Here is a 576,716-nt window from a genome sequence, read left to right on the forward strand (position 1 = left end):
CCCAGTCCACCTGGCCGTGCTGCTGCTCCAGTTTCAACTGACCTGAGCCCTAGGACCATGCCCCAGGACTACTTGACATGATGACTCCTTGCTGTCCCCAGTCCACCTGGCCGTGCTGCTGCTCCAGTTTCAACTGTTCTGCCTTATTATTATTCGACCATGCTGGTCATTTATGAACATTTGAACATCTTGGCCATGTTCTGTTATAATCTCTACCCGGCACAGCCAGAAGAGGACTGGCCACCCCACATAGCCTGGTTCCTCTCTAGGTTTCTTCCTAGGTTTTGGCTTTTCTAGGGAGTTTTTCCTAGCCACCGTGCTTCTACACCTGCATTGCTTGCTGTTTGGGGTTTTAGGCTGGGTTTCTGTACAGCACTTTGAGATATCAGCTGATGTACGAAGGGCTATATAAATAAATTTGATTTGATTTGATTACAGATACTAGACTCTCAATTCACGGGTGGATTTAGAATTTCTATGGGCAAAAGTCCCATAGGTGAAGGTTCAAGTTACAAGCTAAAAACCTAGACTCTCAATTCAGGGATGGGCCCTATCAGGGGATGGTGGTGACGACCTGATGCCCTTGTAACAGGAGGGTAACACCAACAGAGAGACTCCCTGTATTGATCTGACGCCTTTCCAAGGACAGACAGGAATGGTATCAGGTTTTACCCATGCCCAGCACACTGACCGTGGATTTGTTACAGACTTTGGGTTGGGTCACTGACGTCCATTTCAGGGAACAGATAAATTAATAATTTTAGGACTGGCTATAATACAGGGAGTACACCAACGGTATCGTATGCACCATCCGACACAGCAGGGATGAGTCGAGAGAGTGAAACCAATGCCTTTGTTTCCAAGCCTATTCTTAGACTAAATTGGACTTTTAAGCAAGATTGCCTGTGCCTATTTGTAAATCCTCATTTATAATTTTTCCAGGACTAGACTCTGCGGTACAGAAATAGGTCATCCCATGTCTGTGTTTGTGGAATCACACTTTCAGTCCTTTTATAAAACTGAACTGGGTCGTTCCACCAAATGAGTACCTTTTGCGGCGCTTTGATATTTTAAGTAGAAATTGTGCACCAATGTTGCATTTTAAAAGCTTGTTATGTTGAATGAAGTGCGCTTTAATATAGACCACTTGGGAAATTTAATGACTCTTTTTAATATGAATAAATACTTGCTAAAGTGCCATAATTCAGTATTTTGACGTGTCCCTTCGTGCACCCTTTGAGAGTTCTAGGAAGAATTTAACCGACGTAACCCCAACCATTCTCCAAGTTTTCACCATCATGTTTTCTCCATGTTCTAACAATGAAAATGTAAAGTTGAACAGGTGCTATTTATGTCAGAATTATTTAAAAAAAAATATACAACACCCAAAAGGTAATAATTTGGTGGACCCAATTAGGCCTACTCTTGAGTCATGTCATACCTGACCTAAAAGCACTGGCATGCAAGCATATGCCAACCACAAAGTAAAAACCAAGCAAACTCCTACAAACTGTGTTTAATGCTGATCATTAAGTTCTGATAGCAAAGACAAACAGATAGCTAGGAAGTTTCATTGTAGCAACCATTGGGCTCCATGACAACCAAAGTGTGAGATGCCTGGTGACCATATCTCTGACACTTCACCAAATAGCATTGCTCTTCTTCTAGAAAACAAGACCGTGACTAAGAAGAACATATTTTAATAGATAGTGAGGAAGTGTCATGAACATTTTGTGTGGTTTAGAGCAAACAGGAAATTGTGTTTTATTTCAATGGCACCAACCAGAGCTGTGTAGTATATGGCTCAGGCACCAACCAGAGCTGTGTAGTATATGGCTCAGGCACCAACAGACACATTTACTGTATGATAATCCATTCTGATTACGCTATTTTAAAATCAAAACATTTCCCCTTGATACGGTGACCACTCCTGTTGCAGGAATTCTCGAAATTCATCTCATCAGTCACCTTAATTCAATTATCAATTACTTTAGTTAAAGAAAGACTTCAACAACAAGATAACAAAAGAGGTGCCTTATTCCCTGTTATAGGATGAATGGGTAGGCAATCCTAAGAAGAGGGAGTAATTCTCTCCATAGCCTATCCCTCAGGCAGCACTGCAGTGGCAGTACACACAAGGCTATTACGAACACAGCCTTGTTTTCAGAATCATGCATATCTTCTCTCTGAAAGTACTTCACCTAAATGTAATATCTCAACATGCACCTGGCAAACTCCAGACATGCAGGCACATGGCCAAGATAATGAATCAGCATAATAGCACAGCAGCAACGAATGGATATTAACAAAAAGGTTTGTCTAAAATGGCATCCTTTATCCTATATAGTAGGCTATATAGGCCAGGGAAACGGGTGCCATTTTGTACACATTCAAAGTACCAGTACCCCCATAGCACCCAAATGAATGAGACCTACTTTGCAGTTTTTGCATCAGGTTGGCAATGTCCTTGGAGGTTCTTCCGGACTGCCATGGTGAGGCCATGTCGTTTTTTCTGCTACTGTCTGGACCACAGCAGGTGATACACTGATGCAGTCGAGACAACAGGAGATCATCCCACGTTACTTTTCTGAGGAGGGCATCCCCTCACGCCCATCCTCTCCCCTCCTTTCTCTGACTCTGTCTCTCTCCCTCTCGGTGTGTCTCTCTCTCGCTGTCTCTCACTTTTGAGCTCTGTCTCAAGCCGATTTCAGAGGCTTGATTTGGGCTACTGCAGCAAAGGGTCCAATCGAATCTCAGGTTTCAGATAGGGGAACAGCAGCTTCCTTCCAGTCATTGTCTAGAGAGGAGAGAGATGATACATGTGCCAGTCAGTGTGTTTCCTTGAAAGTGACAGCTATCACTGTCAAGTATGTATTTATATATGAATATTAACTAAATAAAAGCATTATTAGTAGCTCATAAGTCATTATAAATGTGCTTATAATGCATTATATTGAGGTTAGGTACGCTATAAGAAGTGTTACCAAAAAACACCCTAGTATCTATGAATGAAATAGCATTGTGAAATCATGAGTCAACAGAAAATGCTCTATGAAAGTGACATGAAGTTTACAGCACGCCTACAGTGCATACATCGTCTGGATAAACAAAAAATGAATGAGCTGTCAATTTTTTTTATTTTGAGTCACACTGCAAACAACAAGTCATTGCATATTAATTCGCTATAATGTTGGTTCCATTAGGAGTTCTTGTCTTGAGCTATTGCGTCAATTGTCTCGTCTCGAGCTATTGCATCTATTGGCTAGGCAAGAAATGTTCCTTCCCATATGAAATAACTAGAAAAAAACGGAACATACTCAGTAGTAACACATTAGTAAAACAAATTGACACAAATGGATTAATCTAGTAAAAGAAATGCAACTATGAAAAGTTGCACTAAATAGAGCATTCAAACGCTTCTTACCCCTACTGTCAATCCTACAGCAAGCGCATGAAGCATTAACTTCAGGGAGGAAGTATATGTGCGTGTGTTACGATGTTGCCAATGGTAACAATCAAACTCTGTAGCAGTCGCCGTATTTTTAACTATACATTTTTTAGGTGAAACATTGTAGCAATATTAAATACTATTTCAGTTCCTTGTAGTTTCTTGCTATTAAAAACGAAGAAAATGGTCCTCGCGCTAAAGTTATCGCGTAGTTATTCGCGCCATGTCAAATTGGAACATTCCTTTCCTTACACTTTAGTTTTTTATGTGCATCTGTCTATCATTTGACTTCACTGCCATCTTCTGATTTCTTCAAGTAATGTAGGTTATCTAGTTTGTCTGCCCTACTGTATGGACCTACAGTGCGCTTATCAGTATAAACTACACAGTGCTGCATAGTAAATCAATTGCCTTTTATTCAGGGAAGTTTGGGAAACTGTCTATTTATCTAGGCAACCACTTCATACCAGCATTTCAGTGAGTGTCAATAGATTCATGTAGCCGACATGGAAACCACAGGGTTGGGTAGGTTACTTTCTAAATGTAATCAGTTACTAGTTACCTGTCCAAAATTGTCATCAGTAGAGTAAATGTTGGATAACTCAAACTCAGTAACGTAATCTGATTACATTCAGTTACTTTTAGATTACTTTCCCCCTTAAGAGGCATTAGAAGAAAACACAAATGTTTTGGTAAAAAACTAAGGGATGGGCCGGGAGAAATGTAACAACTCTCAGATTAATAGACAGAGCTATGGATGCACTGACCATCCATGATATCAAAATTATTATTTTAACCATGTTATGAGGCTATACAGTGTATGTTTACATTTACAATGTTTACAAAACATTGGAGAAAGACAAGCTTATATTGTGGGTTTTCATGGAGTGTGACAGTTGAAATAAGCTCATGAGGCATTTATACTTTATATTATTCTAGAATCATTTGATATATATATATATATATATATATATATATATATATATATATATATATATATATATATATATACACTACCGGTCAAAGATTTTAGAACACCTACTCATTCAAAGGCTTTCTTTATTTTCACTCTTTTCTACATTGTAGAATAATAGTGAAGACATCAAAACTATGAAATAACACATATGGAGTCATGTAGGAACAAAAAAAGTTGTTAAACAAATCAAAATATATTTTAGATTCCTCAAAAAGCCACCCTTTGCACACTCTTGGCATTCTCTCAATCAGCTTCACCTGGAATGCTTTTCCAACAGACTTGAAAGCGTTCCCACATATGCTGAGCTCTTGTTTGCTGCTTTCCTTCACTCTGTGGTCCGACTCATTCCAAACCATCTCAGTTTGGTTGAGGTCGGGGGATTGTGGAGGCCAGATCATCGGATGCAGCACTCCATCACTCTCCTTCTTGGTCAAATATCCCTTAAACAGCCTGGAAGTGTGTTGGGTCATTGTCCTGTTGAAAAACAAGTTATAGTCCCACTAAGCCCAAACCAGAATGCTGTGGTAGCCATGCTAGTTAAGTGTGCCTTGAATTCTAAATAAATCATGACAGCGTCACCAGCAAAGCACCTCCACACCATCACACCTCCTCCTCCATGCTTTATGGTGGGAAATACACGTGGAGATCATTGGTTTACCAAATCTCCGTCTCAAAAAGTCACGGCGGTTGAACTAAAAATCTCCAATTTGGACTCCAGACCAAAGGACAAATTTCCACTGGTCTAATGTCCATTACTCGTGATTCTTGGCACAAGCAAGTCTCTTCTTATTATTGGTGTCCTTTAGTAGTGGTTTCTTTGCAGCAATTAACAACAGCTCAATAGGGTTGAGATCCGGTGATTGTGCAGGCCACCAGCTGACTGCTTCTTCCCTAAATAGTTATTGCATGGTTTGGTGCTGTGCTTTGGGTCATTGTCCTGTTGTAGGAGGAAATAGACGAATCCAACTTGTGGGAGGTGCTTCAGGAAGCATGGGGTGAAATCTCTTCAGAGTACCTCAACAAATTGACAACTAGAATGCCAAAGTTCTGCAAGGCTGTAATTACTGTAAATGGAGGATTCTTTGACAAAAGCTAAGTTTGAAGGACAATTATTATTTCAATTAAAAATCATTTCTAACCTTGTCAATGTCTTGACTATATTTCTGATTCATTTTGCAACTAATTTCATGTATGTTTTCATGGAAAACAAGGACATTTCTAAGTGACCCCAAACTTTTGAATAGTAGTGTAATTTACAAGTACAAAAATGGATGTAGCAGCTACAGGTTGCAGCCTTTAAGTCTATCAAAAGTGTGTGAGTTTGAGCGTGTGTCCATTAGGCCTATGGATAATTTTTTAAATCAGAATTAATTCAATTGAGCAATAAAATCCCCACTTTTATTCCACAGGCTGAGTCAGGACAGGCAAAGGTCAAAACCAGGCGGACGAGAAAAAGAGAGACTGGGGGAAACCCAGGAGCTGAGAAACCACTGGTTTACTTGAACAACAAGACAAACTGGTACAGACTGAAAGAAAACACAGGTATAAATACCCAGGGGATAAGTGGCGAAGATGGGCGACACCTGGAGGGGGTGGAGACAAACACAACGACAGGGGAAACAGATCAGGGCGTGACATAGGCAGTTTAAACTTCTTTAATTCAACCATTATTGGGTTCAAATACGTAATGCGCGAATGGCTAAATGAGAGAGCAGCATTGTGATTCACATCAATGCGCTATGTTGATATCAATAATAAGTGATATCAGTATCACCGTAGACTACACCCCCGCTGTCGGCCTTACCCCCAAGCATTTATTCAAGTTGGATAATCTTTGGATGCCCACAGCAGTCGCATCATTGGAAGACATAGCTTGGACTGTAGCCTGCTCTTTTACCACAATCCATCAAACACATTTGGTGTGTCATCATAGTGTCTCTGACTTGTGGTCAGACTCGCTCAAGTGGAATACATTTAAATGTGCACCTTTTTTTCTATGCTGATTTGAATGTCATTAAGAAAACAATTCAGTGTCAATGATATTTTTTTTGCAAACATCCTTTCTGAATTTGAAAGTAATCCTCTAAGTAATCTAGTTTTTCAAAAGTATCTGTAATCTGATTACAATATTTTTGCTGGTAATGTAACGGATTACAGTTACCGTGTTTTGTAAACCCTTACATGTAATCCGTTACTCCCCAACCCCACCACTGCAGTTAACAAAGTTTTAGAGTTTAGGGAGCACAACAATTGAAGGAAATCCCATCAGAGGCTGTATACTTGATAGTGTTCACTGCAGACGTTCCATTGGATAGTGACGTTTTGTTAGGTTTGCTTATCATACATAACTCTTGTGAAACACTTGCAAGACAGTTGGAAACATTGAGATTATTGTGTACACTATATCCTCACTGTCCCTATCACTATACCTTACACAATATACCCTTAAAAACACTCTATATAACATGAAAAAAGTTCCTGATCTAAAAGTCACAACGTTGCCATTCAAATACAAGTAAATTACAGTATTTCATAACAGAGCCAAGAAGCCATTGTTCAAGAGGAACATTGATTGTTCATTAATCAAGAGGAAATGATGTCAGAGGAAGCAGCCTTGTTTCCCAAAGTTCTGCCACACACAGATAAGAAAAGCACAAGCTAATTTTAAAAAGTAGAGAGAGAGGCAGGAAGCATGACAGCAACATTTCCACTATTGCAAACAAAACAGACAGAAAGAAATGGACCAAGCAGACAGCCTGTCTTGAAAAGAGTCCAGTTCAATGTGCTGCAGTGTTCTCAGTTTGGATGTGAACTACTTCTCTTTTCATTATTATAATGGCGTTCAATGAGACAAATCCATTTCTGGATATACTAAAATCATTCAACATTGGTAAGAATTTTAAGCCTGCCTTTTTAATGTGTTTATTTTTCATTAAGGGATGTGAGTATTCTATCTTTAAATGACTGCATTAGTCTTATATAATACTACTACTACTAATATATGCTATTATGCAGGCGCTTTTATCGCTTTTATCCATACATTTTCCGTATGGGTGGTCGCTGTAAGCAAACCAACTACCCTGGAGTTACAAGCACCATGCTCTACCAAATGACCACTCAACTTCTGTTTAGTTCTGTGTTCATAGTACATGTGTTATCAAAGTTATTGTCAGAATTTTACCGACAGTCCGTTCATTAAGTGATATGAGACCATCTTCGAGTAGTCGATTTACCACTTTTGGTTTTTCATTTGTGAAAATGTAAATTGTGAACCATGGAAGCAATCAATTGCAATGTGCCAAGAAATGTATACTGGCATTTTGAATCTGAAAACTAATTTATCCAACAAGTGAGTTCCTTGCCACTCCATTTTGATCAACCCCAGCAGGCAAAACTGGTTGCAATGATGTCATTACAACCAAATATCAACTTGATTGCCCTCAGTATCAGTTCACCTCAAATACGATGACATTAAATTAGGGAAATCTAATAAGGTTGTCTTATATCTTCCTCCTTTTCCTCCAGGGAACCTAGTCCTAGCCTTCTGTCTGTCCATGTTGTTGGGCCTCCTGATTGGAGCACTGATCTACATCCTCCTAACATGGCTGTCGAGACGCAGAGCATCCACCCGGATTACCAGGCGTCCCAAACAGCAGCACCGCTCAGCCACCTCCCAGCGCTCACACAACCCCATAGCCAACTGCCAAGGCCTCTACCGGAGCACAGTGTTCGACCGGCACAGCGACAACAGCCTCGGAAGAGGTATTCTGAGCCTATATAGACAACCATCGGTGGAGCCGGTTGGCCCACTGGGGAAGAAGACCAGCTCAGGATCATCCACCTTCCGACCAGTGCCCAAGGGCAGCGGGATGGGTCAAGGTGACGGGGCTGAGGGTGACACTAACAACCAGGATACCTTGCCTCTTCATGACACTACTGCCAACAATTCATCAGCAGTAGATACTGCCTCCCTCATGCCAAATCAACCCCAACGGAATTCTTTTTGGTTGGGAAACAGCAGTCTTAAAGGGTTCCTGCCCACACAGACTCCTCCTCCCACATATGACAGTGTCATCAATGCCTTTCAAGAGACATGCACCTGATGATGTCACCATATGCTGCCTGTGATACATAGGTTGACTGGTTATTACAGTATAGGCTTTACTACTGGGGGCCTTTGGAAGAGATAGGGGCTCTGTCTTATGGAGAACTGTTCAGTTTTGAGTAAGGTGACCTTTGGTCCTTCTTTGGGCCATCATCCACCCTGCCTTCTATTCAGTCTACTATCTAAGAAATCTAAATAAATAGATTGTGCTCTGACTGACCATAGGTTATGTTTATGTTGAAGAACGGTGTGTATCCGAATGGAATCTATATAAAAGAAGATGAAGGTTCGAGAGGATTGTCTATTATGGCCCACGTTTCTGTGATATGTTGATAAAGTTGTTAATAAAGTTGTAATTATTATCCAGTCTTATGTGATCTATCTACATGTTATACATCTGAACATTTCTGTGATATGTCTGTAGAGAAGAGGTATGATTTTCCATAAAAGCAAAAAAAGAAACACACCTTTTTCAGGACCCTGTCTTTTTCAAAGATAATTCGTAAAAATCCAAATAACTTCACAGATCTTCATTGTAAAAGGTTTAAACACTGTTTTCCATGCTTATTCAATGAACAATAAACAATTAGTGAACGTACACCTGTGGAACGGTCGTTAAGTCACTAACAGCTTACAGACAGTAGGCAATTAAGGTCACAGTTATGAAAACTTAGGACACTAAAGAGGCCTTTCTACAGACTCTGAAAAACACCAAAAGATAGATGCACAGGGTCCCTGCTCATCTGCGTGAACGTGCCTTAGGCATGCTGCAAGGAGGCATGAGGACTGCCGATGTGGCCAGGGCAATAAATTGCAATGTCCGTACTGTGAGACGCCTAAGACAGCTCTACAGGGAGACAGGACGGACAGCTGATCGTCCTCGCAGTGGCAGACCACGTGTAACAACACCTGCACAGGATCGGTACATCCTAACATCACACCTGTGGGACAGGTACTGGATTTGCAACAACAACTGCCCGAGTTACATCAGGAATGCACAATCCCTCAATCAGTGCTCAGACTGTCCGCTGATTATGTTCAGTCTAAGAGGCTGGACTGAGGGCTTGTAGGACTGTTGTAAGGCAGGTCCTCACCCCACATCACCGGCAACAACGTTGCCTATGGGCACAAACCCAACGTCGATGGACCAGACAAAACTGGCAAAAAGTGCTCTTCACTGACGAGTCACAGTTTTGTCTCACCAGGGGTGATGTTCGGATTCGCATTTATCGTCGAAGGAATGAGCGTTACTCTGAGGCCTGTACTCTGCAGCGGGATCGAGTTGGAAGTGGAGGGTCCATCATGGTCTGGGGCGGTGTGTCACAGCATCATCGGACTGAGCTTGTTGTCATTGCAGGCAATCTCAACACTGTGCATTACAGGGAAGACATCCACCTCCCTCATGCGGTACCCTTCCTGCAGGCTCATCCTGACATGACCCTCCAGTATGACAATGCCACCAGCCATACTGCTCATTCTAGGTGTAATTTCCTGCAAGATAGGAATGTCAGTGTTCTGCCATGGCTCAGGGACACATTATTCCACTTCTGTTAGTCACATGTCTGTGGAACCTTTATTTATGTCTCAGTTGCTGAATCTTGTTCTGTTCATACAAATATTTACACATGTTATGTTTGCAGAAAATAAATGCAGTGGACAGTGAGAGGACGTTTCTTTTTTTGCTGAGTTTATATATTTCTGTTTATGTTGCAAAATTATTTCTGATTATTGCTGGAGAAATATCTTCATCTGTTCATCTGTTGACCCACTGTGATCACCATTGATATTTTATTTTCTAATCAACTGATTTTTCTCTGCAAGTAGCATGTCTTTGGGTATTGGTATTGGTATTCACGCTGCGGGTCTCAAATCAAATCAAAAATCTAATTTATTTTTCTCAGAAGATTGCTATATCACACTGACATGTTTTCTGAGATATTGAACGCTTCTCCAGGATTTGTGAAATCTGATGATCGGCGCAGCGTGACAACAATGAAGTCAACCTGTAACGCACCCAATGAAGCCGACATGGCAATGAAAACTACATGGCAACCGGCATTAAAGGCGCACGGAGCGTCAGCAGAAAGCAGCCTGGCAATCTATGGTGGACTGCGCAGATGAAGGATATGGCAGCGACCTTATATTTGATCAAGTGAGTTCTGCATCTTGTTCGTGTTGGTGTCCTGCATATTTTGTCAGAATTGGAATTGGTCAGATAAAGGGCAACGAGCAAGGGACATCATATTTTTATACAGGTTCCTATTCATTGATTCAATCTCAACGAATAGCGGTGGATGAGGGTGATTGATTACGTTCAGTCTAAATGTATTTTCATTCACTACGACAGGGCGACTTGATTGATTCATTGATTATCCATCTTATTGTAAATTTGGAAAATATAGCCGGTGGATACTGGACATATTGTGGGGTGGTGGGTTATTTATTTCGCGTACTGCCATTTAAGGGATGATTCTTATTCTGTCTATTCATTGAAATCTACAAGTTTTATTGAATTAGTATCGTGTTAATGACGTAACAGACTGACGTTCTCCGTATCTATGGAGACACGAAGGCAAGAGTGTTCGGTTCAGAATGTTCAATGCAGTGTTGCATAGAGACCAGGATTCTAGACATTCCCATGTCATAGCTGAGAGTAAGATACGTTTCAAGGTTGCTGCACTGAATGGACAAGGCAGTGCTTTTCCTGTTTAAAGGCTGCACCCCTTCGATGGAATCTATATAAGCTATAGATAACTTGGAATAAAAAAAGCCACATTTATTCTTTAGCTTTTTATTTTTATTTGACACAGAATAGTCATCAAACTGCATATGTCCATACTGTAGCTACAGTATTTCCGACACTTGATTGGAATCACTTCATGAAGACACAGGCCTATTGAATAGACCTGCCATTGGCCACCATGTAATCAGTATGGGCATTTCAAGACATGAGGACCAGGTTGTCTCCATGTAGTAAACTGAATGCTGTGTGATGCTCTGAATCTTTTCAGTGATAGATTTTCTCCATCTGGGAATTAGGAAATATCTCACTCTTTAGTGCACCCACCTTCTGAATGGAAACATGGACACCACCTACAAAGGAGGAATTGTAGTCAACAATGTCCAGGAACTATGAGGTGAGTAACATGTAGGCTATTATAATTCTATTCTATGTTACATTACCTGGTCATACATTGCCTAGTAATGTTGAGTTATGACTTGACTGTATTGGATGGTTTGCTCGGCCTACCTCTTGCAGAAACAACCTAAGCACATGAGCCTACCTAATAATCCAGAATAAAGAGTGATATAAAAACACAAATGAAAAACAAAACAAAATAAATCAAGTCAGTCAATTATACCCTTGAAGAAAGACACCAACCTCCACTATATTCTCCTCCTCTGCTTACCTCCAAGCCTGGTCACTCAGTAGGGATGTTGGCTACTGTGGAACATGGTCCCATCCTCTGCAGCGACTCCAACATCCTCTGCCTCTCCTGGAAGGGCCGGGTCCCCAAGAGCGAGAAGGACAAGCCTGTGTGCCAGCGGCGCTACCATGAGGAGGGCTGGCTGGCCACAGGGAACGGGAGAGGGGTGGTGGGCGTGACGTTCACATCCAGCCACTGCAGGAGAGACAGGAACACTCCTCAGAGAATCAACTTCAACCTGCGAGGACACAACAGTGAGGTGGGTCTTGTTATTTTTTCCGAAACTGCGTTTATTTGCAGAATTAATAAAAAATTCCCTCATATAAACACCCAGATTTAATCTGAAAATCATCACAAAAGAGCATTTTGTGTTAGTATAAAATAGGCGATGTAGAGTAGGTGGAGGAAGTGGACTGTTTTGTACTTTCTCTCATTCTGCATGTGCATCTCATGTTGAATGGGAATTGTATTCCACTTTCACATTCCTAGAGAGCCCCCTATGTTCGTGGAGTATAATAGCAGTTGCATACTTCCCTTTGCAGGTTGTGTTGGTTCGTTGGAATGAGCCCTTTCAGAAGTTGGCCACGTGTGACATGGAGGGAGGCATCTTCGTCTGGATTCAGTATGAGGGACGGTGGTCTGTAGAGTTAGTGAATGACCGTGGTGCCCAGGTAGGTGATGCCCGGGTACGATATTTTTACTCTATTTTTCTTGGGAAAAACAATGTATTGGTGAAAACATTATGTAATGCTGGAAAAATAATATAATGGATGCATTTCTTATCTCTCCATAAGGTGAGTGATTTCACATGGTCCCATGATGGCACTCAGGCCTTGATCGCCTACAGGGATGGGTTTGTCTTGGTGGGGTCAGTCAGCGGACAGAGACACTGGTCCTCAGAGATCAACCTGGAGAGCCAGATCACCTGTGGCATCTGGACACCTGATGACCAACAGGTAGGTACACCTGAGCTAACCTGGTTTCTGGCTGAACCTAAACAAAACATTGAGCATTTATTGCCCTTTTACAAACAAATAAGATACATATTATAGTATTGACCTTTTTGTTACAGGCAAACAATATATGAAATAATCTGTTGGTTTCGGGGACACAGATTTAGCCTTGACTAAAAAGCATACTCATTTGAGATTCTTGCTTACTTGTTTGTCTATTGCCTGTCCAGGAGACGTACTTGTACATCAAGCTGCCTTGTGCTGCAGAAAGGTTTGCTAGGCTCCCTGCCCCAATGGGCTATTCTGGCTCGGACACAGTTTACTTACTCTTTGTCTAGGACTAGGTTTAATCTTTGTCCAGTAGACCACCCCCATTGATGTTTTCTCTATAATAATGATTCCTGCCAACTGCCTTTACTTCAGGTGTTGTTTGGTACAGCCGACGGTCAGGTGATAGTGATGGACTGTCATGGCCGCATGCTGGCCCATGTCCTGCTACACGAGTCAGATGGCATCGTCGGCATGTCATGGAACTGCCCCTGCTTCCTAGTGGAGGACAGCACAGAAAGCGACACCGACTCTGATGACAATAACCCACCTCAAGGTAAGAATCTGTAATAATGATATTGCAAGGTAGTGTGGTTATTTAGATAATTTAGGCACTGATTCTATAGGCACAGAGAGTGAGGCTGCGTCTTATGACAATAACCCAGCTCAAGGTCACACATTGTAAACAATCAAGCGAGAGAGAGAACATCCCTGTCTTGTACCGCTCTCGAACGTGAAAAAAAGAGATGTGATAACATTTTAAACTTCTACTGTGAACACTATGATCGTGCACATTAGCCAGGAGGCTAATGTGTTTATTTCTCTCTCCCAAGTGCGTATCCTGAAGCCCCTTCTGACAGTTAGCTTCATATCAGGAGACATCAGTTTGATGAACAACTACGATGACCTCGCTCCTACCGTCATCCGCTCAGGACTCAAAGGTAATGACTTTTTCAATCTTAAACGTGTGGGCGGACCGAATGTGTTGTGACTGAGCTCCTCCTGTTCAGATGTGGAGGTCCAGTGGTGTTCTCAGGGGGACCTCCTAGCGGCAGCTGGGATGGAGAGACATGGGCTCCCTGGAGTCCCCTCTGACCCTATCGTGAGGAACGCCCTGGTCAAATTCTACAACGTCCAAGGAGAACATATCTACACGTTAGAAACACCTGCCCAGGTGAGCTCCCCTCTTTGATTCACTTTTCTGAAATGTTATTGTATGATATTTACAAACTGGTTGTAATTGGTTTGTGATGGCATAATTTCAACCAGTTTTGCCTTCTGGGTAGGTCCTCTAACACGTATAAGTCAAATTCTATAAGTCATCTGAAATCTTCAATGAATAACTACAATATTAACAGAAAGTATACTTGACATGAAATGTACTGTCGCCACACTTCCAAGTCTCGTTTAGTGGGCTATGGAGAAAGACAGAAATCAAGGTTCCATAGAATGTGAATACAACAGAACATGGCCGACTGAGAACCTGCCTTGTCAACCTTTGCCTTGCAGCGCCCCATCACCACTATCTGCTGGGGCCACAGAGACTCTCGTCTGTTCCTGGCGTGTGGCACGGCGCTGTACGTGGTGCGGGTGGAGCACCGGGTGGCCAGCCTGCAGCTGCTGTGCCAACAGGGCATCGCCAGTGCCCTGCGGGAGGAGAGGGACGTGGGCAAACTAAACATGCCCTCCTTACTCTGTTCCTATGTCACAACCGCCTTCATACCCACCATCAAGGTAAAATAAGCTTTATTCAGTTGGCTACTGTAGGTTATTATCTGAGCTCAAAGCCAGCTGGACTTGTTCATTTCAAAATGACAGGACCCCTTGGTCGTAATCCTTCAATGTTTGTAGATCGGTAAGGTGCAGGGGATATGCTGGAAGCTCCATCACTACCCTGAGTGTACCTATCCAGATCCTAACGATCTAAAGGGGTAAGGGCCAAGGGGAAGGGGTAGGGGTAGGGAGCGGATTGGAACCAACTGTTAATGCTTTTGTCTTGTTTCTCTAGCCTCCTATTCCTGATCCCAACAACATCCGGGACTTTGTCAGCTACCCCACAGCTGGTAACGAGAGGCTGCACTGCACCATGAAGCGAGCGGAGGACAACCCAGAGGCAGGGGGACCCTGTTACACCCTCTACCTGGAACACCTAGGTGGTCTGGTGCCCATCCTCAAAGGCAGACGCATCAGCAAGCTACGTCCAGAGTTCATCATCATAGACCCTAAAACAGACAGCAAAGCAGGTGGGATTGGCACAGAAAAATGTATTATAATGCACTTTCAAAAATAGTTAGTATGTTACACACAAACAGCTAATTTTAGACCGGTGTATCATGATGAGTTGGGCAACCCTACTATTGTGTGTTCACATGTATATTGTATATTTTTTTTCCTGAAGTTCTACTGTTCTGACCTGTTTATAGAGGTGGAGTTTTATTTGTTTTTGTTTATTTGCTTGTTTTTTTTTCCCCCCCTCCAGATGAGGTGTGTGTGAATGCTATGATCTCCTACATGACTGACAGCTGTAACTGTTCGGACTCCAGCGACATTGAGTTGAGTGATGAGTGGGTCGGGAAGAAGTCCCCTAAACTGTCCAGAGGAAACGGGTCACCCAAGCTTTCCAGGTATCTTTCATTACAATGGTCTGGACTCTGGAAGAGTGAGGTTATAAGACTAATGTTTACCATATTCAACCCTAATCCTAACCATTACCTTTAGTAGCCGATCCATGTTATACAAAAAGTTCAACATTCTTCAATAGGTCGTACTGATCATTTTATTTGTTTCAAATGTTATTTGTTCATCATTTTAAATTGGTCTATTTTGCCTTTGTTTGCCGTTTGTTTTGGTTGTTGTCTGGCATAGAAGGAACATGGAATCTAGAAAATCTCCCAAAATGTCCCGGGCTAGTCAAGAAGGCCCACGATCACCCCGGTTACCAACAAAGAAGCCACCAATTCGATCTCCCAGTTTGACGCGTCGAGAGATGTCCATGGATGGAATCTCTGAGGTATTGTCTGAATATGTGTCGTGTGGAACGTTGGTATAGTGGTTCTTTAGTGGTTAGGGGCTGAAATTGTGGTTTCTGCATGTTTAGATTTAGCCACTTCTGTGCCCAGAAGTTAACCGGGTGTAGTTAGCTGGCGAGCTCATGCAATATTTGGTTCTGGGTTCTGGATCATTTTTTACAATAATACATTTTTAAAATCTATTTGCTTGATTTTACAGCATAATTATCTTGCTCAAGTCACGTCCAATATTTGGGGGACAAAGTTCAAAATCGTTGGACTTGCTTCTTTCCTACCTGCTAATCTTGGTGCAGGTAAGATCACCAACATTTGGAGGGAAAAAACACAGCCATATTTTCAGTATTTACCTTGTTTTTTTATTATTCCTTTATGTTGACTACTCCATTTCATTCCAATTTGATTGTAGAAATGTTTTCCTCTGTTTTAGTTATCTATAAGACCAGTTTGCTGCATCTACAACCAAGGCAGATGACAATCTACCTTCCGGAGGTGCGGAAAATATCACTTGACTTCATGAGCCTGCCTGTCTTTAACCCAAACGTCTTCAGTGAGGATGAGGATGACTTGCCTGGTAAGTCATGAATGAATGAACAATTAAACAAACCATCAATTCATTGATACTGGAATTAAGTATCAAGTGCAAGTTTACATGAATTTCGGTTGGATGTTGACTTCTGTTTAGTAATGAATGTAGTACGTAACAATACCTAAAGTTATTGGAATATTCTTTGACTTGTCTTTCAGTGATGGGACCATCTGGAGTGACAAGTGACAACCCTCCCGTTACGGTCAACATCCCCATCGCACCCATCCACAGCCCTGCCCAAGCCATGTCCCCCACTCAGAGCATTGGACTGGTCCAGTCCCTGCTGGCCAATCAGAACATCCAGCTGGATGTCTTGACCAATCCCACGGCTACGGCTTCAGCTGCAGCGGCCGCTGCAGCAGCCTCGGCCTCTATTGCAGGGCCTGATCACGGTCAGAATGCAGTAGCAGCACAGTACAGTGGGACTCTAGGAAGGTACTCCAACCCAGGACAGGTGATCTTTAACAGGCTAGAGATGGGTCCCCTCCTAGCTGGAACACTGCCTCCACCTCCGCCTCCACATCACCCCCCTCAACAACCTCAACAACAACGTCCTCAGTCTCAACAGACAAACCAACAACAGTCCAAACAACCACCGCAGATACTAACCCAACAGCAGCAGCAGCAACAACAACAGAGAATGCAACAGCATCAACAACTACAGCACCAGCAACAGCAGATTCAGCAACAACATCAACAACTACAACAGCATCATATACAGCAGATCCAACAGCAGCAGCAGCAACAGACTCAGCAGCACCAAGCACTGCAACAACAGCACCAACAACAACAGGCGGCACTGCAACAGCAACAACAGCAGATCCAACATCAGCACCAACACTTGCAACAACAGCAAATCGCTCAGCAGCACCAACAGATGCAACTGCAACATGAGCAAATGCATCAGCAGCAGCAACAAATGCAGCAGCAACAGCAGCAGATCCGACAGCAGATTATAGAGATGAGGCAGCAACAACAGCAGCTGCAGCAGCAACATCAGCAGATACAACAGCAACACCAACAGATGCAGAGGCAGCACCAACAAATGCAGCAGCAACTGAAGCTGCAGATCACCTTGCCCCCTCCGCCTACTGGCTATCCCACCATCTCTCTGCAGCAGTTCCAGGTACTGCAACAGATACCCCACCCCAGTGCAGAGTTGGGACCAGAAAGAGGAGAGCAGGGGCATACTCAGAGTCATACTCTGGGCAGGCCAAGTCTACCGCGATCCAGGCCTCCATCATTCATTGATGTAGACAGCTTACGGTCCAGACCTCCTTCCTTCATCGAAGCAGACACATCAAGATCTAGACCACCGTCATTCATCGACATAGACACAATACGGACTAGACCTCCTTCTTTTATTGATGCAGATACAGGTACATTACGGTGTAGACCCCCGTCGTTCCTCGATGCAGACTCCTCCCGATCCAGACCTCCTTCATTCATAGACACAGACACACTACGTTCTAGACCTCCTTCCTTCCTCGATGCAGAGACTTCCCTTGAGATCCAGATGAGGAAGGTGAACCCTCCACCACCCTACCCAGGAACCATAGTGTCTGCAGCCACTGCCACAACCTCCACCGCTCCTCAGACCCTCATCACCAACTGTGACAACCCCAACATACTGGTCACAGCAGACCCGTGTCTGAAGAAAGACGAGTTCTCACTCCACCCAGTTGGTCTCCAGTACCAGATGGGATATGAGAGGATCACAACCTTTGACAGCAGTGGGAATGTAGAGGAGGTGTGTCGCCCTCGCAGAAGACTCATAAGCAACCAGAACACCTACGCTGTTCAAGGCATGGGAGGTTCGGCCACACTTAAAGTCACCTCATCGTCTGAAAGTAAGAAAGTCCAGCTTCCTTACAGCTCAGCAACTCTAAGCCGCCTCTCTGTGCCACGATACTCCATACCCAGCAGAGACCCGCCCCCCTACCCAGATCCAGCCAATCAGGTTAACATTAACACGACGACACTTTCTCCTCCCCAACGCATGGACAATAGTCACATGATTCACGCCACCTTGCGACCTGACCGGCGAGACGTGGAATCTCGCCTGAAGGTGTCCCAGATGGTTGACGCTTCAAGGACTCTACCAACCAAGTCTAAGATCAACAGTGCGGCCCTAGCACTCTCTTACCAGCAGAGGGTGCCCACGGCTCTGTATACCTGCACTCAGTGCAGCAGCAGCAACAGCAGCAGCACCAGTGTCAGTGTTAGTGGTGGTGGTAGTAGCAGTAGTGGCATCGCAGGAGGCACTGTAGTGCGACAGGATTTCCCTCCAGGAAAAGGTGCTCATCACAGCACCATCATTGTTCACTCCAAAAGCACTTCGCCTCAAGCTTCTCAGTCATCTTACAATCTGCTGAGTCCTGTTGATAACAGCAGGGATAGGACTGTGTATGTGAACTCTGCCTTTACCGAAGACGAGACATTAAGTCAGCAGTGTCGTCACTTGACTCTTGGGGAAGTTAGTTTGACACTGAAACGTCCTCCACCATACCAGTGGGACCCAAACACTGCAGAGGAGTTCTGGATACCCCCAGAACAGACTATCTTAGCTCCTCCTCCACCTCCACCACCAAAACACAAACCACCACCCCCGATCATCTTCAGCAATGCTCAGCATCTGGACATGACACGGCTGCCTTTTGTACTCTCAACAAAACCTCCCAGCAGCCCAAGTACTGTTACTTTCCCATCAGGTTACCAGATCTCCATGTCACCTTTCCCTCCAGGGGTTGGTCAGGATGGATCCCCACTCCAGTCCATGCAGAGCCATCCACCACCCTGCCCTCCCAACGAAGTAGTTGCTCCAGTCCCCCAGTTTGCCCAGCAGGACCCCAACCTGGTCTTGCCACCTGGATACCCTCCCAGCCATGCCAACCTAGCTTGCTGCCCTCTGCCCCCGATGTACCCAGGTGCCGCCTCCTGTGCTGGGCTTCAGCTGCACCCTGTTAGCCTGCACCCCTGGAACCCATATAGCCTACCCATGCAGGACCTGTCAGGCTCTGCCACCCTCCCCAGCAAGTCTCATCAGGTGTTAGAAAAGCCAGTCCTCTCCCCACCTCCTCCTGTTGCTCCCCCTCCACCACCTCTTACACTTCCTCCTCCTCCACCAACCGAGCTGCCGAAATCCAAAAGCCCTACAGAGGAGCTGGCGGAATCTGCCAGTAGCTTCCAGGAGCCGTCTTCTCTAAACGAAAGCCCCGTTCCAGACCGACAGGGGTCCGACATGTTCAGCAAGAAAAGTCATAAACGTCTAGACAGCCGAGCCGAGGCGGCAAACATGACCACCGTCTCAGAGGGCAAATCCAAAAAGGAAGGGCGCGCCCTCTCCGACTTCAACTCCCTCATCTCCAGCCCCAGGCTTGGTGGCAGGGAGAAGAAGAAACTCAAAGGCCAGAGGGAGCAGCTGAACAAAACCAAGAAGCTCAACAGGACCAGTACCACCAGCGAGTTCCAGGACAGTTCGGAGAGCGAGCCCGAGCTCTTCATCAGCGGAGATGAACTGATGAACCAGAGCCAGAGCTCCAAGAAAGGTTGGAAGAGTAAGAGAAGCCTGAGGATGGCCAGTGAACTGGAGGAGATTAAGTGCAGGAAGGCCAATGAGAGAGAGGACCGTGGGCTGGGCAGCCAGGGATTCATCTATGTCATGGCCAATAAGCAGCCACTCTGGAATGAGGCCACACAGGTCTACCAGTTGGACTTCGGAGGACGAGTCACTCAGGAGTCTGCTAAGAACTTTCAGATCGAGCTGGACGGGAGACAGGTAACATTTTGCTTCCATTATTTACAGAAACCTAGATACATTGTAAAAAAAAGAACCACCTATTTATAATTTAGAATGGGAAATCTGTTTGCGGTTGCTTTAAATATAAGTTTAGCTTCCAGTCTCTCTGGAGGCCTGGGTTCAGTTCCCACCACTGCCACCAACTGTCACATTGCCCTGTTTATGGCTGAGATGAGTCAGCACTCAAATTGAACTTCAGGCAGCAGTGGCACAGCCAGAAGTTCTTTGGTGGGTGGGCCTGCAGAAATTTGAGTGGGCCAATTATTTTTATTTATTTTATATTTTTGAGGGGGTTGGGGAAAGCAACTAAATTCCTGCAATTTTACACATTTTGTCATGGGGACATTTTCACAGCTAATCTCATGCTATTCTACACATTTTGCCAACAGGCCCATCAGGCCCACCTGTACCTATGCCCAACAGATGTGATGCAAACAGGCCTTCCTTACAGCTTTGTTCCTGCCTCTTTTCCCCTGTTTTTCTACAGGTGATGCAGTTTGGCAGAATTGATGGGAACGCATATATCCTGGATTTCCAGTATCCTTTCTCAGCAGTGCAGGCCTTTGCTGTTGCCTTAGCCAATGTTACTCAAAGGCTGAAGTAAGTGACTGCTCCAACCAGTGGTGTAGTGGAGGATATTTTGTGCAAGTGTTTACCTACCTTTTGCGGAAAAATGCATTGAAAGTATAGGGAGCATTACATTACTCACCGCAAATGGCGATCAGTGTTTACCCACCTATGTTTTTTTACCACTACATCACTGGCTCTAACCCAACGTCACATATGTGTTCGTAAAAAAGGAGGAGGGGAGGCGCTGCTAAGGTACACAATAGTAGATTGTGGGGTAAATGAATAGAATTCATTAAAATGCCTTTTATTTGTATGGCATGTTCAATGGAAACAAAGTTTAGAAACGCTGACATGTGTGTCATATACAGTATATGGCTCCGTTACAATGTGCTCTGATGCAAAGTGACAGAATAATCAGAGATGATTATACTGTGTCCTGTAACACGGGACTGTCAGTGTAGTTCTGTGCTGGACAAGACGGATAATAGGGCTATGAAATACATTTTAGTAAGCCTCACATCAAAGCTTTTTAGTAGGTACGTTTCTCTTACTTACCGTATATATGCATTGGATTTAAAAACTGTCCTTGGAGATGTGCAATTTTAAAATGCGTGACTAAGATTGCAGGTTATAATGGTCATAAGAAAAGTAAGTGCAATGTTGGACAATGTTGAAATAATGTATTGTGAGAGAGGAGGCCATGTTGATTGTGGAAAGACAACGCGATGAGTTTGAAAGTAATAGAGTTTATTTAGATGTTATTTCGAAGATCACTTCTATGAAGTGATCCTAGGAATATCATCATTTTCCGTAAATGTTTTTTGTAGGACCTAGAAATATCCACATTTCCATTATGTAAACGTTATTGTAGGACTACATACCCTCATATGACATAAATTGTAACACATTCATAACTAAATTGTAACAATTATGTTATCAAACCTTTCTGCCCATCATTTCATTTGGTTGAACCTATGAAAAAATGTCATGCATGTGTAAATCATTCACCAAAATCATCAAATGCATGGTTCATGTATCTGGGGAAAAATGCATACAGTAGATATCCCACCTGCTGCCAAATCCGTCAACTTATGTTAAACCCTGCAAGAAAATTAAAAGCTATCCTTAATTTAATGTTATGGTGTATAAGCTTGGTTGGCTCTGTGTTTTAGTCACTGGGTGTGGTTATGATGCTACTTGAACATTGCATTTGAATGTGAAGTGCTTTGCCTCCTTGGAGTTTCTGCTGCTGCTTTTGATAGATATTGTCTGCATTGCTGCTAATACTGTGTCACTTGGTACTGAAGACATTGAAGTTATCGTTTTTTCCATTTTCAGATTTTAATTGGATTAGATTGACTAATTAATTTGTGAATATGTTATTCAGTAGTTAACGTGTCTTATGCTGCTTTATCTGAAAGTACTGTCACTACCAAAATAATGGAAACACTTGAGTAAATGAGGGATACGAAGTATATTGAAAGCAGGTGCTTCCACACAGGTGTGGCTCCCGAGTTAATTAAGTAATTAACACCCCATCATGCTTAGGGTCTGGCATACAAATGTTGGGAAGGCCATTATTTTGGCTACCATGGCTGTGTTATGACAATTCCCCCATCCACAGGGCACGAGTGGTCATTGAGTGGTTTGATAAGCATGAAAACCATGTAAACCACATGCCATGGCTGCGTCAGTTACCAGATTTATACCCAATTGAACACTTAGGGGAGATTCTGGAGCGGCGCCTCCCTCCAGCATTTGCCGTGTTTCGCCCACCAAGCAAAGAGTTTTTGTATGGAGGCCAATGAGAGTGTCGAATTTGGTCAGCAAAAAAATGTATGGCTTCTTTACTACTTGAGGTTTATAGACGTTTCGTAATGGTTAAGTTGTTACGAGTGTACTGATATAAGTCGGACACGTGACATCTCGCCAACATTGAGAAAAAACACTTTGTATCTGAGTTGTCTCGAGTTGGCTATGAATATTCATGGCATGAGGCAAATAGCATAACATCTCTTGCCATTGAATACAGGAGGTTAAAAACGATTACAATAGTGAGATGTATCCACCAATCCAAAGAAAGGATAGGCGGGAGCTAGACAGCCCGCCATGCCGCTTTGTGGACAATGACTCCCATTGTTATGGCAGGGATACATGTATATTGTTAGTATATACATGATTTTTGGCGGTGCTTGAGACAACGTTTTCCACCACAATCAACCAAATTATGGAATTTCTCACAGAAGAATGGTGTCGCATCCCTCCAATAGAGTTCCAGACACTTGTAGAATCTATGCCAAGGTGCATTGAAGCTGTTCTGGCTCGTAGTGACCAAACACCCTATTAAAACACTTTATGTTGGTGTTTCCCTTATTTTGGCAGTTAACTGTATATCTGCAGGTTATGTGATGATTCAACTATTCAAATCAAATCAAATGTATTTCTAAAGCCCTTCTTACATCAGCTGATATCTCAAAGTGCTGTACAGAAACCCAGCCTAAAACCCCAAACAGCAAGCAATGCAGGTGTAGAAGCACGGTGGCTAAGAAAAACTCCCTAGAAAGGCCAGAACCTAGGAAGAAACCTAGAGAGGAACCAGGCAATGAGGGGTGGCCAGTCCTCTTCTGGCTGTGCCGGGTGGAGATTATAACAGAACATGGCCAAGATGTTCAAATGTTCATAGATGATCAGCAGGGTCAAATAATAATAATCACAGTGGTTGTCGAGGGTCAGCACCTCAGGAGTAAATGTCAGTTGGATGTTCATAGCCGATCATTCAGAGTATCTCTACCGCTCCTGCTGTCTCTAGAGAGTTGAAAACAGCAGGTCTGGGACAGGTAGCACGTCCGGTGAACAGGTCAGGGTTCCATAGCCGCAGGCAGAACAGTTAAAACTGGAGCAGCAGCACGGCCAGCTGGACTGGGGACAGCAAGGAGTCATCAGGCCAGGTAGTCCCGAGGCATGATCCTAGGGCTCAGGTCCTCCAAGAGAGAGAAAGAAAGAAAGAATTAGAGAGAGCATACTTAAATTCACACAGTACACTGGAGAAATACTCCAGATATAACAGACTGACCCTAGCCCCCCGACACATAAACTACTGCAGCATAAATACTGGAGGCTGAGACAGGAGGGGTCGGGAGACTGTGGCCCGGTCCAACTATTCAATGCTTAGTATTGTTACTCTACTGTGTAATACAGCAATACTTCAATGCTTATTATTATCAATACAGACAGTGTGTGTGGTCATTATGAATCAGCATCACCACCTAAAATAATATTATTTTGTTGCCTAGATGGATTTTTATTTTATTTTAAATCTTATACAATTATTTTGTTCAGTTTATATATCAGAAGATATACCATACATTAAAATATAGGCCTACCACCCGATGTTCAAAAATGTAATAAAATGTAGAACACTTATGTCTATGTCTATTCATTGTGTGTGTGTGCGTGCATGCGTGCGTGCATGCGTGCGTGCGTGCGTGCGTGCGTGCGTGTGTGTGTGTGTGTGTGTGTGAGAGTAACCAGGTCACCCGTGATACAAGTCAGTATTAAACATCCAGCCATGTCCCAGGACGTCGGGGAGATGACGTGAAAACTGGCCACTAGGGGCAACAGTGATATAAATTTGTTTTTGACATTTAAAAAAACGTGTATATATTTAACTAGGCAAGTCAGTTAAGAACAAATTCTTATTTACAATTACGGCCTAGGAACAGTGGGTTAACTGTCTTGTTCAAGCGCAGAACGACAAATGTTTACCTTGACAGCTCAAGGACTCAATCTAGCAATCTTTCAGTTACTGACCCAACGCTCTAACCACTAGGCTACCTGCCGCCCCAGGTAGGTTCCCAAACCTTATACGTTACTTTAACCATTCGGAGTTAATACATAACCTTAAAGTGTGGTAGTTAATGCCTAAACGTAAACATTCTGATTTAATGCCTAAACTGTGAGTGGTGAGACTGTGAGAGCTTCAGCCACTCCATTGTCTTAGTGCAATCCCTTAGGGACGGAATTTATCAAACATCAGGAAGACACCCTTCTCACTCAACGAGTCAGTTCACAGTCACAACTCTAGATTTAACAGTGCAACTGTTAACACACGCGTTTGGGTTCAGTGCTTTTTCTACAGACAACAGCCACACTGTTTTTGACGAGCGACAGCGCCGAACTTTAATTTATGTATTTAACCAGCCAAGTTGTGACGCATTTGGTTTCCCTGTGTTGTTAACACGTTATGAAGCCACATCTTGTCGTCTATTTGTGTAACAGGAATTTTAGTCTAGGCATTTGTGATTTGAATAACAATCCGGATCGGGAGTATAATTTAATATGAATGACAACAATATGGATTCTGATCAAGTTCAACAAACAGGTTGGTGACATTATATAGAATAGATTATATACATTGCCGTTTTTCTAATAATAAAACATTGTTTCTGAGAGTTTATTTCTATAAATGTCTCGTTTCAAATATCATTAAAAAACGTTTGTAATTCAGCGAATGTAATTCCTACCACTACATATATTGGAAATGAGCTGCATTTCTCATTGAACAGTTGTTACATTGTTAGCATGTTTTGTTTTCAGTCGGACTCTGACTGCAATTATGTAGTTTAATATGGCTTTGTGTTATGTTCTAATTAAAGGAACATAACAGTTTACTGCGTGATTGACTGATTGATTGATTCATTCATTATTTGATCAATTCATTCTTTAGATGGCAGCACATCAGAAGAATCAATAAGTATTCCTAATCAAAGGATGACAAGATATCAGATCCTCACATTGATATCAATGGCATCTGTCAACTTCAGCTCAATGATCTGCTACTCTATACTGGGGCCATTCTTCCCCAACGAGGTAATGTTCAATACCAACCATTTGATTTCTTCTATGGCTATGCTGTCTGAGCAGTAATGCAGAATTATTATGCAGAATCATGATTTCTTTATTCAGATTATAGAATAAATTGTCACGTTGCCAATGGAGAAAATAGCCTACAAAACAGAAATGACAAATGTTAAAGTTCCCTCTTAATTTTCTTGGTTGGATGGAAGATATCACTATATTCTTGTTTAAATGATTGTGTGTGTATCATGTGTTGGACTTGAGAAAAGCCACAGAGGGCAATGATGTGCCGTACAATGGACACTCACACATCAACACAGGTCAGATGATAGGCTGTCCAGTGGACATATGCATTTCAGTGACCAGAGAGTAGTCTCTTGTGACTGACTGAAATCTCTGTTATAAGGCCTAAGCTATATAATGGTCTCAGAATAATGACATAACCAATGTAATAAAGTCATGACGACTGAAATGATAGCCTATGGTAGGCATAACAAAAACCCAAGTAACGGCACAAACCTTCACAGGTGAGTTTTCCAACACAACATCACATCATCTTTGGCATAAATATCATTGTTTCTCTATTGCTGACCAATTGACCGTTGGTGATCAAATTGCTAGAGCTGATCTTTCTGCTTTTGGGAAACTCACCCCAGATGATTAAACTGTGGCTAGTGATAGACTGACCCGAAACAACACTTTGAGTCACGACTGTTTTATAAAGTCAGCTGTTATGACTGTTGCCCAATTTTGTTAAGCACATGCCCTCGTCTTCCGGAAGGAAAACCACTTCTTGTACACAATCTTAACTAGTTTTTTTTCAGCCATTTTTTTGCAGTATTTTGTATGTTTGATTATTGTAATGTATTGATAGTACAGGACCATTATGTATGAATTGTTTCTACTCAGGCCATGAAAAAAGGAGCCAGTCAGACTGTCATCGGACTTATATTTGGCTGCTATGCTCTGTGCAATCTGATGGGCTCTTTAGTACTGGGTAAATATGTAAGTATTTGGAATTACTAGACTATGTACCAAGTGACACCCTATTCCCTATGTCGTGCACTACTTTTGACCAGACTCATGGGGAATATGGTGCCATTTGGGAGGCACACATCCTACGTCTAGTCATCAGACTACTCTGCTTGCAACATGACTTGTCACACACACGTAACACATGCCTCCTCTCTCTGTCCTTTCAGATTGTCCAGATTGGGGCAAAGGTCATGCTAATTTCAGGCTTATTCGTATCATCGGGGTGCACCATTCTCTTTGGGTGAGTCAGTTATCCATCAACAGACACTAGCCAAAGCACATTTCTAAGTGCCCTCTTCAACATTTTACTGAACTTGGACAAATACATATTTTCGTCTAAAACTTTCCCCCTTCTTGTTTTTCAGCTTACTCGACCGAGTTCCTGAGGGAGCTACTTTTATTACTTTGTGCTTTATCATAAGATCTGTTGATGCTCTGGGCTTCAGTGCTGCAATGACTTCTTCTTTTGCAATTTCGGCAAAAGTTTTCCCCAACAACATAGCAACTGTTCTGGTGAGTTTAGTCAACCAACCCTTGTGTACGGGTCTTGCCTGGTATGTTATGTGTAGGCAATAGACACCATGCTCAAACAAAAAAGCATTATGGTTTAGGTTGTTAAAATGTTTTGTATCCCAAAAGTTTCCCCTATTCGTGTTGTGGCTGTCTGAAAGCCTCCTTAGCAACAGGCATCGTGACTAGTTCCTCTATTTGGTCGTAATGATATGATGATACAATTGGATTCTGTTTGGAATTGTAAACAAAAGCCTGTGAGTACGAGGTAAAACTGCATGTGGACGTTTACTGTGTTGAATTTGTGTTCTCAGGGTAGTTTGGAGATCTTTACAGGGCTGGGTCTGATTCTGGGACCACCAATAGGTGGATGGCTGTATCAGTCTTTTGGATACGAAGTCCCTTTCATGGCTCTGGGATGCTTTCTATTTCTTATGGTCCCCTTCAACATCTACATCTTACCAAGCTTTGGTAACTGTTTATTCATGAACTTTTAACTAATAGTCATCTGTCTATAAACTCGTTTTTTAAATTTAACGAGGCAAGTCAGTTAAGAACAAATGTTTATTTACAATTACGGCCTACCCCAGCCAAACCCAGACTGCGCCACACTATGGGACTCCCAATCAAGGCCAGATGGAAGGCAGCCTGGATTCGAACCAGGGACTGCAGTGACGCCTCTTGCACTGAGATGCAGTGCCTTAGACCACTGACACTATTTAGTATTTTTGGGGGAGGTTAAATGATTCTTGTGATGATATTTTGTGCGAAATTATATGAATCTGTTTGTTCCACTGTTCAGCTGCTGAACCTACCAAGGACTCCTTCTTCAGGCTGTTCACACGTCTGAAGATAGTCCTCATTTGCTTTGCCATATTCACCCTGAGCTCTGGCCTTGGCTTTCTGGATGCAACCTTGTCCATATATGCCATTGATAAGGTAAAGCCAGGCGTATACCATGGTCGGGGTGAATTCCATTTCAATTCAGTTTACTTAACTGGCATTTTCCAAACCCTGGTATAATTGAAGGCCTCATATTTGAAAATGCATTTCAAAATGTGATTGTTATGTCTAGTAGGATGGACCTCGATACCTTAATATGTTTCTCCATTGTTTCTACATGTAGTTTGACCTCTCTCCAGGATATGTGGGTCTTCTCTTGCTTGGCCTGTCGTTGCCTTACTGTCTGGCCTCACCTCTGCTTGGTATCGTTAGTGACAGGTTTCCTGTGAGTACAGTTAACCCAACACTATACCAACCAAGGCCAGTGGTGTATCGAAGTCACAACTTCTCTTTTACACACATAGACAATAATATGATTTTACCTTCTGGTTGTGTTTCCAGTCCATAAGGCCATGGTTGATGGTGCTAGGAGGCTTGTCTACAGCAACTGGTTTCTGGTTCTTAGGTCCTGTCCCCATTCTGCAGATACAGAGGTCCGAATCTGTTATTATCAGTGTGAAATGCACTATTATTACTATACTTGTACTACTATTATACTAACAATAAGAATTATACTTTTTTTGTCTCTTTAGTCAGCTGTGGCTGTTGGTCTTCATGCTGGGTGTCATAGGATTCTCTCTAAGCATGATTGCCATCCCCACCTTCCCTGAAATACTCAACTGTGCATAGTGAGATTACCATTGACATACACACCAGGGCACGTACACACACACACACACATATACTAGATTTACAATGTCCACTTTTACTTAGAAAAACAGGTGTCATCATAGTGCATGAGGTGCAGGTCCTGGAATAATATTGATCATTTTCCGATGGCAGTGAAAATGGATTTGAGGAGGGGCTGAGCACTCTCGGACTGGTGTCTGGATTGTTTGGAGCAGTGTGGTCCATTGGGTATGTGCTTAAAGTATTTGTCAGGCATGATTTGAAGGTTCGAGTTTGGAGATATGAATCCTAAACAAAGGTGTGTTTTATTTGTTCAGAATGTTTTGTGGTCCAACGCTCGGTGGCTTCACCACACAGCAGCTGAGCTTTGAGTGGGCTGCTTCTATTCAAGGAGGCCTGGCCTTTTTAGCCGTAAGTATGGCTATTTACCTATCCTATTATACACACTTCAATACTGTCAGTCCTGCCTCGACACTAATGACGCTACGGATGGGTAACTCAAATTACTGTGCTAAATTGCTTGCTTTGACATCAACACATTATGCTAGTTAGTGAGGTGGTATTGAGGTCACATGGATTTTCTTTTATTTTCCACATGGGTCTTAGCCCTGGGCCAAGTAAAAAACTGGGATGTCTGAATACAACTAATGTGTCCTTCTCTCCTCAGGCTTTCTTTCTTGGTATATATTTTCTCTGTCAAAGAACACGACAAAGAAGGTACTGATTACATCATATATTTTGTTTATTAACATTATTTTTTTTTAAATAGAAGAGAAATGTTGAGAAAGTAATTAGAAAAGAGTAACGGTCCGGAGAAATGTTTATTTGTCCCCGAATTTGCTTTTATATGTTTGGATCTAAAGGGCTCCTCAGATCAAGAGGAAAATACCTTCAGATGAACATACCCGTCTTCTGTCCTGAACAACGATCATCTACCAGGAACATGTACAGTGAGGGATGGGTACCAAACAATAAACACCATTTCTTAAAATATTATGTGTATGTATTGCTAGAGATTGAGGTGGGCATGCATTGTATTGCTAGAGATTGTGATAAAACAGAACAATGAGAAAGCTATTTCACCAGATGTATAAATGTGAAGCATCCGGTTGGCGTTTCCACTCATTACCAAACATGGTGGTGAGAAGAAGCCCAGTGGCCGGGAGTGGGAGAAGATGGAGCGAGATGGATTTTGGCCGACATTCTGCAAATTTTCTCTTCGATGAAACATTTGATCTCATTACAGTTTTCTGTTTCCAAAACTGTTACGAACAGAGTGGACTAAGTTTTGTAGACTTTACCCTTTGCCAAAGTTTTAAAAAAGTGCATTATTTAGGAGTGCAAGGGCAAATTTAGTAGACGTTCCCTAACAGAAATATGTAAATACATGCTAGAACACACCAATAGGCTCTCGCTAGCGTTTGCTTGGCTATGCCCACCTCACTTGTTCTGCCCGCTATGATTAATTTGCTTACATTGGAAACGACAGGCTGTGCTCTATCCTGGGTTAGTTATAAAAAAAATCTTTGGTGATAATGTACAGTGCATTCGGAAAGTATTCAGACCCCTTTACTTTTTCCACATGTTTGTTACTTTATAGGCTTATTGTAAAATGTATTAAATAAAAACATTTCCTCATCAAACTACACACAATACCCCATAATGACAAAGCAAAAACAGGTTTTTAGACATTTTTGCAACAAAAAACAACAGATATCACATTTACATAAGTATTCAGACCTTTTACTCAGTACTTTGTAGAAGCACCTTTGGCAGTGATTACAGCCTTGAGTCTGTATTTGGGGAGTTTCTCCAATTCCTCTCAAGCTTTGTCAGATTGAATGGGGAGTATTGCTTCACAGCTATTTTCAGGTTTCTCCAGAGATGTTCGATCTGGGCTCTGACTGGGCCACTCAAGCACATTCAGAGACTTGTCCCGAAGCCACTCCTGTGTTGTCTTGACTGTGTGCTTAGGGTCGTTGTCCTGTTGGAAAGTGAACCTTTGCCCAAGTCTGAGATCCTGAGCACTCTGGAGCAGGTTTCCATCAACGATTTCTCTGTACTTTGCTCCGTTCATCTTTCCCTCGATCCTGACTAGTCTCCCAGTACCTGCTGTTGAAAAACATCCCCACAGCATGATGCTGCCACCACCTTGCTTCACCGTAGGGATGGTGCCAGATTTGGCAAAAATCTCTAAAAACCTGTTTGCGCTTTGTCATTATAGTGTATTGTTATTTAATCAATTTTAGCATAAGGCTGTAATGTAACAAAATGTGGAAAAATTCAAGCGTCTGAATACTTTCTGAAGGCACCGTATATTAGCAGCCAGACAGTGAACAACATATATCTATATACACTACAGAGGTGCTAAACGTGGACTGTAACTTGTATTCAAATGTAAAACTAAGAGGATGATGCTACACATATTGACTCTTTTGTTGTCATAGAGTAGCACTAGCAATCCAAACAAAAGCAGTTCAGTTTTCATTATGGCAATATCAAAATAAGACCTGTGTATACTTACTTGAACTGTCAAGGACCTCAACAAGCTGTGGTAAAGCTTTGGAACTTTTTTGAATGAGCTTTTAGCAAGTTATTTCAAAACACCATTTACTTAGGAATAGGTGAATGGCTCATAAAATAATGTTTACTTAATGACAATCAATGGGCATTTATCAGTTGGCAATGTAAACATATACCCATTGAAATACAGTACTATGTAAATGCCTCTCATTTCCAACACCACATGACTTGAATTATTTGTCTGAACAGTGGGGTCAGAACACAATGTGCATAGCTATTGACCTCCTTCATGGTTATGTAGATTGCCCATTGACAAAAATGACTGTATCCACTTGTCAAGTGATCATAACTGTGGTTCATTCAAGTACAGCAAACTATTTGAAAATATGTAACTAATGTAATCTTAGACCTTTGTTACAGTCTTGTAGTTACATGTCTTTGGTGTTATTCCAATGTGTGCTTCTGCTCTCTTAAACTCCTATTTACAATAATGGCATTAGGAGAAATCTAGGTACCTTTTTCCTCACTGACTGCAGAGTTCCAAATTACATTAGTCTGGTCAAATAAAATAGGGAATTCATAATAAAAGATAACTGATGTTGTCTACTATCTGTGTTTGAGATTGTTTTGTATCACATTCAAAGAGATAATTATCTTTTAAATGTATTTAGCTATATGTACCATACTTTTCTAACAAAACAGATTTTCCTCACTCATAACACACTTCAAAGTTGTTATATTTAACATAATCACTGCGGACATATTTATAGATATGACTAGCAACTGAAATTTTCTGTAATTACAGAAATACATATACAAACAATTCACTTGGCAACTATTTTTAATTGTATTGGTGACACTTTGGTGATTACGACTTTCCTCATCCCTTTAAGCTATAAAAATAAAACGGTAGTATTAACAAGTATATGCCTTTCTTATAGCTCATAACAAACAGGTTACAGAAGTCAATGACCGCATTACTCCAATAAATAGGATAAAAACAGCCAAACATACAAAATCTCTTCAGGACTGATACTACATTATAGGGCATAATAGTAAACTTTTTAAAACTCAGATGTTCTAAAAAAAATGTTTTAAACAATAGTTATTCAGACATCATAAAAAAAAAAATTGAACCCCCCCCCCCCCCACAATAAAACAATATGTGTACGCTCTACAGGATGGTTTCATTATTAACATATTTGTTATCTTCTGTTCAAAAGGGAATTTAGCGTTAAAAAACAGCTCTTAGTGTACTCTTAACCATAGGTCCATGGGTCTAGGTATCAGGCTCCAAGGCTCTGTTAGACTGTCCTCTCCTGGGGCTGGGGGGCAGTGGTCTGCTGCCTGCAGCATTGGCCCTCCTCTTGGTAGATGACGTTCCTGGGGCATCAGGGTCGGAGAATGTGGCCGGTGGTGGTGATGACGGAGCTTCTAACTTCTTCACTAACTTCTTTTTCTTCTTCCTCACTCTTGAGAAATATGGGGGAAAAACACATTGGCCTGACATTAATTTATATATATATATATATATATATATATATATATATATATATATATATATATATATATATATATATAAAAAATACAAAAAAAACTTTAGGAAGGGGAACTGGCAAGAGGTCAGCAGAAGTAGTCAGCATGACCATAAAATACAAGAGCACATACAAGGACAATACATTCCAAACAATTACAGCGGTCAACAACATTTCAGTCAATCAGAATTTTAAACTCACTCAGAGATACCCTCTTGCCCAGTTCAAAGTATTTCGTAGCTCACTACAAGACCAAAAAGCATTATGGGAAAATAATTGTTTCAGCTTTTTGGACAAGTTTTCAATATGCTGTCTAAAACTTAGTTCAAATGCCTAGATACTATTTCAAATCAGTGAATCATCATCAAACAATCATAATTCACAGTTAAAATCTGCAAGTGACTCCATTAGTTGAAAAAGTTGTTTGAGAATGTCATCAAATGCTAGTAAATCCAGAAAAGCCTTCTCAATTTTAGAGGCACAAGAGTAAACGATTGTGTCGTCAGAATATTGTTGGGAGTTGTGTAGATTTTCCATTTCTTCCTATATCATACAGTGTAATAAGGGCAGGCCCTAAAATGGAACCTCAAGAGACCCCTTTAGTAAGCTGTCAAAAGTCTGATTTCATGCCCTCCAGTGCCACACACTGGTTCCAAAACGAACTCTCTGACAGAACACGATCTAACACGTCAGCACTTAAACCAATTGTATGCCATCTAATAATGTATCTCGTATAATGTATAAGCTATAATGTATCTAGTGAGTTCATTTTCTTCCCATTTTCTCACCATGTGGTTAGAACACGAGTGTACAAAATGAACTATCAGGGATGATATCGGAGCCACTGCTGTGACTTATGAGGACTGTGGCTGTGAGGAAGAGGACTTACTTGGTGGCAGCAGGCTGCTCGGGGTCTGTGTCCAGCTCAGAGATGAACTTGAGTTCCCCAGAGACAACGGCAGCTGACACCTGTGAGCGGAGGGAGAGTAATCAAAGAAGAGAAGGTACAAGGAAATGAACAGTAATTCCTACAACCTTGGTTCCCTAAAGAAGGGGAACGAGATGATCTCTAGGTTGAAGATGACAAAGGTTAAGAACAGGATTCTAATATCCCATAACTCTTAGCAACAATGAGACTAGCTATGCTAGTTAGCAACGGCGCTAGTAAGTTAACGACATCGCTGGTCCCAGATTTGTGACGACGTTGTCTTAACCTGTCGATTTTCGACCTAGGATGAGCCAAGGACCGTATTGGTGGAGGGGATGTCTGGGTAAATTCTAAAATAAATCAATCAATTATTTGAAGTACCCTTCTCCATCAGAACCAAGAGACACTTTAGCTACACCACACAACGATCGCTGAAACAGAACCCAGTCGCCTTACCTTGGTAGGTGTCAACCTCCCATCTGATTGGTCAGTCCGTTCAGAACTGATAGGGACTGATAGGTCGGTCTGTTCAGACAGGGCAGACTGTGCCTTTAGGGCCTGAGACAGCTCGTCGTTGTAATCCCCTGGGGCAGACGAGAGAAATAGCTCAGCAACAAACAAGACATCCATACAGACTTGACTTTATAGGCTCCATATCCACATGGGTTCTTTTTCATTGTCCTGTGTGGCTAAGTTGGTAAGAGTATGCTAGCAACACCACGGTGGGTTTCCCATAAGGATTAAGTTGCTTTGGAGAACGATGATAAGTGCATATATTATATTAATGTGGAAAATATACAAAGCTCTACTTACGCTCCTCCGCCACATAGGTAGCTGGGAAGTATCCCTGCTGTCCGTTAGCCAGGCGTCCAAACCACCAGTTGTCGTTGTCTTTGTAGAGCACATGGATGACATCACCACGCTGTACCGTTAACTCATCTGACCGGGTAGCACTGTAGTCATACAAAGAGACAACCTGACAGAAAGAAAGAGAAATTAAAAGGATTTAAGAATGGTTGACCATGGTGTTAAAATAACGGATCATTTTAAATTGTCATATTTGATTGTTGGGTATAGTATGTTCCAGAGTACAGTCACATGGCTTGGACTCGAGTCAGACTCGAGTCACAAATATGATGACTTGCAACTCGACTTTAACACCAATGACTCGTGACTTAACTTGGACTTAAGCCTTTTGACTTGAACTGACTTGATACCCTCCCCAAGCCCAAATATAAAAAATTATGCTATTAAAAGAAGTCTGCAGTGAATCAACTCTTCATTTAACGGATTACAGTTTGAATCGGACAGCAGCCGGCGGGTGAATTCAGATGGAGTCCTTGGAAAGATGATACCCAAATTATTATTTTCAGATATAAAGACTACGCTGTATCAACAACAAAAAAACCAGATGATCATTGCACCCAAGATTGAGCTACAAATGGCTAGGCAATTGGTAGCCTAAATCCTGACTGATGTTACTGCTGTTTGTAAAACCATTGACATACGTTAGCCTACTGTAACCACAAACAGAGAGGGGTTGGGGGTGGGTGTGTGTGTGCTAAGGTTGGGCGATTGGGGGGGGGTCTTTCCCATGGCTACTGATGGGGTCAAATTTGGGTCATGATAAGGGCTGCACCAATTGTATTATAATAATTAATTATGCTTATGTTGTATTAATAGAAGGGGAAGGGTTATAAGACCCCTCCCCCACTACATTTATAGGGTCCATGACTACAGACAGACCTTATAATGTATATATTGTTAAAAATTGTTTCACAGTTCTTTTCTAGTCTCTGCCTCTTATAAAGAAAAGGTCAGAGAGATGTGAGTTATTGCATGGTATGGTATGGTATGTGAGAAAGCACTTCAAAGATAAACACAGAACCCCGTTGGGGAGTAAAAGAGTTGAGAGACTAGTCAGACATACCACTATAAATCAACTTGGGGAGTGGACATCTATTGCTGAGCCCTTAGAAAACACTGGAACTATTGTATCTCTCTTGCAAGTTTGTATAGCTGTGTATGCATGGGCTTGGTCTGAGGAGCAGAAGGTAATGACATATGCAGTGACATCACTAGGGCTGGACTTCGGGCTTAATAAAATAACTTGGGACTTTTCCTATTTTGCAGAACTCAGGAGAGACATCAGTTGTATGTGTGATGTTTGATCTTTGACTTCTGTCTACAGCTGTATTTTGATTAAAATTGTTATGATTTATAAGTGCACATTTTGAGTGTTCCTTATTTGTTAAGTAAATAAAATGGAGCACAGAAAAATGGAACCAACACTACCCATGTATTTCCATGGAAATATAGAGTTTATTTGGAAAGTAATAAAAATGTATATTTTTTAAAAGCATTCATGATTTGTGTAAATGTAATATACTAACTAGTATTCCTGTTAAAAATATGAAATGGTAATACATTTGGTGAAGAGCACATTATGACTTGTTTAGGACTCGAAACTCAAAGTTTAGGACTTCAGACTTGACTTGAGACTTGACTTGGGACTTGAGTGCTAAGACTTAGGACTTACTTGTGTCTTGTAAAACAATGACTTGGTCCCACCTCTGGTATGTTCTCATAATGCATACAGTTGTCAATGTTAGAATAAAAACAGGAACTTACCGTTTGCTGAACTGGTACCAAGGAATCTGCGTCCACTCTAATGGCTGTAGACAGATGATCAGGGAAGCTCTGAGGGAAGAAAGGGAACGCTCCTAAACTTCCATTCCAATATTCAACTTCATGTGTTACGTCGGTTTCTTTCAGATAGATAAAGAAAATATTCAGCCCACAAGACTAAAATAAAGTTACTGTTAAAACCCAATAAAATACACATAAAAGGAAGCAACGAGAATAGCATAACATTATAACGATGCCTTACAGTCTGTAGCCTGAGAGATGGAGCTCTTCCTAGATGCTGGCCCACTGGGCTGAAACCACCTGCAAACAGAAGAGAAAGAAGAGAAAGGAAATACCAGATGAATATATTAAAATCTAAGACCTCAAAGCATACATTATCGTAGAGGTGTGAACACCTACAGACAGCGTTGAAGACAGGGAGAGGCCTGTCTTAGTCTGTATGTACAGTGAACATGCTGCTCTGTAAGATCCTTAACAGCTCTAGTGAGTCTGGGAATGTTGCGTTTTGGTAAATCCTTCCTTTGCTTTGTTGTTGAAATGTCTGGCCAAAGTTCTCATTTTGCATGAATGTGTCCTTAAGCTCATTTGAGTAAACGGACCTCAATTCTTACAAATTATTGACGACACAGTGGTTCGTTCACAGAGCTGCTTAGATTCATAGGCCTGTAGCAGTAAAATCTGTCTCCTTCCCTTCATCTGAACTGACAGGGAAAAACTTGACAGTTGGAAGCTCATTTTTAGGCAGGCTTTCACCTGGTCAGTTCTTTTAGAATAAGGATCAGGGTAATGAAGGCCAGGAGGCGAGGAGTGGACCGATTTTTTTCTCAGAGAAAGGGCATGTCTAGAGCCACTCACGGTTCTGGGAGGTGAGAGTTGCCTGGGGGATGAACTGAGCTCCGAGGGAACTAGACAGCTGCAGTTTGGAGTGTGGTGACAGGAGGGACGGAGGAGGCAGGGACGAGTTCAAGCTCATCTGAAAACGGCAGAAGAATATTTCATTTTCCATTATTACAGGGAAACTGAAATGTGTTCTGCTATATCCCAAACCCTCCAGACTACACACATACACACAGAGGTTGGTGGACAATAAAACCGTTAATTTTAAGGGCTTACAGAGTTAATGAGAGTACTACTTACTGGGCCAGCTTCCTGAGATAGGCTCCTCCCCATCTGATACATGCCCGCTTTATCTACAAACCACAAAAACATGTCAAACAAATTTCAAAATTGTCAGGATTTGGCCAGGGTTGTTCCGGGTTTTGGTCACTAGATGCCCCCATTGTGCTTTTTGACCTTATGTTTTTTCCCTTGTTCCCCATTATTATTTGCACCTGTGCCTCGTTTTCCCTGATTGTATTTAAACCCTTAGTTTCCCTCAGTTCTGTGCTCTGTGTTTGTATGTTAGCACCCAGCCCTAGTGTTCTGTGTATTCTTGTCGATTCCGGTGGATGCTCTTGTGGAATTCTGTTTTTGATTTTGAGTATCTCTTGAGGCTTTTTTGTGCTATTCCTACCACCTTTTGGATTTGCCATTTTTGTATTGAAGGACTTCTCCTTTTTACTTTATTAAATACACCGTCTTAAGTACTGCTGTGTCTGCCTCATCTTCTGGGTTCTGCTGACTATTCGTGGCTCAGTTGGTTAAGTGACTGTTTCTCACTCCGGAGACCCAGGTTCGTAACCGGGTCCTGACAGAAACACAGAGCCCAAAAATGAACCCAGAGGCAGCCAGTTCCCAGGACCTTTTTGCCATGCTGTCCCACCACCAGGAGACTGTCCAACGCCACGAAGCCGCCCTGGTTCAGCAAGAGGCCTTAATGGCTAGACATTCTCATCTTCTGTCGGATATGCTGACTTCCATTAAGCAAATATCTGATCGTCTTACCCCGGCAACAGTTCCCGATCCAGTACCTCAGATTCAAGTACCCATGGCAGTTAACCCCCTGGCTGAACCTCGTCTTCCACCTCCCCAACGGTTCTCAGGTGATCCAAGTGCTTGTAAAGGGTTTCTCACCCAATGTTCTCTCTCCTTTGAGCTACAACCCTCGTCGTTTCCCACCGACCGGTCTAAGATCGCTTATATCATCACCTTGCTGTCGGAAAAAGCCCTGGCCTGGGCTACTGCTGTGTGGGATGCCCATAGTTCCTGCTGTGCCAGCTACTCTGCCTTTGCTGAGGAATTCAAACGAGTGTTTCAAGGCCCAAGCAGTGGTTCTGACTCAGCCAAACAGCTCCTGACTCTCCACCAAGGTTGGCGCAGCGTGACGGACTATGCCATCCAGTTCCGCACGGTGGCAGCAGCAAGTGGCTGGAACAACGAGGCGCTCACGGTGTGCTTTCTGAAAGGCCTTTCCGACACTATCCAAGATGAACTGGCCACTCGGGAACCACCGGACAATCTCGAGTCCCTGATCAAGTTGGCCTCACGCATTGACCAGCGTCTGAGAGAGAGAGAACTCAACCATAGACCTCTAGCCCCTATCAGTCCCAGCTCCGAGTCCCCACCTTTATCCTCGCTGGCTCCATCGGAACCCATGCAGATTGGACGCATCTCCCAGGCTGAGAGAGACCGCCGGATGAGGGAGCGATGCTGTCTATATTGCGGCAAACCGGGCCATTTCCGTTCCACGTGTCCCAGGCTCCAGGGAAACGCTCTGTCCCGTACAGACCGGGGGTAACTGTAACGGGAAACATAACCTCCTCCCATCCGTCCAACTCCCGTCTGCTCGTTCCAGTCACCCTCTCCTGGGACAACCACAAGCTTCACCTTCAAGCCTTGGTAGACTCTGGAGCCGCAGGTAACTTCATGGATGGTGTCTGGGCGAAGGAGAATGGCGTTCCCTCTGAACCTCTAAGTGAACCCATGAGGGTCACTACATTGGATGGAAGCCCTTTGGGATCTGGACTTGTCACTCATATCACTACCTCCTTGCGACTTTCAGTTTCACAACACCAGGAATTGATGAACTTTCATTTGATCTCCTGTTCCGAGTTCCCTCTCGTCCTTGGATACCCCTGGCTTCACAGCCATAACCCTCACATCGACTGGTCTGTGGGCACTATCAAGCAGTGGGGTCCTACGTGCCAAGCTACTTGTATTTTCCAGAATTCCCGAGTTCTACTCCCGAGTCTTTAGAATCCATCGACTTGACCCGAGTTCCCGAGTGTTACCATGACCTCAAACTGGTGTTTAGCAAACAGAGGGCCACCATGCTACCACCCCATAGACCTTACGATTGCCCCATCGACCTGTTTCCGGGCACTTGCCCCCCAGGGGTCGGATCTTTTCCCTATCTCCACCCGAACGAGCTGCTATGGATACCTACATCAAGGACGCTCTGGAAGCAGGCCTCATGCGTCCATCCACCTCCCCGGCGGGAGCAGGGTTTTTCTTTGTGGCCAAGAAAGACGGTGGATTACGTCCTTGCATCGACTACCGGGGACTCAATGCCATAACCGTCCGTAACCGTTACCCGCTACCCCTTATGGCCACAGCCTTCGAGCTGCTCCAGGAAGCAGTTGTTTTCACTAAGCTTGACCTGCGGAACGCATACCATCTTGTGCGGATCAGACCTGGTGACGAGCGGAAGACCGCTTTCAACACGCCTACTGGTCACTACGAATACTTGGTGATGCCCTTCGGCCTGACCAACGCCCCAGCGGTGTTCCAAGCGCTCATAAACGATGTGCTTAGGGATATGCTTAACATATTTGTGTTCGTTTACTTGGATGACATCCTCATCTTTTCGAGCTCCCTTCAAGAACACACTAAGCATGTCAGACAAGTACTCAAACGCCTCCTGGACGGCCATCTGTACGTTAAGCCGGAAAAATGTGAATTCCATTCATCCCGAGTACAATTCCTGGGATTTGTAGTGGAACCCGGTCGAGTCCAAATGGACCCCAGGAAGGTAGGGGCGGTAGCGGATTGGCCCACCCCCAAATCCGTTAAGGAAGTTCAGCGTTTCCTGGGCTTCACAAACTTTTACCGCAAGTTCATCAAGAACTTCAGCTTGGTGGCAGCCCCTCTCTCAGCTTTAACCAAGGGTGGCAATGCAAGGTTTTTGTGGGGAAGAGAAGCTGAGACGGCCTTCCAAGGACTCAAGCAGCGCGTTCTCTCTGCTCCCATCCTGATACTACCGACTACGGATGAACCATTTGTGGTGGAGGTAGACGCATCAGAGGTTGGTGTTGGAGCTGTCCTGTCTCAGAGGGGTGAAGACAAGAAGCTTCATCCGTGCGCTTTCTTCTCACACCGGCTTACCCCGACTGAGAGGAACTACGATGTGGGGATCGTGAACTCCTAGCGGTTAAGATGGCATTGAAGGAATGGAGACACTGGCTCGAGGGGGCTTCTCACCCGTTTCAAGTGCTTACGGACCACAAAAATCTGGAGTATATCCAGCAGGCGAAGCGGTTGAACTCTAGACAAGCTAGATGGTCTCTTTTCTTCAATCGATTCCAGTTTATCCTCACCTATCGGCCCGGGTCGAAGAATCTCAAACCGGATGCCCTGTCCCGAGTCTACGCTCCTGCCATTCGAGATGACACGGACATGCCTGTCCTTCCTGCTGCTAAGATTGTGGCTCCGATCTCGTGGCAAGTTGAGGATACCGTGAGACGTGCTCAAGCTAGCGAACCGGACCCGAAAGGAGGTCCTGCCAATCGGTTGTTTGTCCCCAAGGCAGTGAGGACTCAGGTCCTTCTGTGGGGGCACTCCTCTCGCCTCACCTGTCATCCGGGCGTAGGTCGCACCTTGGAGTTCATCCAGCGTAAGTTCTGGTGGCCTACCATAAGAGAAGACGTTGCCACTTTCGTCAATGCCTGTCCCGTGTGCTGCCAGGGCAAATCTTCTCACCTCCGTCCTCAAGGACTCCTTCACCCTTTACCTGTTCCCCACAGACCCTGGTCCCATATCTCATTGGACTTTATTACTGGACTTCCTCCATCCCATGGCAATACTACTATCCTAGTCATAATCGACAGGTTTTCAAAGGCGGCCAGGTTCGTCCCTCTGACTAAGTTACCTTCTGCCAAGGAAACGGCTGAGTTGGTAATTAATCATGTGTTCCGAGTCTTCGGCATTCCTCAAGATGTGGTTTCTGACAGAGGTCCCCAGTTCGCCTCAAGGTTTTGGAAGGCCTTCTGCCAACTCATGGGGGCTTCTGCCAGTCTATCTTCAGGGTACCATCCGGAGTCCAACGGCCAAACAGAGAGGATGAATCAAGAGCTGGAAACCACCCTCCGATGTATGACTCGTGACAACCCGTCCACATGGTCATCCTTTATTGTTTGGGCCGAATATGCGCACAACACCTTGCGCTCCTCCTCCACTGGTATGTCCCCGCACGAGTGTCAGTTTGGCTATGCTCCTCCATTGTTCCCGGACCAGGAGGCAGAAGTCAGAGTGCCTTCAGCCTTGAAGTTCGTCAGACGCTGTCGGCTTTTGTGGAGGAAGACCCGTCTTAATCTTATGCGTTCCTCACAGAGGTACCAACAACAAGCCAACAGACGTCGCCGTCCCGGGCCTACCCTGCGCCCCGGCCAGAGAGTCTGGCTCTCCACAAGAGACTTACCTCTACGGGTGGAGTCTCGCAAGCTGTCCCAAAAATACATCGGTCCCTTCAAGGTTGCCAGGAGAGTTAACCCAGTTTCTTATCGCCTACACTTACCCAGATCCCTTAAGATTAATCCCACATTTCACATTTCATTGTTAAAACCTGTTGTTTTTTCTCCCCTTGTCCCGGCAGACAGACCTCCCCCTCCGCCTCGTGTCATTGGAGGCCAGCCGGCTTATACCGTCCATCGGATACTGGATTCCCGCCGGGTGCAGCGGTCCTGGCAGTATCTGGTGGACTGGGAAGGCTACGGTCCCGAGGAGCGCTCCTGGGTTCCTGCCAAAGACATCCTGGACCCTGACCTCATTCGTCAGTTCAGGGCCCTCCACCCTGAGAGAGCTGGTAGGAACGTCAGGAGCCGTTCCTAGGGGGATTCTGTCAGGATTTGGCCAGGGTTGTTCCGGGTTTTGGTCACTAGATGCCCCCATTGTGCTTTTTGACCTTATGTTTTTTCCCTTGTTCCCCATTATTATTTGCACCTGTGCCTCGTTTTCCCCTGATTGTATTTAAACCCTTAGTTTCCATCAGTTCTGTGCTCTGTGTTTGTATGTTAGCACCCAGCCCTAGTGTTCTGTGTATTCTTGTCGATTCCGGTGGATGCTCTTGTGGAATTCTTTTTTTGTTTTTGAGTATCTCTTGAGGCTTTTTTGTGCTATTCCTACCACCTTTTGGATTTGCCATTTTTGTATTGAAGGACTTCTCCTTTTTACTTTATTAAATACACCGTCTTAAGTACTGCTGTGTCTGCCTCATCTTCTGGGTTCTGCTGACTATTCGTGGCTCAGTTGGTTAAGTGACTGTTTCTCACTCCGGAGACCCAGGTTCGTAACCGGGTCCTGACAAACATATTGTCGCATAAACATACCAATATCATTGTTAAAGCATACCTTGCTCATACAGGTGTTCCACAGCAGAGGAGCTCCGAGATGGTTCCTACAAAAACATGAGTAAATTCTAGTTAGTTTGCATAATGATTTAACCTCAGTTGGAGGTAAAAATATCATTCACGTTTATAAAACTAAATCAAAACAAGATTTGTACTCACTAGAACAGAGTCCAGTTTATCTTTGACACGCTGCATCTTCATAGACAGTCTGGCTGCTCTGGCGAAGCAGTCCATGGCTGCTCCGGAGGTGTCCTGGAATGTTACTGGGTCGGATGTGTTCCTGAACATCTTAGTGTCGGCTGATCCAGACCTGCTGTGGCCCTTCAGACTCTCCACCTCCAGCTGGGCCGCTGAGAAGAAACAGAGAGAAAATGTGTTTTTGTTTTGTCTTTATTGTGTGTATTCCATCAGGGACCACGTTGGAAACAAGTATAATTGCTTTAATGTGTTAATCCCCGTGTTGTACTCAGCTCAACCGTTTCCCAATAAATCAATCAGATTTTCCTCTCAGTCCACAAAACAGACAAAAATACTCATCCAGTCTACCCAATCTCAAGGCCTACCATTTTCGAACATCCCAAAACAGACTAAGTTTACACAAAATATTCATAAGCCTATAAACCAGGGGTGTCAAACTCATTTTCCCCCGGGGCCGCATTCGGTCTTCAACGAGGTCCGGAGGACACCAAAAAAAATGTGTTATTTTTCCTCGCTGTCAAAATTACCAAAACATTGTCCTCTATCCATTATTTGGGGAATTTTCAATGCTCCCTGACTATCTAGTGTCCATTTCTGTGATTAATAGCGAGCTGGGAAGAGCTGGAAAGTATAAGAATGAGGTAGGTCCATTATAATTTCTACACAGTTTCGATTTGGTTTTAGTCATTTGAAAGTATATTGAGCTCAACCTCCCCCCAATTAAAAAAATAATATTTATATACTTTTTTTATTTTACTCAAACCACCCGCGGGCCAGACACCCCTGCTATAAAACTGTCAAATGGCTCCTACACTAATGACTCAAATTGTGTAGAATCAAGACTTAGCAACGTCAGAGACATCCCACTCCCTAATTTATTCTGATCGAGGCGGTGCCACTCTGATCTACTTATTGGCCCCCGTCCCGCGGAGGGGATGCTCCAGACCAAGACATCTCACTGGCAAATGTTTTCTGGGTGGGATGAGAAGGGAGGGGACAATAAGTAGACCAGAGCCAGTTGTTACCTCACTCACGTTGGAAAGCATGCCCACCTACACAGAGAGGGAATGCCCACCTACACAGACAGGAACATTTAAACAATTTTACAATGGTAAATGGCTTGAGTGAACTATCTTTATTTAACCACCATCTTTGGTAACGCCACTGTCCTCTTACAATACAATTATTTGAATGCTCTGAGCAAGGTACTCAGGCACAGCTGAGTGTTCCTAAGACCTTCTCATTGCGTGATCGATCTCAGTACAATAATGAGCTGCTCACCTCTGCGGTCGTACAAGTAGACGTGCACAGGCTGGTTCTGACCGAAGGCACAGAAGGCCACCATGTTCTCATGAGGGTGGAAGCCCACACCACGGAGGGCTGTGGGGTAACACAGCTCCGAGTACACCGCCACCTGGTCACCTGGTAGATGCAGGCACAAAACCAGCAGCTATTATTGATCATAACAACAAAAAAACAACCAACGCATGCACTTAGCTAGAGACCATTTCCCCAGATACAGATTTAAATTAGTCCTAGAACAAAAAACAATTTCAAAGGAGATTATCCTTTGAGCAGGTTTTTTAGTCCAGGACTATACTTAATCTGGATATCGGGAAACTGTCCCTAAGTGCATAGATTATTAGTTTGTGTCTAAATTCATACTGGATGATCAGATGTGTCTGTCTTGTCCTCACCTGTTTCTGCGTTCCACACGTAGGCCATTCCATCCTCGCTGCCTGAGAAGATGAAGCTCCCACAGGGTGTGAACGTGCTGTGGATCCTCTCCCTGTAGTTAGTGGCACCTGTGTATTTCTTCACAGCCAATCTGCAACAACACACACACAAACACATTTTAGAAGTCTGTACATTAGATCAATAAAAGGACATGGAAACTTACTTGAGTTGTGGCAATACAGAACTACACTCACCGGATAGTTTATTAGATACACCCCGTTCACAAAAATGGATTGCTCCTACAGACAGTGAGTCACGTGGCCGTGGCTTGCTATATACAGCAGGCAGACAGGCAACGAGGCATTCAGTTACTGTTCGATTGAATGTTAGAATGGGAAAAATGAGTGACATAAGTGACTTTGAGCGTGGTATGATCGTCAGTGGCAGACTCGCCGGATCCAGTATATCAGAAACAGCCGCCCTCCTGGGATTTTCATGCATGGCAGTATAGGAACATTTTGAAGATAAATACACAACACAGAGGAGGAGAGGACGAGAGTACTAGAGTACTAATGGTCAATAGCGATTTGTAAATAGGAGTTTGCGACGTGTGCTACATTGTCATGGGTCTATACATTGAGTCGGGGGCAGGATACTTGTTATTTGATCATTGGCCAAGTTGTCCTGCAATGACTTCTGATTGGTCAACCCCAGGCTAGGGTGGGGGGTTATAAATGACATCCTGTTCCTTTGTTCAGTGGAGAAAAGCTGAGGAGAGGGGAGACTGAACATCTATCTCTCAGCATAACATCTCAGCAAGCGTCTCAGCAAGCATAACATCTCAGCAAGCATCTCCAGTGGGCACGCGATCACCAACACTGGACAATTGAGGAGTGGAAAAACATTGCCTGGTCCAATGAATCCCAGTTCCTGTTGTGTCACGTTGTTGGCAGAGTCAGGATTTGGCCTAAGCAGCATGAGTCCATGGACCCCATCCTGCCTGGTAAAGGCTGGTAGTGGTAGTTTAATGGTGTGGGGAATGTTAGGTCCCTTGAGCAACGAATGTTTTTCTGACACCTTGTAGAATCCATTCCCTGAAGAATTCAGGCTGTTCTGGAGGCAAAGGGGGGTCCGACCCGGTAATAAATGGGTGTACCTAATAAACTGGTACACCCATTTAGTATCGGGTCGGACCCCCCTTTGTGTGTATCGATCAAAATAACATGTTGGGAACAAATACAAAGAGTTTTGTACTTAGGGCACCATTGCGAATGAGGCTCTGGTCTCAATTGGGCTTTAAAAATATATATATTTACACTCTGAGATCCATCACCCTGACAACGCTGTCTTTAGCGTGGATCAGTAGACGGCGACCATTAGGATGGACCTCTAACGTGTTGATGGGAAGCCCACTCAGGTCACTCTCTCCTATCTCCTGCAGGACAAAATAAAGTATTAAATCCAGCTCTCCAATGTGAATGACTGAATAGACTTCATTGACCCCCAGAGGGGACATTGTCACCAGCATAAGACACATTTTGGGTGAACATTTCATGCAATAAAATGATTGTTCTCAAACCTTCTCAATCTTCCAGTGACGACACGGTCTCTGATGCAGACTGTCATCAACCGACGTCCTCCACACAATGATGAACCCAACGTTGTCCGCAGAGAACATTCGGTTTCCTGAATAAATATACAATAAACACATTACAGATCCACCAAATGCCATGAATAGATACTCTAGCCAGGAACAACAAAAAAAAATTCTCTAACAGAAAGAGACTGCTGTAGTAAAAAGTGCTTCATAAAAAAATTAGATTGAAAAATCCTGATTGATTTACTGATTCCGTACCTTCGGAGTCGAAACACAGAGCGTTGATGAAGCTCTTGTGACCCTCGAACTCCTGGAGCAGCAGTCCGTTGACATCTTTGACGTTCACCCTCCAGACCCTCACCAGACAGTCGTACCCAGCCGTCACCACCATGCCCTGGGCCGTAGGATGGTACTGAGCACAGTAGACAAACGACGGGTGGGGGAGCACCTTCTGGGCGATGGCCTGGAGCCTCTGCACGTTCCACACTCTGCAAGAGACAATTGAGAGGGTTGAGAGGGATCATAGTGTTGAATAATTAAATCAGGATATCAGACATGTTAAAGAAGAGAATGCCCCCAAGTGCTGATGATATACGGAGTGCTAAGCTTGTTGAGTAAACTCACTCTTACTTATACCCACCGTGTCCTCATGTTACTGAGCGTACTACACCACACATCATTGATACTGAACAAAAATATAAACTCAGCATGCAACAATTTTTACTGAGTTACAGTTCATATACACAAAAGTAGTAGGGCTGATTACCAAAAAAGACGAGACAGCCTACAGGGAGAAGGTGAGGTCCTCACCTCCCTGGGAGTGTGGTGCCAGGAAAATAGCCTCTCACCCAACGTCAACAAAATAAAGGAGATGATCGTGGACTTCAGGAAACAGCAGAAGGAGCACCCCCCTATCCACATCGACAGGACCGTAGTGGAGAAGGTGGAAAGCATCAAGATCCTCGGCATACACATCACTGACAAACTGAAATGCTCCACCCACACAGACAGTGTGGTGAAGAAGGTGCAACCTCAGGAGGCTAAAGAAATTTGGTTTGGCACCTAAAACCCTCACAAACTTTTACACATGCACAATTGAGAGCATCCTGTCGGGCTGTATCACCGCCTGGTACGGCAACTGTACTGCCCGCAACCACAAGGCTCTCCAGAGGGTGGTGTCAAAGCTAGGACAGAGAGACTGAAAAACAGCTTCTATCTCAAGGCCATAAGATTGTTAAATAGCTACCACTAGCACATTAGAGGCTGCTTCCCTGTATACAGTGGGGCAAAAAAGTATTTAGTCAGCCACCAATTGTGCAAGTTCTCCCACTTAAAAATATGAGAGAGGCCTGTCATTTTCATCATAGGTACACTTCAACTATGACAGACAAAATGAGAAAAAAGAATATCCAGAAAATCACATTGTAGGATTTTTTATGAATTTATTTGCAAATTATGGTGGAAAATAAGTATTTGGTCACCTACAAACAAGCAAGATTTCTGGCTCTCACAGACCTGTAACTTCTTCTTTAAGAGGCTCCTCTGTCCTCCACTCGTTACCTGTATTATTGGCACCTGTTTGAACTTGTTATCAGTATAAAAGACACCTGTCCATAACCTCAAACAGTCACACTCCAAACTCCACTATGGCCAAGACCAAAGAGCTGTCAAAGGACACCAGAAACAAAATTGTAGATCTGCACCAGGCTGTGAAGACTGAATCTGCAATAGGTAAGCAGCTTGGTTTGAAGAAATCAACTGTGGGAGCAATTATTAGGAAATGGAAGACATACAAGACCACTGATAATCTCCCTCAATCTGGGGCTCCATGCAAGATCTCACCCCGTGGGGTCAAAATGATCACAAGAACGGTGAGCAAAAACCACACGGGGGGACCTAGTGAATGACCTGCAGAGAGCTGGGACCAAAGTAACAAAGCCTACCATCAGTAACACACTACGCCACCAGGGACTCAAATCCTGCAGTGCCAGACGTGTCCCCCTGCTTAAGCCAGTACATGTTCAGGCCCGTCTGAAGTTTGCTAGAGAGCATTTGGATGATCCAGAAGGAGATTTGGAGAATGTCATATGGTCAGATGAAACCAAAATATAACTTTTTTGGTAAAAACTCAACCCGTCGTGTTTGGAGGACAAAGAATGCTGAGTTGCATCCAAAGAACACCACAGCTACTGTTAAGCATGGGGGTGGAAACATCATGCTTTGGGGCTGTTTTTCTGCAAAGGGACCAGGACGACTGATCCGTGTAAAGGAAAGAATGGGGCCATGTATCGTGAGATTTTGAGTGAAAACCTCCTTCCATCAGCAAGGGCATTGAAGATGAAACGTGGCTGGGTCTTTCAGCATGACAATGATCCCAAACACACCGCCCGGGCAACATAAGAGTGGCTTCATCAGAAGCATTTCAAGGTCCTGGAGTGGCCTAGCCAGTCTCCAGATCTCAACCCCATAGAAAATCTTTGGAGGGAGTTGAAAGTCCGCGTTGCCCAGCAACAGCCCCAAAACATCACTGCTCTAGAGGAGATCTGCATGGAGGAATGGGCCAAAATACCAGCAACAGTGTGTGAAAATCTTGTGAAGACTTACAGAAAACGTTTGACCTCTGTCATTGCCAACAAAGGGTATATAACAAAGTATTGAGATTCAATTTGTTATTGACCAAATACCCACCCACCGGGGAGCCAGGCTGACCCAATCAGTTTTTCCCCACAAAAGCGCTTTATTACAGACAGAAATACTCCTCATTTTCATCAGCTGTCCGTATGGCTGGTCTCAGATGATCACGCAGGTGAAGAAGCCGGAAGTGGAGGTCCTGGGCTAGCGTGGTTACACGTGATCTTCGGTTGTGAGGCCGGTCGGAAGTACTGCCAAATTCTCTAAAATGACGCTGAGGGCGGCTTATGATTGAGAAATGAACATTAAATTCTTTGGCAAAAGCTCTGGTGGACATTCCTGTAGTCAGCATGCCAATCGCATGCTCCCTCAACTTGTGGCATTATGTTGTGTGACAAAACTGCATATTTCAGAGTGGCCTTTTATTGTCCCCAGCACAAGGGGCACATGCGTAAGGATAATGCTGTTTAATCAGCTTCTTGATATGCCACACCTGTCAGGTGGATGGATTATCTTGGCAAAGGAGAAATGCATACTAACAGGGATGTAAACAAATTTGTGCACAGAATTGTAGAGAAATAAGGTTTTTGTGCATTTGGAACGTTTCTGGGACTTCAATCCATTATATTAGTGACAACACATACACAAATATATCCTAAGCATCAGCGTAATCTAATCGAGGCTCCATGTTTATCCTTCCCAGGCAGGATATATTTGAGGTACAGGTAGACCATTTACCTGACGGTGCCATCAGAGGAGGAAGACAGGAGGCTCCAGTCGTCTCTGGACCAGCAGAGATCATACACGATACTGAGGTGGCCGTTGAAGGCAGCCAACACCTTGCCTGAAGGAATCTCATACACTGAGAAAAAAAAAGGATGAGATAACTTCAACAATAAAATACAAAAATTCACACCTGTTTGGGGTGAGCACACAGAATTCATTCATCAAGTGACTCAATCTCCTTAGCTCAGTGTTTTAGGGTGTTTTCACACTTGCAACAAGGCACCAAAGGTATACTGCAAAACATTTGGCAAAGCAATTCAACTTTTTGTCCTGAATACAAAGTGTTATGTTTGGGCCAAATCCAAAACATTACTGAGTACCACTCTCCATATTTTCAAGCATATGTTATAGATATGCTTGTAATCATTAAGTACTGTGGAGTTTTTCAGGATAAAACAAATCAACGGAATGGAGCTAAGTACAGGCAAAATCCTAGAGGAAAACCTGGTTCAGTCTGCTTTCCACCAGACACTGGGAGATGAATTCACTTTCCAGCAGGACAATAACCTACAACACAAGGCCAAATCTACACTGGAGTTCCTTACCAAGAAGACAGTGACTGTTCCTGAGCGGCCGAATTACAGTATGACTTTAATCTATGGCAAGACTTGAAAATTGTTGTCTAGCAATGATCAACAACCAATTTGACAGAGCTTGATGAATTTTTTAAATAATAATGGGGAAATGTTGCACTATCAGGGTGTGGAAAGCCCTTAGAGAATTACCCAGAAAGACTACAAAGTATTGACTCGGGGGTGTGAATACTTAAGTAAATGAGACATTTCTGTATTGCATTTCTAAAAACATGTTTTCCATTTGTCATTATAGGGTATTGTGTGTAGATGGGTGAGAAAAATAATCTATATAATCCATTTTGAAGTCAGGCTGTAACACAACAAAATGTGGAATAAGTCAAGGGGTATGAATACTTTCTGAAGGCACTGAGCACTAAGGTGGCTCTGAGTAGGGGTTTACAATTCTTACCTATGATGGGGAAGGCATCTCTGTCAGCACACGCAGCAGCCAGCTTCCTCCCGTCGTGGGAGAATCGTATCGTGAAACAACCCATCTGACCACCACGGAACGACAGCATGGGCTTATTAGGGATCCGGCACACCTGCAACACAAATACAACTTCATCAAATAACACATCTGGGGATAATTGATGGCATTTCTGGATTTCCCAGCAAACGCACGACCACCACAGAACGTTGTGTAAATGTTGTCTCAAAGTTGTGTTTCTCAACATGCCATCATGACTTTATAACAACAATTGGACAGCCCTTGAATTGGGTAGCAGCTAGATACTGTTAGACAACAGAACAGAGATAGAACAGAGAGTCGAGATTCTTAGAATAGAGGTTCTTTAGTAAACAGACCTGGCCAGGCATTCTGCTCCAACGGAGCTCAGGTTTGTTGCCTAGAGGTTGTGTTATGGTTCTCCTGGTGATCTCACTCTGCAGCTCGCTAAAGGAAGTGGAGCCTCTCTCCTGCTGCAGGGCCATCATGGAGCGGATACTAGGGTCCACCTACACAACAGACCAACACAGCATATGGTCAAACCTCAACAGCCTAAAACAGCATTAGACCAAACCACAACTCACCCTTTGGGAAATAAAACAGCCCAAAACAGCAACTCCTTATGGATGAAGATTTGATTTCTACAACTAAACTGCTACTACTACTAACGTACTAATAGATTACTATTATACTACTGCTATTAGTATTATTAGCATTATCATCATAGTGGTGGTAGTGGTAGTTTTGCTAAAGCAGACATATCAGTAACATGTTTGTGTAGTATGATTTCAAAGCAGTATCGACTTACATGATCAGGTAGTTTGAGGCCTTTCACTGTGATGTAGAGGGTAGATGTGTATCTGCTACGGGGATATCTCCTCCACCAGTCCACTACCTCAATGGTATTTTCTTGTCTCTTGCCCCGGGGAGGGGGACAGAAGAGCTGCAAACGCAGTTTACTGTCGATGTTCAGCACTCCGTTAGTGCCCACAAGCTGCAGGGAGCCAAGATGTAGAAATAAATTGTTACAAATCTCTTTTTTTCTTCAATAATGGATATTCATAACTGAAAATATTTCTAAATGCATTACCTTTAGAAATGCCCAGGCGATTTTTCGAAAACCTCGTTCATGTCTGTCGACGTCAACATTGGCTCTGGCTTCCTCCATGGTCATAAAATCCAGGACCTGAAATATATTTAAAAGACAATCTTTTCAAAATGGCCTTTAGGAAAAAGTTTTGAGTTTACATCTGGTTAATGCTTGACGTGTGTCAAGATATTGGTGTCACAAACCCATCCTCTTTTCATTATTTTTACCTCAAAAAAGAGCATAACTCTAGGGCCTTCATGGTTATCCTGGAGGAAATATCCAAAGCGCTCGTTGAAGATGATCTGCTCATCCCACTCTGGAACTGTTGATTTGTTTTTCTTGAAGTCAAAAGGCTGGGTGATGATGGGAAGGATATGCTCCACACTCTCCTGCTCATAGAATGACGAGACCGGGCGGTGACTGCAAAATATGGAGAGGGACACAAAAATGATTTGATCACAATTCTCGTCACCACCAGTTTTTACGTTTGTTGTGATGGCAACATTTAACAATTAACCTGGTTCCAGATTGGTTTGTGCTGCCAACTGCTATGGTCATAGTCAGATCGATGTAACCTGAATAACAGCACAAACAGATCTGGACCACCAAGCTAGTAACATCAAAAACCCACAATTAACAAAATCACAAACTAACAAAACCATTTCTCACCTGTCCTCTTTTTTCACGTATTGCCCAGTCATCTCGTCAATAACGTGGATCTTGACCATGGGGTGTGAGACCAGCAGGTCAGTCTTCAGGCGGTCTGTCCTGTGGATGTAGACTCCCAGGACCAGGTTGTCATCAAAGACTGGTCTCTGAGGAGTTTCAACAATCTCTGTATCACTCTCCTCCTTCACCACTACCACCAAGGAAAGAAGTGTTACTCAATGTTATTATCATGTTATTCACCTTTCAAGTACAGTATTTTGTGCTTCCATATCTTTGTACCATAGTATCACACTAACTAATGTTACTGAAGATAGCAAAAAAAACAACATCACACCAACTTTTCAAGAACAGCTTAGCCACATAATTCCAAACTGTTCATAATGCAAGTTGTATGACCAGCTGAATGTTTTCTTAGCTTTTTATACCCACATTGTTTTATTTTTTTCTTCTTTTTGCCTTTTGATTTGAAAGATTCTAGTCTGTCCTCCTCGTCGTCCTCTTGGTGGCTTTCTTGGCTCTTCTCTTTGGACCTCTTCCTTTCAGTGACGTCGTCAGACTGGCTGCTCTGCAGATCTTCTATCATACTTTAAAACAAAATGGAAAATAAATATGATAATCTATTCTATGGTATTAGTGGGTCATTTAGGTTTATAGCCTGGTCCCAGATCTCTTTTTAGCTATCTTCTATGGACATTGTTATGCCAAGAATATGTCCATAAAGGTTGCCAAGATAGAACAAACAGATCTGGCTCTGTCATTTACAGCTTTCTTCCAGGTTCATGTAAAGTAAACCTCACTAGTTATCCTGTAAGACTTCTACACACCTCGTCTCCCTCTCCGGATCCAATGACGACCTCAGCTTCTTCTTCTTCTTCTTTGCACCTTCATTGTTTAATGCTACTACTTCCTGAGTGGCAGCGTTGGTCTTGTCTGTTGTTGACTTCTTGTGTACAGTCTTCTTCACAGTAGACATCTCCTCTTCCTGTGCCATCTGCTTCTGGTACTCATGAAGTAACTCATCCTCAGCTTCCACCGCAACCTCACCCTGGACCTCGGACACCTCCTCTCCTCCTTTGCTGTTCCCTTTCTTACTCTTTCTCCTCTGTATATTCGCAGGGTCTTCCGACTCTAAGGAGGCCTTGGATTTGGGTGTTTTGGCATTTCTAGCAGTACTATCAGTCTGATCGATTTGAATGATATAACTGTCCTCCTGCTGCACTGGGGCTGGAGGCAGCTCCCTTTTACTTTTCCTCTTCCCTTTGGTTGGTTGCTCCTCCTCATCCTGGTTCCCATTGTTGTTGTTGTTGACCTTCTCTGTTACCTCCCTCTCCCTACGCTTGTTCTTGGTGAAACGAGGGCTGCCCTGGTCAGCATGGTAGGTGTTCTGATGAACAGTCTCATCGTCCTCTAGGTCTTTCACAATGTCAAGGTTTTGTTTCAAAGTTTGGAGCTGAACGAGAAGAGGTAAGAATAGGTAAGAATATACATTTATGTGCATGGAAGTTAATTTTACAGAGACCATGCACAACAAATATTGTTAAAGTGATTTCAGCACCAAACCTTCCTGATCTGACCTATTCCAACTTACCACAATACTCTCCTGCTCTGGCTGATCTGGGATCTTCTTCTTCTTCACTTTTTTCTTCTCCAATGTAGCCGGGTCAGTGTATCTCTTGAAGACCTCGTCAAATCTGGCCCTGGTTTTAGCTCGGGCTTCACTCTCACCTAGAGAAGAAATATAGTGTGCTACTCTGTTTACTTAATTCATAAGGCCAGGTATTAATTTATTAACCATGCTATGTGGCTATAATACAGTCAATGTTTGGAAAATACTGCAATTGTGTGTACTCACCTGCTGGCATTATCGAATGCTGAAGTGACACTCATTCTGCATGCAAAGGGCCAAGGGAGATTTTCCTCCTAAAAAATGCAAGGCAGCAGACTAATCAGATAGCTAGTTTAGCTATCTAGTTAGCTGACGTTAGTTCACAATACAATGGTATGGGTCTGACTGCAAACAATGGAACTTTTCTCAATTTTATTTGAACAATATGCAAGCCTGCCTAGTTAGTCTATTTTGAACAGATGAGTTAGGCCTATTCAACTGATGACAACAAACATAGCTAGCTGACTAGCTAGCTTGCCGTTAAAGCTAAGTTTCTAACGTTACTGACATTAGCTCATGCTAGCTAATCTGGCTAGCTAGGGTGACCACAATGATGCCAAACTTAGCGGTGTTTTGCAATATTGTTTATTTACGTGAATGTACATGCATACTAACATCGACAAGCTGAAAAACATACAATTTACCACAATATTTGAGTAAACGATTGGGACCACGCCACTAGCTCCGTTGCGATGGTTTCCAAAACAACAACAGCAGTGATTGGGTAAAAATATTGTGGATGACGTTTCAGCCATGGTCTTCGATTTCACCAATGATCATCCCGGAGCGGAAGTATCCTCCGCCCATCTAACGTCGGGCTGAATTCCATAAAAATTTTAGCAATATGTGTGCAATGTAACTTTTATCAATCAGTAATATTTCCTTGGAGAATATACAGATGAAAATGTATCCAAGACATTGCACATCAGCCATTTTTTCACCGTATCTGAATCTACTCTAAAGAACTCTACTTTTGGATAGCAATTCATTCACAGGAAAACGTATATGCATTTATATTTTACGTATTTAGCATTTTAATGAATGTTAAGACATATTTCGTTGTATGTAATGAACAAGCTCAGAATATGTGGAATGGCAAAGAAACATGCAGTCCCCACATACAGTTGCGAGTTCAGCAGTACACAACGCTCAGATAGAAATAGCCTACATAGAACAAACATACCTCTCTGACATGTAGAATCACATCAGCTCTAGCCATGGCATTTCTATATGCAACGTTCGAAAACGTTTAGCAACTGAACTTGGCACTGGTATAATATTTTAGTAGCCTTTGGCAGATGCATGTTTTTGGTCCATGAAATAAGCAAGAAGGCCGCCCAGTGGTTAGAGCGTTGGGCCAGTAACCGAAAGGTTGCTGGATCGAATCCCCTAGCGGACAAAATATGTTAACCCGCTGCTCCCCGGTAGGCCATCATGGTAAATAAGATTTTGTTTCTTAATTAACTGACTTTTTGTTTGAAATGCTTGAGAAGAACACTGACACCTGAGTGCTGCTACTGGAATATTACGAATAAGTAACCCATAGCCTACTTGAAATGTATTTTAACAATATTAATGTTTTACTATAGTGAATGTTTTCACTTTACTTTGGAAATGGCCACTAGAATATGTGAAGTGTGCGCAACTGCTGAAGAACTTCGACGCACATGTAAAGAGATTGTCAGCTGAACTTCTTAAAATGAAGGAGTGTATAAAGGCACTGTCAAGATGTAACGTTAGCTGTCTGAGGAACAAGAGAATCTTTTGCGTCCTATACTTCTGAGCTGCACCAGATACATGCAGTTAGGGCACTGCTGGACACATGCAATGTAAATGGATATGCAGTGCACTAGTCTAATAACAGGTTTAACCCCACTGCCCAACCCAGAATTGTCTACAAGCATTAAAATGTATACAAGCATCAGGAAATCATGGGGCAGTGTTAATTTATTTCACACCTCAGTCTGTGAAAGTGTCATTTTGAGTTGCTGATTTCAGCATTTAGCCCACTGGAAGTGTCATGTTTATTTGAGACAGCTGGCGATAAGTTTAATAGTCGATCTGCTTTGTCATTGCTGTGCAGTGAGGTATCCCATCACTTTAGCTCTCAAAATCTAGGCTGCTTTCTGCCTTCTCCCTGCAGTTTTCAGCTGTTAGCTTCGACCACGACCGGTTCATGTGAACTACAACCCCGACACTGTGTTTAAACATTTAGAAGCGTAAATCATCGCTTGCGATGCAGCTTTCGAAACATATGTCCCTTATCTTTCATCAGCAAGAAACAATCCTTCAAATAAAAAATACACTTACTGTGACATTTGTGCAAAACTCATACAGCTATGGGTGCCTCCATTCAATGAAACTACACTTCCAGAGTTAGCTTACACACAGGTGTCGGAGCATGTTAGATAGCTAATTAGCACAGGTCTTGTTTTCCGTAAACAATCGTTGGAACATGGAGACATGACCATGTGAGAACGCTAACCTTAACCATATCAAGGTGTGTATCAATTTGACCTTTTGTTTTTTGAAAATGAAGGTCCTTGTGTTACCAAAACCATACCGCAAAAAAACGCGTGTGAATTGAGCATCGGGCTCTTAACAAAACTCCATATAGGAATATGATTGGTGACATTGATAGTTTTCATTCTGTCTTGACTCTTGTTGCAGTGGAATCTGCTTTACCTGTTGCTCTCCTGGAGCCATACACAGTCCTGGAGGTACAGAGGACCACCTCTCTGTCTCTGGTTCATTTGGTAGATAAGAAACAAAGGTATTTACACACTTACACAGTCTTTGCCACGTGTCAAGATTTAACACTGTACTATTGTTTTCCAGTGAGTAAGGAGAAGGGAATTGGGATGCTGGTGCCCCTGCTAGAAATTCTCCAGTCTGGTGACCCCACTGTCCAGTGTAACTCCTGTCAATGTGCTGCCTTACTGGCCTCCTCAGGTTGGTGGACTACTGTTGTCACTTTTGATTTTGACTTTATTGATTCCCAGAGGAAAATAATGTCCCAGGCTTACACAGAACAAGATCACTACACAAGACAATATAAACATTACAAAATCATGTGCTGGTGTTATTGTCAGTGCATTTCATGTTTACAGTCAATCAGCCTGGTCTCATAGACTAGACATGAAATAGTAGATGTACATCTGGGACTCTCAAATTAGTATGATATGTTTCGTAGGGTTACATAAGACAGATGGTTACTTAAGACAAACGGAAATATGGTGGATGGTCAGGCTTCTAGGTCGAATCTCATTACGGACAGCTTTAGCATTTTAGCAACTTTTCAACTACTTGCTACTTTGCAACTACTTAGCATGTTAGCTAATCCTTCCTGTAGCTCTAACATTAACCCTTTCAGCTATCCCTTTAACATAACTCCTAAACTCAACACTAAACCCTAGCCTTTCTAGCGCAGGCGTTCCGCTAGTGGAACCCCTCGACAACATTCCGCTGAAAAGGCAGCGAGTGAAATTTAAAAATATTTTTTAGAAATATGTAACTTTCACACATTAACAAGTCCAATACAGCAAATGAAAGATAAACATCTTGTTAATCTACCCTTCGTGTCCGATTTTAAAAATTGCTTTACAGCGAAACCACAACATATGATTATGTTAGGTCATAGCCAAGTCAAAAAAACACAGACATTTTTCCAGCCAAAGATAGGAGTCACAAAAAGCAGAAATATAGATAAAAATTAATCACTAACCTTTGATGATCTTCATCAGATGACACTCATAAGACATCATCTTACACAATACATGTATGTTTTGTTCGATAATGTGCATATTTATATCCAAAAAATCTTGTGATTTTGCAGAAATACTCATAAACATTGATAAAGATACGACTGTTATTCACAGAATTAAAGATAGACTTCTCCTTAATGCAACCGTTGTGTCAGATTTTTAAAAAACTTTACGGAAAAAGCATAATCTGAGAACGGCGCTAAGAGCCCAATCCAGCCAGAGAAATATCCGCCATTTTGGAGTCAACAGAAGTTAGAAATAACACTATAAATATTCACTTACCTTTGATGATCTTCATCAGAAGGCACTCCCAGGAATCCCAGTTCGACAATAAATGACTGATTTGTTCCATAAAGTTCCATAAAGTCCATCATTTATGTCCAAATAGCCACTTGTTGTTCGTGTGTTCAGCCCAGTAATCCATCTTCATGAGGCGCGAGCACTTCGTCCAGACAAAAATTCAAAAAGTTCCATTACAGGTCGTAGAAACAAGTCAAATGATGTATGGAATAAATTTTTATGATGTTTTTAGCATAAAACATCAATAAGCTTCCAACAAGCCTGAGACATTCTGCCAGACCCCTTACTCAAACAGGTTTCATGAGCCCCTCCTTTATAGTAGAATCCTCAAACCAGTTTCAAAAGACGGTGGAAGCCATAGGAAGTGCAACTTGACTCCATAGACACTGTATATTCGGTAGGCCAAGCTTTGAAAAACTACAAACCTCAGATATCCCACTTCCTGGTTGGATTTTTCTCAGGTTTTCGCCTGCCATATGAGTTCTGTTATACTCACAGACATCATTCAAACAGTTTTAGAAACTCCTGAGTGTTTTCTATCCAATACTAATAATTCTATGCATATATTAGCATCTGAGACAGAGTAGGAGGCAGTTCACTCTGGGCACGCTATTCATCCAAAAGTGAAAATGCTGCCCCCTATCCCAAAAAGGCTAGCTAACATTAGCCAGCTAGCTAACGTTAGCCACCTAGTTAGAATTCGTAACATATCATACGAAATGAGTGATGGACAACCACAAATTAATACATAACATACGAAATGTAACATATAATACAAAATATCATAGCTTGAATTTACATACAGCATAATATGAAATGTTCTGAGACCAGGTTGAATCAATAGGATCAGGTTTCTTTATTTTTCTGCAAACTGATCTACTCTGAGCTACTCATGTGGTTAGCATAGTTATCTACACAGTATGTTATACAGCAAACTACTAAAATATTGGAAACACTTGAGTGAGGGACACAAAGTATATTGATAGCAGTTTAGTTTTTGACCTTTATTTAACTAGGCAAGACAGTTAAGAACACATTCTTATTTTCAATGAAGGCCTACGAACAGTGGGTTAACTGCCTTGTTCAGGGGCAGAACGACAGATTTTTACCTTGACAATTCGGGGATTCTGATCTTGCAACCTTTCGGTTACTAGTCCAACGCTCTAACCACTAGTTTGATCATCATGAACCACAGTGTTGTTACCATCACCTACTTCAGCGACCCCAGCGAGGGGCAGTAGGTAATAACTGCATGGCCATTACATTGCTTAATTTGAGCTGGTCTGCCAAAGGGAGTTGGACTGCAGATGTGGTTTCCATCTAAATGTTCGCCACCTGTTCATGTTTTAAAAGGCTCACTTATCAGTTTAGCATCCCTATGATCCTTTGAAAAGGATATAGAGATACCGACCTGGTCATGTGATGTTATTATTGTAAAATATTGGCAATCATACAAATGTAGCTGATATTGGGAGCCATGCACTGTCATTAAAAACTTTGTTGTGTTGTCTAGGCCTTGATGGACAGTGAGTGTGTAACAGGACTTCTCGAGACCCTTGATACCTTAGGAGACTGTTCTGTGTGTTACTTCCTGTTTGTATCATCTGACCAGCTGGGGTGAGAGGATTGGGGTCAATTCCATTTTATTTTATTTAACTAGTCAAGTCAGTTAAGAACAAATTCTTATTTACAATGACAGCCTACACCGGCCCAACCTGGACAATGCTGGGCCAATTGGGAGTCCCAATCATGGCCGGTTGTGATACAGCCTGGAATCAAACCAGGGTCTCTGTAGTGACGCCTCTAGCACTGAGATGCAGTGCCTTAGACCACTGCGCCACACGGGAACCCAGTTAATTCTGCAATAAACTGAAATTCCAAATGCTATTTTTGTCAATTCTTTTCACTCACTTCGATCACATTTGGCCACAAAAATGACCCCTGAAGATGTTTCAAATTCTGTCCTATAGGTCTGCTTCCATTATCAGCAAACTAGTGATGAACGGTAATATGCATGTATTTTGTTTGTTTTCTAGTTCCTTGATTTGATCTGTGATTGGTATATAAATATATATACATACATACACACACATACATACATACATACATTTTCAAATGCTATACTGTGTCTGTAAGCCAGGTTGTTCCATTTGTGCTCTTCCATGTATTTTCCTTGTCTCTCGTATATCATACAGGCCATGTCATCCAACTACTGACACCACGCTACGCTGCCATCTTGGAATATATATTGATGTACCTCAAGATGTACCTGCCGGGGACTAGTAACTGAAAGGTTGCAAGTTCAAATCCCCGAGCTGACAAGGTACAAATCTGTCGTTCTGCCCCTGAACAGGCAGTTGACCCACTGTTCCTAGGCTGTCATTGAAAATAAGAATTTGTTCTTAACTGACTTGCCTAGTTAAAAAAAATATGTATATATTTTTTTTAAGAATCAGGAAGTGAGATTCCAGCAGCTGGGCATTATGCAACCTCAAGAAAGGTTTGTCATGGTTTTGTAACAAGTTTGCCAATCACACTGTCTATGCCTACAAATAGCACATTTCTGTAGTTAATATCTCAGTCACTAACATTACATTCTAGTAACTTCTCCTGAGCAAGTTAGTACTATTGGATTAACATAAGGACAGGTACATGAAGTTATAGTCAAAAGGTGCGTTATGTCATGTTATTCTTCAGACTGAGAGGTGTCCGTGATTATGAGTGGTAGTGTGCTAGACGAGCAGCTGAAGAGGGTGCATGCACAGACAAGAGTTAGATCATTCAGAAGCCTCCGTCCTCCTTACCTGTCCACTGGAGCCCTCTCTGCCTCAGGAGACAGACTGAGATGTGGGACATGCATATCACTGTTTGTCCTGACTTGCCATTACCTTTGAACATGACAATGATTGCCGCGGCAAGTCATGATTATGATGGGGTGTGTTATTTTTGACTGTTTACACTGGTGTGTTCTGAGGGTTTACATCCATATTGCACTGGTGGATATATTTATATACATATATAATATACGGAATTCAAAAGCTTTGTATCAGCACATTTCTTTATTTGTTTTTACACTTTTGTACATTTTAATAAACAGGCTTACATTTGACACTTCAGACTCTTTTTATAATTTGTTTTCTAAAATGATTGCACAATTTCCAAGAAGGGGACTGTCAAAACACTTTGCAAGTGGTCAACCACAAGTGAGTATAGTACTATAAACCACACATGTACTGTAACTATTCTGAAAATAAGTTCCATAGCAGATTTATATATTCCACAAAAATAGGGAAAGTCAGACAAAGTGATCTTTATTTGAACTCAAAACTAAAGCTTTTATTCTGAGACTAGTACACAAGTTCCAACACACAAACTATCCTACTATCTGCAAGGCAAAGTGCTTTAGTCAACGCTTCGGGAATAAGCTAAAGCACATGACTAAAAACATCAGTCATGAATTGTGAAACAGAGAGAGAATACATCTTTTCACAATCGATTGCTGACTCCCACCGAAGCAAATTCATTTTTTATCACAGTTTAAATCTACAGCTATGCGGCATGAGCCCTCATTTAGACTAGATAAGACAGTCATTGCAGAAACACTGAACAAACAAGCTCCCATGTCCAGTGTGGTAGAATGTAGATAGTGATACCACATGCAGCTCGTGCCACTTTGGATTAAAGAGAAACGTGACCAAATGGTGGTGATCGACTCCGAGATAGGAAAGTCTTCCAGGGAAAAGGAGTGTGCGTTGGTTTAACATCACATGCGCTCTCTCAAAGTGCAGGACAGGAAAAAGACTGCAGTTATTTTTTTCTTTGTTGATGAAAGGAAAAAACACCACAGCTGTGGAAAGATTCTTGGATGGGTTGTCTCCCCTCTTTGATCTGTACGATACTCAGATAACTTCTGAGGAGTATGTAATAGAAAAGGGTTAGTATGATCAAATCAGTTGATTCACTTCATACTTAGCTTAGACTCAGAAGCACATGCAACAAACATTATTGAAAGGCCTTAACTATGCAATCAGCTTCATGGTTCGAATCACACACAGTCTCTCAAGATTCAATCATCTATTGGAGTGTGGGGTGGTGATTTGCTATGGGGTTGCCCACTGCCCAGCCCACCCTTTCACTCCTGAAATTTGAACCATAAGCTCTTTCGTTCAGGACTCGAGTGTAATATCTACATAGCATAGAGCGTATAGATGAGCTGACGGAGGATCTGGTGATGAACTCTCACCTGCTCGCTGATGGGACTGGATCTCCTCCATGCCTGTCAGAGTTCTCAGGGACCTGAATGAATGAACCAAAACGTGCTTGTCAACAAATACAGTACATCACTTCTGATTACAAGCATCACAAGACATGATCAGACAGACAAACATAAATATACTGTGGATATACCTGCGTTCTTTGAAGGCCACAACAGGAACCATGTCTTCTGTGTCACACAGACCTAGCTTGGACGGCTTGGTCCCTGTCCCGACCTCTTCTAAAGTGCCTTTGCTATTCTTAAAAGGTTCAGTGTTCTCTTTTGGTTGGGCTTCCTCTGGAGAGGAGGAGTTACCGTTTGAGTTCCCATTCAGGATAGGCTTCTGCATGAAAACAAAATAATGTACATTTGGTCAAGGCAAAGGCAAGTTCTGTTTATTTTTTAAAATAAAATATGGTTAATAACGTTGGTATTTGAGGCAGTGTTTTGCTAAAACCACTGTAACTTTGGGATGGAGTTCTGCATGAAAGTAATCACATCAGTGTGGTCAAGGGCAAGTTTGGTTTGTTTTTTAAATGGTTAACAACTATGATACTTGTAGTAGGAAAACACAAGTGTTTTTTTGTTTCATTGTAAGCCAAAGATGGGTAAACATTGGTAGGTGTGGCAGAACCCGAGTGCTTCAGGGCAATGTTCTTACTTCTTTCCTAGTTCTCCTCATGATCAACTCCAGTCGCTGAAAACAAAAAGAGGCCTGTTAAAAGTCTTTAATGCTTTTATGATAAACTATCACCCGCTAACCTCCCTCCACCCCATGTATTGAAGTTCCCCATGAGCTCCACTGTACAGGGATCATGGCTGCCGCTTGTAGTCAATTGTACACAATATGGATCCACAGATTATCTTAGAAGCATTTCAGGATAATCAGAACATTTCTCTCTGTCTCTCACCTTTTTTCTCTCCTGTCGTTGTTCCTCCTCCTCCTGGAAGTGTTTTTCTCTCTCCAGCCTCTGCTGCTCTGCCTTCTCCCTGGCCTGGGTCTCCTCCTCCTCTCTCTGGGACACAGAAAACGGAAAGGTCAGAACGGGACAATGTATTACTTAGTGTTTCAGTTATATATCCATCTATATCCTTTGAAGGTACATAAATATCTGATGGCAATCTGACCAAAGCACTTTCTAGCACTGTACAGTATTCATAGACCACATCCCTCACCTGTTTCTGGAGGAGAGCAGCTTCCTGCATGGCTCTGAGGGCTTTCTCTTCTTCTGCACTGGCTCTCTCCTCCTCTGCATGTTTCTGCTCCTCTTCCTCCCTCCTCTTCCTCTCCTCTACCAGCCACTTGGCCTCAGCCTCTAGCCGTGCTCGCTGCTCTACCCTCCTGCGTTCCAGCTCCTCTCTGCCTCGCCTGTGATCCCACATAACATAACATTTGCATAACACCACACCATACATCACATTACTATACAAATTAATCTGAACCTCTGAACACATGCTAAATGCCCTCTTAGACTCCCTAAGCTGACAAATAGGTCCACAAGACACAACTGCATACTTGTATTTTACACGAAAAGATTACTCAACAGATTGTGTTCATACTGGGAAGATTAATGTTGGGTCATTCGAAGGAGAGATGGGAAGATGTAAGGTGTCTCTCCCTCCGTACCTCTCAAACTCCTCCCTGCGCAGGTTTTCCTCCTCCTCTCTCTCTCTCTTCAGCCGGGCCTCTCTCCTCTTCTCGGCCAGGAGACGCGAGGCCTCCTCTGGGTCCATGGTGCCAGCAGATGGCCTTGGGCTGGGAGTGGCTCCAGGAGGGAGGGCTGAGGAGGTGGACATGTCATAGGAGTCACTCTGAACCAAAACACACTGATCCAAATTTCCTGATTGTTTTTCAAAGAGTAGAACTAGATATTCTTCATTGGAATTGACCCCAACCCCACACTCAAGAATACAATATCTGAAATGTACCTAGAAAATACATAGTAGTTGATGGTGCTGTACCTTTCACTTTCAGATGCTCACCCTCATCTGCACCGCCTTCAGTACTAAGTGTGGTTTCTCTCTGAGTCTGAGGTTCTGGGGAGTGTAGGAATGGTTGGACCTGGTCCCACACTGCAGCTGGGGTCCTGATGGGCCGTGAGTTCCCAGGGGACAGGGTAGGGTTGGGGACTGGAGCCCCAGGAGAGATGGTCTGGCTGGCCTGTGAGTTACCAGGGGAGAGGGTAGGGTTGGGGACTAGAACAGTGTCCTCCTCTGGTACAGGGTCCAGTTCCAGCTCTAACTGCTGTGATAGGAGCTGTCTGATCACAGATGTGTGTCTGATCACAGGTTTGCTGGGGAAAAAGAAGCGGAGAAGACTTTTGTTTAGATAAATAAGTAAACAACATCAAAAGGTGGGGGTTGTTTGCACAATATGCACAATATACTTAACAGAGTGATATCATTGTATGAAAGAAAGATTCCGTACAGTAGTTTGTGTGAAAACAACATCCAGACACAATAACAGATGGACGGACAGTCATACCGTTCTGGGGAGGGCACTGCTGCGCTGCACTGTGGGTTTGTGGGTAACACTTTCACGCCAGTGTTGGGTAGTGGGTTTGTGGGTAATGCTTTCAAGGGAGCATTGGGTATGTGAGGCTGCTGAGTATTCCTCCTGGCCGTCCTCTCATTTTTCTCCTGCTGTGCTGCTTTTAACTTCGTAATAAATCAACAGGCATGTTACAAGATTATATTTCTGCAGTCTTTTTGGGACTGCAGAAAGACATGAAAGTGATTGAGGCTTATTGCCAATAAAGGGTGTGACAATTAATAGAATTCACCCAACAATATAGCATAAATATGATAGTAAAATGAGTCAGAAGATATAAGAATGGAATAGAGTCCGTTTATTGTCTTCCTCCAAGGACATTATTTCCCACAAGTTCGTACATTACACGGAGACAAACCAACAACACCATCCCACCAACCCAGTCGACCCAGACATTTACAATCATCTCTATGTTTACAATGACATTTCCAGCGGGTATTACCTGTGCTGCATTGATGGATCTATGGCAAGTACGGCTGGGACTGGGGGAGGTGGCTACTTGGTAGTTTGCCTGGATGATAGACCGGTAGTCAGCCCGGTAGTCTGTCCGGAGGTCTGCCTGCACCAGGTGGTGGTCAGTTGTGCCAGAGCGGCGTGGTGATTTGTGAGAGTTGGTGGCAGTGGCAGGGATGGAGTGGCATGAAACTGAACGGGGACAAATATGGACAACTGAACCAGTGTGTTTGTTTGTTTCATTATTGTGGAGCAATGGAGTGAGGGTTAGAAAGTGATACAGTGAAAGAATGTAAGTGAGTCCAAAAATGGTTGAAAAAAGAAGCAGAGTAAGCAGAGTTAGAATAAGCAGAGTTAGTAAATTATTTACTTGAGAAGCCTTACCATTTTTTTGTCGGAATGTAAATACTATGTCCAAATATCCATACATTTGAACAAAAAAATACACTATTCACATGTTCTTTTTTTCTTAGATTGAGATCTGGCCTACATAATTTTCTATGAATAACTGCTATTCTACATTCTGTAGAGTACCTTCTTCTTCTCTTGACTGACAATTATAACTCCTGCTCCTGGCTAGGTAGGAGCAGGTCGGGGTGAGCAGGCGACTGACCAGAGCCCTCTCCCAGGCAGTCAGGGGGGAGCGGCGAGGAGCTACAGCAGCAATGCCAAGCGTAGTGGGGGGAAAGCCAACACACAGGGACAGAGATAATGGTAGAAAATACAGGACAGAGATAGAAAATACAAGAAAGAAAGGGTAGGAAATAGGAGGAAAGTGAAGAAAAATTAGGGTTAAAAGATGTTACAAGGGTGAAAAATAAGTTTGGTAGCATAAGTTAAGAGGATGAAAGTCAAAGAGACACTAAAAAGTAGTACACTAAATAGGAGTAGTACACTATATAGGAGTAGTACACTATATACAGTTGAAGCTGGAAGTTTACATACACTTAGGTTGGAGTCATTAAAACTCGTTTTTCAACCACTCCACAAATTTCTTGTTAACAAACTATAGTTTTGGCAAGTTGGTTAGGACATCTACATTGTGCATGACACAAATAACTTTTCCAACAATTGTTTACAGACAGATTATTTCACTTATAATTCACTGTATCACAATTCCAGTGGGTCAGAAGTTTACATACACTAAGTTGACTGTGCCTTTAAACAGCTTGGAAAATTCCAGAAAATGATGCCATGGCTTTAGAAGCTTCTGATATGCTAATTGACATCATTTGAGTCAATTAGAGGTGTACCTGTGGATTTATTTCAAGGCCTACCTTCAAACTCAGTGTCTCTTTGCTTGACATCATGGGAAAATCAAAATAAATAATTGTAGACCTCCACAAGTCTGGTTCATCCTGGGAGCAATTTCCAAATGTCTGAAGGTACCACGTTCATCTGTACAAACAATAGTACGCAATTATAAACACCATGGGACCACGCAGCTGTCATACCGCTCAGGAAGGAGACGCATTCTGTCTCTTAGAGATTAATGTACTTTGGTGTGAAAAGTGCAAATCAATCCCAGAACAACAGCAAATGACCTTGTGAAGATGCTGGAGGAAACAGGTACAAAAGTATCTATATCCACAGTAAAACGAGTCCAATATCGACATAACCTGAAAGGCCGCTCAGCAAGGAAGAAGCCATTGCTCCAAAAGTGTCGTACAAAAGCCAGACTACAGTTTGCAACTGCACATGGGGACAATGATCGTAATTTTTGGAGAAATGTCCTCTGGTCTGATGAAACAAAAATAGGACTGTTTGGCCATAATGACCATTGTTATGTTTGGAGGAAAAAGGGGGAGGCTTGCAAGCCGAAGAATACCATCCCAACCGTGAAGCAAGGGGGTGGAAGCATCATGTTGTGGGGGTGCTTTGCTGCAGGAGGGACTGGTGCACTTCACAAAACAGATGGCATCACGAGGATGGAAAATTACGTGGATATATTGAAGCACCATCTCAAGACATCAGTCAGGAAGTTAAAGCTTGGGCGCAAATGGGTCTTCCAAATGGACAATGACCCCAAGCATACTTCCAAAGTTGTGGCAAAATGGCTTAAGGACAACAAAGTCAAGGTATTGGAGTGGCCATCACAAAGTCCTGACCTCAATCCTATAGAAAATGTGTGGACAGAACTGAAACAGTGTGTGCGAGCAAGGATGCCTACAAACCTGACTCAGTTACACCAGATCTGTCAGGAGGAATGGGCCAAAATTCACCCAACTTATTGTGGGAAGCTTGTGGAAGGGTACCCAATACATTTGACCCAAGTTGAACAATTGAAAGGCAATGCTACCAAATACTAATTGAGAGTATGTAAACCTCTGACCCACTGGGAATGTGATGAAAGAAATAAAAGCTGAAATAAATCATTCTCTCCACTATTATTCTGACATTTTACATTCTTAAAATAAAGTGGTGATCCTAACTGAACTAAGAGGGAATTTTTACTAGGATTAAATGTCAGGAATTGTGAAAAACTGAGTTTAAATGTATTTGGCTAAGGTGTATGTAAACTTCCAACTTCAACTGTAGGAGTAGTACACTATATAGGAGCAGTACACTATATAGGCGTAGTACACTATATAGGAGTAGTACACCATATAGGAGTAGTGTGACATTTGAGATGCAGCCTTTAATGATTTACCGCTCTTGTTGTCGGTCTTCCTTCCTCGAGAGCCCTGGCTGAGTCTCTGCTTAATCCTCTGGCTCTTCTCCAAGGTCTTCTTCACCACAGACTCATAGCGCTCCTTCAGACCACAACACAAAAAACTCAGTGTCAGTGATATAGTAGTCTCTTCCCACATCCACTGTGGGTACTGAGTTTGACTAATGATACAGTAACTTGGTCCCAAAATCCATAACATCACATTGAGCCTTAAAATCGTTTAGCTTCAGATATGTACACAAAATGTGGAACACAGCATCTGTAGATTTTCTTCTCCGTGGAAAAACTGTTCTTATTTGAAAAAGCTGTAAAGAAACACTGATACCCACAATAGACACCTAAACCGAAGTAACTGTTGATCCATGCTGACCCAGCATGCCGACCTGGAACCAACAGGACCCTGAACAACTAGGAATAAAGTGACAGATAATAAACAGTAGCAGCAGAATATGTGTTGAGTCCAAAAAAGTTAGTGCAGAAAGGGTCAATGCAGATAATCCAGATAGCTATTTGGTTAACTAAATATTTAGCAGACTAGGTCAGAAATCTGCTAAATATTTAGTTGAATAGTTAACCAAATAGCTACCTGGACTATCTGCATGGACCCTTTTTGCACTAACTTTTTTTGACTCGTCACATACGCTGCTGCTACTGTTTATTATCTGTCACTTTATTCCTAGTTATATGTACAGTACCTGTTAAAAGTATGGACACACCTCCTCATTCAAGGGTTTTTCTGTATTTTTACTATTTTCTACATTTTAGAATAACAGTGAAGACATCAAAACATGAAATAACACATATGGAATTATGTAGTAACCAAAAAAGTGTTAAACAAATCAAAATATATTTTAGATTCTTCAAAGTAGCCACCCTTTGCCTTGATGACAGCTTTGCACACTCTTGGCATTATCTCAACCAGCTTCATGAGGAATGCTTTTCCAACAGTCTTGAAGGAATTCCCACATATGCTGAGCACTTGTTGGCTGCTTTTCCTTCACTCTGCGGTCCAACTCATCCCAAACCATCTCAATTGGGTTGAGGTCGGGGTGATTGCAGAGGCCAGGTCATCTGATGTTGCACTCCATCACTCTCCTTCTTGGTCAAATAGCGCTTACACAGCCTGGAGGTGTGTTTTGAGTCATTGTCCTGTGGAAAAACAAATGATAGTCCCACTATGCACAAACCAGATGGGATGGCGTATCGCTGCAGAATGCTGTGGTAGCCATGCTGGTTAAGTGTGCCTTGAATTCTAAATAAATCACTGACGGTGTCACCAGCAAAGCACCCCCACACCTCTTCCTCCATGCTTCACGGTGGGAACCACACCTGAGGAGATCATCCATTCACCAACTCTGCGTCTAACAAAGACACAGCATTTGGAAACTAAAATCAAAAATTTGGACTAATGTATATTGCTTGTGTTTGTTGGCCCAAGCAAGTCTCTTCCTCTTATTGGTGTCCTTTAGTAGTGGTTTCTTTGCAGCAATTTGACCATGATGGCCTGATTCACACAGTCTCATCTGAACAGTTGAAGTTGAGATGTGTCTGTTACTTGAAATCTGTGAAGCATTTATTTGGGCTGCAATTTCTGTGATCTTGGGCTGCAACTTATGAACTTATCCTCTGCAGCAGAGGTAACTCTGGATCTTCCTTTCCTGTGGCGGTTCTCAGGAGAGTCAGTTTAATCACAGCGCTTGATGGTTTTTGCGACTGCACTTCAAGAAACTTTCAAAGTTCTTTAAATGTTCCGTATTGACTGACCTTCATGTCTAAAAGTAATGACTGTCGTTTGTCTTTGCTTATTTGAGCTGTTCTTGCCATAATATGGACTTGGTCTTTTACCAAATCCTCTGTATACTACCCCTACCTTGTCACAACACAAATGATTACCTCAAACGCATTAAGAAGGAAAGAAATTCCACAAATAATCGTTTACTTGGAAGAATCTCAAATATAAAATATAAAGTGTAATTTGATTTGTTTAACACTTTTTTGGTTACTACTATGTGTTATTTCATAGTTTTGATGTATTCACTATTATTCTACAATTTAGAAAATAGTAAAAATAAAGAAAAACCCTGTAATGAGTAGGTGTGTCCAACCTTTTGACTGGTACTGTATACTACATATCTACCTCAATTACCTCGTACCCCTGCACTTCGACTCAGTACTGGTACCCCCGTGTATATAGCCAAGTTATCATTACTCATTTTGTATTTATTATTACTTTTCTATTATTTTTCTATTTTCTTTCTCTCTGCATTGTTGGGAAGGGCCCATAAGTAAGCAGTTCACTGTTATTCTACACCTGTTGTTAATGAAGCATGTGACAAATTAAATTTGATTTGACCCCCCCCGGGCACAAGAACTCACTGATTCCTCCTTCATTCTCTGCCTCCTCTTCTCCTCCACGGCGGTGCGCCTCCTCGCCTCCTTCTCTCTCTGCTCCTGAAGCCTTCTCTTCCTCTCCTCCATCTGCTGCTCATAGTGACGCATGGCCCGCTCCTCTCGAGCCAACCGGCCCAGCTCTCTGGAAACTACAAGCACATTTAGTTTTGTCTGGTTTATTCGCTTTTTAGTCTTGTGTGTATTTCTCAGCACCAGTATATCTTACAAGGCTCTTTTCCATATTATGCATTTTATGCCTTGAGAATAACATGACATTTTGAGTACATTTGTGTGTGTATCTGTATGTTTCACATACATGTGTGCTTGCGTGTCTGGATGCGTGACAGAAAATATATGCGTGTGTGAGAGAGGGAACGAAGGGGGCTCTTTATAGCAACAGCACAAAAGAGCTTGGGATTTATTGTATACTGTCAGGGACAATGTTGACAATGACAACCAACCCCACATTCCATGTGACAACCACCCCCCCCCCCCCCCCCAATGCTAATTAAGGTGCTAGTTACCACATTGGATGGCCTAGGAACTTGTTTGAAATATGGCTCCTCTTTTCAACAGACATAATTGTTCCAGAATGCTTCCATAATTCAAACATTTAAATAGAAAATACCAAGAATGTATTTATTTAACCTCACCTATGAAAAACACAAAATACCCTCACCTCAATGTTTTGAAATGCTGACATGAATTGACCAGGTGGATGAGTTCTTTCAAAAAATTCACACATTTTAACTTAAAAAATATTACACAGTGCCATTTAGATTAGGACTAATTAGCACTGTGACAACCAACCTGTGAGACAAACAACCCCGGTCTCCCCTACAACTGATCATTAGGCCTATGTTCTTATGAGTCTTCCCAAGTACCCCCTGGGTATAAGGCAAGGTACTCCCAGTGGAACTAGTACCTCATATTGAGAACCAGGTTGAGAACCCCATCAACATGGGTGTTGGCTACATACCAAGCTGTTTCTGATGCTCCTCCCTCCGCTCCAGAGCAGTCCTCCTCTTCTCCTCCTTCTCTCTCTGCTCCTGTAGCCTCCTCTTCCTCTCCTCCAGCTGTTGTTCATAGAGACGCCTGGCCCTCTCCTCTCGAGCCAACCAGCCCAGCTCTCTGGACACTGCAAACACATTGTGGGACTTATTAACCACAACAATTACCAGTACCCTGGTCCCAGATCATTGTGCTGTCTAGCTAACTTTTAATGAACTCATTTGGCATGACAGTTTCCATGGGAGCTGGCAAAAAGACAGCACAAATAGACATGGACCAGGTTCCTAAAATACTTTCAAGAAATTACAAAAATAAGTGACAAACAATTGAGTGGTCTCATAGGTGTATTAGCTGTACCGTCATCACGTGTGGGTACACATACCAAGTTGTTTCTCATGCTCCTCCCTCCGCTCTTTCGCTAGTCTCAGTCTCTCATCAACCTTCAGTGCCTGTGGGCCTGGAATATTAGAAAATATGTCCCATTCACTCTACATCAAGTACATACATTAAACAGTATGAGTTTGCTGACATTACTTATCATGACAGGGAGCTCAAGATGGTTCTACTGTAGCTGAAGCTTGGTTCAAATGAACTTTCTCTATTTCTTTCAGTCGGAAAACATGTTTACAGTTGGGGGACTTTTTTTTAGACTTAAAGTTAAGACATTGGGGGGGGAAAGGACAATGTCAGGTTACACTCAAACTTTTGTAAGGACAAAGCATGAAATTGATAATGTCTTGATAACGGTGATGCACGTCAGAGGAAGACCACTCATGACAGATGACCCACAAAGAACAAGCAGTACCCCAGGCACTGAGAGAGAGAGAGCGAGAGAGCGAGAGAGAGAGAGAACGGATGTATGACCTGCTGGGTTTCCATGGCTACTTGTGTTGTTACTGATCACAGCTGATTTGATGGAGGCAGGGACACATATGACTGCTCTCCTCTTCTCTGAATTACGGAGCTTCATGTCGTCATTGCCTTTTTCTAAAACGAAATAAAGAATAAAAGAAAACATACTGTTCAGGTCCCTCTGACTTTTTCAGCTGACTCAAAAGGACTGTTATTTAGTCAGGATCGTTAATGAGATGAAAATAAGAAATGATAAGTACATGTTTATGACAAGTATAACTGCATCATTATGGTTTATACCTGCTGGAAAAGTACGAGACATGACTACCTCAGAAAAAGAGAATCTTAGTATAAATTGCTTAATTCTAGAGGTAGGTAGGTCATATCATTCCAGTTGTCAGGAAATCGACTGGTCGTACTTAATCCAGGCACTAAGCCTCTAGGCTGAATGATAGCTGTTAATAAAAGAGCTATTATAATGTGCCTGTTCCTGTTGTGCCTTGCAGGAGTAAACAAATGCCAGCACCTGACACATGTCTTCATGGAGATGGCTCAAACAAACAAGCAAATAGAGACAGAAGAGGATAAGAACAAAGACATGCTTCACAGGAGGTCGCTAAATAGTGATGTGAATTTTGGTGCAAGAGACGTACACCAGAAATGATCTTTGTCCTGCAAGAGATGGACACGCAGAAAGGATCTTCCTTGACACTATAACAATGGGCATGAATGTATCTTACTGAATCGGGCCTATGATGAGTGTTGATGTTTACCACAGTAGAGATAGAGGGTGGATTCAATAAGCTACATCATTACCTCACTGTTTATAAAACAAAATGGCAGTAGAGAATAGGATGAACGTCTATGTAGAAGTACGAGGCGATATCAGATCATCTGATCCTTGGACATTTCCAAATTCCCCTGCCGTACACGCTACAAAATAAATCTAAGTTAAAAATAATGACTTCATTATCTGGCCTAGATACATGATGGACCATCTCCCCACTGAGGATGAACTAGAAGGGAGAGGTTGATTCTGGCTGGGATAGCCTGTCCTGTATACAAACACAGTGAACAGTAAAGCTACAATACCGACCTCGCATGTCATTACATAAACAGTGTGAACACTCCACAGCAAATCTATCGTACTCACCATATCAAATACACAGCTACACACCACCCTGCATCCCTGCTTTTCTATAAACACAGACAAAAATATATATAATATCAAAGCCACAGTACTCACCTCCCTGTCTCCCGGATCTGCTGTCCTTCTGGTTGTCTTGATTATCTCTGGTAGAAAGCCCCTTTCTGTCTTCTTGGGATACTGGCTTCTTGCTGGGGGTCTCCCTCTGTTTCTCCTGTATCACGGCCATGCTACTGCTAGGCACAGAGCAGGGCATACCACAGCTCTGCCACACAACACTCTCCTCCTCCTCTCCTCCTTTTATATTTCTATTTTAAGATGCCTGTACTTTACCGACGGTCCTCCTGTGCTCACTATGCAGCTGACCGACTGCCTCTTGCTTCAGCTGCTTGCTCATCTGGGCATTTCAAACAAATAGAAGAGAAAAAGGGAGGAAAAAAGCCCCTTTGGGGTAAACTGAAGGGACCAGCTGACTTGCTGGATTCTGGCTGGCTAGATCCTGCATCCAGGTCCAGTGAAGTGGAATGCACAGATATGCATAATCCAAATAACACTGAGACAAATCTGTGAGAATAGAAAAGGTTTTTCTCTCTCCCAGTTCCTATGAGGGTCCTTCACACGCTATATTAGAGACATGGATGCTATATAGCTTTAGTGAAAAGCTCTATCCTCCTTTCTCTGGGGCTGGCTGCTGTACCGTTACTTCCCTTTTGGATCTCTCTCACAGCTCAGACTCTGGAGTGCTACTCTGATCTCTTTAGCTACTGTCATGTACTGCCGTCCTGTCACTTTAAATCAACCCATCCCACCACCCACTGCTGAATACAAGCAGCCATAGACCCGCATCCCGAATGGTACCCAATTCCCCCATGTGCTGCACTACATTTGACCAGGACTCACGGTCAAAAGTAGTGCACTACATAGGGAGCCATTTTGGACTGGGCCAGAGCCAGCTATATGGATAAGAAATATTCAGTGCAGAAGAAATAGGAGAAGGAGGGAGGGAGGCAAAGTCAGTTACTGGCAGACAAATTAATCCATCTGGCCTTGTTCTGTGAATGGTTGCCGCGACAACAGTGGTACAGTGCTGTACTGTGGACTGTATCCCAAATGGCATCCTGTTCCCTATAATAGTGCACTGTAGGGCTTTGGTAAAAAAGTAGGGCTCTACACAGGGAATAGGGTGCCATTTGAGACATGGACATTAACTCGCCCTGTTGCACTCCACTGTTCTCGTTATGAATCTGAGGCAAGGGATGGAAGGATATTTATACCTTGCAATCCCACAATGCTTCACTCAAGCCTGGGTGAGTCAGCATCATCATCAACCACTAGATGGAAGTCTTTCCCTGTTGGCTGGAGGTGGGCAAGCATCGACCCTTAATCAAACCATTCTAGAGAAGAATATAGTGAGTGTAATGACTGCCAGCGAGGGACTAGAGATGGCCTGAGTTTACATTTGAGCCTCTAGGAGAGTAGCTTAGCTTTAAGCCTCCTTCCATCTAGGGGGATTTCTCAATACTCTGCATTGTTTTCCTTTCTTAGTCTCTGATGAAGGGACTGGATAAGATCTCTTATGTCCTGCATGATCAGTCATGGAGGAAAGGACATAGGGAAAGGAATCAAACTATTGAACTATCAATTTATCTTAGTCCATCTGGACACTTCACCTAATGACAATCTGCAACTGATTATTCATACAAAGTGAGATGCTCATTACATTAAAAACAATCTTTATTGTACTTCAGTCTGAAATGAACATCTACAAATTCAGGATGTCATATTTTTGTAAACATTTGTTTTTCACAATAAACGGGAAATCATAATCAAGTTAAAAACGAAAGTATTCAGCACATGACAACTTGTTACACTTAAAACAAGTACAAGTCTGACTTCGCCTTGTTATCATAACACATCATACGTGCACAAACAGACGATGTACTAATAAAAAAAAATCTGGATGAATGTCTATCACATTCAACAAGTACTGGTGAACCTTTTCTCTAGATGGGGCATACATAACATTTCATCAGTAACCTACACCAGTATTCTGAGGCATGATTTCTATCCATTGAGAGTTTAATCCATGAATAGCCTTACTCTGTGTCCGGGAAACCAGCCATTAATATCTGAGACCCTACCCTGTAACATTCAAACCATTCTGGGTAGAGCATGAGCCCACAGTCCTGCCGCCTTTGCTAGAACTAGTCCGTGCCACTATCCTGTCCTCCTGAGGGTCTTGGTTTGAGTTTGTCTCTATAAAGTGTTGTGTGACGGAGGTATCACTACCTGTGGGGGAGTCTACAGTCTCATAGCCCTCGCTAAGCTGGTTCGTTATGGTCCTAAAGTGGCTACAGAGCTTGGAGTCTGTGCCTGTGGTGGAGGGAGATGGAGACGGTAGGGACTCCTGATCCTGCTCCGTATTGATGCCTGTCTCTGCCTCTGTGAAAGTGGAGGGGCCGGGAGCTGTTTCTGTCCTATCAAAGGGGCTGGTGTTGCCTGGTCCGTTGGCCTTGACCAATCCTGCCTTGCAGTCTTTGCTAAAGCCAGCCTCTGACTCTGGGTGGTGGTCCAGGGGGGCCGACCCAGGAACATTGCTCTCTCTAAGGGTTAGCTGCTGGCGGGTCTCCCGGAGCTGCTGCTGGAGGACCAGGATGGTGCTCTGCATGCCTTCCACCTCTTCATCCAGCTGGATGATGAAGTCGTTCAACTCTGTGTGGAGACCAGAGACAGACATCAATATTACAGCAGTGCACACATACCCAATTATCCATATCAAAAATGTATGCATTCACTGACAGCAGAGTCTTTTATCCAAAATGATGTACAAAGTGGCTAAATTATATTAGCATGGAAGAATGACAGTAAATTATATTAGCATGGAAGAATGACAGTAAATTATATTAGCATGGAAGACTGACAGCGCCACAACATATCAAGGCATCTGTATAATGTACTGAATAACATATTAATCAAATATGTACCACCAGGGCTCTAAAGTGCAACCTGGACTTATATTTTGGGAAACCCAGTGCGACTAAATGTAAATCATATTTTAAAAAATTCAATGCGTAACAATAATTTGCCGCAACACTCTTCTCTACACTGTTCAAACAAGACAGGCTGCCTCCCACGGCTGCTTGCTCCCAGTTCCCAGGCCACACGCACACACACCAAGCCCCACCCTCTGCCTCGAAATTAGGCAGCACACAGTTCCTCAGTGCAGTTTGTTTTCTCAGCATGTTGTCAATTCATGCACTCAACATATTCTTCCAAAACAAGAATAATGCTGCTTTTCACATTGCTTCTAAATAGGAATCATCAGGTTCTTTATTTTATTATTATTTTATGAGTTAGTTAATTATTTTTTATTTGCGAGTTAGTATAAAGATGCTGGCATGTGCTGAAAACGATGGTTATCGAAATCATGATGACAAACAATGGTCTCTTGCTAGGCACACAATTGAATTAACAGACAACTACACCCTGCAAATGTTTTTATTTTCACTTCATTGTCACCAGACCTCAAAAGGGGTCTACTGATATGGTTTAAGCATGGTTGTGGAGTTAGGAAAAACTACACACAAAAAAATAGGTTCTACTAACAAGGGCTTGTGAGTGAAAACTCAAACCTGGAAAAATACATCCAGGAGAACGGAATTTACCAAAAGATCAAACTGATTTCTGTATAGTGACGGTGCAAAATCGTTAACAAAAACACCCTTTGAGATTGGTAGGAAAAAAATGTATCTTTGCACAAACAATTAATGTAAATATGATAGTCAAGTTCAAATGTAATTATTTGTGTATTGAGGGTAGGTCATTATAGGCTGTAGGCTACTTGCTCAGCCAACAAATTAAAGATAAAATGTAAATGATACATGCATTATCTGCTTTCCCAGACCAGTACTCTTTTCATTGCAGGTGTGCCACTTGCAAATGAACCTGAATGCCAAGCCCTGCAAGGGCATGCTAATTTAAAAGATGGCTAGTCATTATTAGCCTGGCTCTGGATGGAATGCAGGTCGACATCGCGCGCAGTGGTGAAGAATTGGTGCGACGCAATCATGTGCTGATGCAATCAACTGATAAAAATTGTGTGTAAAAAGTTAGAGCCCTGTGATAATTGCTAACTGGCTAACTAAATGCCATTTAGCTAAATGCACTAGCTAGGGCAAAGAAAACATTTACTCTAATGCAGGCTGCTACCAGTGGTGGTATAGAATCAGCTTGTTGTTTGTTCAACGGCATGTTCTGAATCAGATAGGCTACTCTAAATGCAACATCTACTCAAATGTGATCCCCTGGGAAACACTGACAAACAATTTGGTTCCTACACCGTCTTCACTTTTGGATGAAAAGCGTGCCCAGAGTAAACTGCCTCCTACTCAGTCCCAGATGCTAATATATGCATATTATTAGTAGTATTGGATAGAAAACACTCTGAAGTTTCTAAAACTGTTTGAATGATGTCTGAGTATAACAGAACTCGTATGACAGGCAAAAACCTGAGAAAAAAATCCAACCAGGAAGTGGGAAATCTGAAGTTGGCCGTTTTTGAACTCAGCCCCTATTGAAGATACAGTGGGATATTGGTTATGTTGGACTTCCTAAGACTTCCACTAGATGTCAGCCATCTTTAGAACATTGTTTGATGCATCTACTATGAAGGGGGGCTGAATGAGAGGGGAATGAGTCAAAGGTCTGCCAGCAGCCACGAGCTCGTGACACACGGTCATGAGAAAGTTACCTCTCATTCCATTGCTTTTCTACAGACAATGGAATTCTCAGGTTGGGACAATATTGAAGATTTATGATAGAAACATCCTAAAGATTGATTCTATACATCGTTTGATATGTTTCTACGACCAGTAATATAACTTTCTGGAATTTTCGTCCGACCTTTCCGCTGGACTTGCACGCGCGTTCTGATTTGTTTACCAACCGCCCTAACAAAAAGAGGTAATTGGACATAAATTATGAACAAATCAAACAATTATTGTGGAACTGGGATTCCTGGGAGTGCATTCTGATGAAGATCATCAAAGGTAAGTGAATATTTATAATGCTATTTCTGACTAATGTTGACTCCAACATGGTGGATATCCGTTTGGCTTGATTTGTCATCTGAGCTCCGTACTAAGATTATGCTTTTGCCGTAAAGTTTTTTTGAAATCTGACAGCGGTTGCATTAAGGAGAAGTTTATCTAAAGTTCCATGTATAATAGTTGTATCTATTATCAATGTTTATTACAAGTAATTCTTTGAATTGATGTGGCTCTCTGCAAAATCACCGCATGTTTTGGAACTACTGAACATAACACGCCAATGTAAAATTAGAATTTTGGATATAAATATTGACTTTATCGAACAAAACATACATGTATTGTGTAACATCAAAGTCCTATGAGTGTCATCTGATGAAGATCATCAAAGGTTAGTGATGAATTTTATCTATATTTCTGCTTTTGTGACAACTCTCTTTGGCTGGAAAAATGGCTGTGTATTTCTGTGACTTGGTGGTGACCTAACATAATCGTGTGGTGCTTTCGCTGTAAAGCCTTTTTGAAATCAGACACTGTTGCTGGATCAACGAGAATTGTATCTTTAAAATGGTGCCTAATACTTGTATGTTTGAGAAATTTGATTTCTGAGATTTCTGTTGATTGAATTTGGCGCCCTGCAATCTCATTGGCTGTTGGCGAGGGGTTCCGTTCCCAGACAGGTTTTAACTCCTATCTGGCTTTTTATTTTATTTATTTGTTGTAATGCCAAACACCAACCACCAGAATTAGAATAGATCATTCTATTTCTATGATTCACAGTTCCAACAGTTGTTTTGCTCTATATTGCAAGCCAAAAGACAACATTTGGTTCAAAATCACAAACAAATTTGCGCAGCCCTACTAACAACCTGGTAACTTTACCAGTATTTGCAAACAGTTGGTGGAACAGAAAGAAAGGAAAAGTGCTATAAAAGTAAGGATTCATAAAGGCTATATCTCAATCGACTAAAACTGATTTTTCTCGTGCTCCTAACTTTTCAAAGATAGGAGCACCAGTGCTACCAATGATTTATTTTAATTTAGAGCCCTGTGTACCACACAGAAATAGTGAAATAGCTAAGGATATAGAGAGACTACAGTACTCACCATCCTGGCTGCTCTTGAGCTCCTCGCTGTACTTCTTCTGCAGGGCCAGCTCTGCCTCCAGCTGGGCAATACGACCCTGAGAGATCTGTCTGCCCAGCTCCTGGTTCTCCTGGATCAACATCCTGCACTTAGCCATCAACTTCTTTCCGGTCTGGCTGCAGAGGAAACAGGGGTTAACGTCAACATGATGGACTATACATACAACTATACATGACAACAAAAGACAGTCCCAGCAGCCCTAATGCCAAGTCCCTCAAATATATCATTGTGGGTTATTTAAGATACCAACTCATACAGCAAACAAGTACTATCTGCATTAGCGTGATGGCAACCAAGATTCAGGGCAATTTGATCCTATATCATATAATACAATATACATTTTGCCCATTTGACTTACCAAATGCTTACACTGCTACATGAACTAGTTAATTGCCCAAAAAAAGTTCAACATTTCAGTGAAATCATTTAAACACATACATCTGAACTAGACCTTGGTAACACAGGCCTGCTTTTAACAGTGCTGTCAAAACATTGCACAATTCAACTGAACAGAAAAAGTTTGGATTATTGAGCGATTAATAAAATGAAACAGTCATACCTGGGTATCGTTCATATTACTGAAAAAGGTGTTCAAGATGACTCCTTGAAGCAAGCCCAGGATCACTATAACAAATGTCTTTAGTGTTTAACAGTCTCTGGACTGGGCCTTGTGCAAGTTCCTCCATTTTCAACTCTTTAATTTAAATCAATATCTATACTCTATGTGGAATGGGGAAACGTTAGTTTAAGTTAACATTTATTGGAGAAAGCATGTACTAAGTAAGGAGACAAGTTGTGTGATCTAGGCCTAAGCCATTCACACTGAAATGTTCAGATCAAACCAAACAAAGTATAGCAATGTTCCTAGCGGGAGAGGGTTTGGAGGTTGAGTGTCAGTGACCATCTCTTCTGAGCAGTCCCGATTCCTTCAAGCCCCTTAACAGGGTCACTCAGAGCTGAAACCAGTTCACCTGACAAAGAGTTTATGACATATGCAGGAGGAGTAGTGGGGCTGATCTGATCTGTCTCTCTTTCCTTTTTAAAAAGTCACAGTCATGTTTGAGCGTATTGCATTTTCCTGCCTTCCTTTCCCTCCATTTTGCATTCTTGCAGAAGAGAGTCAGTTGTCTGGCTGGCACAGTCTTTGGCTGGAGGATCGAGGGTTATTTTGGTTTGGTTTACCTATCAGGTGTAAATTTCCAGGCACTTAGTTCATTTTGGGCTTGCTCCAATTTGTCTTTGTTCTCTTCCAGTTCGCTCTTCATCTTAAGGAAAAACAAGTAGACCGCAGGGTCCACCATGGTAGATCTCAGCTGGGCCACATTGGGTTGCTGGGCTTGCTTCAGGTACTGGATCTGGGTCTGAAAAGAGATGAAAATAATACATTTGTCAACCATGTGTAACCAGAGCACTCAGGTGTCTTGATTTGTGACAATTTTCACGCAGAGTTTGGAAAACTCAAACCAATGGACTTCAGACACAGAACACCACATGACCATACTCACTGTGCATTCTTGCATCTCCTGCTCCTTTGTGGCCAACCTCATTACAAGGATGTTCTCTCTCCTGGCAGCCTCTTGTTGCTGCTGCTTCAGTTTCTCCTCAGACTCCCTCAGGCCCATCACATCATTTGCTGCGGAGTCAAAACAGGATACATTTCAGTTGCTTTTGCAGACCTTTGAAGAGACGATTTGTTCAATGGGCATTAATGCATGTTAACATTTAAGAGTCCAGCGTTACTTACAATTCAATTCAGAGTATTTTGTCTCAAGTATCTGCACATAAGCATCCTCCTGCTTCCACCTGAAAGAATATTAAACTATTCATAAAAGGTGCATATGAAGAAAAGTAACATTGCAGACTTGCACACTAGCAAAGTTAGCTAAATTTATAGCAATACCTTTCACAAAGCTCCTCTCTGGTCAAAGTCTTCAGATCATCTTCACTGAGGCGAACCTTGATAGGCAAATGGGATAATAGATCAGTATTAATACTGAGACTTTTGACTCTGGTCTTGACCAGGTAGTCACTTGAGGCAAAAGCCAGCTTGAGAAAGATTAATGTAGCCTGGGCAACGTTACTTCTTGAACTCACCTTTTTAGGTAAAGGTTCCTCAGTCATTCTGGCCTTGGGTATACCTTGAAATTATATATAAATCAGAGCTTGATCATTATATAGTTTAGTTAGCTAGCGTTATTTACAATTAAGTGTTGTAGCACTAGCAGCATCTAGCTAGCAACCTAGTTAGCTCTCTAAAATGTTGCTAGCTGGCCTAACGTTAGCTAGCTAGCAGGCTGGTTAGGTAAACGTTACGTCCGCTAGCCCACATAATAGCTAGTAGTTAGCAGATATTTATCAAATATAGGGAAATATTGTATAATATAGCTAGTTAACTAGATACTAGTGTTGGTAAACGAGCTCATTTCACTTCAATATTGCTAGGTCGGTAGCTTCTAGCTCTGGTCTATGCGCATGCGTTTGATCTGCACTACGACGCATGCACATGGACCAGAGCTAATTTTGCTGTAAACAAAGTAGTTCATGTTTCGGATAAATTACAGCTTTACTTTGGCGAGTAACGAGAGTATATTGAAGACAGTCATTTATCAAAAACGGATTATATGCAGCGTGTTGAAGAAAGCTCAACCCGCACGTAACGCCCTGGAACAGAGCTAGTTAGCTTCTTGCTAACTAGCTGGTTGAGCAACGTCAGCTACTGTACCTAATATCTGGTAATACACTCACCTGTAAGCTTGAAATGTGAACTTGATCAGTTAGGCAAATTATGCATTAACAATTTAGTTGTCTATCTTGGTATATTTTTTAGAGACTTAGGTTTCTTGCTCCATGTTGTCGCCGCAAAGTGATGAAAGACAGGAAAGGAAACGCACGTGCACGAGGAGTGAAAGCGTCACAACAACTTGTGGGATTGTGCGCGTGTCCGAGGCTAGGGACGTCTTCTTTTTCATTTTTATTTTCGAGGAGGTTTAACGGTGGTTGACATCTAATAAATGTTGCATTACCGCCACCTATTAGACTGGAGTAGAACTCCCGTATACTTTGCTCTTAGGGCTAGGCCCCCTTTTTCTCCATTTCTGCCTGAATGACGTGCCCAAAGTAAACTGCCTGTTGCTCAGGCCCTGAAGCCAGGATATGCATATAATTGGTACCATTGGAAATAAAACACTTTGCATTTTGTAGAAATATTAAAATCATTTGGGAGAATATAACACAATAGATATGGTAGGAGAAAATCCAAAGAAAAGCCAACCAGATGTTATTTTTTGAGAGAGACCACCCTCTTAGAAAGGCAAGTAAAAGGCCATATTGATAATTAGCTCCCTGGATTCCTATGGCTTCCACCGAGTGTCAGCAGTCTATGTTCAAGGTTTCAGACTTGTAACTTCAAAAACAAATGAGAAATATCAGTTTTAGAACAGGGACAGTCTTGGAAATGTGTGTTTGCGCGCCACGAAGACAGGACGCACCTGCTAAAATCGGTTTCCTATTGAACATACTTCTTTCCATTAGAAATATTATAATTTGATTACATTTTAGGGTATCTGAGGAGTAGATAGAAACGTATTTTGACTTGTTGAAACAAAGTTTAGGGGTAGATTTTCGGATTCCTTTCTCTGCATGTTGAATGAGTGGATTACTCAAATAGATGGCGCCAATTAAACATACTTTTTTGGATATAAAGAAGGATTTTATCTAACAAAATGACACTACATGTTATAGATGGGACCCTTTGGATGACAAACCAGAGGAGGATTTTCAAAAAGTAAGTGAATATTTAATTGTTATTTGTGAATGTATGAAACCTGTGCCGGTGGAAAAATATTTTGATGTGGGGCGCCGTCCTCAAACAATCGCATGGCATGTTTTCACTGTAATAGCTACTTTAAATCGGTTAGTTAGATTATCAAGAATTTAAGCTTTCTGCCGATATAAGACTCTTATTTGTACCTAAATGTTTAATATCCAACATTTTTATGATTATTTTTTTGAATTGCGTGCCCTCCAGTTTCACTGGAAGTTGTCCCCATAGCAGGACGCCTAGCCAAAGTAGGTTTTAATAAATAAAAACAAGGAAATAAATGAACAAATACCCTACCATCTACACTCATTAAAAACCCACCACACTACTCCACTATTTAAATCTATCTACCTCAGGCCAACAGCCTGAAAGGACGAGACACCACCACTCAACACACCCTGTAACTCTTCTGACGTCAAGTCTCGAACACCCAAATACTTCTCTACAGTTGCCAGCACAACCTACATTTTTTGCAACTTACGTTTCATCCCTGCAGTACAGTTGATAACCATTGCTATAAACACTAAAAATCCAATCTTACTGAAGCATATACAGTGGGGAGAACAAGTACTTGATACACTGCCGATTTTGCAGGTTTTCCTACTTACAAAGCATGTAGAGGTCTGTAATTTTTATCATAGGTACACTTCAACTGTGAGAGACGGAATCTAAAACAAAAATCCAGAAAATCACATTGTATGATTTTTAAGTAATTAATTTGCATTTTATTGCATGACATAAGTATTTGATACATCAGAAAAGCAGAACTTAATATTTGGTAAAGAAACCTTTTTTTGCAATTACAGAGATCATACGTTTCCTGTAGTTCTTGACCAGGTTTGCACACACTGCAGCAGGGATTTTGGCCCACTCCTCCATACAGACCTTCTCCAGATCCTGCAGGTTTCGGGGCTGTCGCTGGGCAATACGGACTTTCAGCTCCCTCCAAAGATTTTCTATTGGGTTCAGGTCTGGAGACTGGCTAGGCCACTCCAGGACCTTGAGATGCTTCTTACGGAGCCACTCCTTAGTTGCCCTGGCTGTGTGTTTTGGGTCGTCATGCTGGAAGAACCAGCCACGACCCATCTTCAATGCTCTTACTGAGCGAAGGAGGTTGTTGGCCAAGATCTCGCGATACATGGCCCCATCCATCCTCCCCTCAATACGGTGCAGTCGTCCTGTCCCCTTTGAAGAAAAGCATCCCCAAAGAATGATGTTTCCACCTCCATGCTTCACGGTTGGGATGGTGTTCTTGGGGTTGTACTCATCCTTCTTCTTCCTCCAAACACAGTGGAGTTTAGACCAAAAAGCTATATTTTTGTCTCATCAGACCACATGACCTTCTCCCATTCCTCTTCTGGATCATTGGCCATTGGCAATGAAAATTTGAATCATTGGTCATTGGCAAACTTCAGACGGGCCTGGACATGCGCTGGCTTGAGCAGGGGGACCTTGCGTGTGCTGCAGGATTTTAATCCATGACGGCGTAGTGTGTTACTAATGGTTTTCTTTGAGACTGTGGTCCCAGCTCTCTTCAGGTCATTGACCAGGTCCTGCCATGTAGTTCTGGGCTGATCCCTCACCTTCCTCATGATCATTGATGCCCCACGAGGTGAGATCTTGCATGGAGCCCCAGGCCGAGGGTGATTGACCATCATCCTGAACTTCTTCCATTTTCTAATAATTGCACCAACAGTTGTTGCCTTCTCACCAAGCTGCTTGCCTATTGCCCTGTAGCCCATCCCCTTGTGCAGGTCTACAATTTTATCCCTGATGTCCTTACACAGCTCTCTGGTCTTGGCCATTGTGGAGAGTTTGGAGTCTGTTTGATTGAGTGTGTGGACAGGTGTCTTTTATACAGGTAATGAGTTCAAACAGATGCAGTTAATACAGGTAATGAGTGGAGAACAAGGGGGCATCTTAAAGAAAAACTAACAGGTCTGTGAGAGCCGGAATTCTTACTGGTTGGTAGGTGATCAAATACTTATGTCATGCAATAAAATGCAAATTAATGACTTAAAAAATCAAACAATGTGATTTTCTGGATTTTTATTTTAGATTCCGTCTCTCACAGTTGAAGTGTACCTATGATAAATATTACAGACCTCTACATGCTTTGTAAGTAGGAAAACCTGCAAAATCGGCAGTGTATCAAATACTTGTTCTCTCCACTGTATCACTTGTTGCCCTATCCCTCTGTACTGGCACAGCTCTACTAGTCACACTACTCCTCTCAGGATCCCTCCACCTTGACCCATCTTCCTCTACTTTCTTCACTGCCTCAGCATACGATAACTTCTGCACTACTCTAACCCTGTAAATCTCAACCTGCCTCTCTCCCACTGGACATTTCTGATCCCCAGCCCCATGGGCACACCTACAATTAACACATTTCCCCAATGCTACACATTCCTTTGTCTCATGCCATTCTGCACACGTCTCACATCTAGGAACCTCCCTCCTTACACACTGCTGCCACATGCCCATAAGCTTGACACCTGTAACAACGTAATGTATTCGGCACAAAAGCTCATACGGGATAACTTATGATCACTTTGTCGGGAAAAGACTTAACATCAAAACTCAAAAGAACAGACAAAGACTCTTCTGTTTCACCACTCACGCCACCCTGTCTGCATCTCACCAAATGACGACTATCACAAACACCGGGAATCTTCCCCTTCAGTTGGTCAACTTTCACATTTACCGCTATAAAAGTTACCAGTACCTTTGCTAATACCAATACACCGGTAATTGTTTCGCAGCACGAGAGGCAAAATGTAGAATCGATTTGTATTAATTTCCCTCAAAGTTGTCAAAGGAACATCATGTTCCCTCATGGTACCGGTGTATTGGTATTAGCAAAGGTACTGGTAACTTTTATCTGTGGTATTACTAGGCCTGATATGGACCACACGCTAGCTTCCGAAGAGTCTCACCAGTCATCACACTGTGAATATGATAATGAGTAAAGTCATGTCACCCTTACTAACACCAGGTATTAACATGAAAACATGAAGTCCTATGACAATAGACCTTGTCTCTCTCTATCCCTCTCCAAGCCAGGTAGAAAACATGCGCTCCTATTGACAATGCTTCTGCCTCTCTCTCTCTCTCTCTGCCTTTAATACGCCAGGTTAAAATCCTCAGGAGACTGTCAGAACGACAGGATGACACATTACACCCCAGTCATCAGATGGCATACCTACAAAGCCACTGGAGCACAAACATATCGCCAGCCATCACCCGTCTGTCTCACAGTCAAGAAAGGGCTTTGGACAGCGTGGGCTAACATGGATAAGATTGCATGGTTGGTATCAAGTCATTCTGTAGTCACCCTAGACGGCATTGCGAAAGGTGTCGTTTGTGAGGGCTCAGTTGCAACCTCATGCATATTCATTGATGTAACGTAACCGTAAGTACTACTCGTCCCTGCTCTAACACAGTAATGCACATAGTGAAGACGTTCAATATGAAAATTACAATGTCATTTTGAGCCAATTATGGTATTTGAAATGAAAGCTTTGACATGCTGTATAACTATATCTATATTTCTATTTCATTAAATTAACCACTGACCAAAGTACAGACCTATGTATTTAAACCATTGAATAATCCCTGTCTATGTCTGTGTTCATATAGACTCTGTGGTGGATAACGTTTATTCACACAGTGATGGAAATCATTTCATTCACATTCTTCAGAGAAGTGCAAGAAAGACGAGCATGAAGAGGACAAAACCCACAACAGAGGAGCTAGCTGGCATCATGAGCCTTCAGTGTCAACTCCTGCAGACCAGAATGTCTCCTGGTGTCCTCCTTAACCACACATTAGAGAATAAGTTACAGGTAGGTCAATAATCTGCTTGGGTGGTGACCCTGTTACCGGCCATGCAGGACAGAGAGGGCCCGTCCCAAATGGCATCCCATAGTGCCCTATATAGAGAATAAGGTGCCAATTGGGACGCAATAAGAGACTACATTTCAATTCTCCTCGGCTCTCAGTCCGAAGCCTGGTACCAAATCATGTAATTAAAGGCCCAGTCTCCCAACGAGGACTTGCGTGTTGATGTTAACGTGGGTATCACACACCACCTGTTTGTTATTGTTCTCCATTAGAATCCGCTGAAGAGCTTGGCAGAATTAGTTTCCCTTCCAAAGAGCTAGACGGAATGTGCGCACAGTCTGGTCTCCACACAATAAGCTTAGGTAAAGCAACAGGATAGAAAAGGCTATTTTTTTTCTTACCTTTATTTAACCAGGCAAGTCAGTTAAGAACAAATTCTTATTTTCTATGACGGCCTAGTAACAGTGGGTAAAACTGCCTGTTCAGGGGCAGAATGACAGATTTGTACCATGTCAGCTCAGGGGTTTGAACTTGCAACCTTCCAGTCACTAGTCCAACGCTCTAACCACTAGGCTACCCTGCCACCTATGGTAAAAGTATTTTAATGATACCCACCTAATAATAACGTATTGTGAGCAACATAAGACAGTGTTGTACTACTGTTTATACAGTAACACTCAATATTATACAACAAATCTTTGGTACTGTAGCTTTCAGTTGAAAGGGAGACCAGTACCAAATCGCTATGACTCGCAGATGCATTCTTTGTATGCAAACCTGAATCCATGTATTTTCTCTTAATGTAGGCGATACCTTCTCATAATGAGGATGACACATGCAACACTGGCTGGAACCAAAGCCTAAATTATTGACAGACTTGTTTCATTGGATACAGGCAACGTTAGACGTGAGACGTATGGCTTACAGAGTGCATGTCTTATTGATGAGCTGGTGAGATGTACTTTAGTTTTCAGTGGAACTTGTATTGAACACTAGCTGCTAAAGTGTGTTTTAACTGAGTAATACAACCGTAATCAATGCTTTTTGCTCAATGCCTATTTTATTTCTTCTGGAAGGAGAGCTCGGTCATTTACATAACAAGTCCTTGTTAGATCATGGGGTTCGATGTAGGTAGTTTTCCCACCACATTCCTCCTTAGAAATGTGTGATAGATCACTTGAAACATGTAGTCAGAAACCTTGAAAGTTAAAAGCAATGTTTAAACCCAGATAAACGCAATAACACAAGATGTCTACCAAGAAATGTACACTGAGCTGAGCTCCCCACTGGAGCAGCACCCCATGAATGATTTAAGGAAGATCCTTCTTCCTGCAACATTGAGAAGCTCTGACTTTTTGTTTGTTAGAACGAAAATCTATTGAAATGTATTGATTAGCTTCCTGTTGTCCCGTACATACGCACACACATGGCCTCACACATATTAGCGCATGTCTTTGTTTGCCTACAAAGAAATAGCTTAATTCTGTTCATACCTTTTCGGCCAACCCACATTTAGTCACAATTCCCAAAGCTACTTTTAGTTCCTTTTCCAATGTCAATTGAATTGAGAAGTCTGAGTCAGACACATGGCATTACCATCATTTCTTACATTACTAGACACATTGGATTCCTCGAATGTGCTGTATGTGTTTGCATATCTGAACTTTAATGTCTTCTAAAAAAGTTGCAGTAACTTGGTAGAACAAGTCTGGTTGGCTTGTCTGGCTTGTCACACTCTGTTTGAGATGACGTCTCTCTCTCTCTCACCAACCTATTTAGTTGTAGTTACCTGTCTGTCTCGGGTTCAATATTCATACACTATTCATTGACATATCACATCACTCCAGCCCAACTCCTGCCCTGGACAAACCATGTTCTTTTTTTTAGCTCAACTTCACTTTTGTGACATTTCTGCTTCTGCAGTGTAAATGTTGATAATGGCTATATAGGATAACTATTTTGTTGCCCTCAGAGTTTGGTTTGTTTCTTTCACCAGGAACTGTTGGGAGTTGGTTTGAAGAACAGGATAGTGTGCCCCTTTCTTGTATGGTATGTATGAACATCATTATATACATTTTCCGATAGAATTCATGGATAGCAATGCTGTTGTGTATAACATAGTCACAGCTTAATTTAAAGCATCAGTTTACCCCCCCCCCCCCCCACTTATTTTTGCAGGCCCCCTCTTGACAGAGGAGAGGAACAATTTTTAGTGTTCATTTCCTGCAATTCTACACATTTTGACATGGGGCGTAGAGAATATAATTTAGCAGCTTTTAAACAAGTATGCTGCAATTCTACACATTTTGACATGGGGCGTAGAGAACATAGTTTAGCCGTTTTTAAACAAGTATGCTTTAATTCTACACATTTTGATATGGGGTGTAGAGAACATAGTTTAGCAACTTTAGAAAAAATGTCATTCTACTCATTTTGCTGAATTAAATTAAAGTTTATTGCTTGCGGACACAGATTTGCAGATGTTATTGCAGGTGCAGTGAAACGCTTGTGTTTCTAGCTCCAACAGTGCAGTAATACCTAGCAATACACACATAATCCCCCCCCCCTCCCGCAAAATTAAGCAATAATCACGAAATATCACAACGAGCCATGGGGTGAAGATTTGCCGTTTTTAATGTGATATCTGAGTGAGAGTGTCTAAAAAAATCTATCAATGGGGTCCCCTGCTCAGTAACTTGACCATGATTACTACAAATTAGTTGGCTTGCTAAACTATTTTACCAATCTAAAATGTTTTAGTTGACATGGGCTAACTGAGTGACTGTCAGTTAGTGACATAACAAGAGAAAAACTGCTGCAGCATACACAAGGTTCATAACCTTGACCATCCCTGTTCTGTATAAAGCAATTGACCATAGCCCTACTGAGACCATGCAATACAGAATCCCTGAAACAAAATATGTAAATTGATGTAGATCACCTGAAAACAGGTCAACGCAAACTGAATAGAGATCTGTCATGAAATCAATCATGAAATAATTCCACCCAAATCCTACTGTATGTGTTTCTTTTGTAATACTTTTTTAGGTTACTTGCAGTTTGTTAAGTTTGCTATTATAGATCCTGAAAGCTACTTCGATATTATAACAAATATATTTTACCAAAGAAAAGCCAGCTACAGTATAAACCAGAGAGAAAAGCCCATTGCGAAGAGATCTGTTGGAATCATCATTTACCATTCAAATCCTACATTACAATACATGCCTTTAAAGGTGTTTGATGTGCAATAATAATTATTGTGAGTTTTATTTCCCACAAAGCATAGGAAATGTATCCCTGGTTTATTGATGTACAGTGCCTTCAGAAAGTATTCATGCCTCCTGACTTTTTCCACATACTGTTGTGTTACAGTCTGAATGTTAAATTGGCCTATACACAAAACAAGCAGACATTGAATATCCAATATCCATTTATTAAATTATTATTCTAAAGTATTTTTACTTAAGTACTTTACACCCCTGTTAAAACAGTTACAGGGTTTAAATGCTGTAATAGGAGAAAACTGAGTATGGATCAACAACATTGTAGATACTCCACAATACTAACCTAAACGACAGAGTGAAAAGAAATAAGCATGTACAGAATACAAATATTTCAAAACATGCATCCTGTTTGTAATAAGGCACTAAAGTAAATCTGCAAAAAATGTGGCAAAGCATATGGGTGGCTGCATCATGTTATGGGTATGCTTGTCATTGGCAAGGACTTTTTTTGTATTTATTTTTTATTTTACCTTTATTCAACTAGGCAATAACAAATTCTTATTTTCATGATGGCCTAGGAACAGTGGGTTAACTGCCTGTTCAGGGGCAGAATGACAGATTTGTACCTTGTCAGCTCAGGGAACTGAACTTACAACCTTTTGGTTGCTAGTCCAACACTCTAACCATCAGGCTACCCTGCCGCTCCAGGCTACCCTGCCGTATAAAAATAAACAGAATAGAGCTAAGCACAGGCAAAGTCCCAGAAGAAAACCTGGTTCAGTCTACCTTCCATCAGACACTGGGAGACAAATTCACCTCTCAGCAATAGCCTAAAACACAAGGCCAAATATACACTTGAGTTGCTTACCAAGACGTCATTGAATGTTCCTGAGTGGCCTAGATACAGTTTTTACTTAAATCGGAAAATCTATGACAAGACTTGAAAATGGCTGTCCTAGCAATGATCATCAACGAACTTGACTGAGCTTGAAAAATACAATTGTTTCAAAAAAGTCCAGGTGTGCAAAACTCTTAGAGACCTACCCAGAAAGACCCACAGCTTTCATTGCTGCCAAAGGTGATTCTAACATGTTATTGATTGACACATGGGGTGTGAATACTTATGTAAATCAGCTATTTCTGTATTTCATTTTCAATACATTTGAAAACATTTCTAAAAACATGTTTTCACTTTTTCATTATGTGTGTGTGTAGCTGGGTGAGAGGTGAGGGGGGGGGGACGACAATTTATTTAAACTCCTCATCAGAGCCAGAAGAGGGTGTGGTAGTAGAGTGGAAACTAGGCTACCCGCCTTAAGAAATACACTGGTTTAGGGCTCTGGTCAAAAGTAGTGCACTATATAGGAAATTGGTTGCCATTTGTGATGCATCCACTGACTGTTATACTGTGCCATAAGAGGAGACTGATGTGTGCCTGAAATGGCACCCTATTCCCTACATATGGCACTTGGGTCCTGGTCAAAAGTACTGCACTATATAGGGATCCTAAAAGCTCAAATCAATCAAATCCACAGTGCAGTATGAGTTGATTTATTAATTAAAAAACGTGGTCTATGTCACAATCAAGGACCTCCCACAAAATTACCTGAATTCTATTTAGTTCACAGAGCTAGAAAAGGACTCTTTTGAATCATGAAGAAATCACGTGGCCATAAGTCAGACCACGGAAAAGGAGGAAGAGGTACAGTATACTACAACACACACACATACACACAAACACACATATATACACACACACACAGACACACACATACACACACACATATACACACACAGACACACACATACGCACACACACATACACACACACATACACATAAAACACACACACGCACACACACACAGACACACATACACACATACACACACACATGTACACAAGTACACACACACACACATGTACACACACACACACACACACACACACACACACACACACACACACACACACACACACACACACACACACACACACACACACACACACCACCACCACCCACCCCAATTGTTTCTTGTAAAAGTAATGGAGCTACACCAAATGCTTTTATACAAGCTTTGGTCCTAATCACTCTCTGATACTCTCTGAAAAAAAGAAAAAAAGGGAAAAGTATAGATGAAAATGTTTAACATATCCTATGATAAATTGTAAATAGTAACATTAAACTTAAATTCAAACAAAAATAAAAACAATACAAAAAGTGACAGAAACAACCTAAAAGGGTGGTTGTCAAGCTTAGCTATCGTCATCCTGTCAGGCTGTTCTGACAGGTGTGGCCTCCTTGACTGTGATTGTCCAGGCGATGAGGCAGCCATCTTGGAGACAGAGGACCTGGACTTCATGGGAGGGATGGGAGGGGGAGGGGGAAGAGGTCCTGACCCCGACACCATCTCCCTGGCCTCAGTCACAGCCGTCACCACTAATGTCTCCAACAAGAGGTAAGCACAGAGCACAGTTCTATGTTGCTTGTGGTTTGCCATTCATTTTACAAATAAAATACAATTCTATAGAGTTAGATAATGTAGAAGCAAACTCTGAGTTTTGGATTGAAGACTAATGATTCAATTACATTGTTTACAATGTAGTATCTTGTAGTTTACAGAATTCTGAAATGTAAGTCTGCATTGATTTAATCACACTGAAACATGTTTCTAACATGTCTATAACATTAGATCAAAACCAGACATTAAGATGGAACCTAGTGCCGGGAGACCAATGGATTTCCAAGTAAATTTAAATATATGTTCAATGAATCAAGGAATAATTAGCATCTAAAAAAATTGCTATAATAAAGAGTGTTTATACATGATAACCCTATTTTACCAGGTTAGTGTTACCGTCATAGAGGCCAGGCAGCTAGTAGGGCTGAACATGGATCCAGTGGTCTGTGTGGAGATCGGAGACGATAAGAAGTACACTCAGATGAAGGAGTCGACAAACTGCCCATACTACAATGAGGTAACCAATCTGCCCTGGGATGATGAGGTTGATAATAAGGAGGAGGAGGTTGATGAGGAGAATGATGATGATGATAACAAGGTCTAAAGCGTTGTAATTACATGTATGGTCATCAATAAAGCTTCATGTATAATTTCAATAAAGTTGCACATTTTAAAAGAAAACTTCATGACACTGATACATTTATTTTACGTCACATTTCTCTTTTAGTATTTTGTCTTTGACTTCCACGTCCCACCTGATGTTATGTTTGATAAGATCCTGAAGCTGTCGGTGAGTAGCTTTACCACAATACAAACAAACAGTTCTGAAATAATTACCCTCCCTATCTAAATGAATGGAGAGCAATGAGCAATGATTTGATTTGATTTGAATTGAGTAAGAAAGTGGTCAGATGAAGCAGATGCTAAGCTACAGGACTGTTTTGTTAGCACACACTGGAATATGTTCCGGGATTCTTCCGATGTATTGAGGAGTACACCACATCAGTCACTGGTTTCATCAATATGTGCATCGATGATGTCGTCCCCAAAGTGACTGTACGTACATACCCAACCAGAAGCCATGGATTCCAGGCAACATCTGCACTAAAGGGTAGAGCTGCCGCTTTCAAGGAGTGAGTCTCTAACCTGGAAGCTTATAAGAAATCCCGCTATGCCCTCCGACAAACCATCAAACAGGAAAAGTGTCAATACAGGACTAAGAATGGATAGTACTACACCGACTCCGCCGCTCGTCGGATGTGGCAGGGCTTGCAAACTAAAATATTACAGAGTACAAAGGGAAGCACAGTCGCGAGCTGCCCAATGATAAAAGCCTACCAGACGAGCTAAATTACTTCTATGCTCGCTTCGAAGCAGGTAAAACTGAAGCATGCATGAGAGCATCAGCTGTTCTGGATGACTGTGTGATCACTCTCTACGTAGCCAATGTGAGTAAGACCTTTAAACAGGTCAACATTCACAAGCCCGCAGGGCCAGACGGATTACCAGGACGTGTACCCTGAGCATGCACTGACCAACTGGCAAGTGTCTTCGCTGACATTTTCAACCTATCTCTTACTGAGTCTGTAATAACAACATGTTTCAAATAGACCACCATAGTCCCTGTGTCTAAGAACACTAAGGTATCCTAACTAAGTGACTACCGACCCGTAGGTCTTACGTCTGTAGCCATGAAGTGCTTTGAAAGGCTGGTCGTGGCTCACATCAACATCACTATTCCAGAAACCCTAGACCCACTCCAATTTGCATACCGCCCCAACAGATCCACAGTTGATGCAATCTCTATTGAACTCAACACTGCCCTTTCCCACCTGTACAAAAGGAACACCTATGTGAGAATGCTAATCATTGACTACAGCTCAGCATTCAACACCATAGTGCTCTCAAAGCTCATCACTAAGCTAAGGAACCTGGGACTAAACACCTCCCTCTGCAACTAGATCATGGACTTCCTGACGGGCTGCCCCCAGGTGGTAAGGGTAGGGAACAACACATCTGACATGCTGATCCTCAACACGGGGGCCCCTCAGGGGTGCGTGCTCAGTCCCCTCCTATACTCCCTGTTCACTCATGACTGCATGGCCAAGCATGACTAGAACACCATTATTAAGTTTGACGAAGACACAATAGTGGTAGGCCTGATCAACGACAACGATGAGCCAGCCTATAGAGAGGAGGTCAGAGACTTGGCAGTGTGATGCCAGGTGCCAACAACCTCTCCCTCAACGTGATCAAGACAAATGAGATGATTGTGTACTATAGGACAAGGAGGACTGAGCACGCCCCCATTCTCATCGACGGGGCTGTAGTGGAACAGGTTGAGATCTTTAAGTTCCTTGGTGTCCACATCACTAACGAACTATCATGGTCCAAACACACGAAGACAGTCGTGAAGAGGGCACGACAAAGCCTATTCCCCCTCAGGAGACTGAAAAGATTTTGCATGGGTACACCATCGAGAGCATCCTGACTGGTTTCATCACTGCCTGGTATGGCTACTGCTCAGCCTCCGACCACAAAGCACTACGGAGGGTAGTGCGTACGGCCCAGTACATCACTGGGGCCAAGCCTCCCGCCATCCAGGACCTCTATAGCAGGCGGTGTCAGAGGAAGGCCCTAAAAATTGTCAAAGACTCCAGCCACCCTAGTCATAAACTGTTCTCTCCCTAGGTCCAAGAGGCTTCTTAACAGCCTCTATCCCCAAGCCATAAGACTACCCAGACCCCTCTTTTACGCTGCTGCTACTCTCTGTTTATTATCTATGCATGGTCACTTTAACACTACCTACATGTAGATATTTCTTCAATTACCTCGACTAACCAATGCCACCGCACATTCACTCTGTATGGGTACCCCCTGTATATAGCCTCGCTATTGCTATTGTCATTTTACTGTTGCTGTTTAATTATTTGTTACTTTTATTTTCTATCTTTTTTTTACATAGCACGTTTTTCTTATTAACTTCGTAAAGCATTGTTGGTTAAGGGCTTGTAAGTAAGCATTTCACTGTAAGGTCTGCTACACCTGTTGTATTCGGCGCTTTTGACAAATACAATTTGATTTGATTTGATCACTGTGTCCATCATTTATACAGTCTTTCATAATATTCAACTCAGGTCGCATATTAATGATGCACATTGCCATCTTCCCTTTGCTCATCCATCCCTCAGGTAATCCACTCCAAGAACCTCCTGCGCAGTGGGACTCTGGTTGGCTCTTTCAAACTGGATGTAGGCACTGTCTACTCGCATCCAGGTCAGGGAGAAATAGTTGGAAACATAGTAGCTACTAGTCTATACTCTGTCTGTCGCTGTCTATACTCTGTCTATACTACACTATGACTCTGGTACTGATCAGTATACCTCACATATGAATGTCGCTTATTGTATTATTTTTGTCTAATAGAACACCAGTTTTTCCACAAATGGGCCCTTCTCTCTGACCCTGATGACATCACTGCCGGGTGCAAAGGTTACATTAAATGTGACATCGCCGTCGTGGGGAAAGGAGACAACATCAAGACTCCACACAAGGCCACCGAAACCGATGAAGATGACGTAGAAGGGTAAACAACCAACATATTATTGGGGATATTAGTGTAATAGTAATAATGTAGTAGTAATACTGTAGTAGTAATTTAGTAATAATAGTGCAGTAATAATAGTGTAGTAATAATGTGGTAATAATACTGTAGTAGTAATAACTTATCAGTAATACATTTACATTTACATTTAAGTCATTTAGCAGACGCTCTTATCCAGAGCGACTTACAAATTGGTGAATTCACCTTCTGACATCAGTGGAACAGCCACTTTACAATAGTGCATCTAAATCATTTAAGGGGGGTGAGAAGGATTGCTTTATCCTATCCTAGGTATTCCTTGAAGAGGTGGGGTTTCAGGTGTCTCCGGAAGGTGGTGATTGACTCCGCTGTCCTGGCGTCGTGAGGGAGTTTGTTCCACCATTGGGGGGCCAGAGCAGCGAACAGTTTTGACTGGGCTGAGCGGGAACTGTACTTCCTCAGTGGTAGGGAGGCGAGCAGGCCAGAGGTGGATGAACGCAGTGCCCTTGTTTGGGTGTAGGGCCTGATCAGAGCCTGGAGGTACTGCGGTGCCGTTCCCCTCACAGCTCCGTAGGCAAGCACCATGGTCTTGTAGCGGATGCGACTTCAACTGGAAGCCAGTGGAGAGAGCGGAGGAGCGGGGTGACGTGAGAGAACTTGGGAAGGTTGAACACCAGACGGGCTGCGGCGTTCTGGATGAGTTGTAGGGGTTTAATGGCACAGGCAGGGAGCCCAGCCAACAGCGAGTTGCAGTAATCCAGACGGGAGATGACAAGTGCCTGGATTAGGACCTGCGCCGCTTCCTGTGTGAGGCAGGGGCGTACTCTGCGGATGTTGTAGAGCATGAACCTACAGGAACGGGCCACCGCCTTGATGTTAGTTGAGAACGACAGGGTGTTGTCCAGGATCACGCCAAGGTTCTTAGCGCTCTGGGAGGAGGAAACAATGGAGTTGTCAACCGTGATGGCGAGATCATGGAACGGGCAGTCCTTCCCCGGGAGGAAGAGCAGCTCCGTCTTGCCGAGGTTCAGCTTGAGGTGGTGATCCGTCATCCACACTGATATGTCTGCCAGACATGCAGAGATGCGATTCGCCACCTGGTCATCAGAAGGGGGAAAGGAGAAGATTAATTGTGTGTCGTCTGCATAGCAATGATAGGAGAGACCATGTGAGGTTATGACAGAGCCAAGTGACTTGGTGTATAGCGAGAATAGGAGAGGGCCTAGAACAGAGCCCTGGGGGACACCAGTGGTGAGAGCGCGTGGCGAGGAGACAGATTCTCGCCACGCCACCTGGTAGGAGCGACCTGTCAGGTAGGACGCAATCCAAGCGTGGGCCGCACCGGAGATGCCCAACTCGGAGAGGGTGGAGAGGAGGATCTGATGGTTCACAGTGTCGAAGGCAGCCGATAGGTCTAGAAGGATGAGAGCAGAGGAGAGAGAGTTAGCTTTAGCAGTGCGGAGCGCCTCCGTGATACAGAGAAGAGCAGTCTCAGTTGAATGACTAGTCTTGAAACCTGACTGATTTGGATCAAGAAGGTCATTCTGAGAGAGATAGCGGGAGAGCTAGCCAAGGACGGCACGTTCAAGAGTTTTGGAGAGAAAAGAAAGAAGGGATACTGGTCTGTAGTTGTTGACATCGGAGGGATCGAGTGTAGGTTTTTTCAGAAGGGGTGCAACTCTCGCTCTCTTGAAGACGGAAGGGACGTAGCCAGCGGTCAGGGATGAGTTGATGAGCGAGGTGAGGTAAGGGAGAAGGTCTCCGGAAATGGTCTGGAGAAGAGAGGAGGGGATAGGGTCAAGCGGGCAGGTTGTTGGGCGGCCGGCCGTCACAAGAAGCGAGATTTCATCTGGAGAGAGAGGGGAGAAAGAGGTCAGAGCACAGGGTAGGGCAGTGTGAGCAGAACCAGCGGTGTCGTTTGACTTAGCAAACGAGGATCGGATGTCGTCAACCTTCTTTTCAAAATGGTTGACGAAGTCATCTGCAGAGAGGGAGGAGGGGGGGAGGGGGAGGAGGATTCAGGAGGGAGGAGAAGGTGGCAAAGAGCTTCCTAGGGTTAGAGGCAGATGCTTGGAATTTAGAGTGGAAGAAAGTGGCTTTAGCAGCAGAGACAGAGGAGGAAAATGTAGAGAGGAGGGAGTGAAAGGATGCCAGGTCCGCAGGGAGGCGAGTTTTCCTCCATTTCCGCTCGGCTGCCCGGAGCACTGTTCTGTGAGCTCGCAATGAGTCGTCGAGCCACGGAGCGGGAGGGGAGGACCGAGCCGGCCTGGAGGATAGGGGACATAGAGAGTCAAAGGATGCAGAAAGGGAAGAGAGGAGGGTTGAGGAGGCAGAATCAGGAGATAGGTTGGAGAAGGTATGAGCAGAGGGAAGAGATGATAGGATGGAAGAGGAGAGAGTAGCGGGGGAGAGAGAGCGAAGGTTGGGACGGCGCGATACCATCCGAGTAGGGGCAGTGTGGGAAGTGTTGGATGAGAGCGAGAGGGAAAAGGATACAAGGTAGTGGTCGGAGACTTGGAGGGGAGTTGCAATGAGGTTAGTGGAAGAACAGCATCTAGTAAAGATAATAAAACTGTAGTAGTAATAGTTTATCAGTAATACTGTAATAATAATACTGTAGTAGTAATAATTTATCAGTAATACTGTAGTAATAATACAGCAGTAGTAATACTGTGGTAGTAATAATACTGTAGTAATGATAATTGATCAGTAATAATGCAGTGATAATACTGTAGTAGTAATAATTCACCAGTGATACTGTAGTAATAATACTTCAGTAGTAATACTGTAGTAATAATGTGGTAATACTACTGCAGTAATAATACTGTAGTAATAATACTGCATTAGTAATACTGTAGCAACAATACTGTGGTAGTAATAATGTAGTAATAATAATGTGGTGGCAATAATGTAGTAATAATACCATAGTAGTAATAATTTATCGGTGATACTGCAGTAATAATACTGCGGTAGCAATGCTGTAGTAGTAATAATGTATAAGTAATACTGTAGTAGTAAAACTGTAGTAGTAATAATGTAGTAATAATACTGTAGTAGTAAAACTGTAGTCGTAATGCTGTAGCAATAAAAGCAGCAATAGGCCAAGCTCTAGAGTTCCTGTGAAAGCTCTCCCATCTCAAAATTCTTGATTACTTTCTATTGCTGTTTTAGTCATAGAGATAGAATGCAATGTGTAACAAGTGTTTGTCTTTAATTCTGTGGTTTCAGTAACCTCCTGTTACCTGAGGGGGTTCCCGCAGAGCGTCAGTGGGCTCGCTACTATGTGAAGATCTACAGAGCTGAGGGCCTTCCTAAGATGAACACCAGCATTATGGCTAATGTCAAGAAGGCTTTCATTGGGGAGAACAAGGACCTTGTGGACCCTTATGTACAAATACTCTTTGCTGGCCAGAGGGTAAGTAATAGCACTGTTCTGTTGCTTGCTGTGTTATGTTATGTTACATTATGTTAAGCTATGTTACATTATGTTATTCTATGCTATGTTAACACTAGGGTAGGGGGCACTATTTTCACTTCCAGATGAAAAATCGTGCCCAAAGTAAACTGCCTGCTACTCAGGCCCAGAAGCTAGGATATTCATATAACATATTTGGATAGAAAACACTCTAAAGTTTCCAAAACTGTTAAAATAATGTCTGTGAGTATAACAGAACAGATTTGGCAGGCAAAAACCTGAGAAAAATCCATCCAAGAAGTGGGATTTTTTTATGTTTGTAGTATTCTATTGAATGCCACTACAGTATCATTTGACTTAGGACTCAAATTGCACTTCCTATGGCTTCCACTAGATATCAACAGTCTTTAGAAATTGTTTCAGGCTTGTATTCTGAAAAATGAGGGAGTAAGACAACTCTGAATGAGTGGACAGTGTAACGGCGTTCTTTTGTTGTTGAAGGAGAGTCGGACCGAAATGCAGCGTGTAAGTTACTCATGTTTATTATAAAGACAAAACGAACGAACTATACACGAATAACAAAATAAATACAAAAAAACAACAACAAACAGAACGAAACCTAATACAGCCTGACTGGTGAAACTAGCACAGAGACATGAACAATCACCCACGAAATGCAAAGCGAAAAACAGGCTACCTAAATACGGTTCCCAATCAGCGACAACGAGAAGCACCTGACTCTGATTGAGAACCGCCTCAGGCAGCCAACCTAATTAACACCACACACACCCCTAATCAACTAGAATCCGAAACACTACAAACCCCAAAACGAAAATACAATACATAATAACCCCATGTCACACCCTGGTCTGACTAACTAATAAACTAAAACACACAATACTAAGACCAAGGCGTGACAGAACCCCCCCCCCCCCCTAAGGTGCGGACTCCCGAACGCACCTCAAAACCATAGGGAGGGTCCGGGTGGGCATCTGTCCATGGTGGCGGTTCCGGCTCCGGACGTGGACCCCACTTCAAAAATGTCAATGTTCCTCCCCTTCGCGTCCAATGATAATCCACCCTAACCGCCGACCATGGCCGAATAGTCCTCACCCAGAACCCTACATAATAGAAGAGCAGCTCGTGACTGAGGGGCAGCTCGGGACTGAGGCAGCTCGGGACTGAGGGACAGCTCGGGACAGAGGGGCAGCTCGGGACAGAGGGGTAGCTCGGGACAGAGGGGCAGCTCGGGACAGAGGGGCAGCTCAGGACTGAGAGGCAGCTCAGCACTGAGAGGCAGCCCAGCACTGAGAAAAAGCCCAGTACTGAGAAAAAGCCCAGCCAGGAAGTAGAATCCGGCAGATCCGGGCTGACTGGCGGATCCTGGCTGACTGGCGGATCCTGGCTGACTGGCGGATCCTGGCCGACTGGCGGATCCTGGCCGACTGGCGGATCCTGGCCGACTGGCGGATCCTGGCTGACTAGCAGATCTGGCAGATCCTGGCTGACTGGCGGATCCTGGCTGACAGGCAGATCTGGCAGATCCTGGCTGACTGGCAGATCCTGGCTGACTGGCGGATCCTGGCCGACTGGCGGATCCTGGCCGACTGGCGGATCCTGGTTTACTGGCGGATCCTGGCTGACTAACAGATCTGGAAGAGTCTGGATGACTGGCAGCTCTGGAAGAGTCTGGATGACTGGCAGATCTGGAAGAGTCTGGAAGACTGGCAGATCTGGAAGAGTCTGGATGACTGGCAGATCTGGAAGAGTCTGGATGACTGGCAGATCTGGAAGAGTCTGGATGACTGGCAGATCTGGAAGAGTCTGGATGACTGGCAGATCTGGAAGAGTCTGGATGACTGGCAGATCTGGAAGAGTCTGGCTGACTGGCAGATCTGGAAGGGTCTGGTTGACTGGCAGATCTGGAAGAGTCTGGATGACTGGCAGATCTGGAAGAGTCTGGATGACTGGCAGATCTGGAAGAGTCTGGATGACTGGCAGATCTGGAAGAGTCTGGATGACTGGCAGATCTGGAAGAGTCTGGCTGACTGGCAGATCTGGAAGAGTCTGGTTGACTGGCAGATCTGGAAGAGTCTGGCTGACTGGAATGGTCTGGCTGACTGGCAGATCTGGAAGAGTCTGGCTGACTGGCAGATCTGGCTGCTTCATGCTGACTGACGGCTCAGGCTGCTCCATGCAGATTGACAGCTCTGGCGGCTTCCTGCAGATTGGCAGCTCCATGCAGATTGGCAACTCCATGCAGACTAGCAGATCTGGAAGAGTCTGGTTGACTGGCAGATCTGGAAGAGTCTGGCTGACTGGAATGGTCTGGCTGACTGGCAGATCTGGAAGAGTCTGGCTGACTGGCAGATCTGGCTGCTTCATGCTGACTGACGGCTCAGGCTGCTCCATGCAGATTGACAGCTCTGGCGGCTTCTTGCAGATTGGCAGCTCCATGCAGACTGGCAACTCCATGCAGACTGGCAGCTCAGGCTGCTCAATGCAAACTGACAGCTCTGGCTGCTCAATGTAGACTGACAGCTCAGGCTGCTCTATACAAACTGACAGCTCTGGCTGCTTAATGTAGACTGGCAGCTCAGGCTGCTCTATACAAACAGAAGGCTCCGGCAGCGCTGTAGAGGAGGAAGGCTCTAGAACCGCTGAACAGACGGGAGACTCCGACAGCGCAGGAGAGGGAGAAAGCGCTGGCTGCGCTGAACAGGCGAGGCGCACTGTAGGCCTGATGCGTGGTGCTGGCACTGGTGGTATTTGGCCGAGGACACGCACAGGAAGCCTAGTGCGGGGAGCTGCTACTGGAGGGCTGGGGTGTGGAGGTGGTTCTGGATAGACCGGACCGTGCAGGCGCACTGGAGCTCTTGAGCACCGAGCCTGCCCAACCTTACCTGGTTGAATACTCTCGGTTGCCCTGCCAGTGCTGTGAGGAGAAATAGCCCGCACTGGGCTATGTAGGCTAACCGGAGAAACAGAGCGCAAGGCTGGTGCCATGAAAACCGGCCCAAGGAGACGCACTGGAGAACGGATGCGTAGAGCCGGCTTCATAGCATTTGGCTCGACGCTCAATCTAGCCCGGCCAATACGCGGAGCTGAAATATACCGCACCGGGCTATGCACCCGCACTGGGGACACCGTGCGCACCTCTGCATAACACGGTGCCTGTCCGGTCTCTTTAGCCCTCCGGTATGCACAGGGAGATTGCGCAGGTCTCCTACCTGACACAGCCATACTCCCTGATAGCCCCCCCCAAAAAAAAATTTGGGGCTGCTTTTCGGTTTTCGCTTTGCGCCGCCGTGACTTTCTCTTTAACTCCATTCTTCGATAGCCCTCTTCGCACTGTTCCAGTGAATCCCAGGCGGGCTCCGGCACTCTCTCCGGGTCGGCCGCCCACCTATCTATTTCTTCCCACGTCGTTAAATCCCATGTCCATTCTCTGAATAATTCCTCCTCCCTTTGCTGCTCCTGCCTGTTGACACGCTGCTCCTGTTTACTCTTCGCCTGCTGCGCTTTAGGGCGGCTACACTCTTCTGGTTTAAATACAAAAATAAATACAAAAAAACAACAACAAACAGAACGAAACCTAATACAGCCTGACTGGTGAAACTAGCACAGAGACAGGAACAATCACCCACGAAATGCAAAGCGAAAAACAGGCTACCTAAATACGGTTCCCAATCAGCGACAACGAGAAGCACCTGACTCTGATTGAGAACCGCCTCAGGCAGCCAACCTAATTAACACCACACACACCCCTAATCAACTAGAATCCGAAACATTACAAACCCCAAAACGAAAATACAATACATAATAACCCCATGTCACACCCTGGTCTGACTAACTAATAAACTAAAACACACAATACTAAGACCAAGGCGTGACAGACAGAGAGCGCGCCTTTCTTGTTTACCTTTTAAATTGACAACGTTATTGTCCGGTTGAAATATTATTGATTATTATGACTAAAAACAACCTGAGGATTAATTATAAACATTGTTTGAAATGGTTCTACAAACTTTATGGATACTATTTTGATTTTTTGTCTGCCTGTTGTGACTGCTTTGAGCCTGTGTATTACTGAACAAAACATGCAAACAACACAGAGGTTTATCGAACTTTATCGAACAAAACGTACATTTATTGAGTAAATGGGAGTCTTCTAAGTTCAACCATATGAAGATCATCAAAGGTAAGTGATTCATTGTATCTCTATTTCTGACTTGTGTAACTCCTCTACTTGGCTGGTAACTGTTTGTAATGATTTGTCTGCTGGGCGTTGTTCTCAGATAATCGCATGGAATGCTTTTGCCATAAAGCCTTTTTGAAATCTGACACCGTGGTTGGATTAACAAGAAGTTAATCTTTAAACCGATGTGTAACACTTGTATGTTTTATGCATTTTTATAATGAGTATTTCTGTTTTTGAATTTAGCGCTCTGCAATTTCACTGGATGTTGGCCAGGTGGGACGCTAGCGTCCCACGTACCTTTAAAGAGAGAAAGTTTGTGAACCCTTCGGGATTTTCTGTATTTCTACATACATTTGGCCTAAAATATGATAGATCTTCATCTAATAATAGATCAAGTGAACAAGATTAAACAAATAACACTTTTAAATTTTTTCATTGAGCAAATTGGTCCAACATTCAACTTCTTTGTTGGAAAAGTATGCAAACCTCTAGATTAATCAGCTCAATTAAGTGATTTAAAGTAGTCAAAAGTGTCGTATTCGGTCCCATATTCCTTGCACACAATGACTACATCAACCTTATGACTCTAGAAGCTCATTGGATGCATTTGCAGTTTATTCGGGTTATGTTTTGCCTAACAAGAACTGAATGGTGAATAATGTCTACCATTTTGGAGTCACTTGTAATTGTTATTAAGAATATAATATGTATCTGAACATTTCTACATTCATGTGGGTGCTACCATGATTATGGATAATCATGAATAGGATGAGTGCGAAGGTTACAGAGGCAAAAAGATCATAACCCCCCAACATCTCATCTACTCACTTATAAAGAAAATGACTCCAGTCATCATTCACCATTCAGTTACTATTGGGCAAAAGGTCTTCCAAAACAAGCTTGATGCGTTCACTGTAGCAAGGAAAATGGGACCAAATACTAAATGTTTGACTGCTTTACTGCACTTAATTGAGCTGATTAATCTAGAGCAGTGGTTCCCAAACTTTTTATAGTCCTGTACGCCTTCAAACATTCAACCTCCAGCTGCGTACACCCTCTAGCACCAGGGTCAGCGCACTCGCAAATGTTGTTTTATTGCCATCATCGTAAGATTGCCACACACACACTATACAATACATTAATTAAACATAAGAATGAGTGTGAGTTTTTGTCACAACCTGGCTCGTGGGAAGTGACAAAGAGCTCTTATAGGACCACAAATAATAATATAATAATAATCAATCATTTTGCTCTTTATTTCACCATCTTACATACAAAACCTTATTTGTTCATCAAAAATTGTGAATAACTCACCACAGGTTAATGAGAAGGGTGTGCTTGAAAGGATGCGCCTAACTCTGCAATGTTGGGTTGTATTGGAGAGAGTATCAGTCTTACATCATTTTCCACACACGCCTGTATTTAGTTTTCATGCTAGTGAGGGCGGAGAATCCACTCTCACATAGGTACGTGGTTGCAAATGGCATTTGTATCTTAACAGTGCAATTTGCTAAGGCAAGAAACTCTGAGCGCAGCCCTATCCAGGAATCTGGCAGTGGCTTCTGATTAAATTACATTCTCACAGAACCGCTTGTTGCAATTTTGAATAGGCTCTCTTGTTCAGACATCGGTAAGTGGACTGGAGCCAGGGAATGAAAGGGATAATGAATCCAGTTGTTTGTGTCGTCCGTTTCGGAAAGTACTTGCATAATTGCTCACCCAACTCACTCAGGTGCTTCACTATATCACATTTGACATTGTCTGTAAGCTTGAGTTCATTTGCACACAAAAATAATCATACAATGATGGAAAGACCTGTGTGTTGTCCTTCTTAATGTAGGCAGAGAAGAGCTCCAACTTCTTTATCATAGCCTCAATTTTGTCCCCCACATTGAATATAGTTGCGGAGAGTCCCTATCATTCTAGATTCAGATCATTCAGTGGAGAAAAAACATCACCCAGATAGGCCAGTTGTGTGAGAAACTTGTCATCATGCAAGCGGTCAGACAAGTGAAAATGATGGTCAGTAATGAAAACTGTAAGCTTGTCTCTCAATTTAAAACAACGTGTCAGTACTCTGCCCCTTGATAACCCTCGCACTTCTGTATGTTGTAAAAGCGTTACATGGTCACTGCCCATATCATTGCATAATGCAGAAAATACACGAGAGTTCAGGGGCCTTGCTTTAACAATGTTAACCATTTTCACGTGTCCAAAACGTCTTTCAAGCTGTCAGGCATTCCCTTGGCAGCAAGAGCCTCTCTGTGGATGCTGCAGTGTACCCAAGTAGCGTTGGGAGCAACTGCTTGCACGCACGTTACCACTCCACTATGTCTCCCTGCGTTGGCTTTTGCGCCATCAGTACAGATACCAACACACCTTGACCACCAAAGTCCATTTGATGTCACAAAGCTGTCGAGTTCTTAAAATATCCTCTCATGTTGTCCTGGTTTCCAGTGGTTTCCAGAAGAGGATGTCTTCCTTATTAATTGACTCCCCATAAACGTAACGGACATATACCAGGAGCTGTGCCAGGCCCGCCCTGTCTGTTGACTCATTCAGCTGTAGCGCATATAAATCACTGGCTTGTAATTCTTTCAAAACATCTCCTGCCATGTCACTGATGCATCGTGAAACAGTGTTGTTTGATGAAGATATTATCTGTATAGTTTTTTCGGCCTTTCCCCACAACATTGTCTCAACCATATCCACGGCAGCAGGAAGAATTATGTCCTCCACAATAGTATGGGGCTTGCCTGTCCTAGCCACTCAGTAGGTCACCATATAAGACGCTTCTAGCCCCTTCTTATTAATGGTATCTGTTGCTTTTATACATGTCTTACTACTCAAAAGGCGTTTATTCTCACTCAGAAAACTCCTGTGGCTTATTTTTGAAATGGTCATGTTTCGTTTGTAAATATTTGCACAAGAGTGAAGGATTCCCGTGAGGGAGTAACGGTTAATGTGATTGGATGTTAATTATTTGACTAGGCTACCTGTATTTGACATTCTGTTGTTATTTTGCTGAAGACTAGATGGTTTCATTTTATTTTTGGCAGTGAAGCAAGGCTACTCAGGCGAGAAAAAAACTCACCCAAATGTATAGCCCTGTTGGAAAATATAAATGTTTGAAAATATAAAACTGTTTGAAAATGTGAAAAAATGTTTTGTCTATTTTTATTATTATATATAGATTTTTTAAATGTGAATCACATTTTTATTTGGCGTGCCCCCGACGGCACTGCCCGTACCCCCGTACCCCAGTTTGGGAATACCTGATCTAGAGGTTCACATACCTTTTCCGACAAAGAAATCGAATGTTGGACCAACTTGCACAATAAATAAATGGAAAAAGTACAATTGTTTTTGTTATTTGTTTAATCATGTGCACTTGATCTATTATTAGGACTTAGATGAAGATCTAATCACATTTTAGGTCAAATTTATGCAGAAATACAGAAAATCCTAAATGGTTCACAAACGTTCTCTCATCATATGCTATGTTATGTTATATGCAATGGGCACAACTTGTATTATTGTATTGTTTAAGTGGACTGCTTTGTGATCCCAGGGGAAAACGTCTATCCAGAAGAGCAGCTACGAGCCAATCTGGAACGAGCAGATCGTCTTCACTGAGATGTTTCCACCGCTCTGCAAACGCATGAAGGTCCAGATCCGAGACTCGGACAAAGTGAACGACGTGGCCCTCGGAACACACTTCATTGACCTGAGAAAGATCGCCAATGATGGAGACAAAGGTTCTTCGGTGTAGAAATGTTTCCCTTAATTCAGAAGATACTGTGCGTTGTGTTCCTTTCTTGTGTCTTTCATTTGTTATATTTGGTGTTTGTATGGAGTAAAGGAAAGTGAAATAGGTGTCAAGTCCCAGCTGGAGCAAATTGCCTCATTAAATAGTCTGACAAATTGTAACCGACAAGAGAGGTGTTTTGCGGTTTGCCAGTGTGTGGTCTGGAGTTGGCTGTGTTACTGCTCCAAAAGCACTTGCCAAATTGCCATGCTCTTTACACCCATACTCTGCCAGGCTTCCTTCCCACCCTGGGTCCGGCTTGGGTGAACATGTATGGCTCCACTCGTAGCTACACCATCATGGACGAGCACCAGGACCTGAACGAGGGTCTGGGGGAGGGGGTGTCCTTCAGAGCCCGCCTGCTGGTCAGCCTGGGTGTGGAGATCCTGGACACCTCCTCCCCGGATATCATGAGCTCCACCGAGGTGCAGGTGGAGGGGGTGCCTAACATCTCAGAGGTGGGTCTCACACACATGCATGTATGTAAATATTCACACACACTTGCTCGTACACACATACACACACTGTCTCTACCTCTTTCTCTCTGTCTCTGTGTCTCTCTCTCTTTGGGTCTCTCTGTGTGTGTGTCTCTCTCTCTCCCTCCCTCTCATGGGTGACTGCTCAAGCAGATAAACCCTCCTATTGGGACTCACAGCTCACAACAAACAGGTCATCACAGTGCAATCAGACTAAATTATTGATAATCTTTATTTAGCCGATCGCTGATGCTACATTATTAACTGACTGTTTCCATTAATAGAGTTATGTTTATGTGTTCAGACAATGTAAGTCACACAATAGAGCCGGTCGAGCGAGAGAGAGTCTATGTAAGCGTCTCTGGTCTTTGCCAGAGCGCTGAACTAGAGCTCTGCATGCTCCGTGTTTTCATACTCATTCATTAAAATACTCACCATACTCTTTTATACACTATATTTTCATCTATAACAGACACCATATAGTACACATCACAGCATTATCAAGGCATACATCTCCCGTTAATGCTGATTGGCTGAAAGCCGTGGTATATCAGACTGTAAACCACGGGTATGACAAAACATTTATTTTTACTGCTCTAATTACGTTGGTAACCAGTTTATAATAGCAATAAGGCACCTCTGGGGTTTGTGCTGATCAAGAACATGGTAAATTGGCCATTTACTACACCCACTCATGCCTTATTGCTTAATTATCACATATGAGGGTGTCCATATTAAAGGGATACTTCGGGATTTTGGCAATCTACTTGTACCGAGTCAGATGTACTCGTGGATACAATTTTTATCGCTCTGTGTCCAGTATGAAGGAAGCTAGGCAATGTCGCGAGCCAATGCTAACTAGCGTTACCACAATGACAGAATGACAATGCTAGCATGCTACTAGATTCCCATAGACTAACAGTAATTGCGCTAACGCTAGTAAGCATTGGCTTGCGAGACTTCCGCTAACCCATAAAAATGGTATCCATGAGTTCATCTGGGGAAGTAGATGAAGGGCATCATTGCCAAAATCCCAAAGTATCCTTTTAATCTTTGTCTCTCCATCCATCCAGAACACCACTGTGAAAGGGGAGGTGTTCTTCCTGATAACGTTTTCCAAATTAATATTTATGTCTCTACTCCCTATCCATCCAGAATTCCACTGGGAAGGTGGGAGAATTATTCCTGTTATAATGTATGTACAAGTTCATCTTTGTGTCTCTTCATCTAGAGCGCCACAGGGAAAGTAGAGGAGTTCTTCCTCTTCGGGGTGTTCCTGGAGGCCACCATGATTGACAGGAAGATCGGGGACAAACCAATCAGCTTCGAGGTTACCATAGGTTGGTAGCTTTAATACTCACTCATCTCCACATAGAACTCAGGTTAGAATTCAGCCCTATTATATCAATAGAACTGACTTCACGTTACACCATAATACTAAGGCAGCAGGTAGCACATGTAGGGCAGGTTTCTTGGATACAGATTAAGCCTAGTCCTGTGTTTTTTAGTCTAGGACTAGGCTTAATCGGTGTCTGGGAAACAGTCCCTCAATGACGATTCTCCATGAATAATTTTGTTAAATCAAGGACTAGGCTTAATCTGGGTCTGGGTAACCAATCCTTGATGATCTGTATGTTGTCATGTTCATAATCATATTTTAAACTTGCGTCTTTTAACTAGGTAACTATGGGAGCGAAATTGACGGCGTGACCAAACCCAAGTCGGGTGGCGGGAAGAGGAGTGGGGGAGACGGAGATGAAGAGGAGTCAGAGCTGATCCAAGGCTCCAGTGATGAAGAGGAGGGGGATGATAATGACCTGGTCTCCGTGTCCTCCACCCCACCCATGAAACCGGTCATCACCGACAGGTCAGATCCCAACACACACATAAGCAGAGTATTACAGGACAGCGGGGAAAGCTGGTTGAGATGACGTTAGTTCTGCTTGTGGACTCGTTCTTATATCAATAATTTCAGCCAGTTTTCCCGCTGGGATTGTTGTTCACTGCAACCAGATCGTAGATCTCACGAGGTCAGGTTTCAGTGTCTCTCTTTATACATCTCAAACTTTCAGAAACTATTTCCACCTGCCTTACTTTGAGAGGAAGCCATGTATTTATATCAAGAGCTGGTGGCAGGACCAGAGAAGAAGACTGTACAATGCCAACATCATGGACAACATCGCAGATAAACTGGTGAGTCCGTCAACTACCTTAATACCCATCAAAATGTGTAAAAACAACATAATTACAGCATTATTTTCTAGTGATGGGGGGGGAAAGTTACATATCGTATCTGCACCTAAACCTCGTGATAATATTGTATCGTAAGGTCCCTGGCAATTCCCAGCCCTGTTATTTTCACTTTCAACAACATTATTAAAGCATCCTAATGTTCTAACATGTCTATAACACTGTGTCAACAGGAGGAGGGTCTGAACGATGTTCAGGAGGTCATTAAGACAGAGAAGGCCTATCCGGAACGCAGACTGAGAGGGGTCCTGGAGGATCTCGGCAACGGATGCAGGTGTCTACTTACCCTTTCCACACTACTAAGCCTAGCCAAGCCATGTTTGCTCTCTACTTACTTACACAATTATGGCACCCTATTCCCTATGTAGTGCACTACTTTTGACCAGAGTCCATAGGTCTCTGGTCAAAATTGGTGCACTATTTTAAGCCATGTTTGCTCTCTACTTACTTACACAATTATGGCACCCTATTCCCTATGTAGTGCACTACTTTTGACCAGAGTCCATAGGTCTCTGGTCAAAATTGGTGCACTATTTAGGGAATAGGGTGCCATTTGGGATGCAGTATTGGCTAACATTTAATTATTTCTTCAGTCAATTTCTGACTCTGGCTAACAAAGACCAGAATCAGACTGGGAGGACCAAGCTGGACAAGGAGAGACTCAAGTCCTGCATGAGGGAACTGGTATGGCACAAATGAGCCAAAGATTATTGTGATATTTGTATTTATTATGTTGGTAACACCACCGAATTACATATAGAATTATATACTGTATATTATCTTTGTGGGTAACACTTTACTCAAAGCCTACAGGTATAATACATTATGATGTGGTTATAATGTATTGTAAGACTTTGTATGGCCCTCCTACTCCATTTTACTGACGCTCTTATCCCGAGTGACTTACAGTAGCGAGTACATATGTATGTTTTCATATTTGTTCTTACTGGTCCCCCGTGGGAATCAAACCCACAACCCTGGCTTTGCAAGAGCCATGCTCTACCAACTGAGCCACATGGGGCCACCATTACCATTATATCTACTATTCTATCATATTTGATTCATATTGTGTTTGTGTGCTAAAAATGATGATCGTCTCATTGTGTGTGCTTGTAGGAGAGCATAGGTCAGCAGGCTAAGACCATCAGGACGCAGGTGAAGAAGAACACAGTGAGAGATAAGATCAAGCTGGTTCAGAACTTCCTCCAGAAGCTCAGGTTTCTAGCTGATGAGGTAAGTCAGCAAGGGGTACATATACAATAGGTACATCATTTGTTCATGCGTCTAAAACTATCGATACCATTCCAGAAGTCTTTGTTCATCTTTCTTTTCTTCTATCGTATACGTATATATGTTTGAGCTCCAGGCTTTCCCGAGAAATATTTATTTGATTGATTGGTTGTTTGATTCCTCTCTGTGTAATGGCAGCCGCAGCACAGCATCCCGGACGTCTACATCTGGATGATGAGTAACAACAAGCGTATTGCCTACGCCCGTGTCCCCTCCAAAGGCATCCTGTACTCCGGGGTGGACGAGGAGACCGGGAAGGACTGTGGCAAAGTCAAAACCATCTTCTTCAAGGTCTGCGCACAGTTACTCTACATCCATAACCAAACCTCTGCACGCTTCCTCTTCCAATGTGTGCTTTATTTATTTGGCTTGAACTCCAAAAGATTGCATTATTTACAGCTGTCACCTTTTCCACTAGATCTGAATCACTACTGGTGTGTCCATCTGATTTTCCATTCGTGTATTTGCCTTATCAAACCCAGCTACCTGGTAAGAAGGGCTTTGGGGCAGCTGGCTGGACAGTGCAGGCTAAGACAGAGATTTACCTGTGGCTGGGCCTGAACCGTCAGAGGAAGGACTTCCTGTCTGGGCTGCCCAACGGCTTCGAGGAGAACAAGATGCTGAAAGGACCTGGCTCGCAGTCTGCTCCCCCCATCAGCCTCACATACACGAGTAAGGGAGACCGATGGTGTCCGATCAGCCACGTATATCACCACGCATTAAAGGGATAACTAAGGGATCTCACGGATAAAGTGCTAACATTATCTGTGGTCTACATGAGTAAGGGAGATGATAACGTCCCGTGCATGTGTACACATCTCCATAGAAATAGAATGATTTGAGTAGACAAATCTCTTGGTCTTACCCCTAGTGGTCTTAGGTCTTAGGGACCACCAGGCTGCCCTCAGACCGTCGGGGAACTTTGACTCTGAATCAAAATGCATTTTCTTAAAATTCAAATTTTGTGCACATATTGTGTCACTATGAATAAGGGGAATTAGAGTATCTCATTGATAAATACTTGTGAATCTTCCCCCACCACAGTGAAGCAGATCTTCCAGCTGAGGGTCCATATGTACCAGGCTCGCAGCCTGTTTGCAGCAGACAGCAGCGGCCTCTCAGACCCATTCGCCAGGGTCTTCTTCTCCACACACAGCCAGGTCACAGAGGTAGGACAACCTAGATTTGATTGTTTGTTCGTTCGCTCATTACAAAATACAATGATTCCACAAATATAACTATCGTCTTTGAATCATGGTGAAGTTTGATCCAGTAATTAAAGAGTCCGTATAAGAATTACACGGTGCAGAATGGTGAATGAGAGTAACAAGATGGTGAGTGAATTTAATGAATCAATGAATGAATGTTACTCTCTGCACAGGTGCTGAATGAGACACTGTGCCCCACCTGGGACCAGCTGATGGTGTATGACAACGTAGAACTGTTCGGAGAAGTCGGAGAACTGAGGGACGACCCACCTATCATCGTCATAGAAATCTATGACCAGGACACGGTGGTAAGCATGATGCCTGGTTAAAACTCGTGTCAGAACAGATCTACAGTGCCTTGCGAAAGTATTCGGCCCCCTTGAACTTTGTGACCTTTTGCCACATTTCAGGCTTCAAACATAAAGATATAAAACTGTATTTTTTTGTGAAGAATCAACAACAAGTGGGACACAATCATGAAGTGGAACGACATTTATTGGATATTTCAAACTTTTTTAACAAATCAAAAACTGAAACATTGGGCGTGCAAAATATTTCAGCCCGCTTAAGTTAATACTTTGGTAGCGCCACCTTTTGCTGCGATTACAGCTGTAAGTCACTTGGGGTATGTCTCTATCAGTTTTGCACATCGAGAGACTGACATTTTTTCCCATTCCTCCTTGCAAAACAGCTCGAGCTCAGTGAGGTTGGATGGAGAGCATTTGTGAACAGCAGTTTTCAGTTATCTCCACAGATTCTCAATTGGATTCAGGTCTGGACTTTGACTTGGCCATTCTAACACCTGGATATGTTTATTTTTGAACCATTCCATTGTAGATTTTGCTTTATGTTTTGGATCATTGTCTTGTTGGAAGACAAATCTCCGTCCCAGTCTCAGGTCTTTTGCAGACTCCATCAGGTTTTCTTCCAGAATGGTCCTGTATTTGGCTCCATCCATCTTCCCATCAATTTTAACCATCTTCCCTGTCCCTGCTGAAGAAAAGCAGGCCCAAACCATGATGCTGCCACCACCATGTTTGACAGTGGGGATGGTGTGTTCAGGGTTATGGGCTGTGTTGCTTTTACACCAAACATAACGTTTTGCATTGTTGCCAAAAAGTTCAATTTTGGTTTCATCTGACCAGAGCACCTTCTTCCACATGTTTGGTGTGTCTCCCAGGTGGCTTGTGGCAAACTTTAAACAACACTTTTTATGGATATCTTTAAGAAATGGCTTTCTTCTTGCCACTCTTCCATATAGGCCAGATTTGTGCAATATACGACTGATTGTTGTGTGTTCCTTGTTCTTCATGATGCTCTCTGCGCTTTTAACGGACCTCTGAGACTATCACAGTGCAGGTGCATTTATACGGAGACTTGATTACACACAGGTGGATTGTATTTATCATCATTAGTCATTTAGGTCAACATTGGATCATTCAGAGATCCTCACTGAACTTCTGGAGAAAGTTTGCTGCACTGAAAGTAAAGGGGCTGAATAATTTTGCACGCCCAATTTTTCAGTTTTTGATTTGTTAAAAAAGTTTGAAATATCCAATAAATGTCGTTCCACTTCATGATTGTGTCTCACTTGTTGTTGATTCTTCACAAACAAATACAGTTTTATATCTTTATGTTTGAAGCCTGAAATGTGGCAAAAGGTCGCAAAGTTCAAGGGGGCCGAATACTTTCGCAAGGCACTATATCATAACAGATTCTATCTGAATTTAAATTGATCATCTGACAACGCATACAGTCGTTTAGATTTCCAGACCACTCTTTCCTTGCTGCTCAAGTCGTCCAAGTAACATAAATGTCATTCAAATATGAATTAGGCTCTGCGTTTGAAAGAGATACTGTAGCATGTACTTTGTTAGCGTCATTGTAAAAGAACGTGGCCCATTATATATGTATCAGATTGGACAGAATTGTTATGAATTATTTTTGAAAGAATGTATATGTTGACTCAACTGATGATCATATAATTCATTCCTGAACATAAACACCATTGTTTTTGGATGACCTTTACTCGGATAAGTAGAGTGTGAACTGAATTCTGATTTACAGCTTGAAGTAGCGTTATGCTCCAAGGCAGGGCTCTCCAACCCAGTTCCTGGAGAGCTACCCTCCTGAAGTTGTTTTACTCCAGTCCCAGTTGTAACCAGCCTCATTCAGCCACATGGATTCAGTTCATCAACCAGCTAATTATTACAATCGGGTGTGCTAGATTAAGGTTGGAGCAAAAACCTACAGGACGGTAGCTCTCCAGGAACAGGGTTGGAGAGCCTTGGCCCAAGGCATGCAAGAGGTATAAGATTTAGCTGAAACGACAAATTCACTGGACATCAGCCTTATCCCTCTTGCATTCCTTCAATGAAAGCTTGTTGCTTATGTGGTACAGTGGTTATGTTTGGGTGTCTTGCCATTGTTTTCTAGCCTGGTCCCAAATCTGTTTGTGCGTACAGATAACTCCTATGGTCGAGTTGTCGAAGCATTACAAACAGATCTGGAACCAGGCTAGTTGTTCTTCGTTGTTCTGTTGTGTTTTCTTGAGCTTTGAAGCATGTACATTGTCAAGCCATGCTTCTGTGTTAGGTAAAGCTGATGTCATACTTAACATATTGATGAATGACGTGCCATGAAAACCCTTTATTGTATTTCTTATGGTATGTTTTCTAAATGTCATATTTTACTCTTAAAATGCTTGTAATGTAAACACCGGCCAATTTCCTTGGATTCTAGATTGTACAGTATACCAAAGAGACCATTCTTTCAAATATTGAAACCTTAATATTTGTGGATGTAGTGTGGACCTTGATTTACCACAGAAGGGTCAGGGTTATATTTGGATTGTATCCCATGTCTCCCTGTTATGATGTGACTCCAGGGCAAAGCAGAGTTCATGGGCAGGACCTTCGCCAAGCCTATAACCAAGATGGCGGATGAACACTACGGACCTCCACGTTTCCCTCCCCAACTAGAGTACTACCAGATCTATAGGGGGAACTGCGCCGCTGGAGAAATGCTGGCGGCCTTCGAACTGCTGCAGGTGAGCCTGGCAATAGATCAACTTTCCACACTATTTGTCGAAGAGTAGAGGGAAATTGGTTGGTAGAAGTTGAACGTTGACATTCAAGTTGCCTTCATAGTGTGGAAATATATATAAAACACAGGACAATCTTGTGCATTGGGCCTTTAAAATCCCCTGGGCCTTTAATAACAGTCAAACAAAACGAAATGTCTGCCAGACATGTAATTATAAATGCTTTGATTAGACCCAAATTAACCAGTAATGTTGATGTCTGCAGTCTCCTGTATGGCTCAGTTGGTAGAGTATGGCACTTGCAATGCCAGGATTGTGGGTTCAATTCCCGGGGCCACACAGGCTTAAAATGTATGCACGCATGTCTGTAAGTCGCTTTGGATAAAAGGCACTTCTAAATGGAATATATTATTATTATATTATATCTGTTCATGCTTCAGATTGGTCCTCATGGTAAAGCTGACCTGCCGCCCATCGACGGTCCCACAGACATGGACCGTGGTCCCATCCTACCTGTCCCTCTGGGCATCAGACCAGTCCTCAGCAAGTACAGGATCGAGGTGGGAATTCAACCCCTCTTGGCCTTGAAATACAGGAAGTGTGGCTATTATTGCACTGTAAATGTGTCTATTATTGCACTGCTATATTGCACTGTAAATGTTGATGTAACGTATGAAATCCTTATGTACTGCTTATGAATGTAGTATGTGTGGGTTATAAATGTGTTATGAAGTCCTTATGTAGGCACCCTTTAAATAAAGTGTTACTGAAATGTAGGTGCTGTTCTGGGGCCTGAGGGACCTGAAGAGGGTCAACCTAGTCGCGGTGGACAGGCCTCGTGTGGACATAGAATGTGCCGGTAAAGGAGTCCAGTCTTCCCTCATCCAGAACTACAAGAAAAATCCCAACTTCGGCACCCTGGTTAAGATGTTTGAGGTGGTAAGTTCTCTTTAAAGTCATTCCATTGTTCACCTGGTTATCTCACCTAATAACAACCCAGATATAACGACTTTCCCATGACACCGTGACGGGCGTGATGAAAACGAAATCTCTACCTTATTTTAACAATTGGTTGTAATCTGGTTATAGGACGTCTTCTTAACCGGACAACCATTTTACAAACAGGAAATGACACCGTAAAGGTGCTAAATTTAGCCCATTTATTTACTGTGAACTTGTGCTCTCCAGGATCTGCCTGAGAACGAGCTGCTCCACCCTCCCCTGAACATCAGAGTGGTGGACTGCAGAGCTTTCGGTCGTTACACCCTGGTGGGGAACCATGCTGTCACCACCCTACGCAAGTTCATTTACCGGGCAGCAGACAAGCACGCCAACAACTTGAACACTCAAGGTACACACACATACTTGCACGCACACACACGCACATGCACACACAAATGAACACACACACGCACAAACAAACCCATACCTCGCTGTGCCCTTACACTTTCATTTGTACATACTAATGCAGTCTTTGTCCTCTCACAGAGGAGATCATTGTCAACTATGAACCAGAGCCCACCATCAAGAAGATGGAGACCATGGTCAAGCTGGACTCTGTAAGATCTCACACCATTAAATGAATCTTAGCTTTAGTAATAAACTTAAATAAAACATCCTAACTGAGTTGTAAGATGATTGATATATGTTGTGTGTTTTTTCCCCAGGGGTCTGATGCTGTGGTTAAAATCGAGGTAGGTGTTTATGACGTTGATCTGGGAATGTCTCTGTTTCTCAATGTTAGGAGCAATGTTAGTACAGTAGTTTGAAAACCCTAAAAGGCCTATTGCAACCTGTAATCTAACCTTGCATTGATCATTTTAGGAGGATGAGAAAGGAGGGAAGAAGAAGAAAAGGAAGAAGGGAGGAGATGAGGTGGAGGAGGAGGAGTTTGATGAAAGCATGTTGGATTGGTGGTCCAAGTACTTTGCCTCGATCGAAACTCTGATGGAGGTGAGGCCATCCGGAAAAATGGCTCCATTTGGCTCCATTTTAACACTCATAATTGAATTTAAAAAGTGATCCTGCCAATGTGTATTGGACATTATTGGTTTGTGTGTCCTACTCTGTAGATTCTCAAGGCTCAGGAGGCAGCTATGGCGGATGCTGAGGAGAAAGAGGACCAGGATATTGCTGCTGAGGGCGGAGGTAACAAAAAACAATCCTAAACTAATGTGGAAAACACAAGAGCAGCATATCTATTAGATCTAAACCATATCTGTACACATTTCATACAAATATACATCATATTATGTATCATCAATTTAGGTTGTTGATGTTTGTTAATTTGGTAGATATTGACAAGTAGATACTATGTCTTGTAGATGGTCCAGCATAATCATGAATCTCTGTATATTGAATGAGACGTTTTAAGTAGAATATAATTGTTGCGGTAAAAGGGAATGATCATGTTGTCAGGTTGTATTCTATGCCCACTTTCATCTGCCTAATACATGCTGTCCTCTTCAAATCATGACAACCCATACTACTAACCCTTCATATGACCCCTGACATCTCTGTTGTAGTTGATCACTGCATACATTTACACAGACATGAATCCATGATTTCCATCACTTCATAACTCATACAATGACCTCCTCCTGCTCTCCTGCTATATATTACCATAGGCCTGCCATGGAAGTTGACTAAGAATAATATGACTTATAAAACCACATTTAGTGCTTATATAGTGTTATGTGTAGCTTTTACATAGCATGATACATCAAATATTTATAGAAAACTAACTTGAACAAATGTTTTGGAATCTCAAATACACTATGATGCAGAGATTGTGTGCAAGATACGGAGACATTATTAAAGTGGCGCGTGTTTCATTTCCTTATAGTGGCCAGTGATTCCTAATCTATGTCTATTAGGCAGCAGCCTCTGATGTGCTGAAGATGGCTGTTTAACAGTCTGATGGCCTTGAGAAAGAAGTTTAGTGATGCAGTTTATACTCTTAAGCTAAGCTAATGACCTATTCCTATTGGGTAAATGCTGTCTTAGCTATTCTGACTGTTGCACTGGCATTCACTGTATATACTGTTCATATTGTGTATACAGTGGCCAAAATACATTGGTTTCGCCAACTTGCATGTTGAATTCATGTCTTGAGTGCCCTGCTGTGCACCAACTCTCCATCCCTCCACCCTCACTCCCCCTCATCCCTCACTCCTAACCTATTCTCAGAGATCAAACCTGATGACTCTCTTGTCAAAGGAAAGAGAGGCAAGGGGAAAAAGGAGAAGAAGAGGGCTGGGCCTGGAGACATAGCAGAGAAGAAAAAGCACAACATTGATGAGCTACAGGTATGTGGTTACTCAGTGAGCAAAATTGGTTGATATTATGTTATTACAACCAGAATTGTAATTTCAAACACTGAAGTCTCTGGGCAGTTTGGGGTCAAATACTGTATACTCTTTATTTGTTGTTTATATGTTTAAATATGTTTTTTTAAATGTTTTATTATGTTTTTAATGTATAGAGTACTTTTTGTATTTCCTCATTAGGTGTACCCCAAGGAGCTGGAGAATGAGTTTGATAACTTTGAAGACTGGCTTCACACCTTCAACCTGTTCAGAGGGAAGGCCGGAGACGACGACGACCAGAACATGGCGGATGGAGACAGGATTATTGGCAAATTCAAAGTAAAAAACCCTTTCACACAGAGGGCGTTCCCCTCCTTCGTAACTTCTTTTTTTGTCGGCGATGGAAGAGAGCTGGAACTAGCCCAGTCCCAGATCTTTTGCTGTACATAAATTGTATAATATATCATATACTGTATAGCCAACTCCTATAGTTCTTGTTCAATGATGTCTATGATACAATGATGTCTATACAGCATCGACCTATCTGGGACCAGGCTAGAAAGGAACTGGATTGAGTCCGTTATTGTGTTAAATATCACCACAATTGTGCATGTCTGTGTATATTTCAGGGTTCTCTGTGCATGTACAAAGTGCCGGTGTCAGATGAGATGCAGCGGGAGATGGGCTTTGACTCCAACATGGGCATGTTCCAGAACATTCCAACTAATGACCCAATCAACGTCCTAGTCCGGGTCTATATCATCAGGGTATGTAAACTACTCTCTATTGTGTACCTACAATGGAACTTATATGTCAGACTCTATGTCATCAGGGTAGTTACACAACACTACACTCAGGTGGGAGTACAGTGCCTATATCAAGTCTACAACCCCCTTGGGATTAAAATTGATTTAATTGTCATTTTCTTCTCAATCTACACAACAACAAAAAGTGGAAGAAAAATTCAAAATAAATGTAAGATTAATGAAACATAAAACACTAATATACTTTGATAGGTATTCACCCACTACATGTTAGTCAATGCATGTTTCAAATACCTTTGGCAGCGATCACAGCTGTGAGTCATCTTGGGTAAGTCTCATAAGAGCTTTGCACACCCGTATTGTCAGCGCCCATTATTCTTCTCAAAATCTTTCAAGCTCTGTCAAGGTGTTGGGGATCATGGCTAGAAAGTAATTTTCTTGCCATAGATTTTCAAGCAGATTTAAATCAAAACTCTAACTCGGCCTCTCAGGAACATTCACTGTCTTCTTGCTAAGCAACTCCAGTGTAGATTTGGCTTTGTGTTGTAGGTTATTGTCCTGCTGAAAGGTGAATTCCTCTTCCAGTGTCTGGTGCAAAGCAGACTGAAGCAGATTTTCCTCTAGGATTTTGCATGTGCTTACAGTAGCTCCATCCTGTTTCTTTTCATCCTGAAAAACTCCCCAGGCTTTGCCGATGTCAAACATACCCATACCATGATGCAGATACCACCATGCTTGAAAATAAGGAGGCAGTTACTCAGTGACACATTGTGTTGGATTTGCCCGAAACATAAGGCTTTGCATTTAGACCAAAACATTTTTTTGTTTTTTTTTGTTGCAGCATTACTTTAGTGTCTTGTTGCAAACATATGCATGTTTTCGTAATCTTTTTTATTCTGTATATTTGTATTTTTCTATTCACTCTGTCATTTATGTCATTATTGTGGAGTCACTACAATGTTGTTGATCCATCCTCTGTTTTTTCCCAGGAAGTCTCAAGGTTCTGCTCGCCTGAGTTAAAACACCTTATGATAAGCTGTAGACCATACTATTTACCAAGAGAGTTTTCATCTGTTTTTTTTTTGTAGCTGTATATTTACAAGTACAAACCGATACTGGCACTAACACCACACTCAACGAGGTGTATAGGGCCATAAGCAGACAAGAAAATGCTCATCCCGAGTCGGCGCTCCTAGTGGCCGGGGATTTTAATGCAGGAAAACCAAAATCTGTTTGACTGACCTAATTTCTACCAGTATGTCACCTGTGCAATTGGAGGGAAATAAACTCTAGATCAACTTTACTCCACATACAGAGACACATACAAAGCTCTCCCCTGTCCATTTGGCAAACGGACCATAACTCTATCCTCCTGATTCCTGCTTACAAGCAAAAACTCTAACATGAAGTAATCAATACAGAAGTGGTCTGATGAAGCGGACGCTAAGCTACAGGAATGTTTCACAAGCCCAGACTGGAATATGTTCCGGGATTCCTCCAATGGCATTGAGGAGTTTACCACATCAGTCGCAGGCTTCATTATTAAGTGCATCAACGACGTTGTTCCCACATACATACATATCCCAACCAGAAGCTTTGGATTACAGGCATCCTCACTGAGCTAAAGCCTAGAGCTGCCCCTTTCAAGGAGCAGGACACTAATGCCGATGCTTATAAGAAATCGTGCTAGGTCCTCCAACGAACCATCAAACAGGCAAAGCGTCAGTATAGGACTAAGATCGAATCCTACTACATCGGCTCTGATGCTCGTCAGATGTGGCAGGGCTTGCAAACTATCACAGATGATAAAGGGAAACCCAGCTGAGAGCTGCCCAGTGACGCGAGCCTACCAGACGAGCTAAATGCCTTCTATGCTTGCTTCAAGGCAAGCAACACTGAACCATACGTGAGAGTACCAGTTGTACCAGAATGACTGTATGATCACGCTCTCCGTAGCCAATGTGAGTAAGACCTTTAAACAGGTTAACATTCACAAGGCCGCAGGGCCAGACAGATTACCAGTGTTCTCAGAGCAACAGATCCACAGATGACGCAATCTCTATTACACTCCACACTGCCCTTTCCCACCTGGACAAAAGGAACACCTCCGTGAGAATGCTGTTCAATACAGTATTCAACACCAGTGTGCCCTCCAAGCACATCACTAGCTAAGGACACAGGGACTGAACACATCCCTCTGCAACTGGACCCTGGGCTTCCCGACGGGCCGCCTCCAGGTGGTGGTGTTAGGCAACAACACATCTGCCACGCTGACCCTTAACACGGGGGCCCCTCCTGCGTGCGTGCTCAGACCCCTCCTGTACCCTTTGTTCACCCACGACTGCGTGGCTGCGCACGACTCCAACACCATCATTAAGTTTTCCGACGACACGACTGTGGTAGGCCTGATCACCGACAGCGATGAGACAACCTATAGAGAGGAGGTCAGAGACCTGGAAACGTGTGCCAGACAAAGATGTTTATTGTGGAATACAGCAAACGGAGGGGCTGTGGTGGAGCAGGTCAAGAGCTTCAAGTTCCTCGGTGTCCACATCACCAAGGACTTATCATGGTCCAAACACACCAACACAGTTGTGAATAGGACACGACAATACCTCTTCCCCCTCAGGAGGTTGAAAATATTTGGCATGGGTCCCCAGATCCTTAAAAAGTTATACAGCAGGACCATTGAGAGCATCTTGACTGGCTGCATCACCGCTTGGTAATGGCAACTGCTTGGCATCTGCAAGGCGCTACAGAGGGTAGTGAGTACGGCCCAATAGATCACTGGGGCCAAACTCTCTGCCATCCAGGACCTCTATACCAGGCGTTGTAAGAGGAAGGCCCTAAAAATTGTCAGACTCCAGCCACCCAAGTCTTAGATGGTTCTCGCTGCTACCGCACGGCAAGCAGTACCGGAGTGTCTGGGACCAAACCTTCACCACCTTAACAGTTTCCACCCCCAAGCCATAAGACTGCTGAACAGTCAATCAAATGGCTTCCCGGACTATTCACATTGACACATTTATTATTTATTTCTTTATCTGAATTATTTTGCACTGACTCTCTTGCACTGGCTCTCTGTACACTCACTAGACTTTACCCACACACTCACACTCCAACACACACACAAACGCACACGCATGCACACTACAGTCGCGCACACACACAAAACACACACACATGCATATGGACTGTCATGTCTTGTTATGTCTGTTCCTGTCCTTTCTCTTCACTCTGTCTCTCTCTGCTGGTCTTTTTAGGTTACCTTCTCTGTCTCTCATTCTTCAGCTGTTCTACATCTCCCCTAACTAGCTCATTCACTCCTTCCCACCTGTTCTCTCTTCCCCCTCTGATTAGGTCTCTATTTCTCTCTCTGTTCCTGCTACTTTCAGTGTCTGATTCTTGTTTGTGTTTTTGATGCCAGAAGCAAGCTGTCGTCGCGTTTGCTTCCACCTTGTCCTATCCTGTCGGAGTCTGCCTGGCAGGTGCATCCTGCATTATACTAACGTTCTTTTTGTTCCATTGACTACGTTGGAAGAGGATTTATGCCATTCCTGTTTTTCATTAAAGAACTCTGTTTTCTGTTAAAACCGCTTTTGGGTCTTCACTCAAGTACATAACAGAAGAATCAGACCAAGAATGGACCCAGCGGCTCCGGACCCTTTTCACTCCGCCGTCGAGATCCAGGGAGCGATGCTAGGCAGACACGAGGAGGAATTGTCTGCTGCTCGACATGCCGTTGAAACCCTGGCCGTCCAAGTCTCCGACCTCACAAGACAGGTTCACCAACTCCACCTCGATCCACCGCCCACTTCCAGGGTTTCCGAGTCTCCGGAGCCCAGGATCAACAACCCGCCGTGTTACTCTGGGGAGCCCACTGAGTGCCGCTCATTCCTCACTCAGTGTGATGTGGTGTTCTCTCTCCAGCCCAACACTTACTCCAGGAGCGCAGCCCGCATCGCCTACGTCATTTCTCTCCTTACCGGACGGGCGCGTGAGTGGGGCACGGCAATCTGGGAGGCGAGGGCGGAGTGTATTAACCAGTATCAGGACTTTAAGGAGGAGATGATACGGGTTTTTGACCGTTCTGTTTTTGGGGAGGAGGCTTCCAGGGCCCTGTCTTCCCTATGTCAGGGGAATCGATCCATAACGGATTATTCTATTGAGTTTCGCACTCTCGCTGCCTCTAGTGACTGGAACGAGCCGGCTTTGCTCGCTCGTTTTCTGGAGGGTCTCCTCGTCGAGGTTAAGGATGAGATCCTCTCCCGGGAGGTTCCTTCCAGTCTGGACTCCTTAATAGCTCTCGCTATTCGCATAGAGCGACGGTTTGATCTTCGTCGCCGAGCTCGTGGAAGGGAGCTCGCGTTCTCCGTTGCTCCCCTCTCCGCATCACTGCCACCCTCCTCCGCCGGCTCGGATGCTGAGCCTATGCAGCTGGGGGGTATCCGCATCTCGGCCAAGGAGAAGGAACGGAGAATCACCAATCGCCTCTGTCTCTACTGCGGCTCCGCTGGTCATTTTGTCACCTCATGTCCAGTAAAAGCCAGAGCTCATCAGTAAGAGGAGGGCTACTGGTGAGCGCAACTACTCAGGCCTCTCCTTCTGGATCACGCACTACCTTTCCGGTCCATCTCCGCTGGCCCGGTTCATCTGCTTCCTGCAGTGCCTTGATAGACTCTGGGGCGGAGGGCTGTTTTATGGACGAGACCTGGGCTCGGGAACATGACATTCCTCTCAGACAGTTAGGGAGCCCACGGCCTTGTTCGCTTTAGATGGTAGTTCTCTCCCCAAGATTCAGCGTGAGACGCTGCCTTTAACCCTCACTGTCTCTGGTAATCATAGCGAAACCATTTCTTTTCTAATTTTTCGTTCACCTTTTACACCTGTTGTTTTGGGTCATCCCTGGCTAGTGCGCCATAACCCTTCTATTAATTGGTCTAGTAATACTATCCTATCCTGGAATGTTTCTTGTCATGTGACCTGTTTAATGTCTGCTATCCCTCCTGTTTCCTCTGTCTCTTCTTCACAGGAGGAGCCTGGCGATTTGACAGGGGTGCCGGAGGAGTATCACGATCTGCGCACGGTGTTCAGTCGTTCCAAGGCCACTTCTCTCCCTCCACACCGGTCGTATGACTGTAGTATTGATCTCCTTCCGGGAACTACTCTCCCCCGGGGTAGATTATACTCTCTGTCGGCTCCCGAACGTAAGGCTCTCGAGGATTATTTGTCGGTTTCGCTCGCGACGCCGGTACCATAGTCTCCTCCTCCTCTCCCGCCGGAGCGGGGTTTTTTTTTGTTCAGAAGAAGGACGGGTCCCTGCGCCCATGCGTGGATTATCGAGGGCTGAATGACATAACAGTTAAGAATCGTTATCCGCTTCCTCTTATGTCTTCAGCCTTCGAGATCCTGCAGGGAGCCAGGTTTTTCACCAAATTGGACCTTCGTAACGCCTACCATCTCGTGCGCATCAGGGAGGGGGACAAGTGGAAGACGGCGTTTAACACTCCGTTAGGGCACTTTGAATACCGGGTTCTTCCTTTCGGCCTCGTTAACGCTCCAGCTGTCTTTCAGGCACTAGTTAACGACGTCCTGAGAGACATGCTGAACATTTTTGTTTTCGTTTACATGGACGATATCCTGATTTTTTCACCGTCTCTCTCGATTCATGTTCAGCACGTGCGACGCGTCCTCCAGCGCCTTTTGGAGAACTGTCTTTATGTGAAGGCTGAGAAGTGCACTTTTCATGCCGCCTCTGTCCCTTTTCTCGGTTCCGTTATTTCCGCTGAGGGCATTAAGATGGATCCCGCTAAGGTCCAGGCTGTCATTGATTGGCCCGTTCCTAAGTCACGCGTCGAGCTGCAGCGCTTTCTGGGCTTCGCTAATTTCTATCGTCGTTTCATCCGTAATTTCGGTCAGGTGGCAGCTCCCCTCACAGCCCTTACTTCTGTTAAGACGTGCTTTAAGTGGTCCGTTTCCGCCCAGGGAGCTTTTGATCTTCTTAAGAATCGTTTTACATCCGCACCTATTCTTGTTACACCTGACATCTCTAGTCAGTTTGTTGTTGAGGTTGACGCGTCAGAGGTGGGCGTGGGAGCCATTCTTTCTCAGCGCTCTCTCTCTGACGGCAAGGTCCATCCTTGCGCGTTTTTCTCTCATCGCTTATCGCCGTCAGAACGTAACTATGATGTTGGTAATCGCGAACTGCTCGCCATCCGCTTAGCCCTAGGCGAATGGCGACAGTGGTTGGAGGGGGCGACCGTTCCTTTTGTCGTTTGGACTGACCATAGGAACCTTGAGTACATCCGTTCAGCCAAACGACTTAATGCGCGTCAGGCTCGTTGGGCTCTGTTTTTCGCTCGTTTCGAGTTTGTTATTTCTTATCGTCCGGGCTCAAAAACACCAAGCCTGATGCTTTATCTCGTCTCTTCAGTTCTTCTGAGGTCTCCACCGACCCCGAGGGGATTCTCCCTGAGGGGCGTGTTGTCGGGTTGACTGTCTGGGGAATTGAGAGGCAGGTAAAGCAAGCACTCGCTCACACTCCGTCGCCGCGAGCTTGTCCTAGGAACCTTCTGTTCGTTCCCGTTCCTACTCGTCCGGCCGTTCTTCAGTGGGCCCACTCTGCCAAGTTAGCCGGCCACCCCGGCGTTCGGGTACGCTCGCTTCCATTCGCCAGCGTTTCTGGTGGCCCACTCGGGAACGTGACGCGCGTCGATTTGTCGCCGCTTGTTCGGTCTGCGCGCAGACTAAATCTGGGAACTCTCCTCCTGCCGGCCGTCTCAGACCGCTTCCCATTCCCTCTCGACCGTGGTCTCACATCGCTTTAGATTTTATCACTGGACTGCCTTCATCAGCGGGGAAGACAGTTATTCTTACGGTTGTCGATAGATTCTCTAAGGCGGCTCATTTCATTCCTCTCGATAAGCTCCCTTCTGCTAAGGAGACGGCTCAGATCATTATCGAGAATGTTTTCCGAATTCATGGCCTTCCGTCTGACGTCGTTTCCGACAGAGGCCCGCAGTTCACGTCTCAATTTTGGAGGGAGTTTTGCCGTTTGATTGGGGCTTCCGTCAGTCTCTCGTCCGGCTTTCATCCCCAGTCTAACGGTCAAGCCGAACGGGCCAATCAGACTGTTGGTCGCATTTTACGCAGTCTTTCTTTTCGTAACCCTGCGTCTTGGTCAGAACAGCTCCCTGGGCAGAGTACGCCCACAACTCGCTTCCCTCGTCTGCTACCGGTCTATCCCCTTTTCAGAGTAGCCTCGGGTACCAGCCTCCGCTGTTCTCATCTCAGCTCGCCGAGTCCTGCGTCCCCTCCGCTCAGGCTTTTGTCCAGCGTTGCGAGCGCACCTGGAAGGGGGTCAGGTCGGCACTTTGCCGTAATAGGGCGCAGACTGTGAGGGCCGCTAATAAGCGTAGGACCAAGAGTCCTAGATATTGTTGCGGTCAGAGAGTATGGCTCTCCACTCAGAACCTTCCCCTTAAGACAGCTTCTCGCAAGTTGGTCCCGCGGTTCATTGGTCCGTTCCGTATTTCTCAGGTCATTAATCCTGTCGCAGTGCGACTTCTTCTCCCGCGCTATCTTCGTCGCGTTCACCCGGTCTTTCATGTCTCCTGTGTTAAGCCCGTTCTTCGCGCCCCCGCTCGTCCCTCCCCCATCCTTGTCGAGGCGCACCCATCTACAGGGTTCGTAAGATTTTGGACATGCGCCCTCGGGGCCGTGGTCATCAGTACCTAGTGGATTGGGAGGGGTACGGTCCTGAGGAGAGGAGTTGGGTTCCCTCTCGGGACGTGCTGGACCGTTCGCTGATCGATGATTTCCTCCGTTGCCGCCAGGGTTCCTCCTCGAGTGCGCCAGGAGGCGCTCGGTGAGTGGGGGGGTACTGTCATGTCTTGTTATGTCTGTTCCTGTCCTTTCTCTTCACTCTGTCTCTCTCTGCTGGTCTTTTTAGGTTACCTTCTCTGTCTCTCATTCTTCAGCTGTTCTACATCTCCCCTAACTAGCTCATTCACTCCTTCCCACCTGTTCTCTCTTCCCCCTCTGATTAGGTCTCTATTTCTCTCTCTGTTCCTGCTACTTTCAGTGTCTGATTCTTGTTTGTGTTTTTGATGCCAGAAGCAAGCTGTCGTCGCGTTTGCTTCCACCTTGTCCTATCCTGTCGGAGTCTGCCTGGCAGGTGCATCCTGCATTATACTAACGTTCTTTTTGTTCCATTGACTACGTTGGAAGAGGATTTATGCCATTCCTGTTTTTCATTAAAGAACTCTGTTTTCTGTTAAAACCGCTTTTGGGTCTTCACTCAAGTACATAACATGGACGCCACACACACGCACTTTCATATGCTGCTGCTGTGTTTATTATCTATCCTGGTTGCCTAGTCATTTTTACCTCTACCCACATGGACATGCTGTACTACCTCAATTACCTCAACTACCTCGTACCCCTGCGCGTTCACTCGATCCTAGTACACCATGTTTATAGCCTTGTTATTGTTTTTATTGTTTAATTATTTCCTTTTTTTAAATTTCTTACTTTTTAGTGGTGGGAATGGGCTTGTAAGTAAGCATTGAACTGTAAAGACTACATCTGTTGTAATTCGGCACATGTGACCAATAACATATGATTTGAGTTGATCACAGCCATTGAACTCTGTAGCTGTTTTAAAATCAACAATGGCCTCATGGTGACATCCCTAAGCAGTTTCCTTCCTCTCCTGCAGCTCAGTTTAGAAGGACGACTGCATCTTTGATGTGTCTGGGTGGTTTAATACATCATCCACAACATAATTATTATCTTGACCATGCTTAAAGAGATATTCAATGTCTGATTTGTTATTGTTAGCCATCTACCAATCACTGCCATTCTTTATGAGGCTTTCCAAAAGCTGCCTGGTCTTTGTTGTTGGATCTGTGATTGAAATTCAAAGAGACCTTTACAGATGTTGAATTTATTGGAGACGGAGGAAAAGGTAGTCATTCAAAAATCATGTCAACCTCTATTATTTCACACAGAGTGAGTATAACATATAACTTGTGATTTGCCAAGCCAAATTTGACTTCTGAACTCATTTAGGCTTGGCTAAACAAAGGGTACTTATGCAATGACTATATTTTATTTATTACATTTGTATTCATTTGTAAAACATGTGTACAATCTTCCTTTCACTTTGGCATTCGACTATTTTTGGGTAGATCAATGACAACAAAAAAATGACAATGAAATCTATTTCAATCCCACTTTATGAGGCAACAAAAATGTGAAAAGTGTCAAGGGGCTGTAGACTTTCTATAGGCACTGTAAATAAACTACCCTGTGATCATAAACATGTCATGTCAAATAAAACAAAATAAAAATCTCTCTACTTGATTACTTTCCCTGCAGGCTACTGACCTGCACCCAGCGGATATCAATGGAAAAGCAGATCCATACATCGCTATCAAACTGGGCAAGTCAGATATCAAAGACAAAGATAACTACATCTCCAAACAACTCAACCCTATCTTTGGCAAGTGAGTGGAGAAGCTCTTAAAAACATCATATCGTCCATTTCCACTATTTATCTTTAATACGGCCTTAATTCTTAATCCTTAATAGCATACGAGATAGCCAAGTAATTTACTATTGATGATTGGCAATTATATAGTTATAGCTTGTGCATTGAATAGGCTTTGAAAATGTAAAAACTGTGGAAAATTATAACCAAAGTTATTTATTTTGAACCCATCAGATCCTTTGACATCGAGGCCACATTTCCCATCGACTCCACACTAACAGTGTCCGTCTATGACTGGGATTTAGTGGGCACTGACGACCTGATTGGGGAGACTAAACTGGATCTGGAGAACCGTTACTACAGCAAACACAGAGCAATATGTGGCATCCCATCTAAATATGCCATGTAAGTGCGGCCTAGCTCTCCGTAGCCTGACGCCATTCACAGTACATGTGGTCAATATATCCCAACAGCACAGGATACTATGTCAATTCATTTAGCAATATTCTTTATACTTACAACTTCAGTCTGCAGCAACGAGCAACGAGCAACGTCAACTGAATAGGATCATACCTTCCCGTATTTAGATAACAATGTTGATTATACCTAGGGATCCCCTGATAAAGAGATTCATTTCTCAATGGGACTCACCTGGATAACTAAAGGATCAATGTATACCATATGTTATCTTATAAGAACTGTGAGGGATTTGTGTGTCAGCCATCATTGTCATTCATTCCTGTAGCCATGGCTACAACGTGTGGCGGGACCCCCTGAAGCCGACCCAAATCCTGGCTAAGCTGTGTAAGGAGGGTAAGCTGGACGGGCCACACTACGGCCCTGGAGGACGGGTCAAGGTGGCCAACCGGGTCTTCATGGGCCCAACTGAGATCGAAGATGAAAATGGTACTGTATAGAGCACAACAGAATACCTGAAATGCTTCTTTAACCTTCTATGTTGGTTACTGTACCCTGAAATACCCCCAGCCTGGTATTTTACTCTGCCTTGAAATAACTCCTCATGTACAACTGATCATATAGGTCTAAGATGTTATGAGCTTTCCCAAGTACTCCTTGTGTGTAGGCCAGGTAGTACTAGACTAGTCTGTGCTGTAACTCTGTTGGTCTGATGATGTTCTTTAGGTCTGAAGAAGCAGACGGATGAGCACCTGGCCCTGACAGTGCTGAAGCACTGGGAGGACATCCCCAGGCTGGGCTGTAAACTGATTCCAGAACATGTGGAGACCAGGCCACTCCTCAATCCTGACAAGCCTGGGATCGAACAGGTAGGACAAGTGGTTAAGGTTGTGCTTGCTAACTGAGTGCCTGCTTCAGTGTCTTTCAAACAATCCAACTGGCGAAGGTTGTAAAGCTAAACTAAAGTAGAGTAAAGTTAACAATCTGATGGGGAAATATGATTATACTCTTAGGTAAAGTATTTATTTTTAAGGCAATCTCAGAATAAATGGGACAAATAGAGAGGTTCAAGACCCTTGTGAGTAAAGTAGAAGGATGTATTGCAAAAGGAAATAGTAAAATGGTCATACTGGGAAAGATGGGTTAGTCTGTGGACATCTGAGGGGTGGAATTAAGATTAGAAGGATTGGTTAATTTGACGATGCACTTGGAGTCTAGTATAACTAGGTGGAGGCTATATGTATGTGCAGTGAATTTTTACATTTTCCAACCAGGGGAGGGGGGTGGTAAAACCTCAAACTAAAAAAAGGGGATCAGAAATGATGCAACTAATGTTATTTTATAAACAAGTCTGTATGCTAGTTTCAAAGAAAAAAAATATATGTACTGTATATATAGGGTTGATTTTAGTGTTTCGCGTAGCACAGTTTTGGGGGGGGGGCTGGTTTGCAGGGGCTGCAGGGTTGTGTGCCATGACAGTGGTTCAATTGTATCACATCCCTAGTTTGTCTTTGTATTTCTCTATGTGTAGGGGAGGATTGAGATGTGGGTGGACATGTTCCCCAAGGATATGCCTGCACCTGGACCTGCCATTGATATTTCACCCAGGAAACCAAAGAAGTATGTTTTAGTACAATGTAATGTGCTTTTAAAAACATTTAGTGAGACCATTTGCAAAGTAAATTCCCCATGTTATATGATCAGATATATCACATTACAGACACATCCCTTCAATCATTTGTTTTGTCTGGTTGTCGGCAGGTTTGAACTGAGGGTGATCATCTGGAACACAGACGAGGTCATTCTGGAGGATGATGACATCTTCACTGGAGAAAAGTCCAGTGATATCTTCGTGCGAGGGTTAAGAATGTTTCCTTTGGAATATATGTTGTTGTTTTTTTTTTACTTCGGGGTGTATCTTGTACTCGATATTTGAACCGTGTCTTCTTCTTCATTCCATTCAACAGCTGGCTGAAAGGTCAGCAGGAGGACAAGCAGGACACAGACGTCCACTACCACTCCCTGACAGGGGAGGGTCTCTTCAACTGGCGCTTCATCTACCCCTTTGACTACTTACAGGCTGAAGAGAAGATCGTCATCTCTAAGAAGGAGTCCATGTTCGCCTGGGACGAGACTGAGTATAAGATCCCTGCTCGTCTCAACCTACAAGTCTGGGATGCTGATCACTTCTCTGCAGATGATTTTTTAGGTGGGGTGATTTGATTTCCCTTTGATTTAAACCTTCACCATAAGGATCTTCTAGGCTGTAGATGTTTCTGTGACTATAACGTTTCAGACTAGGGCTACGGGGAATTGAATTTCCCTTTTTTTTAAATGTGTCTTCAAATTCTGGGACATGGAAAATACTGTCGTGGCAGTCATAACACAAAAATCGACACAATCAACAACAACAGCTGAGAGCCCTTCATGCATATCAAGTAAAATTGTATGATATTTATGCCCTTTCCCAGGCGCCATTGAGCTAGACCTGAACCGTTTCCCTCGTGGAGCGAAGACAGCCAAGCAGTGCTCCATCAACATGGTGCTGAATGAAAAGGATATTCCCATGGTGTCCATCTTCAAACAGATGAGGATCAAGGGCTGGTGGCCCTTCCTGGCCAGAGATGAGAATGACGAGTTTGAACTCACGGTATGACTCAGATGTGTTGGGTTAAATGCGGAAGACACATTTTGGTTGAAAGCATTCAGTTGAACAACTGATGAGGTTGTTCCCCTTTTCTTATATAATGTGGACTTGATTAAACACATTCAAGTATGCAGTTGTCAAAATGGTGTCTTTGATTCAACAAGACGTGGCAATTGGGTTACACCCTGAAGAAGCAGAGTTAAATATTGAACAGATCAGTCAAGAGACAAAGACTTACTTTACATACTGTACGAACCTTTGCATACTGTATGAACCCCAGTGTTTCGGTAGTGATGTTGCTTGTGTCTTTGCAGGGGAAAGTGGAAGCCGAGCTGCAGCTGATGACTGCAGAGGAGGCCGAGAAGAACCCAGTGGGGGAAGGACGCAATGAACCTGAGCCCCTGGAGAAACCCAAGTAAGAGCACCGTTCCCCCGTTACCACTACCGCTCTTTAGGTTGCTTACACACTGAGATAACAAATACGGTGGAGCCAACTCAATCTATTTCAACGGGGAAGGGGCATTGGAGTGGGGAAGGGGCATTGGAGTGGGGAAGGGGCATTGGAGTGGGGAAGGGGCAGTTGCGTTATTTTTTTGCATCGTGAGGTTGCCCTAAAACAACGATCTGCCATGCGGTCGGAACGCACCCTCGTCGGAACACACAGGAACGTAACGTTACGGTGCATTTGATTAAAATACTTACAAATTACGGACTAAAAGAAAGGGTCTTTTATGAAATTGCTTCGACCAAGTACCAGATTTGACCAGGGATCATCATACTTTGGAAGGTAAGTAACCAACCAACCCCCCCCAGCCGTCCAGACACAGCCTTCCTATGGTTCCTCATGCCTTTCAAAACCATCAAAAACCTCATCTGCAACCAGTACTTCTGGCTCACGGTCAAGTTAGTGGTGGCCTTGCTGCTGGTGCTCGTCCTGGGCCTCTTCATCTACAGCATGCCTGGATACATGGCCAAGAAACTAATGGGTGTCTGAGGAGTGGATATTATTAAACGGGATAGTTCAGCGATTTAACATGTATTTAGATATTTGTTGCCTTACCTTGAAAGAAGTTGACAAGGTGGGAATGCAATACCCCCTTTGGTTTTGTTTAACTTGCCACTGCAAACAAGGTGAACTATACCTTTAAGAAAAGACGACTCAACAACTTCTCAACTCAGTGCTATATTCGAGGACTTGTTTTCCCTAACAAGCGTCTCCTCTTCTCGTGGAGTCACATGTTTTTGCCATGTGACAAGACAATCGCACACACACACACGCACGCACGCACGCACGCACGCACGTACGCACACACACACACACACACACACACACACACACACACACACACACACACACACACACACCATGTATCGGAAATGAAAGTAACAAAACCACGTCCAAGTAGAAATATAATATAGGAAATGAGATTGATGATGTATTATATACACACGTCCCTTTCAAAGACCAGTTCAATGACATAAAGTAGAAAACACGTTTAATATTGTGGTGTTGCGGAACACTTCAATGTACAAAATCAACTGTTCGGTTTGCAAATCAGATTGTGTTCTCGCTTGAAGTCACGTTGTACTAGCCTTGGTTTGGCATGGAATGACTGTTCTTCGGCTGTTTACAAGAATGTGTATTTGAATGTCTTTGTTCAACAGCGTGCAGCAAGTAGTACATTATGTATGCTCTGTTTGTGAGTAAACTGGCAAGGACAATAACTGATCCTGTTTTCTTTGTCACTCCATACATTTGAATCCAATACATCAGAATCCAATACATCAGAATCCAATACAATCTCAAGTGTTTTCTAATATATCTTAGTAAGAAATTATGCATCAATATTATGTATCAACATTTCAACTAAAAATGTCTTATATTTAGTCAGGATCTTCATTAGATTATTATAAGACATTAAGGTGTCATACATGCTTATGTCAGGTCTTACAATGTGTTATAACCCACTGTACCACAAACTATTCTACTGTCATGAACTTTACTGCAGTCAAGCGGTAACCAAGCAACCGTATTTTCTCTCCTCCAGCCGTCCAGACACAGCCTTCCTATGGTTCCTCATGCCTTTCAAAGCCATCAAAAACCTCATCTGCAACCAGTACTTCTGGCTCACGATCAAGTTAGTGGTGGCCTTGCTGCTGGTGCTCGTCCTGGGCCTCTTCATCTACAGCATGCCTGGATACATGGCCAAGAAACTAATGGGTGTCTGAGAGAGAAGGTTGTGTCCTTTGCCCAAAATCATAGCCAGACGTATGTATAGCCTACCATGTATAGCCTACCATGTATAGCCTACCATGTTTTAAATGCAGTGCCTACTTTGTCTTCAGTGGAGTACATTTTTTGGTGTACCTTGATAAGCAAACATTGTACAATGCAGCTCATTGAGACTCCACTTGATGTCTGAGAGTGTGCTCTTGTCTGTAAAGGTCTACGATATCAATAGGCAGTTAGGTTTCAGCCCTACACACCAGACCCGGGTTCAAATAGTATTTAAAATCATTTCAAAATACTTTGCTTGTCTTCAAGGACCAATAAAATAGTCAAACTCTAAATCCCACCCATCTGTTGCTCTAGGTAGTATTTGATAGATTTTATATAGTATTTTAACCCAAATCTGCTACACATAGACCTATGTATGTATAACCTACTATGATTTCAGTGGAGGGCATTATTTGGTGTGCCTTGATAGGCAAACACAGCGCTGTGCAGTCCCTTATGGCTACTGGAAAAATGCTTGACATCCTTCACTAGTCCTATGCTCTGCAGCCAATTTGTGTGTGTTGATGTGTATTTAGGCCTACTTCCAAAAGTTATAGAGTTGACATGATACTGTAGTTTAGTTGTAACACATAGTTTTAACTTACTGGCCACAGAATATTACACTAGCTGCCATGAGCATATCTATGTCCAATTCACTTCCAATGATCTTAGCTTTATTTTATTGCAAACATAATGATTTGAATTGACAATACTGCATTGAATTAAGAAGTTGATTAAATCTATTAAATATGTAGTCTATTTACTGATATTTTTATTGTCTGTATTTTATGTTATTTACATTAAGAGAATAAACTTACATTGACTTCTGTCGAAAACATCAAAAGTTTGGAGGATGCGGGCATCGATCCCGCTACCTCTCGCATGCTAAGCGAGCGCTCTACCATTTGAGCTAATCCCCCGGATGGGTGCACTATCGCCTGTACAATATCAGACGTTGCTGCTGTTGTGTTATACTACAAGCCTTACCTGTATTGAGTAGTACGGTGGTTCGACATTCATATCCGAAATTGTACATCCATGTTCTTTCTACATGGCTGATCTACGTTTCTGGCTGATCTACGAAATAAATATAACAATACAAATAATTTTACCACTGCAACACATTGTGTGGAATAATACTGCCCTCTACAGTCGTTGAATGGAAATGCATCGTCTTTTCTGGGCCCTATCATTGACAGTCGGGCCCATAGTGCAGTGGTTCCCAACTAGGGGTACTAGGACTGCTGGGGGTACTTTGCCATAGGCCTACTGGTAAAATGCAAATGAGTGGTTACTTCAGGGGTACTCCGGGCAGAGTAAAATCCAGTTGGTGGTACAGTAACCAAAAAAGGTTGGGATTCACTGCCATAGGGGGCCAAATGGGGCCCCGCCCTTCTAAGGTTTTCTGTGCACACAATCTTGTAGCTAAACAGAAATAAACAATAATATTAGAACAGCTTATTTCACAATCGTTTATTTCCTTACTAAAACTCAAAGAGATGAGAGTTATGCAAATAATGGTATGCAGTCAACACGCGAGAGAAAATGCAGGTCAAATTCTATTGCAGATGGCTGTTTGCAATGTAAAGGCAGTAGTACAGGGGAAATGACTTATATTCCTTATGATGCTCATGACGACCAGCATCATTTTGAACTGGTCATAGACCCCTAACTAACTCTGTGCGTCCCAAATGGCACCCTATTCCCTATATGGCGCAGTACTTTTGACCAGTAGTGCATGGCATACACGAAATAGGGTGCCATTTGGGACGTAACTCTAACTTCACTGTTCACTAAACTCAACCTGCAATTCCTAAGACTACAGCTGAGCAATATATTATAGCAAACCAAAAGTACAAACATAGCAAAATTAGCAGCGGAAATGTGATATGATCAAATCAAAGTAAATCACTTTTTTCGGGCTCTTTTAAAGCTGAAATCCGCATATGGGAAAACAGCACCACTGTTCTCCCCCAGCACGTTTGTTATTGTTTTAATTATGAAAGGGAGGAGAGGAGCATCCAGCATTGTGGAGAGAAAAAAAACAGTGTTCGTTGTTTGAAGTAACTTCTTTTTGGCATTTTTGTTAATATCGCAAACAGACATGTCAGTTTCACCATTACGGATTCCAGCTTCAAATAACACATTTTTACAGTTAAATGTAAAAAAATATTTTACTGCCATAATGTCAGCCTACATAGGACCTCAGGTATTGTTAATACCAAATGAAGTTCAAACTCATTATACATAATAAATACCATGGCATTTAACCAGACACTTCTGACTGAAGACAAAATCTACACATAAAATAGTTGACAAATATATTGCCCATTATTCACTGTCAATTTATAACATCCTCATGCTCAGATACAGCTAATCAAGAATGAGTACAGTCAAAGAGCATTGATCATATCCTTGCCCTAAATGATCATGTTTTATGTGTTTTCCCTTAATGTTACCACACGCCATCAACTAAAAGAAAAAGCTTCTTAAGCTGTTTCACTGCCATCAGCACAAATGACAGCATTGTTTAATATTCATACATTTTGCATCAATTGTTCTACTATTTGTTAAATCAAATCAGTAAATAAGAAAGTATTGACAAATGAAATACAATTTGTTGTCATAGACCATTTTGTTAAGAGTCTACGTGTGACTCTTGTGGTAACGGGTAACCTGTCATACAGTAACATGCACAAGGTGCTTTCTATACTCTGGAACAAACCCAAAATGAGGTTTCGAAAAAGCACGAGTCAAACCAAAAAACAAACTAACAAATGTATTCTGACAACTACCTTATTTCAAAACCATTCCTTTAAATTAAATAAAAAAATCATATTTACAACTCTGAATGAATTGTGTAGGCCTAACATCCCCATTAATATCACATTGGTTTTGTTCATTTCTCTGTGTTATACTATGTGCCATGCTGGAACGACTAGGATATGTTCTGTTATTGTTGCCTCTACTGTGTCATTGGGGAGGGGGGAGGGAGGAGTAGCTTAGGACACTGAGAAGTAGAAGTGTATGTACAGTAGATAACCCGGGGGAAGGGGGGAGACAAACATATATAAATATGAAGAGAGAGGAAGAGAGGAAAAGAGAGAGAGAACAGGGACAGGATAGAGGTATTTATAGTGTGCAAAAAGAGGGACAAAGGAGAGAGAGAGTGAGAGAGAAACAGAGACAGGGACAAAGAAGAGAGGCAGAAAGAGGGTGAATATGGATGGACATAAGAGTTTAGACGAGGGAGAGGGGGGATATGGACAGAAGGTATAACAGGCTCAGTATTCATCCTGGTCCAAGTGGGCCTGTTCATCAATCTCGTCATCATCTGGAGCAGCAAAGCCGTCCTGAAACACAAAACACAGATATTATCAGATTTACAGTGTATGTTGATGATAACCCACAACCCCTAATATTTGATACATGAGAGGGGATAGATCCAATTAAGGATAGCTCAGGGCTACACGTAGATTATTGTAGCATCTCTAGTTTAAAAAAGAAGCCTATTCTTTATTCCGTTTCAGTGTTGTGACCAATGATGTACAGGTATATGAACACAATGAATTATACTGTATATGTCTGGGTTGTGTCAGGTACCTCTGTGGCGTAGAGAATGTCCATGATCCTGGAGAGGTGAGGGTTGGTGTCACTCTCGTGTTCTTGACAGATCAGCTCAATGTCTCTCAGCTTACTGAAGTAGAAATCTCTTTCCTTCTCTAGTCCGTCCACTGTCAACTTCAGCTCCATCAACTACACAGACAGGAAAAGGTTGTTTCAAACACATGGGGAATAAAAGGTCTATGTACAGTGCCTTCGGAAAGTGTTCAGACCCTTGACTTTTTTAACATTTTGTTACGTTAAAGCCTTATTGTAAAATGTATTAAATTGTCGTCCCCCCCGCCTCATCAATCTACACACAATACCCTATAATGATAAAGAAAACTGATTAAAAAAAACTGAAATATCAGATTTACATAAGTATTCAGACCCTTTACTCAGTACTTTGTTGAAGTACCTTTGGTAGCGATTACAGCCTCGAGTCTTCTTGGGTATGACGCTACAAGCTTGGCACACCTGTATTTGGGGAGTTTCTCCCGTTCTTCTCTGCAGGTCCTCTCAAGCTCTGTCAGGTTGGATGGGGAGCATCGCTGCACAGCTATTTTCAGGTCTCTCCAGAGATGTTCGTTTGGGTTCACCTGCCAAGGTCCTTCTCCCCCGATTGGTCAGTTTGGCCGGGCGGCCAGCTCTAGGAAGAGACTTAAGTGGTTCCAAACTTCTTCCATTTAAGAATGTGTCCTTGCGGACCTTCAATGCTGCAGAAATGTTTTGGTGCCCTTCCTCAAATCTGTGCCTCGACACAATCCTGTCTCGGAGCTCTACGGTCAATTCTTTTGACCTCATGGCTTGGTTTTTGCTCTGACATGCATAAGGTATTTCTGTTTTTTATTTTTTTATAAATTTGCAAAAAACTCTAAAACATGTTTTTTCTTTGTCATTATGGGCTATTGTGTGTAGATTGATGAGGGGGAAAAAAAACAATTTAATACATTTTAGAATAAGGCTGTTATACGTAACAAAATGTGAAAAAAAGTCAAGGGGTCTGAATACTTTCCAAATACACCGTCGTACTCACTGAGTATTACAAACTTATGTTAGTTACATGCTTACTATACTTGACCTAAACTTACATTTTGTTTCCTAATATGCATGAAATATACCTTTTTAGCCTCCTCGTTTTTGGATAAGTCACAACTGAATCAAAAATTAGGATACAAACTCGTGTGAACTTACACTCACACTTCACATTACAAAGACCAGAGCATGGATGTAGCCTACAGCCAAGTCTCAGGGCTAAGCATGACTCTACTTGCAGTAAATAACACCTGATAACGGAGGTGAAACTAACACAGGATACCGTCATTCGTATTGAATACTGTCAATACCACATTAGTATGGCCCAAGAGTTTACTTCTCCAATGTAGAGTAAGGCCTCCTTACCCTCCCTGGGACTCTACCTGTTGATTCAGCTCCATGAGTTCCCCGTCGCTGCCCCCGTTCCGCGCCAGAGCCGGGGTCTTCCTCACATGCACTGTGGTATTCAGCACCCTCTGGGGCGCGGGCATTATCTTGGGCACTGTGGGCGACATCCTCTGGGGGCCTGGAATGATCAGATGGTGTTAGGGCTCTATTCGTTTTGTAAAGCTGAAGCGTTACCGATTGTGCGGTAGAAATGTAAAGGTCATTTCCGATTGAGCCGACATCTGGAGCATATGCAGTTTACCGTGAATGCAGTCTCCGCTAAAAGCAGAAGCATTGCCTTTAAATTTCAACCAGGCTGTAACGCTGAACTTCAGTGGTACTGATTGCGTACTGAGTACTGATTGGAGTCCTTAGTGTTGCAGTGCAGGTTTACTGTTAGAACATTTAGGCCTGGATTCAATCCAATGCGCGTTATTGAGCAGCGCACTATAACAGACTCTTAAAGGTAATTTACAGTGAACGCAAACTTCGGGGGAAAAGGCCTTTAAAGGGCACATTGAGGGCTCTCCAGTGCACTGCTCTGTAATGCGCCTTGGATTGAAACCCAGCCATACTCACAGTAAATGTCAACAAAATACTATTCAACAAATATTTGTAAACTAAAAGTAGTAGAAATAGTAGTAAATACTAGCAAACATAGTAAGCAAATGCTCGTTGTTTGTCACCCCATGCGATCAAAGCCATGGATACTACTACTATAGTGGTTCAACGAGAACCCATGTTGTAAGCATAGCAAAATGTTTCGCCGGTAGTGTAACACACACTAGCTATATTACTGATTTTAGGAACCAATGCTGATTTATTTTCAACCTTAATACCAAAAGACGATGCACAAAAAAAGCTGTTTTTACACATTGCATGTCTAAGATCAAGGCTTAAAACATCTCTGTTAGCACAAAGGGTCCCAAAGGGTTGCCCCAATTATCAATTCGCTCAATATAGAATAACTGGAACAATTTTATTTATAAATTGGAAAATAATGTATTTGTGTTCAAAGGGTACTGTGAAGATCACAAGAATACCGACACTGACTCCCAGCGCTACCTTTCCTTGACTGTTTCTAAAACGCTCGCCTGTGAAATGACCATCACAGAGATATCATCCAGTGGAACATGCACAAACAGACCAGTTGCTTGCAGAGCGCTTTGCGTGTTTTGAGCCATCCAAAGCTCAATCAGCGAGCCAATCCCATTCAGAAGAGATATAACCATTATTTTGGGGTTACCTGGAGGACCGTGAGTTCTCTTTGGTCTGTGGGAAAAGTGATCACCTGGATTGGGGGCGGGAGCCATGTCTTGCCCCTGTCTGGCTTGTAGAGGCTCGTACTCCTTCCCATCATAGTTGGCGTCGAAGAACTTCTTGAACCACTGCACGAACTCAAAGTTGTCCTGGAACTTTCCTTTTACGAGCTTCTCGACAGGAATTATCTGTAGGAATGAGAATAAACATTTGAAAGCTTTTTGAGAGATGAAAATCTAGAGGCTGGCTGAAGTCACAAAGGAATTAATCAAGGGAAAATGGGTACGATAAACCACTGTTTCAGACACAAATGATTTTTGTTATGATGATACGTGCCTTCATAAAGTATTCATACCCCTTGACTTATTCCACATTTGGTTGTGTTACAGCCTGACTTCAAAATGGATTAAGAGCTCTATTGAGTCTGCATCGCGGATGTTCAGCTTTACAGCGTAACTGAAATTTAAAGGCAATGTTCCCACTTTAGCGGAGACTGTATTCACGGTAACTGCTGCATATGTCGTCTAAATCGGAAATGACCTTTACAGTTCTATTGTGGAAACTGTAACACTTCAGCTTTACAGGTTGACTAGAGCCCTAAATAGATGCATTTTTCACCCATCTACACACAATACCCCATGTTCCACTCAGGAACATTGAATGTTGTCTTGGTAAGCAACTCCAGTGTAAATTTGGCCCTGTGTTTAAGGTTATTGTCCTGCTGAAAGGTGCATTTGTCTCCCAGTGTCTGTTGGAAAGCAGACTGAGACTTGTTTTCCTCTAGGATTTTGCCTGTGATTAGTTCTATTCTGTTTATTTTTATCCTAAAAAACACTTCTTAGTCCTTGCCAATGACAAGCATACCCATAACATGATGCAGCCACCACCTGCTTGGAAATACGAGTGGAACTCAGTGATGTGTTGTGTTGGATATGCCCCAAACATAACTTGCCCCCAAAATAGCTTTGTATTCAGAATATAAAGTTAATTTCTTTGCCACATTTTTTGCCGTTTCACTTTAGAACTTTATTGCAAACAGGATGCATGTTTTGGAATATTTGTATTCTGTACATGCTTCCTTATTTTATTGTGAAGTAACTGCAATGTTATTGATCCATCCTGAGTTTTCTCCAATCACAGCATTTAAACTCGGTTTTAAAGTCACCATTGGCCTCATGGTGAAACGCCTGAGCAGTTTTCTTCCTCTCTGGCAACTGAGTTAAGAAGGACACCTTTATCTTTGTAGTGTATGGGTGTATAGATACACCTTCCAAAGGGTAATTAATATCTTTACCATGCTCAGAGGGATATATATATATTTTTTTACCCATCTGCTGATATGTGCCCTTCTTTTGCAAGGCATTGGAAAACCTCCCTGGACTTTATGGTTTAATTTGTGTTTGAAATTCACAGCTTGACTGAGAGACTTTACAGATAATTGAATGTGTGGAGTACAGAGATGAGGTAGTCACTCGAAAATCATGTTAAACACTATAATTGCAGACAGAGAGTAAATCCATGCAACTTATTATGTGACTTGTTAAGCACATTTTTACTCCTGAACTTATATAGGTTTGCCATAACAAAGGGGTTGAAGACTTATTCACTCAAGACATTTCATTTGTAAAAATTTCTAAAAACATAATTTCACTTTGACATTACGGGGTATTCTGTGTAGGCCAGTGACACAAAAAAAATCAAAATCAAATCAAAATCAAAATGGTATCAATTTTAAATTCAGGCTGTAACACAACAAAATGTGGAAAAAGTCAAGGGGTGTGAATGCGTTCTGACTTGTAATGTTTTATAGATGATGACAAATAGATAATAGTCTGACTTTGTCGACTCCCATCCTCTTGAAGGCAGCCTGGAGAACTTTGAAGTTGTGTATGAACTCATGTTCCAACTTGGCCTGGAACTTAACCTTCTTTAGCAGGACACAGCCTGGGAAAAGCATGTCCATGAACTGACAGTACGCTGCACCTAGAAGGTAAACAAAAGAAGAAAAAGTGCATAAGACAACACAATTCAAATCTCATCTCCACTCATTATTTGAATGGGTTTGGTGAGGACTTGAGGTCCATCCCAGCAGGTAAAACTGGTTGAAAGGATGCCATGATTATAACCAAATTATAACCAGTGTAATGATGTCATTTCAACCAGATTTCCCCAAAGGGATAAGGAAAGGACCCATTCATTTACATTATTTTGGAGATGATAGAACAACTCGTATGTTCTCTAGGTGGAGATAAGGAACCCGAAAATAGAGAACTTTGGAGGCACAACGCAATCACAAGTCAGGAATGGAGACCTACCCGAGCAGAGCTGTTCTATCTTGGTGTAGGTGAGGTGTAGGGAATCGTTGAGCCAGGCCAGCATATCATGCCTGCTCAGGGTGTCACAGGACACAGACGTGGCGTGCACATTCACTGCCATCTTCTATACCTAAGGAAAGAAAATACATCACAAGAATTAGACATTCACTGCCACACTTTATACATGAAGAAAAAGACATCACAATTTGACATTCACTGCCACACTTTATACATGAAGAAAAAGACATCACAATTTGACATTCACTGCCAAACCAAAAAACATTGCAAAGATGTTAAACTGGGCAGCGTTTAAGAAAACTCCATAGCGTACCATAGCAGTGCTGCAAAACATAAAAGGACTTTTGTGGTTAAAAATAGAAGGAATTCAAGGATCTATTGTAAAGACTTCAAGGAATTCATACTTTGTTAGACAAGAGACCATGAGGGTTCCTCACAGGGTCACAAAAAATCAGCACTGAGGGCTTGGTTCCAAAATTTGCTCTGACATGGTCTACACTACAGCCTTGACTACAGGTATGTATTTGTTTCACTACAAAACAGGAATGTAAATAGAAACTAATGTATGCCTAATGTTGAAGTGAACACTACACCGTCTGGGTTGGTTTGATGTTTGCAGGAGTGATTTTTAACATTTAATCTTCTGTTGTCACAATAATCCTCTCAGTTAAGACAGAATTTCCTAGTACTTGATTTCCTAGCAGCACAGACAGACAGACAGCGACATCTTAAATGCATAAACAACAATCGCTCTTATTACCACGGAGAAATCACTAGCACTGATGACACTGATAATAACCAATCAGATTTCTTTTGTCTCTCGTGGCTATCACCTGACCCAGGATCTGTGGATACGCGAAGAGGAAGTGGCCATGTATTTGACATATGTATGATCTGATCAAAATAAATAACATAGACGAGTATCATCACCTTTTTGGAAATGAAAAACAAAAGGCATTAGCCAACGTAACGAGTTGCATGTAGAAAGGTTAGACTTACACTGTACATATTTGTATGACGTTTAAATTATGGGAGTATAATGTATTCATATTAATGAATGATCAGTCTGTGCCGGCAGAGGAGAATGGCCTAGCTCTTTTCCCATTCCTGCCCTTGCTCTCAGAAACATTATAAATGATTGCATAGCAATATACAATACTTGCACCTCCGAGGAGCGTGCATTGAATAGCACGAGCCTGCCTATCTGTCAAAATCCCAGGTGGCCGCACAATTAGGTAGGCTAATTGTAGCCTATTACGGACAGTAGGCCTACCCCACCTCCGTTAACTGTTTTAGAGGGCTGTATGTAAAAGTGTTACACCTGGGTTTATAACACAATCATGACTATTCTACTGTAATAAAAGCCCAATTACAAGCAACCATAAACACCACAGACACTACCGTGGGAGGAGTCAATTTTATTCTCGTCTCTAAATCCTATTCTATTCTAGGCCTTTACAGAACGGTGCGCAATCTCACTCTATATAAGGTTCACAAAATATATAAATTTATTCGGTATTTATACGCAGTAAATTGATCATTAATAGCATGCTCAGAGAAGAATACATTTGCCCTATTTGTATTAGGTGTAAAGAAACAAAACCCTGCAATGTTACAGTTGCTATCCAAGGAGCCGGGCCCCCTCTGCAGGCCTCTCGGAGTAGAGGGCTGTCACTGTAAACGAAATATCCTCACTGAATGGATGAGGCACCATATTATGCCATAAAAATGCAAAAGGCACGCATAAAATGTATAATTTGCTAAGGCAAATGCAGTGTTTGGGTAGAACATGCATTACTCACTGTATTCCGAGAGCTATCTTTCTCTGTTGTTATTTCGCTGGAAGTATTCCTATGCTCCAATCCTCCGCTGTTGCTGTTGCCAGAACTCCTGCGCGGTGCACTGGTTAGTAATGGCCCGCCTCCACTACTTCATCAGTGCTATCTGGGATATTTGGGACGTCCCTACCGTAAACCTCACTTAACCCCATGGGTGAAGGTAAGGCGGTACGGTCCGGTACGGCGTCCCGACAAAATAAATAGTGAGCCTATCACAATAATAAAAACAAAATGTCAAGAAAACTGTAGGCTGTTACACCATTATTTATCATTACTGTGTGTCAGAGGGCGAAAGGAATTGAAAACGTGTGGTACGGCTGCAACCTGGTCTCAACGTATTTCGTATTATTATGTACGTAAAATCCGAGAAACTAATGGTTACTTACATACATAGGCTAGGGGTTAGGGTTACATTTAAGTTTATGAGTTAGGTTAAAGGGCTTTAAGGTTAGGGTTAGGGGAAAGGTTTGCTAAAAGTTTTAGGGTTAACCTCTTACATCTATGGGGGCGCTATTTCATTTTTGGATGAAAAACGTTCCCGTTTTAAACAAGATATTTTGTCACAAAAAGATGCTCGACTATGCATATAATTGATACCATTCGAAAGAAAACACTCTGACGTGTCCAGAAATACCAAGATATTCTCTGTGCGTGCCCTAGAACGTGAGCTTCAGGCAAAACCAAGATGAGATGGCATCCAGGAAATGACAAGGATTTTTGAGGCTCTGTTTTCCATTGTCTCCTTATATGGCTGTGAATGCGAGAGGAATGAGCCTGCCCTTTCTGTCGTTTCCCCAAGGTGTCTGCAGCATTGTGACGTATTTGTAGGCAGATCATTGGAAGATTGACCATAAGAGACCACATTTACCAGGTGTCCGCCCGGTGTTCTGCGCCGAAATTGGTGCGCAAAAGTCACCTGCCAGTATTTTTCCATGCGATACAGAGAGGAAAGCAAGCTTCCACGAACTGCATATCAATGAAGAGATATGTGAAAAAACACCTTGAGGATTGATTCCAAACAACGTTTGCCATGTTTCGGTCGATATTATGTAGTTAATCCGGAAAAAGTTTTACGTTGTAGGTGACTGAATTTTCGGTTCATTTCGGTAGCCAGACGCAATGTAGAAAACGGAACGATTTCTCCTACACACAGACGCTTTCAGGAAAAACTGCGCATTTGGTATGTAACTGAGAGTCTCCTCATTGAAAACATCAGAAGCTCTTCAAAGGTAAATGATTTTATTTATTTGGTTATCTGGTTTTTGTGAAAATGTTGCGTGCTAAATGCTACTCAAAATGCTATGCTAGCTTTGCATACTCTTACACAAATTAGTCAATTTCTATGGTTCAAAAGCATATTTTGAAAATCTGAGATGACAGTGTTGTTAAGAAAAGGCTAAGCTTGAGAGCAGACGCATTATTTTCATTTTATTTGCGATTTTCAGAAATCGTTAACGTTGCGTTATGCTAATGAGCCTGAGGCTTTAGTCACAAACCCGGATCCGGGATGGGGAGTTTCAAGAAGTTAAGGTTAGGGGAAGGGTTAGCTAACAAGCTTAAAGTTAGGATTAGGGGGAGGGTTTCGCTAACATCCCAGCTAGCTCAACCAGTGTGAAATGGCTAGCTAGTTTGCAGGGTGCTCGCTACTAGGCTTTTGTGGAGCGATAGGTAACGATACTTTGTGGGTGTCAGTTGTTGATGTGTACAGAGGGTCCCTGGTTCGAGCCCAGGTAGGGGCGAGGAGAGGGATGGAAGCAATACTGTGATACTAGCAATGAGGAATTGGCCAAGAAGCGGCACTCTTCCGGGGGGCCGGAACTGATTGAATCGGTCCAGAATCGGGTGTCGGACTCTGCCCAGAATCAAAATGAATGACTGCCCAGAATCAGCCCAAGTACATCGGGCCATTTCCGTCTACCGGAATTCAGCCAACTTTGCCGGCATCTTACCAGAATCCCCCAGAAGCGGCACAACTCAAATTTAAATACATTTATACAAAATTACCCAATTTAGTAATTCAAAATATTACTATTACACATTTTATGCATACAAATTATACCCATCCAACCCCCCAAAAAATTATGTCGGAGGAAACACCATACACCTGGTGACTGTGTCAGCATGCATGCGCCTGGCCCGCCACAAGAGTCACTACACCTGATGGGACAAGAACATGCCGGCCGGCCAAAACCTCCCCTAACTCGGACGATGCTGGGCCAATTGTGCATTGCCTCATGGGTCTCCCGGTCGCGGCCGCCACGGGTATCGAACTAGCATCTGTAGCAATGCAGTTTGCACTGTGATTCGGTGTCTCCCGAGTGTCCACTGTGCCACTCGGGAGGCTCCATCCACATTTTTTAATGCTTATCAATTGCACAAAGTATCAAAATACAACTTAAACATGACTATTAAAGAATTTTATTTAAATGTTAATTGTATTTTTTGATCACAGAAACACAGAGAAAATATGGTAAAAATAAATAAATAATGAAATGTTAATTATATAAAGCAGACTGTGTAATCTTCTGCCAGAGAGTAGCCCCAATCGGCCCGAGCCCCAAGTAATACATTTGGGCCAGACAACTCACACCGGAATTGGCCCAAGCTCAATCCCTGCATCCTAGCCATAAGTAATACTGCCTAAGGCGGCCCAGACTCGGGCCAGATTACCTCGGCCGAGTCTGACTCTCAGCCAAGTGCCCCGACTCTCAGACGGAATCGGCCCAGATTCACTCTGCTAGCTGGGATGCTAAGTAGTTGCAAAGTAGCTTAAAGGCAGTAAGTTGTTGAAAAGTTGCTAATTAGCTAAAATGTTAAAGTTGTTCATGATGAGATTAAAACAGGCAACCTTTGGGATGCTAGACCTTCGTTATACTCCCACCCATCCACCGCAACTATTTGGTTTTTGCCTTAATTAAGTAACCATCTGTTTTATTTAAATTCCAAATGTAACATATCATACTAATTTGTACTATGCTACGTCTAGTCTATGAGACTAGGCTGCAACCATACGCTCCAAAATGCGATGTGGTTCGACAAGAACACTGACATCTTGCCAAGGCAGAGATACACCGAGACTCACTCGGACACAGCAGTGGACGCATAAATTCTGGACTAATGGCAGTGGCCAAATGTCATCAGCCCAACACCTTTTGGTGTTTTGTTTAAACGTGCGTGGATACCCTAGTAAAGGAGCCCTTTGAAGAGATTGTTTGACAATCAGATTAAAACATCATGACTAGTTGTGTTTGTGCCTCTATAAAAAGGTAATACATGTTAAAAGTTAAATGACAAATCTTTACGACTAGGCTCACAGAGATCCTATTGAATTAGGCTAATAGAGATTAATCGGCCGTGATTGGGAATCCCATAGGGCGTGTCGCACAATTGGCCCAGCGTCGTTTGGGTTTGGTCGGTGTAGGCCGTCATTGTAAATAAGAATTTGTTCTTAACTGACTTGCCTAGTTAAATAAAGGTAAAAAATGAAATAAATAAAAATGGACGTCCCAAGGAATCCCAGATAGCACGGGCCCCACCACTACCGACGCTTCGTCTGCAACAATTCAGGAACTAATGCGCATGCGCGGGACTCCATGCTGTTCGAGGCGAGTCTATGGTAAATATATAAATAGGACTTTGACCTATTGTAGTGAGTTGTCACTAGCCTACATGTTCTTAGTCCACCATAGAGATTTGCTAAAGACCGATGTGGTTATTGGGGTCGTTTTATTCATGTTATAGGCTATTACATGCTAAAGCAACACAATTGTACATACATTGCAATGTTTTGAACCCCATTTGCCTAATACAGTATAGGCTATAGGGCCTATTATGTTTTATCTTTTTTAAAGAAACACAATTCAAGCTTGAAATTTCCGTGTGGTTTATTTGCACTCAATCATGTGATAAAGAGCTGCAAGAACACATAGGATAAAACAAAACAAAACCTCAGTGAAAACACAGTAGGCTATTCAGCACCAGTGAGGACCTCTTACACTGCAGTCATATCATGTACAGTGTGGTTTTGGACTATGGCAAAACAATAAAGTATATTCTTCACAAACAAAGAGTCATATGATATGTTCTCAGTGGCTTACAATGGAACAGTGTCAAGACAATTTGAAACCCCATAAAACATCAGTGGTTTTCGTTTGACACAATCTTGAATAAGCATGCCGTCCAGTAATATAATTGACAGTGCATTGTTGAATGACATTATGACATAAACACATAACAAACCTGAAGAACTTGCATTTGTACATTTCCATTCCCATTATAATACCCACGATTCAATCAAATTAGATGATGCACTTCTCTTACCCAATCGACAGTGTTACAACATTGGAAGTGTCAACCCAACAGATATACAAAACTGTCAAATACTTATCAGTGCAAGACCAGAATTCCCTCAGTGTTGTAACAAACAAAAAAAAGAATCCCAAAGACATAAAAGTGTTATGTGCTCAGTAGTTAGTTTGCACATCCTAAAAAGAATCACAAAGAATCATAAACATGCTATCTCGAGTAACTGTATATGTGTTTAATGTGAGACTTCTCTTGTGAGAAAAAGGCATTTCCGAGTGAAGCTAGCTAACTTGTCGCTAACAGACAGAGAAAAGTAAAGAAATATCATATCACCACTTACACATAGAATGATGCTAAATATGAGTCATATCAGTGCCTCACATATAATTTGTTCTATGCCACAACATACATACAGTAAACACAGCGTAGGTTCATTCACATTGATGGGACATGAGATGACCAGGAAAGAAGAGAGTGCTACGATATTCAACTCTAAACAGCAACATAGAAGCTATAACGACTCTGAACTTACTTAGCCTACGTATTTTGATGCCCGATGTCATCCTTAGTTGTTCAGGACTCATGATTATACTTTTGACAGTGCTGTAAAGGGGAATGACATCTTTTCAAATAACATTGTAAGATAAAACCATTTTTACATTTTTTTTTAAGTATCAGCTTGCATTTGACTTTTCGTCAAAATTAGACAAATGGAATCACGTTATTTCATGTCAAGTGCTTTGAGATATTGTGTAGTAAATAACTAATCACGTGAATTCATGACTGTTCTGTATTGGTAGAAAAAGTTGTTTTGTTACACATAAAATCATGTAAGGAAAAGGCAGCTAAGTAGTACATGATACAAGTGCAATATTGTAGGTTAAACAGTGAGGTAAACCAATGATCAATTCAACCCCATCCTCCCCCCATCCCCCTTAAAACCATTAGTGTATAATGACATTGAGTACTTCCTCTAAAATACATACATTTATCCAAAACAGTCAACTAGCAACTTAGCTACCGTGCAAATTTAGTTTAGATATGTCAAACATGTGTTAAGCCCAATATTGTTCAGGGTTTGACCATACGGGCAGATATTCCAAGATATATTAAAATGACATCAATGCCAAATGAATGTTACTCAGACCCTGTCGTCACATATATACACTAAATACGTGAGTTCGTTTTTGAAATAACATGTAAGATTTTCTTTTCTTTCTATGCTTTTTGGGTGAACGTAACAAGCCGTTTGTCTTAGTTGACCCTGAACTTTCCTTCAGGTTTCATCCTAATAGAGAACTACAGTAATTGTTTGGTTCTAGAACTCACTACTCTTCCACACAGTTACCAGATGCCACTGGATCGACCACCTGGGGGGGCCAGAATCCTTGCAGAAGATCTCTTTGGGATTTTATCATCAACCTGGGCACCTGGAGAGATTGATAAAACAAAAAGTGGCAAATAACAATCTGTTAGGTTAACAAAATGTAGCTAATTGTGCATCTTTCCAGTAGAGATTGAAACACATAGATACAGTGCCTTGCGAAAGTATTCGGCCCCCTTGAACTTTGCGACATTTTGCCACATTTCAGGCTTCAAACATAAAGATATAAAACTGTATTTTTTTGTGAAGAATCAACAACAAGTGGGACACAATCATGAAGTGGAACGACATTTATTGGATATTTCAAACTTTTTTAACAAATCAAAAACTGAAAAATTGGGCGTGCAAAATTATTCAGCCCCTTTACTTTCAGTGCAGCAAACTCTCTCCAGAAGTTCAGTGAAGATCTCTGAATAATCCAATGTTGACCTAAATGATTAATGATGATAAATACAATCCACCTGTGTGAAATCAAGTCTCCGTATAAATGCACCTGCACTGTGATAGTCTCAGAGGTCCGTTAAAAGCGCAGAGAGCATCATGAAGAACAAGGAACACACCAGGCAGGTCCGAGATACTGTTGTGAAGAAGTTTAAAGCCGGATTTGGATACAAAAAGATTTCCCAAGCTTTAAACATCCCAAGGAGCACTGTGCAAGCGATAATATTGAAATGGAAGGAGTATCAGACCACTGCAAATCTACCAAGACATGGCCGTCCCTCTAAACTTTCAGCTCATACAAGGAGAAGACTGATCAGAGATGCAGCCAAGAGGCCCATGATCACTCTGGATGAACTGCAGAGATCTACAGCTGAGGTGGGAGACTCTGTCCATAGGACAACAATCAGTCGTATATTGCACAAATCTGGCCTTTATGGAAGAGTGGCAAGAAGAAAGCCATTTCTTAAAGATATCCATAAAAAGTGTTGTTTAAAGTTTGCCACAAGCCACCTGGGAGACACACCAAACATGTGGAAGAAGGTGCTCTGGTCAGATGAAACCAAAATTGAACTTTTTGGCAACAATGCAAAACGTTATGTTTGGCGTAAAAGCAACACAGCTCATCACCCTGAACACACCATACCCACTGTCAAACATGGTGGTGGCAGCATCATGGTTTGGGCCTGCTTTTCTTCAGCAGGGACAGGGAAGATGGTTAAAATTGATGGGAAGATGGATGGAGCCAAATACAGGACCATTCTGGAAGAAAACCTGATGGAGTCTGCAAAAGACCTGAGACTGGGACGGAGATTTGTCTTCCAACAAGACAATGATCCAAAACATAAAGCAAAATCTACAATGGAATGGTTCAAAAATTAACATATCCAGGTGTTAGAATGGCCAAGTCAAAGTCCAGACCTGAATCGAATCGAGAATCTGTGGAAAGAACTGAAAACTGCTGTTCACAAATGCTCTCCATCCAACCTCACTGAGCTCGAGCTGTTTTGCAAGGAGGAATGGGAAAAAATTTCAGTCTCTCGATGTGCAAAACTGATAGAGACATACCCCAAGCGACTTACAGCTGTAATCGCAGCAAAAGGTGGCGCTACAAAGTATTAACTTAAGGGGGCTGAATAATTTTGCACGCCCAATTTTTCAGTTTTTGATTTGTTAAAAAAGTTTGAAATATCCAATAAATGTCGTTCCACTTCATGATTGTGTCCCACTTGTTGTTGATTCTTCACAAAAAAATACAGTTTTATATCTTTATGTTTGAAGCCTGAAATGTGGCAAAAGGTCGCAAAATTCAAGGGGGCCGAATACTTTCGCAAGGCACTGTATAGTAGATACTGCATTAGAGCTGGTGATTAATAAAGTTATATAGGCCTTAGAGGGAGAGATGCAAATTATACAATTCCAAATTGCAAAGCGATGTGTGTGTGTGTGTTACCAGAGAGGCTGAAGCTGGACTCATGCAGGTCTCTCTGTCCTCCGTGCTTGGTGTGTGGTCGTGTTGGAGTGTCCCCATCACATGGTCCACAGTCCTTCTTCCCAGAATTCATCAACGCTACATCTCCTACGTAGGGCTCACGCTCCACAGCCTTCAGGGCCTGACACTGAGAGAGAGACACACACACGTGCACACGAGTAAGCAGAGATGCAAACACAGACACGCGCGCACACACACACACACACACACACACACACATACACATAGACACACACAATAATTAGTCTCTGGTTATACACACAGTCATAACACATAAATAATACTTTATGACAATCAAGACAATCTGAAGCAGGTACGGAAAGTGTATGCGATTCAAAGATCACTTTTCATCTGCGGCAAAATTCATAGGTAAAGGAACATTTTCAAATCCACATCCTGTTGATGGTTTTTTAGAATACCTTCTCCCGCTGCACCATCTTCTTGTAGAGGTAGTCAGGGAAGGTTCTGAGAGGATAGAACTTCCCAGAGCCCTCGGAGCAGGTGAACACTCCGTTCTCATAGACCAAACGACCACGGCTAATGGTAACCAGTGGGACACCATGGCAGCGAAGACTCTCGTACAGGTTGTAGTCTCCACCCTGCACCTGTGTGTCCACAGAGATGGTCCTGGACACAGAGAAATATATTGTCTTAACACATACAATAGGTTATTGGTCTCGTGTGGCTCAGTTGGTAAGAAAAGAATCTGGTAAGTGGCATATATTATTATTGTTACTCTATACTGGGGCGGCAGGGTAGCCTAGTGGTTAGAGTGTTGTACTAGTAACTGTAAAGGTTGCAAGTTCAAATCCCCAAGCCGACAAGGTACAAATCTGTCATTCTGCCCCCGAACAGGCAGTTAACCCATTGAAAATAAGAATTTGTTCTTAACTGACTTGCCTAGTAAAAAAAAAATGAAATTAAAATAAGTACTCTAAGAGGTAAAGGTTCCTGAAAGAACCTTTTGGGTTGCCACACCGGCATAATCTTTCTAGTTGAAAAAGGTTACAAGAAATACCCATCTGAAAAGGGCGTTCGGGGAACCCCTGTGTAAAGGTTCAAACCGGAATATTTTTGTGATAACATTTTTTTCCTTTTTAATAATATATTGTAGAGGTGTCAGCCCATCAGATAGGAGGCGTGGCTTATTGTAGGCGTGGCTTTCAGGAAGTTATTTTTGGCCACCTGTTAATGTAAATGTCATTCCTGTCATCATGTTATGTTTGAGTACTGTAAATTTAAAAAAGTTATTGAACATTTTTGCATATTACAGCCTTTTATATATAATAACATTACTGATTACATATAATAATAAAGTTGCATAGGCATCTTGAGGAACTCACCTCTGTTAGCCTCATTAACTCTAAAGGGTGGCCCAAAAAATATCTATCTGAAAGCCACACCCCTTCTAAGCCACATCTCCACTCCAGGGTTCCCCAGGAACCCATTGCTACAGTGCCTTGCGAAAGTATTCGGCCCCCTTGAACTTTGCGACCTTTTGCCACATTTCAGGCTTCAAACTTAAAGATATAAAACTGTATTTTTTTGTGAAGAATCAATAACAAGTGGGACACAATCATGAAGTGGAACGACATTTATTGGATATTTCAAACTTTTTTAACAAATCAAAAACTGAAAAATTGGGCGTGCAAAATTATTCAGCCCCCTTAAGTTAATACTTTGTAGCGCCACCTTTTGCTGCGATTACAGCTGTAAGTCGCTTGGGGTATGTCTCTATCAGTTTTGCACATCGAGAGACTGAAATTTTTTCCCATTCCTCCTTGCAAAACAGCTCGAGCTCAGTGAGTTTGGATGGAGAGCATTTGTGAACAGCAGTTTTCAGTTCTTTCCACAGATTCTCGATTCGATTCAGGTCTGGACTTTGACTTGGCCATTCTAACACCTGGATATGTTTATTTTTGAACCATTCCATTGTAGATTTTGCTTTATGTTTTGGATCATTGTCTTGTTGGAAGACAAATCTCCGTCCCAGTCTCAGGTCTTTTGCAGACTCCATCAGATTTTCTTCCAGAATGGTCCTGTATTTGGCTCCATCCATATTCCCATCAATTTGAACCATCTTCCCTGTCCCTGCAGAAGAAAAGCAGGCCCAAACCATGATGCTGCCACCACCATGTTTGACAGTGGAGATGGTGTGTTCAGGGTGATGAGCTGAGTTGCTTTTACGCCAAACATAACGTTTTGCATTGTTGCCAAAAAGTTCAATTTTGGTTTCATCTGACCAGAGCACCTTCTTCCACATGTTTGGTGTGTCTCCCAGGTGGCTTGTGGCAAACTTTAAACAACACTTTTTATGGATATCTTTAAGAAATGGCTTTCTTCTTGCCACTCTTCCATAAAGGCCAGATTTGTGCAATATACGACTGATTGTTGTCCTATGGACAGAGTCTCCCACCTCAGCTGTAGATCTCTGCAGTTCATCCAGAGTGATCATGGGCCTCTTGGCTGCATCTCTGATCAGTCTTCTCCTTGTATGAGCTGAAAGTTTAGAGGGATGGCCAGGTCTTGGTAGATTTGCAGTGGTCTGATACTCCTTCCATTTCAATATTAGCGCTTGCACAGTGCTCCTTGGGATGTTTAAAGCTTGGGAAATCTTTTTGTATCCAAATCCGGCTTTAAACTTCTTCACAACAGTACCTCGGACCTGCCTGGTGTGTTCCTTGTTCTTCATGATGCTCTCTGCGCTTTTAACGGACCTCTGAGACTATCACAGTGCAGGTGCATTTATACGGAGACTTGATTACACACAGGTGGATTGTATTTATCATCATTAGTCATTTAGGTCAACATTGGATCATTCAGAGATCCTCACTGAACTTCTGGAGAGAGTTTGCTGCACTGAAAGTAAAGGGGCTGAATAATTTTGCACGCCCAATTTTTCAGTTTATGAGTTGTTAAAAAAGTTTGAAATATCCAATAAATGTCGTTCCACTTCATGATTGTGTCCCACTTGTTGTTGATTCTTCACAAAAAAATACAGTTTTATATCTTTATGTTTGAAGCCTGAAATGTGGCAAAAGGTCGCAAAGTTCAAGGGGGCCGAATACTTTCGCAAGGCACTGTACATTGAACCATTAAAGATTCCTCCAAGAACCCCTCAACTAACCAAAGGTGCAAATATGAACCGTTTACTAGCAATGGTTCCTCGAGTCGCCACTAATTCTAAGAGTGTATAAAAGAAAAAACCTTAGCATCCCCCACAGGGTAAACGGCCGCCGTAGCGGTAGTAGTGGGAAGGGAGGGAGTGAGGGGACCGTGGATACGGTTACATACCTGGTCCCTTCAGGGTCCCAGACCACCACGTCAGCGTCAGCCCCTGGGATGATCCTACCCTTCCTGGGGTACAGGTTGTAGATCTTAGCTGCGTTGGAGCTGGTCACCGCCACAAAACGGTTCTCGTCCATCTTGCCTCCGACCTACAGTAGCAGAGGGTCAAAATGCTCCATGTCAGAGGGAGCAAACCTGTTATCAACATGTCAAGCACTAAACTCAAACAGCATATGTGTTTGACGGGGACCACGCACAACAAATATTGCAACAGATACATGTCCAACGGCAACAAGGTATCACGGTAGTAGTTAGTTACAGCAGTCACAATAGCAGATCCAACCTTTCTGTTGTCTTTCTATACAGCCGTAGATCTTTGCCTAAGTACAAACAGTAGAGATGCATCACGTTTGCTTACCACTCCTCTCTCCCAGATGACGCTCATGCGGTCCTGGGTGCCCGGGACTCCGTGGGGGATCTTTGTGAAGTCGTCCTTGCCCATAGCCTTCTGTTTAGTGGTGAAGGGGCGGTGGTCAGACGCCACTACGTTCAGTGTGTCACTGTAGCGGTTCAGAGAGAAGGAGAAGAGGATAGGTCAGGGGGAAAATATAGGGAACGCAAATATCAATTCTATTAACTTTGATAACACTGTGTTCAGAGTTTCACTGTTAAAGCCTAGAGAGGAGGCGAGTACACGTCAGGGGGGAAATTATTATTATTTTTCTCCCCAATTTTGTGGTATCCGATTGTTAGTAGTTACTATCTTGTCTCATCGCTACAACTCCCGTACGGGCTCGGGAGAGACGAAGGTCGAGAGCCATGTGTCCTCCGAAACACAACCCAACCAAGCCGCACTGCTTCTTAACACAGCGCGCATCCAACCCGGAAGCCAGCCGCACCAACGTGTCGGAGGAAACACCGTACACCTAGCAACCTGGTCAGCGTGCACTGCGCCCGGCCCGCCACAGGAGTTGCTGGTGCGCGATGAGACAAGGATATCCCTACCGGCCAAACCCTCCCTAACCCGGACGACGCTAGGCCAATTGTGCGTCGTCCCATGGACCTCCCGGTCATGGCCAGCTGTGACAGAGCCTGGGCTCGAACCCAGGGTCTCTGGAGGCCTTAGCCGACTGCGCGACCTGGGAGGCCCCTCAGGGGGGAAATTTTGTTGAAATTTTATAATACCAACAGCAAAAATGATTTATATATATTAATGAGAGCTACAAGCGCTGTTAAGACTGGTGCCTGGATTCAATCCAACACAGATGTATGATTTGGGCACAGTTATAGAATTTAAAGGCAATTTCCCAGACATCACATTCGCTGAATAAATCACCTTCAGCAGGGTACAAAGGAAATGTGCCCCTCTTACTTCCCAAGTAGACTCATCAGGTAGGTGTGTGTGTGTGTGTGTGTGTGTGTGTGTGTGTGTGTGTGTGTGTGTGTGTGTGTGTGTGTGTGTGTGTGTGTGTGTGTGTGTGTGTGCTGTTACTTTCCCAGTAGACTCATCAGGTAGGTACGTGTGTGTGTGTATGTGTATGTGTGTGTGTGTGTGTGTGTGTGTGTGTGTGTGTGTGTGTGTGTGTGTGTGTGTGTGTGTGTGTGTGTGTGCGCGCGCTCTTACTTTCCCAGTAGACTCATCAGTTAGGTACGTGTGTGTATGTGTGTGTGTGTGTGTGTGTGTGTGTGTGTGTGTGTGTGTGTGCGCGCGCGCTCTTACTTTCCCAGTAGACTCATCAGTTAGGTACGTGTGTGTATGTGTATGTGTGTGTGTGTGTGTGTGTGTGTGTGTGTGTGTGTGTGTGTGTGTGTGTGTGTCATGTCTTGTTATGTCTGTTCCTGTCCTTTCTCTTCACTCTGTCTCTCTCTGCTGGTCTTTTTAGGTTACCTTCTCTGTCTCTCATTCTTCAGCTGTTCTACATCTCCCCTAACTAGCTCATTCACTCTTTCACACCTGTTCTCTCTTCCCCCTCTGATTAGGTCTCTATTTCTCTCTCTGTTCCTGCTACTTTCAGTGTCTGATTCTTGTTTGTGTTTTTGATGCCAGAAGCAAGCTGTCGTCTCGTTTGCTTCCACCTTGTCCTATCCTGTCGGAGTCTGCCTGGCAGGTGCATCCTGCACTATACTACGTTCTTTTTGTTCCATTGTCAACGTTGGAAGAGGATTTATGCCATTCCTGTTTTTCATTAAAGAACTCTGTTTTCTGTTAAAACCGCTTTTGGGTCTTCACTCAAGTACATAACAGAAGAATCAGACCAAGAATGGACCCAGCGGCTCCGGACCCTTTCACTCCGCCGTCGAGATCCAGGGAGCGATGCTAGGCAGACACGAGGAGGAATTGTCTGCTGCTCGACATGCCGTTGAGACCCTGGCCGTCCAAGTCTCCGACCTCACAAGACAGGTTCACCAACTCCACCTCGATCCACCGCCCACTTCCAGGGTTTCCGAGTCTCCGGAGCCCAGGATCAACAACCCGCCCTGTTACTCTGGGGAGCCCACTGAGTGCCGCTCATTCCTCACTCAGTGTGATGTGGTGTTCTCTCTCCAGCCCAACACTTACTCCAGGAGCGCAGCCCGCATCGCCTACGTCATTTCTCTCCTTACCGGACGGGCGCGTGAGTGGGGCACGGCAATCTGGGAGGCGAGGGCTGAGTGTATTAACCAGTTTCAGGACTTTAAGGAGGAGATGATACGGGTTTTTGACCGTTCTGTTTTTGGGGAGGAGGCTTCCAGGGCCCTGTCTTCCCTATGTCAGGGGAATCGATCCATAACGGATTATTCTATTGAGTTTCGCACTCTCGCTGCCTCTAGTGACTGGAACGAGCCGGCTTTGCTCGCTCGTTTTCTGGAGGGTCTCCTCGTCGAGGTTAAGGATGAGATCCTCTCCCGGGAGGTTCCTTCCAGTCTGGACTCCTTAATAGCCCTCGCTATTCGCATAGAGCGACGGTTTGATCTTCGTCGCCGAGCTCGTGGAAAGGAGCTCGCGTTCTCCGTTGCTCCCCTCTCCACATCACTGCCACCTGCCGCATCACTGCCACCCTCCTCCGCCGGCTCGGATGCTGAGCCTATGCAGCTGGGGGGTATCCGCATCTCGGCCAAGGAGAGGGAATGGAGAATCACCAATCGCCTCTGTCTCTACTGCGGCTCCGCTGGTCATTTTGTCACCTCATGTCCAGTAAAAGCCAGAGCTCATCAGTAAGGGGAGGGCTACTGGTGAGCGCAACTACTCAGGCCTCTCCTTCTGGATCACGCACTACCTTTCCGGTCCATCTCCGCTGGCCCAGTTCATCTGCTTCCTGCAGTGCCTTGATAGACTCTGGGGCGGAGGGCTGTTTTATGGACGAGACCTGGGCTCGGGAACATGACATTCCTCTCAGACAGTTAAGGGAGCCCACGGCCTTGTTCGCTTTAGATGGTAGTTCTCTCCCCAAGATTCAGCGTGAGACGCTGCCTTTAACCCTCACTGTCTCTGGTAATCATAGCGAAACCATTTCTTTTTTAATTTTTCGTTCACCTTTTACACCTGTTGTTTTGGGTCATCCCTGGCTAGTGCGCCATAACCCTTCTATTAATTGGTCTAGTAATACTATCCTATCTTGGAATGTTTCTTGTCATGTGACCTGTTTAATGTCTGCTATCCCTCCTGTTTCCTCTGTCTCTTCTTCACAGGAGGAGCCTGGCGATTTGACAGGGGTGCCGGAGGAGTATCACGATCTGCGCACGGTGTTCAGTCGTTCCAAGGCCACTTCTCTCCCTCCACACCGGTCGTATGACTGTAGTATTGATCTCCTTCCGGGAACTACTCCCCCGGGGTAGATTATACTCTCTGTCGGCTCCCGAACGTAAGGCTCTCGAGGATTATTTGTCGGTTTCGCTCGACGCCGGTACCATAGTCTCCTCCTCCTCTCCCGCCGGAGCGGGGGGTTTTTTTTGTTCAGAAGAAGGACGGGTCCCTGCGCCCATGCGTGGATTATCGAGGGCTGAATGACATAACAGTTAAGAATCGTTATCCGCTTCCTCTTATGTCTTCAGCCTTCGAGATCCTGCAGGGAGCCAGGTTTTTCACCAAATTGGACCTTCGTAACGCCTACCATCTCGTGCGCATCAGGGAGGGGGACGAGTGGAAGACGGCGTTTAACACGCCGTTAGGGCACTTTGAATACCGGGTTCTTCCTTTCGGCCTCGTTAACGCTCCAGCTGTCTTTCAGGCACTAGTTAACGACGTCCTGAGAGACATGCTGAACATTTTTGTTTTCGTTTACATGGACGATATCCTGATTTTTTCACCGTCTCTCTCGATTCATGTTCAGCACGTGCGACGCGTCCTCCAGCGCCTTTTGGAGAACTGTCTTTATGTGAAGGCTGAGAAGTGCACTTTTCATGCCGCCTCTGTCCCTTTTCTCGGTTCCGTTATTTCCGCTGAGGGCATTAAGATGGATCCCGCTAAGGTCCAGGCTGTCATTGATTGGCCCGTTCCTAAGTCACGCGTCGAGCTGCAGCGCTTTCTGGGCTTCGCTAATTTCTATCGTCGTTTCATCCGTAATTTCGGTCAGGTGGCAGCTCCCCTCACAGCCCTTACTTCTGTTAAGACGTGCTTTAAGTGGTCCGTTTCCGCCCAGGGAGCTTTTGATCTTCTTAAGAATCGTTTTACATCCGCACCTATTCTTGTTACACCTGACATCTCTAGTCAGTTTGTTGTTGAGGTTGACGCGTCAGAGGTGGGCGTGGGAGCCATTCTTTCTCAGCGCTCTCTCTCTGACGGCAAGGTCCATCCTTGCGCGTTTTTCTCTCATCGCTTATCGCCGTCAGAACGTAACTATGATGTTGGTAATCGCGAACTGCTCGCCATCCGCTTAGCCCTAGGCGAATGGCGACAGTGGTTGGAGGGGGCGACCGTTCCTTTTGTCGTTTGGACTGACCATAGGAACCTTGAGTACATCCGTTCAGCCAAACGACTTAATGCGCGTCAGGCTCGTTGGGCTCTGTTTTTCGCTCGTTTCGAGTTTGTTATTTCTTATCGTCCGGGCTCAAAAAACACCAAGCCTGATGCTTTATCTCGTCTCTTCAGTTCTTCTGAGGTCTCCACCGACCCCGAGGGATTCTCCCTGAAGGGCGTGTTGTCGGGTTGACTGTCTGGGGAATTGAGAGGCAGGTAAAGCAAGCACTCGCTCACACTCCGTCGCCGCGAGCTTGTCCTAGGAACCTTCTGTTCGTTCCCGTTCCTACTCGTCCGGCCGTTCTTCAGTGGGCCCACTCTGCCAAGTTAGCCGGCCACCCCGGCGTTCGGGGTACGCTCGCTTCCATTCGCCAGCGTTTCTGGTGGCCCACTCGGGAACGTGACGCGCGTCGATTTGTCGCCGCTTGTTCGGTCTGCGCGCAGACTAAATCTGGGAACTCTCCTCCTGCCGGCCGTCTCAGACCGCTTCCCATTCCCTCTCGACCGTGGTCTCACATCGCTTTAGATTTCATCACCGGACTGCCTTCATCAGCGGGGAAGACAGTTATTCTTACGGTTGTCGATAGATTCTCTAAGGCGGCTCATTTCATTCCTCTCGCTAAGCTCCCTTCTGCTAAGGAGACGGCTCAGATCATTATCGAGAATGTTTTCCGAATTCATGGCCTTCCGTCTGACGTCGTTTCCGACAGAGGCCCGCAGTTCACGTCTCAATTTTGGAGGGAGTTTTGCCGTTTGATTGGGGCTTCCGTCAGTCTCTCGTCCGGCTTTCATCCCCAGTCTAACGGTCAAGCCGAACGGGCCAATCAGACTGTTGGTCGCATTTTACGCAGTCTTTCTTTTCGTAACCCTGCGTCTTGGTCAGAACAGCTCCCCTGGGCAGAGTACGCCCACAACTCGCTTCCCTCGTCTGCTACCGGTCTATCTCCTTTTCAGAGTAGCCTCGGGTACCAGCCTCCGCTGTTCTCATCTCAGCTCGCCGAGTCCTGCGTCCCCTCCGCTCAGGCTTTTGTCCAGCGTTGCGAGCGCACCTGGAAGGGGGTCAGGTCAGCACTTTGCCGTAATAGGGCGCAGACTGTGAGGGCCGCTAATAAGCGTAGGACCAAGAGTCCTAGATATTGTTGCGGTCAGAGAGTATGGCTCTCCACTCAGAACCTTCCCCTTAAGACAGCTTCTCGCAAGTTGGCCCCGCGGTTCATTGGTCCGTTCCGTATTTCCCAGGTCATTAATCCTGTCGCAGTGCGACTTCTTCTCCCGCGCTATCTTCGTCGCGTTCACCCGGTCTTCCATGTCTCCTGTGTTAAGCCCGTTCTTCGCGCCCCCGCTCGTCCCTCCCCCCCCATCCTTGTCGAGGGCGCACCCATCTACAGGGTTCGTAAGATTTTGGACATGCGCCCTCGGGGCCGTGGTCATCAGTACCTAGTGGATTGGGAGGGGTACGGTCCTGAGGAGAGGAGTTGGGTTCCCTCTCGGGACGTGCTGGACCGTTCGCTGATCGATGATTTCCTCCGTTGCCGCCAGGTTTCCTCCTCGAGTGCGCCAGGAGGCGCTCGGTGAGTGGGGGGGTACTGTCATGTCTTGTTATGTCTGTTCCTGTCCTTTCTCTTCACTCTGTCTCTCTCTGCTGGTCTTTTTAGGTTACCTTCTCTGTCTCTCATTCTTCAGCTGTTCTACATCTCCCCTAACTAGCTCATTCACTCTTTCACACCTGTTCTCTCTTCCCCCTCTGATTAGGTCTCTATTTCTCTCTCTGTTCCTGCTACTTTCAGTGTCTGATTCTTGTTTGTGTTTTTGATGCCAGAAGCAAGCTGTCGTCTCGTTTGCTTCCACCTTGTCCTATCCTGTCGGAGTCTGCCTGGCAGGTGCATCCTGCACTATACTACGTTCTTTTTGTTCCATTGTCAACGTTGGAAGAGGATTTATGCCATTCCTGTTTTTCATTAAAGAACTCTGTTTTCTGTTAAAACCGCTTTTGGGTCTTCACTCAAGTACATAACAGTGTGTGTGTGTGTGTGCTCTTACTTTCCCAGTAGACTCATCAGGTAGGTACGTGTGTGTGTGTATGTGTATGTGTATGTGTGTGTGTGTGTGTGTGTGTGTGTGTGTGTGTGTGTGTGTGTGTGTGTGCGCGCGCTCTTACTTTCCCAGTAGACTCATCAGTTAGGTACGTGTGTGTATGTGTATGTGTGTGTGTGTGTGTGTGTGTGTGTGTGTGTGTGTGTGTGTGTGTGTGTGTGTGTGTGTGTGTGTGTGTGTGTGTGTGTGCGCACGCTCTTACTTTCCCAGTAGACTCATCAGGTAGTTGGGTGTGTTTGGGTCCAGGCGTAGAGGAGGAACAGTGACGTAGGCTGCAGCATGGGCCCAGTCCTGATGGTAGTACTGCAGACCGTTCAGCACCGCATGGGCTGTGGTCGTCTCCCCATGGACCACTTTACCTATAGGCAGATTATATAGATGGATTTATACATATCCATACACAGTGCCTTCGGAAAGTATTCAGACCCCTTGACTTTTTCCGCATTTTGTTACGTTACAGCCTTATTCAAAAAATTATTACATCGTTTTTTCCCCCCTCATCAATCTACACACAATACCCCATAATGACAAAGCAAAAAACAGTTTTTTAGAAATATTAGCTAATTTATATAAATATAAAAAACTGGAATATTACATTTACATAAGTATTCAGACCCTTTACTTAAGTACTTTGTTGAAGCACCTTTGGCAGTGATTACAGCATCGAGTCTTCTTAGGTATGACGCTACAAGCTTGGCACACCTGTATTTGGGGAGATTTTCCCATTCTTCTCTGCAGATCCTCTCAAGCTCTGTCATGTTGGGTGGGGAGCGTTGCAGCACAGCTATTTTCAGGTCTTTCCAGAGGTGTTCGATCGGGTTCAAGTCCAGGCTCTGGCTGGGTAACTCAAGGACATTCAGAGACTTGTCCCCAAACCATTTCAGCATTGTCTTGGCTGTGTGCTTAGGGTCATTGTCCTGTTGTAAGGTGAACCACACCAGTCTGAGGTCCTGAGTGCTTTGGAGCAGGTTTTCATCAAGGATCTCTCTGTACTTTGCTCCGTTCATCTTTGCCTCGATCCTGACTAGTTTTCCCTTCCCTCCGCTGAAAAACAATCCCCACAGGATGATTCTGCCACCAAAGAGTTCAACCTTGGTTTCATCAGACCAGATAATCTTGTTTCTCATGGTCTGAGAGTCTTTAGGTGCCTTTTTTCAAACTCCAAGCGGGCTGTCATGTGCCCTTTACTGAGGAGTGGCTTCCGTCTGGCCACTTTACCATAAAGGCCTGATTGGTGGAGTGCTGCAGAGATGGTTGTCCTTCTGGAAGGTTCTCCCATCTCCACAGAGAAACTCTGGAGCTCTGTCAGAGTGACCACCGGGTTCTTGGTCACCTCCCTGACCAAGGCCCTTCTCTCCTGATTGCTCAGTTTGGCCGGGCGGACAGCTTTAGGAAGAGTCTCGGTGGTTCAAAACTTCTTCCATTTAAGAATGATGGAGGTCACTGTGTTCTTGGGGACCTTCAATGCTGCAGATAATCTTTAGGGTAACCTTCCCCAGATCTGTGCCTCGACACAATCCTGTCTCGGAGCTCTAAGGACAATTCCTTCAACCTCCTTGGCCTGGTTTTTGCTCTGACATTCACTGTCAACTGTGGGACCGTATATAGACAGGGGTGTGCCTTTCCAAATCATGTCTAATCAATTGAATTTACCACAGGTGGACTCCAATCAAGTTGTAGAAACATCTCAAGGATGATCGATGGATACAGGATGCACCTGAGCTCAATTTGGAGTCTCATAGCAAAAGGTCTGAATACTTATGTAAATAAGGTTTTATTTTTAATACATTTTAAAACATTTCTAAAATCAGTTTTCGCTTTGTCATTATGGGGTATCGTGTGTAGATTGCTGAGGATTTTTTTTGAATTAATCAATTTTAGAATAAGGCTGTATCGTTACAAAATATAGAAAAAGTCAAGGGGTCTGAATACTTTCAGAAGGCACTGGACTGTGATGTGTAGTATTGGCCAGATAGTGTAACTAACTAACTAACTAACTGACAGACAGACAGACAGACAGACAGACAGACAGACAGACAGACAGACAGACAGACAGACAGACGGGGTTCCAAAAGAACTCGTAGTGAAGATCAGCCCAAGCTAGCAAACCACATGAAAAGTAATCCGCGGTATGCACAGGACAGGATACGACAGGACAGAACAAGACAGGATACGACAGGACAGGATAAGACAGGATACGACAAGACAGGATAAGATATGCCTTGGCCTTACCCTGCATCTTGGCTGTGGCAAGCACATCTCCTGCTGACATGCTGGACACGTTGACAAGGTAGATAGGACAGTGGGCCTGAAAGAGAACGACAGAGAGTGAGACAACATGTCTTAGAGAGAGTTTCACCAGAAGAAAACATGCCGAATGCAGGACTGGTTCCAGATACTGCAGGGTATTTCGGGGGCAGTTACCATTGTACTGAAGTGCTTGATGATAAAGAGAATGCAACAACTTGACACAGAACACACACTCACCCTATTGGCGATGGTGATCGCCCGATGGGTGGCCTCTGCCTCCAGCTGTGAGAAAGAAAAAACAATCGGATATTGTGTTGAGTTGGTAGGATCATTACAATATTATGGAGGGCTGATATCTATAACATAGGCACTGGAAATGCTTCACTGGGAAAACACTAAGACAATAGAACTGTAACGGCTATGTCTATGAAGTCATGAAAGAAGAGGGAAGGAGTATGTGTCCATTATGAGCACAGACGACAACAGTAATATATAATAATATCATGAGAATATATGCCATTTAGCAGACGCTTTTATCCAAAGAGTAAAGAGAGTGTCTTACCTCCTCTGGTCTGCTGATCTCAATGCCCTCTGGGCCGCTGATTCCCAGGTCCAATGCCTCTTTGGCTCCCTAGAAAACACACAGGAATCCTGGTGTATGTGCTGTATCACTGATAGAAACCGGATGTGCACTAAATATGGCTGACGGTTCAACCGTCAGGACCGTTGGATGTCCGTTCAAGTCATTTTAACTCTACAGCAGGGATGGGCATCTTCGATAGGGGTGGGGGCCACAAAAAAACGGGAACTTATCATGATGAGGCGCAATGGTGCGTGGGTCAGTTACAATGCCCCCCCCCCCTCTAAAAAAGTTGCTCTATGGGCTCTTTCTCACCTCTGACCTTACCACACAACAGGCCTCCTTTGTGTGAATAAAACTGCTTACTGTGATGACAGTCCCTCTGTCAAACCAGCACCAGTCGGTTTCTCACACTTTTGTAAACTGTTTGTGTCAGCCAATTTCTTACAGTTGGATAGATAAGGGTTTTTAAAAGTAATGAATGAAATTAAGCTGACTTTGTCGTATTTCTTTCGGAACAAAGACATGATGGAAGAAAAGTCATTGACGTGGGACTACATATCGAACCATATTCGGAGACTCACCTCGGCCACTAGTTCTCCGTTCTCAGCGTGTACACGGGCCACGGCCCCGATGTCCTTACAGTTCTGTAGGGCCTGGAAAAGTTCTGAGTCCCTCAGCATGAACAGGTCCTTATAGGCCATGAACATCTGGAACGAGTTGATCCCTTTATCTCTCACCAGGCTCTCCATCTCAGCACGCACCTACAGGTCAGGGGTTAGAGGTCAGAGTTCACCTGAACAAGATGAACACAGTCAGGAGTAGGGCTGTTACAGTGACCGTATTACAGGCGCACCAACGGCCACGAGTCATGACGGCAGTCAAATTGCAAATTGCAAGTCACGGTAACGAGACTTCTCCAAGCTCTGATGCTGCTGGTCATTAGTAGCCTACAAAACTTGCTAACTGCCTGGTACTCAGCACTCTATTGTCCCTCTAATCACTCTGACATCAATGCAAATGTAATCGAAAATCTACTTCATGAGAGCCCATGAGCTCATGTTGCTCAACATTTCTATAGGCTATGCAATTGTGAGAAAACAGAGTGATGGCCTCTGTTAAAAAGAGGAGGATCCCATCAGCCCCTGTATAGACTAGGCCTACTATATTGTTTTCTCAACTTTGCTAATATTAAGCACATTGCTTCTCTTTATAACAGGAGTATAGCCTACCTGGCTGGCAGGAAAATGAACCACGGGGAACACATTCTCCATACACTATTTAAGTGCATAGATGACATGGGGCGGCAGGGTAGCCTAGCGGTTAGAGTGTTGGACTAGTAACCGAAAGGTTGCAAGTTCGAATCCCCGAGCTGACAAGGTACAAATCTGTCGTTCTGCCCCTGAACAGGCAGTTAACACACTGTTCCTAGGCCGTCATTGAAAATAAGAATTTGTTCTTAACTGACTTGCCTAGTAAAATTTAAAAAAAACAATCCACTTATATATTATCACTTCCGAATGATAACCATCTTAAGCCAAGAAACACTGCATGCTTTTTTTATGCAACTTTTTCAAATCATAGTCCCACACCTCATGTAGCTTAGCCCATGGGCCTATATGTTCTGATAAGGTTTGTATCACAACTAAACTGGCCAAATAACTTCTTAAAATGAAGCACATTAATCCGCTCTACAATGTGTATAGAGCTTAACTGGCATACATATGCAGTGCGTGAGTTTCAAGTTTGGCGAAGATCATTTGAACCCATAAAAATGCACCTTCATAATAATAGCATTACATGCATAATTGCATTTGTGGTCACTTTAGAAAATGGTGTTTTACTGCTAATGCAACATTCGCGCTTATAGCCTACTGCCGTGTGCATTACTGTGCATATAAAGTGAAGAAATAGCCTAATAGTTAATCAACATTTTAAGCTAAACGTTCTGATCTGTTGCTTCAGGCTCATCGCTCATTGTCCCAAACATAGTCTGGGACAACTGTCCCAAACTCTGTGTGGAATATTTATTTATCGCACAGAATAGAACACGTCAACTTTTGTACAATGGGGGATAGTAGATTGACATAGGCTAGTAGTGCTTTTGCTGTTCGTTAGGCCTACCCATCTTGTTGGCTGACGAACAGTAAATGTGGACAGTTCTTCCAATAGCTTCAATATGCGCCTCGGAATTGGCGCAGTTTGCGTCCCCGATGTGCCTGTCTTCACTTGTTTGTAGCCCGTGAGAAAGACCCGATCACGTGACGGACAGCGAGCAGTTATTTCCTTGACAATTGCAGGCTGACAAAATGGCAGGACCGCCACAGCCTTAGTCAGGAGTCATACCTTTTCATACTATTGTGCCAACCTGAATCGTAGTGTGTTGGCATCGATATTGTCCTTTCAGTGACATTTGCAGCACAGTTCCAGCAACTATGGCGGATGTGTAACCAGGTCAGTGCAGTACAGATCTTAGCTCAGTTAAATGAAACGGGTATGAAAACACCAGTTATCAAGGGAGTGTGACAGTTACCTTGGGCCCCCACCAGGTGACCCCCATATGCAGGGCGTAATCGCAGCAGGCTTTATTGTCGGCCTGGGAGCGGGCCTTCTCGTAGGCTTCCAGTAGAGACTCATTCTTCTCTGGTAATACATGTCCTATAACCATGGTGGTACCTCCAGCCAGGGCTGCCTGTTGACAGAACCACCAGTATCTCAGATCAGAGAAGAGACAGACATTAAAATGATGGATACCATTTTACATAAAGGTATATTATACTGAACAAAAATAGAAACGTAACCTGTTGGTCCCATGTTTCATGAGGTGAAATATACTTTTTTCCCTTCCATACGCACTAAAATAGTATTTCTCTCAAATTTTGCGCACATGCCCAGCAACTTGAGTATTTCTGTCCATAATAAAGTACTTTTGTGGGGAATGACTCATTCTTATTGGCTGGGCATGGCTCCCCAGTGGGTGGGCCTGGCTCCCAAGTGGGTGGGCCTATGCCCTCCAAGGCCAGCCATGGCTGTGCCCCTGACCTGAAATTGTTGCATGCTGCATTTATATTGCTGTTCAGTATAGGTACTACGGTACATTAAGAAATACTTTATAAAAGTGTTTGTAAATGGTTTATAAGTAGGAAGACACGGAGACACAACACATTGAAGTATCGCTAGGCAAAGGCTCCATAATGATGTCTGGTCTGGTTAATTAATGCCAATGACAGTATAGGGTTAATACATGCATCCGTTATTCTCTATAAATTCCGGGGGCGAGACATAATTAACATGCCAACATACCTCAGGTTGAAAACCAACAGTAAAAGGTGCCAATTACCTCTAATGTTTATTTACTGGATGGGGGGTGAAAAACATCAATCAGTAACTAGATTAGAACATGGGAAGGGGACTGGGAGATAACCCATGGCGTATAATGAAAAGATATTACAGAGCGTGATGATGGTCAGTGAGCTAATGTATATCAAGGAACTGTCAGTCCTTTCATTGTTCACTACACTATCAATCAGCTATCCGTTCAGGGCTGTTTACATCTGAAGCAAAGGCAGACGTACTAGATCGAAGATGTAGTAACGAGGAACACGTTGTATGGCCCGTCGAGATAGTAAAACTGATATATATATATATACACATATATATATATATATATATATACATATATATATATATATATATATACACATATATATATATATATATATCCCAGAGATTCCAAGGTATGAAAGCTTGACTACTGCTCCATTACATATTTGTGAGTGTACTAAATCCTTACAAAACCAGGTTGATACTGATGTGAACAACAAATACATTCTATATGAAATCTTTCCAAATACTTGTAGTCTGTTACTAAGTGAATGCTCCAAAGAGCATCTTTGAGTCAGCTGACCGTAGAGAAAGTGGAGTACTGTCTGGTAAGGATTGGGGGTGTGTCTAGTGTGTTGGAGAACTATTGTCTTCAAGCAAAATGGCCTGGGTGAAAAGGCTTCGCAGCAGTCTTTGCAGCAGCCCGACGGTAGCCATGGAAACAGAAACTGATCTGCATTTGTCTCTGTACTCTAGCCGGGCAGCACGGCAGCAGATCCGCCAACCCCAGTAGAGCAGAAAGATAACATCTCCTTGGCTAGCTTGTCATTTATGTCTAAAAACACAGCTATGTACTCAGACTCTATATGTCATCTCTGGGTGGTAGAGAATAGGGAATGATGATTGATGAGTCATGCATGCCCTGAGGTGATCTGGGATAGCCCCAGTCTCAGTGTGTGACCCTCCACCATTTTCTCTCTCTCTCCCTCTCTCTCGTCTGTCTCATTCTCTTTCTCATTCTATCTTTGTCTGTCTGTCTGTCTGTCTGTCTGTCTCTCTCTCTCTCTTTCTCTCTCTCTCTCTCTCTCTCTCTCTCTCTCTCTCTCTCTCTCTATCCCTGTAGCATCTTCTCTCGCTCTCATCTGTCTCTCATTCTCTTTCTCATTCTCTCTTTGTCTCACTCTCTCTATCTCTCTGTCTGTCTCTCCCTATCTATCTCTCGCTATCCCTCCACCATCTTCTCTCTCCATTCTGTTCAGTGCCCTGCTGTGCTGACTGCATCAGGAGTCAGCACACCCTGCTACAGCTTCCACAGCTTTCTGCCACATTATCTATATAAATAATTTATAGGGTAGGTGAGATATGTAATAAAATAAAATAAAGATGACTCAGAATAACGGAGAATATTATATAATAAATAACTTGAGTCAGCAGCCTTATGTATCCACTATCTTTGTCTAAATCAAAGCAGCATCTCTGAGTCTGAACCACGCCCAGTTTGTTACTGTAGTAGCTCTCTGAATATTTCTTGGTCTCTACCCAAATCCCTAATCAACCCCTAGCTCCTAGCTACTTCTGTAGATCAAAGAGTAATTACTTGGTAATTTGGTAATTACTTCAACGTGCCTTCTGATAGGCTGAGAGGTGTTTTGGCCATAGGGCCTATCGTTTACACCTATCATAATCTTTCACATCTACAGGACAGGAGTGTCTAGGGATGAGGGGCTAGGGCAGTGGTGGGCAAATATTTGGCTCGAGGGTCACATCAGGATTTTGAAATTCAACGGAGGGCCGCATTTTCTGGGGGACCAATTGTTTATTAAAATCTATTTGTGGGGGCCTCCCGAGTGGCGCAGCGGTCTAAGGCACTGCATCGTAGTGCTTGAGACGTCACTACAGACTCGGGTTCGAGTTTCCTCTGACATATTGGTGCGGCTGGCTTCTGGGTTAAGAGGGCATTGTGTCAAGAAGCAGTGTGGCTTGGCTGGGTCGCGTTTTCGGAGGACGCACGGCTCTCGACCTTCGCCTCTCCTGAGTTCGTACGGGAGTTACAGCGATAGGACAAGACTGTAACTACCAATTGGACACCACGAAATTGGGGGGGGGGGGAATGATGTCTCGCCGACTGGATTGAAGTGTCCGGCGGGCCGTACTTTGCCTCCCCCCTTGGGGTAGGAGTTGACTTGGGATTCAGAGTCTGAGGTTATTTTCTCACATTCCAAGGCAAGCTGGGAAGATGAGTTTATTTAGTTGCCATGGTACATGGCGGTCCACTGGGTTACCGGGAGAGGAAAATATGCTTGCCAGATGGCCGTTTCCCACTAGACTGGGCCAAATATTGTGTATTAAATGGTACATACTAATTATGTATCTGTTTTTCCAGTTCAGTTCAATGACATACCATATTACCCAGAGGGTATGGTAATAATGTAACCATTTTGCTTCCACTGGGATATGAATTGCTGTAACTGAGTATTTGGCATTGCTAGACAGACCTTGCCACAGGTTTCTACCAAAATACACACATAAGGAGAGTAATGCCAGAGTCCTAAAGCACCAGCCCTTTTTAATCAATGAACCAACCAATCAAATGTGATTGACCCAGCCCCCTTTTTGCAACCACATATCACAAGGTTTTGTTCAGTAACCCTGCCTTAACCTCCAGAGCATAGGGCAGCACAGTGGCAAAGAAAATCTCCCTAGAAGGAAGAAACCTGGAGAGGAACCAGAATCAGATGAGAGACCCATCCTGCACTGGCTATACCGGGTTACTCAGGGTAATGCCAGTGTCATTAAGCATGGTACTTCCTCTCAACCTCACAGACAGTCGTAGAAAAGCTGTAGATCATTCGTACCTTGGTGCCGCTATAGTAGTCGTCTACGGTGGTAGCGTTCATGAAACTCTGCTGCAGGTGCACGCTGGTGTCAATCCCCCCAGGGAGGACCAGTTTCCCAGAGGCGTCAATCACCTTGGCCCCTCCTGGGATCATCAGCCCCTCCCCCACCTGCTGGATGATGCCGTTCTCAATGTACACATCCGCCTCCTGCGTGACGTCATCGTTCACCACCTGGTGTCAAAAGGGAGAAAAGAGAAATCAGGTGTTGGACAAAAGAAAATGCATAAATGAAACAGGTAATAGTTTTGTAATGCTTCACAATCATTTATTTTAGATGAACATATAACAGCCCAACAACAACAGTCAACAGTCAACACACCCACCTTGCCACCCTTGATTAGGATCCTGGTTGTCGCTGAACTGGAAGACATGATGGCTCTGGAAGAGAGAGATTAGAAGTGAAGGGTTGACAAAAACACTACCATGCTTTTCTCATTTGTGGTGCAGGGAGTTACAGCCCCAAAATTGATATTGTAGAAGACAAAATGTTTTTTAAGACCTCTGCATATTTTCTCAGGAAGAGAGACAAGCAGACAAAAAAAACAACAAAAAAAAACGTTTCACTCTCATGGAGAACGGTATTAGTTTCTGACCAGTTATACCACCTCAACTACAACTAGGCAGACAAGCTATAGTACCACTTACTGTCATTGGCATTGCATTCAGATGTAAGGAGGCAGTGACCCATTGTAAAACACAAATGAATTGCTGTGTTCTAAAACAAGCTATAGCACAATAAACATTGTGTTCTCAACTTGGCATGGCCAGGCTGCTGTGACATCAACGAATGGGCCTGAGGCGGTGTCTGTCACTGAGTATGACCAAACATCCCTGAGCTTAGCTGTCCATCTGCCTACCTGTCTGCCTGGACTAAAACTGTTCAACAAGTCACACACTGGTACACACTTTTCATTCATAACCATCATTCCCCCCCCCCTTTCTAAAAACGAAATGTAGCACATTATAAAGTGAACCTGTACATACATATTGTAGAAGTGTGCTGTGGTACGACACATAGAGGAATTTCTTATCGCATCCAAACGTTTCAAATATTTCAATACTATAATCTTTCTTGGATTAATATGAATAAAATGATAAATATCCCCCAGGCACTCCTCCTCTTTATGTGTGTGTGTCTAGGTGGGTGTGGGAGTGGTAATGTATGTGACAGTGTGGGTGAGGCAGCCAGCAAGTTTACCACATGCTCTCTATCCTCATGGATCCAGATTCGGAGCTGAGATCATCTATATAAAACGATGACATCTTGCACATGAATGCTCAGACTCAAATCAAGGTCAACCTTAAAGGCAAGACAGCTGATGTCTAAAATGTCATATCATGTTCATTTTGAAAGGTGGGAGGAAGGGAATATGCACCAACCATTGGTTATCCATCACTTCCACTGACCCACATCTGGCTGAGTGTTCTAGGATTTAGGATTAATGAATGAATGAAGTTACAACAATATGCCTTTCATCGATAGAATAGAAACAAATAGCCTACAGGCTACCTAAAAAAAGAATCGACTCATTTTAGGGTGGAGCACAACTCATCAGTCTAGGCTAGCGCACAAATAAAAGGAAGGCAGTCTTCTGTAGCTAAAATAATTGTCAGAGCTAAATCTATTACTATTACAAACAGCGTTTAGCATATTCACACAAAATTGACACAAACCTGGAAATTACAGTAGCCAACGTAGATATTTATTTGGAAAATTGATCATGGAGTTTGAAACGTCCCAAATAGATTCCCTCATAAAGTATAGCCATTTCAAGGTTTATAGCCTAAACCTGTTATAGGCTAGTCTGTAACAAATACGGACAGGACACACATGTAATTTACTAAGGGTTTAAATCACTATGTAAATAGATCTAAAATGATAAATTCCACATCCCACTTGACACAAAGAAACACCGGCCTTCATCCCTCAGGATACATAACCGACCCAGAAAACGGTTTCCAAAACCCTCCTACCCTCCCCATGATGACGGAACACTCCATAATAATCACCCTCTTCCATCCCACCGCCTAAAGATTATGTTGCACTTGCATCGTTGTAATCGATGGGCCAAATTCATAGCAAGTGTAACTGGATAGTTATAGCATTTAGCCTATGTTCCCAGTCTGAGTTCCATATAGCGTCTGCCGGTATGATCATGTAGGTTCTAATTTCGACTACCCCCCCCCCCCCTCACACACAAAAAAAAAATGCCAATGGCATGAAAGGAATCAGGATGGCAAAATCAGATATTAAAAATACGCAGTCAGGTCTCCGGGTAGCAATTCCTTTACAGACATTCAGCCAGTCGGCATAAGAAACAAAGTATCCCCATAAAAGCAAGCATCTGTGTCTAGGGACGATCCATACACCCGCAGTCTGGGCCCTCAAATCGAAGCCTCTTCACATAATTCTTAGTAAATAGCCTATCAGTACGCTATAAAGTTGCACATCTCAATCGCGCTCCACATACCTCTCCTAAAGGCCTACGGCTCCAAAACGCCTTTTCGGTTACTTTATGATAGACTACAACAGCACCAATCCGTTGAATGAGACGAACACTTGCTGCAGCCAGGGGCAGATGCTTCTCTCTGAATCCAGCCTGCTCAACCTCAGGTCGCAGCATCCAAGTCCGTGCGACGTGCAGACGCTCCAATCACCGATAGGGAACGCAGACTCGGTCACCAGATTAACCAATTACTTTGCACTTCAGGCGTGTCCATTTGGAAGGGGCTGTACCATTGTGGGAGGAACAGGGTGTGAACTGTGATTACAGGAAAGGAAAGATCATGGATAAAGCAAGGAGGTCATATATTCACTAGCCTATAAATTACAATACACAGTATTTCTCAATAATTCATTAAGTATACTATTCAGATGTGCGGTTTGTGTAATCGTTATGAAGACAAGAGAACACATTAGGCTATAATAAACACTACAAACAGTATTATTAGTAGTAGTAGCAATCATTAAATGTGTGAGCAAATGCAGGGTGATGTGAGCAAAAGCAGAACTAACAAACTACTACCTTTTACACTGTTAAAAGAAAAAGGTCCCTCTGAGATTTTAAAAGTCATTTTTAAAGATTGTAAAGCAGTTTAAAAAGTAGGATCTAGCTATAACTTTAGTATAGATGTGCAACACTGTGTTATTATGTTGCCAAGGAACCTGATCAATAGTGATAAGATTTTGTATTGTTCAATTTATTCTTGGTACAGGTGAAGAACAACAAGGAGCTATCATATTTTTGCACAAAAACAATACATTTATTCAAGTGTTCTCCAGCACAAATACATAAAGGAGCCTTTTTCTTCTTTCTGGGTACTAAAACATAAGTATTGGGTAAAGGGTGGAGAATGACTGCTACATTTGATCATCTTAAAGAAGAAAAACATAGGCCATAAAACAGTTAATATGACACAAAAGAAGAAGCCACATAGACTGAGCGCCAACTAACAGTATCACTGGATTATAGAACTGACCTGTCTGAAACAGTGAAATGTCATGGTGAGCATCCCAAATGGCACCCTTTTCACTATATATGGCACCCTATGGGCCTTGGCCAAAAGTAGTGCACTGTAAAGGGAACAGGGTGCCATTTGGGACGTAACATTTGCCAATAATAACAAAAGCATCAATCAAGAAACGACAATTGAAAACAAGACATGGAAGATAGGATATTATGGCATGGAATGTAGGATTAAGAAGCAATGCGAACGCCAAGTTTTAAGCATACATTATGCATTATGCTACAGTAAAAGTTCTTACCGAAATGTTTATCTTTTTTTTTTGTTATTTCCCATTACGGAGTACATGGTTTCCCCCCACAGATAAGCACCAACCAACTACAGCAATTTCTAGTCTAAAACAATATAGGAAACTCATAATTTATTATTCACAATTTTTTCAAGTACAAAGTTAAAATGCCTTTGTTAATATATGCATCATATGAGAGTGAAATAATAGTGCTCTTCAATCATTACTATAAGGAACTTAAAAACAGTCATTGTCAAGACAAGTTTTATTTCTCTTCCAAACAAATATATTTTTTCTTGATTAGATAAAATTTTTAGCACCGTCAGAAACACCTACAATCCCTCTTTATAGTTCTTTAAAGAAACAAAAGCGACAGAAAAAAACAACAACCAACATTATGTAGGGCTGTGCAGTGAAGTATAGACCGTTCCACCTTAAAGCTGTCATTATTAGGCTACTGTTAAGATCACGTGACACATTTCAACTGGATTCACTCAGAACATTGGAAAACAAAACAAATGAACAGTACTAGAAGGCAAGACTTGGAGTCTACCCAGCTCTAATGTTTCATAGCTTATTTGGATGAAATTGGTTCAATTTGACTTGATTACATTTTTTTTGCCCTAATCTTTTTTTTCCGTCCAATTCCATGATATATATTAGCAAAGAATTATATTTGTACATCTCATAGGTAATAAAAAAAGAGAAAGACAAACCAAAACCAGCAACAGGAAAACTCTATGTACAAAATGTACATATGGTCATTTGCTATACAGAAGGGGAATTAATGTCAACACAACGCACAAGAATTCCTGCGAACCCAATGTGTGAAGCTCAACTAAAACGGTGGCAAGGATACAGTAAGGTCACTTAAGAACTTAATCATGTATGAAACTACATTTATGAAATTAAGTCATATTGAATATTTTAGTTGGGACATTGGTAAGTCATAATCTCTGCTCTCTTTTTTGGGGGGCCACTGTTCAATTTTCAGTTCTGACAAACTCATTTCCAAATCTTCCACATTCAAGGTCATAATAATTCAGATCATCAGAAAATGCAGATCTGGAATGTAATCCAAGTTTGGGTAATAATCGTTTGAATAGCTCTCTCTCTCCTTCGACTCTCAAAATATTCTGGATCTAAATCCTACAATCGTAATAGAAATAGACACATTCTTTTTCACCCGGAGGATGACACTGAATTACTGCTTTGAACAGAAGACAATATGTTAACGGAGCACATTAATCATTTTCAATTAATCTACTGTACATTGAGTAGCAATCAATAATTCAATCGTTTCCATGGATACGCCATTCTAATAATCCATTATTTCACCTCTATTGGCACAGCCCTACGGTATAGAAAACATACTGTATTACACAATGGTAAAACAGTTCACCTCATAAAAACAAAACAAACATTTCACAAGAAAAAAAACAAGAAATGTTTCTAATACTAAAGGAAAAAAAAGAAGTATACATATAAAAAGTGCTTTATAATGTTGGTAAAACAGCACAAAATTGCTATAAAACGGTAGAAGAGCATTGTGAAGCCGCACCATATTGTTTGAAGACTTGCACCTGACAGTATCTACTATCTAGTTTGCAGGGGTGAGAAGGGAAGGGAGAGTCTTTACTTGGTTGTGGAAACACCAGGGCACCCACACTCCCTCCAGTCCACCGACCATGCTCACTAACAGTACAGTAATGACATGGGTCAGGATAAAACTACAAAAAAAGTAGTTCACCACAGACCTTGATCAATATTTTTGTTTGTTTTTGTAACTACAGAAAACATCACTGCCCATGTGGCTAGCTTCATTTTGTGTTTGTGCAGAGTCGGACACAGGCAGGCACGGGGGCCTGAGTTTGCGTGTCGCAAGGCTTGAAAAATGATTGAAAAAGCACCAGTACAATTGTTTGTTTAAAAAAAGCTGTAAAGCATAGGAAAGAGGAGAATATGGCATGCTATTCTGCAGTCTTCTGCCACCACGCCCTATTTTATCGCCACTTTGAAGTAATTTAAAGTTATTAAGATAGCACATAACGTCTATCACACTGAAACGTCACACTGAAAAAGATGTCTAAAGTGTAGTGCCTGTGCCACATGGATTGTGATGTTTCCTATTGTCTCGAAGCACCATGGTATTGTAACCATTTTACAGTAGTACCTTAACCTTCAGTTAACTGTGTATATAAACTGTAAACAAAGAGGTATATGTGATCTGGTGTTTTGGATTCATTAAGACAGCTTTCTGTGACACTGAAGAAAATCACCCTTATTCACTTTAGCTCTGCAAGGCTTAGGAGATGGATTGCTTCGTCCACTTCAGATATAGGCCAAAACAAAATCATGCCTACACAGCCAAAATCATTCACATACATACTGTACACACAGTATGAAAAACTCTTATCTTTCTGATCTTTTCCAATCACCCAATCCTAGTCTTTATTTTAAAAAAAATTAAAAATTTAAAAAAATCACACAGATCCTAGTTTCTTCTTCCTCAGTGCCTTGAGAAGAAAGCCTTGTCTCAAGTATAGCTTGCACAAATAAATCAATAAAAAAAAAATACTGGATAACACTGCTAAAAAGGTCAAATGACATATACAAATTAAATAGAATAAGAAGTACATTTCAAAATACAAGAAATAATGTGAAATATCTACTCTGATGATGTTTTGCTTGCCTGAGAAATGATACCAGGAAGTAGTATAATTTCACCACAACTCTTGTTTCTAGTTACAACAACAGTTATATGTTTGTGATGGTTTCTAAGCCAAGTCTTGTTAAACACAGGCAAAGTACTCTTTGAGTGGTGCAAACAAGTGACGGATGACCGGTACACTCCACGACCTTCCCAGAAGCCTTTGTCTGGCCAGCCGACTCATGTTGGACACGTCTGTGTAATGGACAGGGAAGCCAAACACCCTGGGGAAGGAGACAGTAACCAGACAGCCACCAGAGGGAACAAGAGACAGGCAGACAGACAGAGCAGGAGACAGACAGAGCAGGAGACAGACCGACAGATACACTTGAGAATTAATGACATCTAAAATGGCGCTATATTTAAATGTGAGATTAACTTTTAGGTGCTTCATAGAAGGGCAATTTGGAATTATATCTATGACTTCCTGTAAGAGAATCATTTGAATAATAATGAGGTATCCCATTGGGAAAAACTGCTTGTAATAACGTCATTTAATTTGCTGCTATGATTAATTAATTTGAAGGGTAATCAGTTCCTACCTCTCCATCTCAGTGCACCAGAGAATGTCCTCCTTCTCGTTCATGAAGACAGGGAAGTGCTGGTCTTTACCCTGCTTAATGGAATTAGAGCGAGTGGTGATGGTCCTCACTTTGCCAAACTGAGGGGAAACCAGGAAGTGCACACACTAAGTGGCTGGTGCATAAGAATAGGACAATAATAAGTATTGTTTACGAACCAAATTGCCCGGATGACCAAACATTTAATTTGAAAGTTCAAAAAAGGTACTCGCACTCAGTTTGTTTCTACACGGTTTGAGTGCATGTACCTTGAACTAAGTTATTCAACTGAATGAACTATCAATTTACATGTTCGGCCAATTTGGTCTACGCCAGAACAGCAAAAGCACAGCTCCAATAAGAAGCCAGACATATAAAACTGACCTTCGCTGTTCTGCCATGCTCCAAACACTCCTGAAGGTCCAGTCTGTCAGTGCACATGGCAGTCAAGGGCCTGCAGAGGAAAAGAGAGGGAAAGGTAAGGGATGTGTGAAAAGAGAGAGCGAGAGAGAGATGGAGAGAAAGAGAGAGAGAAAAGAGGGAGATTGGAGTGCGAGAGTGTGAGAAAGTGAGTGAGAGAGAGAGACAGAGCGCAAGAGAGAGACAGTGAGCGCGAGAGAGAGAGAGAGAGAGAGAGAGAGAAACAAGAACAGTGCGTAAAAGGTGATTATGATTCTTTGGTTACGGAGTTTGACTGGCTCAGGAACTAGCCCAGGTGTGCGTTGCTTTAGGCTGGCTGTTGCTTCCCTCACCGTTCTCTCACCAACCTGTTCATGCCAGGCAGGTTCCCCCAGAAGTAGCGGGCGCGGTGAGCAGCAGACACCTCCTTGGCATCGATCATCACCGGGTTACACTGGCAGGGGAGAGACGAGCAGTTTAGTTAACCTTTATTTAACCAGGAAATTATTGAGAACATATTCCTTTTTAAAAATAATAACCTGAATGATTTTATTGAAGTAGTGGAGATGAGAGAGAGAATCTCATACAATGTTTAAATTAACTGCTTAAATTGTTCCCTCATAACCTAACCAGTATATTGACAGCATGCACTGTGAATTACCACCACAAGGTGGTATTCATCCAAAATGTATCCATATTCCAATAGTTAAACATTTACATGACTAATGTACAGTTTGTTCTCCTAGATGTTATACATTCTCTGTAAAGGAACAAACCTCTAGAAAGCGAGAGATGTCCCTCTTGTCGCTGACACCCATGGCCACCACATTCTCAAAGAGCCAGAAGAACGGCCGGTTGTCGCCCTCTTTGGGCCGAGCCTCGTGCAGCAGACGGTAGAACTCAAAGAACAGCCGACCAGTGCCCTCTACAGGAGAAACAGAGAAGGACGTGCATTTAAAATTCAGCTACAGGAAATAACTCGTCACCGATCACAGAACAAGTGATAAATGTACAGGTGTGTTACCGACCATAAAGACCCTTCCTAGCCGGGTTGACAATAGAGAGGTCGTTACATGGACTTCCACCAATCACTAAGTCAAAGGGGCCCCACTCGTGTAACTGTACCAAGGGAGAGAGAAAACAGAAAAAACAATAGGAGAAAGGAGGACAGGAGATAAGACAAAATCGACAGATTATCCAACTAAGAGATACTTGTTATGGTTTAGAGGTTGAAGTAATGGAATATCCTTATTGAGATTGTGGTTGGGGCGTTGGTCTTTGAGCCAGGTTATTGGGATTCACAGACCATGAGTGACCTTGCATTACTCTCTCATGATTCATGACATTATACTCACATGCTTGCGTGTGACGTTCCTCACGTCGCCCACGTACATGATGCGTCCCTGATGCCTGACGATGCCCACCGTGACGGAGTCCTCGCACACCTCCGACGCCACATAGCGCTCCACCTGGATACCCAGCTCCTTCAGCACCAGCAGACCTAATGGTCAGAGGTCAAAGTGGAAATAGGTCAAACGGTAGCATGTTTTTGGTTCTTTTGAAGGACTCCATGACTCCCTCGTCAACAGTGGCAATTGTTGCGGAGTGGATTTTCCTGGTTAAATAAAGTGGACGGTCCTATTTACATAATGATTAACTTGAACTTGGTGAACTGAACTGAATAACACCATACAGGTGAGACAACACTGAAGGCCTGGTCTAGCCTGAGGCACACTACTCATAATTTATTTTTACAGGAGTGGGAATTCCCACTTCTTTTGTATTTTTGTGTGGTTTTATTGAACAGATAGGGAAGTGAAAGACAGACAGGAGAGGTATGAGAAGTGCACTGCTAGACAATATGGTTAAACAGCATGCTGTGTGGATTAGTTTGCTATCTATCTATCTTTATAGACAGTCAGCCTAGTTTGTGGTCATGAGTTAGGAGGACAGTCCCGGTGAAACCTGAGACAGACGGGAAACTTTGTACAGACAGAGACAGAGAAGTTCAGAGGGTTTTGTGTCAAGGAGAGGTGGGAAGAGGGGGAGGAGGAGAAAAGAGGAAAGGAGATTTCCTTCTAACCTGTTGCTATGCCATCGAACAGTGACAGGACACGAATGGGTTGTCTCTTCTCTGCCATGACTGGAGGGTAAAGCTTTGGTGGTTCCTGTGATACAACACAGAGAGAGAGAGACATTATGGAGCTAGTATTTACCCAGAGAGAGCCTGGAATGACGTCAACTGTCTCTACCGTTTGAAGCCCAATTCGTAGAGCCCCAGAGCCGTGATAGTCTGCCTGCTCATTATTTACATATTTAGGAAGCTTGTTGGAGCTCATTTGGCTCTTTTAGAGGCGCGGACGTACTGTGTCACGACGGAACACAGACTAATTGTGTCTCTGTGGCTGTGAACTTTGTAGCGAGCTTGAAACATAGTACTGAGGTACTACTCACAAAATCCTGGTCATGGTTATTAGCGAAGAAGTGCTGTAGACGACAGGGCCAGTCAGTGCGACGCTCCAGCAGGCCGAACACTCCCTTCTGTCCCTTCTCACACATGTAGCAGCTCCAGGGATCCTCTTTAATAGCTATCTGTGCTGCACCTGGGCCCACCAGCAGGTCCACACACTCCACACAGAAACACCTGGAGAGGAGAGCTATATTACTATCCTGCTAGACGCTATCGCCCGCAGATACATGGGCGCACATAATCACATACACGTAAGATCGAACATACGCACGCACAGCGTACACACAGACACACTTATGCAAACAACAATGACCGTAAACACACACACACACACACACACACGAGTGAATCCCAACAATAATGAACTTAGTTAGCATCAGATGAAAGCACCGCCCTCACCTGCAGCAGTTGTTGTTCCCGCACATGAGCACCTCTCGTCCCCCACAGCAAATAGTGCAGTATGACTGGTAACCATCATCATCATACTGATATGCACATTCTAGAAAGCAGTTCTGGGACACAGCAGTAGAGAAATGATTTGAGCTTTGAGATTTGTCGTGTCGCTCTAGAAAGTTGAATCCACAAGTAAAATCAACTATTGTCCAATTATTGTTAACAGAACAACAAGTAGCAATTCGAAATACGCTACTCAACACGTGTTTGTGTTTTGGTAACAGAGAGCTTTTAACGCTAGAAAAGAAGAGCGAATCATGTGGACGCCAAACTAATTTACATTTTTAGTCACCCCCCCCCAGTCTTTGACTTGTCCTAAATAAGTCTATATAAAACACACTGTCGTTGTTAGAATCTTAATGAGCAGAATTACCGTTATAGGCAGTTTTAGCAGGACATGTTGTTTCCCCACTCATTCACCGCAAGTCAGCTTATGCAGCTGCTGGCCCATTGAAACTACACCTAAACTAGATTGTAACGAATTTCACACATATACTAATTAGAGTTAGCCTAAAGACAAGATTAAATGGACAAAAGTTTGATGGGTGACAATTATTACCAATTGTCAAATTGTACATGAAGAGATGGACCAGCACAGCTTGAAACTGACACAGAGGCAGGGAAACGGGAGCGCCAAAATCAAATCCCCCAACAGAGTCACATGCAGCTAAGACAATTTGATTTCTATATAGTATCAGAAAGAGCAGATTCTGCAGTTCCTAAAACACTTACCTTTGTCAAAAAAAAAACGGAAAAAAATTAAGGAGGTGAGCTCTATTTCAATATATCACTTTTTCCAAGAATAACCGCTGTTCTATGCGTTCAACACGTGAGCACTCGCGGCAGCAAAATACAACTTAAAACATGCTATTCTGTTCTTTTGAAATGCATTTTCTTATTTCCATAATGTTTCTTAAGACCTGTCAAAAGGAAATAATGAATGTAACTGTTGAATGGTTGTGGTTTTAGTCATGGTTCATTTTTACATTATAGTCTACAGTAACATTAAATAATGAAAATGCTATTGAGCTAACATAGGCTAATCACATTAGCCTGAGGTTGTAAGTAACAAGAACATTTTCCAGGACAGACATATCTGATATTGGCAGAAACCTTAAATTCTTGTTAATCTAATGGCACTGTCCAATTTACAGTAGCTATTACAGTGAAAGAATACCATACTATTGTTTGTGGAGATTGCACTGTTACAAACTTGAAATTGTATTAATAAAACAATTAGGCACATTTGGGCAGTCTTGAAACAAAAGTTTGAACAGAAATGGTTCATCGGATCAGTCTAAAACTTTGCACATACACTGCTGCCATCTAGCAGCAAAAATCTAAATTGCACTTGGGCTGGAATAATACATTATGGCCTTTCTCTTGCATTTCAAAGATGGTACAAAAAAAATGTTTTTTTCTTTATATTATCTTTTTCCAGATATAATGTGTATATTTGCCTACATTAATTTAACATTTTCACAAACTTCAAAGTGTTTCCTTTCAAATGGTAACACGAATATGCATATCCTTGCTTCAGGTTAGAATTGGGTAGGATTTTGGTTATGTCATTTTAGACAAAAATTGAAAAAAGGGGCGGATCCTTAAGAGGTTAAAATAAGGCCTAAAGCAGCGCTGGAGCCTAGAGGGTGAGCTAGACCTGGCCCGTATACAGTGCCTTGCGAAAGTATTCGGTCCCCTTGAACTTTGCGACCTTTTGCCACATTTCAGGCTTCAAACATAAAGATATAAAACTGTATTTTTTGTGAAGAATCAACAACAAGTGGGACACAATCATGAAGTGGAACGACATTTATTGGATATTTCAAACTTTTTTAACAAATCAAAAACTGAAAAATTGGGCGTGCAAAATTATTCAGCCCCTTTACTTTCAGTGCAGCAAACTCTCTCCAGAAGTTCAGTGAGGATCTCTGAATGATCCAATGTTGACCTAAATGACTAATGATGATAAATACAATCCACCTGTGTGTAATCAAGTCTCCGTATAAATGCACCTGCACTGTGATAGTCTCAGAGGTCCGTTAAAAGCGCAGAGAGCATCATGAAGAACAAGGAACACACCAGGCAGGTCCAAGATACTGTTGTGAAGAAGTTTAAAGCCGGATTTGGATACAAAAAGATTTCCCAAGCTTTAAACATCCCAAGGAGCACTGTGCAAGCCATAATATTGAAATGGAAGGAGTATCAGACCACTGCAAATCTACCAAAACCTGGCCGTCCCTCTAAACTTTCAGCTCATACAAGGAGAAGACTGATCAGAGATGCAGCCAAGAGGCCCATGATCACTCTGGATGAACTGCAGAGATCTACAGCTGAGGTGGGAGACTCTGTCAATAGGACAACAATCAGTCGTATATTGCACAAATCTGGCCTTTATGGAAGAGTGGCAAGAAGAAAGCCATTTCTTAAAGATATCCATAAAAAGTGTTGTTTAAAGTTTGCCACAGGCCACCTGGGAGACACACCAAACATGTGGAAGAAGGTGCTCTGGTCAGATGAAACCAAAATTGAACTTTTTGGCAACAATGCAAAACGTTATGTTTGGCATAAAAGCAACACAGCTCATCAGCCTGAACACACCATCCCCACTGTCAAAAATGGTGGTGGCAGCATCATGGTTTGGGCCTGCTTTTCTTCAGCAGGGACAGGGAAGATGGTTAAAATTGATGGGAAAATGGATGGAGCCAAATACAGGACCATTCTGGAAGAAAACCTGATGGAGTCTGCAAAAGACCTGAAACTGGGACGGAGATTTGTCTTCCAACAAGACAATGATCCAAAACATAAAGCAAAATCTACAAAGGGATGGTTCAAAAATAAACATATCCAGGTGTTAGAATGGCTAAGTCAAAGTCCAGACCTGAATCCAATCGAGAATCTGTGGAAAGAACTGAAAACTGCTGTTCACAAATGCTCTCCATCCAACCTCACTGAGCTCGAGCTGTTTTGCAAGGAGGAATGGGAAGAAATTCAGTCTCTCGATGTGCAAAACTGATAGAGACATACCCCAAGCGACTTACAGCTGTAATCGCAGCAAAAGGTGGCGCTACAAAGTATTAACTTAAGGGGGCTGAATAATTTTGTACGCCCAATTTTTCAGTTTTTGATTTGTTAAAAAAGTTTGAAATATCCAATAAATGTCGTTCCACTTCATGATTGTGTCCCACTTGTAGTTGATTCTTCACAAAAAAATACAGTTTTATATCTTTATGTTTGAAGCCTGAAATGTGGCAAAAGGTCGCAAAGTTCAAGGGGGCCGAATACTTTCGCAAGGCACTGTATATATCAATGGAAAAGCTAGTCAGTTGCACTACCTGTCCATGTAATCATCTCAGAGTAGGAGTGCCGACATAGGATCAGATCCAACCTGTCGATGTAATCATCTCAGAGTAGGAGTGCCGATATAGGATCAGGTCCTACCTGTCCATGTAATCATCTCAGAGTAGGAGTGCCGACATAGGATCAGGTCCTACCTGTCCATGTAATCATCTCAGAGTAGGAAGGCCGATATAGGATCTGGTCCTACCTGTCCATGTAATCTGATTCATTGTGATCCAAAAGGCTAAACCGATCATCCTGCTTGAGAGGCTTGATACACCCCCAGAGCTACAGACTTCATGGCCTTACACCTAGCCCTGACTCAATAGCCTTAATGGCCTCCTCTTCCCTCCTTACCTTACAGCTCTGGCACATTCCTCCAGCAAACAGAGGGTGTTCACGGGAAACATTCAAACTTCCACAGGAGATGCAGATGTCTGTGGAGAAAGACAGAATGTAATTGGTTGCCAGCCAGAGATGCAGTGGCATGCAAATAAATGGGTAAACCCTGACCGCCGATCAAGATGCACAACTTTAGCATAATAGGTGCACTATACACAAAATAAAAAAAGGTGTGTAAACAACACGTATAAACCCCCCACTAAAACCACTAGGCAAGCCAACTGGAGGTTGAAAACCCCCCCACTGCTTTGAATCCAGCCTTGGATTCAATAGGCATATTTGAACAGCCGTGAGAGGAATGTACATTTCATAAGGAAAGCTAATATGCTTTGAGGACTCATATAAAATAGCCACTCTCTTTCATTCGCTGCCTACTGAACATGACCCTGGCTGCCTGAACACAAGAGACAGACCACTTACCTTCTATGCTTCTGCATTTCTGCCTCACTTCATACACAAGTCTCTCTGGAAATGCAGACCCGGAGAGAGAGAGAAAAAAAACAAGCTTTCAGATTCAGGATATGACTTGAACGTTTGTTGCTATACTATCTTTGCAGAGGACATCTTCGAGAGAGAAAAAAGCTGCAGACATACCCCCTCTCACCCCTACTTCACCATTTGCTTTTAAGATATTACATGTGTTTTTTTGCCAATATAAAGTGTTGGGCTGAGTACATTCATAGCACATACATAAGAGATACAGCGCTACATAACATTTACCAGATACATAACATATAACACCTACACTTGTTAACAGAATTGACCATGTTAACCCTAGTACTAAGCACCTGCTACCCTGTCTTTCACAAACAGTCTCTCTTTCACTCTCACGCACACCCCTTAGCTAAACCTCCCTCAGGGAGGGATATAGAGGTCACAACCCCTATTTCACCTAATAAAAAAAAGCAGGCTTACCTCTCGTCCCCTCGTCAATCATCTCCTTGACCTTGGGTTTCTCGGCTGCAGTGCTTTTGCGAGGCTTTTTGGCTGGAGGGGGTGTGTAGGCTGCCGCCTCTGGCTCCACCCACACGTCAGGGTACACCTCCTTATATGGGTTACGCTCCTCTGGTGGGCGGGGCATATCAGTAAGACAATAAACAAGTCAGATAACCAGACTCTTGCCAAAAGACTACCAAAGACAGGCAGGGGAATGCTGGATAAAAAGGGTGGAATTGATCTGGCAACTGAAGGGACATTCACCAACCATTGGGCCCTCGAGCCCCACAACAATATTTTCGTTGTTCGCTGTAACACGGACAACAAAATGTCTTTATAATGTGTTGTTTTGTTGTTGTCACATACACCAGATAGGTGTAGTGAAATGTGTTGTTTTACAGGGTCAGCCAAAGTAGTATGGCGCCCCTGGAGAAAATTAGGTTTAAATGCCTTGATCAAGACCCTTGTCGGCTCGGGCATTCATCCAGCAACCTTTATGTTACTGGCCCAGCGCTCTTAACCACTAGGCTACCTGCCTGTTATAAGCTCCTCTTGCCTTTCGGTAAATCTAAGCTTCGGTGATTTCCCAATGTATTCCAGTCCCTCCAGGATTCCGCGATACTGCGATCGCATAATTCAATGCAAAAATCAACCAATCAGCGCATATTATGTGACAGCTCGCAATGTTGACCAACCCCCGCACTTTTAGGGCATAAAAGGGTCCAATCGAAAGCGGGTTTGTAATTTTGACCAATTACTCCACTGTCACTGTGGAAAATGGCCCAAATCCAAACAAAGTCAACAAAGTGTTTTCCCCCTGGCCTGTCAGCGTATTCACATATGGGTGATTGTTGATAGCTGACAGGCAGTACAATGAACAGAAATCAATCTCATTTGCCAACAAACATAACAGATAAACCGTGCGAAACAATTTCCAAATGTTTTTGGAAACAATTTGAAAATGGACAATAAACAGTAACTTCGAATCAGCAAAGCATATGAGAATGTCAGAACAGTTCCCACAGCAGCGGCAGATCACCATGACTGAAGTGGTAGCAGGGAAGACTGTGGCAAGTGCTGACCTTGGCTTTAGTAGGTGGTCGGCACTCTGCTCTGCCCTGTCTGTCTAAAGGAGAGCGCTGCCCAAAGCACTGAGTGTAATTTGTCAGCTTTGCCGTTTTAAACTCTCTGTAAAAGTTAATACGGAGGACGAAAGCACAATCTTTCTGGATAAAAAAACAAACAGTAATACTGTTTTAAAAGTACATATCAACCACAATACACTATTTTTACGTTTTCTGTTCTTTATCTCCCTTACGACCCGACCCGTTAAGAAAAAAATCACAATCTCAATTATTTTGAAGACAATTTATGTGAAAGAAATATCAATCCTCAAATGGAAAGCGATTGATCAGCTTTGAATCACATTTTTTTTAGAGAGAGAGAGAGAGAGAGAGAGAGAGTGAGTGTGAGTGGGAATGGGAGGTGCATCACGTGTTGATAGCAAAGCCCCAAGCCTGATGGAGAGGAGGTGTGTGTGGGAATGGGAGGTGCATCACGTGTTGATAGCAAAGCCCCAAGCCTGATGGAGAGGAGGTGTGTGTGGGAATGGGAGGTGCATCACGTGTTGATAGCAAAGCCCCAAGCCTGATGGAGAGGAGGTGTGTGTGGGAATGGGAGGTGCATATCGTGTTGATAGCAAAGCCCCAAGCCTGATGGAGAGGAGAGGTGTGTGTGGGAATGGGAGGTGCATCACGTGTTGATAGCAAAGCCCCAAGCCTGATGGAGAGGAGAGGTGTGTGTGGGAATGGGAGGTGCATCACGTGTTGATAGCAAAGCCCCAAGCCTGATGGAGAGGAGAGGTGTGTGTGGGTGAATGTGAGTGAATCATGACAGAGCTGTTTGTTCAGGGAAATAAACTAAATTGAGGCACTTGAGATGTTTGTAATTGTTTTTGTATGATGTATTCTGCTTAAAATCGTCCTAAAACTGAGCACATTACTTTTTATTGCTTTATATGAAATTAACGTGGGAAAAAAAAACATTGCCAAATGTATCGCAGAATTTCATAAAAGTTTAAATCAAACATTTTTGGCCACAGTAATCATATTCTCTACAATTAAATGGCAAATAAACATGAAACTTAAACTTACCTTCTGGTGGCTCTAGGCCCTTGGGCCCGGTGGGTTGGAAGCCTGTCTTAGCCCACTCTATCATCTGTTTGCTCTGTAGATCCACTGACTTGGAGGTGTCCGTCTCATCGCTCTCCGGACAGGCTATAAAGGCTTTGCCTGCTCGGGTGCTGGCCACCTGCAAAGGAACATGACCGGTCAATGTTGTCATCCTTTCATCACCTGTATGTACAGTCAACTCCGACATTATTGGCACCTCGATAAAGATGAGCAAAAATGACTATAGAAAACAAATAATAGAAACACTTATCTGTATTGTATGCTAATTTTGAAATTATATTATTTTATACTTAACAAGTCATACCTTTTGTTTCTCAAAAAAAATAGGGGTCAAAATGATTGGCACCCCTGTTTTCAATACTCCGGCACTCTCCACTTGCAAGGATAACGGCACTGAGTATTTTTTCTAAAATGTTTTATGAGTTGGAGAACACATTGGGAGTGATCTTAGACCAGTCCTTCATACACAATCATTCCAGATCCCTTATGGATGGCCCTCTTCATTTCAAACCCACAGGTTTTCAACGGAGCTCATCAAAATCCAGAAAGAAATGGTTAACAGACCACAAAAAAATCTAAAAAAAATTGCCAAATCAGTTTCCCGGACTTGAACTCCATTGAAAACCTGTGGGTTTGAATTGAAGAGGGCCGTCCACAAGTGCAGACAAAGGATATCAAGGATCTGGGAAGATTGTGTTTTGGAGGACTGGTCTAAGATCCCTCCCAAATGTGTTCTCCAATCTCATAACACATTATAGAACAAAAGCTCAGTGCCGTAATCCTCGTACGGGGAGGATGCACAACGTATTGAGAACAGGGGTGCCAATCATTTTGACACCTATCCTGCTGAGAAAATACAGTATTAAACAACATCTCTGGATTCACCTGGTCAGTCTAAGTCATGGAAATAGCAGGTGTACGTAATGTTTTGTACACTCAGCAGGTATTACCAGCATCAATCATTACTACAGAGCAGACCTTCTCGGAGCAATTTTAGAGGACTTGAGGCCCCTTTTCAACAGTCTATCATTTTGAAAGGTGCTGACTAGCAGTATCTTTCAGCACACAAAGCTGGTTTACATGACATTATCACAATCCAATTACAACCATTAAAAACAGATTCCAATACAGTCATAGTTGTGAACTGGTTGTAATGACGTAGTTTCAACCAGTTTAGCCCGCTGTGATTGAACGGGACTTGACCCGAACACTGCAAATGAGACATAATGAAACTTAGTACAGTGCTTACCTGAAGCACCTCATAGATGGCTTTCTTATACATGGGCTGCTTGCTGTAGGTGGGCTGGTGGAAGGCGTTGGAGAAGGAACTCAAAGGCAACAGTTTCTCTACACACACCTGTAGGAAAAGAGTAGGCACAGACGAACAACTGAACTTAGAAATGTCTCATTTCATTTGTTTTCATTGGAACAGAAAATTCCGTTTTAATGGGTCGTGCTCAGTAGGGCACATGGGAGCAAAATATTTTAAAACGGAAACCAAAAATGACTATTCCTTATTGGACAATTAATCCAAGTAGTCCTTCTCAGTTCCATTCTGTTTTCATATGTTTGGTGCCTACTAAACACAACAGTGGTGTGCTGTTTTACAGTTTTCCTCACCACAGAGAATTTTCCATCGCCGAACCACATGACCCATCGTGTCCCCTCGGCAGCTCGGCTGCGTCCGGTCATCCACCAGGAGACAATACGACCAGGCCACCAGGAGAACCCCCTCAGCTTCCCCCACACCAGCTCCCCAATGCTGAAACCACGCCCGTCCTACAGGGATGAGATCATCACATATACATACTGACTTGCCTAGTTAAATAAAGGTTAAGTTATAACACATTTTTTTGATAAAATAAAAAAATGTTCCTTGTCAATCTACACACAATACCCCATAATGACAAAGAGAAAACAGTTTTTTAGCAAATGTATTACAAATTTAAAAAACAGAAATACCTTATTTACATAAGTATTTCAGACCCGAGCTCAAAACTCAAATTTGAGCTCAGGTGCATCCTGTTTCCACTGATCATCCTTGACATGTTTACAACTTGGAGTCCACATGTGGTAAATTCAATTGATTGGATAACATTTGGAAAGGCACACACCTGTCTATATAAGGTCCCACCATTGACAGTGCATGTCAGAGCAAAAACCAAGCCATGAGGTCCAAGGAATTGTCCGTAGAGCACCGAGACAGGATTGTGTCAAGGGACAGATCTGAGGAAGGGTACCAAAATATTTCTGCAGCAATGAAGGTCCCCAAGAACACAGTGGCCTCCATCATTCTTAAATGGATGAAGTTTGGAACCACCGAGACTCTTCCTAGGAGCTGGCCGCCCAGCCAAAAACCAAATGGGCACTCTGACAGAGCTCCAGATTTACTCTGTGGAAATGGGAGAAACTTCCAGAAGGACAGCCATCTCTGCAGCATTCCACCAATCAGGCCTTTATGGTAGAGTGGCCAGACAGAAGCCAGTCCTCAGTAAAAGGCAAATGACAGCCCGCTTGGAGTTTGCCAAAAGGCACCTAAAGGACTCTCAGACCATGAGAAACAAAATTCTCTGGTCTGAAGAAACCAAGATTGAACTCTTTGGCTTAAATGCCAAGCGTCACGTCTGGAGGAAACCTGGCACCATCCCTACGGTGAAGCACGTTGGTGTCAGAATCATGCTGTAGGGATATTTTTCAGCGGCAGGGACTGGAAGACTAGTCAGGATCGAAGGAAAGATGAATGGTGCAAAGTACAGAGAAATCCCTGATGAAAACCTAGTCCAGAGTGCTCAGGACCTCAGACTGGGGTGAAGGAACACCTTCCAACAGGACAACGACACTAAGCACACAGCCAAGACAACGCAGGAGTGGCTTCGGGACAAGTCTCTGAACGTCCTTGAGTGGCCCAGACATAGACCGGACTTGAACCCGATTGAACATTTCTGGAGAGACTAGAAAATAGCTGTGCAGCGATTCTCCCCATCCAACCTGACAGAGCTTGAGAGGATCTGGGAGAAACTCCCCAAATAAAGGTGCGCCAAGCTAGTAGCATCATACCCAAGAATCAAGAATGTAATCACTGCCAAGGCAGTTCAACAAAGTGCTGAGTAAAGGGTCTGAATACTTATGTAAATGTGATAATCCAGTTTTAAATATTTTTTATAAATTTGCAATTAAAAAAACATTTTTTTGCTTTGTCATTATGGGGTATTGTGTGTAGATTGATGAGGATTTATTTTTTAGAATAAGGCTGTGTGGAAAACGTCATTGTGTGTCTTGTGTTTACCTCGTACTCAGGCTCAGTATCAGCTGTCTTGGGTGATGTCGTGTCACCTCCTGCCATGGCGACAGGTTCAGGTGTGGTGGCCACCGTCGGGGATGCTGGGTCCGTGGGCTGCTGTTGTTGTTGTTGTTGTTGCTGCTGTTGTTGGTTGTGTGTGATTACTGACACTTCTTCTTTCTGTTGTGGCTCAGGCTCCATCTCCTCATGGTCCTCCATTGCGTTCATCACTGACACCAGCAGGGCCTTTTTCTCTGCCTGAAACACCACAGAGGAAAAGGAGAGGTCAGTTCTCTCTGCCTGAAACATACTCAGATAGACCCCAGGCAGGGGAGATGTCAATCTAATATAATATGTATTCCATTTAGAAGATACGTTTATCCAAAGTTACTTACAGTACATTCTTAGAAAAAAGGGTTCCAAAATGGTCCTTTGGCTGCCCCATAGTAGAAGCCTTCTTGGTTCCAGGTAGAAGCCTTCTTGGTTCCAGGTAGAACCCATTTGGGTTCCATGTAGAACACTCTGTGGAAAGGGTTGTACATGGAACGCAAAAGGGTTCAACCTGGAACCAAAAAGGGTTCAACCTGGAATCGAAAAGGGTTCTCCTATGGGGACAGTCAAAGAGTGTAGTGTAGTTTTTTCTAAGAGTGTAGTGTGTGCACAGAATTACATATAGAAACCACTTTCTATTTAATAGGATCTGTGTGTCAGTACATACATTATTTGTATGGGTGGCCAAGTTTGAAACGAATCCACAACTCTGACATTGTAAGTGCCATGCCCTACACACTAAGCTACAAAGGGATCGCCATGTACAGTTCAGCACATTTAAAATACTCTCGTGGAGTAATGTCAATCAGAAATCTTCTGACAATAACCCATGTAATGAAACACATTTCTTAATGTATTTTATACTGAACAAAAACATAAACTAAACACAACATGTAACGTGTTTGTCCCATGTTTCATGAGCTGAAACAAAAATCCCAGAAATGTTCCATACGGACAAACATATTATTTTTCTAAAATGTTGTGCACAAATTTGTTTACATCCCTGTTACTGACCACTTCTCCTTTGCCAAGATAATCCATCCACCTGTCAGATGTGGCATATCAAGAAGCTGAGAATTTGGCAGTACATCCAACTAGCCTCACATCCGCAGACCACGTGTAACCACACCAGCCCAGGACCTCCACATCTGGCTTCTTCACCTGCGGGATCGTCTGAGACCAACCACCCGGACAGCTGATGAAACTGTGGGTTTGCACAGTTAAAGAATTTTTGCACAAACTGTCAGAAACCGTCTCAGGGAAGCTCATCTGCATGATCGTCATCCTCACCAGGGTCTTGACCTGACTGCCGTTCGGCTCTTCATGGATGAATCCCGGTTTCAAATGTACCGGGCAGATGGCATGTGTATGGCGTCGTGTGGGCGAGCGGTTTGCTAATGTCAACGTTGTGAACAGAGTGCCCCATGGTAGCGGTGGGGTTATGGTATGGGAAAACATAAACTACGGACAATGAACACAATAGCATTTCATCGATGGCAATTTGAAAGCACAGAGATACGAGATCCTGAGGCCCATTGTCATGCCATTCATGCGCTGCCATCACTTCATGTTTCAGTATGATCATGCACGGCCCCATGTCGCAAGGATCTGTACACAATTCCTGGAAGCTGAAAATGTCTCAGTTCTTCCATGGACTGCGTACTCACCAGACATGTCACCCATTGAGCATGTTTGGAATGCTCTGGATCTACGTGTACGACAGCATGTTCCATTTTCCGCCATTAACCAGCAACTTCGCACAGCCATTGAAGAGGAGTGGGACAGCATTCCACAAGCCACAATCAACAGCCTGATCATCTCAATGTGAAGGAGATGTGTCGCGTTGCATGAGGCAAATGATATTGACAGCGGATACTGACTGGTTTTCTGATCTGTAACCAGCATATCTGTATTCCCAGTCATGTGCAATCCATAGATTTGGCCCTAATTTATTCATTTCAATTGACTGATTCCCTTATATGAACCAGGACTCAGTAAAATCTTTGAAATTGTTGCATGTAGCGTTTTATATTTTTGTTCAGGGTACATTATGCTAACCTGTATGAAGGTAAAAGGAATCCAAAATACTTCAGTGTCCAGCACTAGCGACTGTTCGCTAGCGACTGTTCAAACGCATGGTGTACTTCCTGTCGTGTCGAGAGAACTGCTATCTGCGAACCAATACAGAACCAAACGTTATCTGTGTAGCTAGTGGCTCCTGGCAGTAGAGGAAGAGTTCACTGGGTTTGTGGTACCTGACACTGAAACATTAGGTCAAACACACAGAGGATGGGCAAGCCGGGCCCAGACATGACTTAAGCCTCTCACACTAAATCCCCAACAGCTGCACTCATCCTACTGTAGTCTATCTCTCTTGGTTTCTCTCTCTCTCTCACACACACACACACACACACACACACACACACACACACACACACACGTGAATGCCCTTCACAGCTGCACTCATTCCATCGCTCTGGTCCAAAATCTTTCTCAGGTTTCTCTCACACGCAAGTGTGTGTGTGTGTGTGTGTGTGTGTGTGTGTGTGTGTGTGTGTGTGTGTGTGTGTGTGTAGAGGGGTAGGGGGCAGAGGAGGGAGAGGAGAGAGAGGGCTGGGAACAAATCCGAAACCCCCATCTCAGCGATCTCGCTGTGCCTCTCGCCCTCCATACAGTAGGATCCGAGGGGGTGAGGGTGGGAGGGCATGGGGAGGGCCAGTGGGGCAGAGCAGAAACATGTGGTGTTCAATCAAGAGGCTCTACTCTAGTTTATAAATATCTTCTGTAGAGTAGAAGTAGTGGACGACTGCCCGGTTCAAAGCCCTCCTCAACCATATGTGTTAGAGTTGGCTTAGCTCCTAGAATGCAGGCAGCCGGGGATGAGGTGTGTATAGGAGAGAAAATGTGTTTGTTTGTAAAAACACTGTTTTTTTCTAACTATGATATAATTAACTTTTTTACTATGTTTTGATGAACACATGAGTCAGGGGATGAGCAGAGCATCTGAATCGAACACCGATTCAAACAAACTTCTGAATCAAACACACTGATTCAAACACGGATTCCACAAACTTCGGAACAGAACACTTTGATTCAAACAAATTGATTCAAATAAAATCTCAATCTATGATTTATTTACAGTGATAAAGTTTTACTACATTGTCTTGTGCAGCCAAAGAATTGAGTTGGTGCCAAGAGCATTCATGCCAAGTCAAATCTGTTAATACAACTCTACTGTGTTTACAATATGGTACAACAAAGGAAACTCTGCTAATCAAAGGTAAAAAATGTAAAAGTAACTAAGTTCAATCGGTTCAGACTCATTGCTAATGTAGTAGGCCATCTGGTGGGACAGTAAGTAAGCATACCACCCTGTATCCCACTGCTGGCTTTCCTCTGAAGCTACACAGGGTCGGTCCTGGTTGGGAGACCAAATGCTGCTGGAAATGGTGTTGGAGGTCCAGTAGGGGGCACTCTCGTCTAAGGAGATCCCCAGGGCAGTGAAGGGGACATTGCCCTGCATATGGCGCTGTCTATCGGACGGGATGTTAAAATGGAATTCCTGACTCACTGTTGTCGCTCAAGATCCCATGGCACTTGACGTAAGAGTATGGGTGTTAACCCCGGTGTCCTGGCTAAATTCCCAATCTGGCCCTCACACCATCATGGCCACCTAATCATCCCCATCTTCGAATTGGCTCATCCTCCTGTAATTCTCCCCCATCTTACAAGTAAAATAAGGGTCAGTAAGTTCAGGGGGGATTTCAAAGAAAGTGAGGAAAATCCTGTAGCCTAATGTGGTGGTCATTTTGGCAAGTTTGGGGGAGTAACTGCTCTCTCCGGGTTGCTGCTAGTGGGTTATTTATCTTCAAAATCAATGGAAAACTGACTCTACCAAAGTCTGGTGGGGGAGGAGTAGAGTACAGGGGCTATAAGAACCAGATATCTGTCTCTGGCCTTTTCCCCCAGTTGTAAATGCCCCCTTTTGAGGGCCTCTCTCTCGTATGAGTGCAGCTACACCAGGCAGGCAGCCTGCAAGACAGGCTCTCTAGAGCAAAGGAGGTAGTAGAGAGAAGAGACAAGGCAGTATTTATCATCTAGACACGATGCCACTGACAACCTCTGCAATAGCAGCTAGCAGCACCTACAGCGATGTCAAGAAGCATTCACACTCCTTGTCCTTTTCCACATGTTGTTATGTTACCGCCTGAATTTAAAACGGATTCAATTAAGAGTTATTGTGTCACTGGCCTTTTGTCACCCCATAATATCAAAGTGGAATTACGTATTTAGTAATTTTTACAAATTAATAAAAACTGGAAAACTAAAAAATGTCTTGAGTCAATAAGTATTCAAATCCTTTGTTATGGCAAGTCTAAATAGGTTCAGGAGTAAACATTTTCTTAACAAGTCACATAATAAGTTGCATGGACTATGTGCAATAATGGTGTTTATCATGATTTTTTTATGACTACCTCATCTCTGTACCCCACACATACAATTATCTGTAAGGTCCCTCAGTCGAGCACTTACAAAGTTTAATGGCTGTGATAGGAGAACTGAGGATTACATCGTAACATTGTAGTTACTCTACAATACTAACCTAAATGACAGAGTGAAAAGAAGAAAGCCTGGACAAAATAAAAAATATTCCAAAACATGATTCCTGTTCCAACAAGGCACTAAAGTAATATTGCAAAAAATGTGGCAAAGCAACTCACTTTTTGTCCTGAATACAAAGTGTTATGTTTGGGCAAATCCAATATAACTCATTCCTGAGTACCACTCTCCATATTTTCAGGCTGCATCATGATATGGGTATGCTTGTAATCGTTAAGGACTAGGGAGTTTTTCAGGATAAAAAAATTAACGGAGTGGGGCTAAGCACAGACAAAATCCTAGAGGAAAACCTGGTTCAGTCTGCTTTCTACCAGACACTGGGCGATTAATTTGCCTTTCAGCAGGACAACAACCTAAAACACAAGGCCAACTTTACACTGGAGTTGCTTACCAAGAAGACAGTGAATGTTCCTGAGTGGCCGATTACATTTGCTTGAAAATCTATGGCAAGACTTGAAAATGGTTGTCTGGCAATGATCAACAACCAAGTTGACAGAGATTGAAGAAATTTGAAAAGAATAAGGGGCAAATATTGTACAATACAGGTGTACAAAGCTCCTAGAGATTTACCCAGAAAGACTCACAGCTGTAATCGCTGCCGGTGATTCTTAACATGTATTGACACAGGGGTGTAAATACTTATGTAAATGACACATTTCTGTATTTCATTTGATACATTTGAAAACATTTCTAAAAACACGTTTTCACTTTGCCATGATGGGGAATTGTGTGTAGATGGGTGAGAATTTAAAAAAATGTCATACATTTTGAATTCAGGCTGCAACACATCAAAATGTGGAATAAATCAAGGGGTATGAATACTTTCTGAGGACACAGTATGGTGCCATGTCAGAGATAACCACAGAAAATGACACCATGCATGGATACTACAAAGAAAACCACTCTATTTAGTAAAAGTATCTACTTGCTAGGAAATGGTGTAACGAAATGCCTGTGCTTCTAGTTCTGACAGTGCAGCAATATCTAACAAGTAATCTAACAATTCCCCAACAACTACCTAATACACACAAATCTAATGGGATGGAATAAGAATATGTACATATAAATATATGGATGACTGATGGCCGAGCGGCATAGGCAAGATGTAATAGTTGATATAAGATACAGTATATACATACGAGTAATGTAAGATATGTAAACATTATTAAATGTCATTGTTTAAAGTGACTAGTGAGAGTCTCAATGTAGGCAGCAGCCTCTCTGAGTTAGTCATTTCTGTTTAGCAGTCTGATGGCCTTGAGATAGAAGCTGTTTTTCAGTCTCTCGGTCCCAGCTTTGATGCACCTGTACTGACCTCACCTTCTGGATGGTAGCGGGGTGAACAGGCAGTGGCTCGGGTGGTTGTTGTCCTTGATTATCTTTATGGCCTTCCTGTGACATCGGGGGGTGTAGGTGTCCTGGAGGGCAGGTAGTTTGCCCCCAGTGATACGTTGTGCAGACCTCACTACCCTCTGGAGAGCCTTACGGTTGAGGGCGGTGCAGTTTCCATACCAGGCAGTGATACGGCCCGACAGGATGCTTTCAATTGTGCATCTATAAAAGTTTGTCAGGCTTTTTGGTGACAAGCCACATTTCTTCAGTCTCCTGAGATTGAAGAGGTGCTGTTGTGCCTTCACCACATTGTCTGTGTGGGTGGACCATTTCAGTTTGTCTGTGATGGGTACGCCGAGGAACTTAACTATCCACCTTTTCCACTACTGTCAATGGGTGACATGTCTGGTGAGTATGCAGGCCATGGAAGAACTGGGACATTTTCAACTTCCAGGAATTGTGTACAGATCCTTGCGACATGGGACCGAGCATTATAATGCCTAAACGTGAGGTGATGGCAGCGGATGAATGGCACAATGGGCCTCAGGATTTCGTCATGGTATCTCTGTGCATTCAAATTACCATCAAAACAATTCAATTGTGTTCGTTCTCCGTAGCTTACGCCTGCCACTACCATAACCCCACACCACCATGGGGCACACTGCTCATAACGTTGACATCAGCAAACCGCTCAACCACACAACGCCATACATGTGGTCTAAGGTTGTGAGGCCGGTTGGACGTACTGCCAAATTCTCTAAAACAACGTTGGAGGCAGCTTATGGTAGAGAAATGAACATACAATTATTTCAGTCAGCATGACAATTGCACAATCCCTCAAAACTTGAGACATCTGTAGCATTCTGTTGTGTGACAAAACAACAGATTTTAGAGTGTCCTTTTATTGTCCCCAGCACGAGGTGCACCTGTGTAATGATCATGCAGTTTAATCAACTTCTTGATATGCCAGACCTGTCAGGTGAATGGATTATCTTGGCAAAGGAGTAATGCCCACTAACAGGGATGAAATACACATTTGTGCACAACATTTCTGGGATCTTCTATTTCAGTTCACGAAACATGGGACCAACATTTTATATTTTTACCTGGGTGTGATTGCAATATGGGTTAGTTTAATGGTGAAAAAGCCTTCCATTCCTCTGACTGACTTCCTGACTGTGGACATGTTGAGGACACAATAGAAGGGAAACTTCCCACGTCCCTGTAGTTCTGTACACCATGATACCCCCAGCGCAACTACATGGTGATAGACTGCAAAGTCCGGCAATAAGAACTGCTCCTCATTCATAGACTGGCTCTGTTACAGTGTCCATGTATGTGTACTGTACACCAATGGCTATGCTTTTCTTACTTATACCAAGGGCTATGTTATTACTGCAGTAACTACAGTGTTACTACAAAGGCATAAGAGCAGCTTCGTGTCTAGTGTTACCAGATGAAATAACTAAAGGGCTGACCTAGTCATTTGTCTCACACAACGTCCTCCTACACAACTGCACATTGTCTTGTGGAATTATATCTATCTGTATACTACTATATGACAGGCTGGGTTTTGTATTTTCAAAACAATACACACAACCATCTTTTTTCCACACGTGAAGAAATCAATGGAGGTTTCCGGAAGAGATGTGAGGTAGCATTCTAGTTCACAGACGTTAGGATCAGAAGATCCTGAACTGTGATCCAGAAAGCTGCTTTCAGGCCAGAAATGAACCCCTTAAAATGCCTCCACACACAGATTAAGAGAGCAGAACCACGTGTAGCAATAGAATTCATTAGCTCAAATCTTTGCCATTATGCCCGACAATGGCTGTGTATTTTTATTACTGACCCGCGGGGGGGGGGTCTTTGCATGCATACACGCAGAGCCCCCCCCCCACCACACAGCGGGTCACACATCCAGAAAGACGCCACCTGGTCCCCATTGTATTAGGTCCTTTTAGGAGACAATTAGGAATATTACAGGGTCAGTCATGAATATATAAACATAGTTTGCTATGAATCCACAAGTGGCATTCTTAAAACTGCCTCCTGAGGAGCTTGGTTAAATGGCTTTAAAAATCATTTGAAAAGCTTTTAATCATCTGAAAAGGAGTTTCCATGAAGACATTTTACCATGTAAAGTATTAAAGTGTGCGATTTAATCGGTACAAAAAAATGTACAAAATCCATACACAATTCTATAGATCTATAGAATTACAACAGTCTACAACAAAGAAGGTGATTAGAAAAGTCTTATTCTGGTGTGTTTTAAGAGTAAGTTAAACACTGATAACACATGGGATGGGGGGCCTAGTAGTGAACTTTCTCCCAGTTCAGTCGGTTCAGTTATTCAATCACCACAATCAAAACTTCCCAGCTGCAAACTATATGTCAGAACATGTATAACGTACGTATAACTATTCAAATCTATAATGGATGTGTGATCGGGTACATACACATTCAATGTATTGTGTAAGCATGTAGGTTATCTAAACAGAAAAAAAGGACTAACACAAGTGATATAACATGTACAGTAATAAATAACTCTTACTGCCATTGGTGTTAAACAGAAATAACTAACTCTTACTGCCACTGCTGTTAAACAGGAATAACTAACTCTTACTGCCACTGCTGCTAAAACAGAAATAACTAACTCTTACTGCCACTGCTGCTAAAACAGAAATAACTAACTCTTACTGCCACTGCTGTTAAACAGGAATAACTCTCACTGCCACTGCTGTTAAACAGGAATAACTAACTCTAACTGCTACTGCTGTTAAAACAGAAATAACTAACTCTTACTGCCACTGCTGCTAAAACAGAAATAACTAACTCTTACTGCCACTGCTGTTAAACAGGAATAACTCTCACTGCCACTGCTGTTAAACAGAAATAACTAACTCTTACTGCTACTGCTGTTAAACAGGAATAACTCTCACTGCCACTGCTGTTAAACAGAAATAACTAACTCTTACTGCCACTGTTGTTAAACAGGAATAACTCTCACTGCCACTGCTGTTAAACAGGAATAACTAACTCTTACTGCTACTGCTGTTAAAACAGAAATAACTAACTCTTACTGCCACTGCTGCTAAAACAGAAATAACTAACTCTTACTGCCACTGCTGTTAAACAGGAATAACTCTCACTGCCACTGCTGTTAAACAGGAATAACTAACTCTTACTGCTACTGCTGTTAAAACATAAATAACTAACTCTTACTGCCACTGCTGCTAAAACAGAAATAACTAACTCTTACTGCCACTGCTGCTAAAACAGAAATAACTAACTCTTACTGCCACTAAAACAGAAATAACTAACTCTTACTGCCACTAAAACAGAAATAACTAACTCTTACTGCCACTGCTGCTAAAACAGAAATAACTAACTCTTACTGCCACTGCTGCTAAAACAGAAATAACTCTTAGTGCCACTGCTGTGAAACAGGAAACACCTTCTGCACAAAACACCGCTCTGGATCACGTTCTTCCCGTCTCAAAAAACTTTTTTTTTTTTCAAGCATGAGCACTTTTTCTCAGCACTTCTGCAAATCACTGTGCTCTCACTTTCCTTTTTCTAAGTGACGGTTTCCCTTTAAACTGCTGAGGGAGAGCAGATGGTCTCTAGTGGAAATACCTTAAATCAGCATATTCCCCTCGCTGTACGCGGGCTAATCTCTCATGCACACTAACCACCACCATGTTATCGAACAAATAATGCAATGCACATACCCATACACGCCAACACACGACCCTTTTAATCCAATGTAGGGCTGCAATTTTTTACCCCCCACTCCGGGTAGAGGAGATCGCTCAAAAAAAGAAGAGAAAGAAGCATGAACATTTCTTTGTCTGGGAATTCAGGGTCAGGTGACTGCCGACAGGAATTCTGGTTGGCTAGAGAGGATTTGCAAAATGTTGGCGGAGAGCCAAGAGGCTGTCTTGCAAGCAGGGCTGGAAATTTGCAGCAAACCTCATCTTCACAGAGTTCATTTCCATAGCTGGGGCTGGGGGAGGGGTTATGAGAAGAATGAGGGGTGGGAGGAAGGAGAGAAAGGTCCACTCACTGTAACACAACGAAAGGCACATAAAACGAGGGATCGTTTCTCTCGCTCTCTCTCTGCGAAAGCGGAAGAAGAGAGCAGAAAGGGATTCTTCCCCTTTAAGCTAACCCTTTCAGTTAAGAAATCTCCTCTTCCTCTCCTCCTCCTTCCCCCGTCAGCTCTCGCAGCACAGTGAACCTGATGCCCTGTCCCCAGCAGCAACAACACAGTCAAAACCAGCAAGCTTCTTTACCTTCTCTGTTAAGTCCTGAGCACAGGGCTGCAATGCCACCACTACAAATGCATCCTTATGGAATTATATCACAAAAAAATGTAATGTTCTCAATAACAAAATACTGACTATTTGTTCTTACACATGCGTATTTATGTGCAGTGTCCTCTTATGTCATCTTGTGATTTTTAAATCCTTTATGTGAAAGAAAAACAGCCTCTGAGTTGCCTAGACCCAGCTGCCTGTTTCTCTGGTTCTTTACATCGTTTCACTCGTGAGACCCCAGCATGTCCTGCTAATTTGCCAATATTTCCCCCCACCAGACACTTTTATGGGTTCTCCCCAAGCCTGCTCCAATGGCAGAACTGAGTACTGGAGGGGGGGATACAGAATGGTAGGCCCCATCTTGTTGCCATGGACACAGCCACTCATTATGTAACAGTGAGTCTCACTACATGTTCCTGACATGAGGGAGGGAGGGAGGGAGGGAGGGAGGGAGGGAGGGAGGGAGGGAGGGAGGGAGGGAGGGAGGGAGGGAGGGAGGGGGAGGGAGGGAGGGAGGGAGGGAGGGAGGGAGGGAGGGAGGGAGGGAGGGAGGGAGGGAGGAGAGCCCAAGAGAGAGCGAGAGAGAGAGAGAGAGAGAGAGAGAGAGAGAGAGAGAGAGAGAGAGAGAGAGAGAGAGAGAGAGAGAGAGAGAGAGAGAGAGAGAGAGAGAGAGAGAGAGAGAGAGTGATTTACAAGGATACATTTACAAGGATTTATGACATATTGTTTATGGAATGAGTTATGAATGATCTGAAATGAAATCACACAAATCACTACATGTTCCTGATGTGAAGGAGGAGAGGGGAGAGAGAGAGAGAGAGTGAAGAACAAACACCATTGTAAATACAACCCATATTTATGTTTATTTATTTTCCCTTTTGTACTTGAACTATTTGCACATCCTTACAACACCGTATATTGCCAAAATATGACATTTGAAATGTCTCTATTCCTTTGGAACTTTTGTGAGTGCAATGTTTGGTGTTCATTTTTTTATTTTATTTACTTTCTATTTCACTTGCTCTGGCAATGTAAACATATGTTTCCCATTCCAATAGAGCCCCGAATTGAATTAACTATTAACTACACTGAGTGTACAAAACATTAGGAACACCTGCTCTTTCCATTACATAGACTGACCAGGTGAATCCAGGAGAAAGCTTATGATCCCGTATTGATGTCACCTGTTAAAACCACTTCAATCAGTGTAGATTAGGGTTGAATGGCGGGAACCCGGCTACTGAGACACACCGGCGTTTACTGCCCAAAACAACTCTCTTCTCCCGAGATAAATAACTGCGAGAAACCGGTCAATTATACTAAATTATTTATATGAACAGCGTGGCGTGAAATGGAACTGTTAAATGGCATGCAATGTCTAAATCTGGCTTGATGAATCAACGCTCAGGGTGGGGACAGACCATCTCAGTACGGAGCGCAGTTCACAACGCACGTAGACCAATCATCTCATCATGGTAACTTTTTTTCTTGTGACAGGCAGGCCTACATTTGCTGCAGCATAGCCTATGCTACAGTAATATATAGATCAAATGTGCATCTAATTTACCCATCTCCATCTGGCTTTTTGGGGGTCACCTTGTTTTTTAATGGTAAAGATTGTTTTATTGCAGATGCAGAGTTTTGAAACAGCCTATCATTGCATGTGCTAGCACTCTAGCAGTCTTTCTATCTCTCCGTCAACTCCATTCAAATTGCATTCAAAATAGATGATCCTGTTCTAGATTGATATATAGCCCTATATATAGATATCCTTGCCTATCTCTTTCAAGTAATACATTCAAGGCAGTATTAGCCTTATATTTAGCAAACTAATGAAGGGTTACGCAAAATAAGCGCCTAACTTCTAGCCTCTGTCTCTTGCGCAATCCCCTGTGTTCTGCAGGCCTCCTTAAAAAACACTCCTTAGCTCTTGAAGTCCCATGCAGGAAAAGCTAGACTAGAATCGCTTCATACTCGTCGCCAAACCCACTGGCTCCAGGTCATCTACAAGTCTCTGCTAGGTATAGCCGCGCCTTATCTCAGCTCACTGGTCACAATAGCAGCACCCACCCGTAGCACTCGCTCCAGCAGGTATATCTCACTGGTCACCCCCAGAACGAACTGCAAAAATCACTGAACCTGGAGACTCATATCTCCCTCACTAGCTTTAAGCACCAGCTGTCAGAGCAGCTCACAGATCACTGTACCTGTACATAGCCCATCTGTAAATAGCCCATCCAACTACCTCATCCCCATACTGTATTTATTTATATATATTGCTCCTTTGCACCCCAGTATCTCTACTTGCACATTTATCTTCTGCACATCTACCATTCCAGTGTTTATTTGCTATATCTTAATTACTTTGCCACCATGCCCTATTTATTGCCTTACTTCCCTTATCTTACCTCATTTGCACATACTGTATATAGACTTGTTCTACTGTATTATTGACTGTATGTTTGTTTATTCCATGTGTAACTCTGTGTTGTTGTATGTGTCGAACTGCTTTGCTTTATCTTGGCCAGGTCGCAGTTGTAAATGAGAACTTGTTCTCAACTAGCCTACCTGGTTAAATAAAGGTGAAATAAAATAAATAAATAAAAAGAATAGCTTGCTGAACATTATTTGTTTTTCATTTCTTATACCTATAGACTATTCGAAGAGGAAGGCAAGCTCTTGTTTGCTGAATGTTAAATATAGCGGCCAATAGAACTCATGGATAGTTTGAAAGACGAGCGAACGCGAGATGGTGGTAGGCTACAGCAGTTATTTATTCAGACCATAATCACTCAATTATCGTGAAGAGAAGTGAAAGCCTTCTGCATCTAATTCTAGTCCTATATTATTCAAGGATGTCATTAGAATGATGGAGATGAGGACAACGAAACTTAAGTCATTTAACAGTTGAAAGCGAGGAAGGAATGCAGCAACAAGAGAGAGAATAATATGCATAATAACATGAGGGGAAATATTATGAAAGGTATGTATGCGTCAGCCTACTAATTATACAAATAGGTTTTATTATATTTCAAAATTAAAATAACATACGCTAGCCTATACTTAGAACTTTGTAGGCCGCATGTGCTGCACCAGATTCGCATGTTCTCTTCTTCCGCTCTATCATGGTTTGAACGATGTGGGTAATTCCAGACCAGTATAATACAACGCAGTACAATTCACACTCAAAGAAGATTAGCATACCGGAGCTAGTTTAATTTATTTACCCAAGAGAGCATATAGCTAGCTATAGCTATGGCTATTTCAGTTTTTCTGTTGTGTGTAATGTGCAGTAGCCTACATCAAATATGTGTTTGAGTGGGTCAAGAACTGCAACGATACTGGGGGTTTTCACACTCAACAGTTTCCCGTGTGTATCAAGAATGGTCCACCACGCAAAGGACATCCAGCCAACTTGACACAACTGTGGGAAGCATTGGAGTCGACATGGGTCAGCATCCCTGTGGGAGGCTTTCAGCACCTTGTAGAGTCCTTGCCCTGACATATTGAGGCTATTCTGAGGGCAAAAAGAGCAACTCAATATTAGGAAGATGTTCCTAATTCTTTGTACACTCAGTGCATATTGAAGTGGTTGTAACAATGGAAGAACTTGCTTTTAAGTCACAATATATATATTTTTTATTTGATTAATTTCCCCTTTATTTAACCAGGTAGGCCAGTTGAGAACAAGTTCTCATTTACAACTGCGACTTCGCCAAGATAAAGCAAACAACACAGAGTTACACATGGGATAACACAGAGTTACACATGGGATAAACAAATGTACAGTCAATAGCACAATAGAAAAAAGTCTATATACAGTGTGTGCAAATGTGGTAAGAATGATCTTGTAAATGATCTTATTGGTTCACTCTCCTTAGTTTAGATTCTTACTGGTGAGTAAGATTTACAATTAGCTTATTACATGGCAAATAAACTTAAAATTAGTTTGGATTTAGGTGGAGGCTAGATTAGTCTCTGACTGGTGCAAGTTCACAGCTTGGACCATGACTATAACGTGACTTTGGGCTGTATAGTGGGAACTAAACTGAGGCAACAGAAAACCTGAGTGAGCAACAACAATTAGTGGTCATTTATCATTGGTCAACAATGGTGCACTGAAGTAGGCCCTACAAAGACAGGAAGGAAACTCCAGGAGACTCAAACACCCTACAAAGCCAATTAAATAAATGGTACCTCTATGATAAATCAAATGACCCATCAAATACACTTGGCAGTGAAAGCACCCAACAAATACTGGTTCACTCGGCTATGAATGCCCTGTCTATTGGACTCTTGCTAACCCTAACAGACAGGCAGCTCTGAACCATCTGTAGTCCCTGAGACCAGGTTTGAATAACAGGATGGCTAGAGAGGACTGGGAACCAATCATCCCCATAAGAAATCTTTGTGGTCAGCTCTAGAGCCCACACAATCATCCCCAAGACACAATGGGCAGTTTGGGCACCCCTAAGAGTCAAAGCCTGCCTGAGACAGTGGCGAGACAGCCAGCCGGTGGGTGGCACTGTACTCACCTCCATCTTCCATTTAGCCAGCCACTCCTCCCTGGTCCTCTTGCTAATGTAATATGGGTCCCCGGCCTGGAAGGTTACTCTGGGAATGGGCCTCTGACGCAGACTGACGGAGCCACGCAGCCTGCCTGTCCCAGGGCCTCCAACTCCCTGTTTAAAGGGATACAAAGAAGAACACCAAAATAAAGAAATGAACTAACGTATTAGTTTGATGTTTGTTTGCTCTGCTAAGACTTTGCATGTTTGCAGAGGAGGAAGATGACGCAAGCAAAGTTTCATGCTATCACTGCTGAAACTGCTGGCTAGTATGGCTGCTAGCAAGGCGGAGTAGCAAGTCTTTGCTATTTTTCTTTTTTGGGTGTGGAGGGATGAGGTGTGTGCTCGAGAAAGAGATGATGACTCGTTCACAAAACTGTAGCCCAATGCAGACAATGTGCAATTGGTCAAACAGCAAGGAGCACAAACTGTCTCTTCCAGAGCCGTGGCAACCCGCTACAGTCTCAACCAATCGCCGCCTGGCGTGGCGAGCCTGCTGACGCCATCGACTAACGTGAGGACCTTCCGTGTCGGACTGGGCACCAAAGTGTATTTGATATGTCAGATCTATACTCCATTAGGTACCATTTCACAAGTCCAAGAGGTTGTGATATTATACAAATCATCTACTAAAGGAAACCTTCCCCCTAGTCCAGCATCACCATCCCCTAACATGTGGTCCGTCCTAACGAAGGCCCTGACTGAGGCTACACCCTCTTCCAGGAGCCTCTACTTCAACACTCCCCATCAAGCATAGACTTGATGTAAGCATTCACTGGAGGGCGTTTCCACCATTGTTAAATCCATGCCAGAAGCTAAGAAACTGTACAAGTGCACACTTCACGAGAAGGGTGGAGAATCGACACACCTACAGAGACCGAGCCATTGATTGACTGATTGACTGACGACGTAACACAACACAGCAGAATGAAGACAGTGGATGACGTACCTCATTCTTGATTGCATCCACTCCCTCCTCCTCCTTCTGCTCCACATCTAGAGGGAAACACAGTGAGTCACATAGGAGCAATCAATCAATAGTGTACCTCTGGCCTAGCCAATAGTCACAGTAGTCTCGCTGGCCAGCCTCAGCAGCTATGAGAAGACAGAGACTACAGTCACAGTAGCTATAGTCACCTTAGCATCTGGCAAGAAAACACAGCGAATCAGCCACAGAGGACCAATGGATCCCCTCAATCATTCATAGGAGTCTACCTGTAGGCAAGTCACAACTCAAGGCTAGATAGTCACAGTAGTTTAACCTCTGGAGAAAAACACAGCGAGTCAGCAACACAAGAGCAATGTTCACCTCAATCATTCATAAGAGTTCTACCTGACCTGTAGCTAGTCACGCGTGGGCTAGCTAGTCACAATTGCCTGCCACCTTAGCACCTGATATCAATGTCTGCAGACCGGGTCAGAAGTCTATTCACCCCCCATGGCCCTATTGTCTCAGGGATGTTAGACGTGTCAGAATGACGTAGCTGTCTGGACTCTGGAGACAATGGCCATGGCCCCTGAGGATGACCTTAATTTTCTCTGATTCAGACTCTCAGGCCAAACATGAATCCATTAACTGACAGGTAGAAAATAAAACCAGAGGTCACCGAACATCTCTGTTGTAGGCCCTTTCATAACTGAAGCTCAGACACCATAGTGTGCTGAATGAGAAAGAATAGACCTATAGACCCAGGCCTGCCGGAAAGCGTGTGACGAGGCGACATTTGCCACAGCACTTTCCAATCAGGTGTGACACCTCTTTTGATTTACTTTTGTAAAATATATTGACGCAAAGCGTCAATAAGCAAAGCTTTGTTTTTTTAGACCGATCTGCCTCATCATTTGTCAACTCGCCCACAATTAGTAGGCTCTTTGTGTGTCTTGAGCAATCAGATTCACAGAAATCTCAGGTCGCACAGAACTCAAGGCTTGCTCTCCACTTTCCTCCGATATTTATTTAGCTAGCGCGATAACACATCACTCCCGACAGACACAAGCAAAAACTCTTACATAAATGTAGCAGCCTAGATACCTAAACACAAGCGATCTGACATGCTGTATTGCATGGAAACTAGACTATTTTTCAGTCTGATCAACTGAAAGCTACTAACAGCAGTTGCATAGTCTAGCCTACTATGCACCCTGTCCTTCTGGCCAGGGTAAACGAAGCAGTAACGTTGTGTATTTATAGCCCATTTGTTTGTGAGAAAACGTGAATGGGATCCATTTGATTTGTATTCAAACTCAGGCTGACTAGGCTACCTAGACTTTTTTAATCCACAATTATTAACTAGAATTAATGAATAAACAAAATAACATAGCCTGTGAGTACATTTTTTATTAGGCTTACAGTTGCATAGGGCAGGACTACACGACTCAGCCCTGTGAGTTTTATTGTCCAATCACGTTGCTTTTTCTGTGTCTGTGTATAAGAAATTCCTCTAGTCCTTTAAAATATAATTAATATGAACAAGTACAAGATTTCTGCAGTTTGACAGGGTTTTCATCCTCCAGAAGGACATGAGATTTTCTAGCTTTAAAAAAAAAACCTGATTAGAAAAACTCAGTCATACCGTATAAGTTCTCGAGTTTTATCTGGTTAGGTTACCAGATCAGGGAAAACTACAGGTCACATAATTCAGAGACTTAACAAAGAGCTGCAGTTAGTTTGAGCCACTCCTGCATTGTCTTGGCTGTGTGCTTAGGGTTGGAAGGTGAACCTTCGCCCCAGTCTGAGGTCCTGAGCGCACTGTAGCAGGTTTTCTCTGTACTGGGGCCTCCCGAGTGCGCAGCGTTCTAAGGCACTGCATCACATTGCCAGATTGCGTCACTACAGACCCGTGTTCGATCCCGTGCTTTATCACAACCGGCTGTGATCGGGAGTCCCATAGGGCTGGCTTCCGGGTTAACCTGGCGGGTGTTAACCTGTTGAAACTCTAGGGGCGCAATTTCATTTTTGGATGAAAAACGTTCCCGTTTTAAACAAGATATTTTGTCACAAAAAGATGCTCGACTATGCATATAATTGATAGCTTTCGAAAGAAAACACTCTGACGTGTCCAGAACTGCAAAGATATTTTCTGTGCGTGCCCTAGAACGTGAGCTTCAGGCAAAACCAAGATGAGACGGCATCCAGGAAATGAGCAGGATTTTTGAGGCTCTGTTTTCCATTGTCTCCTTATATGGCTGTGAATGCGAGAGGAGTAAGTCTGCCCTTTCTGTCGTTTCCCCAAGGTGTCTGCAGCATTGTGACGTATTGTAGGCATATCATTGGAAGATTGACCATAAGAGACCACATTTACCAGGTGTCCGCCCGGTGTCCTGCGCCGAAATTGGTGCGCAAAAGTCAGCTGCAAGTATTTTTCCATGGAATTTAGAGAAGAATACAGGCTTCCACGAACGATATATCAATGAAGAGATATGTGAAAAAAACACCTTGAGGATTGATTCCAAACAACGTTTACCATGTTTCGCTCGATATTATGGAGTTAATTCGGAAAAAGTTTGACGTTGTAGGTGACTGAATTTTCGGTTCGTTTCGGTAGCCAAATGTGATGTACAAAACGGAGCGATTTCTCCTACACACAGACGCTTTCAGGAAAAACTGCGCATTTGGTATGTAACTGAGAGTCTCCTCATTGAAAACATCCGAAGCTCTTCAAAGGTAAATGATTTTATTTATTTGGTTATCTGGTTTTTGCTAGCTTAGCATACTCTTACACAAATTAGTCAATTGCTATGGTTCAAAAGCATATTTTGAAAATCTGAGATGACAGTGTTGTTAAGAAAAGGCTAAGCTTGAGAGTAGGCGCATTATTTTCATTTTATTTGCGATTTTCAGAAATCGTTAACGTTGCGTAATGCTAATGAGCCTGAGGCTTTAGTCACGATCCCGGATCCGGGATGGGGAGATTCAAGAGGTTAAGAAGTGCGGTTTGGTGGTCATGTTTCGGAGGACGCATGACTCGACCTTCGCCTCCCGAGGCAGTTGGGGTGTTGCAGCGATGAGACAAGATAGAAATTGGGGAGAAAACAGGGGTTAAAAAAAATACAAAAGAAGAATCTCTCTGTACTTTGCTCTGTTCATCTTTCCCTCGATCCCGACTAGTCTTCCAGTATCTGCCTCTGAAAAACATCCCCACAGCATGATGCTGCCACCACCATGCTTCACTGTAGGGATGGTGCCAGGTTTCCTCCAGACTTCACACTTTACATTCAGGTCAAAGAGTTCAATCTTGGTTTCATCAGATCAGAGAATCTTGTTTCTCAAGGTCAGAGTCCTCCAAGCAAGCAGTCATGTGCCCTTTACTGAGGAGTGGCTTCCATCTGGCCACTGCCATAAAGGCCTGATTGGTGGTGTTGCAGAGATGGTTATCCTTCTGGAAGGTTCTCCCATCTCCACAGAAGAACTCTGGAGCTTTTTCAGAGTGACCATCGGGTTCATGGTCCCTCCACGACCAAGGCCCTTCTCTCCAGATAGCTCAGTTTGGCTGGGCGGGGCCAGCTATAGGAAGAGTCTTGGTGGTTCCAAACGTCTTCCATTTAAGAATGATGGAGACCACTGTGTTCTTGGGGACCTTCACTGCTACAGAACTGTTTTGGTTTTGTGCCTCGACACGATCCTGTCTCGGAGCTCTACGGACAATTCCTTCAACCTCATGGCTTGGTTTTTGCTCTGACATGCACTGTCAACTGTGTGACCTTATATAGACAGTTGTGTTCCTTTCCAAATCATGTCTAATCGATTGAATTTACCACAGGTGGACACCAATCAATTGTAGAAACATCTCAAGGATGATCAATGGAAACAGGATGCACCTGAGCTCAATTTCGAGTCTCATAGCAAAGGGTCTGAATACTTTTGCAAATAAGGTATTTCTGTTTTTTATATTTAATAAAAACCTGTTTTCTCTTTGTCATTATTGGGTATTGTATGTAAATTGATGAGGGAAACAAATATTATTTAATCCATATTAGAATAAGGCTGTAACGTAACAGAATGTGGAAAAGGGGAAGTGGTCTGAATACTATCCGAATGTACTGTATGTCACTCGCCGTGGAAATCAAAAACAGCATCCTCTGGAAAGGGGGGCTTTTTTGGAGATGTTAAGCCCGGACCGGACACAGACTAGAAACAGCTTCACCGCCCTGGATCCAGAGACTTCGGCGAGTTCCTCCCTGGGGGCTTCGAAGGTACCCGGAGGTACCTGCGCCTTCGCCCTCTGTTCTGGATCCCTCACCGATGGCTTCTACCTCTGGCTCAGATCCTCAGAGCTCCCACATTCAACAGACAGTGAGGCTGTCTTGAGACTCCGGCTCATTCATCATCCACCATAGATACTACTGCTGGCTCGGGTCCATCGGGCAAACTCCTCTGTCCTCAAGGAGTTTGCGAAACCACTCACGGCGAAAGAACAGCCTGACCTCTTCAGCAGCAGCTTTCATCATTGGCAGTTCTATGGTAAGGAACATCATGATTCCCGGGGCAAAAACCCTGAGCTATCTTGGAGCACGGATACAGGACATTACACGGCTGCTTACAACCATTCTACGACAGTTGCCGGAAGCTGACGCTGTTGTAGTCCATGTCAGGTGAAACGACATTAGGAGGGCTAACTCAGAACTTCTGAAAATTGACTTTAAAGAATTGATTGTAGTACCGAAAGATTTCAAAAAGCAGCCAATTATTTTACCATCGCTGGGCCGGCTAAAATATTACTGTAGCTCTCTGGTGTAATCACTTTTACAATTAACTTTTGACACCTTCTGGAAACAGAAGATATTCTACCGGAATGATAGAGTCCATCCGAATCATCTTGGCTACAGAAAATACAGAAATGCCAATGGTGGAGGTGTTGCTGTTAATAATCAGAACGACATTCCTGTAAAACTTAGAGAGGATCTCATGTTAAATACTGTTGAAGTAACATGGCTACAGGTTCATCTGCCTCACCTAAAGCCAATTAATATGGGAAGCTGCTATAAACCACCAAGTGCTAACATTCAGTATCTGGATAATATGTGTGAAATGCTTGATAATGTATGTGATATCCACAGAGACATATATTTTCTGGGTGATTTAAATATTGACCGGCTTTCATCAATCTGCCCACTCAAGAAAAAGCTTCAAACTGTAACCAGTACCTGTAACCTGATTCAGGTTGTCAGTCAACCTACCGGGGTATTTACCAACATCACAGGAATGAAATTATCAATATGTATTGATCATATCTTTACTAATGCTGCAGACATTTGCTTTAAAGCAGTATCCAAATCCATCAGATGTAGAGATCCCAATATAGTAGCCAATCTAGGAAAACCAAAGTCCCAAAGACTGGAACTAATATAGTGTATAAGAGGTCATAAAATAAGTTTTGTTGTGATTCTTATGTTGATGATGTAAAGAATATTTGCTGTTTTGTGATGTGTAATGAGGAGCAACCAGACACTGCACTTCACACATTTATGAAATTGCTTATTCCAGTTACTAATAAGCATGCACACATTAAAAAATGACTGAAAATAGTGTTAAATCCACATGGATTGATGAGGAATTGTAAAATGTTATGGTTGAGAGGGATGAGTCAAGAGGAATGGCAAATAAGTCTGGCTGCACAACCAATTGGCAAACAAACTGCAAATTGAGAAATCATGTGACTAAACTGAATAAAAATAAGAAACTATACTATGAAACAAAGATAAATGATATAAAGAATGATAGTAAAAACTGTGAAGCACCTTACATTAAATATTGGGCAAAAAGTCAAACTCAGCTTCATTATTAATTGAATCAGATGGCTCATTCATCACAAAACCCACTGATATTGCCAATTACTTTATTGATTTTTTTTCATTGGCAACATTAGCATGACAACAACAAACACAGACACTACACATCCAAGTATAACTGATAAAATTATGAAAGACAAGCATTGTCATTTGAGTTCCATAAAGTGAGTGTGGAAGAGGTGAACAAAAATATTGTTCTTTATCAACAATGACAAGCCACCGGGGTCTGACAACTTGGATAGAAAATCTACCCAAGAATAGTAAAGCCCCCTTTACTGGCTCCAATAGCCAACCAATCAGCCTGTTTAAACTTTTGGAAAAATTGTGTTTGACCAGATACAATGCTATTTTACTGTAAACAAATTGACAACAGATCACATTCAACAAGCACGGCACTTACACAAATGACTGATGATTGGCTGAAAGAAATTGATTATGAAAAGATTGTGGGAACTGTTTTGGTAGACTTCAGTGCTGCTTTTGCCATTATCGATCATAGTCTGCTGCTGATAAAACTTATGTTGTGTGTGAAAATCCATGTGTTATGGATTTACACCCCTTACTATATTGTGGATAAAGAGTTAAATGTCTAACAGAACACAGAGGGTGTTATTTAATGGAAGCCTCCAACATAATATAGGTAGAATCAGGAATTCCCCAGGGCAGCTGTCTAGGCCTCTTACTTTTTCAATCGTTACTACTGACATGCCACTGGCTTTGAGGAAAGCCAGTGTGTCTATGTATGCGGATGACTCAACACTATACACATCAGCTACTACAGTTAGTGAAATCACTGCAACACTTAACAAAGAGCTGCAGTTAGTTTCAGAAAGGGTGGCAAGGAATAAGTTAGTCCTAAATATTTCAAAAACTAAAAGCATTGTATTTGGGACAAATCATTCACTAAACCCTAAACCTCAACTAAATACTGTAATGAATAATGTGGAAATTGAGCAAGTTGATGTGACTAAACTGTTCGTGAAGAGGGCATGACAACACCTATACCCCCTCAAAAGACTGAAAAGATTTGGGTCCTCAGATCACCACCTGGTATGGCAATTGCTTGGCCTCCGACCGCAAGGCACTACAGAGGGTAGTGCAAATGGCCCAGTACATCACTGGGGCCAAGTTCCTGCCATCCAGGACCTCTATACCAGGCGGTGTAAGAGGAAGGCCCAACAAATTGCCAAGGACTCCAGCCACCCTAGTGATAGACTGTTCTCTCTGCTTGCGCACGGCAAGCGGTACCGGAGCACCAAGTCTCGGTCCAAAAGGCTTCTTAATAGCTTCTACCCCCAAGCCATTAGACTGCTGAACAATTAATCAAATGGCTACCCAAACTATTTGCATTATCCCCACCACACACCCCATTTTTACACTGCTGCTACTCTCTGTTTATTAGCCATGCATAGTCACTTTACCTCTACCTACATGTACATATTACCTCAGTTACCTCGACTAACCGGTACCCCCGCACATGGACTCTGTACTGGTACCCCCTGTATATAGCCTCGCTATTTTATTGTTGCTCCTTAATTATTAGTTATTGAAAAATAAATGTCTTCTTACTCTTTTTTATTTTTTTCACTTCAGTTTATTTTAGTAAATACTTTCTTAACACTTTTTTTCCTTAAAACTGCATTGTTGGTTAAGGGCTACAAAACTACAATTGGCTCAGAACAGGACAGCACGCCTGCCCCTTAAATGTACACGGAGAGCTAACGTTGACAATATGCAAGTAAATCTCTCCTGGCTCAAAGTGGAGGAGAGATTGACTTCATCACTACTTGTTTTTGGAAGAAGTGTTGACATGTTGAGTGCACTGAGGTGTCTGTTTAAACTACTAGTACACAGCTCAGACACACATGTATACCCCACAAGACATGCCACCAGAGGTCTCTTCACAGTCCCCAAGTCAAGAACAGACTACGGGAGGCACACAGTACTACATAGAACCAAGACCACATGGAACCGTATTCCACATCAGTAAACTGATGCAAGCAGTAGAATCAGATATTTTACATGATAAAAATACATCTTATGAACAGCGTGAACGGTGAAGAGAGATACATACACACAGGTAAAGACACACGTATACGGACACACGCTACAACACGCACTCTACACATACGTACATTGTAATATTGTTGTATGGTGGTATTATACATTTTGTATTGTATATACACAGTGGCATAATAATTATGTACTGTTTTATTGAGTTGAGTTGAGTTTATTTTTATTTTTACAGGGACAGTGCACATTAATCAACGTTTCAGTAAAAGTGCCGGTTTTAGCCAGCCGGCTAATTTTCAACCGCAGTCCCTGGGCAGGTTATTATTATCTTTTGTTTTATGTGTGATGTAAGTGCCTTAATGTGTTTGGGCCCCAGGAAGAGCAGCTGCTGCCTTGGGGAGCACTAATAAATACAAAAATGGATTATTGAAGAGTATAACTTATAAATGCATCAAGTGGTTAGTTCAACTGTCATACCCCCATCAGAACCCAAAATATAAGCTTGTTTTACTCCAATGTCTGCAAACAAAGTACATGTAAACAATCACTCTGTAGCCCCAAAACATGGTTAAAACAAGTTTGCATCCATAGCTCTGTCTATGAAATTGAGAGTGGTTACATTTAATCAGCCCAATCACTCAGCTTTTTACCGAAACAAGGGGTGGGGGGAAAAGCTTTGTTATTGTTTCCACTGCTGATTGCCCCTTAAACGAAGGAGGATCATTAGATTTCCAGTTTTGAAGTAAAACATTTTTCTAAAATAATTAACCAACGCATTAGGTATCTCATTCATATGACATGTCTTGACGAATGCAGATAGATGGATTAAAAGTCAACTTAAATTGTAAAACTTATAGCCAGCTTTCTACCGCCGACCATAACTTTTGGACTCTACAGCACTCCCAGAAGGTGTGAGTTATTGAGTCTTTGATTGTTTTACAATTAAGACATGACTCTGTCGTTGTGCTGTAGAATTTGTGAATTTTGTCTCTTGTATTATCAATTCTATACATTTGTTTATACTGGACTATGCATACATTCTCATTAACTGTAATCTCATTAGTTATGTTCCAACACTACCTCCATCATGTGCCAATATCAGTTCTTTTTAGATCTTGGTTCCAATATTTGTTTCTCAGAGTTTGTCAGTTGGATAGGCTCTCTGCAATCTTTGCATATCTTACCTACCATACGAGTATCATTTTTGGATTCAAATAGATTTCAGATCGACATTTTGTGATATAAAACCTTTAAGTTGCAAGTATTTGAAAATCTCTATATTAGTCAATTCAAACTTGCTTTTTAATTCTGTCATGGAAATCATTTTATTTCCCATTACCAAGTCATTTACGGTTTCTGTGTCTTTGGTTTTCCACGTTGGGCAATTTATCAGTGAATTCTGAAAAGATATCCAAGGATTATTCCATAGGGGTGGGTTTTTATATCCTGAGATTTTAGAGTATTCTGAAAATATCAGGTATGTCAGGTATATCAGGAGATCGTCCGCAAATACATTTAGTTGATATTCATGCTTACCAATACCGATACCTGTTACGTTTGGGTCCTGTCTAATTCTTTCTGCAAGCGGTTCAATTGCCAGTGCAAACAACAGGTTGACATTTATTGTCATGAATCTTGCCCTGGAGGCAGAACTGAGCGAGTTCAGCTTGATGAGCCAGCTGAAAAGTCCAAATTGGCTATATTGTAACATTTCATGCAAACAAAAATGTGCTTTTTGGTCTTAATTTAAGGTTAGGGTTAGGCATCAGGGTTAGCAGTGTGGTTAAGGTTAGGGTTAGGGTTATGACTTTGTGGCTGTACCAGTTAGTGACAACCCTACAGAGCTGTCTTCAGGGCAAGATTCATGACAATAAATGCCAACCTAAGTACAAACAGGAGGGAGGAGAGAAAACACCCCTGTCTTGTGCCCCTTTCTAAAGCGAATTCATCAGATAATGTTTTTTGTGTATATTTTTGCTTTAGGTTATTTATATCGTATTTGTATAATTTTTTACATTTTAGCTGGAAAGTTGAAGCCTTCCAAAGTTTGGAATAGAAAAGGCCAAGATGGTCGAAAGCCATTCCAGCATCACCAGCCAATATTGATAAATCTACATCTTGTTTTTTTGCCTATTGTATTATACTAAAACATGTTGTTGTATTTGTTTCTAACTATCTATTTTTAATGAATCCCATTGGATTCATATGTATCTGGTCTGGCAAGACTTTTGCTATTCTGTTGCTTATGAGTTTTGTTGATATTTTATTCACAATTGATTTAACTTACTGTATAGGTCTGTAATCTGCAAGTGACTCTCCAGATGTTCCTGTTTAAATATAACTGAAATAACTGTTTGATAGATGGAACTAGGAAGTACTGAATTGAGTGTTGTCATTTGAGTAAATAGGGCACAACTTTGTCCCAGAATGTTGAATACAATTTTATGGGAAATCCGTCCAGACCTGGTTCTTTTCTCCATGCGAATGTCTTAACAGTCTAATGTTTGACTTTGGATGATTTCTATTTTTACACACCGTGACTTTATACCATCAGGGGAGGAGAGTGGAGGGAAGAGAAGAGGGGGAGTGGAGAGGAGAAGAGGGGGGGGGGGGAGTGGAGATGAGAGGAGAGCCACAGCTGGCGGTTATTACCATAGCTCCTCCCACCTCACAACCCCTTGACACAAAGCAGAAAAAAAAACAACACTGTCACATATTCACTGCTTCTCTTGTGTGACTGTAGGCCACTGTAGGCCCACATAAAATCTCTTCTGCGATCTCCACGCACTTGATGAAATCGGGCTAGTGTGGACACGTGCGCCACACCAACTGGTGGCCAATGGTACATACCATTTTGATTACGTTAACATGAAGATCACTTTATTAGTTAATTGCACACAAGGTCCAACCAAAATTGTGCTTCCGCTTTTAACCCAACCCCTCCGAAAGACACGCATACATATAGAGGTTTTGGAGAGGTGCGGGGGCTGCCACATTGGGCGCTCGGGGAGCTGTTGTTGTGGGGGGTTAAGTAGCGTTACCTTGCTCAAGGGCGAAACGGCAGGCAATGGCACCTATGTGCACTACATTAAGGGTTAAGGTTAGGCACTCATTCCAAATGGTTATGGTAAAGGTTAAGCTTTGGGATAGGGTTAAAACACTCTGCCTCCTTCATAATGAATCACAACTTGCTGCATGAATTCTGCAACAATGTTGTTCCAATGACTTCATTGAAATATTAATAGCAGTGATAGTAGCCTCAGCACTTTTCTTCACTACTTCAACATAAGGGTACTATCAAATGAAGTACACTGGAAACTAATCTCCTAATCACTCCTATATGTATCAACTCCCTGGCCTGACTGAATGTTTCTGTATGTTTCCTATCTACACCTCACCCCAAATAAATATGTATTGCATTTCCTGTTTGAGCACAGTGTTTCATTGAAAATGTCTATCCTGTGTGTGTGTGTTCATGTGTGTGAGCGTGTGGATAGAAAATAGGGCGCTGAGCCTCAACATATAGCTCCAACATTATACCTGGCTTGAAAGTACAAAGGCAAATTGCCGTTGGTAGTGTGATAAAACTGTACAGAAAAGGAAACTGACACACTTCCTGCAGGCTAAATGCTGCACAAAAAAATATTATCCAGTAATAAAGTAGTTAAGCCTACTCCCTCTCCTCCACTAATACTATAAAATCTAACTTCTGAAACTGTCGCTTTTCCCAAATGGCACCCTATATCTTACATAGGACACTACTTTTGACCAGAGCCCTATGGGTCCTGGTCAAATGTAGTAAACTACATAGGGAATAGTGTGCAATTTGGGACGCTATCATGGGGTTTTCCCACATATCTGGAGTTGAATGAAGTGAGTTACTGAGGTCTGTAAATCATCCCTGGGTTCAAACACTATTCAGAATATTTCAAATACCTTTGGCACTTGCTCTAGCCTGTCTGGAGTGCCATATGGGTGGGGCTTGTACTCCTGCAACTATTCTATTGGTTACATTATACCGGTCAAGCTCAATCAAGCCCAGATAAAGCATTTGAAATGATTTTGAATAGTATTTGAACCCAGGTCTGCTGTAACTACAAAGGCGTGTTAGCCATTCTTTAGCAGCATTGTTTTCTTGCCTGCGCTCAGCAGAGCAGAGCAGAGGTTAGCCAAGGAGCATGGATGCTACCCAACTAGAAAACTAGAAGACTCACTAGGCCACTAGGATTCATGATTCATGAAGAGTTTTTAACCACACACATTACAGCAGCAAGAGGCTGAGCGAGGGAGAAGGTCCAAGCGAAAAGCAACTCCCTCACAAACACTCACAACAACAATTACATGTCTTCATAGATAGGTTAGCTGACAACGTCACGAAAATCATGCTCACGCTTAAATGGGGGCAGATGCTCTGCACCGATTTGTAAGTCGCTCTGGATAAGAGCGTCTGCCAAATGACTTAAATGTAAATGTAAATGTCTGTGAGTTGCTGGGATTCTGGATGGCCAGATAATTACAAAAAATGACAAGAAACTGCCATGTCGTATGTGACTAGTTTTTGGCTAGTTTCATGTTGTTCTTGATACCATGTCTTGTTTTGAGGTGTTTTGACTGATTTCATGTCAATGCCAATATGGCTAAAATTAGCTAGCTAGCTAACTACCTACTGTAACGAAGTATTTGAGATTAGAGGTTGACAGATTATGATTTTTCAATGCTGATACCGATTATTGGAGGACCAAAAAAGGCCGATGCCGATTTATATATATATATATATATATATATATATATATATATATATGTGTGTGTAATAATGACAATTACAACAATACTGAATGAACAATTAACACTTTTATTTTAACTTAATATAATACATAAATAAAATCTATTTAGTCTCAAATAAATAATGGAACATGTTCAATTTGGTTTAAATAGTGCAAAAACACTGCGTTGGAGAAGAAAGTAAAAGTGCAATATGTGCCATGCAAAAAAGCTAACGTTTAAGTTCCTTGCTCCTTGTTCCTTGCTCAGAACATGAGAACATATGAACGCTGGTGGTTCAATATTCCCAGTTCTTCAATATTCCCAGTTAGGAATTATGATGCTTCGACTATTTCTCTCTATACCATTTGTATTTCATATACCTTTGACTATTGGATGTTCTCATAGGCACTTTAGTACTGCCAGCCTAATCTCGGGAGTTGATGGGCTTGAAGTCATAAACAGCGCTGTGCTTCAAGCATTGCTAAGAGCTGTTGGCAAATGCAGTAAAGTACTATTTGAATGAATGCTTACGAGCCTGTTGCTGCCTATCACCACACAGTCAGACTGCTCTATCAAATATCAAATCATAGACTTAATTATAATATAATAAACACAGAAAAACGAGCCAAATCCAGAAACTATAATTTCGAAAACAAAATGTTTATTCTTTCAGTGAAATACAGAACCGTTGCGTATTTTATCGAACGGGTGGCAACCCTAAGTTTAAAAATTTCTGTTACATTGCACAACCTTCAATGTTATGTCATAATTATGTAAAATTCGGCCAAATTAGTTCGCAACGAGCCGGACGGCCCATACTGTTGCATATATCCGGACTCTGCTTACACTGAACACAAGAGAAATGACACAATTACCCTAATTAATATTGCCTGCCAACCTGAACCTCTTTTAACTAAATATGCAGGTATAAAAAAATATACTTCTGTGTATTGATTTGAAGAAAGGCATCGATGTGTATGGTTAGATAAATTTGTGCAACGAATGTGCTTTTTTCGCTAACGCGCTTTTGTTAAATCATCACCCGTTTGGCAAAATTGAAGTAGGCTGTGATTCGATGATAAATTAACAGGCACCGCATTAATTATATGCAACGCAGGACAAGCTAGGTAACCTAGTAATATCATCAACCATGTGTAGTTAACTAGTGATTATGTGAAGATTGATAGTTTTTTTTATAAGATAATGTTTAATGCTAACTAGCAACTTACCTTGACTCCTTGCAGCCACAATTCCTTTTGACGCTGCACTCACGTAACAGGTGTTCAGCCTGCCACGCCGTTTCCTCTTGGATTGCAATGTAATCGGCCATAATCGGCGTCCAAAAAGGTTGATTACTGGTTGTTATGAAAACTTGAAATCGGCCCTAATTCCGGTCGACCTCTATTTGAGACACAACAAGTGCTTATTGTTCAAATTGATTTATGTTTTCCATAAACATTGGAGACAAGGAATTAGTCAATGACCAAACATTTTGGTAAAAAAACAACAACGATAAAGCGTTCCTTTTATTTTTCTTAATTTTGCCTTGTTGGCGGTTGGTGCACTTGATTCAACAGCCCTAGAACCGGGAAGGCACAGTGTTTCCATTTTGAACCATATCAAGTGTCTGAAGGTAGAACTCCACCTATCCGGCAGTCCCAGCGAACAAATCAAGTGCCACTATAGGCCTACCGCTGGCCAATCCCGGTAGCTCAGATCACTGTGTCTGCACAGTTTCCCCGAGCTATAAAAAGAAGCCTCGAACGAACAGCAAAGTTGATCATGTGAGATTTCAAAACTTTTAAAACTATAGCTAGAGACCTAACAAATACAGCAACGAGCTGTTGTATTTATGAGTACGTTTACGTTGTTATTCAGCACCGTCAATACTTCGTTTAACACTTTTATGAGCCAGAAAATGTGTGTTCCCCCTACTTCCACTCATGCTACAACCAGCACTGCAGCTGCAATTAATGAGTATAGCAAAGCGTTAGAAGCTTGAGTATAAGTTGTAAGCTTGCGTTGTTATTATTAACAGCTTGTGTCTTTTTTTATAATCTAGGAACATTTCACTTTCTCATAGGAATAACAACATGAGTCGGTGCATGAGGAAGAAATAACACAGCGCTACGCTGCTGCCTCCCTCCCCCGCTGCACCCTCCCTCCCCCGCTGCTCCCTCCCTCCCTCCCCTCGAGCCTCGTTCACATCACCCATAAGCACTCCGTTGTGTTGCGCCGGATGTCACGCATTTTAACGGGGACTTCCAGAACAGAGTGGAAACGCAATGCCCCCTTATGGTTGAAGGCTCGAGACGGACGCTGCATACTTTGACATTTTTCAAACTTTGCGTCTCCTTCGGTCCAGTCAGAGTCTGTCGAAGAACAGGAAATTACCAAACCAGAGAAGATGAAAACACAGTATGTGGTATTCAGTGATGGCTTTATGGGATAGCTAGCAACTTAAAAAATTTACCCATCGCTATAAGTGTGTACTATTTTAATAGTAATGTTAAATAATACACATGGGCTGTTAAGCCAATTATATTATATGACTGTTGCCTCCCGTTTATTGCCTCCCGTTTAAGTTTATTGTGATGGTAATAATGTTGGTTTTTAATAATATTAGGTGGAGGTCGCTAAATACAATGGTATCTTCAACCTAGCCTTGCGTTTAGCTAGCTAGCTAATAACTAAACAAAATCTGTTTTATTGTCACCTGAAACAATACATTTATCTTGTCTTGAATGAAAAGGTCATATTTTGCAATCTCTCAAAATAAATACATCTCTGACGAGACAGGCTCTCCTCCATCTTGTATTGCAAACACTACACTTGTCCTTTCAGAAGTGGGGCAAGACTCTGTGAAGATGACATACGGCATCAGACTCACCATCAGATTCAGGCCATAAGTCCAGTAAAAAAAATGTTTTAAAGAAGCAAATTATTATCCTCACTTAGCCGTGCCTCACAAGTAATGCAACAAATTCTCTATTACCGGTGTGATCATATACCTACTGTAATTAAAAATTTAAGAATTAAATATAGATAAAATGGTCTGAGAAGAACAACATTGGCAGGGCAATTCAAGCATAGCCAATATGCAGTGATAATATATTGGGTCTATAGCCAAACCTCATTGCTACAGAAATGTTTTTTATTGGTTAATGTATTCCAAGTAGTGTAAAAAATAAAAAATAAATTAAATTGGCGCCATAGATCTCGGTTTGCATCTGTTCTAAGCCAACTCCATCTGTTATGCCCCATAGTTGCACATGTGTCGGTTTTGTTGTTAAACACAGTTGCAATGTTCGCATCTGTGGAACAGGGATGATACGGCACTCCTTAACAAAAACTATACATCGTTCTCATATCAGCTTTCAATGTCTATTGAAAATGTAAACCAATATTGCATGTAGTTGCTGCACGTAACAGATTGACACAATGATAAACACAGAATACAACCACATTATTACCGTAGACTAATTTCGGCCCAGTTTAAACACAGTAGTCTTAAGAGTTGTATCATTCAGCCCCATTACAACACTCGAGCTCTGAAAGGCCTGGGGCAGTGTCCTTATAGCATGGCTTTGGCCCAAATGGGCCCTGGTCAAAAGTAGTCCACTATATGATAATAGATGCCTTTTGGGAAACAAGCCCATGTTTTCTCCTTCAACTATCCTGGTGTTGTCACTGAAGTACCATAGACACGATAGACCATGATCCTCTCTCTTTTTTTTTCTCTCTGTCTCTCTTCAACTTGGTCCCTTGGGTAAACACTCAATTTCTGCCTCCACCTCACTTTCCCTCCTCTCTGTCTTTTCTCTGTCTCTCTCTCTCTCTATTTTCCTCTCTCCCTTTCCCTGTCCACCTCTCTCTCTGTGCTTCCTCAATGTGAATACGGTACCACATAACCAGTGGGCGAGGCAGGCAGAGTGGGGGTTACTTTACTGTTGAGTTTCTGTTGCGATGCAAGGAGAGGAGAGAAGGGAGAGCTGGCTGGCGTCACGCACAGGGGATATCTAGTCATGGGGGGCTACCTTAATCTGCGTCCATGTCATCAGTGCCCGGGGAACAGTTGTTGTTAGGGGTTAACTGCCTTGCTCAAGGGCGGAACGGCAGGTTTTTTCCACCTTGCTGGCTCAGGGATTCGAACCAGCAACCCTTTGGTTACTGGCCCACTGCTCTTAACCACGAGGCTACCTGCTACTATATATCTGTCCCAAATGGTACCCTATTCCTTATATAGTGCACTAAATGAGGAACAGTATGCATTTGGGAGGCATCCTATACCTTGCCTCCAGCACTCGTATTGCAAGCGCTCATGCCATTCCTCTGTTTCTCCTCCTCTCTAAGCTGAAATCCTTCCTCTGCTGTGCCCTTCAGATGGATGGCAGAACCCCCTCCTTCCATTCAGCCTGTTATCTATCGATCCATCCCTCCCTCCCTCGCTCCTCGATCCATCCCCCCACCTATCTATCCATCCATCCACCATACTCTCATCCTCTCCTCTTCCTCTGAGATGAATTCATTAATCAATGTATAGCTAATGTATTAATTGAATGCGGAATAATCACACTGAATTATCTACAGCAGTATTATTCACTCCAGTGAAAGTGTGATTTACATTTCAAATGAATGTGCACAACCAAATACAATCCCTGTATCATTCATCCAGTACTGATTTTGCAATGCAGTTTTGGAGAGGTACATTTAGATAGGAAGCTGGCTACACAGCATGTAGGGCAGTGTGTGTATCAGGTTATTAGAGTGCAGACTCAGTGTGTAAGTGGCTCTGCTCTGGGCTGTGTGCCATCCACCTGGCGTGCCCCCGACAAAGACAGAGACACACACACAGAGCGCAAGGAGCAGCGGCCACAACAGCACACACCAGACCTGCTCCCTGAGCTCTTCTCTGAGCACGGCCCCTACAGAACAAGGGCACACACATACACACACACACACACACACACACACACACACACACACACACACACACACACACACACACACACACACACACACACAGCCCCAACAGAACAGAACAGGGGCAGGAAGGCAGGTTGCCAGGAGACGGAAGCTCTCCTCTCTCTCTCTTCTCTCTACTCTGGGCTCTACCAGGGCTTTATTTACTCTACTCCTCATCAAGGTCACACCCAGGCTGCACCTCTCTGAGAGAGAGGGGGTGTAGGGGGATGGGAGAGAAGAGGGCGAGAGGGGGAGGGAGAGTGGGAGAGGAACACGGAGGTCATAGCCTGGCTGCACCTCTGAGAAGAGGGAAGAGAAGGAGAGAGGAGAGAGACAAGAGGGGGCCCACAGAGGTGACCAGGGTAAAGTTCAATAGGCACCAAACTGAAACACCTGTCCAGTTTTGCTATGGTGTGACCTAATGAACACGACGTGGGAGAGGGGAAGCTAGCAAATTGGTTAATCTCTACATCATGACAACAGACTGGCAGTGAACAGGACTTTCTCACTCTCCCCTTTTCTATTACAAGTTATTTCAAATGTTTTACATTACTGTGTTAAATTCATCCATACTGAACACGACCAAAGAATAATTCAAAATGGCCACAGCAAGTAACATGAAACCGCTCACATCCATTCAATGCGAATTCATTGTTCATTTTCATTCCTTTGGCATTGGCCGTCAGTGGTGCCAGAGCAGAGCTGGCTGTGCCAAGAAAGTAGTGAGAACGAAGATAATAATATAACCAAGCAGGAGACACGACTCACATTTCGTTGGACGCTCCAGTTTCCGCCTGCCTCGTTTCTTGCGCGGCGGAGTTGGCAGACTCTCCTCTTTGTCCTTTTCAGAGTCGTCCTGCTCGTCCCGGCTCGGCTCCCGGCTCAGTAGAAACCCGTTCTCCAGGGAGGGGGGACTCAGGCTCCGGCTCTGACATAGGAGGGTGTGGGTTTCGGGGGGGGCGTCCTCAGCCCGGCTGGCAGGGGCACTGGGGGTACCAGGGGCGCCTGGTAACCCGTTCTTCTCTGAAGCTTTCCTGTCCTGCTTGGGGCAGCAGCGGGCACCAGCCTGGGTTCTGTCTCTGTCTGCGTGCCCGCTGCTCACGACTCCATTGTGCACCTGCGCCACAGACACAGACTGTCTCTCTCTCTCCGCTGCCAGCCCGGTGCGACTGTTGCACCCACCTCCGACCACAGTCTCCTTCACAGACACACTGCCCTCCACCTGCAGGCAAAGGAAGACGATAATTCAAGACAATGGGAAGGTTATATTTGAGTGTTGATATTGTTGCCAATCACTTCACGTTATTATAAATGTTTGAAAATGTCCACTTTGGGGATAATAAAGTAACATCTATTCTATTCCACTGCATCGCTTTAACCTTTAGTTGAAAGAAAAGCACAACCCAGTATATTTGTATCACATGCTTCAATAGCCTGAGGTCCTGTTAGGCTCCCTCCCATAATCATTGTAGCTGTACATCTGAGTTGATACAGTAATGCTACACAAATAACCTTTTGTTGGTTATAGTATTACTCAGCACTGAATGGGTTACAGTCGGAAACTCTGTGAACTCAACTGGCTGGGCATTCATTGAGTGCTGTAACTCATTTGTAGAGTTCTTCAACGCATTACAGCAGCACAGAAATACGAGAGGAATGTTGGCTTTTTGTCAAAGGAAGGAAATCTTTAATTTTGTTTGGATACTACATTGACGTTGGGACTCGCCCCTAGAAACCACTTCAGTCTGTAAAGGAAAGTGTTTACTCCTCTGTTCCAACAGGAGCACAGAGATTCCCGAACCCAATGACCCCATAGCAGACCCAAACGAGATTATCTGGCTGGGGGCGTGATTTAACTACATTGTAAATCTATGTCATTGTATATCTATGTCATATATTTATGTCAAGCCAATATAAGTACATCACCTGATTTACACCTCTTCTTAGTGAGGAAATGTATTCATTTCATTTCCAAAATGTTCAAAGTAGAGGTCATGGGTCTTTCTGTAAATAATGGGGCCTATGTGTGACATTGGGATAAACATTTCTAAATGGTTTGAAACTAAAATAAAAAAGGATTTTCATACAGCTCCACATGTGTACTTAGAGGAATAAGGGTGAATATATGCACATTGGCCCATAAATCCACCTATACGTCAACATAGGTTTAGGACTATACACCGACTACGCCAAACATTAGGAACACCTTCCTAATATTGAGTGACATCAAAAGGGATCATAGCTTTCACATGGATTCACCTGGTCAGTCTATGTCATGGAAAGAGCAGGTGTTCATAATGTTTTGTACACTCAGTGTACATCCTTTAAGCAGGGTTCATACAGACATTGGCAGGTCAACTTCAAGGACTTTTTCAATAACTTAATGTTATACAATTGTATAATTTATATAATTGTACATGTAGGGCCTAATATAGAACCCGATTCTTCTGCTGCCTATCTGTGTGGCCGACGCAGGCATTGAATCAAATCAAATTGTATTTGTCACATGCGCCGAATACAACAGGTGTAGAGCTTACCGTGAAATGCTTACTTACTGTACAAGCCTTGAACCAACAAATCAGTTAGTGATGTACTGGTATTCCTGGCATATTACAGCCATGAATACCAGTAGCATTTATCTTAACATTTGATTCTCACCATCACTGTTTTAATAATGAGAAAGGGACCTGGTTCCTTTTTTAAACGGGAGGACTTCTACGGGAAGCCAAGTTGAAGAAAGCACCTCACATGGTTTTACCTCAGCAGAGTAGCGCAATGACACCCTCCAATTGAAGTCGTGGGAAACAAATGAAAGTTTGCCATCTCTCGCAAAAACGGATTAAAAAAATAAAACATTACAAGGTAGGCCTATTCAAGTACTCCAAATTCATGTAGGCTCCTTCAGGCCCCCCTTCAGGCCTTGTAATGTTTAAAATTCAAGGTGTAACATGGAAAACAAAATGTATGTCATGTTATTTCATTACCAGATCATACTGTGTAGAAGCCCACTAGGCTATGTCATTTGTTGTCGTTATATCCCAAATAATTAATCGGATTAGCGTTGGGTGTTGTTGCAATAGTCTATCCTACACAATTGCACACGGTAGACTCGGCGTCCAATCTGAGGTACAGGAACATATGAAAACGTGAACACATTACCTTGATGCTTTCTCTGTTAAATCTAACGGGATACTGCTGTAAATCAAGCAGACAACAACAGATGATCAACATCAATTCTCTAGGGATATTAGATCCAACGTTGATCCAGGCACAACTGTCTTCACCGGGGGAATCAATGAGACACCAACATATTCTGGACATTCCTTCACGAACACCTTTTTCCCAGCACTTGGGCTGGTGTTGCATTGCATGCGCCATCACAGCAGCTGTTTGTCATTCAGAAAATGCCTTCCCTGATCAGATCACGTTTTAAGTATCAAGGGAAGGTGACTTTATCGGTTTAAAGCATTGGATTTTGCAATCACATTTATTATTTGGGATTTGTGTGCCCATGAAAACCGTTTTCACCCAGTAACATAGTAACACAAGGAGATACGAAATGTTACATAGTTACACTGCATATCTGAAATCTCTATACAAAAAAGAACGGTCAGACATCTTGATCCAGGATTCCTACAGGGTTCAAGTTCAATGTCTAATTTAACTGATTAATGCTTAATATATGATATAATGACAATTTACACGACCATAAATGCAAGGACAGAAAAGTCGTGTTTAATGTCACATGATTTCATACAAATCCGTCAAGACAACCCTTCGTGGTAAAGGGTTAAACATAGGTTTTAAATCAACTCGTGAATCTTAACTAATATAGCTATGATCCCCCATATAGCTTAATGTAATGACACGAAAAGCATTGGCAGATTATTATCAATGACTTATCAACAGCTGTTACAAGAAATCGTCACGCTTACCCTAGTTTACAGACAGACCCACATTTGAGAGAGATGGGGGAGGGGTCTTGTCGCCACAGTGTCTCTGCTAGACCACTGCCTAAAAATAGTCTTCAAAATTGTTTCGGAGACAATTACTGGGTCACAGCAGAGGAAAGTAGGGCACGTCTAATGAGATGAGAATGCCTTCTCTGTCTGTCAACACTGACAACATCATTTTAAAGCAGCCAATCGTCTCAGAGGGACAGACGGACAGACAAGAGGCTGAGTGTGAGAAACAGACAGATATACAGACACACACAGGATCTAGTATTTCCTCCTCTTCTTCTTTTTGGGTGCTACTATAGGCCACCAATTGCTAGCAGTCAGTATTTGGATAATATGTGTGCAACGCTTGATAGTGTGTGTGATGTTAACAGAGAGGTCTATTTTCTGGGTGACCTGAACATTGACTGGTTAGCAACTGGTTGTCCTCTCAAAGAGGAAGCTTCTATCTGTGACTAATGCCTGTAATATGACCCAGATTATCACTCAAATCAAATCAAATGTTATTTGTCACATGCTTCATAAACAACAGGCGTAGACTAACAGTAAAATGCGTACTGCTGGGCCCTTCCCAAAAATGCTGGGGGGAAAAATTGAACAATTATAACACAAGGAATAAATACACAATGAGTAACGATAACTGTGCTGTATAAACGGGGCAGCCTTACCGAGTCGGTGTGCAGGGGTATGAGGTAATTGAGGTAGATACGTACACACAGCTAGGGCTATAGTGACTAGGCAACAGGATAGATAAGAGTAGCAGCAGAGTATGTGTTGAGTCAAAAGAGTTGTGCAAAAAGAGGTCAATGCAGAGAGTCTGGCTAGCTACAGTATATGGTTAACTATTTATCAGTTTTATGCTTTGGGGTCCTGTTGGTTCCAGACCTGGTGCATCGGTACTCCTAGCTGTGCGGTAGCAGATAGAAGAGTTTATGACTAGGGTGGCTGGAGTCTTTGACAATTTGATGTTCTTCATCTGACACGGCCTGGTAATTTAGATAATATGTACATGTAGGTAGAGTTAAAGTGACTATGCATAGATTATAAACAGAGAGTAGCAGCAGTGTGAAAGAGGGGTCTGGGTAGATGTTCAGGAGTCTTATGGCTTGGGGGTAGAAGCTGTTAAAAAGCCTTTTGGACCTAGACGTGGCGCTCTGGTACCGCTTGCCGTGCAGTAGCAGAGAGAACAGTCTATGACTTGGGTGGCTGGAGTCCATGACAATTTTTAGGGCCTTCCTCTGCCACTGCCTGGTATAGAGGTCGTGGATGGCAGGAAGCTTGGCCCCAGTGATGTACTGGGCCGTACACACTGCCCTCTGTAGGGTCTTGCGGTTAGAGGCCGAGCAGTTGCCATACCAGGCAGTGGTGAAACCAGCCAGGATGCTCTCGATGGTGCAGCTGCAGAATCTTTTGAGAATCTGAGGACCCATGCCAAATCTTTTCAGTCTCCTGAGGGGGAATAGGCTTTGTCGTGCCCACTTCATGACTGTCTTAGTGTGTTTGGACCATGATAGTTTGTTAGTGATGTGGACACCAAGGAACTTGAAGCGCTCAACCTGTTCCACTAAAGCCCCATCAATGAGAATGGGGGCGTGCTCAGTCCTCCTTTTCCTATAGTCCACAATCATCTAATTTGTCTTGATCACGTTGAGGGAGAGGTTGTTGTCCACACGGCCAGGTCTCTGACCTCCTCTCTATAGGCTGTCTCATCTTTGTCGGTGATCAGGCCTACCACTGTTGTGTCATCGGCAAACTTGATGATGGTGTTGGAGTCGTGCCTGACCATGCAGTCATACGTGAATAGGGAGTATAGGAGGGGACTGATCACACACCCCTGAGGGGCCCCCGTGTTGAGGATCAGCGTGTCGGATGCATTGTTCCCTACCCTTACCACCTGGGGGCAGCCCATCAGGAAGTCCAGGATCCTGTTGCAGAGGGAGGTGTTTAGTCCCAGCTTAGTGATGAGCTTTGAGAGCACTATGGTGTTGAATGCAGAGCTGCAGTCAATGAATAGCATTCTCACATAGGTGTTCCTTTTGTCCAGGTGGGAAATGGCAGTGTTGAGTGCAATAGAGATTGCATCAACTGTGGATCTGTTGGGGCGGTATGTGAATTGGAGTGGGTCTAGGGTTTCTGGGATAATGATGTTGATGTGAGCCATAACCAGCCTTTCAAAGCACTTCATGGCTACAGACGTGAGTGCTACAGGCGGGATTTCTTATAAGCTTCCGGGTTAGAGTCCCACTCCTTGAAAGCGGCAGCTCTACCCTTTAGCTTAGTATGGATGTTGCCTGTAATCCATGGCTTCTGGTTGGGGTATGTACGTATAGTCACTGTGGGGACAAAGTCATCGATGCACTGTCTGTGCTAAGCAAAACAGTCCTGTAGTTTAGCATCTGCTTCATTTGACCACTTTCTTATTGACCGAGTCACTGGTGCTTCCTGCTTTAGTTTTTGCTTGTAAGCAGGAATCAGAAGGATAAAATTATGGTCAGATTTGCGAAATGGAAGGCGACGGAGCTTTGTAAGCGTCTCTGTGTGTGGAGTAAAGGTGGACTAGAGTTTGTTTCCCTCTGTTGGCACATTTAAAATGCTGGTAGAGATTAGGTCAAACGGATTTGAGTTTCCCTGCATTAAAGGAGAGCCGTCTCTGAATGAGAGTTTTCCTTATGGCCGTATACAGCTTATTGAATGCGGTCTTAGTGCCAGCATTGGTCTGTGGTGGTATATAGACAGCTATGAAAAATACAGATGTAAACTCTCTTGGTAAATAGTGTGGTCTACTGCTGATTATGAGATACTCTACCTCAGGCAAGCAAAACCTCAAGACTTCCTTAGATTTCGTGCACCAGCTGTTGTTTACAAATATATATAGGCTGCCGCCCCTTGTCTTACCAGTGGCTGCTGTTCTATCCTGCCGAAAAATCTTATAATTCGCCAGCTACAGATGAAGTCGGATGTTTACATACACCTTAGTCAAATACATTTAAACTCAGTTATTCACAATTCCTGACATTAAATCAGAGTAAAATTTCCCTGTCTAAGTCAGTTAGGATCACCACTTTATTTTAAGAATGTGAAATGTCAGAATAATAGTAGAAATAATTATTTCAGCTTGTATTTCTTTCATCACATTCCCAGTGGGTCAGAAGTTTACATACACTCAATTAGTACTTGGTGACATTGCATTTAAATTGTTTAACGTGGGTCAAACGTTTCGAGTAGCCTTCCACAAGCTTTCCACAATAAGTTGGGTGAATTTTGGCCCATTCCTCCTGACAGACCTCTTGTAACTGAGTCAGGTTTGTAGGCCTCCTTGCTCGCACAGGCTTTTTCAGTTCTGCCCACAAATTTTCTATAGGATTGAGGTCAGGGCTTTGTGATGGCCACTCCATTACCTTGACTTTGTTCTCCTTAAGCCATTTTGCCACAACTTTGGAAGTATGCTTGGGGTCATTGTTCATTTGGAAGACCCATTTGCGACCAAGCTTTAACTTCCTGACTGATGTCTTCAGATGTTGCTTCCATATATCCACATCATTTTCTTGCCTCATGATGCCATCTGTTTTGTGAAGCACCCCCACAACATGATGCTGCCACCCCCGTGCTTCACGGTTGGGATGGTGTTCTTCAGCTTGCAAGCCTCCCCCTTTATCCTCCAAACATAACGATGGTCATTATGGCCAAACAGTTCTATTTTGTTTCATCAGACCAGAGGACATTTCTCCAAAAAATACGATCTTTGTCCCCATGTGCAGTTGCAAACTGTAGTCTGGCTTTTTTATGGTGGTTTTGGAGCAGCTGCTTCTTTCTTGCTGAGCGGCCTTTCAGGTTATGTCGATATAGAACTTACTGTGGATAACGATTGATTGGCTAATATGCCCGATTGGTAAAGGTAGATTACCCTCTCGGCGACGGATCCTGACAAGCACCCAGACCATCGTCCACGATATCTCGGTCTTTTCCTCCTGCGAATGACGGGGATGAGGGCCTTGTCGTGTGTCCGAAGTAAATCCTTCCCCTCCGACTCGTTGAAGATGAAGAATTCCTCCAGTACGGGGTGAGTAATCGCTGCCCTGATATCAAGAAGCTCTTTTCAATCATAAGCCATGGTGGCAGAAACATTTATGTACAAAACAAGTTACAAATAACGAAAAAAAAACACAAAATCGTAAAACGGCAGCCATCTCCTTCGGCGATGTGATGTACTAGGCCATACACACTACCCTCTGAAGCGGCTTGCGGTTGGATGCCAAGCATTTGTCATACCATGCGGTGATGCAGCCAGTCAGAGATGCCCTCAATGGTGCAGCTGTATAACTTTTTGAGGATCTGATGGCCCATGCCAAATCTTTTTTGTCCCCTCAAATCAAATCCAATATTATTGGTCACATATACACATACGCATATTTAGCAGATGTTATTGCGGGTGTAGCGAAATACTTGTGTTCCTAGCCCCAACAGTGAAGTAGTATCTAGCAACAATACACAATAAAATAATGGAATTAAGAAATATATAAATATTAGGATGAGCAATGTCGGAGTGGCATTGACTAAAATACAGTAGAATAGAATATAGTATTTTTCATATTAAATTAGTAAAGCAGTATGTAAACATTATTACAGTGGCCAGTAATTATATGTATATGTGTATAGGGCAGCAGCCTCTAAAGTGTAGGGTTGAGTAACCGGGTGGTAGCCGGCGAGTGATGGCTATTTAACAGTTTGTTCCTTGAGAAATGAGCTCTTTTTCAGTCTCTCAGTCCCAGCTTTGACACACCTGTACTGACCCCGCCTTCTGGATGATTGCGGGATGAACAGGCCATGGCTTTTTGCATAGGCTGCCTCAATACACCGCATCCGCCGATATCGACCTTCCGCATCTGCGTTGAAAGTTGGCAGAGCAACAGCAGTGTTTGTCAGACCATGAGACATCCCGAAAATCGGTTCTCTCACCATAACGTCTGTAGCATCCGAATGGATACGAATATGTATGTGTAGTTGTTTTGCTCTAGGACGGCCACAAGCGTCACAAGACTCGCCTGAACGTAGCCCGGTACCATTTTTAAAAATGAATGGAAGTACTGTATATACAGTATGGAAGACGTTTAGTGCCTAATAAAAATAGGTTAAATATGTCCCAAAAAATGGTTCTATAGTTTCCTGATCTGTTTTTCCAAGTATGAACCTGTTAGGTTTCTGTTATTCAATGCTTTTCTATGGGCTAATAGCAATAAGGCCAGTTGTGCACCGGGGCCTCCCACTCCTCTTTCTATCCTGGTTAGAGCCAGTTTGTGCTGTTCTGTGAAGGGTGTATTACACAGTGTTGTACGAGATCTTCAGTTTCTTGGCAAATTCTCGCATGGAATAGCCTTCATTTCTCAGAACAGCAATAGAATGACGAGTTTCTGAAGAACGTTCTTTGTTTCTGGCCATTTTGATCCTGTAATCGAACCCACAAATGCTCATGCTCCAGATATTCAACTAGTCTAAAGAAGGCCAGTTTTATTGCTTCTTTAATCAGTAGAACCATTTTCAGCTGTGCTAACATAATTGCAAAAGTGTTTTCTAATGATCAATTAGCCTTTTAAAATGATAAACTTGGATTAGCTAACACAACGTGCCATTGGAACACAGGAGTGATGGTTGCTGATAATGGGCCTCTGTATGCCTATGTAGATATGCCATTAAAAATCAGCCAATTCCAGCAACAAAAGTCATTTACAACATTAACAATGTCTACACTGTATTTCTGATCAATTTGATGTTATTTTCTTTCAAAAACAAGGACATTTCTATGTGACCCCAAAGTTTTGAACGGTAGTGTATATACAAACATATGTGGACACCCCTTCAAATTAGTGGTTTCGGCTATTTCAGCCACACCCGTTGCTGACAGGTGTATAAAATTGAGAACACAGCCATGCAATCCCCATAGACAAACATTGGCAGTAGAATGGCCTTACTGAAGAGCTCAGTAACTTTCAACGTGGCACCGCCATAGGATGCCACCTTTCCAGCAAGTCAGTTTGTCTAATTTCTGCCCTGCTAGAGCTAAGTGGAAACATCTAGGAGCAACAACGGCTAAGCGACTGGCCCCACAAGCTCCACACACATTACTTTATAGTTATATTTGTATGTCGTTGTATTTTACATTTGTGTGACTGTTCTTGTCCATTAGTGTTTTGTTACTTGTCATGTTTTATGTTTTTGTGTGAACCCCAGGAAGAATAGCTGCTGCTTCGGAAAAAGCTCATGGGGATCTGAATAAACCATTAAAGAATACAATAATACATGAGATCGGAGACTTTAGATTGTAAAACATCAAATGGAAGATGTTGTGAAAAATGTTTTGATTATATCAGACTAATGACTGCTTATTAATGACTAATGACTGCTTCCTTAGTCTCCTTCGAGCAACCAATCTTAATTATACTGTGATGCAGAGTAGAACAAAAAAACATGTCCACTGCTATTTGTCAAGCTATTTTCAGAAAAGTGTTCCGAAATCAAATTCCACTGATTTCTCACTGACATTTGAAAAAGAGATAGCATTTAACAACAACAAGGAAGAGAGAACGAGTGCGAGAGAGAGTGAGAGACAGTGTGTGTGAGAAATGTAACATTACACTTTCTGTCAGCACAGGGGTGTTACGAAACACAACCCAGTGATCTACAACTGGCCCCCTGCCAAAGGTCACAGAGGTCATAGACAAGACAGACATGGAATATCAGGAAACTCAGCCCAATCATGGTGTTAACTATCATAACACCAAGAACAACACAATTATGCTGAAATCAATCTTGGCCACATATACTTAATAAAAAAAAAAATGTAACCTTTATTTAACTTATTTACAATGGCGGCCTTCCCCGGGCCAAACCCTAAACCATACGACGCTGGGCCAATTGTGCACCGCCCTATGGGACTCCCAATCACGGCCGGTTGTGATCGAACCAGGGTCAATTCATGATGAACTTCACCAGCGCCGTGGAGCTGAGACCAGGCTTTGTAGAATCTATCTCCGACAATGTTTGCTCATTGCTGTTGCTCTGAGATGGAAACTCAGCGCAAATGCGCATGTGCCCATTGAATCTCAATAAGGAAACAGTCGGGGATTGTGTTTGATTAATGTTTATAGAAAAAAGTATGGATTTCAGCAAACAAAGATAGGCACGCAACGACAGAGGACAAACATAGGTACTAGGTGGGCGTTTCATATATATATATATATATATATTTTCTTTTTTTAAGTATTGACCTTGGACAAATCGATGTAGTCAAAGCTAGATTCCACAAAGCCTGGTCTCATCAGAAACTTCCTTCACCATGGAGTGGAGTTTAGTCCGCCACACCAACCCCTGTCCACCCTCTGCCCTGCTGCCGAGCTGCACAGGGTGCCCAGCGAACAAGTGTCGAAGTTTAAACAAAGTTACAGAAAAACATGTTTTTCGACTATCCAGATATCTGAAATGATGTAATGATATTATTTGAATTGTGAAATCATTTCAAATGCCTATTCTCTGGCACAGTGATTTCCCCTATGACTACTATCCAAGCATCTCACAGCTGTGAAAACACTGAGGCACAATGTCACTTTGCTTGATGGAGTTTCATAAGAGATCCCTTTGCAATGACTGTAAACACATAGTGTATGCTATAGGACCGATGGCATATGGCAAATGAACTTGAAACTTGAACTGTTGTTTACAAACATATCTGGGATCATTTTAAATAACCAAATTGTAAATTTAGCTCGTTTTACAATAAACCTACGACATGTGTAGTCTTCAGGTCCGCACAATGTTTCTCCATTGATGGTTATGAAAGAAATGGAAAAGCCCAATAAAGATATTATTACAGATGATCTACTCACAGGTATCAGCTTGCGTTTCCTCCCAGCAGGCCTGACCACTTTACAGCTGGTGTTGCTTTTAGCTGTCTTCTCCTCTGGTGCCGTCTCCTTGTCCAGTCTCGTGCTCTCGCTCTGTCAAACGACAACACACAACACAATATTATCAATCTCGCTCTGTCAAACGACAACACACAACACAATATTATCAATCTCGCTCTGTCAAACGACAACACACAACACAATATTATCCATCTCGCTCTGTCAAAAGAAAACACACAAGACAACGTTTTCATCCTCATATGAAGAATCAGGTTGAATCACAGTAGAATCAGGGAGCGTCACAGTAGAATCAGAGGAAATCTAAGCAAAATCAGGTAGAATCAAAGTAGAGTCAAATAAAAGGACAGTAGAATCAGGAATAATTACAGAATCAAATAGAATTACAGTAGAATCAGCTAGAATCACAGAAGAGTCAGGTATAATCAGATACAATTACAGTAGAATCACATAGAATCACAGTAACATCAGGTAGAATCACAATAGAATCACAGTAGAATCAGGTAGAATCACAATAGAATCACAGTAGAATCAGGTAGAATCACAATAGAAATACAGTAGAATCAGGTAGAATCACAATAGAATCACAGTAGAATCAATTAGAATCACAATAGAATCACAGTAGAATCAGGTAGAATCTCATAGAATCACAGTAGAGTCAGGTAGAATCACAAATCAACCATACAAAAAAATGTGACATCATTCAACTAGCTATCTAACTACTATCAACTAGCTTATTGAATGTGTCTACTTTGACCCTAAAAATGTACCCTGAATTTACTGATTAGCTCTTATGTAAACAGTATATATTCCAACTCTTAACAAATGCACATTAACAGATTAGAATCACAAGTACCCAGTTAAAACGAAATGCATAGTAAACATCACCCATAGGATGGAGAGGCAATGTGTAATGTGATTCTAATTATAGTGCAACTGTATACTGTACAGGGTTGGGGTCAATTCCATTTCCATTCGGGAAGTACACTGAAGTTCTCATTCCAATTCCAATTCACTTAATTGTTTTGTAATGACAGAAAATGTGGAATTGGAACGTAGTTTACTGTCTGAATTGACTGGAATTTAAATGGAATTGACCTCAACCCTGTCCAGTATGCTGTATACATTACAACTCTTGAACAGTTTAGGGAATCTCTCTCTCAATAGGTCTCTATCCTGTGCTTCTTTAGGATGAAGAGAGACAATGGGACAGATGGGATTTGAATGACATGTCCCTTTGAGTCTGGGTGAAGTGAGAGCTATAGCTTTAGCTACTACCACAGAGCCTGACCTCACTGAGATACATTCCCCAATGACACTGTTACAAAGACACTGTGGGAGTGTGTGTGTGCGTGCGTGTGTGTGTGTGTGTGTGTGTGTGTGTGTGTGTGTGTGTGTGTGTGTGTGTGTGTGTGTGTGTGTGTGTGTGTGTGTGTGTGTGTGTGTGTGTGTGTGTGTGTGTGTGTGTGTGTGTGTGTGTGTGTGTGTGTGTGTGTGTGTGTGTGTGTGTGTGTGTGTGTGTGTGTGGGGACTAGGGCTGTTGCAGTGACCGTATTACCGCCACACTGGTGGTCACGAGTAATGAAGGCAGTCAAATTCCACGTGACCGTTTAGTCACGGTAATTAGGCTTCTCCAAGCTCTGATGCTGCTGATGGTTGTTAGTAGCCTACCAAACGTGGTAAATGTCTGGTACTCAGCACTCTATTGTCCCTCTAATCACTCTGACATCAATGCAAATATATTCGAAAATCGAATCAATGATCTCACGTTGCTCAACAATTTTATAGGCTATGCGGGAGGAAACAGAGTGATGGCCACTAATAGAAAGAGGAGGATCCCATCAGCTTTCTATAGGCTAGGCCTACCATAATTATTTCTCAACTTTCCTAATATTAAGCACATTGCTTATATTTACAACAGGAGTATAGCCTACATGGCTGGGATGAAAATTAACCACGGGAAAACTGTCCTCCATTCACTATTCAAGTGGATAGATGATGTGTATTTTTTCCCACTGTCCCCGTTTCGAGACAGGTGCATGATAATGGTACATTCTAAATCAAAACAAATGTCACACATACAGTTGAAGTCGGAAGTTTACATACTCCTTAGCCCAATACATTTAAACCCAGTTTTTCACATTTCCTGACATTTAATCCTAGTAAAAAATCCCTGTCTTAGTTCAGTTAGGATCACCACTTTATTTTAAGAATGTAAAATGTCAGAATAATAGTAGAGAGAATTATTTATTTCAGCTTGAATTTCTTTCATCACATTCCCAGTGCGTCAGAAGTTTACATACACTCAATTAGTACTTGGTAGCATTGCCTTTAAATTGTTTAACTTGGGTCAAACATTTTGGGTAGCCTTCCACAAGCTTCTCACAATAAGTTGGGTGAATTTTGGCCCATTCTTCCGGACAGAGCTCTTGTAACTGAGTCAGGTTTGTAGGCTTCCTTGCTCGCACACACTTTTTCAGTTCTGCCCACATATTTTCTATAGGATTGAGGTCAGGGCTTTGTGATGGCCACTCCAATACCATGACTTTGTTCTCCTTAAGCCATTTTGCCACAACTTTGGAAGTATGCTTGGGGTCATTGATCATTTGGAAGACCCATTTGCAACCAAGCTTTAACTTCCTGACTGATGTCTTGAGATGTTGCTTCAATATATCCACATCATTTTCTTTCCTCATGATGTCATCTGTTTTGGAAAGTGCACCAATCCCTCCTGCAGCAAAGCACCCCCACAACATGATGCTGCCACCCCCGTGCTTCAAGGTTAGGATGGTGTTCTTCGGCTTGCAAGTCTCCCCCTTTATCCTTCAAACATAACGATGGTCAATATGGCCGAAAAGTTATATTTTGTTTCATCAGACCAGAGGAAATTTCTCCAAAAAGTATGATCTTTGTCCCCATGTGCAGTCGCAAACTGTAGTCTGGCCTTTTTATGGTGGTTTTGAAGCAGTGGCTTCTTCCTTGTTGAGCAGCCTTTCAGGTTATGTCGATATAGGACTTGTTTTTACTGTGAATATAGATACTTTGTAGCTGTTTCCTCCAGCATCTTCACAAGGTCCTTTGCTGTTGTTCTGGGATTGATTTGCACTTTTCGCATCAAAGTATGTTCATCAGAACGCGTCTCCTTCCTGAGTGGTATGACGGCTACGTGGTCCCATGGTGTTTATACTTGCGTACTATTGTTTGTACAGATGAACGTGGTACCTTCAGGTGTTTGGAAATTGCTCCCAAGGATGAACCAGACTTGTAGAGGTCTACAATTGCTTTTCTGAGGTCTTGGCTGACTTCTTTTGATTTTCCCATGATGTCAAGCAAAGAGGCACTGAGTTTGAAAGTCGGCCTTGAAATACATCCACAGGTACACCTCGAATTGACTCAAATTATGTCAATTAGCCTATCAGAAGCTTCTAAAGCCATGACATCATTTTCTGGAATTTTCCAAGATGTTTAAAGGCACAGTCAACTTAGAATATGTAAACTTCTGACCCACTTGAATTGTGATACAGTGAGTTATAAGTGAAATAATATGTCTGTAAACAATTGTTGGAAAAATTACTTGTAACATGCACAAAGTAGATGTCCTACCCGACAAGACTTCAACTGTATATTAGTTAGTATATGTAAAGATAATATTCAATCAAGAATAGTCTGATGGGTTACAATATTAGCCTAATAATAGCCTAAAATTAAGCACAATAATCCGCTTCACAGGGGGCGTAGAGCCTATAAGTAGTGTATGAATTCCAAGATTGGGTAAGATAATTTTCACCATAAAAAATGCACCTTTTTAATAAAAGCATTACATGCATAATCGCATTTGTGGTCACTTTATAGAATGGTGTTTTACTTCTAATGGAACATTTGTGCTTATAGCCTACTACCGTGTGCATTGCTGAGCTTATAATGTGGAGAAATTAGCCTAATAGTTAATCAACATTTTGAGGTAAAGGTTCTGATCTGTTGAGTTAGCCACATTGCATTAAAAAAAATGTATGCTAGTGGTTGTATTAATTTGGGATCTATCGCATCCCACAACTTTCCCAGACTGTGTGGAATATTTATTCCTGGCACAGAATATAAGAGGTTCGACTTTTCTACTACGGGGATAGTAGATATAGGCTCATGCTTTTGCTGTTCGATAGGCCTACTCATCTTGTTGGCTGACGAAAAGAAAATGTGGACAGTTCATCCAATATCTTCAATATGCACCTCGGAATTGGATAAGGACGCAAGCAGTTGCGTCCCTGATGTGTCTGTCTTCACTTGTAGCCTGTGAGAAAGACCTGATCACGTGATGGAGAGCCGTGTGAGTGAGAGACGGTTTGGATTGCGCAGCACACTCAGGGAGAAGAGCACAACGCAGCACTCCAGGCCCTAAAGGCATGGATTTATTTAGGGTTTCTTTATGGACACAAAGGGGATGCAGCCGTGGAATTCAAGGCATTATCAAGTGTTTGTCAAATTGTGAATGAGTGACCGATGTAGTGTGTATAGCCTGCGCAAAAAAAACTAAGCAGAGCTCATGCCTTTCAAGCAACTTTTTTCAAATCATCATTAGTCTCTCATCATGCAGCCTTATAAAGTATTAAAAATCAAAACATATAGCCCAAGCTTTGTAGAACAATTAAAGTTACATTAGTAACTCTAAATCAAGCATATAGGAATACCTATTTCTTTATTAACTGCTCAACACAGAATAGCCGCATGTGGGCACTCCCTCAAATCGTTAGGAGAAAATATTTATATTTTATTCAGCTTTGTTCAGTTGTATTCTTCATACTATAAAATAATGTAAAATAATGCCACAGAATGACGAGCAAATCTTATCTGCTAAATGAACTAGTGTAGCCCACAGCCATTTGATATAGCCACATCAGGACCCTAACATAAGGACAACTCAGAGTATCAGAATATGCTATTATTGTCTTCTGAAATAGACAACATTTTCTTCATATCATGTTTCTTTAGACCTGTCTAAAATAAATAATGGATTTATTGTGAAGGTGTAGGTTATATTACATGGATTTATTAAGACCTTTTCAAATGGCTTGTATTCTATGTGTGGAAGCCAGGAGATGCTAAATGTGTTTGTGTTAATTAACGGTCAATTACCGTGAGACCGACAGTTATTTGCTTGACAATCACCGTCTGACTAAATTTTATGACCGTCACAGCCCTGGTGTGGACCCCCTCCTGCACATTTCCTTTGATGAATAAAACTGTGTCTTCCCTCTAAGAAAAGGCCCTATATCCACCCTGACCCAGCACCCCTGGGGTTGCTCTGGGCTTGTATAAAGCATCTCAGAGTGCTGATCAGTTGATATGGACCGCGTGACCTGATCCTAGATCAGCACTCCTACTCTGACTGAGACATTTTTTGTAAATACAGACCCAGGGCCTCAATATTAACTCACTGAGTGTCTTAGTGGGTGTGTTGTTTGGGGAAAGAAGGGAGACAAGCTTGAACAATTCATTGAAGTAGACCAAATCCTGCTTAGCAACCAGCTATCGGCATCACGAGGTGGGAGCTACTGGGAGCAGGTGATGAAAAACAGCCTTGGCTTTTTAAAGGGGATGGACCACAGTCAACAACAAAAAAACAGTCACATTATCTAGACACATTATTTGTAGTAAATCTAGTATCTCGTACATGGAAATCGACTGACCTGAAAACCTTGTTTTGTTTAATATGACTTGGGCGAGACTTGGGCGAGATTTCAAATCATTCACATAATCCTCTAATTTGACATTAGATTCATAAAATTGTGATTTTGCATTTTCATTGTTGTTTATTTCTCCAGCAGTGATTTCCCTCCTCCTCCTGTCTTGGTGCTGCGTCCCAAATGCATCTTATTCCCTACACAGTTCCCTATGGACCCTGGTCAAAAGTAGTACACTATAGAGGGAATAGGGGTGCCATTTGGGACACAGCCCTAGTGCCTGGTTAAGCCTGCCTCCACCAAAGGAGTATTGGCACTGCATGCACTCCTATTGCCATTCTATAAGGGATTAGCTGTCACCAACCCCCTTGTCACAAAATGGCAAAAATCACCAAGCGTGGAAAGAAGGTAATCGCAAGGGCGTAATTCTAGAATAGGGAATGTCTGTATGCAGCCCTAAATGATGACTCGCTGTCTGATTCCATGGGCATGTAGTCTCGTGTTGTGTTGACAAAATCCTGAAAATGTTCAATGAAAGACAGCACACCATTACAACACATGACTAAAATATGTAAAAATGGCAATTCAAAAAGCACTACAGAGCATAAAATACAATGACTATTTGTTATTGCCTTGTGTGAACCCTATAACATACTCTGGCACTATTCGATAGCTCTGGCACTATTTTCAGTCGGAAGTCGGTTTATTTAAGGCAATGGCTGTTGCTTAGCAACAAGAATACATTGGGCAGGCAGTGTGATGGGAGGAGAGCGTCGTAGAGGAGAGAGGAAGAGAGGAAGAGAGGAAATGCCCCAGTATAACACAGCAGTTGGTTGGCAGGCTCATCATACAACAGCCAACGCCCCACGTCACACTAGCAAACCAGTGGCATATTTCTAACAGGCACAATCAGCACATAATACAGAAAGCTACCATGGGGGGTGGTTAAGGATGCTTTAACTACTGTGTACAGTAGGCCTATACAATCATGTTGCAGACGTTTCATATTTTCATCACTAGGGGTCCTATAATGTCTCCTTATTGATTTTATAGAACTTGGTTAACCACATATATTAGATGACATATAGACAGTGGTGACTGGAAACTAATAGGCTATTATCTACGGCTCAATTCTCTGCGCTCCAACTGATATTGGTGATATTGCTAATTGGTTATATTGACTAATAAGCGTCCAGCATTTAGGAGTGTCTCTTCATTGATTTCCCTAGAAGCTGGTTAACCCTAGATAGAGGACACAGCAACATACATTAAACAGATGACCGATAGACACTGGTCACCAATATCTATGGGTTTGGTCTGAGCTAAAGTGGTGATATTACGGGTATATTTATCAATAAAGCATGACCTACACTGATGGCATTGAGTGCAGTTATATAAACCACAAAAATGGGGGGGTGGGGGGGGGGGGGGGGATCGATGAAATGTATTTATAAAGCCCTTTCACATCCTCAGTTGTCACTGTTGTTAATGTGGGTAATGGGTGGTTAATCATGATTAACCCAGAACTAAAATCTTGAGTAATTTGGTCAGATGCCACTTATGTTACGTATTCTGTTGACGAGAGATAATGGGTGGCTGACTCACAGTGATCCAGCGTAACATTTTATGATGTGTATAGTACGACTGTACAGCGTATCGAACTATATGAAGCCTCACCTACAATGGCAAAATCTGCTGGGTGTATTTTGTGGTATGTCTATTCTCGATATGGAAATGAAGTGGAAATAATATGGAAATGACATGTATTCCATCTGGGACCATGTTGGAAGCAAGAGAATTGCTTTAATGTGTTATCCTCTGGGTTGTAATTCCATTTATTTCCCCCAATAAATGAATAGAATCAATTACACAGTGGTTCAGGTTAATGATGCAACAAAAATAAGTCCATGATAAGACCTCTGATCTCTGATGACATGTTATAATACATTTGTAATACACACTGTTATAACGTAATAGCACACTATAGTGCTGTAACGACAGTCGAGTTTGCATTACACAGCTGTTTGTTTCTTACCATTCTGTTCCCAGGTGCATCACAGGTGTAGTCAGAGTTTTTGAACGCAGCGGTGTTGGCGGTGGCAACAGTGTTGGACGGCATCGCTAAGAGTGCAAATCGTGTGGATGATATTCTTAACGGAAATCAGAAGAAGCTTCAAAATTGGATGAATAAAATAAATGGAACAAAAAAAAAATGGTGATCGATGATCCTCCCCTGCAATATGAAGAACAACAAATTGAATCATTCAGGCTGACAAACTGGCAATACATCAAATAAGGACAAAAACATAAGTATTTATTATTTTAATATTGTAACTTTATTATTATTCTTTAGTTTTTGTATTAAGTTGAACATTATTCTAGCCTATGCAATGGATTCAATCAATAACAGTCTCCCTACTAACTGCAGTGATCTGATTAAGTAACAGTAAGGCCTATTAGGGACAAATGATCCATGTCTTTACATTCAGTCTAGGATGCTGAGAAGTGTCCGTTCACTCTAGTTTCTCCAGTTTCTCTTACAGACACAATATAACATGTGTGTAGGGCCTATGGTCTTATCGGAAACAAATGATATGCAGTATATGCAATATGCATATTACAGTCTATATGCATATTAGATTTTCATTATAGCCCGTCTTTTCAAACTAGACTTAGTGCTTTGCACAGACTGCAGGCAAGGCCTAGACTAGCCCACTAATAGCCTACAACCTCTTTACCTAATTGAGATCAAAAGCCTAAAATGTGCACTTTAGAGACTATATTTACAGTACTAATGTTGATTGTAAAAGTAACACTTTTCAGTCATTTCTCCAGAAGGCTTGTGATATAGGACTAGTCTTGTTATAGGCTAAACGTCCTTGGTGTTTTGGTCATTGCCCCCATTTTAACTAGCTAGTCCTACACCACCGATAACCGCCGGTGTTTAAAGTGCTCAAGATACACTTTCACCCACGCACACACACAGGCAGACTTTCTGACACATTGGTACAAATGTAGCGTGAATGCAACATTTGGAACAGACTGGAGCGATAGTCAATCGGCATTTTAACATATTGGTAAATGTATCAGTGTTGTTAACGTGTAAATGCACGGTTCGATTTTTTTTCGTGAACAGACACATTTTGCGGATAATGACATTGCGTCCACAAAACGTGTTACTTTTTTTAAATATACAAAATGAGTGTGGATTCAGTGTTACGGCCTACTGTTCCATTGTCAGCACAAAACACAAATCTGATACATTCTAACAATTATGATTGAATTAAATACTTTATCAGTGCACACATGGTTGGCGGTCACCTGCATTTGTCACTCGTCAAGGCTAAATTACAAAGTTTTACACGTATTTGCAGGGGAAATCATCAACTGTAAACCGGTAGACTGTAGCCTATCCCATTTATAGGCCACAACCATTTGAAGGATAAAACCCCGTTATGTTCAGACGGGCCGGTATTCTGTAGCAACAATCGCCGTTCTGTGTCTACAAATACGCCGTCATCAAGTTCAAGTGCATATCACAATGTCTAATCGTCAGTCTCCACATCTGCAAAAGCACAAAACGGCTATCTGTTTCCCTTCAGCACAATCGAGTGCAGCCAATCTGCCTTCCGTTCTCAGGGCTCTCATGACTGTGTCTGTTCCGATAAAGGTTAGGCTACCCCTACAGAGGGTTTGGTGATAACGGGCTATGTCACGGTGTTCATTACCCGTTTTGCCAAGTCCCAGGCCTGACCCTTTTTGTTTTCTCTTGCTCCCGGATACTCCTTCTTCTTCTCTCCCCGTCCTCCACCTCCCCAGCCGGCCAGCACTCCGCCAGATGCTCCGCTCACACTGCAGGGGCCAACGGACTGATCGTGTCTCCACCAGGTCCTAAAGGTAGTGTGGTAACGGCTGCTGCTCCACTGCCATTGGGCTAATTAATATCTTTATAAAATATATGCTTACATTGTTTCAAAATCTGTGCCAACTACTCAAGACCAATATCCCAATAAATAAAACCCAATAACAAATAATGACCGTCTTCATTTTGTCCAGAGTGATTTGACCTAAATTACCTGTTTAGTGGATTGATTAAACAGATATAGTTAATTCAAATTCTTCATATATTATTATTTCCATACATGCCCACTAGACGGGGACATACTGTACGTCTGTTGCTTCAGAAGGATGTCAGTAGGCTATGTCAGTGTCAGACACATAGTATAGTGGCTGAGGCTCTTACAAGCACAAACAGAACAAAACCCAGGGGAGGAGCAGACAGCCCTTTAGGAGGGAGGAAGAGACGGGAGAGAGAGAGAGCGAGAGCGAGAGCGAGAGAGAGAGAGAGAGAGAGAGACACAGAGAGAGAGAGAGAGAGAGAGAGACACAGAGAGAGAGACAGAGAGAGAGAGAGAGAGAGACAGAGAGAGAGAGAGAGAGAGAGAGACACAGAGAGAGAGAGAGAGAGAGAGAGAGCAGGTGGATGTGGTTCAGTGAGCTAGAAGCATGGCTGGAGCCAGGAGCTCCTCACATCACACCACACGTCTGTAGAGTAGACTAATTCTCATGGTCTGGTTCAGTGAAGGACAGCAGAATGATGGCACAACCCAGAGGGAGAGGAGAACAGGAGCTGGGACTGCTCTCACTGACCCCCTTGCACAGATAGACAGACACATATGCACATACAACACACAAACACTCCCACGCATGCATACATGCACACACATGCACACCTTACCTGAAACATAGCACTCATCTACAGACATCCAAGTGTCTAGTTGTTTTCTCTATCTGTGTGGTCTGGTCTGATGTCTTCTTTGTGTGTTATGATTACAGTTCTTCTGCACATTAAACATCAGGAGATATTGTTTATCATTGGACGTCCTAGAGAATATTACTCCCTGGGACCAATGGTAATCTCATCAGATAGGAGGGAGTTTTTTCCCCAGGAAGAATTTTGGGGCTTTCAACAACCACTCAATTACTTGAAAAACAGCAAACTATGTATACTGAAACTGTGCTGTAAGGTTATGACTGTCATGTTTTTTCCAAGGCCACATAGACAGTGCAGTACATAGGGCAAATGATAATCAGTATATACAGTTCTGCAAAAAGGCATCCCATTTCAAAGCATATCAAGCGTTTCAATCTTTTAATATATTTCACAATTTATTCATTTTATTTACAAAAGACAGTGGTCATGTGACATAAAACCATGTTTTAAAAATTAACATGAGAAACAAATGCATACCAGAAGCATAACAGTACATAACACAGAGATAGATAAATAACATTTAGGGAAGCTTGTGGTTCGTCATCTTGCACATTTTCTCTATGCAAAAAAAACATGATCACAAAGTGCTGTATGTACCTGTCTATTGCCTCTGTTGGCTAGAAGGAGATCATTCTAGAACTCTTGGTAGCTCAGGAATTTGGGGTAGCTATAGAACGGTTGGTTGGTGGTTCTAGAACTGTTGATAGCTCTAGAATGGTGGATAACTCTGGAACTGTTGGTAGCTCTAGAACGGTTGGTAGCTCTAGAACGGTTGCTGGTTCTAGAACTGTTGATAGCTCTAGAACTTGTAACGATTCTACATTTTAATTAAGGAAGACCATGTAAATGTGGGCGGTCTCGATTATATCATGACAAAATTTGGACATCAACAACAACAACATATAGAATGTAGATATATCTGTATGATGACACACAAAGTCTGCAAACATTTTGGCACAAATGTAAAGGCTGAATAAAAGTGTACTACTTTCCCTCCTGAACAACAATACATAAATAAACGTTTTCCACATGGTCACAGACTGAGACTAAAACTCCTACTTAAAAGGCTGACTGATATTCTTATATCTGCATGAATGGGTTGTACTTTATACAGTACTTTATACAGAACATCTAGGCACAAACTCAAATCATAACACTGCATTCCTATCTGTGACTGGAGTGAAGAGAGAATACAATTATTCACTTTTCCAAAGGTTCTATCTCAGTACTTCAATTTTCCTTTAGGTCTTGAATATACATTGTTGAATAGAGGAAACAAAATGTCAAACCCTCAGACTTAATCTGTATTAGTTGCAACTTCTATGTTTTGTATTTTACAATGTTGTGCTGTACGTTACAGTATATTGGTCACCGTTTCATATAATAACCTCTTAATCATTTAGGCAACTAACTGATGTGCAAGAGAAGTGCTCACTTGAATGAGATGTGTTTCGATAAATCATTATCAATGATTTCAATTCCACAAGCAAACTAGAATAACACCCAGAATGATAACATCATGTCAAATGAATAACCAAATTAAAAACATCACATTTAGAACAACGGATACAAAGGAGAAACTCTTTTGTTCTTCTATTTCTCGACACAGTGTAATAGGTTGGTAAGACCTTGTACCTAGCTTATATGATAGGCTGTCTGTACTGTACACACCATATCAATGCAAAATGTAGTTCTCAAGTACAAATTCCATACAGGTCATTGCTTAACCAGTGTTTGGTACCATATCATTGACTTTTTACCATTCTGGTCCAATTATTATCCTTCATATGTTATTGTCATGTTACATCATGACAAACCAAACTGAACCAAACCCTACTCTTTGCTAACTGGCCATTTATTGTTTCAGATTGCTAAGCCAAACATTTGTTATGAAGTTATCCATGTCAGTGATTGTTTTCATGGAACTCCTGAACAACAGAAAGTTCCATGTGTTTTATTGGACTTAATATTCTCCTGATTCAAGTAAGTCGGTATCCTTTTCCTGTCCACCTCTGTCGCTAAACCTGTAGCTACTATATAGCTGTTCTTATGCCAAATCAGACAATAATTCACAAAAACAACATGCTCAGTCAAAGTTAGCACTTCAGCAATAGCCTTCTATTTCTCTCCTCTAAGTCATTCAACATTCTTAGCCAACACTAGACTTGCCCTATGTCCCAATAATCTGTCCTTTCTCCTGAAGTAAGCAATTGTTCACTGCCCTACATGTAGACTGAGTGCACAAAACATTAGGAACACCTTCTCTGTCCATGACATAGACTGACCAGGTGAATCCAGGTGAAGGCTACATCCCTTATTAATGTCACCTGTTAAATCCACTTCAATCAGTGTAGATGAAGGGAAGGAGACAGGTTAAAATAATGATTTTTAAGCCTTGAGACAACTGATACATGGATTGTGTATGTGTGCCATTCAGATGGTGAATGGGCAAGACAAAATATTTAAGTGCCTTTGAATGGGGTATGGTAGTAGGTGCCAGGTGTAACAGAGTTGGTTATGTTTCCACTTGCCTCTAAAGAAATGTGTATTTAATGTGCAAGCATTCTTATTGGTTGGTTCAATTCTGATGACAATGTTGTTATTGGCCCCTCTTGCAGATAGGGGGAGATCGCGAAAGTCAGGTCTCCCCAGTATGAACATGTGATGTAAGTGGTTGGTCACGTTCTGAATACTGTATTCCATTTATATTTTACAATGTGTACAAGTTTGCTGTACATTTCTGATGTATACATGTGTGGGTATATGGTACCTGTTAGGGATGGGGGGCTTTCCGGGATGTGCTTTGGTATATGTTTGCTGTGTTAGCTAGCATGCACCGATGTAACGGTCACATAAACTCACTGCTAACACAGTTGTTTTCATGCTACAGATTTAACCATCGACAGCCATCAACATCATTAAGTCCTACACAACTAGCATGCCATTTCCTACTTAATCACAGGTAGTTACACGTTATAATTTGTATTATATTGGTGTATTTTGTTAATGCCCAGTATGAAAATGTGATGCAAGGGATTTTACCATCGACAGCCATCAACATCATTAAGCCCTGCACTACTAACGTGCTGTTTCCTATTTAACTACAGATAATAAATGATGCCCGACTGGGACCACTGGCTGGGGTGATTTCTTTGAACAAAACGCAACACAAGGAGAGTACGATTAACATCTGTTACATGCCAGGCACAGTGGTTTGAGTGTGTCAAGAACTTCACCGCTGCTGGGTTTTTCATGCTCAACAGTTTGCAGTGTGTATCAAGAATGGTCCACCACCCAAATGACTTCCAGCCAACTTGACACAATATGGGCCAGCATCCCTGTGGAATGCTTCCGACACCTTGTACAGTCCATGCCCTGACAAATTGAGGCTGTTCTGAGGGCGAAAGGTGGGTGTGGGGGGGGGGGGGGGGGGGGTGCGACTCAATGTCAGGAAGGTATCCCTAATGTTTTGTACGCTCAGTTTATTTAAAAGGAATGAACCGATATAATACATATGTGTATGGTGGAAATTCTACTTTAGTCTATGCTCACACCAATTCAATGCTTTTCAATGTGTGTGGAAGAGTGCTTGAGTGCACATTTTTTGGAGAAAGACAGATTATTGAGACACAGGTTTGCTACCCTTCAGGCTCTTTTATGATCAGTCTCTGACCCCTACAGACACAGGTCTGGAGCCCATTAGGGCCCAGGCTACTGACTCATAATCGTTAACCACACAGAACATGCGTCCCAAATGGCATCCTATTCCCTATATAGTGCACCACTTTTGACCAGGGCTAATAGGCCCTGGTCAAAAGTAGTGCACTATGTAGGGAATGGGGTGCCATTTGGGATGCAAACCAGCCACCACCACATTCCATCTACAGTCCCTGAGCACCTATCTATTAACTCTCACATAAACATGTTCCAGTCCTCATTTATTTTAACTAAATAAAGCTATCAAAGCAACTCTTATCTGTGCATAACTTTGATTTCTGTACCGCCCGTCCTCACCTACGTACAGGTGTATAGGTGGATATGTTGTAACTCAACATATTTGAATGAAAGAGCACGCAATATAATAATATTCATTTAAACTACCGTCCTGAGATGCTCTCCGTCTGTTTACTTTACGTGGACAATAAATACTGTTACTACTGAGTGACTAGTTAGTGGATTAGGGACAAAGAACCATGAAGTTTTAATGCTCTTTAAGATGCATTTACTAGCTTCTCTCGCTTAGTTAATTTTGTATTGAGACAAAACGAGGAGAATAATAAATCTGTTTATAACAAAGGGACGATTCCCTGATGAAATTAAACGTTTAGCATTGACAACAATAGCCCCCATACTAGGCTCCCTTTAACCAAACAAACAAACAGCCCTCATATTTTTGCAAGGGTGTCTCACGACATAGAGTGAGCACGCAGTAGCAGCAGTATGTGACTCAGGCTGTCCTAAATGACATCCTATTCCCTATATAGTGTACTACTTTTGACCAGAGCCCTATAGGCCTTGGTCAAATGTAGTGCGCTATATAGGGAATAGGGTGCCATTTGGGGCACGACCAATGTGAACTCTGAGGCATGACAATATACAGGACTACAGATCCTAGCAGTCATTAGAACCAAGCGTTTCTCAACCTTTTTTGTACCAGGGAACTGCAAGGACCAGCTACAGCCCTTCCTCCAATGAAGACCACTTAGATAAAAACTAGCACTTGAGAACTGATTAAATCAGTTTCAGCTCACTATCTGAGGGACCGGTGAGCAACATCATTGGGACCCGTGCGGGCCCGCGGACCACAGGTTGAGAAACACTGATAAACCCACAAAGAGCTGGCATAACATGGTACCTACCTACCTACTTACAGTACACCCAGTCAGACTCAGGACAGTGCAACTTCATGCAAAACCCCTAATGAAAACATACTAGCTAGCCGTCTCTAATGATACAAAAGCAATGAAGGCTAGGGAACATATCATCATCATGAAAATAGGTTGCTTTCAGGTCGTGGTCAGTGCTGTGTTCCCAAGGTCATGTATAATGTGTACAGTATATACAGATAGAGAGACAGCGTTCCAAATGGCACTCTATTCCTTATGTAGTACACTACTTTTGAACAGGGCCTATAGGGCACTGGTCAAAAGTACTGCACGATATAGGGAATAAGGTGCCATTTGGTATGCACACAGAATGGTCTGTTATTGACAATACGGGTTGAGAGAAAGCACAGCAAGCCACTCCTTTAGACCTTTGACCGTTGCAGTCATGATGAGGGGAATCAATCAATACATAATAATTACAGCTTTAAGTTTTTATACAGAACAACATATACACTCGCTAATAGAAGCATCTTGCTTTTTTCCGCAGCAAGGTGTAATAAACATGTTTGATAGTAGTTCACACAGTGAAATCCTGTTTGATAACAGCATGCATTACTCTACGTGCTTATGCCTGATAGAAGGGTTTGGTTGTTGTGACTGATTCTCATTAGGATTCCTCTTATCCAGTCATGTCCAGTCTGACATCCGGTATAGATGGAGTGGTTGTTGCTCCCTCGATGCTTTACTTCTCTCACTGTGCCTGAAGACACACAGACAGACAGGGAAGAAGGATAGGTTTTAGACTGGGGTAGAAAGTAACCATGAAGAGAACTATTCACAGAGGAAGTTTGGATTTCAACGATTATGTCAGACTGAAAAAGTTCCTCTGATCTCTGTTTTGTTCATAGGTGCTTGGCAGATTTGCTGCATTACAGTATGAATTACTAATGAGTTACTATGTGATGATATTATACGGACAATATCACAGCTATCGGAATATTCATACATACCTTTTCCACTCCTTTCATTCTGCCTCGGCTAGAAAACAATGAGAAATGATTAGTTATTTGCAGTAACATAAAAGTCTAACACATATGATTTCCACAAACAATAACCTTCTTCCATTTGGAATGGAGAAGTACAATTAGAATTCTAGAGTGACGTTTCAAAGAAATTACATTTCAAAATCTCAAACAGCTTGATACAGGAACTAAGCAATGTTAATAACATAATACTGAGCCAAGACTTATTCACCCCTGTCCCTTAGGCCTCCGTTCCTCATGTTGTTGTCCTCTTCCTCTGCAGCATCATCTACTTCATGACAAAGACCCAAAGAATTCAGAGATGATATCCTCCGTCACCAGAGTTATAAAACAAACACAGGCAACCAGGAAGTCATGTGCCTTTCAACTAACCTGAGTGGAGTTCTTTGACAAGTGATGACATGGTGTTTGTGATTGAATCTGCAGCGACCAACAGATCATTACGAAGATTTCTAGGTACACCTGAAAGACAGAGGACACCGTCACTGATTGTAGTCAGTGATTTACATGGCATTTAGTTGCTAGCTATCTTTGAAGCATGATTCTTGTTTTAAATGCATCCTTAAATCAAATTTGGCACAGCTCAATCACAGGTGTTGTGTTCTCCTTGACTCAAACAAGGCAAGAATGGATAACTAACAACAGACATGCACTGGGCCACATTGGATCTAAAGGAGGACATAGTACAGCGGAGGTCCAGCACTCACCGTGAGCGAAGGCCTCCAGCACGTCCCCCCCCACCCCGGCCAGGCAGTCCTGGGGTGTGTGGGTGGGGGTGGACCCAGCTGAGGTGGAGCGGATGGGCATGGGCATGGAGCAGCCTGCCCCATGGCTGGGGGAAGAGTGGGGTGAGCCTCCTGTCTGGGTCTGATAACATAACATCACCATGGGTTAGGTTACAAATACTATAGAAATATACCAACATCACCATGGGTTAGGATCCAAATACTATAGAAATACTGTATACCAAGATCACCATGGGTTAGGATCCAAATACTATAGAAACATACCAACATCACCATGGGTTAGGATCCAAATACTATAGAAATATACCAACATCACCATCGGTTAGTATCCAAATATTATAGAAACATACCAATATCACCATGGGTTAGGATCCAAAAACTATAGAAATATACCAACATCACCATAGGTAGGGTTAGGATTAGAAGAGGCCTAGACCACCACTTTTGTAACTTTGCTAAGAAAACACGACACACACGCACACTTACACCCCCCACAACATGACGCACACCTACACCCCCTACGACACACACCTAAACATACACACCCAGTCTATTACAGCACCTTTACTGCTCTGAAAGCTAATGAGAACCATGTGTGAGCCTGCCTGCCTGTAGGGACTAGAGAGGGGACTGTAAATGTGCCGCCTGGGTTCTATGCTGCCTGGAGAAAGGGGCACTGTGTCCTTCCTAGGGTGGGGAGGGGTAAGGAGGGGAGAGGAGGGGGTTGGTGCAGGGCCCTTGGCCAGATCTGGGTTCAAACACTATTTGAATAATTTCTAATACTTTATCTGTGCTTGATTGAGCCTGCCTAGCTTACAAATTGACAAATAGGATAGTCCCAAAAGTACAAACACCGCCTCAACTCAATCCAGGCAGGCTAGAGCAAATACAGAGGTATTGGAAAGATTTTGAGTACTGTTTACTTTGAACCCACGTCTGCCCTGGTCCAGGACTGTATGGCTCAGAGCCAAGCAGCAGATGGTTAGCCAGACTGCAGTCACATTAGAGGGAAGGTTGTTAGCTTTGATGAAAGGAACAGGTCTCAGACGTTTGTTTGGCAAAGAAAGGAATACATGGCAGAGTTCTCACCAAATAACCTAAAGAACTTTACCTCAGACTACAATTGATATCTCATGAAGCAACATATAACCTCGATATCACATTCTTTTTTTAAACTTAGTGTAGATTAGAATGTATGCTCGCTCATATAGAAATGACCAAAAAGGTAACATTAGACTATAATATGTAAGGGATAATCAACAAGGGGCTATGGGGTGAAACCAACCTTCCACGGTGTTGTATTTTTTTTCTTCCAGATAATGCATAGAGCCCCGAGTTGATTATCCCTTTTATACCATGACTATAATTTAACACATTTGCTGCTAGAAATGTGTTCATTTGCAGGTCAAAATGTGTTCAACGTCCACTGAATTAGCTAGGGAGTTTACTACATAGCTACGGTAGTTGCCTTGGTAACCTGAACAAACAGAATCGAAATTCAACAATGCTAATAACGTTTTCAGTGCGACTTTTGCTTTCAAAAGCAGCTCAAACATAGAACAGAATTAACTATAGCCTTGAATTCTACCGTGCTGATATACCGCACGTTATAAGGAAATTATGCACGCTCTCTACCCTTCAAGCCAATCAGAAACGAGCATTCAACAATGCCATGTTATAACTTATCAATAAGGCTCGAGGGGGTGTAGTATATGAACAAAATAACACAAACCCCTGAGGTGCGTTATTGCTATTATAAACTGGTTACCAACATAATTAGGGCAGTAATAATACATGTTTTGTCATACCTGTGGTATACCGTCTGATATAACTCAGCTGTCAGCCAAATCAGCATTCAGGGCTCGAAGCACCCCGTGTATAATAAGGTAGTCTAGTGTATGGTTTCCTGTACATATGTACTGTGTCAAATGTACACAAAAAAACGACATATCAGCACGTGCCTTGAGTGTGGAGAGTAGTGTGAAACGTAATACAATGGCGGCTGAACGAGCGGGTCTGCGTCTGTATTGCTGTATTAGCGTATTCATGTATAGTTGAAACTGAATATGGAGACACTTACTGCCTGCTTCTGCTCCTCATCCTATCAGCCAGCCAATGGTACACGGTGATATTAAAGTGTGAGCAGTGAGGGAGAGGAAAGAAGTGAGGGGGAGATAACAAAGAGAGAGCAAGAGACAGGAGAGAGAGAAAAAAAAGAAAAGAAATTAAGACAGACAGACAGACAGACAGACAGACAGACAGACAGACAGACGGTAGCAAAGGCAAAGAGTCAAACGCTTTCAATATCAGGCCAGAACAGACAGGTTGATACGTGTAAGATCCTTTCAAGGTAACCAATGGACCCTGAGGCAGACTACTGTCAACTACAATCAATGCAGCGTTCTAAATAGTTGTATAAAATATAAAACAGATTCACGGTTGATGCTAACGAATACATGATGACACGAAAAGCAATAATGACATATGTTGATACTGATACACAACTAATACGTATTACAGTGTTAGTATATGAAAGTCAGAATAACAACAAACCGTGATATAGTGTATCAGATAGCGTATAATACTCTGTAGTCATAGTACTATCCTACCTTGAGTAGCCTCATCAGTCCCTCGAGCTGGACCATCAGTTCCCGTCTGCTCTCCTGTAGGGCTGACATGCGCCTCTCCAGCTCATCCTTCCTGTGCCTGTTGTCCCACAATCCCACACAAACACAACACCTGGCAGTCAGTCCCTACTGCCTCCTGAAAGGCCTGTCAGTCTCCACACTCTTCTGTCAGGTGGCGTCGTACTGAAGTAAGACAGTGGGGTTTCCAAACCACTTCTCTGGGATCGTCGTATGTTTCACAATTACCTCAGTTTACCTCAGTTGATGATTAGTTGACGATTGGAATCAGGTCGCTCTGAAATACACTGAACGGCTGGGGGTCCCCGAGGACAGGTTTGAAAACCACTGATGTAAAACTTTGGTCAGTCTTTTTGCTCATCTGTCCCTTTCCCAACATCCCACAGACAACATGCTCACAGACAGTCCCTTCTTTGAGCCTGCTGCTTACACTCCGGGATAACAGAAAGAGACAACTACTGGCTCAATCCCTTTTTCTGTGATGATAATACAATTGAAACATTGGTGTCTGAACACCCTCTGGTGGTCAAACGTGGTAATTACCTTCATTCACATTATGAGATCAAAATGTCATTGAGGACTGAAAACATAGTCCTATCCATCTCTCTGCCCATTCCAAAAATCTCACATACATCTGCTTCCCGGCTGTCTCTCTCCTCCTCTCTACCTCAGGATTATAGGCCTTAATACAGACAGATATCTAACACACACATAGGCTGTTAGTGCTGTTATAGGTCATGCAGTGTTTACTGAGGAATTAAGGCATACTTTACTTTATTAAGGCATATCAATAAGTAATAAAAAGTTAATAAAGGCGTAGTTATGACTTTATAGAGTGTATAAATATGTGACGAGCAGTTATAACATTAATTGTAGAGGGTGGGCATAGATGTAAATGGATATAGACGATAATAAGCATACAGTAGATAAGATATAGATGGGTAATAGATCTAGGTGATCTAGGTGTATATAGATCTAGGTGTATATGTGGTACCTAAGGAGCCTGAGTTCGGCCAGCAGTGTGGGGTTTTGCTGGGCCTTCTCGGGGGTGGGCTGGGAGGCCTGCTCATGCTCCAGACGCAGTCGCTGGATCTCCTGAAGGATCTCTCTGAGGGACCAGAAGACACAACAAAATGGAGATTTAAAATCTGCCGATGATGTTTTGAATGCAGGTCCTGATGACCAAGATAGATTTCAGTATATTTACTTATATTTCACAAAATTCTTAAGTTATGAGCATACAATACATATAATTACTGATTTAACTAAATTACCTGATAAACAATCTAAAGTAACTGTCCAGTGTTTCCAGATTTCTATGAAATATAACCTATAATTCATTACAATATGAGTGAAATAGTTGTTGTTTTTTGTTAATAAGCAGCTTTTCTGTGTTGGAATGGTGTGGGCGTACCCCAACAACAGAATGGTTATTAAAAATATTAACGCGAGCAGACAGCTGATTAGCCAGCTCAGCCAATGAACCAATATGACATCATGTTCTATGAGGAAATAGCTTGCATAGTTTGAGGTGTGGTTTTGGAAGTGTTTTTGGAAGTGTTTTTTCTCCAATTGATGCTTTGGCCAGTATAAGATGAGTTCAATCATACCCAAATGATGTAGTTAACAGAATATGAACTTTTAAAAGTTACATTTTCACTGGACAGTTACTTTAAGTAGTGATTATTCGATTTTTTTCATGTTTATTCATAACGTGACAATCAAATACATTCCCACCTGTTCTTGTTCTCTAGTTCTGCTATTAGCTGCCTTTGTTGTTTGTTGGCATCAAAGTTGAAACTCAGATCTGTTGGAGGACATTGCTGAAAGACAAAATTACCATTAAAAACAGAATGAATAAAACTGAGTGGATAAAAGAGAGTAACACATCAAACATGATCTACTGGCCAGAAGTAAAAGTCACGCGTGCTGTGCATCAGACTTTGAATATCTATTCTAACATCCTGGGTCTTTTCAGCCAACCTAGAATTTAATTTCACTTTTAACTTTGATCAACGGACTACACTGTGGGTACTGATTATCTTAGTCACTGGTAACAGCCTTAACATGATCTGATTCTGGGCGCAGAGATCATTGTTATCTCTTTATGAACATCCTGCAGTTACACAAAGTGTTACATAATAAGAAGAGGCTAAATGCAGGCGGACAGAATTCCACCCTGGGGCGCCCTACTAGTCACACACACACACACACACACTACTCACTGTGGAGCTACTCACTGTGGAGTTGCCTGCCTCAGCTGCCAGGCGCGCTGCGTAGCGAGCAATCAGACGATGCTCCTCGTCTAGCCTGCTGGGACTCTCCAAGACACTGGAGAGAGAGCGAGAGAGAGAGAGAGAGAGAGAGAGAGAGGGGAAGGGGGAGAGAAGGAGTGAGGGATAGAGATCATAGAGCAATAATGTTTCATATATTTTAAATGTGGAATAATAATGGCATGTAAGTGCCATGGATATAATCATAAATTCATTTGGTGGGTGTTTATATTTGCCCTATTTTATAGGCATGTGTAAACTGGACACCTCTAGGAGAGTGGGGTCACAGCCATCCATTATCACCAACAACCCTGGAGCAATTATGTGAAATGCCTTGCTCAAGGGCACATCAGCATATATTTTTTGTATCTTGTCAGCTCAGGGACTTGAACTAACAACCTTTCGGTTACTGACCCACCACTCCAACCGCTAGGCTACCTGCCACCCCTATAACTTATGCCATCACTGTGGTCTGATCATTAAGAACTTGTGTGAAAAAGGTCTGATTATCCTGGGTTTCCATGAGTCTTTAGGGAGACAACACAAATCCCAATACAGCAACAGGCCACAAATGTCAGATTCCATCACAGCTGCTCATTCCAAAACCATTTACCCGGAAAAGTCAAATATGTATGTGACTTTGGTTTTCATCGAGGCATATGGTCTGAACAGATGATTGGACATATGCTATCCCCTCTCTATGAGTGGTCTGCAATGATCTTCATTTCTCCCCCCCCCCCTCTCTCCCTCATGATTAAAACCATTAAACAACAATCTGGATGGAAAGAAATTGCATCTGTAAAACCTCAACTACAGCTTCATATCCACTTCAGTTTTTTATCCACTGTCTAACAGTTATAACACAGTCTAGATTGAGTTTGAGGTCAGTCCAGTTAAAACCCAGCTTGAAATAAATTGGATGCCGTTTGTTTTTCAGCTTGGCTGACGTGCGACCCATGACTACACACCCATGACTACACACCCATGACTACACACCCATGACTATACCCCCAGTACATTCCACCGTCTCATGGAGTGCATGTTTAAGGACTGTCACTACCAATCTTTTTGCGTCAAGGAAAACGGCCCGAAAAGTCTGAGAGGTCAGTCCTGTTAGAAACCAACTATGGCTTTATATCCTGCGTCTTAACTCTAGATTGAGTTCTGAGAGGTCAGTCCTGTTAGAAACCAACTATGGCTTTACATCCTGCGTCTTAACTCTAGATTGAGTTCTGAGAGGTCAGTCCCAGGATTTAAATAATACATTTGTGTACATCAGAGTGGAAAAGAGAAAGATAACCACACTGGCTCAGTCAGAGTTGGGCTGTTAGCTGTTCCTCTCCATTAATCGACAAGACCACTCCGACCAGGTCGTGTCTTACTGCCTCTGCTTCATCAGAGACAGAGTTTCCTTGAACCAGTCAATGCAGACAATAGCCTGGTCCCAGATCTGTTTGTGCTGTACAGCCAACTCTTATGGTCGCAGACGACCTTGTCTGCTAGCCTGGCCCCAAATCTGTTTGTGTTGGTTGTTTTCATGGCCTGGTCCCAAATCCACTGTGCTGTCCTGCCAACTCCTATGTCATTTTCATGCTAACTTGGCATGACAATGACCATTGGAGTTGGCAAGACGACACATATACTGTGGATCTGGGAGAATTCTAGCAGACAAGACTGTGTGTAAACGGCTTGTTGATCCTCTGTGAGCAGCCGGTCACCAATGCCCTTCTGTCTGTACTAGGTTCAAATGAGCTTATGCCATTTGACGCACAACATGCTCAAAAACTGTATAATGTAGGAACACTGCTCTGTGACTGATTCTGCACTGCTTTGAGTCTCAGCATACACATTTCCCATTGGACGATAAAATAGTGTTGTTGTTGTTAGGCCCTACCGCATAATAACACGGCTGCTCATATACTGTACACTCAGAATCTGTTTATCAACACAATCACAGGGCTGTCAATCAAAGGGCTATCCCACCATCTGTCTCTCTCTTACACATGTTTATGTTATTGCAATGCAATCAATGTAAAATTTCACGAAGTATTTCAGGTGGAAAATACTGTAAAGTTACTGTTCTCGACTTGAGCATGATGGCAACAATATTGACACCCCTCGTTAATAACATTCAGTCTGCCTACCAGTTGAGTCTGTGATTTCATATCTGGTGGCGTTTCGGTCAATAGTCAGTTAACTCCAAATTAAAAGTAATCGAACACTCCAACAGCAAATTATTTGTATTTTCTGGTGCTGAGTATTAGGTCATAAATTGTGGGTTGTCGGTCGGTGGGTTGGTCCTTGGAAGAGCAGCGCTGAGCAATCTGTTTGAGAGAGGCTGGAGAAGTAAAAAGATGCTTTGTCAGCAGACAGAGAGGACCAGACGTGTTCCAGTGCAAACCTGGAATAGAAGGTTAGGCCTCTACAAACAAAATCTACAACAATACCCATTCTTGATGGAAATTCAGTAAATTCCCTGGTTTTCCAGAAATCCTGGTTGGAGGATTCCGGATTTCCTGCTTATTCCTTCCTGATTCCGGGAATCCTCCAACTGGCATTTCAGGAAAACCATGGAATTTATTGAACGTTCCCAGAATTTTGCAACCCTATGATGGACTAAGCTTACAATAAAACATCTCTGAATAAAAGAAAAAAAGACAAGACGACCTCATCAACTGGAATCTGGAATAAAAAAACAAACACTAAACTGTATAATTTGAGACACAAAACAGTGGTTGATACTCTACGTACTGTTTTCATCGTGCTATTGTTAATGAGAGAGCTGTGGTGAGTAAGATCTTCAATGTATTTATTAAAAAATACGGAAAATAAACGTAAAGCTTTTTTTTTTTGGTGTATTCAGCTACGCGCCAGTGAGCTAAGGCAGAGAGTCCTGTTATTCAGCTGTAGTGACATCTTTGACTCCCAGACCCTTCACATCAGAAGAAGCCAAGCAGAACACAGTAATAATTACATGGATTAATATTTAAAAACCAAATGTGACAGTATGTCAGCTCACACAGTCAGACGCCAGGCTACAAGGATTTGAGAGGGAACAGGCTGGCTTGCTGCCGCGCAAACAAGACCTTAGCACACACGCACACACACACACACACACACACACACACACACACCTTTCCTCTGATCTGATAATGCGAGAGCAAACTCTCTACCTTAACCATCTCTTTGCATCCACATTTACACTTAACTTTGAGCAATCTGGAACTAATTTCGCCAAACATCAGAATGGATTTCTCTGTTCTGTTGATATGCAGCTTTTGGCAATATAGTGTGTGAGTGCGTGCGCGTGACCTCCTGGAGGAGAATGTGTTCTGAATCTTGCCTCTCAATCGCCCGGAGCTTCTGCCAATGCCTGATGACATCACAATACTGCACACACACAGAAACACACACACACACACACACTCATCTCTTCTACTTCTAACGACATAGCAGACGCGATGGAACCCATGTATACATGTCACTTCAATCAAGAGTTTATGATCAGGGCCACTAAAGTAGCTAACAAATAATGAGTTTTCTCAGGAATGATTCCAAGGGGAAGACGGGGATGGACTTGGAAACCTCTTTAAGGGCACAGGACATAAGGGGATGGAAGCAGTTGGTCAACAATGGTCTATGCTCTGCAAGGAATTCTGGAAATAGGTTAGGCATGATAGGTATTGGAGCAATTCAAAGCTAATGCTGAAGAACTCACCTTTTAGTAGGAGTAGGTGCCCCAGACGACATGAGCATTGTGTTGTTCATATTGTTGGCCACTGGCTTCGGCTGACTACAGTAAAACACAAGATTATACCACTTTATTGCTACACTGTGAAATAGACTTATACACTGACTCTGGGGTGGGAGAGAGGACATTTGCATTACAATACTGTAGGAATCATGAATATGCAATGGTGACTGTAAGCAATCGTCATACAAAACTACTGTACAGTACGTAGAAACATTGCTACAGTAAAACACAAGATTACAGGACTTTATTGCTACACTGTAGGAGAAATATACTTCATATAAGTATACTATTATACACTAAGGAGATCTCAGGATTCTGTCCCTACAGGGGAGGAGAGAGGGCATTTGCGTGAACATGTAAATTACTATAATATTCACGAATAAGCAATCTTGACTGTAAACTACAATCAATGGATGCAACCTTTCATGTTTGGGGATTATCATTATCAAATAGGGAACAACTGTACTGTATGTAGAAGATTGCTACTGATTGTGCTGTACAGTATATGTGAGTTCATTTGTCATGGTCTGTATGAAAGAATAATAGATTTGGCATTTTGATTAGCTTAAAACTAATTAAAACCGTACAAGAGGAACAAAAGCAGACAGGGAATCTAATTAAACTAGAAGTCTGTGGTTGGTGAGGAACTGGGAAAAGAAAGGTGACATTGCACTACAGAAGGTAATTTGGGAGAGTAAACAAAGACTATTAAGTCCATCTGGCTTTCATATCAGCACCGCAGTCCTGTGCTAGCTTGCTGGCTGGCTGGGGCTCTCTCTGTTTGGCTAGATTCTCCTGACTCATTGGCTCACTCTGGGTGTGTCAGAAATGGCATCATATTCTCTATATAGTGCACTACCTTCGATCAGTGCCCAAAGTAGTGTACTATATAGGAAATAGGGTGCCATTTCAGATGCAGTCTCTGCTGCTCGGACAAGAGAACTCTTCAAGTTCAGACTCCAGGGCAGCAGGTAGCCTAGTGGTTAAGAGCATTGGGCCAGTCACCGAAAGGTCGTAGGTTTGAATCTCTGAGTTGACTAGGTAAAACATCTGTTGATGTGCCCTTGAGCAAGGCACTTAACCCTAATTGCTCCTGTAAGTCGCTCTGGATAAGAGCTAAAATGTAAGATGTGTAGTCCCATGTATGGAGAAATAACAGTTATAAAGTAGTGTTGGTCTGTTTCTCTCCTGATCTGTCTTTCTCTTATTCCATGTATGGGAAAAATAACAGTTGCAAAGTAATTTGCTACCTCTCATGCGTTCTTCCTAAAATACTATAGTGTAGCCTCTCTCTCTTCACACTCCAATGTATAAAAATGATCAAAAAAGAACACTGTATGTTTACTCTCACTATTTTTTATCTCTCTCCATATCACTTTCTCTATCTCTCATCCATTATCTCTACACCTCTCGTTGTAGCTTCGCCATTAATCAGCAGCAAGCCTCCAACAATTTAAACATCCATGAGTACTGACGTACTGAGAATAATTTAGCATACGTTTCTCCAGAATATGTTCAAAGAATGTTTGACCTTCATGGAAGTGAACCATTTCTAGAAATAAGACTTTCCATTGCGTAAAAGAGTTTCCATAACAGTAACTGTCAGTGAAGTAATACTAGTATGTTTACACAGACAGTTCACTGTTCTTTAACTGATCATTAGTTTGTGTACTCTCATGACAGTACACAAATGAAAGGTAGGGAAAATAAGTGCCATCTAATCTCCATGAACGCAAGGGAATAACCATTATACTGTATCAGTATTCATCAATATTTCTCAAAATAAAGAAACTGAATTCATTTTTCAATCACTGTACTACTCATGAGTGTGCACTCGGGGGGTCAGCAGCGTATTTGCATTACTATGAAGATCAAAGATTAGATTTCCCCAGAGTCAAGCTAATACATTCAAAGCACACCATGGAACATGTTTTTAAACTACTATTTTTGAAACTGGCTCCACATATACAATCCCAAACAATAAAAATAGAATGTTTGATCACGTTTAGAGAAGAAAAAGACGAGGGAAATCACTGATATTTCTGTCTTCATGCTCAAATCGGGAACATAGACACTGGGCAGAGTTATCTTTTAGAATGTTCTACACTGTCTTAGCATCTGAGCAAGACAGGACACAAACACGTCTCTAGTAAGATGCTGATGACCTAATCAAATATTTCTGAGGAACTCCAACTGTATGAAAAAGCCAGCGTGCACTTTCATGTAGAATCTAATACTATAATAACTGACTCAGTGAAAACCAAGACAAAGATAAGAGGCTATGAGATCTCACTTACCTCCTTTAGAGGGTAGAAAGCACCTGTCCGGCTAGCGTCTAACCAAATACATCCAACCATCCAAGTGCTGCTGTAGCCAGCTGCATACCCTGGTCCGCTCTGCTCTCAACTGAGCCAGTATCTCAACTAACTACTCTGCTGCTGTCTCCAAGGAGACCCAGCAGTCACGTGACTGTATGACAATGCAGAGTCAGACTCTCACTCTCTCTCTCACCATCTCTGTCCCTCTCTGCCTCTCTGCCTTTATCCCTCTCTCTCACACACACACACACACACACACACACACACACACACACACACACACACACACACACACACACAATTTTAGAGACCCCTTACAAAAAAATACAAAAACAATCACGTGGAAAATCAGGTGAAATTTCAAAATGGTTTTCACATGTGAAATCAGGTGAAACCATGTGTTTTTGGAACACTTCACATATGACATTTCATGAAGTTTCACATCTAGATTTTCACGTGATCACAATCTTTCACATGTGGATAAAGAAATGTGACGAGATTTCACAAGCGATGCCCTGCCAACAAAAAATTGACATGACGATACACACAGTACTTTCAACATAGCGTTTCCAATGTACATATTTAACACACTTTAAAATACATGACTACATTATGTATGTTTATCTATACAGTAATTATTATTCAACATGTCCTTACCTGGGATTTGAACTCACAACCTCTTGGTTCACAGCATTCTGATCTTCCTGCCACGCCACCATGTCTGTGTCAATAACTGATTTCACCTGTATGGCTACACTTTGGACTTCAAAGTAAATCTCAACCTCGTTAAAAATACACTCAAGAAAAACGATTATATGTATCATAGTGATTCAGGGGCAATATGAAAACAGAATAATATGCCCCACCAACATTAGACAACCACAGAAAACCCACAAATTGCTGAAATAAATGTCATCGATGATGAGAGAAAAAAAAAATAACAGTGCAGCTGGCACTATTTTGCTAACTGCAGCAGAGCTGTATTATAGCTAATGAATGTGTAGGGGAAGATGCAGACTTTGTGGCGCAGCAAAAACATCTCAGGGGACCTGAAGTCCAGAGGTTGTAAGTTCAAATCACAGATGAGGTCATTTTTTCGCTGAACGGCGTACCACTTATTTGAAATGCCCCATACCATTTCATTACTTGACTTACAACGGTTTGGGATGGCTTAATCTTACGTGCCGTTAACGTGATAACATGTGACCGCATGCAAAGCAACATTGTGATAACATGAAACGAGACACACAGACACGCACTGTTAAAGCGTCAGCCGTTCCAAATGACAGTTCTCCCGATTACTGATGGGAGGTTTGGCTATAAGAAAACTGTCTCTATGGATACAAAGAACAAAAAGCCTAAATCTGTCCAACAATGTCATGAATTCCACAGAACATAAACCTGTGACCGTACACTTCAGTTGTCCTCCTTATTTTCACCGAGCCAGTTACAAAGACAAACAAGCCTGTTGACATTTTCAGATGAAAACCTGCTCTCTTCTCCTGTACGATATGCCCATAGAGTGAAAACAACCTCTCACAAGGTACTGACGTGGCAGGCGTTGCCAGGTACCTCCGTGCAATGCAGGCCAGCCTGGTGTGTGGCCCTGCATGCTGTGACCACCACTGTAGTGGACAGTCCTCCATGTTGATGCTCGGCTCTGCTTTGTAACGCTCCACACATTTCTCAATGGACTCCTCCTCTTCATCAGACTCAGGCGAACTCATCAAGAGGGCAGCTTCTTTCTTTGGTGGCTCTGACTCTGTTGCTTTACCAGGTTGCTGTGCAGGCCGCTCTTCCTTCAGCAAGTTGCTGACCAAAGCCCACACGACACCCCTCTCAGGTCTGGGAAGGCACTTCAGGTCATTAAACCGATCTTCAGCCATGCAAGGTTGGTGTTTTCCTTGCGTTTCTGCAGGTCTGTTGTGAATGTCAGCTTGAATCTTACCACATAGGCAGGGTCATCATCGGAGCTCTCCATCACTCAAAAGGAGATGGCAAAAGCAGGCAACCCCACCAATGTGCTTCTCCCCTCCCAGAAGTTCAGTCAAGTACCTTCAGTGGAAGATCATATAAAATCACTTCAGTCAATTGTGAGAGACGTGTTATACACACAGACTCGATCTCTCTCTCACACATACACAATCGTATTATAACACTAATAGTGCGATCAAGACGATTACCTGCAGCGCTCCAGTAGTGCCTCCAGCTTCCACAGTTTCTCCAGTTCAGCTGTGGTTGGCATGGTGACGTTAGCTTTCTGTTGGGACAGCGCATCTGTCAGTGGTTGTTGGTTTCTGTGGACACGCGTTAGAATTGCACTCTGGAAATGCTATCTTGTCGTGGCATCTTGTGCAAGCGACTCCTTCTTTTGTCCATTTACAACTTGCTGTTGTCTATTTACAACTTGCTGTGTTTGAAATGGCCAACAATTTCTCGGCATTTGGCTAGGGCATTGTCGAACCCGCTGTTCTGTAGGGACACTGTGATGGACCTTTGGAGACTGTGTGCGGTGCGGGGCAGGTGTTCAAAAGGCAGACGTCTCGCAGCTGCAATCACGTTCCATGCACTGCCTGTGCAAAGTGTGGTAGCTTTGTTTTCAATGTTCCGCTGCTTTGCTACACGTTTCAGCATAGTGCCTCTTCTGTCTTCATTACGGCCAGAGCGTGTGAATGCAATTTCCAGTTTTTATCGATGTAAAGCGCAGTAACCCCAAGGTACTGCACTTCACTACTTGACTACATGACTGAGGGACTACTCCTTACTGTATTTAGGCTTGCCATAACAAAGGAGTAGAATACTTATAGATTCAAGACATTTCATCTTCTATTAATTTGTAAAAATGTCTAAAAACTGATGTAGAAATCCAGATGTGAAACATGTTCCAAAAAAAGACATGGTTTCACATGTGAAAATCCAGATCATATGTGAAGTATTCCAGAATCACATGGTTTCACGTGATTTCACATATGCAAAACATTTGGAAATTTCACATGTGAAATCATGTGATTTTTCACTTGTGAAAATATGATTTTATTGTAAGGGGACTTTGTGCACCCTCTAAAATAATGGATGCATGAAGCCCCTGTCTCTGTGTGGGGTGAGGGATGTGTGTGTGTGTGTGTGTGTGTGTGTGTGTGTGTGTGTGTGTGTGTGTGTGTGTGTGTGTGTGTGTGTGTGTGTGTGTGTGTGTGTGTGTGTGTGTGTGTGTGTGTGTGTGTGAGAGAGAGAGTTTTTACTGTAATTCAAAAATTCAAATCAGAATGTGTAATTCATGCAGATTGAGGGGGGAGGGTGGATAAGAAAGTTGTTTCAGGTGTTTCAAAAATCCAAAGTCCTCCAAGGCCCAATACATAACAGGCTGCTGAGGGGAGGAAGGCTCATAATAATGGCTGGAACAGAGTAAATGGAATGGCATCAAACACATGGAAACTATGTATTTGATGTATACTGAACAAAAATATATAACACAACATGCAACAATTTCAAAGATTTTACTGAGTTACAGTTCATATAAGGAAATCAGTCAATTGAAATAAATTCATTAGGCCCTAATCTATGGTTTTCACATGACTGGGAATGCAGATAAGAATCTGTTGGTCACAGATGCCATCCATAAAATACCTTCCACTATTTGCCTCATGCAGCACGACACATCTCCTTCACATAGAGTTGATCAGGCTGTTGATTGTGGCCTGTGGAATGTTGTCCCACTCCTCCTCAATGGCTGTGTGAAGTTGCTGGATATTGGCGTGAACTGGAACCCGCTGTTGTACACGTGGATCCAGAGCATCCCAAACATGCTCAATGGGTGACATGTCTGGTGAGTGTGCCATGGAAGAACTGGGACATTTTCAGCTTCCAGGAATTGTGTACAGATCCTTGCGACATGGGGCGGGCCCATCCATTTTCATGCTGAAACATGAGGTGATGTCGGCGAATTGATGGCACGACAATGACCCTCGGGATCTCGTCACGCTATCTCTGATAAAATGCAATTGTGTTCATTGTGTCTGGCTTATTGCCTGCCCCCACTGCCACCACGGGGCACTCTGTTCACAACATTGACATCAGCAAACCACTCCCCTACACGACGCCATACACGTCGTCTGCAGTTGTGAGGCCTGTTGTACGTACCAAATTCTCTAAAACAACGTTGATAGAGAAATTAACATTCAATTCTCTGGAAACAGCTCTGGTGGACATTCCTGCAGTCAGTATGACAATTGCACACTCCCTCAAAACTTGAGACATCTGTGACAGCGGGTTGTGTGACAAAACAGCACATTTTAGAGTGACCTTTTATTGTCCCCAGCAAAAGGTGCACCTGTGTAATGATCCTGATGATACTGTTTAATCAGCTTCTTGATATGCCACACCTGTCAGGTGGATGGATTATCTTGGCAATGGAGAAATGCTCACAAATAGGAATGTAAACAATTGTGTACACAACATTTGAGAGAAATAAGCTTTTTTTGTGCATATGGAAAATATAAGTGATCTTTTACTTCAGCTCATGAACCATGGGACCAAAGACTTTACATGCTGTGTTTGACATACAGTACTGTACTATCCTCTCAGAAATAATCAAACCTTTCTGCATACAGCATACAAAAATAGCTCCTATTTCTGGATAAATACTATTATTAAGAGTAGTGGTTGAGAAGACTCTTACATAAAAGGTTTAACACTGATGTGTTTATAAGAATATTTTTTCCACTGCGACTGAAGCTCTCCCTCCCTCCATCCCGCTATAAAAATGAATCTACTACTTAATGCACTCTCCCTCATTCTCTCCGTCTGTCAATATCCCTGTCATAAAATCACATTGCGCTCACAGCTAAATGAATTGCAGAACTATTTCCTATTGCAATGGCAGTGATAGGATTAGTATTGACTAAGGGGATGTGTGAAGGAATAAAAGAGTAGGAGGCATTCTGACATTACAGATAGCAGTCACTCCTTTAAAGGTTGGGTAAAGGTTGGGTGGTGGAAATATTTACAGTGAGTATGACCTGGGGCATCATTTCTAAACATTGCACCCACACAAAATATGCCCAAAAACATGCATGCGCCAGTTTTCACGCAAAAGTTGGAATTTATAAAAACTTAAACTTGATGTGAGAATGTGCTTGTCTCCCGCAAACTTTAGACCATGCGTATCTAGTGGTTGAAGTACTCCATTGCAAGAAGGCAAAAGTAGCCTAGTAGCCTTGGGCAGGAATATATCAAGACACTTATTCATGAAAAAAAACAGGCAGATAAATATAATAGCATTTGCCATTAGTGAGAAAATGTATTGATTTAATCGATCTGATCCGAAGTGCAGTATCACGGTAGAACACAGTTCACCTTTTCGTTTGCAGGCGACGTCAGAAAACTGTCATGTCAAATTTCTCGAGTAGACAACATTTAATTTAGCAAACATAATATATCACAACCATTGCAGAATACATTCCTCCATATTTTTGCCATGATAGTTCATATTCCCTAAGTCATGATAGTTCATATTCCCTAAGTAGCCATACAACAAATGACCAACTGCATCTCTCATTTATATAATTGGGCCTATTAGATAGAGTATTATAATTTCACCTGTTTGCTCTATGCATCCCGAAAGGGAGCGCGGTTTTCAACGTTAAGTAGAATTTAACTGGTAAACAGACAGTTGATCATTTGCATTAAAGTGTGTAGGCTACCACTGTAACTAGGCCTACTGTAATTAGATTTTTTTTTTAAAGTTTCAGAATTAGCGGGCAGTGCAGCATATTCAGGATTTGGGAAAAGTAAATGCAAAACATTATTGAATTCAAACGATCTGTTTACAGGTCCACAACAATTTGCAACTGTTTTTGTCTTTCAGAAACGGTATGATAGACTACAGCAAATGCCCCTGCAAAATAAAACAGTCTGCCAATGCCGCCATATACATTTGATCAAGTTCGCCATTGTCATTTCCATCAGATACTGCCTTGGCCTAATTCTAATACTTCTAAAGTGTACAGCAAATAACGGCGTTACTGTCACCCCAAAAAATGAATGGTGGGTGTTTTTATAATGCTCGTGCACGCGCGCACAGTTTTACGTCAGGTCTGATTTCTAACAGGAAACGTGTATGTATGACGTGCACCAAGTTTATAAATATTAATATTTTCGCGCATGCGTAGTTTTTCAGAAATGGCACACAGAGATATGTTTGTGTAAAATGTACACAATGGTTATATACCGAACAAAAATATAAACTCAACATGTAAAGTGTTGTTCCCATGTTTTATGAGCTGAAATAAAACGATCCCACAAATGTTTCATATGGACAAATTTTGCTCACAAATGTGTTTACGGGCCTCCCGTGTTACGCAGCGTTCTAAGGCACTGCATTGCATTGCGGCTTGGCAGGGTCGTGCTTTGTAGGACGCATGGCTCTCGAAGTCCTTTTCTGGGGGAAAACTCATTCCGATTGGCTGGGCCTGGTTTCCCAGTGGGTGCGCCCCTGCCCAGTCGTAAAATCTATACATTAGGAACTAATGAATGCATTTCTATTTACTGATTTCCTTCTATGAACTGTAACTCAGTAAAATCTTTTAAATTGTTGCATGTTGCATTTATATATTTGTTCAGTATAAATGCGGCCCCTGGTCACTATTTCAAACTTATTTCAGTACAGTACAGGCAGCTTTTTAACTTTGTGTTGCATATTGGGGGGGTGTCCGGGTCAATGGGTCAACACCAGGATCCAGGTGCATGCCCTCCCATGATAATTATTTCAAGAAATAGCTGTGAAATTGTTGTTTCTGGTGAATTCTGAAGAGAAAATACATCCCTTCTACATCTGCATTGCTTGCTGTTTGGGGTTTTAGGCTGGGTTTCCATATGGCACTTTGTGACATCTGCTGATGTAAAAAAAGGGCTTCATAAATACATTTACTCGATTGATTCCAAACTTTCCTAATCATTTGGTCAATATATCTCAACCACAACTGAAATAACAATAATTAATGTATTACTTTAAACTGTAGTTTTACTTTATCAGTTGAGATAGTAACCACGCTTGAAGATTCTTTTCGTAGAACAACTATGAGAAAGTCAGTTCTGGAATGCGTTCTGGTCAATTGAACATTTGCTATATTGCATAACAGGGTGTACTGAACGACACGTTTCCACCAAAACATCCTTCAAAGGTTCTCGAACAGACGTTGACGTAACCTGCGTTTTCTCTGTTTGGTAGGTGTGAAGGGGTGTGGCTTAAAGCAATTAGTGATGTGTTTGAAGGGCAGCAGTGCATTTTGAACCCATAACCCCTCCCCATTTTTTAACTGGTCGTTCAGAAAAGCACTGAGAGAAACAGGCTTGCTTGAGCCAAATGCCTGAGGTTCAGAGAAACAGCCCTTGTCAAATTCGGTAGCCTACTAAAAACCCGTTTCAAAGTTTATAATAATACCGAAGTTGTCTTTGAACTCACGAAATTGAGCCCAATATAACCGTTACCAATTATCACTCGTTTTGAGAAATACCACTCACACACGAGATGCGCATGTCGTCACCATTTGAAAAATATCCTTTTCTATATCATTTTTATTCGTGCTAATGGATTTAGCATGTTATATGTGACTGTACTTCTTTATTTGTTACAAGTTAGCTCCCATGAGGAAGGGTTAGTTGAGAGGAGAGAGAGAGAAAGAGAGAAACTATTGCTCCATTCTTCTTACAAGTCTTGCATAACGTTTTTTTTACCCATCACAAACTAAGGCCTCTGAGGACCGGGCCAAACCAAAAGCATAATTGGTGGTGGGGGGATCCAATCATAAAATGAGGAATTTAGTAGTACTGTGTGGCGTAAAGCCACAGAAAGCCAGTAGCTACAGTAGGAAAATAATTTCCAATCCATCATGATATATTATTGAGGGAGTCAAATTGTCAGGTGCTAAAATCATGGTTGCCAAAATCAGTTCAAAATGTACAGATCAACAGTGACAGATAGTCCATCACAAAACCATAACTCTGCTGCCCTTCATGTAGTGTATAAATCCACTGGAATCTCACTGTCAGTCAGGGGATCCTAAACTCACAGCTTGTTTATAGCCTGCTGAGGTGCTCAGGCCACACCAAGTATATCATATCCACTGTCTGTCAGACAAGGTTCTCATTACCTCAATGGGTTTAAATCCTGTACATTGACATTAGCCTACACTTCAATCACATATGAATCCTTTATGCTTCAAACCCACCCCTTATATCTGCCGATGTCTTAACATTGCAGCCAGAGTTCAATTTAAAAGCCATCGTCCTAATTACACTGTTTCATTTCGGTTCAGTCCTCCTAATACAAATTTTTACGAACCCTCATCCTCTCGGAATACATTTGTCCTTGTTAGAAAACAGAGGACTATATCTACGTCCTAAATGTAACCCTATCCCTTTTGTAGTGAACTACTTTTGACCCGGGCCGGTAAGAGCTCTAGTCAAAAGTAATGCACTTTATAAGGAGTAGAGTGCCACTTGGAACACAACTAAGGTCTTTGAAAATGGTCTTTGGGGAAGAGGATGTATTTTCCCCTACATTTATTCGAGAAGGGTTCCGGGGAATATTGCTGGAAGGAAGAGCAGCATTTAATTGCCTCAGATTTAAAATTGAAATATGAAAATGAAGAAGCAAAAACCATATGCAAAACAAACCGACCATTGTGCCCTCTGGTCAGAGCAGATATGGCAAAGATAGAAAAATTATTTTATGATATTTTATTCAATGCTTAGGTTTTACATTTGATTACTTTTCAGCCCCTGATTACTTTTCAGCCCCTCATCATACTTCATTATGATCCATAATATTGTTCTTGGACTCGTTGCCCAACTCATTCCCTGCTGTCACCACAATCTGATAAAAATTGTGTTTGGTTTGGTGGAACCCAGAAAATCGTTTTCAACATCATTCAAGGGCGGTATGGAGGGAGATGACAGACAGGTGGGAGGAGCTCTGTGAATAACCCTCATACCGCGTCAGTTTCTACTTTGACTCCCCAGCAGCAATGAAGAGGCACACAAACAGTAGCCTGGTCCCAGATCTGTTTGTCTGTCATGTCAAACAACAACCATAGGAGTATGCAAGAAAGCACAAATAGATGTGGGACCAGGCTACAGTAACAGGTCATGTTTCAGGAGTAAGCAGTAACCTCCATTACCTTGCCTTATAACCTCCTTATTATACACTGTGCTGCTAACTCTGAAACAGCATCGGAGAGAAAGCATGAGACTGCACATTGCCCATCAACAATCTCCAGACTAAGGTATCCTAAAGAAACATAGGCTTTAGCTAAGATGTAAGACCCTAATCAATGAAATCGGGTTACTATCGAGGCACAGTTTCTTCGGCACATGCGCCGAATACAACAGGTGTAGACCTTACAGTGAAATCCTTACTTACAATGCCGTTTCATCCTTACTTACAATGCCGTTTCAATCCTTACAACAATGTCGTTTCAAAAATACGAATAAGAAATAAAAGTAATAAGTAATTAAAGAGCAGCAGTAAAATAACGTATAAACAGGGGGTACCGGTACAGAGTCAATGTGCGAGGGCACCAGTTAGTCGAGGTAATTGAGGTAATATGTACATGAAGGCAGAGTTATTAAAGTGACTATGCATAGATGACAACAGAGAGTAGCAGCGGCATAAAGGGGGGGGGGGGGGCAAATAGTCTGGGTAGCCATTTGATTAGCAGTTCAGGAGTCTTATGGCTTAGGGATGGAGCTGTTTAGAAGCCTCTTGGACCTAAACTCTCTGCTAACCGCTTGCCATGCGGTAGCAGAGAGAACAGTCTATGACTAGGGTGGCTGGAGTCTTTGACAATTTTTAGGGCCTTCCTCTACACATGTAATGCAATTGTATGCTACATATACTGCACTAACGAATCCTATCACTTAACATCTCAAAAGAACACTCCATATTAGTTTATTTTTACACTATGTGGCTTCGTTCTATCTGCTAAATTCATCATCAAATGCAATTTCTGTGAAATACAGTGAATACACTAGAGAGCCATATATCTCTGATATAAACGCACGCACTCGGGTGTTTAGCAGTTAATGATCATTTATACTATACATCATTTTAAAGCTTTTTAGGCCATTAATACGTCTGTGATCTCCCTTAAGCAGTTGGAGGGAGGCCTGCAGATCAACCCTACTGGGTCTCAGTAGGAGTACTGATCTAGGATCAGTTTAGCCTTTTAACTCATAATGAATTAGAGAGGAGACCTGATCCCAGATCAGCACTCCTACTCTGAGCTGCGGACCCACGAGTGATTCAGAGTCTGGAGATGTAAAGCAGGAAACTATGCACAGCACACATATTTCCACATGCAGCATGTTTCCTCTTGGCATTTTTCTGATTACTACTTTTTACTCTGATGGCTCTGAATGTCAGTACTCACTGACATTCAGCCCGGGTCTTAAAATAACTAGAAAACCAGACAGAGAAAGAGATGAATCTGACTCGTAGTCTGCAGTATGGCGGTGCAGCGCAATGGTATCCAAGTAACAAAAAGGGATGTAATTGACAGTAAACTCATTTGCAGCTTATTGGACTTGTAAAATCAGCATACTAGAGAAGACATCAACATGAGGAAACGGTAAGTCAACAACATCTAAACCAGAACAATCTTCAGCCCGTATTTATTTTTATTTTTATTATATTTCAAGGAAGTGCCGATGAAATATACTGTTATGCTGGTAATAAAAACGTGAAATGGATTACGGAACACACACAGCACATATTATTCTGAAAAAACAGGACATGTTCTGAAATGTAAATTAGACTGAAGATATGCGACAGCCGGTAAGATACACAACAGTTCCTCCCAGCCAGAGTCTTATATTTATACCAAAGCTCCGGCTTCATGACATGACACACAGCAGACCGATGGTGACCAAGACGCTGTTCAAAGAACCTACCATTTCTTAGAATATAATAGAATTACTTAGAATATAATAGAATTACTTGGACTATAATAGAGCATTCTATTTCTATGAAAGCTCCCTCCTCTCAGTAAAACCAACCTGAACCTACACAACACATCAGCTTTCTCACATGTACTGTATAACTAAGTAATCATGGTCCTTCCATTTCAGTGAGAAATTACTGACAATGCACCATCAATTTAGGCTGGCGAACACCTAACTTTCGAAGTCCGCCCTCTGTACGCTGCGAGTCACGTGGGTCGCGTCACCAGGCTACCATCAATTGACAGAGAGCCAATGGTTGCATCATAAGGAATTTGGACAACTGACAGTGGAGAACTTAAAGGGAAAAGGACAAAGACAGATGGGAGTATCTTTGGTGAAGATAGACATACGGGGTCGGTTTCATGGACACAGATTAGGCATAGACTTTTAATGGAGAATCTCCATTGAACATGCTCTTTAGTCTAGGACTAGGCATAATCTGTGTCCAGTGGATGTAGAAGTATCCAGATGACTTACACAGTGTGGGCCATGGTGTCCTGCGGTTTCTCAGACTGCTCAGGGAACATTGGATGAGGTGGCTCTCCAATGGGGACACAGCCCAGAGACTTACTGATGGCGTGGCTCAGCTTTTTAGCCGGAGACTTCTGTGAGAGAGGCAGAAACAAGATGGTGGACATTACATTCACTCTAACTGAAATTCCAGTTAACTTATCGAATTGTTTGAAGTGAAATGGAATTGACCCCCAAACTATCAGTTATAATGTGAGAATTACTTATAGAAGTAGTGTAAAGAGATGTATTTGTAATTTACCTTAAAATTCTCTAAAATATTCAGTTATGTTGTGTAGTGCACAAAGAAGGACCACCGTGGTATCGAATCGAGGGGGAATATACACGGCTGTGACTATAACCGATGAGAATTCTCGAGAGGTAATAAGGTCAGCATTTGATTGTGAGGTATTCTAGGTCGGGTGAACAGAAGGACTTGAGTTCCTGTACGTTATCACAATCCTACCATGAGTCGTTAATCATGAAGCATACACCTCCGCCTTTCTTCCCTGAGAGTTCTTTATTCCTGTCTATGCGATGTACTGAGAACCTGCTGGCTGTAGGGACAGTGACAGTATATCCGTAGATGGCAATGATTCCGTGAAACAGAGTATGTTACAGTCCCTGATGTCTCACTGGAAGGAGATCCTCGCCCTGAGCGTGTCTACTTTATTGTCCAGGGACTGAACATTAGTGAGTAATATACTCGGAAGCAGTGGATGGTGTGCACACCTCCTGAGTCGGACTAGAAGTCCACTCCGAATACCTCTTCTCTGCCAGTGGCGTCTTGGAGCAGCCTCTAGTATAAGTTCAATTGCCTTTGGGGGTAAGAACAAAGGATCCAATTTGGGAAAGTTGTATTTCTCGTCGGAATGCTGGTGAGTTACCGCCGCTCTGATATCCAAAAGTTATTTCTGGCTGTATGTAATGATGGACTGTCATTCGTCTAGGGCTATCTTCTGTATACCACCCCTACCTTGTCACAACATAACTGATTGGCTCAAACACATTAAGAAGGAAAGAAATTCCACAAATTAACTTTTAACAAGGCACACCTATTAATTGAAATGCATTCCAGGTGACTACCTCATGAAAGCTGGTTGAGAGAATTCCAAGAGTGTGCAAAGCTTTCATCAAGGTAAAGGGTGGCTACTTTGAAGAATGGTGGCATAGCGGTAGAAATTCAATTTAATTAGCTGAAATTAGTAAAAACCCATAAAATCCCTTTCAGAATATTTATGGGATCTGATGTGGGATCTGAAAGAACTGACCAGCTGAAAGTCAGCCTAATGATGTGCTTCGACCATACTATTTTCAACTGTCAAGTAGGGCCAGGATGATAACAGTAACACGATACCCATAAGTATCGTGTCAAATAAACAAAACACAAAGCGGATTTAACTTCTTTATCATTATGTTGTCATCCAGAGTCACCTTTATTTATTTTTTAAGCTATAGTACACAATATTTCACATACAGCAGGTGTTAAAAGCACCAAATAGTTTTGCCTGCTTCATGTTTTCATTTTTGTCATGGAAAAAATTGTGTGATACTGGTATCGTCACAGCCCTACTGTAAAGTCTTTTTCCAATCAGTGCAGATGAAGGGGAGGAGACGAGGAGAGGAGGGATTTTAAAAACCAAGAGATAGAGCCTTTGTGGTTGCCATGCCTACCCAAGAGGAGTGCTCCTTCATTTGATGCTGGTTGCTATGGGGGCCGTTGGCATGGCCACGCCAGAAGCAGCTCTGACAGAGTTGGTAGCCATGGCACTGTTGGCACCGGTAACGGAACCCCATCATACTTTCACTCCGGCAATAGGAACATTCCACGGGATGGAAGACTAGAAGGAAACCACAGAGAAATGGTTCATAGGTCACTAATGTCAGTTGAAATGTTGATACAGGGAGACATAACGTATTATAAGATGTATTATAAGGCATGATAAAAATCACACATATGCTTATAACAGCATTATACATACAGGTAAAAGTGTTACCACTTTTGTCAATAGAAATGCTTAGATTAGAATAAATATTACTGGTGTTCGGTAGCAAATTCACTGTGAAAATAGAGTCAAGAAAAACACTAATAACAGGGTAGCATTACCATTTTCAACATTAGCGAGCCGGTGCATGAGAGGTAGCCACACGAGGCACTGAGGAGGAGGATCTGCCATCAAAATGTCCAAAAAAGTGTTCAGCAAGATCTTCTTCTAGATACAAACACACCGAGATGCATTCAGTTATACAGAGATAGCACACCCCAATGCATTCATTTATAAAGAGGCACAGAGTGGGACAATTAAAATAATTCTCAGCAAGATCTGGATAACAACAGATGTGGATAAGGTTCATTGCCAGACAGCAGAGAAGCAAGACCTTGTCAGACAGAACGCAAGTAGTAATTCTGCTGGCATCGACTCCATGGGTACAGTACGTCCCAAATGGGAGTCCATTCCCTATGTAGTACTATGCTTTTGACCAGGGCCCATTGGGCTCTGGTCAAAAATAGTGCACTGTATAGGGTGCCATTTAGGATGCAGCGCATAGTGAATGAAATGGACAGCACTGCAAAAGGTCATCTTCAATAATAGATTAGCTTTCCCTGCTTATTGAGGATAACCTTTTGTAATGCTGTCCATACATTTCTTCTATGGTCTGTGGACTATATTTACAAGGTTCTAGCACCCAACCAGGCTGTCAATGACACTTGGGCTAACCTGGACCACCAAATCAAGTCGTATTGGTCACATACACATGGTTAGCAGATGCTAACGGGAGTGTAGCAAAATGCTTGAGCTTCTAGTTCCGACAGCACAGTAATATCTAACAAGTTTTCTAACAATTCCCAAAAACTAACTACCTAATACACACAAACCTAAAAAGGGGTGAATAAGAATATGTACATATAAATATATGGATGAGAGATGGCCGAGACACAGAGGCAAGGTGCAATAGATAGTATAAAATACAGTACATACAGTGCCTTGCGAAAGTATTCGGCCCCCTTGAACTTTGCGACCTTTTGCCACATTTCAGGCTTCAAACATAAAGATATAAAACTGTATTTTTTTGTGAAGAATCAACAACAAGTGGGACACAATCATGAAGTGGAACGACATTTTTTGGATATTTCAAACTTTTTTAACAAATCAAAAGCTGAAAAATTGGGTGTGCAAAATTATTCAGCCCCCTTAAGTTAATACTTTGTAGCGCCACCTTTTGCTGCGATTACAGCTGTCAGTCGCTTGGGGTATGTCTCTATCAGTTTTGCACATCGAGAGACTGAAATTTTTTCCAATTCCTCCTTGCAAAACAGCTCGAGCTCAGTGAGGTTGGATGGAGAGCATTTGTGAACAGCAGTTTTCATTTCTTTCCACAGATTCTCAATTGGATTCAGGTCTGGACTTTGACTTGGCCATTCTAACACCTGGATATGTTTATTTTTGAACCATTCCATTGTAGATTTTGCTTTATGTTTGGGATCATTGTCTTGTTGGAAGACAAATCTCCATCCCAGTCTCAGGTCTTTTGCAGACTCCATCAGGTTTTCTTCCAGAATGGTCCTGTATTTGGCTCCATCCATCTTCCCATCAATTTTAACCATCTTCCCTGTCCCTGCTGAAGAAAAGCAGGCCCAAACCATGATGCTGCCACCACCATGTTTGACAGTGGGGATGGTGTGTTCAGAGTGATGAGCTGTGTTGCTTTTACGCCAAACATAACGTTTTGCATTGTTGCCAAAAAGTTCAATTTTGGTTTCATCTGACCAGAGCACCTTCTTCCACATGTTTGGTGTGTCTCCCAGGTGGCTTGTGGCAAACTTTAAACAACACTTTTTCTGGATATCTTTAAGAAATGGCTTTCTTCTTGCCACTCTTCCATAAAGGCCAGATTTGTGCAATATACGACTGATTGTTGTCCTATGGACAGAGTCTTCCACCTCAGCTGTAGATCTCTGCAGTTCATCCAGAGTGATCATGGGCCTCTTGGCTGCATCTCTGATCAGTCTTCTCCTTGTATGAGCTGAAAGTTTAGAGGGACGGCCAGGTCTTGGTAGATTTGCAGTGGTCTGATACTCCTTCCATTTCAATATTATCGCTTGCACAGTGCTCCTTGGGATGTTTAAAGCTTGGGAAATCTTTTTGTATCCAAATCCGGCTTTAAACTTCTTCACAACAGTATCTCAGACCTGCCTGGTGTGTTCCTTGTTCTTCATGATGCTCTCTGCGCTTTTAACGGACCTCTGAGACTATCACAGTGCAGGTGCATTTATACGGAGACTTGATTACACACAGGTGGATTGTATTTATCATCATTAGTCATTTAGGTCAACATTGGATCATTCAGAGATCCTCACTGAACTTCTGGAGAGAGTTTGCTGCACTGAAAGTAAAGGGGCTGAATAATTTTGCACACCCAAATTTTCAGTTTTTGATATGTTAAAAAAGTTTGAAATATCCAATAAATGTTGTTTCACTTCATGATTGTGTCCCACTTGTTGTTGATTCTTCACAAAAAAATACAGTTTTATATCTTTATGTTTGAAGCCTGAAATGTGGCAAAAGGTCGCAAAGTTCACCCTCTGGAGAGCGTTGCGGTTGAGGGCGGTGGACTTGACATACCAGGCTGTGAAACAGCCCGAGAGGATGCTCTCAATTGTGCATCTGTAAAAGTTTGTCAGGGTTTTGGGTGACAAGCCAAATTTCTTCAGCCTCCTGAGGTTGATGAGGCGCTGTTGTGCCTTCTTCACCACACACCCTTGTGGGGCCCCAGTGTTGAGGGTTAGCAAAGTGGAGATGTTGTTTCCTACCTTCGCCACCTGTGGGAGGCCCGTCAGAAAGTTCAGAACCCAATTGCACAGAGTGGGGTTGAGACCCAGGGCCTCCAGCTTGATGATGAGCTTGGAGAGCACTCTGATGTTGAATGCTGAGCTGTAGTCAAAGAAGAGCATTCTTACATGGTTTCCTCTTGTCCAGATGGAATGGAGCAGTGTGCAGTGGGATGGTGATTGCGTCGTCTGTGGACCTGTTGGTGCGGTATGGCAACTGAAGTGGGTCTAGGGTGGCCGGTAAGGTGGAGGTTATGATCCTTGACTAGTCACTCAAAGCACTTCATGATGACAGAAGTGAGTGCTACGGGGCGGTAGGCATTTAGTTCAGTTATATTTGCCTTCTTGGGTACAGGAACAACGGTAGCCATCTTGATGCATGTGGGGACAACCGACTGGGATAGGGAGCGATTGAATGTCTGTAAACACACCAGTCAGCTGGTCTGCACATGCTTTAAGGATGTGGCTAGGGATGTCGTCTGGGTAAGCAGCCTTGCGAGGGTTAACACATTTAAATATTTTACTCACGTCGGCCACGGAGAAGGTGAGGGGGGTGCAGTCCTTGTTAGCGGGCCGCGACGGTGACACTGTATTATCCTCAAAGTGGACAAAGAAGGTGTTAAGTTTGTCTGGAAGTGTGACGTCGGTGTCTGACGTGGTTGGTTTTCTTTTTGTAGTCTGTGATTTCCTGTAGACCCTGCCACATGCATCTCGTGTCTGAGCCGTTGAATTGCGACTCCACCTTGCCCCTGTACTGGCATTTCGCTTGTTAGATTGCCTTGCGGAGGGAATAGCTACACTGTTTATATTCAGACATATTCCCAGACCTCTTTCCATGGTTAAATGCGGTGGATCGCGCTTTCATTTTTGTGCGAATGACGCCTTCCAGCCACAGTTTCTGGTTAGGGTAGGTTTTAATAGTCATAGTGGGTACAACATCTCCAATGCACTTCTTTATAAATACACTCACCGAGTCAGCATATAGGTTGATGTTGTTCTCAGAGGCTGACCGGAACATATTCCAGTTCGCGTGAGCCAAACAATCTTGAAGCGTGGCTTCCGATTGGTCGGACCAGCATTGAATGGTTCTCGTCATTGGTACATCCGGTTTGAGTTTCTGCCTATAAAACGGAAGGAGCAAGATGGCATCGTGGTCGGATTTGCTGAAGGGAGGGTGGGGGAGGGCTTTGTATGCTTTGCAGAAGTTAGAGTAGGAGTGGTCGAGGGTATTGCACATGCGTGTTGCGCAATCAATATGCTGGTAGAATTTAGGTAGACCTGTTCTCAAATTTGCTTTGTTAAAATCCCTAGCTACAATAAATGCTGCCTCAGGATATAGGTTTCCAGTTTGCATATAGTCCAGTGAAGTTCCTTGACGGCCGTCTTGGTGTCTGCTTGAGGGGGAATGTACACAGCTGTGACGATAACTGACGAGAATTCTCTTGATAGGTAAAATGACCGGCACTTGATTGTAAGGGATTCTAGATTGGGTGAGCAGAAGGACTTGAGTTCCTGTATGTTCTTATGATTACACCATGAGTCGTTAATCATAAAGCATACAACCCTGCCCTTCCTTTTCTCAGAGAGCTGGGTGCGATGCATGGAGAAGCCCGGTGGCTGAACCGATTCCGAGAGAGCCATGTTTCCACTCTTATATCCAATAGTTCTTCCCGGCTGTATGTAAAAATGTAAGAAATAACAATGTAAGAAATAACACATAAAAAACAAAATACAACCTAGTTTCCTACAGACTCGAAGAAGCAAGATGACCATCTCTGTCGGCGCCATCACTGTGTTCCCTGGTGCGTACAGTTGAAGTCAGAAGTTTACATACACCTTAGCCAAATACATTTAAACTCAGTTTTTCACAATTCCTGACATTTAATCCTAGTAAAAATTCCCTGTCTTAGGTCAGTTAGGATCACCACTTTATTTTAAGAATGTGAAATGTCAGAATAATAGCATAGAGAATTATTTATTTCCGCTTTTATTTCTTTCATCACATTCCCAGTGGGTCAGAAGTTTACAAACACTCAATTAGTATTTGGTAGCATTGCCTTTAAATTGTTTAACCTGGGTCAAACATTTCGGGTAGCCTTCCACAAGCTTCCCACAATATGTTGGATGAATTTTGGCCCATTCCTCCTGACAGAGCTGGTGTAACTGAGTCAGGCTTGTAGGCATCCTTGCCCACACACGCTGTTTCAGTTCTGCCCACACATTTTCTATAGGATTGAGGTCATGGCTTTGTGATGGCCACTCCACTACCTTGACTTTGTTGTCCTTAAGCCATTTTGCCACAACTTTGGAAGTATGCTTGGGGTCATTGTTCATTTGGAAGACCCATTTGCGCCCAAGCTTTAACTCCCTAACTGATGTCTTGAGATGTTGCTTCAATATATCCACATAATTTTCTTGCCTCATGATGCCATCTATTTTGTGAAGTGCATCAGTCCCTCTTGCAGCAAAGCACCCCCACAACATGATGCTGCCATCCCCTTGCTTCACGGTTGGGATGGTGTTCTTCGGCTTGCTAGCCTCCCCCTTTTTCCTCCAAACATAACAATGGTCATTATGGCCAAACAGTTTTATTTTTGTTTCATCAGACCAGAGGACATTTCTCCAAAAAGTACAATCTTTGTCCCCATGTGCAGTTGCAAACCGTAGTCTGGCTTTTTTATGGTGGTTTTGGAGTACTGGCTTCTTCCTTGCTGAGCGGCCTTTCAAGTTATGTCGATATGGGACTCATTTTACTGAGGACATAGATACCTTTGTAGCTGTTTCCTCCAGCATCTTCACAAGGTCCTTTGCTGGTGGTCTGGGATTGATTTGCACTTTTCGCACCAAAGTACGTTTATCTCTAGGAGACAGAACGTGTCTCCTTCCTGAGCGGTATGACGGCTGCGTGGTCCCATGGTGATTATACTTGCGTACTATTGTTTGTACAGATGAACGTGGTACCTTCAGGTGTTTGGAAATTGCTCCCAAGGATGAACCAGACTTGTAGAGGTCTACAATTTTTTTTCTGAGGTCTTGGCTGATTTCTTTTGATTTTCCCATGATGTCAAGCAAAGAGGCACTGAGTTTGAAGGTAGGCCTTGAAATACATTCACAGGTACACCTCCAGTCGACTCAAATGATGTCAATTAGCCTACCAGAAGCTTCTAAAGCCATGACATAACGTTCTGGAATTTTCCAAGCTGTTTAAAGGCATAGTCAACTTAGTGTATGTAAACTTCTGACCCACTGGAATTGTGATACAGTGAATTATAAGTGAAATAATCTGTGTAAACAAATGTTAAAATTACTTGCGTCATGCACAAAGTAGATGTCCTAACCGACTTGCCAAAACTACAGTTTGTTAACAAGAAATTTGTGGAGTGGTTGAAAAACAAGTTTTAATGACTCCAACCTAAGCGTATGTAAACGTCTGACTTCAACTGTACATCCTTTGTTAATGTCTCTCTCCAACTCTCTCACTCTCTCTTTCCAACTCTCTCTCTCCAACTCTCTCTCTCCCCAACTCTCTCCCTCCCCCCAACTCTCTCTCTCTCCCCAACTCTCTCACTCTCTCCCTCAAACTCTCTCACTCAATTCAATTCAATTCAATTCAAGGGCTTTATTGGCATGGGAAACATGTGTTAACATTGCCAAAGCAAGTGAGGTAGATAATATATAAAGTGAAATAAACAATAAAAATTAACAGTAGACATCACACATACAGAAGTTTCAAAACAATAAAGACATTACAAATGTCATATTATATATATATATACAGTGTTTTAACAATGTACAAATGGTAAAGGACACAAGATAAAAATAAATAAGCATAGATATGGGTTGTATTTACAATGGTGCGTGTTCTTCACTGGTTGCCCTTTTCTCGTGGCAACAGGTCACAAATCTTGCTGCTTTGATGGCACACTGTGGAATTTCACCCAGTAGATATGGGAGTTTTTCAAAGTTGGATTTGTTTTCGAATTCTTTGTGGATCTGTGTAATCTGAGGGAAATATGTCTCTCTAATATGGTCATACATTGGGCAGGAGGTTAGGAAGTGCAGCTCAGTTTCCACCTCATTTTGTGGGCAGTGAGCACATAGCCTGTCTTCTCTTGAGAGCCATGTCTGCCTACGGCGGCCTTTCTCAATAGCAAGGCTATGCTCGCTGAGTCTGTACATAGTCAAAGCTTTCCTTAATTTTGGGTCAGTCACAGTGGTCAGGTATTCTGCCGCTGTGTACTCTCTGTGTAGGGCCAAATAGCATTCTAGTTTGCTCTGTTTTTTTGTTAATTCTTTCCAATATGTCAAGTAATTATCTTTTTGTTTTCTCATGATTTGGTTGGGTCTAATTGTGCTGCTGTCCTGGGACTCTGTAGGGTGTGTTTGTAAACAGAGCCCCAGGACCAGCTTGCTTAAGGGACTCTTCTCCAGGTTCATCTCTCTGTAGGTGATGGCTTTGTTGTGGAAGGTTTGGGAATCGCTTCCTTTTATGTGGTTATAGAATTTAACAGCTCTTTTCTGGATTTTGATAATTAGTGGGTATCGGCCTAATTCTGCTCTGCATGCATTATTTGGTGTTCTACGTTGTACACGGAGGATATTTTTGCAGAATTCTGCGTGCAGAGTCTCAATTTGGTGTTTGTCACTCTCTCCCTCCAACTCTCTCACTCTCTCCCTCCAACTCTCTCTCCCTCCAACTCTCTCTCTAGTTTATTATGTGTGAGCAGTGCATTTTGTATATAATTTCAGTGTGAGAAATCCCCTCCTGGCCAGTCCAACCTACCTGTTGAGGGAAGCATGTCCGTACAGAGTGTTCTGTGTATCCAAACGACGGGCCCTCGAACACAGCTGTGGGCAGCTTTAGAACCTCCCTCAGAAACTGGTCAAACTTAGCAAAGGCCATCACACCATTAGAGTCAGAGATCTGGGAGAATATATCTAAGAGAGAACCAAGTGTGGTGGTGAGTACATCAGCGCCATATAAAGACGGTAGTGAAAGTCTACACACTCCTTGCATAGTGTTCACATTCTGCTGCCTTAAAATGTAAAAAGGGATTACATTCGATTTCACAAAATGTTCCAATTTACCAAGAAATATAAAATGAGGATGTATTGATTGTGTATGTCTTCACACCCCAAAGTTGAAACTTGGTGGAAGCCCCTTTGGCAGCAATTACAGCTGTGAATAATTTTGAATAAGATTCTACCAACCAAGCGCTCTTAGGGCAACATACAGGGGCGCAACTTCGGTTTTAGAAGTGGGGGGGACATAATTATTATAATTTTTATTAAACACTCCAAACAGCCTATCCGACCGCTCGGAGGTGTCTGCATGGTCCCAAAGCACACTGTTGCCTCATTTTGTATCACATTCCAATCATAAAACCGGGGGAGACAAAAATGCAATTTCAGAATGTGTGTGTGTGTGTGTGATGGTGGGGGGCATGTTCCCCATGTATCCATTGTTTTGGTCAAAATTGCTCAAGCTCAGTCAATCTGGTTGGGAATCGTTGACGGACGGCAATATTCAAATGTTGTCTCTGATGCTTTAACCATATTTAAGTCAGGACAGAGAATGTAACATTCAGGAAAACTCAATACCTCTTGGAAAGCTAATCTGGTACGTCTTTGTCATTAAAATGTGTTCAATTATCCTGCGGAAAAATACAACTTTATCCCAGAGTTGTCAGAAGACCGAGGCGGATATCCTCTAATTTGTTTCCTGGGCTTTGCTCCCTTCATATTTATTTTGTATCTAACTTTCCAGTCCCTGCCGGCGAGAAGCTACCCTCTGTATCTTCAAGTATTGTGGTGGTAACATCATGTTATGGGTATGGGTATGCAGGGACTGGGGAATTTGTCAGGATCAAAAGAAATATGAAAAGACCAAGCCCAATGTAAAAAGTTAAAGGAATACCCGTATCATTCTTTTGAAAACCTAACCCTGGGATAGAGTTTTATTTTTCAGCGAGACACTTGCAATGTTACCATCCAACTGGCGACAGATTTTCAAGCGAATATGCTAAAAATCAGCATAAAACCAATATGCGCTTTTTCCCCACCAGAGATGTGTTTCCATCAATTGACTTGTTGCAGATAAAAGGCTGTGGGTGATTATGTAGTGCACATAAAAAATACATTTTGCGGTGTACCGGATAAAAAAATACAAGTTAAATGAGTTTCCATTGCATTTTCAACTCTATTGATGATTTTCTCACAAATTGTTTTTGTTATATATAGCGAGTATGTGCCCACCCTGGTATTGGCACGTGCGCTCTAGCCAACATATCGCAGATACAGCCTACATGATGAGATAATTATGGACAAAAGAGCAAGATTATTTTTATTTGTCAAATGGCAGCCAAGCATTGATGATCATGTCACCAGAATACGACCCTCAATATTTATTGGAAAGGAGCATCAAGCTCATAACTTATATATGTTGCTTGCCCTTAGAGTTGGTCAAAAGCGGTAGAATCTTATACAAAATGTTTTACAGCTGTAATGGCTGCCAATGGTGTTTCCACCAAGTATTAGCGCTGTGGGGTGAAGACATATGCAATCAAGAGATCCTTTTTTTTTTAAATATACAGTATTTGGAAAATGTTCTTTCACTTTGAAAATCTGTAGCAGGTCGTGTAGATATGAAGTTTAAAAAAAATGGAATGTAATAATTTTTTGATTTTATTTTAAGGCAGCAAAATGTGAAGACTGAAAGCGGTGCGTGGACTCTCACTAAGCACTGTATTTAACATTTCTATAATTTATTGAATATGAGGTATGGGGGATAATTCTTCTTGACACTTCCATCGAATAAAATTACAAAAGTGTTTGTACTGTAATTGACTCAACAACGCCCCTGTGTGTATCCTTTATGCAACCGCAGACATGGTCAAAAAGCAGATACTGTAGACCAGGGTTTCCTAAACTTGGTCCTGGGGGTCCCCCTTGGTGCACATTTAGGTTTTTGCCCGAGCACTACACAGCTGATTCAAATAACCAACTCATCGTCAAGATTTAATTGGGGGCCCCAGGACTGACTTTGGTAAACCCTGCTGTAAACTAAACCATGAAATTAAAAGTGTGACTCCTGCAAAACAGAACTAACTTTCCATTTAGTTACATTAACTGTAAATTATTCCCTTCAGCAAAGTTCAAGGAGATATACTTACAACGTAGTTTGTCCACTATTTTCCCTCCACACATGGTTGCCAACATGGACTTCATCGAGAAAACGGTCAGTTTCCCGTGGCCTTCACTAAACACACACACACATAAAAAGCATACATTTACGACAATATGTAACAAATGTATTGTAACACACGTTGTTATCATTCTGATAAAGGTGAAGTTTATTTCCCAAAGCAAATTCCTCTTTTTCCATTATCTGCATTAGCTTGCTGGCCACAATGGAGCACAAATAATTGGCACTTCTGAATCCATCTTGACCTGGACCATGTTGTCTGAAGGACCAAAATCATAATTTCGAGGGGAGAGCTTTGAAGATAGTTCTGCATACTGATTAGCCCTGGAATGTATAGCGGTCGTTTTACGGGCTCCTGACCAGTTCTGTTATTTTCGTGCGGTTTTTTTGGTTTTGTTGCGGAGATTGTAACTTTTTGGTTTATAATGTTTCCACCCATCGTTTCCTATGATCAAAAAGAGCTTCTTGACATCGGTAACATCGATTTAGATGAAGATTTCTACTTAAATGAGTTGGCGCCGCAGGACATACAGTACTGATCTCCCCGGAACAAGCCCTAACCCCCAACACTGGGAAGAGAAAGAGATGGCGATAAATAGAGACCGACGTGTGGGTGTAACAGATGTATACATGGGCACACTGATTAAACTACGACGGCAGGTAAATAAACTGCCTGTACCCAGCCTATAGGTAGGAGGTCAGAGACCTGGCAGTGTGGTGCCAGGACAATAACCTCTCCCTCAATGTCAGCAAGACAAAGGAGCTGATCGTGGACTACAGGAAATGGAAGGGCCGAGCACACCCCTCATTCCCATCGACGGAGCACCAACACAGTCGTGAAGAGGGCACGACCATGCCTCTTTCCCTTCAGGAGGCTGAAAAGATTTGGCATGGACCCTCAGATCCTCAAAAAGTTCTACAACTGCACAATGACTGGATGTATCACCGCTTGGTATGGCAACAGCTTGGCATCCACCTGCAAGGTGCTACAGAGGGTAGTGCATAAGGCCCGGTACATCACTGGGACCAAGCTCCCTGCCATCCAGGAACTCTATACCAGGACCTAAAAATGGTCAAAGACTCCAGCCATCCATGTCACAGACTGTTCTCCCTGCTACCGCACGGCAAGCAGTACCAATGTACAACGTCTGGAACCAACAAGAGCCTGAACAGCTTCTACCCCCAAGCATTAAGACTACTATATAGTTAGTTAAATAGTTAACCAAACAGCTACCCGGACTATCTGCATTGACCCTTTTTGAACTAACTTTGTTGACTCATCACATTCGCTGCTGTTTATTGTCTGTCACTTTATTCCTAGTTATATGTACATTTATACCTCTATTACCTCGTACCCCTGCACATGGACTCAGTACTGGTACCCCTTGTATAAAACCAAGTTATCGTTACTCATTGTGTATCTCTTATTACATTTTTTACTTTTTCTATTTCGTTGCGCTCTGTATTGCTGGGAAGGGCCCGTAAGTAAGCATTTCACTGTTAGTCCACACCTGTTGTTTACAAAGCATGTGACAAATACAATTACAGTTCATTTGGAAAGTATTCAGACACCTTGACTTTTTCCACATTTTAATACATTACAGTCATATTCTAAAATTGATTAAATCAATCTACACACAATAGTCCATAATGACTAAGCAAAAATAGTTTTTTTTACATTTTTTGCAAATGTATAACAAAATTAAAAAATTAAATATCAGATTTACACAAGTATTCAGACCCTTTACTCAGTACTTTGCTGAAGCACCTTTGGCAGCGATTACAACCTTGAGTCTTCTTGGGTATGACATGCAAAGCTTGGAACACCTGTATTTGGGGAGTTTCTCCCATTCTTCTCTGCAGATCCTCTCAAGCTCTGTCAGGTTGGATGGGGAGCGTCGCTGACCAGCTATTTTCAGGTCTCTCATGAGATATTCAATCGGGTTCACGTCCGGGCTCTGGCTGGACAACTCAAGGACATTCAGAGACTTGTCCTGAAGCCACCCCTGCGTTGTCTTGGCTGTGTGCTTAGGGTCATTGTCCTGTTGGGAAGTGAACCTTAGCCCCAGTCCGAGGTCCTGGGCGCTCTGGAGCAGGTTTTCATCAAGCATCTCTCTGTACTTTGCTATATTTATCTTTCCCTCGATCCTGACTAGTCGCCCAGTCCCTGCCGCTGAAAAACATCCCCACAGCATGATGCTGCCACCACCATGCTTCACCGTAAGAATGGTGCCAGGTTTCCTCCAAATGTGACGCTTGGCAATCAGGCCAAAGAGTTTAATCTCGGTTTCATCAGATCAGAGAATTTTGTTTCTCATGGTCTGAGAGTCCTTTAGGTGCCTTTTGGCAAACTCCAAGCGGGCTGTCATTTGCCTGTCATTTTTAATGAGGAGTGGCTTACGTCTGGCCACTTTACAACAAAGGCCTGATTGGTGTAGTTTTGCAGAGATGGTTGTCCTTCTGGAAGGTTCTCCCATCTCCACAGAGGAACTCTGGAGCTCTGTCAGAGTGACCATTGGGTTCTTGGTCACCTCCCTGACCAAGGCCCTCCTCCCCCGATTGCTCAGTTTGGCTGGGCGGCAAGATCTAGAAAGAGTCTTGGTGGTTCCGAACTTCTTCCATTTAAGAATGATGGAGGCCACTGTGTTCTTGGGGACCTTCAATGCTGCATACATTTTTTCATACCCTTCCCCAGATCTGTGACTCAACACAATCCTGTCTCGGAGGTCTAAGGACAATTCCTTCGACATCATGGCTTGGTTTTTGCTCTTACATGTGCTGTCAACTGTGGGACCTTAGTGTGGAAGTGCAGTGTGGAAGTTTATCCTGGTAGAGTGTGTTGCCTAACTGTGTGCTAACAATAAATGTCCCCCTCCAATATCATAACAATAGTAAAAAATTATATCTTGTTCTGTAAATAAGGTGTTGCACCATAGACATATCCATGCACTATATGTACAGAATGTGTCATTGTATAGCACGTTTCAGACAGCAGTTCAAAGCAAATGTATGTATCTAATATCCTATATCTAATGTACTGTATATCCTGTGTCTAATTTACTGCACCTGTCGTATGTGGCCACCATGAAGTTGAGCAGCAGGCCGATGGACTGCTCTACGTTGATCTGATGTGTGGTGGGCAGACGCTTATTGAGCTGGTAATAGATCGAGGATAGGATCGTCTCCAGTCTAGACACGTTGATCTCTGCGTTGTGGTCCAGAGTGTTCAGACCGCTATCACGGAACGCCTCAATCATGTTCCACACATCCACCAAGTGAACTGGGATAGGGGGATAGCAGGAGGGGAGGATAGAAGTTTAGAAAAGAACAGATTTCTTTAACATCAATTCATTATATTCAAGTGTACCATATATGAAACAAACACATGTAACACAGTGTAATGTGAACAGTTTGAAAAGTTAAGAGAGTAAGAGGACACTTGCATGTCATTTTCAGGAGAGGAAACCAAACGAGCCAGGCAGGCGGTACTTACGGTTGCATCTCTTCTGCACAAATCTTAGCTTGCAGGCTGTCCTATAGGTTGACAGCCTGATGACGTCAAAGTTTTGTGCCCCTGATAAAAATAAAAAGACAAATCAACAACTCTAACACAACCACACACACAACCCACTGCATGGGAAGAGGAGTGTACAGTTCATTCGGAAAGTATTCAGACCCCTTGACTTCTTCCACATTTTGTTATTTTACAGCCTTATTCAAAAATTCATTATATTATTTGTCCCCTCACCAATCGACACATAATACCCCATAATGACAAGGAAACATTTTTATTGCAAATGTATAAAAAATAAGAACTGAAATATCAGATTTACATAAGTATTCAAAACCTTTACTCAGTACTTAGCTCAAGCACCTTTGGCAGCGATTACAGCCTCGAGTCTTCTTGGGTATGACGCTACAAGCTTGGCACACCTGTATTTGGGAAGTTTCAACCATTCTTCTCTGCAGATTCTCTTAAGCTCTGTTGAGTTGGATGGGGAGCGTTGCTGGACAGCTATTTTCAGGTCTCTCCAGAGATGTTCGATTGGGTTCTTGCTGGGCCAGTCAAGGACATTCAGAGACTTGTCCCGAAGCCACTTGTTTTCTTGGCTGTGTGCTTAGGGTCGCTGTCCTGTTGGAAGGTAAACCTTCACGCCAGTCGGAGGTCCTGAGCACTCTGGAGCAGCTTTTCATCAAGGATCTCTCTGTACTTTTCTCTGTTCATCTTTCCCTCAACCATGACTAGTCTCCCAGTCCCTGCCGCTGAAAAACATCCCCACAGCATAATGCTGCCAACACCAGGCTTCACCGTAGGGATGGCATTGGCCAGGTGATGAGCGGTGCCAGGTTTCCTCCAGACATGGCGCTTGGCGTTCAGGCCAAAAAGTTCAATCTTGGTTTCATCAGACCAGAGAATCTTGTTTCTCATGGTCTAAGAGTTGTTTAGGTGCCTTTTGGCAAACTTCAAGCGTGCTGTCATGTGCCTTTTACTGAGTAGTGGCTTCTGTCTGGCCGCTCTACAATAAAGGCCTGATTGGTGGAGTGCTGTAGAGATTGTTGTCCTTCTGGAAGGTTCTCCCATCTCCACAGAGGGACTCTGGAGCTCTGTCATAGTGACCATCGGGTTCTTGGTCACCTCCCTGACCAAGGCCCTTCTCCCCCGATTGCTCAGTTTTGCCGGGTGGCCAGCTCTAGGATGAGTCTTGGTGGTTCTAAACATCTTTCATTTAAGAATTCTGGAGGCCACTGTGTTCTTGGGGACTTTCAATGCTGCAGAAATATTTTGGTACCCTTCCCCAGATCTGTGCCTCGACACAATCCTGTCTCAGCGCTCTATGGACAATTCCTTCAACCTCATGGCTTGGTTTTTACTCTGACATGCACTGTCCAAAGTGGGAACTTATATAGACAGGTGTGTCACTTTCCAAATCATGTCCAGGTGGACTCCAATCGAGTTGTAGAAACATCTCAAGGATCAATGATCAATGGAAACAGGATGCACCTGAGCTCAATTTTGAGTGTCATAGCAAAGGGTCTGAATACTTATGTAAATAAGGTATTTCTGATTTTTTTTTTTATATAAATTTGCAAACATTCTAAAAACCTGTTTTGGCTTTGTCAATATGGGGTATTGAGTGTATATTGATGAAAAAAAACATTAATTGAATACATTTTAGAATAAGGCTGTAACCTAACAAAATGTGGAAATAGTGAAAGGGTACTTTCCCGAATGCACTGTATACTCTAAAGTGTATGGCTATGAATGGCTTTGCGATGACACAGCAGAGTGTGAATGAATAGTAACGGTTTGGCTCTAGAGATTTCACTCTCAGTAAGTCTACTCACTCATCTCCATGAAGAGTTGTCTCTTCTCCACCATTGCTTTGCCTCGTTTACTGCCCTCCTCTATCATTCTGAGGGGAATAACAGAACAGGCAATAAGCACGCATGACCTTCGCAATATTTAATGACAATCATTGTAAACAATATAAGTTATCAAGCTGTATTATCGGCCTTCACTGCCCTCCTCAAATCATTCGGGGGAAAGAATACAGCAAGCATTACTACCTACTCACTAATTAATTACATAATTACTGCAAACATTATCAGCCTTTTGTATACTGACTACGGTGTTTCTTCTGCCCTTTTTATACATTAGGCCTACTACTCATTTTGAGGGAAATAAAACCGCAAGCATTCATTACCAGTAATGATTGTACAGTACCAGTCAAATGTTTGGACACACATACTCATTCAAGGGTTTTTCTTTATTTGGACTATTTTCTACATTGTAGAATAATAGTGAAGGCATCAAAAACTATGAAATAACAAGTGGAAATCATGTAGTGACCAACAAAGTGTTAAATAAATCAAAATATATTTAATATTACAGATTCTTCAAAGTAGCCACCCATTGCCTTCACGACAGCTTTGCACACTCTTGGCATTCTCTCAACCAGCTTCATGTGGTAGTCACCAGGAATGCATTTCAATTAACAGGTGTGCCTTGTTAAAGGTGAATTTGTGGAATTTCTTTCCTTCTTAATGTGCTAATCATGTGCTAATCAGTTGTGCTAATGTGCTAATCAGTTGTGTCTTAATGTGCTAATCAGTTGTGTTGTGACAAGGTAGGGGTGGTATACAGAAGATAGCCCTATTTGAGATATCACATATGGAATCAGCTCAAGAACAGCTCAAATAAGCAAAGAGAAACGACAGTCCATCATTACTTTAAGGCATTAAGGTCAGTCAATACAGTACATTTCAAGAACGTTAATGTTTCTTCAAGTGCAGTCACAAAAACCATCAAGCGCTATGATGAAACTGGCTCTCATGAGGACCACCACAGGAAAGAAAGACCCAGAGTTACCTCTGCTGCAGAGGATAAATTCATTAGAGTTAACTGCACCTCAGATTGCTGCCCAAATAAAAGCTTCACAGAGTTCAAGTAACAGACACATCTCAACATCAACTGTTCAGAGGAGACTGCGTGAATCAGGCATTCAAGGTCGAACAGCTGCAAAGAAACCACTACTAAAGGACACCAATAATAAGAAGAGACTTGCTTGGGCCAAGAAAGACAAGCAATGGACATTAGACCAGTGGAAATCTGTCCTTTAGTCTGATGAGTCCAAATTTGAGATATTTGGTTCCAACCGCTGTGTCTTTGTGAGACGCAGAGTAGGTGAACGGATGACCTCCTCATGTGTGGTTCCCACCATTAAGCAGTAGGAGGAGGTTGATGGTGTGGGGATGCTTTGCTGGTGACACTGTCTGTGATTTATTTTGAATTCAAGGCACACTTAACCAGCATGGCTACCACAGCATTCTGCAGCGATACGCTATCCCATCTGGTTTGCGCTTAGTGGGACTATCATTTGATTTTAAACAGGACAATGACCCAAAACACACATGTTGTGTAAAGGTTATTTGACAAAGAAGGAGAGTGATGGAGTGCTGCATCAGATGAACTGGCCTCCACAATCACCTGACCTCAACCCAATTGAGATGGTTTGTGATGAGTTGGGACCAGAGTGAAGGAAAAGCAGCCAAAAAGTGCTCAGCATATGTGGGAACTCATTTAAGACTGTTGGAAAATAATTCCTCGTGAAGCTGGTTGAGAGAATGCCAAGAGTGTGAAAAGCTGTCATCAAGGCAAAGGGTGGCTGCTTTGAAGAATCAAATATAAAATACATTTTGATTTGTTTAACACTTTTTTGGTTACTACATGATTCCATATGTGATATCTCATAGTTTTGATGTCTTCACTATAATTCTACGATGTAGAAAAAAGAAAAACCCTTGAATGAGTTGGTGTCCAAACTTTTGACTGGTACTGTTCATTGTAATCATTTAATTGTAATCATTTTATACATTATCAAGGTCCATTAAAGCCACGTGAAAATAAAACATCCTATACATTTTTTACACTAAAGCTGCAATATGTAACTTCTTGGGAGACCCGACCAAATTCACATTGAAATGTGTGTTCTATTTATTATCATTGAAAGCAAGTCTAAAAAGAGGTAGATATGTTCTATTCGAGCTTTTTCTATGCTCTGCATTCTTAAGTTTTGTTTTCCTTCTTTTCCTTTTGGATTTGTACAGCAGATTCAAACAGCTGAAAATACAATATTTTTGGCTATGGAAAAGCTATTTCACAGCTGTTTAGATGGTACAATGATTATCTACACTATACTTGCTTGTTTTGTCACAAACAGAAATTAAGCAAACTATTCACATTTTTGCAACCAGGAAATGGCGGAACCATTTCTGCATCGCACTTCTTTAAAGTTACATGCATATTCATATTCATCTAACTGATTCTGTGTACTCTATACATTGATCCCTCTACTGTAAGTTTACATCATATATGGAATGTTCAATCATGTACAACACATACCATACATTTAAACAGACATTGTCTATGCATAAAGCTGAAGAAAAAAGCTCACTAAAAATCTACAGATGTTTTTGTCTGATGAAAGATAAAAAGCCCAGAGGTATATGTACCTGTCGCTGGCTGAATTTCAAACAAAGTGAAGCATTAGCTGCTGCTGCCCTGTGAAGAGAAGAAACATCATAGTCAGTTAGCTAGTTGGCTCCTTAATTAATGTTCTGTGTCTCTGGTATGCTCTGTAGTAGTTAAAATAAGCAGTCCTTCCAGCCAAAATGGGCTTGACTTTTAAATTAGTCATTAACGCCCTCCCTTCAAGGACCTGATTAACGCTACAAAACATTGTGTTATTCTTCCTCTAAAGAGATATGTGCACTTTCACTGTCTGGCACAAGAGAACTCTTGAGTGATCCTGCTCGGTCTCTCTGAATGTGTCCCAAATGGCACCGTATTTCCTTTGTAGAGCACTACTTTTGACCAGGGCAGGGTTCCATTTAGGAAACACACCCTGTATGTACACCACAAATAATAATTCTCCATGACATCGCCACTCAGCTAAGACTGCATCCGGTGGACTAATGACATCGACGGCCAGCAAGGAATGCAGACCGAGGAGACACTTAATGATGATGGACACAAAACACATTACAGCTATACAATGACTGGTTCCAAAACCCGGGGAATGGCATGATAGGCTTGGATGGCACCAGACCTGAGTTCATAGGATGTTACTATTTGACATCTTTCAAATACTTGTAGCGTTTGCTCGACCTTGCCTGGAAGGCCAGGTGGGTGGGGCTTGCACTGATGGAACTTTTCTATTGGTTCTATTAAGCCAGGCAAGCTTAATCAAGCCCATATAAAGTATTTGAAATGATTTGGAATAATATTTGAACCCAGGTCTATACAGTACAGTATCACCATTACATGGCAGCCCACTGTGGCTATGGGGTGACGGACAAGCCAGGAAACTGCATCAGCTGACCAGTTGAGTGTGAGCAGTCAGTTTCTGTGTCCCCAATGGCCCCCTATTCCCTTTATATAGTGCACTGCTTTCGACCTGAGCCCTATGGGTCCTGGTCAAAAGTAGTGCATTATAGGGAATAGAGTGCCATTTGGGACGTAGTCATTGAAGCCAGCCAAGGTTGAACCCTCAGGAACTCTGTTGACAGGCTTTTTTTATTCCTCCCTCCTCACTCGTGTGGCTGGAGAGCAAGGGTTTGCAGAGCCATATATAAAGTAGCAGTCAAACGTTTGGACACACCGACTCATTCCAGGGTTTTTCTTTATTTGTACTATTTCCACATTGTGAAATAATAGTGAAGACATCAAAACTATTAAATAACACATATGGAATCATCTAGTAACCAAAAAAGTGTTACATTTAAAAATTTATATTTATATTGGAGATTCTTCAAAGTAGCCACCCTTTGCCTCGATGACAGCTTTTCACACTCTTGGCATTCTCTCAACCATCTTCATGAGGTAGTCACCTGGAATGGATTTCAATTAACAGGTGTGCCTTGTTAAAAATGAATGTGTGGAATATCTTTCCTTCATAATGCGTTTGAGCCAATCAGTTCTGTTGTGACATGGTAGGGTTGGGTATACAGAATATGAAGACCAAGTCAATTTTATGGCAAGAACAGCACAAATTAGCAAAGAGAAACAACAGTACATCATTACTTTAAGACCTGAAGGTCAGTCAATCTGGAAAATGTCAAGAACTTGGAAAATTTCTCAAGTGCAGTCACAAAAACCATCAAGCGCTATGATGAAACTGGCTCTCATGAGGACCGCCACAGGAAATGAAGACCCAGAGTTACCTCTGCTTCAGAGGATAAGTTAATTAGAGTGACCAGCTTCAGAAATTGCAGCCCAAATAAATGCTTCACAGAGTTCAAGTAACAGACACATCTCAACATCAACTGTTCAGAGGAGACTGCGTGAATCAGGCCTTCATGGTCAAATTGATTCAAAGAAACCACTACTAAAGGACACCAATAATAAGAAGAGACTTGCTTGGGCCAAGAAACATAAGCAATGGACATTACACCGGTGGTAATCTGTCCTTTGGTCTGACGAGTCCAAATTTGAAAATGTTTGGTTCCAACCGAGTGTTCTTTTGACACTCACAATAGGTGAATGGGTGCTCTCCGCATGTGTCGTTCCGACCGTGAAGCGTGGAGGAAGAGGTGTGATGATGCTTTTTGGTGACACTGTCTGATTTATTTAGAATTCAATGCACACTTAACCAGCATGGCTACCACAACATTCTGCAGCGATACACCATCCCATCTGGTTTGTGCTTAGAGGGGCTATCCTTTGTTTTTCAACAGGACAATGACACAACACACCTCCAGGCTGTGTAAGGGCTATTTGACCAAGAAGGAGGGTGATGGAGTGCTACATCAGATGACCTGGCTTCCACAATCACCCAACCTCAACCCAATTGAAATGGTTTGGGATGAGTTGGACCGCAGAGTGAAGGAAAAGCAGCCAACAAGTGCTCAGCATATGTGGGAACTCCTTCAAGACTTTTGTAAAAGCATTCCAGGTGAAGCTGGTTGACAGAATGCCAAGAGTGTGAAAAGCTGTCATCAAGGCAGAGGGTGGCTACTTTGAAGAATCACAAATATAAAATATATTTTGATTTGTTTAACACTTTTTTGGTTACTACTTGATTCCATAGTTTTGCTGTCTTCACTATTACTCTACAATGTATAAAATAGTAAATAATAATAATAATACATTAAAACACTGTTGACTGAGTAGGTGTGTCCAAACTTTTGACTTTTACTGTATACTAGACAAAAATATAAATGCAACATGTAAGGTGTTGGTCCCATGTTTCATGAGCTGAAATAAATTATTCCTGAAATGTTCAGTACACCCTAAAAGTGTTTTTCTCTCAAATGTTGTGCAAAAATCTGTTTTACATCCCTGTTAATTAGCATTTTTACTTTGCCAATATAAGCCTGACAGGTGTGGCATATCAAGAAGCTGATTAAACAGCTGTATCATTACACAGGTGCACCTTGTGCTGGGGCCAATAAAAGGCCACTCTAAAATGTGCGGTTTTGTCACACAATACAATGCCATAGATGTCTCATGTTTTGAGGGAGTCTGCAACTGGCATGTTGACTGCAGTAATGTCCACCATAGCTATTGCCAGAGAATTTAATGTTAATTTAATGTTAATTTCTCTAAGCCACCTCCAATGTTATTTAGAGAATTTGGCAGTACGTCCAACTGGCCTCACAACCACAGTCCACGTGTAACCACGCCAGTCCAGGACCTACACATCTTACTTCTTCACCTACCAGCCACCCGGACAGCTGAGGAAACTGAGTTATATTTTTGTCTGTAATCTAGCCATTTTGAGGGGAAAAACTCATTTTTATTGGCTGGGCCTGGCTCCCCAGTGGATGGGCCTGGCTCCCAAGTTGTTGGGCCTATGACCTCCCAGGTCCACCCATGGCTGCGCCCCTACCCAGTCATGTGATATCAATAGATTAGGGCCTAATAAATTTATTTAAGTTGACTGATTTCCTTATATGAAATGTAAACTCAGTAAAATCGTTGACATTATTGAATGTTGCATTTATATGTTGGCTCAGTATACATATTATATATATATATATATATATCTGATAGTTTCCCTACTCTTTATTCTAATATTGTTGTGATAATACTATAATATTGTTCTTGTGTAATAAAGGGTCATTACATGATTATGATATGTAGTAAACAGGATGTAGAATGCTAGAAAACACAAGCTGAGCTCAGGAGGGAAACTAACAGAAGCAAGTCAGAAAATAATTATACAATGGCCCTCTGTAACATTCAACTATGAAGTAGGCCTACTGTAAGCTTGCCTGAGCTATTCATATATGTCCGCAACTATGACCGGAAATGAGGAAGTGGTTACCCTAAACAAATACATTCTATTGATATTGAGGAAAATGTCCATCTTAGATTGCCCATTGCGAAACTGAACGTACCTTAAGAAGATATCAGAGCTTGATTGGTCTCTCGTGGACAGCAGTAACATAATATGCAAGATTTGGTCCTGAGTTGCTGACATTATAGTTTGATAAACCATGTAAAGGCTATTTACATTGGACCTATAGACATTACAAGTCAATATGTCTAATGAACTCTAGGTATTATATGGTGGATAATGAATAGCTTCGGAGTTCCCTGGTGACGGGCCTGCAGGTACACGTTCATCAAATACAATTCAATTCCATTTACAGATATGGTGGCTTAAACTACAGTTTACTGTAAATAAGAATGGGCTACCAAGGCATCATATGGGTGAAACAGAAACGTAAAATATGCAGTGGTGATGATTATGATCACCAATCATCATATGCCAAAAGGCCTAAGAAGCTATTTAAATCTGCATTATTAGGCCTATAGGCGTTTTTAATAATAAGGTCAACATAAACAAAATGCAAATACAGGGATGATAGTAGGCCTATTGCCAAGCATTATGTCATTTCACGGGTTCCTTTTGGGAATTACTGAACTCTAGCGCATCAGCCTCTATAAGCATCCCCGTACAAACACTAATATAATAACTAGTAGCTACGTGTAAATTATGTCGTCGAATAACCTAGTGATTCATCAAGCTATGGAAAAATATACCGGATGTCTGAATGTGATTTAAATGTTTAAAAGGGCGATTATTAAAGGTGCAGTATTCACCGCACCTTGTCGAGTAGGTAGCTAATAATGACAACATCCTTTTACGTGAGTCAAAAGGAGGACTAGGCCACTGCAGTGGCAGCTTTAGGGCTCGAATGTCTAAACATCACCCACTTCCGTCTCTGTGTAGCTGCTCAAACGCTCTCTGTGACGAACCGTTTAGCTTTACACTACTTTATGCGTCTCAGATCTTGAAGGAACCGCTCGACCGACGTGGCCATTTACTGCTTTAAGTCCCTATTTACCTTGTTTCCGCAATATGAATTTGTGCGTGCGATGTATCTTAAAGGAAGATTCATATTGAGATGCTATGTGATAATTTATCCTAAATATCTGCCTTCATAAATGTGTAGTGTCCTAATTAAATGTGCCTTCTGCATTCTATAGGCTATTTCAATTAGAATGATGCATCTATTAGCCTTACCAGTAGGAAAATCACGCAGGTTGCGTTTATAGCACCATCATCAGCATCAGATGAGGAGAAGTAGTCAGGATATTTCCTTCGTGAATCATTACTGCGCTCAGTCTCACCTTTGACAAATTTCGCACGCTGCCTGTCCGCTGTCGTTCGTTATTGCTGTCCGAGCAATGCCAAACGATCGAGATTATCTATCCATCGTTACATTTCCAGTGCGTTTCCTGTTCTATAGCCTACGACTCAGAATTGCGGTGGACGGTGGTGTCTCATAAAAATGTACGAGCGCCGCGCTCTCTCTCGTCAGCATCATCAACGACCGAACAGCAGAGGACAGCAAAGCGCAGGCAAGCAAGGAGATGAGGCTGCGCGTTCATCACAAACGGCACTACGCGCTTGCGCGCATGCTGGCTAACGTAGCGGCAGGCGCCACTTGGAGGCGCGCACAGTAAAAACCACTAACGAGTCACGACCCACGTTTGTTGATATTTTACGTGCACGGTATTTATATGATATGCGACGGTCAGCAGGTTTCCCGTAATATTCCAAGCAATAGACTAGCATTTTTTTTCTCATGCAGAATATGGAAACGACATGCATCTGGTTTGACTGGTGATTGTATATCTTAGTGGAGTGTAAAAGCCTTAGTAATGTGATGTGTAGTAATGTGAAGTAATGTGATACTGATAGTAGGCCTATAGTGTAAATTGTACTAGTATTAGAGTAGAGAAGTCACTCACATACATACATTCCTTACTGACAGAAGAGGATGGCCCACCCCTTTAAGCGGGGTTCCTCTCTAGGTTTCTTCTTAGGTCCCTTCTTTCAAGTGAGTTTTTTCTGGCCACTGTGCTTCTGCTTTAGGCCAGGTATCTGTAAATCACTTTGCAACCACTGTTGATGTAAAAATGGCTTTATAAAATACATTTAATTGACATACAAATGTTACACCCAATCAAAATGTTTTTGCATTGTTATTTATTCATAATATATAGTTTGATAAAATACACTTTGTTTACAAGTGCTGATTACTATATTACATTCACCTGCATTTTAAAATGGAGACTTTCCAATCTAAAAACAGCAAAAATGACAGACTGATGGGAACACACCCTTCACAAGACAAACAGACAGACATTTTCAAACCATTATTGGATGACACTTAAGAAACATTTTCTCCTAACCAAGTCTATTCTCACCCTTTACTTTTTGTCCTTCGGTTTAAAAATGGGATCTAATCAATATATCCCTCTGAATTTAAGCTATCGATTTGTTAAAAAAGTCAATCATGGTTTGAGAGAAAAGGACAAAGTGGAGTAGGCTACTGAATCAATAATTCAACGCTCCCTTAAACTTTACGAGATGTCAGCTGCCTTTTTACAAAATGTGGGTAAAAACGACATTCTCTTTGCAATCCACATATACACAAGTCAGTTAATAGAACAACATCAAAATTCATAAAAAATATATAATTAATACTAGATGTTGGGGAAACCAAATTAGACTAAAACATGTATTTATTTAAAATAAAATTCATAAAATTTGATAGGTGATCAAATGAATTAACAAAGTTTGCAATGATAGGGGTCAAATCATAAATATTGGGTCTCATCTTTACAAGATATGCACCCTCCATATATGAACCATTTGGCTGCTTCCAAATGGCCCTCTAATTCCGTATATAATGCACTACTTTTGACCAGAGCCCATTTGGGATGCACACTTTGTGAACTTTTTGAGACGATAAAGAATCCTGTGACTGTAAATAAAGACGTCAATGAACTTTTAAACACACACACACACACACACACACACACACACACACACACACACACACACACACACACACACACACACACACACACACACCACTTGCAAAATGGTGCCATGAAATTGTATTCATTTCCCCCCAAATAAGCACATAATGCTGAAAATATGTGTAAGACAAAACAATGCCCCATATCTTATTAACCAAAGTCGTTACAAGAGCATACAGTTCAGATGGTTACAATATTCCAGGCAGGACTTCAGTGGAAAAGGACATGTAGATTTCCATAAAAATACATGGGTCATATGGAATCAGAAAACTTGGGGATGTTTTTTTCGCTAAAAAAGTTATGTTGTGGTCTGTCCACGCTTTCACACAAAAACATAAGAAAAAGGGACAGCCAATATACACTCACCGGCCAGTCAATTAGGTATACCACCCCATTCACGAAAATGGATCGCTCCTACAGACAGTGAGTCACGTGGCCGTGGTTTGCTATATAAAGCAGGTAGACAGGCATTCAGTTACTGTTCGATTGAACGTTAGAATGGGCAAAACTAGTGACCTAAGAAACTTTGAGTGTGGTATGATCGTCGTGCCAGGCACACCTGATCCAGTATCTGAGAAACGGACACCCTCCTGGGCTTTTCACACACAAGAGTGTTTAGGGTTTACCGAAAATGTTGAAACAGTCCTGTGGGTGAAAACAGCTCATTGATGAGAGAGGTTGAAGGAGAATAGCAAGAACCGTGCAAGCTAACAGGCGGGCCACAATCATATAAATAAAAGGCGCAGAACAACAGGGGTATGTAGAACAGAATTTCGGAACAGACAACTCACTGCTATTGCAGTAAACGACCACACCGGGTTCCATTCCTATCAACTAAAAACAAGAAGTGGCTCTAGTGAGCACGTGATCACCAACACTGGATAATTGAGGAGTGCAAAAACATAGCCTGGTCTGACAAATCCTGGTTCCTGTTGCGTCATGCTGATGGCAGAGTCAGGATTTGCCGTAAGCAACATGAGTCCGTGGTCCCATCCTGCCTGGTGTCAACGGTACAGGCTGTTGACGGTGGGGTACCGCAGTCCAATCTGCAGCAACTGCGTGACGCCATCATGTCAGCATGGACCAACATCCCTGTGAAACGTTTCCGACTTGTAGAATCCATGCCCTGAAGAATTCAGGCTGTTTTGGAGGCAAAGGGTAGGTCTGACCCGGTACTAGATGGGTGTACCTAAAAAAAACTGACCGGTGTAATGTGTATCATTCTAGTAAATACCCTGTTGTTTTTAAAAATGATTTGTAAATAGATTTTTTTATATTAAAATATATTACTTTGTTTAACTCGTCAGACATTTTAAAAAAATGAGATCTGATCATTTCATTTTCATAAGGTGACTTTGGCATCTTACCATGGAAATTATTTCTATAAAATATACCGTTACACAGCAACTATCTTCAGTTTTAGTCAGATCATTTCAAAAATATGATTGCTACATTTTGCTTTTATAATTGCAATCACCATGTATACCCATATGATGTTCCTTTGTTTTATATGTAGCTAGTAAATTGTATCTCTACCGCCCATCAACCCGAATACTGTACCTGGAGCCTATACAACTTTGAATGGTTTCATGATAGCACAGCATTTAGCGTTAAAATACAAATTTTTGTGAAGTTTCTTTTAGAGATATAAACTCTTTTGCAATAAAAAACAATATATTTTGGATATGCTTAAGCAAGGAACATAAAGCTAAATTAATTTCTAAATCTAGCTCAACGAAAGCCAATATTTACAAAGCAAAAGAATAATACAAAAACTGAAATCTTCATTTTTCTCCTTTCTTTCTCTGAGTGTTTTAAATGTACATCACTGCTAATAGTTACTCTGTTATACACAAACAAACATATATGAAAACAAATGCGTCATGAGACAGAATATCTACAAGTCGAGGTTTTAGGAGTTCATGGAGTCTGTAAACTTCACACGATGATCTGAAATGGCCTCAAGTTTGTAGCCTGGTTCCAGATCTGTTTGTGGTGTATTGCTAACTCCTATGGTCATTGCCATAAAACAACACAAACAGATCTGGAATCAGACGATACTCAGCTTGCTCCTTGAAGGGCACTGTTTATTCATTTATTTGCGAAGTGCTTTTACTTTTCATCACCATGTTAGAGTACAAACGCTGTACACAACATGTACTATACAGTCTCAGTGTCAGTCACCCCGTTAGTAGAAATAATGTTTTATAATCTAAATAATTTGAAATATCTATGTTCTTTTGACATATCTGTAACTTTGTTTTTAGTACTGTATATATATATATGATTGATTGCGACCTTTAAAATCTATATAAATCAGTATTTGTACTCTCCCACCTACACACAAACCCCAAGGGGTCGATGAATATGAATGTAACTCCCTTCTTCACCTTTTAAAACATCATAACTTAAACTCCAGAATGAAGAGTGGCAGTCTTTAACATAACATTGTTATTACGTTCTACAAAAATAGCAACATTCATTTTTTTCCTTACTTTTTTAAAATCTAAACTATCTTTACAAAAATATAGCACAATAACATGTCCAAGTGCAAAATATTGCCAAGATTCAACTTTTGTCTCAAGTCTAAAAGGTTAAGATTTGATTTGAACTGATCGGTGAATTGTACAAAACAAACTCTTTTCAGATGGAATAGATGAAAGTGGAGGTTGCGGAGAAGAGGACAGCTCATAATAATGGCCGAAACAGAGCAAATGGATGTATTTGATACCATTCCACTTAGTTTCGCTAAGCATGTCCTCTCCAATTAAGGAGCCACCAACCTCTTGTGTCGTCCAGTATAAATGATTTGCCACCCCACTGAAAACCATGTGCTGGGTTGAGTATGGCCACTGTGCTTTTTACCTTGGTAACCAGGGTTAGGGTCAATTCCACTTCAATTCAGTCAATTCAGGAAATACACTGACATTCCAATTTGTCTTTCTTTTCAAATTAGATTCGGAATTGAAATAAACATTTGAATCAGTTTACTTCCAGAATTTAAATGGAACTGACCTTGCTCCAAACCGCTACTTGTTGATGATGGTAGATGACTTGATGCTGATTTGTTCCTTGGTACAATAATAAAGAATTGAAACAGATCATGTCTACATTTATGTAGTGCTGAGCGATTAGTGATTTTTGAAGTCGGTTTGGTTTTGGTTCATAATGTTAAAAAAAAGATATACATTTTTCAATTTTGATGATCTTTTTAAACATTAAATGCACTATACATTATGTGGGTTGAATGCTGTAACACAGAATAAAACAATTAATAAAAGTCACACGATGGTAATGACTGGCCATTGTTGCGTATCACTTATTAACCATCATTTATTCACATTACTTTAATAAAATATTTGTTTTATTTGATGATTTTTTAATATATTTTTTTACTTCATTCCGAGTCATCATCTCATATAGAGCTGCTGCCTATGCTGTACAACAAAAATCACTATTTAGTAGTTCTTCAAAGTAAATAAGGCATACTTTTATGACCGCTAAATACCAACTATCAAACACTTAGATCATATATTTTCATGCTCGCGAAGCGACTGCCTTCGATCTCTCTCGATCGCGCGCTCTCTCTCCTCCCCGTGTCTTGCTCCACACAGACCGTACGTAGTTATTAGCAGGTTTTCGGCGCTAAACTATGTAGAACATTGTCCTGTTAGGAACTACAACTTCCTACTACATCGCACAGTTTCAGGCTTGATCTGATGTAACTCTACAGAAACTGCATAGAACTAACAGAAATGCAATTCAAATAATTGAACCGACGAAAAATAATAGTTATTCGCTCAGCACTACATTATTAGTAGTTTTATCGTACCACTAGACACGAGACACAGAGGTTCGAAGGGCCAATGCAATCGTCATGGCAGAAAGCCCCACACCCTTTACACATGATCATAGCCTTGAGTCGGCAGTAGCATTTAGACTGAACGTCCTCTATACCAGATCCCTCCATAAACCCCTGCTCTGGAGACCCCTCCCCCTGGCTGCTGTGGTCCAACGGGTGACCGGCAGGTATGGTGGTGACGGTCACTGAGAAAGACATGACACTGCCGGTGCCACTGCCGCTGTCCCCACCACTACCTGACACAGAGGGGGAGGAGCTAGAAGCGGTGCCTGAAGCAGCAGCATTGTGATTCAGAGCGTGAGGTACAGACATGCTGATGGTGCCACCGTAGCAGGAACCCAAAATGGATTCCTGATTATCGATTGGAGGTCTCTGAGTTTGAAAGGCAGACGGACGCTGGTGAGTACTGGGGTGAGTGGGGTCCATGGTCCCCACGTGGGGAGATACAGATAAACGATATTGCTCGGAATGACCACCCTGTTTAGTATTGCAGAGTTCCGGGTGCCTCCTGTGCTGTGTTTGTGAGTGGGTGAAAGGTTTGGTTTCTTTGGCTCTTGCAGAAGTGCCACTGTCTCTATCTGTACCGGCTGAGCTGTTGTCCTCCTGCTCTGGTATACAGCCCCCCACTGATGGAGACTCAGACATTATTCTGGAGCAGTGTTGAAAGCCCAGAGTTTCATCCATTTTTGTGACTGAGAAGCACTGCTCTTCCATCTTGACTCCAGCAGGGTGAGAATGAGACTTATTCTCCACTGACTCCTCCCCTTCGTTAGCCAGCCTCTCCACCCCGATGTGCTCTCTCTTCAGATTGGCCAGTGGGGTCAGTGAGGTGTTAACGGTGGTCAATGGGTGGAAGCGTTTACTGCTCTCTGAGCCTCGTCCGTATGTGGAGACATTGAGGAGGTAGTGCCCTGACATGGCAGGCCTGGACATCCTCTTCCGTCCAGGGAACCCCGCGGAGAACCGGGGACGGTCCCCACACTCCTGGTGCCATAGATTACAAGCTCCGAACTGGGCAGGCTGAGCTCCACCCGAGACCCCAAATGGCTGGTTCTGGTGCTGGTGCGTGGCCCTGTGCATCAGAGCCTGAAGGATTTGTTCCTGGATGTCTTTGTTAGGTGTTTCCCTTTGATGGTGCTGGAGCTCTGCCAACATACCTGCTCTTGTTCCAGGTATGGTGGAAGTGGACTGGCCTATGGATCCTTGCTGTTCAGATCTACTGTAGTCCTCCACACCACCAGCGTGTAGGTATTGGCTCTTATTCTCACCACTGGCTGTTCCAGCAGTGCTGTGGGACTTTATCGTCCCTTTGTCATCATGGGAGGGTTTGGCCTGGGACATCTGGACATCGGCCTTGGCCAGAGGCTTGGGGAGGATCTGTTCCAGAGGGACCTCTTTCCCCTGGAGGAGAGATGTGACCAGAGGGTTGTTGGCTGGATTAAAGTGGCTAGCCCTGGCTGCCATGGAGCTTCCAGATACACACTGGCTCTTCACACCACACACAGATGAAGTGTAGCTAGAGGTTGACTGGGGACCTGGTGGGTATGACGTATGTTGAATGTTCCCATGTTGAGGTCCCATCAGAGAACATGGGTTCATCAGACCATCGGAGTAACCTCTCTGTTGGTAATCAGTGAGAGACGCTCTACCGGTGTTGGAGCTTCTTTGAGACAGACTAAGGTCAAAGGGTACAGAGGAGCCTGATGATTGGACCGAACTGGAGTGGGCTGGTGTGGTGACTGCATCAGGTGATTGACAGGTAGATTGACCAGTGATGCTACTTACTGGCAGCCTGGTGGTTGACTGAGACTGGGTGGAGCAGGGGGGCCTGGAGTGGAGGGTCTGGGCTGAAGCTCTATGCTCTACAATGCCTCCTCCTGGTCCTGGGCCTGGTACTGCACCTTTAGAGGAGGAGCTGGCTGCAGCAGCTGCTGCTGCACGCTGGGCCCGGGCTAGCTGGGCTTTAGCCTTGATGTCAGCCAGAGTGCGAGCACCAGTGCGTCCGGGGCTGGGACCAGGGCTGAGCGGTACAGGGGTCCTGGGGGACACCTGGGTTGGAGATGCAGGGACTGATAGGATTCGTGACACAGGAATCTGAAAAGGAAATTGAACAAGAAAGAACGCAAGCTTAACATGTGTGGGCCTTCCTGGTGTATGTATTCGTACCTGATGTTTTTAGTCACCACAAATACATTTCAATATACAATATTTAATTGTTAAAAAAATTACTGTATTTACCTTAAGCGGAGGCACTCTCTGAGCTGTTGTTATGGTGGCTGCTGGAGATGTTACCACAGATACTGTCGGTGGAGTGATGCGTGCCCTCTTCTCTGGAGTCAGCTCTACTTCCTGTTCACTGGATGAGGACTTCCTTTTCAACGGCTCTGGGGATGGGGTGGTGGATATGGGGGTAAATACAGGGGTGGATAGAGGGGTGGATACAGGAGTAGATAGAGGGGTGGATAGAGGAGTGGATACGGGGGTGGATAGAGGGGTGGATATGGGGGTGACTGACACCGAGGCGCCTCTCTCTTGCGCAACATCTTCCCTCCTCTCCCCACTGTGCTCGTCCAAGCCCAGAGGCTCTGGCTTTGAAAGGTCGGACGGCAGTGATGATCTGAGCTTCGTCTGGGAGCAAACCTCTGGAGGACTCTCCAGGGCAGGGGACTGTGGGATCTCAGGGGACTGGGGGGTCTCCGGCTGAGCTTCTTTCAGCTTCTGTTCCTCTTCCTCCATCTGCTTCTCCCCAAGTGGAGTAACCATTAAGGTTGAGTCCTCCACATCCTGCCTCCGGACAACAGGTGCCTCCACTGCCATTATAGGCAGGGATAAACCTCTGCTACGAGTCCTGTGTCTGGGGTACTCAACCTCCAGTGTCTTCTGTACATTTTTCGGTAATATAACTGGTGGGACAATGGGTGGGACTGGTACTGGTTCATCGTGAACAGGCTCTGGTTCCGGTCTTGGCTTGGAAAGCTCTATGGGTTTAGATGGAGGTTCTATGGGTTTAGATGGAGGTTCTATGGGTTTAGATGTAGGGTTTATAGGCAGTGATGATGATCGGAGCCTCCTCTCTGACGAACGAGTATGGCAGCTGTTCTCAGGGACCTTGGGATCTTGCAGTGCTTGGCCAGCAGGACTTGGCTGTGTTGGAGGAGACAACTGGGGTTTGGTGGCTGAGAGTTCCAGACTGAGACCAGACTCAAGCAGCTCTTTGGATTCCTCTAAGCTGAGTCCAGAGCTGGATAGGAAGAGAGGAAGGGAGAGAGAGAGAGAAAGCATGAGAGAGAGACAGAGAGAGAGAGAAATCGAGAGAGAAAGCGTGAGAGAGAAGTCAGCCAACTATAAAGAAAGGATTAATCTGAGGGATATGCAAACAGAGGCTTGCAGGTAAAAAAAGCTTGAATGACATAACAATAACTACAATGTATTTTACAGATTCCAGCCCTGAAAAATGACTTACTTTTCACCATAGTAGCTCTCAAAGAAACTTTCCTTCCAATACTCCACCTTCTTCTCCTTCTCAATTTCCTGACGCATTCTCAGCTGCAACTCAGGAGTGAACTCACCTTCGTGGTTTGGAAAATATAACATTTAAAAAAAAAAAGGTTTATGAGACATTTAAAAAACCTTGTTACTGGGAATATAAAAAAATTATGTTTAATAAAAAGCTATATTTTGAAGCAGAAGCACAGTAGCCTGGTCCAAGATCTGTTTATGCGGTCTTGCCAATGGTCATTATCATGCTATTGACAATTAGCAAGACAGCACAAACAGATCCGGGACCAGGCTAGAAGCACTGACCTTCTGCCAGTCGTTCCTTCCAGGACTGAGCTGCTGATGTGAAAAACTCATTGTTCAAGGCAGAACTGGTGACCTTTAACAGACCATCCATACAGGCCTAAAGATACAGACAGAGATAACTTGTGTACATCATCATAAACTGCACCATCATTATCACTATCAAAATCATCGTGATAATCACTATCAGCATTATTGTCATCACCATCTGCTTATCAATAGCATCATCATTGTCATTATCATCATCGGTACATAAAGAGAGATGAGAGACTCCCCATGCGATTATTTCTTGCAAATATCTTGTGGATGATTACAGAAATGAATTGCAAGTTGAGTCTCTTGGTTTTAAACCTCTTTGGCACTAGAGACCTTATGGTGTCTAGTACCTGTTGGTCGACCTCAGGCAGTAGTGTGAGTAGCTTCTGTTGGCACTCTGTGGGCAGGACAGAGAAGGTGTGTTTGTTGATCAGGGCACGCAGGTTGGTGTTAACCAGGATAGAGTCTGGTGTCTCAACATCTATCTCTGCACACTTGGTACGCTTCAGTTGCCCTGGATAAAATAAAAAAAAACACATACAGCACAAGAGAAGATAAATCCACTGTAATTCATACAAAAGAACTAAAAAGGTTTGTTTGTGCTGTAGCCAACTCCTATGGTTGTTGTTATGTTTGGCATGTCAATGATTATGGGAGTCGGCAAGTCAGCACAAACAGATTTGGGACCAGGCCAACAGAGACTGGTACAGTGCCTTGCGAAAGTATTCGGCCCCCTTGAACTTTGCGACCTTTTGCCACATTTCAGGCTTCAAACATAAAGATATAAAACTGTATTTTTTTTGTGAAGAATCAACAACAAGTGGGACACAATCATGAAGTGGAACGACATTTATTGGATATTTCAAACTTTTTTAACAAATGAAAAACTGAAAAATTGGGCGTGCAAAATTATTCAGCCCCTTTACTTTCAGTGCAGCAAACTCTCTCCAGAAGTTCAGTGAGGATCTCTGAATGATCCAATGTTGACCTAAATGACTGTTTGAAGCCTGAAATGTGGCAAAAGGTTGCAAAGTTCAAGGGGGCCGAATACTTTCGCAAGGCACTGTATGTGCAGTATTAGCCTACTATATCTAAATTACAAAGACAAGCTGGATGAGTCTACTACAGAGACGGCAGGTAGCCTAGCGGTTGGGAGCATTGGACAAGTGAATGAAAAGTCGATGGATTGAATCCTGGAGCCGACAGGGTGAAATAAATTGTCCGATGTGCCCTTAAGCATGGCACTTAACCCTAATTGCTCCTATAAGTCTGCGTCAGCTTAATGACTATAATGTAGGTCACGGAAGTAACACGATCTCGCCGAGGCAGTATTTGAATGGGCGATCACGCTGCTTCGGTATATGGAATGCAAATTCTATCATCTGCATTCTGGAATGTCTGAAATACCTGAAATATCTAGTACTTACGTGCACTGAGTCGACTGGACCTCTGAGACATCTTCCTGGTACCAGAAGCAGGACAGGAGTCTGTTTGGATGGACAGAGAGGAGCATGATTTGATTTAAACACAATTCAGCTACACAAGTTGATACACTGGGTAAAATAAAAATGAGCATAAGATAAAACTTATTTCCATTGTGGACGCAGGAAAGGCTTACTGATGTACACGGCAAAACTGGAACTGGATAAGAAAGCAACTTCTTTCACATTTTGTTACATTACATCCTTATTCTAAAATGTATGAAATTGTTTTTTCCCTCATCAATCTACACACAATACCCCGTAATGACTAAGCAAAAACTATTTAGACATTTTTGCAATTTTCAGGTCTCTCCAGAGATGTTCGATCAAGTTCAAGTCCGGGCTCTGGCTGGGCCACTCAATGACATTCAGAGACTTGTCCCGAAGCCACTCCTGCGTTGTCTTGGCTGTGTGCTTAGGGTCATTGTCCTGTTGGGAGGTGAACCTTCTCCCCAGTCTGAGGTCCTGAGTAATCTGGAGCAGGTTTTCATCAAGGATCTCTCTGTACTTCGCTCCGTTTATCTTTGCCTCAATCCTGACTAGTCTCCCAGTCCCTGCCACATAAAAACATCCCAATAGCATAATGCTGCCACACCCATGGTTCACCATAGGTATGGTGCCAGGTTTCCTTCAGATGTGACGCTTGGCATTCAGGCCAAAGAGTTCAATCTTGGTTTCATCAGACTAGAGAATCTTGTTTCTCATGGTCTGAGAGTCCTTTAGGAAAACTCCAAGCGGGCTGTCATGTGCCTTTTACTGAGGAGTGGCTTCCATCTGGCCACTCTACTATAAAGGCCTGATTGGTAGAGTGCTGCAGAGATGGTTGTCCTTCTGGGAGGTTCCCCATCTCCACAGAGGAACTCTGGAGCTCTGTCAGAGTGACCATCGGGTTCTTAGTCACATCCCTGACCTATGCCCTTCTTCCCCCTTGCTCAGTTTGGCGGCCAGATCTAGGAAGAGTCTTGGTGGTTCCAAACATCCTCCATTTAAGAATGATGGAGGCCACTGTGTTCTTGAGGACCAATGCTGCAGACATTTTCGGTACCCTTCCCCAGATCTGTGCCTCGATCATGTCCAATCAAATTAATTTACCACAGGTGGACTCCAATCAAGTTGTAAAAACATCTCAAGGATGATCAATGGAAACAGGATACACTTGAGCTCAATCTCGAGTCTCAAAGCAAAGGGTCTGAATACTTATGTAAATGTGATATTTCCTTTTTTATTTTGTCATTATGGAGTATTGTGTGTAGATTTATGAGGAAATGTTTTTATTTAAACCATTTTAGAATAAGGCTGTAACGTAACAAAATGTGGAAAATGTCAAGGGGTCTGAATACTTTCCGAATGCACTGAAGTTACAGTGAGCTCCAAAAGTATTGGGACACAGACATTTGTTGTTGTTTTGGCTCTGTACTCCAACACTTTGGATTTGAAACTATACAATGACTATGTGAGGTTAAAGTGCAGACTGTCAGCTTTAATTTGAGGCTATTTTCATCCACATTGGGTAAACCATTTAGAAATTATGGCACCTTTTGTACACAGTCCCAACATGTTATTGTCAACAAGAATATAATATGTTTCCAAACACTTCACATCCTGAATGAATCTTGAATAATGATGCGTGAGAATGTTCGAGTCATGAATATCATACCCTCCCAAAAATGCTTCCCTCCCCTGTTATTGTAATGGTGAGAGGGTAGCATGTCTAACTTTCTCACTCATCATTATGACGATTCAGTCAGGACTATCCATAGTCACGGTAGCATCCACATTAATTTAGAAGTGTTTAGAAACATATTTATATTCGTATTTACAATAAAAGTAACTCCAAAATAACGCAATACATTATTTACCATTAATTTCTATTGTGCACAAAATAATCTGAAACACAACCAAAACAAAAGCTTGATGTGGTCCTTGCGTGCTATGAATATGGGACCAAATACTACTTTATTACACATAAGTGAATTTATCCCAATACTTTTGGTCCCGTAAAATGGGGGGACAATATGTGCTGTAATTTCTAAATGGTTTACCCGATATGTATGAAAATACCCTCAAATGAAATCAGACAGTCTGCACTTAAACCTTGAAGTCATTGCATCATTTCAAATACAAAGTGCTAGAGTACAAAGCCAAAACAACATCCAAACCTTACTGTGCCAAAACCTTTGGAGCTCATATACTGTACGTCTATGTCTGCCACCTACCGGTCTTAGTGGCAATGGTGTCAGCCATGTCCTTCACGTTCTTGATGAGCAGCCTTGGGCTGGAGGTGGTGGGCATGCCCCCCTGTCTCCGCTGGTTCCTCTGCTGCTTCAGGGCCTATGGGACAGAGAAGAAGGAGAAGGAAAAGAGGAATAGGGAGGGAGAAAAAAAAAGGAAGGAAAAGAGGAATGAAGAAAGGAAGAGATTATTTACCAGTGCCAAGATGAATGTCCGCTCCTGTCTATTGAGTTTCATCATAGTGCTTGATGTTTTTTGCAACTGGACTTGAAGAAACTTTAAAAGTTCTTGAAATTTTCCAGATTGACTGACCTTCATGTCTTAGTGTAATGATGTACTGTTGTTTCTCTTTGCTTATTTGAGCTGTTCTTGCCATAATATGGACTTGGTCTTTTACCAAATAGGGCTATCTTCTGTATACCACCCTTACCTTGTAACAACACAACTGATTGGCTCAAACACATTAAGAAGGAAAGAAATTCCACAAGTTAACCTTTAACAAGGCACACCTGTTAATTGAAATGCATTCCAGGTGACTCGGACAGGGAAAGGTTGAAAATGTCAGTGAAGACACTTGCTAGTGGTCAGCGCAAACTCGCAGTACATGTCCTGGTAATCCGTCTGGCCCTGTGGCCTTGTGAATGTTGCCCTGTCTAAAGGTCTTAATCACATCGGCTGCGGAGAGCATGATCACACAGTCTTCCGGTACAGCTGGTACTCTCATGCATGTTTCAGTGTTATTTGCCTCGAAGCGAGCATAGAAGTAGTTTAGCTCGACCGTTAGGCTCGTGTCACTGGGCAGCTCTCGGCTGTGCTTCCCTTTGTAGTCTGTAATGGTTTGCAGGCCCTGCCACATCCGACGAGTGTCAGAGCCGGTGTAGTACGACTCGATCTTAGTCCTGGATTGACACTTAGCCTGTTTGATGGTTCGTCGGAGGGCATAGCGGGAATTCTTATAAGCTTCTGGGTTAGAGTCCCGCTCTAGCCTTTAGCTCAGTGCGTATGCTGCCTGTCATACATGGCTTCTGGTTGGGATATGTACGTACGGTCACTGTGGAGACGATGTCATCAATGCACCTATTGATGAAGCCAATGACAGATGTGGTGTACTCCTCAATGCCATTTGAGGAGTCCGGGAAAATATTCCAATCTGTGCTAGCAAAACAGTCCTGTAGCTTAGCATTTGCTTCATCTGACCACTTTTTTATTGATCTAGTCACTGGTGCCTCCTGCTTTAATGTTTGCTTGTAAGCAGGAATCAGGAGGATGGAATTATGGTCAGATTTGCCAAATGGAGGGCGAGGGTGAGCTTTGTATGCATCTCTGTGTGTGGAGTATAGGTGGTCCAGAGTTCTTTTCCCTCTGGTTGCACATTTAACATGCTGATAGAAATTTGGTAAAACTGATTTAAGTTTCCCTGCATTAAAGTCCCCGGCTACTGGGAGCGCCGCCTCTGGGTGAGCGTTTTCTTGTTTGCTTAAGGCGGAATACAGCTCATTCAATGCTATTTTAGTGCCATCCTCTGACTGTGGTGGTATGTAAATAGCTTCAAAGAAAACAGATGAAAACTCTCTCGGTAGGTAGTGTGGTCTACAGCTTATCATGAGAGGCGAGCAATAGCTCGAGACTTCCTTAGGTATCGTGCACCAGCAGTTGTTTACTAAAATACAACAAAAATACAGACAGCTGCCCCTTGTCTTACCAGACGCCACTGTTCTATCCTCCTCATATAACCAGCCTGCTGTGTGTTGATATTGTTGCCATTCAGCCACGACTCCATGAAGCATAAGATGTAACAGTTTTTAATGTCCCGTTGGTAGCTTAATCTTCCCAGTAACTCATCAATTTTATTGTCCAAAGATTGCATGTTTGCTAGCAGAATTGAGGGAAGTGGGGGTTTATTCAATCGCCTCCGACTTCTCAGAACTCTCCGGCCTCTCTTTCCCCGCCTCCTTGATCTGTGTGGTCAACCAAAATCAAATTATACAGAGCAAAAATCACTAAGTGTGCGTACCAAATGTCACCCTATGGGCAACCTTGATGGGGGTGGGTGCCACAAAAACTCTGAACTCATCATGAGGGGCCACAGTGGTTTGCGGGTCCGTGTAGCCACATCCATACCAAAACATGCAGTCAGAGCCGGCCATAACCTTTTGGGGGCCTTAAGTGACATGTTACGAGCAAACCCTTTAAGAGGCTCCCCTCTTGACAGTGGAGAGAAAGACAATACTTTTTAGAGTTAATTTCCTGCAATTCTACTTTTTGCCATTGGGCGTAGAGAAAATGTTGCAGTTTTGCAGCAAGTTTGTTTAAATTTTGCCATGGGGCAGAAAGAATACAAAATATTTGTTGTTAGGGTGGAGAGAAATGTTTGCAGTTTTTAATATGATATCTGAGTGAGATTGACTACCAAAATCAATGGGGGCCGCCTAGCCGGTAGTTTAGATAGCTGGCTAGACTTACTAAATTTAACCTTTATTTAACTAATCAAATCAAACTTTATTTGTCACATGCGCCGAATACAACTAGGCAAGTCAGTTAAGAACAAATTCTTATTTACAACGACGGCCAACTTCGGCCAAACCTGGACGCCGCCCTATGGGACTCCCAATCACGGCCGGATGTGATGCAGCCGGGATTCAACCCAAGGACTGTAGTGACGCCTCTTGCACTGAGATGCAGTGCCTTAGAACGCTGCGCCACTCAGGAGCCCAAAAGAGTTACCCTATATAGTGCAGTACTTTTTACCAGGGCCCGCATAGAGCTCTGGTCAAAAGCAGTGCAATATATATGGAATAGGGTGCCATTTGTGATGGAGGATAAGGAAGACCAATGGGAAGCTAGTAATACACTGTGGAGTTGTGGGATTGTGAGGAAATTAATACAACTCAGCCAATATTATTTTTTTCCCCAATGCACACTCATGTCTTTTAAAATAACTTACACAAGGTGTTGTTTTCTTTGTAACAAAGAAGTTATTAAATTTAACAAGCACAGTGAATGTCAAGTGTGCATTTATTCTACAAAACTGGTGTCTTTAGCCAAATTAGAGCAACTAGAGCTACAGTTTATTAGCATAGAGAGCAAGCAGTATTTTCCACTAGCGCCGGCTGTCGGCTAAACAGTTGATTACAGACTAATTTATTGCCGGCTACTTAAATTAAACTAAGCTACTTTTCAATTGGCTAGTCAGAAACAAATTCTGAGCCCTCCTTCCACTAAAATTAAAGATATGCATCTTCTAGCGATCTATTGAAAGGACAGGCACCTGTCAGTCACAAAGTGAGCATTGACAGGGAAACACTGCTTGTTTGACAGTTTAATATCTCATCCAGGTACCTGTTGGGCAGTGTGATTTGTGTGCTCTGTGGTTGGTTGCAGTCTCTGAGTGAATTTCAGGGCTCTATAGAGTGACCATATGCGCCTACAACAGATGTGTGTGCAACCTGAAAAAGTAAAGTATAAGAACATGCAAGTTTTGATTTATAGCAACATATAAATGCTGCTGTAGCTATTTTCATAGCATTTCTGCCGATTGGTTTCATCGCTGGTAGCTAATCACACAAAGAACCATTGAAGTAAGAACGATTTAGGATATACACTACCGTTCAAAAGTTTGGGGTCACTTAGAAATGTCCTTGTTTTTTTAAAGAAAAGCCCGTTTTTTGTCCATTAAGATAACATCAAACTGATCAGAAATACAGTGTAGACATTGTTAATGTTGTAAATGACTATTGTAGCTAGAAACGGCTGAATTTGTTATGGAATATCTACATAGGCGTACATAGGCCCATTATCAGCAACCATCACTCCTGTGTTCCAATGGCACGTTGTGTTAGCTAATCCAAGTTTATTATTTTAAAAAGATGAATTGATCATTAGAAAACCTTTTTGCAATTATTTTAGGACAGCTAAAATTGTTTAAAAGATTGATTAAAGAAGCAATAAAACTGGCCTTCTTTAGTTGACTAGGCCGTCCAACTCAAATCAATTATTGTATGGATGAACCCAGCAACAACAGGTAAATGGAGACAGATGCAAATCCAACAAATAAAAAAAAACAATACGTTCAACTATATTTATGAAGACAATCAATACACTCACTAGGAAGATAAAAAATACCTTTATAAATAACACCATAAAAGGTCTGGACAAAGAAAACAAAATGCATCCAAACAGACCTGATCTACAGTATCTAGAATCACGTCCAAGACAATCAACACTACTCTGGAGGAAATACTCATGGATACTTAGTGAAGATTTTTCAACTAGTATAATACAATCAAAGTACAAACGGCACATCACATCAAGTTGCTGGGTAACCGTGGGGAGAGCAGGGCTAACCAAACCCATACACCTGCCCAGTCCTCAATCATTTCTGGACCAAAGTATGCAAAGTATTGCATGATACATTTGAAAGCTCACTTTATCTAAATCCAGAACACATACTCCTGGGGAGAACCCCTCACGCGATAAGGACCTCTTCAGAATTCTGATAACAGCACTTACTAGATTACTAGAAACTGACCTAATCTGCTGGCACCACAAATAAGCAATTGGAAAGAGACAATTCATGAAATCTATACTATGAAAATTATAACTCCTAGAATATAAAACCAAATTACTATTTTTGAAACAATTATTATTTACAAAGATTACAGACATTATATTCTGAAATATTTATAGGCCCGAACAGGAGATAAAATGGTAATGTTTTAAATGGACGGGTGTGGGTGGTCACGTGTGTGTGTTCCTGTGGATGCGTCCATCATTACTTTAAGACATGAAGGTCAGTCAATGTGGAAAATGTCAAGAACGTTTCTTCAAGTGCAGTCACAAAAACCATCAAGAGCTATGATGAAACTGGCTATCATGTGGACCGCAACAGGAAAGGAAAACCCAGAGTTACCTCTGCTTCAGAGGATAAGTTCATTAGAGTTACCAGCTTCAGAAATTGCAGTCCTAATGAACGCTTCAGAGTTCAAGTAACAGACATCTCAACATCAACTGTTCAGAGGAAACTGCGTACTGCGTGAATCAGGCCTTCATGGTTGAATTGCTGCTAAGAAACCACTACTAAAGGACACCAATAAGAAGAAGAGACTTGCTTAGAACGGTGGAAATCTGTCCAAATTTGAAATTTTTGGTTCCAACCGCCGTGTCTTTGTGAGACACAAAGTAGGTGAACGGATGATCTCCGCGTGTGTTGTTCCCACTATGAAGCATGGAGGAGGAGGTGTGATGGTGCTTTGCTGGTGATACCGTCAGTGATTTATTTAGAATTCAAGGCACACTTAACCAGCATTGCAGGTTTGCGCTTAGTGGGAATATCATTTGTTTTTCAACAGGACAATGACCTAACACATCTCCAGGATGTCTAAGGGCTATTTGACCAAGAAGGAGAGTGATGGAGTGCTGCATGAGATGACCTGGCCTCCACAATCATCCGACCTCAACCCAATTGAGATGGTTTGGGATGAGTTGGACCGCAGAGTAAAGGAAAAGCAGCCAACTCAGCATATGTGGGGACTCCTTCAAGACTTTTGGAAAAGTATTCCAGGTGAAGCTGGTTGAGATAATGCCAAGAGTGTGCAAAGCTGTCATCAAGGCAAAGGGTGGCTACTTCGAAGAATCTAAAATGTAAAATATATTTTGATTGAATTTGCACTTCTCGTGTAATGTAAAATAAGTGGTACCGATGTGTCAAAATCCACTTAGCCGTATCATTATTTTCTGGCACATTCATTTATTTTCTTTTGGGTGTTGCACATAGCAGCCACTTTTCATTTGTTTTTCAAGATAATGTGTGCAGTGGACAATTTTTCTGTTAAAAGAAAATACATAATTTAAAGAACAAACATTGTGGCAGATATTGCAGTAAAACTGTAAATAAAACTTCGATCAAGAGAAGACAGGTTAAATGTTAAAAAGGTTTAATGTTATTTTACTTAGGAGATCGTGCTGATCATAGGAGCCAAGGTCTAGACAATATACAAAATAACTAACAATACACTGAATTCATACATTCTTAGTGATGTAAATTGTAAAGTCATGTCCAATAACAACAACTTTTTCCAATCTGGGAGATCAATTTGACAAAGAATTCCATAATTTAGCTGTGTATTTTGGATGGAATCAAGGCATTAGAATGTACCAGAGGCCATCAAAATATAGGTAATTCGGGCCAACAAAAAAAATTATGTTGGGAAGGCCTGCCTAGCTAATTTTTCTTTTGGCTGGCTACTCTAGGTACTTGTGGAAAAGACTGAGGGCACATCACTGAGACACTGTCAGGCAGGTTATGAGGCACCAGGTCAGCAACAGTACTTTATTGAACTTTTATTTACCCAGATTAGTCTTGTTGAGAAAAGAGAGAACTGGTCTCTATTAACCAGTGAAAAAAAGACCGATAGAGAATCCTCCCACCTGTTTGAGTGCCTTCTTGCTGTGTTTCTGTGAGGGAGAGATGAGCTTGCTACTGGGGACAGAGGGAGATGAACAACGTGGCTGAGGAGACGACGGATCAGATGGCAGCGTGGAGGGCACTGGGAAGGAAACACAGCACAACTTAAGACACAGTCAATAACACATTAATACGCTTAACAACAACCGCCAATGTTCACATCCAAAACACTGATAACATTTTACATAAATACACAAGTTGTATGCTGATTGAGTGTTTCAGTTCATCTTTAAGATGGATATACCAAAGTAGATACGTTTTGTTTTGCAGTCAGACATGATACAAATCTACGTTGCATCTAAAAGATTGCTGAAAACATACACAAAAAGTTGCCTGGATGTGCATTGCATTTCTTTTTTTTTAAATCGAAGACTCCTTGACTTTCCAACCGCCAGAATAAAAACTGTTATGTAAAACAACTTTTATAATGGTTATTTCCTGGTTTAAAAAAAACAAGGCTTACATCTTTATTTCTCACTCACCGTAGCTGTTATCCTTGGACTTGGGTCTTTTGGGGTCTTTTGATAGCATTTGCTTTGATGGAGCTTTTTGCATTGATATTAAGAACAATAAAAATAGAAAACAGAAAAGACAAGAATATATCCCCGTGCTCAGAAGATATGCTGTTACTTTACTTCAACGGTTCCTTAACTTGTTCATATGTGTATATGAGGAAGTGGTCACAGATCTGACTCAGACAAAAAAAGAATTTCCTGTTGTAACCGTTGCTTAAAATGTTTAAGGGGCAGAGAGAATGACAAAAAAGGCCTAAACTTCATCTCGTTCTAAAGTGTCACTACGATGGGCAACAGGCTGATGTCTAGTATTAATCACAAAATGTACAGCTGCACACTCAATACTGGAAACACCACAATAACTTGAGTGGGACAGGCACCTAAATATAAAGAGTAATGGTTGGCACCGAAATGAGTATCAGCACCTACGGTGCATTCGGAAAGCATTCAGACCCCTTGACATTTCCACATTTTGTTACATTACAGCCGTATTTTAAAATGTATGAAATGCATTGTTTTACTCATCAATCTACACATAATACCCCATATCGACAAAGCAAAAATAGTTTAAAAACATAAATAATTTATTTACATAAGTATTCCGACCCTTTGCTATGAGACTTGAAATTGATTGCAGGTGCATCCTGTTTCCCCATTGATCATCCTTGAGATGTTTCTACAACTCCATTGGAATCCACCTGTGGTAAATTCAATTGATTTCACATGATTTGGAAAGGCACATACCTGTCTATATAAGGTCCCACAGTTGACAGTGAATGTCAGAGCAAATAAACAGGCCATGAGGCCCAAGGAATTGTCCGTAGTGCTCCGAGACAGGATTGTCTCGATGCACAGATCTGGGGAAGGGTACCGAAACATTTTGCAGGATTGAAGGTCCCCAAGAACACAGTGGCCTCCATCATTCTTAAATGGAAGAAGTTTGGAACCACCAAGCACCAAGCATCATCTTGGGTATGGCTGTAATCACTGGCAAAGATGCTTCAACAAAGTACTGAGTGAAGTGTAATATTTTTTTATTTTTTTTTTGTCATAAATTGGCAAAAATTCAACAACAAAAAAACTGTTTTTGCTTTGTCATTATGGGTTTTGTGTGTAGATTGATGAGGGGAAAAAAACAATGTTATCCATTTCAGAATAAGGCTGTAACGTAACAAAATGTGGAAAAAGTCAAGGGGTCAGAATACTTTCCGAATGCACTGTATTTCAGTCAAATTCAAGTATTGGAATAATAGCCTAATCATCATGGAAAAAGGTGAAGTTAATAAATACACTGCTCAAAAAAATAAAGAGAACACTAAAATAACACATCATAGATCTGAATGAATTAAATATTCTTATTTAATACTTTTTTCTTTACATAGTTGAATGTGCCGACAACAAAATCACACAAAAATGATCAATGGAAATCAAATTTATCAACCCATGGAGGTCTGGATTTGGAGTCACACTCAAAATCAAAGTGGAAAACCACACTACAGGCTGATCCAACTTTGATGTAATGTCCTTAAAACAAGTAATGTCCTAAAAATGAGGCTCAGTAGTGTGTGTGGCCTCCACGTGCCTGTATGACCTCCCTACAACGCCTGGGCATGCTCCTGATGAAGTGGCGGATGGTCTCCTGGGGGATCTCCTACCAGACCTGGACTAAAGCATCTGCCAACTCCTGGACAGTCTGTAGTGCAACGTGGCGTTGGTGGATAGAGCGAGACATGTCCCAGATGTGCTCAATTGGATTCAGGTCTGGGGAACGGGCGGGCCAGTCCATAGCATCAATGCCTTCCTCTTGCAGGAACTGCTGACACACTCCAGTCACATGAGGTCTAGCATTGTCTTGCATTAGGAGGAACCCAGGGCAAACCGCACCAGCATATGTTCTCACAATATGTTCTCACAAGGGGTCTGAGGATCTAATCGCAGTCAGGCTACTTCTGGCGAGCACATGGAGGGCTGTGTCGCCCCCCAAAGAAATGCCACCCCACACCATGACTGACCCACCGCCAAACCGGTCATGCTGGAGGATTTTGCAGTAAGCAGAACGTTCTCCACGGCGTCTCCAGACTGTCACATGTGCTCAGTGTGAACCCGCTTTCATCTGTGAAGAGCACAGGGCGCCAGTGGCGAATTTGCCAATCTTGGTGTTCTCTGGAAAATGCCAAACGTCCTGCACGGTGTTGGGCTGTAAGCACAACCCCCACCTGTGGACGTCGGGCCCTCATACCACCCTCATGGTCTGTTTCTGACCGTTTGAGCAGACACATGCACATTTGTGGCCTGCTGGAGGTCATTTTGCAGGGCTTTGGCAGTGCTCCTCCTTGCACAAAGGCGGAGGTAGCGGTCCTGCTGCTGGGTTGTTGCCCTCCTATGGCCTCCTCCACGTCTCCTGATGTACTGGCCTGTCTCCTGGTAGCGCCTCCATGCTCTGGACACTACGCTGACAGACACAGCAAACCTTCTTGCCACATCTCGCATTGATGTGCCATCCTGGATGAGCTGCACTACCTGAGCCACTTGTGTGGGTTGTAGACTCCGTCTCATGCTACCACGAGAGTGAAAGCACCGCCAGCATTCAAAAGTGACCAAAACATCAACCAGGAAGCACAGGAACTGAGAAGTGGTCTGTGGTCCCCACCTGCAGAACCACTCCTTTATTGGGGGTGTCTTGCTAATTACCTATAATTTCCACCTGTTGTTTATTCCATTTGCACAACAGCATGTGAAATGTATTGTCAATCAGTGTTGCTTCCTAAGTGGACAGTTTGATTTCACAGAAGTGTGATTGACTTGGAGTTACATTGTGTTGTTTAAGTGTTCCCTTTATTTTTTTGAGCAGTGTATATAGCGAAATATACAGTATTCTACCTCTCGTCGTCCCTATTTCCTTATCAAAAAGACAGTGATGTTATAAATGTATTGTGAAGTAGTATCATACCTCTCCTCCTCCATTGTCCCCTCATGCCCTCCTGGTTGTTAGTGTAATTGTTGTTCTCTGTGCTCTGGGAATCAGACAAATTATCACTATCGTCCTCCTCGGATCCCTCCTCAGACAGCTCCTTCACCACGTCCCCAATGTCCTTCTACTCACAGACACACAACATACATATACGTTATACACAAATTATATAAACACAACACATTATATACAAACACACAACATACACTGAGTGTACAAAACATTAATCAGTGTAGACGAAGGGGAAGAGACAGGTTAAAGAAGGATGTTTAAGCATTGAGACATAGATTGTGTATGTGTGCCATTCAGTGTATTATATATTTAAGTGCCTTTAAATGGGGTATGGTTGTAGGTGCCAGGCGCACCGGTTTGTGTGAAGAACTGCAACGCTGCTGGGTTTTTCAAGCTCAACAGTTTCCCATGTGTATCAAGAATGGTCCACCACTCAAAGAACATCCAGCCAAGTAGAAACAACTGTGGGAAGCATTGGAGTCAATATGGGCCAGCATCCCTGTGGAATGCTTTTGACACCTTGTAGAGCCCATGCCCCAACAAATTGAGGCTGTACTGAGGGCAAAAAGGGGGGCCAACTCAATATTAGGAAGGTTTTCTTAATGTTCTGTCCACTCCGTGTACACATTCTATAATATCCACACCACAATAAGATATTATATACAGTGCCTTGCGAAAGTATTCGGCCCCCTTGAACTTTGCGACCTTTTGCCACATTTCAGGCTTCAAACATAAAGATATAAAACTGCATTTTTTTGTGAAGAATCAACAACAAGTGGGACACAATCATGAAGTGGAACGACATTTATTGGATATTTCAAACTTTTTTAACAAATCAAAAACTGAAAAATTGGGCGTGCAAAATTATTCAGCCCCTTTACTTTCAGTGCAGCAAACTCTCTCCAGAAGTTCAGTGAGGATCTCTGAATGATCCAATGTTGACCTAAATGACTAATGATGATAAATACAATCCACCTGTGTGTAATCAAGTCTCCGTATAAATGCACCTGCACTGTGATAGTCTCAGAGGTCCGTTAAAAGCGCAGAAAGCATCATGAAGAACAAGGAACACACCAGGCAGGTCCGAGATACTGTTGTGAAGAAGTTTAAAGCCGGATTTGGATACAAAAAGATTTTCCAAGCTTTAAACATCCCAAGGAGCACTGTGCAAGCGATAATATTGAAATGGAAGGAGTATCAGACCACTGCAAATCTACCAAGACCTGGCCGTCCCTCTAAACTTTCAGCTCATACAAGGAGAAGACTGATCAGAGATGCAGCCAAGAGGCCCATGATCACTCTGGATGAACTGCAGAGATCTAAAGCTGAGGTGGGAGACTCTTTCCATAGGACAACAATCAGTCGTATATTCCACAAATCTGGCCTTTATGGAAGAGTGGCAAGAAGAAAGCCATTTCTTAAAGATATCCATAAAAAGTGTTGTTTAAAGTTTGCCACAAGCCACCTGGGAGACACACCAAACATGTGGAAGAAGGTGCTCTGGTCAGATGAAACCAAAATTGAACTTTTTGGCAACAATGCAAATGTTATGTTTGGCGTAAAAGCAACACAGCTCATCACCCTGAACACACCATACCCACTGTCAAACATGGTGGTGGCAGCATCATGGTTTGGGCCTGCTTTTCTTCAGCAGGGACAGGGAAGATGGTTAAAATTGATGGGAAGATGGATGGAGCCAAATACAGGACCATTCTGGAAGAAAACCTGATGGAGTCTGCAAAAGACCTGAGACTGGGACGGAGATTTGTCTTCCAACAAGACAATGATCCAAAACATAAAGCAAAATCTACAATGGAATGGTTCAAAAATAAACATATCCAGGTGTCAGAATGGCCAAGTCAAAGTCCAGACCTGAATCCAATCGAGAATCTGTGGAAAGAACTGAAAACTGCTGTTCACAAATGCTCTCCATCCAAACTCACTGAGCTCGAGCTGTTTTGCAAGGAGGAATGGGAAAAAATTTCAGTCTCTCGATGTGCAAAACTGATAGAGACATACCCCAAGCGACTTACAGCTGTAATCGCAGCAAAAGGTGGCGCTACAAAGTATTGACTTAAGGGGGCTGAATAATTTTGCACGCCCAATTTTTCAGTTTTTCATTTGTTAAAAAAGTTTGAAATATCCAATAAATGTCGTTCCACTTCATGATTGTGTCCCACTTGGTGTTGATTCTTCACAAAAAAATACAGTTTTATATCTTTATGTTTGAAGCCTGAAATGTGGCAAAAGGTCGCAAAGTTCAAGGGGGCCGAATACTTTCGCAAGGCACTGTACACACCCCCATAACATGGACTGCTTTGAATGACTCCTAACATTCAGAGAAATTAATAATGATTCATGTGAATTTCCAATTGAGTCATAACGTTGCTCTCCTTTTCATTCTCCTTCCATAGAGAAGCGGTGTCATCATAAATACTTTTAACAGCTCATAATTATTGACACTGTGGCGCTGCCTATTAGTAAAAAAATGGCATGTCAATCCCACATAGAGATATGTCGGCGCTTATTGGTTTCATGCTTTAGATTTATAGAAATGTTAAACTGACCTTCAGTGTGTAGACCCCCATTCGTCCAGGAACTTTGTAGAAGATCCCTTCTTCACCACGAGAGTTGGTGTGGAGCATAGCATTGAGACAGGCCAGCGGGGAAGTACCACTAGATAACAGGAGAAGAGGAAATCACAGCCAGTTACATCCAATGAAGCAGACAGCTGACTGGCCACTACAGAGCTGACTTGAACTGTACTGTACTGGCTCTGACATTTCCTTTTGACATTGTCCTTTCCAGCATAGTTTCAGCAACTATTGAGGATGTGTAGCCAGGGCACGCTGGCCAACCCAGTACACCTCAGCCTGGCCCGGTTAGGCCCTATAGTGTGAATCAGGTGCCAGTGTACTATATTCAGAGCTTCAGCTGAAATAATTAGACTGTACTGCCTGAAATAAAAATACCTGACATGCAAGAACAAGTTGTTAATAACATGTTGTAACTTCTTGTTACAAGTACAAGTTGCTAATAACATGTTGTAACTTCTTGTTACAAGTACAAGTTGCTAATAACATGTAACTTCTTGTTACAAGTACAAGTTGCTAATAACATGTTGTAACTTCTTGTTACAAGTCACAGTTGCTAATAACATGTAACTCCTTGTTACAAGTACAAGTTGCTAATAACATGTTGTAACAAGTACAAGTTGTTAACATGCAATAGGAAAAACAAACAACATTTTAGTGAGTTTGTTAAGGGAGGGAGGGGCAAAACTTGCTTTGTCTTACCTTCTGGATGACAAGAGTGAAAAAAATGAAACAAGAAACAAAATCATTAGAATTATGTGAATGTAATAATTACCACCAAGAAGAAGAAAAGAAAAAGGGAAAGGAAATGAGCAATCAATCAAACAAGAAGAAATGAAATGGTGCTATACATAAACAAAACTAGGCCTAGTGTGCTGATCTTGTGTATCAAAAATGAAGTCAAAACTGTGAAGAGCGACCTAAAGGAACCTTAAAAGGGGATCTTTAAAAGGACCTTTTCTTTGAAAACAAACAGAAGACATATGAGACTGTTTATTTACCTAATCTCTTTCAGTCTCTCCCTCTGGATCACCTGTAGGATCTCTTTGTGGCTCATAGGTGTGTTGGGGTACTTTTCTAATACCTGAAAGAATAAAGCACAAAATCAGTCAATGGATTGCAGTGTAATAATGTGTAATACATACCTAAAACCACTTGAGAATGTAAAACAACCTCTAGCCTAAAGACAATAACATATGTCAACCTGTCCTATACTAGTATTCACATTGCTTATGGTGTTACTACACACTATCAACCCACAAATATATAGTTGGGCCTAGTGGTATGGAATTAGGACCAAGTTGTATGAAATGAACATGTCAATTGAGTAAGCTTCAACTGAGCTCTTACTTAGAGAAGGAGTACTGTTTTAGGATTAGTTTAGCCTTTTGGATCACAATTAATAAAATGACATAGACAGGGAGGACCTGATTCTAGATCCGCACTCCTGCGCATACGGTTTTTAGCACATTCATTAGTAGTGTGGTTTGTTAAGACATGAAGTCAACCTCTGGGAATGAGTCTGTCAACAATGTATTGGTGCATGCTTTTACCCATTGTCAAGAGAATATGTGACTTGCTGGAAATAAGACAGACCTCAATGACCTCACCAATGCATGATTCACTTCCTTTGTGTATGTGTCAGAAGAGAAAGCCTGAGCAAGATCACCACAATCATAGCTGATGTAGCTAGCCTAAATTATAGCCATGATGACGTCACCACAGACAGAACAATGAGACAGACATTTCACTGGAAGTATAAATGTGAAGCATCCGCTTGGCGTTTCCACTCACTACCAAATATGGTAATGAGAGGAAGCTCAGTGGCCAGCAGTGGGAGAAGATGGAAGGAGATGGATTTTGGCCGAAATTCTTCAAATTATCTCATGACAAAAGATTTGGTCTCAATACAGTTTTCAGTTCCCCAAACTAAAATCTGTTTTTAACCGAGTGGACTAAGTTTTGTAGACCCTTTGCCAAAGATTTTAAAAATCGCGATATTTAGGAGTGCAAAGGCGAATTGAGTTATTGGACACTTCACAGAGTATGCATTCCCTAACGGAAATATGCAGATGATTGCTAAAACAGGCAAATAGGATCTCGCTAACTTGTGCTTGGCTCTGCCCACCTCCTTGCTTGTTCTGCTCAATATGACTAATTTGTTCCCATTGACAGACTGTGGTCTATCTTGATTTAGTTATACAAATCTTTGATGTCACAAAGGTTTTCATATGAATAGTAGGCGAACTGTCAGCTGTCAACTAACGACTGTTAACTAACTGGCTAGCTATATTATTGCTGTTACTAGTTTTAATTAGCTACAGACACACTAACATAGCTATTCAAAACTAGTAACAGCAATGATTTGCTAATACATGAAGCCATAGGCAGCTAAGCATGTTAAAAAACCGAATGGCCAATACAGTGACCAGGTAGCTAAAACAACTTTATAAATAGTTTATAAACACTACCGATGTAGCTACTAGGTAGCTATTTGTAGCTAGCTAGCAAGTTGACTACTACTACCATGCTAACGTTAGCTGTCGTTCATTGCTCATTACCTAGCGTTATAGCTAATGTCCATCGACATAGGGCGATTAGAACTAGCTGGAGAGCTAGAAACTTGACAACGGCCATGTTTCAATGTGTTTTGTCAGTTCAGAAAAAGCTGTCAAACTGAATTTGAGTTAGCATAGCTTGCTAACTGGCTAGCTGTGCGCTCGCGCAACACTTCGTGTTTACTTTAAAGCAACAGACATGTCTGCGTGTCTGCGGTCGAAACAATAATTCTGTCAATTTCCTATCTACAACTTCAGCAACTAAAGCAAACTACATGGAGACACTGATATAGCCATTTTCTGTAAATGCACCCACAAGACTGTCAAGCCAATCTTGATGGACTTCCAGTGCTTAGCTAGCCGACAAGCAGGCCTTGCGTTGCAGACGCAACATTTCGTCTGCACCAGCGGGTCATGAACTCATAAACAGTTGTACAAGTGGGAGCGAAGGGAAAACAAGCACAACAAACGTTGAATAGAACGACAGTAAATACCGTTTTAGCAGCTTCTGCCCATGTCCTCCCCTTCTTTTTCTTCTGTCTTTCCCTCATCGCTGCGGTCTTGTGCTGATTAGTGTTGAATATGACAGTGTGTTAGTTGAAATGTTGATTTAGTTACCGCGCAAGACCGACCGCTTCTGCCATATTGGGCTTTTACTGCTTTACTGTAAGGAGTGTGTCATGTGACCCAGAGAGAGACGTCATTTTACTGTACAAATGACAGCTGTCACTGGAAAACGCGTATTTAAAAACATTTGTTTTACTTCGCTATAAAACAAATTACATATCTATAAAAAAAATAATACCATGACCGTTATTACTGTCAGAACATGTGACTATTTTTGGGAGATGGTGGTGTTTTAGGCAAGAATAAAATATTAGCCTAACAAGTAAATCCTTTAAAATTAGTCAAATTCGTGCAAACCTTTAGGCTGGTGCTTTTTTTCTCCTCTCCCTATTATTTCTCATCTCCCTATTATTTGACTTAAAAGACAGGTATTTTATATTTTCCCTAAAAAAAATGTAGGCTCATACATGTTATTTATAACAGTTTGTACCATTTATTCTGATGTTTCAATACATCTAAAGCTAAACATTGCTTCAGTCATCATCTGCATAAGCTATAATAATATTTAAAAAAAGATAAAATAATGAAAAGCTCAGCTTTACAATATTTTCCACAAAGTCTTATGCAAATCTTTCGGTTACAGACAAATTGGATTTGGTGAAATAATACACTTTGAAATTGTTGATTGCATAATGTAACACAGCAAATAAGCATATATGATATACATTGGAATGTTCTATAATCAGGGGCTCCCTGGAATGGCACCTTCCAACGGAGAATAGATGGCTGAGGATGGTCTCTGAGGGTGAGGAGAGCACTGGGTCTGGGGTCCTTGTGTTATAGAGCTGGATGATGAAGAGGATGAGACGCATGAAGAGGATGAGCGAGGTGCCTGGTACCTGGGAACAAAGAAAAGAGTATACAGCAAAAAGAAATGCATATAAAATTATGAAATTCATGGCTCTAAATGCTGCCAATTATTAGTAAAGTCGGAAAGACTAATCATATAATAGTTAATCAGCCAATTCTGTAGCAACTCTAATAGAGTCCTCCTCTGCAGGTTAAACTCAACAGGTTACTACAGGTACTGTAACTCACCAGGATCGTGACTTCCGGACCCTTCCTGATGCAGTGGTCCTGTCCCTGAAGGGGACGTTGACTAGCAGGTCTCTCCTGGGGCTACCGGGACCTCCAAAGGCCTGCTCTAGGTGTGCTCCATTAAGGTTGAGGTTGTACATGGTGGGTGGGCTCATATCTAGCTCCAGGAGCATTACATTCTCAGCCTATAGGAATAAGGAATGAGAGAGGAAGTTTAATGTAATGGACGGTGATGATGGAAAGCATCTGCAATTGATGATTCAATAAAATGGGTGGAAATTGTGTTCTGGACATTAATCAGTACAGTATGTCAATGGACCTCAAGTATGAGCAAAGTTGTTTTTTTAATCATATACTGTCAAATACAACTGATTAAACATTTTCCATCTAGCACATGTAATACATTTAGCAAAATTACACTACACTAAATTTCAATCTCAAATATATATATTTCCATAGATACAAAACCTAGCACCAACCCACCCGGTATCTAGATTGAGCTCCTGTTGTGACAGCCATCTGTGCATATTGGCTGATAGGTCTCTTGTATCCCACCACAGAAGTGGGCCTTCGTTTCACCTGATAAGCCGATTTACTGCAATAAAGATGTGTATGGGAGGAAAGACTAGTTTAGGAGTTATTTAAGGAGTTAAAAGAAAAGTATAGATAATATCATATTGTGCCAAAGTAGTCCATTTTTAATACTTTTCCAGGTAGAACTCTTTTGGGTTCCACGTAGAACCCTCTGTGTAGAGGGTTCTATATGTAACTCTAAATGGTTCTACCTGGAACCAAAATGGATCTACCTGGAACCAGAAAGGTTTCTTCAAAGGGTTCTCCAATGGGGACAGCCAAAAAACCTTTGTAGGTTCCTTTTTTTCTAAGAGTGTAGTATGGACTAGTGTAGACTGGGTGAACTCACTGACCTTTCTGAAGTAACAGAGGACCTAAACCTCCACTGGTCCTCCTCACTGTCAAAGTGAAGCCTGTTCATAATCTTGTTCTTTTCTTCAGGAGGGATGAAATTTTCAATTAAGAGATACCTGCAGGTAAAACATAAAAAATATTGTAAAAAGTGAGCCAAATTGGCCTAGTGTGTGTGTGTGTTGCGTGCGTACTTGCATGATTACAGGTTATTAATACTTACTTGAACTTGAGTTCTCTGGTGAGTTCATTCTGTGTCTGCTCAAGCTCCTGTCTGGTTACTACATGCTCATCAATGACGTCCCCAATCTCAGCCTTCACCAACTGCAGCTTGGCATACAACTGGATCAACGAGAGAGGAAACACAATAGGAGAACGAAATAACGCCATTAAATATTAACATCCTTATCAAAATACCTGGAATTAGGAAATAGAATTGTGTCTCAAATCAGTTCAAATTAAACATGAGGTCATAATAATGATCCTACAGTAGATGGGCTTTATGTATATGGCAGTATTGGTTAGTCATCCGTTTTACCCTTTTCAGCTTCTTTGTCTTGAGATCCACCTCCTGCTGCAGGGAGGAGAAGGTCTCTCTCAGCTCTCCTGTTTCCTCATCCTGAGCCATCACCTGCTGCTGGATCTCTCTCTCCCGTCTTATCTAAATACAAATACAAATAAAAAATGACTTTTATTCCAGGGAAATTCCTTTGTGGAGTCATGGTTCATTCATGCAAACCCAATACAGCTAGGCCTAGCCTACACTCAAATAATATGAGATCAAAAATAAATATGTATATATATATACAGCCATTCTCCATGATGCTGACCAAAATCTAAGATATGTGAACACATAGAACAAAAACAATGCATAAACCTGGATGCACATTGAGAAATATAATATTATATAGAATTACCACTTGCAACATGGTCATTACATACAGCAATATTTCCGATATACTAGAGGGATAGTCTAGTTGTTTTGTGCCTTCACCATGACTCCCCCAATCTATCATAGCCTATGGGTTTGTAGACGATCTCTCACCTGCTCTGCAATCTCTTGCCTCTTCAATTCCAGCATCTTCTGTTGCTCATTAGTGTGGTCAATAATGTTCTTTCCCCCAGCCAATATTTTGCTCTCCATTGCCTGGAGGGAAAGACACGTGGCAATATGGATAATTGATTATTGGAAAGACTGATGCTCTGTATCATGACCAATGAATCATTGCTCATATTAAGCATACCAAAATGCACTATTGTCTCATATACAGAAACAGAGTAAATAATAATGTATTTATTGTCACCTTATATTTCTCAATAATCTTTTCCATGGATTCCTGTTCCTTCTGCATGTGGTCCATCATCCTTTCATTTTCCATCTGCTCCTTCTCACCAAGTGGCTTCCATTTCTCTCTGGCCCCTGGGCTGCTATGGGCGCTGGTGGGAAGAAGCTTTTTGGGGTTATCCTCCACAGAGCTAAATCTATGTATCGGTATCGTGGATGTAACAACTTTTTGGGAACGGCCCTCTAAAGAGTTATCCATGGATTTGAATCTACTTATCGCTATACTTCTTTCCTCCTCTTTCTTCCTCTTGCTTTCCTGTTCTTCCTTTATATAGTATTTTGCATTCCACTCCCATTCTGCTTCCAGAGCCTTCCACAGTTCCGCATCCTTTTCTCTGTGGGCTACATCCTCCACAATCATACTTTTGGTCAGTCTTCTGCTATTCCTTCTCCTCCTCCTTTCCTTTGCCAGCATCCCTCGCTCCTCCAGTTGGGCCTTCAGGCGGGTGATCTCCTCCTGAAACTCTCTCAGCAGAGCATCCTTTGGATCCTCATTGATCTTGGGTTTGTTCTTTATATTTTTAGCCCTGTCAGCGTACCTCAGGGTCGTTAGGGACTCTTCATAGTTCTTGGACGCTGGTCCCAGAGTGGCTACCATGACCGTCTTTGCATTGCCACCTAGTGAATCCTGGAGCAGGCGGGTAAGTTTAGAGTCCCTGTAAGGGATGTGTGTGCTCTTCCCATCCACCAGAGCGGAGATGACATTACCCAGTGCTGAGAGGGACAGGTTGATTTTAGTGGCCTCTTTCAGGCGTTCCCCATTAGCACCTGTCTTTCTCTGACGTTCGCTGCCAGCCAGGTCAACCATGTTCAGCTTCCCAACCCGTATGTGGTCCTCTCCATCTGCACCTTTCTCACTGCACTCCACCGTGATCATGAAGATGGCATGGGACCGCGAGCTGCGTTCGTTCATATTGGTGAACCCCACAGACCTGGACTGGTCTCCTATGTTCATGACATGTTCAATCTCCGTGACATTCTTGCTGACAACCGAAGACAGGTCTTTGACATAGACACCCGAATCTGGGTTTTCTTTGAGGTCTAGTTTCTTGTTGTTGTCCTTACATAACAGATCCCTGACCTCCTCCCGATAGATCTCTAGATAGGATGCCCTCACTAAATATTGCTGATTCTGAGACCTGGAGATCTGTGTAAAAATGTGGTTAAATGAATTTGGGATGATCCCTCTCTCATTGTCTGTAGGCATACCTAGCATGGTGAAGGTTTTACCTGTCCCAGTTTGCCCATAAGCTAAAATGGTCCCGTTGAATCCTTGCAACACGGAGTCTACAAGGGGTCTAACTGTGTCGTCATAAATATCGCTCTGTTTCGACTCAGAGTCGTAGACTGCATCAAAGGTGAACGATTTCATGGGTTCTTCAGGTGACGCCCTTGGGTTCCTCAATGTGATCTGCCCCAGTTTTGTATTCACCTCCAATATGTTATCGTTGTCCATCGTCTCCTCTCTCCTGTTGAATGGGCGGCATCGCACGACCACCTTCACAGCCTCGCACTGTCTCGACATATTTATTCCTTCGATCCTTGACCGTAAAATTGATTTCTCCGCAACACTTCCACCGTATACGTCGCTAATCAAGGAGATTACACGTCTCGCACCGCAGCTCCGCTGAGCAATACTCAGGTACACCAATTCATGTCATTCGCAGAAAATGTTAACATTCTGTAATCGGACACACCTAATAACACGGACATAAAACACGTAGGCTACGCAGGGTATCTCCAAATCTGGGGAATATCCTCCTTGATCCTGACAATGATAACTGCCTCCACCATTCTCAAACGGCATGCACCGCACCAAGGCTTCATGGTACAAAGGATGCTGCGCCACCACGGCTGGAAAATACCGCCGTCGGCCAGCCCTGCCCAACCCTGTATACGTCCCCAGTCCCCCGGTACACACCCTTCGCTCTGCTGCAGACAATAGGAACAAGGCATGTGACTAACACAACGAATTGGATTAAAGGGGCAATCAGCAGTTGCTACATACATTTTTTGGACTTAAATTTAAATGTACCCATTGATTCGTCAAGAATATAACTTAAATTCCTCATGAGCTTAGTTCAAATGTTCTAACATCTGAACCCAAAACATAAGCTTGTTTTACTCCAATGCCTGTAAACCAAGTAAATGTTAACAAACATTATATAACCTCAAACTATGGTTAAAACAATCATTTAATGGATGGCCAGCCCTTGCATCATAGCTCTGCCTGTGAATTGGAAAGTGGTTACATTTCTCCAGCCTCAGTCCTTTACCCAAAACAGGGGTGGGAAGGACACGTTGTTTCTACTGCCGATTGCCGCCTTAAAATCAAAATCTTGTAACTAAGTGTAGCCTAATGCAATTCTTTAATACATGTGATCAAAATAGGCATAGTAAACAAATGACCCATTTAGATTTCCATTCATTGAAAAACAAAGAATATACATAGGCCTACACATTTGACTTCAGCATGATTATTTATTAATTTACTGACTCTAAATATTCATACAATCACTGCCCAAACCATGGAATAAAGACCTTGATAAATGTATAAAAAAAAAATACATATAAAAATGTTTACCTCATTAGTAGATGACAATCAATAAAACATGAACAAGCCAAGAAGTGTAGGACAAGAACAGTCACTTAAAGGCTGAAATGGCACCCTATTCCCTTTATAGTGCACTCATAGACCAGGGCCCCATAGGGCTCTGATCAAAAGTTGTGCACTACATTGGGAATATGGTGCCATTTGGGATGTAGCCATGAATTTCATTTGCATTGTGAGAAGATTAAGATTCCCCTTGGGTCTACTCCTGCCTCAGATGGATATTACATTAGAATATTATCAAAAAGGAAACTGTGAAAAATGTTCAGAAAATACAAAAAAAAACAACCAAACCATAAAAAATAGATTCCTGTTAGTCATGAATTCTGAAATCTCTGACTACAACTTGAAAACATTTATTTTGTTTAGTGATTTGTAAAAATAGGCCACTTTCATGATTTCTCTTCTGCAACCCAAACTTTAACTTAAAGGGATAGGCCAGAATTTTGGCAATGAAGCCCTTTATCAATGTCCCCAAAGTCCGATGAACTCGTGGATAGAATTTGTACGTCTCTGCGTCCAGAATGAGGGAAGTTAGAGGTAGTTTTGCGAGCCAATGCTAACTAGCGTTAGCTTACATTCAGTCTTTGCTCGAAAATAGTTTGCATATGGTTTTCATTAGTTAATCTGACTCTGGGGAAGGAGATAAAGGGTTTCATTGCCGAACCATCTCTTTAAACTCAGGGCTTATTTCTTTAACAGACAAATATACGGCCTAGGCCCATTCTAATGGCAGCCTGCTATTAGGTGGTAGTGATACATGGTGATGAGGAAAGTCACTTGTGGAATCTCTTGCTGGAGTCCTTGGCGTGATCCAGCAGTAGCTGACAGGGGGTAAAGTGGTTACCATAAACCTCCTCATACCTCTTCATCTTCTCTACTAGCTTGTTGGCACCAAAGGTATCCACAAACCGGAAAGGACCTGAACAGAGAAGGTTTAAAGAGAAGGTTGATACATGGTTAGTAGGATTCCTTTTAAAAGCGTCATCCCATGATGAAAGCATTTTATAATAATATAGGCATATCTGATAGCTCAGTCTGAAATTCTCAAATTGGACAGTGAATTTATTTTAGTCAAGTACGGCTCCACAAACCAGAAAATAACTAAACAGGGAAGGTCAAAGAGAAGGTACAATAACACTCCTAATTGTAGCACAACAAAAGGCTATCTGCCTACTGTTAAACATGAAGAGTTCAACACCACATACAACACTAAACTGGTTGATGCTCATGTCATGTGATTACCATGTGTGTGTGGGGCTCAGCTGGTAAAAGCATGGTGCTAGGTAATGTGTTCAATTCCAACAGGGATTAGATACACATACTAAACATGTACACACTCACTGTACTATAAGTGGTATATAGCATAGTAGAAAGCAGGAATATTCAAATCTAGACCTCGAGTCCAGTTCCACTACTGATTTTCATTCTTGTCCTTTCAGTCAGGGACTGATTTAGACCTGGGACACTAATTTGGGGGCAGTTAATTATATAGAACAGAAAACCAGCAGTACTCTGTCCGGACCGCCAGGTTCATAACATATGAATACCCCTGGTATGGAGTGAACACCCACCTCCAAGGCAAGGGGGGAATCCCAGACCAAACACAGCTCCTATGTCTCCCTCCACAGGGCCGTTCAGGATCCCCTCCTGCAGACACATAACTGCTTCGTTGACGAACCGAGAGACCAGACGGTACTGGACATCAGAGTCTGAAGACCTGGAGAGAGAAGATACAGACAGGGTTAAGTGGTGGTGTGTATGATCCTATATGGCTCCGTTGGTAACAGCTAGCAAATGCAAAAGGTTTAAAAAAAAAATGTTTTTCATGCATTCAATGTACTTTAACTTGCTTTAGAGGAGACATTTCCCCAGTGGTTACTACTCACACTAACGGATTTGGTGTCAGTTTATATTTCTCCAAGACGTCTTCAATATCGGGGTTGACGTCTTTGCTTTTGAGTCCTGGCGTATAGATGTAGCAGCCCTTCCCTGATTTGCGGCCTGTTGATTAAATTAATTGGGTATGAGATATACCAATGATGATGACCATGCATTTCCCATTATATCATTTTCCACTCTACATTTTTCTTCAATTCCACACATCCTCGCCTCCTCAAACCTCAATGGACAACAATATTCAAAGTCCCTCCCCAACGCATCTTGAGAAAGAGGCAAGGTGAGAGGATGCAAAGAGTCGAGGAAATATTGATTAAGAAAAGAGTCTTCATCTCGACGTCCTACAAACAAGATAATTTACCCTTGAATCCTTTCTCCACCATAGTCTTCAGCACCTCAACATTTCCACCTCCGAACCTCGATCCGAATGCTTTGCCCAGGTCCTCAGCTACATGGGCAGCCACGTCAATGCCCACCTCGTCAGCCAGTGTAGCAGCGCCCACTGGGAACCCAAAGCCTGTGGTCAGGGCATCTAGCTTCTTGGGGTCAACTCCCTCCTGAGAACACACACAGCCCAACATACAGGTGAATCTTTTATTGTTATTATTGGGACACATGAAATACCCCCCTCCAATTCAACATTGTATATGACAACAGTGTCTGTTTCCAAATACCCATACTTGCATCTTAAATAATAGGCTGTTTGAATATGAGGGGAAAATATGGTGTTTTCACATTGTGATAATGAAGTATACTTTAAATGCCCTGATGTCATATTCATTTAGACTTTGACAACATGATCATCTGATATGGGGATGTGCTACTGAAATGAACCAATAACGTGAAACAACGCAATCGCGCTTTACAAATTCTCAGTATGCAAAAATGGAACGTTTTATAGTGTGTGAATAAATAAAATAATAAATTCAATGCACACTTCTACAATGCATTGGAAGAGCTGGGCTTCGAGTGATAGAGCCTAATTCTCTTCAAGTAGCTAAACAAACAAACTAGGCTACTTAAATTGGGAAGATGCCAAATAGAGAAGCTTCTGCGGTGGTGTTCAAACAGTGGTGGAAAAAGGACCCAATTTTCATACTTGAGTAAAAGTAAAGACACCTTCAAAGAAAATGAGTCAAGTGAAAGTAACCCAGCAAAATACTACTTGAGGAATTTGGTATGAAATATACTTAAGTATTAAAAGGTAAAAATCATTAAACATTTCTTATATTAAGCAAACCAGACTCGATAGATAGCCAGGGGCATAGTTCAACACTCAGACATAATTTACAAACGAAGCATTTGTGTTTAATGAGTCTGCCAGATCAGAGGAAGTAGGGATGAATTAGTCAATTTTCCTGTCCGGCTAAACATTCAAAATGTAACAAGTACTTTTGGGTGTCAGGAGAAAATGTGAGGAGTAAAAAATACATTATTTTCTTTAGGAATGTAGTGAAGTAAAAGTAGACAAAAATATAAATAATAGTGGCCTCCCGGGTGTTGCAGTGGTCTAAGGCACTGCATCGCAGTGCTAGCTGTGCCACCAGAGACTCTGGGTTCGAGCCCAGGCTCTGTCACAGCCGGCCACGACCGGGAGGTCTATGGGGCGACGCACAATTGGCCTAGCGTCGTCCGAGTTAGGGAGGGTTTGGCCAGTAGGGATATCCTTGTCTCATTGTGCACTAGCGACTCCTGTGGCGGGCCGGGCACAGTGCACGCTAACCAGGTCGCCAGGTGCATGGTGTTTCCTCCCGTTGGCTTTCGACCTTCGACCTTCGTCTCTCCCGAGCCCGTACGGGAGTTGTAGCGTTGAGACAAGACAGTAACTACTAATAATTGGATACCACGAAAAAGGGTAAAATAAATATATTTATATTTTTAAAAAACTACTTAAGTAGTACATTAACATATTCTTAAGTACTGTTCAAATGAAGAGCTGGCTTTGAAAACAGTCTTTTTTTTGGACCAAAGTAGATTTCTGTTTTCTCATTGAAAAGAGTTCTCTCTTGGCCTTCCTCAGAGCTTTTAAAGTAATTACTTAACATCTTTTGATTTCTGAATGTGTCGGTACCGGGGACTCGGTATGTGGATACATTATTGATGTCATGTTAATCAGGCCTTTTGATTTCAACATATGGATTTATCTAGTTTTGTAAGCTAGGCTAACCATTTAATTATAGGGCAAATGTGATAGTCTGTCTATAACCAGCCTGAGAAGGTGTATAACCATTGCTATTCTATTCAGAGTTCAAAGAAATTAATCGAATAGCAAATTAGCTGTTATCAGGCTGGTTAATGCGATGCAGGTCTGTTCAATTTGGAAAATAAATAAATAAAATAGGCCTGCACTCGGCCCAGCCCCACCTATTAAGCCAGTCAGGAGCCGCTACTGCGTTTTGGCCTTCGCATACTGCATACTTTCTACTTAACGGTACATGCTGAATATTATGCGACGATGAATACATAGTATGCAGATGAAGTATGTTGTACGCTTGTATGGGCATTCGGACATGTCCAGTGTGTGTGTGTGTGTGTGTGTGTGTGTAATAACACTAACCTGAAGTAGTCTCACTGCCTCAGCTAACATAGGAGCAAGACACCTGGTGGTGTAGAACCCAGGTCCATCCTGCAAACACAACAAATGATTATGGGCCCATGAAAAGCACACACATATGTATACAGTGGGGCAAAAAAGTATTTAGTCAGCCACCAATTGTGCAAGTTCTCCCACTTAAAAAGATGAGAGGCCTGTAATTTTCATCATAGGTACACTTCAACTATGACAGACAAAATGAGAAGAAAGAAAAATCCAGAAAATCACATTGTAGGATTTTTAATTTATTTATTTGCAAATTATGGTGGAAAATAAGTATTTGGTCAATAACAAAAGTTTCTCAATACTTTGTTATATACCCTTTGTTGGCAATGACAGAGATCAAACGTTTTCTGTAAGTCTTCACAAGGTTTTCACACACTGCTGCTGGTATTTTGGCCCATTCCTCCATGCAGATCTCTTCTAGAGCAGTGATGTTTTGGGGCTGTTGCTGGGCAACACGTACTTTCAACTCCCTCCAAAGATTTTCTATGGGGTTGAGATCTGGAGACTGGCTAGGCCACTCCAGGACCTTGAAATGCTTCTTATATGAAGCCACTCCTTCGTTGCCCGGGCGGTGTGTTTGGGATCATTGTCATGCTGAAAGAACCAACCACGTTTCATTTTCAATGCCCTTGCTGATGGAAGGAGTTTTTCACTCAAAATCTCACGATACATGGCCCCATTCATTCTTTCCTTTACACGGATCAGTCGTCCTGGTCCCTTTGCAGAAAAACAGCCCCAAAGCATGATGTTTCCACCCCCATGCTTCACAGTAGGTAATGGTGTTCTTTGGATGCAACTCAGCATTCTTTGTCCTCCAAACACAACGAGTTGTGTTTTTACCAAAAAGTTACATTTTGGTTTCATCTGACCATATGACATTCTCCCAATCTTCTTCTGGATCATCCAAATGCTCTCTAGCAAACTTCAGACGGGCCTGGACATGTACTGGCTTAAGCAGGGGAACACATCTGGCACTGCAGGATTTGGGTCCCTGGCGGCGTAGTGTGTTACTGATGGTAGGCTTTGTTACTTTGGTCCCAGCTCTCTGCAGGTCATTCACAAGGTCCCCCCGTGTGGTTCTGGGATTTTTGCTCACCGTTCTTGTGATCATTTTGACCCCACGGGGTGAGATCTTGCGTGGAGCCCCAGATCGAGGGAGATTATCAGTGGTCTTGTATGTCTTCCATTTCCTAATAATTTCTCCCACAGTTGATTTCTTCAAACCAAGCTGCTTACCTATTGCAGATTCAGTCTTCCCATCCTGGTGCAGGTCTACAATTTTGTTTCTGGTGTCCTTTGACAGCTCTTTGGTCTTGGCCATAGTGGAGTTTGGAGTGTGACTGTTTGATGTTGTGGACAGGTGCCATTAATACAGGTAACGAGTGGAGGACAGAGGAGCCTCTTAAAGAAGAAGTTACAGGTCCGTGAGAGCCAGAAATCTTGCTTGTTTGTTGGTGACCAAATACTTATTTTCCACCATAATTTGCAAATAAATTCATAAAAAAATCCTACAATGTGATTTTCTGGATTTTTTTTCTTCTCATTTGTCTGTTGAAGTGTACCTATGATGAAAATTACAGGCCTCTCATCTTTTTAAGTGGGAGAACTTGCACAATTGGTGGCTGACTAAATACTTTTTTGCCCCACTGTATGTATGTATGTATGTATGTATGTATGTATGTATGTATGTATGTATGTATGTATGTATGTATGTATGTATGTATGTATGTATGTATGTATGTATGTATGTATGTATGTATGTATGTATGTATGTATGTATGTATGTATGTATGTATGTATGTATGTATGTATGTATGTATGTATGTATGTATGTATGTATGTATGTATGTATGTATGTATGTATGTATGTATGTATGTATGTATGTATGTATGTATGTATGTATGTATGTATGTATGTATGTATGTATGTATGTATGTATGTATGTATGTATGTATGTATGTATGTATGTATGTATGTATGTATGTATGTATGTATGTATGTATGTATGTATGTATGTATGTATGTATGTATGTATGTATGTATGTATGTATGTATGTATGTATGTATGTATGTATGTATGTATGTATGTATGTATGTATGTATGTATGTATGTATGTATGTATGTATGTATGTATGTATGTATGTATGTATGTATGTATGTATGTATGTATGTATGTATGTATGTATGTATGTATGTATGTATGTATGTATGTATGTATGTATGTATGTATGTATGTATGTATGTATGTATGTATGTATGTATGTATGTATGTATGTATGTATGTATGTATGTATGTATGTATGTATGTATGTATGTATGTATGTATGTATGTATGTATGTATGTATGTATGTATGTATGTATGTATGTATGTATGTATGTATGTATGTATGTATGTATGTATGTATGTATGTATGTATGTATGTATGTATGTATGTATGTATGTATGTATGTATGTATGTATGTATGTATGTATGTATGTATGTATGTATGTATGTATGTATGTATGTATGTATGTATGTATGTATGTATGTATGTATGTATGTATGTATGTATGTATGTATGTATGTATGTATGTATGTATGTATGTATGTATGTATGTATGTATGTATGTATGTATGTATGTATGTATGTATGTATGTATGTATGTATGTATGTATGTATGTATGTATGTATGTATGTATGTATGTATGTATGTATGTATGTATGTATGTATGTATGTATGTATGTATGTATGTATGTATGTATGTATGTATGTATGTATGTATGTATGTATGTATGTATGTATGTATGTATGTATGTATGTATGTATGTATGTATGTATGTATGTATGTATGTATGTATGTATGTATGTATGTATGTATGTATGTATGTATGTATGTATGTATGTATGTATGTATGTATGTATGTATGTATGTATGTATGTATGTATGTATGTATGTATGTATGTATGTATGTATGTATGTATGTATGTATGTATGTATGTATGTATGTATGTATGTATGTATGTATGTATGTATGTATGTATGTATGTATGTATGTATGTATGTATGTATGTATGTATGTATGTATGTATGTATGTATGTATGTATGTATGTATGTATGTATGTATGTATGTATGTATGTATGTATGTATGTATGTATGTATGTATGTATGTATGTATGTATGTATGTATGTATGTATGTATGTATGTATGTATGTATGTATGTATGTATGTATGTATGTATGTATGTATGTATGTATGTATGTATGTATGTATGTATGTATGTATGTATGTATGTATGTATGTATGTATGTATGTATGTATGTATGTATGTATGTATGTATGTATGTATGTATGTATGTATGTATGTATGTATGTATGTATGTATGTATGTATGTATGTATGTATGTATGTATGTATGTATGTATGTATGTATGTATGTATGTATGTATGTATGTATGTATGTATGTATGTATGTATGTATGTATGTATGTATGTATGTATGTATGTATGTATGTATGTATGTATGTATGTATGTATGTATGTATGTATGTATGTATGTATGCATGCATGCATGCATGCATGCATGCATGCATGTATGTATGTATGTATGTATGTATGTATGTATGTATGTATGTATGTATGTATGTATGTATGTATGTATGTATGTATGTATGTATGTATGTATGTATGTATGTATGTATGTATGTATGTATGTATGTATGTATAAAATTCATGTATTAGCATCATTATGCTTATCAACACGATTAGGGAGAATACAGGAAGTAAGCAATGAGCAGAAGCTCACTCACCCCGACAACGATGATAACTTTGCCCTGCTTCAGGCCTACAGCTACAGCAGAGGCAGTGGTGTCTTTAGAGGTCTTATCTGTAGTGATGATCTCCAACAGCTGCATCTTGTCCACTGGAGAGAAGTAGTGCATGCCAATCACCTACACGATAGAAAATACAATACAACTTTATTTACGTGTATCCATTTATACAAAGAACCAACTCGTGCTTTTAAACAATCTAGAAACCTAATACTCCACAAATGACTTTGTAATTTTGATGACGGGTATTCGTATCAACATTTGAGCTTTTATAATAAACAAAATGTCTTTACAGTGTTACATATTAGTTTCTAGGGCACAACATGTGCTTCAAAAGCAGCTAGAATTTATATAGACAGTATCTCAATCAATTTTCATGTGCTACCAATAAATGGTTAATTTAAAACCTTGCCTACAATACAGAAACAGGAGAAAAGCCCCTGTCCCTATTGGCGGTACTGATTCAGACAAGGCTTACTCGTCCAAGGCTTGCTTACTTATACAGAGACGGCAACAACTTTTTTTTGCTCTCACAGTACCCAGCCCCAACCACACAACACATGTAGAGAGGTTATTGTAGACAACGGGATCCATAAGGGACAGCCTTTTGTTAAACAGGAATATTAACCCCATTGAACTCTTAAGTAAACATACCTTTTCTGGCCTAATGCTAGCAGCAGCGATATCTTTGATGGGGAGAGCAGACGTGTTGGTAGCAAATATACAGTGAGGGGGGATCACCTGCAATCAAACAAAAGTTAATTTAGAACAAACATCTTGTCCAAAAAGAAATGCTTATTCGTGTTGTGAGAAAACGCTTTCAGTTCCGTGCCCTAATGAACACAGCGCTGATTTTAACATTCAGTGCTACTCACAGCTTCCACCTCCTTGATGACTCTGTGTTTGATGTTGAGGTCCTCAAACACAGCTTCTATGACCATGTCAGCCTTCTCAAAGCCGCTGTAGTCCAACTGGCCAGTTAAGCTGGCCAATGTGAAGTCCCTCTCAAATGACGTGATGGTTTTCTTTTTGGTTTTGTCATTGAGGCTGGTGAGGAAAGTGAGGGCAGGTTTATTCTCGGGACCTAAAACCAAATCTCGTGTGCGTCAGTTACTCGATTTACATTTTATGTTAACAGTCTGTCAAGAGTGATTAGGGCAGGTTCAACAACATTCATTTAGTCCCTTCAACAACTACAACTATGCTTTAAAGGGATAGGGAACCGGGTGACAGGTAGCCTACCATTTAAGCGCATTGGGACAGTAGTTTTTCACTAGGTGAAACATCTGTTGATGTGCCCAGGAAGGCTAATTGCTCATGTAAACGTAATATTTCACCCAAATGACACATTGGTTTCCTTACCCTCTAAGCAGTCTATGGACAAGGTATGACAGCATTTCATGCTTTAGTTTAGTTTCCCTGGCACTGTATCCACATGCTAACCATTTAGCATTTGTGGAACAAATCCCATTCAAGTCATGTGAAGGATACTAGCATTTCTCACACGTCCAAATCATCCAAAAGTATCTCAAATTGATTGTGAAGCTCAAGGTCAAATTTTTTTAACATTATAAGTGAAAAATGCAAACATATGCCACAATTCCTAAAACGTAAGCATGTGGAAACAGTGCCAGGGAAACTATACCAAAGCATGGATTACTGTCATACCTTGTCCATACACTACTTACAGAGTAGCGAAACCATGATGTAATTTTGGTGAACTATGGCCGTTTCCCCAGACACAGATTAAGCCTTGTCCTGTGCAAAAACAAATATAGAGAATCTCCAATAAAAATGCTTCTTAGTCCAAGACCAGACTTAATCTGTAGGAAACCATTTCTATGAGTTTTAACTGCAAACGTCCTGTCTGTGACCCCATATGCCAGACAACCAGGACATTGTGAAGCCGATGTAGAATCGATAGCTAGTTAGCAGTGACCTATCGCTCTCTGGTAAACCCACCCTTTGTAGACCTGCTGCTGGCCCCTGCTCAGGCCCTCCACAGTGGTGTCTTTCAGGACAGTGTGAATGCCCTTGTCCACAGTCACCTGGGCAATGCCTGCACCCATCAGACCTGCTCCCAAGATGGCCAGGTTCCTGGTGGATCAGGGATGAAGAAACACATGGTTAGAATACAATAGATTGAAATGATTGTCCACCAAGGAGGATTTTTGAAATTACTATATTTCCAGTTGCCATGTTAACTCTTTACTAGGGCTGACCCCAATTAGTCGACTGTTCAGTCATTAGGCTGTTGGTTGAACAAGATGCATTTATTTAGTATACACTACCGTTCAAAAGTTTGGGGTCACTTAGAAATGTCCTTGTTTTTGAAAGAAAAGCAAATTTTTTGTCCATTAAAATATCAATTTAATCAGAAATAGTGTAGACATGGTTAATGTAGTAAATGACTTCTGTTGCTGGATATGGTGTACAGTGGCCCACTATCAGCAACAATCACTCCTGTGTTCTCATGGCACATTGTGTTAGCTAATCGAAGTTCATAATTTTAAAAGGCGAATTGATCATTAGAAAACCCTTTTGCAATTATCTTAGCACAGCTGGAAACTCTTGTTCTGATTAAAGAAGCCATAAAACTGGCCATCTTTAGACTAGTTGACTATCTGGAGCATCAGCATTTGTGGGTTCGATTACAGGATCAAAATGGCCAGAAACAAAGAACGTTCTTCTCAAACTCATCAGTCTATTCTTGTTCTGAGAAATGAAGGCTATTTCATGCGAGAAATTGCCAAGAAACTGAAGAGCTCGTACAACACTGTGCATTACTCCCTTCACAGAACAGCGCAAACTGGCTCTAACCAGAATAGAAAGAGGAGTGGGAGGCCCCGGTGCACAACTGAGCAAGAGGACAAGTACATTAGAGTCTAGTTTGAGAAACAGACGCCTCACAAGTCTTCAACTGGCAGATTCATTAAATAGTACCCACAAAACACTAGTCTCAACATCAACATTGAAGAGGTGACTCCGGGATGCTGGCCTTCTAGGCAGCTTTGCAAAGAAAAAGTTATATCTCAGACTGGCCAAAAAGAAGAAAAGATTAAGATGGGCAAAAGAACAGACACTGGACAGAGTGGCCAGCACAGTCACTGGATCTCAACCCTATTGAGCTGTTGTGGAAGCAGCTTGACCTTTTGGTACGTAAGAAGTGCCCATCAAGCCAATCCAACTTCTGGGAGGTGCTTCAGGAAGCATGGGGTGAAATCTCTTCAGATTACCTCAACAAATTGACAACTAGAATGCCAAAGGTCTGCAAGGCTGTAATTGCGGCAAATGGAGGATTCTTTGACAAAAGCGAAGTTTGAAGGACAGAATTATTTCAAATATAGTCTTGACTATATTTCCTATTCATTTTGCAACTCATTTCATGCATGTTTTCATGAAAAACAGACATTTCTAGGTGACCCCAAACTTTTGAACGGTGGTAGTAATATGTAATATATATATATATATATATATATTTTAGTACCAGTCAAAAGTTGACACCTCATTCCAGGATTTTTCTTTTTACATTTTTCTACATTATAGAATAATAGCAAATATATCAAAACAAAGAAATAACACATATGGAATCATGTACTAACTAAAAAAAGTGAAATATTTTAGATTCTTCACCCTTGGCCTTTATGACAGCTTTGCACATTCTTGGCATTCTCTCAACACATTTTATGAGGAATGCATTTCAATTAACAGGTGTGCCTTGTTAAAATTTAATTTGTGGAATTTCTTTCCTTAATGCATTTGAGCCAATCAGTTGTGTTGTGACAAGGTAGGGATGGTATACAGAAGATAGTGCTATTTGGTAAAAAACCAAGTCCATATTATGGCAAGAACCGCTCAAATAAGAAAATAGAAAACGACAGTCCATCATTACTTTAAGACATGAAGGTCAGTCAATCCAGTAAATTTCAAGAACTTTGAAAGTTTCTTCAAGTGCAGTCGCAAAAACCTATCAAGCACTATGATTAAACTAGCTCTCATGAGGACCACCACAGGAAAGGAAAACCTAGAGTTACCTCTGCTGCAGAAGGTAAGTACATTAGAGTTACCAGCCTCAGAAATTGCATCCCAAACGAATGCTTCAGAGTTCAAGTAACAGACACATCTCAACATCAACTGTTCAGAGGAGACTGCGTGAATCAGGCCTTTGTGGTCAAATGGCGGGAAATAAACCACTACTAAAGGACACCTATAAGAAGAAGAGACTTGCTTGGGCCAAGAAACACGAGCAATGGACATTAGACCGGTGGAAATCTGTCCTTTGTTCTGATGAGTCCAAACTTGAGATTTTTGGTTCCAAACGCTGTCTCTTGGTGAGACGCAGAGTAGGTGAACAGATGATCTCCACATGTGTGGTTCCCACCGTAAAGCACAGAGGTGGTGTGATGGTGCTTTGCTGGTGACACTGATTTATTTAGAATTCAAGGCACACTTAACCAGCATGTCTACCACAGCATTCTGCAGCAATACCCCATCCATCTGGTTTGCACTTAGTGGGATTTGTTTTTCCAACAGGACAATGACCCAAAACGCACCTCCAGGCTGTGTGAGGGCTATTTGACCAAGAAGGAGAGTGATGGGGGAGGGGTGTCAATGAAAAGTACAATAAATGTAAAATGCACATAAAATGGATTCAGTCTTAAGTCAGATTAACATTTTGTCCTCCCCTTCAGTCTAATAATTTTCCAATCATCTCCAAACTGTTCCCTTTTCATTGCTACAATGGTTATGCATTCCATATTTCTTCTGTAAGGAAAACTTATATTTCGCCCTATCCATATAGGCTAATTCCCACAAGTGTAAGGGGTTAAAAGTTAATGGCATGAACCATCAGCATAAATGTTTTGAGCTCCAGAGATCTCAGAGCTGCGTCTGATCAGTATTCTAATATTTGTAATACAATTTGTATTTCTCACTAATTAAAACCAAAATATAGCCATTTAACTAGTTTTGGGTCAAAGGTCATCACTTACTTCACAGGTCTCTCAGGGACTCCAAAGCGGTTCTTCTTGCATGCCACCTGGCCGTGGTAAAGGCCAATCAGCGCATTTGATTCAGAGGTCATTGCCAGTTTGCCAAAGTTCTGTAACAAAATAATAAATTGTAAAATGTTTCATACAAAACCATTCAACTTATTGATAAGCACATTATGCATTTTTACAGTATTCATAATCAATCTAATTTAATTCAATGTATATTCTCTCACCTGTGCTTCCGCCAAATAGCCAGAATCTGGGCCCTGCTCCAAGCCAGCCTTCACACTCTGACGGGGGAGAAAGGGGAATGAGAAGTCCTAAGTGTCTTAAGAAAACCAAGGTGTGAGTGAACCCATTCTGGAGCTCTGCATCTACTTTCAAAAACAGCTGCCACTTCATATCATTATCTCACTAAAATCATCCTCATCATTATTGAATGATTAAGTAAATGACAAATTCCTCCTACCTCAATGATTTTCAAGGGGGCAGGATACAGTCCCTTGCTCATCTTCATGACTTTGGCTGTGACAGTTTTGTAGATCTGTTGCCGCACAAACTCAATGCCCATTACATAGTCTTGGACTTCTGCAGAGGAAGGAGTGAAAAGAAAACAAGGTGATGGTAACATATGGCAATGTTGGAAAACAACAACCATGAGAGGCCTACATTTAAAAAGCCTGCCTTTGTTTTGTGTAGATTATATACAGAGGTGTGGCCAAATTCCCCATTTCTTCTAAATTAAGTTGAAATTGAAAAACTTATTGGATTTCCAACATTGCAGGACAAATTGTATTTTTGTCAACTTAAAAAGGAGCACTATGCAGAAATTGCGCCGCCATTTGCTAAAATTAGAATAATTTGCCAAACTTCAGTTTGTGACAAAACAAGCAAATATAATGTAGAGAATCATTGTACCATCCTAAACCACTGTGAAATATATTTTCCATTACCAAAAATATTGTATATTCAGCTGTTTGAAGCTGGTGAACAAAACCAAAAGTAAAAGATTCAAAAACTTAACTTAAGAACGGGAAGCATAGAAATAGTGCACATAGAAGAGATCAACTCTTCTTAAAACAGATCTAAAACTCACATTTCTATGTGAATTTGGTCCGGTTGACCAAAACGTCACATATTGCAGCTTTTAGTTTACAATTTTGATTTAGAAAATAAAAACAATTGGCATGAACAAAATTGTTGGCATCCCAGAGCTAGCACTTGCTTCTATAGCCTTTGGCAAAGATAACCCCCGACAGGTGCTTCTCACATCCATTATTGAGTTTGCTCCACCCTTCTATTAGCAATTTGACCAATTAAACAAAATTAGAGCTCTTTGGTAATACAGATCAGCTCCGTGATTAAAAAAAAAATAAAATAAAAAAAGCGTGTGTCTGCAGTCATCTTGGCCAAAGGCTGATTAAACAAGTACTAGCTCTGGGGTGCCAATAATTTTGTCCTTGCCATTTGTCTTTATTTTCTAAATTAAAATTATAAACTTAACGCTGCAATGTGTAACTTTTTAAGGGATCAACCAAATTAACATAGAAATGCAAGTTACAGATCTGTAATTCTCATTGAAAGCATGTCTAAGAAGCAGTAGATCTGTTCCGTGCGTGCCATTTCTATGCTTCCTGTTCATAAGTCAGTTTTTTGTGTCTTTACTTTTGGTTTTGTACACCAGCTTCAAACAGCTGAAAATACAATATTTGTGGTTATTGAAAAGATATTTCAGAGTAGTTTAGATGGTACAATGATTCTCTACACTTTGGTTGCTTGTTTTGTCATATACCTGAAATTAGGCGAACTATTAGAGTTTTAGCAAAAAGGAAATGGCAGAGCGATTTCTGCATATTGCACCTTTAAGTTAACAAAACCATTGGTTCTGCAATGTTGAAAATCCAGTAACAAGTTGTGGATTTTTTATTTCAATTTATTTGACAAGAAATAGAGAATTATTTAAGAAGGGTGCCAATATATTTGGCCACAACTGTATATTAAGTCATTCTTGGCATGAGCCTTTGTTTTGGGGTACTATACTAAGTGCCATGTTTATCTACATTGTATTTGGGTCTAATACTTACTCTGCATCATGCCTTTCTCCTTGGTGAGAGAGATCTTCTTGTTGACGATTCCTTTGGCACACTGTATGGCAACCTCCTCCAGGTACTCAATGGTCCTCTCCTCTGGACTCTTCAATCCAGGTCCTGGAATATCAAAAGGGCATAAATTAGAAGCATTTAGACACCGGACCTGAAAGTACTTGACCCGTAAAAAAAAAAAAGAATCTCAATGAACATTTCATCAATAAACACTTATTTACTATAATATTGATTAAAATTAGTTGAGAGATTACTATACCTAGTGGGTCCACTAGCTGGTGGACCAGACCCATCTTCTTGGCTTTGTCTGCCCTGATGTTTCTTCCCGTCAGCATCATGTCAAAGGCACCGGGAATACCCACCTGAAGACAACATATTGATATTTAGGACAACATTCCATTAAAAAATTGTTTCAAAAACATATATTTTTAAAAAATCTGACGACCACAAATCAAGAAAATCAAACACTGCTACAACAGGCAAAATCAGTGCTGCAAAGCTGATCAACTTAAGAATACTGATGCCCTCTGCAGTTGTCAGTGTGCGTACTGTAGCAACTATGATTTGCTGTTGCATTGCACTAATATCACTCTGAAATACTATTGTAGATCAAAGTTATTGTGCTATTCAGGTACAGTTTATGGATTTATAAAGTATTTCCCCAGATACTGACCATTTTAGGGAGTCTCTGTGTTCCACCAGCTCCAGGTAGAAGACCAAGCATCACCTCAGGAGTACCAAGGACAGTCTTTTTGCTCTTAGTAGCAACTCTATACTGACAGGCGATGGCAAACTAAACACACAACACATTAAACATTGCATTTAGAAAATAACATAACTTGGGGAAAAAGGAACTAAACTCAAATTAGTCTCGTTAATTGAGAATAATTTAATTTGTTTTGATACGTAATACTGGAATAATGATGTACCTTAGGACTTAATGTCTGTATGTTATTGACCTTTGTCCCATCTATGTACATTTTGTATTCCTGATGCTCACGGCGATAAATCAATTTCCTTCCTAACGGAACTGGATCTGGCGCCTCTCAGTTTGACTGTTTCCGTCCGGAACCCATTTCCCAGGATCCAGTACCTCTCGTGGCATGATTATTATTATTTTTGTTTGTATGCAATGTAAAAATTCAAATAAAAGCAATCACAGTTAATTCCAGTTGACTTCTCTGTAGTTCTCGTAAAAAAAACGTCATGTGAAAAAGTGCCCGATATTGTAAGAATTGATTTGGGTTGGCCGGACCGGGTTTATGGTTTGCACAACATTGTAGCCTAGAAACCAACTCGTGGCTCTTGCTGAGGTGAAAATAAGATATGTTCTTAACTAACCTGCCTAGTTAAATAAAGTTAAAATAAAAGGTGAGAGAGACAAGTCTTTCTAGGATCTCTCTCCCAGCTCTGATTAGACATAAGCCAGCAACTCATCTCTCCACTTTATTTGTTCCTTATTAGAATCATAGCCGTGGGAAGGGTGCTGCAGCACCACTGATAAATTGAAATACATTTGCCAAAGATATAGAATTACTGCTGTCTGTTCAGAAAGAAATGTAATAATTCAGAATAATACACCAGGAGAAGGCCTATAATTTAGCCACGGAGAATTGAAAACGAAAATAAAAAATGGTAATAATTGTATTAAATAGTCCAGCTGTGGATTGTGTGTAGCTCAGTCACAAGGCATGTCTACAGTCGTGAACGTGCGACAAATCTGTAGGGGAAACAGGCCAAAATTTCAAATAGAATTGCGAGGGGGGGACAGGTTAAAAAGTATATAATATAATATAATAATAATATATCCCATTTAGCAGACGCTTTTGTCCAAAGCGACTTACAAGTCGGCTAAATGGATCCTGCTGAAAAGAGAAGACTTACCTGTCTGTAGGCTACTAAGTCATCAACTTCCAAATAGGCCTATTGTAAAACAATGCTGATCATTCAAAGTAAAAGAGCGATAAGCTTTTGGCACAAGCGAATCAGCCAATCGCCAGTGAGTGAGCTGCACATCACTGGGCGAGTCATTGAAACTGGAAAGTTTTTTTTAGGACTATAATTTCCTCTTTATATTGTACAACATGTGTCGCCATACACCTAGGCCTACACTATTGATGGATTCAAGACAAGGTCGTTTTTTTATTGATCTCAGATTGTCAGTGTCAAAGTAGCCAGTCATTCATGTGTTCCCGGTACCTCAGAGCCCCCCAGGTCACCACCCTATTGGACTCACTTTTGGTTCCGTCATCTCCCCATTTCCAAATTAAGCACTGCCATTACAACAAAACAGTGTAATGGTAGCCACTTTGTTCACCTCTAAGCCTCCTCCTAAGCAGGGGCCATTGATGGCTGCAACAATAGGTTTGGGAGACTTTTCAATCCTCGCAAACATCTTCTGTCCCTCCTGAGAAAGCTTTGTGACCTCTTCTGATGTGTTACAGGCCTGGATCATGCTGCAAAGGAGAGAAGAGAGAGTGTGTGTGCGGGGATAAGAGTTAGGGTTGCAAAGCTACAGTTAACTTAGAAAAGTTAGCGGAATCTTCTGTAATTTTGGTCATCTATAGTAACTTGGGTAATAGCGCTATTAATTACATAAATAAATCTTATAGCGCTGTAAAGCAAAAAACTAAAAAAACAAGCCATTTAAAAACAACAATCATGAGTAGATAGACGGTCAAGAGACTGAAGGTTGATAAAGTTCATGGCTTGATTGATGTCAGCGGAGGGAGGTGGTCAAAGGGGAGAGCTGGGAGCAGGCAGGCAGCACCATCCATGCAGTCTGTGCCTTCGTAGTAGAATTATTAAGTTAGAATTCCGTACTAGCAACTGGACTCGTAGCTAGCCACTCTTCACTACTGCCATAATGCAGCACACACTTGGGTGATGCTACAGCAGTCAAGAGATGCCAGAAAGACACACACCTCAATAGTAACTCAGGAGTAGCCGTATAACATAGACCACCATAGAGTCATGGCCATCTATTTTATATATCATCTATCTCATCTATCTATCTATCTATCTAGAGATAGAGATATATAGATATATATATATATATCTATATATCTCTATATATATATATATCTCTATTGTTCCAAAAAATAAAGGGAACGCTTAAACAACACAATGTAACTCCAAGTCAATCACACTTCTGTGAAATCAAACTGCCCACTTAGGAAGCAACACTGATTGACAATAAATTTCACATGCTGTTGTGCAAATGGTATAGACAACAGGTGGAAATTATAGTCAATTAGCAAGACACCCCCAATAAAGGAGTGGTTCTGTAGGTGGTAACCACAGGTGGGGGTTGTGCTTACAGCCCAACACCGTGGCATTTTCCAGAGAACACCAAGATTGGCAAATTCAACCCACTGGCGCCCTGTGCTCTTCACAGATGAAAGCAGGTTCTCACTGAGCACGTGACAGAGTCTGGAGACGCCGTGGAGAACGTTCTGCAGCCTGCAACATCCTCCAGCATGACCAGTTTGGCGGTGGGTCAGTCATGGTGTGGGGTGGCATTTCTTTGGGGGGGGCCACACAGCCCTCCATGTGCTCGCCAGAGGTAGCCTTACTGCCATTAGGTACCGAGATGAGATCCTCAGACCCCTTGTGAGACCATATGCTGGTGCGGTTGGCCCTGGGTTCCTCCTAATGCAAGACAATGATAGACCTAATGTGGCTGGAGTGTGTCAGCAGTTCCTGCAAGAGGAAGGCATTGATGCTATGGACTGGCCCGCCCGTTTCCCAGACCTGAATCCAATTGAGCACATCTGGGACATCATGTCTCGCTCCATCCACCAACGCCACGGTGCACCACAGACTGTCCAGGAGTTGGCGGATGCTTTAGTCCAGGTCTGGGAGGAGATCCCTCAGGAGACCATCCACCACCTCATCAGGAGCATGCCCAGGCATTGTAGGGAGGTCATACAGGCCACACACACTATTGAGCCTCATTTTGACTTGTTTTAAGGACATTACATCAAAGTTGGATCAGCCTGTAGTGTGGTTTTCCACTTTAATTTTGAGTAACTCCAAATCCAGACCTCCATGGGTTGATACATTTGATTTCCATTGATAATTTTTGTGTGATTTTGTTGTCAGCACATTCAACTATGTAAAGAAAAAAGTATTTAATAAGAATATTTCATTTATTCAGATCTAGGATGTGTTATTTTAGTGTTCCTTTTATTTTTTTGAGCAGTGTATATACATACAGTACCAGTCAAAAGTTAGGACACACCTACTCATTCAAGGATTTTATTTATTTATTTATTTTTTACTATTTTCTACATTGTAGAAAATAGTAAAGACATCAAAACTATGAAATAACATATGGAATCATGTAGTAACCAAAAACAAAGTGTTAAACAAATCAAATATATTTTAGATTCTTCAAAGTAGCCACCCTTTTCTTTGATGACAGCTTTGCACACTCTTAGCATTCTCTCAACCAGCTTCACCTGGAATGCTTTTCCAACAGTCTTGAAGGAGTTCCCACATCTGACTCAACACCATCACTCACCTTCTTGGTCAAATAGCCCTTACACAACCCTGAGGTGTTTTTGGGGTCATTGTCCTGTTGAAAAACAATTGATAGGGCAAACCAGATGCTGTGGTAGTCATGCTGGTTAAGTGTGTGATTTATTTAGAATTCAAGGCAGACAATGTCACCAGCAAAGCACCCCCACACCATCAGACCTCCTCCATGATTCACAGTGGAACCACTTTTTTTTAATTTATCAGTTATTTTTCCAGGTAAGTTGACTGAGAACATGTTCTCATTTACAGCAACGACCTGAGGAATAGTTACAGGGGAGAGGAGGGGGATGAATGAGCCAATTGTAAACTGGGGATTATTAGGTGACCGTGATGGTTTGAGGGCCAAATTGGGAATTTAACACCCCTACTCTTACGATAAGTGCCATGGGATCTTTAATGACCTCAGAGAGTCAGGACACCCGTTTAAAGTCCCATCCGAAAGACGGCCCCCTACACTGGGCAGTGTCCCCAATCACTGCCCTGAGGCATTGGGACCTTTTTTAGACCAGAGGAAAGAGTGCCTCCTACTGGCCCTCCAACACCACTTCCAGCAGCATCTGGTCTCCCATCCAGGGACTGACCAGGACCAACCCTGCTTAGCTTCAGAAGCAAGCAAGCAAGCAGCGGTATGCAGGATGGTATGCTGCTGGCGGAGATCATATGCGGAGATCATATGCGGAGATCATATGCGGAGATCATCGGTTCACCTACTCTGCGTCTCACAAAGATACAGCGGTTCGAACCAAATATCTCAGATTTGGACTCAACAGACCAAAGGACAGATTTCCACCGGTCTAAAGTCCATTGCGCGTGTTTCTTGGCCCAAGCAAGTCTCTTCTTATTATTGGTGTCCTTCAGTAGGTTTCTTTGCAGCAATTTGACCATGAATGCCTGACCCACACAGTCTACTCTGAACAGTTGATGTGGAGATGCATCTGTTACTCTGAAAAGCATTTATTTGGGCTGCAATTTCTGAAGCTGGTCACTAACTTATCCTGTGCAGCAGAGGTAACTCTGGGTCTTCCTTTCCTGTGGCGGTCCTCATGGGAGCCGGTTTCATCATAGCACTTGTTTTTGTAACTGCACTTGAAGAAACGTATTGAAATTTACCGGATTGACTGACCTTCATGTCTTAAAGTAATGATGGACTGTCGTTTCTCTTTGCTTATTTGAGCTGTTCTTGCCATAATATGGACTTGGTCTTTTTCCAAATAGGGCTATCTTCTGTACACCACCCCTACCTTGTCACAACGCAACAGATTGGCTCAAAAGAATTAGGAAGGAAAATTAATTACACAAATAAACTTTTAACAAGGCACACCTGTTAATTGAAATGCATTCCAGGTGACTACCTCCTGAAGCCGGTTGAGAAAATGCCAAACGTGTGCAAAGCTGTCATCAAGGCAAAGGGTGGCTACTTTGAAGAAACTCAAATATAAAATATATACATTTTTTGGTTAGTACATGATTCCATGTGTTATTTCAGAGTTTTGATGTATTCACTATTACTCTACAACGTAGAAAATGGTAAAACTAAAAAGACCCTAGAATGAGTAGGTGTCCAAACCTTTGACTGGTACTAATATACACATACTATATTACACTAAGTGTACAAAATATTAAGAACAGATTGGGAAGTGAGGTGAAAGCTATGATCCTTATTGATGTCACTTGTTAAATCCCCTTCAAATCAGTGTAGATGAAGGGGAGGAGACAGTTTAAAGGATTTACAAGCCTTGAGACATGGATTGTGTATGTGTGCCATTCAGAAGGTGAATGGACAAGAAAAAATATTTAAGTGCCTTTGAACAGGGGTATGGTAGTAGGTGCTAGGCTCACCAGTTTGTGTCAAGAACTGCAACGCTGCTGGGTTTTTCACACTCAACAGTTGTGTATCAAGAATGGTCCACCACCCAAAGGAGATCCAGACAACTTGACAACTGTGGGAAGCACTGGAGTCAACATGGGCCAGCATCCCTGTGGAATGCTTGACATCTTGTTGAGTCCATGCCCTGACAAATTGAGGCTGTTTTGAGGGGGGGGGGTTTACATGCAACTTACTATTAGGAAGGTGTTCTTAATTACAGACACCTGTGATAATCTGAAGTATTCAAAAAGGTATGCTAACCAAAATTCTTAGTTACCTGGAAAACTGACAGTTTCAAGTAATATACCCTTCCTTAGCAAACCTAATCACAACAATTAGAACCTAGTACCCAAGAACCTTGCATAGCGCTGAAATACTTTATGCTAAACTAAAATGCAACATTTTCAATATTGTGTAGGCCTAGGTATCAGAACATCAAACAAGTTCATCATTTTGATTACACAGCATGTAGGCCTAGGTGTCACCAAAGCTAATATTTTCTATAATATAATGTGAAAGGTGTGACTGACTTGATGTCAGCTCCTGCAATGAAGCAACCAGGCTTGGAGGAGATGAGGACAGCACTCTGGACTGCATCGTTGGCCAAGACCTCATTAAATACTTCTATCATCTCATTCTGCATTTGGACCGACAGAGTGTTGACCTGCAGACACAAAAGACAGATTCAGATTTCAGTCTCATGCATGAATTAAAAAATGTAAAGGAAGATGCTATCATCTTTATGTAAATTACTTTGGAAGTTGGGTCATTCATCCGAATAACTGCCACATCCTCTTTGACTTCATAGTTGACATGGGTTCGGGCTGTGCAAATAGAGATAATATCTCATAAAAATATATCAAATTAACCTACTCCATACTTTTATTAGGCTAATCAAATTAGTTAATATCCCACTAACCAGTCTTTCAACTTACCTGACATAGCAGGTGCAACTGAAAAGGTACGACATGAGATATCTAAAAATATAAAACAAGAAAAGGGTTACATTTAATTCAGCTAGTTACAAAAGATAAGAAAACATACAGGTATCTACCTTAGGTGATACATGTGTCTCTGTATGGGAAGTCAAATAAGGAAAAACTTTATTTATTCTCAGCCTGGGGGTGAGATAACTCCCATTTAGTGTTGATGACATGCCCCCCCCCCCTCAAGTTCTGAGCAACATTAATTTATATTTTTTATTGATTGACATAAGATTAAAAACAAAGAAATCAGCTCCAATCCATTTTTATTTTGAAAATCTGTTACAAAGTATTCCCACGCATAAGAGATACATGATCATATACAAATGTACAAGGTTTTAAATTGTTACATTTTAGTCATAATATTATATATATTATTTTTTTCAGTATAGATGATGATTGCCTGCCTACTCTATGGTTTGACGTCAAGACACTGACCTCTCACCTAGATTCCCTAGCTACCACTCCATCAGTCAGGGACACGTTGATATTTTGTTAAACAATGAATGGCAAATGGAAGCGTTTATTGTAAAGTGTAGATGTGTTTAGACAACAAAATTGCAGGAAAAGTTTGGCTTGACGAGGAGTGAGTGATCATAGTTAGCTAGCCAACTAGGCTAACATTAGCCAGCTAACGTTAGCTAGTGAACTTCATGTGACGAAGCTATCTAGCAAAGTCATTTGCTATTGCGGGGAAAGTTTACTCAATTGAACGTGTTATCTTCATCTAAATTAATAACAAATGGGTATCTAAACCTAGAAGTGTCTAATAACGTTTTGTTGCTGGCACACAAAATTAATTAGCTAATGTTAACTAGCTGTCAGAAGTATACCAGTGGTAGCAAGCTAGCCAGCCAAGTTAGCTGCATCTCCAGTACAGACGCGTCGGGTTTCCAAAACATGGCTAAACCGTTGAAAGACAGTTGACTTTGGAATCAATTCCACACATTTCAACACAATTTTACCTGAAAGGACGTTGTATCTCTTTGCTGTAATTCTGGAGAGGGCACCCAGGGATCGAACACCAGCCATCTTGGGAGGTCAAGAACACCGAAACAAACGGACTGCTGACAACCGGAAGACGCATACTAAAGTGTGACAAAAATCTACTGTGCCCCCTTGGAGACAGGCGAGACGTAAAAGTATTTATATTGTCAAAAATATTCATATAATTTTTACACTTATTGTTGATATGTGCAAGAAAACATGAGCGGTTCTGACAAATGGGACGTTCATCAGCTTCACATAATGTCAGTTTTTTTGGTGAGAATGATAGGTCAGGATGCTCTCACTATCCTCACTGCCGTTTTTTTATTTATTGAGAGCGTCTCTCTCTCTCTCTCTCTCTCTCTCTCTCTCTCTCTCTCTCTCTCTCTCTCTCTCTCTCTCTCTCTCTCTCTCTCTCTCTCTCTCTCTCTCTCTCTCTCTCTAAAGCACGTTGGACCTACTGGATGCTTATAATAATGGCTCTTTTCTAATGGAGTGCTATGGAAGACAGTAGACATGGGTGGATTTGTACAAAGGACTCAGTGTTGCCTTTATACTCAGCGGGCCACTATGGTGGTTATGTCAAGTTGTGATCCTTGAGCCAAAACGCACATTCCTACTCATAGATGGAAACAGGGGAAATTTGCCCACAACGGTGTTTAATATTTTACAAACGGTTGCTTAGCAAGTGTCAAAGTGATAACAGTATAAAGAAAAGGAGGTATTTGGTCCTTGCCTCTTGGTCTGTGAGTGGGTGGGTGTTCCAGACCATGAGAACAGAATCCCAATACAGATGAGAATGGTTTCTGTTTGTTTTATTTCACCTTTATTTAACCAGATAGGCCAGTTGAGAACAAGTTCTCATTTACAACTGCGACCTGGCCAAGATAAAGCAAAGCAGTGCGAGGTAAGATTAGGGAGCTAAGGCAATAAATAGGCCGTAGTGGCGAAGTAATTACAATTTAGCATTTAAACACTGGAGTGATAGATGTGCAGAAGATGAATGTGCAAGTAGAGATACTGGGGTGCAAAGGAGCAAAAAACAATATGGTGATGAGATAGTTGGATGGGCTATTTACAAATTGGCTATGTACTGGTGCAGTGATCTGTGAGCTGCTCTGACAGCTGATGCTTAAAGTTAGTGAGGGAGATAGGAGTCTCCAGCTTCAGTGATTTTTGTCATTTGTTCCAGTCATTGGCAGGAGAGAACTGGAAGGAAAGGCGGCCAAAAGAGCAATAGGCTTTGGGGGTGACCGGTGAAATATACCTGCTGGAGCGCGTGCTACGGGTGGGTGCTGGTATGGTGACCAGTGATCCGAGATAAGACGGGGCTTTACCTAGCAAAGACTTATAGATGACCTGGAGCCAGTGGGTTTGGTGACGAATATGAAGCGAGGGCCAGCCAATGAGAGCATACAGGTCGCAATAGTGGGTAGTATATGGGGCTTTGGTGACAAAACGGATGGCACTGTGATAGACTGCATCCAATTTGCTGAGTAGAGTATTGGAGGCTATTTTGTAAATGACATCTCCGAAATCAAGGATCAGAAGGATGGTCAGTTTTACAAGAGTATGTTTGGAAGCATGAGTAAAGGATGCTTTGCTGTGAAATAGGAAACCGATTCTAGATTTCATTTTGGATTGGAGATGCTTAATGTGAGTCTGGAAGGAGAGTTTACAGTCTAACCAGACACCTAGGCATTTGTAATTGTCCACATATTCTAAGTCAGAACAGTCCAGAGTAGTGATGCTGGACGGGTGGGCAGGTGCATGCATCGATCGGTTGAAGAGCATGCATTTAGTTTTACTTGCATTTAAGAGCAGTTGGAGGCCACGGAAGGAGAGTTGTATGGCATTGAAGCTCGTCTGGAGGTTTGGTAACACAGTGTCCAAAGAAGTGCCAGAAGTATACAGAATGGTGTCTTCTCCTTAGAGGTGGATCAGCGAATCACCAGCAGCAAGAGCGACATCGTTGAGGGCCCTCCGATTTGACACACTGAACTCTGTCTGAGAAGTAGTTGGTGAACCAGGCGAGGCAGTCATTTGAGAAACCAGGGCTGTTGAGTTTGCCGATAAGAATGTGGTGATTGACAGAGTCGAAAGCCTTGGCCAGGTCGATGAATACGGCTGCACAGTATTGTTGTAAATACAGTGACCTAATTACTGGCACGATTATAAGAGTTGAATACTCAAGTTGTCTGCAAAGCCTCGAGACACAATTGTGACTGACTATTCAATGACAAAGGCATCTAAAGAGCTCATAAAGTCATGGCAGAGGCTGTAAGAGTACTTGTTTTCTCAGCCTACACCAACTCCTTCACATAGACACAGTAGGCAGAATATCCAGACACTAGGAATGTAATTGGACGAGTATCACTCTCGATGCCCCCTGCTGTGCTATAAAGTTCAATTAAACCTCTCAACAAGTTTCAAGTTCCCAATGTATAGATACATTCATTATTACAATGAGGGTTCTGCCTCTGTATAAATGGCAGGCTTAGGGCTCTGCGTGGCTGTTAGCTTGATGGTAGCTGTAAAGGGTGACTGTTGTATTGAGAATGACTGGTGTTGTGATACTGAGAGAAAACAACTTCTTCTCCAGCCGGGCCTCTTGGTGCTGTTCTGTCAAAGCTTCCACAGCAGAGCTTCGAGCCACACTGCGTCCGACAGGAGAGCTCACACATGTAAATACACTGAACAAAGAAATTAACACAACATGAAACAATTTAAAAGATTTTGACTGAGTTACAGTGCAGATAAGGAAATCAGTCCATTTAAAGAAATTCATTAGGGCCCTAATTTATGGATTTCACATGACTGGAAATACAGATATGCATCTGTTGGTCACAGATACCTTTAAAAAAAAGGTAGGGGCGTGGATCAGAAAACCAGTCAATATTTAGTGTGACCACCATTTTCCTCATGCAGTGTGAAACATCTCCTTCACATAGAGTTGATCAGGCTGTTCATTATGACCTGTGGAATGTTGTCCCACTCTTTTTCAATGGCTGTGCAAAGTTGCTGGATATTGGCGGGAACTGGAACAGGCTGTCGAACACATTGATCCAGAGCATCCCAAACATGCTCAATGGGTGACATATCTGGTGAGTATGCAGTCCATGGATGAAGTGGGACATTTTCAGCTTCCGGGAATTGTGTACAGATCCTTGAAACATGGGGCTGTGCATTATTATAGTGATGGTGGTGGATGAATTGCATGACATTTGGCCTCAGGATCTCGTTACAGTATCTCTGTGTATTCAAATTACCATCAATAAAATGCAATTGTGTTTGGTGTCCGTAGCTTATGCCTGCCCTTACCATAACCCCACTGCCACCATGGGGCACTCTGCTCACAACGTTGACATCAGCAAACTGCTCGCCCACACAACACCATACATGCTGTCTGCCATCTGCCCAGTACAGTTAAAACCGGGATTCATCTGTGAAGAGCACAGTTCTCCAGCTTGCCAGTGGCCATCAAAGGTGAGCATTTGCCCACTGAAGTCAGTTATGATGCAGAACTGCAGTTCTGGTTAGCTGGTCTCAGACGATCCCGCAGGTGAAGAAGCCGGGTATGGAGGTCCTGGGATCAAATCTCTAGCCACTTTAATAATTAAAAATTAATCACTAGTCACTTTAAACAATGCCACTTTATATAATGTTTACATACCCTACATTACTCATCTCATATGTATATACTGTACTCTATATCATCTACTGCATCTTGCCTATGCCGCTCGGCCATCGCTCATCCATATATTTATATGTACATATTCTTATTCATTCCTTTACACTTGTGTGTATATAAGGTAGTTGTGAAATTGTTAGATGACTTAAATATTACTGCACGGTCGGAACTAGAAGCACAAGCATTTCGCTACACTCGCATTAACATCTGCTAACCATGTGTATGTGACCAATAAAATTTGATTTGATTTTGGCTGGCACGGCAACACGTGGTCTGCGGTTGTGAGGCTGGTTGGACGTACTGCCAAATTCTCTTAAACAACGTTGGAGGTGACTTTTGGTAAAGCAATTAACATTCAATTATCTGGCAGCAGCTCTGGTAGACATTCCTGCAGTCAGCATGCCAATTGCACATCTGTGACGGTGTGTTGTGTGACAAAACTGCACATTTTAGAGTGTCCTTTTATTGTCCCCAGCACAACATGCACCTGTGTAATGATCATGCTGTTTAATCAGCTTCTTGACATGCCAGATCTGTCAGGTGGATGGAATATCTTGGCAAAGGAACAATGCTCAATGTTCAAAATGTTGGCGAAATAAGATTTTTGTGTGTACAGAAACCTTCTGGGATCTTTTATTTCAGCTCATGAAACATGGGACCAACACTTTAAATGTTGCATTTATATTTTTGTTCAGTGTATCAGATACAAAGTTAACGGTAATAAACTTTGGTTGAAACCGTTGTGGCATGGATACCCTCTCCATGAAAGAGACCTTTGATTTGCTTGGCCACATCCATATAGGAAGCATTTGATGTGTGCTGTGGGAATGATCCTGCTCTCTGCCAGCTGCTAGATGTGTAAGTCGTGGACAGCCAACACACCATCTAGGCACCTGACCCTCCCCAGCAGCCGGTGCATGTTTACCTGTTTTGGAACAGTCTGCAGGAGGATGGGGGCTGACTCCTTCAGGTACAGAGCAATATGGCCAACATGATGACGCAGAGTATGGGGTCGAGGTAGAGCCGCCAGCCAGGCCCAGCGAGGTGCACTGTAGTCTGGGTACTACTACCAAGCATGGTGACCAGCGTAGCATTGACATGTTGTTGGTGGTTAATGTAGTCATGGCTGTTGTAGCCTGGGTTGACACAGGTATCTCCAGCATGACAAGGCCTCGACATGTAGGTGAAGATGAGAGCGTTGATCACAATGATGACAGAGCCGAGGGCATAACTTAGGCTGTGGAGGAAAACACCCTACATGTTGAGCTGTGAATTGGAGTCATGATGGCTCTCATTCAACTCCTCCAGGGAGATTTCCTTCCTGTGGACCTCAAGGTTGTCCTTATTGGGGATGTCTGTATGGAAAATAAAAAAAGACCTGATTTGTGCTTTCATTCTACTCCTTGTAATCTGTGCCATATATTTGGCATATGACATGGAGTACAAGTAGTGGAATGTTAGCACAAACAGGTATCCAGACTAAACGTAAGAATCCTGAATGATGAGTATAATACAGGCCTTGTATAAATACCCTTCTATATTTTAAAATTCATATACAGTGCCTTCGGAAAGTATTCAGACCCCTTGACTTTTTCCACATTTTGTTACGTTACAGCCTTATTCTAAAATGGATTAAATAAATAAACAATCCTCAGAAATCTACACACAGTTTGCAAATGTATTAAAAAAATGACCTTATTTTTCTTAAGTATTCAGACCCTTTGCTATAAGACTCGAAATTGAGCCCAGGTGCATCCTGTTTCCATTGATCATCCTTGAGATGTTTCTACAACTTGATTGGAGTCCACCTGTGGTAAATTCAATTGATTGGACATGATTTGGAAAGGCACGCACCTGTCTATATAAGGTCGCACAGTTGACAGTGCATGTCAGAGCAAAAACCAAGCCATGGGGTCGAAAGAATTGTCCGTAGACCGTCGAGACAGGATTGTGTCGAGCCACAGATCTGGGGAAGGGTACCAAAAAAATTCTGCAGGATTGAAGGTCCCTGAGAACACAGTGGCCTCCCATCATTCTTAAATGGAAGAAGTTTGTAACCACCAAGACTCTTCCAACCGGCCAAACTGCCAACCGGCCAAACTGAGCAATTGGGGGAGAAGGGCCTTGGTAAGGGAGGTGACCAAGAACCCAATGGTCACTCTGACAGAGCTCTAGAGTTCATCTGTGGAGATGGTTGTCCTTCTGGAAGGTTCTCCCATCTCTGCAGCACTCGACCAATCAGGCCTTTATGGTAGAGTGGCCAGACGGAAGCCAGTCCTCAGTAAAAGGCACATGGACAGCCCGCTTGGAGTTTTCCAAAAGGCACCTGAAGACTCTCAGACCATGAGAATCAAGATTCTCTGGTCTGATGAAACCAAGATTGAACTCTTTGGTGGCCTGAATGTCAAGAGTCACGTCAGGAGGACGTGGCACCATCCCTACGGTGAAGCATGGTGGTGGCAGCATCATGCTGTGGGGTTGTTTTCAACGGCAGGGACCGGAAGATAGTCAAGATCAAAACAAAGTACAGAGAGCTCCTTGATGAAAACCTGATCCAGAGCTCTCAGGACCTCAGTCTGGGGCGAAGGTTCACCTTCCGACAGGACAACGACCCTAAGCACACAGCCAAGACAATGCAGGAGTGGCTTCGGGACAAGTCTCTGAATGGAATGTCCTTGAGAGGCCCAGCCAGAGCCTGGACTTAAAACTGATTGAACATCTCTGGAGAGACCTGAAAATAGCTGTGCAGAAAACTCTCCCCACCCAACCTGACAGAGCTTGAGAGGATCTACAGAGAAGAATGGGAGAAACTCCCCAAACTTTATGAAGCCTCGTTATTGTGTTACTATTTCTTACTTTAGTTTATTCCATTTTTTATGTATTTTTTTAGGAAATATTTTCTTACTTTTAAAAAATGCACTCATGGAATTAACAAACTTCACAAATATGAGAGAGTATTAGGGAGAAAATCCTTTGAAGATAAGACCAGTAGACCTATGCTGTTTGATTGCATTCTGAAGACAAGGAATCTCAGAGCAGGTCCTGGAGGAGATCATGGTCTGTCTGTTGAATTTACCTCTCTTAATAATTACAGGCTATGATCATTAACACAAAGTTTAGTTTAAGGAAATGAATTTACCACTGTTTAAGCAGTTTGAAATATAGCTGACAACAAAGAACAAAATCCTGCAAATATATATATATTTTTATGAACATATGGTAATAGTTGGAGGGGAAATGGGGGTAGGCCTTCGGAAACTACTCAGACCCCTAGACTTTTTCCACATTTTGTTACATTGCAGCCTTATTCTAAAATTAATTAAATTGTTTTTTTCCTCCTCATCAATCTACACACAATACCCCATAATGACAAAGCAAAAACAGGTTTGCTAACTGAAATATAACCTTTACATAAGTATTCACACCCTTTACTCAGTACTTTGTTGCAGCACCTTTGGCACCTTAAGTCTTCTTGGGTATGACGCTACAAGCTTGGCACACCTGCATTTGGGAAGGAGGTAGTCAATATGCGGGGGTTGAGGTTAGTTGAGGTAATATGTACTACATGTAGGTAGAGGTAAAGTGACTATGCATGGATAATAAAAAGGGAGTAGCAGCAGCGTAAAAAAGACTGGGCTTTTGAAGAGTGCCTGTGTTGAACACGACAACCTCACCATTACCCACAGCACAAACACCCTTCAACACAGTGTCCCCACCTTCCATGCTCTCCCTCTATCCCTCTGTGGACATCGATGCACATATACTGTATGTCACACACCACATAGCTATATTTTTATGTACATTTTTCAGGGAACTTGATCATTTGTGTGTAGAAGTGGGACTCTGTATCTATGTATCTGGTGTTGGAGAGTAATCTGTCTATCCCCAGGTTTCACTCCTCTAATCCTGGCTGCAACATTGGGTTTTTCTTTATTTTTACTATTTTCTACATTGTAGAATAATAGTGAAGACATCAAAACTATGAAATAACACATATGGAATCATGTTGTAACCAAAAAAGTGTTAAAAGTAGCCACCCTTTGCCTTGATGACCACTTTGCAAACTCTTGGCATTTTCTCAACCAGCTTCACCTGGAATGCTTTTCCAACAGTCTTGAAGGAGTTCCCACATATGCTGAGCACTTGTTGGCTGCTTTTCCTTTAATATGCGGTCCAACTCATCCCAAACCATCTCAATTGTGTTGAGGGCGGGTGATTGTGGAGGCCAGGTCATCTGATGCAGCACTCCATCACTCTCCTTCTTGGTCAAATAGCCCTTAGACATCCTGGAGGTGTGTTGGGTCATCTTGTTGAAAAACAAATTATAGTCCATGACCAATTGAGTGACTCTTATTTTGAAATCTGAAATCGCGGGACTTTTATTTTAGTATGACAAATTGAGGGACTATTGTTTTGAAATTGGAAATGGCATCACTTTTATTTTGGCATGACAAATTGGGGGACTCTTATTTTAAAGTGTGTTGGATCCAGCTCATAGTTATATCCTCCTGGATGCTGGATGTAACTGAGCTGGATGCTGTATGTACTGTAACTCTGAGCCCGATGCTGGCTGTAACTCTGAGCCAGCTACTGGACAGTTGGTAGAGCTGGGTGCTAGCAATGCCAGGGTTGTGGGTTTGATTCCCATGGGGAACCAGTATGAGGGGTGGCAGGTAGCCTAGTGGTAAGAGCGTTGAGCCAGTAACCGAAAGGTTGCTGGATCGAATCCCTGAGCCGACCAGGTAAAAATCTGTTGTTGTGCCCTTGAACAACGCAGTTATCCTACTGTTCCCTGGTAGGCAGTCATTGTAAATTAGAATTTGTTCTTGACTGACTTGCCTAGTTGAAAAAGTATGCACTCACTAAGTCTGCCAAAATGTAAATGGTTGTAACTCTGAGCTGGATGCTACACTGGATGTACAGTAGCATTCCCATCAGTGTTACAACTCCTAACCTAGTGTAAATGGGCCAAGTTGTATCAGATTGTCATTTTTTATTGACATTTATTTTCATTTCATCACCACAAGGTGGTGGCAAAAGGCAACCCTTTTCACAGTATGGAAACAGTGACAGTTTATATTCAGAGAGTTTGAGCTGAGTGTTTTGCATAGGCCTAATATAAAACAAATATCATAGTCTAATCTTGATGCTGATTAATCATTCCATGAGTCTTAGGCCTGACATATGTGGCATAAGGGAGTGGCATATCAAGTTAAGGTTCTGGTTTCATGGCAGACATTTTCTTTCTACAGATATACTGGAAATGTTTGTGTTCAGTGGTATAGTGGTACAAAAAATTAGTAGGTAAACCCTGAATACCCGTCATTGTGAGAAAAGAAATCACGCTTCCTATACTTATAATGCATTTTTCTGCAAAAGGTGGGTAAACTTTTGGGCCACAAAATTAACTATCCACTACACCATTGTATGTGATGCTGTTGCTGTTCTCTGTTCCTCTATATTTCATTAAGAAAAAATCTAAATGCTCAATAATTTTGTTCGATCGGCTGGCAGACCCTCAACCCTGGTCTTGTAAGAAGGAGGACCTTGATTTCAGCTGTCAGTATCTGACCAATAAGAGGGCAGGAAGGATGGCCTCTCTGTCATGGATAGCAAAATGGACCAATCAGATTTTAAAACTCCACATAGCAACCCCAATCACAGCCACAGGAGGACTTGGTCGTGAAGGTAGTAGTGGTTACCCGCCCCCCACGCTATCGTGTAGACACATTTTTGTCTTGCTTGGCAAGTTAACCAGACGTTTCCCTCAATGCTCAACACCACATTACAATCAGATATAGCTAGCTGACGTTACATGTGATTCTGTAATTTCAAACTATCTTAGCTATGTTGATGGATTGCTAAGCAAGTGTATATTTTGGGCACATTTGGAATACAATGCCATCTTCGATGGAAGGATCTTCTAGAGAAGGTGACCTGTTTACTGTGAAACATGAGCTGAAAAATGGTAAGTTGGCTAGCTAGCTAATAGTGATTAGCTAACGAATCGGTTAGCTAACTTAGTCTGCAAGTGCATCCGGTCAAGTCCAAAAAAGGCAGGGAAAAGTGCTTGCTAACCTAGCTATCCAAGCTAACTTGACCGTCGTCACGCAGGGTGGGTATAATTTGTGGAACGTTCCAATGGGAATCTGTTCCAACTTCGTAAATGACAAGGTTGGTAACAAACAACGCATACAAAGTTGTATAGCGGCAGAATAAGATACAGGGTAGGGAGTGGGCTATTTCATTGGTTTTCACTCACCACGCTTATTTCGATAAATGTCTGTCCTCACTCTGGTAGCCTATGGATAAACATTAAGAATAATAAGCTACGTGGTGAGTTGATGCCTATTCGGCAGCTAGTTAGCTAGGTGAATTGATCATGTTACTTTGTGTGCGTTGATTGTTGGCAATCTTGTAACGTTACTTTACGACGTTTTTGTTACAGATTCCTGTTGGAACGTGACACAAATTATACCCACCATCGTCATGCATGCTTTTTGGCGGCTATTTAAAATGGCTCAGGTTTTTTAACGGTGATATTCGTTGTCATTCAAACAAATTGACAACAAATAAGTTGGAGAACATCAAACACTCTAACGTTAGCGAACGTTTGAAGTATAACACCGAAGAGCGCTTGACAGGATGGCTAATGGCTAGCTGTTTGTGTCACACGTTATAAAAGCCTGTTTTCCCATTTGTGGTGGCTTGTATAAGTTACAGCAGTAGGTAATATTCCCATCCGCATCGTGTGTGTTAAACTGCATTGTGGGTGTTAAATCATAGTGGTTATTTTGTGCTGCAGTCAGACATTAGCTATGCCATGGCTTTCAGGCTCAAGAACCTTGAGTGATAACTGTCAGCGTCAAGTTTCAGTTGAACACTGCACTGTGTATTACAAGTTTGTATTGTCCCACCCCATCAATCATTTTTGGAGGATGTTGCAATGTAGCCCAATCATTCATTGCAAGTGCAATTTCCTCTTTTTTTCTGTACTAAGAATTTGCGATCTTTATTTACTTCAAATGTTGACCAATTATGTTGACCTTCCCATTTTTCCTCTAGAAGGGAGGGTGGGCCCCATAAAGTACCACAGTATGAGTCATAATACCATAAAACATAGCAATTAAACACGGAAATGATTCCAATCGTTTACCACCTAATTCATTCAAAGATTTGTGTAACTAACTCAAGATAGACCAGAGTCTGTCGTTTCCAATGGGAGCAAATTTATCATTGTGGGCAGAACAAGCAACTAGATTGGCAGAGCCAAGCACGAGCTAGTGAGATCCTATCGGCACATTCTAGCATGTACAGTGCATTTGGATAGTATTCACACTCCTTTTTTTCAACATTTTATGTTACTGCCTTATTCTAAAATCAATTAAATTAATGTTTTTTTTAATCTACGCACAATACCCCACAATGACAAAGCGGAAACAGGTTTTCAGACATGTTGAATGCCAAGAGTCACGTCTGGAGGAAACCTGGCACCATCCCTACGGCGAAGCGTGGTGGCAGCATTATGCTGTGGGGATCTTTTTCAATGGCAGGGACTGGGAGGACCAGTCACCGGTTGAGGGAAAGATGACCAGAGCAAAGTACAGAGATCCTTGATGTAAACCTGCTCCAGAGCGCTAAGGACCTCGGACTGGGGCGATGGTTCACCTTCCAACAGGACAATGACCCTAAGCACACAGCCAAGACAATGCAGGAGTGGCTTCGGGACAAGTCTCTGAATGTCCTTCAGTGGCTCAGCCAGAGCCTGGACTTGAACCCGATTGAACATCTCTGGATGACCTGAATTTAGCTCTGCACTGATGCTCTCTATCCAACCTGACAGAGTTTGAGAGAATCTGCAGAGAATAATGGGAGAAACTCCCCAAATGCAGGTGTGCCAACCTTGTAGGGTGATACCCCCCAAAAAAGACTGAGGCTGTAATCGCTGCCAATGGTGTTTCAACAAAGTACAGGGTCTGAATACTTATGTAAATGTTGTATTTCAGTTTTTGATTTGTTATAAATTTGCAAACATTTCTAAAAAACCTTTTAGAAATATGGGGTATTATGTGTAGATTGATGAGTGGGAAAAAAGCTATTTAATCCATTTTAGATTAAGGCTGTAACATAACAAAAGGTGGAGAAAGTCCAGGGGTCTGAATACCTTCCGAATGCACTGTATCTGAGCAGTTCCTTAGCAGAGTAGCAGCCCATACTGTATGAGAGTGAAGACATGGGCTTCTTTAGCCTCCCTCGCGTGTATCTTTTCTGTCTCTGTTTCTCTGTCCCTGTCTCTCTCCCTCACTCCATCTCCCCCTCCGCCCATCCACAATGCACAAGACAAAAAATTATGGCTACGAATGTATCTGTATATAAAGTGAAGTGATATATTCCACGCTGTGCCTTAATACACTGCTCAAAAAAATAAAGGGAACACTTAAACAACACAATGTAACTCCAAGTCAATCACACTTCTGTGAAATCAAACTGTCCACTTCGGAAGCAACACCGATTGACAATAAATTTCACATGCTGTTGTGCAAATGGAATAGACAACAGGTGGAAATTATAGGCATTTAGCAAGACACCCCCAATAAATGAGTGGTTCTGCAGGTAGGGACAACTGACCACTTCTCAGTTCCTATGCTTCCTGGCTGATGTTTTGGTCACTTTTGAATGCTGGCGGTGCTTTCACTCTAATGGTAGCATGAGACGGAGTCTACAACCCACACAAGTGGCTCAGGTAGTGCAGCTCATCCAGGATGGCACATCAATGCGAGCTGTGGCAAGAAGGTTTGCTGTGTCTGTCAGCGTAGTGTCCAGAGCATGGAGGCGCTACCAGGAGACAGGCCAGTACATCAGGACACGTGGAGGAGGCCGTAGGAGGGCAACAACCCAGCAGCAGGACCGCTACCTCCGCCTTTGTGCAATGAGGAGCAGGAGGAGCACTGCCAGAGCCCTGCAAAATGACCTCCAGCAGGCCACAAATGTGCATGTGTCTGCTCAAACGGTCAGAAACAGACTCCATTAGGGTGGAATGAGGGCCCGACGTCCTGCACGGTGTTGGGCTGTAAGCACAACCCCCACCTGTGGACATTTGGCATTTGCCAGAGAACACCAAGATTGGCAAATTCGCCACTGGCGCCCTGTGCTCTTCACAGATGAGAGCAGGTTCACACTGGAGATCCCTCAGGAGACGATCTGCCACCTCATCAGGAGCATACCACTTTAATTTTGAGTGTGACTCCAAATCCAGACCTCCATGGGTTGATAAATTTGATTTCCATTGATACTTTTTGTGTGAGTTTGTCAGCACATTCAACTATGTAAAGAAAAAAGTATTTAATAAGAATATTTAATTCATTCAGATCTAGGATGTGTTATTTTAGTGTTCCCTTTATTTTTTTGAGCAGTGTATAATATGCCCCTGTTCTTGATTAGAAGACAGTTTGGTTGATTCTGATGCCATAGCCAGCTGGAAAACACAGAAACTAGTTGTCATGCAGGAAGCCAGGCAGTGGTGTAAAGTACTTGTTTAAAAATTATTTAAAGTACTACTTAAGTGTTTTTTGGGGGGGGGTTATCTGTACTAGATTTACTATTTATATTTTTGACAACTTTTACTTTACTAGATTCCTAAAGAAAATACATTTTCGCTGACACCCAAAAGTACTCGTTACATTTTGAATGCTGAGCAGGACAGGAAAATTGTCTAATTCACACACCTATCAAGAGAACATCCCTGGTCATCCCTACAGCCTCTGATCTGGCAGACTCACTAAACAGTGTGAGTGTTGGAGCGTGCCACTGGCTATCCGTAAATATAAAAAACAAGAACATGGAGCCGTCTGGTTTGCTTAGTATAAGGAATTTGAAGTAATTTATATTATAGTATATTTTAGCAATTGCAATTACTTTTGATACTTAAAAAAATACTTATAGCCTTTTACTCAGCGACTTTTACTTAATTCATTTTCTATTAAATTAAGGTATCATTACTTTTATTTAAGTTTGACAATTGGGTACTTTTTACACCACTGAGGCCAGGAATAATAAATAGTGGGTCTTTAAAAACAGGGGTCATGAAGAGAGAGAAATAAATTGGATGGCTGAAAATAGTCTGGTTTTCGCTCAAGGCTCTGTCTGTTCTGCTTTAGATAGGAGGGACTGCTGTAGTGCAGGCTATTTATTATCCTATTTTGTTACAATGTGCCCTGTCCTTGTATGTTGTTTTTAAACGTTAGGTTCTAATGGGTGAAGTTGCATAACGTTTGCTCTCTTCTCACTCGGTGCATTTCCATGTAAAAAAAAAGCCCCATGAGTACTGTTATTCGGAGCACATCAAATTTGGTATAAAATGAAGGCAAAAAGTCTATATTCTTGTAAACTTAAGACATATATGGGTGATTCCACGCCAGTGAGAGCAGAAAATATTTTTTGGTGTCTCTGATTTTTCTGTCAATTCTCTCACAGAAATATAACTGAGGATGGACATGCATTTTTACATTTATATCACAAACCGTATATGTTTTTATTGTTATAAAAGTGGCCATTTTAGACCCTTTGTAGACCTATACACGCCGCCTCTAAGACCTTGCACCTCTCTGATTGAGGGGTTGGGTTAAATGCGGAAGACTTGTCAGTTGAATGCATTCAGTTGTGCAACTGACTAGGTGTCCCCCTTTCCCTTATGATCCATGAACCGTTCATGTCATTACAGGCCTACTCCTTATAGTGTGCTCTAACTTGGAGTATGTTTAGGTTCTGAAATTCACATTTATTCTACTATCTCAACTACCCTTTTTGATTTAGTTCATTTTTTTGACATATTTTTTTGAAACAATATACTCTTTAAACATCAGATTTCCAGAGTGGACTCTGGTTCTTTTAATAATATGACCGACCCATTTTATACATAAACATTGACGGGTCAACTCATTATTAGCCAATCATATTTCTCCTTTTAGGATTGCATATTCATCAAATCACCAGCAGAGGGAGTTCCCTTTGAATCCATTTACCATTCACTGTGCTGGTGGTCACAACATTTATCAGAACTTCAGAATTACTGGAGTCCACTGGAAATGTTATGTACTTGTAGATTATATTGTTCCAAACGATGTCTTAAACTGAACAAAATCAAAGGGTAGTTTTGAGATTCCATGTTTTTTTAATATATTTTTTTAAATAAATTAATGTGAAAATGATATGGACAGTACCAGTCAAGTTTGGACACCTACTCATTCAAGGGTTTTTCTTTATTTTCACTACTTTCTACATTGTAGATTAATAGTGAAGACGTCAAAACTATGAAATAACATACATGGAATCATGTAGTAACCAAGAAAGAGTTAAATCAAAATATATTTTTGAGACTCTTCAAAGTAGAATACTTTTTAGGTTACTATATGATTCCATATGTGTTATTTCATCGATTTTGATGTCTTCACTATTATTCTACAATGTAGAAAATAGTACAAATAAAGAAAAACCTGGAATGAGGTAGGTGTGTCCAAACCTATGACTGGAGCTGTATATCGAGTCACAATTCTCTCTCTCTCGGAGATCTACGGGACAGTGACTTCCTTTGACTTCATGCTATAGTTTCTGCTCTGACATGCACTGTCAACTGTGTTGCCATTCTATAGACCGATGGCTTTCTTTCTAAGTCATGACCAAACAATTGAATTGGCCACATTCTAGGTGGACTCCATTCAAGTTCTAGTGACATCTCAAGAATATCCGATCGAAGGAATTTGGATTAATCTGAGCTCATTTTGTAGTGTAATGGCAAAGGGGCGTGAATATTTGTGAATTAAATGTTTCTGTATTTCATTTTCAATACATTTGCAAACATTTCTAAACACGTTTTCACTTTTTTCCTGATAGGGTTTTGTGTGTAGATGGGTGAGAAAACAAATCAATTGAATCCATTTTGTTTTCAGGGTGTAACACAACAAAATGTGGGATAAGTAAAGGGTTATGAATACTTTCTGAACCGCACCGTAGCGAGCTAGTGCTGTTAGTTCGTTGTTCTCACATCACTTGTCATGCGTGCTGCCGCAGCTCTCCTTTCACTCACTCGCTCACTCAGCTGCCTGAAGCGGTCTCTCAGAACACACAGACCCCTCAGGCCCTCCACCTCCCTCCCTACCACTCACTCGGCAACAGCCTGCCTCACTGCCTGGTGGTCAGCAGCAGCAGGTAACAATGCGTTGGTGGTTCAGTGTTGGTCTCCCGCGTAGCATGCGAGAATTGTCAGGTTTGATTACAGGCCAATGTGTACATCCTTTGGCGTCAGCCTCGAGGTTAGAGCTTTGAGACAGTAACCGAAAGGTCGCTGGTTCGAATAATGATGCTAAAGAGGTAACCAAATCTGCCGCTGTGCCTTGAGCAAGGCACTTAACCATAATCGCTCTAAGGGTACTATACAGTGGTGGCCCTGCAGGTATCTCAGGGCCCGTTGGGATATGAAACAAAACACATTTCCATTACACACTTGTGTGTAACAGGACAAATATAAGCACCCCCCCAAAATTATTATAATTTTTAAAAAAGATATGTTTTGGCCGGAAAACCGCAGACACAGCAACCCTGGGGGCTGTGCGCACTGAAACTTGGAAGTGCCGAATTATTGGTTTTTAGAAGCCCACAGCACAGGCATAGAAGTCGGCCGAAGTTACCCAAAAGTGTTTCTAAATCCCTGATGGGGAAAAATGAATGGTGGAGAACGATTTGAACCATTTCCCTGTTTGACCGCTAGGTTTCATGGGTATTAATGACACCTCCCCTGTGGCGCACTATGCCGTTTTATTTTCTGCATCATCTCGCTGAGTCCACCTTTTTAATGTCAATCCTTGGTATGATCGGACCTCTGAGGTGGCTACATTGATGTGGACAAAACTGTCCCAGTTCATCATAATATGAAGAAAAGTTGGCATAAGTGACTAGATGGTATTTACCAGATCCTGCATATGATGAGCCTCCAGGCCTACTTACGAAGCAGCTCGATAGCCTTTGGCTTTGAGGCGGGGGTCTGGCTGGAAAGAATACCCAATCCACTCAAAATGTATTAATAAACAGTGAAATGGGACTGGGCCGTAACTGGATGCCCGGCTGGGCTGTCAGTCATTAGGTGTTATGCAGTCAGAACCTCTTTATCTCCATGTTGTCAGTGGCAGACAGCCTGACATGCATTGCTCTGGGGCTTCCAGCCAGCCAGTCAATCAGTGAGTGTCTACCAGAGGTGGTGACTGAGAAAGTGCGACGATGGAATTGATATACACATTGTGAAATAGTGAACTCTCTTTTTGTGTTGCACTTACGCAGTGAGTGAGCGAGCAAAGACTCTCTGTGTCTCTGTCTTGCCTGTAAGACAGCAGGAATGTGTTTGCTACAATAGACACGCACATCTTAAAATGAGCATGCCCGTTCTGCTCTGCGTGCTTAGAGACATGTACACAGATGTGCGTGCACGCCAGCATAACACACGCGGGTGTTCCCCATGCTACCCGACATCGAACATCGTTTACAAGGCTACTAGCACACCCTCAAACTCACAGATTACCTTCACTCTTGCTTGCGTACCTGCTATGCTCTCTTCTCCTTCACCCGCATGCCATGCATGCACACATGTCAGCTGAGGCTTAGCCTAGATACTCTACCCTTAACAGCTGCTCACTCTGCTTTCAGAGTTGTGTTCACTCCAGTGACACACATTAGGCTACCGCGATTTGGATAACAACATTGAATAATGCAGAAGTCATCCGTTTCGCCATTGAGATATTTTTAATAATGTGTCGTTCTTTTTTCGATCCAGGCCAATGTTCTAGGCCTGGTGTATATTGTTAAGCATTCATGATACTTTCTTGTTTGTAAGCTAAGGATCTTACCATCTTTGTCTTTCCACAGCCAACCTGACCGGCCACATAGAGAGGGTGGGCATCGAGAACTTTGAGCTGCTAAAGGTGCTGGGAACTGGAGGTGAGTGACAGGTCTAAAAGCCAATCCAGTGCTGGAATTTTTGTCACAGTTTTTGAGAAGGTGCATTCATTTTATCTCGCACCATCCGGTGCTCCAGGTGAGCTACAGATGCGCTGAATGCTTTTGGCTGCGGAGTTAAAAAACAAAACATGTTTTTCTTTCTTTTCTCTCAGCCTATGGCAAGGTGTTCCTGGTGCGCAAAGTGAGCGGTCACAATGCAGGGCAACTATACGCCATGAAGGTGTTGAAGAAGGCCACAATAATACAGAAGGCCAAGACAGCAGAGCACACACGCACAGAGAGACAGGTTCTGGAACACATCAGGCAGTCACCGTTCCTCGTTACCCTCCACTACGCCTTCCAGACGGACACCAAGCTGCACCTCATTCTAGGTCTGGGTCGATCTCTCTTTCTCTGTCTCTCACTCTGCCCCTTTCTCCTCTTCTCTTCTCGTTCTATCCCTCTCGTTCTGTCTTTTACACAAAGTTGTTCTTTTACAAGGAAGACAGACATGAGTATGAAGTATGAAAATCGAGTAGCAGAATGCAAGATTGTTGCAAAAGAAATTCTGCGTTTTCTGTGAGACTTTTCACCTGTCTTACAGTGAACTGAAATGACCTGTTGAATTCTGGAACTATACCGGCAATGTTGAAATATAATGTCACGGAGTTAAGACGAATTGGCTCGTTCATACCTGTTTCATTGTTGTTGTTATTATGACAGATTATGTGAACGGTGGGGAGCTCTTCACACACCTGGTGCAGAGGGTTCGGTTCAAGGAGCAAGAGGTAGCTTTGTACAGTGGAGAGATGGTGCTGGCACTGGAGCACCTACACCAGGTGAGTGTGGGTACCTTTAGACCTACGCTTCATTGTTTTGTCATTCCTGAACTTCATTAAGGTACAATAGCTTTGGAGCTGTAGCCTAAATGCAGCTACAAACGGTGCCATTTCCTCAATCATTCATCACACATGTGTTATCACAACTGTCATACTTTCAGGTCCGGTTTCCCGGACACAGATTAAGCGTAGTCCTGGACTTAAAAAGCTATTTCACTGGAGATTCTCCATGCTTTTTAGTCCAGGACTACGCCTAATCTGTGTCTGGGGGAACCGCCCCTGAAATACTTTCTGGATGAATTGCTGGCTGCTGATTCTACATTGTCATAGTCGAGCCTTGTAATGGCCTGACTGTTTTCTAGCTGGGGATAGTCTACAGAGACCTGAAGCTGGAGAACATCCTCATGGACTCCAGCGGGCACATAGTGCTCACAGACTTTGGCCTGAGCAAAGAGTTTGATGAGGTATGTATTACAGATGTTTGGAGCAACGGGGCCTACCCCAAACATCCATGTGAACGTTAAGACACAGGAGAGTTGTGCTTTTTAAAAATGGTTAGACTGCTTACAGTATTAGGGTACATTCACACTCGTGACGCATCCCTCGCAGAGTCAATGGATGAGTAGGGCTGGGCAATGTACTGTATTTGACTATACCGGTATTGATGCGCGGACCGGTTTGGGAATTGCCAGGGATCTCGCAATACGATATTATCACGGTACTTAGGCACCGATACGATGTGTATTGCGATTCCATACTGTGATTTTCTTGCGATTCGATGTTCTAAACCTATTGCTTACCCATATCTCTGTTGCAGAGGGAGAAGAGGGAGCCATGACTAAACAAGTTCTGATCAGTCATGGAAAGAGAAGGGCTATGGGCGGAGTTAGAAAGTTGGCTGTCCGAAGTATTAGAATGTAAATGTACTTTTAATCCATCTGTCTACATATTTCAAGACATGGCAAATCAGTGTGCAGTGAGATACCCGATGGGTTGGACGATACTTTTCTCCTCAATCACCTTGAAAAAAGATAGGCTTGAGCTGGAAGTCAACCAACACTCAATCGTTAACACAATGGAAAGGTCAAATGCTTTGTTATCTAAATGTTGGAATGTGTGTGGGTGACGGAGAGAAACAAAATGGCTGCTGTTTGAGGCCATGTGGCGGAGGCGGAGAGTGATGAGGGTGCTGGAGATGGGGGTGTGTTTCTATGCTGGCGTTTGTATGTATTTTTTTTTGTATTGAAAAAAGTATAGAAATGCTGAAAACAAATGTGCTCCCTATTTATAAAGAAGATGGAGGACAAACTATGAAGGAAAAATACTGAAGTTTTGGTGCAGGTACCGCCAACTAGCGTGAAGATAATATTGCGATATTGTCAAAATGATACGAAATATCGTCAAACATAATATCCCGATATGTAACTATCGATTTTTTTTCTTTTTCCCCCCCATGACTAGTTTTCACTTTACCTTCTATAACAGTATTTCAATGTTTTGGTATGTTAAGTGTGACACGCAACTATGGCGCGTGTAATGTCCACTTTTATAGTTTACTCCCGTTTGTTGCTTGGTAGTCCTCTCTCTCTCTCTCCTCCCTCTTACCACACCAAGCCCTGCCTGCCCCCTGTCACTCCAAAGAGATCAGTTGTTGTTGCTCGACCATGGAGTCACGAGCTCTTCACTTCCCCTTCACTCTGCCGCCTGCAGAGTCAGACGCAACACGATGTTGGTGCCAGCACTGCTGCTTTCAAACCGTACTTTAATTAATTACACTGTTAGTTTGTGTATCTGACAGTCTGCAAGCAGCTAGTGTTTCTTAGCAAGTTTTGGCTAAAATCAATGATGTTCGCCATGAATGTTAATCACTAGTTAGCTAGCTAAATGTAATCAGAGTCAGACCAAACGTAGATACACTGTAGCTAATATTCCAGTTCTGGTGTAGGCCTAGGTACACTATGTTGCTTGTGCAATGGTATCTTCTAAATCAGAGAGGAATAAGCAAAGCATGAATATGTTTGCTAGCTAGCTACATAAAGTAAGAGAATACACATGTAATGTAACATCGTATGTGGTCCCCTAGGAAACACTGACCAACACTTTGGATCCTACCCTGTCGCAATAATTCCACTCTGGCTTATTTATTTGGTGTCATGTCAAACAACGATGTATTCAACAAGCTGCCCACTGTTAGAGACTGACTTGAGCCCGTTTTAATTACATAATGAGCCTGTTTATAACTGCGTAATCAGCTTATTAGTAGTAATAACTTGTTATCGGTTAGGATGTTGCCGCTTTTGTGTGTTATTGCGGTGACCAGGGGAAGGAAGTACAGAAAGTTTCTGTCTGTCCAGACATCATGCTTTTCTGTATATTAATATTTCTAAGGAAGTAGGTAAAAGGCGCCCGTCAAGTCTCAGTTCCTGACAAGCTAGGCTAGTCTCTGTGGAAATAGGGTAAGGAGAGATGTGGAACTTAACATCTCAAGGTTGAGTTGAGGACAACAGTTAAAGAGACTGAACCGCTGAGAGGGGGCCCATAGGGGTCCACCTAACAACACTCTAACTGAAGCCTTATCTCTCTCTCACACACACAAAGGTTTTGGGCTCAGTCTGGGCCACGACAATACTATGAGGAGCGGACTCGGTTGCTGCCCAGTAACAGAGAATGACTGTTTATCTTAGACTCCACCAAGAAGAAGACTCCACCTATGTGCTTGTGTCTTGTATGTTGTGTTGTGCAGCTGTGACATCCTGTCTGGTGTAATAAATCTAGTTTGAGCTTCCTTTGGGGTCCGTCTGGATTTGTAACAGAACTTATAACCGAACGCCAATTTTTTTCCCCCCAACTATTGAATTACAATCATTCTTTTTCCATGCTTTCAACAGTTCACCAATAAACGACTTTAGACCTAGATTGTGTTGCCCAGATCTACCATGGAGCCCTACATGACAGTGTGGATATGTTAAAAGTGCAGGAAATGCAGATGTTGTTGGATTGAACAGTATAAAACAATCGGAATGGAGAATGCCCCATAAACATCACTTATATTTTCTACGTTGCCACCCTAGGGTCCTGAATATTTAGAACTTTTATTATTAAAAAAAAAAAAAAAAGTCTTACTGTCATACCGTAAAAAATATATTGTGATATGATACATTGACCATATCGCCCAGGCCTACGGCGGAGTATGCGCTATGTGTGTTCTGAGGCCGTGTTTGGAGTGAGTTGTTTACCGAAATTTAAGCTCATGCTACCTGACACGCCTACCTTTTACAGACTGAGTTGTCTCCGTCATTTTACGCTGCGTTGCTCCGTGTGAATGCACCCTTGGTAAAAAGTTATGCAATGCCAAGCCCCTTGACAGCCATGTCTTCTCTCTTTACTTATGGATGAGTATTTATGTTAGCACAGACACCAGGCCACCCAGTATCTGCTTGTTTATGTCTGTCTGGATGTTTTGAAGCAGTGGTTCTGATTTATGTCCAGCCCACTTGAGAAGATGTTTTGCAGCCAGTTGTTATGCAGTGTCCTCTCCCCCCCCCCAAAATGGCACCCTGTTCCCTATGTAGTGCACTACTTTTGTCCAGGGCCCCTTACTTTCTTGTCAAACGTAATGCACCATATAAGGAATATGGTGCCATTTGGGACACAACAATTCTGTATGATCATTTTTGGCAGTCTATACACATTCTGTGTGATGGTTATGTCGTGTGTATATATGTGAATACATGTGATGGTTATGTCGTGTAAATAACCTCTGTATGACCATCATTATAAGAGCATAGTTGTCCCGTTCTGTGGTGCTTGGTAGGTCTTTCTTCACAACAGTGGCTTATTTTCTACCTGAACTGATCAAATGTGTCCTAGTTCCAAGCATCCTTCCTGTCAATCCTAGTGTGTCTGCAGAATGCCAGTGATTAGAGAACAAGAGATGGCGGGGAAAAATCTCATCTTGCTATGTTATTTCAATGTTTTGACTGTGTTTGTTCCCCAGTTGGAGAGGGCTTACTCTGTCTGTGGCACCATTGAGTACATGGCCCCAGAGATCGCAGCGGGAGGAGAGGCTGGACATGACATGGTAAATTATTATTTAGAACGTGTTATACTACCTGTTCTACTGTTCCTGACCCAAATGCACATGGTACACAGGTAATCATAGGTCTAGCTCACTAATAACTGGGTGTAGTCTGCTGCACACCTGTAAGAGCTGCCCTCCGGTGTCTGGTGTGGTTCCAAGCTGCCTACGTTGAATCATTTGCACAAACCGCCAGCGGTGTCGGCAGCCAGGAACGCCACCTTTTTGTCACATGGTAATGTATATCATGCTTGTATATAATCTTAATAATACAAACTTTATTCATCCATGGAAAATCTACCCGTGTTCCAGGCAGTAGACTGGTGGAGCCTTGGGGTATTGATGTATGAACTTATGACAGGCGGATCACCATTCACCGTCGATGGAGACAACAACTCTCACACAGATATTGCCAAGTAAGCATTCTCATAGATGCATCTCCTAACACAGTGGTCACCAACCGGGTCGATCTCCAAGGCATTCCTTGTCGATCACCAAACATTTCTGTAAATGCTGTTGGTGGTTGGTGCACTTGATCCCGCAGGTCTAGCGCCGGGAAGGCAAAGTGTTTCCGTTTTGAACCAATTCATGTGTCTGAAGGTAGAACTCCACCTACCTGGCAGACCCAGATAACAAATCAAGTGCACCTATAGGCCTACCGCTGGCCAATCGGATAGCTCAGATCACCATTTCTGCAGTTTCCGAGAGCCATAGACTGTAACAAGAAGCCTCAAGCGCACAGCAAAGTTGATATTGTGATATTTAAAAAAGTTTTAAACAATGAATAAAGCGACTCAATGACTACAGCAAGGAGCTGCTGTTTTTAGGACTAAGTTAATGTTTCAGTTGTTACACAGCACTGTCAACACTTTGTTCAACCCGTTTTATAAGCCGTAAAGTGTGCGTTCTCCCTACTTTCACTCACGCTACAACCACCACTGCTGCAGCAGCAAGGAATGAGTTTAGAAAAGTGTTCCGATAAGCTCGCGATTTCATTATTAGTTGCTTCTCTTTTTTAATATTGAGGTATTTTTCACTTTCTCTGGTCGTAGGAGTAACAATATTATTTGGTGCACGAGGTAGAAAAAATGCAGTGCGACTTAAGATTCACCATCCCCTTTTCTCAGCGGAGGGATGTTGAGTCCGGTGAGAGGCATCCGAAATGCAGTAATACTATATTGGGCATCTTGCATAAACTTCATTGCTACAGAACTGTTTTTAATAGGTTAATGTTGCATAGGCTTTTCTTTTTTTAAGTCATGTTTATAAAAAATAAAAAAATCTTATCGGTAGATCTCAGCTTGCATTTTGACTCGGTGATCTTAACTCAGAAAAGGTTGGTGACCACTGTCATATCTCCTAACCCCAGGAAGAGTAGCTGCTGCATGAGCTTTAGCTAATGGGGATCCTAATCAACTCAACATCCATTTGATTTCCTGGTTCTCTGGAAAACAAAAATATGTTTCACTTGTCCAATAAGTAGTTAGTACCCAGCCAGTCCGTGTCTGTGTCTAATCAAGTTGGGCTGATCAAGGGAAAAAATATGAATTTATTATTCTATATTTGGCCTCTCATTGTGTAAAACTTTCTGGATTGTTTTCCATCTCTCTCTCTCTCTGGACTGTCAGTCAACCACTTAGGAAATGTGTTTTCATTCATGTTATTCTCTGGGATCAAATACACTTCTTGTTACTGTATGTTAGTCAGGGGTATTCAAATCTGATCCTGGAGGCCCAGAGTACTGCTGGTTTTCTGTTCTACCTGGTGTCTCCAGTCTAAATCAGATCCTGATTACAGGGGGAAAATAAAAAATCAGCAGTGGAACTGGCATCAAGGTCCAGAGTTGAATTTGTCTGATGTACAGTATGAATTATATTTTTTTTACAAATAAAACCAAAATCCTATCCAACCATGACCTCTGTCACCTGTCAGGAGGATCTCAAAGAAGGACCCTCCGTTCCCCAAAGACATGGGCCCTCTGGCCAAAGACCTCATCCAGGGCCTCCTCATCAAAGACCCAAAGAAGAGACTGGGCTCTGGGCCTGACGGAGCAGAAAACGTTAAGAAACATCCATTCTACCAGGTAGGAGAGCGAGGCAGCCCCTTAACTTCGTACCAGAGCTATTTCCATAGGCTGGCCGGAGATGCTGTATAGCCAACTCCTATGGTCATTGTCATTACTAATGACAAAAGTAGTTAGCTATACAGCACAAACATATCTGAGACCTGGTTAGCATCTCCTCGCTAACATATTGAGAACATCTTTTGTTTATTTTCTGTGGCATTTAGACAAATTGGTACGTCGTAGGTTCATTTGTAGGGTAAGTGTATTGGTAGAACGTATTCACATTTTGTTGTTACAAAGTGGGATTAAAATTGATTTAATTGTCATTTTTTTCAAAGATCTACACAATTATCTAATGTAAAAAGGGAAAAGAAATATACAGTACCAGTCAAAAGTTTGGACACATACTCATTTCAAGGGTTTTTCTTTATTTTTTCTATTTTCTACTTTTTAAAATAATAGTGAAGACATCAAAACTATGAAATAACACATATGGAATCATGTAGTGACCAAAAAAATGTTAAACAAATAAAAATATATTTTAGATTTGAGATTCTTCCAAGTAGCCACCCTTTGCCTTGATGACCACTGTGCACACACTTGGCATTCTCTCAACCAGCTTCACCTGGAATGCTTTTCCAACCGTCTTGAAGGAGTCTCCACATATGCTGAGCACTTGTTGGCTGCTTTTCCTTCACTCTGGTCCAACTCATCCCAAACCATCTCAATTGGGTTGAGGTCAGGTGATATTGGAGGCCAGGTAATCACATGCGGAATTCCATCACTCTCCTCCTTGGTCAAATAACCCTTACGCAGCCTGAAGGTGTGTTTTGGGTCAATGTTCTGTTGAAAAATAAATGATAGTCCCACGAAGTGCAAACGAGATGGGATGGCATATCGCTGCAGAATGCTGTGGTAGCCATGCTGATTAAGTGTGCCTAAAATTCTACATAAATCAGTGTCACCAGCAAAGCACCGTAACACCACCATCTCCATGCTACACGGTGGAAACCGCACATGTGGAGATCTTCCGTTCACCTCCTCTGCATCTCACAGTTGGAACCATACATCTCAAATTTGTACAGATTTCCACCGGTCTAATGTCCATTGCTCGTGTTTTTTGGCCCAAGCAAGTATCTTCTTATTGGTGTCCTTTAGTAGTGGTTTCTTTGCAGCAATTCAACCATGAAGGCCAGTTGATGTTGAGATGTGTCTGTTACTTGAACTCTGTGAAGCATTTATTTGGGCTACAATTTCTGAAGATGGTAAATCTAGTGAACTTATCCTCTGCAGCAGAGGTAACTCTGGGTCTTCCTTTCCTGTGGCAGTCTTCATGAGAGCCAGTTTCATCATAGTGCTTGATGGTTTTTATTTTTTGTATTATTTCGTTCAATGTAGAAAATAGTAAAAATAAAGAACCTTTTTGAATGAGTCGTTATGTTAACTTTTGACTGGTACTGTGTGTGTGTGTGTGTGTGTGTGTGTGTGTGTGTGTGTGTGTGTGTGTGTGTGTGTGTGTACACACACACAGTGCATTCGGAAATAATTCAGACCCCTTGACTATTATGTGTATATCGAGGAAAAAACCAATTGAATACATTTTAGAGTAAGGCTGTAATGTAACAAAATGTTAAAGTCAAGGGGTCTGAATACTTTCTGAAGGAACTGTATATACTTTCCGAAGGCTCTGTATATACACTGCCTTTGGAAAGTATTCAGACTCCTTGACTTTTTGGCAGCAATTACAGCCTCAAGTCTTCTTAGGTATAACGCTACAAGCTTGGCACACCTGTATTTGGGGAGTTTCTCCCGTTCTTCTCTGCAGATCCTCTCAAGCTCTGTCAGGTTGGATGGGGAGCATCGCTGCACAGCTATTTTCAGGTCTCTCCAGAGATGTTCGATCGGGTTCAAGTCCGGGCTCTAGCTGTGCCACTCAAGGACATTCAGAGACTTGTCCCTAAGCCACTCCTATGTTATCTTGGCTGTGTGCTTAAGGTCAGTGTCCTGTTGGAAGGTGAACCTTCGCCCACAGTCTGAGGTCCTAAGCACTCTGGAGCAGGTTTTCATCAAGGATCTCTCTGTACGTTACTCTGTTCATCTTTGCCTTGATCCTGACCAGTATCTCATTCCTGAAAAACATCCCCACAGCATGATGCTGTCACCACCATGCTTCACCGCGGGGATAATGCCAGGTTTCCTCCAGACGTGACACCTGGCATTCAATCTTGGTTTCAAAAGACCAGAGAATCTTGTTTGTCATGGTCTAAGAGTCCTTTAGATGCCTTTTTGAAAACTCCAAGTAGGCTGTCATGTGCCTTTTTTTACTGAGTTGTGGCTTCTGTCTAGCCACTCTACCATAAATGCTTGATTGGTCAAGCGCTGCCGAGATGGTTGTCCGTCTGGAAGCTTCTCCCATCTCCACAGAGTAACTTTGAGCTTTGTCAGAGTGACCATTAGGTTCTTGGTCACCTCCCTGACCAAGGCTCTTCTCCCTCGATTGCTCAGTTTGACCTGGGCGGTCAGCTCTTGGAAGAGTCTTGGTGGTTACAAACAGGCCATTGAGGCCATTGTGTTCTTGGGGACCTTCAATGCTGCAGAAATGTTTTTGGTTCCCTTCCCCAGATCTGTGCCTTGACACAATCCTGTCTCGAGGTCTACGGACAATTCCTTTGCCCTTATGGCTTGGTTTTTGCTCTGACATGCACTGTCAACTATGGGACCTTTTATATAGACAGGTATGTGCCTTTCCAAATCATGTCCAATCAATTGAAATTACCACAGGTGGACTCCAATGAAAGTTGTAGAAACATCTCAAGGATGATAAATGGAAACAGAATGCAAGTGAGCTCAATTGAGTCTCATAGCAAAGGGGCTGAATACTTATATAAATAATGTATTTTATGTTTATTTTTAATAAACTTTGCCAACATTTCAAAAACCTGTTTTTGTTTTTTCATTATGGAGTATTGTGTGCAAATTACTGAAGATGTATGATTTAAAAACAATCAAGGCTGTAACGTAACAAGGTGGAATAAGTCAATCGGTTTGAATACTTTTCGAAGGCACTGTATTTAACTCTAATATACAAAACCTTAAGAACACCTCTTTCCATGACACACTGACCAGGTGAATCCAGGTGAAAGCTATGATCCCTTATTGATGTCACCAGTTAAATCCACTTCAATCAGTGTAGATAAAGGGCAGGATACAGATTCAATAATTATTTTTAAGCCTGGAGACACTTGAGACATGGATTGTGTATGTGTGCTATTCAGAAAGTGAATGGTCAAGACAAAAGAATTAAGTGCCTTTGAACAGAGTATGTTAGTAACTGCAACGCTGCTGGGTTTTGTCACACTCAGCAGTTTCCCGTGTTCATCAAAAATGGTCCACCACCCAAAGGACATCCAGGCAACAGCAAACCAGTGGTCGAAAATGGGTCATTGATGAATGAAGACAAAGGAGGCTGGCATGTGTTGTGCAGAGCAACAGATGGGCTACAGTTAGTCAACTGACAGTCCAGTACAACATTGGTACCCAAAGACCCCTAAAAGAATGCACAACTCGTCCTACCTTGACACGAATGGGGTATGGCAGCCGACGACCTCAGAGTTCAACTATTTTCAGCAAAAAAAAGAAACTGCGGTTGCAGTGGGCTAAGGAACATAAACACTGGAGAATTGGAAAAACATTGCCTGGTCTGATGAATCCCGAGTTCCTGCTTTTGTCACGCTGATGGGAGGACTAGGGTATGGAGAACCACATGAGTTCAAGCATCCACATGGCATGTGTCAACATTGCAGGCTGGTGGTGTGGGGTGTATTTTCATAGCACACATTGGATTGGGCCTCTTGATAAAAGTGGAGCAGCGTTTTGAATGCTGCAGAATATCTGAACATCATTGCCAATTAGGTGCATCCTTTCATGGCGGCATTGTATCCATCTGCAAATAGATTTTTTTCCAGCAGGATTATAGAGACCCATAGTGGAGGTGTCATAATACCCATAAAACCTTGCGGTCAAACAGGGAAATTATTCGAATTGTTTTTCTACCATTCAGTTTTCGCGTGGGGGATTTTAGAAACACTCCAAATAAGTGTTGTTTTTCCTGTAGGCTTATCCTGGCGTGACGTTTTGATAACTATGCCAATCTCTCTGACAAGGTGAGTTTCGTCAATATATTCGGCTCTATTCACTCAGATTCTAAAATGCTAAATTCCATCAAAGTAGACATGCAAAACGACCAATCCCTGCAGGCTCCTGGATGTCATCTCTAGCAGACCCCTTTGCTAACAGGTATTGTGCCAATTTAAAACTTGCACCAGACATTTCAGAGGATTCTGAATTTGAAAGAGATTTTGCCTATTTATTCAGTACCGCATTTAGCTAACATTAAGTAGTTAATCCAGAGATTCTTACCTTTGCCTTGATTTGGCAGTCTCGTCCAGATCATCATGCCATTTTGAAGTTTTTTTTGTTCACTGTAGCAGCTAATTAGCGTATCATTTTTGGAGGGTAAATGCAGGCGAATAAATTGATAAAAGTCACCTTGTCCAAGAGATTTACACGGTTATCAAAACGTCACTCCAGGGTAAGCCTACAAGAAACACAAGGAAAAATGAAAATGAACATCAATTGGAACCATTTCACTGTTTGACCACTAGGTTTTAAGGCTACTATGACTCATCCTGAAGTACTCTATGCCCCATGACACAAGGCTAGGATTGTCCAGGAATGGTTCCACGGACAGTGAATTCAGCTCACTGCAGTGGCTTGCCCAGTTACCAGATCTCAAACCAATTTGGCATCTGTTGGATGAGATGGAACGACGTATTCGGAGTACAGATTTACTACCAGCCAACTTGACACAACCTGTTAGAACCGTTGGCGTTGACATGGGCGAGCATCCCTGTGGAACTCTTTCGACACCTTGTCGAGTCCACACCCCGAGGAAATTGAGACTGTTCTGAGGTCAAAAAGGGGTGCAACTCAATATAGGATTGTGTTCCTAATGTTTTGTACACTCACGAGTATCTTGATAAGATAAGTATTCACCCCCTGAGTCAATACATGTTAGAATCACCTTTGGTAGTGATTACAGCTGTGAGTCATTCTGGGTAGGTCTCTAAGAGCTTTCCACACCCAGATAGTGCAACATTTGCCCATTTATTCTTTTCAAAATTCTTCAAGCTGTCAAATTGGTTGTTGATCATTGCTGGACAACTGGTTTCAGGTCTTTCCATCGATTTTCGGCTCCTCAAGAACATTCACTGTCTTCTTGGTCAGCAACTCAAGTTTTTATTTGGCCTTGTGTTTTAGGTCATTGTCCTGCTGGAAGGTGAATTCATCTCAGTGTCTGGTGGAAAGCAGACTGAACCAGGTTTTCCTCTAGGATTTTGCCTGTACTTAGCTCCATTCCGTTTCTTTTTTATCCTGAAAAACTCTAGTCCTTAATGATTACAAGCATACCAATAACACCACTATGCTTGAAAATATGGGGAGTGTTACTGTGTATTGGATTTGCCCCAAACATAACCACTTGGTTTTCAGGACATGAATGGATTTGCCACATTTTTCTACACTTACTTTAGTGCCTTGTTGCAAACAGGTTGCATGTTTTGGAATATTTGTATTCTGTACAGGCTTCCTTCTTTTCACTGTGAATTAGGTTAATATTGTGTAATAATTACAATGTTGTTCATCCATACTCAGTTTTCTCCTATTTCAGGCATTGAACTCTGAAACTGTTTTTCAAAGTCCCCATTGGCCTCATGGTGAAATCCCTGAGCGGTTTCTTTCTTTTCCGACAGCTGAGTCTGGAAGGACCACTATCTTTCTCGTGACTGGGTGCATTGATACACCATCCGAAGTGTAATTAATAACTTACTTCACTATGCTCAAAGGGGTATTCACTGTCTACCAATGTGTGCCCTTTGCAAGGCATTGGAAGACCTCCCTGGTCTTTGTGGTTGAATCTGTGTTTGAAATTCACTGCCAGAATGAGGGACAATGATCTGTAAAGGTATGTGTGGGGTACAGAGATGAGGTTGTCATTAAAAAATCATGTCAAACACCATTATTCAATTCAAGTTATGTGACTTGTTAAGCACATTTTTGCCATCACAAAGGGGTTTAATACTTGACTCAAGACATTTCAGCTTTTCATTTTCAGTGAATCTATTTTAAAAAATGACATCATTCCACTTAAACATTGTGGTATGTGTAGGCCAGTGCCCCCCAAAAAAAACAATTTAATCCGTTTTAAATTTAGTCTTTTGCATAACAGAATGTGGAAAAGAGGGATGAGTACTTCCTGAAGACACTTTATATTTGCCTTTTGTTGATAAAATGGTCTTAAAGTAGACATATATTTTTGTTGTGCTTCATCTCCTCTATTTCAGAAGATTAACTGGGAGGACTTAGCAGCTAAGAGGGTGCCCGCCCCGTTCAAGCCGGTGATCAGGGATGAACTAGATGTCAGCAACTTTGCGGAGGAGTTCACTGAAATGGACCCCACCTACTCCCCTGCAGCTTTGCCTCAGAACTGTGACCGCATCTTTCAGGTGTGTCTCTGTGTGTGTCTCTGTGTGTGTCTCTGTGTGTGTGCCCGAAGGACCCCACCTATTCCCCTGCAGCTCTGCCTCAAAACTGTTACCTTAATTCTCTGGTTGGTCAGAGGTTTTTGACAATGCATCTTTCAGATGAGGTGGGAAGTGGTTGATTATGCTTTTTAATACAGTCCCAAATGGTCAAATTATGTTTCATTTAGGTAAACTTCAACATTATTTTGTTGACATTCAATGTAAACTCTTGACGTGTGGTAGATGGTGTCACAGATGACACTGTTTCTATGTACAGTACGAGTGAAAACGTTTGGACACACCTACTTATTCAAGTTTTTCTTTATTTTTTACGATTTTCTACATTGTAGAATAATAGTGAAAACATCAAAACTATGAAAAAACACACATGGAATAATGCAGTATGCAGTGTTCGACAAATCAAAATGTATTTTAGTAAGTAGCCACCCTTGACAGCTTTTCACACTCTTGACATTCTCTCAACCAGCTTCATGAGGTAGTCAACAGGAATGCATTCCAATCAGTTGTGTTGTCATAAGGTAGGGGTGGTATACATAAGTTAGCCCTATTTGGTAAAAGACCAAGTCCATATTATGTCAATAACAGCTCAAATAAGCAAAGAGAAACAACAGTCTATCATTACTTTAAGACATGACGGTCAGTCAATCTGGAAAATTTCAAGAACTTTGAAAGTTTCAAGTGCTGTCACAAAAACCATCAAGTGCTATGAAACTGGCTCTCATGAGGAAAACCCAGCGCTACCTCTGCTGCAGAGGATAAGTTCATTAGATCTACCAGCTTCAGAAATTGCGGCCCAAATAAATGCTTCAGAGTTAAAGTAACGGACACATGTCAACATCAACTGTTCAGAGGAGACTGCGTGAATCAGGCCTTCATGGTCAAATTGCTGCAAAGAAACCACTACTAAAGGACACCAATAAGAAGAAGAGACTTGCTTGGGCCAAGAAACACGAGCAATGGACATTAGACTGGTGGAAATCTGTCCTTTGGTCAGATGAGTCCAAATGTGAGATTTTTGGTTCCAACCACCATGTCTTTGTGAGGCGCAGAGTAGGTGAACAGATGATCTCTGTATGTGTGGTTACAACGATGAAGCATGGAGGAGAAGGTGTGATGGTGCTTTGTTGGTGACAGTCAGTGATTTATTTAGAATTCAATGCACACTTAACCAGCATGGCTACCACAGCGATATGCCATCCCATCTAGGTTGCGCTTAGTGGGACTATCATTTGTGTTTCAACAGGACAATGACCCTACACACCTCCAGACTGTGTAAGGGCTATTTTACCAAGGAGAGTGATGGAGGGCTGCATCAGCTAACCTGGCCTCCACAATCACCTGACCTCAACCCAATTGAGATGGTTTGGGATGAGTTGGACCGCAGAGTGAAGGAAAAGCAGCCAACAAGTGCTCAGCATATGTGGGAACTCCTTCAAGACTGTTGGATAAGCATTCCAGATGAAACTGGTTGTGAAGACAAAGGGTGGCTACTTTGAAGAAGAATAAATATATTTTGATTTAACACTTTTTGCTTAGTATATGATTCCAAATGTTATTTTATACTGTTGATGTATTCACTATTATTCAACAATGTAGAAAATAGTACAAATAAAAACCCTTGAATGAGTAGGCATGTCCATACTTTTGACGGGTACTGTATGTATTTGACTCCTCAGCTATTGACGTTGTTTAGAAACTCCTCAATAGCTTGCTTTAAAATCAGTGCAAGCCCTGTGTACATTTGTACATCTGTGTGTACATTGGTATTCAAATTGACTAAAGGGCTTTTCATTCAAGGCGTATAATTATAGCCATATGCAGTTCTGATGGACCTAACAGATGTGAATGACTATTTATGCTATAGTTTTGAACCATAATGTGTCCCTGAGCCCCTATTCATAAAGCATCTCCGAGCATGAGTGCAGATCGAGGATCCATTTTTGCCTTTTTAGATCATAATTATATGGACGGAGGGACCTGATCCTAGATCTGCACTCCTACGCTGAGACACTTTATGAATGCAGCTGTGTGCCAGCTTTTGGTAGAGTGTCTGATTGATGTAGGCTATTGAGCAAAATCTCAGCTGTGATTGCCATGCCTTCTGGCTCCTCGAGCCTGGCTGATCAATAGGCCCATTTATAAGGGCTTCTCTCTTTTCTCTGCTGGAATAAAAGGTTACGGTTCCAGAGAATCACCATGTCTGCCTCAATTACGCCTTAAACCTATGATTGCCAACTTCATCTTGGCTTGTTTTATTTCAAATTTCACATATACTAGAATTTGTAGGCTAGTCTTTATAATTTGATGCCAGGCCTGAGCAATTGCGTTAGAGAGAACTGCTGCTATCACAACTTTTAACTCTTGGGGGTCTGCGCTCCCGCCTTGCCTCACAAAACAAAATTAAATTGCATTAGAGCCCCGACGAGATGTAATTTCACAGCAGCGCAATCAGATATTGATGCCTGGCAATTAGGGTATTCTCATCCATCCATCCGTCCATCCACAGCTCTTACTCTGCATGCATTCCACGCAGCTGTGTGTGTGTATGTGTGTGTGTGCTGGCTAGCTAGCTCTGGGCCCTTCATAGTTGGAACCAGGCAGCACATCCCAATCCTGTCATAGATGACAGTTATAACAATGAGCACAGATGGACCACCATTGAATGGCAGCCATTGTCATGCTCACGCCACAGTTGTTACAGGATTGATGGGTTATAATGTAGTTATTGAATGAAGTAAACGCTGCATGCCTTTTCAGTAAAATGAAGAAAGCTACGTTTTGAAGTTCAGATTTGAACACAACCTAGTCTACTTTGGTGTTGATGGCCATCTTATGCATCCACCATTGTTGCTGCAACAGTACTGAAAAGGATGTCTCAGGTAAGCTCTATAATGTGAAGGGTATACCGTTCTCTTTCCTGTGCTTCATATGACCAGGTATATTATATTAAACCCACTTCTTGTAATGTGTGTCCTTTGTGCAGGGCTACTTGTTCATGGCCACCTCTCGCTTCACATTTCTGCTTCATGTAATACCCCCTCTCTCTGTCTCGGTTACAGGGCTATTTGTTCATGGCCACCTCTCGCTTCACATTTCTGCTTCATGTAATACCCCTTCTCTCTGTCTCTCTGTCCTGGTTACAGGGCTACTCGTTCATGGCCCCCTCCATCCTGTTCAAGTGGAACGCTGTAATGGACGACACACTACAGCTGTGTGGAGGATTAGGGTCACAGAGGCCGGGGTCTGCTGCTGTGGCCCGCAGCGCCATGATGAAGGTACACCCGTGTGTGTGGTATAGTTAGATGGATAGGGTTGTATTTATTCCCGCCACCTAAACACACTTAGCTTTAATAGCTTAGCTGCAGCCACTAAGAAAGAGGAGTTTTCTCCCTAGAGCAACGCTTGCTTTCAATTGTTTTTGCATTTGTCTTTTCAGGTTTCAGTCCTTCCAGGAGTGAATCATTTAGCTACTGTATGTTTCTTAAATTCTATTTTCAGTTTCAGCTTTGGCTCAGGTGTGGTGTTGACTAATTAGCGACTGATAGTGGCGTTATGAAAACGGCGTTCTTTGTGATTTGGTACGACAACCTTCTCTTTAGGACTCTCCGTTCTATATGAACTATGAGATGAACCTGAAGGACAATGCTCTGGGCGAGGGCAGCTTCTCCATCTGTAGGCAGTGCACCCACAAGAAGACTGGCCAGAAGTACGCTGTGAAAATCGTCAGCAAGAGGTACTGTACCATAGGCTAGCCTGGTTCCCAGATCTGTTTTGTGCTGCCAAACTGTACCAGGCTCAGACCGGCCCTGCCCGGAGCTCACTGATGTGTGTTTATTGGGAGTTGACTGGCTAACTAGATAAGACATTGTAGTATTATTTCATTTTTTTTAAGGAAGAACAAAAAAGTAGAACCCCATTGTTCAAATACTACATCAACTTTAGTTTAATAACTAGCGACCTAATTGTGAGATTTTTGCCTCTTAGGGAGGCTAAAAGAGGCATAGTTGAGCCATAATCCAAGAGGAAGTTCTGTCACTTTACTGGAAACTTGAGGACATTACTTTGTGCTATAATATCCCATTGATGCCCTTCTACTGAACACACATGTACACTGCCTTTCCAGCCCAAACTGCCTCAGTTTCATCACAAGCCGACTTTTATTTAAAAAATAAAATAAAGGTTTTACTTTTTATACGATTTGAGATTCTTTTAAAAGTAGTTAAAAAATGTGTAATTGTGCCATTTTTCATTAACTTTTCAATTTAGCTGATTTTAAATAAAACAATTATTTTGGAGAAAAATGGAGCGAGACATCCGTTAAACATCTAATTCAATTTGTTTGGTCTCACTCGATGTGATGTAAATTCCAGGCCACCAGACGTTGCTGAAGACTGCTCTGCGGGGCTGCTGGTGGATGAAGTGTGCCTTCAACTTACGGGGGTGACACTGTGACAGGTGCACACATGACGGGCGAATCCTCCTGATGACCCTTTGCGTCTCGTCTCTCCCATGTCCCCTCTAGGATGGAGGCCCAGACACAGAAAGAGATTGCAGCTCTGAAGCTCTGCGACGGCCACCCCAACATCGTCAAGACTCACGAGATTTACCATGATCAGGTAAGGATTTTTACATTTTATTGAACCTTATCTTTAAATGTTAGTCTCATTTTAGATAACAGGCACTTCTTACAGAAGAGATGTTATCTCTGCTGTCTCTGCTATCCTGGTTAGAAGTGCGCGCTATAGAGTCAGTGGAAACATTGCATTACGTTATATTTCAGTCATTCGGCAGACACTCGCTGGAATCACTGAAGTAGGCAAAAAAAACAACCACGTTTCTTCTCATCGAGATGATATCATTTATTTGACCAGAGAGACCTGTTATCACAAGCGTTGCTGGTCAAAGCCCATCTTTAGAAATGGCCATTTTCTTTCCTAAGCGAACTAGTGATCGTAAGACAAGACTAACGGCAGACGGCCTTATTAAGTTAGAGGTGGAACAGAGCAGATGAACGTGGAAGCAAGATTCCTCCTGGGACATTCTCCATCTCCCTCTTCTCTCCTTCATATCGTCCTATAATAAACACTACACTATACCCCCATATTTCAGTTTGTATACACTGCATTTTACTGCAGTACAGCAGCTGCGCCACATACGGGCACATCCATTGTAGGTATAGATGAATTAACCTACACAGAGCATATTTTATGTCTGTATGTGGGCCTTTAGATCTCATGAAGGATTTGAGCTTGGTGAGAGAAGAAAAAAACTGTTTTCTCCTAATTGGGTCAAACAAGTGTGTGTGTGTGTGGCTGATATTGGCCATGTTCATTATCTGGGGCCCTTCAGGCCTAGGAGCAGCATTGTAGCTCTGATGAGCTCTGCTGGGTTGTTACTGTACTGTACCTCAGAGAGGGCTTGGCCTAAATGGCACCATATTTCCTTTTTAAGGCACTCTACTTTTGACCACAGCCCTGGTCCACTATAGGAGCCCTGGTCAAAAGTAGTGCACTATAAAGGGAGCCATTTAGAATTCACTCAGACCGAGGGCTGTTAACAAGATCAAAGCAGAGCCGCCTTGCTGCGGCCCTCCTCTCCCATTCTGAGTTCCAATTCTACACCTTTTCTCCCAAAGTGTGCACTTGCACACTCCCCGTCAATTGGGACACACACCACCTGCATGGAGAGTTGGGACATAGCCAATGGTGTCCAAGTGCATACTTTGGGAGAAGGGTGGAGAATTGGGATGCAGGCCACCTTCCCGCCCCTTCCCTCTCTCTCTCTCTCTCGGTCTTTGTTCCCCTCTTCGAGCACTAATGAGAAAGCCTACTCTACCCGGCTGCAGTGCCACAGACCGACGTAGGTACATTATTCTCAAGCCTCTTTATCAGGGTCCTTTCACTTCAGCCACTCTGTTCCGGTTTCATCTCTCCATCACCGTGACATCTGGACATGTTTCATACAAAATAGAAATGTGGACTCAGGCTTTCTACCGTTTTGAGTTTTCCAAACAATTTCCGCTATTGTATAACCACAGCCTTGGGCTCGGAGCAACCGATCACATGAATTCCATAAAGCGTGACGTTTCCTACTTCGTATGACCTCCAATATTTATTTATTTTTAAAGTTACAAAATACAGTTGTATACGTCCGTATAGGAACTATGAGTCGTTGGTCAACATGACGGTAAGACTCTCTCTGGAGACCCTATGGGTAAGTGTGTGTGTGTGTGTGTAACTTGCTGTGTCTCTCCTTCTTCCCTCGAGCTGCATACGTACCTGGTGTTGGAGCTGCTGCGTGGTGGAGAGCTGCTGGAGAGGATACAGAGGAAGCAGCACTTCAGTGAGACTGAGGCCAGCCGCATCATGAGGAGACTGGTGTCAGCCGTCAGCCACATGCACGACGTAGGAGTGGTGCACAGGGACCTCAAGCCAGAGGTACTACTATTGAGAGAATGACTGCCCCCTCTCATTGCGGCTACGGAAGCTCAAGTCCGACTGCGGTACTGCAGGCATTGTTTGCGCGAAAACGGGATTCCCCCATTATAGAGAATGGAAAAGATCTTTGTGGCCAATCTTTGTGTAAATACAATACAAGTTTGAAGACCGTCATGGTACCAATCGTTGCTTCTAATACACCAGATGTATGTCCTTGAACCGGTTATTTGAAAATCACACACTGAAGAAGTTGTTAAGGATATTTTAGTTGCTAATGGCGGCCTGCAGCACCCCGGTCGGCCTTCAACTTGACTTAGTCAATGAGGGGGCATAACTGAGCTAGCCTGTAATGTCACTTCCTGGAGTAGCTCAAACTGCGCATGTTATGTCTCCATGAGACGCCATCTTAACTGACTTAATTTGGCTTCAATGTGCTATTGAATCTTCACATAGGAATGAAGGGTGCCAAGTAATCGATGGCTTTCTCCATTTATACACACTGTCATTGGTACTACAACTGTCAAGGCTGCTCCCAGACCTGTGTCCTCTGTAGCTCAGTTGGTAGAGCATGACTCTTGCTGCACCAGTATAGTGGGTTTGATTCCCCTGACCACCTGTACGTAAAATGTATGCATGAGTTTAGTCTCTTGGATGAAAGCATCGGCTGAATGGCATGTAAAACTCAACAAAAAAAGAAGCATCTTCTTGATTTCAACTGCATTTATTTTCAGCAAATTTAACATGTGTAAATATTTGTTTGAACATAACAAGATTCCAACAACTGAGACATAAACTGAACAAGTTCCACAGACATGTGACTAACAGAAATTGAATAATGTGTCCCTGAACAAAGGTGGGGATCAAAAGTAACAGTCAGTATCTGGTGTGGCCACCAGCTGCATTTAGTACTGCAGTGCATCTCCTCCTCATGGACTGCACCAGATTTGCCAGTTCTTGCTGTTTGATGTTACCCCACTCTTCCACCAAGGCACCTGCACGTTCCCGGACATTTCTGGGGGGAATGGCCCTAGCCCTCACCCTCCGATCCAAAAGGTCCCAGACGTGCTCAATGGGATTGAGATCCAGGCTCTTCGCTAGCCATTCCAGAACACTGATATTCCTGTCTTGCAGGAAATCACTAGGAATGAGCAGTATGGGCTGGTGGCATTGTCATGCTGGAGGGTCATGTCAGGATGAGCCTGCAGGAAGGGTACCACATGAGGGAGGAGGATGTCTTCCCTGTAACGCACAGCATTGAGATTGCCTGCAGTGATGACAAGCTCAGTCCGCCCCAGACCATGATGGACCCTCCACCTCCAAATCAATCCCGCTCCAGAGTACAGGCCTCGGTGTAACGCTCATTCTTTGACGATAAACGCGAATCCGACCATCACCCTTGGTGGGACAAAACCACAGTGAAGAGCACTTTTTGCCAGTCCTGTCTGGTCCAGCGACGGTAGGTTTGTGCCCATAGGCAACGTTGTTGCCGGTGATGTGGGGTGAGGACCTGCCTTACAACAGGCCTACAAGCCCTCAGTCCAGCCTCTCTCAGCCTATTGCGGACAGTCTGAGCACTGATGGAGTGATTGTGCGTTCCTGGTGTAACTCGGGCAGTTGTTGTTTCCATCCTGCACCTGTCCCGCAGGTGTGATGTTCGAATGTACCGATCCTGTGCAGGTGTTGTTACACGTGGTCTGCCATTGCGAGGACGATCAGCTGTCCATCCTGTCTCCCTTGTAACGCTCTCTTTGGCATCTCACAGTACGGACATTGTAATTTCTTGCCCTGGCCACATCTGTAGTCTTCATGGCTCCTTGTAGAATGCCTAAGGCACGTTCACGCAGATGAGCAGGGACCTTGGGCATCTTTCTTTTTGTGTTTTTCAGAGTCAGTAGAAAGGCCTCTTTAGTGTCCTAGGTTTTCATAACTGTGACCTTAATTGCCTACCGTCTGTAAGCTGTTAGTGTCTTAACGACCGTTCCACAGGTGCATGTTCATTAATTGTTTATGGTTCATTGAACAAGCATGGGAAACAGCGTTTAAACCCTTTACAATGAAGATCTGCGAAGTTATTTGGATTTTTACGAATTATCTTTGAAAGACCGGGTCCTGAAAAAGGGGCGTTTCTTTTGCCGAGTTTATTATCTTTATGGGCTGGCCATACTGTGCAAACAGATCTGGGATCAGGCTGTTGAACCCCTGGAAGTAAAGAACTTGAGGGACACTCCCAACTTATGCTGATGATCTCTATGTATGGTCTAGCTTAATGCAGTGCATTCAGAAAGTTTTCAGACCCCTTGACTTTTTCCACATTTTGTTACGTTACAGCCTTACGTTTTTTACCTGCATCAATCTACATAATACCCCATAATGACAAGGCAAAAACAGGTTTTTAGACATTTTTGCACATTTATTACAAATAAAAAAACAAATTACTTTTACATAAGTATTCAGACCCTTTACTCAGTACTTTGTTGAAGCACCTTTTGGAAGCAATTACAGCCTCGAGTCTTCTTGGGTATGACGCTACAAGCTTGGCACACCTGTATTTGGGGAGTTTCTCCCGTTCTTCTCTGCAGATCTTCTCAAGCTTTGTCAGGTTGGATGGGGAGCATCGCTGCACAGCGATTTTCAGGTCTCTCCAGAGATGTTTGATCGGGTTCAAGTCTGGGCTCTGGCTGGGCCATTCAAGGAAATTGAGACTTGTCCTGAAGCCACTCCTGTATTGTCTTGGCTGTGTGCTTAGGGTCATTGTCCTGTTGGAAGTTGAACCTTCACCCCAGTCTGAGGTCCTGAGAGCTCTGGAGCAGGTCTTCATCAAGAATATCTCTGTTCTTTGCTCTGTTCATCTTGCCCTCAACCCTGACTAGTCTCCCTGTCCCTGAAAAACATCCCCAAAGCATGATGCTGCTACCACCATGCTTCACTGTAGGGATGGGGCCAGGTTTTCCTCCAGACATGATGCTTGGCATTCAGGCCAAAGAGTTTAATCTTGGTTTTATCAGACCAGAGAATCTTGTTTCTCATGGTCTGAGAGTCCTTTAGGTGCCTTTTAGCAAACTCCAAGCGGGCTGTCATGTGGCTTTTACTGAGGACTGGCTTCTTTATGGTACAGTGGTCTGGCCACTTTACCATAAAGACCTGAGTGCTGCAGAGATGGTTGTCCTTCTGGAAGGTTCTCCCATCTCCACAGAGTGACCATCGGGTTCTTGGTCACCTCCCTGAACAAGGCCCTTCTCCCCAGATTGCTCAGTTTGGCTGGGCTGCCCTTCCCCAGATCTGTGCCTCAACACAATCCTTTCTCGGCACTCTAAGGACAATTCCTTCAACCTCATGGCTTGGTTTTTGCTCTGACATGTGCTGTCAATTGTGGGACATTGAATTTACCACAGGTGGACTCCCAAGTTGTAGAAACATGAAGGCTGACCAATGGAAACAGGATCCACCTGAGCTCCATTTCGTGTCTCATAGCAAAGGGTCTGAATACTTATGTAAATTTTTATTTGTAATAAAGTTGCACCAAAAAAGGACCTGTTTTTGCTTTGTCATTTTGGGGGTATTCTGTGTAGAATGAGGAAAATGTTTATTTAATCCATGTTGAAATAAGGCTGCAACGAAACAAGATGTGGAGAAAGGGACTGAATCCTTTCCAAATGTGCTGTACATGTTCATTACATATGAATAGAATATAACGATCAAAGGCTTGAATGAAGCATGATATCTTTTTTTTTTTGTTAACGTTTATTTTCTCCATCTGGCCAAATGGAACTGAAGCTGGCACTTTAAAAGTGGTGCATCTCATCCTTCCTGTCATTAATGGACTAGAAATGGTAACGGGTGTGCCATTTGAGATTGCAATTATGCATTCAAATAGACTCTGGAGCAATAACAGAAACCTGTTTCTCTCTTGAAACCCCGTTCAGAACTTGCTGTTCACAGATGAGAGTGAGAACTCTGAGATAAAGATCATAGACTTTGGCTTCGCCCGGCTGAAGCCCCCAGACAACCAGCTGCTGAAGACGCCGTGTTTCACCCTGGCCTACGCCGCGCCGGAGATCCTCAAATACGACGGCTACGACGAGTCATGTGACCTCTGGAGCCTGGGCGTCATCCTGGTGAGTGGAGGTGGTACAGAGGAGGAGTGAGTCCTTATACCCTTTAAATACGTTGAAGATCAAAGGTTCCTTCCCTTAGAACGTCTCCTCCGATGGGGGTTTTGAGAAGGATGTCGGGGTGTTCCGAATCCAACCGGAGCCTTTATCTGTACCAATAGCTGCACTTCTGGTAGATCTTGTCTTTCATTGATTCAATACAGCTACACAAATTCTAGCTTGATTCAGCAGTTTTATGTTGGGAGTTTTGTCAAGGCCATTCACAAGGGAAGCTGTTCCGGTGTTTTCTGTATCCTGTGTTATGTGGTTAGGGCCTGTCTAATACCCATCGCTATGTTTTATTCAGTACAGCTAACATGCTGCTGTTGTGTCCGGGGGTGTGCTGTGCTGCTGACACGCATCAATATTCACCACTAAACGACGATCTACCAGCAGCACTTAGCTTTATTTATACTGTACATTTCAGACATGAATGCAACGCAATGCGCTTCACAGTGGAAAAACATACGTTTTTTTTTTTAACTATGAAAATACAAACATTTTTATTACACACAAATAAACATAAGAGGATAAACTAAAGAATAACAAAAACTGAAAGACAAAAAAAAGCACCCTAAGGAAAAGCAAAGCTAAAAATATGTTTTTTAGGATCTCTTAATTATGTCCACTGATTCGGCCTGCCTCAGGTTCTCTCTGGCAGGCTATTCCAGAGGCTGGGGGCATAATAACTAAAGGCTGCCTCTCCATCCCTCTTGGTCCTAGGCTTCGGGATAGTTTAAAGGCCAGAGGACCTGAGGGACCTACTGGGTACAGAACTTAAAGGCATGTCTGACATGTATTGGGGTGCACAATCGTGGATTGATTTACAAACCAATAGAATAATCTTCAAATGTATTCTAGAACTCCAGTGCAGAGACCTTTTTTTAAACTGGTGTAATGTGTGTTCTCTGTGGTCTTGGTCAGTACCCATGCTGCAGCATTCTGTATGTTTTTCAGTTGAGCAATGGCATTCTCTTAAAGACCAGACTGGAGAGCATTACAGTAGTCAAGCCGCCTTGTAATAATGACTCCCTCTATCAGCCTGAGATTGCCAAGACGCTGCCGTTTCTATGTTCCTCAAGTGGGGATAAAATGTGCTTTGGTCACATTCCTAATGTGTGTTTCGAAATTGAGTTCAGAATCTAAAATGACACCTAGGTTGTTTTTTTTCCTGGCGTTTTATCTTTATTGCCTGTGAATTCAGATGTGCGGCTAGATTCTCTGTGTGCTTTGGCTCCAACAATAAGTACCTCAGTCTTGTCTTGATTTAGCTGGAGGAAGTTGTGAGCCATCCAAGTATTTAAATCACTAATACAGTATAATTTATTTGTGGTGCTAAAATCCTCTGGTGACACAAATGTAAAGTTGTGTATCGTCTACGTAGCAGTGGAAATCAATGCCGTGCCTTGTGATGACGCAACCAAGGGGTAACATTTATAAACTCAACAGTACCGGACCCAAAATCGAACCTTGTGGAACGCCGCAAGTGATAACTCAAGAGAAAAATAGTTATGTTGACAAAAAAGGCCTAGCCAGAGCAGAGCGGGTCATTTAATTTGTTCATTTTGATCGTAACTCCAAATATGAGGGTTTCTTACTCCTTTGTTTACAAACAAGAAGAATGTAAACAAATTATATATTGCGTCAAAAGATGGTTAAACGATCTCTTGGATGTCATGGACTGTCAGCATTTGCATGGAACACACTGTTTATGACTTGGAGAAGGGTTGCAATTGCCCTAGCCCCATCCCTCAGCTGATTTAAAAAAATATTTGTTTAATCACAGACTGTAGCTTTTAAGACTTTTCTGTGGCCACATGAGGCTGTGGCATTGCTTCCTGCCAGTGGAAATGTCAGTGTAATTCAATGGCCATCTGAAGAGAATAAGAATGAAGGGGGGAGGTGGAGTGAGAGAGGGGGATGGATGGAGAATGATAGGAAAGAGAGCAAGACAAGAGGTGAGAGGAAGAAGAGTAGAGAGCGGAAGAGCGAGTTCTCTGCATGTCCTTTCAAGCGTGCAGCCTCAGTCCTCTCTCGCTCTCTCTCTCGCTCTGCGCGTTGGCCCCTGGGGGTGGAGTGTAGTAGTGTGCTGGCTGTGTGTACAGAGCTGTGATGTGACGCTTCCTGACAGACCAGGCTCTGTATAGCAGAGTGCCCTGGAAGCATAGCAAGCCGATGAGCGGACGCCCCAGAGACAGACAGACACACGCACGGCCAAAACGTCTGTTTACTGAGGTATTAGAAACCGGGCCAACCTTAATCGGGCTTAGATCAAGTGAGCGTACAACCAGTACATGACTTAGTAAGACGTGGAGACAACATGTATACACAACGTCATCAGATAGGCCACATGTCGGATTCCAAAATATGTATTATTATGTTTAGAATGTGTTTTATTAAAATTATGTTCCAGTACACCATGCTGTCGGGTCAGGTGCCATTCCAGTGTCAGGGGAAGAGTTTGACCCACACCAGCGCTGAAGAGATCATGAGGAAGATTAAACAGGGAGACTTCTCCTTCGAGGGCGAGGCCTGGAGGAGTGTCTCGCAGCAGGCTAAGGACCTTATACAAGGTGAGCATGGCAGGTGGTGGGGGGTTGAAAGGTCAGAGGATATGACGTCAACTTCGGGAATGCTTTGCGGCAAGGTGAAAGCTGCGTTGGTTCCACTTACTGAATGACTCCGGTAATTATTCTGCGTGTTTTTCTTGTGGTTCACCCCTAGTTTGGTGAAACATTTTAGTAAATGAGTTGATGTGTGAGTCGACCTTAGTGTCGTCTGGATGGAGGTGTAACTCCTCGAGAGTTTAGCGTGTCTCTGGTGCTGCTGCTCACCAGCGGGGGTGTCTGTAATGTTCACCTGGTGTCTGTCTGGTCCAGGGCTCTCCAACCTTGCTCCTGGAGAGCTACCGCTTCTCATTCCAACCCTAATCTAGCACGCCTGGTTCTAATAGTTGGCTGGTTGATAAGCGGAATCAGGTTTGTTCCAGCTGCGGTTGGAGAGAACCTACATGAGGATAGCTCTCCAGGAACATGGTTGGAGAGCCCTGGTCTGGTCTGTCCCCCCCCCCCCCCCGAGATTCTGTGTTGACATACTACATACATACAGTATTAGATCTTGTGATATCCATCGTGTGGTACCTATAGAGCTGCTGACAGTGGACCCTGACAAGCGGATCAAAATGTGTGGTCTGAGGTACAACGCCTGGCTCCAAGACGACAGCCAGCTCTCCTCCAACCCTCTGATGACACCAGACATCCTGGGCTCCTCCACCACCGTGTCCGTACACACCTACGTCAAGGCTACCTTCAACGTGAGCTTTATTCATTCAATCGGGGGGGCGGGGCATGATGAGTGAATGGCAGGGTTTGCATTAGAAGAGGCAAGGAGAGTGTTTGAGAATACCCAATATCCCCGTTTCAGTTCTTCCAAAAGGGATGGGTGATGGCGGGTATAAATCCATTCATGTGTTTATTGTAGTTTCCTATTGTTGATTTCTTGTTTGTAATTGTGTTTATGGACCCCCGCATTGGCTGCTGCCAAGGCAATTCTTGTTGTTCTGCTTCTCCAGGCGTTCAACAAGTGTAAGCGGGAGGGTTTCCGTCTGCAGACGGTGGACAAGGCCCCGCTGGCCAAGAGGAGGAAGATGAAGAAGACCAGCACCAGCACAGAGACCAGGAGCAGCTCCGGTGAGAGCACCCACTCCTCTTCCTCCTCCTCCCAGTCCCACCAGGACACCCACTCCTCTTCCTCCTCCTCCTCCCAGACCCACCAGGACACCCACTCCTCCTCCCAGACCCACCAGGACACCCACTCCTCCTCCTCCCAGACCCACCCGGACACCCACTCCTCTTCCTCCCAGACCCACCAGGTGAAGACGGGTGGAGAACCCAACCCTCCACCCCAGCCCTCCAACACCACCCCTGTCACGACACCCCTCGCCCTCGGCTCAGACAGCGACCCTGCCCCAGAACGCCCGCACCCTCCAGCCTTCCACTTCTCACAATGAGAGACAGGCGGTGTATTAAAAGGGGATCACGGCTGATTCGCTAATCTTAATTTGTAGGTCAGTCTTTCTGTGCGGTCACATGCGGTCGATCTCAAAACACGCACTGAGCGAGGGAAAAGAAGGCAGGGAGAAGGCCTGCACCGTCAGAAAGATGGCTGGACGGACGGCAGGGAGACCCCTCTATCGTTCTCTCCCTCTCTTGCTCTCCTTCCATGGCAGCTCGCAGTCAATCAGTCACACGCATGGACAGCAAGCGCATGCACGCCTCCAAAACTGAGCATGCAGCGGGAGCAGGAACCACCTCTCGGTCATTGCTAGCAGTAGACACACGCCAAATGATAAGGGCTGCTCTATGGATTCAGGGCTAGACAGCGGCGAGAACCCTCTACAACCACAACTCTGTTTCAGTCATGTCTTTTTGTTTGTTGGTTTGTTAGTTTGTCAGGTTTAGTAGATGGTCGTCCTGGTTGTTTCTTGGTCTCTTTTTTATACTGGCATGTTGCGTTATTTTAAAAATGAACCGCTAAGCCACAAGTACTGCAGCTTCTCACATTGGGGTGAACCTCTGGTTTTTAAAGCGGAGCACATATATTTTGCAGGATTTTATGTATGACAATAATGCAGACCGAAATTCTTTCTTCTTTTTGTGTTAACTTATTAATGGTTCACAGATGTTTATGATAGATGGAAAAGCTCAGACCACCAACCTGAGATCTAGAACCCCCCCCCGAGATCTAGAACACCCCCCCTGAGATCTAGACCCAGTGTCACCTCATTGCAAAACGTTTCAATGGCAGGTTGATGTTATGTTTCAGGCCAAGTCAGTGTTTTGTTGTGGATGACAAATAGTAGGGTAGGATCCTCATATACATCAACTTATCTTGAAGGTGGCAGGGGAGTTACAAGTACTGTGCCAAAAACCTCTGCCTTTTCTACATTAGATGCTGTCTCCTGCCCTTGTCTGTCTGTCTGTCTCTAACGTTTTAGAACACCTACTCATTCAAGTGTTTTTCTTTTGACAAATTTCTACATTGTAGAATAATGGTGAAGACATCAAAACTATGAAATAACACAAATGGAATCATGTAGTAACCAAAAAAGTCTTCCAAAAATGAAAATAGATTTTATATTGGAGATTCTTCATATAGCCACCCTTTGCCTTTGACAGCTTTGCACACTTGGCATTCTCTCAACCAGCTTCATGAGGTAGTCACCTGGAATGCATTTCAATTAACAGGTGTGCCTTAAAAGTTAATTTGTGGAATTTATTTCCTTAATGAGCCAATCAGTTGTGTTGTGACAAGGTAGGGGTGGTATACAGAAGAGAGCCCTGTTTAGTAAAATACCAAGTCCATATTATGGCAAAAACTGCTCAAATAAGCAAATAGAAATGACAGTCTGACTGACCGTCATGTCTTAAAGTAACAATCTGGAAATTTCAAGAACTTGAAAGTTTAAGTGCAATCGCAGAAACCATTATAGCGCTATGATGAAACTGGCTCTCATGAGGACAGGAATGGGAGACCTAGAGTTACCTCTGCTGCAGAGGAGAAGTTCATTAGTTACCAGCCTCAGAAATTGCAGCCCAAATAAAGTCTTCAAGAGTTCAAGTAACGGACGCATCTCAACATCAACTGTTCAGAGGAGACTGCGTTAATCAGGCCTTCGTGGTCAAATTGCAGCAAAGAAACCACTACTGAAGGACACCAGTAATAAGAAGATACTTGCTTGGGCCAAGAAACACGAGCAATGGACATTAGAATGGTAGAATCTGTCCTTTTCCATGAGTCCAAATTAGAGATTTTTGGTTCCAACCGCTGTGTCTTGGTGAGACGCAGAGTAGGTGAACGGATGATCTCTGCATGAGAATTTCCCACTGTGAAGCATGGAGGAAGTGGTGTGGGGGTGCTTTGCTGGTGACACTGTCTGATTTAGTTTTGAATTCAAAGCACACTTAAACAGCATTGCTTCCACAGCATTCTGTAGTGATACGCCGTCCCATCTGTTTTGCGCTTAGTGGGACTATTATTTGTGTTTCAACAGGGCAATGACCCTACACACCTCCAGGTTGTGTAAGGGCTATTTGACCAAGAAAAAGAGTGAGTGTTGTATTAGATGACCTGAGATGGTTTGCGATGAGGTGGACCGCAGAGTGAAGGAAAAGCAGCCAACAAGTGCTCAGCATATTTATTTATTTTAATTTGACCTTTATTTAACTAGGCAAGTCTGTGGTTTGAAGAACCCAGAATGACCTTGTCAGCTCGGTGATATGAACTTGCAACCTTTTGGTTACAAGTCCAACGCTCTAACCACTAGGCTACCCTGCCGTGTGGCTATATGTGGGAACTTCTTCAAGACAGTTGGAAAAGCATTCCAGGTGAAGCTGGTTGAGAGAATGCCAGGACTGTGCAAAGGGTGGCTATTTTGAAGAATCTCAAATATAAAATATACTTTGATTTAAGTTTTTTTGGGGGGTTACAGTATGATTTCATGTGTTATTTCATAGTTTTAATGTCTTTGCTATTAATCTTCAAAATAGAAAATAGTAAAAATAAAGAAGAACCCTTGAATGAGTAGGTGTGTCCAATCTTGACTGGTACTGTGTCTGGCTCTGCTTCAGACTACTACAAACAGTTCACTGGTTGCTATTTTTCTAGAAACATAAATGAATCTCCTTTCATCATGTCTTTCTCTGTATTCTAGTGCTGCAGGACTGAGATAATGGTTGGTTGGCGTTCTTGGGACACGCACTGTGGTTTGAACTCTTGTGATGCACATCTTGACATGTTGCTTTGCGAAGAGCGCCTCGACTTGGCTTTCTTTATCTACTTGAGTATTTAGAAACGGCATTCTGTGGAAACACACTTTTAGGTAGCGACCTGTTAAGGTCTGCATGCGATGTTTCCTTTCTATGCAAGTACTCACGTTTCCCCATCCGGATCATATTGGTGAGGATACTTCATGTCTGAATATATGTATGACACTGTCTGACTGTCAGATGTGAGAACTTGTTTATTTCTAGACAACGGGGCGCAGGGACTTTTCAGCTTGCTTTTCGGATTGAGGGCTTCATTTGAACTCAGTTCATGCTGAAACCATAAATATATATTATTGCTCTCCCCATTTCATGCAGTCCACTCCAAAAAAGGTCTGAACCTATAGCTTGATATGTCAACAGGGAACACTGTTTACACACACACACACACCTGCACTTCTCAGTTTAATTGACTAAAAGGCTGAACCCTAGAAGCTAAATAGTACAAAGCTCTTCTCTCCTCCTGACTTCATTCTGCATGAGTTCCCGCCCTCCTTCTTTTCTGCCCCATTAAACCTAAAGTTGTGTGGGTCTATTAATAGACTAGAGAGCACAACCCACAGAAGAGGGGAAGCAGGGGATGGGAGGACCGGAAGAGAGGGTGAGGGGGGGGGTGTTAAGGAGAACGGAAGGGAGGAGAGGAAGGAGTGTGTCCTATTTTGAACTCTCCTTTGGGAGTTGAGAGTCTGCTGTAGTGCTGGCCTGTTTGTTCCAGAAAGGGAAATGCTCCGCTCTCTCTTGTGGTTTCGTGTCATTTTAGGTCAGACTCGCTCCAAGCTGACTTGTCTTTTTATTAACATCATCTTCACACCCAAAAGTTTTTGTTCCCAATTTAATTAGTGATGTGCATCCTCACTCAATAGCTATGCTATTTTGAAATAAGCCCCCCCCCCCCTGTTGCCAGGTGAGTCCTGTGGCTGCTCAACTCTGAGGGCTGAGGCACTTGGTTTTCTCCCATCCCACTACATGCAATGCTATTGGTGGTACAGACAGACACATCCCACATTGTCGTGGGCATGGTTCTCTGGAGCATGTCTTCCTGACAGTACTGTAGTGGTGGGTCCTTTCAATAGACTATATCTGAAATATCCAACCTTCTAACATGCAAATCATCTTTAATATTATCGACCTTTGCACTTTTGATATATATATTTTTTACAATGTTTTTTTTGGTGTGTGGGGCTGGGGGGATTCAATTGATGGTTTGTTCACAGTAGATAATTGTCCTCCAAATTTGGAATGGAACATCAGTCAACGTAATTTATGACACTACTGCTTACCCCTTTAGTTACTGCAAGGGCATACGTAGCCTAGCCATCACTGTGAACACAATATCTGTGTGTTTGGTCCATTTGACATGCGGTATATGGTTTGGTCACTTAATACACCATCATTCAGGTGTGCAGGCCAGCCAAACCATGGATGTTCTCCGATACGGCATTATGTTATGAACTGAAGAGCATAGCGGTGTTCTGGGTCTTTTTCTATGTTGTCTACCCATGTAAAATTATGGTGTGTGTGTGTGTATATGCGCTGTTGTTCGCTGTGAATCCGGTCCTATTGTTTTAGTCCTGTTAAAATAGATGAATCTTACATGCAACTTAAATTAGAAAATTATTTGAATACAACTGAGATGTTGTTTATGTGATTTGGTTTGATCCCGAGTTTCGTAAGAGAAGATTTCCTGGGGCTGTTCTAATTCTGAACTCTACAAGGGACATTTTCTTACTTCAAAAACGAGAAATCATGAAAACAACACCTGTGCATTTGATTTGAATAGCTTTAGCATCATAGAACATGTATTTATTTACATTTGTGTTGTCTATCAAAATAAAATGTAATTCCTTTTTGTATTTTTATTTGAAAGTTAACTGTAAATTAAGTTAAGCAAAGGGCACTCCGTAGTTTTAAGATGACATGTCCATCGGCAGCCACAAGAGGGCAGCGTTGACCAGCTCCTGGCTCTAATGAACTGGTACTGAGGGACCATCCTAATTCTCTTCTCTGTAGCTCATTATCCATTCACTGTGCAACATTAGTGACTATATATTTTATATTTATCCACAGAAAAAGGCTTTAAGAAAATATTTGGAAGAAGTTATTTCATGGCTATATCAAATCTGTAAATTTTATCTAGCTGGGCTAGAAATTATATTTGTGTTAAGAGTCATAGAAGTTAGGTAGATGCGTGTACATTTAAGAAATAACTAAAATAATAACCGTATTTTTCTTTCTGTCCTAATGCTGTAAATACTGTAATTATGCTACGCCATAAGATTCTAAACGGTATGACTTTTAAAAAATATATATAATTCAACTGCATTGGATACAATGCAGTGGGTTGTCTTGAAATGCGAACTTTTACAGAGGGAGAATGACATTGAATACTAATAAGAGGTTGTTGTTTTTTTAAGCTGTGTTTCAAACGATAAATTTTGATGTGATTTCTACTGTATTTTGTTTTGTCAGGAAAATAAGGTTAACGTTTTGTGTGTGACCCTTGTATTGCATTGTTTTGGGTGAGAACGAGTTGAATCAACTCGCATATTATCATTGGAAGGGAGTGTGTTTTGTTTTGTAAACCAATCCTGTTGGTATTGCTTGTTTGTGGTTTGTTTAATATATCTGTTTAAATAAATGTTTATCAAAAAAACGTGAAGGGCATTAAGGTTTTATTCTTTTATATAAAAAAATAATGTAATACTGTAAAATATCTAAGTTCAAGTCTTGTGGTACGAATGTTTTGGTAAAACACAGCTAAATCCAGCTGTACCATTAATTAACTAATTTGGCAGAAATTAATATTAAAAGGAATGATGTCTATGATTATTTAGTTATTTAGACTTGGTTCAGTAGAGATTGTTTCACATTCTCAGTAGTTTGAAGCTAAGCGTGGAGAAGTCCATATTTATAAACTATTTCCTGCCAATAGTTACTGTTCAGTATCTGGACAGCAGAGGGGGCTCGGTGTCTGTGGCTCTGTCAGTGGTATTCCCAGACAGTGTTCTGTGAGTTGTCATGGCTGTCAGTAGTGGTATTCCCAGACAGTGTTCTGTGAGTTGTCATGGCTGTCAGTAGTGGTATTCCCAGACAGTGTTCTGTGAGTTGTCATGGCTGTCAGTAGTGGTATTCCCAGACAGTGTTCTGTGAGTTGTCATGGCTGTCAGTAGTGGTATTCCCAGACAGTGTTCTGTGAGTTGTGATGGCTGTCAGTAGTGGTATTCCCAGATAGTGTTCTGTGAGTTGTCATGGCTGTCAGTAGTGGTATTCCCAGGGGGAATGTATGGCAGCATCATTCTACTACCATGTAAATGAAACGCAGTCCCACATCGGAGGGTTGCTTCAGTTGTCTGACTGAAATGTTGACGTGATTCTCAAGGAAAGTAGCACCAGCACACTGTGCTTGCCATATGTAACTTTTATGTGATAGCTGTTAAGCCTAAATATCCTATTCAGTCTGGATCTGAATTCTGTTTTTATTCTTGGACAGTACAGCACTTAGTTGTCAGCCCTTGTTCAATAAAGGTAAACCCTCATTTAATGACGTCACTTTCGTGAGATTTTTGCCCTTTTGCAACTGATGCTGCGAGTGAGAGACGGAAAGAGAAGCAGACAAGAACAGGGAGTCTGTGTTTTTGAAGGTGCAGGACTGTGGGAGAGGGCCGGGATTGGGATGTATCCAAGGGGGGGGCAGGACTGTGGGAGAGGGCCGGGATTGGGATGTATCCAGGGGGGGGGGCAGGACTGTGGGAGAGGGCCGGGATTGGGATGTATCCAAGGGGGAGCAGGACTGTCGTGGGGGGGGTTATGACTGGGGCAGCCGTGTGATGGAGTGCTTTGGGGTGGGTTATGGCGGTGGTGTGTGTGTGTGGTAGGTGGGATTTGACTGGAGAGGGGTGAAGTGAAGTGGCTTTGGATCCTGGAGAGAGACTGGAACCCTGGATGCCATTTCCTTTTGTTGCCCTCCAGTTTTGACTGGCTTGCCCTGGCCCAGCATGATGATGATGATGATGGGGCTGTTTCTATTCTCTCTTGCCTCCTCCCTTTCTACTCTCACCCCACCCGGACCCCCTGTCCTTGTCCTGTTCCCAAAGCGATGTTCTGCATTCCTGGGGGCCACCAGTGAAGCAGCTTTAGATGGAGGGCCGCTGGTTCCTGGGTGGCCTCTTGTGCACCGGCCCCTGGGGGAGGAGACAATGTCTTATTAATTGACTGGGCGTCTTGTCCTGGGGTGAGGGGAGGAATTTGGAGAGGGGGAACGGGGAGTGGTGACTGGTAAAGATTCATTGGACACTTTTCCCCCAATTTATTATTTTATGATTCACATCACTGGGGCGGGGGATAATGATGTATGAAAAATTCACTAAAAGAGTATTGCCCAAAATGTCTGTCAGGATTTGTTTGATATCCCTTATCAAATACTATTTTAATCTTTAGTTTTCAGCTTTAATGCGAAACTTGGTTTTGCTTGAATGTATCTGGGATATACAGTGCCTTGCGAAAGTATTCGGCCCCCTTGAACTTTGCGACCTTTTGCCACATTTCAGGCTTCAAACATAAAGATATAAAACTGTATTTTTTTATGAAGAATCAACAACAAGTGGGACACAATCATGAAGTGGAACGACATTTATTGGATATTTCAAACCTTTTTAACAAATCAAAAACTGAAAAATTGGGCGTGCAAAATTATTCAGCCCCCTTAAGTTAATACTTTGTAGCGCCACCTTTTGCTGCGATTACAGCTGTAAGTCGCTTGGGGTATGTCTCTATCAGTTTTGCACATCGAGAGACTGAACTTTTTTTCCCATTCCTCCTTGCAAAACAGCTCGAGCTCAGTGAGGTTGGATGGAGAGCATTTGTGAACAGCAGTTTTCAGTTCTTTCCACAGATTCTCGATTGGATTCAGGTCTGGACTTTGACTTGGCCATTCTAACACCTGTATGCTTATTTTTGAACCATTCCATTGTAGATTTTGCTTTATGTTTTGGATCATTGTCTTGTTGGAAGACAAATCTCCGTCCCAGTCTCAGGTCTTTTGCAGACTCCATCAGGTTTTCTTCCAGAATGGTCCTGTATTTGGCTCCATCCATCTTCCCATCAATTTTAACCATCTTCCCTGTCCCTGCTGAAGAAAAGCAGGCCCAAACCATGATGCTGCCACCACCATGTTTGACAGTGGAGATGGTGTGTTCAGGGTGATGAGCTGTGTTGCTTTTACGCCAAACATAACGTTTTGCATTGTTGCCAAAAAGTTCAATTTTGGTTTCATCTGACCAGAGCACCTTCTTCCAATTATTTTTATTTAACCTTTATTTAACTAGGCAAGTCAGTTAAGAACAAATTCTTATTTACAATGACTGCCTACTGGGGAACAGTTGGTTAACTGCCTTGTTCAGGAGCAGAAAGACAGATTTGTACCTTGTCAGCTCGGGGATTCGATCCAGAAACCTTTTGGTTACTGGCTCAACGCTCTAACCACTAGGCAGCTCGGGGATTCGATCCAGAAACCTTTTGGAGATTACAGCTGGCTCAACGCTCTAACCACTAGGCAGCTCAGGGATTCGATCCAGAATCCTTTTGGTTACTGGCTCAACGCTCTAACCACTAGGCAGCTCGGGGATTCAATTCAGAATCCGCCCCCTTAAAGTTTTCACAACCCTTGACTTTTCAACATTTTGTTGTGTTACAAATGAGGATTTAAATGGATTTAATTGTCTTTTTTTTTCAATGATCAACACAAATAATCTAATGTGGAAGAAAAATTCTAACCTTTTTAAAGATAAATGAAAAATAAAACCCTAATACATAAGTTTTCAACCCCCTGAGTCACATGTTAGGATCACCTTTGGCAGAGATTACAGCTGTAAGTCTTTTAGAGTAAGTCTCGAAGAGCTTTGCACACCTGGATTGTACAATATTTGCACATTGTTTTTAATCTCTTCAAGCTCTGTCATGTTGGTGTGTCTTGCCATAGTTTTTCAAACTGATTTAAGCCACTCAGGAACATTCAATGTCGTCTTAGTAAGCAACTCCAGCGTATATTTGGCCTTGAGTTTTAGGTTATTGTCCTGCCTAAAGGTGATTTTGTCTCCCAGTGTCTGTTGGAAAGTAGACTGAACCCAGGTTTTCTTCTAGGATTTTGCCTGTGCTTAGCTCCATCCAGTTCCTTTTTATCCTGAAAAACTCCCTAGTATGTGCCGATGTCGAGCATGCCCATACCATGATGCAGCTACCACCATGCTTGAAAATATGGACAGTGGTATTCAGGAATGTGTTGTTGGATTTGCCACAAACATAATGCTTTGTATTCAGGACCAAATGTTTTTTTTTTTATGTGCAGTATTACTTTAGTGCATCATTGCATGTTTTGAAATATTTGTATTCTGTACAGACTTCCTTTTTACTCTGTCATTTGGGTTAGTATTGTGGAGGAACTACTCAGTTTTTTGCCATCACAGCCATTAAACTCTGAAACTGTTTTAAAATCATTATTGGCCTTATGGCTAAAACCTTGAGCGGTTTCTTTCCTCTCCGGCAGCTGAGTTAAGAAGCACGCCTGTATCTTTGAAGTGACTGGGTGTATTGATACACCATCCAAAGTGTAATTAATAACTTCACCATGCTCAAATGGATACTCATTGTCTGCTTTTTTAAAATTTTCCCCATCTACCAATAGGTGCCCTTCTTTGCGAAGCATTGGAAAACCTCCCTGGTCTTTGTAGTTGAATCTGTGCTTGAAATTCACTACTCTACTTAGGGACCTTACAATTATCTGTACGTTTGGACTACTATTGTACACAGTGACTCCATGCAACTTATTATGTGACTACTGAACATATTTAGGGTTACCATAACAAATGGGTTGAACACTTATTGACTAAAGACATTTCAGATGACTTTTTTTGTATTCATTTATAGAAATGTCTAAAAACAAAATACCACTTTGACATTATGGAGTTTTGTGTGTTGATCGGTGGCACACAATCTCAATGTATTCCATTTTACATTCAGGCTGTAACAACAACGTGGAAAAAGTCCAGGGTTGTGAATACTTTCTGAAAGCGCTCAATCTAACCACAGACTGAATAGACAGACCTACAGACAGCCATCTCATCCATCCTTCTCCAATCAAGGAGAACTTGCTGGGCAGTCAGACACTGTCAGGCAGGTTTGATGGAGTGGGACATGGGGGTGAGGGGGTGTGTGTGGGACAAGTGCAGTGTCTCCCCATGTGGTCCCCCCCAGGTGCCCTAACCCTAATCCCATTACATGTGTCCCCATTAGGCCTAATGGAGGGGGCCATTGTCCCTATAGCCCTCCCAATCACCCCAGACACCTTGAGTCACTAAATTCTGCCCCCCCCCCCCCCCATCATTTTTGGAACGCTTCCCACACAACGGAGGGTCTCCATGCCAACCCCCGAAAACTCCCGCACCTTCAGAGCCATATACAGCCGTGTGGTTAACAATTCTCAATGTGTTCCTCATTTCCGATGGCCGGCAGGTCGAGATGGGGTACTACCGGGTGTGTCTGTATTTATATGGCTCTGCTGCCGACCGATACGTCAGACTTTGTTCTAGCTAGAAATACAGGCAGGACAACTCACTCTGATATGAGATACAGCGGAGGACAGGAGCACTGTGTGAGAGCGCCAGAGAGTGGGAGAATGTATGGTGTGTGTTGATGTATGTGGCTCATCTTGACTTGCGTGTTTCAGGGGACCTGACACCCATGCTGCATCCATCACATCACATCCATCCATCACAGCGACAACGTCATCACGCTGGAGAGGAGACTGATTGAGCTGACCTTCAGTCCTGCCCCAATGACCCCCTAGCTTCCTGTTCTTTATATAGCCTGCACAAAAAGCTACCCTACCAGAGGTATTAATAACACACACACAGACACAGAGGGGGTCTAGTGAGAGGCTAGGGGAGGGAGCTGAGGACCCACTTTCAATTTACCACAGTCTTCCCCAAATGGGGGGAAACAAGGGAAAGAGTGGTGTCACCCTGCCACACACGGACTCTAAAACGCAGCTACTGTGCTTTTTCAAGTGACACATCTTCTCAAGAGAGACAAAAAAGAGAGGAGAGTGAATGAAGGAGAGAAGAATGCAATTGTGCTCCTGTGCGTGCTGTCTGTGTGTGATGTCTGTGAGTAGTGGAATGGCTAGAGAAGGAGAAGGGCTACTCTGGTCTGGTCACTTGTCTTCCCTGTGTATTGGTCAGTGGCCCTGGGAACCTTATGGAATCCCTGTGAACTCATGTGCACATCAGGGCTGGTCTGATCAGATGAGCTGTTCTGCTGGTCCTTCTCACTCCCTCTTCCTCTTTCACTCTCTTACTCTTTCACTCTCTCCCTCCTACATTCTCTCTTCCTCTTTCACTCTTACTCTCTCTTACACTCTCTCACTTGTATTCTTTCACTCTCTTACTCTCTCTCTCTTACTCTTTCTCTCTTGCTCTTCCTCTACCATCTGCCAAACACATGCCCTTGTTGTCTGTGCTCATGTATACGTGCATGTGTGTCCTTTTGTAAGAAATAGTTTAAACTCTGGGCAAATATGTGGAGGTCTGCCACTAGTCTGTGCACCGCCGGTTACCGTGACAACGGTCTTGTGCTCGGGGTTTGGAACAATCTCATTTCTTTCTCATGGTTTTGATGTTGATATGGGTTGGCCTTGAGGGCCATGGAGCATAGGGATGCTGTCATGTTTGAAGGATAGGTCTCCTAATAGACTGTGTCAATTGTTTCTGATGTAATCATGTGTACATACTGTATTCTGTATTAATCTATTCACATGGTCAGCAGAGCAAATGTAAAAAATACAAATCAGGATCTCTCCATTGATGCATAGTTTTCATTCTTCCAAAGCGAAATGCCTCCAAGACCACGTCCATGCAGTCAAGAACACTATTCATATCGAAAATAGACATCTTTTGAATAGATGGTTGCGTGTGGATGCACTCTCTTATACACAGCGAGCATGTTTACATAATGTATGCATTCATACACGGAGTGTACAAAACATTAAGAACATCTTCCTACTATTGAGTTGCACCCCTTAAATCTTTTGTCTTGCCCTTTCACCCTCTGAATGGCACCCATACACAATCCACGTCCAAATTGTCTCCAGGCTTAAAACATCCCTCTTTAACCCGTTTCCTCCCCTTCGTCTACACTGATTGGAGTGGATTTAACAAGTGACATCAGTAAGGGATCATAGCTTTCACCTGGATTCACCTGGTCAGTCTATGTCATGGAAAGAGCAGGTGTTCTTCATGTTTTTGCACACTGCATATACCTGCAGGTCTTGGGCTCTTTCTCAATTGTCTAAAGTTCATGTCCGTTCCTCATAACCTTTCTTCATCTCTAATGATTGGAAAATACTTCACAGGTGAAAACGATATGGTGGCTTTCACCTGGTCTTCTTAATCAGTGTCGATAAAGGAGAGGACTGATTTCGAGCCCTGGTCAGATTCATCTCACACCCGGACCTTGGCTTTTGCTACACCCAGGCCAAGGCCTTGTATCTGTTTTTCTTTTGCTACACCCAGGCCAAGGCCTTGTATCTGTTTTTCTTTTGTTACACCCAGGCCAAGGCCTTGTATCTGTTTTTCTTTTGCTACACCCAGGCCAAGGCCTTGTATCTGTTTTTCTTTTGCTACACCCAGGCCAAGGCCTTGTATCTGTTTTTCTTTTGCTACACCCAGGCCAAGGCCTTGTATCTGTTTTTCTTTTTCTACACCCAGGCCAAGGCCTTGTATCTGTTTTTCTTTTGCTACACCCAGGCCAGGGCCTTGTATCTGTTTTTCTTTTGCTACACCCAGGCCAAGGCCTTGTATCTGTTTTTCTTTTGCTACACCCATGCCAAGGCCTTGTATCTGTTTTTCTATCACATTTGGGGGTTTAATTTCCAGGAGACAGCTGTCATCTTCTCCAGATCCTAATCAAACCATAACCAGGGAGACAAGAAGAGGAGAGGAGGATGGGAGACCAACAAAACCATAGCAGTTGTAAATCGGTTGGCCCTTTTATCCTCTGGCCTTGCCTGGGCTCCTGAGTCCTCGAGAACATGAATTTAATTTAAATGATAGGTAGGTGCTTTCAGAGGGAGGAGAATAATGAGATTTATATAGGGAAATAGATACGTGTTTAAAAAGCAAGCAAGTTTTGTTTGGTGGCTCATTGAAAAGGACTCATCCATCAAATTTAATTTACAATATGGTCTTTACATACAGTATGTATGCATGACTAAGTCACTTTGGATAAAAGTGTTGGCAAAAATGTACATTACGGCATACATTAATATTATTATATTACATAGGGTGCAATATACCTTGAAATAAAGTCTACATGTTTTACTTTATATCATATTACAACATGCATACAAGTGAGTAGTACTGTCATGTGCCTCAAATATTTTTGGTTGTTATTTCTCTGTAATACCACTTCTCCAACTTACAGTTGGGCCTAGCCCCGATCGGGACCACCCCCCAGCCAGCCTCACGTACCATCCTCAGATTTTTGGGATGCAAGATGCCCGTGAGTACTGTTATAATAGTATCTAGAAAATGAATGTGTTTATTTTGGTTTTCCCTTCTTCTCTGCCCTCTCCTTTGTGATGGTGCGTGTTGATATTCCTGTAGATTAGTAAAGTTAACCATTACCCACCATTGATGAACCATTCTGAGGAGACCTAAAGGCGTTTGCATACATAGGGTCGGTTTGCTCCTGGCAGAACTCGGCAATGCGAGCCGACCGTCTGTGCTCTCATACACCCTAAAGACCTTTGGTTGAAAAACAAGACAAAAAGTGGCAATATTTCTGTTTGTCCCTCTTGAGCCACCGTAGCAACAACAACAGCCAGAAACACTTCCTCAAAATAATCAGAATTAATCTAAGCGGGGAAAAATCTGTCATTAATTTGGACATTTTTGCAAAGCAGGTCTTGGTCACGCAATTTTACATCTAGCTAAGATGTTTGGTGCAGTATTTTTCAAGTAAAATCATTTGCATGAAAACAAGATGTCTCTCGTTGAATGACATTAAAGACTTCATGTTCCCACTCCTACTAGGAGTAGTACTGTCTACCAATCACCGACGAAGGAGTGTAGACTAACTTTGACCTGTTCCAACATCTAGTGGAAAGCCTTTCCAGAAGAGTAGAGGCTGTTATGGCAGCAAAGGGGGGGGGGATCAGCTCCATATTAATGCCCATGGTTTTGGAATGAGATGTTTGATGAGCAAGTGTCCACATACTTTTGTTCATGTAGTGTATATGTGCAAACTTTTTTGACTGGGAAGCATACGGTAAGTTTAACCTACCACTGGTGAACCGTGGTGAGGATGGCAATCAGGTCTCAGGGTGACTATCACAGAAACCAATTACTTTCTCTTCCATTAATTAACTTTTCTCTTCTCTGTCCCTCTTCTATTTATTTCTCTCCTGATAGTGTTTGCTCAAGCTGTAGTTGGTGAAATGAGGTGGAAAAGTGTGGTTCTCCCTGGTGTCTCCTGTATAATAGGGGGTAACAATTGAGCCCCACTGTGAAAAGAGTGGCTACAATGTTTCATCTGAAGATGTCATCCCTCTGGGGTTCTCTCCTCCCTCCCCATCCCTCGCTTCTTCCACCCCCCCATCCCCCTCTCCTTCCATCCCATCCCTGTGGGTGTCAGATCCAACACTAATCCCCTGTGCTGGGCTGGTCGGATCATTATAGACTCTGATCTGGAGTCAGTGAAAGGAGGAATTAGCCTGGAACACAATCCCTGTGACCTCTGTGACCCCAAGACAATGGTTCAGCTGCTGGGGGTCCAACTCTGTAAAAACCCTCCATATGGCATAGACAAAACTGTTACAATGAAACACACAAAGGAAACACAGTAGGAGGGTACAGCTGGGAGGGTGGGGGGAGGGGTGGTGTGTGTGTTTTGGTCTTGGGCAACAGTCCTGGTATCCAACAATTTGTATTTCCCTTCTGTGGGTTCTTGAGTATGATATGGATAGATTTTTGACAAAGATGTGATCTAGAGTATTAATTTGTGCGCGTTAGCAAGCTTCCACTGATTCCCCTCACTAGATAAGCAGAGGCCCGCCTCGTCACACTCCTATAACCCTAACCTTTAGGTGATGTTTCTTTAGTTCTCTCCTCAGCCTCTACCCTGGCCTCTCCCTAAGAGCCAATAGGTTTCCCAAGAGCCCCCTGGTGTGTTCATGTTAAGCAGCTCTTTGTGTGGTGTAGAGTTGGGAAGACCCCTGGCCACCAAATACACATTACACACACAAGCACTCTCAGTTTCTATCCCTTGCTCTCTCTTTCAATCTATCCCTGTGCACACACATGTTTTGTTTCAACTATACCCTAACCACAACCCATTCAAAATCCTTTTCCCTAAATCTAACTCCAAAACTGAAATGTCCTCACTTGTCAGAATGTTCCTTGTGAGGAATTCTGGTCCCCACAAGGAGAGTAAAAAAAACACGCAAATGTAATGTACATTAGCGAGGGGGGCGAGCAGGACCACCATATTTACCAGAGGGAGAGAATCACAGGTCTTCCTCCTAAAGAAGCCCATACATTATAGTGAGAAGTGGACTAGGTGAATGGTTGAGAGTCCCTTCATGTTCCCTTTTTCCCCCAGACAGCCCTACAAAAACCATGTATTAACCCCTATGATGCCAGGGGCACCATATAGACACTGGAAGTATTGTTACTTGAAAGCAGGGTTCCCCATCCAGCGGTCCGTCATTTTATTTGGCCCCCAGGTTCTGAACCAAAAACAAAGTTTTACATAGAAGGCTAAAAACACCAGCAAATCAGCTTCAAGTGATTTGAATTTAGGAAAACTGTTCCAAAGTATCCCCATGCATAATAGATTTGTGATCGTATAATCAGTAAGCAAGGTTTTAAATGTTTTAGTCAAAAACACTCAACAAAAATATAAACGCAACATGCAACAACTTTAGTTAGTTACAGTTCATATAAGGAAATCAGTCCATTTAAATAAATAAATTGGGCCATAATCTATGGATTTCACATGACTGGGCAGGGGCGCAGCCATGGGTGGGCATAGGTCCACCCACTGGGGGGGAAAGGCCAGTCAGAATGAGTTTTTCACCGGAAAAAGGGCTTTATTACAGACAGAAATACTCCTCCGTTTCATCACTTTCATGGTGGCTGGTTACACGTGGTCTGTGTTTGTGAGGCCGGTTGAACTTAGTGCCAAATTCTCTAAAACGATGTTGGAGGAGAAATTAACTTTACATTTTATGCCAATTGCACGCTCCCTCAAAACTTGAGACATCTGTGGCATTGTGTTGTATGACAAATCTGCACATTTTAGAGGTACCATAGTGACGCCTCTCGCATTGAGATGCAGTGCCTTAGACCGCTGCGCCAGGGAACCCCCTAACAGGGATGTAAAAATAATTGGAGCACAGACTTTGATAGAAATGTTTTTCTGTGCATCTGGAACATTTCTGGGACCTTTTTATTTCAGTTCATGAAACATGGGACCAACACTTCATATGTTGCATATCTGTTTGGGGCTTCTTGTGGTCAAGTTGCAGTCTACAAATGATTTGTAATTACATACTGGCCCCCTGACCATCCGCTCAAGGGAAAAAAAGAGAACTGGCCTGCTATAAAACAAAGGTAGCTCATCCTATATAATAAATGTTAATGCAGAAGTGCATTCCATATTTACCTACGGTCATACCCCCTTTCCGTCCCTTTCTCTCATACCCCCTCTTTTCTCCCTCTGCAATAACAGTGCTCCAGCTGTGTATCAGTTTGGATCAGAGGCCCTGTCTGTATTAGGCAAATCTATTTGTGGAGCGATTAAATCATTCATAGGTTTTTCTTCCTTCCTTCCATCCCCACCCCTCCTCCCAACCAGTGTCTTTCTGGACTTGATACACAAGGAATGGTCATTAAAGTAGGTCCATCTGCCAATAAGATACAATAGTGAGGTTCTGAATGAAGGCTACCCAGGAGTCTCTCCATGCTGCACTGAACAAAAATATAAACGCAACATGTATAGTTACACTGAAATAAAAGCTCCTAATCCTTGTCATATGAAGAGAAATTATAGATACAACTTATTGGTGCTCATCGGCCATTGGACATAAACATTGCTGGGGGGAAACGAGCTACGACTGGGAAAATGCGTTTTGAACTTTCATCCAACTCAGAATTGTAAATCGGGAACTCGGGCCTCTTTCTAAAGCTATGACCTGAAGATCACTGACGTCATCACGAGTCAACCAACGCACAACACAAGGTGAGTCCAAACATGTCTTGTATGGTGCTGCATAAAAGGATGTAATATGCCAGGGGGGATATGTTACTGTTGCTAAGAAAGTAATACTGTCAGTAGACCATGCGCCTCACTTAATTTTGCCTACTATTCTGACTTGGTGGTGCACATGTAGCCTATAACCTGTTTTTGAGAAATGTAATCATTGAATATTATAAGAGCTTTCGTTGTCTGCTTATATGCCCCCTTTATTTATCCTAGGGTTCGGACTTGGTGTACAGGGAGAACACTAATGTTCTGTCGCTGTACATTTCAAAACTGCTGAACAAATAGTTGACTACGTCCGCCCGAGCTCGCTCATTAGTCTTAAACTAAATTACGGATTGCCTCTTATCTGCTTGTTGTCCTCTTGTGCCATAGTTTGTACATCTCAATTGTCAGTAGAAATCACATTTGTTTCAGCAAGTCAGCCATATCAGCTGTGTTTATTTAAAGGCAGTAAATTAGGCTAAATGAACTGTTTCACTGCCAGACAAGGCTCCACTGATAGCCAGGTGTAACACTGGTATAGTGCAATTTATCGTATTTTTTGTGTGGTGTTGTGGCTTTGCTGGCATGCATCCCACATTTCTATTTTTGCCCCACAAAGATTTACAAAATCGCCACTGGGCATATCAAGATGATTATACGGCATGATCATTACACAGGTGCACCTTGTGCTGAGGAGAAAGGGCCACTAAAATAGGAGGTTGTGTCACAACACTGTCTCAAGTTGAGGGGCGTGCAATTGGCATGCTGACCGCAAGAACGTCCACCAGAGCTGTTGCCAGAAAATTGAATGTTAATTTCTCTACCATAAGCCACCACCAATGTTTTAGAGAATTTGGCAGTATGTCCAACCAGCTTCACAACCGCAGACAATGTGTGTGGGCAAGCGGTTTGCTGATGTCAACTTTATGAACAGAGTGCCTCATGGTAGGGTTATGGTATGCACTACAGACAACGAACAGAATTGCATTTTATCGATGGGAATTTGAATGAACAGAAATACTGCGACGAGATCCTGATGCCCAGGTCTGTGACCAACAGATGTATCTGTATTCCAAGTCATGTGAAATCCATAGATTAGGGCCGAATGAATTGATCAATTGACTGATTTCCTCATATGAACTGTAACTCAGTAGAATCTTAGAAAATGTTACATGTTGAGTTGATATTTTTGTTCAGTATACATGTATACAATGCCACACCGCAGCCGAGAGGGGCTGTGACTGAACACAGTTGAGGACCAGAGCCGACAACACCACCCTAGGTTTACACCAATAGCACAGGGAGCCCTGAATAACACTACCATTGCCTACGCAGGTTTTCAATTTGGGGTTGAGTGGAAGAACACGAAATGAGGATAAAAGGCATGTCACAATTGTTCGGTTTCTGTACTCACTTTGGCGTTAGCACAAATGGAGGATAACACAAACAATGAAATCAAACAAAACTGCTTGCAGTGGAGGGAAAACGTTTCAACTGAAATAATTATTTAATCAAGGTAATACTTCTCTTCGCCAAACCCAATAGTTCCAAAGGCGCTCTGCCACAGCTTCAACCGCAGCCACTTCCCGTGGGCGCCGCACCTCAAACAAAGGAAACAACGGTTATAAACAGAGCCAATCATATTGCTCTATTAATCAATCAGGAACACTTGATTAGGGCAAAAGCACGCGCAGTAATTAAGGGCCTTCGTCACACATGTGGATTGCAATGTCACAGGATTTGTATGCTCCTTTTGGCTATCATGCTCATTCTGCGTCTAGAGACGTCTTCTTGAGAAATATTTTAGATGTATTTATTTCAGGGGAAATGTTCTTCTTTTGGTGCATCATTTATTTTTTGACCTAGAGACAGTAGTTTTACGTTTCTACCAGCAGATGGCAGACTTGCATTGGGATGGTTGCAGCCTAGCTCAGACGTATTTCCTCGGTCTCTCTCCCCTCACTGTCGTAGGCTCACCTCTCTTTGTCGGTAGACTCTCATTCATCATTGTCTCATGTCTCCAGCCTGCTTGTCTCTCTGATTGTCTCCCGTGAGCAGCGACGCTTACTCTGATAACATTGTATGCAGCAGCAGCAGTCTGTCTGAGGAAGGTTGAAGCCCAGTAGTTCCAAAAAGGTTGCACTATGCATCTACCTCTGTATATGTATGTAGTTCAGTATCTTCAGTGTCTTCTCTGCATTGTACGGGCCTCTTTTTGTTTTGTTATGGAGCATCAGCAGCCTAAACGGCCTTGCTCCCTATGCAGAGTGAATGGCTGTGGGTAGTACAAAGGGTGAAGAGTCTACTGCTCAGGTGGTTGGAGTGCCACCTACAGAGTTCTATCATTCGAACACACCAAGGCCAAGTCCTCTGCAAATCCATTCCCTAGCATCCACAGCTTTCTGTCACATGTTTTACTCCCTCACTGTCTTATTTCCATCCCTCTCTTACTTTTTTACACCCCCCCTCCTGCCCTCTCGCTTTTCTGCTTGTCTCTCTCGATGACTTGTGGTTAGGAAAAGGAGCAGTGGTTAAAAGGTTTGGCAAGGTGCTCTGCATGGGCATCCATCTGAGCTGAACGTCTTTTCTGTTTGTTTGAGGGGTACACTTGACCTCCCGGTTTCTCTCGAGGGGAGAGAGAGAGAGACTCAGGAGGAGACGGATAGAGAGCTGCTCAAAGCTGTCACTCAGAGGTGGGTGAGCGGAGGATAGCAGACATGGTTAACGGTCCTCAAGGAGTAGCCTGTCTGTTTCTGGAGGCTCTCTCTCCTCACACACGTAGTCGTACAGTACAACACAGGCATGGGAAGGATCTGTGAAGAGGACCACCGAAACAGCATCAAACACCTGGTATCTGTCATTGTGAAGTCAATGTCTAAAGAATATATACAATTCATTGGTCAATAACCTCTTAGTTAAGGTTTTTATCACATCCACCCATTCGATCAGAGAGGGATAAACTATTTTACTGACAAGGTATAGCTTTCTCTAAATGCAAAGTATTTTGTATGTGTTTTCAATCTTTTGCCAATAGCTGCTCTATGTCCATATCAAGGCATTGGAGATTTTGTATTGCTGTCTTTGCAAACTGACACTTTCCAACTAACATCTACTGTAGGCTTACTCCCCACTCACCTACAGTAAGTCTTCTTTCTCCTTGATGCTTTAGAGAGGGTGACAGCAGTGCACATGGCCATTGGTCCTGGGCTTTGTTCTCACAACCTTGGTTAACCTCTTCCCTTTACCTCCATCTCTCCTCTGTCTCCTTCCATCTCTTGTATTAGTCACCTGAGGAGAGAGACTTGCGGCGTTCTAAATGTCACCCTATTCCCTACATAGTGTGAATTAGTGCACTATATAGGGAACGGGGTGCCATTTGGGCCACAACCACTGTAATGCCATGGTCCCTTTTCAGTTCAGTTTATAAAACCGGATGTCAAAGTTAGTTACCACCAAAGTGCCTCTGCATTGACTCCACCAGACCAATTCTGAATTGTGATGAGGGGAAAAGATATTTAGAAAATAACTGCCTTCGAAAAGATCCATGAAAAGGACGACGGTAGGCCGTACCGTCGTGACTATCGGTGCTTTGAAACTTCTAAATGATCCTTCCAACTTGCCATTTCATTCCATTCTGTAGTGTTCATCAACTCTTGAGATGATGATCCCTCTGATTTGTGATTTGTATCTTCAAAGCTTGGTTAAGCAGGGTGTAGGGATACGTCCCAAATGGTACCCTATTTCCTATCAAGTGCACTTTTTTTGACCAGCCCTGGTCAAAAATAGTGCGCTTTAAAGAGAATAGGATACCATTTGGGAAACAACCTAGGTGTTTAGGAAGAGAAAAATACAATACAATTAAATGATTAACGCTCAGCAGGGCCACCCACAATTAAAACGATTATAGAAATTAAACTGACATCATGCCACAGTGGAGAACTGATGATACCCGCCTTGGCTCCACGGCGTCTTTTTTAAAAGCAATTTTCATAATTCCAATAATTGAAATTACAGCATATTCATCCGTTTAAGCGGGTGAGGAGGGCTAAGAGCGGGCTACTAATGAAATGCAATCATTAGCATCCAAACAAAGTAATTGGTGAGTACTTTTTCCTGGGAGATAGGTGATAAAACACAATCACCCTCTGTTACATGCACCCACACAGACGCACATCCCTGTCACCATCAGACTGCAAGAATTTAAAAATGAGACCACCACTGATCCTGTACACAGTGTGTGTGCGTGCAGTGTGTGCTCTGTGTTATTATTCTGAAAACAGCACTGATTGCCTTGATTAAAGACCTTACTGTACCCTCTGATTTTGTTTGATATTTTTAGTATGGGGGTGGTGGTGGGGAGCACAAGGGTGATAGCTGTGGATAGTGGGTGGACATGAACACTGACAATGTGAAATTCTTAAGATATTCAAGACATGTTTTTATTTATTTATCTTTGGTACTTTTTACCCTTTTTTCTCCCCGATTTTTGTGATATCCAATTGGTAGTTAGTCTTGTCCCATCACTGCAACTCCTGTACGGACTCAGGAGAGGCGAAGGTCGAGAACCATGCTTCCTCTGAAACACGGCCCCGCCAAGCCGTACTGCTTTTTGACACACGGCTCCTTTAACCTGGAAGCCAGCCACACCAATGTATCGGAGGAAACACCATACAGCTGTTTCCTCCGAGCGCAATGGGACAAGGACATCTCAGCCGGCCAAACCCTCCCCTAACACGGACGACGCTGGGCCAATTGTGCGCAACCTCATGGGTCTCCAGGTCGCGGCCGACTGCAACCCTGATCGAACCCTGATCACTCTCTGGAGAGCCCTGCGGTTGTGGGCGGTGCAGTTGCTGTACCAGGTGGTGATACAGCCTAACAGGATGGTCTCAATTGTGCATCTGTAAAAGTTTGTGTGGGTTTTAGGTGACACTCCAAATTTCTTCAGCCTCCTGAGGTTGAAGGCATTGTTGCTCCTTCTTCACCACACTGTCTGTGTGGGTGGACCATTTAAGTTTGTCAGTGATGTGTACGCTGAGGAACTTAACTTTCCTCCACCTCCACTGCTGTCCAGTTTATGTGGATAGTGGGGTGCTCCCTCTGCTGTTTCCTGAAAGGAGATGATCGTGGACTTCAGGAGACAGCGGGAGCACCCCTCTATCTACATTGACAGCAGTGGAGAAGGTGGAAAGTTCCTCGACGTACACATCATGGACAAATTTAAATGGCCAACCCACACAGACAGTGTGGTGGATAAGGCGCAACAGCACTTCTTCAACCTCAGGAGGCTGAAAAAATGTGGTTTGTCACCTAAAACCCTGACAAACTTTAATAGATGCATTATTGAGAGCAGGCTGTATCACCATCTGATACGGCAACTGCACCTCCCATAACTGCAGGGCTCTCCAGAGGATGATGCAGTCTGCACAACGCATCACCGGGGGCAGACTACCCGCCCTCCAGGACACCTACAGCACCCGCTGTCACAGGAAGGTCAAAAAGATCATCAAGGACAACAACCACCCGAGACATTGCCTGTTCACCCCGCTGCCATCCAGAAAGCGAGGTCAGTACAGGTACATCAAAGCTGGGACCAAGAGACTGAAAACAGCTTTTATCTCAAGGACATCAGACTGTTAAACAGCCATCACTAGCACAGAGAGGCTGTTGCCTACATACAGACTCAAAATCATTGGACACTTTAATAAATGGAACACTAGTCACTTTAAACATGGCACTTTAATAATGTTTACATGTCTTGCATTACTCATCTCATTTATATACTGTATTCTATACTATCTATTGCATCTTAGCCTATGCCGCTCTGACATTGCTCATCCATATATGTACATATTCTTATTCCATCCCATTAGATTTGTGTGTATTAGGTAGTTGTTGGGGAATTGTTAGATTACTTGTTAGATATTGCTGCACTGTCAGAACTAGAAGCACAAGCATATCGCTACACTCGCAATAACACCTGCTAGCCATGTGTATGTGACCAATACAATTTGATTTGATTTGGATCTGTAGTGACTCCTAGCTCTGTGATGCAGTCCCTTAGACCGCTGCGCCCCTCGGGAGGCCTATTCAAGACATGTTGAGGAATCCATATTTTTTTAACAGTTTGTATGAAGGTAGTGAGCTATGTGTGTGAGACCATTACCAACCTGTTCCACTCGGAAGAGAGGGAGAAGGATCTTCAAAGAGGGGAGGGGAAGTGAGAGGTTGAAGAGGTTGGATGGAGAGAAAGGGAGGAAAATATGGCGAAAGAGACCCTATTCGATGGCGAGCCTTCGTCTCGGCTTGCCCCCCCCCCTCTCCCCCTCTCCCTCTTTCTCACTCCCCCATCCTCTTGGCGTGCCTCTTGTCTCTTTCCCTGTTCCTCTGTCACCTCAGGTCCAGTGTAACTAGAGAGCTTCATTAGGCCCTCCCAGAGGAGAGTCAAGAACATAATACAGGAGCCAACAGCACTGCCCGCCACCCACACAGAAAGAAGAGCAAAAATGCACTGAAACCTTTTCCAGGTTTTCTCTCTCCTCTCTTTCTCCCATCCCCCCTCATTCACACAGTCCCCTGATCCTTCTCTTCTTCCACGACTTCTTCACTTCCAACTTCAATCTTCCCCTCCTTTGCCGGGTCCTGCTCTCCTCCTCCTCCTCTCCTTCTCTCCTTCTCTACTCTCCTCCTTGAGGTGTATGGTTAGGCTGTTTTCTCTCTGCTGAGTGGGAAGGGAAAGGAATCCATTTTACTGGTGGGAGATGACACACAACGAGCCTTCCTCTCCTCCTCCTCCTCTTCTCAATTCAAAAGGGCTTTATTGGCATGGGAAACATATGTTTACATTGCCAAAGCAAATGAAATAGATAAACAAATGTGAAATAAACAGTAAAAAAAATGAACTTCTCCCCACCACCTCTAGCTTGACTAATGAGGGCAGTGCTACCAACAAAAGAACCAGGAATGAAAAGAAAAGAGGGGGGGGGGTTCTGAATAGCTTTGGCCCTGGAGCTTCTCCTCGTGTCATTCTGTAGCCCTTGTCTGTGAATATAGCTAAGGTTTCCCATCTGAAAAGATCGACATGTTTTCAGGTTTCTATCAGCGTCTATCTATGCTATTTCTTTCTCCCGTCTATTTTCTCCCTCTCTCTTTATCTCCATCACTCTTTCTTATTCCTTAGCAAATGGGAAAACTGTCCTTCGTTGGGTTCTGTTTTTTTTTTCAAATATAATCAATTTTCTTTTGTACACACCTTATCTGACCCTGTGGCAGGCATTAAGTGTTTCTTCTGCCTGATACAGAGGGTTGTGTTCAGTGTACTGATGGCCACAGGCCATTATAAATCTGGCTTTCACACACACAGCCTCTAAGCTTTGCAGCACAGAGCTATTGGGGGTTGAGATGTGTGGAGAATAGCATGGAATATAGCTGTCTGGTCTGTGATTGAGGTTTAGGACAGGGGGCTGTGTTTTGAGTACAAAGTCATAGGGAATTGAGAGTAAGGTCATAGGAGTCAAATTTACGGAACTGGATTCAAAGCGCTATAACCCAAGGCCTCGAGAAAATTAGGGAGCTTAGTTACAACAGAATTATAATAAATATGTTATTTTTCACTTCAGTTGCCACCAGAAGTTCCCACTGTTTGAGATCACAAAATGTATTTACAAGAAAGCGAAGTTGGACCGCCCTGGTCCAGAGCTTAGAGACATCTTCAAGGATAACAGAAGTGAAGAACCGACAACAGTGAAAAGTGAAGAGAATGTACTATACTCTCCATCTCTACCTGGCTATCTTGATCTCAATACTCTGTGATTAAACATGATTTTCACTTGTTGCTGTCTCGCACACCTGATACACCACAACGTCTTCAAAAGGCAAAAATGAGAGAAGAATGAAAGAGGAGAAAGAAAACGGTGGAAGAATGTGTTTGATTAGCGTTAGGCTTGCTGTTCATGGAGGAATCATGGTGGAAGTGAAGGTCATTGTGAGTGAATGGTATATCGAACAGAGAGAAGGGGGGGGGAGTGAAGGAGAAACATGCACACTGACATTTCTTAATCAAATACAGCAATCAGGAGACTAACCAACAGAACAGTACGCCATTACATTACAATCCCTTTAATTCATAATCAAAAACTGGGCAAACGCGACAGAGAAATGGAGGGAGAGAGCGTGGGGGATAGGGAGAGAGAGAGATTGCGAGGGGCAGACATGCAGGTCATTACATCTCTTTTTACTGGCCTCATGAGAATTAATCAGGAGCCATTAGACTGTATTTACTAAGCACAGCAGGGGCTAGGATCAGACCTCTCTCTCTTTCGCTCTCTCTCTCCATGTCGGTTTCCAGGGTAGATGGATGGGTACCCTGATATGCAACCTTTCTCTTAACCTCTTTATAATTTAGTACATAGCAGAGGTAAGAGCAGGTGTATTACCCATAATGTGTGTGTGTGTGTGTGTGTGTGTGTGTGTGTGTGTGTGTGTGTGTGTGTGTGTGTGTGTGTGTGTGTGTGTGTGTGTGTGTGTGTGTGTGTGTGTGTGTGTGTGATGGTATAGTGGATATACTGTATGCCAGTGGACACTGGAGTAGAGTACAGGGTTACTCTCTTAAATCAGCTTCTAATGGGCCCAGGTCCAGGCTGTGTTCTCTCAGCTGTTGACTCAGACTACAGGCCAAACATCTACCTCCCCTCCCTCCCTCGCTCTCCCAATGCACGTCACCCATAATTCACCTCTCTCCATCCAGATCTCAAGTCTGTTCTCTAGCCCCAGGAAATGGTCAAATCAGTGAGAGAATCTGCTACTGAAGGCCAACGGTAAGGGAAAGGGCGATACCTCGTCAGTTGTACAACTGAATGCATTCAACTGAAATGTGTCTTCCGCATTTAACCCCTAACCCCTCAAGTCTATCAACTGTGTGCTACTATATTGTGGTGTGGATTGTGTACACGTTCCCTTTCTACGCACAGGAAATTGTAGAAAATGTGCATGAATCCTACACTGAAATGGTGTGCTGTCTTATTAGAATAGAATATGTGGACATCTATAAGTACCTAGGTGTCTGGCTAGACTGTAAACTCTCCTTCCAGACTCATATCAAACATCTCCAATCTAAAATCAAATCTAGAGTCGGCTTTCTATTTCACAACAAAGCCTCCTTCACTCACGCCGCCAAACTTACCCTAGTAAAACTGACTATCCTACCGATCCTCGACTTCGGCGATGTCATCTACAAAATAGCTTCCAATACTCTACTCAGCAAACTGGATGCAGTTTATCACAGTGCCATCCGTTTTGTTACCAAAGCAATACCACCCACCACTGTTACCAATACCACCCACCACTGCAACCTGTATGCTCTAGTCGGCTGGCCCTCGCTACATATTCATCGCCAGACCCACTGGTTCCAGGTCATCTACAAGTCCATGCTAGGTAAAGCTCCGCCTTATCTCAGTTCACTGGTCACGATTGCAACACCCACCCGTAGCACACGCTCCAGCAGGTGTATCTCACTGATCATCCCTAAAGCCAACATCTCATTTGGCCGCCTTTCCTTCAACTTTAAACATCTGCTATCTGAGCAGCTAACCGATCGCTGCAGCTGTACATAGTCCATCGGTAAATAGCCCACCTAATTTACCTACCTCATCCCCATACTATTTTTATTTATTTACTTTTCTGCTCTTTTGCACACCAGTATCTCTACCTGCACATGACCATCTGATCATTTATCACTCCAGTGTTAATCTGCTAAATTGTAATTATTCGCCTACCTCCTCATGCCTTTTGCACACAATGTATATAGACTTTTTTTTCTACTGTGTTATTGATTTGTTTATTGTTTACTCCATGTGTAACTCTGTGTTGGTGTCTGTTCACACTGCTATGCTTTATCTTGGACAGGTCGCAGTTGTAAATGAGAACGTGTTCTCAACTAGCCTACCTGGTTAAATAAAGGTTAATATTAGTATATTGTTATCATTTGGCAACATAATTAGATATTGTACATACTATTAGAATCAAAATACATTATTGTTTCAATTTAATTTCACATATATATTTAATTCTTTCCAATTTCATTAAATGTTTGTGACATGTAATCTTCTGCTTCAACCATCATGTATAATAAGCATCAGCAAAAGGGGGAACATATTGGGTGTACGCTGATAAGCCGTAGAAAGGATATATTCAATTTACAAGACTCTTAAAAAATATGAATATTTGTTCATAAGAAAGGCCAGGGATCAAAGTCATATTTCAGACCAGTAGATGTCAACGTCGGCATCATTTGCCAGACTAACTTAATTTATTTCCTGTTGCGTTGACACATTTCTCTGGGGTTCTTTTACTTCAATGGACATGGTACCCTTTTACTACACCTCGCCCAACACCTATAAAAATACTTTCAAGTACAGTACTTTGACACATAACTGAAATCCCAAAATGTCTCCAGGGGCTTTGTGCGGTAGTTCACGACACACAGACACCTAATGGTTTTGGATTTAGTCTTCACATTAGAGAGCGACTGAGCAAATGATTCACCTCCAACCAAAACATTCCTCTATCCACTCAGTCACACCCAACAAACAGACAAACAACAAAGTGAACTAACTTAATGACCAAAGCTCAGAGTTGCCCTGCTTTTCTTTTGTTCTTTCTTTCATTCTTTCTCTTCTCTTCCAGGTTATCTTTCTCTCCGACTCTATCCAGACTCCTTTGGTGGTGAAAGCAGGTAATCTTGAGTAAACATACTCATATCGCCCGCAGAAAGCATTCAGTGGCCCTCTTTGTGTTGCTATCAGTTGTTTAAAGAGGTTTTGTGCTGTAATGGCGTGGTCAGGCCGGGCAGACGGTGCCAGGAGGCTTTGAAGTACCAGCCGGTTGCTCAGACCCACCTGGGCACCTGAAGACCCGGTGACCAAACTGGACACTGAGTACAGACCTCTGCAAAACTGTTGCCACTCTAATAATAGTACTGAAGACCAGGCGACCTGACTGGGTACAGGATAAACACACCGTAAACTTGTTCAACTGGAGTATCTATCATAATTGTTTAAAAAAAAATATTTCACCTTTATTTAACTAGGCAAGTCAGTTAAGAACAAATTCCTATTTACAATAACGGCCTACCCCAGCCAAACTGTCCCCTAACCCAGATGATACTGGGCCAATTGTGCGCTGCCGTATGGAACTCCCGATCACGGCCGGTTGTGATAAAGCCCAGGATTGAACCTGGGTCTGTAGTGACGCCTCAAGCACTGCGATGCAATGCCTTAGAGCACTGTGCCACTCAGGATCCACCTGGTTTCATATTCAATAGGATGTAAACTATTGTCTTTTAACGGTTTCACTCAATTAATTCTAATCAACCTAATAATTATGACACACCCTTTGCTATTGTCATCGGTTGCACTAATTGCACTGTTTGTCTTCATAACATGGTTCAAGCATTCATGACATTACCCTGAAGCAGTGATGCCAAAACGTTGGTGGTTTCCCCAATAAATTACTGGGAGTTTATATATAGAGTGTGCGACTCTCTTTAGTGTATGACAAAACGTGTCTGATCCTTAAGAGGTTTTATAACTCAGTTAGTAGGCTATAATGTTGTAAATGTGCTGTGTAACTTTAACTGTCGAGCAAAAACATCTCGACATGATCATTTTGCAGTAGTGTGTGTGTCGTTGGGGTGGGGGTTTAAGTGGACTTGTTGTAGATGATGATTTTCATTTTCCTTCGACACTTGTAAGCCATCATCTTGGCAGCGAGCAGAAATGTGTTTGGAAGGGTCATGATGGGAGGCACACGTGAAAATAGCAAGACGTGGAGATTCTGAGAGGTTGGAGAACTTGACAATTAAATTTGACAAAGGTGATCATCATGAATACGCTGTGAGCAGCAAAATGAGTGCTGGCACTTGAAGCGTGGAGCATTCTTGACACTCTGTGTAGTGTTGTTAAGGGTTTCTTTATCCATTTAGAGGTTCGTTGGCATGTTAGCTGAGGCGTACTGATTGGAGTCACGTCGTGAGTCAGTCAGTATGTGTTTCACCTGTGCTGGCCCAGCTGGTATTTAGGACCTGCTGTCCCAGTGCATCAGTTGGAGACTTTGGGAGAGCTACACCTCATGTTAGCTCTTCCACTTCAGTTAACCCAAAATAAGCTTAAGTTTTGTGTTTTCCCCTGTTTGTTTTGCTCCAATATTCATTTTTTAATCCCCTTCCAAAATTGTTGTGGGTTGTTTTCTTTCAGTTTGTCTTCTGAGGCTGGATAAAAGTTACAAAGGTGAATCTGCTTATCATTGTGACACAGACCTCGAAGTGGCATCTCCCCAGTGAAAAGCAGTAATCAAAGAGTCAATAGATACTGCTTTGGTGGAGGAGGAATTCCTCCCGGAGAGCGTGGATAAGGAAAAGAGTGCCACGGGTAGTAGAGTATATCCTTTAGACATGCGGCTGCGGGAGGTACGACTGCAGGCAGAATTATAGCAACAGGTCAAGGAAAGGAAATTAGAGTTCAGGGAAAAAGGAACTTGAGGTCGAACACAAAGAAAAGAGAAATGAACGTGCAGCCTGACTAGAATCAATTCAGGCCATCCTGCACCCTCGGGTTTGATCTTGGTCAGAACATCCGGCTTGTACCGCCTTTCAACGGAAAGGAGGTTGATGTATATTTTACTGTTTTGAGCGGTCCTTAGAATGGCTGCACAATATTCGGTCACTGCTCCGCCAAAGTGTTCATGTGGGGGAAGCTCAGAAAGTGTACGCTGCTTTACCTCTTGACCAGAGTTTAGATTATGACACTGTTAAAGCTGCTATCCATCGGGCTGACGAGTTGGTCCCGGGCTGACGAGTTGGTCCCGGGCTGACGAGTTGGTCCCGGGCTGACGAGTTGGTCCCGGGCTGACGAGTTGGTCCCGGGCTGATGAGTTGGTCCCGGGCTGACGAGTTGGTCCCGGAGGCATACAGACGACAGTTCCAAAGGAACAAGGATGTCTTTTTGATCGGTGGTGTGCTTCTCAAGAGGTCAAGGACTTTCAGGATTTAAAGACACTCATGCAACTCTAGCAGTTCAAGAGTGGCCTTCATTTATGAGCAATATTTAGAAAGCTGCAGTCCTTGCAGATGAGTCTTTGTTGACACATAAAACTATTGTCCAAACAAAACACCCAGTCGTTATCCCTACACACAAAATATCCAGAGAAGTCACCTCGGACTACAAGGTTGTAGTCTTCTCCCCCAGGGTCCAAAGACAGGGATTGGCAGAATGCTGGTTGTTCATATCTGCCAGGTTGTCATTACTGCCACGAGAAAGGCCATATCGTCTCTGTGTCCTAAGTTGAAACGGAGAAAAAACATTTCATATTCTTCTGGGAGCCCGCCAGCCCGTTATCTCACTGCTTGGGACTGGTTTATCTCCTAAACAAGATTTTGGATCAGTTTGTATGAACCCTTTGTTTTCAGACAGGTTTGTGTGTCTGCAGAGGGGTGATGCTGTTAAGCAGCCGATGAAAATACTGTGAGACACTGGGGCATCCCAGTCCTTCATTTTTTGGGGTGTTTTTCCTTTGTCTGATACTTCAACAACCGGTGACAGTGTGTTAATTCAAGGTGTGGATATGGGTCGAATGTACGTTCCTTTGTATAACGTGGAACTTCGAGTCTGATCTGGTTTCTGGTCCTGTGGACTTTTGAGTGAGGCCTACGCTACCTGTAAAGGGGGCCTCGTTAATTTTGGGGAATCGACTTGGCTGGAGGGCCAGCGTGGAGGAACCTGATGCTGTTACACATGCTCATGTCTAAGAAGATTGCAGAGCGCAAGTATAGTGTTGAGGAGGATGTCAGCGATTCCACCATGTTTTATCTGTCTGAGATGTTTGTGTGGTGCTGATTTTGGTAAACCTCCTCAGTTGACCTCTCCTTTGAAGACCCCTAAGGACCTCTGAAAGAAGAGAGGATCACTACCAGTTCACTACCAGACTTCGATGACTAGGAAGCACCTGATTGCTGACAAGAGTAAGGACGCTTCTCTCTCCCCTCTTTTTGCTGAGATACATCCAGAGTTTTATGAAGTTTGTGTGGGTTACTTTGACAGAGATTGTGTTCTGATGAGGAAATGGCATTCTCACGCCACTTCTGGGCAAGACATTTTGACTAGTGTATCTACAATTTGACAAGAGATACTGGGGTTGGCTTGTGATGGTAGCATGGCAGGCCATCTTGGGGTCAACAAGACCTATGACTTGCGTAACTTCTTCTGGCCTGGTCTGAAACAGGATGTTGTGGTGGACTCAGTCAATCAATCAAATGTATTTATATACAGCCCTTTTGACATTATCAAATGTCACTAAGTGCTCATACAATGATTATTTAATATTAATATCTCTACCAAAAGCCGCCTCCAACATCTTTTTAGAGAATTTGGCAGTACGTCCAACCGGCTTCACAACTGCAGACCACGTGTAACCACGCCAGCCCGGGACCTCCACATGCAGCTTCTTCACCTGCGGGATGATCTGAGCTGCCACTCGAACAGCTGATGAAACTGTTGGTTTGCAAAACCAAATAATTTCTTCCCAAACTGTCAGGAACCCTCTCAGGGAAGCTTATCTGCATGATCGTCGTCCTCACCAGGATCTTGACCTGACTGTAGTTCTGCGTCATAACCGACTTCAGTGGGCTAATGCTCACCTTCAAAGGCCACTGGCACGCTGGAGAAGTGTGCGCTTCACGGCCGAATCCTGGTTTTAACTGTACCGGGCAGATGGCACCGCCTTGTGGAGGCGTGCGGTTTGCTGATGTCAATGCGGTGAACAGAGTGCCCATGGTGGGGTTATGGTATGGGCAGGCATGAGCTACAGACAATAAACACAATTGCATATTGTCTATGGCAATTTGAATGCACAGATTTAAATCCACCGCCATCAACTCATGTTTCAGTATGATCATGCACGGCCCCATGTCGCAAGGATCTGTACACAATTCCTGGAAGCTGAAACTGTCCCAGTTCTTCCATGGCCTGCATAATCATCAGACATGGACCCATTGAGCATGTTTGGGATGCTCTGGATCGACAGCGTGTTCCAGTTCCCGCCAATATCCAGCAAATTCGCAGCACCATTGAAAATTGAGTGGGACAACATTCCACAGGCCACAATCAACAGCCTGATCAACTCTATGCAAAGGAGCTGCATGAGTTAAATGGTGGTCACACCAGATACGGACTGGTTTTCTGATCCACGTCCTTACCTTTTTTCATGATATCCGTGACCAACAGATGCATATCTCTATTCCCAGTCATGTGAAATTCATAGATGAGGGGCTAATGAATTTATTTCAATTGACTGATTTCCTTATATGCACTGTAACTCAGTCAAAATCTTTGAAATTGTTGCATGTTGCGTTTTGTATTTTTTATTCACTCTAACTTCCAATATCAAACAACAGGCAAGCTATTTATCTGAGAAGTCAGCCGTTAATTTCAACGATGATTGATGACTAACGAGACAACGGGAAGACTGCATGCTCAACGATTAAACGAGGTGGATTGGTGTTATTGTATTGGTAGACCAATCATTGACACCTGTATCTAATGCTTTTGCATCTTTGAGGGGGGTGAAGCCATGTGGCCAGGGCAAGCAAGACATGGGATGCGGATCAAAATGACATAGCTAACGAATGATTGCAAAATGCCCCTCGCTGGCAACAAGTTTAGGATAGGATATCGATTGCTTTTCTATCTAAAATTCAAAACAATTCTGAACTGCTGAAATTACTATAATACTGTTAATATATTTTGATCACTTTTCATGACGTTTTGGCCAGCACTACGCAGCTGAATCAAATAATCAAAGCTTGATGACGAGTTCATTATTTGAATCAGCTGCATAGTGCCAATGGCAAGAACCAAAATGTTCCCCCCTTGGTGTCCTTAGGACCGAGTTTGGGAAACGCTGCCTTAAACCATAGAGAAAAAAACGGAGCACTGAAGAAAAAAAAAACAGCTGTGTCATGTCAACATGTTATAAAGTCCTACTTTTCCCATTGCGATCAGTCAGAGAGGTCAGTGGAAACAGGTAGTGATCAGCTGCCTGTGGCCACTGCAGTCACTATTGTCTTCCTTGAGAGGGAATATTAGACCAATACTCCCAGTGTGAGTAACTCAGGAAAAAAAACCTTGATGACTTTTTGGCACACTTGTCTCCAGAGGAAAAAGGCGACATTGCTGCACTGCTTTCAGAACATCAGGGTTTATTCCCAGGTGTGACAACTCATACAAATATACTAGGGAATTATATTGACGTTTGAGACTGCCCCAAATCAAACAGCGTGCCTACCGACTGAATCCTGAAAAGAGAGAGAAACTCCACAGTGAGGAGTCCATGCTTGAGCATGGTATTCCACAACATGGCAACAGTCCATTTTATTTATTTTTACCTTGGCAAGTCAGTTAAGAACAAATTCTTATTTTCAATGACGGCCTAGGAACAGTGGGTTAACTGCCTGTTCAGGGGCAGAACGACTTTGTACCTTGAGATTTGTACCTTGTCAGCTCGGGGGTTTGAACTTGCAACCTTCCGGTTACAAGACCAACGCTATAACCACTAGGCTACCCTACCTCCATGGAGTTCGCCCTGCCCTGTATATTAGTACCTAAGGTGGATGGGTTTCTCGGGTTTGTTTTTCCGATTTTCACAAACTCAATTACGTTACTATATCAGACTCCGTACCCTGTGCCTGGGGTCGACGATTGTGTGGACTGTGTTGGCGCTGCTAAGTATGTTAGCAAGTTTGATTGGATGTGCCAAAGTGCTGCCTGCTTTCGTCACTCCTGATGGTTTGTTTTCCTACCTGTGTGTGTGTGTGTGTGTGTGTGTGTGTGTGTGTTGTATGACACTGTTGATATTGGTTTATTTCTGTGAGCAACCATTTTTGTGACCATACCTTCTTGAAGAAATGCTTGGGGTTTGGTCGATTGTTCTGAATAGTATGTGTTTAAACACAGGTGAGTTAATACATGTGACAATATTCAAGATGTCCTTTTTTTCTCAATTGGTTTGAGGTCCAGGCAGTTTATTGGCAGTGTTCTGTCATAAGGTGACTGTCTTTAAGTAAAGTAATTTGTGTTTCTAAAATCAATTTATGTAAATGCTGTGGTTAACTGTGTTCTTTTCTACCATCAGAAGTACAGTACTGTTTGTCTCCGTTTTTGGTCCTCTTGTAAACTTGGTCAGCTGAATCTCTGAAAGCACTGTTGTATTTTAGAAAAGTATCTACTGGAAGTAACAGATCTAAGAAGTAATTTTGGTGTAACTCTTGTTTGTGTCAAACGAGAACCTAATTCTCTAAGCTTTGTTAAACGTTGCTGATCTGTCTGTACTGTTTCCCTTTTAATGTGCCTAGAACCTGTAATGTTCAATGTTACAATTGTAATAAAACGTTTAGATTTTTTGCTAAGGTGTTTTCTGGTCTATTGCATTGCTCAGAACTGTTGACCCAACTTAATAGGTGGCCTGTAGCTGACTGGCTGGCAACCTAATCTCAGAGCATTTCATATTATTTTGTACGTACATCCGCTGCACTCCAATTAGTACGATATGTTTTGTTTGGTATGTATTCATTTGTGGATGTCCCGGAAGACTCCTGGAACATATTCCAGTCTGTGCTAAGCAAAATAGTCCTGTAGCTCAGCATCTGCTTCATCTGACCACTTTCTTATTGACCGAGTCACTGATGCTTCCTGCTTTAGATTTGCTTGTAAGCAGGAATCAGAAGGATAAAATGATGGTCAGATTTGCCAAATGGAGGGCGAGGGAGAGCTTTGTACGCGTCTCTGTGTGTGGAGTAAAGGTGGTCTAGTTGTTTTCCCTTCTGGTTGCACATTTAACATGCTGACAAAAATGAGGTAAAACTGATTCAAATTTTCCTGCGTTAAAGACCCCGGCCACAAGGAGCGCCACCTCTGGATGAACGTTTTCCTGTTTGCTTATGGCGGAATACAGCTAATTTATTAGTTACTTCCAGAACCACTTTGGAACTGCTTTCTGTTTTGGTTGTCGAAGTGACTTTGTTAGTTCCCTTTTCTGTAAGCGACAATATTTTGGGTTTGTCCTTTGGGAATGTTACAAGTTCTGTACGATCATCCCAAATTAAATATATCTTATTTACAGTAAGACTCAGATCCCCTGTTTTTACTTTTCATTAAGGATAATTGGAATTTCATCTTAATGGAATTTTAAATGGAATTGACCCCAACCCTACCTCTGTGTGCCTCCAAGGGTGTGTTGGGTTCCCCTATCTCTGAATACCGAGGTGAACAGCCTTACAGCCACTTCTAGTCTGCCACACAGACAAGACAAGACCGAGGAGTAGCTAGCCACTACTGTGCACACAGCTACACGGATCCCCAAGAACTGCTGCTGATTTCTCCCGTACTAAAACGTGTAATTTTCAAATTTCCTCACAGAGCGTTCGGCCCTCCGCCAATTAGCACAGGGCTCTGACCTCCGATAAAAACACAACCACACACCCTGAGACTGAGATACAGCCACGTGAAGCTCCGGCGGAGGATTCTAATCAGCCATTCACTAATTCGACTCACTCTGAGTCGTTATACATTCAGCCATCAAATTATCATAGCTATACATAATGCATCTACCTGAGGTGGAATAATGATTCAGATGTATTATTCCCTCTCTCCGGCATTGAAAGTGTGATTATAGTTACATTAATTTTGTACCGTTAGACTTGACTTAATAAGAATAGGATGTATTTTCTCTCTGTATAATCATCATCTCTCTCTTGGGCTCAATATCTTTGGCTGTCGCTTGTCCCCAATTCAGACTTTTGGAAGAGAATACAGATGCATGTCAATAAAACTGACAGAGCTCAATTAAATGATCAAATTGGCATTAGTAGGGTAGTAGGGGGTAACTGCCCCCCCCCCCACACACACACACCTGTAATTCACATAAAGACCACAAGATGACACCAAATAATTTTCTCTGTCTGTCACTGTTCTTGCTGAACAAAACATATCCCCTGTTTCATCACAACTTTTGGAGATAATTCAACAACATGATTGTGTGGTAAATTGATCCAATTTTTTGACATTTTGAAAAGGTTGTACATATATTTCAATGAAGTTAGATCTCTATTTTTGTAAAGGTATATACAAATAGGAAAGCCTTAAAATAAATAATCCATTTGTTCAGAGAGGAACATTTTGGTAGTTTTTGAGTAAAGTAGTAATATGTTGGTTGGGTACATAGGTTCAAATTAGAATCGTGAAATAGCAGAGCATAAGAAAGTTGCCACATCAATGTTACACTGAGTTAATTAGTTAAGTTATTGTTACTAAATGTTATATTCCAATGTTATTTAACGTTATTATTTATATTCCATTCCAATATTATATTCCAATTAATGTTTTATGAGTTAAAAACAACTATTGAAAACCTTTTGCTCCTGAATGTAATTTCAAATACTGCTGCGATTTAAAATCTTGCAGTATTCAAATCCTATTTACTTCAATTGTACATAATGGATTGTATGGAAAAGAAACAACAATGAAAGAACAAAGAAAATGAATGTGCAGGTGAGGTAAAAAGAGCGACTTTACATCAAATCTCCTCATAGTGGGGATAGTAATGGTGCCACACCACCACCCCCATAATTGATTTAAATCATTAAAATTTAACTAGACTTAGTTTTTACTGAACAATGTCTAAATAAAACCGATTAAATGGATTTTAACACCCTTGTGTGAAATCCCACACCATAATCTTCCCAGTACTTAAAAAAACACTCCTTTTCTAAAAACAACATTTCATGAAATAACAAAAAAAAAGTGTAAACTGTAGCCGTTTATTCGCCTAAGCATGACCTTCATTCACATACCAAATTTTTTATCTAAACATTGCTTTTTTGTGTGTCAGCAATTAGACATTGTTCTTAGAGGGGGCTAGTTACCCCATAGTACCCTGTTGTACAACTAAACTCCTACTACTACCACACCACTATTATGTAATACCCAATCTATCCATAAGGGGGTGGGGTCACACCAAAGTGCCACCACCATGCAGTGACCTTATCCCAGAAGAAAGCTGCACATTTAGGTAGCCTGGGAACGGGATGATCGAAGAAGGATTACTAGCAACCTCCATAATAACTATTTGTAAGTGATAGTGGAAACTAAAACATAGATATTACAAAAGTAAACGTTTGTTCCCTTCCCTGTTCTAAATTGTTATTTTGTTCCCATCCCTGTTCTACTTCTAAATTCCCTCCCTGTTCGGCTCTGGCCTGCTGTTTTAGCTAGCCTTTGTCCAAGCAGAGTTGCAAAAAGGGGCTCTGGTAGCATTGTTCAATTGAACCTTGAGAGGGTCAGAGGTCAAGAATATGATCAAGCACATCATCGGTGGTCTGAGATGAGGCTCTGGAAACTCTGTCTATCTGCAGTAACATTTCATCAGGATCGTTTTTGAGCTCTGTGTGTTTCCATACGTGCATTTCTTGTCATATTTCATCCGTCTTGTGTGTTGTGACCATGTTGTAAAATGCTCTTTAAAATCGAATAAGCTTAAACCTTTGATGTCTGTAACCACTGTTTCCACAGTTCCAGAGTCCCACCGTATAAAAAATGGCTCAGAGCTGTAATGGAAACAGGTAGTTTCGGTACAATTATATAAATGCTGACAGATCATTTATTTGTTCGACATGGTGGTAAAATGAATTATGCAAGAAATGGTTTTATGCACAAATATTGATATAATAATAATATATTGAAGTAAACTTGGAGTCACGTGATGATATGGTGTGTTGACCTCCCACTATGACTCGGGGAAACCATGTAGTTTATTAGGCTACAGATGAAATCAAAGATGAGGAACTTACCAGGGTGGTAATGCTCGTTTCCAATAAATATCTAGGGTCTTATCCTGGTTACATGATGCTCAGTGTTTGACTACCGTTTGACAAATCCAAATATTCTAGCTCTTTTCCATAATAATCTCATCGTGTAGACTAGCCTACCTGCACTGTATCTGCAAGCTGTTGGCTACAGAGTGCATGGGCCAAGACCAGAGTAGGAACATTTGTTATGTAACGCAACAGTTTTTGTGACAAAACTATCGGTAGAGTTGAAAATACGATGGGAAACACACTGAACTTTAGTTTTTATAAAGTACATGAAAACTTAAGAGAAAAGGTATGTTTTGTGTACTAAGTCATCATGTATTGACTTTTATCCGATGGGTGGATACACACCGCTGGTGGGAAAATGTGCTTATTTTCTTTATGCCGATTTTAGATTATTTGCATGAAAATCTGTCACCAATTGGATGGAAATCTCGTTTATGTGTGAAAGTGTGTGTGTGCATACTTGCGGACATGTATGTGCATATGTGTGCGGCGTGTGTCTCTCTGTGTGTGTGTAGAACGCACATCTCTCTCTGTCTACCCTCTGTGCACCTTACCAGGCAGCTCATGGCCTCCTCCTTTCATTGCTAAGAAACCCTCTATTCTGTGGTATTAATCAGAGCTGAGGCTCCGGGAGGCCAGCCAAGCCTCTCATCCTCCTCATTCATCCTTACAGGGCTGCTGCTCTGCTCTGCTCTCTCTCCTCTCATCCACAGACGTGGTAATTAACCATCAGACCACAGATGGGATCGATTTTTACCCTACCTTCCCCCTCCGTCTCGTCTCTCTCTTTCGCTCTCGGTTCTTGGTCTCTCTCTCACTCACTCTTTGTTGCGTTCTCTCTCTCTCCTCTTCCTCTCTCTCTCTCTCTCTCTCTCTCTCTTGCTCTTCCTCTTTCCCTCTGTGCAGCTTCTTTTCCTACACCCTTCTCCTCTCATACACAAGTCCCATAATTGCACTGGAACTGTGCCAGCCAGGCTCAGACTACAGGCCCCTCACCTGCCCCTCACCTCTTCCTCGCCCCCCTGCCCTCCCCCACCTCTTTGCTCTCCCCCTGCCCCTCCCCAGTCCTATCTCCTCCCTCTCTGTTTTTCCCTCAGCACCTTTTCCTTACCTCTCCCCTCAGCCCCTCTCCCCCTCAGTCTGTCGTCTCACCTGCTCCATACGTTATTAGTGGCAGGGCCATTGCGGATTAACTAAAGAGACAAGAGATTGATTTCTGTGTCTGCCGATACAGTGGCAAGAAAAAGTATGTGAACCCTTTGGAATTACTTGGACTTCTGCATAAATTGGTCATAAAATGTGATCTGATCTTCATCTAGGTCACAACAATAGACAAACACAGTCTGCTTAAACTAATAACACAAACAGTTATATGTTTTAATGTCTTTATTGAACACACCGTGTAAACATTCACAGTGCAGGGTGGGAAAAGTATGTGAACCCTTGGATTTAATAACTGGCTGAACCTTCTTTGGCAGCAATTTTGTTATTTTTTATTTCACCTTTATTTAACCAGGTAGGCTAGTTGAGAACAAGTTCTCATTTGCAACTGGCCAAGATAAAGCATAGCAGTGTGAGCAGACAACACAGAGTTACACATGGAGTAAACAATTAACAAGTCAATAACACAGTAGGAAAGAAGAAAAAAAGAAGGGGAGTCTATATACATTGTGTGCAAAAGGCATGAGGTAGGCAAATAATTACAATTTTGCAGATTAACACTGGAGTGATAAATGATCAGATGGTCATGTACAGGTAGAGATATTGGCGTGCAAAAGAGCAGAAAAGTAAATAAATAAAAACAGTATGGGGATGAGGTAGGTAAAAATGGGTGGGCTATTTGCCGATAGACTATGTACAGCTGCAGCGATCAGTTAGCTGCTCAGATAGCAGATGTTTGAAGTTGGTGAGGGAGATAAAAGTCTCCAACTTCAGCGATTTTTGCAATTCGTTCCAGTCACAGGCAGCAGAGAACTGGAACGAAAGGCGGCCAAATGAGGTGTTGGCTTTAGGGATGATCAGTGAGATACACCTGCTGGAGCGCGTGCTACGGATGGGTGTTGCCATCATGACCAGTGAACTGAGATAAGGCGGAGCTTTACCTAGCATGGACTTGTATATGACCTGGAGCCAGTGGGTCTGGCGACGAATATGTAGCGAGGGCCAGCCGACTAGAGCATACAAGTTGCAGTGGTGGGTGGTATAAGGTGCTTTAGTGACAAAACGGATGGCACTGTGATAAACTGCATCCAGTTTGCTGAGTAGAGTGTTGGAAGCAATTTTGTAGATGACATCGCCGAAGTCGAGGATCGGTAGGATATTCAGTTTTACTAGGGTAAGTTTGGCGGCGTGAGTGAAGGAGGCTTTGTTGCGGAATAGAAAGCCGACTCTTGATTTGATTTTCGATTGGAGATGTTTGATATGAGTCTGGAAGGAGAGTTTACAGTCTAGCCAGACACCTAGGTATTTATAGATGTCCACATATTCAAGGTTGGAACCATCCAGGGTGGTGATGCTGGTCAGGCGTGCGGGTGCAGGCAGCGAACGGTTGAAAAGCATGCATTTGGTTTTACTAGCGTTTAAGAGCAGTTGGAGGCCACGGAAGGAGTGTTGTATGGCATTGAAGCTCGTTTGGAGGTTAGATAGCACAGTGTCCAAGGATGGGCCGGAAGTATATAGAATGGGGTCGTCTGCGTAGAGGCGGAGCTGTTGGCCGAGGTTGGAGTAGCCAGGCGGAAGGCATGGCCAGCTGTTGAGAAATGCTTGTTGAAGTTTTCGATAATCATGGATTTATCGGTGGTGACCGTGTTACCTAGCCTCAATGCAGTGGGCAGTTGGGAGGAGGTGCTCTTGTTCTCCATGGACTTCACAGTGTCCCAGAACTTTTTGGAGTTGGAGCTACAGGATGCAAACTTCTGCCTGAAGAAGCTGGCCTTAGCTTTCCTGACTGACTGCGTGTATTGGTTCCTGACTTCCCTGAACAGTTGCATATCGCAATAGCCTCAACCAAACATTTTCTGTGGTTGCGGATTAGACCTGCACAACGGTCAGGAGAAATTTTGGACCATTCCTCTTTACAAAACTTTTTCAGTTCAGCAATATTCTTGGGATGTCTGGTGTAAACCGCTCTCTTGAGGTCATGCCTCAGCGTCTCAATCGGGTTGAGGTCAGGACTCTGACTGGACCACTCCAGAAGGCGTATTTTCTTCTGTTGAAGTCATTCTGTTGTTGATTTACTTATTTGTTTTGGGTCGTTGTCCTGTTTTATCACCCAACTTCTGTTGAGCTTCAATTGGCAGACAGTTAGCCTTACATTCTCCTGCATAATGTCTTGATAAAGTTGGGAATTCATTTTTCCGTCGATGATAGCAAGCTGTCCAGGCCCTGAGGCAGCAAAGCAGCCCCAAACCATGATGCTCCCTCCACCATACTTTACAGTTGGGACGATGTTTTGATGTTTGTGTGCTGTGCTGTGCTTTTTTTTCTCCACACATAGCATTGCATGTTCCTTCCAAACAAGTCAACTGTAGTTTCATCTGTCCACAGAATATTTTTTCCAGTTCCGCTGTGGAACATCCAGATGCTCTTTTGCGAACTTCAGACGTGCAGCAATGGATTTGTTTGGACAGCAGTGGCTTCTTCCATGATGCCCTTCCATGAACAACACTTCTTAATTTTGGGTCTTCTGAGATCTCTTTTGTTTGAGGCATGGCTCACATCAGGCAATGCCTCTTGTGAATAGCAAACTCCAATTTTGTGAGTTTTTTTACAGGGCAGGGTAGCTCTTACCAACTTCTCCAATCTCGTCTAATTGATTGGGCTCCAGGTTAGCTGACTCCTGACTCCAATTAGCTTGTGGCGAAGCCATTAGCCTAGGGGTTCACATACTTTTCCCAACCTACACTGTGAATGTTTAAATGATGTATTCCATATAGACAAGAAAAATACAATAATTTGTGTGTTATTAGTTTAAGCACACTGAGCTTGTCTATTGTTGTGACTTAGATGAAGATCAGATCTAATTTGATAACCAATTTATGCGGAAATCCAGATGATTCCAAAGGGTTCATATAGTTTTTCTTGCCACTGTACAATTGAAGGTGTGTGTGTGTGTGTGTGTGTGTGTGTGTGCGTGTGCGCGTGCGTGCGTGCGTGAAATCAAATTCAAAATAAAAAATTGAATCAAAGATTATTGGTCGGGTACACAGATGTTAATGCAGGTGCAGTGAAATGCTTGTGTTTCCAGCTCCAACAGTGCAGTAATATCTAGCAATACGAAAATACACAAGTTGTCCAGAAAAAGAAGGAATCCAGCAGTGTTCAATGACTATGTACATAGGGCAGCAGTCTCTAAGGTGCAGGGTTGAGTACCGGGTGGTAGCCGGCTACAACAGTGTCTAAAGTTCAGGGCAGGGTACTGGGCGGAGGCTGGCTAGAGGTGACTGTTTAACAGTCTAATGGCTTGGAGATAGAAGCTGTTTCTCAATCTCTCGGTCCCAGCTTTGACGCACCTGTTCTCTAATAATAGAGAGAGAGACTGATTTCAAGGATTTGAAAGGGATGCATGCGGAGGTGAGTTTGTGTGTGGGTGTCCTGAAGTGTATATGCATGTCTGTACGAGAGGGTTTGAGACGAGGGTTTGCTAATTGGCTATGTGAAACCCCACATGAGCCTCTGCTCTCTTTCAACAAAGTCATATTTTCACTTATTTCAATGCCTTCTCTCTACTGTACTTTATTCTAGAGGGGGAAAGAACGATTTCTGTGACATTTTCATCTCAAATTCTAATCTATCAGAACAATTGTCACTATAAATAACCCGTTTTTGAGTATTGTGGCCTCTATCTCGCCACTCTGTGTAAAAAGCCTTCCATTTGTTATTCACAGTGAATTGTGTGTGTGTGTGTGTTGCTAGTGATAGCGTGGCTCCGGCATGGTTATATACTGTGTGTCAACGAGTTCACAGTGGTAGTGGCTTGGCTGGGAGATTAACATCTATGTCAGAGATAGCATGTGCATTTGTTGTGGGGGAGAAAGTGTGTGTGTGTGTTGCTAGTGATAGCGTGGCTCCGAAATGATTATATACTGTGTGTCAGCGAGTTCACAGTGGGAGTGGCATGGCTGGGAGATTAACATCTATGTCAGAGATAGCATGTGCATTTGTTGTGGGGGAGAAAGTGTGTGTGTGTGTGTGTGTGTGTGTGTGTGTGTGTGTGTGTGTGTGTGTGTGTGTGTGTGTGTGTGTGTGTGTGTGTGTGTGTGTGTGTGTGTGTGTGTGTGTGTGTGTGTGTGTGTGCGCGCGCGTGTGTGTGTACATATGCATGTGCGTGGGGGTAGATGGGGAGAAAAGTAAGAGAGGAGAGTGGAGTTCTCTTCAGGATTGTGCTGCCTGCCTGTCTGTAATCACGGGCCTCCATCTACATGGCGCAAGAGGCAGTGTCAGCTGGGCACCCTATATCCTATATAGTGCACTACTTTTGATCAGGGCCCATAGGGCTCTAATCAAAAGTAGTGGGCTACATAGAGAATAGGGTGCCATTTGGGGGGGGTGACTCTCCTCAATGCTCAAAGGGTGACCTGTAAACGGTGGCAGTTATTTCCATAAGAGTGTCTATCCCAGATTGCTGACCTGATGGTAGTATTTGTGCCAATGTGTTTTGTATGTCTGTATGCTAAGATTACAGTGGGAGGCATTGTGGTTTTCTGAATGATTTATGAATTATTTCTTTGGGTTGTCAGATAAGTATTAGTTACACCAGAAAGGCTAATTGTGTTATCCATCTTGTGTGTAATGGTTAGTGCCACGGTGGGGAAGCCACATCTTCTCATTCCATAACCAAGGAGACCGTATATTAACTGTAAATTCTTTATAGAAATAAATAAACTGTCTCCACAATATTTTCCAAAATGTGTACATATTGTGATTTCTCGTCTATTTGTTAAACTGAGCAACTGTGAAACCAATAGTTAAAATCATCTTTGTGTGTGAACAGGTGCATAGCACTAGTGTAGTACATATGGCTGCTGGTGTGTGTTCTGGGGTATGGTATGGTATGGTATGGTATGGTATGGTATGGTATGGTATGGTATGGTATGGTATGGTATGGTATGGTGTGTGTGTGTGTGTGTGTGTGTGTGTGTGTGTGTGTGTGTGTGTGTGTGTGTGTGTGTGAGTGAACAGGTGCATAGCACTAGTGTAGTACATATGGCTGCTGGTGTGTGTTCTGGGGTATGGTATGGTGTGTGTGTGAACATTGTGTAGGTAGTGGCCCGTCAGTATACATCCCTCTCTAAGGGCCCAGCTGTCAGCCCAGCCATACCGCCATAGCAGCAGTCTCGGAGAGTGAGACCTCATTGTGGTGTGATTTCCTCCTTCTCCTAGCAGATGGAGTGTTTTTGTCGCAGTGAGGCGAGGAGAGCGAGGCCACTGTGATTGCCTCTTGGACAGCGGTGTCAGCCGAGGATAATGCCGTTGCCGCCCTCCCAGGAACAGAACAGGATCAACACAATCCAATTTCTTTTTCTTCAACCAAAATGGAATAATTTTACAGAGAAAACCCTGGTTGTCTGGGCTGGAGGTCGGTATCTTACCACAGAGAGAGAGAGAGAAAAGGAAAAAAAAAAAAATATATATATATACCAGAGTTAAAAAACAACCATTATGACAAAAAATGGGGAAAAGATATGGGTCATCAGCTTCACCCCTACGCCCAACAAAATACCACCAACTACCACTTATCACAAACAGAAGGAATCTTTAAGCATCAATCATTTGACTCCTCGGCTGGCTGTGGCCTGGCATCTATAGCCTCAGGAAAATAAACCATAGTCAAAAAACAACCATTATGGCAAGAATTGGGAGAGCCAATTGCCGTTCAAATTCACCCTTATGCCCCGCCAAACTAGCAACCACCAGAAACAACACTGATGTAATCGAAACAGAAATGTTTGGCTACAGAGATGTTTTCAACTTCAGCACCCCAACCGAGATGTGTTCAACTTCAGAACCCCACCAAACTACCACAAACACACAGGAGGACATCAAATATATGTTGCTGCCACAGGCTCTGAGGGTTCAATGGAATGGGGATAAAGGCTAGCAATCTCCCAAAAACAGACAGTCAGTGCACTTCAAAACAACAGATGTAAGATGAGGCTGAAAGATTAGAGATTGAGAGTGTGGGGGGGGGGGGGGTGGAGGGGATTTATAGGGACTCCATAAGAACAGCCAGTGGTGGGAGTAGTGTAGCTAGTAGTGGGTAACCTGATCTGTAGAATCACAATGACCCTTCAGCAAAGTGTGCTGCCTGCCCACCTGAGTGAGGGTGACTAGCCGGCTGGCTGTCCTTACCTTTCCAAAGGGTTGAGAGCATCTTGTAGGAAAAAGGGGGGCTAAGAATGATTGGAGAGCTGTGACATCTTGTGACTCCATATTCTTGCATCACGGCCAGGTAGAGGACTCTCCTGGCTGTGACCTGCTTTTCCACTCTCTTCCCCTCTCTTACCACAGATATGTGCTGTACCATGAGCAATTCAGTCAATGTCCAGCACGTGCAGATGTTATGGAAAGTGTGACTTCAAGTATTACAGTGTGAAGAATGAATTGTAAATGTAGATGACCACCACGGCCCAGGGCCTATGTATAGTGCAGTATATAGTAGAATGAACAGAGACAGGTGCCAGAGAGTATTACGGAGGGGAGTGAATGAGGTGAGGGGAATGGTTGCTGTCAAACAGGGTGATGGAGGTTGCGAGGGGGTTTAAAAACACTCCAGGCCACCCTGGAACATCTAAAACGAGAAGGAAAGTATGTAGAAATTATAATGGACCTATACGTTTTCAAATAACTGCCCTTTTTTCTTGACCTGCAAATTGCTTTTAATTAACAAATTGACCTGGAAAAAATCTGGACGGCCCTCCGCTGAATTTTGAATTCCCAATGTGGCCCTCGAGCCAAAATGATTGCCCACCCCTGCACTAGGCTGTGTCTGGTACAAAGAATTGGGGAGGGGGTTGGTCGGGGCTAAGTCTCTCATCAGCATCCAGCTCAGGTGCTGGGCCCATGCACTAACTATGCCCTGACTTGATTGTAATTGCCTGAATTCGGTTCCCGCTGATCCATCCTGGCAATATCACAGGCACATGTTGACTGGGGGCTGCAGCAGCAGGCAGAGAGGACCACAAAGAGCAGCTGGATGGCTGGCTGGCTGGCTGGCTGGCTCTCTCTCTCCCACCCCCACCCCCCAGTGGGTCAGGTCAGAGGTGTAAGTTCCTCTCAGTATGTGTGATTTAAAACAAAAGATGTACAACAAACTGTACACACATTGACAGGCAAAGTGATGCTGCTGTGTGTATAGGTATTTGGTACAGCATATATAGCAGCATCAGATGTATTTAAGACAGATCATCTGAATGGCAAGCATTGCCATGCTATCTGTTTAGAAGTTTAGTTTGTTCAATTCAATCCTCAATGCTCTCGAAGACTATTAGATTGTGAGGCAGTGGAGAGGCATGAACACATTCATAGCAGTCATAAACATCATGGGAGGTTATGTCCTTGCTCTGACAATGGCTTTGGGAATGAAAATGGGTCAATGTCCATAAAGAGAAATTCCTATTAAACTCTCTAGGCAGCCTTAACGCTGTGCAATGAACTGTTGGAGCATCAATTATGGCTAACACGTTTTGGAAACTGAAATATAATAAAGTAATAATTTTTGCACACTGCATATAAACCTTTCTACACTTAAAAGAAAGAACGAGTTGTCTATCATTGAGTGGTTTGAACAATGGTTATTTGGTCATCTTTTGTCTTTATGTGTCATTTGTGAGTGAGTGACAGCTGTGAATGAATAGCCCCCCCCCCTCTCCTCGATCCACAAAAAGCCCCCCCAAAAATGATGAATCCACATAGCGATGACAGAATTGGACATGACATTGGATTTGGTTCTGTAGGTTTCATTCCCCTTACAGGCATGGCTGTGGAACGTGGTTCCTTTGAGCCGGGTCCTGATCAACAGGGTTAACCTTTAGAAGTCCCTCGTGCTGCACTCCACACCCTGTGATAATAGTTCCTAGCACGTAATGAAGACCCGGCTGGTAACCAACAGGTGGTCCTTTTAAAGACCCAGATCCTGCAGCACTCAGGACCCCAGGAAAAAAAAACCTGCCATGGCAAAATGTGTCAGAATCTAATGTTCTGCAGAATGAAAAGGCTGTTTTCTCCCCTTTGTTCCCGGCCAGAGATTCAGCCTTGTTCCTCATTGTTCAGGACACAAACGAGCAACAGTCTTTTTTGACACGGAGCCGCGGGCTGAATGACGACTGGAGCTGACTAGTCACATGAAAAACCTTTCTCTATGGAGGGTCCGAGCCCATTAAGAGTTGGGGAGTTATGAATGGCTATGAATAACTCCTCCCTGGCCTTGATATCATGTAGGGAGACCTTGACACAAGACAAGCATAAACCTCCCAAGCTTTTAACAAGGTTCCCAGATAGACAATCACAGAACTAGAAATAGTCCGAGAGAGGGAGAGGGAGAGATTGACAGGCAAACAGAGACAGGGAGGGAGCATTGAGTCGGTGTGGAAGTGGCTCTGTAGTCTTCTAGAAGGCCATACTGTGCTCACCCACCCATGGACTAATAGGCTATTTACTGACACTAACGTTGTTGACTTTATTCCTTATTGAAGCAAACATGGTGGTACAATTCAAATCCATGTATGTAATTCCGCTGTGGCTTTTGCTCCTAATTGCAGCTCATTGAGTGGCAAAGTGAAATAACGTGTTTGAGCTGTGCATTGTTGTTGAAGGTCACGTCCTCACCTGGCGAAAACCAGGGTGTGAGGGAAGGGAACGAGATCAGTTCAAATATTCTGGAGCCGGGCTGAGGCCTGGCGGCCGCTAAAATGTTGTGTTGTGTTCATTGTATTCCTTCAAGTAAAGATAACGGGATATTTAGCAATGTCGCAGTGTAGCCCGCCATCACCTCCCCCTTGGTCTGTATGCTCAGTTCAATACCTTCATCATGGGTGGATCCATCCCAGCTCGACAGACAGGGGATGTCCCAAATGGCACCCTATTCCCTATATAGCACACTACTTTTGACCAGAGTCCTAAGGCCCATATAGGGAATAGGGTGCCATTTGAGACACAAGCCATGCCTACTGATAATCCCTTTGTCCACGTCCAAAATCCATTTGTTACACTCAGACCAATCATTTGTCATTAACCCTTATAAGGGTTCCGTATCTAAGACAAAGGAACCACAGGGGAACAATGCAGAGACCCCCTGTTCACATTGTGACCGCAATACAGCGACCGCCTGTTCACATTGTCAGTGCTCAAGTGCCACCCTTAGTGCCGTGTGGGCCTTGTGCCCAGAAAGTTCAGATGAATGAGAGAATAAAAGACTGGGGGAGAGACCAGAACAAGTGAGGAACACCTGAAAAGGACTGAGAGGAAAAGGTCCCCCCCCCATTTCCACAGTAAGAATATTATGTGACTGAACAAGGCAGAAACAAAAGGACATTTTCCTTTTGTGCTCAGAGACCTCTCCGTCAATCAATGTCGAGACGCCACCGGAGAATTCATAGAACGTTGATGTGCCATTTTACTGCGAGGAAATGTCAAATAAGAGTGAGAAAAGAAGGATTACTGTACAATTAGATGATTTAAAGTCTCCAAGAAATGTGGAATGAAATGTGAAAGCTTTTTGATACCCAATCATTGTAAACCATAGATCCATTTTGTAGATGAAATGACAATCAATAGCAATTCTATATCAGGTGTTTAAAACGTCTAGTCGTGTGGCTGTGAACATTAATCTAGCTTTCACACATCAATTTATGCCTACACAGATACACAGAGTAATTTCCTTAACTGCTGTGTGTGTGTGCGCGTGTGTGCGTGAGGACTCAGAGCTCGATGCATTGTACGGTGCAGACAGAGATCTAGTAATCAGGTAATTTGTTGTAATGATAGAAATCATGGTGATCATCAACCTCACAGCAAAGCAGACAGCTGAATCATGTGCACTCTGACACACCCCAATTACACACTCACTGAGAAACTCAATACACTTGTACACATACACTCAGGGCCAGTTCCAGGCATAAGTGACATATTCGGTAGCTCGGGGCCCCCGACCACTAGGGGGCCCCCGACCCAGTTTAGGATTTCAGTCGGGGTCTCAACTATTGAGAGTAAGAATAGTACAACACAGCAGGTGCAATTTCAAAATGTGATTGTGCATCATCAGAATTGCAGTATATTGCTTAGGGCCCCCAGAAGGCGAGACCCGGCCCTGCATACACATGCATGCAGACACACAACTGAATAGATTTGTGTACACACACATATGCACAACTTAATACAGTTGTTCACACATACATACATACATACATAAACTCAGCAACTGCATTGATTTTCAGCAAACATAACATGTGTAAATATTTGTATAAAGACTCAACAACTGAGACATAAACTGAACAAGTTCCACAGAACAAATTCTCCTCCTCACGGACTGCACCCGATTTGCCAGTTCATGTTGTGAGATGTTACCCCACTCTTCCACCAAGGCACCTGCAAGTTCCCGAACATTTCCCGGGGGGAATGGCCCGAACCCTCACCCTTCAATCCAACAGGTCCCAGACGTGCTCAATGGGATTGAGATCCGGGCTCTTCGCTGGCCATGGCAGAACACTGACATTCCTGTCTTGCAGGAAATCACTCACAGAATGAGTAGTATGGCTGGTGGCATTATCATGCTGGAGGGTCATGTCAGGATGAGCCTGCAGGAAGGGTACCACATGAGGGAGGATGTCTTCCCTGCATAACGCACAGCGTTGAGATTGCCTGCAATGATAACAAGCTCAGTCCGATGATGTGTGACACCGCCCCAGACCATGACGGACCTTCCACTTCCAAATCGATCCCGCTCCAGAGTACAGGCCTCAGTGTAGCGCTCATTCCTTCGACGATAAACGCAAATCCAACCATCACCCCTGGTAAGACAAAACCGCAACTCGTCAGTGAAGAGCACTTTTTGCCAGTCCTGTCTGGTCCAGCGACGGTGGATTTGTGCCCAGACAACGTTGTTGCCGATGACGTCTGGTGAGGACCCGCCTTACAACAGGCCTACAAGATCTCAGTTCAGCCTCTCTCAGCCTATTGTGGACAGTCTGAGCACTGATGGAGTGATTGTGCGTTCCTGGTGTAACTCGGGCAGTTGTTGCCATCCTGTACCTGTCCTGCAGGTGTGATGTTCGGATGTACCGATCCTGTGCAGGTGTTGTTACACGTGGTCTGCTACTGCGAGGACGTTCAGCTGTCTGTCCTGTCTCCCTGTCTTAGGTGTCTTACAATACAGACATTGCAATTCATTGCCCTAGCCACATCTGCAGTCCTCATGCATCCTTGCAGCATGCCTAAGACACGTTCACGCAGATGAGCAGGGAGCCTGGGCACCTTTATTTTGGTGTTTTCAGAGTCAATAGAAAGGCCTCTTTAGTGTCCTAATTTTTCCTTAACTGTGACCTTAATTGCCTACAGTCTGTAAGCTGTTAGTCTTAACGACCGTTCCACAGGTGCATGTTCATTAATTGTTTATGGTTCACCCTTTTACAATGAAGATCTGTGAAGTTATTTGGATTTTTACAAATTATCTTTGAAAAAGACAGGGTCCTGAAAAGCACTACTCAATTCCTAACTACAAACTACTGTACTTTAAACGTACTGTTGAAAAGTTCACTGAACAGAGCATGCAGGCTTTAGTGGCCCCCTGCCAAGTCATTTCCCGGATTTGCTGATTTCCCACTGTCACCCTTTAATATGAATTACCTCACGTAGTTAAATTTAAACCTCTTCAGTTGTGTACAATTTAGAAAAGGAATTAATTGCGATCTGATTAGCTGTGTGCATGACTAACACTGTTCATGTACAATGTGTGTGTGTCGAACAGTTCATAGTGAGTGTGTGATTAGAACCCTGAGTCAAAGTCTACTTCAACAGGTTCGCCAAAAAAAGTCTACTTCAACAGGTTCGCCAAATGAAAGAGAATTTATTTACAAAAACATCAACGTTAAAACTTTGCAACACAACAGCAAAAAGGAGGAAGAATCAACACTGAATCAAGTTAGATCAATGTCTGAAGCAATGTCTGCGACATCACAATGAGCATAGTATTCTCCATAACAGCAAAATAATGTAATAGCAGCATATAACGTTTCTAAAAAACAACAACGCATCTCTCTCTCTCTCTCATGTGGCCAAAACACAACAGCATGCGCCACTGGGCAAAATACACAGGTAGGCTATGCTAGTTTGTTTACTCAATCTGCTCTAAAATTAATTCACTGTACATCATTCAAAACAACACTGTAGACTACTTTGAAAAAAACACACTGTATAACTCAAGATCTAAATGCATATCCCCATTTTTGTCTTGCAGTAATGTTATACTACGCTATTATATCAATCTCTATGTCGAATATTATCATTATGCGATCTTGCCGACACGGTTTCAGCTTTGATCGAACTTTATTAAACGAGCACCATTCACGCGAGTAGCCTGTTCTCTGTGCGTAAAGTAGAGAATATATACATGCGCAGAAGCTTCAGGAAGCTCCGGGACTTTGAGTGGGGCAGACTATAGATCCCAAAAAAAACGGGAGCCGCAGAGCCACATCATGCTAGAAAGACAGATACCCACACACACACTTGAATTCTCCAGTAGTTTCATGGAGTGCAACATTTCAACCCGAAGGTTGAAAACCAAGACCTTCAGCTCAGGACACACAGAATTAGGAATAGAATACCAGAATGGACATGAACCTTCTTATGATGGGATAAAGGCCAGCCATCTTGGTCAGGGAGTTGGTCAACCATGGTTGGTCAGTGCTGTGATTCAGAAAATATTCATTCAAAGAATTTATCTGCGATGTTGGTCAGCTAGCTAGCCAGACAGTTTTAGGGGAATGATTTCATTCATTTTCTAATTAATTAAAAACTGCCAATATCCCAACATTCCATTAGACAATGCAGTCAATCCACAGCCACACTCTGGTTGAAATCAGCTGATGATAGACAAGTTGTAAATGCAACAAGTACTGACATTGTATCATAATAGCACTCGCAGCTTTCCAAGAAACCATAAATGTCTAAATTGAAGTTATCCTTCAATTGGTATAAAACTGTATTTATAATTATATGACAATATTTTCAGTTGATAATTGTATTAAACCATTTCTGATATCACATGCATTAGTTTTATTTCCCTGAATAAGTAAAACTCCGTATTGCGACTCTACTGCTATTCATTCCGATTAGACTGGTTTGGATTTCTCCCTGATCAATATGGCTGGGGGTCAAAAGGTTGGGGGGGTCAGAGTGGACACTCGGTGTCGTACTCTACCGGCCCAAATTCCCCCATCCTCTTCAGCAAGGCCGCTTTGACAGCACTGATCTTCACATCCAGCTCCGACAGACTGCAGACCTGCCAACATGGGAGATAAGAACAATCACAGTCAAAAGCAAGTACAAGTATAAGCACATACGCGCACACTAAAATCAGTGTCACCTTAAACTGGTGGTTGTCCATGGACCGAAGGTTGAGAAACACTGCTTTGAACTTGAACGTAATGAAAGGAGGAAAGGTATGAGACAAGTGAGAAGGTATGATAACACATCTCACCTGAGACATTGATGTCTTTGGTCGCTTGTGTAGGTAACTCTGGAAGAACACAGAAGGATGAGAGTATAGAATGTTTAGGTAACTCAGAGAGAGCAGAGACAAAAAGAGGTTCAGTAACTTTGAGAGAACTAGAAGAGTTAGAGGTTAGCCACTGGCAACATTCCTGCCGTGCACAGGGTCAGACAGACTGAACAAATATTTCCCATCCATTCAAGATGCACTACGCAGAAATCTCTACGCCATTTCCTGGTTGCTAAAAATTCTAAAATCGTTCACATAATTTCAGTTTGTGTGACAAAACAAGCAAGTAGAGAATCATTGTCCCATCTAAACAGTTGTGAAATATTTTTTCCATAACCAAAAATATTATATTTTCAACTGTTTGAAGCTGGTGTACAAAAATGGAAAGCATGTGACTGACAGATCTAGAACTCCCATTACTATGTGAATTTGACCCATTACTATGTGAATTTGACCTGAATTTGATCAGGTCATCCAAAAACATACATATTGTAGCTTTAAAATTAGCCCCGAGAGCTACTTGTTCTTTTTACGTCAATACACCTACCTCAGAAAATACCTTCTATTTCTGGAAATGGCACCAATCAAATAGCTTTCAGAATAAAAAATTAAAAAACTAAAATCAACCAGCTGTGCCTTCATTTGCTGGTGACAAAAATACATTCTGCAAGAAGGCTAATAGTGCAAGTATATTACTCATATGAAGAATCTCCATGAAAAATTCAGTTCTTTAGTCATTTCGGCACAGACTAAAAAGGGCCAGGAATGAGAGTACAAAAACATGGCCTTCCCACCCTCAACCCAACCATGAAAGTATTTTAATGCACTGCAGCAGTCTGCTATGCAACATACTGTACTGCAAATCTAAAGACTTGGGCAATGACTTAGCTAAACCACTGATAGAAAGCCACTGCATTCCAATTTAAGCGTTTATTAGTGACCAAATCTGGAATTTTCAACCCCTATATGAGTACGAGCAGGGCCTAAAATGAACTTCCTGGTCCACCAACCACAGTGCCAGGTGGATTTAAAAAATAAAAATCGACCAGCCACTCAGATTTTTTTTAACCAGAGAACATTTTTCCACCCCCCGTAAAATTACACCAACAAAACACAAAAAGAGGAGAGCATGCTGCAATGCTTTGTAATGTTTCTAAAACAATACAAATATATTACTAGTAAGAAGTAATGTGGTATATTGTTTAATTTAATATATTTTGTGGCCAGAGTCTTTTACCAAAATATCACAGATGAGACAACAATGTTCACCTGCCCCTTTAAGAGTGGGAGGTTACCGTGGTAACGCTGCTCCAGTCTGCCTTTGAGATTGAGTCTGATTAGTAGCAGAGTTTTTTTCTTCCCTAGCAGTTGAAACTCAAACTGAAAAACAACCTAGCTTGTGAACAAAACAATGTAAATAGACAAGAAACACAATGACAAAGTCTCACTTAAGTAGACTTTCATTTCAAGTAAATAATCTTTCACTCGGCTCTTCATGTGCGCAAAGCCCCAATCTAGGAAGTGTTGCAGCGCGAGATGGTATAGGCTATATAGGATTCGTAGTTCTTTGACTTTGTGCGATTAATTTACTAGCTATGAAACAAAGTAACAAAGTCAGTTTGTCAAATTTCTGCCCTGCTAGAGCTGCCCCGGTTAACTGTACGTGCTGTTATTGTAAGGTGGAAACGTCTAGGAGCAACAACGGCTCAGCGGTGAAGTGGTAGGCCACACAAGCTCACAGAACTGGACCGCCGAGTGCTGAAGCACATAGCATGTTGAAATTGTGCTATAACATTAACTGTTAGTCAGGAGATTCATGAAATGGGTTTCCATGACTGAGCAGCCACACACAAGCCATGTTTAATGCCAAGCATTGGCTGGAGTGGTATAAAATTTGCTGATATAGGACTCTGGAGCAGTGGAAACGCGTTCGCTGGAGTGATGAATCACACATCACCATCTGCCAGTCCGATGGACAAATCTGGTTTGGCCGATGTCAAGAAAAACGCTACCTGCCCCAATGCATAGTACCATCGAAACACCTTAGGGATGAATTGGAACGCCGATTGTGATCCAGGCAAAATCGCCCAACATCAGTGCCCGACCTCACTAATGCTCTTGTGTCTGAATGGAAGCAAGTCCCAACATCTAGTGGAAAGCCTTCCCAGAAGAGTGGAGACTGTTTCAGCAGCAAATGTTCGACGAGCAGGTGTCCACATACATTTGTATTGTACTTTGAAAACAGCTACTGCAGCATTTATGTTACTATAAAATGTGATCATAGTTAACCATTTTAATTCACAAATGCGAGTGAAATGCGTGCACTGTGGAGCCCCGACCACCCACCAATGTGTCTGGTGAAATAGACATCTTACCCACCAATGGAAAAATCTACCCACATTTGGCAGGTGTTAATGTTAGGCCCTGGGTACGAGTGTTAAAGACGAGATTATAGACTCACTAGGCCGCAACTGAGGAAACATCTCCCCTCCTCCACCCTCAGAAACCTGCTCAGTGTGTACTTCCAAACTATTTGCAGAAATTGCTTAAACAGTGGCACTTGGAATTTAAAAAAAGATCAGCTTAGTTTATTCAAAAAGACTCTCTCAACCCCCAGTTCTCTGTGCACACACACACACACACACCCCCTAAAGGACATGGAGAGCAGCACGCTCTTAGAACCGGCACGTCAAGCCAAGAAAAGGGAGAGATAAGAGTCATGCAGAAACTCGAGCGTTCTTACTCAGCTAACTTTGATAGGCTAAATTCTGACATGGATGATATATTCTGAACTGAAGAGGAAGAAATACCCCACTTCTTATAATCACGGCATAAGGACTCTCGGGCTCAATATGGAAAAATACTAACATGGAGAAATACTAACGCGCAAGTAGACGCACGTATGTCCGCATGCACACACAAAAAAAATAAGTGGATGTGTTAAAATCTTTCTACCACACTAAACTCACAGACTGGAAGTACTCCGGGGAAAGTCCCTCCAACTCCAGGATCCGATCTTCAAGCTTCTTCAGCCTCTGGTACACACTTAAAGGCACTGGACCCTCTGGAAAAGAAAGGTTTGTGTGGCTGATAGGAATATTAGAGTATAAGACCAGAATTCCTAAAAGTCAAGTGTCAGAAATGGAAAGGAATACAAATGTTTGGGTAAAGAGAGACATGCAACGACCACAATATGGCCGATGCCACATCTTGTTTAACCTCCCAACCTGTTGGGAGCTTTAGGTGTGTCTCGATGTTGTGCAGGCGTTCCTCTATGGCTGGATTCCCACAGTCTCTAGACACCATGGCCCTCTGCTGCTCCTCAGCCTCCCCCAAGGCACCTCCTCCTAACCCTCCCCCTCTATGAGTCTGAGGCCCGTAGGTGTTCACCACACGAGTCACTGCACAGACAAGGCATACAGACAATAGAAACCCATTAAATGTCACAAGCAAAGTAAAGAAACATACCAGGGTTGTTTCATCGGAATGAGTCCCTTTTACATCCCTTTGATATTTTAAGTAGAAATTGTGCACCTACATTGGATTTTAAAAGCCTGTTATTTTAAAATGTAGTGGCCTTTAATATAGAGCACATGGAAAATTCAATATATATGAAAAGACTAGCTAATGTGCCCAAAATTCGGCAGTTTTCACAAAGCCCTAGTTCTTTTGTTGCTGTGACAAAGAAATTTCTGAAGATTTTATTTTATTATTATTATGTCATTCTGTATGATGTTTCATGTTTTGTGTGGACCCCAGGAAGAGTAGCTGCTGCGTTTGCAACAGCTAAATGGGGATCCTAAAAAAATACCAAAATAGCCAAATCCACTAACTCGAAGGGGTGTCCACATACTTCTGCATATATAGTGTACATATGAAGTGGGTAAAAAAAACAGTATGTAAACATAATTAAAGTGACCCGTGGTCCATGTTGAGGTTGAGGGTCATGGCTCCTAACAAACCCCTCTGGCCAGAAGATACTATCGTCAATAGGCGCTAAAGGTAGTTAGCGTCTATGAATGGGGGTAGGGCATGTACTACCCACGTCTTGTCTAGGGAAGAGGTTCCAGTGGGCGAGTTTGTTTCGCCTCGGGTAGGCGTGGTCTGCTCACTACCTTAAGAGGACCAATGGAATGGTCCTCTTAAGGTAGTGTTTCCCAACCCTGGTCCTCCAGTACCCCCAACAGTACACCGTTTCGTTGTAGCCCTGGACTAACACATCTCATTCAACTCATTGAGGGCTTGATGATTAGTTGACAAGTTGGATCAGGTGTGCTTGTCCTCCAGGGTTACAATAAAAATGTGAAATTTGGGGGTACTCGGGGACCAGGGTCGGGAAAAACTGTCCTAAGGAGAGGTCTCCTACGTCTGCCGAGGGGCACTGGGCCATGCAAAGCGAACTCGTCCAGTCTTTCCCAGAAAACACAGTGCCATCACGCGTTAAATGGGGCATGAATTGTTGACATAACTGTAATCCAAACCATCAAGTCATAACGCAGTCACTTACCAAACTCCATTTTGGACGAGACTGACTTTATAAACCAAAATTATCCTATTTACACTTTGTAGTCAATTCTAATACTAGAATGAATGTTTCTGACTCATATCAATGCCTCATAGGACCTTTAAAACCAGAGAAGATGGTTCCAAGGGGCAGTTGATCATTAAATATTTTTTTCTAAAGAAACATTGAACATCTAATTGTCAAATCATAGTGTAAAAGCAAGTGAGCTGGGTCTACTCTTTTCGGCCATTTTCTGGTGTATCGTGGTGGAAAACAGTGGGTCAAACATAACATGTCGAACCTGTTACCCTTCGATAGACAGGCTAGACATTTTTTACAATGTACATTTCTTTGTGAAACTTGCATTCGATTGCTCCTCCCTGTTGCAAACAACAAGCTTCCATTCCCCCCGTCACAAGGGGATTAATGACTGGCAACGATGGTACTTTATTTGGCACTTATTAAATTACTACAGTCATTTATTTAACTTGATGGTAATACATGTTTTTTTTATTAATAATGTTACATTTAGGTAACTAATTTATTATTATTATTATTTTAATCAAGTTACACTACGCAAAAGGGACTAATTTCTTTGAACGACCCACCAATAAACATAAAAAATAAGAAATAACATAAGAAAACTATGTTTAAACTTAAAGCAGAATGCTCTTACCTTTAACATGACTTTTGAAGCCTGGGTAGGGTGTGAATACTGCATCTGTTCTGGCACAGCTGTCTTCTACATCATAGCAAAAGAGAACAGTTTATATTAATCAGCACAAAATATATATTTTACCTTTTGAAATATCAATTTTGTGGATAATTAACTGATGCATCCGTTTAAAATGAAATGGACTGTCCATGTGACATGTTCACTTCGGTTACCCTCATTTCTGTTACCGATATTTCTGTTCCGGTCATTACTGTTAATTGTCATTTGTATTAATGTCATTTCACACCATCTATTTCTGAAGAAAAACAACAACGTGTACCTTCTGTTCAAAGAATCTGGACAGAGCTGGATTTATTTTGAGGCCAGCTGAGGAGGGTGTTAGCTACTTCAGGCCCACTATTATAACAGTTCAGTCTGACCTCTTGCATCTCTGGCTGTGGAAATCAGCCCTCTCCAAACATTGGCAATCTGTGCTTGGTCCCCCCCCCCCTCCCCTTCCTCAACCAACTCTCTCACACACACACACACGCCTCTCCCCACACCTCACTCAGATTCTTACCCTGATTGCAGTCGATCACGTTGCAGAACTCCCTCACGTTGTTTTCATTGATCTCCAGCTGCTTTCGCTCTATAAATGCAGATATCCTCCTATCAATCTATAGTAGTAGAGGAGACAGTTGGAGATGTGACACGGGCTGGATTAAAGAGCTATTGATATCAAACGACAGCCGAGTTTTGTTTATATCATGGTAATAAAGGCAGGGGCAAGCAAAGCGATATGAGACTAGCGTTCACATCCAAACAGCACGCGAAATGTACTCAGATTTTGAATACCCCATCACAATTGCTTTGCCATTTCTAAAAATGACGAAGTACTACAAAATACTGTTTATTTGGCTACCAAAATAAATACACAATGAAATACAACAGGCCTCGGCATCCTCTTGTCCTTCATCCACATGCAATCTCTCTAGAGTAATGAGCATCCACTTCATAATATATCAAGGGCCTGGCCCTCTCGCAAAGCCCTCCTGCTACTGCCACCACACCAGTCAGCGACCACACACACTCCAACGTTCCCTGACTGCAGCACTCTGAAGGAGCCCTTATTCTGTGCTAAACTGGCTTATCATCAGGTCCTGATCAAGCATTTGATTCACTACTATGTTATTGCAAAGTGTGCAGAACACTCGGAGGCAATTACTTATGAGTATTCATTGGATTTAGCAGAGAATAGGAAACAGTATTGAAAACACTACCGTATAAATAGCAGCATCAGCACAGCTGAGTGGAGTTGACCAATGACCAAACAGAAGCTACAGTCAACTCACCTCTGATTTGTTGGCTCTGATCTGAATGCTGAGGTCATCAACCTGCAACTTGCCCTCCTCCTCTACCTCTGGCCGGGTTGGCTGAGCTGCAGGTAGAATGGGTGGCGAGTCTATGGTCATCTCATCAGAATAGAGTGTGCTAGTGGTTTCATCCTTGTTGCTCTTTGAAGACGAGGACTGGTCTTCTGCCTCCACCAGGACCCTCAGGTTGTCTGAAACTGACTGTTGTGGAGGATTAAAGGCAGGTTATGGGGAGAGACGGTGAAGTCCCCGTCAACATACACTTTCTACATCCATTAACTAATACGACAAAAAATTTAAAAAAACTCACAAAAAAAACATGAAAATGCAACAATTTATTTTTTATTTAACTCTAGAGCAGTGGTTCCCAAACTTTTTATAGTCCCGTAACCCTTCAAACATTCAACCTCCAGCTGTGTACCCCCTCTAGCGACAGGGTCAGCGCACTCACAAATGTTTGTTTTTTTACCATCCTGCCACACACACTATACAATATAGTTATTAAACATAAGAATGAGGGGGAGTTTTTCACAACCCGGCTCGTGGGAAGTGACAAAGAGCTCTTATAGGACCAGGGCACAAATAATAATATATAAATAATTTTGCTCTTTATTTAGCCATCTTACATATAAAACCTTATTTGGTCATTGAAAATTGTGAATAACTCACCACAGGTTAATGAGAAGGGTGTGCTTGAAAGGATGCATGTAACTCCGCAATGTTGGGTTGTATTGGAGAGAGTCGCAGTCTTAAATCATGCCTCACACACAGTCTGTGCCTGTATTTGATTTTCATGCTAGGGAGGGCCGAGACTCCACTCTCACATAGGTACGTGGTTGCAAAAAGCATCAGTGACTTAACAACAGTGCAATTTTCCAAGGCAGGATACTCTGAGCGCAGCCCAATCTAGAAAATCTGGCAGTGGCTTCTGATTAAATTCAATTTTCACAGAACTGCTTGCTGCAATTTCGATGACACTCTCTTGTTCAGATATCGGTAAATGGACTGGAGTCAGGGCATGAAAGGGATAACGAATCCAGTTGTTTACGTCATCCGTTTCGTGAAAGTACCTGCGTAATTGCGCACCCAACTCACTCAGGTGTTTCGATATATATCACATTTGACATTGTCTGTAAGTTTGAGTTAATTTGCACAAACACGCAAAAAAAAATCATACAATGGAAAGACCTGTGTGTTGTCTTTGTTAATGCAGAATGAGAAGAGCTCCAACTTCTTAATCATAGCCTCAATTTTGTCCAGCACATTGAATATAGTTGCGGAGAGTCCCTGTGATCCTAGATTCAGATCATTCAGGTGAGAAAAAACATCACCCAGATAGGTCAGTCGTGTGAGAAACTCGTCATCACGCAAGTGGTCAGACAAGTGAAAATGATAACCAGCGCTTTTCTGTATGTTGTAAAAGCGTTACATGGTCGCTGCCCATATCATTGCATAGTGCAGAAAATACACAACAATTAAGGGGTCTTGCTTTAACAAAGTTAACCATTTTCACTGTAGTGTCACAAAGATCTTTCACGCTGTCAGGCATTCCTTTGGCAGCAAGAGCCTCTCGGTGGATGCTGCAGTGTACCCAAGTAGCGTCGGGTGAAACTGCTTGCACGCGGTTTATCACTCTACTATGTCTCCCTCTCATAGCTTTTGGGCCATTAGTAAAGATACAAACAAATATTGATGACCAAAGTCCATTTGATGTCACAAAGCTGTCCAGTACTTAAAATATCCTCTCCTATTGTCCTGGTTTCCAGTGGTTTGCAGAAGAGTATGCCTTCATTAATTGACCCCCATAAACTTAAACAACATATACCAGGAGCTGTGCCAGGCCCTTTGACAGGTCTGTTGACACATCCAGCTGTAAAGCATAGAATTCAATGTCTTGTATGCGAAGCAGTAACTGTTTCGAAACATCTCCTGCCATGTCACTGATGCGTTGTGAAACAGTATTGTTTGATGAAGATATTGTCTGTATAGTTTTTTCGGCCTTCCCCCCCCCCCCAACATTGTCCCAGCCATATCCATGGCAGCAGGAAGAATTAAGTCCTACACAATAGTTTGTGGCTTGCCTGTCCTAGACACTCGGTAGCTCACCATATAAGACTATTCTAGCCCCTTCTTATTAATGGTATCTGTTGCATTTATACATGTCTTACTACACAAAAGTCATCTTAATTCTGGCTCAAAAAACTCCCGTGGCTTATTTTTCATACTGGCATGTTTTGTTTCTAAATGTCTACGCAAGAGTGAAGGTTTCATCGAGTTGTGAGATAGTACTTTTGCACACATAACACACTGTGGATGAGGAAAGGCCCTACTCCCAATATAAGTGAACCCAAAATCAATGTAGTTCTCATCATATTTGCGCCTCTTCGATGGTCCAACGTGCCTGTCTGTTGTTCTGTGGTTTCCCGGGTAAGGGGGCAGTAGCTCTTTGGCTGTATCAGATTCACTACTATCAGTGTCCATGTTAGCTGGGCTAACAACAAATGTAGAATTACTGATGCTAGCATTGGATGTGCTCATGGAAGCAGAAAAACTTGTGTCATCGACAGGTGCAGGTGTAGTACTGCTGGTATTAGCAGTACTACCAGTAGAGCTGGTATGCGTCTCTATGGACGTGTGCCATACTTTAAAAAAACATTTATCCATTTTCTAGCAAACAGAATCAGCAGCAGCTACGTTTGTCTACATGGGACCGTTAGTGGAATTCCCACGAGAGAGTAACGGTTAATACAATCGGATGTTAATTATTTGACTAGGCTACCTGTATTTAACATTATGTTGTTATTTTGCTGAACACTAGATGGTTTTATTTTATTTTTGGCAGTGAAGCAAGGCTACTCAGGCGAGAAAAAAACATCTCCCAAATGCATAGCCCCGTTGGAAAATATAAATGGACTATTTGAAAATGTGAAACATTTATTTTCTTAATAAAAATATTTTACTTTTTTAAATGTATTTTTAAATGTGAATCACATTTGATTTGGCATACCCCAGTTTGGGAATACTTGCTCTAGCGTAAAGAACCAAATGAAAAATGTAATAAATAATGATAGTAGTGTTGCATATCCATCCTTAATTTTCGACAAGACACCACTGTGCACCTGTCAGCACATCGTTGTGAGACTGTAGTGTAGTCTACCTGTAGTTTGGAGATGTGTTGCTGAAGACAGGTGAACACATGACGAGGTGGTTGAAGAGATGACACATCCACTGCTTCTAAGCTGGCGCTGATTTTCAGTGCAGCTTCACCCAATTTCAGCTTGAAATGAAAAATAGTTACAAAATAAATCATTGAAACTTGGTCAGAACCTGGACTAAGAGTAGTTAAGCCTCCATTTGAGCTATACTAAGTCTACAAACTATATTATTTCCAGGGCTATAAGAACCGGGGGGAGACCAGAAAAGGCTGTTAATACAAACGAGGGCTATTATTTGTTACTTTGCTCCACGCGGCAGTTGTCAGTAAGATCTTTTTCATTGCTACTTTGTCGCATTCAGCCTGCTAGATAAAGGAGGAAGGAGCCCATCTGTAATCAGTGCAACAGCAAGCTAGTAGTAGCAACCTACTGTGCTGCAACACAAACTATTATTGCAACATTGTACCATTTAGCGTGCGATTGCAATGCGACAAAGGATATTTGACAAATTCCTATTTTGATAAGAAGACATGCAGCATGCACATCTCGTGGACATCTCTCGCAGTGATCGAAGCAATTATAGCTGAATTAGATTGTGCAAAAGCATTAGTATACCAACCTCACTCCCGAAGTCTGTGAGCAGATTCAAAAGAATTAACATACTGTCTCTGTAGCTTGATATTTCCTTACTAGAAGTAGTTATGGCAACATTTCCCCTTTGTTTATCGCACACACCGTTTTCGTCATTCAACTTCATCCTGTCCGCCATTGCATTTCCGCGTCTCAAGCACAGTGCTCAGTGATTGGTTAAGAAACGGTCCCTCCAATACCGGAAGTTTTATTACGTAGCCCCTTGCAAAGCAATAAATGGATGGTGCATAAAACCATCAACAAGTTGGCCTTAGTATAAACAAACGGAGAAAAATTAAATGTTATGCGCATACTCTCTCCAAGATGGCATAGCAATTCAGACGTCTTTTGTCCTCGTCTTGTCGTGTCCCGTATATATATATATTTACAACTTTCTTCGCATACCTTTTTACTGTATAATTGACTGCATGTTTGTTTTACTCCATGTCTAACTCTGTGTCGTTGTATGTGTCGAACTGCTTTGTTTTATCTTGGCCAGGTCGCAATTGTAAATGAGAACTTGTTCTCAACTTGCCTACCTGGTTAAATAAAGGTGAAAAAAATATATATATATATATATAAACTCCATATATACCTCCACTATCTTTGTAGCGAAAATATAACTATTGAATAGAATCAGCCTTTCAGAATATCAGAAGGTAGGCCTACTCAAGGTGAAAAGTCAGATACCGCTAACAAAGTGAACCAACGACCTGGTTAGTCAAACACTCCAGAACCAGTAGGAGCACTTCAGAACAATTATTTAACTTGCATCATATATGAATCGGTACTCAAAACTAAAGTCCTAAATATTTGACTAAAACATTAACTTTATGTCCCACAATCAAATGGGGCCTGTATTAGTAGCAAGGACCTGGCAATCAAATAATAGCCTCATCATTTCACATTGCATTGGTTTATGCAGCTTTTTTTGTGTTTTAACAAGTTTTTTTTTTTAATTGAATCACAAAATATTTGATGTACACAGTTTTGCCATTACAATTTCCCAAACAGGTTAATTTTGTGTATTAATCTCCAATCTGAAGATAGTATATTATGGAGACACACTGTAGTACTTTCTTTATTGAAATTAGTTGAATTTGTGAATTGCATTATTCCCAGGAAATTACAAATAGTATTTTTTTTACCCTTCGCCACAATCCTGTCTTGAGGTCTACGGACAATTCCTTCAACCTCGTGGCTTGGTTTTTGTTCTGACATGCACTGTCAACTGTGGGACCTTATATAGACACGTGTGTGTCTTTCCAACTCATGTCCAATCAATTGGATTTACCACAGGTGGACTCCAATCAAGTTGTAGAAACATCTCAAGGATGATCAATGGAAACAGGATGCACCTGAGCTCAATAGGTTTTTAAAAATGTAATCACAAAACATTTGATGTACACAGTTTTGCTTTGACAATTTCAAAAACTGGTTCATTTGGTTTATTAATATCCAATCTTAAGATATTCTATATTTTTTTTATTGAAATGGGTTGTAATGGTGAATTGAATTATTCCCAGGCAATTACAAATGCCACCCTATTCCCTATTTAGTGCACTACATTTGACCAGAGATGTATGGGCCCTGCTTAAATGTAGTGCACTCTATAGGGAATAGGGTGCCATTTGGGACATAGTTGGTATAATAAAATACCAATTAAACACTGAAGTGTTACCTGAGTGAATGGTCCATCAGTTTGACAGAAAGTGAATGATTTGGGATACGCACCCTGTTACCAAAACTATATTATTCTCTGTTTTTTCAATTTAGACACAAGGGGAAAGACTGGTCACTCAATTATAAAAACACTGTCTATCAAACTGTGCTGGAGGTGTGTGTGTGTGTGTGTGTGTCAGACAAGGGATGGGAACCTGCCTGGCCTGGCATACAATGGTGAATTTCTCTGTTAAGTGACTGTGGGAAAATCTCCTTCCTCTATTCAGGTCGACATTTTCCCCTCTTTTCATATAATGAGGGGGGAGACTGATGAAGAGAGGCAACAACAGAAAAAGAACAATTAACAGCAATAAGAAAGCATGAGAACTCAGAGCTTAATAACCTCATAATGTCCTGGTGGATGGGTTAATCATTTTAGGAAGGGGTTTAGAGACAAGCCTTTCACTTGAATTCATTTCTAGGGTGTTTTTTCTCTCTCCTTGCAGCAGGAAGGGAACTGTAACACTTGACATCTTTTGACATGCTGAGTCGTGGTTACTTGACATCTTTTGACATGCTGTGGTTGTATGTTCCCACACTAAGAGGAGCTGGATAATTAAAAGCTGCTCATTTCATTTGTCTGACTGACTGTGTATGATTGACTGACAATGAACTTTTACAGAAAGTTACTTACAATATATTTAACCAAATATATACAACACCAGTCAAAAGTTTGGACACCCCTACTCAGTCAAGGGTTTTTCATTATTTTTTACAATTTCTACATTGTAGAATAATAGTGAAGACATCAAAACTATGAAATAACACATATGGAATCATGTAGTAACCACAAAAGTGTTAAACAAATCAAAATAGATTTTAGATTTTAGATTCTTCCAAGTAGTCACCCTTTGTCTTGATGATTGCTTGGCACTCTCTTGACATTCTCTCAACCAGCTTCACCTGAAATGCTTTTCCAACAGTCTTGAAGGAGTTCCCACATCTGCTGAGCACTTGTTGGCTGTCTTTCCTTCACTCTGCGGTCCAACTCATCCCAAACCATCTCAATTGGGTTGAGGTCGGGTGATTGTGAAGGCCAGGTCACCTGATGCAGCACTCCATCACTCTCCTTCTTGGTCAAATAGCCCTTACACAACCTGGAGGATATGGGTCATTGTCCTATTGAAAAACAAATGACAGTCCCATTAAGCGCAAACCAGATGGGATGGTGTATCGCCGCAGAATGCTGTGGTAACCATGCTGGTTAAGTGTGCCTTGAATTCTAAATAAATTACAGACATTGTCACCAGCAAAGCAGCCCCACAACATCACACCTCCATGTTTCACGGTGGGAACCACACATGCGGAGATCATCCATTCACATACTCTGTGCCTCACAAAGACAGCAGTTGGGCCCAAAAATCTCAAATTTGAACTCACTAGACCAAAGGGCAGATTTCCACCATTCTAATGTTTATTGCTTGTGTTTCTTGGCCCAAGCACATCTCTTCTTATTATTATTTGTGTCCTTTTGTAGTGGATTCTTTGCAGCAATTTGACCATGAAGGCCTGATTCACGCAGTCTCCTCTGAACAGTTGATGTTGAGATGTGTCTGTTACTTGAACTCTGTGAAGCATTCATTTGGGCTACAATTTCTGAGGCTGGTTGCTCTAATTAAGTTATCCTCTGCAGCAGATGTATCTCTGGGTCTTCCTTTTCTGTGGCCGTCCTCATGAGAGCCAGTTTCTCACAGCGCTTGATGATTTTAGTGACTGCCCTTGAAGAAACTTTAAAAGTTCTTGAAATGTTCCTGATTGTCTGACCTTCATGTCTTAAAGTAATGATGGACTGTCATTTCTATTATTTGAGTCGTTCTTGCCATAATATGGACTCTGTCTTTTACCAAATAGGGCTATCTTCTGTATACCAACCCTACCTCGTCACAACACAACTGATTGACTCAAACGCATTAAGAAGGAAAGAAATTCCACAATTTCACCTTTAACAAGGCACCCCTGTTAATTGAAATGCATTCCAGGTAACTACCTCATGAAGCTGGTTGAGAGAATACCAAGAGTGTGCAAAGCTGTCATCAAGGCAAAGGGTGGCTACTTGGAAGAATCTCAAATATAAAACATATTTTGATTTGTTTAACACTTTTTTTGGTTTATTCCATGTGTCATTTAATAGTGTTGATGTCTTCACTATTATTCTACAATGTAGAAAATAGTAAAAAATAAAGAATAAGTAGGTGTGTCCAAACTTGTGACTGGTACTGTATGATTCTAAATATGATTCTAAACATGTTGCAATTGTGCTGTGAAACAAAATAAATAACCATTGAAATAATACAAAACAATATTTGCACAAACTGGTGCTAAAGGGGCTAAACAAATACAAATTTATTGTAATCATTATAAACTGGATAACTTCATATTTGATCTCTATGATAAATGGTTTTAGCTTTATTCAGGACAGGAATTGGTGCATTCACAGGTCTAAGGAGTTTGTGTTGGAGTAGGGAGGATAGAAGACGGAGGAGGCTGGCATGAAGTGGTGGAGGTGGTGGGGAGATGGGGATCTGAAGAGGGATTGAGGCTGCCTCTTGCTGCTCTACCATCAGCCACCTGCAGTATAGTAAAAAGCTGCTTATTTAGCCCGTCTGTCTAGTCTTCACTAGCAGATGATGTTGACAGAGTAGGAGACGGATAAAGGAAGAGACAGAACATGAGGGAGGGAGAGAGAGAGATGGAGAGTGTGACAGGAAAGGAGAGAGTAGTGTTGGCTTCTGAAATGTTATATTTTTTTGTATGGGGAATTGATAGGCGTTGATATTTTTCCTGCTTCAGTTTGGGAGCAATATTCAGAATACACACACCTATACTCGAGATGCTAGGGATATTTCCCAGTCTCAGCTACACTCCTCAGCACAAAGAGAATGTTGTCCATTATAGTTTCTCTGATTAATTCATTTATTTTCTGTTTTCTTTTCCAGTCTTTTAGACAAAAGTGACAAAACTAAAAGAAAAATCTGTGCTAGTTGTACTCCACCTTTTCAAAACAACATAAAGTAATTTAATGTGTCTGGGCTAACGTAGAACTATAATTGAACAGTTTAAATAAAGGAAAAAGAAACACAGTAAAATGTTTAACTGTAAGTAGTTGTAGAATAATACCAGGCCGTGTATTTCTTACCTACCACATATGTTGATCATCAGCGAGGTTTCTAAACCTGCACTTGACTAACCAACGAGGGTGAACAAGCGCTTAATGCAAACTGCTGTAAATATCACAGAGTGATCCTGTAATGCAAACTGTACAGCAGACAATTGACAGTAGAATAGCCTCTTTGTCTCATGGAAAATTAAATGCATATATTTATATATATATATATATATATTTTTTTTTATCTTTCAATCATTTTATTTTTGCCTTAAAAAAAGACAACACAAATCAAATATACTCAAAATATATAAACAACCAGACAGGTGAAACAAATGCAGCTTTAAATAGCTGTTAGCTTTTACATCATTTCAACTAAATTAAGCAATTCCAAGGGGATTGAAAATGACATCCTTAACATGCATTAGTGGTTAGAGCGTTGGCTAGTAACCGAAAGGTTGTAAGTTCAAATCCCCAAGCTGACAAGGTACAAATCTGTTGTTCTGCCCCTGAACAGGCAGTTAACCCACTGTTCCTAGGCTGTCATTGAAAATAAGAATTTGTTCTTAACTGACTTGCCTAGTAAAATAAAAAATAATAATAACATAAAATAGTGAAATGAAAAAATTACTTAAAAGTTCCACTTTATGCTGTTGAGAGCATTAATGAAAATACTTGTTAGGCTTTTAAAGCAGTCAGTTACAGTGCTGTTCTGTTCTTGCCCACCACTGACTGTGTCACCAATCAGCAGAAGTACTGTAGAGGATTAGCTACAAGCATCAGAGCCCAGGCGGTTCTATGTTCAATTGGACCTCTTAATATAATAAAGATCTGGCTTCACATTCAAGAGCCTGACTGACGCTCAGACTTACCTCTTTCACCTTTTTGTTCAGTAAAGTTTCTCATTACCATATACGGTATTTACTTAATAAAATATCTTTGGTCGAGAAGAGTTGCAATCAATTCTATTTCAATCCAGTTAATTTTGGAAGCAAACTGGAAGTCCAATGAGAAACATTTGAATTGAAATTTGAATGTGTACTTTAGTGTAAAATTGGAATTGGAGTTTAATTTTACATCCTGACTGAATTGACAAATCAAATTGACCGCAGCCTTGTGATGGAGATAGGTAAACACAAGTCCCTATGCCTACTGCCTAAACAAAGGGAGAAGAATCAGAAGAGGGAAAGAGAAGATAGGGGAATAGAGAAAGAAGCCCCCTCTCTCTCCCATTTCAGCTGTGACAGTAACCCGGGTCGTGGGGGGGGGGGGGGTCTAAACAGGGAACAGAAGTGAAGTGCAGTAAATCGGAGGAGCGCGCCAATCACTCTGCAGCATTACTTCCACCGAGAGGGAGAAGGAACATGTTGATAGTTGTCTTGTCATTATATCCTCACAACTATGAGCACTCCAGTCTGGAAGACTGTTTATCTGCATGTTGTAGATGGATACATCATATGGATATTTGTAGCATGACTAATTGGTGAAGGAATTGACTAATGTCAAAGACATATTTTTATTTGTATTTCTTGTGGTAGCAATATTACCCATCATTTTTGTTGTTGTTGCCATTTTAGGTATCAAATGTGATTTTGTGGGGCAAATAAATGTAGGGCAATACTCAACGTTTTGAGGAATGTGCAGTCAAACTGCCTCCTTTCTCACTCTCACTTAGTCGGTGGCCCTGCAGCGCTTCTTGCCAGCATCCCCCTCCCCCCTTACATCTCCCCCCTCCTCCCTCCCTCTCTCTCCCCTGCCCCCACATTGGGACGACTGCACCTGTCACCTGGGAGCCCCTGCTCTGCTCTTCCTCTGCTGCCTAGACTCCACTACACTCAGGAGCCATTTACATAACCTCATTTAGCAGTTCACAAATCAGGGCCATTAGGAGCAGCTAACAGGAACCAAAGGTTCTAATTTAGCCTGCGTCTCACAGTGGGGAAATTGGGCGGCTCAGGCCTACAAATAAAGCACCAGGGTCTTGGCTTTGATTGTTGATTGTGATGGTAAATGTACCGATGATTAGAACAGATTTTCCCTTTTATTGATTTTCTGCCAAATCGCAGCATGCGATTGGTCCTGGTCCTGTGGTGGTGGTGGGGGGGGGGGGGGGGCTGAGGTGGGAGGCGAATAGGGTGGGGATAGGGTGGGGAGTGACTTGGGTGGGGTGGGGGGCAAGGGTAAGGAGAGCTGGTAGTATTTGAAAACATGTATCAATGTCTCCTAAAGTATGAACTTCTATAAAGGTATGGAAAAAGACCAAATCAATGATTCTTTGCCTGGTGCTTTACTTCCAAGAGTACAAAAGCAAATCAATACACTTGGATGTTGTGATGCTTCTACATCTACCGACTATTTACAAAGCTTGAGTATATTATCAATGTTTTTTTGTTTTTTTACATCCATGTCAATGCATAACATAAATGAAAACACCAAGATTTGTCCATTCAAAACCTTCCAAAAAAGAATCACAACATTAACAGGCTGTGCTGAAAAGCGCCAAAAGTTAACAAAACACAAAATTTTTCAAAATATTTCAATATAGTCATTATTCCTTCACCCTGTACACAGTCTCCACAAAATGACCATGCAACCATGCGTGTTCATCACATGAAGCATTTACTGCAGCTTTAACTGCATTTATTGGCATTCTAGTGGCAATGTGACCGTGATAAACAAATCCAGAGAGCCAATGAATCGCACAAGTCAAGAGCTGTAAAATTATTTTCAATCGGCATTCAATTTGGCAAAGATGGGGCTCATAGAAAAGGGGGTTGAATTATTAAAATTTCCACTTGTTCACTGGTAAACCTGGAGGTGCCGGTCTACAGTGGTGGTTCACTTTAGGGGCCATTTTGAAGGGCCATTCTCAATTAGTCAACAAATCAGAGCTCTTCTCAGGAGCCTGGTTGTCACATATGTTTGCACTTCAAGCTGGAATATAGGGGGCGAGGCACAGGCTCTGCATGCGAGACATGTTTCTTCTGTTGCATACAGATGTTGACTATTGCCAATCTGCCACTGGTGCCAAATGTGACCACATAACAGCAAACCCATAGCTGGGATTATGTAAGAAAAAACAAAACCAGAAATGAACACGCCAGGTGTATCAACTGTATACAGACAGGGTAGGTTCAGGGTCACTCGCACAATATGAAGTTGAAGAGTGTGTGTCTGTGAGGTATGATTCACCAAAGTGCCCCTGCCATGTCCAGCCCAATCCAGTTGCTCCAAATATCATTTGAGCTGTTTCACTTGAGGCTAATTTATGACAAGTGCACAGAGCGGGTTTGTGGGGGCGGGGATTTAGTAGAATGGTGCTTGAGAATGCTATAGCAACCGCATAGTCTAGAGGAGGTAGGCCTCTGGCAGAAGCCGAGTAATGTTGTAGTAGCTGCAGTGAGTCAAGGTAACAGTGATCACACACTAAAAGATCATGCAAATAAAAGACGTGATATACAGTGCATTTTGAAAAGTTTTCAGACCCCTTGACTTTTCACACATTTTGTTACGTTACAGCCTTATTCGAAAATGGATTAAATAAATGTTTTACCCTCATCGGTCAACACACAATACCCCCTAATGACAAACTAAAAACAGGTTTTTAAAAAATGAATCACTTGTGATCCATTTTAGAACAGGGCTGTAACATAACAAAATGTGGAAAAAGCCAAGGGGTCTGAATACTTTCCAAATGCACTGTAAGTGTCACAAATTCAGTTCTGTCTGATCAAAATAAGAGCCCTAGACACCTGTTTTTTCAATGGTATGGTATAGGCCTATGTTTTAAACGTCATGATGTTGTAAGCTTTAGAATCTACACATTTATAAAGAAATAGCCCCCCCCCCCAAAAAAAAAAAAACCTTCTGAAGTGTTTCAGTGATTTCATTGTGCAACTGTGCGTTATGTTAACCTAATTTAGCGACTTCAAGGGATTGTCAACTCATTGCGTAGCCAGATGGCTGTCCTGTCCCATCACATTCATTAGGTTTAGTTAAAATGGTGACTGGGACTGAATAACTGTTGTGGCTGTTTAGGGTAACCTATAGGCTAGGATGACAAATGACATTTCAGGAAGTAATTGCTCCAGATAGACTGAATGGTTTCAAGGCAAACACAGACTGAGGATCCCGTATGGAAAAAACATATGATTTCACAGATGGAACATTTTCACATTATGCACGTCATATATTAAGTGAAATCATGTGAAACCATTTTGTTTCAGAACACTTCACATGATATTTCACATGTGGATTGTCAGATGTTATCACATAACCTTTCACATGAGGATTCAAATTTTCACGTGACATTTTGATTTCACAAGTGATGAACAGAGAACAAAAACGAGTGGTTAGGTGTTTCCGGAACATCACTAAAATAGCAATTATTTTCAACTGAGAAATTTGACACAGATGATTACATTGTGCGTGTTTATTGATACAGTCATTATTATTCAACATGTCCTCACATGGGATTTGAACTCACAACCTCTTCACAGCAGTCCAAACTTCCTGCTATGCCACCAGGTCTGTCATTTGCTGATTTCACCTGTGTTCCTACAATTTGGACTTCAAAGTAAAGTTCAGCTGTGTATAATGCAATCAATAAAAACAATTATATTTATTAGTGTTTGAGGAGTAACATGAAAACAGAATAATATGCCTCACCAACAGACAGCTATACAGAAAACTCTCAAATTGCTGAAATAAGTCAATTAAATCAATGATGAGAGAATATTGAGAAAAACGGATAACTGCAATGGCAGTGCAGATTGTACTCTATTTCAAAGTACAGAGATCTATTATAGTTAATTAAATGTGTAGGGGGACATCTGATAACAATGCAGACTTTATGGCACAGCAGAAAGATCAGTGTACCCCAAATCCAGAGATTGTGAGTTCAAACCCCAGGTGGGATAATATTGAAAATGAAGTATTAAGTGATCATGTCAAATGTAATCATACGGTCGTTGATTACATATTTGTACACTATTTTAGCAGAACTTACTTTAAAACCCACATACCATTTCATTAATTCTCTTACAACAAAAAAAACATGTGAAATGTCTGTTGAAAAAAAGTTCACTGTAAACAAAAGAGACATGTGAGGTCCGTTGTTCACATGTGAAAGCATATGTTCACATGTATTCAATTTAGAGTTCACCTTTTCACACGTGAGGAGAATAATACGTTTCCTCTCACATGTGACTTTTTCAAATGTAAAAACCTCTCTCTGATGTGCAATTGCAGTTTTACATGTGAAAAACTTTCAAATGTTATCAAGGCTAGTTTCATGGTTGAAATGTTGCATCCCCATCGGTTGTCACATTTATTTCACATTAGATAAAGTTTTCACATGTGCAGTTTCATGTTATGAATTTTCATGTACATGTTATCACATGTTATCACATTAACTTGAAGAAAAAAATAAGAAACCTGCACGCCGCTCTTGATAGTATCACTACTCTTTAATAGGCATTACGTATCACATGACGTTGTCACATTAACTTAAAATACGATCAAATGTGATCACATGTGAAACTTATGATCACGTGTGAAATGAATTAGTTTGTTTCATAGGGGATTCTAATTGACTTGCATTTTCCCTTTTTTGCGTTCAGAGTCCATCCATCGGTTGAACATTAAACCAGCATTGTCCGACAGCTTCTACTGATGAGGCAGTGTGAGTATCCCTCTGCATGTTTCCCCTCATTAACAGAAACCGTGTCCTGATTACCCCCGGTCCAGGGTTTAAAGTTGTCTTATGTCTGATTCGTTCCTGTGTCACGCCGCAGCCGGAGGGCAGTGAGGATAATGAATGGGTGGGTGGGCCGTGATGGGTCCGTGTTGGATGATGTGGGGTATGTAGGAAGATCAGTGAGCGATGTTAGAATATCAAAACCCTGGGACACAGGATGTGGCCTGTTGGGTCACCGTCCCACATATAAGTTGACCCAAAAAGGATTCCAAAAATGAGCTATTTAATGTTTTCTAACATAATTGTCACTGATGTTTAATAATTGTATTAGCCCATACTAAAAGCAATAGGACTGCATGTGTCACATGCCCCACTAGGGTAAATTGATGGCAGTATAATTAAGCAATAAGACCTGAAGGGGGTGTGGTATATAGCCTATATACCACGGCTAAGGGCTGTTCTTACTCACGACGCAAAGCGGAGTAACTGGACATAGCTCTTAGCGGTGGTATATTGGCCATATGTCACAAACCCCCGAGTTGCCTTATTGCTATTACAAACTGGTTACCAACGTAATTAGAGTAGTACAAATAAATGTTTTTTCATACCCATGGTATACAGTCTGATATACCACGGCTGTCAGCCAATTAGCATTCAGGGTCGAAGCACCCAAGTAAAAACTATACAGTGACTTGAAAGAATAGACTAGCCTAATCAAAGGGGAGGAAACGTAACTTTGACTAAAGTTACATGGCCATGGGGTGTGAATTAAATGTATTGAACTTGTTAATAACTGATAATAACTGATAATAACTTACTCAGCTCTTCCAAACACAGAAATCCAACTGTGTCTCCATGGGCCAGTACCACCAGCGAGTTCCGTTCCTTCAGATTTAGTTTATTCATAACCAGTTAGCACATAACGTTTTTAGAACAATATGTTGGTTAGAGCTTGTCTGTCCTATGGTTAACTTGCATATAGCCTTCCCACAACTTTCTGGGAGTGGTGCAGATTAGGATAGTTGCTTGGCTTTGGAGGATTCTATGCACATTTAAAGGAACTTGACGAAAAAAAAAACATTTTATTTTTAAAGAACAATTTTCTTGGTATTTCATTATTTTAACAGAACTTTCCTAAAAGTTCAAACATGGTTACATTTATTTTCAATTTTGGTAATGTTCTAGGAATGTTCTCCAACTGGTTTGACATTGGGAATGTTCGCAAATAGTTCAGATAATGTTAAGAAAACGTTCCTCTGTGGGAATTTCAGTACTTCAGCATAACGTTTCGTACAGATTTCCTCATGGTTCTATTTAAAGTCATGTTTTCAAACTGTTCTGAGAACTTTCAGAAAACTTTTATAAAAACCACAAGAAAACTTTCATTTAGAATGTTATTAAACATATACATTCCATTCTCAGCTTCAACAAAACTCTATTCTCTACCTTGTTAAGTTTGGTCAGATGTGTTGGCCACACCCACTAATTGGCCACACCTGATCTTAACGTGTGCTTGTTTCATTTGCAATGGGATCTGTTTGAATATAATAAAATTAACTCCTTTGTATGCGTAAACAAAACATAGCATGCTAGCTCCATCCTGGTGGCGTAGTGGCCTAATTCCATTGATAGAAAACAGAAGATTACAGGGTCAAACAAATCTCACTGATTCCGTTTCACAATAAAAAAATACATGTGTTTGCATGATTAATGCCTAAGGAAATTAATTTCTATCTGTGCTTGGAATTCAAAAAAGTTAACCTACAATAAACTCGCAGTTGTATTAAAAGTCTTACTGAAACATTTACTGAAAATTTTAAGGAAGTTATTAAAAAACCTGTAAATAACATATAATTTCCATTCTTTGAACGTTAATAAAAACCTCCAAGGAAAGCGTTCAAGGAACCAGAGTGAAACGTTCTCAGAACCTCCTTGCAACTTAAAAATAAACATTCTCAGAACAGGCACATTTTTCACTTCTGATCTCAGAACAAAAAACGTCCAGTTTTACCGCTCAGGCAATTTATGGCTTCATTCCCACTATCAATGTGAAACCAAAAACACATGTTCCCACAACTTCCAAGGAACCAAATGTGCCAGCTGGGTATTGACCTATGAAACAAATCCTACAGTGTTCATTGCGTTCAACTGATGGGCGGGAAATACAATACAAAGGAGAACTACCACGTTGCATGGACCGAATTGCATGTTACCTAATTGTTCATTTAAGCTGCTCGCAGAGGCTAATTATGTCGACACAGCCAAGGCCATTTGCATGATGGACTATCGCCACCTGCCTCGACACGAGTCGGCCCGCTGCCAGGGCAAACTATATAATTACCGAACAGCAGTGGGGCAATTTTTGACTGCCGTGCCTTTTGTGTCGCATGAATCTGTCTTAATTGCATATTTCATTAGAGGTTCTAGAACAAAACTAACGCCGAACGCCTTCCAACGTCTCAACAGGTTCTAATGCTATAGCCGATCCAACCTCACACCTCACCCCCCGATATTTTTCATTCGGCTGCAGTTCTTTTTTTTCTTTTGGTTTGAGTTAAATAGACGTGCTTTGCCTTTCGCAGCCCTGACCCGTATAGACCTGTTGGTTAAACATATACTTAGGAGGATTATTTTTAGTCTGAACTCATCATGCTCACCATGGCATGGTAATTCCGAGGTTATTTTGGAATAAAGTGTATTGATTGGATTGCTTGTTATTTTGGCTTGTTACTGTTGGGGTAGTTATTTTAGGAACGTTTTAACTCGTCTTGTTCACGCCCTCCGTCGGGCAAAGGGTTGGCTATAGGCACTTCTCACCGTCTATAGGGCCTACATAAGACTGCATTTTGGGTATGTGATATAGGGTTCCCATGATGCCTCCCTACGAAATTAAATGACAAGGCAATTTGTAAAATAGCGAATAGGGTAAAAATGTGACATTAGTGTTGGACATTACTACAATGGTAAATATCACCAAATTTTACATATTACAATGAGACCATGTTGATAATAAAACCCAATAACGCAGTTTGCTCAATGTGTTCTTGATCTCCCATAATGATTTTCTGTGGGAATTCCAATATTTTCATATCCACGTTAGTCCTGATGAAGATTAACGGATGTTTTTTGTTGTTGCTGTTCCAGGTCAATCGGAGCAACTGTCAAAACAACGTTTCTCTAACTTCAGTCAATTGTGTAAATGAGGCGCAAAATTGCCCAGCCGCATCTTTCCCGTAATTGGTGTGGTAGGTTCATTATTGCTGTATTAAAGCCTAATAACGCCCGTTTTCTCTATTTGACTGTGGCAGGGGAGGGAGAGCCTCCATTTCATCTCCTCTAAATACATTTATCCAGATCAGTAAACTCGTTGTGAGAGCAGACTGAAGCTCAGTAGGTGTCTTGCAATGTCCTCGAATTAAGTTACATTATGCTAAACATTTTTGCCGTTTGAAATATAGAAACAGCTGCTTTAGTGGGGGATGGTGGGATTCGACAGTGAGACAGGGAAAAGAGACGATTACACGCCACTTAGTAAAGACCTCGTGTTAACACGTTTAGTAATGGCTCAGTAGCTACCAAAGGACTCCCGCTGGTACAGTAGCCTACAAGGCCATGCATGGCAAAGCCCCTGTTGGAGCGGGCTGATGCACCTCTTATTAATAAAAGCCTTCCCATACCTATAGCAGACAGTTTGTACCCTACAATTAAACAAGAGCAATAACATTGACGCGCATACTTCCACCACCCCCACCCGAATATATACAACTTGAATGTGATTGAATACTCATCAGACCCCATCATGTGAGCTTCTCCAGAAGGAGGAAGTGTGATGGGAGAGGGGCCCAGTCCCACATGGCATGTGGCTTCTCAGCTGTCTCAGAGCAGATTTTAGGTTAGCTCAGTCGGGCTGCCGGGCCACAGAGAAATGTGGCTAATTAACGTCTGTATCAATGAAAGCCTGTGATTGAGATGCTACACATGTCCACAGCCTCACTGACAGCCGTGCCTGCCTGACCTGGGTCTTGTTAAGTGCAGTAGTGCCTTTTTGTAAAGCGGCACTAAAGGATGTTTTGCAACCAACAAAAAACAAGTCCTATTTTGCGAGAGCACTATTGGTGATCCATGTCAACTGAAGTAGTCCTAGTACAACATCTTAAAAGTTCATCAAAGGAAAATGAAATTTTTTGTTTCATACTATAATACAATTTATATAAAGGCTAATGTAAGTCTATTCGACTGATTAATTTGGAATAACATTTTCAGGAAATCGGGTGCTCATTTCCAACAATGACCCATAAAATCCGCAAAATAACCATTCCGTGTACATTTTAATGGCCATTTGAAAATAAAACCCAACTCGTCTGTGGAATGATGCATTTTCTCACCCATACAACAACAAAAAATGGAGACATGACATTTCTGCAATTCATGTCTCCTCTCCCTCCGCTCCTCGCCCATTCAGAATGCTGACTGATTGCAGCTAGACTAGACTATAGCCATTAAAATAATAATGTTCACAGAAGAAACAAAACCAAATGAAAAACGAAGGTATAAAAATGTGTCTTTTTGTTCCTTTATGAGGGAAAAGACTATTCAGCCGGGCTCTGAATGCGCTCCCTGCATTTCACTGCTGCAACAATTATGCTGAAAAGGTCAAGTATTATACAGCATCTTGTACTCCGCTTTGCATGACAGGACTACGTCCCAAATGGCAACCTATTCCCTATATATCCCACTAAAAGTAATGGACTATATAGGCAAAGGGATGCCATTTGGGATGGAGCCCAAGTATTTCACTTCGCAAATGAACCTCGGGTGCCCTGTTCGCACAATGGCTTCAAGATCCAGATAAATGTAGGACAATTAAAGATTTCTTGTTACCAGTTTGACAATAAGATTTACTAAAGAGGAGGTGATTGCAGTTACAGTGTAATTGTCCAATTTGTCATGCACAGCACAGTAAGGAATGCTTGCTTAGTGTGATGTTGTTAAAATAAATCTTAGCAAGGAGGCAAAATTAAGTCGTTTTTACTAAAGTTCTTCCTTATTCAGAGTTACATGAACTGTATTGTGTCAAACTGTCTAGAAATCAGAATAGCCAACAAGCGGTATTCACACTTGTGTACCAGATAGGCTTTTACCTATAAAAGTGTTCACAAACCATTTTGCAGATCGGTTCGAATTCGAGCTGGTAAACAATGCATTGACCTCAAACACAGATTTTTCAGAACCACATGAATCCTTTCCGGAGCAGTCCAACGTTTCTCTGCGCCATGCAGCCACCATGCAGACGCCTAGGCTATATATAGCCTACATAGGGTTTAAGTAGATTAAATAAAGCTGCACCCTCGACCAGTCACTCTTCATGCTTTACTATAGCAGATTGTGTTGATTCAAACATGAGTGACAGTCATTTTGAATTCTGACGCCGGGCGGTTTGGTAAACGCTCATCGCCTTGTGGATTGCAGAACCTTGGACAGCGCCAAATTGAGGCGTAGCTATTCCACCCCATAGCCTGCTCCTAACGTCAAAGCTGTAGGCCTGTCCGTAATAAGAAAACCAAAAGTTGTGGATTTTGAAAAGAATCTTCAGGGATGTTGAATTTGACGTGAAATTGTTATTTGTACACATGGCTAACGAAGAGTTTCTGTAGGCTACATGAATAAAAGGCTAACTAAAATAACGAAATGTCTCGTTTTCGAAAACGAGTAAGCTTATATTTTATGTTAGTTGTTTTCAATATCAGCATCATTAGGTAGGCAGCTAGCAAGACTCGTAATTGATCTCACAACGTTGCCGGTCAAATCTATCTAAAACAATCAAGGCAGACATCGTCCATGAAGTCGTCCGGCCAGTGGGGACAGCTGTCTGCACTCATCAAGGCCCAAATTAACCCACTTGTTATTGTCATCCTCCGGATTCATCTATGAATCAGTAACATGTGGAATTGTTTTAAGATGATCATACAAAGGATCATTTAGCTTTTTAATATTGAATTTGAGGACCCCTCTAGGTAGGCAATCACATACACAGTAGCAGTCGAAAGTTTGGAGACACCTACAAGGGTTTTCTTTATTTGTACTATTTTCTACATTGTAGAATAACAGTGAAGATATCAAAACTATAAAATAACACATATGGAATCACGTAGTAAGCAAAAAAGTGTTAAACAAATCACAATATATGTTATATTTGAGATTCTTAAATGTAGCCACCCTTTGCCTTGATGACAGCTTTGCACACTCTTGGCATTCTCTCAACCAGCTTCATGAGGTAGTCACCTGGAATGCATTTCAATTAACAGGTGTGCCTTGTTAAAAGTTAATTTGTGGAATTTCTTTCCTTCTTATTTCGTTCGAGCCAATCAGTTGTGTTGTGACAAGGTAGGGGAGGTGTACAGAAGATAGCCCTATTTGGTAAAATACAAAGTCCATATTATGGCAAGAACAGCTCAAATAAACTAAGAGAAACAACAGTCCATCATTACTTCAAGACATGAAAGTCAGTAAATATGGAACATTTCAAGAACTTAGAAAGTTTCTTCAAGTGCAGTCGCAAAAACCATCAAGCCCTATGATGAAACTGGCTCTCATGAGGACAGCCACAGGGAAGGAAGACCCAGAGTTACCTCTACTGCAGAGGATACGTTTATTAGAGTGACCAGCCTCAGAAATTGCAGCCCAAATAATTGCTTCACAGAGTTCAAGTAACAGACACATCTCAACATCAATTGTTCAGAGTTGACTGTGTGAGTCAGGCCTTCATGGTCGAATTGCTGCAAAGAAACCATTACTAAAGGACACCAATAAGAAGAAGAGACTTGCTTGGGCCAAGAAACACGAGCAATGGACATTAGACTGGTGGAAATCTGCCCTTTGATCTGATGAGTCCAAATGTGCGATTTTTGGTTCCAACCGCCGTGTCTTTGTGAGATGCAGAGTAGTTGAACGGATGATCTCCACATGTGTTCCCACCGTGAAGCATGGAGGAGGATGTGTGGTGGTGTGGGGGTGCTTTACTGGTGACACTGTCCGTGATTTATTTATAATTCAAGACACACTTCACCAGCCTGGCTACCACAGCATTCTGCAGTGATATCCCATTTGGTTTGCGCTTAGTGGGACTATCAGTTGTTTTTCAATAGGACAATGACACAAAACAAACATCCAGGCTGTGTAAGGGCTATTTGACCAAGAAGAAGCGTGGTGGAGTGCTGCATCAGATGACAAGGCCTCCACAATCACCAGATCTCAACCCAATTGAGATGGTTTGGGATGAGTTGGACCGCAGAGTGAAGGAAAAGCAGCCAACAAGTGCTCAGCATATGTGGGAACACCTTCAAGACTGTTGGAAAAGCATTCCAGGTGAAGCTGGTTAAGAGAATGCCAAGAGTGTGCAATGCTGTCATCAAGGCAAAGGGTGGCGACTTGGAAGAATCTAAAATCTAAAATATATTTTGATTTGTTTAACACTTCTTTGGTTACAAAATGATTCCATATGTGTTATTTCATAGTTTTGATATCTTCACTATTATTCTACAATGTAGACAATTGTAAAAAATAAATAAAGAAAAACCCTTGAATGAGTAGGTGTGCCCAAACTTTCGACTTGACCTGTATTTATAAAACATTATTTGATAAAACATTGAATTTGGCCTTACTGATATCATGATATTACCCCTTAGAAACACATTGAATAACTGATTCATACAGTACGCAGAAAAACAGATAGTCCAAAGATAAATCAAAAGGAAGTATGTTCTGAAGTGGTTGTCCTATATCTATGAGATACAAGAAAGCGCAGGGAATTTTTGTTGAAATTATCTGTATAGCTTTGACATGGAAATGCCCCATTCACTTCCATTCATTTTTCAGCCCCGTACCTGGTTATCTGCAGAGGAGTCCCATGACGCGCGTGGGGGTCGTAGAGTAAAACGGAGAACACCATCATTTGTAGGCCAAACCATTCAAATGCTGCAGACGTTTTCGTGAGAAGACCGATTATCCGGATGTCTCCCGTTCTGACAAACAGTGGATATATCTCTGCCACCTTCCACCGCAGATCAATCTTCATTTTTATGGGGATTGTTGTATTATGCTAATTAGAATCTAGGGGATATTATTAAAATATATCTGAAGTCAAAGGTGTAAAAATATCGAGGCCAAATGGGAGACACTTTCCAGAACATGTTGGTTTGTTTTGCATGTCAGTTTGTTTAAAGCTCTGTTTACTTATTCCAAATATTTCCCTGATTGGAAATGCATGTGAAAATCAACGCTACCTCCAAAGAAAATGCCATATGGTCAAAAGTTGTAACACTTGACTTAATTATCAATTGAGGAGCAAAACTTTGATGTGTTTAAGACAATTATGGTTTTCCACTCAGAATTGGACCTCCCTTGATTAACGTTGGATTAATTTATCACAGGCCTACAACTTAACCTGAAGTTAACCATTCTACCAATTGTTCCTCAACTAAAATATCCTCAACTAAGGTGGTCTAATGGCTATCGTGCACTGATAGTCTCGAAATAATGAGGGTATACCACACAGGTTCTATAGGCTGCCCTAAATATATTTTTGCATTTTAAATGACAGTAAATAAGGGAAACAAACGCGCAACTCAAATATGATTGCCTTGAGATTAGGAACTAATTGCTTTTGGGTTGGTGGAGACCTGGGGAGTATAAAGCAAGGAGGACTTGCCGGAGTTGTACAATGTGTCTGTCTAAAGACCAGTCTTAAAGAGAGCAATGAGAGCACACACGCTTCCAACAAGTCATTCTGAACAGCTACAAGCCAAACAAAAAGACCACACACCGCGCCACAGACATGGTAATAATGTAAGCTTGAGCCTCTCAGAGCTCATCCTGAACAAAACCACACCAACAAAATACTTAATCGAACGCTTTTCTGTTCTATCTGATGCTGCAAAGGGTTCGTTTGAAAATGCCCCGAATTCTCACTGAATTAAAGTTTTAGGGAAATGGTAGGACTTTAGGACTATAGTACCAGATCCCAATAAAATAGATATTGAGTTAGCAGACAGAGGACTGAATCTCTTTGGAAGTTGAGGAAGCTATGGACATTGTGGGATTTATCTCTTATAATAGAGCTATAGTCATAATTCCATGTAAGTATGTGTGAAATATTCAGACTAATTCAGACTAATTCCCAATCCACGAGCGGCGTTAATGGGGTCAAATCATGTGCTCCGGTGTATATCAAATTTCCTCATAATGTATTGAAATGGACAAACAATTAAAACCAATAAAGTATTGATACAATGTTAATTAACGTATAACATACTGGTAGAAGATGGGTCGATTAAACAAGCAAACTACATCAGTTTGCAGACAGCAGAGATCTCATTTTACACATGTCGCCATAGAACTAATATAGGACAGATGATGGGTTGAAAATCCGTCTTATACGGTTGACATTTTCCTGGCAGGCATATATAGACTGCCACATAGACGGGATGTGATGCTTCGGCAAAAGGGAAGAACAATGCTGAGGGTGAGAGGTTGCCGTATATAATATCAAACATCAAATTGAGCTAGCACAGAGCAAATAGGCTCTATGCCCAGAATGCTAGAGGCTTGTACAATATAGTTTTTATAGAAAATAATCGACGAAAAGCCCAATTGGTTGAATCATCCACTTTAAGTGAAAAGTAGAGCGCCAATACAATCAGTGCCTCATTCAAATCCTTGCACTGCTGCGCTTTGACGCAGGGTTACGACCGGCGTTTGGTGCTCTGTTAATTCCGTTGATTATTCTTGACATTCGATTAGTAGCCTATATTTCAATTAAATATTAGTCTATTCGTAAAGTCCTAAAATCGCTTCAACAATGCTTATTCCAAATCATATTTAGCGATATAAAGTGAACCGTGTAAGTCCACTGGGCACACACTGGTTGAATCAACGTTGTTTCCATGAAATTACGTGGAACCAACGTGGAATAGACGTTGAATTGACGTATGTGCCAGTGGGATGAGACGTCTGTAACCGAGCCGAGAGATGTACCAGCGACTTGTTTTACAGCCAGGGAAACCTCACTGCACCTGTGTCATAATGCTGCAGCCGATTCAAAAGAAAACTGGCTACGCTAGGCTATTCACCTTGTGTCGAAGAAAGCTCTTGCTCAAAAACCCCATTGCGACCAAAGGCGTGCTTCCAATAATGGCTTGTCATAGCCCAACGCTGCAATGTAGCTAGGACCGGGCAAGCGCATGCACAACCACCTGTGTCATTAGTCTTATCAAAATCAATAAGCTATATTGAAACTAGGTTAATAATCCCTTTAGGTCAAATGCACAGTATTGAAATGAGAATTGCACTAAATGTGAAGTGTTTACCATTGGTTGGCATGAGTCTGAAATGCTGATGATGTAGGATGTTTGCTTGTTTGAAGTGCAACTCTTGTGAGAGCTCATTAAAACATAATAATCGAGTATACAACTATACTTTTCTCCACTTGACAGAAGTGTTTGATGAGAGTATTATATTGTTTTTCATATGTTTGTACAATCTGCTGCTTGAATCAGCCGTTTGATAATTGCCAAAAGACGATCTCATGATGTCTGTCAAGTGTCTCAAGTTTACGTATAAATATTCTAAAGAGCATAACGCAAGTATCCTGTCATAATGCATGAAAATAAAGATAACATAGTGTAACCGTGGGCGTCGTATAGCATACTGAAATATTTATTTAGGGGCCCAGTGCGGATAAGACTAAAGTATTTTGAGAAAGCACTTTGGGTCGTTGTTCAATCGCTTAGCATTTGCGGGGGGAGCACGTATTGGCTATATCAAACAAGTCATGACATAATAGACTTATCATAAAGACTATACAATACTTGCAATTCCAATAATAATCACAATAATACATCATATTAATATGAATAGTATTAATAGTTTATACCAATATAATATCATACTATTAGTTGCAGGAAGTATGTTACATCAAGGTAATTAACAGCTAAATTACAAGAGAACACACAGCTAGTCCTTCCACACTAGACCTATGGGCCCGTCTCAAACAATTCATTTGAAATGTATCATTTATATTCTGGAGTATGTTAAAACCTTTTCGATTAAGAACCGCAAAATCTCTGCCCCACGGCATGCAATTGATATGACGCGCTAGAGTCAAATGCATGAACATACTCAGTCAAAATAATATCCGATTTGATAGGTCTAGATTTAAGTCTCAATCCCCGTGCAAGGCTGGCAATTTCATATGGTTTAGACTCGGGTCACTCTTCTGCGACATGTTTACATTGAAGTATGCAACAAACCCCAAAAAATATCATAAAAGAGAGTATTAAAGAACCCACTGGGCACAGACATCTTGTTTTGATTTACATTTGGTTGAGCTGTCAACAAAAGGGAATTCAACGTGAAATCAACAACAAATTAACCATGTCATTGGAGTTTGGTTAAAAGTTGGGTGAACAAAAATCCCTTAAATTGGTGACTTTTTGCAAATCCACGTTTTCCACGTTGTTTCAAGTCATCACATTTAAAAAAAAATGTTTTTTTGTTGAAATTATGTTGATTCAACCAGTTTTTGCACAGTGGGAAATAGTGACCAGGACCTACGTGCTATAGATTTAGAACAATTCAATAAAATAGGTAGGCTATCAAATGTTTTTGTTGCAAATCCTATAGGTTAAAGGCGATTTATCAATAGGCCTACCACGTAAAGACTGGCTATGGGCACGCTATTTTCCTTTCAATCCCAGTTGACTGATTGATTATTGATAAACGTAAGCCTACCTCTGATAAGAAGCGAAGAAATTTGTCTTGCGAAGTTAATTGAGAAGAATACAGTTGTTTGGGCAGGGATTTGAACGATAAGACTTCCTTTCAGCCAACGCGTGTTTGATCCCCACTGTTAAAAAGAACGCCTCCGGGCCTCACCTAACTGACTCACCCAAACTAGAAACACACAGGCCCGCAGCCGAGAATACAAGAAAGTTAGAAGCAAAGGGCCGCCGACAGCACACAATGGCCTGGCCTGGGTTTGCTCAGCGTTATCCAAGTGAGATACTGTGTACACAATTATCCATTAGCTTAATATACGATTTGTGAAGAGCCGCGTTTTGTAGGAACGGTCACAGAGATCCATTAACCTTATTACCCACAGTCGTTGATTGTAGCTATAATAAACATGACGAAAAAAACGTGGAATTGGGGCCGAGCTCAAACGTTAGCATTAGGCTAATAGCAATGTAGGCTAGTCTACCAAGCAAGCATATTGTAACAGCAATTTGGATTACACCCAGTCAAGGAACAGGTTTTCATTAGTCATGCATTGCTTATAAGCCAATGTTGTGTGCGGTTTTCATAGGCTATTCTAATAAAACAGCTAAATAATGTCGGTATAAATTGAGGCCTACTGAATCGACAAGCTAAAGTGGGTTATAGACACTGTTTTGGGGCAGCAGGTAGCCTATTGTTTAGAGCGTTGGGCCAGTAACCGAAAGGTTGCTGGATCGAATCCCCGAGCAGACAAGGTAAAAATCAGTCGTTGTGCCACTGAACAATGCAGTTAACTCACTGTTCCTCGTTAGGCCGTCATTGTAAATAAGAATTTGTTTTTAACGGATTTGCCTAGTTAAATAAAGGTTACATTTAAACAATAAATAAAAAATAACATAATAATAATAATAGTAATAATAATAAGTTGAAAATTATGTTGTTAATAGGCCTATATCATTTTCTGAAAACAAATTTTCAAGGTTTCTCGTAGGCCTATATATTCTTCTCTGAAACAGTATACAAATCAATTTCAATAAATGGATGTGAATTATTTTATTTCCATAATTTATTAATAGGATTGTTTGGCTGTATTTAAGTAAAATATCTATATAAGTTACAAGTAAATAAAACGTACAAATACCGATAGAACTAAAAGAACCAACAACAAACCATCAAAAGCATAAAAACTTTGTACAACAGTTTGCTAAAAACTAGGCTATATGTTCAATTCAAAACTTTGACAGAAATATACAAGCTACGTTTTACATTAAATCTATTATAAACCAAAGCCTTCTGTGACAAAAGTTGAAAAGCACCCACAGTTTTTCTATTGAGACATTTAGCCCAATGACCTACACACAGGAGAAGGCCTACCTCTTGATGTAAGCCTTTTATACCTTCTCAGTATAATTTACATAAATAAAAAATCCACCTTCAAGGCGAGTCTTGAAACCGCATGTACTCGACACTTCGTCTTTCAAGTTTCTTTCTTCCCCTCCTACTGTCCGCATCCAACATGGCTTTCCGAAAGAGTAAATAACATTTTAGAACAGCGTGAACCAAATGCACCAAGTGGTGTTGTTGAAAATGTATACAAAGTAACCGAGTTTGTTAGTTTGTCTGTTGAGGGACTTTTCTGCGAAAGCTTTGACAACAGTGTTGTTTGTTTGTGATCATAGTTTGTCTTGCTGTCACCATGTCCGGCCGTATAAGAGAGCAGAACACTGCAGGGCTGTCCCGTACTCGCCGCTGGATGAGTTCAGGTGAGAGAGACTAGCTACCTGGGTCTGGAGAGACGGCGGGCTGGTCGAATGATGTGCTAGGTCTGGAGAGTGATCTGCGCTAACCACCTGCTGGCCCTGGTGCTGGCCTAGGCCTGAACCATTACTGGACATGATCATAACATTGGCCCCTTGTTGGTGGTGTGTCTGGACAGTAGTGGTTGGAGTGTGGGCACTGCCTTGGCATGGCTTGCCGTCTTTCACCAACACCGGCACGGCCACCCGCCGAGGGGACTGCTGCTGACAGGAACTATTATCCTGTTGCATCTGCTGCTGCGACACTTTGTCCTTAGCTTGCCTCTTCATTTTATACCGGTGATTCTGGAACCAGATTTTGACCTGGGTGGGGGTGAGGTGGATCATGCTCGCCAGGTGTTCTCTCTCGGGCGCCGAGAGATACTTCTGTTGTTTGAATCGCCGCTCGAGCTCATAGACCTGAGCCTGAGAGAACAGCACGCGTCTCTTCCTTCTCGGGGTGCTTGACAGCGGGCCCATGCCTTTGCCCACATCCGCGAGGGAGCCGAGGCTGCCCATACTGCCCATGTTCATGCCCGAGGAAGAGCCCATGAAGCGGGAGACTGAAAGCAGAAATAGGCCAGTGAGATGATGATGATTATGATAACAATAATAATAAAAAATAATATTATTATAACGCTTCAATACCTTTAACCATAAAATAATACTCAATGTGAATGAATTGAATTTAAAACGTGTCGGAATATGACCCTTCCTTAAAAACTGAGGCTAACATGATCACGTCACTCACAGGTCTGTCTCCTAATGGACAAATGACCTAACCATAATTAGCAACCTATTTTAACGGAATTATATCGTTTATATATTTAGTGCAATCAGATGAATAATAGGCTAATAACGCATTCGATACACCCCCACGTGACAGGTGCATGAACCTCTGTGGGCTACTCACAATAGAGTAGAAACCAGCAACAGGTGTCTGTAATAGATCTTTACAAACCGGAGTGACAATACTCTTAAATCAAATAGACTATTAGAAGCATCAATCTTGACCGCGGGAGCCTAAATGTATCATAAACGAAAAAAGTGAAGGACATTTTCAGGTGGTGTCAGCTTTCTATGAAACGTGTTCCTATATCCATGGTAAACATGATATTGGTAGACTGGCAAAAAAAGGCACAGAGTGGGTCACTAAATTGGGCGATTATCAATGAATATACCTAACACTCCCTCTTCGTGAAACAATAACCTATCAGTATCGATGCAAAAACTGGAAGCAACAACAAAGAGTTTCAGTAATTTCTATCGCTAATTTCAGTGCAGACTAGAGCATATGACTCTAGTGTAGACTAGCGTACATGATGATGCGTAATAAAAAAGCTATGCCCTCAGCTGTTCGGCTTCATGCAGACTAAAAGGTATACTTACTCGTGGAGAATCGCGGGTCTGTGTTGGCTCCGTACCAGCCGGTGGCAGTGGCGCTGCCTCTCATACCGTCCTGGTAGGGAGGCAAGTCGCTCATGTTGCCTAGGTTGCCGTTACAGTAGCCCCCCATCGCGGTGTGTGACAGCTGGGACACCCCTGCCGCGGTCATGTGGTACGCTGCGGACACAGTCCCGTTATGGCCCATGTGGTGCTGCTGCATCGCCGCCTGAGACACCTGCGGTTGCCGGTAAGACGCGAGAGGTACCCCTAAGTTGTTATTCTCCATACTTACTTTCTTGTAGCTCTCCTCAAGAGGACTCAAGATATCGGAAACAGAAAAAGGAGTCGTATGCTTAGGGCTCATCGACATTGTTCTGGGGCAGGTGGAGAGGGGAGAAATTAGAAGGCTAGGCAATCTCTCCTTCTGTTTTTTTGGGGGGACCAAAGCCCCTCTCTCTCTCTCTCTCTCTCTTAGGTTCCTGTTGACTCAACGTCGATCCTTGCTAGATGAACACGTAGGTAGGAGAGTCGACTGAATTCCGCCTTAATTGCATTGAGTGGGAGCTGAGCTGAGTTGGGCTGAGCTTGGTGCTGCTGGCTTCCGTTTGTTTTAGCAGGGTGCCAGGTTTAAGTCTAGCATCAGAGGCGGGGCATCACCAACTAGGACAACAATACAAAGCAGCTCTATCCTCCTCTCCTTTCAACCTCGTTGCACCCAAAGGCATAATTTGACTTACATGTTGGCCAAGCAACAGAATGCGCTCTGCAGCTTCCCTCCCACAAATCCATAAACCAAAGTGCATGCACATTGGCTACCTGTGTATTATAGGTTATTGATAGTAGGTAGGCTACTTTATTAGCAGTAGGTAGGTGGGTTTGTTGTGTTGTGGTTGACAAACACGCAGCAGTATAATGATAGCAGTGGGTACATGCACCACAATGCACTTTATTAAATGTAGTGATGTTTACGAAGACCTCTTGATGAAAAGGGGCATAGACGGACATGAGAGTCTCATAGCTGGGGAACCCACCCCGACCACTTCCCAAATGGCACACTATTCCATATTTAGTGTACTTTTTTAAACCACGTTTCGCTGTGCTGATGGTCAATATTGCACGATAGGGAATATAGGGTGCCATTTAGGACACAAGCTCTGTACTCTGAGAAAAGCTTGAGTTGAACTAGTGACTTTTAATGGGCGTGAGAGGCTTCTGGTTGATTGCAGACGTGTTTGCATTATGCTAGCATCTTACTCAAACATGCAAAAGTGCACTTGCTCTCTGCTACAAGGGAGGAAAATTGACGGATAAGTAAACAAATACACATCCGCGTGTTAAGTGGCAGCGCGTGAATGATTAACCCCTTTTCTATTTGTTATCATTAGTTGAGCGCGAGGAGAGAAAGCAGCGTGTCACCCCAAAATCCGGATGCTCCACTCGTCTCGTCGTCTCAGATCAGACAGCCATGCAGCCAGTCAAACGAAAATGCGTTTCAGGAGAGGCTCTCTTGTAAAGTTAACGGCGCTCAAGTATCTGTACTCTCCTTCTGCAGCAGTAGATAGGCAGGGAGAACCACACCACACGCCAGGTAGTCGTCCTCAGTGAGCCGCCTCTCGCCCTGATGCCCAGTGAGCCATAATGGTCGAACTCGATCAGATTTCACTGCTCATGGATGCGTAAAAGTCAAATGCGCTTAGTTTCCCCTTCACCTTTCCAACGACAAATGATACTACAGGGAAAGGCCGCAGTCCTGGCATGACCATAGAATTAGATTTTTCCGAAACTATTTTCATGTCAAAGGAAGGAATATTTGGTGTAGTTCGAGTTACGCGCGCTATACTCAAAGGACAGTGTTTTGTTCACTTTATTCAAGGAGCATGACAAAAATGTTATATACAAATAAATTGAAGGAAGTAGGCTAATTGTAGCCTATAACTTTCCATTATTGAGGACGTTGTACATTGATGTGGGTGGAATACAACAACAACAACAATAATAATAATAACATGGTTAATCAATCTGTCTGCATGACTTGACTGTTGATTATTGTTTTGTTATTTTACAACAGCAAAAAATGGAAACAATTTTTGTTGTTATTGTACGTAGCCTAAAGGTTGTTGTTGGTTGTTGTTGGTTGTTGTTTTATTACGTTATTAATTAAGATAGCTTTTTTTAAATGTTGGCTACGACGACCTAAATGATGCCCCTTGCGTGAATTTCTTATCTCTCATTTGCGTTGTCATAAACATTGTCTTTATACATGCTTTGTTTCATATGGATTATTTATGCAAGTAAAAACTAAAACTGAAGTATAACATCTAAACGTAGACAGGAAGGCAGTAGATCCACTTTCATGCCTTGACACCCCACGAAATAAACAACTCACCCAATATTAATCATATTTCATAATAATAACTGTTATAAGTGTTCATTATTATGATTGTTATGATTGTTATGAAATTAAACTATATGAACAACCATGGTCCTGTTAATAGAAACAGCAATCAACAACAACAACAATAATAACACTACACATACGGTTATCACTATTACTAGCCTACTAACGATAACGTCATTATTACTGTAACAGTGTTCTCGTTGATATCATCATCTCCAATAGGCTTTTCAAAATACATTGGTATGACAGTCAGAGGGTTGTGGAAATGAATTGTCTAGGATATAGTGTAATGACCAGAGATATGTTGGATGGATTGATACATTTCGGAATGCAAAGGAAGAAATCTGATTTGGCTATTTATTTGATTTAAAAAAAAAAGTAATTTCCAAGATATTCAGGAGATTATAGATGGAAATAGTTTAGTAATCCTACTTTCAATCTTTTATCCGTACCGCAGTGCACGCTGGAGATCATTTATATAGGTTTATAAACGAGAAGAAAACATTCAATTGACGTGATGTCGAATAAAACACATCGAGGAATTTAGGATAGCAGAACAAACAGTCCCGGTGTTAAATAAGCCTTCCTCGTTTGGATGTCGAGGCCCTGGACATACATCGGACCGAAGAAAGACAGCAAGACAGCGTCTTCTGGTGGCTATGATGTGAAATACATATTGAACAGATGTCTAAGTATCGGTGGTTTTCATCGTGCCAACGTCAGACAGTTTAGTCTCGTTAATCACACATTTGACAAACCTGCCGTGGTCACATCTATTTCAAACAAACCAGAGTAATACGACGCATGGTGTCACTTCTGATAGCATTAAACCATTACACATACTGTCAAATTGCAATAATATTATATCACAATAACACGTGTGCCCGATAGAGGAAACAAGGGTGAATATTTTGATTATCCCTCTTCGTTTGTTGACTCCAAGCTCTGAGCATAATCCTGCGTAATACCGCTTTTACGCGTTAATCGCTCATTGATATTTATCCGTAAAAAACGGTTCAGGATTTTACCCAAAGTGAACCACAGCAACACAAAACAGTTTCCACGAAAATTGGTTCCATAACCAATCTACATTATTATTCATCCCAATGTCAACCTCTTCTCAATGGCATTATTAATCACAACATGCAAACATTTGCATACATTTCCATAGCTCACGTCTTCACCATTATTACTGTATTGAGGTCAAGGAGAAGTGCATTTTAAAAGGAACAATATAATCTCATATCCCTAGATGCTCTCAATAAATAATTTCTCGACGACAGGTGAGCGCACCTTACAGTGACAATTCAGCTGTTCCACATAGGAGGCCTACATGCAATTACGGGCAATTAGCATCATAACACGTTTCCTCTGGGATATATGCCTTCCTTAATTGCTGAATTTCAAAAGGATTTCTCAATTATCTAAATCAGGACCTCTTTTCTGTTCTGGAACACGGCTATTATGGTCAATTAACATTCATTAGTCAAAATGCTCGCACTAATTTCTCTGGAATAATGAGGAGACTTTGAAGTGGCGCGTGGAGGGGGGCACCGAACCTTTGTTCCTGGTTCATATTGTTGTTTGGGCACTGATCGTTCATGCGGCGTCATACTTCTACTGAAAAATAATATCAAGAAAGGACTTAGACCTTTTCTCATTTGGGCACAATTCCGTACACCACCCACTCTCCTCCGTGACCCTGAAACGAGGTCGAGGAGATGTCAATTCGTTAGTAGGCGAATGGAATAGAGAATCTCAATGGCCTTTTATCAATTAGATTTGCTCACATCCTGCGTCCTCTCTCCTGCGTCCTCTCTCACGTCCTTATGAAAAGGGTCCAAGTTAATCGAGGAGAGTTGGCGAGGAGAGTGAACATGGTTGGAAATGCGCTTGCTTGAAATGAGACGGTCCTTCTCCACTCGTGCGTCATTAGGCAAACTACGTTTACAGTGGTGGATCCCAAAATAAATGTGTAAAGTGCAACAAAAATGACCATAGAGGCGATATGACCCCCTCCCCACACAGTTTTAACATTGAACTGTGATACAATAAGGGGCATCGGTGTGCTTTAGGACCATCCACATCAATTCCACATTACATACACCACCAGTAGTAGCCTACATTTACTGTTAATTACCATCATTTCTAATGTTTGTGTGGTTATAGTAATTTCTGTTAATGCAGTCAATATATTAGTATCACAGTCGTACCGTTGTCATTGTCGGAGTGGACAAGTTATTTGCAGAGCACACAACCTTTGCTACACTTGTGAGAAAAAGTTTTTGTTAATTTCATTCGGTCAATTTATTACTCATCTTTTGTTTGCAGTGCTCCTGTCAATTTTGAGTAAGGATGCACACCTGACTACACATATAGAAGTAGGGGAAAAAAATATTTAACAAAAATCGGATTTTTTTGGTCACATGCATGTGTTTAGCAGATATTATTGCTGATGTAGCGAAATGCTTGTAAAAAAAAGAGTTATTCCTGGCTCTATGTAATAACACAAAAATAATAATAATTCTGGTCTTATAATGTAAGAAATAACACATAAAAAAATAAATAAAATACTGCAAAGTTGCCTAAGGGCTAGAAGCAAGGCTGCCCTATCTATCAGCGCCATTTTGGTTGGACTAGTCTACCTGGCCTGCACGCAATTGTAGGCCTGTAAATGTGCCCACTTGGGGATGTCTGATAGTATTTCTGATTGTCTTAACTCACCACCACTAATGAGCTATGGAGCTTCTCAAAGTATTTTTTCTTTACCTCAGACAGAAATTAAACACAGTCTGTTTTTAGAATAAATTGAAAATAACAATAGTTCCTCAATGTATTTGAACAATATTTCCAGCTCTCTCCCTTTCAATGACAACTTGGCATGAAAGGGAAAAATGTATTTCTCTGATCCAGTGGAAACATCATAAAATAACCATAGTACTTCTCATCCCTTGCACGAATAGCCTACAGCTATGTCTGTCCCAAGCTCACTGGTGTGGGAAACTGAGGACCCTGAAAATGTTATACAATGTTCAAGTTTGCTAAAGCGAGTTCCGGGGGTGACCAAGTTGATAGTTGATACAATGTTTCAAGATCGTTGCAGAAGCCATGCATAGCCAATGGGATTTATAGGATATGTATTTTTATCAGGATATTTCAAATCAAATCAAATTTTATTGGTCACATACACGTGATTAGCAGATGTTATTGCGGGTGTAGCAAAATGCTTGTGCTTCTAGCTCCAACAGTGCTCTAATATCTAACAAGTAATATCTAACATATTACACAACATATACCCAATACACACAAATCTATGTAGGAATGAATTAAGACTATATACATATGGACGAGTGATGTCCGAGCGGAACGGACTAAGATACAATACAATAGTATAGAATACAGTCTATACATATGAGATGAGTAATGCCAGATATGTAAACATTAAGTGACTAAGATACCGTAGAATAGTATAGAATACAGTATATACAGTGGGGCAAAAAAGTATTTAGTCAGCCACCAATTGTGCAAGCTCTCCCACTTAAAAAGATGAGAGAGGCCTGTAATTTTCATCATAGGTACACTTCAACTATGACAGACAAAATGAGAAGAAAAGAAATCCAGAAAATCACATTGTAGGATTATTATGAATTTATTTGCAAATTATGGTGGAAAATAAGTATTTGGTCAACAACAAAAGTTTATCTCTATACTTTGTTATATACCCTTTGTTGGCAATGACAGAGGTCAAACATTTTCTGTAAGTCTTCACAAGGTTTTCACACACTGTTGCTGGTATTTTGGCCCATTCCTCCATGCAGATCTCCTCTAGAGCAGTGATGTTTTGGGGCTGTTGCTGGGCAACATGGACTTTCAACTCCCTCCAAAGATTTTCTATGGGGTTGAGATCTGGAGACTGGCTAGGCCACTCCAGGACCTTGAAATGCTTCTTACGAAGCCACTCCTTCATTTCCCGGGCGGTGTGTTTGGGATCATTGTCATGCTGAAAGACCCAGCCACGTTTCATCTTCAATGCCCTTGCTGATGGATACATGGCCCCATTCATTCTTTCCTTTACACGGATCAGTCATCCTGGTCCCTTTGCAGAAAAACAGCCCCAAAGCATGATGTTTCCACCCCCATGCTTCACAGTAGGTATGGTGTTCTTTGGATGCAACTCAGCATTCTTTGTCCTCCAAACACGACGAGTTGAGGTTTTACCAAAAAGTTACATTTCGGTTTCATCTGACCATATGACATTCTCCCAATCTTCTTCTGGATCATCCAAATGCTCTCTAGCAAACTTCAGATGGGCCTAGACATGTACTGGCTTAAGCAGGGGGACACGTCTGGCACTGCAGGATTTGAGTCACTGGCGGCGTAGTGTGTTACTGATGGTAGGCTTTGTTACATTGGTCCCAGCTCTCTGCAGGTCATTCACTAGGTCCCCCCGTGTGGTTCTGGGATTTTTGCTCACCGTTCTTGTGATCATTTTGACCCCACGGAGTGAGATCTTGCGTGGAGCCCCAGATTGAGGGAGATTATCAGTGGTCTTGTATGTCTTCCATTTCCTAATAATTGCTCCCACAGTTGATTTCTTCCCACCAAGCTCCTTACCTATTGCAGATTCAGTCTTCCCAGCCTGGTGCAGGTCTACAATTTTGTTTCTTACATTTACATTTAAGTCATTTAGCAGACGCTCTTATCCAGAGCGACTTCATAATAATCCTACAATGTGATTTTCTGGATTTCTTTTCTTCTCATTTTGTCTGTCATAGTTGAAGTGTACCTATGATGAAAATTACAGGCCTCTCTCATCTTTTTAAGTGGGAGAGCTTGCACAATTGGTGGCTGACTAAATACTTTTTTGCCCCACTGTACATATGAGATGAGTAACGCCAGGTTTGTAAACATTAAGTGACTGAGATACAGTAGAATAGTATATAATACATTATATACATATGAGATGAGTAATGCCAGATATGTAAACATTATTAAGTGACTAAGATACTGTAGAATAGTATAGAATACAGTATATACATATGAGATGAGTAATGCCAGATATGTAAATATGATTAAAGTCAATAGTGTTCCATCCCTTGAAGTGGCCAGTGATTTCTAGTCTATGCCTATAGGCAGCAGCCACTAATGTGCTAGTGATGGCTGTTTAACAGTTTGATGGCCTTGAGATAGAAGCTATTTTTCAGTCTCTCGGTCCCAGCTTTGATGCACCTGTAGTGACCTCGGGTGATTGATGTCCTTGATGATCTTTTTGGCCTTCCTGTGACATCGGGTGCTGTAGGTGTCCTGGAGGGCGGGTAGTTTGCCCCCGGTAATGCGTTGGGCAGACCGCACCACCCTCTGGAGAGCCTTGCGGTTGCGGGCAGTGCAGTTGCCATACCAGGCGGTGATACAGCCCAACAGGATGCTTCAATTGTGCATCTGTAAAAGTTTGTCAGGATTTTAGGTGACAAGCCACATTTCTTTGGCCTCCTGAAGTTGAAGAGGCTCTGTTGTGCCTTCTTCACCACACTGTCTGTGTGGGTGGTCCATTTCAGTTTGTCAGTGATGTGTATGCCAAGGAACTTGAAGCTTTCCACCTTCTCCACTGTGATCCCGTCAATATTTGTAAGTCGCTCTGGATAAGAGCGTCTGCCAAATGACTTAAATGTAATGTAAATGTAATGTAGATAGGGGCATGCACCCTCTGCTGTTTCCTGACGTCCATGATCATCTCCTTAGTTTTGTTGATGTTGAGTGAGAGGTTGTTTTCCAGGCACCACACTCCCAGAGCCCTCACCTCCTCCCTGTAGGCTGTCTCATCATCATTGTTAATCAACCCTACTACTGTTGTGTCGTCTACAAACTTGATGATTGTGTTGGAGGCGTGCTTGGCCATGCAGTCATGGGTGAACAGGGAGTACAGGAGGGGGCTGAGCATGCACACTTGTGGGGCCCCAGTTTTGAGGATCAGCGGAGTGTAGGGGATGTTTCCCACCTTCACCACCTGGGGACGGCCCGTCAGGAAGTCTAGGACCCAGTTCCACAGGGCTAGGTTCAGACCCAGTGACTCGAGGCAGGGAGAACTTAATGATGATCTTGAAGTGTACTGTGTTGTTGAATGCTGAGCTATAGTCAATAAACAGCATTCTTACATAAGTATTCCTCTGTCAAGATGGGATAGGGCAGCACAGAGTGATGGCAATTGCATGGTCTGTGGATCTATTGGGACAGTAAGCAAATTGAAGTGGGTCTAGGGTGGCTGTTAAGGTTGAGGTGATATGATCATTGACTAGTCTCTCAAAGCACTTCATGATGACAAAGGTGAGTGCTACGGGGCGCTAGTCATTAAGTTCAGTTAACTTTGCCTTCTTGGGTACAGGAACAATGGTGGCCATCTTGAAACATGGGGGACAGCAGACTAGGATAGGGAGAGATTGAATATACCCGTAAACTCATCAGCCAGCTGGTGTGGGCATGCTCTGAGGAGGCGGCTAAGGATGCCGTCTGGGCCGGCAGCCTTGCGAGGGTTAACACGTTTAAATGTTTTACTCACGTTGGCCATGGAGAAGGAGAGCCCACAGTCCTTGGTAGCGGGTCACGTCGGTGGCACTGTGTTATCCTCAAAGCATGCAAAGAAAGTGTTTAATCTGTCCAGAAGCAAGACGTTGGTCTCGGCTTTTGTAGTCTGTGATTGTCTGTTGTCCTTGCCACATAAGTATTGTGTCTGAGCTGTTGAATTGCGACTACACTGTTTATATTCTGCCATATTACCAGTCACCTTGCCATGGTTAAATTTGGTGGTTCGCGCTTTCAGTTTCGCGCGAATGCTACTGTCTATCCACAGTTTCTGGTTAGGGTAGGTTTTAATAGTCACAGTGGGTACTACATCTCCTATACACTTCCTTATAAAATCAGTCACCGTATCCACATATGCGTCTAGATTATTTTTGCAAGCTACCCGGAACATATCCCAGTCCACGTAAATCAAAACAATCCTGAAGCATGGATTCCAATTGGTCAGACCAGCGTTGAATAGTACGAAGCACGGACACTTCCAGATTGAGTTTCGGCTTATAGGACGGGAGGAGCAAGATGAAGTCGTGGTCAGATTTTCCGAAAGGAGGGCGGGGAGGGCCTTGTAAGCATTCTGGAGGTTTGAATAGCAATGGTTCGAGAGTCTTAGCAGCGCAAGTAGATATGTTGATAGAACTTCGGTAGCCTAGTCCTCAGATTTGTTTTGTTAAAATCCCCAGCTACAATAAATGCAGCCTCAGGATATGTGGTTGTTTGAGGACGGTCAATGTTTTGGCTTGAGGTGGGATGTAAACGACCGTGGCGATGACGGAGGAAAATTCTCTTGGGATAATATGGTTGTCATTTAATTGTGAGGTATTCTAGGTCGGGGGAACAAAAGGACTTGAGTTCCTGTATGTTCCTAGAATTACACCATGAGTTGTTAATCATGAAACACACCCCTCAACCCTTCTGCTTCCCGGGGGGAGATATTTATTCCTGTCTGTGCAATGTATTTTCTGCCTGCAGGCGATAATGTTTTGCCTAGTGGTTAGAGTGTTGGACTAGTAACCAAAAAGTTGCAAGATCAAATCCCGAGCTGACAAGGTAAAAATCTGTCGTTCTGCCCCTGAACAAGGCAGTTTACCCACTGTTCCTAGGCCGTCATTGAAAATAAGAATTTGTTCCTGACTTGCCTAGTTAAATAATGTTTTTTTTAAATGATTTTGAGATACAAATACTCCATTGTAGAATGATAGTGAAGACATCAAAACTATGAAATAGAATCATGTAGTAACCCAAAAAGTATTAAACAAATCAAAATATATTTTATATTTGAGATTCTTCAAATAGCCACCCTTTGCCTGGATGACAGTTCCCACATATGCTGAGCACTTTTTTGGCTGCTTTTCCTTCACTCTGCAGTCCAACTCATCCCAAGCCATCTCAATTAGGTTGAGGTCAGGGGATTGTGGTAAAAAAAAACTCTTACACAGCCTGGAGGTGTGTTGGGTCATTTCCCTGTTGATAAAACAAAGCCCAAACCAGATGGGATGGCATATCATTGCAGAATGCTGTGGTAGCCATGCTGTTTAAGTGTGCCTTGAATTCTAAATAAATCACAGACAGTGTTACCAGCAAAGCACCCCCACACCATCATACCTCCATGCTTTATGGTGGGAAATACACATGTGGAGATCATCCGTTCACCCACACCACCTCTCACAAAGACACTGCGGTTGGAACCAAAAATCCAATCCAATCCAATTTGGACTCCAGACCAAAGGACAAAGGACAAATTTACACTGGTCTAATGTCCGGTGGAATATGTTTTTTGTTTGTTTGTTTAATTGCATTGTTTGTAACTAATTTCTTTACGTATTATGTACATAATGTTGCCGCTACCATTTCTTATGACTGAAAATAACTCCGGGCATCAGGACTGCGATTACTCACCACGGACTGTCAGAATCCTTTTTTCCCTTTAATAAGTCTGACGAGCCCGATGCGAACGATATACTGCTTTCTCAGGAACAGGCCCAGATCCCCGTTATTTGCGGGAAGAGGAGGCGGAGAAAAAGGGTCCTGAGGGCGTACTGTCTTCTGAGAATTTGTAGACGATTGAATAAACCCCCACTTCCTTCCATTCTGCTAGCAAACGTGCAATCTTTGGACAATAAAATAGATGGCCTACGCGGAAGATTAAACTACCAACGGGACATTAAAAACTGTAATACCTTATTCTTCACAGAGTCGTGGCTGAACGACGACACTATCAACATACAGCTGGCTAGTTATACGTTGCACAGGCTTCGGGGGACTATGCATTTTTGTAAATAACAGCTGGTGCACAATATTTAAGGAAGTCTCAAGCTATTGCTCGCCTGAGGTACAGTATGTCATGATAAGCTGTAGCCCACACTATCTACCTAGAGAGTTTTCATCTGTATTTTCCGTCGCTGTTTATATACCACCACAGTCAGAGGCTGGTACAAAGACAGCATTGAATGAGCTGTATTCTGCCATCAGCAAACAAGAAAACGCTCACCCAGAGGCAGCACTCCTAGTAGCCGGGGACTTTAACGCAGGGAAACTTAAATCCGTTTTACCAAATTTATATCAGCATGTTAAATGTGCAAGCAGAAGAAAAAAACTCTGGATCACATTTACTCCACACACAGAGATGCATACAGAGAGCAGAGAGCTTGCAAACCATTACAGACTACAAAGGGAAGCGCAGCGGAGAGCTGCCCAGTGACACAAGCCTACCAGACGAGCTAAACACCTTCTATGCTCGCTTCGAAGCAAGTAACACTGAAACATGCATGGGATCACCAGCTGTTCCGGAAGACTGTGTGATCACTCTCTCCGCAGCCGATGTGAGTAAGACCTTTAAACAGGTCAACAGACGGATTACCAGGACGTGTACTGCGAGCTTGCACTGACCAACTGGCAAGTGTCTTCACAGACATTTTCAACCTCTCCCTGTCCGAGTCTGTAATACCAACATGTTTTAAGCAGACCACCATAGTGCCTGTGCCAAAGAACACTAAGGTAACCTCCCTAAATGACTACCGACCGTAGCCATGAAGTGCTTTGAAGGCTGGTCATGACTCACATCAACGCCATTATCCCAGAAAGACTAGACCCACTCCAATTTGCATACCGCCCCAACAGATAAAAAAGATGATGCAATCTCTATTGCACTCCACACTGCCGTTTCCCACCTGGACAAAAGGAACACCTATGAGAGAATGCTATTCACTGACTACAGCTTAGCGTTCAACACCATAGTTCCCTCAAAGCTCATCACTGGGACTAAACACCTCCCTCTGCAACTGGATCCTGGACTTCCTGACGAGCCATCCCCAGGTGGTAAGGGTAGGTAACAACACATCCGTCACTCTGATCCTCAACACAGGGGCCCCTCAGGGGTGCGTGCTCAGTCCCCTCCTGTACTCCTTGTTCACTCATAACTACACGGCCAGGCATGACTCAAACACCATCATTAAGTTTGCCGATGACACAACAGTGGTAGGCCTGATCACCGACAATGACGAGACAGACTATAGGGAGGATGTCAGAGACCTGGCCATGTGGTTCCAGGACAACAACCTCTCCCTCAATGTGATCAAGACAAAGGAGATGATTGTGGACTACAGGAAAAAGAGGACCGAGCACGCCCCCATTCTCATTGACGGGGCTGCAGTGGAGCAGGTTGAGAGCTTCAAGTTCCTTGGTATCCACATCACAAACAAACTAACATGGTCCAAGCACACCAAGACAGTCGTAAAGAGCGCACGACAAAACCTATTCCCATTCAGGAGACTGAAAAGATTTAGCATGGGTCCTCAGATCCTAAAAAGGTTCTACAGCTGCACCAGCGAGAGAATCCTGACTGGTTGCATCACTGCCTGGTATGTCAACTGCTCAACCTCAAGGCCCTACAGATGGTAATGTGACGGCCCAGTACATCGCTGAGGCAAAGCTTCCTGCCATCCAGGAACTCTATACCAGGCGGTATCAGAGGAAGGCCCTAAAACTGTGAAGGACTCCAGGCACCGTAGTCATAGACTATTCTCTCTGCTACCGTACGGCAAGCGGTACCGGAGCACCAAGTCTAGGTCCAAGAGGCTTCTAAGCAGCTTCTACCCCCAAGCCATAAGACTCCAGAACACCTAATCAAATGGCTACCCAGACAAATTGCATTGCCCCCCCCCCCACCCCGCTGCTACTCTCTGCTGTTGTTAACTCTAACTTCATGTACATATTACCTCAACTAAACGGTGCTCCGCACATTGACTCTGTACCGGTACCCCCCAGTATATGGTCTCGCTATTGTTATTTTACTGCTGCTCTTGGATTACTTGTTACTTTTATTTCTTATTCTTATCCATTTTTTAAAACTGCATTGTAGGTTAGGGGCTCGTAAGTAAGCGTTTCACTGAAAGTTGTATTCGACTGTTGTATTCGGCGCATGTGACTAGCAAAAATTTGATTTGATGCTCCAGATACTCAACTAGTCTAAAGGCTAGTTTTATTGCTTCTTTAATCAGGACAACAGTGTTCAGCTGTGCTAACATAATTGCAAAATGGTTTTCTAATGATCAATAAGCCTTTTAAAATGATAAACTTGGATTTTCTAACACAACGTGCTATTGGAACACAGGAGTTGCAGATAATGGGCCTCTGTACAGCTATGTAGATATTTCATAAAAAATCACATTAACAATGTCTACACTGTATTTCTGATCAATTTGATGTTATTTATTGGACAAAAATGTGCTTTTGTTTAAAAAACAAGGACATTTCTGAGTGACCCCAAACTTTTGACCGCTAGTGTTTATATATATATATATATATAATATGTGGAAAAATACACGTTTCACAATTTTGACCACAAAGATGTATATTTTTGGGCGGTTCAGCCCTAATAGAAAGACAGAAAATTATCTTTAGATGCCCAAAACAATTCTGAGGGAAGATTCTCAGACCCCCTGCCTGGTTATGTTCACCCCACTTCTAAAACCAAAGTTGCTCCCCTGCCACCTACAGTCTGTTGTTTGCAGTTATGACATTTTTTCTCAGGAGTATAATTCATTATCTGATCCCTCCCGGTGACCTGGATGGAATTATGTGATCCTTCCTTAACTCATAGGACAGGGCTGCCCAACCCTCTTCCTGCAGATCTACTGTCCTGTGGGTTTTCAGTCCAACCCTAATTTAACACACCTGATCCTACTAATTAGCTGCTCAACAAGACTTTAATTAGCTGAATCAGAACCGCCAAATTAGGGTTGGACTGAAAACCTACAGCATAGTAGCTCTCCAGGAAGAGGGTTGGGCAGCCCTGCCATAGGAAGTCCCACCCAGATGAGTCCTTAATGGCACTGCCGATGCTAAAACAGGATTTTGGCCCTAGAGTCTATCTTTATGCCCTATTTTTTTTAAATCATTTTTTATCTCAATATAATATAATTTCTGGATAACAATTTACCCTTCGCTAAGCTCTGACCCCCTTGGTTAGTGTTGTAACCTTGGACAACAGTTTCCCGGGAAGCACAATTCCCCCCCCCCCCCCCTCTAATCCCCTCACAATGATCTCAAACTGGGTTTTTAATACACGGTGAAATTAACACAGACTATCCTTTCCTAATCAGGAGACTCTTGGTTATGTTGTGGTGGACTGTACTTACTTCACAGGGAAGCGGGTAAAATTAAGGTTTTAGTGTAGCTATTCTGGAGTGGGGCTCAGAAAAGGGTCAATGAAGTACTTTACTGTAATTGTTTTCAATTAAACTGGTCAAACAGAAACGAAAAAAAAGCTTCTTGGCAAAAGAGTAGTTTCTCAAGCAAGAATATTGCTAAGACTGTCTGTGAGTAGTCTGAGTGGGGAGGGGAAAACTGAAAACTAGCTGTTGTTGGCAGAGATTTGGAACTCTCTTTCTTATTGGTTTATTAACTAATTTACCTGGTGATGTCACCAGGCAGGCTCGAACACTTTCCCACCAAAACAGGCAGACATTTCAGACACAGGATGTGAGAAAAAAAACAACAGCTCTTACACCAAAATAGCATCATCATTGTCACAATTTCACAGTATTATTCCAACCTCATGGTGTGGAAATATATATAAAACACAGAACAATCACGTTTGTGAGTTGCAATGGGCCTTTAAATAAAATTGTGACGCTACATAGGCCTACATGTGTTTAGGGAGAACGTCAAGTGGATTGAGAAATCAATAGCATGTGTTATCCTGCCATCTAGCGGGGGTATGAATGACCCACATCAACAAGCCTCTCCAGCTGTAGGCCTATACCTTCCGAACGATAAGCGACTGTGGCGCTAGCTAGGTTTCCATCCAATTGGTAACACATTTTCATTCGAATATTCTAAACTTCGAATAAAGACAATATGCGCATTTTCCCACCAGTGTGGTCTTTCCCTCAAACTAACTAGTTGCGGATAAAAATCAGTGCATGATGACGCACACAACATGTACTTTTTCTCACAAGTGTTCATGTACCAAGTAAAATCTACAGTTCAATATGTTTCCGCATGTTCAACTCTACACAAAAACTGTTGAGTTAAATATTGTAGCAAATGTGCATACTCTGGTCTTGGCATGTGCGCCCTAGCCAACATTAAGCAGCTAGGCTGCAGTGCGTGGGAAGGCTGTGCATGTAGGCTAGTCTACATAATGAGATTATTATGTATAACAGCGAGAAAATTTGTATATGTTAAACGGTAGTCAAGCATCGACCATTATGTCACCAGAATCAGACCCTTGACGTGTATTGGAAAGGAGCATCAAGATCAATGTGCAGTTTAACCACCAAATGATTTAATCTGTAGCCAAATAAATGGCATGTTTTCAAATTTCATAGGGATGGATCACACATCATATCATCGCTTGACTCCAGGTTTACTTCCGTATGATGTTTTTTTATATTTGCATACTCGCGTAATTACATTTTACCGACACAAAGATCTCACCAGGTCAAACAAGCAAATTATGTCGTCATTTATAAAATTGAAACTTCTTGTTTTCATCATAGTTGTCATTATTTTTTATTATTATTCGGCATGACTTTACTCGCATAAAAACGAAACGTGATTACGGATGACTCGAATGATTGCATGCATTTCAGTGGGCATAATTCTATGAGTCAGTTCACCCCTTGACCTGAAGATGGGGTCCTTGATGTGATATAAGACAGACCAAGAGCTTTTGGCAATTTCTGAAGCTCATGTTGAATTCCATGAGTCATATAATATGGCAATCCCAACACCTATTCGAATGTAAATCGTACATTCTTGTAATATACATTTTTGATAATTACATTTTTATCTCATAGACTGTAATAGATAGTCTATAGTTTTTCCCATTTCAAGTCTATTCCCGACATTTGTAATTCGGACCCTGCATGACCAGCACTAAAACACAAATTGTATTATTATTTTGTGTTCAATCAATGGGCAGAATAAACAGCATTATAAACTGGGTGGGTCGAGCACTGAATGCTGATTGGCTGACAGCAGTGGTATATCAGACCGTATACCACGGATGTGACACAACATTTATTTTTTTCTGATCTAATTACGTTGGTAACCAGTTTATAATAGCAATAAGGCACCTCGGGGGTTTGTGACATATGGCCAATATACCACGGCTAAGGGCTGTGTCCGGGCATTCCGTGTTGCGTTGTGCCTAAGAACAGCCCCTTAGCCGTGGTATATTGGCCATATACCACTCCTCCTCGGGCCTTATTGCTTAATTAGACAAATGGTAAGTGCTTTGTAGGCGCAGGTCCATATCACATGACATTCAATAATGCAGAAATGAATCAATAACACAAGGTACATTTATTGTAATGCACAGACCTACAGAGCAACAATAAATGGTATGCTAATAGGTTTCACCATTGCTAGAAGAACAAAAAACAGAAATGAATTGGAAAATAAAGCCCAAATTAAACCCAACGGACCCCACACCTTCCCACCCAAGTGACCTGTTTACTTTAACTCCTTATAGCGAAAGATCTTACATTTTCAGAAGCATTTGACGACATTGTTAAGGTTCGTACATTGGCACTATGATAACTGGCAGTAGACAATTCCTAAAGATCAATAACTAAAAACGAGAAGAGCCATTGGAGCCATGCTAGCAACAGATTTAAAATATATATATTTTTAATCTAACAACATTTATACTGATGTGCTTTTATTTGCAACGCAACAGGAGAGCAAGGCACATCGACTCATGTCTTCTTCTAATTATATAGTTTTTAAACAGCGGTGAACTTGAAGACAAGGAGGGTATATTTTACATCAGCACCAAAATGCCCGAAACACAAAACCCGTCAAGACCTCGGTTAGCTGCATTTACCTTCCTACCACTTTAGCGGGCATCCCTGACTTTTTACTCTGATTGTCTCTGTGGGCGAGAGTTGCCCGCCAGTGTTACATCACTATCTGATGAAAGACACTGGAGTTCCCAAATAAAACCAAGAATCTGCAGAATAAGAAGCGTCGGTGCTGGTGTGCAGCAAACGGGCAGATAATTAGGCTTATAATATTTTGCACCCAAGGTTGCAGATTTGTTTCTCCATAGATAAACATTACAACAGTCTAGTTTAAATATGAACCAAGAAAACCTTGAAGTGTTTGTAACCCATTCTGAAAAACGTTTATAGAAAACATTAACATTTGAAATTGTCGAAAAACCCTGATGATCGAAAAATGCATTTCTGTAACATTGAACTAATCAGGAAATTCTGCCAACCATTCAATTATGGGGTTGGATCATTTCAAACGACAGTCCAATGCTTCCTGATGTATGAAATAACCCCCCGATTGAAAGTAGAAACTCAAGGGTTAGGTTACATATCACGATTGCTATATTTATTTGCCAATGTCAATGTTCTTATATTTGGAACTAACCAGCATTCAGAAATTGAAAGTCTAGTCAAGAGGGGAAGAAGACAAGGAAGGATGCATGGAGAATATCGAACCAAGCATCCTATTCAGAGAGGTCGGTCTACCTAACTCTAAAAACCAATGGCAACCTCATCCTAAAAGCCAGTCTTTGTCAGCCTTAAACCCCAACATGTTCTAAAACGCCATTGTGGGGTTAAACCTCATAAATTTGTAGCAGGCACTGATTAAACATCACGAGAATTGAAACACTAAAGATTTTGTCTAGGTCCCTTTTGGAGGACAGACAATGGTCCATTCAGAGGGAGACAACCACACAAAAAGAGTGTTTTAAGGGGAGATGCTGCGCGCGGAGGGGTTCGGTCAGTCCCCTCCATATGTGATACAAGGTGGCCCGAGCCCCGGGGACAATAGACCAGGTGACAGGGACGATGCGCTACTGGGTCGGAGGACGAGCAAACAACATCATAGGGGTCGTGAAAGCGTGAAAAAGAACCAGTGTTGCCACAGAATAACGCATCTTCTATTCCAGTCAGCCCCTACGACATATTTCACTTCCATCAATGGAATAAGACAGGGAGGAAGGAGAATGAAGTGAAGTGTTTTACCCCACACAGAGGCAGGGACCTTTGACAGTTTACAATATGGATTATAGAATAAACTATAAAACATTGAAATGTGATATTTCAGGGTATGGGTCCAATAGTAAAAGCATTTCCCCTCATAAGATAATAATTTTTATAGAGAAATAAAAGTGTGGATCCAACCCGCATAAATCCAAATGATTCGACAATTTAAAGGGACGATACAAATATAATATTGTTCTGTCTACAAGCTAATCTCCCAATAACCAATGATGAAAGGAGAGCGCAACACACTGAAATGGCATACACTATAAATAGTTTCTACTATTAATGGCAATATTATTTTTTTATTTAAATAGGCCCATCGCTATGCAACCCAGGACTAAGGCTACTTTGGTTTCATCGTCCATTATTTTCTCGCTAATTACAGATAAAACTGCAATAACGGTTATTAAAAAATCATTTACAAAGAAGTTTGCAGAGTTATGTATGGGTTAAATTAATGCTTTACGTTGCCTGCACGTTTGAAGCACACGAAGAGAGAGCCCTTTTGAACGAGAGGGAGACGAGCTGTATGGTCGAATGTTTACCCGGTTTTTGTTATGCTCAGTGAAATCCACTCTTTAGAGTGCGATGGTGTTTGCTCAGCTTTAGGGTTCTGAACCGTTTACATGATAAAAGCTAACATTTCTTGCTGTTCGTTTCTTATTTCCATAGGTTCCTCTAAGCTAAGCCTTTCTCTTCCCTCTAATAGAAATATAAATAACAAGCACTGGTAGGATGCAATGTCATAGACTCTTCGCTATAGTCCGAAATAGTGTCAGAAGTTGTTGGATAGAATGGTGTATCCCTCAATACTCAATAGCCTAGCTTTGTTGGAATACATGTAGGTCTAGATGCACGAGGACTTCTGAAAAATGGACAATATGTGCAGACATGTACAAGATTTATTCGTAATTCTATAAAGACACAAAACATTTAGGCCAACCAATCAATATAACGATTAAGTTCTATAACATTTCCAGACAAAAGTGAAAAACAATTTCCAAAGCAATTATATCCCAATTCCCTCGTACTTTTGACAGATATCTTGGTGCAGATTCGAAATTCATAAAAATTACAGAAATGTTAAATTACTGATAAAATAAGCCTACGCAAAGTAAACACAACAATGATCCAATTGGATAAACAAAACTTAAACTAGGAGTATAATGTCCATAGGCCTACCACCAGATTACAACAAACTAATAACGACTTTAATCATTCGAAAATATCACTCAATAGGCTACATTTAATAAAATACCAAAAATAAAATATGTGCAAAATAGCCTACTTCTCATACAACATTATTAGTAAGAGTTTAACACTTAAGTACCTCGAAAAATAAGGGAATTCAGAAAACATATTTGGTTTTAAGTGTTCCTCTATGCAATGTCCTCTTGTTGATGTTTTCAGTCACTTAAAATAACTGAATTGAACTGAGTCGTTCAGAAAGTCTCTCCAAGCAAAGGTGTGTCTAGATGCTGCCGGGCTGGCAAAATGCTGGTATGGGGAAGGTAGACCGAACGGCGACGGAAGCTGGAAAGACTGGTATCCCAAACTGAAGGGTGTACCCGGGGACGTGGTCGGTCTAAGACAGCCTCCTTTCTCCGTGTTAATGAAGCAGGTCTGATAAGGCTTTCCATCCCGAACTAGGATGGGTACCACTACTCTTCGCAACAATGGCGATTGGTTTATGTCTTGTGGCGCTCCCTCTACTCGCGACCTCTTCATTTTGTACCTGTGGTTCTGGAACCAGATCTTGATCTGCGTCGGCGTCAGGCTGAGGAGATGGGCGAGCTGCTCCCGCTCTGGTGCTGACAGATAGCGCTGCTGACGGAAGCGCCTCTCAAGCTCGAAGGTCTGGGCCTTTGAGAAGAGCACGCGGCGCTTCTTCTTCTTCTCGGCCTCAGAGTCCAGAGAAGACTCGTCTGACTTGTTTGGGGAGATCTCCAGGCTACCCTCATCTGAAGCTGAGGAATTCAAAATTGTGTTATTACACTGACAAATTAACCATATAAACAACTCACGAGATACAATATCACCCTAAATACATAGCTACAGAGATTTATTTACCCCCAATTTGAATTAGGCTACGCATCTCCCTATAAAATGTATATCCAATTATTTCATAATGCTTAGTTAATTGGATGGATACCTTATTGGATCTCGTAAAACAGGCATGTTGGAAATCGCTGTGGATGATATTAAATTGTGTCAATTTAAGCAGGACCCATAAAATCCAGTTAGGCGAATGTGCTTATATGGATTTGAAGTGGTTAGGCCTATCTGTTTCTATGCTCAGGTTTCAACCAGGGGTACTTACAGAGACAAGGGCTCCGGTCGCTGTCCATCCAGGAGGTGTAAGGGGAGCTGTAGCAGGAGTTACCGGGGGAAGGCTGCGCTGTCTTGGCGTCATGCTCAGGCAAATCCAGGATGCTCCTCACGGAAAAACTGAACTTTGCAGCAACAGCCATTCTGTCCAGGGGAAAAAAACAGAATCCTTGTGCGTAATAACTATCCAAATGAGAGGATACAGTTGATATAGGAGTAAGAATAGGTATCCACTCAAGGAATGGCGAAGAGCGCTGTCAGAGTCAGAGACGACCAAGAACACCCTGTGTGTGTGGACATGAGGCAGTGTTTGTATAAACAGTACTTCACGCCGCTTATATATGCTCCTCGAGGACGCCAAGTACCTGAATGATTCGAGTGCCTTTATCCAATGATGGTAGGTGTGAACCCGCAGAAGAATACCCCCGTTGCCCCAACAATGGCCGAAGGAAACACTCGTCATCATTACAGATTCGTCCCGTATCGTGAAAAGTGGTGACCAGATAATGGTGATTGTTGCAGCTGAATCACGTCTTGGGTGGCAAGTGACAACAGAACCCCCCTCCCCCGAAATAACATGTCCAATATTTGCATACAAAGTGAGCAATTAGTGTGAGATGCCCCGGAGTTGGTTTAACTAATATATTTAGGGCTGTGCACCCTATCCATTGCAGGCATTTTGAAATTACATAGAATAATAATGGTGTATGTCATGTCCCTGAAATAAAACCACATAACAATTAAAAATAACACAAAAATAGCACCTATTTTTGTAAAAAATAATATTAGGTTATTTTTTAAATAATTTATCATTTCCATTTAGGCTATACATCTCATTTTAATTTCCCAAGAAAATGTATATATTTTTTCCGTATAGGCTTCACAAAGAGTGACACTCCTGCAAAATGACCATGATCATGTGAACCAAAATGGAGAAAAGTCAACGACCAATTTCTAATGAGTAGAAAGAATGGTGTTACGGCAATTTCTCTTGTGGCAGACAGGTCAATTCTTAGAAGCTATCCAGTGTGAATTAAATTGAGACAGATATGTTATTATTTTAGTATTATTTTAGAGACGACACGTGAATCACATGAGTGCCTTGGAACAGTGAATCAAGCTATTTTCTGATTCCAAACATATGGCCCGCCCTACTTGGACACTGTAACGGAAAACTGACATTTATAAATTCATTTGGGGTATTTTTAACATCAAAGAACAATCTGACCTTAATGGCCATGTTCTCTTATATTCTCCACCCAGCACAGCCAGAAGAGAGAGGACTGGACACCCCTCAGATCCTGGTTCCTCTCTAGGTTTCTTCCTAGGTTCACACCATTCAAGGGAGTTTTTCCGAGCTACGGTGCTTCTACATCTGCATTGCTTGCTGTTTGCGGATTTAGTCTGGGTTTCCAGTATAGCACATTGTGACATCTGCTGATGAAAAAAAGGGCTTAATAAATATATTTGATTGATTGATTAAAATACGCTGATACTTTTTACTGCAATATACAGTACATTATGGTGCGTTGTGGGGAAATGTTGTGGGCGGGGAAAGAATGTCTGTATTTCGAATGGTGATGGTGTTGTTGTTTCTGTCTCATTAACATATTTTGAGACGTGCCTTGTAATAGGCTAAATTTGTTGCACCAGTGAGTGAGAGTGCTGTGCCAATTTAACTGGTATGTGGTAGTGCTCCATCAATGTGATAAAAAAGTTTTAAACCTTAAATGGTTGAGCATTTTGTCATGTCCTTTTGGTCTGTTTTGGCCTTTGGGAGCCTTCGATAAGGCCTCTAGAAGTGTAAGTGATATAAAACACCAAATATTTATTAATATGCTGTAACGTGTAAACACTTAACTTAGCAGCAAACCTGCTTGCTTGTAAAATTCTGTGAAATACAAACCCCTCCCTTTCCGATGAAGGTATCCTTTACTTTTTATTTTTTTACAGTATAATACAGTGCATTTTACGGTATTTTTTTGTCATTCCACAGCACTTTCTTTGATATATTATTTATATTACAGTAGTTGTATTACAATATAAAATACAGATTTTTCCTTGACACTGAGCTGCCTGTAAGTTACTGTCAAATTCATGGCGACCACCTTACATTGTCGGTCAAACGCTATATGACTATGTTGGAACAGGTGTCCTTCACCTTCAGTCAAAACACACATTTTATAAAGGCATTCAGCCTAGTAATAGGAGATTATGACGCAGCTGATAAAGGGGATCACATATCCCCAGCAGACGCATTCATATTATGGAGTGCTGTAGGGGGAGGATGTGGCATATGAAAAGCATTTTTTCCCGTCCGTTTTGGGGTGTGTGTTTCAACTGTACTTCAGACTGAAGAGTTCTAATATTGGCTCTCGTCTCAGACTTCAGATACGGACACGAGGCACAGGCAGGTCCGTGGAGTTCCATCTAGTTCCCATGCCATGCTTGAGACGGCCTCCACTCCTCTCTGCTTTGCGCGCTTTGCCTTGGTGACAGGGCCTGCCCTATAGCGAGGAGAGTGGACATGCCTCAGCCTTCCATCCCAAGTCGTCCTGGGTGGTCGGCCGAGGGGGAATACAAATACATGCCAACCAGAGGCTGAGAACAAAGGAGGGAAATGTAGCCCCGCGTCCGAGACCCGTTGGAAGCATTTGTTCCAGTCAAGATTTTGCATTTGTTCAGTCCTTCAATAATACGGTGATTGACGCTCCGCCACAATGTCCTTTAACTTTCCAGGATAAATCCGAGCTTGTTCCTTGTTGTCATGGTTTTGAATGGGCCTGAATGGGATGCGGGCATTAGGCCTACTACAATCTACTGCTGCTCTACGTCCAACACCCGCCAAACCTGCAGTGAGCAGAAATATTACTTATGCGTTTCCAAACGAATTAAAACGCCTTTTCATTCCCACTACCCAAACAGTAGTTGACCTCGATGATTCGAACAATATGGCGTATAAAATATAGTGGCCTTTCATTTTGCTTTAATCTTTACTCAGAAGCATGTATACGCACTGAAATCAAACTCTAAAAACAAGTCTAGTGATAAAAACACCATGGACAACGCTTATTGGAGACTCATGCAGACCTGCAACACACCCTTGAGACATCGGAGTAGCAAGAGAAAGAGGATTGTGTTTTTATAACTATGTCTGATAGTCCTCCTATAACAAACATGAAAACGCACATCTAGGCTGTGCAACAAGGTCTTCAGTGAAGAGCCTCTCAAATAATGTTGACAAGAACTAACAGATTACTGTAAGCAAGTAGGCCTATACGGTGGCTCAAGTGGGTCAATTTGCAGAGGACTCTTCATTTAAGTGCAGAACTTCGTAAGGCAAAGATAAGTCAGGTTCAGATAGCGGGAATGATTCTGTCCACAATGAACTCGCCAGCCCCTTAATCTATTAGACCCACAGACTTCAGATTCAGCCAGAGAGGAGAGGCCACTCTGGGACCGAGAGCTCTTTACGGACAAATATTTACTTTTGTTGTAAGACTCTTGGCTGGTTCTAAATCTTCAACAAAATTGCGATTTTCCCATTTGAAGTGTAGTCCTTTAGGCAAATTTGGTAAGAAAATGAAAATAAATGTCTAATTTAGCCAATCTTATAAGAAACATGATGTAATATGTGTGTAATAATAGAAGGTAAGCAATTTATGTTAAAAAGATGAGGCTATCTGATATTTGTTCTCTGCACCTGTCCTCTGGCCCTTTTCATCAATACTTTTAGAGAGTGTAATCAAAACCTATTTAATTCTAAGGATCTAACAAATACCACAAAAACAACATCATGTGTTAAAAGTGTGAATTGACCTTCAACGAGATTTACTATCAAAATCCAAAACCCTGCAATGCACCTTCCACTGGGCACAGACGTAAGTTCAAAGACTAGTTTTTATTTTCATTTGGTTAAGTTGATAACTGACGTAAATTCAATGTGAAATCAACAAACGAATTCACCATGTTATTGGATTTAGTTTACAAGTTGGGAAGGGGGGGGGATTGTTTTCTGTGGAAACGACGTTGATTCAACCAGTTTCTGCACAATGGGCTTCCCCTGGCATTCGCTCATACACTGTACATTTACGTATTTCGATTGCCCTCTTTGCCATAGTTCTAAAACTACTATAAAACACACGGCCATAATTAAGAAAGTATCAAAAGTATAAAGTAGGCTAATTCAATACATGGGGCGGGTTAGAACACCATGGCAATAGAGCGTTTGCCATGAGGGCATCAGGGTGCTGAAAAAGAAAAGTGACGGCGCTGCACCCTGGTTTATTAGTGCGATGATCTATTTTGTGTAAAGATGAAAGTGGGATTGAGGTCACTATTATTATCAACTAGAAAACATTATTATTAGGCTATTAGTTACTTTTATAGGGACCACAATGGAAATAACTGACTTCTTTTATATCACTGTCACGTTTTTAAAATTTATTTATATTTATGTATTTTTTATTTCACCTTTATTTAACCAGGTAGGCAAGTTGAGAACAAGTTCTCATTTACAATTGCGACCTGTACTGTGTGTATATGTGTTTTATTATCTGGCAAACACAATCTGTCACACATACACTACATGGCTAAAAGTATGTGGACACCCCTTCAAATGAGAGGATTTGTACATTTCAGCCACACCAGTTGCTGACAGGTACAAAATCGAGCACACAGCCATGCAATCTCCATAGACAAACACTGGCAGTAGATTTGCCCCTACTGAAGAGTTCAGTGACTTTCAACATGGCACCATCATAGGATGCCAGCTTTCCAACAAGTTAGTTTGGCAAATTTATACCCTGCCCGGGGTCAACTGTAAGTGCTGTGATTTCGAAGTGGAAATGTCTTGGAGCAACAACAGCTCAGCCACGAAGTGGTAGGACACAGAAGCTCACGGAATGGGACCACCGAGTGCTGAAGCACATAAAAATCGTCTGTTCTCGGTTGCAACACTCACTACCGAGTTCCAAACTGCCTCTGAAAGCAACGTCAGCACAATAACTGTTCGTCGGAACTTCATGAAATGGGTTTCCATTGCAGAACAACCGCACACCAATGACCATTGAACTCTGGAGAAGCGGAAACGCGTTCTCCGGAGTGATGAATTACGCCTTACCATCTGACAGTCCGACAGACAAATCTGGGTTTGGCGGATGTCACGAGACCGCTAACCTACCCGAATGCATAGTGCCAACTGTAAAGTTTGGTGGAGGAGGAATAATGGTCTGGGGCTGTTTTTCATGGTTCGGGCTAGGCCACTTTGTTCCAGTGAAGGGAAATCTTAAAGCTATAGCATACAATTAAATTCTAGGCGATCCTGTGCTTCCAACTTTGTGGCAACAGTTTGGGTAAGGGCCTTTCTTGTTTCAATATGACAATGCCCCCTTGCACAATGAGAGGTCCATACGGAAATGGTTTGTCGAGATCGGTGTGGAATAACTTGACTGGCCTGCACAGAGCCCTGACCTCAACCTCATCAAACACCTTTTGGATGATTTGGAACACCGACTGCGAGCCAGGCCTTATCGCCCAACATCAACGCCCAACCTCACTAATGCTCTTGTTGGCTGAATAGAATAAAGCACCTGCAGCAATGTTCCAACATCTAGTGGAAAGCCTTCCCAGAAGAGTGGAGGCTGTTCTCGCAGCAAAGGGGGGACCAACTCCAAATTAATGCCAATGATTTTGGAATGAGATGTTCGATGAGCAGGTGTCCACATACTTTTGGCAATGTAGTGTATGTTTGAATAAATTGTGATATTCCCTTTTTCTTGTATTTCTCTATATGAGCCTCATAGGCTATTTAAAACAACACATTTACAAATGCCTACCAAATGCTCTTCTCTGTAAAACATGGGCAGGCTTCCCCTTTGTGTCCTCGGGCAAGCCATCTGATTCTTACCATTTCAAATGAAATGGCGAGAAAACTGACACCAGCATTTTCTTCTATAGTATCTAACATGCAGCCTATTGAGCTCTGCTTGTACCACTACTGCATAAGCATTGAACTACAAACAACGCCTAGGGACTGCAAGCCACTGTGGTACCACGCTGCCCTCTTGAGGGCATACTTTCACTCAACCGGACCAAGAACGCAGAGTGCGAGCTTATTATGAATAGGTCTAATTTGCTATAGGTCTAAATGAACAACTAAGCCTTATCTGAAATTCAGAGAGTAAAACATCTTATTCGATATCAATATTGGTGTGCAGTTATGAAAACATGATATGAACATCACAATATGGCACATTGACTTTGAAAATGAACGCAACAATAAAACCTAGCAGGTGTGCTAGGTCGAACAGTTGAGGCCCCTAAGGAGAGAGATTTGGGAACGACTAATTTGGACAACAGTTCTCAGAGTCTTTTACAAGACACCATCAATGGCCCTAATAACTTTTGATATGCAATGGCATAACACAACACATTAGATAAACTGGAATGACATGCTCACTCACGGTTGCACAAAAAAGAGCTGTGAGCAAACCACGCCCCAAAATATGTAAAACGGTTCTTTGGTTCAGTATGGTTCCACCCAGAACCATCACCCTTCCCAAAGAACCCTTAAGGAACCCTCTTTTTCTTAGTGTGCATAAGGTCATCAGCCTATATCCAAACACCAATGCAAACATAATTTAGTCTATTTTTAAATGACTATGTTTCCCAAAACATTACTAAAAGTACATTTACTTGAAAAGTAGACAAAAAAACATGTTACGACTTTAGTTATATTGTAATTGGATATACACTGAGTGTACAAAACATTAGGAACACCTTACACCCCCTTTTGCCCTTAGAACAAGTGTTCCACAGAGACGCTGGCCCATATTGACCCTAATGCTTCCCACAGTTGTGTCAAGTTGGCTGGATGTCCTTTGGGTGGTAAACCATTCTTGATACACACTGGAAAAACCCAGCAGCATTGCAGTTCTTGAAACACTCAAACCGGTGCACCTACTACCATACTCTGCTCAAAGGCACTTAAATATTTTGTCTTGCCCATTCACCCTCTGAATGGTACACATACACAATCCATGTCTCAATTGTTTAAAAATGTCTCATGGCTTAAAAATCCTTCCTTAATTAACCGGTCTCCTCCCTTCATCTACACTGATTGAAGTGGATTTAACAGGTGACATCAATAAGGGATCATAGCTTTCACCTGGCAGTCCATGTCAGGGAAAGAGCAGGTGTTCCAAAAGTTTGGTACACTGGTCAGTGGTTCTCAAACTGGGGGTACCTGGCCTATCCACAGGGGGTACTTAGGAAGACTCAAAGGAACATGATCAGCTGCACATGTATTTCAGGCAGAGACAAATGTAATTGATGGTACAGTAACCCAAATATGTGGATAATGAGAACTGTGGATAATGAGAACTGAACTGCCTGGTGGTTCAGTGCTTCAGGTAAAAATTATTGCATATCCACAAGATGGCGCCACTTCATCGTGGAATAGAATTCCTGTGCAGAATTCCCTAGATTTTAGAGTCTGTAGAATGTAAACCATGTGGAGGGCATGCCATGTCTCTTAAAATCTCCTTTGTCAAGTGATGGTCCAAAAACACAAGACGGTGCACGAGCTTCCTCAAATTAAATGGGTTTGTTATATTCTCCTGCATGAGCTGAAGGTTGATATTGATCAGAAATACAGTGTAGACATTGTTAATGTTGTAAATCACTATTGTAGCTGGAAAAGGGCAGATTTTTTTAATGGAATATCTACGCAGGCCTACAGAGGCCTTTTATCAGCAACCATCACTCCTATGTTCCAATGGCACACTGTTAGCTAATCCAAGTTTATCATTTTCTAAAGCTAGTTGATCATTAGAAAACCCTTTTGCAATTATGTTAGCACAGCTGAAAACTGTTGAGCTGATTAAATAAGCAATAAAACTGTGCTTCTTCAGACTCGTTGAGTATCTGGAGCATCATCTTTTGTGGGTTCGATTACCAGCTCAAAATGGCTAGAAACAAAGGGCTTTCAGTTGACAGTGAGAGGATGTTTATTTTTTTCTGAGTTTACACACACACACACACACACACACACGATCTGGGCCTCGTTTCCCAGAGCATGCGTAGCGTTATGATCATCATTAGAACCATCTTATGATGTAGGCTGTCTTTAGCAGCCAAGGTGTTTCCCAGAGCCTCTGCTAGTAATGTGACTCTTAAAAACCTTTGCACATCTGAGTGATCCACACTACTCGTAGAGCAGACAAAGTGCAGCGTTAGGCTTCTTCTCTGCCATAACACCTCACCAGATATAATTTAAAAAAAATGTACAACTGTTTTGTGAATGGGCATGACCATACCATTATATATGTTTCCTCTGGGTAATGTATAGGATCTAATGTAGGCTAATATTTGAAATATGTATTTGTAACATTTTGTCAAGCTTAGTTTTATCCCAAGCTGAATCTTATCCAGTACTTATCCAAATTGGGAAAAACTGGAACCAGTGGTGATTTTTGCATGTAAATCTTGGTCAGGCAAAAAATGATATATTTATTTTTTAGATGCATGCCAGCAAAGACACTACACAACACAACACATTAATTGCACTATAATGGTGACAAACAGTCCTCACACACTAGGGCCTCCATAAAGCTGGGGCATATAAGCAGACAATTAAAGCTCTTACAATATTCTATGATTACATTTCTCTAAAACAGGCTATAGGCTACATGTGCACCACCAAGTCAGAACAGTAGGCTAAATTATGAATAGAAAAGGGACCATATTGTTAGGGGGAGGCACATGAGCTACTAACAGCTTACTACACAACATACACTTGGTATTACTTCTTAGCTACAGTTTACATATCTCCCTGGCATATTACATCATTTATGCAGTAGCATACAATACATTTTTGGACTCACATTGTTGTTCTGAACAGGAAGGTGGCGCAGCGGTCCTTGTGGGTACTTTCAAGATAACTGGGAACTTGGGAAAAAAACAAGGTCGAATCATGACGTCGGTGGTCTTCAAGTCAGAGCTCTAGAAAAAGGCCTAAGTTCCCGTTTTGGAATTCCGGGTTGGAATGGGAAAATTTATTTTCCCAGTCGATTCTCGTTTTTTTCTGAGTTTCCAGTTGTCTTGACCGTGGCAGAAGTCATGCTGGATTGACAGCATTGGCCAATGTATTCGACCTTTTACCCGATTCATTCCAAACCACTCATTGTTGAATTTGCGATTTCCAACTTGTTGTGTAATGCTTATGGCCAATGGCTGATGAGCACCGATATCTATAATTTATCTTCATATGACAAGGATGGAAAAGGACTTGCCAGTAGATTGCCGACGTGATTCATGATGATGACTGCTTGTCTAGCTTGCTAGCTAAGATTTTGAAAGTATGATGTTGATATGATCAGTCCAATCAAAGCTGCGGTAGATATGTGATTTTATCTGTGGCCAATGATCTTGAGCCTTGTTGGATGGGGCACTTTTAATGTAACTCTATGGCAGCACCCAAGGGGCTTGAATTGTCGAGCCCCCTCCCTCTTAGTTTTTGCAGTGATGTAGTGTCCCCATGAGTGATAGAACACTGAGCCAATCATGGCGCAACTAGAGAATATTGCCAACCCCTTCACGCCGTATTTTCAAAAGGCAGCCCCAATACCACAAAAAGCACTGAACTTGGCTGAAACACCTGCATTTTGGAGCTGCCTATCTCAAGAAAGCAATAAAGAGACCATGTTTGTATTCAGCTTTATTTAACTCCATGATTATTTTTGCATTGTTTGCAAACTGATATGTGACATGTATTAATGCGAAAATAACATGCAAAATATGCAAAAAATATATATATACATAAAGAATACATCTTTATAAATATATATATATATATATATATATATATATATATATATATATATATATATATATATATATATATATATATATATATATATATATATATATGTGTGTGTTGTGCCTATTTTTATACAGTTGAAGTCGGAAGTTTACATACACTCAGGTTGGAGTTATAAAAACTCTTTTTTCAACCACTCCACAAATTTCTTGTTAACAAACTATAGTTTTGGCACGTCGGTTAGGACATCGACCTTGTGCATGACACAAGTCATTTTTCCAACAATTGTTTACAGACAGATTATTTCACTTATAATTCACTGTATCACAATTCCAGTGGGTCAGAAGTTTACATTCACTAAGTTGACTGTGCCTTTAAACAGATTGGAAAATTCCAGAAAATGATGTCATAGCTTTAGAAGCTTCTGTTAGGCTAATTGACATCATTTTAATCAATTGGAGGTGTACCTGTGGATGTATTTCAAGGCCTACCTTCAAACTCAGTGGCTCTTTGCTTGACATCATGTGAAAATCAAAAGAAATCAGCCAGGACCTCAGAAAAAAAAAATTGTAGACCTCCACAAGTCTGGTTCATCCTTGGGAGCAATTTCTAAACGCCTGAAGGTACCACGTCCATCTGTACAAACAATAATACGCTAGTATAAACACCATGGGACCACGCAGCCATCATAAAGCTCAGGAATGAGACACGTTCTGTCTCTTAGAGATGAACGTACTTTGGTGCGAAAAGTGCAAATCAATCAGCTGTTCAACAAGGAAGAAGCCACTGCCCTAAAACCGCCATAAAAAAAGCCAGACGACGGTTTGCAACTGCACATGGGGACAAAGATCATACTTTTTGGAGAAATGTCCTCTGGTCTGATGAAACAGAAAGAGAACTGTTTGGACATAATGATCATAGTTATGTTTGGAGGAAAAAGAAAGAGGCTTGCAAGCCAAAGAACACCATCCCAACAGTGAAGCACAGGGGTGGCAGTATCATGTTGTGGGGGTGCTTTGCTGCAGGAGGGACTGGTGCACTTCACAAAATAGATGATATCATGAGGAAAGAAAATTATGTGGATATATTGAAGCAACATCTCAAGACATCAGTCAGGAAGTTAAAGCTTGGTCGCAAATGGGTCTTCCAAATGGACAATGACCCCAAGCATACTTCCAAAGTTGTGGCAAAATGGCTTAAGGACAACAAAGTCAAGGTATTGGAGTGGCCATCACAAAGCCCTGACCTCAAACCTATAGAAAATGTGTGGGCAGAACTGAAAAAGTGTGTGCGAGCAAGGAGGCCTACAAACCTGACTCAAATTTGAGATAGTTGGTTCCAACCGCAGTGTCTTTGTGAAACACAGAGTAGGTGAATGGATGATCTCCACATGTGTGGTTCCCACCGTGAAGCATGGAGGAGTAAGTGTGATGGTTTGGGACTATCATTTGTTTTTCAACAGGACAATGACCCAACACACCTCCAGGCTGTGTAGGGGCTATTTGACCATGAAGGAGAGTGATGGAGTGCTGCATCAGATGACCTGTCCTCGACAATCACCCAACCTCGGCCCAATTGAGAGGGTTTGGGATGCGTTGGACCGCAGAGTGAAGGAAAAGCAGCCAACAAGTGCTCAGCATAAGTAGCAACTTCTATTCTACAGTGGGGCAAAAAAGTATTTAGTCAGCCACCAATTGTGCAAGTTCTCCCACTTAAAAAGATGAGAGAGGCCTGTAATTTTCATCATAGGTACACTTCAACTATAACAGACAAAATGAGGGAAAAAAAAACTGAAAATCACATTGTAGGATTTTTTATGAATTTATTTGCAAATTATGGTGGAAAATAAGTATTTGGTCAATAAACTTTTGTTATCTCAATACTTTGTTATATACCCTTTGTTGGCAATGACAGAGGTCAAACGTTTTCTGTAAGTCTTCACAAGGTTTTCACACACTGTTGCTGGTATTTTGGCCCATTCCTCCATGCAGATCTCCTCTAGAGCAATGATGTTTTGGGGCTGTTGCTGGGCAACACAGACTTTCAACTACCTCCAAAGATTTTCTATGGGGTTGAGATCTGGAGACTGGCTAGGCCACTCCAGGACCTTGAAATGCTTCTTACGAAGCCACTCCTTCGTTTCCCGGGTGGTGTGTTTGGGATCATTGTCATGCTGAAAGACCCAGCCACGTTTCATCTTCAATGCCCTTGCTGATGGAAGGAGGTTTTCACTCAAAATCTCACGATACATGGCCCCATTCATTCTTTCCTTTACACGGATCAGTTGTCCTGGTCCCTTTGCAGAAAAACAGCCCCAAAGCATGATGTTTCCACCCCCATGCTTCACAGTAGGTATGGTGTTCTTTGGATGCAACTCAGCATTCTTTGTCCTCCAAACACGACGAGTTGAGGTTACACCAAAAAGTTATATTTCGGTTTCATCTGACCATATGACATTCTCCCAATCTTCTTCTGGATCATCCAAATGCTCTCTAGCAAACTTCAGACGGGCCTGGACATGTACTGGCTTCAGCAGGGGGACACGTCTGGCACTGCAGGATTTGAGTCACTGGCAGCGTAGTGTGTTATTGATGGTAGGCTTTGTTACTTTGGTCCCAGCTCTCTGCAGGTCATTCACTAGGTCCCCCCGTGTGGTTCTGGGATTTTTGCTCACTGTTCTTGTGATCATTTTGACCCCACGGGGTGAGATCTTGCGTGGAGCCCCAGATTGAGGGAGATTATCAGTGGTCTTGTATGTCTTCCATTTCCTAATAATTGCTCCCACAGTTGATTTCTTCCCACCAAGCTGCTTACCTATTTTAGATTCAGTCTTCCCAGCCTGGTGCAGGTCTACAATTTTGTTTCTGGTGTCCTTTGACAGTTCTTTGGTCTTGGCCATAGTGGAGTTTGGAGTGTGACTGTTTGATGTTGTGGACCGGTGTCTTTTATACTGATAACAAGTTCAAACAGGTGCCATTAATACAGGTAACGAGTGGAGGACAGAGGGGCCTCTTAAAGAAGAAGTTACAGGTCTGTGAGAGCCAGAAATCTTGCATGTTTGTAGGGGACTTATTTTCCACCATAATTTGCAAATAAATTCATAAAAAATCCTACAATATTATTTTCTGGATTTTTTTCTTCTTCTCATTTTGTCTGTCATAGTTGAAGTGTACCTATGATGAAAATTACAGGCCTCTCTCATCTTTTTATGTTGGAGAACTTGCACATTTGGTGGCTGACTAAATACTTTTTTGCCCCACTGTACATCAGGCAGGAATGAGCGTTTTTAATCAGAAAAGTTCTCTGCTGACCTCTACAAGCCAGAATGTTGGGGGATTTTTTTTTAACATACTTTACCTGTTGTCCATAGGTTGGTTGTTTGGTGGTAGGAATGTGAGACAAAATATCCACAGGAAAGCATAAATACATCCACCTTTCAAAGCACTGGTCATGTGTTCAGGTTTCTATCACCTGAAGCATGTGCAGAACCATGTAAACATGTGCACGAGCTAGGCAAGTATGCATGAGTCTCATGTATGTTTATTTTTATATATTATGTGCGTGGTTCAGGTGATAGAAATCTCAACTCATTACCAGTGCTTTGAGACTTGTATGTAATTATACTTTCCTGTGGATATATTGTCTCACATTACATGATTCAAACGCGAATTTCTGCCAGGTGATGCATTGCAATTCAACGTCGGGTTTTAGGGCAAATCTCCAACCTAACCAGGGGCGCCCGCTGCGCAGTTGGCTAGTTTATATAAATGCACATATTCGCAACAAGCTGAACCCGTTGCAGACTCAAAATGATGGGGCTATCCTTAAAAAATACTGGCGCCTACGTGAGGAGATAGTCAGACGGCCTGTATTTTGTATCCCTCAATCAACAGACCAACCCGCTGCAACATTGTGCAGATTCCAACAGCCTTGCGCTGTTATGCGGTGGGGAGTTTCCTACAGAGCCTTGGGGATGGACACGGCCTCAGAAACTTTTTTAAATTATCCGGTTAGGTTAGTCTTGCTAGTGCACAACCGCCATGAAAAGTTTACGTCAGGTGTTTTTAGGCCACTCTTCCAGGTGCGTCCTTTCCTTGTGGTGTTCATCAAGCAACTTTGGGAGGGAATGACAATGAACACAATAGGCGTATTAGTTATCATATATGCCTATACTTTATGGTGTTATGTAAAGAACGATATGTTTACAGTCATTTCACAAATATGTTGGCCTTTAAAATGTATTGGACAAACTTTAAACGTTTTATTCAATATTACATTTTCATAACACATATTTGTAACACTATTTTGCTACATGTTCAGGTGCTTAATGTTAGGGTGTTTAGGTTATATCAGTTTGGGTTGAGGTTATGGGCTTGGATTTAGGTTGAGTCTACATTATTTTACATAGGCTAATGATGATGCTGAAGATGCTAATGAGGAAGATACAGATATCATTTTAGGCATTGGCAAGATCCAATGAACAAACAATACGAATGAACACGTTCCTCAACAATGCTGACTTAAAACTATAGTAATGTTTACATTAACTAGTTTTGAAGAGCTACCAAACGCAAAAGACCCATATTTCCACTCATATTTGACTGTTGTGCGAAATAGATTTTCCAATCTATTTGATTGGCCGAGCTCTGCTCCAAATTAGCCCGGAATGTAATATTTAATGTTAATGAAGACCAGGTGCTAGACGACCAGATGTCAAAGTGATGGATGCTTAAAAGTGTCGTAAATATTGTTTCGTTTGTCCTTCTCACGAGAAATCCAGCCATGGCCCTCTGAAACACGACTACATACGTCGTTAACCTGCGGTCATCCTCATTACGGCCGTACTAAAGTTCCAGGACCACTCAACCCTTCCGAACCTTTCAGAAGTGTTAACCTGTAAATTACTTTAATGGTGTCAATTCCATTTGGATGTGAGAGGTTAGAGTCATCAATGGGGCGCTTTAAAAAAAATGTCCCAAACAGCGATTAGACATTTTCTAAATCAAAGAAGAGATCCCCTCCCCAAAGCCAAAAAGGGAATTAATAATAGAATATAACTCACAATTAACACATCTGTGAAATTGAAATGAGTTAGAAATTAATGTTATTATCTCCAAAACGTTCCAAACAACCCAGAAACACGATCCCATAGCCTATTTAGGGCTGAAAGCTGAGCTCCCACAATGGAGTCCATACAGTGCATTCGGAAGGTATTCAGAACACTTGACATGTTCCACATTTTGTTACCGTATAACCGTTTTTGTTTACCTCATCAATAAACATACAATACCCCATAAGGACAAAGCAAAAATTTAAAAAAAAATATATAAAAAAAAATGTATAAAAACATAAAAACGGAAATATCACATTTACAGAAGTATTCAGACACTTTCTCAGTATTTTATTGAACTACATTTGGCAGCGAGTACAGCCTCAAGTATTGGGTATGACGCTACAAGCTTGGCATACTGTATTTGGGGAGTTTCTCCCATTCTTCTCTGCAGATCCTCTCAAACTCTGTCAGGTTGGGTGGATAGGGTTGCTGCACAGCTATTTTCAGGTCTCTCCAGAGATGTTTGATCGGGTTCAAGTCCGGGTTCTGGCTGGGCCACTCAAGGACATTCAGAGACTTGTCCCAAAGCCACTCCTGAGTTGTCTTGGCTGTGTGCTTAGGGTCATTAACCTGTTGGAAGGTGAACCTTCACCCCAGTCTGAGGTCCTGAGAGCTCTGGAGCAGGTTTTCATCAAGGATATCTTAGTACTTTGCTCTGTTAATCTTTCCCTCGATCCTGACAAGTCTCCCAGTCCCTGCCTCTGAAAAACATACCCACATCTGGATGTGGCCACCACCTTGCTTCACTGTAGGGATGGTGCCAGGTTTCCTCCAGACGTGACGCTTGGCATTGAGGCCATAGAGTTCAACTTTGAGAATCTTGTTTCCCATGTTCTGAGAGTCATTTAGGTGCCTTTTGGCATCTCCAAGCGGTCTGTCATGTGCCTTTTACTGAGGAGTGGCTTCCATCTGGCCACTCTACCATAAATGCCTGATTGGTGGAGTGCTGCAGAGATGGTTGTCCTTCTAGAAGGTTCTCCCATCTCCACAGAGGAACTTTGGAGCTCTGTCAGAGTGACCATCGGGTTCTTGGTCACCTCCCTGACCAAGGCCCTTCTCCCCCGATTGCTCAGTTTGGCGGCCAGCTGTAGGAAGAGTCTTGCTGGTTGCAAACGTCTTCCATTTAAGAATGATGGAGGCCACTGTGTTCTTGGGGACCGTCAATTCTGCAGAATGTTTTTTGGTACCCTTCCCCAGATCTGTATCTCGACACAATCCTGTCTCAGAGCTCTACGGACAATTCCTTCGACCTCATGGCTTGGTTTTGGCTCTGACATGCACTGTCAAGTGTGGGACCTTATATAGACAGGTGTGTGCCTTTCCAGGTCATGTACAATCAATTGAATTTACCACAAGTGGACTTTATTCAAGTTGTATAAACATGTCAAGGACATTCAATGGAAACAGGATGCACCTGAGCTCAATTTCAAGTCCCATAGCAAAGGGTCTGAATACTTATGTACAGTACCAGCCAAAGGTTTGGACACACTTACTCATTCAAGGGTTTTGTCTTAATGTTTTACTATTTTCTACATCGTAGAATAATAGTGAGGACATCAAAGCTATGAAATAACACATATGGAATTATGTAGTATGCAAACATGTTAAACAAATCAAATTTTATTATAGATTTTTCAAAGTACCTACCCTTTGCCTTGATGACAGCTTTGCACACTCTTCGCCCTTCTCTCACCTGGAATGCTTTTCCAACAGTCTTGAAGGAGTTCCCACATATGCGGAGCACTTGTTGGCCGCTTTTCCTTCACTTTGCAGTCCAACTTGTCCCAAATCATGATTGTGGTGTTATTGTGGAGGCCAGGTCATCTGATGCAGCACTCCATCACTTCATGGTCAAATAGCCCTTACAGAGCCTGGAGGTGTGTTGGTCATTATCCTGTTGAAAAACAAATGAAAGACCCACTACGCATAAACCAGATGGTATGGTGTATCGCTGCAGAAGGCTGTGGTAGCCATGCTGGTTAAGTGTGCCTTGATTTCGAAATGAATCACAGAAGGTGTCACCAGCAATGCATGCGTCTCACAAAGACACAGCAGTTGGAACCAAGAATCTAAAATTTGGACACATCAGACCAAAGGACAGATTTCCACCGGTCTAATGTCTATTGCTCGTGTTTCTTGGTCCAAGCAAGTCTCTTCTTCTTGTTGGTGTCCTTTAGTTGTGGTTTCTTTGCAGCAATTTGACCACGAAGGCCTGATTCACACAGTCTCCTCTGAACAGTTGATGTTGAAATGCGTCTGTTACTTGAACTCTGTGAAGCATTTATTTGGGCTGCAATTTCTGAGGCTGGTAACTGTAATGAACTTATCCTCTGCAGCAGAGGTAACTCTGGGTCTTCCATTCCTGTGGTGGTCCTCCATTCCTGTCCTCATGAGAGCCAGATTCATCATAGGGCTTGATGGTTTTTGCGACTACACTTGAAGAAACGTTCAAAGTTCTAGACATTTTCCGGATTCACTGACTTTCATGTCTTAAAGTAATGATGGACTGTCCTTTCTCTTTGCTTATTTGAGCTGTTCTTGTCATAATATGGACTTGGTCTTTTACCAAATAGGGCTATCTTCTGTATACCACCCCTACCATGTCACAACACAATTAATTGGCTCAAACACATTAAGAAGGAAAGAAATTCCACAAATTAACTTTTAACAAGGCACAATGTCTTCACTATTATTCTACAATGTATAAAATAGTAAAAATAAAGAAAAACACTTGAATGAGTAGGTGTGTCCAAACTTTTGACTGGTACTCTAAATAAGGTATCCGTTTTTTATTTTTAATACATGTCCAAAAACCTGTTTTAACTTTGTCATTGTAGGGTATCGTGTGTAGATTGATGAGGAACGTTTGTTATTTAATCCATTTTAGAATAAGGCTGTGACGTAACAAAATGTGGAAAAAAGGGAAGGGGGTCTGAGTACTTTCCAAATGCACTGCTCATCCATTATAGCAAGTGGGGAACTGTAATGGAGTAGGTCTATAATCATCACTAACTCATTTGCCATTTTTGTAGATTTGTCAGAATCTCAAGGACCAGGAAATATACTTCGCACTGCTAACGACCCAAAACTCATTTCATTTTGGAGAACACCATTATGGATATTCGCGAAATCAGTGGCAAAATAAGGACCAAAGCGATCCAGTCCGAGTCAGCTTTTGAGTACATTCATATATAGTTAGTCGTTGGCTTAAATACATTAGTACAGGCAGGCCTAGATCGTCTGAAGTGCGCCAATAAGCCTACGTCGTCTGATGTAGCTCACTAAATTGCAGTGTGACATTAAACATGGTTAGCCTCTGGTTCTGAGACTTAAACTACAAACAAGAAGCATACACAGGGATAACCATTAGGCCTAACTTGCTGTGAACGTCACAAATATTCAAATGAATAACTCCGCGTGATAGCATCAATGATAGAATGCAATAATATATTATTTTTCTTAGTAGTGGCAATACTTATATCAAATAATAATGACTACCAACGAATAATAGGCTCACTGTAATACTTAGCCTATTATCTTAAAATGTATAATAATAATACAATAACCGCAATAATGATAATAACCACAATAATAAACCTACATATTTTACCGTAATTGTCTTCTCGCTACAATCTTTAACATGAAAACATTCATCGGTGAAGGCATATGCTACTATTCTGCATCATCTGCAAATGAGCGATAATAGCCTAATCATTCGTTGATATCAAGGTATTGCTTTGCCTATTAACATTTGCATTCTCTATCGAGCAGCATGGATAAAAATACATATTTTTGGCTCCACTAGTTTTATGTAGGCTATTTGCAACGTTTACAAATTCTCTTTAAATCATATTGCCACTTCAAGTTCGTCATGCTTTCATGTAAAATGATAATTTTAGGCCTATGTATAGGCTATTTGTTGTCTCTTAGCCTATCAATAAGGCTTAATAAGGCGAATGGAGTCCGTTTACAGCAGAAAACATTACTCTGCTCGTGTCTGTCCAATAACCTTGACGTCTCTTATACAGTAAGATCTTGACTGCAGTCGGACCGTTCCTTAGATGTACTGCAATAAATGATTGCCACACGATTTCAATTACGATAGTTTGATTGGGCTAAGCGACACAATTAGAATCCGGGTCTTATCCATTTAACAACGATCATAGGCTAAAGGAAAAATGAAGAGAATCCTAATTTGTTGGATTATTTATACAGTACCCCCGAAAGCAATCGCAGATAGATTAATAATGTGGCTGTTAGGAGAACAATCTTTGGTACACACCATTAACTTCTCAGACATTCTTTCGATCAGTCTGTGTGGAATTAAAGTGCACTCATCCGCTGGTTCACATTTAGTTGAGGGATTGTTATTCTGAAACAAAGCGGGCATATACTGTATCAAATGAAGATTCCATTCCCTACATACATTTCTATTCAATACAAGATCACTAAATGTAGTCTAGTTCAAAACATGGTCACGCTGTGAATACGCAAGACGCAAAGTTGAACGGTCAAAAAGGCTTACATTTCGACAAAACGTTGCCACTATCATGGGAAGTTGATTGGGCGTCCTGTCTGTCCTTAATATCCACCCATCCTGCTATAATTCTGGATGTTATAATATTATAAAACGACCTCTTAAGATGCATATTTAGTGTTGAAAGTGTAATTCAATAACCAGGAATTACGTAGCCTGTTTCATTAGGCTACAACATAGGGAATAAATAAGAAACGACAATTCGAAGTTTTAAGAAATTGGTCGAGTTATTATATTTATTATCAATATAAATGATTAGCATATACTATTAGGCACAGGCTATATTGGTTATATTCACATACAGTACTTAAGTACACACCTTTTACACTCATCATATGCTGCTGCTACTCTATTAAACTCTTATTATTATTATTATCTATCCGGATGCCTAGTCACTCTACCCTGCCTTCATGTAGGCCTATATATCTACCTCAAATACCTCATACCCCTGCACATTGATCTGGTACTGGTACTCCATGTAGGCCTATAGATCTACCTCAAATACCTCATACCCCTGCACATTGATCTGGTACTGGTACTTCCTGTAGGCCTATACATCTACCTCAAATACCTCATACCCCTGCACATTGATCTGGTACTGGTACTCCCTGTAGGCCTATATATCTACCTCAAATACCTCATACCCCTGCACATTGATCTGGTACTGGTACTTCCTGTAGGCCTATACATCTACCTCAAATACCTCATACCCCTGCACATTGATCTGGTACTGGTACTCCCTGTAGGCCTATATATCTACCTCAAATACCTCATACCCCTGCACATTGATCTGGTACTGGTACTTCCGGTAGGCCTATATATCTCCAATCATGTGTACTACTATTTTTTATTTGTATTCTTTAAAAAAAATGCAATGTTGGGAAGGGCTCGTAAGCAAGCATTTCACAACACCCGTTGTATTCGGAGCATGTGACAAATACACACAGATTTGATGTGATTTCTAAGTATAATTATACAACCAGCAAACTGATTGAGGCAGTATGTGTCCAGCGCAACCTCTAAGACGTGGTGGTAACGTTGTTTTAGTGCTAATCACCATGGACGTAATGTAAGCGCCTTTCTTTTTGGAACAGTGCAACCTGGACACATGTTGCTTGCTTTGCACATCTTAAGTCAATAGAGACTTCACAGCGACTGCCAAAGCACCACTGGGAAAGCGTTAGATTCTCCTGATAGCCGATTATGTGATATAATATTATATGAGACGGATCCCACTGCTTGATAGGCAGACAAGATACTTGATACAGTTATGAACTGATAGGACGGTATGATCGTTGTGTAGCCTTGTAGCGGGAAATTTTGGCATAAATAGAATAGTAATATAGTAATATATTAGTAATATATTGTCTGAGTTTCATATAGGCAGGGAATAGGTTATAAATGATAAACGGGCAATGTCTGCATGGAAATCGTGGACGATATAGCTTGTGTATATTATCGTGTATAATATCATAGTATGTGTAAATAAAGGATATAGGTCAATATGATTAGAGGGAGTCAATCAGAGATAGGGGAAACACAAAACGGATGAAGTAAAACATGTTTAACCTTTATTTAACTAGGCAAGTCAAAAAATAACAAATTCTTATTTTCAATGACGGCCTAGGAACAGTGGGTTAACTGCCTTGTTCAGGGGCAGAACCGCTAATATTGCTCGAAATTCATCCATCATTTGGCAGGATGGCATGATTTACTTTATTTCAGTCAAGGGAGTAGCCTATTGGTCAAGCGCAATCATTCCATATCGATGTATTCATATGTTGAGAATATCGATGCGGTGCAAACACTATGGTATTAAAATATTTAAAATATATTTAAACTTCAAGGTGGGTTAAAATGTGCAAAGAAAGACTTGAGATACCCAGTCTGGTCTGGTGGAGGGCGCTATACTGATTCTGCTGGACCTCTCACAAAACAAATGTAGCCTAGGACCAAGCAAACCCCCGTTTACTAGTTTTCTACAATGGCTTTGCCTTATACAACAACAACACATTACAAAGTATAAAATGAACAGATATTTTTCCGAGATATTTGAGAAAATAGCTCGACCAAATCTAAGCATGGGTGTTGGGAACAGAAAAGTACTGCGTTGGCCCAGTTCGGCAACCTCAATATTGGCCTATGGTCATGTCGTGCAGGAAATGTTTAAACTATACGGCTGCTCTGGTGACAATGCAATATAAAATACAGTGGAATAACCAACATGATATCACGCTGGGACTAGCATGAACACACACTTAGGAGGCGTTTCCTCTTCTAAAATTCAGAATGGTCTAGAACAGGGCCTGGCTGTAGCCTTTTGGGGGCCCTAAACCAGATTTGGTTGGGAGCCACCCACCTCGCAGCAAAACATTTTAGTGGCCCCCCTCTTGATGGTGGAGAGAAAATGTTACGTTTTAAAGTTTTACATTTCTTGCAATTCGACACATTTTGCCATGGGGAGTAGAGGAAATATGGCAGTTTTAAAGGCCTGGTGCAGTCAAAAACTTGATTTACCTGTGCTTTATATTTATTTACACTATGAGGTTGTGAAATAGTAAACATGTGGATAATGCCCTTTCTAGTGTAAGAGCTGTTTGAAAAGACTGCCTAAAATTTCTGTCTGTTTTGGTGGAATGGCGTTCTGGCCTTTCATGTTGACTTCAAAAGTAATGAATAGACCAATAAGAAAGAGAGTACCAAACCTCTCTGCCAATAACAGCTAATTTTCAGTTTCCCCCTCCCAACTCAGATCACACCCAGACAGTCCTAGCAAAATTCATGCTTGAGAAATTGCTCTTTGCCAAGAAGCAATTTGTTAATTTTTTTACAAGTTTAATTCAAAACAATCACAGTAAGGTATTTTATTGTTACCCCAAAATTATTTGATATTGAGATAAAAACAGCTGCAATGGACCTTTTAAAGCACGTTTCCTGCAATTCTGCCAATTTTGTAATTATTTATGCCATGTTAATATGATATCTGAGTGAGAATGACTACCAAAATCAAAAGGGGGGCCCCCTGGAAGTCAGGCCCCCTGGAAGTCAGGGCCCCAGGGCACATTTAGATAGCTGGCTAGACTACCAATCTAAACATTGTTAGAGGACATGGCTAATTGAGTGACTCTCAGTGACTGACATAAGAGGAAAAACTGTTGATGCACAACCAAATGTTGAATTTGCACCCTGTATTCTACTACGATTATTCTCAATAGTAAATTGAGATCCGACCGAGTTCCTAAACTCCCTAGCGGCTGGAGCCCTAAGCAACCACTTATGTCGCTTATGCCTGGAATCGACCCTGGTCGAGGGGTACATTAACCCCTTTCCTCTTTGCATAAAATAATGACACGAGCCACCCCGGGAACATCCTGCACGCGCTGTTTTTATTCACCGAGTGGGCCACATTAGTCTGCCAAATAAGATCACATTATAATAACGCGTATAGGTCTACTTATACAATAACATAATGGTCGAAGGTGTGTTAACCTACCTCTATGGGAATGGTAGACGCCTGGGAAGACGACATCCCGGGTCTGGTACATCTTCCTGCACTATTTAGATTCAGTACCTACCGAGCTGAAGGCACATTAGCCTTATCCTTATAAGGGCACACAAAGCAACTCCAAGACCGGTCCAATGCGCCCTGTGTTGTTTGGCACAACTAACCCCACTGGTTAGTTGATTTCATAGTTGTCGAAATATCTGCACAGTTCAAACATAAATAAATGTTTGTATTGGTACGTATTGATTACACAGTGCAATTAAAACGAGGCATTTTTATTTTACCTTTATTTTACTAGGCAAGTCAGTTAAGAACAAATTCTTATTTTCAATGACGGCCTAGGAACAGTGGGTTAACTGCCTGTTCAGGGGCAGAACGACAGATTTGTACCTTGTCAGCTCGGGGATTTGAACTTGCAACCTTTCGGTTACTAGTCCAACGCTCTAACCACTAAGCTACCCTGTCGCCCCCAGCATAGTCCTATAATAAATCAAAAAACATCATTAGGCTACCTGATGCACTCAAAAATGTTTATTAGCTAATTCTGATCTAAACATATGCCTTCATTATCAAAATTAGTATTGAAACAGAATGATATCACCATGTAGCCAAATTAGCAGCAGGCATGCCATATGATAAGAACCATGCATGGTTATCTTTAAACAAATGAATATGCCTAGAACAGAGGTATGCTAAGTGCCAATGTTGATCATTTAATGGAAGCATTATCTTAGGCTAAAAAAGCACATGTTCCTTTGCTCCTGATTCTAGATTTGGTGCGTGAAGTAGATTTTTTGTATGTTTTTTTGTTGCATTATCTTGAGCATAAAATGAAAGGTTCCCGCATGGGTTACAAGCGAGATCAACAGACAGAAACGAAAATATTGAAATTGGGTTATTCCGTCAGCTGTCCGTCCTGTCGGTCTCATACATGCCCTAAAACCAGATAGTCGTGTTTAACGGATCAGGAAGGATGCGATGCGTTGACTTGCGGTCAGGACCATTCGACACGGTTAATTCTGTTTTAGTCAGCTATGATACATGCCTTAAATACCGTTAAGCCTACTTCAAATAAGCAGGGCACCGCAAGGCTTTATCAAATACCATGCGCGCGGGACATTACCCTGAACGGAGGATATGCATGGGAGAGCAGAGTTGAATTCATTTTTAGTCATGCCGTTTAGAATGCCGCAAAAAAAACATAGCCTATAATTATTTAGCGACTGACTATTTGAGTCAAGTTTATAGCCTAATATATTGGAAAATATCTGATGAAAGAATACAAATCGTGGCAACACCGGACATCAAAAGATTCCTGCTGATCTAATAGATGACATGATGTGCCATGGTAATTCCTGTGACTGTCATCGATAAATCGCTCGTCACCTTTAATCTCCTCAGTGGTAGGTCATTTTATACCGTAGTCGTGAAATTATAAATTCAACTATTTCGGTAGATTGCAACGCATAGTGTGAAGAAAAAAAATCGGTTAGAATTAATAGGAGAGAGATTATACAGTTATACATAGGATGCTGTAGGATACTGTGGCCTATTTGCTAGTTATAGGCCTACACATGGAACACACAACGTGTAATTTCATATGGTGAATTCCTACCATATGGTTGGCTATAACAACAATAATAATAATAATAATAATAATACTAATAATAATACTATAGGCTACAGGAAGAAATCCACAGGTAGGCAAACATGTATAAACATACATTTGATTGCCTACCTATAACAATATAAATACAACCAATAACAACAATAATAGCCGAATCTGATGTAGGCCTAGTCCTAATATCGCTTAGGCTGTAATACATTTTAGCCTAAATCTCACTGATCAAACACGATAATTATTATTTCTGTAGGCAGTCTAAAGACCTCGAAAAGACCGTGCGTGTACCCATTTCACATTACTCTACACACCTTGTTAACACTCATCTGTCAATGCCCAATTAACCCTTCAGATATATGTCTCACTGCGATAAGATTAAGTTAGACAAAACGTGTGAACAGAAAGAACAGGGCTAAACAGACAAGGGACTTGAAGTTCCGTCACAAGGCACTTCAGCTATTCTTATTAGAATGTTAAGGAGATGGAATGGATGGCACGCAAATTCCCTTGAGGCTCTGAGTTGGCCCCAATGCACTCGCGCCCCTGGGGAATTCGCACTTGAAGCCGGTTTGCAAAGGCTAGTTTTATAAATCATAAAGACGCTACTTCAAATCTTGATAAACATTGCACCGCCATCCATGGTCTGAATGTGTCTGAATAATATTAGTACACCAAAATTGCTTTTCAAATACCATCACTTCTGCAAGTATCTACAATAGCCTACTAATTGTTGAGCGGAGACCTCTGATCCCTCGGACGTGACCCTTTGTTATTTCAGTCATCGGAAGCACCACAGTGGAAACAAGTTGAGCACGTTTTCCAATGGTAAACATTATCCTTAACGCATTAGTGACTGCCATGAGCGAGCGGGGTCCAGGGGAATCGGCCATGCCGGAACAAATACATCAGGAACACCCATAGAGCAGCTGGAAAACGAGCTAGGCATTTAGAGTTCAGTGATCAGCACTCTGGAATCTCTCGCTGCTATAACAGACGAGAGCCCTGGAAGACACGGGCAGTAAGAAGATGGTTAGAGTCTACGCCAATCTTGACAAATGAAGTGCAGAATACGTTTGAGCACGTATCTGCGTGTAGCATAGGCCTATATGGTGTTGATCTACTGAAATGTATTTCTAAGATGGGGAGCAAACGAAGCTTACCGTTGTGAAGTGACCCTTAGCAATAAGAGAAAGAGAAAACCGTGAGCACAGGTCAACCATCGAGAGCTTCAAGAGCTAAGGTTTCTCGTGTAAACAGGAAACGAAGCGTCCGATTACCTGCGTGTGTAAAGGCGTCCTATATTGCCTGTCGGATGGGTGAAATATAGGTGCAGGGGTAGTCAGCGCATTCATGGTATGGAGGGTAGTTTATAAATTGAATAAATAAACATGAAATAACAGCAAACATCCATATCCTTTTTGTTTCATATCAAACTTCCTTGTAATACAATCTTTCGTAATAACGGAGAATGTATCTGAAATATGCTATTATAAGTAATTATAACTGCTTATTTGTATAAATTAATTTGATCGAATATACAAATCGAACATTTATTCAAGCTATTCAGTCCGTTTTCATGTAACCTAGTTAATGTAGGCCAGGCTTTCTGAGAAGGCGCGTTGCAAATTCTTTAAACACTCAGTTGAATGTACATATACAACCACGGCTATATGTCGAAATATACTTTTTTTTGTATCTCAATTTGAGAAATAATAAGGATTATACACAACAACATTGAACCAAGTGTATTAGTAGCCTATATGGAATGAGTTATAGTCAGACCCAAAGCCCAACTCAGGCAGCAGATATGTTGTTCTGTAGGCTACTGCTCACCGTCCATATACACCTATTTGTTTTGAGTTGTGTACTTTATAAGTCAACGCCGATACATACCAAATCAAACGATTAGTCCATGTCACGATGTGCAACTATTCTGAATGTCTAATGTTATGTATTTGGTAGGTGAATGAAGACAGCCACGCACGTTACGCTATCCAGTTGAACTGAGGGAATATCAATATGCAGCCTACCAATTTTACTTTCATACCACATGAATTCCTCACTGACAATATAGGAAAACAAAATCCAAACACTTGGATTGCCACTGACTATTATATTGGGATTATTGCATTGGTGATTTATCCTGTAGTGTAGTTCATTGTTATGATTCATAATCACAATATTCATATAATTGTACTTACTTATATGTAATTTACCATTCCAGTAGAATGCAATTCATAATTGCAATTCATGGTGGTAGGTTAACACTGACTGTAGTTCCGGAAGAGAGGGGGTTGCCTTGCTGCACGAGCACAAACTTTCAGACCAATAGGAAAGCTTCTACCTATATACTCAAACTTCCATTGGCGGACCTAGCCTCGCCGAGGAGAAAAGTTTTGGAAGACCGGCCCATGATTTGTCTGGATTGAAATGTAAGCTTGTCTCTCCTGCTATCAGGAAACACATCGCGGATTTGTCATTCTCACTACTATCGTTAGTTCGGTTAACACAGTACCCGTGGCCGGAGGAGAGCGAGGATTTGTGCTCCCCTAGACAGGTTTCCGGACAACAGCGAAACTGGACTCGGAACTGGACGGAAGGCGTAACTCCGAGATCCCAATAATAATTTGTGGACTAAACGCAATGGGTAAGTTTATATGGAAATATTGTGTGGACGATTATGGAGTTAGTCTATAACAGGCACTCGACCGGATATTCCTACATCTTTCAAGGAACGAATTATACCAACATTCTAATGAATCAATTATGATTGTAGGCCTATGGCTTGTACAGCGATGGTATGGCTTCAAATAAAGGCCGAACAGTTTTGAGCTTCAGTTGGTTTTATTATGGGATTTTCCAGTGGCCAGTATTAATAGCCAATTAGTAAAACTATAGCATAGCTATGCGTAAAACATATTTTTACTGCAAATGTATCTTGAAATTCAAATACAACGCTTTAACAATGGAGCAGTATGTTAGGCACAAACTGAAAAGGTGCGGGGTTTTTATTTGCAGGGGGCTGCCTAAAGGTGGGACATGTTGTTATTTCATCACACGCTTACTGATTCGATTCTTACGCATCTGTTTTGAGTGCATTATATATATATATCCCAATACATTTAAGACAGTATTAATAGCCAATTAGTAAAACTATAGCATATGCTGTAAATAAGCATTTAATTTGTCCTTAACGGGTTGAAAACGACGTTGCAGACCGCCTTATGTCGACTAAGGACTCAAGGAACGGGAAGCACGATTAACAACACTAGTCCTAAAGGGCCTTTACAGGCTACTACAGCAACAAGTCGTCTAATTTAAGATGTGTGTTTCATTGTGTTGCCTCTGTGTATGTTTTCCATGACACCAGAGCCAGCCTTTGGAGAGGTGAACCAGCTCGGCGGGGTTTTTGTCAACGGCAGACCGCTTCCCAACGCAATCCGGCTGCGGATTGTAGAGCTCGCCCAGCTGGGCATCAGGCCTTGCGACATCAGCAGACAGCTCCGGGTCTCCCACGGCTGCGTCAGCAAGATACTGGCCCGGTACAACGAGACCGGCTCTATACTCCCGGGAGCGATCGGGGGCAGCAAACCACGGGTCACTACGCCTACAGTGGTCAAGCACATACGGACATACAAGCAGAGGGACCCGGGTATCTTCGCCTGGGAGATCCGGGACAGGCTACTGGCTGACGGAGTTTGTGACAAGTTCAATCTACCATCTGTGAGCTCCATCAGTAGGATCCTCCGCAACAAGATTGGGAATCTGTCCCAGCAGAGCCAGTATGAGTCCAGCAAGCAGTCGTCTCACGCACCACAACCAACGCTACCATACAACCACATATACTCGTATCCGACCCCCATCGGAGCCTCTGGGACCAAAGTACCGACTCCCCCGGGCATGCACTCCCTCCCTGGACACATGGCTATGCACAGGATATGGCCCTCCTCCCACTCGGTAACAGATATTCTGGGGATTCGGTCGATAACAGAGCAACAAAGTAAGCATGATTTTTACTTTGATACACGGGCAAACCAATTGCTGTAGTAAATGGTTAAAATTAATAGGAAAACGCATGAGTTGGGGTATGTGTGTGTGTGTAGTGGGCCTAGTGGCAAGATGTGTAACTTTATTAATTTGGAGGTATGCAGTTAAATATATGACCAATATACCGGTCTGTTATTGCACTATGTTACTTACGAATAACAGTGACTATTCTGGAACGAACTGCAAAAAAATAAATTGGCTATGTTAATTATGTGTTATTTTGCCAGTATTGGTGAGTGCATACATGAGTAAAGTTTAGTTCCTAGTTCAAAGGTTGCATTAAAACAGATGGTTAAAGGAAGGCTTGCAACTAATAAGTAAGGGGCGGATGTGGAATATTAGTGGGATAATGAAGGGAAGGCGCAGCGGTGCACGAGGAGATGAACTAAAATCAAAATGAGGTGTTCTTGGCTTTGCCATGCCATGTCGTACAGCCAGACATTTTGTTCTTGCACGATTTGCTTCAAAATACACTCCCCTGAAATGCAGTTTCACATGCTTTTAGTCTACCGGGCTGCTCTGTGTTGTTCCCTAAAGGCCCTATCCGAGTTTAGAGACTTGTTTTTGTTACTTACAGTCATGTTTGGACAGTTAGGTTTCACTAGTGTGCTACCACAAATGCAAGTCTGTTTTGGAAGCATTGTAAAAGCAAATCTGACCTCCATCAATCATGATACATTACTGTTGTTGTGAATACCATTTTTAGTGACAACGTGTCTTGTGTTAGCAGAGTGTTAGATGTCAGTCGACCACCTATGCGCTTGTCATACCCGTGCTTCTGTCAGAAGTTAGAACTGCCTCAGGTCTCACCGCCTTGTGGATATGAACATGCCCTTCTCCTTAGTGCTTGTGTAGTCCTCATTAGATCCATGAGGCCTCGGCCATTCCATGTACTCATTTAACTCAGACAATCTAAACAACAAGGCTTCGCCCCTCAAAGGCAGCGCAGATCTTCAAGCCGAACAAGAATTCCCGGGGAGGAATGTGTTCTCAAAGGATGCCTTTATAAACAACTTATGCATTTCGAAATTATTAGCAGATGTTTGCTGCAGGTTTTGAAAGCCGAAATAAGTGTCATGTACACTGAATGACGTGAGGCCTTTTAGCGCCGCAATCACTTCGCCAGCCTCGAGACTCAGGTTTTCATAAAACAAATCCCTTACTATGACATCGAACTGCTATTGGGTTTACACTACAACAGTGGATGAATACAGTAGACCTATTCTGAGACGAAGAGCGTTGACGCATATGGCGAATATTGCCGTCATGCGTAAATCATCATAATTGCATTTGAATTATGGCGATCATTCCAAAGGCGTTGGTCATCAAATGGCACTCTCACACACACACACACACACACACACACACACACACACACACACACACACACACACACACACACACACACACACACACACACACACACACACACACACACACACACACACACACACACACACACACACACACACACACACACACACACACACACACACACACCTTTCGCCATCGAGAAAGGAAGATAAAGTACCATGCATATTCCTTCCTCGAATTAACCTAAGACAGCCTTATGTCAGTGAATGATTATTTTGGAAATAGCAAGAGACCCAAACTTTTTAGACCGACAAAAAATATTGAAACATATGTCTATGCACAAAATACACAACTCCAAGTAAAACCTGCTTTGTTGAAAGAAAGAAAAGGGGGCCGAGAAAAAAATGATCCAATGGTCTTCTCAAGTTACAACACTGGTGGGCTTGCTTTTCCAATTCTAAACGTTAGCACCCGTGTATAATATCATATCCATCATGTACAAAGGGGAAACGGTTAAAGTACATCTAATTTGTCCCCACAGAAAGACTGGTTTGGGTAAATGTTACTGACCATTACAGCAATGAGCTGTTCCGTTTTGATCAGTAGGCTAAGGCAAATACACACACCACACACACACACGGGTACCAGGCGCTTTCTGTATGAAATATAAGTTGACCTAGAATTAATTCAGATTTCAGATGCCAAAAATGCTTTTTAAGTATATAGGAATGTCTACGCATAAAATCGCAAATGATGATCGTTGCTATTTCAAATATCTTTCGTGTCTTTGCTGGATAACTTTTTGTTGGAGGGTTTTGCTAAACAGCTGTAGGGGGTGAGGTGATATGAATGCCTAGAATGGTAGATGGGAGTGGTAGCGTGAAGTCTCTTCGGTTCATCTCCTCTGACCTTCCTCTCCTCTGTCTCTGTCTGTTTTGCCCCATGCAGTTAGTGACAGTTCGTCCTTTCCCAGTGCCAAACTAGAAGAATGGAGCGTTATAAACAGGACACATTTTCCGCCGTCAGCAAGCTCTCCACTAGTCAATGGCGTGCAGGATAAACCACCGCATTCTATAGAACCTGAAGCAAAATACAAACAGGTAAAAGGAAACACATCCTTGATCAACAAAAATGCATCCTCGCCCATCTCTAACCTAATGTGTGTTAATCTCAACAACGGTGTAGTACAATATGATACCCTTCTATTTTTTGGCCCACACTTATTGTATAATCAACGTAGAGTATGTTTTCTCGGTGCTTTTCAGTCATATTGACACGCTCTCTCCGCTGGGTGTGGGCGGTATGCCTCCCGACCAGACACCGCACCGCAGAGTGTTTTGGGCCTAGGCTAAGGGTTGTTCTTACGGCTACATTAGGCCTACTGTGCTATTTAATTACTATTACGTGTTGTAGTTTTGTAACCATCATTGGCATATGATTGATCCCCTTCTGTGACAAATGAATCATGTACCCGGGACCCCATGACTCATCAATTTCCTTGCATGTGATAGCATGTTGACAAATGGACATGTACTGAGAAGCTCAGTGGCTGTCATTAGCGTCGCACGCCAAATTTAGATTTAAATTGGAACAGCTCTTGTCGATATAGCCAAACGTTGCATGGCCAAACGTTGTAGGCATAATATATTTGAGAAATGATTTAGTATTTTCTGTTGTTGAAAATCGGTGTATTTTTCAACTTTGTATTTTGCAGCCACTTGTCTTTGTCTTACAAGGTTTAGACTTTAGGGATATGAACGAAGAAACATTTTGTTTCGACTTCTCAAGTCCTCATATTTTCGACCAGTGAACGTGGCACGATGAATCAGGTCGTTGATTTACGCCATTGGACACGTTTCTACGGTTTATTTTTTTGTTGCGATAAAAGACAATCCATAAGCATGAAACGGAGACAGACCGACTCACAAGTTAATAATAAAAGTCTAGTCGTTGGAGAAAGATTATTTAAATGTTTAAATTTGAGTGTTATGTTTGTATATGTTATGCTTACAAGGATCATTAGGGCTGCCTAATTACATGACATTTCCATATTGTCTTAGCCAATGTGCTAAAATAACTAATATTAGGCCTAATGTAAATGAAAAATAAGACTGAAGTTTAAATAATTAAAACGCAATGACACATTTAAATATTTTGACCAGTAGACTACATTTTAGGCATATTTATTAAGCCCCAATAATGATTTGCACGCTGATCTAATAGAAGTTGAAAGGCATTGCTGAAATTGTGGGTTCATTCCATCGAAACGTATCCCATGCACTAATAGGCCTATCGTCGAAAAACATATGATATTTTAGTGTGTATAAACGTTGTTTCATTCCAAAGGAAGAACATCGCACTAGACTCGGGATAGTCTTGTGTGAGAAAATATGGTGCATTTTATGTTGCAAAATAATACATCAGCTGCAAACGGTGCAAACAACGTGTGAGGTGGAGGGACGAGGGAGATGACAGGGAGTGTGAGCACGAGCGTGCATGAGGGATATAGTATGTTTAAGAAAGTGAGAGGGGGAGGAGGCGTGCATAATTGGTATGATATATCGTCGGAGCCACGCGATCTATCTCGAGTTATGCATGGTAACCTCAATATATTCAATAGGCTACGGTTGGATGCATCAATGGGGACAAATGATGCAGAATAGCACATGCGGCGCCGGTGATATAACTCCCTGGGATAAAAATATGGAAAAAAACAAACATAGCCCAATGCCCATATGATCAGTAGGCCGATGCATTGCATAATCAGCCATAGAAGTAAAAATACACACTTGACCTACGTACTTTATATTTTGCATATGTCAAAGTCTGATCTAAAGCAATCGTCAGAATATAAGAAATGCTTATAATTCGATTAATTTTCAACTATTTTGATAGTAATTTGTAACGTATGACTTTCTCTGCGTGCCACAGGCTGCTATAGGCTTATACTTGTCAATTGAAATGTATTTGTAGACGATAACTTGCTGATGTACTAAATCCTTTCAAAATGGTGCATATTCTATGCTATAGGCCCATATTTCAAAGCACAATACACATACTACAGTTTGCACGCACTTTCAAACACACTACTCGTCCGCCCTCACCTCATGTACACCCACAGTCCCTCCCTCCTTACAATACAACTCGAGTAGTCTTGTGGCGACTGAAGAAAGAAGTGGGGGTTTTCAAAAAGCGGAAGGTCAATTGCTATATGTTGATTATGTACAAATTCAAAGACTGCTAAAATAAGGATTATTTTTCTCAATCTTTCGAGTGTCAGCGAACAGCCGGATGTAGCCTATGGAGCTGAAACGGCACAGCTATTTACTGATAAGAATGAAAAATGAAAAACTACCTCCCAATGACAGTTCCACAAAAGCATTAACAGATGAATAAAGACGAAATGTATTTTTTTAAATCCAACACACACGTAAGTATAAAAAAAATGAATAGCCCGAAATCAAATAAATAAATGGTAACTTCGGGTTCTATAGGCCTACAGTAGACCTACACGGAGTACTTTTAACTGTACTTGAGGAGTCCCAGTCCTGCGCCTACGGGGCTGAGGGTGAGCTATCATGTCACTCTTTGGAAGAATAATGGAATCATTAACTTTCGATTTAAGGTAATGACACGCACATACATAAACAGTGCCCACGGCTCGGATTTGATGTTTAAATGCCTTTCTTCCGCTCCGGAACTCTTGAGTCTAGAGGATAGTTTTTTTTTTAAATCAGACATAACATAGACCATTAGGTTTCATGCTAATGACAAATCACTGGTTTTGACTGACATTTTGGGTACGACAGCATTTTTCCTACAGTTAAGCTTTTATTTATTATTACAGCATTGAATGCATTTCAAGGCTTCTGTAGCCTAAATACCTCGAGATTTTGGATTCTATTAAATATGAGAACATATTTCTTATCAGGCTAAAGACGGCCTTGTGCAGCGTTGTTCTATACCAGTTCAGTGGACTGCTTTCATCCGTCAACTGATTATTCTCAGTCATCTGGGTCGTTAGATGCTTTGTGAGTTAGAGACAAATACACTGCATGGAAACGATCATCAAAAATAATACGAATTATGTAACGAAAAAAAAATAATTAATTGGTAAGCCTGTCTTTTCCGTTTGCCAGAATTGACTGTAGAATCGATAGAGCTCTTGCACACAACAGGCAAGCCAAGGACTGTATTTTTTTTTTTTACATTTTAAAAGTATGACTTAACATTGAATATTAACAAATACAGGGGCGAAACACAAAAATTAGGCCTATGCGAAAAGCAAGTCGTGTAGAATATCATGATTTGATCGAGTGAATCGAGCCTATTCCAATAAACCTGTATGTGTGTATTTCATTATTTATCAATATCCTATAACGGGGGAAAAAATATTGTATCAAATTAAGATATGGGCAACATGGGCTAGGAAAGTCTTCTTCCTGAACTCTAAAACTAAACATAAATTCAAAGCAGTAGGCCTAAGGAAATACTCGGTAGAAAAAGTAGATCATTTAACCTCAAACTAAAATTGCATTATGTAAATTGGCCTATAGCATTTTGCTTAGTGAAATAAAAAATATCAGTTAAATATATAGCCTCCTTAAAAACGGAAAGCGATTAGAATTGGTGTATTGCACGTGCCCTGTCATGGCTGTGGATTTCAGTCGAAAGAAAAATATATATTAGCAATGGGTGTTTAGGTTGAGGAAATCCTGGACAAATACTAGACAGGAACGAGACGTATGCTCACTTCTGCAGAAACCATTCTTATTCTCACTAGTTACATAATAGACCACCCATGCATATACTATTGAAACAATTGTGTGAATTCTTCAAGTTATGTTTTGTCATGGTGCCAAATGTTACTCATGCTTAACCCTGTACTTTTCTTTCCCTTCTTAATTTCTGTCATTCCAAATCTCCTCTGTCTCAATAAACCCTCAACTTCTCCCAACCCCTATTTTATTCAGCCCCCATTTCACATGTTGTATACCTCACCACTGTACTCTCTACCCTCTCACTTCTCCCTCTCCCTTCCCTCCGTCTCTCTCTCTCTCTCCACTTCCCTCACTGCCATACCATATCACATTTCCCTTGTGCCTCTCCTCCCCATGTCTCACCTTCTCTCTCTCCCTTTCCTCCTCTCTCTCTCTCTCCCTTTCCTCCTCTCTCTCTCTCTCTCTTTCTCCACTTCCCTCACTCCCATACCATATCACATTTCCCTTGTGCCTCTCCTCCCCATGTCTCACCTTCTCTCTCTCTGTCTCTCTCTCTCTCTCTCTCTCTCTCTCCACTTCCCTCACTGCCATACCATATCACATTTCCCTTGTGCCTCTCCTCCCCATGTCTCACCTTCTCTCTCTCCCTTTCCTCCTCTGTCTCTCTCTCTCCCTTTCCTCCTCTCTCTCTCTCTCTCTCTCTCTCTCTTTCTCCACTTCCCTCACTGCCATACCATATCACATTTCCCTTGTGCCTCTCCTCCCCATGTCTCACCTTCTCTCTCTCTCTCTCTCTCTCCACTTCCCTCACTGCCATACCATATCACATTTCCCTTGTGCATCTCCTCCCCATGTCTCACCTTCTCTCTCTACCTCTGTCTAACCTTGTGTTTCTCTCCTCTCTCTCTCTCCCTCTAACAGACCCAGAGCGGCCTGCCCGTGCACAGTGAACAGTTATGTCTCTCTACCTACCGCTCTTACCTGCGTCTCACTCACAGCACTTGAATTGACATCCTACTTCAATGGTCTCACCATCCTCTCTCTCTCTCTCTCTCTCTCTCTCTCTCTCTCTCTCTCCTCTCCCTGACAGACGCAGAGTGGCTTGCCCACAGTGAACAGTTATGTCACAGCGCCCAGCATCCCAGCCTACCACCCTCCCACCCCAGTGTCGCCCTACATGGGGTACAGCGCCACCACGTCGGCCTATGTGACCGGTCCCACATGGCAGCCGCACAGTGGCAGTGCTCTCTATCACCACAGCTGTGACAACATTGCCGCTCCACTGGCCTTCAAGGGTATGACAGCCCACCACCGTGACGCCATCCACCCCCATGCCCACCCCATCACCGCCTCAGCACTGTAGAACACAGACAGACGGGCCGGTCGGACGGACGGAGAGACAGAGGGAAGAAGAGGGGGAGCAGGACAGACGGACGGGCAGATGGAGTTAAAAGAGGAGGGAGGAAGGAGATAAGGAGAAACAAGTCCTCCTTTACCATGGGTCTGGTGCCAGCTCATTACACTCACCTCTTCCGTATTTATATGGTGACCTCACCTAGGCCCCATATCCAATCACAACGTTCTCTTCCATACCAAAGACACGGTGACCTCACCTAGGCCCCATATCCATCACAACATTCTCTTCCATACCAAAGACACGGTGACCTCACCTAGGCCCCATATCCATCACAACATTCTCTTCCATACCAAAGACACGGTGACCTCACCTAGGCCCCATATCCATCACAACATTCTCTTCCATACCAAAGACACGGTGACCTCACCTAGGCCCCATATCCATCACAACATTCTCTTCCATACCAAAGACACGGTGACCTCACCTAGGCCCCATATCCATCACAACATTCTCTTCCATACCAAAGACACGGTGACCTCACCTAGGCCCCATATCCATCACAACATTCTCTTCCATACCAAAGACACGGTGACCTCACCTAGGCCCCATATCCATCACAACATTCTCTTCCATACCAAAGACACGGTGACCTCACCTAGGCCCCATATCCATCACAACATTCTCTTCCATACCAAAGACATGGTGTGGAGAACTCAAGTTAACGCACAGTTAAAGACAGGACATGGAAGGAAAACCTTGCCACACTATCTACAGACATGACACTGGTCTGTGGCCCTGCAGAAAGCTGACAGGACAGGTGTATTGAAGGACTGACTGGCTGTTTCTCATATTTCCATGGCGGAAATTGTGCCATTCTCATCAAGGACTTGCCTCTTAAACCCATTTCTGCACACTTCTCTGCAAATGTTATTAGGGACAGGAGCTAAAGTACTGTAGGACAATCACAACCATGAGGGAAAAACGTTTGCATTTAAGTGTATCAGGGGTGATATCAATTGGTATTGTTTTGGATGTTTGTACTTGTATTTTTTTGTTTATTATTTTGACAAGTTACAATCTTAATATTGAACATTGTTTTTTCACTTCTCGACTTAAATGTATCTTCATGTGTATTTATTAGACTGACTAAAAGGCTCTAGGGTTGAACGGAGTACAATTATTACATCAGAAGGCCACGGTGGAAACAGTGTAGGCCTATATGGATGTTCCCAACACACTTTGACAGCCTTTGGCCTAGTCTTCTGCGTAAATGTTTGAAACGATATTATGATAAAACGGTACAGCTGCACAGGTCCAATCTAATATCCACAATGAAATTGAATGTATCTTCATTAAAGGAAACTGTGTGGATTTGACCCGATTCTTCCTGAATTGTAGCAGATGTTTCAAAAGACATTTCAAAAACTCTTGTATTTAGAAGGCCTATCCCAAAAACACCTTCTGCGTGAAATAATATTCTACACACTTTTAAAAGTCACACGCGTCGTTGCGCTGAATGAACCCATTGTTGTATAAATATATGCAACCATTTGATACATTTTAAGGAAGCGCTTAGTTCTTACATGAAAGATTTGTGATGGTCATAAAATCGTTAAAATTTGTCAGTGATATTACTCTATTTGTTGGCTACGACTCGAGGTTCAGAATGGCTGAAAAATCGACATTGTTTACAATAACCTCTCGAAACATTCTCTGTGTGTGGCTACTTTCTTTTGCCAACCTGATGTTCGCTTGCCATGAGACGAGAAGGGCCGAATGTTGCGTGCGTGATTCCAACAGAGCTTCGGGCGTAGTCATGTCATGGCAGAGTGGTATACGTTGGCTGTCTCGTATAAAATTGATTCACTTGGAATTTGGGAGGAGGAAGAACGTTGGAAGGTTGCCGACGGGGTGCTCTACAACTTCGTAATCCATAGAGAATACATCTCGTTCTTTCTCCTTTCCCCCTTTATGGCATTTTGACTCTGAATGGGTAGGCCGCATTCCAATTACGCATGTGTGTTGAATTCATTTTTGACCATTGTAACCTTCTTCTCCTACCGATAATATCTTTACCCATATTAAAATGCACCGCTTTTGACGTAGATAACATTTATTTGTTGTAGTTTTAAATACATTTGTTCTAAGACACACACTAGAAATGTATCAATGGTTTTTAATAATACTTTTTCTCTCCAGTCTCAATGGATCGGAAAATATTGTGCGTAAAACGTGACCAAAAGAGAGTGATTCAATGAGTGTCTCAAGAAATGTTTGACATGAAAGAAAAATGATGTTCAGAAGGTCCATTCAACCATGGACTGGGTAAAGCACTCTAACCACAAGGCCACTGTTTTGGTACCTGTTTTCGTCATCTAGGTATAAGCAAAAGCCTTTGTGCCTCCAATGGCATTGTGTCTGTCTGATCAAGGGAGGAGGAGAGAGAGCGTATGTCTGTGTGTATGTATGTATGTATGTATGTATGTATGTATGTATGTATGTATGTATGTATGTATGTATGTATGTATGTATGTGTGTATGTGTGTATGTGTGTGTGTGTGTATGTGTGTATGTGTGTATGTGTGTATGTGTGTATGTGTGTATGTGTGTATGTATGTATGTATGTCGGAGTAGCAAACCGACCTCCACTCCAACTCGGAGACTAGTACTGACAAAGACATACTGTTTTGCCTGTGGTCTGTGAGGTCACCAGCCACCTGACCTAGAGTGTGTACACTCATTAAGTCCTTAGCAAACAGCAGGCCAGCAGCACCAGGCTGAGGTTGTGCTGCAGAGGTGTGTACGTGTTTGTTTGTGTGTGTGTGTGTGTGTGTGAGCTTGATGAAACATGGCAGCTCCTTTACAAAGTATACTTCATTAATGTATTACATAGGCAAGGACGTCGGTTTCAGAGGTGTGTGTGTGTGTGTATATATGTGTGTGTGTGTGTGTGAGAGAGAGAGAGAAGTGTGTGTAAGCTTGATGGAACTCGGGAGCTATTTCACATTAACATATTATATATGTGTCACAAAGGAAAGGGGATGGGTGCCCAAGTCCCCACCAGCCCAGCCCGCCAGTGTTACAGCATAAACAGTCCCTCTGTTTGTGCGACAGTGTAAACATTCCTCTGTCCTTTGCAGGCCGGTGCTGATTTGACTTGGAAAGCACTCTCCCCCGCATCCAGTGGTCACGGACCGTTGCATCAGGGATCCTAGTGTTGTTTTTGACCGTACGTGAGCCACATCACAGACCTGCAGTGAGATGATCAGGAGCCCTATGTATAAAGTGTCTCGCAGTATTAGTGCTGATTTAGGATCAGTTTAGCCTTTTAGATCACAATGACAGATTGCATGGACGGGGGACGGGGACGGGGGGAGGGTGATCCTAGATCAACACTACTAGTGAGATAAACATACACTGTACCAGCCCTACTTAGAATCCCTTCAATCCATCATCAAACAACAGAGAGAACAACCCAGTCACAGCGTTCAACCTTAAGACATGAGAGGTGAGAAAAGATTGGCTCTACTACACGGTATGGGTTGATGTAGACTGACAAAACAACAAAAACACACATCACTCTTGGACAAAGTCCATTGCTTTTGGCTCATAGGAATGAAACAAAAAATATAACCATGTTAAATTAAGCCAATGCTTTATTTTTTTTTTTAATAATAATACATGGGAATTATATAACGCTTTTCAATGACCCAGAGTCGCTTTATAATAGTAGAAAAAATAAAAATAAAACAATGCCAGAGTAACAGCCAGAAAATCTATGATCCAAATGTTTGTAAACAACCAAAACTAGTTTGATGTAAAACTATGGGTACTCTTTAGTCTAATCTGGGCACTCTTCAGGATAATGTAGGTCAAACGTTATGGAAGTGAGGTCTAATAGGGAAACTGTCGTTTTAAGAATGAAGGGGGGGGGACACATGTTGTTAATTAATGATGTTGAGTCTGCCTCCAAATGTCATATGGTTATCTTTACTCCACTACACGCAATCAGAAACAAGACAAGCTCCAACTAAAGTGTGCTACACACACACTACTGGAATACATGGGTTAAGAGCGCATTTAAATGCACGCACGCACACACAGTGTACTAAAGTAACACTAAGCAGGGCGCTACACACACACTACTGGAATACATGGGTTAAGAGCGCATTTAAATGCACGCACGCACACACAGTGTACTAAAGTAACACTAAGCAGGGCGCTACACACACACACACACACACACACACACACACAGTGTACTAAAGTAACACTAAGCAGGGCGCTACACACACACACACACACACACACACACACACACACACACACACACACACACACACACACACACACACACACACACACACAGTGTACTAAAGTAACACTAAGCAGGGCGCTACACACACTCAGTTTACTAAAGTAGCACTAAGCAGGGAGCTATACACACACTCAGTCTCTCAGTCTACTAAAGTACACTAAGCAGGGTGCTACACACACACTCAGTCTACTAAAGTAACACTAAGCAGGGTGCTACACACACACTCAGTCTAATAAAGTAACACTAAGCAGGGTGCTATACACACACTCAGTCCAATAAAGTAACACTAAGCAGGGTGCTACACACACACTCCGTCTAATAAAGTAACACTAAGCAGGGTGCTACACACACACTCAGTCTAATAAAGTAACACTAAGCAGGGTGCCAAACACACACACACACACACACACACACACACACACACACACACACACACACACACACACACACACACACACACACACACACACACACACACACACACACACACACACTCTACTAAAGTAACACTAAGCAGGGTGCTACACACACACACACACACACACACACACACACACACACACACACACACACACACACACACACACTCAGTCTACTAAAGTAACACTAAGCAGGGTGCTACACACACACACACACACACACACTCAGTCTACTAAAGTAACACTAAGCAGGGTGCTACACACACACACACACACACACACACACACACACACACACACACACATACACACACACACCCAGTCTAATAAAGTAACACTAAGCAGGGTGCTACATACACAACTACAGAAATACATGGGGTTAGGCGCGCTCTTGTTCATTGGACTTTTTAAAAGGAAGGTGACAATAGACAGATTGTTTTCTATGTGTCTTAAAAACAGCATGTTTAAACACACAGGTGAGTAAAAACGATAAATTAGCAGGTCCGTTCTGGGGAGCCAAACCACTGCACATCTGGTGTGTGTGGCATGATGCTTTAACAGAGACTAGCTAGGTTAGGTGTACCTTCCATTTTTAACCCTGTCAGCACAGAACACTACCGTCAAACTCAAAGTGTGGATCCTACACACGGTATTGGGGAAGCTACTTTGAAAAGATAGTTTACCAAGCTACCAATTACCTCACACTGAAAAACTGTTAAGCTACACTAAAGTTACGCTTAAAAAAGATATAGTTTACTTAACTGAAGTTACTTTGAAAAGCAGTTTCACTACAGCTAAACTACTTATTGATACATTTAAATCTGAAATGTCATAAACTACAAATTTCAAGAACAAATCACTTTGAGGTCATACTGTATGTTAACACAATGTAATTTTGCCTATTAAACACACAAAAAACAAATGTTTCAAGTGATAATGAAGCAGGTTTGATTCCAAAAAGAAAAGAAAATATTGCATTGTCTTTTTCTTTTGCAAAATAAGCATTGTGTAGCTACAGTAGGTAGCTACGACGCTAAGCTAAATGTAAAAAAAAAAAAAGTTATGAACTACTTAAAACACTACCCAGATTTGAATTTAGTTCAACTACCACCAAACTACTGCAAAATTCAGTTGAACTACATATAGTTACCTACTCCCCAACACTACCTACAAATACTGTGGATACAGTATTTTCATCTTTCACTTCCCTCTATATCCACTGTGGCCTAGTAGGGAAAAAACAGGCTGCTACTTCATTTAAGCTGTGACAAGGCTACTACTGTATGTTTTCTCATGATTGCACGGTTGTCAAAGAGGAGACGGGGATAGGCCATTCTGAGGAAGACATGTCAGCATTGGAGACAGACAAGAGAGAGCGAGGAATTCCTACACAGGTGGGGGAGTGAAGGAACGGAGAACGGCGAGGCCGGGGTAGAGCGTGGCGGTATATGTTCAGTAAGGGGGAAGGCGTTACAGTTTGCATGCCTGTATGCGTGTGTGAGGGAGGAGTGTACTGCGTTGCTACGTTACTCCAGTGCACATACCGAACACACGTTGCGAGACCTCCAGAACAAACGCATGCATTCGACACTCCATTACGAAGAGAACAGGTTAAGCATTTACAATTCCATCCATCCGCAGCCTTCAGTTGTTAGTCTGTCACCGACCGTACAGTGGGCCTCGGGGCAAAGAACCGGGAGTCTTTCCATTTTGGCAGAGAGCAGCTCACACATTAATAATGAGTGTCAAATAGCAACCTGACTCAACATAGCCTACTGCTGACTGCTGCCAGGAGAGGGGGGTGGGGGGGTGGAGAGAGAAGGAGCCAGGCTAAGCCACAGGTGTGTGTGTGTGTGTGTGCGTGTGTATGTGTGTGTGTGTGTGAGAGAGCGTGCCTACAGGAGATATACAGTAGAATGAGAGAGTGTGTTGTAGACTCCATTCTCTGCTCAAATATTTGAATATCTGGAGGTTGTTACTTGAGCGTGTTGTAAGCTACGCTGCAGCAGTGATTCAGTCAGCCCCACAGACCCAGAGAGGAGACTGATATGAAGGCATACTCTTGGCTAACAGCTTCTATGGCTGACAGGAACACACACTCATGCATACACGCACACACGTCTCCCTCCCTCCCTCCCTCCCTCCCTCCCTCCCTCCCTCCCTCCCTCCCTCCCTCCCTCCCTCCCTCCCTCCCTCCCTCCCTCCCTCCCTCCCTCCCTCCCTCCCTCCCTCCCTCCCCCTCCCTCCCTCCCGCACACACAAAACACACACACTTCAAGTTTGACGTGTTTTAATCTGTCACATACAAGTAGCTTCATAGGGACTTTGAAAAAGATATTCTACGAAAAAAAAAGAAAAAAAAAATCACAAACTATTTCAAGATATCAATGCGAGTCTCTATTGTCTTCTATGATGATTTTATAATTTCTATTCAATGTGTACAAAAATGACAGAATTTTACAGGAGGGTTCATCCTGTGCCTGATTCTGTTTATGTGAAGTCGACTTTGAATTAATGCACTGTGTGTGGAGCGCGTGTGTGTGTGTGTGTGTGTGTGTGTGTAATCTGGACATTTGGGCTTGGAACACCGTGGCTGCGTGTTTGTAATAGTTTGTAGTGGACTATAAACCCCCTGTATGTTAAATAGGTTTACATTAGTATGGCAGCGAGATACAATATAGGACTCATCTATGCACACAGTATGTAATGCACACAGTATGTAATGCACACAGTATGTAATGGCATGCATGGCTATTGTATTAGAAGTGTTACGTTGTTCCCAATAATGTTTGTGCATTAAATGAGGCAGGGGCTTGATTTGTCGAGGTGGATTATTATTGAGTGTAATCGAAGATGACCTTGGACGTTGTATGGCTGCAATGTGGATAACAGATCAGTGTTATGCGTTATGGTTCTATTCCGATTATACTACGCTTGTATTCTGGTTGTACTATGGTTGCCTTCTGGTTATACTATGGTTGCATTCTGGTTGTACAATGGTTGTATGTATGGGACGGGCACGAGCTGGAACAGTCTATTGGAGGTCATAGGGTTTAGGGAGGCCTGTGGATGTTGGAACCTGAGACAGCAGGCCCCCTAAGGCTGCCTGGTGCGCTTCAGTAAACTACCTGGTGGGCATCCTAATAGATTGCCCGGTGGGCACCTTAAGGCATGGCTGGTGGGCTTCTTCTCATCACCAGTTCTTATTTAACCATCCGGATACGTACTCATACACCAGCAGCATCACAGCTCCCCCTAGGAGGAGGAGAAGACAACGGGGCATAGAGATGAATACAATACTACACATTATAATACTGATAATGTAATCTAATTCCATTTGTGGAGTTGTAGGTCTGGGTGACATGCCCAAAATATCATATCATGGTATTAAAAATAATCGGACGGTATGGTGGTATTTAACATTATTTAAAACATTCCACAGGCCACAATCAACAGCCTGATCAACTCTATGCGAAGGAGATGTTTCACACTGCATGAGGCAAATGGTGGTCACACCCAATATTGACTGGTTTTCTGATCCACGCCCCTACTTTCTTCTTTAAGGTATCTTTTGACCAACAGATGCATATCTGTATTCCCAGTCATGTGAAAAATAAAGTATTTGAAATTATTGCATGTTGTGTTTATATCTTTTTTCAGTGTAGAGGGTAAAGTAAAAACCCAAACCGGTCCGTGCATCAATACCGGTAAATTGTAAAATACTGTATTTCGCCCAGCCCTATGGAGTTGCCAGACTGATTTTTAGAAGGACATGCTGTGCAATAACTATCATACCAAGATAAGGGTTAGGCTATCATTAGCAGAGACCGCATCTAGATAAAAAAACATCTATAATATAGTATAATCAACCTCTCATTTAGTGATATGATGAAAGACGTAGGCTACATTTTAAATTAGCCATAACATTCAAGATGTACTGTAACAAATAGCAGACGTCTCTTTACCAAAAACTTTGCTCCTCTCTGATAAAAATGCCATATTATTATTTCTCAGTCTGTAATGACCAAACGTTTGGGAAGAAAGTGAATTGAATAGTTGTAGGAACGTCACCTGGTCCGAGTCTCATGATCTTGGGGACCAGTCCTTTGTACAGCGCCAAGTATCTGGAGAAATAATACAATATTACATCTGGAGAAACGACAGAGGTGTCTTAGAACTAAGAAAAAAAGATAACATTACTTAAAAAATATAAAAAATACTGGGATCCCTTTTATTCTAAATCCCTGTACAGTGTGTGTGTGAGTGTATGTGTGTGTGCATGAATGCGCCAACATGTGTGTGTAATTACGAGTGTTGGCATTATTGGGCTTAGCAGATGCGACTGCCTGCCCGGTTTCTGTCTCCCTCGCAAGTCAGGTAGAGAGAGAGAGCACACTAATAGTCATTGGTGTTTAGTGTAGTGTAACTTAAGGGTATACCTACTATCTGCGCTAACCCTAATGTTTTCAAGGTGATCAGTGTTCCTGGCTGGCGCTGGCCTCCCTTACCCGTCACCCCTCCCTCCCCCGTCCCACACTACGCCTCCTGCTCACCTACCCCCGCCACTGATGGCGTTAATAAGGCTCGACCCACTTCCTCCCTGCCCCTCTGTCTGATTAGATTGACCCATGGAGCGCCGCGCGGCTCGTTAGGACAGCCTTAACGACGTCTCCCATAGGGACCACTAATTAGCTGCGACTGTGTTGTGTTAGAGCGTGGGGACTGGACGGAGTGGGCTGAGAGTAGACCTCTCTCTCCCTCTCCTCCTCCTCTCTCCCTCTTGAAAAAGCAGCAGTGAGTCAGTGCCACTCCTACAGCAGCATCAGCCCCCCCCTAGGCCCCAGACAATACTCTAGTCGACCCAACAACACCTAGGAACCACATCAAGAGGTTCAGATGTCTTGGCGTAATGGCTAAGGGGTTGAGTCGCTGGACCCGGGTTAGAGTCCAGGCTGAGGCAACTCCCCGGACTTCAGCGCTCCATACGTACCCCTCCTCCCGGTAGACCAGGCCCATGGTCTGGAAGCAGGTCCGGTACTTGATCTCTCCCGGTATGGGCTGGGGAGCCTGGATGCGGCTTTTGGCCACGTCGAAGGGAATGTTGACACAGGAAGAGATGGTTCCGGAGGCCAGGCCAATAGCAAACTTCCTCAGGAACTCCAGGGTTGGGTCCTGACAGGGGAAAAGGGAGAGACAGGGACAAAGAAGAGAGACAGAGAAGAACAAGAGATGGGAGAGAGATAGAGATGTTCACTAAAGAGACAGAGTTCTGTGCTGCAGCAGTATCCATGGATGTTCCTCTCGCATTGATCTGCCTGGACATCTTTTTCTATTTTATAATCTGCCTGCTCCAGGTCCTTGTTCAATATGAAAGAAAGAGATAGTGATATCTACAGTTGAAGTCGGAAGTTTACATACACTTAGGTTGGTGTCATTAAAACTTGTTTTTCAACCACTCCGAAAATGTCTTTGAAACAAATTATAGTTTTGGCAAGTCAGTTAGGACATCTACTTTGTCCATGACACAAGTCATTTTTCCAGCAATTGTTTACAGACAGATTATTTCACTTAATTCAAATATAATTCACTGTATCACAATTCCAGTGGGTCAGAAGTTTACATACACTAAATTGACTGTGCCTTTAAACAGATTGGAAAATTCCAGAAAATTATGTCATGGCTTTAGAAGCTTCTGTTAGGCTAATTGACATCATTTGAGTCAATTGGAGGTGTCCCTGTGGATGTATTTCAAGGCCTACCTTCAAACTCAGTGCCTCTTTGCTTGACATCATGGGAAATCAAAAGAAATCAGCCAAGACCTCAGAAAAACAATTGTAGACCTCCACAAGTCTGGTTCATCCTCGGGAGCAAATTCCAAACGCCTGAAGGTACCACGTTCATCTGTACAAACAATAGTACGCAAGTATAAACACCATGGGACCACGCAGCCGTCATACCACTCAGGAAGGAGACGCGTTCTGTCTCCTAGAGTTAAACGTACTTTGGTGCGAAAAGTGCAAATCAATCCCAGAAGAACAGCAAAGGACCTTGTGAAGATGCTTGAGGAAACGGGTACAAAGGTATCTATATCCACAGTAAAACGAGTCCTATATCGACATAACCTGAAAGGTCGCTCAGCAAGGAAGAAACAACTGCTCCAAAACCACCATAAAAAAGCCAGACTACAGTTTGCAACTGCACATGGGGACAAAAATCATATTTTTTGGAGAATTGTCCTCTGGTCTTATGAAACAAAAATATAACTGTTTGGCCATCATGACCATCGTTATGTTTGGAGGAAAAAGGGGGATGCTTGCAAGCTGAAGAACACCATCCCAACTTTGCTGCAGGGGGGACTGGTGCACTTGACAAAATAGATGGCATCATAGGGCCTAAGGCTGTGATAAGGCTGTGACACCAGAGACTCTGGGTTCGAGCCCAGGCTCTGTCGCAGCCGGCCGCGACTGGGAGGTCCATGGGGCGACTCACAATTGACCTAAATTCGTCCGGATTAGGGAGGGTTTGGCCAGTAGGGATATCCTTGTCTCATCGCGCACTAGCGACTCTAGGCTAGGTGTATGGTGTTTCCTCAGACACAATATAATATGCGGCTGGCTTCCGGGTTGGATGCGCACTGTGTTAAGAAGCAGTGCGGCTTGGTTGGGTTGTGTTTTGGAGGCATGGCTCTCGACCTTCGTCTCTCCCGAGCCCGTACGGGAGTTGTAGCGATGAGACAGGATAGTAACCACTAACAATTGGATACCACGAAATTGGGGAGAAAAAGGGGGTAAACATTTAAAACAATGAATCATGAGGCAAGAAAATTATGTGGATATATTGAAGCAAATGTCGCAAATGGGTATTCCAAATGGACAATGACAAGGTATTGGAGTGGCCATCACAAAGCCCTGACCTCAATCCTGTATAAAATTTGTGGGCAGAACTGAAAAAGCGTGTGCGAGCAAGGAGGCCTACAAACCTGACTCAGTTACACCAGCTCTGTCAGGAGGAATGGGACAAAATTCCCCAAACTTATTCTGGGAAGCTTGTATTAGGCTACCAGAAAGCGTTTGACCCGAGTTAAACAATTTAAAGGCAATGCTACCAAATACTAATTGAGGGTATGTAAACTTCTGTGATGAAATAAATAAAAGCTGACATAAATCATTCTCACTATTATTCTGACATTTCACATTCTTAAAATAAAGTGATGATCCTAACTGACCCAAGACAGGGAATTTTTACTTGGATTAAATGTCAGGAATTGTGAAGAACTGAGTTTAAATGTATTTTGCGAAGTTGTATGTAAACTTCGGACTTCAACTGTATATATCTTGATGGTGTAGTGATGAAATCCAACCCAACCCAACAGGATAGACGTAAGGACAATGTGTGCGTGTGGGGGGTAGAGAGAGAGCAATGACTCTGACTCATGCATATGATTGCAAAGCAAAGCTGGCAAGAAAACCCTGATCATTTTATGGTAGCAAGGGGGAAAATTAGTGCTTCCTGACTGCAGTTTCCACTTCTCTGATTGGCTGAAGCACATGTCTGTTTGTGCGCTAGAGAGAGAGAGGATTTATAAACAGGGTTCATGCAGGCAGACTGGCGGAGGCATATGGGGACAATTTAGTCTAATTGGGCATTGACTCTCTCTGCAGCACAGGGGTATTACTGTGTGTGTGTGTGTGTGTGTGTGTGTTTGTGTGTGTGTGTGTGTTTGTGTGTGTATATTACTGTACCAAAGAGAGAGAGAGAGAAGACCCGGTCGGCCCAGGGAACTCTGAAGGTTAATTGGTCAGGATATTTTTTTTTAACAAATGACAGAAGCCTATAGAAAGGCAGATCCTGGACAAGCCTGTATCTTGTCAAAGATCTGGACACTGAGTGCTGCTGAGTTAAATAACTTTTTTTTAAGTAGAATGTGTATTACGGAACTGCTTGAAGTGGAATAAAAATTTCCGGTACTCATTTTAGTTTTACAGTACCGGTACTCATTTTAGTTTACAGTACCGGTACTCATAAAAGAGTTGGGGTACTCAACCCAGAGGTTACATTTGAGTTACTGAGGAGGTTACATTTTAGTCTGGCCTCTGAACACCAACATGTACTTACAATAAGCACCAACTCAGACATTCACTTCTGACGGCACTGTGTTAGGAACAGCCCGTTCAAATGCACATGAACGTGGCACAGTGAATTTGACTGCCGACACGACTGAGTTGCGATGTTCATTGCTCACCCTGCTAACAAAAGCATTTGAAGGGGTTCAATAATCAGCCCAGCCCGTCTCTGCTGGAGCAAGTTATATCTATCCTGTACCTATACAATGGGCTGAGCTTCACCTAAAACAGGCTCAACTCCAGCCAAGCCTGCAGGTAGGTATAATGCATTATGATGCAGTTATAATGCATAGTTAGACTTATATGACCCCCCTTTTCCATCTCACAATGATTCCGTCTAAATACCAGCCATTCTGAGTCAGTAGAAAAATTCCTGAATAGAGAGATATGACTGGTTTTCCCCAAAGGATCACTCTCTGAAGCTAAGATAACCAAGCCTAAGAAGTGGTCATTTTCCCTCTATTGACCACTTTAATACAGTTCACGCATGATAATAACTATCCAGAAGCGCCATCCATAAATGCCAGAATCATGCAGACCAGGGGTGAATTCACCCAATAAAAAAATCTTCAGTCAAAACGGCTTCCACATCTACCCCACTGTAGAACTAACTTCCTCCTGAAACAATAATACACGGTCTGCTTTCAATTAGTCCATGGAAGTTAATCTAGGATGCATCGCAAATGGCATCCCACTCCAGATGTAGTGCACTACTTTTGACCAGGGCCCATAGGGCACAATATCTGGAGTAGGGTGACATTTGAGACGCAGACCTAATGCTGTCTCCAGTTTCTACACGGTGAACAGGCTGGCGTATGGTAACGTTTCCATTCAACAAAATGTACTTTTGTTTGAGAATCAGGCCCTCCATGCCGGATGTGTAACGTGAACCTCTGAGGATGTTGTAGAGAGCAAACAGACGAGCTATTAGCGGCCCTCTACCCAACTCCTCTCTGATTTTCCTTCCTCTCAGTTGACTCACTGACTAACCAATCCAACTGTCGTACCTAGAGCATGGCTAACCAATCCAACTGTAGTACCTAGAGCATGGCTAACCAATCCAACTGTAGTACCTAGAGCATGGCTAACCAATCCAACTGTAGTACTTAGAGCATGGCTAACCAATCCAACTGTAGTACCTAGAGCATGGCTAACCAATCCAACTGTAGTACCTAGAGCATGGCTAACCAATCCAACTGTAGTACCTAGAGCATGGCTAACCAATCCAACTGTAGTACCTAGAGCATGGCTAACCAATCCAACTGTAGTACTTAGAGCATGGCTAACCAATCCAACTGTAGTGCCTAGAGCATGGCTAACCAATCCAACTGTAGTGCCTAGAGCATGGCTAACCAATCCAACTGTAGTGCCTAGAGCATGGCTAACCAATCCAACTGTAGTACTTAGAGCATGGCTAACCAATCCAACTGTCGTATCTAGAGCATGGCTAACCAATCCAACTGTCGTACCTAGAGCATGGCTAACCAATCCAACTGTAGTACTTAGAGCATGGCTAACCAATCCAACTGTAGTACTTAGAGCATGGCTAGCCAATCCAACTGTAGTACCTAGAGCATGGCTAACCAATCCAACTGTAGTACCTAGAGCATGGCTAACCAATCCAACTGTAGTACTTAGAGCATGGCTAACCAATCCAACTGTAGTACTTAGACCATGGCTAACCAATCCAACTGTAGTACATAGAGCATGGCTAACCAATCCAACTGTAGTACATAGAGCATGGCTAACCAATCCAACTGTAGTACTTAGAGCATGGCTAACCAATCCAACTGTAGTACATAGAGCATGGCTAACCAATCCAACTGTAGTACCTAGAGCATGGCTAACCAATCCAACTGTCGTACCTAGAGCATGGCTAACCAATCCAACTGTAGTACTTAGAGCATGGCTAACCAATCCAATTGTAGTACCTAGAGCATGGCTAACCAATCCAACTGTAGTACATAGAGCATGGCTAACCAATCCAACTGTATTACCTAGAGCATGACTAACCAATCCAACTGCCGTACCTAGAGCATGGCTAACCAATCCAACTGTAGTACCTAGACCATGGCTAACCAATCCAACTGTAGTACCTAGAGCATGGCTAACCAATCCAACTGTAGAACATAGAGCATGGCTAACCAATCCAACTGTAGTACTTAGAGCATGGCTAACCAATCCAATTGTAGTACCTAGAGCATGGCTAACCAATCCAACTGTAGTACATAGAGCATGGCTAACCAATCCAACTGTAGTACCTAGAGCATGGCTAACCAATCCAACTGTAGTACCTAGAGCATGACTAACCAATCCAATTGTGGTACCTAGAGCATGGCTAACCAATCCAACTGTCGTACCTAGAGCATGGCTAACCAATCCAACTGTAGTACTTAGAGCATGGCTAACCAATCCAATTGTAGTACCTAGAGCATGGCTAACCAATCCAACTGTAGTACCTAGAGCATGGCTAACCAATCCAACTGTAGTACCTAGAGCATGACTAACCAATCCAATTGTAGTACCTAGAGCATGGCTAACCAATCCAACTGTAGTACCTAGAGCATGGCTAACCAATCCAACTGTAGTACCTAGAGCATGACTAACCAATCCAACTGTAGTACCTAGAGCATGGCTAACCAATCCAACTGTAGTACCTAGAGCATGGCTAACCAATCCAACTGTAGTACCTAGAGCATGGCTAACCAATCCAACTGCCATACAATTGGTATTTTCACAGGCTGAGAGCCACTTATCCAGTATATTAGACTGAGAGGCTGTTTGAAAGGCTCTCAAAGTGATTAATAGGCCTGGCTTTGTCTATGGACAGGACATGGTGGCTGGGAAGTTTAGTTTAGGAATATATAGTCTATGACCTACAATACAACTTAACACACAAAAAAAACTGTACACATACAGTTTCATCTAACTTAATTAATGTAACGGAAAGTCAAAAGTCCTTGGTCTGTTTGGTGTAAAAACAGAAAGCCTATGGAAAAAACAACAACAGAGATACAGGCCAGGACAGCAACAACACAGACAGGCACATTCAATCTAATCTCCCGATACCTGGCTGGCAGGAATGGCGTCCTTGACGTTGAAGTAGAATCCAAAGTAGATCATGTTAAAGACGCCGTGGCGCCCCAGGGTCGACGTTAACCCTTTATTCAGCCCTCGCAGGCCAAAGCCGTCTGCGTTGATGATGTTCCGTGCTTGGGCAAACGTGGAGGGCTGCTGTATCGGGGCAAGGTCAGGAAGAGAAGAAAAGAGCACAATGTCAATGACAGAGAATAGAATAGTTCCACTTTATGAGAGTAAAATAAACAGTTAAAGAAAACGACCTGCATGCCGTATGGGAGCACGTGTCAATGACTGAGAATAGCAAAGATCCACTATAAGGGCGGAATCCTTAACTCGAGTATCGCAAAACCATGCATCGGTGTCAATGGTTACTGTCAAGATAAACATCAACGGTAAAGGGCAAGTTAAGCATGCAGATCTCAAGTTAGGATCCGGGCCATCGTAAGTGACAACAGTGAGATATTGCAGTGCATTAAGTTCCTATTAAACAGTGCTTTTGAATCTCACCACTTGGAAAGAATCTCTGTTGGCCTGCAGGCCGACTTTGACCACTTCAAATGGGTTGACCACCAATGCCTCGGTCAGGCCTGACCCTAGACCTGCTACTGACAGAGCCTGGGGAGAGAGGAAGGCAGGGGCAAAGCAGGAGAGAAAGCGGGAGATGGTTAAAGAGGGACACGTACGGGAGTGAAATACAAGATTGAAGTTCCACATCAACAGGGAGGAAAAAGGACAGAGGGAAGAGAGAAACAGAGAAGGGCAGGTAGCCACAGGGAAAGGTACAGGGCGTATTTGTTTATAAGGTGTACATACATAAGATATATAGTATAAGATGGATTATATGGGTTTACATTGTGAGCATAGTAGTGTGTTTAAGACAACAGCACAACTCAAAGCTTCATATGGCTTGGACAGAAACTAGTCTCTCTCACACACGGACATAGGACATCAGTCATGCTGTGACAGCCATTGTTACATGTCTACAAATGTAAAGAGCTAACAAAGCGATGGATAGAGGGAGCACAGGGAGAGAAGGGGCTGAATGAAAGAGCGAGTGAGAGAAAGGAGATGTCATAGACGGATGAGGAGGACGCAAAGGCGGATCTGTTCTTGCAAGAGAACTGTTGGACGGGTGGAAGAGTATAGGGGTGAAGCGACAGATTCTCCAGAAAGGTTAAACAGTCCAATCGAATGGACATTTAGCATGAAGTACTTTGGTGTGTGTTTGACGTACAGTGAAGGGTGGTCAATGTGTGTCGAGCCTGTGTGAGGGGGAAAAGACCAGCGCATGACGTGTGTGTGTTTGTATGCATGCATCATATCAACGTTTCTTGGCCACCGACACATATTTGCATGTGTAACGGCAGGCGCAGAAATGCTCATGTTACCAACAGGGCAGTAGAATGTCTCGCAAATACAAAACAAATAACTTTCAATACAAATCTTCTAAAAAAAAATCTAAACAAGAATCAAGAAATAACAATACAAGTAGATATACAGTGCCTTCAGAAAGTATTCACACCCTTGACTTATTCAACATTTCGTTGTATTACTGCCTGGATTTTAAATGGATTACATTTAGATTGTTGGTGACTGGCACACACACAATACCCAATAATGTGAAAGTGGCATATTTTTATTTTGTACAAATGAATAAAAAATGAAAAGATGAAATGTCTTGAGTCAATAAGTTTTTAACCCCTTAGTTATGGCAAGTCTAAATAAGTTCAGGAGTAAAGCTTTGCTTAACAAGTCACATAATACGCTGCATGGACTTACTCTGTGTGCAGTAATAGTGTTTCACATTCTTTTGTAATGACTATCTCATCTCTGTACCCAGTGGCGGATTTAGGTATAGGCGACATGGGCGGCACGGGGCACCTGCACCAAAAATGTTGGAATGGTGACATTTGCACGATCGGTTTTCTATCGCTCATTTGAACGCCACGTCAATGATATGATGTCACCGTGTGGGACTGTGGGTCAATTAACCTTGTCGGAGTGGGCGCCCTGATTCTAGTTTGTGAGCTAGGCAGGCTACTGCCTGGGAAGGTCTCCCACTCAGAAGTACAAGATGAGGAGGGGGGCGGGGGTAGGTTGACCTCAGGTCTCCCCACTGGAAGCCCGAGGTAGGGGGAGCGGGGGAATCTATCAAATAGCGTACCTCTAACTCTGTACAGTACTAATGCAATTAGTAAAATCAGTCACACTACGAAATGCTACCAAATAAACCACAATTCATTCATAATACTGTGAATATATAGTTTCACACACATGTTGTTGTATTTTTTCTGGTTTGTGTGGAATCGTTGATAATAATATAAAACCAGTCTCCACACCACCAAGGTTAATTGGTTTAGTCTTGACTCTTAGTTGACAGTGTTGGGGGATGGGTAATGTATTGATGCTAGATGGCCAAATCAACACAAATTTGTTTCTATTTGTCCTTGTTACTTCTTTTTGATATTTATGAGTCTTATTTTTGTATATATTTTTATATTTATATAGTTTTAGCTAGAACCGCCACACTCTGTACCCCACACATACAGATAATTGTAAGGTCTCTCAGTCAAGCAGTGAATTTCAAACACAGATTCAATCACAAAGACCAGGGAGGTTTTCAAATGCCTCGCAACGAAGGGCACCTATTGGTAGATGGGTAAAAAAACAAAACAGACATGGAATATTCCTTTGAGCATGGTAAAGTTCTTTAATTACACTTTGCATGGTGTATTAATACACCCAGTCACTACAAAGATACAGGTGTCCTTCCTAACTCAGTTGTCGGAGAGGAAGGAAACCGCTCAGGGATTTCACCATGAGGCCAATGGAGACTTTAAAACAGTTACAGAGTTTAATGGCTGTGATAGGACAAAACTGAGGATAGATCAACAACAGTATAGTTATTCCAAAATACAAACCTAATCGACAGAGTGAAAAGAAGGAAGCCTGTACAGAATAAAAATATTCCAAAACATGCATCTTGTTTGCAACAAGGCACTGATGAAATATTGTAAAAAATGTTGCAAGCAATTCAATTTTTGTCTTGATGTCACACCCTGGTCTTAGTATGTTGTGTTTTCTTTATTTATTTGGTCAGGCCAGGGTGTGACATGGGTTTTGGTATGTGGTGTGTTTTGTCTTGGGGTTTTTCATAGGTATTGGGATTGTAGCTTAGTGGGGTTTTCTAGCATAGTCTATGGCTGTCTGAAGTGGTTCTCAATCAGAGGCAGGTGTTTATCGTTGTCTCTGATTGGGAACCATTTTTAGGCAGCCATATTCTTTGACTGTTTCGTGGGTGATTGTTCCTGTTCTTGTGTTAGTTTGCACCAGTTTAGTCCGTTTCGGTTTTCATGTTACGTTTCTTGTTTTGTAGTGTTTGTGTTTATTTGTTTTATTAAACATGAATCTAAATAGCCACGCCGCATTTTGGTCCGACTCTCCTTCACATGAAGAAAACCTTTACAGAATCACCCACCACAACAGGACCAAGCGGCGTGGTGAAGAGCAGCAGCAGCAACAGAGGCAGCAGCAGGAGAAGCAGCAGCAGCAGCAGCAGCAGTGGGAGAGGCTGCATTATTTGGAAGACTGGACATGGGACGATGTATTGGATGGCAAGGGTTGCTACACATGGGAGGAGATCCTGGCGGGAAAGGATCGCCTTCCATGGGAACACGTGGAGGCAGCGAGGAGAGCAGAGGCAGTCGGAGAGAGGAGCCGGTGATATGAGGGAACCCGTTTGGCAAGGAAGCCCGGGAGTCAGCCCCAAAAATTTATTGGGGGAGGCTCACAGGGAGTATGGCGACGTCAGGTAGGAGACCTACGCCAACTTCCTGTGCTTACCGGGGGGCTAGAGAGACCGGGCAGGCACCGTGTTATGCTGTGGTGCGCACGGTGTCTCCAGTGCGGGTGCATAGCCCGGTGCGGTACATACCAGCTCCTCGTATCGGCCGGGCTAGAGTGGGCATCGAGCCAGGTAAGGTTGGGCAGGCTCGGTGCTCAAGAGCTCCAGTGTGCCTGCACGGTCCGGTCTACCGAGTACCACCTCCACGCACCAGCCCTCCGGTGGCAGTTCCCCGCACCAGGCTTCCTGTGCGTGTCCTCGGCCCAGTACCACCAGTGCCAGCACCACGCATCAGGCCTACAGTGCGCCTCGCCTCTCCAGCACTGCCAGAGCCTTCCTCCTCTACAGCGCTGCCGGAGTCTCCCGCCTGTTCAGCGCAGCCAGAGCCTTCCTCCTCTCCAGCGCTGTCGGAGTCTCCCACCTGTTTAGCGCTGCCAGAGCCTTCCGTCTCTATAGCGCTGCCGGAGTCTCCCGCCTGTTCAGCGCTGCCAGTCTGCAAGGAGCTGCCAGTCTACAAGGAGCTGCCAGTCTGCAAGGAGCCGCCAGAGCTGCCAGTCTGCAAGAAGCCGCCAGATCTGCCAGTCTGCATGGAGCAGCCAGAGCCGTCAGTCAGCATGGAGCAGCCAGAGCCGTCAGTCTGCCAGGATCCGCCAGTCAGCCAGGATCTTCCAGATCCGCCAGTCAGCCAGGATCCGCCAGTCAGCCAGACTCTTCCAGATCCGCCAGGATCTTCCAGATCCGCCAGTCAGCCAGGATCCGCCAGTCAGCCAGACTCTTCCAGATCCGCCAGTCAGCCAGGATCTTCCAGATCCGCCAGTCAGCCAGGATCCGCCAGTCAGCCAGACTCTTCCAGATCCGCCAGTCAGCCAGGATCTGCCAGAACCGCCAGCCAGCCAGGATCTGCCAGAGCCAACTACCTGCCTGAGCTTCCTCTCAGTGCAGAGCTTCCTCTCAGTGCAGAACTTCCTCTCAGTGCAGAGCTTCCTCTCAGTGCAGAGCTTCCTCTCAGTGCAGAGCTTCCTCTCAGTGCAGAGCTTCCTCTCAGTGCAGAGCTTCCTCTCAGTCCCGAGCTACCCCTCACTCCCGAGCTACCCCTCAGTCCCGAGCTACCCCCCAGTCCCGAGCTGCCCCTCAGTCCGAGCTGCCCTTCAGTCCAGTGGGGCACTTGGTGAGGGCTACTAGGCCAAGGTCGGCGGCGAGGGTCACCTATCTAAGGACGCGAGGAAAATGGACTAAGACTTTGTTGGAGTGGGGTCCACGTCCCGCGCCGGAGCCGCCATCGTGGACAGACGCCCACCGGGACCCTCCCCGATGGGTTTTGGTGTGCAGCCGGGAGTCCGCACCTTGGGGGGGGGGGGGTGGTTCTGTCACGCCCTGGTCTTAGTATTTTGTGTTTTCTTTATTTATTTGGTCAGGCCAGGGTGTGACATGGGTTTTGGTATGTGGTGTGTTTTGTCTTGGGGTTTTTCATAGGTAGTGGGATTGTGGCTTAGTGGGGTTTTCTAGCATAGTCTATGGCTGTCTGAAGTGGTTCTCAATCAGAGGCAGGTGTTTATCGTTGTCTCTGATTGGGAACCATATTTAGGCAGCCATATTCTTTGAGTGTTTCGTGGGTGATTGTTCCTGTTCCTGTGTTAGTTTGCACCAGTTTAGGCTGTTTCGGTTTTCACGTTACATTTCTTGTTTTGTAGTGTTTGTGTTTATTTGTTTTATTAAACATGAATCTAAATAGCCACGTCGCATTTTGGTCTGACTCTCCTTCACATGAAGAAAACCGTTACACTTGAAGACAAAGTGTTATTTTTGCACCAAATCTAATACAAACATTACAGAGTAACACTCTCCATATTTTCAAGCATAATGGTGGCTGCATCATGTTATGGTTATGCTTGTAATCGTTAAGGACTGGTGAGTTTTTCAGGATTAAAAAATACATGGAATGGAGCTAAGCACAGGCAAAATCCTAGAGGAAAACCTGGTTCAGTCCGCTTTCCACCAGACACTGGGAGATTAATTCACCTTCCAGCAGGACAAAAACGTAAAACACAACAGCAAATCTACATTGGAGTTGTGTACCAAGAAGACGGTGAATGTGGCCAAGTTACAGTTTAGACTTAAATCTACTTGAAAATCTATGGCAAGACCTGAAAATGGTTATCTAAGCAATAGTCAACAACCAATTTGACAGAGCTTGACATAAAAAAAAAGAATAATGGGCAAATGTTGCACAATCCAGGTGTTGAAAGCTCTGAGAGACTTACCAAGAAAGAGTCACAGCTGAAATCTTTGCCAAAGGTTATTCTACAAATTATTGACTCAGGGGTGTGAACCTATGTAAATGAGATATTTCTGTATTTAATTTTCAATCAATTTGCTCAAATTTCTTAAACCATGTTTTTACTTTGTCATTATGGGGTATTGTGTGTAGATGGGTAAAAAAATACAATATTTAATACATTTTGAATTCAGGCTGAATTCATACCCCTTGAATAAGTCAAGGGGTATGAATACTTTCTGAAGGCACTGTATTAGAGTGAGCATGTGTGAGAATCAGGAATATAAATACATGGTGTGTATAGACAGTATATAATTTGTTAAGAAAATTGTAAAAAAGTATGTGGACACCTGCTCGTCGAACATCTTATTCCAAAATCATGGGGATTAATATGGAGGTGGTCCCCCCTTTGCTGCTATAACAGGCTCCATTCTTCTGGTAAGGCTTTCCACTAGATGTTGGAACATTGATGCAGGGACTTTCTTTCGTTCAGCCACAAGAGCATTAGTGAGGTCGGGCACTGATGTTGGGCGATTAGGCCTGGCTCGCAGTCGGCGTTCCAATTCCTCCCAAAGGAGTTTAACGGAGTTGAGGGCAGGCCAGTCAAGTTCTTCCACACATCTCAATGTCATGTTGAAACAGGAAAGGGCCTTCTCCAAAGCGTTGCCACAAAGTTGGAAGCACAGAATTGTCCAGAATTTCATTGTATGCTGTAGCATTAAGATGTCCCTTCACTGGAACTAAGGAGCCTAGCCCCAACCATGAAAAACAGCCCCGGACCATTATTCCTCCACCAAAGTTTACAGTTGGGACTATGCATTGGGGTAGGTAGCGTTCTCCTGGCATCCGCCTAACCCAGATTCGTCTGTCGGACTGCCAGATGATGAAGCGTGATTCATCACTCCAGAGAACGCGTTTCCACTGCTCCAGAGTACAATGGCGGCGAGCTTTACACCACTCCAGCCGACGCTTGTCATTTCGCATGGTGATCATAGGCTTGTGTGTGGCTGCTCGGCCATGGAAACCCATTTCATGAAGTTATTGTGCTGATGTGGTGTGGCTGAAATTGCCGAATCCACTAATTTGAAGGGGTGTCCACATACTTGGCCATGTAGTGCATGTACAGTATTAGGTATATTAGGATGAGCTATTGCAAACTGTAGTCTGGCTTTTTTATGGCGGTTCTGGAGCACTGGCTTCTTCCTTGCTGAGCTGCCTTTCAGATTATGTCGATGTAGGACTCGTTTTACTGTGGATATAGATACTTTTGTACCCGTTTCCTCCAGCATCTTTACAAGGTCCTTTGCTGTTGTTCTGGG

The 576,716-nt window shown here is 42.3% G+C and overlaps 20 protein-coding genes, 1 non-coding gene and 1 pseudogene across 48 annotated transcripts in view; 6 read left to right on the forward strand and 16 right to left on the reverse strand.

Moving 5' to 3' along the window:
* The first annotated feature begins 7,084 nt into the window (after positions 1 to 7,084).
* myct1b (myc target 1b) lies at positions 7,085 to 8,891 on the forward strand. Its single transcript, XM_064926907.1, has 2 exons — positions 7,085 to 7,314; positions 7,950 to 8,891. The coding sequence occupies exons 1-2, from the start codon at positions 7,260 to 7,262 to the stop codon at positions 8,525 to 8,527; spliced, it is 633 nt and encodes a 210-aa protein (XP_064782979.1). The 5' UTR covers positions 7,085 to 7,259; the 3' UTR covers positions 8,528 to 8,891.
* Positions 8,892 to 11,522: 2,631 nt separating this feature from the next.
* Positions 11,523 to 24,359, forward strand: LOC135507902 (tubby-related protein 4-like). The gene is made up of 15 exons (XM_064927674.1): positions 11,523 to 11,666; positions 11,947 to 12,216; positions 12,500 to 12,628; positions 12,752 to 12,913; positions 13,334 to 13,514; positions 13,792 to 13,899; positions 13,969 to 14,132; positions 14,468 to 14,692; positions 14,967 to 15,201; positions 15,438 to 15,582; positions 15,824 to 15,968; positions 16,187 to 16,280; positions 16,415 to 16,558; positions 16,732 to 20,351; positions 20,860 to 24,359. Exons 1-15 carry the CDS (start codon positions 11,649 to 11,651, stop codon positions 20,974 to 20,976), a joined length of 5,757 nt encoding a protein of 1,918 aa, XP_064783746.1. The 5' UTR covers positions 11,523 to 11,648; the 3' UTR covers positions 20,977 to 24,359.
* Positions 24,360 to 24,945: 586 nt separating this feature from the next.
* Positions 24,946 to 32,106, forward strand: LOC135507901 (MFS-type transporter SLC18B1-like). The gene is made up of 14 exons (XM_064927673.1): positions 24,946 to 25,323; positions 25,669 to 25,811; positions 26,709 to 26,804; positions 27,002 to 27,075; positions 27,200 to 27,347; positions 27,659 to 27,815; positions 28,147 to 28,283; positions 28,471 to 28,572; positions 28,689 to 28,780; positions 28,880 to 28,975; positions 29,130 to 29,204; positions 29,294 to 29,387; positions 29,644 to 29,693; positions 29,840 to 32,106. The coding sequence occupies exons 1-14, from the start codon at positions 25,281 to 25,283 to the stop codon at positions 29,895 to 29,897; spliced, it is 1,365 nt and encodes a 454-aa protein (XP_064783745.1). The 5' UTR covers positions 24,946 to 25,280; the 3' UTR covers positions 29,898 to 32,106.
* Positions 32,107 to 32,322: 216 nt separating this feature from the next.
* LOC135507900 (jouberin-like) lies at positions 32,323 to 55,218 on the reverse strand. Of its 2 annotated transcripts, none has more exons than XM_064927670.1 (27): positions 55,093 to 55,218; positions 54,635 to 54,702; positions 54,371 to 54,507; positions 53,607 to 54,232; positions 53,212 to 53,366; positions 52,783 to 52,972; positions 52,341 to 52,533; positions 52,114 to 52,209; positions 51,832 to 52,017; positions 51,383 to 51,532; positions 50,988 to 51,120; positions 49,956 to 50,079; positions 46,845 to 47,074; positions 46,569 to 46,675; positions 46,306 to 46,424; positions 45,010 to 45,140; positions 44,594 to 44,734; positions 43,274 to 43,464; positions 43,116 to 43,161; positions 37,749 to 37,801; positions 37,467 to 37,584; positions 36,853 to 36,911; positions 36,594 to 36,662; positions 34,776 to 34,938; positions 34,419 to 34,546; positions 33,924 to 34,003; positions 32,323 to 32,971 (listed from the first exon to the last, which is right to left on the reverse strand). In XM_064927670.1, the coding sequence occupies exons 2-27, from the start codon at positions 54,642 to 54,644 to the stop codon at positions 32,779 to 32,781; spliced, it is 3,828 nt and encodes a 1,275-aa protein (XP_064783742.1). In that variant the 5' UTR covers positions 54,645 to 54,702; positions 55,093 to 55,218; the 3' UTR covers positions 32,323 to 32,778. The 2 variants fall into 2 exon arrangements, with proteins under 2 accessions (XP_064783742.1, XP_064783744.1); XM_064927672.1 differs by having other exon boundaries at positions 55,086 to 55,218.
* A 6,334-nt stretch (positions 55,219 to 61,552) lies between these two features.
* On the reverse strand, positions 61,553 to 74,591 carry map7a (microtubule-associated protein 7a). Of its 5 annotated transcripts, none has more exons than XM_064927677.1 (17): positions 73,943 to 74,591; positions 72,709 to 72,831; positions 72,227 to 72,301; positions 71,813 to 71,971; positions 70,819 to 70,982; positions 68,422 to 68,524; positions 66,306 to 66,425; positions 65,761 to 65,963; positions 65,253 to 65,425; positions 64,730 to 65,061; positions 64,395 to 64,548; positions 63,944 to 64,136; positions 63,679 to 63,783; positions 63,429 to 63,464; positions 62,920 to 63,110; positions 62,756 to 62,808; positions 61,553 to 62,422 (listed from the first exon to the last, which is right to left on the reverse strand). In XM_064927677.1, exons 1-17 carry the CDS (start codon positions 74,097 to 74,099, stop codon positions 62,412 to 62,414), a joined length of 2,352 nt encoding a protein of 783 aa, XP_064783749.1. In that variant the 5' UTR covers positions 74,100 to 74,591; the 3' UTR covers positions 61,553 to 62,411. The 5 variants fall into 5 exon arrangements, with proteins under 5 accessions (XP_064783749.1, XP_064783748.1, XP_064783747.1 ...); XM_064927676.1 differs by having other exon boundaries at positions 64,751 to 65,061; positions 65,761 to 65,987; XM_064927675.1 differs by having other exon boundaries at positions 65,761 to 65,987.
* A 968-nt stretch (positions 74,592 to 75,559) lies between these two features.
* Positions 75,560 to 82,956, reverse strand: LOC135507904 (pre-mRNA-splicing regulator WTAP-like). The gene is made up of 8 exons (XM_064927680.1): positions 82,780 to 82,956; positions 82,129 to 82,172; positions 81,935 to 81,990; positions 81,779 to 81,837; positions 81,540 to 81,667; positions 81,217 to 81,395; positions 79,996 to 80,150; positions 75,560 to 76,555 (listed from the first exon to the last, which is right to left on the reverse strand). Exons 2-8 carry the CDS (start codon positions 82,153 to 82,155, stop codon positions 75,981 to 75,983), a joined length of 1,179 nt encoding a protein of 392 aa, XP_064783752.1. The 5' UTR covers positions 82,156 to 82,172; positions 82,780 to 82,956; the 3' UTR covers positions 75,560 to 75,980.
* Positions 82,957 to 92,577: 9,621 nt separating this feature from the next.
* Positions 92,578 to 136,277, forward strand: LOC135507456 (otoferlin-like). Its single transcript, XM_064926990.1, has 41 exons — positions 92,578 to 92,626; positions 93,243 to 93,381; positions 93,616 to 93,670; positions 93,770 to 93,901; positions 94,112 to 94,174; positions 96,576 to 96,660; positions 96,811 to 96,970; positions 100,196 to 100,382; positions 108,155 to 108,341; positions 108,626 to 108,849; positions 110,099 to 110,207; positions 110,548 to 110,734; positions 110,940 to 111,060; positions 111,291 to 111,391; positions 111,711 to 111,801; positions 112,234 to 112,350; positions 112,546 to 112,698; positions 112,890 to 113,079; positions 113,452 to 113,576; positions 113,789 to 113,923; positions 116,503 to 116,664; positions 117,099 to 117,218; positions 117,436 to 117,597; positions 117,847 to 118,009; positions 118,147 to 118,217; positions 118,326 to 118,352; positions 118,483 to 118,611; positions 118,731 to 118,806; positions 119,848 to 119,966; positions 120,168 to 120,305; positions 120,596 to 120,733; positions 130,112 to 130,239; positions 130,458 to 130,628; positions 130,969 to 131,129; positions 131,367 to 131,509; positions 132,172 to 132,260; positions 132,402 to 132,500; positions 132,608 to 132,849; positions 133,112 to 133,290; positions 133,602 to 133,702; positions 135,336 to 136,277. The coding sequence occupies exons 1-41, from the start codon at positions 92,578 to 92,580 to the stop codon at positions 135,514 to 135,516; spliced, it is 5,409 nt and encodes a 1,802-aa protein (XP_064783062.1). The 3' UTR covers positions 135,517 to 136,277.
* A 135-nt stretch (positions 136,278 to 136,412) lies between these two features.
* trnaa-agc (transfer RNA alanine (anticodon AGC)) lies at positions 136,413 to 136,485 on the reverse strand. Its single transcript has one exon. It is a non-coding gene; the product is annotated as a tRNA-Ala (tRNA).
* Positions 136,486 to 137,023: 538 nt separating this feature from the next.
* LOC135507906 (microtubule-associated protein RP/EB family member 3-like) lies at positions 137,024 to 146,298 on the reverse strand. The gene is made up of 7 exons (XM_064927681.1): positions 145,986 to 146,298; positions 144,166 to 144,295; positions 143,688 to 143,833; positions 141,882 to 142,038; positions 140,587 to 140,729; positions 139,169 to 139,321; positions 137,024 to 138,918 (listed from the first exon to the last, which is right to left on the reverse strand). Exons 2-7 carry the CDS (start codon positions 144,284 to 144,286, stop codon positions 138,850 to 138,852), a joined length of 789 nt encoding a protein of 262 aa, XP_064783753.1. The 5' UTR covers positions 144,287 to 144,295; positions 145,986 to 146,298; the 3' UTR covers positions 137,024 to 138,849.
* Positions 146,299 to 149,887: 3,589 nt separating this feature from the next.
* On the reverse strand, positions 149,888 to 175,589 carry LOC135507907 (dihydropyrimidinase-related protein 5-like). Its single transcript, XM_064927682.1, has 14 exons — positions 175,481 to 175,589; positions 173,333 to 173,387; positions 172,968 to 173,180; positions 169,322 to 169,480; positions 167,373 to 167,552; positions 166,771 to 166,839; positions 166,446 to 166,490; positions 166,191 to 166,266; positions 164,161 to 164,317; positions 157,347 to 157,488; positions 156,935 to 157,077; positions 154,060 to 154,267; positions 153,602 to 153,767; positions 149,888 to 151,756 (listed from the first exon to the last, which is right to left on the reverse strand). The coding sequence occupies exons 2-14, from the start codon at positions 173,378 to 173,380 to the stop codon at positions 151,671 to 151,673; spliced, it is 1,692 nt and encodes a 563-aa protein (XP_064783754.1). The 5' UTR covers positions 173,381 to 173,387; positions 175,481 to 175,589; the 3' UTR covers positions 149,888 to 151,670.
* A 1,421-nt stretch (positions 175,590 to 177,010) lies between these two features.
* LOC135507908 (DNA (cytosine-5)-methyltransferase 3A-like) lies at positions 177,011 to 248,301 on the reverse strand. Of its 6 annotated transcripts, none has more exons than XM_064927687.1 (23): positions 248,207 to 248,301; positions 246,514 to 246,711; positions 238,765 to 238,875; positions 227,697 to 228,150; positions 209,347 to 209,393; positions 208,365 to 208,511; positions 193,511 to 193,762; positions 191,845 to 192,003; positions 191,474 to 191,581; positions 190,186 to 190,342; positions 188,012 to 188,161; positions 187,517 to 187,561; positions 187,052 to 187,131; positions 183,302 to 183,414; positions 182,887 to 183,076; positions 182,516 to 182,600; positions 181,788 to 181,933; positions 181,461 to 181,551; positions 181,209 to 181,357; positions 180,801 to 180,886; positions 180,418 to 180,487; positions 180,016 to 180,086; positions 177,011 to 179,697 (listed from the first exon to the last, which is right to left on the reverse strand). In XM_064927687.1, exons 2-23 carry the CDS (start codon positions 246,595 to 246,597, stop codon positions 179,556 to 179,558), a joined length of 2,937 nt encoding a protein of 978 aa, XP_064783759.1. In that variant the 5' UTR covers positions 246,598 to 246,711; positions 248,207 to 248,301; the 3' UTR covers positions 177,011 to 179,555. The 6 variants fall into 6 exon arrangements, with proteins under 6 accessions (XP_064783759.1, XP_064783757.1, XP_064783758.1 ...); XM_064927685.1 differs by having other exon boundaries at positions 180,016 to 180,134; XM_064927686.1 differs by having other exon boundaries at positions 180,786 to 180,886.
* A 1,314-nt stretch (positions 248,302 to 249,615) lies between these two features.
* Positions 249,616 to 303,690, reverse strand: dtnbb (dystrobrevin, beta b). Of its 9 annotated transcripts, none has more exons than XM_064927691.1 (21): positions 303,542 to 303,690; positions 298,414 to 298,462; positions 295,747 to 295,814; positions 293,894 to 293,974; positions 293,467 to 293,680; positions 290,369 to 290,454; positions 287,980 to 288,134; positions 280,473 to 280,578; positions 280,040 to 280,206; positions 278,333 to 278,460; positions 264,504 to 264,578; positions 260,738 to 260,843; positions 260,250 to 260,335; positions 259,507 to 259,620; positions 258,477 to 258,573; positions 257,948 to 257,968; positions 255,829 to 255,988; positions 255,494 to 255,583; positions 255,333 to 255,392; positions 255,089 to 255,116; positions 249,616 to 254,838 (listed from the first exon to the last, which is right to left on the reverse strand). In XM_064927691.1, the coding sequence occupies exons 3-20, from the start codon at positions 295,811 to 295,813 to the stop codon at positions 255,103 to 255,105; spliced, it is 1,827 nt and encodes a 608-aa protein (XP_064783763.1). In that variant the 5' UTR covers position 295,814; positions 298,414 to 298,462; positions 303,542 to 303,690; the 3' UTR covers positions 249,616 to 254,838; positions 255,089 to 255,102. The 9 variants fall into 9 exon arrangements, with proteins under 9 accessions (XP_064783763.1, XP_064783767.1, XP_064783768.1 ...); XM_064927695.1 differs by having other exon boundaries at positions 280,473 to 280,575; positions 303,435 to 303,690; XM_064927696.1 differs by having other exon boundaries at positions 260,753 to 260,843; positions 303,435 to 303,690.
* A 1,530-nt stretch (positions 303,691 to 305,220) lies between these two features.
* On the reverse strand, positions 305,221 to 332,429 carry LOC135507912 (putative Polycomb group protein ASXL2). 2 transcript variants are annotated; one of them, XM_064927700.1, is made up of 13 exons: positions 332,262 to 332,429; positions 330,211 to 330,293; positions 329,183 to 329,291; positions 326,583 to 326,727; positions 323,600 to 323,662; positions 323,081 to 323,199; positions 316,639 to 316,753; positions 314,369 to 314,428; positions 313,292 to 313,455; positions 312,909 to 313,005; positions 312,568 to 312,673; positions 311,343 to 312,345; positions 305,221 to 311,198 (listed from the first exon to the last, which is right to left on the reverse strand). In XM_064927700.1, exons 1-13 carry the CDS (start codon positions 332,316 to 332,318, stop codon positions 309,066 to 309,068), a joined length of 4,254 nt encoding a protein of 1,417 aa, XP_064783772.1. In that variant the 5' UTR covers positions 332,319 to 332,429; the 3' UTR covers positions 305,221 to 309,065. The 2 variants fall into 2 exon arrangements, with proteins under 2 accessions (XP_064783772.1, XP_064783773.1); XM_064927701.1 differs by lacking the exon at positions 323,600 to 323,662.
* Positions 332,430 to 332,804: 375 nt separating this feature from the next.
* Positions 332,805 to 337,607, reverse strand: LOC135507913 (kinesin-like protein KIF3B). The gene is made up of 8 exons (XM_064927702.1): positions 335,661 to 337,607; positions 335,402 to 335,503; positions 334,895 to 335,017; positions 334,580 to 334,698; positions 334,359 to 334,475; positions 333,916 to 334,027; positions 333,433 to 333,617; positions 332,805 to 333,233 (listed from the first exon to the last, which is right to left on the reverse strand). Exons 1-8 carry the CDS (start codon positions 337,224 to 337,226, stop codon positions 333,077 to 333,079), a joined length of 2,481 nt encoding a protein of 826 aa, XP_064783774.1. The 5' UTR covers positions 337,227 to 337,607; the 3' UTR covers positions 332,805 to 333,076.
* Positions 337,608 to 338,168: 561 nt separating this feature from the next.
* On the reverse strand, positions 338,169 to 362,187 carry hadhab (hydroxyacyl-CoA dehydrogenase trifunctional multienzyme complex subunit alpha b). Its single transcript, XM_064927703.1, has 20 exons — positions 362,078 to 362,187; positions 361,065 to 361,106; positions 360,883 to 360,953; positions 360,660 to 360,793; positions 356,038 to 356,176; positions 354,394 to 354,513; positions 353,980 to 354,082; positions 353,703 to 353,825; positions 352,088 to 352,206; positions 351,852 to 351,908; positions 351,619 to 351,728; positions 348,590 to 348,724; positions 347,503 to 347,674; positions 347,282 to 347,368; positions 346,607 to 346,747; positions 342,769 to 342,837; positions 340,573 to 340,768; positions 340,202 to 340,316; positions 339,887 to 340,032; positions 338,169 to 339,234 (listed from the first exon to the last, which is right to left on the reverse strand). The coding sequence occupies exons 1-20, from the start codon at positions 362,142 to 362,144 to the stop codon at positions 339,089 to 339,091; spliced, it is 2,292 nt and encodes a 763-aa protein (XP_064783775.1). The 5' UTR covers positions 362,145 to 362,187; the 3' UTR covers positions 338,169 to 339,088.
* A 4,314-nt stretch (positions 362,188 to 366,501) lies between these two features.
* On the reverse strand, positions 366,502 to 368,226 carry LOC135507457 (proton-coupled zinc antiporter SLC30A1-like; annotated as a pseudogene).
* Positions 368,227 to 371,522: 3,296 nt separating this feature from the next.
* rps6ka5 (ribosomal protein S6 kinase, polypeptide 5) lies at positions 371,523 to 413,425 on the forward strand. 3 transcript variants are annotated; one of them, XM_064927704.1, is made up of 17 exons: positions 371,523 to 371,758; positions 379,702 to 379,773; positions 379,947 to 380,165; positions 380,497 to 380,612; positions 380,975 to 381,076; positions 384,610 to 384,693; positions 385,003 to 385,106; positions 386,623 to 386,773; positions 393,157 to 393,318; positions 396,501 to 396,632; positions 396,957 to 397,090; positions 397,880 to 397,973; positions 399,624 to 399,794; positions 403,718 to 403,909; positions 406,359 to 406,518; positions 407,092 to 407,258; positions 407,490 to 413,425. In XM_064927704.1, exons 1-17 carry the CDS (start codon positions 371,689 to 371,691, stop codon positions 407,952 to 407,954), a joined length of 2,595 nt encoding a protein of 864 aa, XP_064783776.1. In that variant the 5' UTR covers positions 371,523 to 371,688; the 3' UTR covers positions 407,955 to 413,425. The 3 variants fall into 3 exon arrangements, with proteins under 3 accessions (XP_064783776.1, XP_064783777.1, XP_064783778.1); XM_064927705.1 differs by having other exon boundaries at positions 407,517 to 413,425; XM_064927706.1 differs by lacking the exon at positions 403,718 to 403,909.
* A 45,602-nt stretch (positions 413,426 to 459,027) lies between these two features.
* On the reverse strand, positions 459,028 to 471,166 carry mbip (MAP3K12 binding inhibitory protein 1). 2 transcript variants are annotated; one of them, XM_064927708.1, is made up of 9 exons: positions 471,123 to 471,166; positions 470,390 to 470,509; positions 467,212 to 467,433; positions 466,440 to 466,536; positions 465,881 to 465,946; positions 463,928 to 464,101; positions 463,670 to 463,764; positions 460,680 to 460,718; positions 459,028 to 460,481 (listed from the first exon to the last, which is right to left on the reverse strand). In XM_064927708.1, the coding sequence occupies exons 1-9, from the start codon at positions 471,132 to 471,134 to the stop codon at positions 460,371 to 460,373; spliced, it is 936 nt and encodes a 311-aa protein (XP_064783780.1). In that variant the 5' UTR covers positions 471,135 to 471,166; the 3' UTR covers positions 459,028 to 460,370. The 2 variants fall into 2 exon arrangements, with proteins under 2 accessions (XP_064783780.1, XP_064783779.1); XM_064927707.1 differs by having other exon boundaries at positions 471,007 to 471,162.
* A 23,085-nt stretch (positions 471,167 to 494,251) lies between these two features.
* Positions 494,252 to 497,167, reverse strand: nkx2.1 (NK2 homeobox 1). The gene is made up of 2 exons (XM_064927709.1): positions 496,498 to 497,167; positions 494,252 to 495,671 (listed from the first exon to the last, which is right to left on the reverse strand). Exons 1-2 carry the CDS (start codon positions 496,862 to 496,864, stop codon positions 495,004 to 495,006), a joined length of 1,035 nt encoding a protein of 344 aa, XP_064783781.1. The 5' UTR covers positions 496,865 to 497,167; the 3' UTR covers positions 494,252 to 495,003.
* Positions 497,168 to 515,055: 17,888 nt separating this feature from the next.
* Positions 515,056 to 517,445, reverse strand: nkx2.9 (NK2 transcription factor related, locus 9 (Drosophila)). Its single transcript, XM_064926908.1, has 2 exons — positions 517,295 to 517,445; positions 515,056 to 516,941 (listed from the first exon to the last, which is right to left on the reverse strand). The coding sequence occupies exons 1-2, from the start codon at positions 517,443 to 517,445 to the stop codon at positions 516,385 to 516,387; spliced, it is 708 nt and encodes a 235-aa protein (XP_064782980.1). The 3' UTR covers positions 515,056 to 516,384.
* A 26,863-nt stretch (positions 517,446 to 544,308) lies between these two features.
* Positions 544,309 to 554,711, forward strand: pax9 (paired box 9). Of its 2 annotated transcripts, XM_064927711.1 has the most exons (4): positions 544,309 to 544,545; positions 545,269 to 545,898; positions 548,208 to 548,359; positions 553,071 to 554,711. In XM_064927711.1, the coding sequence occupies exons 1-4, from the start codon at positions 544,542 to 544,544 to the stop codon at positions 553,341 to 553,343; spliced, it is 1,059 nt and encodes a 352-aa protein (XP_064783783.1). In that variant the 5' UTR covers positions 544,309 to 544,541; the 3' UTR covers positions 553,344 to 554,711. The 2 variants fall into 2 exon arrangements, with proteins under 2 accessions (XP_064783783.1, XP_064783782.1); XM_064927710.1 differs by lacking the exon at positions 544,309 to 544,545 and having other exon boundaries at positions 545,250 to 545,898.
* Positions 554,712 to 560,347: 5,636 nt separating this feature from the next.
* The window catches only part of slc25a21 (solute carrier family 25 member 21), a 233,406-nt gene continuing 217,037 nt past the window's right edge, over positions 560,348 to 576,716 (reverse strand). For all 5 annotated transcript variants that reach the window (XM_064927715.1, XM_064927713.1, XM_064927714.1 and 2 more), the window contains 5 exons: positions 569,786 to 569,893; positions 569,267 to 569,431; positions 563,065 to 563,246; positions 562,146 to 562,198; positions 560,348 to 561,329 (listed from right to left, as the gene is read on the reverse strand). In XM_064927715.1, the coding sequence (XP_064783787.1) occupies positions 561,268 to 561,329; positions 562,146 to 562,198; positions 563,065 to 563,246; positions 569,267 to 569,431; positions 569,786 to 569,893 (570 nt within the window). In that variant the 3' untranslated portion in view covers positions 560,348 to 561,267. The remainder of the gene's footprint in view (positions 561,330 to 562,145; positions 562,199 to 563,064; positions 563,247 to 569,266; positions 569,432 to 569,785; positions 569,894 to 576,716) is intronic.

Source organism: Oncorhynchus masou, chromosome 21 (assembly GCF_036934945.1).
Source record: "Oncorhynchus masou masou isolate Uvic2021 chromosome 21, UVic_Omas_1.1, whole genome shotgun sequence".
NCBI lineage: Eukaryota > Metazoa > Chordata > Actinopteri > Salmoniformes > Salmonidae > Oncorhynchus > Oncorhynchus masou.

Coding starts and splice junctions, on each gene's coding strand:
- pax9 (XM_064927710.1), top strand. CDS start 545,250: ATGTTTTCCATGACACCAGAGCCAGCCTTTGGAGAGGTGAACCAGCTC. Junction 545,899..548,207: donor GTCGATAACAGAGCAACAAA/GTAAGCATGATT, acceptor TGCCCCATGCAG/TTAGTGACAGTTCGTCCTTT. Junction 548,360..553,070: donor CTGAAGCAAAATACAAACAG/GTAAAAGGAAAC, acceptor TCTCCCTGACAG/ACGCAGAGTGGCTTGCCCAC.
- LOC135507456 (XM_064926990.1), top strand. CDS start 92,578: ATGAAGAAATCACGTGGCCATAAGTCAGACCACGGAAAAGGAGGAAGA. Junction 116,665..117,098: donor CGGCCTTCGAACTGCTGCAG/GTGAGCCTGGCA, acceptor TTCATGCTTCAG/ATTGGTCCTCATGGTAAAGC. Junction 117,598..117,846: donor TGGTTAAGATGTTTGAGGTG/GTAAGTTCTCTT, acceptor TGTGCTCTCCAG/GATCTGCCTGAGAACGAGCT.
- LOC135507901 (XM_064927673.1), top strand. CDS start 25,281: ATGAATGACAACAATATGGATTCTGATCAAGTTCAACAAACAG. Junction 25,324..25,668: donor TGATCAAGTTCAACAAACAG/GTTGGTGACATT, acceptor TTCATTCTTTAG/ATGGCAGCACATCAGAAGAA. Junction 29,388..29,643: donor GAGGCCTGGCCTTTTTAGCC/GTAAGTATGGCT, acceptor TTCTCTCCTCAG/GCTTTCTTTCTTGGTATATA.
- rps6ka5 (XM_064927704.1), top strand. CDS start 371,689: ATGCCATCTTCGATGGAAGGATCTTCTAGAGAAGGTGACCTGTTTACT. Junction 380,166..380,496: donor CAAGCTGCACCTCATTCTAG/GTCTGGGTCGAT, acceptor TTATTATGACAG/ATTATGTGAACGGTGGGGAG. Junction 403,910..406,358: donor GGAGCCTGGGCGTCATCCTG/GTGAGTGGAGGT, acceptor ATTATGTTCCAG/TACACCATGCTGTCGGGTCA.
- LOC135507912 (XM_064927700.1), bottom strand. CDS start 332,318: ATGAGGGAAAGACAGAAGAAAAAGAAGGGGAGGACATGGGCAGAAGCT. Junction 323,200..323,599: donor GTCCAAGGATAACAGCTACG/GTGAGTGAGAAA, acceptor TTTCCTTCCCAG/TGCCCTCCACGCTGCCATCT. Junction 314,429..316,638: donor CACCATTGCCACTAAGACCG/GTAGGTGGCAGA, acceptor CCATCCAAACAG/ACTCCTGTCCTGCTTCTGGT.
- LOC135507906 (XM_064927681.1), bottom strand. CDS start 144,286: ATGGCAGTGAATGTGCACGCCACGTCTGTGTCCTGTGACACCCTGAGC. Junction 140,730..141,881: donor GGCTCCCGCCCCCAATCCAG/GTGATCACTTTT, acceptor TGATCATTCCAG/GCCCCCAGAGGATGTCGCCC. Junction 138,919..139,168: donor ACATTCTCTACGCCACAGAG/GTACCTGACACA, acceptor TTTGTGTTTCAG/GACGGCTTTGCTGCTCCAGA.
- nkx2.9 (XM_064926908.1), bottom strand. CDS start 517,445: ATGGCTGTTGCTGCAAAGTTCAGTTTTTCCGTGAGGAGCATCCTGGAT. Junction 516,942..517,294: donor CGACCGGAGCCCTTGTCTCT/GTAAGTACCCCT, acceptor TGAATTCCTCAG/CTTCAGATGAGGGTAGCCTG.
- LOC135507908 (XM_064927683.1), bottom strand. CDS start 246,597: ATGCCGTCCAACACTGTTGCCACCGCCAACACCGCTGCGTTCAAAAAC. Junction 238,876..246,513: donor ATGCACCTGGGAACAGAATG/GTAAGAAACAAA, acceptor GTCGTTTGACAG/AGCGAGAGCACGAGACTGGA. Junction 187,562..188,011: donor GATTGACGAGGGGACGAGAG/GTAAGCCTGCTT, acceptor CTGCATTTCCAG/AGAGACTTGTGTATGAAGTG.
- mbip (XM_064927707.1), bottom strand. CDS start 471,156: ATGGCGGACAGGATGAAGTTGAATGACGAAAACGGTGTGTGCGATAAA. Junction 465,947..466,439: donor CGTGATCGACTGCAATCAGG/GTAAGAATCTGA, acceptor GCTATGATGTAG/AAGACAGCTGTGCCAGAACA. Junction 460,719..463,669: donor CCCCGGAGTACTTCCAGTCT/GTGAGTTTAGTG, acceptor GTGTTCTTCCAG/AGTTACCTACACAAGCGACC.
- LOC135507900 (XM_064927670.1), bottom strand. Junction 50,080..50,987: donor AGATGCCTTCCCCATCATAG/GTAAGAATTGTA, acceptor TTTTTTTCTCAG/TGTATGAGATTCCTTCAGGC. Junction 47,075..49,955: donor TCCTCTGATGGCACCGTCAG/GTAAATGGTCTA, acceptor TGTCTCTTGCAG/AGTGTGGAACGTGCAGAGGC.
- dtnbb (XM_064927693.1), bottom strand. CDS start 295,813: ATGATAGAGGAGGGCAGTAAACGAGGCAAAGCAATGGTGGAGAAGAGA. Junction 280,579..287,979: donor GGACATGCTTCCCTCAACAG/GTAGGTTGGACT, acceptor GTTTGTATCTAG/AAGAAGATCTTGCTGAACAC. Junction 258,574..259,506: donor GCCGAACTCAGGCTCCTTAG/GTACCACATATA, acceptor GTGGGACAACAG/GCACAGGAAGGATGAGCTGG.
- nkx2.1 (XM_064927709.1), bottom strand. CDS start 496,864: ATGTCGATGAGCCCTAAGCATACGACTCCTTTTTCTGTTTCCGATATC. Junction 495,672..496,497: donor AGACCCGCGATTCTCCACGA/GTAAGTATACCT, acceptor TTCTGCTTTCAG/TCTCCCGCTTCATGGGCTCT.
- LOC135507907 (XM_064927682.1), bottom strand. CDS start 173,380: ATGTCTTCCAGTTCAGCGACAACCAGGATCCTAATCAAGGGTGGCAAG. Junction 166,491..166,770: donor AGATCAGCAGACCAGAGGAG/GTAAGACACTCT, acceptor TCTTTCTCACAG/CTGGAGGCAGAGGCCACCCA. Junction 166,267..166,445: donor CGATCACCATCGCCAATAGG/GTGAGTGTGTGT, acceptor GTTCTCTTTCAG/GCCCACTGTCCTATCTACCT.
- map7a (XM_064927675.1), bottom strand. CDS start 74,099: ATGCCCTGCTCTGTGCCTAGCAGTAGCATGGCCGTGATACAGGAGAAA. Junction 65,062..65,252: donor GCAGTGCCCTCCCCAGAACG/GTATGACTGTCC, acceptor CTTTTTCCCCAG/CAAACCTGTGATCAGACACA. Junction 64,137..64,394: donor CGCAGGGAGGAGTTTGAGAG/GTACGGAGGGAG, acceptor GTGGGATCACAG/GCGAGGCAGAGAGGAGCTGG.
- LOC135507902 (XM_064927674.1), top strand. Junction 12,217..12,499: donor TGCGAGGACACAACAGTGAG/GTGGGTCTTGTT, acceptor TTCCCTTTGCAG/GTTGTGTTGGTTCGTTGGAA. Junction 13,900..13,968: donor CATCCGCTCAGGACTCAAAG/GTAATGACTTTT, acceptor CCTCCTGTTCAG/ATGTGGAGGTCCAGTGGTGT.
- LOC135507913 (XM_064927702.1), bottom strand. CDS start 337,226: ATGTCGAGACAGTGCGAGGCTGTGAAGGTGGTCGTGCGATGCCGCCCA. Junction 333,618..333,915: donor GAGCTCAATCTAGATACCGG/GTGGGTTGGTGC, acceptor TTATTCCTATAG/GCTGAGAATGTAATGCTCCT. Junction 333,234..333,432: donor GTCCGGAAGTCACGATCCTG/GTGAGTTACAGT, acceptor CTTTGTTCCCAG/GTACCAGGCACCTCGCTCAT.
- LOC135507904 (XM_064927680.1), bottom strand. CDS start 82,155: ATGACTGAGGAACCTTTACCTAAAAAG. Junction 80,151..81,216: donor TGGAAATTTACACCTGATAG/GTAAACCAAACC, acceptor TTTCCTCTGCAG/CCAGACCGGAAAGAAGTTGA. Junction 76,556..79,995: donor GCTCAAGAGCAGCCAGGATG/GTGAGTACTGTA, acceptor GTCTCCACACAG/AGTTGAACGACTTCATCATC.
- hadhab (XM_064927703.1), bottom strand. CDS start 362,144: ATGGCTGGTGTTCGATCCCTGGGTGCCCTCTCCAGAATTACAGCAAAG. Junction 356,177..360,659: donor ATTGCAGGAGCTGACATCAA/GTCAGTCACACC, acceptor TCTCCTTTGCAG/CATGATCCAGGCCTGTAACA. Junction 347,369..347,502: donor TCATCAAGGAGGTGGAAGCT/GTGAGTAGCACT, acceptor GTTTGATTGCAG/GTGATCCCCCCTCACTGTAT.
- myct1b (XM_064926907.1), top strand. CDS start 7,260: ATGGCGTTCAATGAGACAAATCCATTTCTGGATATACTAAAATCATTC. Junction 7,315..7,949: donor ACTAAAATCATTCAACATTG/GTAAGAATTTTA, acceptor CTTTTCCTCCAG/GGAACCTAGTCCTAGCCTTC.